The 576,716-nt window shown below is 38.8% G+C and overlaps 17 protein-coding genes, 2 long non-coding RNA genes and 1 pseudogene across 40 annotated transcripts; 8 read left to right on the forward strand and 12 right to left on the reverse strand.

The window, feature by feature from the left end:
* Positions 1 to 16,318: 16,318 nt before the first annotated feature.
* On the forward strand, positions 16,319 to 96,425 carry LOC130923443 (leucine zipper putative tumor suppressor 2 homolog). The gene is made up of 9 exons (XM_057849162.1): positions 16,319 to 16,579; positions 50,590 to 50,705; positions 80,156 to 80,782; positions 81,188 to 81,820; positions 83,448 to 83,570; positions 84,768 to 84,914; positions 84,981 to 85,466; positions 87,439 to 87,543; positions 87,671 to 96,425. Exons 3-9 carry the CDS (start codon positions 80,189 to 80,191, stop codon positions 87,851 to 87,853), a joined length of 2,271 nt encoding a protein of 756 aa, XP_057705145.1. The 5' UTR covers positions 16,319 to 16,579; positions 50,590 to 50,705; positions 80,156 to 80,188; the 3' UTR covers positions 87,854 to 96,425.
* Positions 96,426 to 101,761: 5,336 nt separating this feature from the next.
* LOC130922658 (PDZ domain-containing protein 7-like) lies at positions 101,762 to 151,443 on the reverse strand. The gene is made up of 17 exons (XM_057847574.1): positions 151,005 to 151,443; positions 150,666 to 150,715; positions 147,393 to 147,516; positions 134,187 to 134,323; positions 133,954 to 134,091; positions 133,711 to 133,885; positions 133,265 to 133,441; positions 131,437 to 131,584; positions 125,496 to 125,556; positions 122,315 to 122,629; positions 117,245 to 117,400; positions 117,004 to 117,128; positions 113,289 to 113,380; positions 112,901 to 112,992; positions 107,875 to 108,258; positions 103,911 to 104,011; positions 101,762 to 101,908 (listed from the first exon to the last, which is right to left on the reverse strand). Exons 4-17 carry the CDS (start codon positions 134,317 to 134,319, stop codon positions 101,762 to 101,764), a joined length of 2,244 nt encoding a protein of 747 aa, XP_057703557.1. The 5' UTR covers positions 134,320 to 134,323; positions 147,393 to 147,516; positions 150,666 to 150,715; positions 151,005 to 151,443.
* On the forward strand, positions 140,184 to 153,215 carry sfxn3 (sideroflexin 3). Its single transcript, XM_057849156.1, has 11 exons — positions 140,184 to 140,330; positions 145,403 to 145,594; positions 145,675 to 145,845; positions 146,854 to 146,952; positions 150,388 to 150,463; positions 150,549 to 150,634; positions 150,696 to 150,823; positions 150,898 to 150,947; positions 151,042 to 151,091; positions 151,176 to 151,223; positions 152,978 to 153,215. The coding sequence occupies exons 2-11, from the start codon at positions 145,431 to 145,433 to the stop codon at positions 153,072 to 153,074; spliced, it is 969 nt and encodes a 322-aa protein (XP_057705139.1). The 5' UTR covers positions 140,184 to 140,330; positions 145,403 to 145,430; the 3' UTR covers positions 153,075 to 153,215.
* A 2,786-nt stretch (positions 153,216 to 156,001) lies between these two features.
* On the reverse strand, positions 156,002 to 163,680 carry selenou1a (selenoprotein U 1a). 4 transcript variants are annotated; one of them, XM_057849157.1, is made up of 7 exons: positions 163,522 to 163,628; positions 161,508 to 161,686; positions 161,159 to 161,320; positions 159,436 to 159,527; positions 157,984 to 158,124; positions 156,812 to 156,991; positions 156,002 to 156,694 (listed from the first exon to the last, which is right to left on the reverse strand). In XM_057849157.1, the coding sequence occupies exons 2-7, from the start codon at positions 161,656 to 161,658 to the stop codon at positions 156,599 to 156,601; spliced, it is 822 nt and encodes a 273-aa protein (XP_057705140.1). In that variant the 5' UTR covers positions 161,659 to 161,686; positions 163,522 to 163,628; the 3' UTR covers positions 156,002 to 156,598. The 4 variants fall into 4 exon arrangements, with proteins under 4 accessions (XP_057705140.1, XP_057705141.1, XP_057705142.1 ...); XM_057849158.1 differs by having other exon boundaries at positions 156,812 to 156,967; positions 163,387 to 163,533; XM_057849159.1 differs by lacking the exon at positions 161,508 to 161,686 and having other exon boundaries at positions 163,522 to 163,680.
* A 100-nt stretch (positions 163,681 to 163,780) lies between these two features.
* LOC130923442 (peroxiredoxin-like 2A) lies at positions 163,781 to 169,237 on the reverse strand (annotated as a pseudogene).
* Positions 169,238 to 177,106: 7,869 nt separating this feature from the next.
* Positions 177,107 to 179,487, reverse strand: LOC130923498 (uncharacterized). Its single transcript, XR_009064709.1, has 5 exons — positions 179,306 to 179,487; positions 178,852 to 178,953; positions 178,293 to 178,394; positions 177,703 to 177,804; positions 177,107 to 177,208 (listed from the first exon to the last, which is right to left on the reverse strand). It is a non-coding gene; the product is annotated as an uncharacterized LOC130923498 (long non-coding RNA).
* An 11-nt stretch (positions 179,488 to 179,498) lies between these two features.
* Positions 179,499 to 181,897, reverse strand: LOC130923497 (N-lysine methyltransferase KMT5A-like). Its single transcript, XM_057849267.1, has 3 exons — positions 181,193 to 181,897; positions 180,332 to 180,440; positions 179,499 to 179,759 (listed from the first exon to the last, which is right to left on the reverse strand). Exons 1-3 carry the CDS (start codon positions 181,223 to 181,225, stop codon positions 179,593 to 179,595), a joined length of 309 nt encoding a protein of 102 aa, XP_057705250.1. The 5' UTR covers positions 181,226 to 181,897; the 3' UTR covers positions 179,499 to 179,592.
* An 18,099-nt stretch (positions 181,898 to 199,996) lies between these two features.
* mat1a (methionine adenosyltransferase 1A) lies at positions 199,997 to 220,628 on the forward strand. Its single transcript, XM_057847729.1, has 10 exons — positions 199,997 to 200,301; positions 203,626 to 203,703; positions 208,434 to 208,556; positions 208,650 to 208,762; positions 208,842 to 208,985; positions 212,559 to 212,684; positions 212,753 to 212,845; positions 212,910 to 213,092; positions 216,998 to 217,131; positions 217,225 to 220,628. Exons 1-10 carry the CDS (start codon positions 200,235 to 200,237, stop codon positions 217,325 to 217,327), a joined length of 1,164 nt encoding a protein of 387 aa, XP_057703712.1. The 5' UTR covers positions 199,997 to 200,234; the 3' UTR covers positions 217,328 to 220,628.
* Positions 218,522 to 266,482, reverse strand: zgc:154058 (Transmembrane protein 150A-like). Of its 3 annotated transcripts, none has more exons than XM_057847732.1 (8): positions 266,207 to 266,482; positions 265,767 to 265,929; positions 256,300 to 256,347; positions 253,596 to 253,682; positions 250,872 to 250,939; positions 239,902 to 240,029; positions 229,546 to 229,723; positions 218,522 to 227,683 (listed from the first exon to the last, which is right to left on the reverse strand). In XM_057847732.1, exons 2-8 carry the CDS (start codon positions 265,874 to 265,876, stop codon positions 227,454 to 227,456), a joined length of 849 nt encoding a protein of 282 aa, XP_057703715.1. In that variant the 5' UTR covers positions 265,877 to 265,929; positions 266,207 to 266,482; the 3' UTR covers positions 218,522 to 227,453. The 3 variants fall into 3 exon arrangements, with proteins under 3 accessions (XP_057703715.1, XP_057703714.1, XP_057703713.1); XM_057847731.1 differs by having other exon boundaries at positions 265,767 to 265,976; XM_057847730.1 differs by having other exon boundaries at positions 265,767 to 265,979.
* A 2,034-nt stretch (positions 266,483 to 268,516) lies between these two features.
* Positions 268,517 to 279,854, reverse strand: LOC130922750 (tripartite motif-containing protein 16-like). Its single transcript, XM_057847728.1, has 8 exons — positions 279,661 to 279,854; positions 273,087 to 273,707; positions 272,279 to 272,374; positions 271,931 to 272,164; positions 271,695 to 271,854; positions 271,499 to 271,612; positions 270,943 to 271,079; positions 268,517 to 269,253 (listed from the first exon to the last, which is right to left on the reverse strand). The coding sequence occupies exons 2-8, from the start codon at positions 273,480 to 273,482 to the stop codon at positions 268,870 to 268,872; spliced, it is 1,521 nt and encodes a 506-aa protein (XP_057703711.1). The 5' UTR covers positions 273,483 to 273,707; positions 279,661 to 279,854; the 3' UTR covers positions 268,517 to 268,869.
* Positions 279,033 to 289,222, forward strand: si:ch211-198a12.6 (uncharacterized protein LOC563253 homolog). 4 transcript variants are annotated; one of them, XM_057847724.1, is made up of 3 exons: positions 279,033 to 279,246; positions 285,945 to 286,036; positions 286,106 to 289,222. In XM_057847724.1, the coding sequence occupies exon 3, from the start codon at positions 286,227 to 286,229 to the stop codon at positions 287,895 to 287,897; it is 1,671 nt and encodes a 556-aa protein (XP_057703707.1). In that variant the 5' UTR covers positions 279,033 to 279,246; positions 285,945 to 286,036; positions 286,106 to 286,226; the 3' UTR covers positions 287,898 to 289,222. The 4 variants fall into 4 exon arrangements, with proteins under 4 accessions (XP_057703707.1, XP_057703708.1, XP_057703710.1 ...); XM_057847725.1 differs by having other exon boundaries at positions 285,945 to 286,032; XM_057847727.1 differs by lacking the exon at positions 279,033 to 279,246 and adding an exon at positions 279,323 to 280,402.
* Positions 289,223 to 289,455: 233 nt separating this feature from the next.
* LOC130922571 (uncharacterized) lies at positions 289,456 to 292,886 on the forward strand. 5 transcript variants are annotated; one of them, XR_009064537.1, is made up of 10 exons: positions 289,519 to 289,594; positions 290,009 to 290,042; positions 290,118 to 290,216; positions 290,281 to 290,387; positions 291,599 to 291,659; positions 291,732 to 291,782; positions 291,983 to 292,051; positions 292,166 to 292,274; positions 292,357 to 292,426; positions 292,561 to 292,885. It is a non-coding gene; the product is annotated as an uncharacterized LOC130922571 (long non-coding RNA). The 5 variants fall into 5 exon arrangements; XR_009064539.1 differs by lacking the exon at positions 290,009 to 290,042 and having other exon boundaries at positions 289,456 to 289,594; XR_009064536.1 differs by lacking the exon at positions 289,519 to 289,594 and having other exon boundaries at positions 289,745 to 290,042; positions 292,561 to 292,883.
* Positions 292,887 to 300,919: 8,033 nt separating this feature from the next.
* stox1 (storkhead box 1) lies at positions 300,920 to 340,697 on the reverse strand. Its single transcript, XM_057849293.1, has 4 exons — positions 340,166 to 340,697; positions 311,323 to 311,475; positions 308,899 to 311,239; positions 300,920 to 304,775 (listed from the first exon to the last, which is right to left on the reverse strand). Exons 1-4 carry the CDS (start codon positions 340,488 to 340,490, stop codon positions 304,622 to 304,624), a joined length of 2,973 nt encoding a protein of 990 aa, XP_057705276.1. The 5' UTR covers positions 340,491 to 340,697; the 3' UTR covers positions 300,920 to 304,621.
* A 38,163-nt stretch (positions 340,698 to 378,860) lies between these two features.
* ccar1 (cell division cycle and apoptosis regulator 1) lies at positions 378,861 to 409,272 on the reverse strand. 5 transcript variants are annotated; one of them, XM_057848882.1, is made up of 26 exons: positions 409,221 to 409,272; positions 408,180 to 408,346; positions 402,627 to 402,805; positions 402,447 to 402,551; positions 402,253 to 402,285; positions 395,706 to 395,902; positions 395,505 to 395,631; positions 395,300 to 395,419; positions 393,907 to 394,096; positions 393,689 to 393,821; positions 393,353 to 393,508; positions 393,050 to 393,275; positions 392,853 to 392,966; positions 390,629 to 390,795; positions 389,853 to 390,063; positions 388,690 to 388,773; positions 385,898 to 386,086; positions 385,636 to 385,827; positions 385,283 to 385,522; positions 385,065 to 385,200; positions 384,761 to 384,843; positions 383,360 to 383,500; positions 383,172 to 383,292; positions 382,920 to 383,102; positions 379,639 to 379,844; positions 378,861 to 379,525 (listed from the first exon to the last, which is right to left on the reverse strand). In XM_057848882.1, exons 2-26 carry the CDS (start codon positions 408,295 to 408,297, stop codon positions 379,451 to 379,453), a joined length of 3,726 nt encoding a protein of 1,241 aa, XP_057704865.1. In that variant the 5' UTR covers positions 408,298 to 408,346; positions 409,221 to 409,272; the 3' UTR covers positions 378,861 to 379,450. The 5 variants fall into 5 exon arrangements, with proteins under 5 accessions (XP_057704865.1, XP_057704862.1, XP_057704863.1 ...); XM_057848879.1 differs by having other exon boundaries at positions 383,360 to 383,503; positions 393,689 to 393,833; XM_057848880.1 differs by lacking the exon at positions 409,221 to 409,272 and adding an exon at positions 408,848 to 409,127 and having other exon boundaries at positions 393,689 to 393,833.
* Positions 409,273 to 409,884: 612 nt separating this feature from the next.
* On the reverse strand, positions 409,885 to 413,135 carry zgc:110319 (uncharacterized protein LOC796111 homolog). Its single transcript, XM_057848645.1, has 8 exons — positions 413,048 to 413,135; positions 412,608 to 412,693; positions 412,398 to 412,533; positions 412,157 to 412,223; positions 411,819 to 411,930; positions 411,675 to 411,738; positions 410,847 to 411,021; positions 409,885 to 410,638 (listed from the first exon to the last, which is right to left on the reverse strand). The coding sequence occupies exons 1-8, from the start codon at positions 413,113 to 413,115 to the stop codon at positions 410,570 to 410,572; spliced, it is 777 nt and encodes a 258-aa protein (XP_057704628.1). The 5' UTR covers positions 413,116 to 413,135; the 3' UTR covers positions 409,885 to 410,569.
* A 176-nt stretch (positions 413,136 to 413,311) lies between these two features.
* Positions 413,312 to 441,816, forward strand: si:dkey-228d14.5 (uncharacterized protein LOC796266 homolog). 3 transcript variants are annotated; one of them, XM_057849145.1, is made up of 8 exons: positions 413,312 to 413,375; positions 427,291 to 427,357; positions 429,960 to 430,007; positions 431,116 to 431,178; positions 431,268 to 431,335; positions 434,272 to 434,402; positions 438,312 to 438,489; positions 441,146 to 441,816. In XM_057849145.1, the coding sequence occupies exons 1-8, from the start codon at positions 413,333 to 413,335 to the stop codon at positions 441,331 to 441,333; spliced, it is 786 nt and encodes a 261-aa protein (XP_057705128.1). In that variant the 5' UTR covers positions 413,312 to 413,332; the 3' UTR covers positions 441,334 to 441,816. The 3 variants fall into 3 exon arrangements, with proteins under 3 accessions (XP_057705128.1, XP_057705129.1, XP_057705127.1); XM_057849146.1 differs by lacking the exon at positions 413,312 to 413,375 and adding an exon at positions 422,660 to 422,689; XM_057849144.1 differs by lacking the exon at positions 413,312 to 413,375 and having other exon boundaries at positions 427,214 to 427,357; positions 441,146 to 441,815.
* A 28,568-nt stretch (positions 441,817 to 470,384) lies between these two features.
* Positions 470,385 to 489,117, reverse strand: rgra (retinal G protein coupled receptor a). Its single transcript, XM_057849190.1, has 7 exons — positions 488,922 to 489,117; positions 488,678 to 488,834; positions 486,535 to 486,656; positions 481,345 to 481,498; positions 481,165 to 481,282; positions 474,972 to 475,085; positions 470,385 to 470,547 (listed from the first exon to the last, which is right to left on the reverse strand). Exons 1-7 carry the CDS (start codon positions 488,998 to 489,000, stop codon positions 470,404 to 470,406), a joined length of 888 nt encoding a protein of 295 aa, XP_057705173.1. The 5' UTR covers positions 489,001 to 489,117; the 3' UTR covers positions 470,385 to 470,403.
* Positions 489,118 to 509,166: 20,049 nt separating this feature from the next.
* Positions 509,167 to 521,596, forward strand: lrit1a (leucine-rich repeat, immunoglobulin-like and transmembrane domains 1a). Its single transcript, XM_057847402.1, has 4 exons — positions 509,167 to 509,431; positions 511,197 to 511,657; positions 512,823 to 513,128; positions 517,741 to 521,596. Exons 1-4 carry the CDS (start codon positions 509,310 to 509,312, stop codon positions 518,793 to 518,795), a joined length of 1,944 nt encoding a protein of 647 aa, XP_057703385.1. The 5' UTR covers positions 509,167 to 509,309; the 3' UTR covers positions 518,796 to 521,596.
* Positions 521,597 to 522,614: 1,018 nt separating this feature from the next.
* lrit2 (leucine-rich repeat, immunoglobulin-like and transmembrane domains 2) lies at positions 522,615 to 534,759 on the forward strand. 2 transcript variants are annotated; one of them, XM_057849295.1, is made up of 4 exons: positions 522,616 to 522,827; positions 523,119 to 523,909; positions 524,466 to 525,199; positions 525,380 to 534,759. In XM_057849295.1, the coding sequence occupies exons 1-4, from the start codon at positions 522,709 to 522,711 to the stop codon at positions 525,404 to 525,406; spliced, it is 1,671 nt and encodes a 556-aa protein (XP_057705278.1). In that variant the 5' UTR covers positions 522,616 to 522,708; the 3' UTR covers positions 525,407 to 534,759. The 2 variants fall into 2 exon arrangements, with proteins under 2 accessions (XP_057705277.1, XP_057705278.1); XM_057849294.1 differs by having other exon boundaries at positions 522,615 to 522,827; positions 524,466 to 534,759.
* Positions 534,760 to 535,537: 778 nt separating this feature from the next.
* cdhr1a (cadherin-related family member 1a) lies at positions 535,538 to 566,272 on the reverse strand. 3 transcript variants are annotated; one of them, XM_057848998.1, is made up of 17 exons: positions 566,036 to 566,272; positions 563,389 to 563,484; positions 562,574 to 562,719; positions 562,438 to 562,488; positions 562,196 to 562,285; positions 558,412 to 558,498; positions 557,824 to 557,940; positions 553,397 to 553,540; positions 553,171 to 553,249; positions 552,969 to 553,069; positions 549,336 to 549,539; positions 547,548 to 547,700; positions 547,311 to 547,475; positions 546,382 to 546,449; positions 542,947 to 543,175; positions 540,471 to 540,728; positions 535,538 to 538,436 (listed from the first exon to the last, which is right to left on the reverse strand). In XM_057848998.1, exons 1-17 carry the CDS (start codon positions 566,094 to 566,096, stop codon positions 537,879 to 537,881), a joined length of 2,607 nt encoding a protein of 868 aa, XP_057704981.1. In that variant the 5' UTR covers positions 566,097 to 566,272; the 3' UTR covers positions 535,538 to 537,878. The 3 variants fall into 3 exon arrangements, with proteins under 3 accessions (XP_057704981.1, XP_057704983.1, XP_057704982.1); XM_057848999.1 differs by having other exon boundaries at positions 538,290 to 539,019; XM_057849000.1 differs by lacking the exons at positions 562,196 to 562,285; positions 562,438 to 562,488; positions 562,574 to 562,719; positions 563,389 to 563,484; positions 566,036 to 566,272 and adding exons at positions 559,907 to 559,961; positions 560,180 to 561,286.
* Positions 566,273 to 576,716: the final 10,444 nt, after the last annotated feature.

Below are 576,716 nucleotides of genomic sequence, written 5' to 3' on the forward strand. Positions count from 1 at the left end.
ATGTATCTCTTTCCAATGCTAAATGTGAATAAATACACTGGACCCACCCCCCACCCTTTTTTGGGGGGGGGCATCACTTGGCGTTTTTTTACTTATCGCGGCGGGTTCTGGTCCCCATTAACTGCGAAAAACAAGGGATCACTGTATATACTATATTTGTTTTTATGTTACCCAGTTGAGTGGTGTGGTGAAATACATAACATTTTGTGACCTCTGTTTTGTATTTTTCAACATTTTTAAAGCAAAACATTTTTTTGTTTGTTTTAAAGGTGTATCTGGAAAAAGTTGAAAGTTGAGTTAGGTCATGGGACAAATTCAACTCAAGGTGCCGCAAGACTGACTGCCATCGACAGCAATAGACGTTCAACCCATTTGGGCTCATAGAAGGGCGAATGATCCCTGCCAGCTACTCTCAGTTCAAATGGGTTGGACTTTTGTTGCCGTCAATGCCACCGAAACATAAAATGAGGCAACACCTCATCAACGTGACTGACAGGAAGTGCCGGTTTTCCTTTTTTCTCTCTCACAAAAATCCTGGTATTGTGTTTTGGGTTTTTTTTGGGGAGGAGGGGGTTTGTTTTGTTTTTACAACCGTTCATTATGACAGCATTTTTCTATGCGCATCCGCTCAATGAAAAATGATGTCAAAAAGGTGATTTAAAGTGTTTTCTGCAGGAAATTTGCATTTGGGAGAAAAGTGATGACATCAAAACAGGTTTTGCGGAGTGGTGTTTCATAAAAGATCTTAATTGCAGGAGATGAGTGACAGTTGAGGGTTAAAAAAGGGGGAGTTAACACATTAAGATTAGCTTCAGTGTGTGGGATGATGAAAGAAACGCAATTAGCACTTGCGTTTACAATCCAGTGTTGAAATTTGCAACTAATCTTTTATAGCATGTATGTAAAATTACTCGTAAATACGCAATTATCATTGTGACTTCATAACAAATGTATAAATGATCAGCCTTAACACTGTCCTACTAGATTGGCCATTTAACAAAATATATTAAAAATGGTACATCTTTAAATCAAATGTTGCATTTTCTTTTATTTTTTAAAAGTATTTTAAATAAATGTACTTCATCAGATAAAGTAATCTTGTCTTAATGAAGTATTAATTATGTGTGAAATAAAACGAGAAAACATTTTTTTTTACTTGTTGAAATAATTTCACCTTGAATTCCTTAAATGTTTTTCCTTTCAAATGATCAAGTTTGATAATTGGTTCATTTATTTTAAATCATCCCCCACCCAAAAAAAAAAATAAATAAAATAAAAAATACATTGTACACATAATTAACATACAGGTTTATAAAACCATTTGTGTTTCAGTGTCAATTCGTGAATTCAAATATTGCAGTTTGAATTAAAATATTGAATGTGTATGTTTTTGCAGGCCTTTCAAGTCAACACTAGAGTTTTATTGTTCTTGTGGACACGAACTTTGAAGTCCCAATCCTCTGTCATTCGTGAACCCATCATCTTAAAACTTGGTAGCAATGTAGCATGCACTAGTATCTATTGATCGTAGGGCATCGTATCAAGGATTGATTAATTAATGGTGAAATTATCAGTCAGGAAAGGGCATCCTGCTGTCGGTTAAAAATTTGCCAGTAGAGGGCAGTGCGGACCTATTGTTTGGGACTCATGCTCCAACTAATTTAATATGCAGGTAGTCCCTGGGTTACGACGTACTAGACTCACGCCATATCGATATGATGCCGGAGTCTTGTCTCCAGTGTTTTGTTTTTTTAAGTCGCATAAACTGTACCTTATTGTACCTCATAGTGTCTTATTCATTAATATGACGTGTTCTGTCCTCACTAAACGTAAAGTTGTTAATCTTGACAGACCGCAAACAAGGCAATTGCGCTTTTTGAAGCTTTTTACTTCCTTCACTTTTGAATATTTGTAAAGCTGTAACTTATGTTCAAAACAACACAAATTTTAACAATAAAGCAGTTGACACAGAACAATTGGTGTTCAAACATCCATCTAGTCGGATCAATACATAAATACGTATTTGCAATTCTCATAGCAAATCGCTCACACGTAACTCCACAAACTGTAGTTGTGAACTTAATTACAAATGCATACACAAACATATTAGCTAAAACAACTAATAGTCTTATGTGGGCCAAACCAGAGCGCAGCTATCGTTTATCCATGTCGAACATCTGAGTCTGCTTCTCAGTCATACAAGGCAACAGTCAAGCCAGACCCGACGAGGCCACCAGAGGGCAGTGTATCCTCCATCATTAAACAAAATACAGTAAATACTTTTGGATTTTTTGGATATTTATTTTGTAGGGGTACTTAAAGATTTAATTCCGGTTCTCGCGGGAACTCGGGTTACGTCGCTAGCGTAGGAACAGAACTCGTTCCCAGGGACTACTTGTAGTTTTAAAGATTTAGCTTTTTTTCTGTGGGAAAAGGGTAAAACTCATCACCATAGAGAGAAATGCCTCACCTGTCTTTCTCATAGTTTTAAAGTTGTGGCTTCAAATCTCTTCCTGCGCGGTTTACATCCTCTGAGCCAGAGTTTTGAATTCTTTGCATTAGGACTGATTTCATAATTGTGGACTTATTTTCACCGCAGATTCCGATTTCGCCGGTTGTGGGCATGCCCACAATGCTTTCAGGCCGTTAGAGTGCTTTTGCACACTCCTGCTTTTTTTTTTTTTTTTTTTTTTAAACAAGCGGTTTTATTTTACATTGTCTTAGCCTTTTTTCCCTAAATTTGCAAAAATAAAAAAAAGTAAACAATATAAAGAAAATAAAAATGTTTCACTTCCCATATAAATTCATGAAAAATAAATGTTCAATTCAATGATAGATTCATTTTCATTTAAATAATGCATTTTAATTTCTTCTATTTTTTTCTGAATTCCTTTACTCATTTCCTCATCGCTTCAATCACTATCTTCTTTCACTGATAGTGCGTCCAGCTGTACTTTAAGTGTTTCTGGCACATTAGTTGTTCTTTGCGGTCGAGCCTGTTTACCGAGTCCACGCGACACAGCACGACGCCTCGTGTCACTTGGGACGAGAAAACAAACCTTGGCTGTCGCTGCATTCATGCAAACCAACCAGCCCCCTCCCGGACCGGTTTGACAGTACACTCGTACAATTGTTGACTTATTTATAACTTTTTCCCTCACTAGTTGAGTAACTGTGAGGCAAGCCTCTGCCCCAGTTGACATTTGTGCCAGTAGGCCTCCTGCCAGTGAAATGCTAGATGTTAATTAGTGGAATTTTATTAGGTTAGGGTATAGGATTAATTGGCTGCCATTGACGGTGATAGACGTCAAATCCATTTTGACTGGGTCTTAGGATCGGACATCTATCGTCATCAATGGAAGTAAAACGACTCACTCGATGCCAGCCATTTGAGTTCATATAAATGGGATGTCCTCATTGTCAATGACAGTGAATGACTTCATTCATTTATCATTTACCCCTTTAATTGAAAATAACATTGTGTTTGTCGCTTGCTGGTATTGTACGCAAAGTGTTGCCAAAGAGGAAGTCAACACTTTTTTTTTTTTTTTTTTTAAACAATGTTTGGGACACACCCATGTGATATGTTAACGTGGCTCTATTGCGACACGACACATTATAGGCTACATTATGATTCATATGTTAGTCGTCATTGGGAGGACAAACTGTTCATATAGCCAAAAACCGATCGTTTTTTTTTTTTTTTTATATATATATATATATTTGCAAAAAAGGTGCTTTTCATTTTGCTATTTTGAAATTCTGTTTGTAGAATTTTCAGAAGAAAACCACACCAATACCATTTTTATTATGGATATAACATTGGAAAGTGTGTTTTTTGCAAGGCTAAACAGGTTGAGGCTGCTGTGTTTTATATATATGTAGTGACATCTAGCGGTCTTTTACATTCCAGCAGGTACACATTTATGTCTGTCCACCGGATGTCGCTAATGTCTCACCTAGCGCCACTACAGATTTCGAAAGGTCAGTATTATTGTCAAAACAGCAGGCCATTTCGGGTTCTATCCGCATGTGGGGTTGTGTGTGTGGCGGGGTGCGCGTTTGTATGTGTAATTGAGTTAGTGGAGGCGGCTCCTATCCAAAGGATTAAAGCTCATCTGAGTGTGTTTACCTCCCTGTGGACACCACGTGGTTTGACCCATTTCTGCACGTGCATATTCATCTTGTGCAGAATTATACTAGACCTGCCGCGATTGATAGACAAATCAACAACTAATTGCTTATCAAATAATCAACTATTTTGACAGTAGATGAATTGTTTTGAGACATTGTTGAACTCAAAACTGTCCAAATCTGTAAACAGTACATTATTTATTTTTAAAAAAGTCTATTTTTTCCAAATTATTAATTTATTTGTATTTATGAATCTAAATAGATTTTTTTTGTCTTAAAAAAAAAAAAAAAAAAACGGTACATGTACTATTTTTGTATTTATATTCTGTTTATTTTTGAATGTTTAAATTTTTCTAATGGTTATTTTTATTAATTACTTTTTTTATTTAAATAAAAAAATGTTTAGAATTAAAATGGGGGACAATACATTTTTCTGTAGTCCTTGATGAAAGCAGACTATATTTGTTGTTAATTTATATAATTCAAATAGGATAAGGTATTTGCAAACATCTACTTATGCTTGAGAATGTTACAATTATATCCTTACATAATATTCATCGTCCAACTTTTCCCTGCCCATAGAGTTCAAATGCCCATTTAAAAAGCTAAAATATCCCCCAAACCCCATGCAATTAATATAAGAGCTAATTAGCCAACTAATCCCAAAAATAATCGGTGATGGGTTCCATAATCATCATTTGAGGCCCAAAATAATATCACCATCATCACTTTAAATAATAACAAGTGGACATCATGTACGTACTTTGAGTTATGAGTGCCCCAATATAATGCTATAGTTCGTCAGAGTTCATAACAATAAATAGTAATTATTTCATGACCATTTCAATTTAAATGGAGAAAAATGATTTGATGTATCGGTAAACTGACTTATGAGCTGGGGCAAGTCTGTATATGACTCAGCTCGCTGATGATTTTTGAAACATCATCATATCAGAGCTAGTTATGGCTCTCTATGGTGTCTATTTAGTATTGATGAGGATTTCAATCAGCAGTCCAATTTTAAAATGTAAATATTACATTATTAGGGCTGTATCCTCAAAAATGCTGTTTTTTGTGTTGTAACATTAAAACATGCAAGATTATGATTTTTGCCATATTACATTCTTAATTTTTAGACTTTCTCTTTATAATACACATTTTTTTCTAATGTAACAATATTATCAGGGTAAAATGAGTTTTTTTTTTTAATATATATTAATAATAGCATAACTAATAGTACTGTTAATACTAAAATAAGCAGTGATAGTAGTGATCTTTCCCCCCCACAAAGATTATTACTGCGCGCTTTTACTTGAAAATTATGACAACTCTATTCTTATAAAATTCCACCTTTGAACTCATAAAACAAAATCTCACACCGCCACCAGTTTGAACTCATGAAATATTCATTTTAAAAATGCTGTTTTCATTGTCTTAATGTTAGTATTTTTCTGTGTCCTAGTTATTAACCTTACTTGCTATATTCTCTGCTAGAGCAGAAGCTGTTTCTATTCATACATATAAATTTTTACTGTATTATTTATAGGTCTGTCTGACATCTCACCGTTCTTGACCTGTTATGATTTGAGAACCATGGCATCAATATGTGACGGTAGACAGTAAATCAGCCAAACACGTCATAGGGATATGCACCCTTCAACACTATCATAAACGTGCAGTAACCGGATCAAGCATCTACTGCTGTTTCACATGTTTTAACTCACTGGCTGCCCTTGACAGCGATGGACGTCCAATCAATTAGAAGTTCTAATGGATTTCATTGGACATCCACTGCCGTCATGGCAGATAACTATTTCTGTCCTAAACTCCATGGAGGTCATGTGTAGTGCATGGCACAGTTGAGCAGTTGGCCACTTATTAAAATGTATTAAGAGCATCTGGATGGCGAATAAAGGGGATGATCAAAGTGATGGCTGGTGACTGAATATATTCCCCTTTTTTGCCCCCTCCTATATTCCTAACGAGCAGATATGAAATAATAATTCCCTCTCATGTTAGAGCGAGTGAGCCGTCACGTAGATCCACCTCGACAGCGACGAGATGAGAAGATTCACTTGTACACAACCGGCTCAATATTGGATGAGTTGCCATCTGAAAGGGAATCAAGCCTTTCATGCTACGCTGCACCCGGCGCATTGGACCATGATGGAAATATGCAAATCAACTCCCTGCGACCGTGCGTGTCTCTAATTGGTGCGTTTTTTTTTTTTTTTAAAGGCAAAAAACAATAGCTTTGCAATGTCGTTCTGGAGTATTCACAGACTTGAAAACACTAACTAATGTGACAAGTTTGGGTTGAGGTTTTTGAAAATTCAGACCCCAAGGCCTGTTTCAGTTCAACATGAAATTTGGTTGGGATCATAGCGGAGATTGAGGGGAGTTCAGGCACTGTCCTAGTGGCTGAAAAATGCCATTGCATGTAAATGTAAATGTGCACCTTACGCCTATTCTCGGTCCCAGAATATGCAGCGCGTGTGATGTAGGACAATAACAGGAAGTAACTGACTGGTTGCTATGGGAACGAACGCATACCAAAGGAACGTTTCTAACAGGAGTATTAAATTTGTTAAGAACATCGTTTAGGATTATTTTAAATGCATATACTGTATGTTGTATATTTTTTTATAGAGTATTCGGCGAGGAATACGATAGACCTATTAATAGACTTTTTGGGAAAAATCACAATTTCTTTAAGTAGTCTCATGAATAATGACCCGGGCTGTGAACTGAAAATCGATGCAAATTTACTTGGTGACGACTCTTCAGATTATAGTCGGTGAGTGGTCCCTCTTTGAATAAACACTTGTTGATTTGAATGTGTGTAACATGAGTAAGTTACGTGACGTAAATCGTGCTGGTAGGAATCTATAAGAGAATTGTTAAGTAAACTGCCAAACCATTCCATGGAATTGAAACACTCGGAACCAGTTCTCGATTCCCATCCCTAGTTGTAGGCTCCTCTTCTGGCTCAGCAGGTGGCCTTTTCACAGTAAAAAAAAGCTGTCCTAAGACATCACTGCCACAGCACACAACCAAAGGCAGCTAATGTTACTGTTTACATTGATTGAGGCTGGGCTGCTATAGGTGTGCAAACACCCCAGTAATGGCGGCCAAACACTAGAGGGCGACATAAACCACACTACGACTACTCGGATTAGTGAAGAGACAGATTGCGGTCGTTAACAAATTATTTATTATTTCTCTGTGGACCGGTAGCAAATGTGCCACAGATCGGTACCGGTTGGGGATCCCTGCTATATATGAATTCCAAATAAAGACCTAGCTGGTAAAATGTTGTCTATAAAAGTTGTAAAGCAATAAACCAACAAAAATGAATGAAATGAGCACGAATCCTACAAATTATTGTTCGAGCAGATCATGTGACTAGCACCTTGGAGACCCTAACTCTACTAAATGAGCATATATCTTGTAAGTTAGTTTTATTGCTGATACTGCATTTCGGGGTCATAAAAACGTTTTGCCCTCCCCAACAAAAATCAAACTCCGCCTATGGTTGGGATGTCTATCATGAACAGACCAACAAAAAATTGAGAATCTCGTTTGAAGCAGCCAATTTAAAGTCAGTTGGGTGATTTCCAAAATGGGTTTAGAAGCACCGCTTGGATTTATTTTAAAATTCAGCCCCAACTACACATCTGTTTTAACTAGGGCTGTCAAACGATTAAAATTTTTAATTGAGTTAATTACAGCTTAAAAATTAATTAATCGTAATTAATCGCAATTCAAACCATCTATAAAATATGCCATATTTTTCTGTAAATTATTGTTGGAATGGAAATATAAGACACAAGACGGATATATACATTCAACATACGGTACATAAGTACTGTATTTGTTTATTATAACAATAAATCAACAAGATGGCATTAACATTATTAACATTCTTTTTAAGTGATCCATGGATAGAAAGACTTGTAGTTCTTAAAAGATAAATGTTAGTACAAGTTATAGAAATTTTATATTAAAACCCGTCTTAATGTTTTCGTTTTATTAAAATTTGTAACATTTTCAATCAAAAAATAAACTAGTAGCTCGCCATTGTTGATGTCAATAATTACACCATGCTCACTCATGGTACTAACCCATAAAATCAGTTGGACCCAAGCGCCAGCAGAGGGCGCCAAACACCAAAAAACAATTTACAAGCGGTCATTACACTGTACTGTCATTTTAATCTGCTTGAGCGGGGCATGTGCGTTAATTGCGTCAAATATTTTAACGTGATTAATTTTTAAAATTAATGACCGCCCGTTAACGCGATAATTTTGACAGCGCCAATTTTCAACCTTTTATTTTTAACCCTTTCACAGATTGTGGTCACTACAGTGGATAGCTATTCAAAAGTTCACTTAAGACCTTTACCCCTTTAGTGAGCAAGTGACTATTTTTGGTCAAAAAGCCCCAAAACTCTAATAATCGAGTTCCACTTTATCTCATTTTCTTCAATCTCTACAAACTTGCACAAAGTCTTCTGTTGACTTACACTGTCCTAATTTTACATTCTGGCATGGGAGTGCTCAATCATCACTATCCACCTTGTTTCTTGACAAAAAAGCCAGAAGCGATTACAGTGTTGTTTGTGGTTCATTTAAAGTCGTCATCCACTTGGCAGTACATGGTGGTGTTTGTTTGGTATGTATGAATCACACCGAGGTAGAGGGTCAGGCCTCGGTCAGGTGTCTGACGTGGGATGAGGACCCTCGGGGCGGGCGACACAGAGTGAGTGAGTGAGTCATATGATCTGCTTCTCTGGCCTTCGTAGACACACAGCAAAGAGGATTGGGAACAAAAGCTGCGATGTATTCTTCTATTCAGTAAGATTTGAGCGACAGCAATTCCTTTAAGTCTCTTCAAGTGCCATTAAAGTTCCAATAGTACGTGCAGCTCAAATGAAACAATTATTCTATAAGGCAAGAAAAAGTCTTACTTTTAATCAAACTAAACAAAGGGTGTCCATAGACTTCATAATATATTGACGTGACACTCCGCGTTATTTATTAGCAGTCAGTCAACTGCAGCGATCTAACGCCAGATTTAGGTTGAAAAAGTATGAAAGCTGTACTGTATACAAAAACAAAGGATTGTCTCAGGAGTGATTTGTTCGAGGTTTCAAGGTAACTATTATATTTTTTTGTGCCATGAATGTATTTTGAAACGTGAAAAAAATCAATGAGAGAAATTAGCCACTACAGCATTGCCATTATAGTTCGCAATATTTACGTAAATTAAATGCTAACTGCCCGTTTTTTTTTTTTTTTTTTTTTTTTTTGCTTTTAACCAAGAATCGAGACTGTTTTACATCCATATCTATATAGAATTCAGGGATTAAGCATTTATTCACAAGAATTTTCAACGTAAAAAGCTCTTTGTTTACATATGGCGGCCGCTGATTTGCTTACTGAGTAACATCACAGTTCGCAATATTTACATAAAATAAATGCTAACTGTACGTTTTTTTGCCTTTAACTAAGGATCGAGACTGTTTTATGTCCATATTTATAAGGAATACAGGGATTTAAGCATTTATTCACTATAATTTTCAATGGAAAAAGCTCTTTGTCTGTGATATGGCACCGCTAATTTGCTTACTGACTAGCATCATAGTTCGCAATATTTACGTAAAATAAATGCTAACTGCACTTTTTTTTTTTGTTGCTTTTAACTAAGAATCAAGACTGTTTTACGTCCATATCTATAAAGAATTCAGGGATATAAGCATTTATTCACAATAATTTTCAACAGAAAAAGCTCTTTGTCTGTGTTTCCACTCGGTCAGCATTGACCGATACATAGAGCCCTTATGAATCGGCCCTACGCCCCGTCAATACATTATGAAGTCTATGGGGTGTAATTTTTGCTTTCATAACATATGATATGAAAGCAAATTTATGAAAGCAACATTTTGGGGGAAATTTTTCTTGTGATTGTTTAGTTTTATTCTAGAGTTTGATTTCTTCTAAAATGCTCAACTTCTCAGATTAGAAATACAACTTCATTGTCATTACTTTGGATGACTTTTTAAAATAAATGCAACTTTTTTTTTCTCACAACATTGTGACCTTTTTCCCCTCAAAATATGATTTTGTGTCACACTATTAGGACTACTTTAGGATTTTTTTTTTTAACTTGAACAAATCTTGTGGTATTATAACTGCATCTGTAGGATTGTGATTTTTTTCATATACTGTAGTTTTCTAATCCTACAACTTTATTGTTGCAGTATTGCAAATTTACTGTCATGTCTTTGTTTTCATTACATTCTTTATTTCCATTTGAAGATTTTGAATATTCTCTTAATATTACAGGCTCTTATGATAAATTCTACATTTTAATTTCCCCCACCATAACATTCTGACTTTTTTTTTCAGACTATGTAGATTTAAACTGAAAAAGGCTTAAGAACAACATGATCCATTTTTCCTCCCTGGTTTTTAAACACTCTTCAGCTCGAGACAGCAAAACATCCATACGCCCACCGCAACGAGATGAAGTCGACTTTAAGCGGTGGCCCAGTGGGGATGCGGCACATTTGCACGTTTCTCATTTCAGCTGGAAATCATATTAGCCTTGGCGGGCTGGAAATGAAGCGTGGAGTAAATTTAAAGGGGAACGGCTCGCTCGGAGGAAGCAAGTGACTGACTGACGGACGCTGAAGGATCAAACGGACGAGACTTGAAGGCATGGGATGAAAGAACGGACAGGAGAGACGTCAATCAGTCACTTCTTTGGAAATCAAAATGTTCACAGAGTCGGGTCACTGAAAGTTCAGCATTCTGAACATGGAAGCTATAAAAGTAATGCTCAGAACAAAACTCATTGGCTACCACTGGCGATGATAGACGTCCAATCCATTTGAACTGGGAATGGATTGATCGTCTATCGCCGTTTGATGGGGCAAGTGTCCAAAGTCTTTGAATTTGGAGGGTTGGTAGCGAACATTTGTGACAAGCATATAGTTCCCGAGATTGAAGTGGGTATACGTAGAGAAGTGCGCATACAGTACATTTTGTTGATAAATGCTCACTGTTCTCAAACATTACAATGCGCTTAATAATTGTGTAGATCCTATAGAAATATATTTACAATTTCAACATAACTGAGTTTGATACATTGCTTGCTTGACTCGGACCATGAAACTAAGGTTCTTGATAGAACCTATAACACAAAATTCACAATTTTCTGAAAATGGGTTGTTTCAAAAGTGAATACCCCTCACAAAAACTGCCAAAACTAGTATTTTTGTATGGACTCCATGACTTTATAGGACATCAGCTACTATTCGAGGCATTGAATGAACAATTTTCTGACAGATTACAACTAGAGATGTCGCGATCACATATTTTTGTACCCGAGTCCGAGTCACCTGATTTTGAGAATCTGCCGATACAGAGTCCTGATCCCACAGTACTGTACTTTTTACAGTACTTCCTCCTTCGCTTTTTCCGGGAGTGTTGCAGAGTATAACGAATATATTTTTGTATTTTTTGGAAATGCCATTGTATTTCTGGATTAATTTAGTTACTTTTTAGCCCTTAAAAAGTAAAAATAAATAAATAAATAAATCAGGCCTGAACAATATTGCAAAAAAATTAACATTGCGATATACTGTATATTGCCAAGGCTCCACACTTACTTTTTGCATTGGTTGCACCTAACTTTTTTGTTAAGGTGCACCAGCACAAAATGTAGGCGCACACACATTTTTTCAATGCATCACCTTTAACGCCATACTTTTAATCACTCTCCTTTACATTCAAATAATTCATTCATTTTCTGAACTCCTTATCCTCACGAATGTCACGGGGGTGCTGGAGCCTATCGCAGCTAACTCCATGGAGAAGGCGGGGTACACCCTAAACAGGTCACTAGGCACATACGAATAGACACACAACAATTCACGCACCTACGGACAATTTGGAGTGTTCAACCAGAATATCAATCATGTTTTTTGAGGAAGTAGCAGGAACCTGGAAAAAGCCCATGCAGGCACGGGAAGAACATGCAAACTCCACACAGGAAGTCTGGAGCCGGGTTTGAGCCCACATTCCCAGAACTGTGAGGTGGGCGTGCTGACCACTGTCACACCACTGCCTTCATAATGTTAATTATTTTTAAACAAGAATAATGTAGAACAATGCTTGTATTTATCAAATGCTTCATTGAGTGAGTCCACTCAAATTCACTCACGCTGCCGAGAACAGCCTCTCACTTGAATAAGTTGCCACATACTGATGTGTAACAAACTTATTAAATAACACATTTGTGCTTTTGATCGTAAAGCTACCGAGCCTTCTGTTGCGAGATCAAAGCTACAAACCAATCAATCAATCATCAGTACTATAAGTACCAAACAGCAGCTGCACGGGTGACCAAGAAAAAAAACAAGTTTGTTCGCACTGCTTAGCAAGCAGGAGGGAGGGTGAGAGGCTGTACATGCACGAAACAGGAAAACATAAATATATATTTTTTAATTAAAAATCCGCTTTTTTTTTGTTTTTTGACCAAACTCCGATCCTCTTACAAATCGTGTGATTTTCGATCACGTGACTGGGACATCCCTAACTACAACACCAAATTTTTTTCTTTTTTTTTTTTAGGACTTACCTGTTTTATTGCCTTGTTATTGGATGGAGAGGTAGGCTCTACTTGTCTCCTCAGAATTCCCCATAGGTACTCAATTGGGTTCAGATTAGGAGACAAACTTGGCCTCTGAATCACTCTGACCCTGTTCTTCTTAAGAAATGCTACTGTGGCCTTGGCTGTGTGTTTGAGGTTGCTGTCATGTTGGAAAACAGAATGACAAAAATATTTCAAAATTTTATAAACAAAAAAGGAAAAACTAACTATTTTTTAAATCTAATTTTGACTCATTGACTGCCACTGACATTCATTAAAAAACCAAAGCTGCTTTAAATATTACCAATTACAATACTCAAATTAAGGAAACAGATCAACAACCTTCCTACTGTTTTAATGTTGTTTAATAAATAAACCCATTGGCAGATGGCGATAGACGTCCAATGAACCTGTACCGGGGGAGGCTGGCAGTGAACGAACAATATATTGGATATCTATGCCATTCCGTGACACTGAAACATGATCATTTAATGTCAGTTATTCCAGTTAAAATGGATTGGACATCTATCTCTGGCAGTGGCAATGAATGAATTAATGGTTGGAAACTAGTTATTAATTGAGGTTAAAAAAAATGCATGCCTCTGACCCAACTGTGGTGTGCAGCAGGTGGCTCTTTGAGAACATTCAGAGGGTTCCTCTGTAATCTTCCAAACCGTGATATCATCGTCCATCCCTCTACTCTTACACTAGTAAATCGGGCAGGTGGCCTCCATTGTGGTCAAAGAGAGGCCCCCCCCGTATTAAGTTTCGGGGTGTGTGAAGTGGAAGGATTCCTGGTTAAAAGTTGTGTATATTCTAGGGAATTTCAAATAGGTTAATGGTTAAAATGAAAATCAAGTCTTTCAATCAGTTGGAGCTGAATTTTATGAACAATATGGTACCAACCTTGCAAAAATTGATCAGTCTGCTTTAGAGTCATTCAAATATTAGTAGTTCATAAGATGCTCCACTGGACAAAGGGTAACATTCTGTGATGTGATTTTCACTATCATTCCAAATGCAAATGCTGAGTTTAATGTGATATGCCTTCACCAGTGTTGTCACACATTACTGTACTTGAAAAAGTAACTTAATTACTGATTACGGCTAAAAAAGTAATCTAGTTACTTTTTGATTACTTCATTATCAAAGTAACTAAGTTACTTTTAAAGTAATTTATCATTTAGTGAGGAAAAAGCGGCATGGAAAATGAATGAATGAATGAGTTTTTACCAATTTCTCTGCTGCCTCAGCATAAGAATGACAACAGAAAAATGTCATTGCATGTAAATGACTTTCCGAGAACTGAATTTAAAGAAGATCAGAATTTTTCACATAGAACTTAATCAACATTTCCATTCGAAATGCTCTTCGTACATGACTACAGTATTCTTCATTCTATACACATTATGAGGCAATAACAAAATAGTAATGCACAGACACTAAGGAAACTAAATTCAATCAGATTACTGGTTTGGAAAAGTTAATTTGCGTTAGATTGGTTGTTACTGAAAGAAAGTAATCAGATTACACTAACGTGTTACTTAGTAACGCGTTAGTGGCAACTGGCCTTCACTAATAGTCATAGGTGGAGTTTAGATTTTGGGGCAGTGGGGCACAACATGTTGATAACCCCAAAACGCAGTGTCAGCAAAACAATTAACTTACAAGAATATTTATAATAATAAGTTAAAAATTAAAAAAAGTTAAAAGTTTTTTTGTTTCCCATCATTCTTGAGGGGAATTCCAAATCAGGCTGCTAAGGACAGCTATACTTTTCGCCAAGATCGTCATCTATTGAATATGGGACGCCCATCGGTGTCGTGCCAATGTAGTTACCCCAGTCAAAAATTGCATCCCCTGGGCAGAGCCACTGTGCTGCACCGATTTGCTTGATTTCCTTGTTTTGGTGATGTAGTTTTCTACAAGATTTTAAGACATGGCACATCCATTAAAAAAAAAACAAACAAACAAAAAAACACTTTTTTTTCTTGTCGTATAACGTAACATATGTACTGAACGTAAAAAAGGCAATGTTTGACTGTTTGACTCATAGGATGACTGTTTTTTTTAAAAACTGTTTTTACTACAATTCAAGTCCTGTGTGGAGTTTCTCCAGTTTAATAAACGTCGATGTCCAAAATATATAATTGTGGTTCTTTTCTGGCTTCAATTAATTGTTTAAGTCGACATAACTCATAACTAATGTGTGTGCGTTCCCCCGGCCTGGGGACACAATTTGTGACGGGGGTAACTACATTGGCAAGACACCGGCTGTGGCTCTGTTGTACAATTAGCGTCTTTAGTGGGGCAAATTGAAACTCCAGTCACCATTTTGATGGTGCTCTCTAGTGTTTCATGGTCCACATTTTCGATCCTTGGTTCTTGCTCAGTAGTTGTTGACGCTTTTGAAAGGTTAGGTTTGAAAAAAATAACGTATATCCATCTTGCCTTTTTGGTCCTCGGGTGGTTTTGGCTAAGCAAAGCAAATGACCGTCTAAGGTGCTAGTCACATGATCTGTTCGAAAAATAATTTTGACCCATTATAAAAATATCTTTTTTTGTTCATTTTCTTCATTTTTGTTGTTTAATTGCTTTTCAACTTTTATAGACAATATTTTACCACAAAATTCCTAATTTTAAAATCATATACTGTTTAGGAAAGTCAATTAGATGCAATGACACTTTTCGGCCACCGGGGGGGCCTGGCTCCCCTGGCCCCTCCTGAAAATCCGCTTTTGCCAATAGTAAGTGACGCTCAGAAAACTTTTCAATACGTGAAACTACAATGAGATACACACATGAGATCACAATCAAATTATTTTAATTGTACTTAAAGTGGTCAACAAATGGCAGAATAGCTCAAGTTTTTTTTAAACCTTTCCGCAAAAAAATATTCATATCACATGTACATTGTATGCAATATTATTTTTACATGATATTCCCTTTTGTTTTGATAAGAATATTTTTCGAACGTCCTATCTGCCTTTCGATATACTACACTGAACCCTCTATCATAAAATTTGACGAGGTCAAACATGGACCAAATTTTCAAAGTTTACGGCGAAATTACATGGGAAAGAACACATTCGAGGGCGAAGTTAAAGCTTGGGATTTTCTTCACACCATACTCACGAAATTCCTAGAATTCCCCCCTTATGAACTGTTAAAAACGCGACATTTTCTAAACAAAAGTTCACTCACAGTGCCTCACTCCAACAGGAAAATTAGCAATGCTACCTGTGTCTTTTCCGAGTTCCTATCAGCTTTCACGGTTAACATGGATAAATGTCATAGTTAGAAACATGACTAGTAAAGCACAGTGGTGCTACTGTTGCGTTTTTGTTGACAATAACGAGTGTGCTAGCTAGTTTCTCCTCCTCTGTGGTTTATTTGGCGATTTTTGAAGCCTTACATAGTTGATGTCATTAAGTGGCATGCCCCCTGGCGGAGCTCCGCGGGATTACAGCCAAGTGAGCTGGAACTGAGTGAACCCCCTCCTCCTCCTCCTCCTCCTCATCCTGTGTGTGTGAGCGGGCTCCCCGGGTGATCACACACCGAGAAGCTGGACCATTTATGGCGGAGCGTTTTCGCCGAGCACCGAGTAGGATATCCCGCAGCGGTGGAGACACTTTAGGGGTGCTACGCGAACCGGGTACAACTCGCTAGAGTGAAAAAGAGGAGCAGAATTTTGAACGCGTGGTTGTCACGAAAGTTCCACTCGGATACAACGACGGCGCTCGCAGTGGAATATTGTTGTCTGCTGCTTCAAGACATCTTGTTTGAGGTGAGCCTGTTATTTGCTAACTCAGTGTTAACTTGTGCTTTATCTCACAGTGGCGTTTGTTTACTTAAAGATTTCCAAAGTGTGGGTTGGGACACAAAATAATTATTTTTGTGACTGATTTTATTGACATTTGCATTTACCTCATTGGCTGCCATTGACGGCTATAGACGTCCAATCGATTGTAACTGGGAGGGTCCAAGGTCAAATGGATTGGCAGTCTACTAGTAAAAAACTCACTTAAATTCTCAGCAGGATGAAAAGAGCCACGTGATTGGACATCTATCGTCGTCCATTTCACTGAGAGAGTGAAGTTGAATTGGTTGGCCGTTTGATATAGTTTGTCTGATTTTTTGATTAACAGGTTTGCAACCTTTGACCCTCTATTATGTACATGTGATATATTTTGTAAATGTCACCATCTCTCACCTGTGCAACTATGTTTGGACAAAAGACATGCAATTGACGGCAATAGACGTCCAATCCATTTGAACTATGAGGGTTGGCATTTGCTGCCACCCTCCCAAATCAAATTGATTTGGCGTTTGGCACTGAAACAAAACACAAGAACCCATTCCTTGCAGTATTTTATTGGAAGGGTGGGGCTATACTCAAATTAGTCAGAGTAGGTTGTCATTAATGTGACTAATGTGTTGTGTTTTTAATTAAGCGCTCAGTGTGTGTAACCAGACACTATTACCCACACTTGCTGTGTGCAGCTGTTGTCATACACACACACATACACACATTGTAACTGTGACTCCTGATCCCTCCAGCTGTTTTCCGTTCTTATGAAAGCCAGGAGCACTAATGAAGAGGTTGAAGGTCACCAAATATGCCGGAAAGCACCGTTTGTTTTTATGATCCTGGCTTACTTTAATATATGGATTACTCCGGAGTTAGGATGCAAGCCTACCAAGGTTTGATTGGATCATAAATAATCCCACTGGGCGCATCTCCGCTCATCTGCATTGAACCCGCCGCGCTCGATGTGATTGGTCAGAAAGTTAACATCAATCCTTCTCGCGGAGAAGACCTGAAATAAATTTTGGGGACGAATGAACTTGCACGGTTTATCTTCGTAAAGAGACATGCACCCAGTGTTGTTAATCTCACTCAAAAAAAGTAATTAATTACAGTTACAAATGACTTCTCCCAAAAAGTAATTGCGTTAGTAACTCAGTTACCTGAACTGGTATTAAAAAGCATTAAACGAGATTTGCTCAGTGGACCCTTGCCTGTTAGCCACAGCAGGTATTTCAAGCAGGGGGTCTGAAGTGACAAAGGTACAGGTACGGAAAAGCTGGGTCGAGGTCCAAGGCGGCTGCATTGTTAAAACACAAACACCACAGTAACAGGCAGAAGTACAGGCTGGGGCAAAATCCACTTGGTCAATCAGAAAGGTGGAAAAACCGCTCATATGTGCTAAAAGGATAACAAACTAGGGGAGAGATGATGTCGCTCAGGTGTGCTGGGCCAGTTGCACTGGAAGGGGAGATCAGAGTGAATGAGGGGAGGGGTAAGACACCTGTGGCCGGAAATAATGCTGGTGAAGTGAACAGATACTAAAAAATAAATAAATTAAAATCCCGGAAATGCCAACAATGAAAAAAAACTGGAAGACATACAAAAATAGACAAAACATGACAGTTATGATCTAGAAACCCTAACACCAAATTCTTTCAGTGCATAGTTTTTGGTTCCAATGCACATGCACAGCTAAAATTTTAAGTGCAGATGAATATAACAATAACCACGTGATTTATATATAAGCCAGTGAGTAGATTCATCCAAGAAATAATCAACTATCGTTTATGGCAGCCCTAATAGTGACATGCAGGATATTGACAAATCCACGGAACAAAATTGCATGAACTTGTTACATCGCCTCTCTGCGGGAATGTATGACCGTCTCACCATCAGGAGACCCTCGATCATCTTTGGCTTGACACCAGAGTGCAGGCTGGGGGGATAGGGGAGATGAAGTTGGTGATAGTGGGACACGAAGGGTACAATAATGAGGAGGGATTTCGTGGGTGCTGCTCAGAGGTGGCAGTTGAGCTCAAGGTCGGCAGCTGATGATGTTTCATTGCCATTGACGGCAATGGATGTCCAATCCATTGAACTGGGAAGGCTGACGGCAAATGATCGCTGGACATGAATTAGTTGACTTCCCAAGGAAATATATAACGTAAGCTTTCTGGAAAACTACACCAATTGTTCCACTCCATTGCAACTGCATTCACTTGATATTTGCAATATTTTGACTGGGCTAGAAGGCCTAAAAATCTGTATTTTTTCTGTACTTACTCTCCCTATTCTTGAAGGATACAATAAGTACAACATATTAGTGATGCACGATAATGCATTTTTCAACCGATACCGATAACCAATAACTTCCTCCACCTTCCAGCCGCTAACCGATAATGTGAAGCCAATAATTTAATCAAAAGATATATATATATTAGGGCTGTCAAACGATTAAAAATTTTAATCGAGTTAATTACAGCTTAAAAATTAATTATAATTAATCGCAATTAATCGCAATTCAAACCATCTCTAAAATATGCCATATTTTTATGTAAATTACTGTTGGAATGGAAAGATAAGACACACAACGGATATATACATACAACATACTGTACATCAGTACTGTATTTGTTTATTGTAACAATAAATCCACAAATGGCATTATTAACATTCTTTCTGTTAAAGTGATCCACGGATAGAAAGACTTGTAGTTCTTAAACGATAAATGTTATAGTTACAAGTTATAGTAATTTTATATTAAAACCCCTCTTCATGTTTTCATTTTAATAAAATTTGTAAAATTTTCAATCAAAAGTAGAGTTAATATAATAAGAAGATTAAAAATAACAATAATAAAAATAGAGTGAAAAGTTTTACGTCTATTTTGCATAGCTAAATTGATATGGAATGCCAGTTTATTTAGCATTGTTGTTTAACTGTGTGTCAGAATAGGGCCTCATTACTATAGACTGAAGTGCTTTTCTTTTTGAGAACATTTTTTTTTTTTTTGAGAGAGATAGGAATATTATTTTTGTTGTGCTTTCACTAAACGATACTTATGTTTGTTGTGAAGGAGAAGCTTATGCCAATAAACGGCGCGCCTGTGTCCACTCGCCTTTACTGTATAACATATACAGTGGGGAGAACAAGTATTTGATACACTGCCAAAACCCATTGGCAGTGTATCAAATACTTGTTCTCCCCACTGTACCTGTACATATCTTACCCAAAATAAAACAAGAGACACATAATTGCCACTAAAAGAAAGAAAACTTACCGAAATATGTGTGGAGCACAAATAGCAATTTGCATTGCATTGTGAATACAGCATAAATGTCTCACAACTACTAATTCTCCCACGTTTAGAAGACATGAGTATGGAACGGCGCTGCCCCCAAGCGGCCGGTGGCATTCTCTTCACTCTTAATGTCAATAAACGGCCTCATTGTAATGTTTGAGGCAATATGCCAGCGGGTGCGTTAATTGCGTCAAATATTTTAACGTGATTAATTTAAAAAATTAATTAACGCCCGTTAACGCGATAATTTTGACAGCCCTAATATATATATATACAATTTTAAATTATACTGTGCAAAAATAAAATTCATTGCTTCTTTTTCCACTTCAAATGTGTACAAATAGTACAGTTCAACATCCAAACAATGTATATTAATTAATATTAATAATACTTACAAAGAAAATGCTTAATTGCACAAAAATGCCTTTAGGAGGGGTTGAGGCGCCGTCGCAGAATTGGACAAAATGCGTCTATTTCGCACATTTTGAGGCTTAATCAAGAATAGAATTATCGGATTGCATTATCGGTTGAATTATTTTTTTTAATCTGGATTATCGGTGTGATGTTATTATTGCCATTATCGGCCGATAATTATCGGTAACCGATATTATATATGCATCTTTACAACATATAAAGAAAACTTAAAGTTTCAAAAAACAAAACATTTCTCTTTCTCTGACTTAATCTGCTCACCTCCCCATATATGTGCTGCCAGCCCACAAAAACTGTACAAAGTAATAACTACACAAAGAAACAAAGGCAAATTCACCGTAATAGAATGATCTATTAAATAACTCTTGTGTTCATGCATGTCTCCTGCTTAACTGCTGTCAGCAATTTACCGATGGAAAGATCATGTTCATGTGCTATGTGGATAGATTAAAAAAAAAAAAAAAAAAACGGCTCCGTTTGGTGTGCACTGTGTATCTCATGGTGGTGGAACAACAAAAATACTCAAATTAATAATAAAAAACTTACAATGAAGAACACTCAAATTAATTTATTAAATCAGTTTATCTCCCAGGCCTGGTTGCTTGATTCTGTCATTGAGTCAATAAAGTCCCACAAGCCACTGTTTGCAGAACTGCTATTTTCATGATGTAATTCAGAACATGAATACCAGGAAACTCCACCTCATACTGGGCTTAATTTGTGCTCTTTGTGCCAAATACCAGGAAAGTTTCATGCAAAATAATGTTTCTGTGTGTGTATGCTGCATGTGATATCACAACGTGGTTCATTGTCTCTGTTCCCCCGCTGTTGTTTTACTCGTTATGTTCATCAGCGAGTGCCAGTTGTGCTTCAAAGTCCCCTCAGCTGTCATGTACGGAACATCATGTCATGGTGGACAGCTGTCAGAACATTTTAGAGAAAGCCTCTCTTGTCGTGCGCGCACACGCAAGCGTGCACATACACTAATACAACAACTGTAAGCTGTCATTTGTAGCCGCCTGCTTTCGGGGTGACCTTTCCTGCTTTTATGGGCTTGTTCTGCTCTCAAAAGTCTAAGCTGTAATTCTCTCCATATGCTGTTCTGATTTACATTGTTGTTTCAGTGTGGCAAATAAGTATTTAGTCAACCACCAATTGTGCAAGTTCTCGTACTTGAAAAGATTAGAGAGGCCTGGGTAAACCTCAACCATGAGAGATAGAATGTGGAAAAAAAAAACAGAAAATCACATTGTTTGATTTTTAAATAATTTATTTCCAAATTAGAGTGAAAAAGAAGTTTTTAGTCACCTACAAACAAGCAAGATTTCTGGCTGTCAAAGAGGTCTAACTTCTTCTAACGAGGTCTAACGAGGCTCCACTCATTACCTGTATTAATGGCACCTGTTTTAACTCATAATCGGTATTAAAGACACCTGTCCACAACTTCAGTCAGTCACACTCCAAACTCCACTATGGCCAAGACGCAAGAGCTGTCGAAGGACACCAGAAACAGAATTGTAGACCTGCACCAGGCTGGGAAGAATCTGCAGTAGGTAAAACGCTTGGTGTAAAGAAATCAACTGTGGGAGCAATTATTAGAAAATGGAGGACATACAAGACCACTGATAATCTCCCTCGATCTGGGGCTCCATGCATGATCTCACCCCGTGGCGTCAAAATTATAACAAGAACGGTGCGCAAAAATCCCAGAACCACACGGGGGGACCTAGTGAATGACCTACAGAGAGTTGGGACCACAGTAACAAAGGCTACTATCAGTAACACAATGCGCCGCCAGGGACTCAAATCCTGCACTGCCAGACGTGTCACCCTGCTGAAGCCAGTACACGTCCAGGCCCATCTGCAGTTCGCTAGAGAGCATTTGGATGATCCAGAAGAGGACTGGGAGAATGTGTTATGGTCAGATGAAACCAAAATAGAACTTTTTGGTAGAAACACAGGTTCTCGTGTTTGGAGGAGAAAGAATACTGAATTGCATCCGAAAAACACCATACCCACTGTGAAGCATGGGGGTGGAAACATCATGCTTTGGGGCTGTTTTTCTGCAAAGGGACAAAGGTCGACTGATCTGTGTAAAAGAAAGAATGAATGGGGCCATGTATGAGAGATTGTGAGTGAAAATCTCCTTCCATCAGCAAGGGCATTGAAGATGACACGTGGTTGGGTCTTTCAGCATGACAATGATCCCAAACACACAGCCAGGGCAACAAAGGAGTGGCTTCGTAAGAAGCATTTCAAGGTCCTGGAGTGGCCTAGCCAGTCTCCAGATCTCAACCCCCTGGAAAATCTTGTGGAGGGAGTTGAAAGTCCATGTTGCCCAATGACAGCCCCAAAACATCACTGCTCTAGATGAGATCTTCATGGAGGAATGGGCCAAAATACCAGCAACAGTGTGTGAAAAGCTTGTGAAGAGTTACAGAAAACGTTTGGCCTCCATTATTGCCTACAAAGGGTACATAACAAATAATTGAGATGAACTTTTGGTATTGACCAAATACTTATTTTCCACCATGATTTGCAAATAAATTCTTTAAAATTCAAACAATGTGATTTTCTGGGGGGGTTTTCCACATTCTGTCTCTCATGGTTGAGGTTTACCCATGTTGACAATTACAGGCCTCTCTAATATTTTCAAGTGGGAGAACTTGCACAATTAGTGGTTGACTAAATATTTATTTTCCCCACTTTAAGGATGTCCTGAACCGATCATGTGATCTGAAATTGGGCCGATTGCGCCATTTTTCACAGGATCGAAATTGGGTGAAAAAGATCGGGTCTTTAATTAAAAAATATATATATTTATGTTTTTCTGCTTCATGATCATGTTCTCTCACTGTCCGTCCTGAGCTTTTCATAGTCAGCAGTGCCCCGGAGTTAGCTATTTAAAGTTAACGATGATTGACCAGGGTGCTGCTTTGATCTTGCAAGATCTTCCTGCGATCTCGCCACTGGGGCTGAAACTTTCTCTCCCTTTTCTTTTCATATTGGATTTCGCTTTCCCTCAACTCCTCCGGTGACATTCTCTTTCTTGGGTGGTCTTTTTTTCCCCCAGTGCTTGGTCAGGTGCTGGAGGTTTGAGAAACATGTCGTCTTGTAGTATAACGTTAAGTGGGAACTGCAATACTGACAATCAATCAGCAGCAGTAATCAGATTTTGCGCGTTAACGCGGGAGCGAGCGAACGAGGTGCGTTCAAGGCCCCACGACGAGCAACGTCTGGCTTTATAGACCGTAAGGTTGTCTTTGATCAGGATACCGTAACGTCATCAAGACACAGAACCACTGGAATTAATATGAAGTATTTTTTTTCGTTTTTCTTTCAATTGCTGCGTCATTTTTACTGGCTCCATGAGGCAAGTGGTTGGAGCATTCTGGTGGACCTGACGGTTTTCAAAGTACGTACAGGCCATTTATATTGTTGACCCCTGATATTCATAGTCCGACTTTTCTTAGCACATAGTTTTTGGTTCTAATATACCTTTTTAGCCAAAATGATAATCCCAGAAAAAAATAATGTGATTCATATATGAGCCCATTAGTCAACTAATTGCAAAAATAATGAGTGATTAATCGACTACCTACCATAATAATGTTGTTTTTTGTGTCATCCCAAGTGGCAGCCAATGAGTTAAACACAGATCGAAATTCATGTGGTGACGCTTTTTTATGAACCGAATTCCATTTTCCAGTCATTTGGCTGACTCAAAAACAGATGGAATTGAACTGAATTTCCAAGGCAATGCAATGTTTATCGTCCCAAATGAAAAACATGGCTGTATCTTCAAGGTGTGGCCCTACAAAACCATCCGTAGTTGACTCCTTTTCATTTCTCACAGAGCAGTTAGGTGGAATTATGTTGTTTGGGTAAACTTTTCCATGTTTATGTATGCAATGTTTTTTTCCCCCTTTTGTTTTCAGTTTCACAGTTAACTTTAAACGCTAGTGAAAATAAACAGCTCGAAATAAGCCAGCTGAGGAGTTTGTTTGGATAATTTTGGATAATTTCCAAACTCTACTAAGCATGTTCAGGGAATATGGTGTAGCGCTCTTTTAATCATTAAAATTATTTCAGATTCCACCAAATTGGCCAACCATCACCATTATCGTGGTATTTTCTCTTTGTTTGGTGTTTATTTGTGGTGTTTTTGCTCTTATTTGGTGTTTTTAGAAGCAATTCCATACAAGTGTGTTAATACCACAATTGTTTTTGAAAATGATGTCATTCAGATTGTTTTTTATGACATGGAATCTCTTGGTGAAGGAGGACAAATTTTATATATGGAACTTATATTTATATATAAGTTCCACTGTGAGACCCCCAATTTGGCCAAATTTCAAAATTTTCCTATATGCATGTGTGATACATCATTAGAAAACTTAAAATCTCAATTTTCCAAGGGAAGAAAAATATTGAACAGTAGGGCTTTTTTTGACACCTGAAAAGTAGGTCAAGTTAAAATTGAGTGAGTTAAAATTAGCTACCGTAAATTCCGGACCATTGAGCGCCCCGGATTACAAGCCTCACCCAGTACATTTTTAAAGGAAAAAGCATTTTGTACATACATAAGCCTCTCCTGCCTATAAGCCGCGTGTGCCCACATATTAAACTGAAATATTTATAAAGAAATACACAGTTTTCCAAGTTTAAATACCATATTTTAACAAATCGGGTTATGATACAGCGCGTGACTTACAGGTAAGGGAGGTGCGGAAGAGCAAGAGACGTGCTGTCGTTGTTGTTGCGGGTGTGTCTGTGTGTGTGCGTCGGCTGCTAGAGGCAGCAGTCGTGTGTTGTTCGACGAGTTTCCAAAATAAAGAATTGCAACCTAACTTAACGGGTTACTATTTGTCATCGTTACAATACCTTAACTTTTCTTTCCAAACAGCGCCAGCAACACAGCACTTAGCTGACTCCTCAAGCTCACTCCTTAGCGTGTCGTCCTCTTCATCACGCAGCAGACCGGCTTTTCGAAACCCGTTGGTGATGGTGGATTTTTTTCACGCTGCTCCAAGCTGTCAGACTTTTGCAAAAGTTGCTCTTCGCATACGACCACTTTTGTAAACGATCTGACACCGCTGGCCATCCAAGCCTTCAATTCAACTCGGCACATCATATCCATTTCTTCTAGCATGATGCGGGTATGCTAATTCTTGCCTGGCACGGCCAGACTGTTCTCCGTGTGTTTTTCAAACACTGAGAGAAGTCTGAGACCCAGCCCATTAACGCCCTCTCGAGCAAGTACAAAATCAATCGATAGATTCGTTTATTTGCGTGACGTGCTCTTAACAAGCGGTGTCACTCTTCCGCGTCAGAAGTCATCTCGTCAACACAGATGGCGAACAGGAGAGCCGAAAATATGTTTCAATCCACGGTAAAATCAGTTTTAAATTACCAAAAACACATCGACACAAGTCAGTGACAACAGTCTGTCTCGCGCTAGCCATGTTGAATAAACTCCGCTCTCCTCGTATGTTTACTTCCGTGCGCAAGTCCCTCGTCCCGCCCGTCGCTGATTGGTCCACTCCGCTGTCTGTTTGCTGTGGCTTGCTCCGCTCTGAAAATTTTATCCGCTTAATGGTGGCCAGACTCAATAGCTGGAACAGCGGTGAGTCTGGAGTACCAGGCTATGCTAATTCTACTAATGCACAAAGATGAGGGTCTGCTACTTTTATTCGTGCACAAAGCACAAACTTAAAATACGGGTAAGAGTGCCAACTAGCGTCTTCCTCGACACACATATTCCACGTGTCTTATGCTTGCATTTTATGCTCGAGCGCTCCTGGCGGTCGTTAGAAAAATTGATAAATTGGCCGCATCATTGCATACGCCGCAGGATTCAAAATGAGGGAAAAAAGTAGCGGCTTGTAATCTGGAATTTACGGTATTTTTGAGACTTAAGTTTCTCATTTTTAAAAAGCTTTTGGACACCCATCCTTTTACATAATAAATAAAAAACACTTAAAGTAACATTTTGTGACAGAAACTTTATTTTATCTATTTCTTAAAGATGATTTCCCCACTCCTTGGCATTTCATAGTCGTTGGGTGAAAGGAGACATGTATAAAAAAAAAAAAAAAGAAAAGAAAAAGAGGTGTAACTGCTACCTCAGGGTCGTGCCATGTTTCTCGGACAGATACTCAACCATATCCTTGTTGTTGCGGATGTTTTTTCCAGTGCACGGCTCTCAGAGGGTCTGGGAGAAGAAGCCAATCTCTCCATCACTCTCCCAATTTGCCGTGCTCAGAGCCATAGAAGCAACATTGAAACGTGTTCGGCTGCATCGTGAAGTACCGTATTGGCCCGAATATAAGACGGTGTTTTTTGCATTGAAATAGTACTGAAAAACAGGGGGTTGTCTTATATTCGCGGTTAGACATTATACCCATTCACAACGCTAGATGGCGCCAGATGTCATTGAAGCGATGTTCTGTCATAACAGATCTCAGCTACTCCCCCGATCACGCCGCTAGATGGCGCCAGATATCATTGAAGCGATGTTCTGTCATGATATATCTCAGCTACTCTCCAGTTTAACTAGTTTGCATTATTTTATTGCAAATTTTTTTCCTTATTCAGATTTGTTTCAAGACTGCAGTTACAGTTAGAATTCACTTTGATGGTTAATGCAGTTATTGCAAATTTGTTGTTTTATCACAATAGATTGGTTTATTTACATTTCAAAAACCAGAGGCCATTCATTTACGAATGTGATTGCACTTTAGTTTACATATTTAAATGTTCAGATATTAAGACTTGAATGAGGCAAAATAACATGCCTTTTCTGTCAAATATATTGTTATAATCATTTGTTTGGGATTTACTGTAATTATTTTCGTTATAAAAATTAATTTGGTGTTTAAAAAGTCTTTTTTCAAACTTGAGTCTTGAAAAAGAGTGGGTCGTCTTATATCTGGGCCAATACGGTAATTAAATTGCATGTTATATTGATTTATTCTGATAAATGGAAGCAATAGAAATGATGGTTAATGACATAAACAAACAAAAGACCCTCCATAACACTTATGAAGTCTGATAAACAAAACCTACCATGTACTGACTCACAGCAGCATCACTCCACGTTGTCAGCCTTTTCACTGTCATTTTGGTGCTCATCCTTGACAGACTTTGTGTTTTAAACTTGTTGACCGCCTTGTGGTCGTGTTTGATGTCATCTTTCATAAAGATGTGGGCCTCCCTGACCACACTGTCCTCCCCACATCTATAATAGCATCCCTCAGCATTCCATATGTATCAAGATCATTCTGTCTCATTTCTCTACTCCACTGTGTAGATCTATGTGGCATGATGACTTCTGAAAAGTAATGCAGGCAATAATGTGAATGTGAATGGAGAAATTCCCAATAATTCCCTATCCATCCATCCATCCATCCATCCATCCATCCATCCATCCATCCATCCATCCATCCATCCATATACAGTATATATTATATTATATTATATTATATTATATTATATTATATTATATTATATTATATTATATTATATTATATTATATTATATTATATTATATTATATTATAAACTATATTTTTCTCCGTACTGATTTTTTCCAATGCATTTTCATTGTCACTTATTTGCGCATTTTCTCTATTCATTTGGGAAAAGCCCAAAAATAACCCAAACAATTTGTGTTTTCATATATTCGTTTCTTATTGAAAATGAAAAGAACAAAATCACAAACTAGTTTATCGTTTGCCTTTCGTAATCTGGAAAAATTGTTGGGAATCCTACCAACATGTCTTGTACAGCAGATAGCAAGACAATTAGAATCTGAGAGCAGCAATCTTGGAAAGCCTCTTCAGTGTCTAAGCAAAGCTGGAATAAATGTTGAGTATATAATGGACACGAGTGTCCGCGGCGCACATCACACAGGAAAGTGACTGAGCTGAAGTCTGCCAACTGCTCCCCAGCATCCATTAACGAGCCAATCAAAGGATATTTTCTCAACACAAGACACCGCCACTTGTCTCCTTTGCTTATACAGCATCTCACCCGTCCTTGGCAATCGTCTTCGCTGTTTTCCTCTTAAGCAGTCTCGCATGTCGCAGAGTGTCAGGACTCAGGATCCTGATGTACGAGGTCCCAAACGACCCGTGCTGAAACAGCAGACCACACACCCAGACACACACATACGCACACACAGTGAAGACAAGCCTGATGAATGAGAGGAATCGGGCCTGGTATGGAGGCCGGACCGGAAGATCCAGATCTTTTGTATTTATTTGAGAGACTCAGATTTACTGGCCAGAATTTTATCCTGCTTCTTTGGCTTGGCAGTTAAGAATATTCAGTCATACCTCCATCTGTTCATTTCAAAGACCGGTATCCTCACAGGTGGTCGGCCGACCGAAAAATATATGAACAGACATAAAGGCAGCTGGCAGTAACCCATTTGTACAATAAAAATGTTCACATTTAATGCTACTGTTGGAGTATTAGGCAGAATCACAAAGTTATAAAAGGTATTTTGCTACATTGAAGACTCCCTTGCAGTTCTGGATTGAGCCTTTTCTAAAATGCGCATCCCGCCGTTGTCTTGCATGGCCAGAATTCCAAAAGCATAAAAGTTTCGTTACAAAAACATTTCTCATAACTTCTCCTCTGGCTTCAGTGGCATAGACTCGTCTTTCCATTAGGGAAAAAAATATTTGATTCAGCAGAATGAGCTTTATCAGGATGTTTCTCCTCCTTCAAAGGTGATGTGATCAAGCATAGACCTGTTGACATTCCTTGTCATTTTTCTAAATCCACTTGGCCAGTTTTTTAGCGCTTTGGAGGATGCATCTGCCAGATGACCCTATGGCAAATTCCACGCAGGATCCTCCCCATCATAGACCCCCTACCCCCTCTTCCTGGTTCAGCTGAGTTATCTGGGTAGACTGCAGCGGACTTGTGTTGTTTTGTTGAATCCAGGCGGCAAGGAAGAAGGGGGGCCCGGGAAGGTTTGTGTTTACATCACGATTTCCTGCACTGACAAAAAAGTTGGGCCAGTTCATCCCTTCTTAATGGCTGACATGTGTTTTCCTGGGAAACTTTTGAGATTATGTCCCAGCTGTGGTATCCGCAACATAACTCCCACTACCCTCTTGAGCAAGAGTCTGACCTCCTCCCCCCTCTGTTCCCATGACATCCCAGCATGCCCTGGATGACGTCCCAGACAATTTGGCTGTTGTCTAAAATAGTTTATGAAGTGATAATCCACATTTTAACTCAGTGAAGTTAGCCATGGTTAGGCCTGTCGTGATAACAAATTTTAGTGTGCGATAATTTATCTCATAAATTATTGCGATATGCGATATTATTGCGCCCCCCCATTTTTTAAACCAATTTACAATAACACAGTGAGAATACAGTACATATTAATAGATCAAGTAAACCCATTTAAACGCGATAAATGTTTACTCTTAAATAGAGCAGGGCGGTAAACCGAAAATTTACCGTTACCGAAATTCTTCACGATGACCGACGTAATTTTGACCATGTCGGTAAATTCGGTAATTTAATAAAAGAAGAAAATATAGTCTTTTCATCCCGCTTTGACTCTGTGTTGTTCGGCTATGTTCATTCCCCTTTAAAAAAGCAGACAGTGTGCTTACGTTTGGAGTCACATGGTTTTCAGGAAGCCAATCAAACAGAAGCCCGGTAGGCTAACGCTAGCAGCTAACGCTAGCGGCTAACGCTACAAGTAAACGGGATGAAGTCGGGCTTAAGTTAGCTTCGCCAAACTTTCACCCGACATTAAGTAAACTCTTGACGGGTTTCAGATAGGGATGGAAAAACCGAGGCTTTCTGAAACAATGAACCACTTTTAAGACAATTGCCCAAAATTGAATCACTGTTTGACACACTGCAAGAGCCCCATCTACTGGATAAACAGTGCACGTTTCTTTTTAAAAGTAAAGTTGACAAATTGCCTCAGCATTACATATCTTCAATAGAATTAAGTGGATGTCGTCTATTTCAACCAGGAGATCGTGTCGTCATTAAGTGTGATTTACACAATTAAAGTTGACCTCTTTAAGCCTGTGTCATTGCTTTTGTCTGTGAAGATGTGTTCAAAGCAGTATTTGTAATACACGACAGTGCTAGTCTTGTAAGTGGCTCGTCCTAGATGACGGGGAATACCTATGTATTGTTTATTTTTTGTAAAAATTACAGTACAGTAAGCACAGGGCTTGGGAACAGGAATATTATTTATTGCATACTGTAAGGATTTCCAAAATCATAAGATGTAAATAATTGAGCCGAATAAAAGAAAGGAAAGGTTTGTGAAACATTTTATTTTTTAATTAAGTATAATTTCCTGGGGGGTGGATGGATGTGTCGTATTTGTATCTATTCTAAATATCTAAACGTATGCCACTATCTAGTGTATAACAATGCGGAATGAATTTAATGAAATTCAAGTGATGATATTTTTCAAGTCATACAAGCCGTTATAAATGTTCACACAAGAATTCTTATTGTTTACAAGATTTTTTTTTTAATACTTAATGTTTAGACTGCATGTGCAATTGTTAAATTGAAAGCTGGTAAATAAATTTAACGAGAAACTGTTAATTTGTATTCCATGCATTGATTCAAATTTTCAAATTATATAACAGTTTGCTTGGGCGAATTTATCGTCATTTATCGTTATCGAGGTAAATCTGCTCAATTTATCGTGATACGTACTTAAGGCCATATCGCCCAGCCCTACTCTTAAATTAAAAAATACTTTTTAAGAAATCACAACTAAAAACAATAGACCATGCCTCTTATGTAAAAGACAACAATATTAATACCGCACAGAAACACAGAAGAAATAAAATGTCTTTTTCAAGGGGAAAAAAAATTGCCCTTAATATCTTAAGCATTTAGGCAAATGAAAACTTTTCCCCTCATAGCTTCTGCTATAGCGTTCCATGTGTAATATTCTGATTGGATGTTTTCCGAGGCACCCTGAACGCGACGGTGATGTTGTTTTGTTCATGTGACGCGGCACAGCATACCGAGAGCCAGAGGTTGAGGAAGTGTTAGCGCCGTGTGTTAAATGATAAAAAACAAAGTTGTCTGCACGTCGTGTGTTTGATTGCCAGAAAAACGCACATAATAGGACACCATACAGCCTCCTTTTTAATGTTGTCCTTATAATGATGATCTGCTGCATCATAAATCACTTTGTGACTTTCCACCTCCATGATGGAGCGTTCTTCGTCCATGTTCGCTGGTTAAACCGTGAATAAGCAACTGGGCTGTTGACTCCAGGCTCGGCTCCGCCTATATTGACGGATGCGTCTCCGGCAAAAATAAGAAATAGCCTAAACCATCCGGCGGGCTCCGGCACGCCGGAGATGGTCCGCAGTCAATCCGGAGCACTGACGCGGCAGGTATACGTTGAACAATAGGATATAATGGGAACGGATTGGCTCTTTTGCCAGACCCGGAACGAAGATGCATTTTACGTAGTTGGTAACAAGGAAGCCGAACTTTTAATAGCATGTCTGCCGCACGCGCGCACACAGGTGCACGCGACACGATAAATCGCAGCGGAAAACTTACCGCCTTCATTTTCATTTACCGTGCGATAAATGGAATTATTGCATATTGCGACAGGTTTAGCCATGGTATGGTTAAGTAAGGACTCTGGCTTTCCATCACTGGATTTGTTGGAATTTACTTTAATAGCAACTATGACTAAACCAGCAACAAATGGGTGTGTGATTTTCAAATCCCAGATGGGGTCCTTGAAGATTGGGATCTTCATGGCTGTAAACTGTGCCCAGATAAAGAGTGTGAAAGATTGGAGACTGGGTGAGTAGCCAGGTCATATAATTCTCAGTGATCTATAGATAACAAAGAAATTAACATTAATTATCAGAGAAGCAAAACAACAAACAATTACAGTGTGTTAAGGCAGAACATGTGATCTGGGGTCAGAAGAGTTAGGAGATTGCCAAGAAAACTACAAAGCCGCAGGGTAAGGGGAAGACGGCGTTAGCAACTCAAGACCAATCCTTGGAAATGTTATATAGCATCTTGCAACAGCTACTATCAATCAGTCATTGAATCGGACAACAACACAGGCTTAAACAGGTGGGCGTGGCTGACAAGAGGTGGTGGGACTGATGGAGTTTTAAAAACATTTTACCAATATCACACTTATTAAAACACCATTTTGAATGTATTTTTAGTACCAGTTTTCATTTGCTGGTTTACAAGAAATGGGAGACCAAAACTTGACTTTGAGTTAGGTGGGTGTGTGCTGCGTAATCTGACAAAACCATGCCAAACAGTGTGACCATACAGATCAGTTATTTTGGCACACCTTATATATTTTGGTAGATTCATTTTCTGTTTTTTTAGATTACCTCGCAGAGAATTGGTTCTGAAGGATTGTATCTCTCAGCTGAGTGGAATTTCTTGGAAACAAGAGGAGCAGCACGGATGAAAAAAAAATGAAGGAGGATGGGGGGGTTTGTTTTGTGTGTGATCAGCAGAAAAGTGAAATCAAGTCCGCAGCAGGAGATGCGCTGAGTGTGTGTGTTTGTTGGCTGGATTTTCAATGAACTGTACCAAACAATGTGATTCTCATGCTTGAGTCCTCAAGCTTCCCTCTGCCATTCGTCATTGAAAAAATGCATTGTCCTCATAGACCTTTGATATTCATATCAAATCAGGCAGGGATAGAGGGACCTTCGTTGTGTTTGGGGGTTTTGTCATACCCCACTCACCCGTTGTCCAACAGACAGAACTGGGTCAAAGTTTACTGGAGCGTCCTGTCTGAGTTGGGGGATTGGTTAGTTTGCAGGGGCTTAAGGGGCGTCCTTGGTTCTAGGGACCACCCTCTTTTTGTGGGGACTTTATTATCTTGTATTAAAATACTTTGTACTTAAAGGTTCTTGTCATGTCATTTGTTTAGCCTTTATCACAAAAGTCTTAAAGGCCTTCAAAGGATCGGTGACATGCCCTGATTTAAGCCTCCAACAGGGCAAGGAAAAACTCACAACTCTGTTTGGTGGGCCAACAAGCAACTATGATAAGGCATCATTGATAGAGGGTTGCCAGGGTCGGTATCATATCCACCACGATAAACCGGTGTTTCAATGTAATCACATTAAGAAAATTACCCAACCTTGAAAATGACCTTCAGCATCCTTTGAAGGATATTACCCAAGGTCGTTTTAACACTGCAGACTACATCTGCTGACACCTTTGAGCCAAGCATACCTACGCAGATTACCACCGGGTTGTGTCTTGTGATGCATAGGGAGTTCAGACTGTGTGGGCTTTAGGTCAAAACAGCGACAGTAGTCATTGTTTTGACTTAGCCATTTTAAATTTATTGCATAAGAGAGTTCAGATATTATTGTACTATATGGAAGTGATGCCTCATATACACACATCTTCATTGTGAAACTGCATGTTATACAAGAGCATGAATGCTTTATTCATAAGGTTTTGCTTAGATGAGAGTCGTCTGTGAGAAGCAGTCATAGATCAACCTGATGAAGGTGAAGAAGAACGAGAGGAAGAGGGCAGTGCATGAAATGAGGGCAGTGCCGTGCTGTCTCATTTTCTGCACGAGGTTGGGAAGGGATTAGCATCACTTACATAACACTCACCCCATCCAATCTCCCCTCTTTAACTAGCCCACCTCTCCCCCTCCTCGCAAGACCAGAAGGTTGCTTTTGGCCTGATTGTTAGTCGACTGCAGTCTTATCCAACCTTTATTGAGTCTAAGCACATATTTTTTATTGTTTGAAAAAATATCACAGTACACCACGATTATAAAATGTCTCAAAATGGATACTCAAGTTTATTATGCACATTCTGCCATATAGTGGAAAAGCATGTACTGTAATTGTTCTGTCACTATACATAACTGGCATAGATATGGGAACAGTGGTGCCCCGACATACGAATTTAATTAGACCAGGACCTAGTTTGTAAGTCGAAATGGTCGCATAACGAGAGGGATTTTCCCACAAAAATACATTATAATTCGATTATTGCATTTCACAGCCCAAACATCTACGCCATATCCTTAGCCCTTTAACACCTAAGCCTATTTTGGCCGAATTTGCATGCCTTTGATGTTGCCTTTATATTTCAAAGAAAAAATTGTTCACAATGGCCAAGGTGGGTCCCTTTTTTCAGGACACCTTGAACTTCATATCCAAACTGTTGTTTTCTTCACTGACCAATTATAATCCACATTTAGGACACAAAAAGACAAATAAAATCCCCAATTCTTTTTTCAAAATTTGTAATGTTGATGTCCCACTGACAACCAAACATGCTCGACCAACCGTTTCGAAGCTTGATAATATTTATTCAACTTGTTAGGATAAACATTCAGTAGAAATAAATAAGATTGAATAGTTTTATGTTTGACAATTCAACACAAACAGCAGGTATGGTCATAGGCGTTTTTGGCCTTTACACATACTATGGTCAAAACAGGTTATATACAGTGCAAAATAGTGAGGAGAAAAAAATATATATATATCTATATATATATATATATATATATATATATATATATATATATATATATATATACAGTAAATACATATATCTAACACATCATCTAACACAAAAAGGGTTTGGAGGATATCTCTGAATTTAGGTATTGTATCCATCAGCTCATCAAAGGTATATATGTACATGAAATCAAGCTTCTCGAACACACATCTATATAAAATTGAAAAGATTCATAGTAAAGAAAAAAAAATAACATTGAAAAAAAGTATTTTCAAAAATATTGACAAGTAGTTCAGTTCAATTAAATTTTTTCAGGCATGCGACTCAATAAAGTTTGTTCTTGAACAGGTCACTGAGCTGCGTCACATACGTCACACAGCCTACTCAGAGCCTACTCTTCCGCCGTTTGCGCGCTGCTGTCACTTCTACCCGCGGAGACGCCGACTCATCCGAGGAAAACAAAGACAAATACAGCTCATCCTCTTCCTTGAGTTAGTAAAATAATGCATTAGCTTGCGCTAAATTTAGTTTTTGATTCATTCTGCACGTTTCAAAGTCGCTCGCTCCGGCAACCGGCCGTTGCTTGCTTCGCATGTCTCCCTTTCCTTACTTGGCACCTCGCGCGGCAATTTATTAAAAAAGTACACATTAGGTTCGTCCGTCTTGACATCACAACGGCTCTTTGGATATTTAGTCTTTTGTGCTGCTTTCGGTTTTGAAAAAGGTCAAGAAATGATGGAAATTTGGAGATAGACACATGGTCCATGCAGTGTTTTAATGCATATTTATGAGTTCAATAAAACTATAAAACTCAAATGACATCTCCAGTTTTACTTGGTCGATTGACTTCAAATAAAAACTGGTGTCGACATCAACTTCCGTACTTTCAAATGAGAGCAACGTGGGCGGCACGTGGGCGACGTAATTACAGCGTGACAAGGCTTCAAAAATGATATGAGTAAACGTGTCACATCCGACACGTTCGGTGTTAAAGGGTTAATAAATACTTCTGGTACAATTACAAATAGCAGTTACACATAGCAAAAAAAAAATTATAAATGCAAATTGGAATAATAGTCATAATATAATAATAATAATGTAATGAATCGGGTTCTAATGTGGCTGTTGTGTTTTGCATGCTGTTCCTGAATGCATCGTGTGACTGATGATAGAGAGTGGGAGAGGTGCAGTAGAGTGGGAAGTTTTTAGTTTTTTTCGTGTTGTTGTTGGCGACGGCTACGGTAGACAGTAGCCGTGTTGTGCTGCACAAGTTCTGAAATAAATGATTAAAAACCTGACGAAGCTGGCGACTTCCTTGCCGATATTACAATAATAATAATTAGGGATGTCCCGATCCAATCTGAGGGAAATCAGTGGACGATCGCGCCATTTTTCAGAGGAACTGAATCGGGTGACAAAAATCGGGTTTTTAAATGTATTTAATGTTATTAAAGAAAGATATTTACAGTATGTTTTTCTGCTTCACCCTCGTGCAGCCTCCCACTCTCTCCCCTGCTGCTTTTCTTGGTCAGCAGTGCACTGGAGTTTGCTAGTTAAAGTTAATGATGATTGACAGGTTTGTAGCGCTGATCTTGCCAGAGAAGCTTGGCAGCTCTAAGATCAAAGGCGCAGATGTGTCAATCATCTTTTGTCTTAGCCACACTAAGCCACACGGTTGCTGTCTTATGCTATTGTTTAGCCACAACTGGATTCATTACCTTATTACTATTCGTCCTTCACACAGCTGCTGGAAACAGAAATGTTGTTTAATACATCTGCCTATAGGCCGTTAAAGAATAAAATCTGCAAGACGTTTGCATATAAAGCATGAGGCAAAAGAGACAGAGGTGTTTCGGGCATGTCCCACCAGCGGGAGGCCCCGGGGACATCCCAGGACACACCTTGGGAACCCGCTGGTGAAGTTGGTTGAAGTGGTTGTGGAGCGGGAGGTCTGGGCTTCCCTGCTAAAGCTGCTGCCCCAGCGACCTGACCCTAGATCAGTGCTTCTCAATTATTTTCTGTTACGCCCCCCCCAAGGAAGACGTAAATGTTTCGCGCCCCCTCAACTCTTTGCCGCCCCTGTAAGTAGTATCATTTGTCTATAATATTACTATTATAAGTACGCCACAGCCTAACACTGTGTCCTTTTTTCTATTAAAGAAAAAAAGTAACATAGATCAACTTATAATAAAGTATAACTTTATTAACATTGTTTTGCTTGTAACAGAAAAGACTTCACGCGCATCAATTTGCCTGAAGTAAAAAAAAAAAAAAAAAAGTCACATCCAAACTAAAAATACTCAAGGTACATTTTTGACCATTTGATACTGAAACATAAAATGTAATAAAATCAGTAAATAATAACAAATTCAAATTGATTAGAAACATTTACTCTTCAGGACAACATGCCAAAAAATTTGACCGAAAAAACAAAACTGAATAGAAGGGGGGGAAAAAGTGTCTTTGGACAGAAGGAAAGTTTTTATTTTCGCTGATTCACCACAGTGCTCACTGCTTTACTGATATAACACTGACAAAGCGGGACGATTGTTAGCAATATTCGGCACGTTTTCGCTGAAAAACAATCAAGCGGCTTATCAATGAGATTGAGGTCTAATGTTTTTAAGTGGCGTCTTAACTGATTTGGCTTCAGACTCTCCGCTATAATCATTTTTAGACTCAGTAAACAGTGGTCTTTCCTCATTTCCCACTATATTAAAAGTCAAAGCCAAAAGGCAAACGGCCCGAAAAAAGCGCATTCTCGGCAGCCGAGGGAGAACCGCAGGTGAAGGCGGTGGTCGTGACGATCCCAAGCCGAAAACGGCACTTCTCGGCCGGACACGTGAGAACCGGAGAAGACTGTGGGTCACTGCGTGAGTCCAGCTCTACACGAAGTCTCTTCCGTGTGCTCTTGCTTACTTCAAAAATACTGCACGCACTTTGAAAATGAGAGCGCCACTGCCACCCACGGAGTGGATGTGCAAGTACTCTTTATTCTAGTACGGCAAAAAAAAAAAAAAAAGCATGTTCCCCGAGGTCACTCGCGCCACCCTTGGCATCGCTCTGCGCCCCCCCTGGGGGGGCGCGCCCCACCATTTGAGAAGTACTGCCCTAGATTAAGTGGTAGATAATGAATTGATGGATGGATGGCTGGATGGACGGACGGACGGACGGACGGACGGATGGAAAAGAGGCAATAAGGAAGAAAAAGTGGGGATGGGGGGAGTGTTGGACTGGATGGGATAGGTTATTTATAGTTTATCCCCGCTGCTGGGCTAGACCGCCTGGCCTAGCGCAGCACCGCCCAGCATCCATGACAGTCGTTGTGTCAGTCTCCATTGGCTTTGCACGCGCACACGCGTGCACACAACATGGTCCGAGGGCGAAAAAACGCCTGTCATGCAAATGTGGAAGATTGACCTTTGCCCCTCAGCTGTGAGTTAAAAGAACCCACACATTCTTTGTGTGCGTTACGCGCAATGAAAATCAGTAGGAAAAGTCACACTGCTCATCTTCACCGACGAACACATTTGTTCTGTACATTTTTCAATGAGTAGGTGTGGAACAAGGCCATGTCCATCTTGACTGTGAAATTCCGGTTTTTAAACCACTGTAATGACGAACAGTGCCCTGTAGATGGCGGCATTATATCACTTTGGATTTAATCTTTTGAGTAGAAGATAAGCCAGTGAATCTTCGTTTTCAACTCAAGCCATGCAAATTAGTAAGCGTAGCCCACACGGCGTTTGATGATTGCATATCTGTAATTTGTTTTGTTGTTTTTAAGTTTGAGCCGGTGTCACAAAAGCAAAATACAGTACATTGGTATCTCTAATTACCCTGATTATAACATTTTATGTGGCGTTTCAGTAGTGCTTGGAATGGATTAGGGAAATCACATGGAAAGTGCGTGTCTACTAACGGAATTTTCAGGTTACGAGACTACTTCCAGAAACAATCAATTTCGTAAGTAGAGGTACAACTGTGCAGTATATGATCAACAGTCGCTCTTCTGCTCAACATTTTCTAGTCAGCAACCAGCATGAACCAGTGTTGAAAATGTTAATAGTTTACATTTAAACTAACTGTTGTGACTCTTTGCATAAACAGTGGTATGAAAAAGTATCTGAACCTTTTGGAATTTCTCACATTTCTGCATAAAATCACCATCAAATGTGATCTGATCTTTGTGAAAACCACACAGATGAAAAAACAGGTGTCTGCTTTAACTAAAACCACCCAAACATTTATAGGTTTTCATATTTTAATGAGGATAGTATGCAAACAATGACAGAAGGGGGAAAATAAGTAAGTGATCCATCACATTTAATATTTTGTGGCCCTCCCTTTGGCAGCAATAACTTCAACCAGACGCTTCCAGTAACTGCATATCAGTCTGGCACATCGATCAGGATTGGCCCATTCTTCTCTACAAAGCTGTTGTAATTCAGTCAGATTCCTGGGATGTCTGGCGTGAATCGCTGTCTTTAGGTCATGCCACAGCATTTAATGGGGTTCAAGTCTGGACTTTGACTGGCCACTCCAGAACGTGTATTTTGTTCTTCTGAAACCATTCTGAAGTTGATTTACTTCTGTGTTTTGGATCATTGTCTTGTTGCAGCATCCATCCTCTTCTTGGCTTCAACTGTCTGACAGACGGTCTCAGGTTTTCCTGCAAAACATCCTGTTAAACTTTTGAATTCATTCTTCCATTTATGATTCCAAGTTGTTCAGGCCCTGAGGCAGCAAAACAGTCCCAAATCATGATGCTCCCTCCACCATGCTTCACGGTGCGGATGAGGTGTTGATGTTGGTGAGCAGTTCAGTTTTTCCTCCAAACATGACGTTGTGTGTTACTCCCAAACTTTAACTTTGGTTTTATCAGTCCACAAAATATTTTGCAAAACTTCTGTGGAGAGTCACAGTGCCTTTTTACAAACATTAAACGAGCAAGAATGATTTTTTTTTTTTTGGACAGCATTGGCTTCCTGCGTGGAGTCCTCCCATGAAGACCATTCTTGGCCATAGTTTTAAATATAGTTAATGTATGCACAAAGATATTGGACTGTGCCAGTGATTTCTGTAAGTCTTTAGCAGAAACTCTAAGGTTCTTTTTTATCTTTCTGAGTATTCTGCGCTGAACTCTCGGCATCATCTTTGGTGGACGGCCACTCCTTGGGAGAGAAGCAACTGTGCCAAACTCTCTCCATTTGAAGACAACTTCTCTGACCAACGATTGATGAACATCCAGACTTTTAGAGATGGTTTTGTATCATTTCCCAGCTTTATACAAATCAACAATCCTTGATCGCTGTTCTTCAGACAGCTCTTTTGACCGAGCCATGATGCACATCAGACAATGCTTCTCATCAATACATTTCTTTCCAGGCGTGTTTTATAGTGGGCAGAGCAGCTTTAAACCAGTCATCAGTGATTGGGCACACACCTGACTTAAAATGTTTGGTAAAAATTGGTTTCAGTTGCTCTTTAGGTCTCCTTAGGCAGAGGGTTCACTTACTTATTTTTTTCCCCCCTCTGTCATTGTCTGCATTCTACCCTCATTAAAATATGAAAATCCTTTTGGGTGGTTTTTGTTAAAGTAGACACTGTGTATTTATCGGATTGATTTTTACAAAGATCAGATCACATTTGATGGTGATTCTATGCAGAAATGTGAGAAATTCCAAAAGGTTCAGATACTTTTTCATACCACTGTATTTCTTAAAGTCATCCTCTAACTTAAATACATGTAGGCTCTAATAAACCACAACTGTTCTCTTGTACTAAAATATGTTGTTAGAAACACATAAAATGTTAAATCAATGGCAATATTTTATAATATTTAGTCCATATTTTGACCGTTAGTTGGCGCCATGGTTTGCGGGCTCGCAGTGATGACGTCATTGGGATCTTTCCAAATGTGTAGCGTGTCCAACAATTGCTTATTGCTCCCTAAACTCGCGAAGTAAAATGCCACGATGTGCTGCTTTTGGATGCAATTTCCAGTCAAATGGAAACAAGGGGAGTGAAGTGAGTGGTCAAGGTGGAATTATTATTTTTAGTGAATAAATGTGCATAAGTGGAAGCTTCTCCCCCTTTTTTGTCCCTGTATGCATGTATCGTAGCCACCACGCGTTACAACTGGCGCCCGAACACTTTTCCTGGATCTTCAGTCAAGTAAGGGATCCATCTATTTTCTGGATCCGATGGTCCCACCGCGTCTGCAATATTGGTTTCAATTTCAATTTCGGATCTGTCCATTTTTTTGATTCGTTGGTCCCACAGCGGCTTTTCGGATCAGTCTATTTTGTGGAATCGACGGCCTGATCGCGGCTGCAACATTGGCATGGGATCGGCCTAATTCCTGGATCTTCGAGTGAGTAAAAAACACAGATTTGGATTACTATTGCTATCTTTTTTGTTGACTATTCTTCGTGGGAGTTTTCACCAAATCATACTAAATAATTAAGGCACTATGGCACGCTACAGTGACGACAGTGACTCTGACGTGAACCTTACAACAATGTTGGAGTTCGTCAGGGAACGCGTGTTTGCGTACTGCTGAGCTCCCGAGTGAAGAGTGGTCAAGGTGGAAATATTTTTTGTAAATAAATGTGCATAAGTGGAACCTTCTCCCCTTTTTGGTATTTCTATACACGTATCCTAGCTACCACGCGTTACAATGTACAAGACATGGATTACACAAGGTGTGCTCTTTGGCCTGTACTGTATGTAAAGCACACGACAGCTCTGGATGCTAACAATCTACATAATTATATTGGGATAAGTTTGAAAACGCACTATGCTTACCTTGAATATCTGCTAATAAAACCGGACAGCATACACTCTCACTCCCAACCGGAGTTCCCAACAGGACTCTCTCGCATCACCAATTTTGCCCAACTTTCGTCTTATCAGGTATTTGCTGCACGCATTTTTCCCTGAAGCACGTCTTGTGAAAGACCGACAGTGCTGTCCTGCTCTTCACTTTTCAGATCTAGTTCAAACAGGAAGGGTAGAACTGACAACATGTTGGGAAAGCTAACGAGTGACACGCTGGAATTTCCGCAACGGGACCGGAGACGTCACGCACTGCGACGTAACAACAATGGCGACCTATCACTTAAAATAATTTTACAAACTTTATTAAAACAAAAACATTAAGAGGGGTTTTAATATCAAATTATTTTAACTCATACTAACATTTATCTTTTAAGAATTACTTGTCTTAAAAATAGAGGATCCCTTTAACACAAAGCTGGTGTGACGAACTTTTTTGCTATGCCGGAATGAAGTGTGCGTGTGTGTGGGACAGGCACTCTTAGACTCGCAATGCGCAAAATGTTTTCCTCTTCCTATGGGCTATTGCCGAAAATAATTAAGAAGCACTGCTGTAAATGTTCACGACATATAAAAGCAATGAATCAGTACAGTATAGAGTACAGTGGGGGTTGACTGTATACAAGCAAAATATTTAAACTGCCCTTTTAACGGCATGAGAACTGTCCCACTACTGTTTAAGTTGTTGAGTCGTAGTGTGGCGCTTGCACAGACAGGACCTCTCTTGTGTGCTCCACTAGCACACTTACTCAATGTAAATGCACGGACAAAATGTCATTCAGTAGCACGACGTGCACACGTGCAAGACTGTCTGGTCTTCATCACAGCTTGTGCCACATCACTCTTTCCGAGGTAAATAGAAGGAAATTTTTCCGTGTGTTCGGGCGATGCTATCGACACGTGCTTGATTGGCAATCATTGGGAAACGTGACTTGGCTACGGCCGAATAGTCATCTGCAGCCTCCGCTGAAGCATTTAAAGTTGTGTCTGCTGAAAGCGCCTTGAAGCCAGTGGAGACAGATGCTGACAGATGCTGCAGTTTGAGTGTTTGCAGAAGCCCCATGGCAACTTCATCTGTCCTTTTCATTTGCCTTTTGAGTGGAGGCGTGCACTCGTAGGAAAGCGTTTGGGAGGGAAGAGAGGGGAGACTCCAGACGGAGAATATTGAAGAGATAAGACGGCAAGCGAATGAAAGAGCCGCTACATCGGAGACACCAAAAGGTGAAGACAATGCTTTTGACATTGTAAAAGCATCAATGAAAACATTCATTGTTGCAGTTTTCTTTGTATTTCTCCCAAGCGATCACCTTTTGCTCTGTGCCGCCTACTGACGTCTGGCAGATTTCCTACTGAAGATCGTCATTAGTCATCTGCTGTCTGAACATGCAACATCATTCCCTTTCCAAGAGGGATTTTCACAGTCTCTCTTTATTTTGGGCCACAAAAACAGATTCTTTATCTCCTCTAATCTGGCCACCAAGATTGAAGATGACTTGGAGGTTTGAAAAGAAGAATGTGTTTTGATCAACAGTGGCCTGGGGTTAATATACTCAGTTCTAAATAGACATCTATCTGGGGTCTGTCAGTATGTTTTCTCAATATAAAGATCTTAATATTGTATGATAGGTACATAATCTAACATGAGAGTCTGAAGATAGAGGTGGTATCTTAATTATTTGCTCGTATTGTAGGACAAAGAAAGTGCTTCAAGTTCCTACTCTTTAAAAATGTAAAGAAAATTAATAGATGTAAGAGGAAAATAACATTTTATTCAACGAGGATGCTTGTAATTCTAATGCAGACACATTATCAGGCACAGTTGTCCATCTGCATGGAAATGCAAATTTCTAACCAGCCAATCAATTGGCAGCAACTCAATCCATTTTGTCACGTAGACATGGTCAAGATGATCTGCTGCTGTCCAGACTAAGCTTCTGAATGGGGAAGAAACGTGATTTAAGTGACTTTGACTGTGGCATGGTTGTTGGTGGCAGGCAGGCTGGTCTGAATATTTCAAAAACTGCTGATTCATTGGAATTCTTCTACCATCTCTAGGGTATACAGAGAATGGTCTGAAAAACAAAACATTCCGTGAGCGACAGTTCTATGGGCAAAAATCCCTTGTTGATGCCAGAGGTTAGCAGAGATTGGCCAGACTGTTTCGAGCTGATTAAAAATGGCAAGAGTAACACAAATAACCACTTGTTATAACCAAGATATGCAGAAAAACATTTCTGAACCACATCACGTCAAATCTTGAGGCAAGTGGCCGACAGCAGCAGAAGACCACACCGGGTGTCACTTCTGTCAGTTACTAACAGGAACCTGTGGCTAAACTTTGCGTAGGCTCACCAAAATTGGACAATTGAAGATAAAAAAAAAAAAAAACGTAACCTGGTCTGATGTGCATTTATCACAGACTGATTTCTTGAACATGACAATGAGTTAACTGACCTCCACAGTCACCTTATCTCAATCCAATAGCGCACCTTTGGTATGTGGTGGAACGGGAGATTTGCGTAAATGATGGACGGCCGACAAATCTGCGAAGACTGCTGCTATGAACCAAACTCTTTGAGGATTTTTTTCAGTATCCTGGTGAATCAATGCCAGGAAGGATTAAGGCCAAATTCTGAACTCCAAAACTCAGTACAGTATAGATGACGAGCCAAATCAGCTGGGACATGAATTATGGATTCAGCCACTAATTGACAAAACCTAGTAGAAATTTTCTGTAGGTGTGATTGGCTGACAAGCAGTTCAGGATGAACCAAGTGAAGACAAGTGGGACAGAAGATGAAAAAATGGTAAAAATCTGTGACGCTGAGTGTTGATGCAGTATAACCCTTATTACATGTTTGTTCCCTTACCGCTTGTTCAATAAAGTTTTTGAAAGTGTACCGGCAGCTGTCTGTCCTGGACCAATTATGCAGTTTACAAGCTGCTCTAACTGCCGATGGTAGGCTATTTTAAATCAACTAACGATGTTTACTTTACGGAAAGTCCTGTGATATGGTGAAGAATCAGCAATATAAAATTAAATACCGTATTGGCCCGTATATAAGACGATCCTGATTATAAGACGACCCCCTCTTTTTCAAGACTCAAGTTTGAAAAAAGACTTTTTGAACACCAAATAAATTTTTATACAGAAAATAATTATAGTACATCCAAAAGAAATGATTATAACAATATATTTGAGAGAAAAAGCATGTTATTTTGCCTCATTCAAATCTTAATATCTGAACATTTAAATATGTAAACTAAAATGCAATCACATTCGTAAATGAATGGCTTCTGGTTTTTGAAATGTAAATAAAACAATAAAATTGCAATTACTGCATTAACCATCAAAGTGAAGTCTAACTGTAACTGTAGTCTTGAAACAAATCTGAATAAGGAAAAACATTGCAATAAAATAATGCAAACTGGTTAAACTAAAAAGAGTAGCTGAGATCTGTCATGACAGAACATTGCTTCAGTGATATCTGGCGTCATCTAGCGCCGTGAATGGGTATAATGTCTAGACCGCGAATATAAGACGATACCCTCTTTTGCAGTGTTATTTCAATGCAAAAAACACCGTCTTATATCCGGGCCAATACGGTTTATAAACAATACTGGCATGTGGCAATGGAAGTTGTTTGAATTTTGCCCTCTGTTGACTCAGGCATGTGGCAATGAAAGTTGTTTGAATTTTGCCCTCTGTTGAATCAAGGTGAAATTTCACCAAGGCTGACTTCATTTCTCGTTCTGAGATGGAGTCATGCACTAACAAGACTGTAGTGAAATATAACCCGCAGATGGATCCGTCAGCGCGGCGCTCGCCAACTCTAGTTCCCACACATCTTTTTCTTTAGTGAGAAGACGAATGGCTCTTATTAATCACGGCCGTTTGTCTTGTGTTGTAAGTTTGGAGGTCAGTGATTAAAGCTTGTTCTCTGCTCACTCGCTGAGTCTCAGCTCCGCGCTCGTTCGCTCTCTTTCAAAGGATCGCAGTTGCGTTCTCTCCTCTACTTTGTGTCTTCTGATGACTCGGAATTCGTCTGCCACCTAATCCTTGACGAATAAAAGTCAGAAATTGAAGCAGCAAATCATGTTTTATGTACGCGTGCTTACACAATGTGAGCGGGCTGGAAAAGTGGGCCAAGCATCACATGGGGCAAATTATGACAACAAAGGAGCTTTGCTTTTTTAAATTTATTTTCTTTCGACGTCACCATAAGCAACCTCTGAATCTATTTGGTGATTGATACTAATGTCAGTGTAGAAATAGGACAGCCAAACAACTGGTTTCGACACGGATAGTATTATTAATCGATTAATGGATCGTGTAAAATGTACTTGATTGCGTGGGAGTAATTGTCAATGAGACATGTCTTGGTCTATTTATGTTGAATAAAATATGCATAAATGTCTGTCTACTAAGGGTGTAACGGTACATGTATTCGTATTGAACCGTTTCGGTACTCGGTTCGGAACGGAGGCGTACCGAACGAGTTTCTGACATAATGTAACCCTTATTTTTCGAGGCTGTGAGTCCATCGGGTTACAGTTTCTTTGTGTAGATTATATTTACTCCGTCTTCTCTACTATAATGAGGACCAACATGGTAGGACAGTAAGAAATGTCAACAGCGTCAACGTGGCCGCCGCGAAAAAGCAGTGAACCGCGGCCGTTAAAGTCAATCAGCCAATGCACACCAGTTGCAGTGCGGCCGGGTGTTAGACGCGTCCCAGAAGCGGCTCAACGCAATACACGCGAAAAGAACGGCAGAGTTTATTATTTGACGCGAGATGCGGCCCTCCTGCGTCAATACTACTAGCTAGCAGACCGGGCAGACCGGAAGTCACTCGTGTAAAAATACGGTGGATCCGGTCGATTTTCAAACTACAGTGGTACCTCTACATACGATCACTTCGACACACGATCTTTTCGACATCCGACGTAAAATTTGAGCCGCCATTTGTTTCTACATCCGACGAGTTGCTCGAAATACGACGACATGACAGCACTGCAAACGAACGCACGGTGGATTTTCTTGTGTGAGAAATCAACACAGTTTTCAAAAAAAGTTGATACAGTTGGAGAAACAAGGAAAAAAGTGATGCTTACCTTTGAAATGAAGATGCAAGTTATAGAAAAATATGAGCTTGGTGTGCGCGTCCCTGAACTGGCTCAACAATACAGCTCCATGGTCCTCTTCCGACCACCGTTTGCCACTATTTATAAGTTAAGGTGACAATTATTATTGTGGTAACATTGCCAAGGAAATCGCCAGCTTCGTCACGTTTTTATCATTTATTTAAGAACTTATCCAACACAAAACGCCCATTGTCTTAAGCAGTTGACTGCTCTCAAGAAAACGAAAGTATTATCTCTACCGCACCGACCTATCTCACCGTGACGTCAGCTTCGCGGTGCGTTCAGGGACAGTAAAAAGTGTCCGCCATATTAGAATCCAATTCGTTACATTATTTACAGGAATAATTATTAATTATTCTTCTTATTATTATATTATTCTGACTTATTTATTTATAACTTATTTGTTTTTCTATGTTTAATTGCCATTTGTAACAGTGCCAGCAGTATTTATTAAGAATTTAGTGTATATTTTTAGGCTTTGGAACGAATTAATGGAATTATAATGTATTCCTATGGGAAAATCCTGCTCGACATACGACCATTTCGACTTACAAACAAGGTCCTGGAACGAATTAAATTCGTATGTAGAGGTACCACTGTAATATGCAATCGTAACCCACTTTTTGAGTCCATTAGATCTCTTGAGTGGTAGATCGGGGCACAGTTGGTGTTCTCTGCTATAATAATAACCAACATGGCCCCGTGTTCAATACAAAACCCTCCTACCACAACAAAACAAGAAGGAACTAATATTTCCATAGGAACTAAAGTTATACAACATAAAATATACACTATAAATGAATACTACATCACATTTGTAAAATATAAACACATAATAAAATAAATAATAGCCCATTTAAATAAAATAAATTGAAATGAGTTAAACACCTGTAATTAAATAATAAGAATAATACACAGATCCTGCTTACACAATTAAATGTATTAATTTCTGTGTGGCGCTTTAACTTGAGAAAATCCACCAATAAAGCTTTTGAAAACCGTTCATAAGAAAAAAAAAAACATTGAGGCATTTCATTTGTAAAATACATGTTAAAATTGAAATGATTGCTTTTCTCTTCAGCACAGGACTTCTTTTTTCTTCTTTGTTTCAGAAAGAAAGCTGACCAATACGCGGGGTCTGAAAGGCAAATTGTTGTTGGATTATTATCTGTAAATACCCGCTACTTTTTGAGCAGAATTCTAGCTCTGTATAGGCTACTGTTCCGATTGTTGAAAGCACAAAAGTGTGTAATAAACAACTAGCACATTTATATTTTGCGTTTTGTTTTCTTACCGTACCGAAAATGAACCGAACCGTGATCTCAAATCCGAGGTACGTACCGAACCGAGATTTTTGTGTACAGTTACACCCCTACTGTCTACATACTTACACATTGGACAACAAGCTGAAAACCATCTTGGAGACTGTGGTACCATCCTACATCCAAGGGAATTACTGTTACAGAAGTATACTGGAATAACAACCCATAAAAACTGCCACTAAAAAAGATAAAAACACGACTTGTCCGATGAACCGTAAAAGCTCCCACTGTAATTTACACCCCTTACCAAGACCTTGAAATCAAACACGCCACCTCCTTGGAGAGGGTAATGATCGCTCCATCTCCTTGGCACAGTTTCAGCCAGTTTTTTGATTGACAGCTCCCCCTTTCTCCTTCAACCCGTCGCTGCTGGGACAGCGCGGTATAACTCTCCAAGATGACGAGCACCGTAAAGGCCCGTGATAACCTTCGACGTTTGACCGTGAATGCCGGCGCCATAAGGCCTGACCTAACCTTGATAACTGAGTCTTTGGACTTTAACGTTAAGTGTGTTGACCGCTGTGAGGACATATGCTACCACAGCCATGTCATCTATCTAACACTAGGATTAATTGCTGTAATCTGCACCCGTGAGTGTTCACATAAGAACCCCATGCAGACAGAGTGACAAAGATATGGGTTGATTCAGAATTTAATTGGTAAAGAATCAATTCCGTGTGGTGGTTCCATCAATTAATTGAATATTTAGGTTATAACTTGCCTCAATAAATCTTCCTGTCAAGCAAATTTCACCCTGAAGGTTACGATGCCGGTCCCCTTTAGGGAAGACGCAGACCATCTGTACTCTTTGGGGACATTTTAATTGCACACTGATACATTGCAATTTAATTTTAAAGCACTTTAACCTAGGGCTGGGCAATTGAATAAGTGTAATCTTGCTTGCAATTTTGGGAATTGGACGTTCGGTTCGCTGATAGCCCTGAGAATTAGATTTGTCCAATAATATCGGCCACCTGATAATATCGGTCGATAAAAGCATTTCAAATAATATCAGAAAATATCGTTATCTGTTTTGCATCAGTATGTATGCTGTGCTACAAATTAATGTACTGCGTAATGTAATGTTGCCTTTGTGCATGGTCTGGTTACTGTTTAGCACAGTAGTTGTTCTTATAGTGACCTTTAGATGTCTCTATGTCAAGACGCTTGGGATTTGATAAATGAGACAAAGCTCCTACTCACTTATGGTGCCCAAATAAAATGAACAATGTATGAAAAATAATGAATTATAAACTTATCACATTTAATTACCGCTTCACCAGAAAGATGATATCGGATTTTGGAGTTGGACAATATCAGGATATCGGTCATCGGTTAAAAAGTCATTGTCTGACAGCTCTACTGAGAATATTTCCTCAGTTAATCGTGGTGGAAATGTGCGTGACAACAGCCAATGAGAGTCAACTTTACATTATCATCATGATGATGTGAAGACAGCTGTGACTTTTAAGTTATTCACTGAAAATAACCCTGTCGTTGGAAAAAATAGAGTCGGAAATGTTAGGGACAACACCCAAACAGTTGATTTTTAATATTTATTTCATGTGTTAATACTAAGTTGAAGTACACTCTAGTTTAAGTTCTTTTTTTGTTTTAATTAAAATAAAAAAAAGCATGATAATAATGGAGCTCGGATGATGGGGGAGGGGGGGGTCCAACTAATTATTTTATTATATATTTTTGCCAAATTGCCCCAGCCACTCTCTACTACCAACCAAAAGACCTAACATGTGATCTCATGATCTACAATGACAATACAGTGACAGTATTATTTATCACGGGAAATCCATCCAGACAATAAAGATTTGCCTTATGGAAATATTATAAATTTAGATTATAGTATTTTATACTCATTCCACACATTTTAAACACATCACAATCTTTTGAAATACACTTTTAAATTATTTCAAGCAACTATGAATTCCTACTTACCCATTCTGATTCTGACATGACAACTCCTGCAACAGCATTAGCGTTAAAAAATAAACTTCCACATTTCAGACTTTTCATGTTAGAATCAGAATGTGTGTGTCCATTTTGCTCAACATTGACAAAAGACAGCTGGCAACGCTCTTCCCGTTCCCCGTCTGCCGAGCCTGACCTCGAGCCTCAAAATCAATACTCGTCTTGGATCACTTACCTCATCAACCGCGCAAGAAATGAGACAGGGAGGAAATAAATCTTGCTATCAGAAGAGCGAAATGTTTGTGTGAGAAGTTATGTCGAAAAACTTGTGCTTTTGAACAATGAAACACGTTTATTGAACTGTTAAAATCCCCTTGTAAGTTGCAGGTGTTGCCAGGTGGGGGCAGTATTACCACCTCCCATTACTCACCTAGGGTCTTCTTACATAATACTTGCATCTGAAGATATGTCAGCGTCGCTTAAAAAAAGTCTGCTCTTTGTTTTTGTCCCCAGACTAGAGGCCAGTCAGCGGAAGGCCAGATATGAGCTCCATTCAGGGATGAGATCCGTCTGCTATCGCCCTGTCTCCATTGGAAGGCCACGAGGAGTGCGCTGGACAACAGAGTGAGGTAACGAAGCACAAATTGACTGCAATATACGTCCAATGCAATTTTATTGGGAGGACATGCAGTGAATGATCAAGTATCAGTGAAAAAAAAAATGGATTTCAATCACTGTCAGTTGCAACCAGTAAATTACAGTAAATAAGGTGGTTCATGAGAATGTCTGTTTGGATTCTGGTTGACAAGTTTTATCGTCATTGGCACTGAAATTTCTGAAAGTTCATCAGTTTTGACCTCTATTGGAAAAAGAAAACAAACAAAAAAAAAATGTTGTAATGTGTTCTTCAACAAGAAATATTATCACTGGGTAATATGTGTCGATAGTAAATGATGTATTAACATACTGTAAATTCTTGTTATTGTCACTATAATAGGATCAATAATATGTTTTAAATGTAAAATTTACTCGACTCTAAAGTGCTGATATTTCTAAAATCAATAATACATCACAGCCACTAGAGGTCCCTATACCAGCAAAGCAGGGGAATGATGAATCACCACACAACACAAACATATGGTGCATAAATAAAGCAAAGAGTCTATGAATATTAAGTCATTAGTATGAGTTGGTGACAAGAAGCGCTGCCACAATTATTTTGGTCGTTGACTAATTCCCGAATATTTTTGTGATCAGTCGACTAATCGACTCATATATAAGTTATTGTAAATTATGAATTATAATAATCTGGGCTTTACATTTTAGCTCTAAATGTCCATTGAAACCCAAAACGTTGAGTGGATGAAAAGTTGGACTATGAATATTCTGTAACTGCTATATAACTAGCATTATTTTCCAAAGCAAAAGCAGATGTTTGCAAATATCTCATTTTGATAGGGTTTTTAAAAATAAAATAAAAAAACCTAATATATTTTCTAAAATCTACATTTTTTTAGCTTGTTTTTTTTATTATTATTATTATTAGTTCAGTTTTGAAGTCAACAATGTGTAAACAATTAACTGACTATCAAAATAGTTGTAGAATAACCTGATAATCGACCCATGTCGACTAATCAATTAATCGTGGCAGCCCTATGGTAGACATATACTCTACCCGCTAACAAAAACAAACATATAAATATTAATAACTTTCTACAAAAGGCCACTGCAAGTGTCAATATACTACTGTACTTAATCGTTATAGTGATGCAACATGGTGAGAGTAGTTTTTTTTTTTTTTTCTATATTGCCCAAATTTTACTTCATTCATAACTTTAGAAAACGACAAATAAAATTTGAGGTTCTCCCTGAAACTTTCCCAAAAAAGTTAAAATTTTTAAAGGCAAATCAGTATTTTGGGATTCGTGTATTTTGGGAAATACAGGTCCTGGCCTCCATCTTTGAAGAGCTACTGTAGTGGATCGGGTTTGATTATGCATGTGACTTAGAGTATGGGGTGACTACAAGTACGAGGGGTCAGGAATTCACAGCCGAGCACCTGGCTGATAGCAAATCACATTTCCTCCCTCTGTAAACTCGCTTTTCACCTCACTGCACCTCACTTTCAACGTCTTTCCGGCTCACTATCTGCAGTATGGAGCTTGTTTGTGTTCCAACCTCCTGCGGGCCATGCGACACTGCAGCCTGACCTTATCATGTCTGAGGGGGGGAGTATTTGTGAGATGCGCGCCCAGATAATTGTGAGCAGGACAACAACACCACAGTAGCAGCTGTCTTCCTACCCTCCTTGCAGCGTTTTCCATGACAGGCTTCCTTGTTTCTTCTTGTCCTGACCCAGCTGTCCCTGTCCCTCACAAGACCAGAAAGATTGGTACTGCCTGGATTGAGGCAGTTTCTCTCTTAATTCAATTGGCTCACTATGAATCCTCAACCCTCAGTAGTAAAAATCTGCAAATAATTGACATTAATCGCAAATGCCAGGGTACTATAAATATACAAACAACAGGGATTTGGGCCAAAAAATGCCAAATGGGGGCTTATTCTCCCATAAAAATGAGCAAATAGGTCAAGTGTCAAATGCCTAATTACAAATATATATAAAGCCTCGATAAAATATGTGTAAAAGGGAATACTAAAGGAATAAACTGCAGCATTGTATGTGTGCATTTAAAGGGTGTGACCTCGTGAGTGACGTCAATATTTTAAAACCGATTTACCCAATATGGCCAGTTAGTCTACATTGCGAATAGAGATGCAATCAATAATCGAGTATCAAATTAATTGATGATTATCATTGAATACCATCATGCTGGTTTAGTTTACAAAACTCTAAAGAAACAGCTGTTTTTAACTATTTTTAGACCTAGTTTACACAAGAATGCTGTTTATGCTAGAAACCTGCTCTGAGTTGGAAAACAGCCATCCACAAGTTATTCAGGTATATTTTCTTTCCATCAAAGTGTCTTCCTGACAAAAAGTATGCAAAAGTCACATAGGCATTTCCAGTCAACTTTTTAGTTGTGTCAAATTTAGTCCTGATAGATGTTTATTCGTACGTTTGACCAACAACTTTGTGTTTTCACGAGGACTGTCAAATTTATCGCGCTATCGGGCAGTAATTAATTTTTTAAATTAATCACGTTAAAATATTTGACGCAATTAACGCATGCACGGACTGACCCATTCATGCGTTGCCTCAAACAGTTTACAATAACGCCGTTTTAGCACATGGAGAGCGAAAAGGCAGAGAAATGCGAGTGGACTGCGCCTTTTATTGGCTTAAACTTTGGCAAATCTTTCACAACAAATATAAGTATTGTGGCGAACGACGTGGGGAAGAATGAGAGGATACGATCTTTTTCTTGACACGCTTAATTGAACACAATGCAGAACATACTGTATACCATTTGCAGTCATTACTAACAGTCATGGTTGCCCAACTTTCCATCATGCATTTGGGCGGAGCAGGAGATGATCTTTTTCTTAACACGCCTAATTGAACACAACGCAGAACATATTGTATACCATTTGCAGCGACTACTGACAGTCATGATTGCCCAACTTCCCATCATGCATTTGGGCGGAAAAGTTAAGTCGCTACAGTATAATTTAGTGAAAGCCCAACAAAAATAATATTCCTATCCCTCAAAAAATAATGTTCACAAAAAGAAACGCGCTCAATGCAAAGAGAACTGGCATTCCCAATCAAAATAGCTATGCAAAATACACATAAAACTTTCTCAGACTTTGTCTTGGCTAGATCTCTAATTAATTTAAAACTCACCATTGACACCTTGTGCTGTATTTCAATCACTACTTATGTAGTTAAAGACACTGTGGAAGAACGGCAGGGAGCCCATGTGACGTCCCGCTCGGCGACGTCAACAATGGCGGGCTATCAGTTTGTTTTTTGATTGAAAATTTTACAAATTTTATTAAAACGAAAACATTAAGAGGGGTTTTAATATAAATTTACTATAACTTGAACTAACATTTATCTTTTAAGAACTACAAGTCTTTATTCCGTGGATCCCTTGAACAGAAAGAATGTTAATAATGGTAATGCCATCTTGTGGATTTATTGTTCTAATAAACAAATACAGTACTTATGTACTGTATGTTGAATGTTTATGTCCGTCTTGTGTCTTATTTTTCCATTCCAACAATAATTTACAGAAAAATATGGCATATTTTAGAGATGGTTTGAATTGCGATTAATTACGATTAATTAATCATTAAGCTGTGATTAACTCGATTAAAAATTTTAATCCTTTGACAGCTCTAGTTTTTACACGTCTGAAATCTTAAAAATCAAAGTTGTGCTGACTCTCTCACACACGCACGCACGCACACTCGTGAGAGGCTCAAAAGCTTTTTTGTGTTACTCTTCGTGTGGTGAGGTAGCCAGTGTTAATGGCAGCAAAGTGCAGAGGGGGAGAGCTAAAGTGAACTTTTTTTTCTCACTTGTTGACCACCAAGGGTCTCGGGGGTGGGTGTGGGGGTGCACATGTAAAGTTTAAGTAAGAAGTTGAAGAGGAAAAAATGCACACATGCACACACACACACACAGGTCTGCTCTTGTCCAGCATTACTCAGCTCTTACTGGTTGTCCACTTTGGCACGCAACGTGCGTGTGCGATCTGTAAATAGCCTGATGCTGAAACAGTTGGTGCATTAATCACGTGCATTAGCAGGAGTCAAGCTCATTTCAGCATCCCAACGGTGGATCGGGTTGCAAAAAGCTTCTACGTCTGCTGCTTTTCTCTGAGCATCTACGTGAAAAGATCTTGTTGAGTCATCTCAGTAGTAGGGCAGCCACAAATGATTGTTTTGATAGTTAACTATTAATAGGTTGAAAAGAATCCCATCATTCACTGTTATATTACTTCAGGTTTAACATTTTAACGGGTAAAATACTTTTTGCTTTTCCCGTAGCAAAGAGCAGATCTTTACAAATATCTCATTTTGATTCATGACAGTCTGCTTTCATCAAGATTACTTTCATCAAGAAAACATAGTTGTTTTTTTTTTAATACTAAAAGAAGCGTAAAAATCCTCTTTATTTTATTAATAAGAACTACATACATACATTTTCTCCCGCTTATCCGAAATCGGGTCAGGTTAATAATAAGAACTAAAAACAAAATTTATTATTATTAGGTTCAAAATGAGTATTTGAACAATTGTGAGGTCAACAAAGTCTTTAAATGATTTTTTTCCTTTTTTCAATTTGAAACATTAATAATAATAATTATTATTCGTGAATTAACTTAGATGATATTTACAGATTTCTTTTCCCTTTATTTATTAAAAAATAAAAATAAAAATACATGATTGTAAATCAGGCCCAATCATATAATTTTCAGAGCATCAAAATCCGGTAAAAAAAAAAAAAAAAAAAAAGCCCACGCTTCCAAAATATATTTATTCAATATTTATTATTTATTTTGATTTAAATGTTTAACTCATTGGCTACCTTTGACAGCACTGGACATCCAATCCATTTGGACTGGAAGCGATCATACAATTGCTGTCAGCCCCCCAATCAAATTGGATTGGACGTCTATCGCCACCAATGGCAGTGAAACATGGTCACTCTATGCCAACCTTCCCAGTTGAAATGGATTTGGTGTCTATAATTGTTAATAACAGTGAATGAGTAAGAGCTACAAGCAACAAAATAATTCATAGGTACAAGAATATTGCAAATAAATAAATAAATAAATAAAATACTGAAATTCTACAGTTTCCTACATTGATTTCAACATATGTCTGGTTTTGACCCATGAATCCGTAAAGAGGTGACTACTTCCATCTACTGTTGAAGCTGAGAAGTGCAACAGAATGTAGGCTGGACTCAAGCTTCTAATAAGGGCCAAAATGATAAGGGCTGCAGCTATTGATTATTTTAGTAGTCGATTAATCGATGAACTACTTAGTTTAAATAATCGAGTAATCGAATAAAGAACATGAAAAATTAAATTACCTGAGCTGAGGCTCAAACGGTATTAAAAAAATGAATAAATAAATGAGCCTCTAAGTACAACAAAGGAACAATTGGCTAACTTTGATAGCAAAAGTCCGCTAGCTTAAATGCTACAAAATGCTAAGGTTTTTTTTCTTTTCTTTTTTTTTTTTTTAACAATGCTCTTAACAAATGGTTCGAACACATATTCCCATAAAAAACACTAAATATATCTAAAAATTATATTATGAATGCAGAAAAAAAACAAGGTCAAACAAAAACTTAGCTTATGTTGGTCTTAACAGGGTTCAGCCATGTGAAATGAGTTAGGTAGGTCATCTTCACTGTTGCCACTAGAGGGCAGTGTATGCACCCAAATCAGTAAAATTAAATGCAAACACTTTCAAAACAAACCATTACAACACTACTTTAATTAAACAAATACTCGAAGCAGCAAAATTTTAATTTGAAACTTTTTTCTAATCGAATTACTCGCGTTAATCGATTAATCGTTGCAGCACTAATATTTTCATAATTTGCCGCAGGCCAATATAAACTGGGCAGCAGGCCGCAATTGTTCTATAGGCCGTAATTTGGACACTGCAGCTCTAAACGATTAACTGACATTCAGTTGATAGTGTCAGATTTAGTCCTGACAGATGTTTATGTTTAGAATAGTTGTTGATCATATTAATCATCAATTAATTTTTGATTAGTCGATTAATTGTGGCAGTCCTACTTAGCAGTTAAGTAGTACATGGACCTGAAGCCATATTTTACTTAAATGGTTCAATAGAGTTCTGTACATTTATGACCTTTTTTTTTTCACCGACAACGTTAAACACATCAACGAACGCCTTGGTTTACCTTCGCACACGTGATCAAACATTACATAATGGATCCCACGTAGCGTCAGCATCCCGCCTTCGATCCCTGCTGTGAAGCGCCTCATCTTATTAACTATTTCACTGCCGTTGACGATGATAAACGTCCAATCATGTGGCTATTTGCATCTTTCTGTTGTGAATTTAATGTCATTTTTCACTAGTCAAAGTCATTCCATTAGAACTAGGAGGGCTGGCAGTGAATAAACATTCACTGCCAGCCCTCCCAGTTCTAGTGTTTTGGACATCTATGGTTGTCAATGACAGCCAATGAGTTTATGTTCATAATTTAACTAAAGATTGTCAGATGTTGAAAAAGGAGTTTGCAGATGCCTAAAAAGAGAGCTGGGTCCAAAAGGAGAAGGTGGAGGTGGGGAGGGGGAAGTTAAAAGATGGAAACAAGAGAAAGAAAGGGGGGGTGCTGGTAGACAAAAGTGAGGGAGGAAGCGGCTGGAGTGAGTGGGGGGGTGGAGGCGGTGCTAATGCAGGCAAGAGGGGAGGGAGTGCAGAGAGAAAAAGAAAAGGGGGGCGTCCGCTCTGAAAAGTGTCAGGATATGAAGAAGTGTCGGAACGGCGCAGAGGCGAGGGCGGCAACGGCGCCTGGAGGACGTTAAGACCTCCACATTCGCATCCACTGGACTCATTTGGACTGATTTTTATTCCCATCCAAAACAAACGGAGAGGACGATCCAAGCAGAGGCAGAGATGCCAGGCTTCAACCAGGGTGAGGGTTTGCATAATGTAACACTTCTGTGTGTATGTCTGTGTCTGGCTGTGTGTAAATACTCCAAAGTGCCCATCTTGCTGTTTGGTCTCATTTGCATTGAAGGCAAAGTTTTCTAGAGGAAAGTTTGGTGGTGTTCTGTGCCACAAATGGAGGCGAGACAGCAAAAAGTTGCTCGGCACTAGCACTCACACATTCCTAATGGATTTAACGGCACTGGAAGCTTAAATCAGCTCTCATCTTGGACGTTAAATAATGAATGCTGGAAAGGGAAAGCGGCAGCTGCATGCTTTGGTCAGCTGCCCACACGCAAACTTCATTTTAGGGAGGCTTTGAACTCAAACTGTGACATTTGGTGGGGCTTTTATGCCATAAGTTGGGCCAATAACGAATGCCATAAAATGTGCTCCTGTTTGAGTTAGTTTGCATTTTCAGGGACACAACAATCACTGAAAATACAAAAATATCACAAAATGTGGATACACCAGCCAATGTGGAATTCAGTTGATTCATTGCACCCGCCACGACATGTCGGCAGCATAGATAGATCTTGATGAATGAAAAATAATATACTTTTTGTAAAAAATACATTTTGAAGCAATTACAGTAATTAGAAAAAATATTCATGCCTGTGTTGAAAATTGACATTGCAAAACTTGAATTTTGGGGGAAAAAAAGAACAGCAGAAATTTATTTGGTGTAATTGAAGTAATGGCAGGTGTGTGTTGACTACTGTTAAACACAAGTTTGAATGTGATTGGTTTAATCAGACCACAGCCATTTACCAAAGGGTGTGCAGATTTATATACAACAGGAACAATAATTTTAATATGCTAAGTCACATTGCTAATCCCTAGATATGACCCAACTTTTACAGTTGTTTTTGTTATATTTCCAAGGTTAGGATCAGCTCATAGTGCCACCTTTCGCTTTTGTATGTTACATTTTTATATTTATATTTTACAATACATTGCCGTTTTCATCATTTCGAACATGTATCAAAAAGAATTGTCTTGTGTTTTGTCCGGCTGATAGCCTACCACAACTAATTATTTTGATTGTCGTCAATTCACCGATTATTTTTTTCAGTGAGTCAGCTAATCGACTCATATATATATTGGTGGTGTAACGATTAATCGATTAACTCCAGTAATGTGATTAGAAAAAAGCTTCGAATCAAATTTTGCTGCTTCGAGTATTCGAGTGACGTTGTAATCATTTGTTTTGAAAGTACTTATATATTGTTTTATTGATTTGGGTGGATGCACTGCCCACTAGTGGCAACAGTGACTATGCCATAACTTGTCTAACATGGCTGAATCCAGTTGCTCCCTGTTAAGACCAACAATTTCTTTTTTTCAGCTAATATGTTTGTTTATGCATTCGTTATTTAGTTTAGAAGTATATTTAGCAGATTTTTGTGGGAATATGTTTTTAAAGTTAGCCAAGTGTTCTTTTGTTGTACTTAGATACTCATTTATTTATTTCTTTTTTTATACCTTTTGAGGCTAGGCTCAGGAATTTTAACATAGTTTTAAATTAATTTACAGCTCTTTTGACTTTGTAATCTTAGCAATCCTAAATAAATATTCTTGCAAGCATAAACACTTGTTTCTTACCTTTTACATCTTGTAAAATTCCTTCTGCAAGGCGTTAAATGTTTGTAATCTGACTGCTCGATTATTCGAACTAACTAATCAATAGATTAATCGTTTTTTTTAAATAATCAATAGCTGCAGACCTAATATCAATCATGTTATTTATTGTTATATACGTTTAGGCTTAGCATTTGATCCGTAAACGAACCAAAGACTGCGTGGAGAAAAGTTGGACCGTGAATTCTATGTAACTGAATAATTGTTTCCCAAAGCAAAAGCAGATATATAACTACATGGATACATCTAATTTATCTAATTATACTAAAATCGACCCAAAAAAAAAAATCATTTTATTTAAATGGAAAATACATTTTTTTTTAAATTAACATTTTTTAAGCTAAATAATTAAGGAGTTTTTACTTTTTAAAAATATTTTTAAAATAATAACTGTAGTAATGTATAATTAGATAAATAAAAAGAGAATATTTTCTTTTTTTGTGTTTTAAAGAAAAATAATTTTAAAATAAGTAAATAAAAAATAATTACGGGACTATTTACTTTTAAAAGGCTCAAAAAAGGTGATTTGGACAATATTTAGGTTTTTAGGTCAAACAATTAATGGACGATTAATACAGGGGTTCCCAACCTATTCCACTAAGGCACACTGTGGGTGCAGGATTTCATTCTTACCAAACAAGATGACAACACTTTTTCCCCAATCTGGTGTTTTACAAGTGCAATCAGTTGATTGCAGTCAGGTGTGGCTTGTTTTAGCAGAAGCCTCATTGGTTCAACTGTCTCTGCTGGATCGGCTGGAACAAAAACCAGGACCCACAGTGTGCCTTGAGGACTGGGTTGAAAACCCCTGGATTAATATTGTTGCTAACTAATTTGATCAACAATTACTTGTTGATTAGTATTTGATTAAGTGTAGCATGCCTCATGTTTTGAGAGGAAACGTTCCAGTTCTATTGACGACAATAGATGTTCAATCCATTTTGACTGCCTAAATGGATTGAACGTCCATCAGTGCCAATGGCAGCGAATGAGTTAAGGTTGTGGAATAAGGACTTTCTCCTCTGCTCTTCATTATAGACTGTTGAGATATTGATTTGAAATTCCAGCCCTGGAGGAGGAAAAAAGATGGTTTAGTTTACCCTCAGACAGTTGGGCTGTAGGAAGATGTTACTTAATCTGTGCGCATAGGCCTACATACCACACATGGAAGATAAGAAGATGCAGGCTCAACACAAGGCAGTATCACTTGTTGTGTTCTTCAAGGAATAAATCACGTTGACACACGCTGTTTCACTCCGAGTGTGTAATTAGACGACTGCTCGCGTGCCCTTGGCCACATATTGTCGTGTGTTAGCAGACGTGTTTATAGGCGGCGGAGCTTACCCGCCACTCTTGAGTAATCACGGTGACGTGTTGACATTTTCACATGAGTGGAGGCCGTCAATAAGAAGCCTGTGTAAACATTGCCCTATAAATGGGCAGGTGTGGAGGTGCTGACATCATTTTGAAATGGAAAATGGTGAGTGTGATGATGTTTGAATCACTAGAAGGCGGGTTACCTCATCTCCTAGCAAAACCAGTGAGGTAAACGTGTGATGCGGGTCACACGGAAATCTTTTGCCCCCCCCCCCCCAACCCAACCTTTCTTTACTGACTCATATGGACACAACCCTGCTCAGGCTTCAAGGTTTTTTTCTCATCTTCTTATTGTCCTCAGATCCTCTTTTTCCAGCCAGGGCTCTTGTAGAGCTCAACCTCACAAGCCAGGTATTTATGTAAAGCCTCACATGGAAGACAGAGAGATTAGAAGGGGGCCTGGCTTCTGGCTTCGCTTCACTTTGCTGAATGAGACTTTTCCAAACTAGTCTACCGCCTTCCCCCTCCTCCTTCTCTTCCATCTTTCTCCACTTTTACCAGCAAGGCACATTCCGAGCGGTGCGAACGCTTCAGTTGGTCGACGCATATGTCGGATATTTTCTTAGATGAGTGCGAGTAAATTATACATCAAGGCCAACGCAGTGGAAGGCAAGTGTAGCTGCTTATGCAATAGCAACGCGTTTAGCGCCGCTGCCCCGACAAGTGATCGCTCGATGCAACATCTTTACTGGAAAAACAACAACAACAGTGCCTGGGTAAAAGCGACACGTCATAAGTGAATGGATAAAGCTGTCCCAGCTCTCCTCCCCCTCTTCCATTGGCACATCACAAACCAATCAAAAGTGGGAGATAACTAGGCTTTTCTCTTTGCCGAAACAATGACTCGACACTGCGTTTAGGGGGTGAAAGAAGGCACGTTTGAGAGGGAAAATTACACTGCAGCCACTTTTACACAGCATGTAAATGCCTTTCTTTTGTGTTGTTCTGTATCAGCTGCACCAAAACAGAATGGAGGAGGTTTAGCCATCCATTTTCATACTAATTAGGCAGGCTACGTCTACGCAAGGATGTCTAAAATTTCAAAAAGGTATTAAATACCAAATGTTATACCTGGCCACACAGGCGTCTATAAAGCCCCCGCTTCAGAAAGCCAACTTCACATTTGGAAGCAAGGGACAGAGACACATACTGTATGTTAGGTCACCCTCAGCATGGTTTAACATAAAACACTGCAAATGATACTTGTGCAAAATTATCATGACGGAATTTAAAAAAAAAAATTTAAAAAAAAGGCTATTTTGCATGGATGTAAACGAGTGGAAGCAAGTGAGCGTCCTTAAACAACATTTAAAATAACTATCACTCTACTAAAAATAAATAAATAAAAATAAATAAATAAATAAACAGCTTTGATTAAAGTGTTCAACAATAGTAAACAGTTAATTTATGAAAACAATTGACATACAGGTTGAGAAATCAGGTCGGAAACAAGCAACCTTTTTAAGCACAACGACGATAACACGCATTCTTGTTGTTTCCACTTCCACAAATGACTGTTGAAGCAGGGCTGACCTGGACATTCTAAGGTTCTCTCCCAATTCCTTTGGCAAAACAGACTTCTTGATGAATATGTACCAAAAGGCTGACATTCTCCTAGGGATGACACAAAGCCGCAGCCTAAGATTAATTTGTTGCGTCTGAGACAAACCTCCGAAGACCTCCGAGACATTCGGTCGCCACCTCCGAATGTTTTCCGGTGTAATCTTTACATGCACCTTCACTTGTAAAAGAGGGAGCAGCAAGGGTCGGACAGGTACCGATGCGTGGTACACTTGCTACCAGGCCACAGAGAAATAATAAATCATTTGTTAACGACCACAATCTGGCCTGTGCCCCTTGACACGTGAATATGCCTGTCTACTCTATTGATTTATCCGAGTGGAAATTTGTATACGTCGCCATCGAGTGGTTGGCGGCCACTACTGGGGTGTTTGCATACCTATAGCAGCCCAGCTTCAGTCAATGTAAACAGTAACGTCAGCTCCTGTTGGCTGTGTGCTGCGGGCAGCGATGTCTTTGGACAGCTTTTTTACGGGGAAAAAGAAGAGGAGCCTACAACCAAGTCCATAATATGTGGCTAAAAGCTAGCAAACTAGGCAGCTAAAGCGAATGCACTGAAAGCATCGTGGCAAACGGTATTGCTAAAGCCAAGAAACCTTTCACGATTGGAAAAGAACTCATTATTCCTGCGACCAAGGATATTCGCCGTCACGTTTTAGGAGTGGTCGCTGTTAAAAAAAGATTGATTCAGCGAATGGTGAGTTACATTTTCCCTGCACTTAATGTTTGTTTTTAGCGCCGTCGTTATATTTTATATTTACTGTAATTTTCTACCACACATTACCGGTCCGTGAAAAAATGGCCCACATTACACTGGTCCGTGGTTTAAAAGGTTGGGGACCACTGCTATAAAGGACGTTCATGTCTGCATTAGGTACATGACCCCTGAGTTTATAATATGGGTTACTGTGGACCACGTAGGCGATTGGCTAAATAATTACTGTACATATATGTTTAAGCACTTATCCATCCAAGTTTGGATGTAGAATTACTGTAGTGTTGGGTTTTGATGCGAAGCAAGGAACAATCAGGACACAATAGTTAAAGCCAATCACAGCTCACATTTACACTTAAGGACAATTTGGGGCTTTTAAGAATCTGACATCTATACTTTTGGAATGTGAGCAGATGGTAAAGTTCTACAAGAAAACCAAAAGATTTATCCAGTGAGTTAAGGTAATGGTGTATACCTGAAAGATTGTTGTACCGGTTGATGTCTGATATCAGGATCCGCTCGTGGGGTGTTAGCGATCCTAGCAAAGAGGGCAAAGGGTAGTGAAGATTCAGATCGGAAACCTGTGCTTTCTGCAGACAGAGCAAATCTAAATTTAAGTCTCTGATCAATGCGTCCTCAAAGTTAAACATCTCAAGTGTTATCATTGATTCTCACAAACAGACAAAGTACACTGCGTCTTTAAAAAGGACACGCACGGTATTTCCAGTGTCTGCCTGTCTGACCGCTGTCGGGTAGCTGTCAGCGTCTGGAATAACTCCTGGAAGCCACAACATTTCCAGCACATCAGGAATTTCAACCATCTTCCTACTTTTTCAACTGACAGCTACCCGTTTCCACCTGCGTCTGCATCGGTCAAAATGGAATGCTAAGTGAATCTAGACAAAAACAGTTTCCCTTCAAGAAAACTGAAGTGTCTCAAGTGCTAAAACTGCAAAGGAAATCAGTTCATGTTTTAATTTAGCTCATATCTGCTGTTGACCAGACTACGAACAGATGTTATGTCTGCTCTAATGATTTTTCCTCGACAGGCTGTGCTTGTAACCTCATTTTCTTCATTCGAGCCCCTTGACAGAGAAGCAGACAGGGCAACTTGAAAATGAAGCCATAAATAAGCATGCACTAGACAGTTCACATCCCTGGATGACCATTTCGTCTTCACAAGATGGTGTCGCCTTTCACATCAGTCGTTAGCTGGTTGCGCTCTCAGTCAAACCCCGGGGCGACTTTACAAGTGTCCCTGCAGTAAGATCTGGGTTTGGTCGGAACTACACTTGGAGGGGCTGGTGGACTCCCAGACAAAATGAAATGGATGTATATTGCCGTCAATTGCATCCAATAACACAGAGAAGAGTGTTTTCTGAAGACCTGTTAGTGGAAAGCAGTTATCTTCAAATTGCAACACTTACATCGTAACAAAACATAAATAGTTTACATGATTCTTGATCAAACTTGAGAACTGAAAGCAGGCCAAGAATACCAATCAATATATTTACTGTATGATTCTTTTTCTTGGTCGTTTCACACATGAACTAGTTCTGGTGGTACACTGTCCTACTTGCCCAAATGCAGAATATCCACTGACGCTGACTGAGCTTTCTTTATTCCCAACATATCCCATTCTGCCCGTTGTTTTTCTACCCGAGCGCAAACAATGTGGGCCTCAGCTTCCTTGGTAACGCTTGCAAACCGAAAAAAGTCCAGAACCGACAACAAATGGACTGTAAGGGATGAGGGAAAAAGTGGACTGCGTCTGTTGCCAATTACTACCAGTAAACTCCTTTTGGAAAGCTTAGTCCTCCTACTTGAACTCAGAGAGGCTGCTTAATCAAGTCCCGGCCGCCTGGATGCTTGATCTCACAGCTTTTGTTCAAAGTTGCAATCAAGCATGTACCATTGCCAAAGTGGACAAAAAGAGCTTCGGCACCCAGAGAGCCGTTTGTGATCCCAAACCGGCCTGCCGAGAGACACAGAGGCCATGTGGGGGAAGGTGACAGTAAACAGGCTCTCAGACAGTGTCGGAATGGCGGAACAATATAACCTTAAGTCGTCACATGAAAACACTCCCCTGGTTGTACTGTGAGCTTGAAGGACATCTTTAGTAAGAGTCATTTCTCTCTGGATGGCAGGCAAACAAATGCAGGATGATGTGCTGCGGACTGATTGTACACGTTGGCGGGGCCCTTGCCTGCACGAGTGGATCTTGCTTTGTTCCTATTACTCACATACTTATCTATTGGCTTTCTCTTGGAATTAATGGCTGCCACCCAGGCAGCAAAGTAGAATATTTCCTGCCATTTCAATGCTCAACTTTCAACTTCTCACCACACAGTTTCGATACTTGGCTTTACCCTTTATAGGGCACTCATTTCACTCAATGGCTACGTTTACATGGATACATTTATTCGGATTGAAAGCCTGATCAGAATATAAATGCTCCATGTACTCACCCCATTCAGAATATTCTAACTAGGGCTGTCAAATGATTAAAATTTTTAATCGAGTTAATTACAGCTTAAAAATTAATTAATCGTAATTAATCGCAATTCAAACCGTCTATAAAATATGCCATATTTTTCTGCAAATTATATATATATATATATATATATATATATATATATTCTGTCAAATAAATTGTTGGAATGGAAAGATAAGACACAAGATGGATATATACATTCAACATACGGTACATAAGGACTGTAGTGGGCATTTCACTCTACTGTCATTTAAATCTGTCTATGCTGTCCTCACTCCGAAGCGTCTACTTTTTCCAAAGCTAGACAGCTAGTGAACGACGCCTTATTAATTCTTCTTCCTTTTTCATCTGATTTATTAATAAAATGGCCTCAAACCATTGTCCTCTTTAGACCGTCGTAAAACTACAAAATAAAAGTACACAAGCATTGCATTAGCAACAACGTTAGCTTAGCACGCTATACAGGTTCACTAAACATAAACAAAAAGCGTCTCATACAAAAAATATAACATTTCGCTTACTAACATAATATGTACATTCTTTACAACAACCATACTTACGGACAAATCTTGTCCAAGGATCATATAAGCACAACATTATCAGCCCGAGACGTCGTGCAGCCATAATGAACTGGTAAGAAAACAATAAACCATGTCGCAAAGCGACCACAAGAGTTCGCTGTTGGACAGCATAAAAAGCCTTGCTGTAAAACTTACCAAAAGGCAGAATACTTTCTGAGCGGGACATGTGCGTTAATTGCGTCAAATATTTTAACATGATTAATTTTTAAAATTACTGCGCGTTAACGCGATAATTTTGACAGCCCTAATTCTAACCTAATCAATGACATGAAGATTTTATTCCGAATGAGAGGGTTGGTTTATGTCGATTTGTAATCAGACTGATGCGCATGAAAACACTAATTTCGAAATTTTGGAACCAGCTTGGCCTTTGTTTTTCCCGGAAGCAAGTTGAAGCAAAGCGAAGCAGAAGACTGAACTGTTCTGTATCTGAGATGAACACGTTACTGAAGATACAAAAAAACTTCAAAATTGATCTTAAAATTGTTCAAATACATGACTGTAGAAAAACGGGAACAGTACGCTGAATACCGCAAACGTTTAAAGTAGGGCTGTCAAACGATTAAAATTTTTAATCGAGTTAATTACAGCTTAAAAATTAATTAATTGTAATTAATCGCAATTAATCGCAATTCTAACCATCTATAAAATATGCCATATTTTTCTGTAAATTATTGTTGGAATGGAAAGATAAGACAAGATGGATATATACATTCACCATACGGTACATAAGGACTGTATTTGTTTTTTATAACAATAAATCAACAAGATGGCATTAACATTATTAACATTCTGTTAAAGTGATCCATGGATAGAAAGACTTGTAGTTCTTAAAAGATGAATATTAGTACAAGTTATAGAAATGTTATATTAAAATGCCTCTTAATGTTTTCGTTTTAATAAAATTTGTAAAATTTTCAATCAAAAAATAAACTAGTAGCCCTATTCTGTCCTCAATGTGTGTGAGTACACAAATTGACAGATCACGAACCTAAGTTCCAAAAAGAAATCAGACGGTGTGGCAAAGTTGCATGGGCTTTACTGAAGTCATCTCTTTTTGACAGGAGCACGTTTCTTGTATTTTTGTAAAACTGAAAATAACAAGGCAATGTGTCAATAACTTGCATTAATCACAAAATAACATAAAATGTACACACACGTGTCCATTTGAGCAGTAGCACTAGCCAATTAGCTCACAAGCATCTAACAATGTAACTGCATTTCACCATATATGTGAACAAATTCAAATACACATCATCAATAACTATCTAATGCTCATGAATATAAACAAAGGAGGAATATAGCTCACAAGTGATGCATGTATTAGACACAAACAGTGTGATGGGGCTATGAGAACTGCAACTGAATACTGGATACGGACGTTAGCTGGTCTGAATAGCACTGTCTATTAGTGTGAGTTCGCGTTGACATATAATCACGTCAGAAAAGCGCGCCGAAACCCAAATAATCAGCTGCACTGAATCGCCAGCAGAGGGCGACATTACGCCACATAACATATGCAAGTCACACCCAAGCGCCAGCAGAGGGCGGAAAAACTCCATAAAACACAATTAACAAGTTGGCCTTTCACTGTACTGACATTTAAATCTGTCTTAGCGGGCCTAGTGCGTTAATTGCGTCAAATATTTTAACGTGATTAATTAAAATAATTAATTAACGCCCGTTAACGCGATAATTTTGACAGCCCTAGTTTAAAGTAGAAATAGATTGAGCGATGTTTTTTTTACGTGGAAGTTGCTACGGCGTCTTCTTCTACTATTTCCATTACATTTAGTCAATCTGCGCATGCCAGTATAATTTTTTTCGGACCGAAAGTGTGATGAATGAACACGTAAGTCCTAATCATGGCAATATTTTTAGTGTCCATGAAAACATTTTATGCAATCATAATTTTAATCTGAACTCTGATCGGTTTAAAGACAGTTTCTCCATTTAAACGTAGCCATTGTCTGGCATTGACGGCACCAGACTCCAATCCATTGACTGGGAGGGCTAAGAGCGATCATTCGCTGCCTCCACAGTCAAAGATCGACACGTCAGGCTTTTCAAAAATCTGTGATCAGCCAAAAAGTTATCGATGCACCCCTAATTTTAATTGTTATTATTTTTATTTAATTATTATTCATTTTATTTTCTTAACATTTATGTAAATAATATGTACAATATAATTATCTACAAATAATATTGAAAACATAATTTAATTTGATTAATAATACAAAAATTATATGATTAGAATTATATCCTGGCATCCACATACTGTATGTGGACATCACATTTTGGGTCAACTAGGGCACGTATGTGAACTCCAAGTCTTTTTTTTTTTCTTAAATACCGGTAACCAAAAAATAGTTGCCTGCCCCATAAAGGTTAAACTGTGGTGGTGCTCTTGAATACGCAAAGCTAACTTTATACCAAATATATTTAACTAAGGTGCTTCTCCTAATTCCACACTTTACTCCCCCACCCTTAAAGGGAACCTCGGACTTAGACTTGTAAGCTCTAATAAGCCACAATTGTTCTCTTTTACTCAGATATTTTATTAGAAACACATCAGATGCCATTGATTTAAAAATGTATAATATTTAGTACATATTCTGACCTACGGAGGGCGCCATGTTTTATGGACCCTCGGTGTGATGACATAAACTTTTTTCACTGTCACTCGACAAATACTACCCGGTTATCGCAATTCCTTCTCCGCGGTGAGACGTCCAACACATGTGCTTATCCGTTAAAAGCGGCGAGTACTTACTATTTGTGTTTGTATTGAATATTTTAATACCTTTTCATTGCCTCAAAATACTTTTTCATGTGTTTCCCCCTCATACTTTTAAGCATTGTGATTTCTTTTGGTAGCTTCAAAGCAGATCGTTGTGGACCACATTAGTCACGTGGCAGATTTAAACCACCCTTATTTGATATTAGTATGTTTAAGTATTTTCTTAAAGTGTGTACGACAGTAGAAAAAAAGTCCTAAATAGGATTATTATGTGAATTAGAATCATATTTTGAGACGATTCGACTATATACAACAATTTAGCAAAGTGCAGATGACGAGAAATTAGTCTTCTAATCAGCCGGTTAGCCACGCCTACCATTATAGGGCTGTAGCGTCCGCAACAGGTGGATGACGTCAGTGGAGTCACGATTTCATCTGATTTAGTATGAAGCCAATTGAAGGGGAATGATTCACAACGATGAAAACGCGACGAAGAGAGCCGCAAAATGTCATTGTTTCAGTCTCTCTACTTCAATATTTTTCCGCCCGGCGAAGAGCATTTTACAGCTCGTTCCCCAGAGGAGGGCGGGTGCAGTTGTTGCTAACGTGCAGCTAATGTGCATGAAGAGAGCTTTTTACATGTCTATCAATGATCAAACGTAAGTAGTCCTTTATTTAAAGAAAGTTTGTAGTGTTTACTTTGTAATCGCTGTGGGGCTGCAGCTATCGAATATTTTAGTAATCGAGTAATCGACTGAAAATTCTATCGAGTAATCGGATAAAACAAATATATTTTTAGGTGAAGAGCAATTATAAATATACATGAGAAAACAAGACATTTCATCTAATCTTGAACCATTTTCAGTCAATCAATGTCTTTATTTTCGATGTATATTGTTGAAAACAGCCAACAATTGCATCTCAGATGTAACTACAATAAAAAAAAGACTAATTCACTGCTTTCACTCAAAAAACCTTTAGATCTTATTAATATATATATATATATATATATATATATATATATATATATATATATACAGTGCCTTGCAAAAGTATTCGGCCCCCTTGAACCTTGCAACCTTTCGCCACATTTCAGGCTTCAAACATAAAGATATAAAATTTTAATTTTTTGTTAAGAATCAACAACAAGTGGGACACAATCGTGAAGTGGAACAAAATTTATTGGATAATTTAAACTTTTTTAACAAATAAAAAACTGAAAAGTGGGGCGTGCAATATTATTCGGCCCCCTTGCGTTAATACTTTGTAGCGCCACCTTTTGCTCCAATTACAGCTGCAAGTCGCTTGGGGTATGTTTCTATCCGTTTTGCACATCGAGAGACTGACATTCTTGCCCATTCTTCCTTGCAAAACAGCTCGAGCTCAGTGACGTTGGATGGAGAGTGTTTGTGAACAGCAGTCTTCAGCTCTTTCCACAGATTCTCGATTGGATTCAGGTCTGGACTTTGACTTGGCCATTCTAACACCTGGATACGTTTATTTTTGAACCATTCCATTGTAGATTTGGCTTTATGTTTTGGATCATTGTCCTGTTGAAAGATAAATCTCAGTCCCAGTCTCAGGTCTTGTGCAGATACCAACAGGTTTTCTTCCAGAATGTTCCTGTATTTGGCTGCATCCATCTTCCCGTCAATTTTAACCATCTTCCCTGTCCCTGCTGAAGAAAAGCAGGCCCAAACCATGATGCTGCCACCACCATGTTTGACAGTGGGGATGGTGTTGTCAGGGTGATGAGCTGTGTTGCTTTTACGCCAAACATATCGTTTTGCATTGTGGCCAAAAAGTTCAATTTTGGTTTCATCTGACCACAGCACCTTCTTCCACATGTTTGGTGTGTCTCCCAGGTGGCTTGTGGCAAACTTTAAACGAGACTTTTTATGGATATCTTTGAGAAATGGCTTTCTTCTTGCCACTCTTCCATAAAGGCCAGATTTGTGCAGTGTACGACTGATTGTTGTCCTATGGACACTCTCCCACCTCAGCTGAAGATCTCTGCAGTTCATCCAGAGTGATCATGGGCCTCTTGGCTGCATCTCTGATCAGTTTTCTCCTTGTTTGAGAAGAAAGTTTGGAAGGACGGCCGGGTCTTGGTAGATTTGCAGTGGTCTGATGCTCCTTCTATTTCAATATGATGGCTTGCACAGTGCTCCTTGAGATGTTTAAAGCTTGGGAAATCTTTTTGTATCCAAATCCGGCTTTAAACTTCTCCACAACAGTATCTCGGACCTGCCTGGTGTGTTCCTTGGTTTTCATAATGCTCTCTGCACTTTAAACAGAACCCTGAGACTCTCACAGAGCAGGTGCATTTATACGGAGACTTGATTACACACATTTGGATTCTATTTATCATCATCGGTCATTTAGGACAACATTGGATCATTCAGAGATCCTCACTGAACTTCTGGAGTGAGTTTGCTGCACTGAAAGTAAAGGGGCCGAATAATATTGCACGCCCCACTTTTCAGTTTTTTATTTGTTAAAAAAGTTTAAATTATCCAATAAATGTTGTTCCACTTCACGATTGTGTCCCACTTGTTGTTGATTCTTGAAAAAAAATTAAATTTCATATCTTTATGTTTGAAGCCTGAAATGTGGCGAAAGGTTGCAAGATTCAAGGGGGCCGAATACTTTTGCAAGGCACTGTGTGTATATATATATATATATATATATATATTGGCCGGTTGTCGGCCGAGGGGACAAGGAGCATGGCAGCTACAAAATGCAAGCCACCTCCGTATTAAAATGATCCCAGTATTTGTCATAATACAAAACACGATGTTTACTCACTTCCTCGTAAGTCCCATGGTCCCACAGTAGTAGGGCTTGTTTTGGCCAATATCCACCGGTGAATGAAAACCTTTTGAAACTCCAAAAAGGCGCACACGCATCTCCCTCATACAGCAAGATTTTTCTGCAGCCGTTTGGCTGGCGTAATGTGAAAAATAAACGTATTAATCCGCAAAACCAGCTGAATCCTTAGTCCTTCTCATACAACAGTACGGCTGTATAGTGAAGAGGACTCCTTCCTCCGTACACGTCACAGCGCCCTCTTTCTCAACTCCGCCGGAAGTCACTCATTTTCATGGCGCAGGATTCAAAAAACTAAATAAATATAGCGATCGCTTCCACACACAACCAAGCGGTCCATATCATTCAGGAGCTTAAAATACCGCGTGTATTATGAAATAAACATGCTTTTTCGTGTCACAGGCACTTTAAGGCATCTTTAGTATGTTCTGTCTGTATGCATCTAAACAAAACAAGCTGAAAGCGCAAGGTAATACATTGGGTGTCAAATTCGCCTCTTTCAGGACGTTTCGCCGGTGTAGCACATTATGGCAGAACACCGTTTTTTTCCTACTCTCGTCTCGTCTCATCCTGTCTTTCCTGTTGATTTTGCTTTTGCTGCTTGTTCTGTGAAATATCAACAGTGCTGTCATCCTCATTAATGTTCCTCTCGGGTTCAAATTGAAAGGTTTGAACAGATGACATGTTTATGTCGCTAGAGCAGTACTTCTCAAATAGTGGGGCGGGCCCCCCCAGGGGGGCGCAGAGCGATGCTGGGGGTGGCGCGTATTTTGCCGTACTAGAATAAAGTGAAATTGCACATCCATTCAGTGGGTGGCAGTGCTGCTCTCATTTTCAGCGTGTGCGCAATATTTTTGAACCAAACAAGAGCACACAGCAAAGAGCACCGGAGATATGAAAAGCTAAGACAAGGAAATATGACGAAGCGTATACAACATTTGACTTTGGCTTTTAGTACAGTGGGATACGAGGAAATACCAGTCTGTTTACTTTGTCTAAAAATGTTCGCATCAGACAGCAGGATTTTTTTTTTTTTTTTTTTGCGAAAACGTGCCAAATATTGCCGACAATCCTCCCGCTTAGTCAGTGTTACCTAAGTAAACCAACAAGCACTGTCAGCATCATATAAGGTGGCATACCTAGTTGCTCAGTGCAAAATAACCCCACACTATAGCAAAGGAGCTGATACTACCTGCAGCAAAAATAAAAACTGTCCCTCTGTCCAATGACACTGTTTTTGTTCTATTAATTTTAGTTTTTTTCGGTCTAATTGTTTTGCATATTATCCGGATGAGTTAATGTTGTTAATCAATTTGAATGTATTATTATTTATTGATTTTTAATAAATTTTAATTTTTAATTTTCAGTATCAAACGGTCAAACTATGTAACATGACTGTATTTTCCCAGTATGGATGTATTTAAAAAAAATTTTTTTACACTTTTATTGAAAGTTGATCTATATCACTTTTTTCTTTTAAACATTAAAAAGAAGACAATGTTATGCAGAGGTGTACTTATAATAATAGGAATTTTATATACAAATGATACTACAGTATATTTATAGTGGCGGCAGAGAGTTGGGGAGGAGGGAGGCGCGGAACGCTTACGTCTTCCCGTGGGGACATAACAGAAAATAAACGAGAAGCACTGCGCTAGAGTCAAACTCTGGAAGCCCGGCAGCGTAACCATGTGACGTCACCGCCCTGCGACGTCAACACCAATGGCGACCTACTAGTTATACTTATTTTCAAATTGTATAAAAAGGAAAACATCAAGAAGGGTTTCAATATCAAATTATTTTAACTCATAATAACGAATATATTTTAAGAACTACAAGTCTTTCTATCCGTGGATCCCTTTAAAAGCATAGTCAGGAGTTCCAGTTTTCACCCGGCCTTTACCCTTTCCATCTAAGGAGTCGGGGTGTCTCGCTGTCCTATCCTTTTCTTGCATGTGTCGCTGTCTTTTTGATGTTCATTGAAACAGAGAAATAAAGTCCTTGTGTGTTTCCAACATTCTTGGCCATAAAAAGATGAGTCTCATTCCCAAATATGATTTAATGAAGTAGTATTTCTATGATTCCCAGATGTATACCCCGATTTTTGTTCACACGGGGGCTCTGATCCGACAATATTACACTTCCCACCTGTCGCTCTCCTCGACACGCTGGCTTTACCCACGGTTAGTCATGCTGTGCATGTTACTGCTATAGAAGCAGATTGAAAATCAGCCCAGGTGGGAGGGAGGGTTGGCTATATTGGCTCCATTTTAGATTTCTTTTATTGCTTGAAATTAATCACCCCACCAAAGAGATGACATGCACAAGCGGTGTCCCAAAGAAATGAATAGTTCATCTTGCCTCGGTACAATTTGGAACCGTAAAAGCTGATCTGGCTTGTGTTTCCGCTGCTGGGTGTGCATCATAGCAGCATGACACAGTGTGACCCACCAATGAATAAACAAAGAGGAGTGCTACACAGTAAACAAAGAACCACAGTAGAGGACATCCAGCAATGTAGCTGTTTTTCATGAGAAAAAATGTCCAGTGAATGATCATGTCTCAATGCCATTGATGGCGATAGACTAGCAGCAAATGATTAAAAGGCTAAATGGCTACAGAGTATGAATGCTTTAGTCGCCTAAGTAATCTAATAGGAACATATGTAGGAAAGATGGATAAGAAAATACACATTTGGTGTTTAGTAAGGGACGGGGTAATGGTTCTATTTGTAATCACGTCTCACTTCACGTTTGATTTCCCCTGTTTGGACATCATAAGGCGTCTGTGCACTCGCCAAACAGGATTAGTAAGTCCTGCTTTTCCCAAGGCCTCTGTGGAGCCTCTCTTTAGACAGCCAGGTACTGGATGGAATTCTTCAGAAGTCCTAACCCCCTCCCTTTCCCCATCGTGACCTCCACCCAGTCCTCTTTTGTCTCATCACCCCTGAAACCTTCATCTACTTCTTTCACAGTCCCACCGAGCCTCCGGAACAGCTCGACTTGAAGGTTGCGTGCGATTGCAAGGAATGATGTGTTGCTGCGGAATAATACGTTTCCGCTCCTGGGAATAGGTTGCCGGTATTAACGGTTTTATAATAACGGGATTATTTGCCCATCACGGACCTTGCTAGTAAGCCTTGTTATTAGAGAACTACCTGATAAGCCCTTTCTTATGCCATTACTGCAGGCCGGATGGTCGCACACAACCACCTTCACTTGCCGTCTAAGACATTAAGACGGCCTCTGAGACATTCGGCATCAATTAATAGTTTTGGAGTGTGACGATGCAGTTTAAAATGCCCCGGAGTTGACCCTGTGATTGCTGGCTGCGACTCGATTGCAGTTTATTTTTAAACGTCGACTCAAATGCCTCTTGCTGAGAGAACAATCCCATGAAATACTATCTGGATGATTTCGAGCTCTTAAGATGCTTTCTATTTTTAGACCAGATGACAATTTTTTTTTCTTATTTCTATCTTGCTAGCTAAGGATGAAGCGTGTAACAGGGAAAGTGGATATGGACACAAAATATGCATTCTCCACCTAAAGTTTAAAAAAAGTCATCCCTGGATTTTAAATGTCAAATCATGCTGCTTTTCAACCACAGGATTTATATGATATATAATAATTATAAAAATTAGTGGTGTGACAAAATATCGAAATGGTGATATATCGTGATACTTTGTATCCCAAAAGGTTATCGATATGCTCCTGCCAAGAATCGAGATATCGTTTTAAAAAGGTGTCAATGTCTAAAATAAAAATAAAAATGAAGGAACAAGTTGCTACCAAAATCTTCCTTCATAATAGTGTCTCAGTTAACTCTAAGGCTGCATTGACGATGCTCGACGCCCAATCCATTTAGACTGGGACTGGGTTCGTTCGTTCGTTCATTCGAAACTAGAGCATTCACAATCATTCTGTCCGATTTTCAGGGCATTTACAGGTCATTTGCTGTTTATTTTAGAGCATATACAGGTCATTTTCTGTTGAGTTTGAGTCACTGCCTATTCATTTGGGTGATTCCTAGGTCACTTCCTGTTCTGTAACTCAAAATAAACGGGAAGAGACCCATAAAATACACCAAAATCAACAGGAAGTAACTAGGGGTGCACGATATCCATTTTTTGAAACCGATATCAATAACTTCCTGCTCCTCAAGGCCGTTACCGATACGATAACCGATAATATACAGTATATATAATTTTTCAATGTATTCACCTGAGTTTTTGAACACCTGTAGGTCAAAAATACTAGTGGGTGATTCAGCTTAGATTTGCCTTTGACCGAACCAGAATTTTCATGATGACATAAACATTATTATAATGAACAAAACAAAGACAGTAACAAAACTTTGCATACTGGAAAAACAGGAGCGGAAACTAACGCACAAATCCCAATCTGACACGTGCCAAAAATATTATTAATAGGGCCGATAATATATTATGTTATCGGATTTATTGGGATGACGTCATAATTCCTATTATCGGACCGATAATTATCGTGTACCTCTAGAAGTAACTGAAAATCAACAGAAAAACGACCTTAAATGACCCAAAATGACCTCATGGCCTTGCATTGGCCACCACTACCGGCCATAGACGTTCAATCCCTTTGAAGTGGGAGGGATGGCAGCGAATGAACGAATGATTTCCTGACCAATGTATCGATAATCGTTGTATCGCCATATCGTCAGACCATCGTTATCGTGAGCTTTGTATCGCAAATCGTATCGTATCGTGAGGTACCAAGAGGTTCCCACTCCTAATAACAGTGCATTGGATTAGTGCTGCAAAGATTAATCGATTAACTTGAGTATTCGATAAGAAAAAAAAATAATTCCGATTAAAATTAGTTGCTTCGAGTATTCGTTTAATCAAAGTGGCGTTGTAATGGTTTATTTTGAAAGTGTTTGCATTTAGTTTAATTGATTAGGTTGGATACACTGCCCTCTGGTCTGCCTCTTTTCACATGGCTGAATCCAACTGCTCCCTGTTAAGACCAATATAAGATAAGTTTTTGTTTAAGCTAATGTTTTTTAATGCATTCATAATTTAGTTTATTGGTATATGTAGCCGTTTTTTGTGGGAATATGTGTTTGAACCATTCGTTAAGAGCATTGTGAAAAACTAGCATTTTATAGTATGTAAGCTAGCAGACTTTTCTTATGTAAGTTAGCAATTGTTCTTTTGTTGTACATAGATCCTCGTTAAAAAAAAAAAATCATACTGTTTGAGGTTCAGCTCAGGTATTTTAAATTTTTCATGGTCCTTTTCCGATTACTCGATTATTTGAACTAAGTAGTCCACGGATTAAACGACTACTAAAATATTCGATGGCTGCAGCCCTACATTGGATATATTCAGTGCTTTTTCAGGACATTCTTAGACGCTTCACATTGCATTAATATTTCACTCCACACTAGGTGGCAATTAGATACTTTTATAACCACAGCTGCCCTTGGGCAGACCTGACAGTAGCAAGGCAGCCAATTTGTGCCTTCAGCCCTTTTGACCACGACCAACCACTCACTCTTGCTCAACTTTTACACAGCATAATTTAGTGAAGTGTCTTGCCCAAGGACACAACTACGCGTACATGCGATAGCCAAGATTCGATTCCTGACTGTTTGATCAAAGGATGACCCGTTCAACCACCTGCACAACCATCGCCTGGTTTGGTTCAGGTCCCACTTAGTCAATGGATAAATGCAAGCTCTATTTTAGACAGGCTTTACTGCACTGAACAGAGTAGTCACCCAAACATTTTTCATTCCGGGTTAAAGTTCCTTAGGTTGAAATATCCTAGGACTTTAGGACTTTAAATCATTCACAGCATCAGAGGGGGAAATTAGCTTCCAGGATTTATTGTCACAGTGACCAGAACAAAGCCAGACTGTAGAGGTCACAGTGGTGGGAGGGCAGCTCACATCCACTCCTTAGAGGGTCACTAGGTTAGCGCTCAGGGGGTCACACTTGACGTTCTCAAAGGATTGTTAATTCTATTATCCCTGCCTGAGAGGTCCCCGCCAGGGGCCGGGAGATGAGCGGTGCAAAGGATGAAGGGATAAAAGCTAGAAGGTGGTCACGAGGTGTTATTGTTTTGGCTATGGGAAGTGATCAGATTGCAAACAGGTCGTAATCCTTTTGGAGCATGTGTGGTCGTGATGTTTTCCTCAAAAAAAGGATAGATACAGTTGGCTGATAAATTACTAGCGTAATTTCTCGAATATAAGGAGCACCCGTGTATAACGTGCACCCCAAATTTACTTGTAAAATCCAGGGGAAATTATTGTACCCGTCGTGTATAACGCGCACCCTAATTTTAGCACCAATAAATAGAAGAATACAAGAAAACAGAGCTCGTGTACAGATACAGAAATGTCATTTTACTGACTGGTGAAACACAGCACAAGCATAGCACATTGGTAGTTCAAAATATTACCGTAAACTGACAATATGTACGGTAATAATATGATCTGATAACTTCTTGAACTTACCAGAATCCAGGAGAAAACAAAACAGATGTGACTTTTCTTTTAAAGGCTACTGTATAACTTGCTCGTTTCATCATGATGAATAAATGTTTCCTCCATGGATTGATACGGTAAAATGAAAGTGAGAACGTAAGTCGGAAATCCGAGAGAGCTCATCGCTGTCGACACAACAGTAACAATAAGAACTATTGTTATTTGGGTTTGAGTTTCCCGAGGGACAGATATAGTTGACGGACACAGGAAGTCTGTGTTGTGTTACGTTTGTTATGGTACGAGTTGCGGAGCTGCAATAAACGTTGACTCAAATGAGTTCAAGAAACGAAATTCTGTGCTTTATGAAAAGTGAAAAAAGCAGAATTTAACACAGACGAAATCATTTGGCCGATCAGAGTGAAGTATTACCGAAACAAAATGGTGACGTCACGTACCATAATGGTCGGCAACAGATCGCCGCATACGTTTCTTCAACACAACATGGCCGTGTCAATAAAAAAAAATCGTTTTATATATATATATTTCTGTCTCCATCCATGTACCCGTGTATAATGCGCACCTTGATTTTACAAGTTGATTTGGGGGGAAAAAAGTGCGCGTTATATTCGGGAAATTACGGTAATAATTATGTATGGAGGTAGATTGGTGTCTTTATTATTCAATCAAAAAAAAAAAAGTTGCTTCAATCAAATAAAAAGTTGCTTCAATCAAAATATATATTTTCAATCGAAGACAAAGTCACTTCAATCAAAAAAAAATGTTTGAATGTAAAATATATTTGAAAGCTATTTTTCTTTGATTGAAATTTTTTTTTGATTTAAGTCAAGTTTTTTTTTTTTTTTATTGAAAACATTTTTGATTGAAGTCATGTAATTTTGCGTTTGGATCACATTATTTGATTGAAGCAACTTTTTTTTTGATTGAATAATAAAGACACAAATCTACCTCCATAATTTATGCAGCCTCTTATTTTCTTACGAAAGGCTGAATAGCGTGACTTCCATGCAGGCCACCTTCCTGCTGTTGTTTTAGTCTGAGGGTTGGCCCATTTGAAAATGACAATAGGTTGCTGGGGAAATTATTGTTTCCGTTGCTTCAACGCTTACATCTGTTGCATAGCTTGTCCAAGATGTTTTCCCGAAAGCTTTGTGGCATACCAACATGGAGTTGGAAAAATTCTGCTCTCTCCTTTTTATGATTTACAGTCAAAATCATTTTTGCCACTCATTGAAAAGCCACAGTGGTCTCAAAAATGTACACTGTCTCTACTTCGAAACATTGAAGATACATGTCTTGAATTGTCGTGTTTTGAGGGGGACATGCACTAATATTTATCATTTCAAATGTATGTAATATACAGTGCGTGTGAATTGTAAATCTTTTGATGAGATCATTTTTTTCTTATCTTCAAGAAAAAACATTTGACAAGGATTTTCTCATATCATGCAGAGTATCACCTGACATCTTTTTCCACTAGACCCGATTGATGTGTTCCACTGTGCCACCATGGTGTTAGTCCTGGCAGACTGTGTGCACTTATATCTGCTGCGGATTATTCCGCTCGCCCAGACGGATTTAGGCTTGGCACGACAGGCCGAGGATGTGCGTTCACCCGGGCAGCCGCCTCCGATAATATTATCTGCAAACGGAAGGACTTAATCTGCTGCCACGCTTACACTTTGTACAGCATCAAGTTAGCATCATTTCAACACAATTTTCCGATCGGATTTCTCCGCCGTGACTTTTGGCAACCCCGGGTTCAAATGGGGACATTCCCGAAATTTACCCAGCAGCTGCAGATGACACTGATCGTGACTCATTAGCAGGACACAAACGCTTTCTCTTCTCCTGCCTCATTAGCGGAATTGCCAATTAGCAGCAGTGTTGCCAGAGTTCCCTTTGCCAAATGCATAAGACTGAACAGATCGAGTCTGTCAATAATTTGGTGGCCAGTCCAGTAACATTTCAACTCTTAACTCAAGGAAACCCTGTAAAATGCTTTCTTCTGTCTCCCCCCACAGGGTGCATGGTGTCGCTAACACCGTCTAGGCACCATGGCTCTGGTCCAGGCGCGCCCCGTCTCTGACCAGCCCAACCCCGGTGTCGACGTCCAGCAGCACCAGTCAGCCTCTCATTCCCCCCCGGCCTCCTGCAACTCCACCGCAGCTATGGGTTCCGTGAGCAGTCTTATATCGGGCCGAACATACCAAGAAAGGCACTGTCGAGCAGCCAGTGAATTTTCGGCGAAGCCTCGCCGCTCCACGCCGGCCACCACCTGCTTCCGTCTCCAGGATAATACCCTCCGCAGTGCCAGCTCCTTGGAGCAACTGCTGGTGATATGCAACCAAACGCAGGAGAGCCAGATCCAGGCCCAGGTTCTACCTCCGCCGCTGCCCACCAAGAAGCAACCTCGGCCAGGCAACTCGGCAACGATGACCGGGGAATGCATAGCGACCGCCGGCGGGGTTGATAGTATCACGGGATATATGAGCAGCCAGGTGGTTGTCGGAGACTGGAATGACAACCTGGTCGTGGCACCTGTCAGTCCTTGCAGTGACTCAGATGAGCAACGGGACAGTAGGACTCTAAATGGAAATATAGGAGGACCACCCCCAAAACTAATTCCTGTTTCCGGGCAGCTAGAAAAGGCAAGTATCCAAATGAGCATTCAAATCAGAGTATCTATGTAGCTGACCGTGACCTCTGATCGAAACCTCATCATTTTATGAAGCAATTATGCAGATGTGGGCATTTGTCTGATGGATTATGGCCATCATCTACTTGCTCATTTAGCTACCTGTATATGCTCAGAAAGACACTGGACAGGATCAAATGTAACATTTAGCTGCTATTCATCTTGCATGCTTTTGTCTAGGGTAAAAAAAAAAGTACATTAAACAAAACTGAAATTTTACGCTAGTGCAACGAACTGAACAAACAAAACCGAAACGTTTCGATGCATCCATGTGAATCGTTACACTCCTAAAATATATTCATGCTTTTAATGTTTACAGTTACTGATAGTTAAGCTTTTGTGATTTAATCTTTTTCAGAACATGGAGAAAGTGCTGATCCGTCCAACAGCGTTCAAGCCCGTAGTCTCCAAAAATCGCCACTCGGTGCATTACCTGTCACCGCGACCAGGAGGATGCAGTCTGTCTGAAAGCCAGGGCAGCCTCAACCTCCTCTTGCCACTCACGGCTCCAACTGGCGGCGCTGAAGTGGCCGGCGGCAGTACCGGCTCTGCTTTGGAAGAAAAGCGCGACTCCTTCGGCGGAGGGCGACATGCTCAGGGCAGCCGGTCCTGCTCAATGTCGGACTCCGGGAGGAACTCCCTTTCCAGCCTGCCCACTCACAGCAGCACCGGCTACAGTTTGGCCCCCAGCGAGGGATCGGGGTCCGGGTCGGCCAACGCGGAGCCAGGGCAGATCTCGGTTAGAAACGCTTTGGGCGGAATTGGTCACTCGGATAGCGGACGTTCGTCGTCCAGTAAGAGCACCGGGTCGGGGTCGCTGAGCGGGCGGGGCCGGCCGCTGTCGGACAGCGGCTCCTGCGGCCGTTCCTCACCGCCCACTGAGGGTTACGAGGTGGTGGTGAGGGATTTGGAGGAGAAGCTGAGGGAGCGTGATGTGGAGCTTCAGCATCTGCGGGAAAATCTGGATGAGAATGAAGCCGCCATCTGCCAGGTAAGAAGAATCATCATTAAAGATGTTCTCGATCTGATCGGAAACCGGGCCGATCATGTCATTTGCCAGAGCATCATAATCAGGTGAAAAAGATCAGATTCTTAAAATGTATTCATTCATTTTTATTCCAAATTTTTGAGGGCTTCAATGCAACAAAATAATCCAAATATGCGAAGACTTTGGCAAAAGCAGTGATGTTTGGGGCAGCCCTTTTAATTTTCTTTGACTTTTGGACAATAATACTTATTGGTCTTAGTTATATTTTAGTCATCTCTAAATGTGTTTGTCTTCATCTAGTTTTTGTTGGCGAAAACTCAAGACTGATTTAGTCTAGTTTTAGTCGCCGTTTACTAAAAATGTTTTCATCTGTAAAATTTTAAAAATTTTACTCCAAAATGAAATCAATAAAAGTTTTCAACTATTTCAAATAAACACTGACGGACGAGCACCTATTGAAGCGGCTATCTACAAGGACAACGCCAACTTGGTGATAATACACAATCAGCAGGAAAATGGTACATTGTTTTCAATTAATTATACCCTCCAGCACGCCACGAACTGTAAGTAAAAGAAGTTGTCTGAGAGTTTAAGAGGACACTTGCCGTTAGCATTAGCCTAATGCTAAAGCCAATGTTATGCTAATACTACGAGTAACATTTAGTCTGTGATAATCACTCAGCACAGTCATTTAAAGGTAAAACAACATTGCATATTCTCTCTGGCCGAGAAAACAAATCTTACCATGTGTGCAAGCCTACTTGCAGCCTGGTAATGACACACTGGTAAGTTGGGAAGGTGGGGGGGGGGCGGGCGGAGCAGCAAGTCACGAGTGACATAACCAGACACTGCTACGATACAGGCTAACTACACATAAAATGTCACATACGTGAACATATGACGGAAACACATTTTCGTCTCGTTCTCGTCTCATCAGATGAAAACTGGCATTCGTCTCGTTATATTTTAGTCTCTACAACACGTTTTTAGCTCGTTTTTGTCTCGTCATTGTCATGAAGAAATGTTGGTTGATGAAATATTTTTGTTGTAGTCATCGTTGATGAAAACAATACTTAGCCAAAGAAAAAAAATTATTAATTAAAAATTACCATTAACTGCGAAAAACAAGGGATCATCTCACTGGTCTTGAGAATTCTGTAGCACATTGTGGTGTGTCTATTTCGTTTGTTTACATTTGTAGTCAAACATAGTTGTGGTGTTAGGAGTTGGAACACCCAGCATGCAATGGGATTACTCATGGGGGGGGCAGTGTACTCTCCACTGTGCGACTGATAGCTTGAAAATGAAACTGTTCATTAAACGTTTGTGCATGATTTTCATGCCTCGTCTGCTTATTAGAATATTTAAAATAGACAACACAGTACAGTACTTACATTATGGCCTTGCTTCGAGGGGGAATTTTCTATTACAGTCCATATAATCCATCGTACAATTATAATTTTTATACTGTGAAGTGAAAAAACTTTTAAAAACTTTTCGTAATATTAGATTTTTGTGTACCGACGCTTATGTATCTCGAGGTCCCACTGTATATATGAACATCCTCCTTATTGTCATAGCCATGTTTTCTAAATCAATCAAAGTACAAACTTGGATCATCTATGTTAAGGTATACGAGGAAAAGCAGCGCCGCTGTGAACGAGAAATGGAGGAGCTGAGGCAGAACTGTGCTAGCAAAATGAAGCAGGCCTCACACAAGGCACAAAGAGCGCAGCAGGTCTTACAGTTACAGGTAGGACATTTTAATTCCACAGTAGGGTTTTGAATCAATTTCATGACCATCCAATATGATATTGATTCTTTGGACAAAAATACCATGTTTGCCGATATTACAGTGTGTCATGATTCAATACAGTTCGATTCAGTGGTGTTACCAGGATGCCAGGTGTGGGTGGGCATTCATCTTACCTGGGGGGAAGCTACAATGCTCAAGTAGGTCGAAATCCAGCGTAGGGCTACTGCACCTTAAAACATGTTTTGTTTTCTCCTTGAGATAACTGTTATTGTGATTTGGTCTAAACAAATAAAAGTTCATTTGTAAATCCAGCGTAGGGCTACTGCACCTTAAAACATGTTTTGTTTTCTCCTTGAGATAACTGTTATTGTGATTTGGTCTAAACAAATAAAAGTTAATTTGATTTTATTTGACTTAGAACACATCCATAACTGAACAATATGGACATGCAGGTGACAATGTTTTTTTTTAGGTAACCTATTGTGGTTCCTCGGTTTTATTATTATTATTATTATTACAGTTATTCTTTGTTCCGCAGCCCCTTTGAGCTCAATTTGACCCCCTTAGAATGCTTCAAAATGTACCAACAGCCAGGTAAACACTGGCGAAAACTTTGATAAAATGTAAAATAGAAAAAAAAGAAAAAAATCAAAATATGCGTAAATGTGTGTAGCGCCCCCTAGGAACAAAACTTAATAAAACTTATGAATGGGATACCATGCGCGGTGCCCTGACCCCCTTTAGCACTACATCCAGTTTTCTTTGGGTGGGCAGAGCGTGTCCGTGGGTGGGCACTAACCCCCCCCACCCCCCACCCCGCCCCCGGTAACGCCCCTGATTCGATTCATTTTAATATAGTACGTTATTGTGTATCCACAATCAGTTACATTTCACATAAATCGGTTTGATAGATTTCACATTTTTGTTGCCAAAACATTTTAGAAATCTGAATGAAAACTTCTTTTTAACAAAACGGTAAATCTAAACTATGACTATACTATCAACGTTTTGCGTTTTGATCTACTTGATTTGATCATACTTCGATCCTAATAAATAGCATAACACCCTTTCTCCACAAGTGAACACATTCGCTGCCATGGATGGCGATACACGCCAAATTTTGACTGTTGTCGTTAATGGTAATAAAATGTGCCAGCACTTTCCGTAAATGTGACTTATGATGTTTGTCATCAGGTATTTCAACTACAACAAGAGAAGAAGAAACTACAGGAGGACTTCTCATCCGTGCTGCAGGACAGAGAATCTCTGGAGAGGAGGTGTGCCAGCATCCAGCGTGAGCAGACGCAGTTGGGTCCAAGACTGGAGGAAACTAAGTGGGAGGTGGGACAGTTTTTTGTGTGAAGATGACAAATTAGCTCTCAATCTTACGGTGTCCTGTTTCGTCAGGTGTGCCAGAAATCAGGAGAGATCTCTCTGCTCAAGCAGCAGCTAAAGGAGATCCAGTCGGAACTCAGCCAGAAGGCAGGCGACGTGGTGGTACTGAGGGCCCAGCTGAGAGAAGCCCGATCGGAGCTGCAGGCCAGTCAGGCTCGTTCTCAGGAGGCCCAGGCCGCCCTGCGCACCCGATCCCTAGAACTTGAGGTGTGCGAGAATGAACTCCAGAGGAGGAAGAGCGAAGCCGAGCTGCTCCGCGAGAAACTGGCTCGCCTGGAGGACGACACCCTGCGCTTAAGGGATTCCCTGACGCCAGTCGGCGGAAAATGCACGAGCCTGAGCCTCCATCAGGGTCGGGGAGTGCTTGCAAGGGGAGGACCCAGCCCCTGTTTGTACCGCAATGTGGAAGACGAGTTGGGCAGAAATTGGGCAGGAGAGAGCGACGAAGCCAAGGCACAGAGGCAGAATGCCGAAACGCTGTTGGGGCTCAGACAACAGGTACACTATCAAAATTAGGCAATTACCGTAATTTCTCGAATATAACGCGCCCCCCCCCCCCAAATCAACGGGTACATGGATGGAGACAGAAACATACAGTGCCTTGCAAAAGTATTCGGCCCCCTTGAACCTTGCAACCTTTCGACACATTTCAGACTTCAAACATAAAGATATAAAATTTTAATTTTTTGTCAAGAATCAACAACAAGTGGGACACAATTGTGAAGTGGAACAACATTTATTGGATAATTTAAACTTTTTTAACAAATAAAAAACTGATTTGCAGATTTGTCTGCAAGCCAGATGCAGCCCTCAAAAGAACCAGAGCTGGCTTGCGAGCCATAGGTTCCCGACCCCTGCCTTAGACTGACACATCGAACCCAGGTTAAGAACCACTGCTTTGAAGGTTAGAGTACAATAGACCAGTGTTTTTTAACCGGTGTGCCGGGTGCCGTGAGAGGTCGTCAGGTGTGCCGCGAGAAATTATCCAATGTCGCATTTATATATATCTTTTTTTCGTAATGTCGTCGGGCGGAGTTGTAGCAGCAAGGAAGGAAGGAGTAGGTAGAAGGTCCTCGATCAAGTGCAGATGAGCGAGGTATCGCTCATGTCGCGTTCAAGAGCTGCTCGGATTTCTAGCCATCAGCGACCTTGCTGTCTGCGACAGTGTGGACCCTAGCATGTCTACTGCACATCATATGGTTAGACTCGCCATGTGTTGATATACTCGAAAGTGTCTTTTCTGTTTTATCCATATATTGCCACGTTTACATGGAGCCAAATATTCCAATTACAATGGGAATATTTGTTCAAACCGAATAAATGTGTTCCATATAAACACCTCATTCGGAATGAACAGGCCCAAACCGAATGGAATTTCATTCCGATTCACAGGGGTGGAATATTCCTTTTCCCAAACCGATTAGAAGTAAAATTATATCATGTAAACAGGGAAGCGGAATGGTGTCTGGTTGCGTTCTTTCTGCACATGCTCCGTACTGACGTGGTGACTTGCTAGATACTCTGCCCTGATGCGGTTAAAGACATTGCTCAAGTCCCCCTGTCTGATAATTCTGAGCTTTTTCAAGCCTGCCATCATTTTTTTTTTTTTTTTTTTAAACTGAGAAAGACTGACAGCTGTTGAAGAATAAGAATATTGACTTCGTGTTCATCTAAGCAGGCTCAAGTTTCACACTGAGTAAGTATGCGTACTGAGGAATTATCTTATAATTAAATATACCGTACAGATAATATTTTGCAACATTTTTGGTTTGTGGTGTGCCGTGAGATTTTTTCCAATGTAAAAATGTGCCGGGACTCAAAAAAGGTTGAAAAACACTGCAATTGACAGTAGTTCAATTCCAATTCAAATAACGCAGTTTGTGTTTGGGACCCCCAGTATGTGAAACCAATCTCTCTTACTAGACACATTTCATGCGTTTCTTATGATTTATTTCTTTTACCCTATCAGAGCTGAAACAAAGCCTGGTGACCCACCAGGCTTATAAAGCAGTGGGACACTGGGTCTTTATTAAGAAAATGCAGCTGAACAGAAAAGGTACAGATAGAAAAAAGAATAAGGGGAATAGTGATATAGAAATCTAAATGGAATTGCTAGACATAGAGAGTTTACTGAGGGGACACCATGTGAGGAATGGATACACTTACAGACATATTCAGGCAAGAGATGAGGGATGGCAGCGGGCATTGTTCCCCCACCATCTGCCCGCGTAAGGGAGTATGATGTATGTGGGCATGGTGAGTTGGGGCAGGCACCATGTCTGCTGGATCCAAGCCATAAAATCCATGTTTTAAATCACCTGTGGTGAAAATTGTGCCTGTCAGTTAAACACAGGAGAATCTCATCTGTACGTCATTGAAGTGGCTGTCACGTGTCACGCTTCAGCCTTACACAAACATTTGCACAAAATCTCAAATAAAGGTCTTAAAAGTGTTCATACTTTTGTGTCAGGTGGACAGGCTGAAGGGTGAGCTCATGTATGAGAGGAGGACAAGTGAGGAGCAGATGTCGCGATTCGATGACGAAAGGAGGGTTTGGCAAGAGGAGAAAGAGAAGGTAAAAAGCACACACAAGCTGTATTTGAGTACATCTTTGGCATGGAAAATTGGATTCCTAAAGGTGTCAAAATTTGTCTAAGGAACAAAACGACACGATTGGTCGTAACAATGTTGTTGCTCCTCAGGTAATCCGCTACCAGAAGCAGCTACAGCAGAACTACATCCAAATGTACCGACGGAATCGCGAGCTGGAACGTGTGATGAGGGAGCTGAGTCTTGAGCTGGAGAACAGGGACATGGACGACTACGAGGTGCACAGCGGCAGCAACGACATCCATTTTGAGGAGATCACCGCCACGGAGATCTGAACAAGCCGTGTTTGCAAGGAAAAAAAAAACACGGCTGGCTTTACCTCTCGAGCAGCTCCCAAAGGTGTGTTCTTCCTCTACTGCTGCACTCTTCGTGATCTTTCATACAGTGTTTCACCTGCACTTTTTTTAAAGACTCCGACACTATAGGGTCAGCACAAAAACGGTTTCTTCTGAAGAGCTGGGAAGTGTTCAAATCAGGGTAGGATTATGGATTGTTGCAAAAAAAAAAAATCTACTATGTGCACATTTTCTTCCACAAAACAACAGGGCACAAGCATGCATGTCATGTTATGATAACGCCCACACATCTGCTACTTCATGTTGTGTTGTGTATTTTGGATGGGAATATTAGACTAAGCATGTCAATATAGTACCGCTCCAATCCTACAGGGGTGATAGCGAGTCACAACACAAACTAATACATTAGCCTACTTTCCTTAACTCAGTCAGGTTGCTTTTTGCGCTTTCAAATTTCGCAAAACTGCGAAAAACGCTCCTGTTGATAGGAGACTGTAGAATCCAACGTTCTAAATTACTGTGAACCGTACAAGAGAAACTAACGATGCGTGAAAATGTGTAATGATATAGAGTTTTTTAAAAGTATCTACACGTGAATATTTTGGCAAGTCCACATGCTTTCAACGTGATTCAAACACACTTTAAACATAACGGCCAGCCTATTATGTCACTCTTTCAGTGCCAGTGACGTGTAAATTAGTCAACTAGAATCCAAAAAATAGAGCACCAATGACAACATTTCCTGTCATTTTTTTCCATGGGTCTGCTTTCAGTGGAATGGCTCACATTTGTAAAGAGATTATTTTTGCCATTCAAAGCACATAGTGTTTTTGTTGCTGCTTTATAGAATGAAAAAATTGTTCAGATGTTTGTGTCAATAAAACATAGTTTGTAGTGTCAAAGTCACTGTTGTACTAAAAATATCTTTTCACAAAAAGCTTGTTGTTTTAATTTTTTTGCGTCAAAAAAAAATAGAGAGAAACTAAACAAACTTCTGCATAATACTAAAAACAAGTTAATATAGAAAGGAGTTTTTTGTGTGAGGAAACATAGACTTCACTCTCAGTTGACGGGGCACGGGGCCTGTTTTCATAAACTTAAAATTCTAATATTTTCAAAACCAAAGCAGGCACCTCCCTTAGGCATATATGAGTCTCCATCAAAAAATTCCCTAATAAAATCCTGATGAATTATTTTTTATATAAGTACAACAAAACGTAAAATGGCTATAAAATTCTCAGATTTTACGCTAGATGCACAAAAATCACCAAATGCAGAGATAATCACCTATATTTTCAGGATCAATAGCAATATTTAACATAAAGGTTTTTGCCCAAAATAGTATTTTTTTAATTTAGTGCAATTTGACATCATTTTTCAACAGCTAATAAATCACTCAATTTTAACATTCAGAAACTTAATACTTGAGGAAAGCATGCAGAATCATCTTAATTTTACTCAACAAAAGCAAATTTTCATTTTTCTATATACAATCGAAACTTATTTAGGTTGAATTCCGATGTCACTATTGCCTCAGCACGTCTTGCTGGCCCTCAGGCCTTCGTCGTTTTTAGATTGAAATGTTACATAAAATAAAACACGTAAAAGCCCAATTTTTTGTTTGGAGGCAAAAATGTCAAAATTACTATTTTTTTTGCCAAAATAACGGGCAGTTGGCCGAAAATTACCTGATTATTTGAATGTAAAGGTAAGCTGTTCTGTATGGATACAACATCCAACATGGCGGCCATCACAAAACGAAGGGCTTTTTAAGTTGACAATTCTTATAAATAAATGTGTAAATGCCAGAATTCTTATCGATATGAACGTAAAACAGTCCAGATTCTTGGATAAAAGCAAAAAAAAACAGGCAGTTATCATTCATTTTACGTAAATATTTCAAGTTAAAGTTACGCTAATTTAACGGTAAAATAACGTTTCAAAGTGCATCCACGGTGCTATTTTATATAATAATTACCTTGAATCCTCGACCAAATCACTCCTGAGGCATTCCTGCCTCCTTGTATGCACAAAAAAAAATCTTTGTCCTGCTTCCACCTAAATCAGGTGATAGAACGCAGCGTGTTTGAGTTAATCGCAGTGAAAACTTCCATGACGCCCTGATCGACCCGGGAAGCTCTGGCGCAATGTCTTTTGGAGCTTTCTTGTAAACTGATAGTGAAGTCTATGGAGAAAAGAAGAAAGTCTCATATTTAATTTAAAAAAATGCCCAGTGAATGTTTATGTTACAAAGCCAATAAGTTCAATAGAGAGGACTGGCACTGAAAGAGTTAAAGAGGGTAGAAAGCAAGTTGTTCTTTACTCATCAGCTGCCATAAATGATGATAGACGTCAATCCTTTTGAAGTGGGAGGGCTCGCAGCGAATTAACATTCGTTGTCACGTTAAGTCAGTTCTTGTGTAGTTTTTTCCCCTCAAAATATCAAAAAATAACCCCCAAACTCACACCTAGAAACATCAAAAACAACTAAGAAATGATTATTCTTTTTGCTTTTCATCTTGAATCAAGCTCCTCCTTTTTTTAGGAGAAGGCCAGCTTGTTTTGCGCTGGCTTTATTCCTCCATTCACATACAGAGTGAAGACGTCTGCGTAGGCCAGATTTTCATCCAAATTCATGAGAGCAAGTACATCTTCAGTCTATAACCTGCTTGTGCTAAATGGCATAAGTTTTGCCAAGGAGCTTTCTGGAGGTCTGCTTTCATCTTGAGGCACAGTTGCCTGAATGTCCTCAATTGGCTGTTTTGGGGAGACATGAGGCTTCTGGGTCAGGTGGGGCCAGGCCATTCTGGGACTTTCTCTGACTTACTGGGGTGGAGTTAACAGACAATCATATTAGTTGCCTTCTGCAAGTTGAACCTACTCAATATAATGCAGTTGTAGACATTGCGGCTTCATCCCCATTGAAGATATTGTAGCCAAAGGTTTTCTCATGTGTTTGAAAATCCATATATTTGCTTCCCACTGTCATGGTGACACATACGTATGTAAGTGTGTCCTTTAAATGAAGGTGGCAGATTTTATAACCGCCGACATTTAGGAAATGCCGAGATCTTCGTAGACGTCCTCGATTTTGAGTAGGACAGGCTGCATCTGTCAAGCTTGGTGATGACTTTCAGGGTTCGCGTTGCCATCAATGAAAGTTGGGTCAGCACATGAATATGTATCCAGTCCCAAAAATACCACAGGGTAGCCGCAGTGTCTAAAAAAGTCTAAAAAGGTCTAAAAAATTTTTGGATTTAAGGCCTTTAAATGTCTAATATTCTCCTAAAATCTCATAAAAGGTCTTAAATTCAATTTGGAAGGGAAATATTGATCTTACTTTTATTTAGAACATGAAGAAATTTTTGTCTCGCTTTTAAATGTTTCGATTTTTGAGTAAGTACAAAGCGGAACTACCTGTGCTGGTCAGAATTTATCAATCACAAGCAGGTTTTGCTGTGTGTGCGCAGTTGCGTGTTGACAGTTTAGTAAGCATAGCATAAAAAACTCGGCGGCATTAGCACATGTATAGAAAACTAGATGCGAAATGACACACTCGCCGGCGTTAGTAAACAGCCAATATCTTAAAGCGGTAGACTTCTCTGGAAGGCTGTTGTAGCGAACCTTCCAAGTGAATATAATTAACTTTTTATGTAAAATACTCCTAAATCTTTAAATGATACGGTTTTAAAACTTTCACATGTCAAAAGTAGACGGAAGGGAAATTATGGAATAACTTTAACAGCTGATTCACAACATTAAATTAATTGAATGTAGTTTAAAGCTGCTGATCCAGAATTTGGACTTGAGTATTTTATTTACTGTTGAACTGTTAACTTGATACTGAAATAGTAGTTTATTTAAGCCTGAGAGTATATTTGTACATTTTTTTAAACTAATGTCCGAAAAATTAAAAGCAGCTTATAGCTTGGGGGTTGCATCAATAATCGATTTATAATCGAATCGTAATCGAATCGTTAGGTGCCACAAGATTCCCACCTGTACTTTGCAAGTAATTCAGGGCCTCCAATTTTCCTTCAAACTAGGGTTGTTCCGATCATGTTTTTTTGCTCCCGATCCGATCCCGATCGTTTTAGTTTGAGTATCTGCCGATCCCGATATTTCCCGATTCGATTGCTTTTTTTTTTTTTTTTTTGCTCCCGATTCAATTCCAATCATTCCCGATAATTTTTCCCGATCATATACATTTTGGCAATGCATTAAGAAAAAAATGAATAAAACTCGGACGAATATATACATTCAACATACAGTACATAAGTACTGTATTTGTTTATTATGACAATAAATCCTCAAGATGGCATTTACATTATTAACATTCTTTCTGTGAGAGGGATCCACGGATAGAAAGACTTGTGACTTTGTATATTGTGACTAAATATTGCCATCTAGTGTATTTGTTGAGCTTTCAGTAAATGATACTGTCGCCATTTAACTGTTCTGCCCAAATGCATGATGGGAAGTGCAACCATGACTGTGCGTAGTGGTACCAATTGATATATCTTCTCTGCGTTGGGAAATAACATAGGGTGTTAAGAAAAAGATCAATTACTATCTTTCTTCCCCACATTGCTTCCCACGATATTTCTAATCGTACGGAGAGGGATTGTAAGGCTTTAGCCAATTAAAAAAAGGCTCCAAAGCCTGCCAAAATTCACTCTACTCATTTTACGCTGCCTTTTAGCTCCATATATAGGTAAAACAGCGCCATCACAGATTGAACGCGACAATGCGTGAGTGGGTCGTGCAGCGCATTCGTTAATTGCGTTAAATATTTTAACGTGATAAATTTTTTTTTAAATTAATCACCGCCGTTAACGGGATAAATTTTATAACCCTACCTTAAGCCTAAACTAAAGACTCTGGATGAGTGTAACATATTATGTCTGTAACGTTAAATACAATTAGAAAACGATTTAATTAAAAAAAATATATATATATATTAAAAAAAGGCATGTCCGATATTTTTTTGCCGATTCCGATACTTTGAAAATGACGTGATCGGACCCGATCGATTGGGATGCCGATTGATCTCTACTTCAAACCTTTTGTACGTTTTTTGCCGGTATCCATGTGAAATGGGTCTTAAATTGTATTCATTACGGTCTAAGAAAAAAAAAACCTTAAATTTGGCTTGTAGAACCCTGCAGAGACCCTGTACCACCAAATCTTCCAAAGGTTACTGAACTTTAAATCGGGAAAGTGGCAGAAGTTATCTGTACGGAAACTTCAACATCGCCACCATCTTCGTGTCCTGGAATGTGTTTAGTGTCGAGAAGCTGTTCTTGGTCGCAAAGAGCCTTGCAAAGGTTGAGCGAATCGGGGAGGCGCCCAGGTCCAAATCCTCAGGATCCGGTTCTCTGTAGGCTGTCCCTGGTCCAGTACTCCCCACAAACACTCTGGGAGGAACTGAACAGGACCGGACATAATTTATGGGGCATACATAGTCTAGCAGGTAGGGGGGAAATGCAAACTGCAACTGAAAATAACAAACGTCCTCTCAAAGTACATTTTTGATAGTAAGGTGTTAGCTAGACCCTCCCACTTAAAATCGATTGGACATCTATGACAAACATATTGAAATTTACAGCAGAAGGATGAAACCAGCCACGTTTGGACATCTATCCCCGTCAATGGCAGCGAGTGTGTTAATTTGACCCTAAATTTTTAATCATCTGCCATTGAGAGAAAATAAAGCGCGGCTGCATTGATGATTCTCGCTTTCGGCATCTGCCTTCCATTCGCCGGTCTATTTTTAGCTGCGTTCCAAAACTAAAAATGGACTTTCTTAGTCTCTTCTTCTTTAGGCTGCTCTTTGAACTTGAGGTGCGCTTTTATGCTCACTTTTTTTTTTATTTGTTCCTACTAACGGGCTTTATTTAGCTTCCAGCAGCCTGAAAAGTCACAATAGTTTCAATTTGACACAAAACAGACTTTAACTCTTATTTTTCTTACCCAGCCTGAGAGATTTTAATTTTTATAGACGAAATATATAAGGAAAAGGATATCTATATCATGAAGGTTGTGTATTTTTATATAGAGATATGAATAAAGCACCTACTCCTTTTTTTTTCTTGTTTTATCAACACTATCAGTGTGGGTTTAAAATGCCAATTCTATTTGGCTATTTGGGTTGTCACAAACAATTATTTTGATAGTCGATTCATTGTTTTTGCGATTAGTTGACTAATTACTCTGGGCTTTAATAAAATTAGACGCTGAAAAATGTTGAGTTTAAGTAACTACTATGTACTGTAACTGTATCGTATGCCGTCAATGGCAGCCAAAGAGTTCAAGCTTTTTGAGGTTACAAGAAATTGAAAAAACAAAACAAAATCAAATAAATACATTTACCGGAAATTGTCTTCTTTTGCAAAAAATTATTACTATTGGTTTTAATTCATTTAATGAAGATTTTACATGTATATGGCAGAAAACACTCAGGTGACTTGAAGTTCCGCTCTGAGACCCCAATTTAGCCAACTTTCAAAATTGTCCGATATACACGTGTGATACATCATTGGAAAGCTTAAAATCTCAATTTTCTGGGGGGAGAAAATTTTTGAACAGGAGGGCATTTAAAAAAAATAAAATAAAATAAATAAATAAATAAATAAACAGCAAAACCCCATCTGGAGGTGAAAGCACACAAGAACGCAAGAGCAGAATTACAGACGCCACGACTTTAACGAGATAATATTGCGTACTTACCTTGTTTCGATCCAAAAACTCCATGTAGAATGTATCACTGAGTGTCAAGACACAGCTGTGAAGTGCCACAGCTGGATTTTTGGGGGGATTTTATGGGTGAAACATGGTAATATAACGAGGGTCGCGATGCAGAAATCACAGACATCAATGAGTGGTCAAGATTTCCTTTTTCATATATTTACCTTTTTAAATGTTTTTTTTCCCCAATTTTTCTTTGTTTGGATCGATTATTTATCATCTAACATATCGGAAAAAATGCGACTGAAAAAAAAAATACAATTAGGCGATAGTTATGAGGTAAATATCCGTGACTTTTTTACAGACTCCATTTTTTTGATTTGATAAGCGTAATTTGTTTTAAAAGTTTAAAATATGTGAGTGAATAATTTTTAAAGTCTTTTTTTTTAATGAAATGTTAGACATCAATTAATGATTCTAAGTGAAAAATGATAGGCATTTTGAATAATAAATATAATTAATTACCTTCGCTTTATGGCTGGTTTGAAACAAAAGTGGTTGCGCGACGTCTGTAAACGGGGGGTTTCAGGGTAAAACGGGCAAATTAATAGTTCAGGGCTTAATGCGCCATGAATCTGCTACGGCAACATATAGACATATTGTTCTATCAAACAACAGTTGTTTGGGCTTAAAATACAGCAGTTTTTTTTTAAAGAGGAGTACAAGAGCAGAAACTGCTTTTTCAGTCTTGTCTATGTTTTCCGATATATATTATTTTTGCAATTTGGAATTTTTACTTTTTTTATTACTCCTGGCTTTTTTTTTTATTGCTATTTCAATCAATCTTTTTCCCCCAAAATGTATCTTTCAGTTAGTTCATTCATTTTATTCAAAATTATTTTTACATTTTCTTTTATTGCCTGTCACAAAATACGTGCAGACAACACTGATACTATTATATGATGTCAGATGGGCCCGTAAAATATTGCACTATGGACCGCAATTGGCCCCTGGGCAGCAGGTTTAAGATCACTGTCCTATATGAATGTATTAAAAAAAAAAAAAAGAAAATAAAATTGTGCATGAAAGTGTTAAATGGATGAGTTTGTGAGCAATACGTCAATTACTGCTTGCATTGAAGACTGCAGAGAATATGGTTTTTCCCAATTTATATATTTTTTTTTTAATTAAAAGAATAATAGAATATTTAGTTGTTGTTTTTTTTTTCAATTTACTTTAAAACGTATGTCGACTATTGTTTTCTTTTTCAATTTATTTTAAAACCTGATAATAAGGGAAATTATTATTATTATTATTATTATTTTAATTTAATAAAACATACTATTTACATTTAACAAGCTCCTAAAAGAGGATCCGGACAATTTATAGGTGAACAATGTCGACTATCAAAATAGTTGTCAATTAATTTGACAATCGATTAGTTGATTAATGGTGGCAGTCCTAATGTCTAAAGATGTAAAACCTCAGAGGGTGATTTAGAAAGAAAGCCCGCGAAAATAAACCCCCCAATAAAGATTTTCATTCTAATTGGTAGTATTATAAAATGCTTCCACCGGGGTTTCCGACTGTTCCTTGTGTTATGAGTGTAAATATGTCAAAGACTTGACTGTAAAAGACATGTGGGATATGGACATTTCAAATGTAGCCACTGTGACTCGAGACCAAAGTAACCCCAACTCATAATCTTTTTTTTTTTTTTTTTTTTTTTTTTTTAATTATCCTTTTTTACATTTGCTTCTGTTACGTCACGTTCGATTGACCAAATCGACGTTGTTCATGTAAATGTGTACATTTCTTGTATAAATGATGTGTGTTGTTTTTTTCAGTAAAGAGTAAACTGTCACACCTTCAAGCAGAGTGGACTTTTTCGTATGCTTTATTTTTGGACATTAACCATTTCATGTGTCGTATATGTACATCCAGTGGAGTGGCCGAGGCAGCTTATTTATTGCAGGTGGGAACAGTCATCTGTGAGAGGTAAGAAGTTAATTTTTTCTTTTATTACCTTATTTTTTAGATTTCAAATGTTTTTTTTGTTTTTGTTTTTTTTTTAAACTAAATTGTTTTTTTTTTACATTTTACCCCAAAAGGGTAGATGTGTAGTTTAGGGCCCTTCAAAAAAAAGAATGTAGCAAAGTACCAACTGACAAGGCGCTATTATGAAAATAGCAAATTGGTTTTTAGTTTTTAGCAGCTACTTGAAGAGTGGTTTAAAACTCCAGAAGCGTATTGCTGCCATACCCCTCGCCCCTCCAGAAAAAGTCCAGTTTTATGTTTTCACATGATAGTTATCACGCTTGTAGATGAGATCATGTAGAAATGTCAAATTATCATGTAAAAACGTCAAAAGCATCATGCTAAAATGTGAAAACTCATGTAAGAACATGATAATTATCATGTAAAAACATGAAAACATGATACAATCATGTAAAAAACATGATAATTAAAATGTTAATGAGTTTTTACGTTTTTACATGCTAGTTATCATCTAAAAACATGATAATTATGTAAAAATGTGATAAATATCATGTAAAAATGTGATTAAATAGCATGTCAAATCCGTGAAAACTATCATATTAAAATGTTATAACTGCCATCTAAAAATGTGAAATGCATTCACATTAAATTCCGTCTTTGTTATTTTAACACCACCCACAGTGCTTAATAACTAAAATCTCAACATGTCTCAACCCAAGTATGAAATAAAACTTTCAAATTAAACATTTCAAATTGTTCAAATCATTAGCATGTCTGCGTTTTCCTCTTTCAATGTGATAAATTTTCATGTTTTTACATGATGGTAATCACGTTTTTACATACAGGTTTACATACAAGTTTTTATATACAGTAAATTTCATGTTTTTACACGATAATGATGACGTTTTTAATGATATTTTTCCCATTTTTACATATTATTATGTAATAACGTGATACTGGTCTTTTTTGTTGTTGTTTTGAGTGGCAGCTATACGCTTCTGTAAAAAAAAAAAAAAAGCAACAACAGTGAGCAAACGTACCGTATTTTCCGCACTATAAGGCGCATCGGATTATAAGGCGCACCTTCAATGAATGACATATTTTAAAACTTTTTCCATATATAAGGTGCATATAAGGCGCATTATAAGGCGCATAGAATAAACGCTACAGCAAAAGCTAGGGTTATTTTATGCATCCATTAGACGGTGCTGCGCTAAAGGGAATGTGAACAAAACAGCAAGATAAAACATGTAGTGCAACATTTATATCGTATAGTGGAGGGGACCTTTTTTTTCTTTTCAACAGTCACCCTTTTTGTTTTAGATGCAATATATGCACTGTATTTGACCAGAGCATGTATAAAGGGCAAAAACGCCTATGACAATACCTGCTGCTTTTGTTGAATTATCAAATATAAAACTATTTATTCAAATGTTTGGCAGAATTGTCTGTCTTTTTGGTCCCAAAATGTTGATTTATAATTGGTCAGTAAAGAAAACAATAGTTTGAACATGAAGTTCAAGGTGTCCTGAAAAAAGGAACCAAACCAGGCCATTGTGAACCATTATTTCTTTGAAATATAAATGCAATATCAAAGGCATGTAAAATCAGACAAAAAAGGTCCGGACCTTAAAGGATTAAATGTTAGTCCAATCACAATATAAGTAATATAGGGCGGAAAACACTCAGGTGACTTGAAGTTCCGCTCAGAGACCCCTAATTTGGCCAAATTTCAAAAGTGTCCGATATGCATGCGTGATACATCATTGGAAAGCTTAAAATCTCAATTTTCTGAGGGGAGAAAAAATTTGAACAGGAGGGCACTTAAAGGAAAAAAAATGTTTTAACAGCAAAATCCTATCTTCAGGTGAGAGCACGCGAGATAAGAATTAAAGACGCCATAGCTTTAACGAGAAATTATCACGTACTTACCTTGTTTCGATCCAAAAACTCCATGTAGCATGTATCACTTGAGTGTGAAGGCACTGCTATAAATGGCCACAGCTGGATTTTGGGGGATTTTATGGGTGAAACATGGTAATATAACAAGGGTCGCGATGCAGAAATTGCAGACATCGAGGAGTGGTCGAGATTTTCTTTTTCATATATTTACCCTTTTAAACTTTTTTTTTTCCCAATTTTTCTTTGTTTGGATCGATTATTTGTCATCTAACATATCGGAGAAAATGCGACAGTAACAACAAAAAAAAATACAATTAAGTGATAGTAATGAGGTAAATATCCGTGACTTTTTTACCACTTATAATTTTTTTCATTGTGACGTAATTTGTTTAAAAGTTTGAAATATGCGAGTGAATACTTTTTTAAAGTCTTTTTTTTTAAACGAAATATTAGACATCAATTAATGATTCTAGGCTAAAAATGACAGACATTTTGAATATTAATCATAATTAATTACCTTCGTTTTATGGCTGGGTTGAAAAAAAAGCGGTTGCTCGACGTCTGTAAACAGGGGTTTCCAGGGTAAAACGGACAAATTAAAAATCGTTCGGGGGATTCATGTGCCATGAATCTGCTATGGCAGCATATAGACATATTGTTCTATCAAACACAACAGTTCTTTTGGCTTAAAATACAGCAGTTTCTTCTATAGAGGAGTGCAAGAGCAGAAACTGCTTTTTCAGTCTTGTCTGTGTTTTCCGCCATACATATTGTAAGCCCGTTTTTGTTTGCAAATTTGTATAAATCTGTCAAAAAACAACAAAACAAAAACTGTTGGGGCTCAATATTGATTCATATATAAGGCGCACTGTCGGCTTTTGAGAAAATTTAAGGCTTATAGTGCGGAAAATACAGTATTTAAATCAATTTGTTCAAGCAAAACTAAGTAACTTTTCATTTTTGGTCAATTTTGGCAACGCCGGTAGACAACAGCGGTAGTGTTTTGGCTTAAGGAAGACTGAGTTTTCCATGAGGACCAGTGCACACCCGCATAGTGTCGTAAAATCATAATTTACCGTTCGCCTGCAGATGGTTTAAACAACATTTCTGTTTCCAGCAGCTGTGTGAATGATGACTAGTAATAAGGTAATTAATCCAGTTGTGGCTAAACAATAGCATATGACGGTTAGGAACCGTTTGGCTAAACCCCCCAGGTTTTCTGCCACCCTCCTCAAAGTTAATTAGTGCTGGTGAAAGCGATACAAACCCCCTCAAGATATAAAAGAGGTGTCATTCATCTCAGTCGACATATCATTACAACTGTTATGAAAATATTTTATCAAAGTTGAACAGTGACCTAGTGTTGCTTTAAACAGGGTCCTGCAGGGTCTTAAAGGGTATTACAACACCTGTGGAAATGCTAATATGCCATCATTTTTCCATAAACGCATGCCTTTTGGATTCATATCATGCCACTTCGTGTAAATACACACATCGCAACACCAAGAAAATGATAGAAATTTGGATTGATTGTCAAGCTAAAACGACCGGCCCCGAGATCCCAGAAATCTAGCATATTGTGTGCTTGATGTCACAAGAAGAATACAACCGGCTCAGTGCTTATTACTGAATGGCGGTGATAATGGCGGACAATTTTGTTTCTAGTTGCAGCGATGAATCCGACGTAACGAACGTTCTTCTAATGGTGACGAGGAGCGTTATGAACCTTTCTTTGGTGTTTTGGGTTATCAATTTAAGCCCAAGCGAAAGCCAATGCAGCCTAATGAAAGGATCATTGAGGGGAGCAATCACACTGATGAAACACCGGCAACAGATCGTGTGGGAAACACCGAATGGTTTGTTTTGCATTTCTTTTTCGTGAAGCTGATACACCGTGACAGCAAAATAAAGTAATGTATAGAATAATTATTATAGGTTTTTGCTCTGCTAACAGACACAAATATGAATGGGATTCGAGGATTTGTTCTATATATTTTACGAGCGATAATTTATACATGTGTCCAGTCCTATATCCAATGCGTGATATGTTTTTTATTATAAAAGAGTACACACTCTGGCCATTTCGAGCTTGGCTGCTCCGCTCCTTTGGTTAGCCTGGGGTGGTGGGGTGGTCTCATCAGAGCCAGTCATTGTCTTCTTTCTTGATATCTCAGTACATTTAGCTGATTTCATTTGTCCATAGTTCGAATAGCTTTCAGGTGTAAAATGCGCACCACACAAAACCGTGCCGGAGGCTGGGTCTGCACAATTAGCCCTCTTAGCACGGACGAACTTCACTCATTGTCTGCGTAGTCTAGCTCTTTTTCTCACGTTCGGGAACTCATGGGTACTACATTCCGACAAATGGCTATTTGTACACCACATAGCATGACAGGTTTGAACTATTTTAGCGATTTTTTGATAAAACACGAACGCAACTCTCTCGTCAATAAACAACGATGGCACCTGCCTCGACCTTTTGTTTCCTTGTTGTGACGTCTCCGCCCCATTCGGCTGTTTCCGGAATACTATCGGAAATGTTCGTAATTTTCGATCTATTTTCGATAATTGCTCATGAATGTGATTTATTTTTTTGTTAACTTTATTAATATTTGTTATCTTGCCACATAACGGTTCTATTGTTATCTCACAGCCCCTTCGTATTATATTACCCTTTTAAAAATCCCCATTTGACTTATCTCAGCAAAATGTCTCAAAAAGGTTTTGAATATTGCTTGGTAGAGTTTAAATTTCTTCCATCTTAAATTGCAATGCATTGTGTCTGAGAAATTTTCATTCTAGGAGTTATTGATTTTTTTGTTGTGAGATGCACAACATTTTGTGTGGCTGCATAATTTGCTCTGCAATTGGCATGAATTCTCTTCTAAATGGTCTTAAATTAGTCTTGCCTCATTGGCTGCCATTAATGGTGCCAATCCCCCTCACAGTTCAAAATGGATTGGACATCTAGCGCTGTCAAAGGCACTGAAACATAAAATGTACAGTACAATTTCTCTCAACTGTGAAAGTGTGTCATGGCCTCACCCGCTCTAATCCATGGTCCTAATATGTAATTAAAGACCTAAAGTGGCAGATTGCTGCAGAGCGGGCAGAATTTGCGCCAGACGAAAATCCAGCCAGCGCCAACTATCGCCGGCAGCCATTTTGCAATCATCTACAAATCCTGGTTTTTGACATAATACACCAGTTTTAATCTGGCCATAAATCTCATAGCGCAGCCTGGGATTATCTCTTTTCTAACAGACTGGTCGCCGCATGTTAACTTTATGAACGATGACGTCACTTGATGTCAGCGGGTATCTTGACCCTCAGCACCATGGGGTCTTTGGCCTTGTTGCTGAACGCGCGGCGAATGGCGGCGACAGCATGCCGGTGGGTGACGCCCTCCAAACTCTCGTCGTCCACACGTAGAAGTTCGTAGCCGGCCTGTTGTTAAAATCAGAAATATTTTATTTATTAGTTTAGAAATCCATGCTTCAACAATTAAAAGGTTCAAACTGCTTCATTGGTTTGGTGCGGCACTTGACATCTAAATGCATTTTCAGCTGGGAGTGGCTGGCAACATCATTGAGTTCTTGTTGGCGTGGCATCAACGTTATTTGAATCAAGTACTGTATTGTTAAGTACAGTAAATTACAGTTGCATTTTTTAGAGCGATTTGTTTTCAAACATTTTTACTGATTTCTTTGGCGCAAAACATGTTGAATCATTTCACAAGGTTTCAGCGGATCCTTAAATTGAACTCGCTTCTGCTGTTGAAACCCTGATTTTGGTACATTTTTTTTTTTAAAGGGATTTTCCTTTACAAATGTGTAAGTTAGATCTTGAAGTGTCAGATTTTGGCAATCGCTTAAGATTACAATGCACTTGTTTTTGTTGAGTTTTTACTACAAAGTAGGAATTTTCATGAGTGTCAAAATAAAGAAATGTGTCATTAACTGTTATTTAAGTATTTATTTATATCAGGAAATGTATGTCTTTTTTTTTTTTGTTAATTTAGTTTTTTGTATCTATTTAAATTTGATCTTTTATTATCATATTTTATTTATTCAATTCAATTCAATTCATGTATTTAATTTTTTTTTTATTTCATATGTTGTAATTTTTTTTTTTTTTTTTTTACTAAGGTGCAGCCACCAAATTTTACAGGAAAACGTATTGTTCATACTATGGGTATCCACATTGTATTATTAAAATACATGCAGCTCATTAGCCTGCAAAAAGCCATAAAAAAGACACACTGAATGTTAAAAGTACGGGGGAGAAAGTAGCGGTTTACCGTCCGAAAATTAGTCATTTCTGGTTTAATTTTTTTTTTTTTCAACTTTCAGTTGAGATAAAAATAGGTTTTATTTATTCTGAATTTACTGTACATATATTCATTTTAACTTTCAGTTCATCATTTGCTTATTCCATTTTTTATTCGTATATTCAAACATATATTCCATTTTTAAATTACATTTTAAAATTCATTTATTGCCATTTTTTTTTATATTTCAGTTTGGCACTACCTTGAGCATAATGAAATAATTCCATCTGTAAACCTCCCATCAAACTCTGGGCATGACCTTTGTATAAAGTCACATTACGTTGCAATGAGCATGCATTGCACGACCCCAAACTAAATTTTTTAAATACATCTTGAAATAAATATAAATACTGTTATGGTAAAATATTAATAGGTACAATTTATGTATATTTTGTTTTATTTATTTTGTCACTCCTGCTCTTCCATTACTAGGTAAGGATAAGAGATACAGTACTGTATCTAATGATTGTTATTGTTCATTTGAACATGCAGTAAACTGTTTCTTAGCTTCTCTTCCATTCACTTCAATTCAAAAATAAACACAGAGTTTCCTGCTGGATGGTATCAGTGTGTTGAGAGCTACTTCCTCTGATGTAATCTTCCTATTTTTTTTTTTTTTAAGGATGAGGAAGCACCTGTGTGTAGGTTAGAAACACACACCATTGTGTCATGTCCACTAATCAGGTGTGTCTTCCTTTTCACTCCTCAGTTATTGTCACTTCCCTTCATTTGGCAAGGAATCAAGTTTAGACAGACCAAAAAAAGTGTCTTTTTTTATTTCAACTCTGCAGGCGCTCATGACGGCAGCATGATAAGATTTGGATCCATTTACGCAAATAGGGGATTAAAAAGTGCATTAAAAAAGTCATTTATTTGAATGAGGTAGATGACAACCTAATCTGAGTCACATTATCTTCATCCTCTTTAGGCTCATTTAGTGCTTTTAGCATGATTGCGGAAAAAGAGAGTAATAGAAGTCGTAGCAATTGATAAGGTAAGGTTGATTCTGTGCCATTGGCGGCAATAGATGTCCAGTCCGTTTCAAACGGGAGCCCAAACGGATTGGCTGTTTATCGTCGTCAATGGCAGCCAGTTGGTTTGCTTGTAATACTACAGTACCTTGAGGGCAGGATTCATTGACGCCGCTCCCCCAGGAAAGACTTTATCAATCTTGATGATGGGCTGAACTCTTGACTCAATTCCGCCTGAGATGCTCATACCTGCACATAAAAAACCGCCAACACGATTAGTACTAGAAGCAGTAGTTAAGGCTGCCATGAACAATTGACTAAACGCTAAGTAATCGATTGTCAATTTAGACAAAAACTATTTCTAGTCTATTAATCCTCTAGAGATAATGTAATGTACACCTAAAAATTATCCAGTTTTTTTTTTTTTTTTAATCAAAAACAAAATAGAAAATATTTTCGGTACATACAGGATATTAAATATACAAAAAATATAATATTCGCTTTATTATTATTTTGTTGGAATTTAGTTTAATTAATAAAAAAAAGAAAGAAAGAAAAAGAAAAAAATATTCTATGTTTTAAATGTGATTTTTTTTATATACTTTTATTAATACAGAAAAAAAAAAAACAGTATTTTGATTTTTGTACTATTCGATAATCAAAGTCCAACTTTCCTCAGTGCAGTTTTTGGTTCCAAAGCACATTTAGAGCTAAAATGTTAAACCCAGAGTAATATAACATTAAGGTGATTTGTATATGGACCGATTTGATGTATATACAGTGAAGACAATAAATATTTGAACACCATGCTATTTTTTTTTTTTACAAATTTTCCTACTTAGAAATCATGGAGGGGTCTTTTATCTGAAACTTTTATCAGATAAAAGACCCCTCCATGCACATGAAACATGTGCATGTCCACTGTTAGAGAAATAATCTAAAAAAAAAAAAAACACAATGTATGATTTTCTAATGATTTATTTATGTGATACAGCTGCAAATAAGTACCGTATTGGCCCGAATATAAGACGGCCCTGATTATAAGACGACCCCCTCTTTTTCAAGACTCAAGTAGGCATGTGCCGGTATGAGATTTTGATGGTACGATAACCGTGAGCAAAAATACCGCGGTTTCACGGTATCACGGTATTGCAATTATAGCTCCAAAATGTGTTATTTTGAGATGTATGGGTTAAAAAAGAATAACTTTTTTCCATTGAACAGGATTTGTTTTTTCAGAACATAGTTGCAAATTGGAATATGAATGTATTGTTAAAATACATAAATTATCAATAAAAAAAACAAATATTTTAAATAAAATTAAAATATAACGTAGACTATACCCACAGCCACAGCTCAAGTTGCTCAAGTTTAGAGCAAGAACAAAATAATTTCTATAAAAAAGTAAAAACTCTTCTGAATAAAATTTTTAAAAATTTATACTGCATAATTGTTTTGAGGATTGAAAAGCTCAAGTGAAGTTTCGCCATTTTCAGCCACTGTGTCAACTCTAGTCTACATGATGTCATGCCTTTGTGTTAGAAAGAACAAAGAATTCAAAAGTTAATAAGTTAGTTAAAAATGTATAAGTTAGTTAAAATGTAAATATTGTTGTGGAAAGGTTTCACCTAAAAAAAAAATTTTTTTTTAAACATTGGGAGTGAGACCACTCCTTGATCAAGCGAACGTGGATTTGTGCTTAGGGCAAGATCATCTTTCCTCAGTTAACGATCTTTGATGGTATGCCTTTTTTCCCCCTTCATTCAAGTGAATCGAATCAAGCTTGTTTTCTCACTCTGCGGCTGTAACACTCGACGAAGTTGCTCTCCCAGCTAAGCCTAGGCTAACATTCGTCTTTTATAAGCTTTTAGTTGGTTTGTATATCGAATTTCAAAGGAAAATATGTGTTTTGTTTTTGGCGAACTTTTTCATAGAGCTAATCTGTTTAGCTACTCACACATGGAAAAATACAATTGTACAACGTTTTAAATGTATTCATTTTGTATATTCCACTTACCACGATTTGAGAGCTCAATAAATTGAAGAAAAGAACGCCTTAAGTTTGGATTATTTGTTTAGGGTTCGCTGGCTGTTTAGCCGATAGTCACTTTCACACACAGCAACAAACGGGAGGGGGTGAGCGCCACGCCACTTCTGGCTGCATTTTTGACACATGAAAAATGACGAATACCGTACTACGGTCTGGCGGAAAATTTTATTGGTTTTGAAACCGCGACGTTTTCACACCACGTGAAACCGGTAACCGGCACATGTCTAGACTCAAGTTTGAAAAAAAGAACACCAAATTAATTTTTATACAGATAATAATTACAGTACATCTGAAACAAATGATTATAACAATATATTTGAGAGATAAAGCACGTTATTTTGCCTCATTCAAATCTTAAAATCTGAACATTTAAATACGTAAACTAAAGTGCAATCACATTCGTAAATGAATGGCTTCTGGTTTTTGAAATGTAAATAAACCAATCTATTGTGCTAAAACAACAAAATTGCAATAACTGCAATAACCATCAAAGTGAGGTCTACCTGTAACTGTAGTCTTGAAACAAAACTGAATAAGGAAAAACATTGCAATAAAATAATGCAAACTGGTTAAACTTGAGAGTAGCTGAGATCTGTCATGACAGAACATTACTCTTCAAGTTCAGCATTCGCTTCAATGATATCTGGCGCCATCTAGCGTTGTGAATGGGTATAATGTTTAGACCCTGAATATAAGACGACTCCCACATTTTCAGTCTCTCAAGACGGTATTTGAAAACGTGAGAAAATGAATGTTAATATTTGGTACAGTAGCCTTTGTTTGCAATTACAGAGGTCAAACGTTTCCTGTAGTTTTTCCACCAGGTTTGCACACACTCGCCCTGTCCCATGCGCAGAAAAACAAAGCACAAACAAAGCACGACCCCTATGCTTCACAGTAGGGATGGTGTTCTTGGGATAGTACTGATGATTCTTCTTCCTCTAAACATGCTTAGTGGAATTATGACCAAAAAGTTCTATTTTACTCTTATCTGACCACAAAACTTGCTTCCATGACTCCTATTGGCACTATTGGCCCGAATATAAGACGGCCCTGATTATAACACGACCCCCTCTTTTTCAAGACTGAAGTTTGAAAAAAGACTTTTTGAACACCAAATTATTTTTTATACAGAAAATAATTACAGTTCATCCGAAACAAATGATCATAACAATATATTTGCGAGAAAAAGCATGTTATTTTGCCTCATTCAAATCTTAATATCTGAACATTTAAATATTTAAACTAAAGTGCAATCACATTTGTAAATGAATGGCTTCTGGTTTTTAAAATGTAAATAAACCAATCTATTGTGATAAAACAACTAAATTGCAATAATTGCATTAACCATCAAAGTGAAGTCTAACTGTAACTGTAGTCTTGAAACAAATCAGAGTAAGGAAAAACATTGCAATAAAATAAAAAGCGACATGGAAAATGATCGAATGAATAATGCAGACTGGTTAAACTTGAGAGTAGCTGAGATCTGTCATGACAGAACATCTCTTCAAAGATATCTGGCGTCATCTAGCATTGTGAATGGGTATAATGTCTAGACCGCGAATATAAGACGACCCCCTCTTTTTCAGTCTTATTTCAATGCAAAAAACTCCGTCTTATATTCGGGCCAATACGGTACATGGAGTGGAGGTTGACTTTTAATGGTAAATGGTGCTAACAGGTCTTTCAGGGTCAGAAATCTAGCTGATAGACTGGTGCTCAAATACTTATTTGCAGCTGTATCACACAAATAAATTGTTACAAAATCATGCATTGTGATGTCTGTATTTAGATCATCTCTGTCACAGTGGACATGCACCTACCTTGAAAATTTTAGACTCCTCCGTGATTTCTAAGTGAGATGAACTTAAAATAGCAGGGTGTTCAAATATTTATTTTCTTCATTGTATATGAACCGCAAAAATAATCATTAATGTTTGTGGCAGCCCTAGTAGTAGTAGTACTACTGTACTATTAGTAGTAGTGGCACAAGGCCTGTCAACCTGATATTTGAAGAGGGGTGTGTAGACTTTTTGTACATAAGTTTGTGTTGTATGCTCACCCAGCGACGGTTTAGCTTTGGAGATGTTCAAAGTGGTGATGTGGAAGTGAGGCGTGTACAACTGTCCATTAAGCGTGACATTTGGGGGGGTCTCAAAAACATCCCCCAAAGGGGTCCGACGTGGTGACGGTAGGCGTAAGTTGACTTCGTCCTGCAGGCGTTGGCGACGAGGATTCGCCATCCTCCTTGTTGGAGAGCGACCTCTTTGACTTCCGCTGAGGATGCTGGAGCAAGTAGAAGAGGAAGAGGAGGAGGAGGTGAACGTGTCAACGGGGACGTCCAGCAAGGGGCGGGAGACCAGCGACGGAGATACAGTGTGTCCCGTGACAAGGTGGCATCGAGAGTTTCCACAGCGAGGGGAGCGTCCGCCAGCTGGAGAAGGCACTATAAAGAGAGGAACACCGTCAAAAAGCATAATTCAAAAACATTTTGTATCCAATGAATGCCACATTTCCTTGTAAAAACAATTAAATGTTGGAAATTATTGATTGAAAATTCTTTTATTACAAAATAAATAATAAATAGCATTACATTTACTTAACTTTTTGAGATAAATGTACAGTACTTCTTAGAGCAGTTTTACCACACAATACTTTTCACTTTTACATGAGTAGATTTGTGAAGAAGAAACACTACTCTTGCTCCCCTACTTTGAGCTACAATAGAGTCGTTACATTTTTCTGCTTTATTCTACATATTGGCTTTTTTTTTCCTGCCAGAGATGCCGACAGTGGCTGTCTCACTTTCACCAATGAGACATGGCAGTAATAACCACATGACTCCATTGTACCAATCAGAGGTAAGAATGTTTTTCCCCACTAGAGAGCACTTATGCTCTTTGGGCAGGTGATGTTTCAAGTGTTCTTCTTCTCTGAATTTCATGATTTTTAGGTCATCTTTTTGGCCTATCATGGTCATGTAATCGGTTATAGTACAGTATAATAACAGTTCATTTAGATTAAGTTGTGCTGAGAAAAAATATACCATTATTAAAAAATATATATATATAATAATTAGGGCTGTCAAACAATTAAAATTTTTAATCGAGTTAATTACAGCTTAAAAATTAATTAATCGCAATTAATCGCAATTCAAACCATCTATAAAATATGCCATATTTTTCTGTAAATTATATATATATTCTGTAAAATAAATTGTTGGAATGGAAAGATAAGACACAAGATGGATATATACATTCAACATACGGTACATAAGGACTGTAGTGGGCATTTCATTCTACTGTCATTTAAATCTGTCTATGCTGTCCTCACTCCGAAGCGTCTACTTTTTCCAAAGCTAGACAGCTAGTGAACGACGCCTTAATAATTAGACTTCTTCCTTTTTCATCTGATTTATTAATAAAAAGGCCTCAAACCATTGTCCTATTTAGACCGTCGTAAAACTACAAAATAAAAGTACACAAGCATTGCATTAGCAACAACGTTAGCTTAGCACGCTATACAGGTTCACTAAACATAAACAAAAAGCGTCTCATACAAAAAATATAACATTTCGCTTACTAACATAATATGTACATTCTTTACAACAACCATACTTACGGACAAATCTTGTCCAAGGATCATATAAGCACAACAATATCAGCCCGAGACGTCGTGCAGCCATAATGAAGAAAGAAAAGAAGAAAATAATAAACCATGTCGCAAAGCGACCACAAGAGTTCGCTGTTGGACAGCACAAAAAGCCTTGCTGTAAAACTTACCAAAAGGCAGAATACTTTCTGAGCGGGACCTGTGCGTTAATTGCGTCAAATATTTTAACGTGATTAATTAAAAAAATTAATTACCGCGCGTTAACGCGATAATTTTGACAGCCCTAATAATAATTCTAAGCAGTTACTCACTATGTTACGAATTACTTAAGTATTATTTTCAACACATATTTTTTTACTTTTACAGTACTAGAGTAAAATTTTGGATGACTACTTTTACTTTTACTTGAGTGATATTATTTAGAAGTAACGCTACTCTTACTTGAGTAAATATTTTGGCTACTCTATCTACCCACTTCAGATTCATAACTCTTTTCGTGCTCATTTATTAGTTCAATTCTAGTTAATTATTTATGATGGTTTTATTACCACTTTTAATCTATTACTGTATGTGTTTTTATCTTCACTCTACAGCACTTTGTATTCAGCGGCTGTTGTTTTTAAGTGCTTTATAAATAAAGTTGTGTTGAGTCGAGTCTAAAGGAGGATCTTTGTTGAACTATTTTTGGTGCATTGTGGAGTTGGGTCACAAGAACACAAACACGATGGCGCGCAGTGAAGCCTGGGCGAAATCACCGATGTATTAAGCCAAACATCTGAAGATTGGAAGAGGTTTAGAGCAACTGCAAACAACTATTGCAACTAAATCGAACTAATTCGAAGCCCGTTTGAGATCTGCCACTACTAGTTTTGTATTCAGACATGGATTTATGCAATATTCATGCGGTCATATTAAATATGACGTATGCTTGAAATACTGACAGCCATAAAATGCTTGTTATAAAAAAATGGTACAATGACAATACTGCGTTTTAATACTGAAAAGGTGGTGGCCAAACAAGTTTATGAAATACAGTATACTTCAAATGTGGTTAATCCACAATTACACCTATAAATTAACAAGTGTTATAAAGCGCCTTGAGCGACAATGTGTTCAAAAGTGCTGTATAATTATCGTTATACTAATCTGACAGAACACTTGGTTTAATATGCCTTCGACACAATTTCTCACTCAATCCTTCTCGACCGGCTCTCCTCCCTTCGTATCACTCACACACCTCATTCTTGGTTCACTTTCTACCTGTCTGACCGCACAAAACTTGTCAAATTCGTCCCGCACAAATCCAAGTAACTCCCTGTCTCTGCTGGCGTGCCCCAGGGTTCCATCCTGGGGCCGCTCCTTTTCATTATTTAAATTCTCCCACTCGGTTCCATCTTCCGCAAACACAACATTCACTTCCACTGCTACGCGGATGACACCCAGCTCTACATTTCCTCAAAACCAACTTCTTCCCTTCCACCCTCCTCCCTCACCCTCTGTTTAGAAGACATTAAATCAAGACATATACTCATTCATTCCTCCGGGGAGAGTCGTTGTGGGTCCCGTGGTGTGCCGTGCCGGTTGGGGGGGCTGCGGCTGTGACTCGTGGGCAAGGTGGGCGGACGGCTGTGGGCGTGAGGTTGGTGGTGCGTTCCCGCATCCCATCCCTGAAGGCCGGTTGATGGGGGCGCAGGTGGCCTGGGGGACGAACCTAGATCCCTGTGGGTGGCGATGGCCCCTTTGCTGGGCTGCAGGATGAGGGATGGGCTGCACTGAACCCCCCCGACCACCCTCCTTCCCCGGGCTGGGTGGGTGGGGGCCGTGGCCCTGGGGTGGCGCCCCTCTCCGCTCGTCTGCGTGGCTGTCGCATGTTTGATGGGGCTCGTGCACGGCTGGATGTGATTGGGCACGCTCGGGTGGGGGGCCTCGGTGCCGGGTTTGGCGATGGTGCAGCCTAGTGTCAGTTGCCAACGGACTTACACTCACACAATTCACATGATTACTGGTTTCGAGATCACACAGCTGTTTTGTGTACACTCCACCCCTCCCAATGACTTATCTCATAGATTCTTTTCCTGGTCAACAGGGCCCCCCACATGGTGTCAACCGGAAATACATCTAGCTGACGATAGCACCAACATATTCATAGTTAGTGTAGGCGTTCAATGTATTTCTTGTTGTTGTTTGTGTTTCTTTTCTTTCTTTTCTTGTGTTTCTTCTGTTTCCCCATGACCCCATCCTGTTCGCTGCTTTGTCTTAATAAACGAGGTATGTTGAATGATCACAATGGGAGTATGTCATACTCTCAATGTGAAACATTAAAACTGTTCAGACCAACCGGAAACTTAGACTTCAATTCTCCGTGTTAAACAGCTGAACAGGACAGGTTTAATTTTTTTTTTTAAAAATTGAAAAGAAGACATTAACTCTTGGTTCTACTCCAACTTCCTCCTCCTCAACAGCTCAAAATCTGAAGTCCTCCTCTCAGGCAACAATGCCACACTGTCTATTGACAATAACTTTTCTATTACAATCAACAATGTATCGATCTCTCCCTCTACTCAGGTTAAGAGTCTGGGTGTCGTTCTCGACAGCAGGCTTTCCTTCGGCTCCCATATCAACGACATCACCAGATCAACCAACTTCCACCTTTGCAAGATTTCTCGCCTCCTCCCTTTTCTCACCCGCCGTACTGCTTCAACTCTTGTCTGTAGTCTAGTCACTTCCCGGCGTGATTACTCTAACTCACTGCTCTTCGATCTCCCAAATAAGAGACTCCAGAAACTGCAGCTCTTCCAAAACTCAGCAGCACGCCTCATCACTCGGGCACCCACCACACACCACATCACTCCCATCCTCCGTCAACTTCACGGGCTACCAGTCAAACAAAGAATTCACTACAAAATCCTTGTTATTACCTTTAAAGCACTCCATGACGTGGCCCCTCCCTACCCATGCAATCTCCTCCGTCTTAACTCTCCCTCAAGTTCACTTCGCTCCTCCTTCATCATCCACCTTTCGGTCCCCCGTGTCCATCTCGCCACCTTCAGTTCCAGAGCTTTTAGTCACTGTGCCCCTCAGCTCTGGAACTCCTTACCCCTCGATCTTCACAATATATCTACCCTCTCTTTTTTCAAATCAAGACTCAAAACACATCTGTTTACTGTTTCTTACCCACCATGATCCTTATCTGTTTTATCTTGACCTCTTAGATTTTTATTTACTCTTATACTGCTTTTAATATCATTTTATTTTGTTTGTTTTGTTATTGTTGTTGAGCTTTTGTGTTCCCATCTTTCTTGTGAAGCGTCTTTGCGTGTCTTGAAAAGTGCTCTAGAAATAAAATGTATTATTATTAATCTTAATCTTCTGATCACCAGCAGCTATTTTTTTTTCTTTGCTTTACACGGTGATATGTGAAAAATGTAAACAATGTCACGAAAGATCCTCCAAGAGCAATTATTTGTAGTTCTGACCATGTGAGTTCTTGAGAAGATCATAGGCTTCCATTTGCAAAGGCTTCACCAGGGTGTCAAAATGAGCCAACTCATTTGGAGGAATCAGTGTCCTGGAAAACAAAACAAAACAAAAAAAGAACATACTGCTATTAATATACAGTATCAACTTGGAATCATCGCTGCCAGCCGCTCCCAGTTCAAGTGGTTTGGACTGCTATCGCCATCAATGTCAACCGATGAGTTGAAATTTAGATATAGTGAAGACAACAGTACAATTGAAAAGTTATTGTTTACATGCCAACTTAGAATTTGGACAGTACTTGTTCCGACACTGATGACTAAATTTAAGATCCAAAAGAATATAAGTGCAAAGAAGCATGCAAATTATGAAACGGTTCATGGTCACCTTATTTCTCTGAGAAGTAGAATCTTCTCTGGCCTATCCAAGATGGCCAAGAGGGGACGCAGAAGATCTTCCAGAATCTTTTCGCACAAAAACTGCAACACCAGGAGTTCAAGTGAAAAATGTCTCTATTTGTATGTTTTTATTTCTAGAAAAGAAAAAATACAGTGGTACCTCTACTTTGGTAACGTTTCCAAAGTTTGGTAACGTTTCTGTGTTTGCTACACCTGATGCTAGCCTCGTTCCCATCTCCCACTGTCAGCCAGCAATAATTCTGCTTCCATCTTGAGGACGGCAGACGCTTTGAAGGTGACGTGAATTGTCGGGAAACGAGCCTACATGAATGCAGCCCCTCGAGAGATGCGATGGAAGTGATTGTGATTGGCTGAGGGTTAGAGTCATGTGTCGTGGTAAGCCAATCAGAGCCGGTGATTTCACAAGCAAACCGGAACAGCGCGTGCGTCAAACACACACACGCAAAACAGATGCACAGGGTCCGGATGGCAGAGCATTCAGAAGAAAAATTGTCCTTTAAGAGGTGGAGATATAGACACTATTTCAAGTTTGTCGAAATTAAAGGAAAGAACCTGCATGTAATGTGTAATTTATGTCCCGGGGCAAAGCTTTTGTCGACATCTGTGGTAAGCAGTTCAAATCTGCTGAAGCACCTAACAAGTTAACTACCTGTCTGTTCTTCTCTATTCCACTGACTTGAATACTGCTCAGAAAATTTCAAATTCTTTGACATACAACAAGTTATTTTTAAAGTAACAGAAATAGTTACTTTCCCTGGTAACTAGTTACTTTTACTGTAGAGTAATTCAGTTACTAACTCAGTTACTTTTTGGAAGAAGTAGTGAGTAATGTAACTAATTACTTTTTTAAAGTAACATGCCCAACACTGGACATTAATTGGTTCTGAAAGTAGTTTTGTAACCCGAAAATTCCGTAAGTAGAGATGTGTTTTCCATGTAAATGCCCTAATACGTTCCAACCACTACTGAAACGCCACATTAAATTTTATTTTTTTAAAAAACCTAACCTAACCTAACCTAACCATTAATACCTGTAATGAAGTGGATAATAAAACATAATGCAAAGGAAAAATATATATATCTTACATTTTGAGTAAGGCAATGACCTCTTTCACAAGATCAATGGTTCTTATCACCTATCACTCTTTGTGTCACAAAAACGCGAGGTGACCTGTGCTCTAATGTGCTGCAAATGTAGTAAACCATGTGTGGGCTTAAAAAAAGACTCTTTGTGGGATAAAAACGTGAGACTTGTGCTCTTTTGGCTCAGACGTCGGCCAGCAATAACACCGCCACGCCTGTGCACGTCATCATACTGCGACACCCATATTGAAACGTTATCAACAATAGGCCAATAGGAGAGCAGAATCCCATTACTGCAGCATGATGGGGAAGATTATGACAAATAGGGAAACAGGATGTTATGGCGTGACATTGAAAAGCAGAAAGCAGACCTTTATTTCTTAACAAGAGGCAATATTTTCCCGTTAAGGTGTGTCGTAACCTGAAAATTACCGTAATTTTTGGACTATAAGCGGCAACTTTTTTCCTTCATTTTGAATCCTGTGGCTTCTGGTCCAGTGCGGCTTATTTGTTGATTTATTTGGGTTAATACATAACACTTTATTTAACAGCGGAGTCATAGCACTGTCAGAATTATGACAGTACATTATAGTGGGCATTACTGAATGCTTATGTCATCCGGCAAATTATGTCACTCACTCCATTTATGTCCAGCTTGGATCTTTTACATCCATTCATAAGTGAGTAATTTGTCGGATAACACTAAATGACATCTGTTATAAGTAGGGTTGGGCATCGTTTGAAATTGAACAGTTCCGGTTCCGATTCCATGTTTCGATTCAGGTTCTGAATGGTTCTCGATTCCAATTCTTTTAAGAGGCAGGGTCAACAACAACAACAAAAAAGAGGCAGGGTAAAAAAAAATGTATGTTTAAAAATGTATTAGCTTATTTTAATGTCTTAACTTCTGGATGATTTTTAAAATTATATTAATTTAAAAATAATAATTATTTATTTTTATTATTTATTATTTTTATTTATCATTAATACAATTAATGTGAAATTTATGAATTATATGAACTTCTCACAGGGCTATTTTCCACTTGTATATAAATTTCAGTCTTTGAACTTGAATGTGATGAAGTTTCCTTCCACAGAAGTTCACTTTCACAAAGTTTATTTGTCAAAAGCTCACAAAGAAAACATTAACACATATTCTTTTGCCATACATGTACATTAGCTGGGAGCTACGACGAAGCATTACTATAAATTCTTCTATTCACTATAATTTGAAGATCTTTTAATACTCTTGATTTTGAACGGAGGCATCTACTGCTTTAAGATGGCCGCTGTTTGCTAATGCCAGCAAGTCTGTCATTTTGCATCTAGTCCTCTATACATGTGCTAATGCTGCCAACTCTGTTATTTCGTATTTAGTGCTATATACATGATATCGACCACAGCCCGACCTAATAATAGGACTTATTATCGTACTATTTTCCATCCATCCATCCATCCATCCATCCATCCATCCATCCATCCATCCATCCATCCATCCATCCATCCATCCATCCATCCATCCATCCATCCATCCATCCATCCATCCATCCATCATCTACTGCTTAATCTGGGGTCAGATCGCGGTAACAGCAGAAAAAAGACGTAATTTATTGTTTATTGATACTTTGCCGGATAACACTAAATAAAATGTGTTACAGTAAAAGCATTCATTAATGCTCATGAAACTGTCATGTCATAATTATGATTGTCTAATCACAGTCTCATAGCGCTTCTGTCAAATAAAGTGTTACCAAATATAGCTCGAATGAAAGAATGAAACAACTGGAACAGTATCTAAAGAAATAATTAGCACAGAACATGAATTTTGATTGTGATTTACATCTGTAGCGCTGCAATGCATGCTAGGAGGCATGTTGGACCACAACAGTGCTGACAGCAGGTGGCAGCAGACGTTGACTCTCTCCCCCAAGGGAGCAGTAATGGCCAAATGAAGCTTATTGAATGAAGCAATGAAGCTTTGCAGCCAATTGGTTCAAAGCTTCATGGTGGTTCATTTGGTCTTGTGCTATATAAATAAATTTGCCTTGCCTTGCCTTGCCTTATGACAGTTGTATGATACAGCTGTCAAATATAATGTTACAGGTTAATATCTTTTGGTGTAAATATCCCATAATACAGTGAGGACAGCTGCTGTTTATCTTTGAACAAATGCCGTTTTCGTGTCAAATTTGGTGGGTGGCAGCTTATAGTCAGGTGCGCCTTATAGTGCGAAAATTACGGTACATTTTTAGAGACGTTCGCAAATAGAGGTACCACTGTAATCTAAACTGAAAGTGGATATTTTAACTATTGACTAAAAATATTTTGACATTTTAGTTCGCTCAAATTTTAATTTTAAAATAACAGTATATTTTTGAGATTTCAAGAATATCTTTGAATACATTTTTACACTGCAAGTGAACATAGTAATAACATTTAAAACATTTTTTTAAACATTTTAAATCGATTAAAAAAAAAACTACATATTAAAATACTACATTTAAAAAAAATAGATTATAACATCTTTTACGTTTTTTTACTCTTGTATGTGAGGTGTCCAGACAAAATGAACAATTCAATGAAAGAAGTGATGGTCTGACCCGTTTGCAGTTTCTGCTGACAACAACCTCCGGCTCGGGTGCTAGCAGCTCATTACACGCGGTCACATCTTGCAGGGACGACTGCTCCTCCCTGGGGGAGTTCATCTGCGCAACTTCACCTCTACCTAAAACCAAAGGTGAAAATACTATCAAATATCTTCATTCATATCCTCAGAAGTGGAACTAAATTAATTCATGTACTGTAAGTGTAACAATGGAGAATGTATAAGGGTCAGGTGACCTTTGGAGTCGCTTCTCTCATTGTCTTTCCTGCGAAACGGAGTTGCGAAGGTTTTGGAGCGCCGCAATTTGGGTTTCTCTTCTGGGCTGTGACTTTCATGGTTTGTGTTTTTCTTCTTCTGCTGCAGTTTCTTCTTCTGCTGCTTCGTCTGCGCCTCTGAAACAATGAGCAGTAAACATCAACAGCATTCATCACAATCAAGCTATCTGCAAAGATTTTATTTTTAATATCTTGCATTTTCTTTTAATTTTGCCAAGTAATTCGGGGCACTATTTGTAAGTCATTTGTAATAGTTTTCTTCTTTTAATAGGTGAAAATAATGTTTGAAGTGTTAGAAAAGCATTTTCACTTTTATCTTTTACTTACTGACAATTAGATTTTGTTTTTCAGTTTTTCAAACTAATTTGTATAATATTATTTTTATTTTTCATATATGTTAAATATGTATAAATATTTCATTTCATTTTTCAATTATTTTTTTATAATGAATGCTTTTCTGCATTTCAGAGTGCCGTTTTTTTGTTGTTAATATTTTTTTTTTCTAAAATAAAGACAACTTTATTGTCAGGTTTTCATTATTTTAGAAGACTTGACATGGTCCACATTTCAAATTTATTTCATTTTGAAATTTGAATTTTGTGAAATGTAATATGGGTGAACTATTTGTTACATTGAAAATGAAATTTTTTTTTTTTTTTTAGTTTTTCTGTTTTTTCATAACACGTTGAAAAGATACTTCTAATATTTCTAATCCTTGGAATACCAAATTAATACATTTAGCCGTATCTGATTTTTTTTGTGTGTGTCAGTAATCTCAAAAATTTACAAATGAGTCATATTTTCATGCATTTTTAAATATCTGAATATTTATATTAAGAAGAAAACCTGCAGTCTTGTTATTTCCCAACGGAAGAGTGAGCACACATTCCTTTGACACTGTCTTGATGAAGATGATGTCGCTTCCTCTGCAAAACCCAATAAATCTGAGGCTATGTGTGTAAGCAATGCAGTAATGCTGATAAATTGGAGCAATCTTTGAGCGAGTGGGCCATCCATATGAAGTGCGCAACATAAAATAAGCCCGATCAGCAGAAGCCTATAATTTCTAGCAGCGAACGTTTAAGTGCCATTGACAGCGATAGACGTTCAATCCATTTGCACTCCAGTCGAACACTGTCAACAGCGGCTAATGACTGTCAATAAAAATGTCACATTGACACCTTCCTAAAATAACGGTCTTAGTCTTTTTTTTTTTTTTAATGATTAAAATAGTAAATACGTTTTTAAAAAATCAATTCCTGAATTGAATTTTTGAACTGAAAAATCAGAAGGAAAAAAAAGACTAAGGCTACACGTCTACACTAAGACGGATAATGGCCTTAAATGTGTAATTAGTTGGACTATACAGCATGTCGGTCAGGACAAAATATCTTTCATTTCCGATTCCGCCAAAATGTAAAGAAGTACAATTTAAGATCCTATATGCAATTTATCCCACTAACGACTTTTTGAGACTTAGATTTAATTTTCAGACAAATTGTTGTGTGTTTTGTGGAAACAACATTAGCTACATTTACATGCTGACTTTTATTCATACTGATTCAAATCATTCCGAATGGAAATTTCAGATCAGCTGTTTACATGTCACTTCATCTATTCCGATCCAGCGTTTAGATGTGACTGCCTTTATTCCGAAAGGACGTTTGACAACTGCCGTCTGACATGCGCAGATTAATCAAAACAAAGCGTCACGTTGCAAAACATGGAGATCGATCGTTGGAGTGCTGCTGTTTTAACTTTAACCCACTTGTTGTGTTTGTGGGGTCGTATCTGCTTCTGCTGTTTTGCTCTTTTGCCTTGTAGTAGCCGGTTTTCCACCGGTTTCTAATCTGGTCAACGCTCCGGTCTATTCATGTAACCTCTCGTGAACTTTTTAAAATAGTTCACTGTTCCTCGTTTTACGCCCGTCTAAGCGAGCAATTATATTCAATTCTTTTAAAGTTTGAATTAAATACAATCTTTCCGCCGGACTCCAATTAGGTGCGCTGTGCTTGGAAGCCATGTTGCAAGTGACGTTACTTACGTCACAAAGTGACGTCACCACGTCAGTACGGAGCATGTGCAGAAAGAACGCAACCAGACACCATTCCGCTTCCCTGTTTACATGATATAATTTTACTTCTAATCGGTTTGGAAAAAGGAATATTCCACCCCTGTGAATCGGAATGAAATTCCATTCGGTTTGGGCCTGTTCATTCCGAATGAGGTGTTTATATGGAACACATTTATTCGGTTTGAACAAATATTCCGATTGTAATTGGAATATTTGGCTCCATGTAAACGTGGCAAATGAGAGTATTGATCATTTGTTTTTTCATTGTGACCTAGTGCAATTGTTCTGGAAGGATATGCGGAGCTGGCTTCAGTCCAAACAAATTGATCTTTCAACGTGGACGGTAGAGTCTATCAAGTTTGGTGTGTCTGGCAAAAATAAGGATTTGGTTTTTGTTGTTAATGTGATTTTACTACTTGGAAAATTCTTCATTCACAAATGCAGATACTTTAAAACAAGACCTTAGGAAAAAGCTCTCAATTTGGTTTCATTGTTTGAGGAAGTTAATATTTCTTTGTAAAGCCCTGTGTTCGAGTGTGGGTGTGTGTATGTTGTGTAGTGACGCGTATGTATGAATACAAACATGGCAAACAAGTAGAAATGTGTATATTATGATGGAGAGTGTTATTTGTGGTTTCTTGTTAGAATGTTGAAAATGCGTGAGCCCGTTTTTGTTTGTAAATGTGTATAAATGTGTAAATAAAAAAAAAATTACAAAATACGGCATGTCGGCTACATTAGTATGCCTATTATCCGGATTAGTTGTCAGACGGATAATGATATGGACTGCTGTCTCCGTACAACAATCGGACACTAAGGAAGTGACATCATGCCGTCGCCATTTTTAGTGCGGCATGACGGCATGATCATAAACAATAGAGGCGGGCGATCACGACGTGGCATCCCTGCTCCTCTTTTCTTTTCCACACATTTTTCTTGAACCTTCAAACTATGGCGCAATAATATGCTTCAATTCAGTGCTAATTTGTGGTCCTCCCATCGCGGATGACACAGAGATGAGCATTTTTAAGCTCATCTCCCGCGTTGTCTCCGATCAGCCAGCAGTGGGGCTGGCCCCTCCCAACTTAATGCCGACTGAACATGAGTATATAAAAATGCATAGAGGAATATTAAACCCCGAAAAGTGACCTGTGTGGTACCCCCAATCAAAGAGGCCCGCGATCATTTTTTTCCCAATAACATTTCTGCCTGTCAAAACTGTCGCCACTTCCAGGATCGTCACTGCTTTGCACAAGCACTCCTGGTTGCGGCTTCCAGGAAATATATGCAGCGCCACTCCATATGTTTCTATTTGTTATTTTCCAAGTAGTGAGAGCGCAACTGAGCATCGATTGTAACATCCCAAGTAACTATGTCAGGCTTTCGTTATTTTCTAAAGATTTATTTCAATCACAACTCGGCGGCTGCTCATAAAAGCCAAGCGTGCTCTCCCTTCACTCTCGCTCCTGTGTAATGTGTTCAATTGCGGTCACAAAAAAGAAAAAAGAGTGATCACAAAATAATGACAGTCTAGAAGGTGTAGTAGTTTTGAAATTTGCTGCTGGCGAGTAATGCGTTTCTGGTCCAGAGGTAAACTACGCGGGCGATGACTTAGCATATGAGGTTGCTCCTTTCTACGCATGCGTAGTTTGTGCAAATGCAAGCGTACCTTGCAGAGGCGGGGGGGGGCTTAAATGCACCTTATACGTAAGTGTGGACAGGGATAAAAATGGTCAGCAAAATACCCTGGATAAAATTATCAATCCTAGTGCAGACATAGCCTGAGACGATTATTTTAAAAAGCCGATGATATGTGAACATAGACTTCCCCATCAGTTGACAAGACAGCTCCTGCAGACATTGCACCACGCCTTCCAGTAGGGGGCTGACCCAGGCAGAACGTTCAGTTGGCTTTCATTGTGATAAACTTAAACACGTGCTGCGTTCTAACGCCGGATTTAGGTGGAAACAGGACAAAGGTTTTACTGCATACAAGCATGCAGGAGTGTCTCAAGAGTGATTTGGTCGAGGATTCAAGGAAATTATTATATTAAATAGCACCATCCATGCACTTTGAAAGTGTTGTGAAAAAAAAAACAATGGATAAAATTAGTGTAACTTTGGCTTGAAATATTTACGTAAAATGAACGATAACTGCCCATTTTTTGCCTTTAACCAAGAATCTAGACTGTTTTACATTAATATCTATAGAAATTCCGCAATTTAAGCATTTATTTACAAGAATTTTCAACTTAAAAAGCTCTTTCTTTAGAGACGGCCGCCATGTTGGATTACACAATAGCGTAACTTTTGCCTGAAATGCGTAAAATGAACTATAACTGCCCGTTTTTTGCTTTTAACCACAAGTCATAGGCCAAGAGGCGATGTGTTTGTTGAAAGATGAGGGCCTGATAGCTAACAAAATGCGCTGAGGCAATTGTGACATTGGAATTCAGTAAGTTCAATAAGTTGTCATTGTATATGGAAAAATGCTCATTTTTCTTTAGTTGAATAAAACTAATTAAAATGATTCTGCACCCTTTCCTCAAGTACATATTAAGTTTTTAATGTCAAAATTTTGTGATTTATTAGCTGTTGAAATCTTGCGTCAAAATTTCACTAAATTAAAAAAAAAAGACGTTATATTTGTTTCTGGCAAAAATCTATATGATATGTTAAATATTGCTATTGATCTTGAAAATATAGGTGATTATCTCTGCATTTGGTTTTGATTTTTGTGCATTTGGCTTAAAATCGGAGCATTTTAGAGCCATTTTAAGTCTTTTCTAAAAAAATTATTTATCAGGATTTTATTGTGGAACGAGGTCGCTAGCGGATTTGGTTTTGAAAATATTTGGAATTTTAAGTTATTTTTTAAATAGGCTTCCTACGGATCGGCCCCGAGCCCCGTGTCCCGTCAAATGATAGTGAAGTCCAAGATATGAAATATACATCACCTGACACAGTTATGTGACTCTGTGACCGCGCGATGGCATTGCTTGGGTTACTGAAGGCCATGAAGAAGTCGGTCTTGGGGGTCCTTTGACCTTCTTCGGCTGTCCCGTGTATGAGCGTATCCTTGAGCAGCAGCGTGGCGCCCACCGTGCTTGTGGCGCTGGAGGGCAGCTCCATCTGGACGGTGGTGGCACATGGGGCCTCCCCCTTGGAGAAAACACCACTGAAAGAGCCGACAGGGGTGCCAGACGACAATGACGAGACGGACGATTGCGAGTCATAGCCTCTGGAGAAACTTGATGGCGACTGGTTGGAACCTGTAAAATCGAATTTACATAAAACAACATTGACGATCAAATTCTGATCCGTTGTTACCTTACTTAATTACGAGTGAGCTTTAGGTAGCCGGAGGTTTGGTGAAAAAATCCGGATCAGTCAAAGTACAGTGAACCGCTTGCATATTTGCCATTTTTTTGTGAGAATAGTCCTTCGATATTTCCTGCAAATTTCCCCCCATTTGCCATTTTTGTGAACTTTTTTTCTTTATTTTTTTTTAAAGTAACCTTTTTTGCCGCCATAGACATGTTCAGTAAATTAGCACTGGTCTCACTGTACTTTGAAAATTCAGACTGGTACGCAATTCATGTGTTGCTGCTCCTTGTATGCTGTTGGCAGTGCTGTCACAACTTACTTGAAATGACTGATTATGCCTCAAAAAGTAATCTAGTTACTTTACTGATTACTTTATTACCAAAGTAACTCCCGTAATTTCTGGACTATAAGGCGCACCTGACTATAAGCCGCCAGCCACCAAATTTGACATGAAAACGGCATTTGTTTATAGATAAACCGCACTGGACTATAAGCCGCAGTTGTCCTCATTGTATTATGGGATATTTACACCAAAAGATATTAACTGGTAACACTTCATTTGACAATTGCATCATAAGACTGTCATGAAACCAAATGAACCACCATTAAGCTTTGAACCAATTTGGTGCAAAGCCTTATTGTTTTAAAAATCTTCATTTGGCCATCACTGCTCCCTTGGGGGAGACAGTCAACCTCTGCTGCCACCTGCTGTCAACACTGTTGTCATCCAACATTCCTCCTAGCATGCATTGCGGCGCTACAGATGTGAAAACAATTTAAAATTCATGTTCTGTCCTAATTATTTCTTCATTTACTGTTCCAGTTGTTTCATTAATTGCTAGTTATGGTATTTGGTAACATTTTCTTGGATGATGGTGTCATAATACTGTCATTAATTATTACATGACACTGTCATAGGTATTATTGAATGCTTGTAATGGATGTCGGTTAGTGTCATCCAGCAAATTATCTCACTTTTGAATGGACGTATAAGATCTGAGCTGGACATAAATGGAGTTAGTGACATAATATGCAACATGACACATCAAACAAAGTGTTACATATTAACCAAAATAAATCATCAAATAAGCCCCACTGGACTATAAGCCGCAGGATTCAAAATGAGGGAAAAAAGTAGCGGCTTATAGTCCGAAAATTAGGGTAAGTTACTTTAAAAGTAATTTATCGTTTACCTTTTGCCAATTTTTCTCCCTTTGTTGCCTCAACATAAGCACGACAACAGAAAAATGTCACCACATGTAATTGACTTTCCCATAACTGAATTTAAAGAGGAAGATCTGAATTTTTCATATAAGGCTTAATCTTCGAGTTAGCGGGGGATTAATTAGTCGATGGAGTTGATTTCAACCACCATTGACTCGCGCTAGCTTATCCACTCAGGAGCCTTGAAACCAACAAATAACTGACAAACTGCATGATATTTGTTGAAATCAACTCCACCGGCTAATTAAACCCCCACTAACTCGAAGATTACGTCTAATTAAAAAAATTCTGAACTTCGGGTTAGGGTTTAGGGGGTTAGGGTTAACAGCATATAAGTGCCAATGTAAAACAATGCACATTGACTGCACAATAATCAACAACACGCGAATTGAAAATGAATTGTGCAATAAACAGTGCAATAAACTCAAAGGTGGGGGCAGGAGCGAATGTGCGTGCACAACCCTGGAAGGACGCCATACACACACGCGTCAATTTGGCCACAAAACGTGGCGGCAACTAAGCACTTTACACTCAATTGGACTAATAACACATCCCAAAGATGCTAAACGAACACGTCACCTCACGGCATAAATGTGCAACACAAAAATGATGTAAACAATGCTTGCGGACTTGGAGCGATGACTACCCTCTGTTACAATGGAAAAGCTATGAAACAGCCGCGCATGTAGCGGCTTCAACCTATCGCTGGAACCCTCCAGAATTAAGGAAAATACTCACGTTTATTCATGGACACACACAGATCAACATTCCCTCGCACATCTCAACAAGTGGCTGCACTCGGCTCGAATGTTCATCACGCCTTTCTCAGTCCCAAAACACTTAGTGCGTGTGACTCGAGCCCAAACCAGGAAGTAACTATGAGCGAAGGAAACGAACCTTTGGGAACCTTTCTAACATTTTCTATTCAAAATGCTCTTCGTACATGATTACAATTGTTTTCATTCTAAGTACATTATGAGGCAATAACAAAATAGTAACGCACAGACACTAAGAAAACTGCCTTTAATCAGATTACTGGTTTGGAAAAATGAACGCGTTAGATTGCTCGTTACTGAAAGAAATTAATCCGATTACAGTAACGACAACACTTGCTGTTGGGAGATTTACAATCACCTCGACATCCACGAGCACAACAATGGTGTATATTACATATTAGCGCGAAACTGTTGTAGCATTAAAAGCATGTTGTCATTCTGTGTTTGAACACACACACGCACACAAACAATACAAAGGCAGCCAAGTTTAATTTTCCCAATGTTCTATGTGTGCTTTGTGAGAATCCCAAGCAGTCTGACCTCTTGTCCTATTAATCTTTTAAGCTTCTCAGACAGGACATGAACTAAGAATGATCTTCATTTATTTCTTTTGTGGTATCTAATATAACTCTTTGAATGTTCAAAATCAACTCTCTGAGACACAGATGTCAGCTCGCGTTTTCAACCCGGATAACGGGGTGAAATTCCCTGCTTTTACTCCATGCGAAGTGAAGCAGCGTTGCCAGCAGTATGAAAAACATGTTTGACAATACAGTATTATGTTGTGTTAGAGTGGAAAAGGTCAACATACATTTGTCCAGCCAGCCATACTCGGCCACCATCTCCTTGTATGCAGGATATCTTCCAGCTTCCTGTAACAGCACACGCACAAAATCATACATAAAAAGTCTGTTTCATTGTTGTCATCCGGCACCACTCTCGGCTCCCTCGGTGATTTTTCAAATACCAGGTGTTGGTTTATCCCGTCTTTATAAATAATTTCAAAACTTTCAACCATGATTAAAAAAAAAAAAATGAAAAAGAGAAAAATATTTGTATAAGGTGGTTTTAATGAGGGAACTACCTTTTATGAGGCTGTATGACAGTAGTGGAAGGGAATTGTGACCTGCATTAAACGCAGAGGTGGGTAGAGTAGCAAAAACTTTACTCAAATACTTACTTCAAAATAATATTACACGTGTAAAAGTAAAAGTAGTCATCCAAAAAAATGTACTCAAGACCAAGTAAAAAAGTATTTGGTGAAAAGAATACTGAAGTAATAAGTAACATTGTGAGTAAAGCCTTACATTTTTGTTTGATTTTATTTTATTTTTTTAACAATGGTATTTATTTTCTCAGCGCAAAGTTATCCATATGAATGGCGTACCGCAAGCAACACGTCACTTCCGCTCATTAATATTCATGACATTAGCTACTGTTGCTAAGTAGGGACAAGCTACCGTTTGTCCCTAATAGGAAATGAATGGAAATCGTGTACGAAGGAGATGTTTACAGAGCTAAACATACCAATTCTCACCGAAAATGATGTGCCTGGTGCCAAATTCACTGGCAAAGATGTGGAAGAACATAAAAATGTTCAGTTAAAGAGATGGCTTGAGTGTCGAAGGCTGAAAAAGACGAAAAAAACGAGCCGACCTAAGCATAGCTTTAGCTTTTTTATCGACGCGACTGACAATGACATTCTCCTGTTTCAACAAGCTATCCTTTACCATGAGCCCTGTCTTTCTTATATATCCTCTGGTTGTCCTACGTCTCTTACCGTTCTTGGGGGTAATTTAGTTAGCTTTGTGTAGCGATCGCAAATGCTACTCAGTGACAGCCAACGAACACTTTTAATTTTTTCATTAATAACACATCTTAATTCTATAATTTAGTTACACTTCCCCCTTACTAAAGTTGTTATATATATATATATATATATATATACAGGGGTGCACATAAGTGGTCCGCATGCACGCATGCATACTGGACGTAGACAAATGCGCTGGCCCTCAACGGCTTCCATACGCTCTTGCGTACCGATGGCCGACCACTGTATTTGCGGCGGACACGAGAAAATTTTGAAGAGGCAGGCCACACTAAGTAATTACTTTAGTGATGGGACGAAATGAGCCGAGGTTCTGAAGCTTGTGTCGAGTAACGGGAGGGGGGTTTCCACGAAGCTTGTAGCGAGGCGCACTTCATTTCGGCAAAACCCGGAAATGATGACGTGGGAAGCCTTGCCGGCGGCCGGTGGCCGGCGGCCGGCTGAATCTCGTGAGTGCTTCGGAAGTGATCCAACGTTTGGCGCACATTGCAAAAACAGGACAGACTACGGTATAAATTGGTTGCAAAACGCAATGGCGATCGCCTGTTATCTCACATTTTGTGGATTTCGGGCTCCTGTACTTGTTACATCTGTGCGCAACAGTGCAACCAGTGCAATCTTTTTTCGAGCCTTGTCCTTTGCTTGCGATGGAACCTGCGCGAAAAGAGCGATCCTCCCCTGTATGGGAACATTTTGATTTGATTGCTTTCAATAAGGTAAGGGAGAAAAACTACTTTAATATAAATGTGTGTGTGTGTACCTATCTGAACCAAACATCAACAGAATGAACAATCCATTAGTGTACTGGGAGGCACAAAAGAATACCTACCCAAATTTATATAAACTGGCACTCACATTTCTCTGCACCCCAGCTTCATCTGTGCCTTGTGAAAGAATATTTTTTAAAGCTGGTGAAATATTTTCCCCAAAAAAAAAAGAAACTGTTTAAAGCCAGCCACTGTGGGAAAGCTATTACAGTCAATGGGAAAACCCATTGGCAGTGTATCAAATACTTGTTCTCCCCACTGTATATATATAACAGAAACGGTAACAGTGGCAGTCAGATACCATTGTAATTCTTTTCAGGTCATTCATTGTCATACAGATGCAGTACAGCACAACGTTACGCTAAAAGAATAAGTTGAAAATATAAAAATGGCATACCTCTTTGTCCTCTGAAAGACCATGCCAACCCAACATAATGTTTACTGCATATGAAATGTGAATGGATTCACCGAGCTGGTGTTAAAGTCCGCGCAAGTTGATTCGGTCTTCACATTTTTTCCTCCCGAGTTTTTGGTTTCCGGAAACGTAAGAAGAAACATCCTTCATGGGTCGTAATGTCTAGAGTTGTTTCTACAAGTTCCAAAAAAGCAACGCGTGATCGGTATGTTCGTATTTGAAAGATTACCGGCGAAAAGTAGCACAAATTACTTTAAGTCTATGCGAGGGCGGGTCTATAATGTCCCACTTCGGCTTTACTTCCGCTTTACGATGCGACGTCACGGTCTAAAAATAGCCTGCGTGCGGTACGCCAAACCACATTAAGACAATAAATAAATAAATAAATGAAAATATTGAATTCCGGCGAGAGAAAAAATATGACAGAAATGAAGCATTATTCGTCCAAAGAGCATGACTGCCCTCTAGTGGAGAAAATCGTTCCAAGTTTGAATACTGATTAGTATCTTTATAGTAATTATTATGAAATTAAAAAGACCATATCTCCGGTTTTCAGCGGTCAGTCGATGCCAAATAAAAACTGGGAGAGACGTTAAAATCCGCGCTTTCGAGTCATGTTGAGGGCAGCACTCTATGTCAAATACTTAATTTTTTACGGTGCTTTAAAGACGCCATGTGATTGAACAGACTGGCATAGAATGGCAAGCTTGCATCTGATTGGTATAATGGAGTCCTGTTATTATTGTTGCAACGTCTCATTGGTGAAATTGGTAGCGCTACTCTTGGCATCGCTGGCAAAAAAAAATCTAATATGTAGAATAAAGAGAATAAAAGTAACGATTATTGTGTAGCCCAAAGTAGCGGGGTAGGAGTAGCATTTTTTCTTCACAAATCTACTCATGTAAAAGTAAAAAGTATGGCTGAGAAAAACTACTCTTTGGAGTACATTTTTCTAAAAATGTTAATGAAGTAAATCTAACGGAGTACATGTAACACATTACTACACACCTCTGATTAAACTTGAGTTGTGATTGGTTCTTTTTTAAAACAGCTACTGTCTCAGTTTTAAGCACACACTGTAATAACCACATGATTCACTTCAATTCCCATTTTTACTTCACGTACAGTATATTAGGAGTAATTCTTATTTTCCCAAACAAATACAGTAGTACCTCTACTTAAGAAGGTCTCTACGTAGAGAACTTTCAGGTAGAGACACGCCTCAATGGCAAAATATTGCTTCTTGTTAAGAAAGAAATTTCAGGATACAAAAGGCAAAAATACAGTATGGCTGGTACTCGCAGCGGCCAGAGTTTACTGAACGTAACATACTTTAACATACAACAGCTACTCTACTGTTGGCTATTGCCTAGCATTCCTGTCATCCAGTTGGCTGAGAGGGACCTCTACTGTATGTGTATGTGTGTATCCCAGCGTCCTCTTCATTCGCCCCTCGTGTTGCGACAGCTTTACATCAGTGTATTAACTTTTATTCTTTACTCTATTCATGGTTTTTTACATTATGCACAACTCAGTTTTTATGTTTAATGTGCAATAATCTAATTGTAACATGTATTTGTTACATGTTTTTATGCATTTTTATGTATTATAAAGGATTTATGTCTGAATTTTGCGGGGGCTTGGAATGGATTAGGGTATTTACATGGAAAATGCGTCTCCACTTACAGAATTTTCAAAGTTCAGAAACTACGTACTTCCAGAACTAATTAATTTCTGAAGTAGAGGTACCACCGTACAAGCATTGGCACAGACGGGATTTGAACTTCTAATGCCACAGGGTTTCACATGATGGCATCAACACCCTCTCTAATTGGAAAATTGTCAGTAGTGTTTGTAAAAGTTATTGTACCGGGTATTTATGATGGTGTTGTTGTTGTTTAACTATTTTAAGTTGAATTTAATTCTCGCTTTTAGTAAAAACCTGACTGTATGCTATGTGTATATTTTCAGGTACAGCATATCACAATAGCGAATACAGCCCTCACAAAACTGTAAATATTGATCTCTTCATAGAACTACACTGATAAAAACAAAAATATTGACCATTACGACTTGATTTAGATATTTTATATTAAAATGGAGTCAAAATTGTTGCTTGCAGTTTAGACCAGGGCAGGGGTTGATTTGATCTTGCCGGAACAAGATCCGGCACCTCTTGATTTTGGCCTCCCTGTGTTCCGGGACTTATTTGGGCCGATCCGGCACCTCTCGTGCATATAAAATAATAACAATATAAAAAAGTTGGTGGGAAAGAAGGAGGGGAGACGTTGATGGCTTTATCCACTTTATTGTGGCAACAATAAGAAAACAATAAACAAAATAATAGCGGACTGCTGCCACATTCGACCGCAAACTTTTGCTTCTCACTCGTCTCCTCCTCGCTTCCTACTACTCACAGCTCTGCAGTCCCAGCGTCTCTTAAACAGATCGTGTATAGTGTCTTGTTTTGAGTTTTTTGTTGACAAAGGTATCGAACACACGATATGGTGACAACTTTGTTTCTTTATTAACACATGGAGCTAACAGTACGAACACAGCTTGGGGCTCTCGGCAGGCTGTGCCTCTCTATCGCATTCCCGCATCACGTGACCAAAACAACAGTAACGTTGCGTGCACTTCAGCGTGCCTCGGAAAACATCAGAATATTACACACTGTTACGGACATTACAGTATAAAATAAAATAATAGTATGCATAATTTCATTTACACAACAAATCCCAAGAATTGCATGTTGTTTATAAAACATTTAACGTTGTTTGAAAGAGTCGGAGATTTGTTGATGCACTGAAAAGTTGGACCAACAAATCACGCCCCTGACATTAAAAAAAAAAAAACTTTTGAAATTTGCGGCATCTGGGGCTCAAGCAGCCAGGATCAAACGGTATTTAAACATGCCAAAAAGGCAGTTGCATTTACTGTCTTTTTCAAAAAGAAGGAAGATGGTTCAAAACGAGTCAGAAAAGCACAGAGAAAAGAAAGAAAAGTCCCGCAGCATAGCAAGTGGGCGGGCATTTGCGTTTTGTTTTCAGCACCATTTTCTGCATATGTTCCAGGACCTCTCCCCGTGTCATCATCCCTGCGCTGTAATATGTACTTTGTGTTCCGACACCTTATGATTTACAAATTAAACACTGGACCCAGGGCGTCTAAACTATGGCCTGTGGGCCAACAGCGGGCCACAGCCCTGTTTTTATGAGTCCGCAGCAAATTATGAAAATATCAATTGCACAAAAACTTAAATTCAGCCTACATTCGACTGTACTTCTCATCTTTAACACTAGATTGAGATAGTCACTTAAAAAGGACCTCTCCATTAGCTCAGGGGTCAAAACCTAAAAACATGTTGAAATCAATGTAGGAAACTGTGGAGCATTTCAGTATTTTGTTTTGCATAAATAAACTTAAATTAAAAATAAATAAATAAAGACAGAAAGTTGGCAATGAGTGATCATTTCCAATCAGATATTTACAAAAATCTCAGGAATGTACTTACCCGTATATTGTACATGTGATGAATTGGAGCTATAATTGGCTGCAACACAAGCTGGAAGTAGCACATCATAGAGCAAATTCGAACCTGATCCCAGCCCGCATATCAATAATGAACACGGGACCCAGTTCAAAACACGCAACCTGAGATGAGCAGCTCTCGAACTCAATTTGGTGACCCAACAGAAAGGTGGACGCCGTCACGCAGAATTAGATAAAGAGAAATTCTCACCCTGATGGTTAACACGACATGTGCATTGCTCTTGAGGACCTCCACGGCGCCGCCATGTGTGATGTCATCGAAGCTGACCCCGTTGGCCGACAGGATCTGATCTCCCATTTTGATGCCTTGCCGCTCCGCCAAGCCACCTGGGTCCATCCTGACATTAAAAAAAATGTTAAAATTAAGCATCAGCCATTGGACTTAAAGAGAACCTAAGACTTAAAGACTTGTAGGCTCTATTAAGCCACAATTGTTCTTTTACTAAAATATGTTTATTAAAAACGTAAAATATTGCCATTGATTTAAAATCTATAATATTTCGTACATGTTTTGACCTACGGAGGGCGCCATGTTTTTAAACCTGCAATGGACGCTCAGGGTGATGATGTCACTCGACGAATACAGTACTACCAGGTTACTACAATTCCTTCTATGCGGCGAGACGTCCAACACATGCGCTCATCGGTTAAAAGCGGCGAGTACTTACTCTTTGTGTTTTTATTGAGTCTTTTATTACCTTTTCATTGCCTCAGAATACTTTTTGCATGTGTTTCCCTCTTATACTTTTAAGCACTGTGTTTTCTTGTGGTAGCTTTAGAGCAGATTGTTGATCTGTTGATCACATTAGCATATTTAACCCACCCTTATTTGATATTATTATGTTTGAGTATTTTCTTATGTATGTTCTGTCGGTACGCATCTAAACAAAACAAGCTCAAAGCGCACGGTAGTACTTTGAGTGACAAACTCGCCTCTTGTAAGGCGTTTTGCCAGTATAGCACATTTTGGCAGAACACCGTTTTTTCCCCTCTACTCTCATCTCGTCTCATCCCGTCTTTCCTGTTCATTTTGCGTTTACTACTCCTTTTGTGAAATATCGACCGTGCTGTCATGCTCATTAATGTTCCTCCGGGTTCAAATTTTATAGCGTTAAACAGATGACATGTTTATGTCTCTAGAGTCATACTCTGGAAGCTTGGCAGCATAGCCATGTGATGTCACCGCTCTGCGACGTCAACAACAATGGCGACCTACTAGATAAACGAATTTTACAAATTGTATAAAAATGAAAACATCAAGAGGGGTTTCAATATCAAATTATTTTAACTCATAATAACGTTTATCTTTTATGAACAACAAGTCTTTCTCTCTATGGATCCGTATAAAATAAATAAAACATGTTACAAATTTATATGAGAAATAATTGATTTTACTGCCATTTGCATATCTTAACAGAATTTTATCTAATAACTAAATCTACTTCATATATATTATATATATTTAAAAAATATATTGCTCAATTAATTATACAAATACAGTACTATTTTTAAAATTATATTATCTAAAAAGAAATAGTCACCAATAACTAAATCTACTTAATATATATTATATATATTTAAAAAATATATTCCTCAATTAATTATACAAATACATTACTATTTTTTAAATTATATTATCTAAAAATAAATAGTCACCAATTATTTAATGGTTGTTCATATACAAATGTATACTATACTAGTTAAACTAATTTTACAAATTGTATAAAACCGAAAACATCAAGAGGGGTTTCAATATCAAAATTATTTTATCTCATAATAACGTTTATCTTTTAAGAAATACAAGTATTTCTATCCGTGGATCCCTTTTAGAGTTTGTCAGAGTACAGGAGCTGGAAATAGGTCTTTACTTTCTACTCTACCATTAACAGCGTTAGATGTCCGATAAATTCTGAATTGGGGGCTGCTAGCCGTCCAAGTTCAAATGTACTTGGATGTCAATCGCCATCAGTAGAACTAAAACAAAATTAGTAACTTCCCAAATGGCTCATTATGATTACTTGGACACGTAAATTCCCAGTCCAAACTCTCGCCCTCCTCGGATGTTGAAGCCCAGGTAGCAGTCATCGGACGTGGTGAAGAGATGAACAGTCCTGCGGAGGGCGCTGTCTGGGCCGGCTTCCAAAGGCGCATGTCCACTGTCCTGCACCACCATTCGCCGGTGAATCAGGTCCACCCTAAAACACAATGTGCAATTCGCTCGGATTTTGTCGTAATGTTTTATTCTGTTGCTCATGTGCTGTATTTTTTCCCCTCCAAATTCCACACTGTGCTTTCCCTCCCATAGGAGCACTGGAGGTTTTTTCCTTCTTCCACCCTAATGTTTTCCCTTTTCCATCAAAGGAATCCTCCACCTACGTTCTGCCTGAATATATATCACTGACTTTTTTCGATTTTTCTTGGCACGATTGAGACTGAAAAACTAATTCCTTGTGCCCCCGCTCACCACATAGTCTTCTCCTCGGAGTAGCGTATGCCCGGGATTTTGCCCACAGACCTCACTGCCATCCTCAGACGGACATTTCCCGTCAGAACCTTGATAGCACTGCTCATGGTGATGTTCTCCAGCCTCACGCCGTTCACCTCCACGAGCTGGTCCCCCACAGCCAGGCCGGCCCGAGCTGGGTCATAGAACCCGTAAGTAGGGAAGTAGGTAACTAACTCGAACGGAGAACTGCTTCCTGCTAACCTGCTGAGCTGTGCTCATCCACCTTGCTGACAAAAATCCCCAGTCCATGTTCTGATCCGCCTCGCACACTGAAACCCAAACGTCCATCCACCGTCCTGTCTACTGTCACCGTGCGGATTTCAGCTGTGTCATCTCCGTCTGAAAATACCAAATAGCACTTATCAGATTTCAATTAGAGCAGTTTTTCCATCACAAATAATATAGTTTACTAGTCTATTTATTTTCTTTCTCACCCTGTATAGGCGCGCTGATGAGGATGATTCCAGGAGAGGAGGACCTCCGTCTGTGTCCTTGTTGTTGCCTCCTCGGCATATAGCTGTGGGACCCCCCGTTGTGGACGTGGGGGTGCCTGCCCCCATTCGTCATCTCCCTTTGGGAGTGAGCCATAGCATCAGTGTCACAAGCCTTTCCTCAGTCATTCAGATGTTCTGAGATAATAATACAAAGTAACCGAAAGGAGGAATTCCACTGTTTATGACAGTGTGGCTGTCTTTTTGTAGCTCTCACTCTCTTTGTGGAGTCCAATTAGAAATAGGTACGGTGCATCCCCCTCAAGCCATGTTTAATTAACAAGGGTGTCTAATGTGGCGAGCCATCCTGGTGAGATCCTGTGACTTTTTCTGGGTGGTAAAAGTACATTTATTTAAATACGTATAAAGAAAATGGTTAGTTAACTCTTGTTGACAAATAGACAGGGACTTGACATCAACACAACTTGCATGAACATGACAATGCAACAGGACTGAAAAGGACCAGGAGCTTAAATACAAAGACCAGGTTACGAGATGAGATAAAGTTGGTAGGAAGAACAGGGAGAGGGGAAGTTTATTGGCCAGACACAAGGAGAACGTAACAACAAGTGACATGGATTGGTAAACACAAGGACAAAACATACTGTGGCATAAATTAGAATGAAACAAACACAAAACAAGACAGGGCAAATCACTTGTAATGAATGTAGTAAAGTAATGAAAGATGAATATGTATAGTGAGGAAAATAAGCATTTGAACACCCTGTGATTTAGCAAGTTCTCCCACTTTGAAATGATGGATGGGTTTGAAATTGTCATGGTAGGTGCTTGTCCACTGTAAGAAAGAATCTGAAAAAAATCCCCAAATCACAATGTATGATTTTTTAAACAATTTATTTGTATTACACAGCTGCAAAAAAGTATTTGAACACCTGAAATCAATGTCCAAATTTGGTACAGCAGCCTTTGTTTACAATTACAACGGTCAAACGTTTTCACCAGGTTTGCACAGACTGCAGCAAGGATTTTGCACCACTGCTCCACACAGATCTTCTTTAGATCGATCAGGTTTCTGGACTCTCACTGAGAAACACGAAGTTCGAGCTTCCTCTTAAGATTTTCTGTTGGGTTTAGGTCTGGAGACGGGCTAGGCCCCTCCAGAACTTTGATATTCTTTTTATTAAGCCACTCCTTGTTTATTCTGGCTGTCTGCTCTAGACTATTGTCATGTTGGAAGACCCAGTCACGACCCATTTTCAATGCTCTAACTGAGGGAAGGAGGTTATTCCCCAAAATCTCACAATACGTGACACTGGTCATCCTCTCCTTTATACAACGCAGTCGTCCAATTCCATGTGCAGAAAAACACCCCCAAAATGTGATGCTACCACCTCCATGCTTCACAGTAGGGATGGTGTTCTTGGGATGGTACTCATCATTCTTCTTCTCCCAAACACTGTGAGTGGAATTTAGACAAAAAAAGTTCTATTTTAATCTCATATGACCACATGACTTTCTCCCATGAATCCTCTGGATCATCCAAATGGTCACTGGCAAACTTAAAACGGGCCTGGTCATGTGCAGGTTTAAGCAGGGGAACCTTCCGTGACATGCAGGATTTTAAACCATGATGTCTTAGTGTATTAACAACAGTAACCTTGGAAATGGTGGCTCCAGCTCCTTTCAGGTCATTGACCAGCTCCTCCTGTGTAGTTCTTGGCTGATTCCTCACCATTTTTAGGATCATTGAGACCCTACGAGGTAGATCTTGCATGGAGCCCCAGTCCGAGGGAGATTGACAGTCATGTTTAGCTTCTTTCAGTTTCTAATAATTGCTCCAACAGTGAATCTTACATCACCAAGACGCTTGGCAAATGCCCGTTCCAGCCTTGTAGTGGTCTAAAATTCTGTCTCTGGTGTCTTTGAACAGCTCTTCAGGGTGTATGGTGTGGACAGGTGTTTATATGCAATAAACGCCTCATACAGGTGAAAAAGTCAGACTTAAAAGGCCACCTCCACTCCACTTATTCAGGAGAATAAGTGGAGTGGAGGTAGACTTTTTAAACTAACATGTCTATGAGGCTCACAATTCTCTTTAATAGACAGGTGTTCAAATACCTTTTTGCAGCAGTATAATACAAATAAATTGTTAAAAAAGAATACACTGTGATTTCTGGATTTTTTTTTAGATTGTCTCTCACAGTGGACAAGCACCTTCGATGAGAATTTCAAACCTGCCCATTATTTTTAAGTGGGACAACAAAATTGCATGGTGTTCACAGTACTTATTTTCCTCACCGTATTAGGCTAGAATAGTTTCAGGCCTAACATCGTTTCAGTTTTAATCTTAGTTTTTTTTTTTAAATCAATGTGCAATATTTTTGTTTAAACCGTGCCAAAGTTTACATAAGCGCTGCTTAAAACAATATTAAATATAATTTCGAAGAGTAAAACCTCTGACTCATTTTTTTACGGAAACGCTGGCCACTTCTGTATTTTTCTGTTAATCGTCGTGATAGTATTCGCAGATTTAAGTATTTTTCTTTCGGTGGAAATTATAAACAATTTGTGGCCCATTACTTTCCAGTGGAAGGTTATGGAGGTAGATTTGTGTCTTTATTATTCAATCCAAAAAAAAGTTGCTTCAATCAAAGTATATATTTTCAATCGAAGAAAACGTCTCTTCAATCAAAAAAAATGTGTTTGAATGCAAAAATAAATTTGAAACTCAAAAAAATATATTTGAAAACTATTTTTCTTTGATTGAATTTTTTTTTTTTGATTTAAGTCGTTTTTTTTTTTTTTTTATTGAAACACCATTTTTGATTGAAGTCATGTCATTTTGCGTTTGGACCACATTTTGGCTAGGACATTTGTGTCTTTATTATTCAATCAAAAATTAAGTTGCTTCAAACAAAAAAATATATATTTTCAAAAGAAAAATTACTTCAATCAAAAATTTTAAAAAATTCAGTCGTAGAAAAAAAGGTTTGAATGTGAAAAAAATATTTGAGACTCAGAAATTCGCATTTCAACACTTTATTTTTCATTCAAACCGCTTTCTTTGATTGAAGCAATCCTTTTTGTGTTCAAGCCATATTAGGGGTAGGACATTTGTGTCAAAATCATTCAATCGCAATAAAAGTTGCTTTCATCAAAAAACTATTTTTAATCAAAGAAAAAAATCTTTTGCAAAAATATATATTTTTTGAAAATATATTTTTTTATTTGAAATATATAATTTTTTTATTGAAGTATCACTTTTTTGAAAAGCAAAAAGTTTTAAACTCTTTTTTTTTTTCAAAGTGGAAAAAGTTTTGAACACACTTTTTTTTTGAAGTGGGAAAAGTTTTGAAGGCACTTTTTTTCGATTGAATCGTTTTGACACAAAGATTCAACTTCAATGCTAGTTCCGGTGTGTTTGAGTGGCAGCTGATTGCGCCAATGACATAAAAGTATGAAGCAAGAATAATGGCCACCAGGGCTCCATCCAGCCATCGGAGTCTCCTGGACTCCAAGCCGAAAATAGGGCACCGGTACGGGGGTGCAACATCGGCATTTCACCGGAGTACCCGCAACGGCACGTTGCCCTGTCGCGGCACACTGGTCGGACCCCGATATCACCCCCCAGGCGAGGAGGCCGGCTGTCGAGTGGACGGTCCGCAAATGACACGACACTCATTCAAAGTTGAAGTGACGGGGCTCCAGGCGTGGACGCCGGCGACTCGCCGGTAGTCCACTCTCTTACTGGGCAGGCTAGTGTCGGGCCACTCGCCGACCACTCTTGTACCGGCGCGTCGCGGACACTCCGGTTGGAACCAATTGCCAACCGTCACGTCAGGGCAGCGGGTGAAGTTTGCCGTGTTGAATCACATTAAGCAGCAGGGCACCGTACTCTGGTGAAATGCCGATGTCACACCCGCGTACCGGTGCCCTATATTCGGCTTGGACTCCAGGAGACTCCGATGGCTGGATGGAGCCCTGGTGGCCATTATTCTTGCTTCATACTTTTATGCCATTGGCGCAATCAGCAGCCACTCAAACACACCGGAACTAGCGTTGAAGTTGAATCTTTGTGTCAAAATGATTCAATCGAAAAAAAAGTGCCTTCAAAACTTTTCCCACTTCAAAAAAAAAGTGTGTTCAAAACTTTTTCCACTTTGAAAAAAAAAAAAGTTTAAAACTTTTTGCTTTTCAAAAAAAGTGATACTTCAATAAAAAAAATATATATTTCAGATAAAAAAATATATTAAAAAAAAAGTTTTTGCAAATGATTTTTTTCTTTGATTAAAAATAGTTTTTTGATTAAAGCAACTTTTATTGCGATTGAATGATTTTGACACAAATGTCCTACCCCTAATATGGCACAAACACAAAAAAGGATTGCTTCAATCAAAGAAAATGGTTTGAATGAAAAATAAAGTGTTCAAATGCGAATTTCTGAGTCTCAAATATTTTTTCACATTCAAACCTTTTTTTCTACGATTGAATATTTTTAAAATTTTTGATTGAAGTGATTTTCTTTTGAAAATATATATTTTTTTGTTTGAAGCGACTTAATTTTTGATTGAACAATAAAGACACAAATGTCCTAGCCAAAATGTGGTCCAAACGCAAAATGACATGACTTCAATCAAAAATGGTGTTTCAATAAAAAAAAACTTGACTTAAATCCCCCAAAAAAATTTCAAAGAAAAATAGTTTTCAAATATATTTTTTTGAGTTTCAAATTAATTTTTGCATTCAAACACATTTTTTTTTGATTGAAGAGACGTTTTCTTCGATTAAAAATATATATTTTGATTGAAGCAACTTTTTATTTGATTGAAGCAACTTTTTTTTTTGATTGAATAATAAAGACACAAATCTACCTCCATAGAAGGTTACGTCGTGACAATAAAGTGGCAAAAAGCGATATCTAGTGGCCAGGAGGGGTATGTTTCATTGGTACAGGCGGTTATTTACAGTCTATGTATGGATTGGGTTTACCATCAGAGATATCATATACTGTACATAGACAGCTAGATGCCTCATACAAACGGTGAGCCAATCGGGGTGCCGTGATACTTGTCGGCCATTTTGTGTCAGTAACATTCGCTAAACAACAGTCAATTGAGCGTGTACTTTGAAATAGCTATAAATTGCTTGGTTTTTCATAAATGCCAGAAATGCAGTAACTTAATTACAGACTTAAAACGTTTTACTTTGGTCAACATACAGTGTGAATCAAAGCCATGTTACTACGGTTTGTTATAAACCAAAACGTTTGAAAATCCGTCGAAATTTAGCCAAGTTAGAAGTATTTTAATGGATAAAGCCACCTTAGGTTTGCTGCAAAGAGCCGACCTCCCACTCAGCCAAATGGCCGCCAGGTACCACCACAAGTGACTCCCGATATGTCGTATCTAGAGCTCTATATGTGATATCTATGCTTGACCACTATTTGTGTCAAAGAAAGGACAAGGCAAGGCAAGGCAAATTTATTTATATAGCACAATTCAACACAAGGCAATTCAAAGTGCTTTACATCACACGAAGATCATAAAAATCACATTTAAATCAACACAACGTAGAAACGAAGACAAAAGTGCTAATCATTCATAAAAGCACGCAACATTTCATTTCTTCTTCTTCTCCTTTATATATTCGAATAATAAAAGATCGATAGCGATGTTGCCATTGCGCGTCAATGGAAATGCAAACACACCAATCAAGAAAGGGGGCGTTTGTCTAACCAATAAGATCTCGTGAATTTTACCAACGTGCCCTTACTGATAGGCCTCCTGTCAACCAACCACGCCCTCGATATGGCAAGCACTATGCTGAGTTCAGGTACATCATAAAATTTACAAAATTGGCTTCCTCCATTTATGTACACCAGGAATAAGCTTTTGTTTTTCAATTTATGTACGATTCATTCTTGTCTTTGTGAAAATCGAAGCTATTTTGTTATACACATGGTTAAACAGATTGAACCGTATCTATTTTTGTGTGTATTTCATGGTTGACAAACCGTCAACTTGTAGAGCGTTCCTAACTCCCAATTCTTTTTAGGGAACTTGAAATCAGCACAACTCTCCCAGCCGGGTGTCGTGATATTGAGAGGTCAATCTTCTTCCAATCCAGGTATCGTTTGCATTTAATGTACATGGTTGTCCGTGTATATATTCAGGATTAATATCATAAGGCGGTGATTGCGTGGTTTAAACCTCTTTGCGATACTTTTGACTCAAATCTGACGGTGGAGAGCAAGCTCCACGCTAGCCTAACCGGCTAGCCATGAGGGCTGCTAAAATGGTGGAATTTGGGAAAGAAGCCGGATTTTTGTGTAATCCGATGGTTTTTTGGGTTTTAGCCATTTCTGTACACCAACATGTCACGTTTTTAATGAAAGCGCTCGAATGGTTGGCTCAGTTTGATTGACAGCTCACAGTCACGCGCCAGGCTTGGACACGCTCTTTTTAAATTCATTCATTGTCTGCGTTGGTTATTGACAAAGTTTACTTGAACATTTCCCCCCCTTTGAATACACAATAATAGCTGTTGTGAACACTGTTAATTTTTCTACAGGGTTCGTACGGGTCCCTGAAATTCTTGAAAATGCTTGGATTTTACTGTCGTGTTTTCAAGGTTTGAAAATAGCTTGGATTATGCATCGATTCAATGAAAATGTTAGGTACACAATATTTCTAATGACCATATCTCAAAATATAAATTATTTAATGAGGGAAATTCAAATAAATTTGTTTCGTCGCTGCTGCACGCTCGTTCTGAAGTTGCTTTCTTTTGATGTCCCACATCAGATCCGTGTGTGTGTAGTATAATTGGAGTTTTAACTAAGCAAACTGTACATATTGAGTAAAGGGAACCAATGATAGAAATACTTGTAGTTCTTAAAAGATAAACGTTATTAATGAGTTAAAATAGTTTGATATTAAAAGCCCTTTTGATGTTTTCGTTTTTATACAATATGTAAAATTAGTTTAACTAGTAGGTCACCATTCTTGTTTACGTCGCAGGGTGGTGACGTCACTGGGTTACGCTACCGGTGTTTTAACAAATTTTGCTCCCTATCAAAAATTGCAACTTTGCGGTTCTGTGCATGCACGTAATGTTAAAAATGGCCGCGAATGCAGCGATTCCAAAGTAAACACTATAAACCTTCTTTAAAGAAAAGAATATTTACTTACGTTTGACCATGGACGGACATGTCGAAAAGTTCTCAGACACATCCTGCCATGTTAGCTGCACACAACAACTGCACGCCGCTCTCTCACTCTTAATGTCTTCGCTGTGTCGTTAAGCATTAATATATGCCATATTCGTGTTGCACATGTATGTTTATGATGTAACTTGTTTATTTAGCACCTTTGGATAACATTGAGAGTCCAACTGAATGTAAAAGAGGGCTTATTCACCGATAAAACAGCTTCGGTGGCAAATTCTGATGAGGGTGCAAAATTTGTCAAAACACTGGGCTTCCTAAATATTATTCTAGCAACATAAACATGTCATCTGTTCAGCCCTTTCAATTTGAACCAGAGAGGGAAATTAATGAGCATGACAGCACTGTCAATATTTCACAAAACGAGCAGCAAAAGAAAAATGAACAGGAAAGACGGATGAGACGAGATGAGGGTAGAAAAAAAAAAAAACTGTGTTCCGCCAAAATGTGCTACACCGGTGAAACGCCTACAAGAGGTGAATATGACACCCAAAGTACTACCATGTACTTTCAGCTTGTTTTGTTTAGATGCATACAGACAGAACATACTAAAGATGCCTTAAGAGAATACTTAAACGTAGTAATATCAAATAAGGGTGGTTTAAATACGCTATGTGCACAGACATAATCATTATTGACGGGTCAGCTCAGCCATGAACTGCGCAACTCCTTCAAGCAGGGGGCCGCCCACATCAAGAGGAGCTATTCACAAACACGCACGCAGTGAACTAACGGTGGTTTCGGTTTAAAAAGTACAAAAGATGTGCCACATACAAAAAGTAAGGATTGTCTCAGGAGTGATTTGTTTGATCATTCAAAGTAATTATTAAATTTTTCGTACCATGCATGCATTTTGAAATGTTGTGAAAAAAGTGGAGAAATTTGCAGCTAAGTTATTGGGATCATAGTTCAGAATATTTACGTAAAATAAATGCTAACTGCACGTTCTTTTTTGCTTTTAACCAAGAATCAAGACTGTTTTACATCCATATGTATAAAGAATTCAGGGATTTAAGCATTTATTCACAAGAATTTCAATGTGAAAAGCTCTTTGTTGTGGGAAGGTGATGCCACAGTGTCCTTAAAGACGAGCCGCACATTAGACATATTTACATAAAATAAATGCTCCATGCACGTTTTTTTTTTCTTTCTTTTTTTTTGTTACCAAGAATCGAGACTGTTTTACGGTCATATCTATAAAGAATTCAGGGATTTAAGCATTTATTCACAAGAATTTTCAACGAAAAAAGCTTTTTGTCTGAGATTCCACTCGGTGAGCTTTGACGGCCTCGCCAACAATGCAGGCCCCCTATTTATCGGCCCTGCGCCCCGTCAATTACCTTATGAAGTCTATGGCTACGTGACTAATGTGGCCAACAGATCAACAATATGCTTTAAAGCTACCAGAAGAAAACACATGCCAATTTTTTTTTGAGGCAATAAAAAGGTTATAAAAGACTCATTAAAAACACAAATAGTAAGTACTCTCGGCTTTTGACCGATGTGTGGATGTTGGACGTCTCGCTGCATAGAAGGAATTGCAGAACACCAGTAGGGTTCGTCTAGTGCAGTGCTTCTCAATTATTTTCTGTTACGCCCCCCCAAGGAAGACGTAAATGTTTCGCGCCCCCCCCAACTCTCTGCCGCCACTGTAAATAGTATCATTTGTCTATATTACTATTATAAGTACGCCTCAGCCTAACATTGTGTCCTTTTTTTTCTATTAAAGAAAAAAAGTAACATAGATCAACTTATAATAAAGTATAACTTTTTTAACATTGTGTTGCTTGTAACAGAAAAGACTTAACGCGCATCAATTTGCCTGAAGTTAAAAAAAAAAAAAAAAAAAAAAAAAAAAGTCACATCCAAACTGTAAAAATACACTCAAGGTACATTTTTGACCATTTGATACTGAAAAATAAAATGTAATAAAATCAGTAAATAATAACAAATTCAAATTGATTAGAAACATTTACTCTTCAGGACAACATGCCAAAAAATTTGACCGAAAAAAAAACAAAACTGAATAGAAGGGGGGGGGGGGGGGGTCTTTGGACAGAAGGAAAGTTTTTATTTTCGCTGATTCACCACAGTGCTCACTGGTTTACTGATATAACACTGACAAAGCGGGACGATTGTGAAAATTGGCAGTATTCGGCACATTTTCGCTGAAAAATAGTCAAGCGGCTTATCAATGAGATTGAGGTCTAATGTCTTTAAGTGGCGTCTTAACTGATTTGGCTTCTCCGCTATAATCATTTTTAGACTCAGTAAACAGTGGTCTTTCCTCATTTTCCACTATATTAAAAGTCAAAGGCAAACGGCCCGAAAAAAGCGCATTCTCGGCGGCCGAGGGAGAACCGTAGGTGAGGGCGGTGGTCGTGACGATCCCAAGCCGAAAACGGCACTTCTCGGCCGGACACGTGAGAACCGAAGAAGACAGTGGGTCGCTGCGTGAGTCCAGCTCTGCATGAGTCTCTTCCGTGTGCTCTTGCTTACTTCAAAAATACTGCACGCACTTTGAAAATGAGAGCGCCACTGCCACCCACGGAGTGGATGTGCAAGTACACTTTATTCTAGTACGGCAAAAAAAAAAAAAAAAAAAAAAAAAAAAAAGCATGTTCCCCGAGGTCACTCGCGCCCCCCCTGGCATCGCTCTGCGCCCCCCTGGGGGGGCGCGCCCCACCATTTGAGAAGTACTGGTCTAGTGACAGTGACAAACTTTTTCAGCACCTCGACCGCCCATAAAACATGGCGCCCTCCGTAGGTCAAAACCTGTACTAAATATTGTAGATTTTTAAATCAATGGCAATATTGGATGTGTTTCTAATAACATATTTTAGTAAAAGAGAACAATTGTGGCTTATTGGAGCCTACAAGTCTTTAACTCCAAGGTTCCCTTTAAAAACATGCATTTGCATTTGCTGTCATTTATTACAATTCATTTGGTACACGACCAGTTCCTCTCTTTTTTTTGTTTTTGCAACCTCCACACACCCTCTGCCAGTCGCCATTTAACCCGGCCAGGAGCCACTTCGCCCGGCTTCGGCGCCACTTGGACTCTGCCTACTCGCCTGGCTCTCCATTGACTCCCCTTGTTGCACAAGAAAACAGCCACTTATCTTATTTTAAGGTGTAGAAGAGATTGTAATATCTTGTAAAGAGCTTTACTAGTGAAGAAGTTTTAAGTTGATTTTCTCTTTTTCCAGATTCTTTTACTCGATGACAAACCATAAATCAGGAACAAAAAGAAAACAATTATCACCAAAGATAATACATTTATTAAGGAAAGAATACTTAAGCCAAGACAAACGTCTTCCAGTGCCCCCAAGAAGATCTGCCCCAAACTCTCAACGCGTGCACTTTTTGTTATTTCCAATGAGAATAGGCAGCCCGCATGTTAACCCATGAAGTGGCTCACAAGAAAGTGGAATTTATCAGCTGTGTTATCTGTTTATGACCTTGCTTCAGAGAAGAAGCTGAAAGATGTGAAAATCATCAGAAATACAAAATGATATAGAAAGGAATGTACCAAGTACAATGAGCAAACATATGGAAACAAACATCTCTAGAAGAAAGCGCATTTATCAAGGTATTCTTGGACGTGACGTGTGTCTCTGTCCATTGTGTCCATTGAATAGCATGCTATCACTATGTTAGCATTTCTGCAGATGTTTGCCACAAAACTGTCACTGCTGCCGGGAATGCCCCCTCCCAAGGTATCGGCAATCAGCAGAATCATTTTTGCATACTTGTGGCAAGGCGCCTCTTTTATTTTTGCATCATTATGTAAACAAAAAAAAACATTGGGATAATGTTTTAATAACTACTGGAAAATTGGTCTTCAAAGTCCTTGAATTTGGCCATGGAAAAGGTGTACGAACCCTGCCTCTAATATGCAGTATTTTAGGTCAATATTTAGGTTGATTTTTTTTGTTTCTTAATAAACATTGATTTTTTTCCATTTATTTAGCTGTTTTCCCCCCTCAAAGTAACCCAAAATGTCCGGAGATCTGCCACTTAACATCAACATCAAAGAGCCGCGATGGGACCAGGGAACATTCATGGGCCGAGCCAAGCACTTTTTCATGGTGACGGACCCCAGGAACGTCTTGCTGTCCTCCGCCACGCTGGAGGAGGCCCGGCTCATCATAGAGAACTACAGGTGTGCTTGAAAGGAGGCAGAATTCTGCGTGGGCTGAGGGTGAATTTGTTATGGCTGCAGTCAAATATTTTTATGCTTAGATCGGGCGTGCTGATGCCCGGCCTGACGGAGGACCAGCTGTGGCGGGCCAAGTATGTGTATGACTCTGCCTTCCACCCCGACACTGGGGAGAAGATGTTCGTGATCGGCCGGATGTCTGCTCAGGTGCCCATGAACATGTCCATCACTGGCTGCATGCTCACCTTCTACAGGTACCCCCTTAGTGATGTCGCATAAGTGTGTCTACTCTTGCTGTGTATGATAATCCCTCAGCCAAGTGCGACACTGACTAACTGTACATTTCATTTAAATAAATGCACTAAGAGAGTTGCAGGGGACTGAAATAGAGGCTTAATCCTGAAAATCCTCTTAATTTATTGGTTGCCATTGACTCCGATAGACGTCCAATCCATTTTGACCAGGATGGGCTGAGTGGATGCTTATCACAGCCTAGTATAAAAGGCTACAAAGTCATATTACTATTTGTTTCTTTTGCTTCCTTCAGCATATATACTAATTTCTATGTTTGGATGACGTAAATATGTACAAAGTTGGATTAGGCATGCACCGTAGTTGCGGAAGTCGATTGTAAGAGCGGCACGGGTGGATGCATGACGCGAGCGTGTGCAATTGTGCATTAATGCGGTGCAGTGCGTAAATCAAGGGCGTAAGTTCGCATAGGGATGGTAGGGACATAACACTACCAACTTTTCAGAAAAAGTCCAATCGTCCCCACCAACTTTTTTGACAAGACATGCCGCATCCCCCTTCCACCCTCAAACGCATGTTTGATTGGCTGATTACTTGTCCCACCCCCGACACACACACACACACACTAACACTAACACAGCCCCGACAGAAATGTGTTGACAACATGCTGCTTCCTCCGCTCCCTTCGAAAAAGGGTATATTAGTTTTTTTCAGCCAGCAGCAGTCACTGTAAGTAATTTAAAAAGGCGCCAATGTTGTGGAGGTGGGAAACACCACTAATTTTGCAACTGAAAGTCCGACCTACATCAGAGTTAGCATAACATTAAAATGTGTAAACTTGCTAACCTGCAAAACTCGAGTAGGAAGCTGTTTAGAGAGAAGTGTTTTTCCAGTTTTCTCCACTACACAGTCAATATATAAAATGCTTTATTTTAGACCCCAAATGGAAAATTCTGTCATGCTGAACTGATGGCATGAGCTATTACAAAGGATTTGTCATCTGTTCACAGGACCACACCGGCAGTGGTGTTTTGGCAGTGGGTTAACCAGTCCTTCAATGCAGTGGTCAACTACACCAACCGCAGCGGAGATGCTCCCATCACCCTCAAGTAGGGACCACCAATCACTTTAGCTGATATCTGGGTGGGCAAAGTATATTGCTTGCATGCAATTAAATATTTAGAAAATAAACTGTTTTACATATATTTAGATTTATATAGAAGCAAACATTAAATAATTGGTGAGTATCTCTTTTTAGATAATATAATATAAAAATAGTATTTGTATAATTGATTGAGAAATATATTTTTCTAAATATATATTTTTAAGAAATATTAATCAATTAGACTGTAATTAGGTAAAATTCTTTTAACATATGCAAATTCAGTAAAATCGATTTTTCATATAATTTTTAATGTTTTACGTATTTTAAAGGGATCCACAGATAGACTTTTAGTTCTTAAAAGATAAACGTTATTATGAGTTAAAATAATTTGATACTGAAACCCCTCTTGATCTTGTTTTTATACAATTTGTAAAATTAGTTTACCTAGTTGGTTGCCATTGTTGTTGACGTCGCAGGGCGGTGATGTCACATGGTTACGCTGACGGGCTTCCAGAGAATGATGCTAGCGACATACACATGCCATCTGTTCATCCCTTTTCATTTCAACCTGAGGGGAACATTAATGAGCATGACAGCACAGTCGATATTTCACAAAACAAGCAGCAAACGCAAAATGAACAGGAAAGACAGGATGAGACGAGAGTAGGAAAATAAATATGGTGTTCTGCCAAAATGTGCTACACCAGCGAAACATTTTACAAGAGGCGAATTTGACACCCTAAGTACTACTGTGCACTATCAGCTTGTTTTATTTAGATGAATATAGACAGAATATACTAAAGATGCCTTAAGAAAATACTTAAATGGAGTGATATCAAATAAGGGTGGTTTAAATATGCTACGGGACTAATGTGGTCAATAGATCAACAATCTACTATAAAGGTACTACAAGAAAGCACTATGCTTAAAAGTATGAGAGGGCATGTGTTGGACGTCTCGCCGCATAGAAGGATTTGCAGTAACCCGGTAGTATTCGTCAAATGACAGTGACAATCTACGTCATAGCCCCGAGCGTCCATAAAACATGACGCCAAAACATGTACTAAATACTATAGATTTTTAAATCAATGGTAATATTTTATATGTTTCTAATATTTTAGTAAAAGAGAACGATTGTGGCTTATTAGAGCCTTCTCGTCTTTCAAGTTCCCTTTAAAAAATGTGTTTTTAATTGCCTTAGTTTGTTTCATAAACAGTTCAGGGTCTACCATGCCTTCTTCCTGTAGTTAGCTGGGATAGGCGGTACACACCCTGACACAAGGGTTTGGTCTAGGCCTGCACAATGTCGTTTCAACACCGTCATCGTGATGTGCGCATGCACAACAGTCAAATCACAGGACGTGCAATTGTTTTTTTGTCTTTTATATACAGAAATTGTCATCATTCACAGATAAAAAAAAAACCTCTTAGCCTGGATTAAACGGTATTATATGATTACATTTGGTCATGGTGAGCTGACCAAAGTCTTCACAAACAGTTGTTTGTGACTAGTTTTACAATCGCAATATAGATCTCAAACACCCCAAAAGTTTTTTCCAATAATGTTCAGTCCTAGTTTGCGCTTTCATTTGGTCTCATGCGCAAACGTATCGGTGGTAGCGGATCCATCATAACTAAACATATAATGAAACATACGAGAACTAAATAAATTGGTTATTTGATATTGATCATTTGTCTCATTTTACATGGATGTCCTCATTCATGCAATTTGCTTCCATTCACCATTCAATTTTGGATCCATAGGTTTTGCTCATTTTCGCTCGCAGAGACCACCGCCACTAGATATTGAAAAACACTTGTGTTAGCAGCTTTCATTATTTGTATAATATTGATCTATTTTCAGTTAAAAAATGATAAAGAATTAATGTTTTTGTTCGGGCTGTCAAACGATTAAAATTTTTAATCGAGTTAATCACAGCTTAAAAATTAGTTAATCGCAATTAATCGCAATTCAAACCATCTATAAAATATGCCATATTTTTCTGTAAATTATATACAGTACTGTGCAAAAGTTTTAGGCAGGACACCTGCCTAAAACCTTTGCACAGTACTGTATTTATATTTTTTTAACTATTAAATTTATTAGGATTTATTAGGAAGCTTCCACTTGGGGAAAATATATACATACAGTATATCCTGTAGATACGTAATATAATAAAAATATACAGTACTGTGCAAAAGTTTTAGGCAGGTGTCCTGCCTAAAACTTTTGCACAGTACTGTATATATTCTGTAAAATAAATTGTAGGAATGGAAAGATAAGACACAAGATGGATATATACATTCAACATACGGTACATAAGGACTGTCGTGGGCATTTCACTCTACTGTCATTTAAATCTGTCTATGCTGTCCTCACTCCGAAGCGTCTACTTTTTCCAAAGCTAGACAGCTAGTGAACGACGCCTTAATAATCAGACTTCCTTTTTCATCTGATTTATTAACAAAATGGCCTCAAACCTTTGTCCTCTTTAGACCGTAGTGAAACTACAAAAAAAAAGTACACAAGCATTGCATTAGCAACAACGTTAGCTTAGCACGCTATACAGGTTCACTACACATAAACAAAAAGCGTCTCATACAAAAAATATAACATTTCGCTTACTAACATAATATGTACATTCTTTACAACAACCATACTTACGGACAAATCTTGTCCAAGGATCATATAAGCACAACATTACAAGAGAGGCATCAGCCCGAGACGTCGTGCAGCCATATTGAACTGGCAAGAAAGCAATAAACCATGTCGCAAAGCGACCACAAGAGTTCGCTGTTAGACAGCACAAAAAACCTTGCTGTAAAACTTACCAAAAGGCAGAATACTGTCTGAGCGGGACATGTGCGTTAATTGCGTCAAATATTTTAACGTGATTAATTTAAAAAATTAATTAACGCCCGTTAACGCAATAATTTTGACAGCCCTAGTTTTTTTCCTTTCGTGCAATCAAGTGCTTCATTCACTGGGCTACGTACTGTTGAATGGATCATTTAATCATTCATCCAACAAAAGCAATATTCTGTCCCTTGCACTCATAAATAGGCATTACAGTATTCGTACATCATTTTTAAATGACCAATTTTATTCAATTTTTGTCTGATTAATTTACATATTTTAACCGAAAAAGATGTATCCAATTAATTCATCACTTAATGTGTGAGGTAATTCATTGTAGCTACTAATACGAAGTGATTTGTCAAATAAATATTACATATGACATCAATTAATTGTCTGGTAAATTCAAATTATAAAGATTATTAAAAGATGAGAATCTATTAGTTTAATGGTTTTCCCACTAAGCCCCATCAAAATATAACATTTTATAAGAACCTATTTTGGCAGGATTTATTCAACTATTAAGCTATTCTATAAATGTACATTTTTGGGGGGGGATTAAAACAATAACTGTTCTTTCAGTCAGCTCGGCGCAGCGTACGTAAGTGCCACAACTGGTGCCGTGGTCACTGCTCTGGGCCTCAAGTCTCTAGCCACGGTAATGTTCTGACAAAACAATGACTTGTCGAACAAAAATGTGATTTTTTTTTTTGCATGTTTTAAATGTGGCTGTTCCTCTTCAGCGTCTCCCTCCCATCGCCAGCCGCTTCGTGCCCTTTGCCGCTGTCGCCGCTGCAAACTGTATCAACATTCCCTTCATGAGACAGAGGTGAGATCAACTTTGCTTAGCTTTACTCTACCTTACATGGTTGCTCTTTCTGTCCCACCAGGGAGTTGAAGTATGGCATCCCTGTGACAGACGAGAACGGAAACAGGTTAGGAGAGTCTGCCAATGCGGCCCAGCAGGCTATCATGCAAGTGGTCGTGTCCAGGATTGGCATGGCAGTACCTGCTATGGGTAAACACACACTACAGTACACTCATTTCCATTAATAATGAACTGAAATCTTATTAGCGTTTTGTTTTTTGCAGCTATTCCTCCTGTCATAATGAACGCGCTGGAGAAGAGAGCCTTCATGAAGGTAACATTCTATCATCACTTATGGGGTGTTTTTGCGCTTAACTCAAAGGAGTCTTACCACATTCCGACCTTAACATGTTGTGGCCTCCCTGCAGCGCTTCCCTATTCTCAACGCCCCGATCCAGGTGGGGCTCGTGGGCTTGTGGTAAGTCAAAGCTTGAATTAAACACAACAGACAACATTTTGGTTTTGAGTCGAAGAGTAAACATGCCTTCTCTTTGAATGACAGCCTGGTGTTTGCCACACCTCTGTGTTGCGCCCTGTTCCCACAGAAAAGGTAACACAATGAAGCAACACATACAAAAAATAGTTAATAATTGTTTTTCAGTGCCATTGACGGCAAGGTGATGGAACCATACATTATTTGTTGGGTATTGTTTAAGTACTTAAGAGTACAATACAATGCAAAGCCTTTATTGTCATTGTATGGAGTTCAACGAGATTTAAAGCTTCGCTGTAACGTGTACCATACAAAGCAAAAGTACAATAAGGCTAATGTAAAAAAAAAAAAAAAAAAAAAAAGTTACAGTGTTCACAGATTGGGAATAAACTAAGTGACTAGCAGCAAGTGGTGATGTAGTGGTAGTATAATAGTGTGTATATGAGTCATATACACACTGTTATTGTCATATATGATAATTTACAGTACTCAGACTAGGAGGCAGATGGCTGACTTTATATGATGCAAACGACAGTTTGTGCATAGAAATAGATGTAATAGTGCAAAAATGCTATAATTTAACTGTGCAAATGTACAGCACCCAGATTGAGACAGCTGTCTGAGAACATATTACTACATGCATGTGACAATGTTGTAGCATTAGCAGTGCAATGACAGTGACATTTTAGTGCAAACTTGAGTATGGTGACAGCTATTGGAAAGTCTCTTAGTCTGTTTGTTTTGGCTGTTATGGCACTCTAGCAGCTGCCAGAGGGCAACAGGTTAAAGAAGTGGAAGCTCGGGTGTGTTTAGTCACTAGGGCTGCAGTTATCGATTATTTAGATGATTATTCGAACTAACTAATCGATAGATTAAGTCATCAGATTGCGAACATTTAATGTGTTGAAGAATACATTTTAGGAGATGTAAAACAAACTGTTTATGCCTGCAATAATATTTATTTTGGTTTGCAAAGATTGCACTTTCAGAAGAGCATTAAATGCGGATACAAAATAAAATTCCTGAGTGTTTCTTCAAACATTGCACGTTTCACAGAAGCGATAAATTTAAAACTAAAATTAAATACCTGAGCTTTGGCTAAAATGGTATAAAAAAATAAATGATGATCTAAGTACAACAAAAGAACAATTGGCTAACTTGCATAGCAATAGTCCGCTAGCTTAAATGCTATAAAAATGTTTTTTTTTTTCTTCTAACACAGCTCTTAAGTCATTTAAACACACATTCTCACATGGCTAAATATACTTCTAAAATAAATGACATGCATAAACAAAACATATTGGCTCAAAGAAAAACATACCTTAAGTTGGTTTTATGTTAGAAGAATTATGGCATATTCTCTGTTGCCAGTAGACGGCAGTGTATCCACCCAAATCAATAAAACTAAATGCAACACTTTCAAAACAAACCATTACAACATCAATTTAATTAAACGAATACTTGAAGCAGCAAAATTTGATTCTAAGCTTTTTTTTAATCGATTAAAAACTAAAACTAATAGCCACAAAACAATGTGTTGTTTTCCCAAAGCAAATTTACAAGTATCTCATCTTGATTTATGACAAAGATAGGCATCTACTTTCAAGGACGGTTGTAATTTTGGCCAAATTTTACTCCAAAACCCTATTTGTTCATGTATTAAAAATGTGGAAAAAAAGGATGTGGACAATTTCTAGGTCAACAATGACTCTACGATTAAATGACTGCCAAAATAGTTGTCGAATAATCGTGAACAGACCTTTAAAGACCTTTGATAACAAAACAATTTCCAGTGTCACAGCACCCGCAGTATAAAATACAATTGAGTTAATGTCGTTTGCCTCACCCTGTCTCGTTTAACTTGTATGCAGCTCAATGAAAGTAAGCGGGCTGGAGGCGGAGCTTCAGGAGAGGATACGACAGAGCAACCCATCCACCACAATGGTTTACTTCAACAAAGGCCTGTAGGAAATTCATGTGCACACCTGAATGGCTACACAAGTTATTTATGCAAATTGTTTTTTGGAAATGCTATCAAGTCAAGCACATGGAGAAATAGTTTGCATGTGTATTTGATCTATTTCTTATATGTGTATTTATCCATGAACTTGAATGTAACATCAATAATGTCTTGTTCTATTGTACCTCAACATCGGTCCTAGTTTTGATGACTTTTCTTTGACACACTGACTGCCATCAACTGTAACAGATGTCCAATCCATTTGAACTGAAAGAGCTAGCAGCGTTTATTCAAATGTTTCAATGATTGGACGTCTATCGCCGTCAATAGCAGGCAATGAGTGAAGCATTCACCTAAATGAAACAATTGAGTAATCACAGAGCCCCTAAATGGACATCGACTGAAATAAAATAAATTTAAACCATCTGGTGTGCACCAGATAGTATGTGGTGTGCACAAGAAACTATCTGGTGCTCATCAGACACCAACAGTTTCGGTGTGCTAAAAATGGTGATACAGCATTTAGTTGAGCTTTACTTCAATCTTGGACTCAACTAGATTTGTGACGATTACCGGTTTCAAGGTATACTATGGTATGAAAACGTCAAGGTTTCAAAACCGCATTACTTGCACATCATGACCATTACAGCACCAGATAGTTTCTAGTGTGCACCACATTATCTGCTGTGCACCAGATGGTTCAAATTTATTTTTGTCGATGTCCCTTTTGGGGCTCCAGTTCAAATAAAAAAGGGAACTGATTTCCTACTGACCAAAAGCCTCCCATTTTTATAAGGGGTATATACAACCAATTTCGTGACAATTTGATTCAATATTGATTCTTTGGACAACGAAATGATATTGGCGTACATTACAAAATCTGGCACGATTCGGTTGACGCGCCTTAGAACGATTTCATATGTACTAAACAGTTACAGTTCACCTAAAGCAATAAAAAAAGGACAGACTGGTAGTGGCTTTTGAATTGAAAATTAGGAATTAGCATTTTAATGATTGAAAACAGGTTCTGCTTTTTTATATATATATATAAAAAAAAAAGTTTAAATTCAAGTATTAAAATAAGAGACACTTCTATAATGTAGATCAGAGGTCTCCAAACCAGTCCTCAAGGGCTGCTGTGGCTAATGGTTTTTGTTCCAACCGACCCAGCAGAGACATTTGAACCAATGAAGTTCTGCTAAAACAAGCAGCACTTGACTGGAATCAACTGTTTCTACTTGTAAGACACCAGATTTCTGAAAAGATGTCGTCTTGTTTGTTTGGAATAAAATTCTGCATCCACTGCTGCCTTTTGTGTTCATAATAGTCCACTGATGATTAACATTTCTTCAATGGTTACTCCTATGGCCCTCAGAGGATTTTGCGTTTTAAGCATACTTTAATTCCTTCAGGTAATGCGTTACTGAGTGTACATAGTCAAACTACTGCGCTCCTCATGCACAGCGATCCCAAACACATTCAAAAATAATGTTAATGCTAATGTTTCCTCACTTTTTGTGAGTCAAGAGGGCGATGCGTGGACCGTAACTTGTAACCCGACCGCACTGCCGTGTTTCAAATGAGTATGCAATGCTTGCAGGGGCAAACAGAGGTTATTCTTGAAAATGGAAATATTCTAAATCATGTTATGCTGCACATGTGAACCAGTGATGAAAGCTTGAGAAATGCTAATATTAATAATTGTGGTGTTTATGCTGTATTAGGTTTATCAAGCTATACACACTTGTATGTCGTCAGGTAGTGGCCACGTTTTAAGACTCAAATAGGAACACTGTCAATTTTTTGTGCTTTTTGCTAAAACATAGCACAACCAAAACCATGTTTTAGAAGGCTGAATACTGACAAACATTGGCCCCAATGCAGTTGTTATCCAGGTTCACAAAGCATCTTGATGACTACTAATGGTCACTCTTTGCAGAAATACAATATTTTATTCTTTGAGTGTACTGAAAACAAGTGTATGTGGTGAAGAATTTATCTTTAATATATGACAGTGATGTCTTGATTTGGGGTTACAGTAGAGTTCTATTTTTATGTCTTGCAGGTTTGAGCTGTAATTCAGTTCATACTAATGCATAGAGTCCAATTTCCACCTTTGTGATGTATTTGAGCTGTTATATTCCTGAATGGATTCATTCCAACCTCCTCTACTCTTTTTATTTAACATACATCACTTCATCATACCTCAACTTTTGGACTCAACTTCATTTCAAGCTGTGCGTTCAAGACTGCACATGTCAAGGAATTTTGTTGCCGTTAACAAGTAACTATTCTGCAGAAAAGTTGAATATTGGAGATTGTACTTGCCGAGCGAACTCAAATATGAACTGCTGATTCTATTTGTTACACTTGTGCAATACCGGAATGTACTTGCAGAGTGAGCTCAAATATGAACTGCTGATTCTATTTGTCACACTTCTGCAATACTGGAATGTTTTCGTCAGTACATTACTACTGATACATATTTACAGCATCTTAAAATAATTGCCTAAGCAACTAAAAACAAATCTGGAAAAAGAAAGACTTAGGTGATTGTTTTAAGGTGTCTATATTGCTGTTACTAATGTATCTAAATGGTAAACAATATTTTAAATGTTTTTTTCCCTACAAGCTTTATTTGAAGTGATTTTGCACCATTTGCGTATGCATTTATTTAAAAAATTCAATGTCTATTTGAATATGCTAAATCACATCTTATTGTATTCTATTTCCTTTCCAAGCACAATGGAATAGCACAAATGTTATGACAATCCATGAACTGTTTTTCAATCATGTAGTGGTGTCACCATTGGTGCTGTGTACTTTTTTTGTATTGTGGTGTCTTATGTAACCTTGACACGTATTTACTCCAGAATAAAATGTATGAGTGACATTCAATGTCTCCATTTATTTAACTTGTTTGCTCCCACTGATAATGATAAACATCTATTCCACCTGGACAAAGAGGGCTGGCAGCCTGACGTCAATTGTTGTCAATGACATTGCAATATGTTTATATTAAATAAGTTTTGTAATTAGTCACTTCAAGAGATAGAAAAAGGTATACGTATTGCATATCGAAAGGTTTTACGGTTGTTATCCATTTATTAATTCACATATTCAAGCACACACTTATTTCCAACACAAACACTCAAGAGGACCACCAGATGACTAACGTGGTGGCGTTTGTTGAAAGCACGTGTTGAATCATCAGACTTACTCCACTCCTTGCAGAGCTGACAGAGCCAAGTCATCATTGTTACACGTGCAATCACACAACGGCACGCAAATCAATCATAAGTGAGGCCAGCTGGTGCGTTGGTGTCGGCGACAAATTAGTATCACATAGAGTTCGTCAACAAAGCTGAGGTGCGAAATCTAGTTTCTTCATACCCGTCTAGCTTTAAAGTGAGGTAACATATTACCAATTCTAGTCAATTGTACACAGCTTTTTTTGTCTGACCATAATAAACAGTGCATTTATAAGTACATTCTCCCTGGACTATTTTCTAATCTCAGTTCTCTAATATACTTATTTGCGAGGTAATATTTTCCTGGCTGCTTGGAGAACCTCCGCCATGTCCACTTTGTTGCCGAACTCCTTCTCGCGGTGCTCCAGCAGGACTCCCTGTAGACCCAAATGGGAATGACGGCAATAGACAGAATTCGACAGTTATTCAAACAATACTTAATGACATCTATTGCCATCACTGGCAGCCAATGAGTTATATTTTCTGTACACTACCTGATCTCCCGCACCGATGACAAAGACACCCCCCAGAATGAAGCCTTCTCCCAACATGTTCCCCTGGTAACCGGCGCTCCAGGCCCGCATGAAGTTCTGCAACACTCCAAAGCGCAGGAGCCCCAAAGCGCCCATTTTTGCACCGTAGAAATGTTTCTGAAAGTTGTCGAGTTGTTCTATCTTTTACAAGAGATTCACGGATAGAAAGACTTGTAGTTCTTAAAAGATCAACATTATTGTGAGTTAAAATAACTTGATATTGAAACCACTTTTGATGTTTTTGTTTTTATACAATTTGCCATTGTTGTTGACATTGCAGGGCGATAACGTAACTGGGTTACGCTGCCCCAGAGTATGACTCTAGCGACATAAGCATGTAATCTATTCAACCCTTTCAATTTGAACCCGAGAGGAACATTAATGAGCATGACAGCACTGTCGATATTTCACAAAACGAACAGTAAAAGTAAAATGAAGAAGAAAGACAGGATGAGACGACTAGACAAAACCGGCGAAACGTCCGACAAGAGGCGAATTTGACACCAAAGTACTATCGTGCACTTTTAGCTTGTTTTTTTTAGATACATACAGACAGAACATACTAAAGATGCCTTAAGTAAATACTTAAATGTAGTAATATCAAAAAAGGGTGGTTTAAATATGCTAGGTGAGTAATGTGGTCAACAGATCAACAATCTGCTTTATAGTTATCACAAGAAAACACAATGCTTAAAAGTATGAGAGGGAAACACATGCAAAAAGTATTTTGAAGCAATGAAAAGGTAATAAAAGACTTAATAAAAACACAAATAGTAAGTACTCGCCCTTTTTAACCGATGAGCGCAATTGTTGGATGTCTCAGCGTAGAAGGAATTGCAGTAACCCGGTAGTATTCGCCGGGTGACAGTGACAATCTATATCATCACCCCGAGCGTCTATTGTGCGCTTAAAACATGGCGCCCTTCGTCGGTCAAAACAAGTACTGAATAGTATAGCTTTTTAAATCAATGGCAATATTTTGTTTCTAATAACATGTTTTAGTCAAAGAGAACAATTGTGGCTTATTACAGCCAACAAGTATTTAAATCCAAGTTTCCCTTTAAGTGCTGCTCAAACAGAACTTTTGTGGTGAAAAATTAGTAAAGCGTGAGAGTCGAAAAAGGACGTCTAACCTTCTGGTCGATGTATATGTCCCCAGCGAAGTGCGGTTGGAAGTCCTGGATCTCTGTGCCGACACGCTCCTTCACCACGGCCACCAGAGGGACCCCAAGCTCTTCCAGCTGGGGCTTCAGAGAGGACAGCTCAGAAGCCTCCTGGAAAAAAATGCTGAGGTTCAATGGTGCTCTCAAAAATCGGAAATGGCGATTTCACCTCTCTGCAGGATGATCCATTATTTTCACGCTTTTTTTTAATTGTAAACTTAGTTTTTCTATTTTTTTAACAGCTATCTTTTAAAAATCTGCAATGATAACCAAAGAAATTAGAGATTATTTTAACTCTTTATATGAAGTCAAAACTATCGGACTTTGAGGCACCATTTAGATTTCCCTAAAACTGACAGTGCGACCTATGCAAGAATTATGGTAATGCTTAATGACCTCAAACCTATTACTAGTATTCAACTGCTCCATTAAAGTGCTCAAGACACATTCATTATTCATCAAACTCATAAATAAGACAATAAATTAATTAATAATGAATGATGCACCTTATAATCAGATGCGCCTTTACTCGTTATTGATGGTGCGCCTTGGACCGAAAAATATGGTGATAAGTTGATAACCTAAAATCAGCCTGCTTCTAGCAAACAACCGTTCTCTTAGTCAATATTTGAAACAGATAGCAAAAATTAAAGTCAATAACAGATCAAATAAATAATTAATATAATAATTCACTCAGCAATGCAAGGAATGTAACTAATGATTACAAATTAGTTACTTTTATAGGTATACAACATTAAAATAAAATAAAAATTAAAAAAAGTAAGTTAAAGACATGCTTGACTACAGAAGTTTATCAAAATCCATGGCAATTCAAATACGAAGAAGAACAGAGCAGTAAAAGTCCGATAAAGAGTTGCTTCTTTAACTTGTTTTTGCCATCATAAAATGTGCATTTTCCTATGTTTCTTGTCTATCAATGTTCCCGAGGCATTTGTATTTTTGACTGTTCAATATTTTTGGCGAGATGGTAATTTTTGTTAACGTTTGAATAGTGGCTTCCATTCTATGTGAGCATTAAGCTATCAGCGTTTTGAAAGACGAAATCCTTTCATTCATTCATTTTCCATGCCGCTTTTCCTCACGAGGGTCGCAGAGGTGCTGGAGCCTATCCCAGCTAACTCGGGGCAGTAGGCAGGGGACACCCTGAACTGGTTGTGAAAGACGAAATGAATTTTGTATTGTAATGCACGGTGTGATTAATTTCCTCTAATTATGGGTTGCAGTACAGCAACACTGTGTTAAAAAATTTCTTTATAAACTAGCATTGGACTCTTTTTGAGACATAAATATCTGTCAACATTTAGTCAGGCTGCATTTCCACCATGATGAAATATGTCACGCCTGATAACCAAAATCAACTTCAAATATTTCTCGATCCCGATCATGACCCCCCAAACCAACCTCTCTGCACAAAAATCATCCGGGCCGCCGCACGGCCATGATGACGGCGCCGTTCTTTTCCCACAGAGTCTTTGCTTTGATGACCTTGCCATCTGCACACACAACCAAGATACAAATGACTTCAGTAAAAACAAACCAAAAAAAATGTATGAAGGTCACTAATAGGAGTGGGAAGCTCTTGGTACCTCATGATAAGATACGATTTGCGATACAAAGTTCACGATAACAATGGTCTGACGACATGGCGATACGACGATTATAGATGCATTGGTCAGGAGATCATTCTAAGATATTCTACAAACAACTAATAAACACAAAAACAATCTTAACAAGAGTTTATCACTTGTAGACGTCCAGTCGATTCGAACTGGGAGGGTGGCAGCGAATGAACGCGCTGCCATCCCTCCCACTTCAAAAGGATTGAACGTCTATGGCCGGTAGTGGCAGTCAATGCCAGGCAATGAGGTCATTTTGAGTCATTTAAGATCGTTTTCCTGTTGATTTTTAGTTACTTCCTGTTGATTTTGGGGTATTTTATGGATCTCCTCCTGTTTGAGTTACAGAACAGGGAGTGACCTGGGAATCACCCAAATGAATAGGCAGTGACTCAAACTCAACAGAAAATGACCTGTATATGCCCTAAACTAACAGCAAGTGACCTGTAAATGCCCTGAAAATCAGACAGAATGACTGTGAATGCTCTGGTTTTGAATGAACGTACGTTCCCAGTCTAAATGGATTGGGCGTCGAGCACCTTCAAAGCAGCCTAAGAATTAACTGATACACTATTATGATGGAAGATTTTGGTAGCAACTTGTACGTTCATTTTTATTTTAGAAATGGACACCTTTTTAAAACGGTATCTCGATTCTTGGCAGGAGCATATCGATAACATTTTGGGATACAAAGTATCACGATATATCACCATTTCAATATTTTGTCACACCCCTAGTCACCAAGTTTTGCAAGTCTTGGATTCTTATCGAGGGCTGCAACTACTGATTAGGTAATCGATTAATCTTTTGATAAGTTTGATCAAATAATCGGATTACAAACATTTAATACCTTGCAGAATACATTTTAGGAGATGTAGAAGGACAGAAACAAGTATTTATGTTTGCAATAATATTTATTTTCGCTTGCTAAGATTGCACTTTCAAAAGAGCATTCAATGCGAATACAAAATAAAATTCCTGAGTGTTTCTTCAAACTATGCATAATTGCACTTTCATTAAAAAATTAAAATACCTGAGCTTAGGCTCGAACAGTATAAAACAAATAAATGAGGATCTAAGTACAACAAAAGAACAATTGGCTAACTTGCATAGCAAAAGGCTAGCTTAAATGATATAAAATGTTTTCTTTTTTTTTATTTTCTTTTTTTTTTTTTTTTTACAAAGCTCTTAACAAATCTGTCAAACACATATTCCCACTAAAAAATCTAAATATTCTTCTAAACTAAATTACAAATGCATAAACAAACATATATGATAGAAAAAATGTTTGTTTGCTTTTTTTAAATTAACAGGGGAGCAGCATGAGCAGAGTTATGTAATTTACTGTTGTCACTAGAGGGGAGTGTATCTACCCAAATCAAGAAAACCATTTCAACGCCACTCTAATAAAACGAATCCTTGAAACAGCAAAATGTGATTCGAAGCTTTTTTCTAATCGAATTACTTGTGTTAATCGATTAATCGTTGCGGCACTATTATTATCATACCGTCAACAGTGGAGAGCAGGTCGGCATCGGCAAGATGTTCAAGCGAGGCTTGGCCTACTTTGGGGAGTGTCAAACTGGAGTTGACCAAGAAGATGCCAGCGAGGGCGGCGCCTACAGCCCCCAGACCCAGAGACCACATGCCCATGCCCAACGACTCCAATTCTGTGGCACAAATGACATTAAATATTTCCTTCCAATTACATCAAATCTGGATTTTCTCAACATTTCCTCCGTTTGTGTGTCATTGTTTTGTTTTAGAGCAGATGTTACTGAAACGTTTATCGCCACACCGGTTCGGCGACAAACAGTGGCACGCAAATAACGAAAAATCAACAATGTGGAACCTTGCCTGAAGCGCGTTTTTCTGGCTCAGGACTGGCTTTGGCACTACTTCTGTGAAAAGCAGCGATCGGGCCTGTTTGAAAGGGACTGATGTACAGAGGGAACGCCACGTGGCAGGAGTGGGGAGTGGGAAGAATGCGCCTCAGAGCTGCGAGCATCGCCTTGCTGAGCAATATACTACCAACGCTGGAAAGGAAACAAATGTACAGGCTTTATGCAAAACAGGATACCTTTAGGGATTATGCATGTCAAACAATTAACTAATTTACTGCCACTAATGGTGCTAGACGTCCAATCTAGTTTGGTCTTTTGCCATCAATGGCCGCCAAGCAGTTAATAGAATGTATTTGTTACAGATTTAGAGAGGAGGACGAGGAGTTCCGGAACAACTGATAATAAATGCTTGCTCAATGACAACAAAACAGCCACGGCTACAAGGAAGAGTAAAGATTATTATGTAATTGTGTCACTGGTCACACTTTGTGCACACATAGTAAGCACATGGAGGATCTGGGTGAAATCTCTTGTGTTAGGTGAAGCTTAACTCTGGCTTTTTAGCCATAATATACGGTACTCTGAGGCATATTGTCATTTACTGGGCTGCATTGTGTAGATAAACAGCGAATAATCATGTGGAATGAAAAAATTTGAATGTTTTTGAGCACCACGAGAACCTCCAGCATGAAGGCTCCAGGGCCCAGGCAGTTCATGCTCCTCTCGCGGTCGCCCGAAACTCACCATTTTTGGGCACAAGGACACAGAAGAGGGTGTGGAATCCATGTTCTCAGAAAAAAACAACTTTGGCATTTTAACCCAAAATGTGGCACTCTGATGTGGATTATTGACTGGTGCAAACCCCCTTAGTTGAGCATTTTGGTGAGGTCAATCATTTTATCTCATTTTCAACTTTTTTTTTTTTTTTTTTAAATATTTCATGAATTAGTATCAAACTAATTATAGAATTATATATTTCATTGAAGTATAGATGTATATTGAAATTGATAGTGAACTGGCAAAATTGGATGTTTATCTTTACAAGTGTAAAGTTTCCAATGAGGCTCAACTATGACTGATGTAAGGTAAGCACATTGGTTAACTCCTGTGATAATTGGTGCATATAAAACTTAAAAAATATAGATTTATTTTTGCATTAAAAAAATAATAAAACAAAATGCGATTAAACAGAACTATGGAATGCATGCGATTAATATTTTAATCCCTTGACGGCACTAGTTTTCAAATTTCATAGAATAATGGGACAGAAAAAAAAAAAAAAATCCGTACACACAAAAAAGTGCCAGTTAAGTTAATTACGCGTTAACTATGAAAAAAAAAATCGATTAACTGCGATTAACATTTTATTGACAGCACTAATGTAAATATATTCTAACAAAAACTATACATTAACTACAGGGTATTTATTTACATTGAAAATAAGTATGTTATTAGATATGTCCCGCGGCTGAAAAAAATTCCAAGAGGAAGAATCGAGTCTACAGTTTATGAGAACCCTGTTTGTGTGATGATTCAGTTTATGCATGAATAGTTTTGCATCGGTGTCCAATAGGTTGAAATGAGAAATAGGGGCAGGAGTAAAAAAAGGTAACAACTTCGAAACTGATAATGTTTATGGGGGAAAATGTTTTCATCCAAGTTGAACTCCTGTATCAGTAATATTTTGAGTGATACTCTCCCCCACTATTGGGGTTAATGACGGTGACATTCAGGTCATTCGACAATCGCTAGCTTGCATTTGTAACATAGTCTGCGGTACGTACAACTTAATTATGTATTTATGATATTTTTGTAACAAAGCGCGGTCATGTAACACAAGCTAACAACGATAGTAAAAGAGTAAGCACTGCGAATGAAAGCTTTAAACTTACCTTTGCTATCAACTAGCTCACGCCAGCGTTAGCATTTAAACTGCTAACCACGTCTGTTGCCATTAAACGCTTTATCTGCGCGTTGTAATTTGACAAGTTAGAACATTAGCAGGGAAAATACATTCAAACTCTCACCTGAAAAGAACGAGACGAAGATTATGACAGGTTTTCGCGCATGCGGACTGCTGATGTGAAGTGGGGCGTCATAAGGAAAACTAGCAACAAAAATGTCTGGATAAACGACGTGCCTCCACGCGGACATCTTGGAGGGGGCAATGTTCCCTTCAAAGGTAACTCAATAAGAAGAATTCAGAAATTAGTCGTATTTTTTCATTTTGCAACCTGCATGATAAATGAATGATGAAAAAAAAACTATAAGTAAACATTAGTCACTGGCTCTTTTATTGTTCAATCACATTTGTTCAATCATAACACAGACTAGAAACTTCAGTAGTTTGCTATTCCTCATAGCGTCAGGCTGGCTGCGGAGTTGTTTGCTTAAAAACATCAGAGCTGCTCCCTCAGAAGAGTTTAGAGTTAGATCTTCATCAAAGCAAACAGCAGAAAGACACAGCAGATTAGAATGAATGAGGCAGCAAATTATCAAAGTGTTCTGTTTAGACAATTCACATTCATGTTAGATGACCACCTTGACCACGTCCATAATTACATTAAACCCTGTTTAGGTCAGCTCTATCTTTTCATGTCATCTCGCATTTTACGGGCTGTTCTGAGGATGGCCAGCATGTTGACTTTATCACCAAACTCCTTCTCGCGGTGCTCCAGCAAAATACCCTGGGGAGGACAAATGAAGGGTGCTATATTTGCTGCATTGAAGCCACCCCTCTTCACGCATTCCCATGTCTACCTGATCTCCAGGTCCAATAACAAAGACTCCCCCAAGCACCAGTCCTTCTCCTCTTAGGTTCCCTCTGAAGCCCCTGCGGTAGGCCCGCAGCAGGTTCCTCCACACACCAATACGTAAAAACGCTGAGAGTAACATCCAGCGCTCTTGAGGCCCGTAAAAATTTCTCTGTGAGGAAACACAAAGCGGATTAACGGCTTACATTACCCAACCGTGAATACCTCTTTCGCATAAGCCGAAACCTTCTGATCCAAATAGACTTTCCCGGTGAAGAACTTCTTGAAACAGTCCAACTCCTTGCCGAGGTTCTCCTTGACAACAGCAAAAAGAGGCACCTCCAGGTCCTGCAGCTGGGACTTGAGAGAGGACAGCTCCGCAGCTTCCTGTGTGTCAGAACAGCGGTGGTTTAAAGCTTGACGACTATGAGGTTATTTCAGCAAACTGTTACAAACCTCTCTGCACATCAGTCATCCAGGTCGACGCACCACCATGATCACCGCGCCGCTCTTCTCCCACAGACTTCTGGCCCGGTGTCGCTCATGAACTGAGAGATACAAGTTGCCATGAACTCATTCGACTGTGCCACAAATAATAGTCGATTGAATAGTTTTGATCAGCTCCTTTCACATACACCAAAACACTGTTTAAATCCCAGGATTTACACGGGCTGGCCTTGTATGTGAAAGCAATTCCCCGGGTCGACTGACACGGAGATTACGTGGACATTTAACGGGTCGTGTCTTAGTATAATGTCCGGGACTTTCCCAGGACGAGGCATATGTGAAAGCAAGCGTTAAATTCCCGGGTCACAGCACGATGGCTGATTACGTAAATATCATGGCGGGCCGATCATCACTTCCTCTTTCTTCGCAGTAAGACGAAAAGTGGTAAACAAAAATCGCAATTATCAACATAGCAAGTTAGAAATAGCTAAATTAAACTAAAAACGTAACGAAATTAAATTGCTACTGGATCGTAAACCGAGGACGAGAGTCCATTGTCCATCTTTGGATATGTGTGGTTTATTTTGTTGCCGATGTTAGGGTCCGCAACTGCGGAAACAACGTTGTACCTCAAAGCAAAAAACAACGGAGGGATGCATTCAAGGGTTTATTAAATACAAACAACAATACACGCTAGCGCAGGAAAGGGGGAATAACACAATGGGTCCATGACAGTAAATCGACAGGGATCAATAATACCGTACTGGCCCGAATATAAGACGGCCCTGATTACAAGACGACCCCCTCTTTTTCAAGACTTAAGTTTGAAAAAAAAGACTTTTTGAACACCAAATTAATTTTTATACAGAAAATAATTACAGTTAATCCGAAACAAATGATTATAACAATATACTTGACAGAAAAAGCATGTTATTTTGCCTCATTCAAATCTAAATATCTGAACATTTAAATATGTAAACTAAAGTGCAATCACATTCGTAAATGAATGGCTTCTGTTTTTTTAAATGTAAATAAACCAATCTATTGTGATGAAACAACAAAATTGCAATAACTGCATTAACCATCAAAGTGAAGTCTAACTGTAACTGTAGTCTTGAAACAAATCTGAATAAGGAAAAACATTGCAGTAAAAAATTGCAAACTGGTTAAACTTGAGAAAAGCTGAGATCTGTCATGACTAGGGCTGTTAAACGATTAAAAATTTTAATCGCATTAATCACAGCTTAAAAATTAATTAATCGTAATTAATCGCCATTCAAAACATTTATAAAATATGCCATATTTTTCTGTAAATTATTGGAAAGGAAAGATAAGACACAACATGGATATATACATTCAACATACTGTACATAAGTACTGTATTTGTTTATTATAACAATAAATCAACAAGATGGCGTTAACATTAACATTCTGTTAAAGCGATCCATGGATAGACAGACTTGTAGTTCTTAAAAGATAAATGTTAGTACAAGTTATAGAAATTTCATATTAAAACCCCTCTTCTTGTGTTCGTTTGAATAAAATTTGTAAAATTTTCAATCAAAAAATAAACTAGTAGCCCGCCATTGTTGATGTCAATAATTACTTACACAATGCTCATGGGTGCTGAAGCCTATAAAATCAGTCGCACTCAAGCGCCAGCAGAGGGCGACAACACTCCGAATAACACAACCAGTACACCATTCACTGTGCTGTCATTTTAATCTGTTTGAGCGGGGCATTTATGCGTTAATTGCGTCAAATATTTTAACGGGATTAATTTTGAAAATTAATTACCGCTTGTTAACGTGATAATTTTGACAGCCCTAATTAAAACCCCTCTTAATGTTTTCGTTTTAATAAAATTTGTAAAATTTTCAATCAAGAAATAAACAAGTAGCTCGCCATTGTTGATGTCAACCCATAAAATCAGTCGCACCGAAGCGCCAGCAGAGGGAGACAAAAAACACAAGTACAAGTGGACATGACACTGCTGTCATTTTAATCTGTTTGAGCGGGGCAAGTGCGTTAATTGCGTCAAATATTTTAACGTGATTAATTTAAAAAAATAATTAACGCCCGTTAACACGATAATTTTGACAGCCCAAGTCATGACAGAACATCACTTCAATTAATCTGCAGCCATCTAGCGTCGTGAATGGGGAGAGTAGCTGAGATCTGTCATGACAGAATATCGCTTCAATGATATCTGGCGCCATCTAGCATCGTGAATGGGTATACTATTTAGACCGCGAATATAAGACGACCCCCTCTTTTTCAGTCTTATTTCAATGCAAAAAACACCGTCTTATATTTGGGCCTATACGGTACTAACCTAAGCAGTAGGCAGAGAGCCAATAAGTCAACAATAGAAACTCAAATACCAGCACAACGTAGGGGAATTAAAAACAAGGACGAAAAAATTGTGAGAATACTTACTATTTTATATATATTATAATGTCTCTAAACCAGTTGTTCTTAACCTGGGTTCGATCAAACCCTAGGGGTTCGGTGAGTCGGTCTCAGGGATTCGGTGGAGCCTCTGCCACCGAGGTCAAGACACACCGACTCATCATGTATAGACATGATGGTATTCCCCGCTTGGCCATCACCGGTTGCAGATGATCACGTGACATTGCTTGGCCAATCAGTGCACTCAGGAGTGATCCAACGTGTGAATGTCATCATAGTATGTTGTGTAATTACTTTCTTTATATTTTAATCCATACTAACTAGGCATGTGTCGGTATGAGATTCTGACAGTACGATAACCTTAAAAAAAAAAAAAAAAAAAACGCTATCACAGTATTGCAATTACAGCTCTAAAATGTGTTATTTTGAGATTTCTGTGTGAAAAAAAAGCTTTTTTTCCATTGAACAGGATTATTTTTCAAAACAACATATTAGCAAATTTGAAAATAATTATAATGAAGTATTCTTAATACAATTAAAATAAATGCAACCCTTCAGGTGAGCCAGACCCTTAGCCATAGCTCAACATTATTATCATCAGAAAAAAAAAATTGAATTATTGTCCAATTGTCCAATATTTGTTTTACCACCGCTAGACACACTAACCACGCTGGAGTTAACTCTTGTAGCTGGTGGGAAACGTTCATAACAGCATTTACTAACCTTTAATGTTGTTTAAAGCAACGGGTGGTCACAGCAATGCAAAATCATATCGGAGGTATTGCCTCCTCTTGTAGCCACCCTCTGCAAACATGTTTTACATGTTGGTTGGCCCTCTTCATCTCACCCGCGGCCGTCTGTAACTTTTCTGTAGCCAAAGTATTCCCATACCAACGACTTTGTTTTCTGCGATGGGGGAAAAGTTTAGGTGTTTCACCTCCTCCAGCTATCGTGTAGCACAGTTGACTCTCGGACTCACTGAGCAACAACGGGTGGGCGAGAGGTAAGCCCTGCAGCTGCAAGCAAGGGATTTTTACCTTTGGGACACAAAAAATAGCTAATACCGTAGGAACGGTATGACAGAAAATTTTAGTGGTTTTGAAACAGTGACGTTTTCATACGACGGTATACCTTGAAACCGGTAACAGGCACATGTCTAATACTAACAATGTCGAGCAAAAAACAAAAAGTCTTCGGACAAATATGTACAATATGGATTCTCATGTATCTTGAAACAGGATGGGAGTCAGCGTTCTATCTGCATGATTTGCAATGCCAAGTTGAGCAACTCTAGCATCGCAAAACTAAATGAACACTGCGAGAAGCTGCATGAAGATGGGAGATATAAAAACACAACGCTTGCTGAATTCAAGGTGAAAACGCTTGCTGAATTCAAGGTGAAAAGAGCCAGATTTGATTATAAGGCCACTGTGCCTGCTCTTGGATTTGTACCCATTAACAAACCGATCCACACAGAATCATTTGAAGTTGCGTACCTGATAGCAAAGCAGGGCAAGCCACACACCATTGGTGAAACACTAGAAAAACCAGCTGCATTCAAGATGGCGAATCTGATATTAAATTTAAAATATGTTTTTTTATTTTTAATTTTTTTTACATTAAAGTAGGTTTTGTTGAAAGCGCATATTGAAACTGGTGGGGTTCAGTTGCTCCAACAAGGTTAAGAACCACTACTCTGAGCAATTGACTTGCAAAAATACGTGTTGATTAATTTGATAATGGAAAAACATCAATTTAACCTCCACGTTTTTGTTACTTTTACCTCCCCCGGTGGTCTTCAGCTCAGTGTCCCCCAGCATCTGAGGGTCGGCCCATGTTGGCGACGTCTGGAACCAGTCGGTGACAGAGCTGATTAGCTCGGCCACAAACAAGCTGACCGTCTTCAGGATGGTGTTGACCGTCACCATGGCCGCCTGAGGTACACTTGTATTTAATTTCATCAACAACAAAATGTCCCAAAATAAGACGTTACTCACCGGCCTCTGGTCTCCCACTAATGAGTGGGGATCTGCACTTTAAGCCCTGAAATGAGTCCAATCTGTGTGAAAGCTTTCCTTACGTGAACATAATAGGAATTCCTCTAGAGTTGGCTGATGGGAAATGAGGTCGCTGTTGAGCTGAGCCTTCCGTACCAGGCATTGCTGTTACATAGATATTAACAATGTTGGGTGGGGGTGCGGGGTTCAGGGAAAGTGAGGCTTAAACACATTTAGTAGCACTGACCTACAACTTGAACAGTGAACTAACAGTGTAGCCCTGTCACCGTCACCTTTTCACCATTGATAATTTTGATGCATATTTGGAAACTTGGCCTTTCAAAATTAAAAAATTGTGCCAGAAAAAAGAATGAGGCCTACAAAGAAAAGAACACAGTGCCTGTAGTCAAACATGGTGGACGTACAATGTTTTGGGGTTGTTTTGCTGCCTCTGGCACTGGGTGCTTGACAATGTGCAAGGAGTCATGAAATATGGAGACTATCAGAATGGTTTGGGCTGGAATGTAGGGTGTAGTGTAAGAAAACTGGGTCTGCGTCAGAGGTCATGTGTGTTCCAACAGGACAATGACCCAAAATGTACCTCAAATAGCACCAAGAAATGGTTGGAGACAAAACGCTAGAGAATTCTGAATTGGCAATAAATGAGTCCGGCTCTAAATCATATTGAACACCCTATGGAGAGATCTCAAAATTGCTGTTACATGAAGGCGCCCATCAAATCAGAGTCCTGGAACAGTTCGCAAAAGAAGAGTGGTCCAAAATTCCATCTTAGAGGTGCATGAAACTTGTTGATGGTTATAGGAAGTGATTGCTTTTTGTTATTTCTTCTAAAGAATGCACAACCAAATATTGAGTTGAGGGTGCCAACAATTTTGTCCAGCCCATTTTTTTGCAATCTGTGTAAAATTTTGTACATTTTGGCTTTTCTCTCCAGCTTTTTTGTGTTTGTCCAATGCACTGCCAGAGCTATAAACACATTCATACTGAAAACATTTGGATTTGCATTGATTTCTATGAGAAATGCTGTATTTTCTGGAAAAATTCCAGGGGTGCCAATAATTTCGTCCATGACTGTATATATACACACACACACACACACACACACACACCTATACGGGTTTATATGTTTTCTGGGGACCAAAAATCTAAAATTATGAAAGCATCATTTGTGGGGACCACCCTTTCTAAATGGTTTACAGAGCTGAAAAAAATCAGGTATAACCAGTTTGGCCATGTGAACTTATACACGCCTTCAAATATCAGAAATGATGAAGTGATGATTTTCACCATGCATTCTGGGGACCTAGGAAAAAACGATTATACATTCTTTTTGGGGACCTCATTTAAATAATATGCAAAATAATTTACATATTTCACACTAGGTCCCCACAAATTGAATTTGATTAATGGGGACATTTTACCAGTTGTACTGACACACAGTAGTAAGCATCTGTATTAAACCATAACCTGAGAGTCAGTGACTGAATATTGAAATAGAGGCCATTTAATATTAGTTTCATCTGCCAACACGAAGATATTTCACACTGAAATAAATTTTATGAAAACATGTTACATTTAGTGGAACTACAACAACAAACAACAACAAATTGCCTTTGGTGAGGTCAAATGGCACACAAACATAACACTGTCTTTAGAATAACAGAAAAAAAAAAATAATAAAAATATCAAACCAGTGTTGTGTGTGAAAAACTTACCTTAAGTGTTGATAACAAAAAATCTATTTACATTACAATTTCCTTTTAGATGCTGAAATGCGGTTGTAAATGTAAAATTTGAGGTTCCGCCAGTCCCGGTTCTTCAGTGCTTCTGGTTCAGCCCTTAAACACTTTTCACAGTCCAGTTTACCTGGCACAATGAAAGATGTTATGAACTTTGTCATGTGCCTTTCCACCGCCTGCACCTCCTTCTTCTGCCAGGGACATTTCTTCTTCTGCGTGGTTTTGCCTTGAAGTTTGGGGGGTGATTGGAACAATAAAGAAGTTTGTGATTGAAATCATGTCTAATGCCCCCTATAAAGACACACATTATTGTAATGCTGTGCAGTTACAGTGTATAGACCCCAATCACATGACGTCACAACTCCGCCGCCCTGACTTGATCCGCCATATTGTCCCTCAGCTCGTCGTGTTTACACATTACCGCTACGTACATTCCTCTTATTACGCCGTGTTTTTCTGCTCGTTAACATTAATAATCAAAATGGTGAAGGCGTGTGTGGCGGTTGGTTACAGTAACAGGGAAGATAGACAGAGAGACTTGAAGTTCTACCGTATGCAGAGAGACCCAAAGAGGAGCGCGAGATGGACTGCTGCAATTCGACGAGAATACTGGGCACCAAACGATCACCACAGACTATGTAGTAGTCATTTTATATCTGGTAAAATGCATTTAATATATATTTAGAAGGTTTTGGGGTCATTGCGAGGCTAATCGCCGAAAACATACAGTTTCAAATTCAAGATGTTTATTTCTTCCACCATCATTATTGTTTGAATAAGATTTAGCATGTACCAAGTGAAAGAAGTTGGCCTCGTCTACAGATCATCAGTTAAACAGGGGTGTCCAAACTTTTTGCAAAGGGGGCCAGATTTGCTGTGGTAAAAATGCGGGGGGCTACCTTGGTTAATTTACGTAGAACAATATATTTAAACAAATTTTAGCAAGCCCTTCTGTGTGTCACATTTGCTTTATTATTATTATTATCTTTTAATTCATAATTTCAACAATCTCGCCTTTGTGGCGTTCTCTTTTGACCCTCGGGCTCTTGCGAGATACTGCTGCTGTGAAATTAAACTAGCTTCAAGTTGCTTTAATTTCTCGCTGCGTATTTTCTGTGTAATCTTGTCGTAAATGTCCGCGTGTCTTGTTTGGTAATATCGCCTCACATCGAACTCTTTGAAAACAGCGACTGTCTCTTTGCAAATGAGGCAGACACAGTTGTTGCGTATTTTATTGAAGAAATAGTCCAATATCCACCTATCCTTGAAGCGTCAGCCATCGCAGTCAACTTTTTAATTTTTTTATTGATTGTCGCCATTTTAGAAAATTGGAAGTAAAGGGTCACACGGGGTAATGTTGCTTAGAGTGCTGCTCTTAAAGTTTTTCAAACTTTCGTGAGAATAGGCTGAGTTTCTGTGGACAAGATAGTTGTAGATATCAGGGTAGCAGATGTCAGGCAGAGACGGCGAAGACAGCGGGTCGAAAAATATCGATTTAGGCATCAAATATGGATCTAGCGAATGGATCGACCGAAGCTTTTCCACATAACGCCTTTTATGCAACACATCCAATGAGTTTACAGCGTCTGAAGGCACCGGGACTTCCATGAATTGCACTATAAATTGCACGATAAATTGAGACCATTGAGAATACGGACACACAATGAAGGACAATATGGCGGCACAATACAGCGACACGTCATTGTGTGACGTTGGTGATTGGGGTCTATACTGTTGCTTACTCCATGGGACACCACCCATTATGCCAATAGGTAAAACTGCCACCAGACTAGGTTATTTGAAAGACTAAATAGTCTTGTGTACCATTAAGTGTAAAAGTATCATGCATTCATAGAATGAACAACAGAGCCAAAAATGTGCCAGATCTCCCAGGAAATTTCCCTTTTTGTATCAACTCAACCAGGTCTTCGCTGCTGCAGTATCACAGGTCCCTGCAACTTCTGAGTTTTCTATAAAAATGATGACCCTGCAGGCAGTTCTACTGTTCAGAGAGCAAAGCCTCTGTTGTTACATCCTACTATGACATATTCAGAAGAAATTACTTCAAAATGTGAACATTTCATTTTTTGACATTTATGAATTAATTACAAATATTCAACAACACATAGCCACTTAAAGCCACTTGAAATTCAAGGGTCAATAAATGATTAAAAAATATATTTAAGCAATTGAGTGTCTATTAACCCTGACAGCCATCGATAATTTACAGTGACAGTTAGTAAAATATGTCTCTGTTTTCTGCTGTACAATAAATGGATGAGAGTCATCTTCCCTGATGACTTTAGAGGAAGTACAATGCGGGGTAAGTCTATCCTGCTCACGGCACACATATTTTTGAGATTCATGTGAACAGAAAAAAAGATTTATGGACAGCTTAGCCAGCAACGGTTGCATCTCAAAAGAGTAGTAATTAATTTTCAATGCAAAATTTTATATCGGTGTTCCCACTATTACAATACTTTGATTACAAAACAATGAATATATTTGATTAAAAACAGCTTGATTTCCAAGTGTTTACCTTCAGTGGAGGACGTCTTAGCACTGGCCCTTGCACGGACCCCATCTGATGATGGGGGTTTGTGCCTCCTATGTGTTTTGGGTCTCTTGTGTGGTATGTCATCACTCATAGTTTCATCTTGGTCTGCTCCTATGGAAAATAGAATATATTGCACATATAGTACAAATAATTATGTACATTTCCTCATGCATTGATGTGTTCCAGTCAAATACATTTTTACATTCATACATTTCATGACTATATTTAGTTTTATTAAAAGTTGAGTTTGTCTTCTCTCATTAGAAATATTTGAAATGTTCATATTTTTAGAATAGTTGCTGAATTTATTTCTAACTTCAACACAAAATGTGTATTAAAATCAACTTTTAGAAGGTTTCTTAATAATGACACCTGATGGCATCCTCAGTTTAGCAACTCTTATTTTTTTTTAAATCTCTTCTTTGGTGTGTCCTCTATTTCTTCTAAATGTTCTCCAAAAGAATTTTTTTTTAACAGAAAAATTGTGTTTACACTCAAAGCCGTTACACTCAAAGATAGCTAAAGCCGTTACACTCAAAGATAGCTAAAGCCGAATTATTATTTCTATTTATCTTACGATTTAGAAAGTGTTAAAAACTTTTGCAGCTACAAAAAGTTTCTGAATGTATGTCTGCGTTTGTCATAAATAAATTATTGGTCTTACATTTTAATTTTAATATTAAATATACCGTAGTTGGTTATTGGTTGCTTATTAAAAGTACTGTAAAGATGTTCTTTCCTGTCGTAATTACTCGTACTAGTAATATTTATATATTCAAAGAGTTATTGATTTTAGTTCAAATTACAAAAAAATAAAACCTTTTGAGAAAGTTTTCTCAGCACCGACTGCTGATGACATCTCATCACCCGATGAAGAAGATGAGTGCCCCTCTCGTGATAGCAATGGTGTTTCAATCCTCTCAGGAGGGGGATGTGTCTCCTCTGTTAGTAGTCCTATGGAAAGTAACCTTTTTCAGAGTTTTATAGCATTTTGACAATAAATTAGGGTAAATGTGTACTTCACCACCTACACAGATATAATAGAATAAGATAAACATGTCCACAAGCCACTTCAAGAGTAAAAATGTGATAAATAACCAAAATTTTATTCACTATGATCAATTAAAATCAGCCTAAAATATTCATGTAACATTAACCTTCTGAACGCGATATATTAAATTGGCTGCTTTACACATCCACATGACTATATAAAGGAATTTAGTGCCCAGCCTCACAAATGCTGTGCAGTAGATGGAAAAAATGACCTGAAAAGTGATGGAGATGAAAGTACCTGTTGAGTGTTGTTTGGACAAGTCACAGTCTCCATCTGATTCATACTCATGTAGGGATGAGAGGTCTGTGAATCCAAATCACAGTCCTTGCAGGCGGCAATTCGCAACACATTTAGTGAATCATCATTGTAGAATACTATATGAAAAAACAAAAGTCAATATGAAGTCAAATTAAGCAAAAACATCCGTTTCTAATGGCCAACCCACGTCCTCACACATTTCAGTAAAAATAATCGGGCTTTGTGGGGACATTTATTCACACAAACTTTAAATTTCTCATGGGGACCAGACTAGCAGCAATATAATTTTCATAGATATCACCCAAACATTTTTACACCCATTCAGATTATGGTGTGAACGTGTAATGTGGGGACATCGTGAATGTCTACAACAAAGTGATAAACAACCAAAATTATATTCACTATGATCAGTTAAATCAGTCTAAAATATTCTCGTAACATTAATCTACTGAATACAATTAATGAAGCGTGCTCCTTTACCTATCCACATGATTCTATCATGGAATTTAGTGCCCATCATCACAAAGTAAGTGATTTAGAGGGAAAAAAATAACCGCAAATGTGATGGAGGTGAGAGTACCTGTTGAGTGTTGTTTGGACAAGTAGAGATCTCCGTCTGATCCATATCCATGGAAGGAGTAGAGGTCTCTGAAGCCAAGGCACTGTCATTAATGGTGGTCATCTGCAACACATTTAGTAAATCATCATTGTAGAATATGATATGACAAAACAAAAGTCAATATGAAGTCAAATTAAGCATAAACATCCGTTTCCATGGCCAACCCACGTCCTCACACATTTCAGTAAAAATAATCGGGCTTTGTGGGGACATTTATTCACACAAACTTTAATTTTTTCATGGGGACCAGACCAGCAGCAATCTAATTTTCCAAGATATCACCCAAACATTTTTACACCCATTCTGATTATGGTGTGAACGTGTAATGTGGGGACATCGTAAATGTCTACAACAAAGTGATAAATAACCAAAATTATATTCACTATGACCAATTAAATGAGTCTAAAATATTCTTGTAACATTAATCTACTGAATGCAATTAATGAAGTGTGCTCCTTTACCTATCCACATGATTCTATCATGGAATTTAGTGCCCATCATCACAAAGGAATGATTTAGAGGGAAAAAAATAACCGCAAATGTGATGGAGGTGAGAGTACCTGTTCAGTGTTGTTTGGACAAGTAGAGATCTCAGTCTGATCCATACTCATGGAAGGATGAGACATCTCTGAAGCCGACGCACTGTCATTAATGGTGGTCATCTGCAACACATTTAGTAAATCATCATTGTAGAATCTGATATGACAAAACAAAAGTCAATATGAAGTCAAATCAAGAATAAACATCCGTTTCCATGGCCAACCCACGTCCTCACACATTTCATTAAAAATAATCAGGCTTTGTGGGGACATTTATTCACACAAACAAATTTTTTCATGGGGACCAGACTAGCAGCAATCTAATTTTCCAAGATATCACCCAAACATTTTTACACCCATTCAGATTATGGAGTGAACGTGTAATGTGGGGACATCGTAAATGTCTACAACAAAGTGATAAATAACCAAAATTATATTCACTATGATCAATTAAATGAGTCTAAAATATTCTCGTAACATTAATCTACTGAATGCAATTAATGAAGTGTGCTCCTTTACCTATCCACATGATTCTATCATGGAATTTAGTGCCCATCACAAAGGAAGTGATTTAGAGGGAAAAAAATAACTGCAAATGTGATGGAGGTGAGAGTACCTGTTCAGTGTTGTTTGGACAAGTAGAGATCTCAGTCTGATCCATACTCATGGAAGGATGAGACGTCTCTGAAGCCGACGCACTGTCATTAATGGTGGTCATCTGCAACACATTTAGTAAATCATCATTGTAGAATCTGATATGACAAAACAAAAGTCAATATGAAGTCAAATCAAGCATAAACATCCGTTTCCATGGCCAACCCACGTCCTCACACATTTCAGTAAAAATAATCGGGCTTTGTGGGGACATTTATTCACACAAACTTTAATTTTTTCATGGGGACCAGACCAGCAGCAATCTAATTTTCCAAGATATCACCCAAACATTTTTACACCCATTCAGATTATGGTGTGAACGTGTAATGTGGGGACATCGTAAATGTCTACAACAAAGTGATAAATAACCAAAATTATATTCACTATGCTCAATTAAATGAGTCTAAAATATTCCCGTAACATTAATCTACTGAATGCAATTAATGAAGTGTGCTCCTTTACCTATCCAAATGATTCTATCATGGAATTTAGTGCCCATCATCACAAAGGAAGTGATTTAGAGGGAAAAAAATAACCGCAAATGTGATGGAGGTGAGAGTACCTGTTCAGTGTTGTTTGGACAAGTAGAGATCTCAGTCTGATCCATACTCATGGAAGGATGAGACGTCTCTGAAGCCGACGCACTGTCATTAATGGTGGTCATCTGCAACACATTTAGTAAATCATCATTGTAGAATCTGATATGACAAAACAAAAGTCAATATGAAGTCAAATTAAGCATAAACATCCATTTCTAATGGCCAACCCACGTCCTCACACATTTCAGTAAAAATAATCGGGCTTTGTGGGGACATTTATTCACACAAACTTCAATTTTTTAATGGGGACCAGCAGCAATCTAAATTTCCTAGATATCACCCAAGCATTTTTACACCCATTCAGATTATAGCGTGAAAATGTAATGTGGGGACATCGTAAATGTCTACAACAAAGTGATAAATAACCAAAATTATAGTCACTATGATCAATTAAATCAGTCCAAAAGATTCTCGTAACATTAATCTACTGAATACAATTAATGAAGTGTGCTCCTTTACCTATCCACATGATTCTATCATGAAATTTAGTGCCCATTATCACAAAGGAAGTGATTTAGAGGGAAAAAAATAACCGCAAATGTGATGTAGGTGAGAGTACCTGTTAAGTGTTGTTTGGACAAGTAGAGATCTCAGTCTGATCCATACTCATGGAAGGATGAGAGGTCTCTGAAGCCGAGGCACTGTCATTAATGGTGGTCATCTGCAACACATTTAGTAAATCATCATTGTAGAATCTGATATGACAAAACAGAAGTCAATATGAAGTCAAATTAAGCATAAACATCCGTTTCTAATGGCCAACCCACGTCCTCACACATTTCAGTAAAAATAATCGGGCTTTGTGGGGACATTTATTCACACAAACTTTAATTTTTTCATGGGGACCAGACCATCAGCAATCTAATTTTCCAAGATATCACCCAAACATTTTTACACCCTTTCAAATTATGGTGTGAACGTGTAATGTGGGGACATCGTAAATGTCTAGAACAAAGTGATAGGTAACCAAAATAATATTCACAAGGGTCAATAAAAATTAGCTTAAAATATTTTTTTTATATTAACTGAATGCAATCCATGAAATATGCTCTTTCAGTCTTACTTTGTAATGGAATTTAGTTCCCAGCATCATATGGGCTGTGCTGTAGATGGAAAACATGACCTGAAAAGTGATGGAGATGAAAGTACCTGTTGTGTATTGTTTGGAACAGCAGCAATCTCTAACTGATCAACGGTCATGGAGGGATGAGAGGTCTCTAAAGCCAAATCACAGTCCTCAAAGGCGGCCATCTGCAACACATTTAGAGAATCATAACTGTAGAATATGATAAAAGAAACCAAAAGTCATTCCCAAGCAAACATCATTGTAAACAACCCTTTCTACCTGCCAACCACCGTCCTCTTACATCTTTCGTAAACCAAACGGAACTTTGTGTGGATATTTATTTACACAAACTTTCATTTCTCATGGAGACGGGACCAGTAGCGGTATGATTTCCGAAGATATCACACAAACATTTTTACTCCCTTTCACATTATGGCGTGATTGTGTAATGTGGGGCACCGTCAGCGTCCACAATACATTGAAAAATAAAATAATAATCACTATGTGATATTAAATTAGTTTAAAATATTCTCATAACATTAACCTTCCAAACGCATTACATAAATTTGGCTGCTGTACGTATCCTCAGGACTGAATCACGAGATAGACAAATAACTCAAAAAGTGATTGATATAAAAGTACCTGTTGAGAGTTGTTTTGACATGCAACATTCTCCATCTGATCCATAATCATGGAGGAATAAGAGGTCTCTATTCCCAAATCACTCTCCTTAATGCCGTTCATCTGCAACACATTTAGTAAATCATCATTGTATAATGATTTTACAAACCAATCTTAGTTGAATTTTTCTTTTATCCCAGACAATTGATTTAGGTTGTTTTATTTGCCTGACATGTTTTGACTTTTGTCAACAACAACAATTGTCTGGGATAAAAGAAAAGTGTAGGAAAAAAATGAACTTAATACAACAAATGTCAATCTATAGTCCAATTCAGAGTCAAGATTCTTTTCTACATGCCAATCTCCTTCCTTACACATATTTCAGTCAAAACAGATGGCACGGGTATGTAGGTAGGTAGGTAAAAATTACTTTAGTTTTGTATTACAGAGCAATTCTGTGTTCCATCTCACATACTTGTGTTCTCCATGGACAGTCATTAACTCCATAATCATAATTTATTTCTTCTCCTTCTTGAATGTCTTCCACAGCAAACAAACAGAGGTGTGGCTTTCCTTCCACATCAATCCTTTTAATTTTACAGTTTGGCCGTCTGTGTTCATCATTTACCAACCTCCCAAATGATTCATCATCTCTTGAAGCATCAATGTTTGAAAAAAGATGAGGAAAAGAAAATAATCAGATGATAATACCTTTCAGGGTATTCTAATTTGTGTAATTCTGTTCAGAATATAATTTAAGCCTTACCACCATGTTTTTCCTCTCCACTTAAATGCAAACATAAATGCAGCACATGATGGGTGGTAAACTCTTCTTCTGCACTGATATTCTGAATCATTTATCAGATCACCCCTATATTCTGCAACAAATTGACCTCTGCTGATTGCAGCTTTTGCAAAAACACCACGTCCTGCAGACAGAGGGAACACTTTTTTTTTTTTTTTTTTTAACAACACATTTACAAAAAACAAAACAGACTCATCATTAATTTCCAAATGGTATCAAATCTCTCAGATATCAATAAATAAAAATAAAATTTCATATATTCCGTAACGAAAAAAGAACCCATATTATTTCTAGACATTATTTGAATTACTCAGGTTCCAATTGTTTAATTCTTCAGAGTCAGAGTAGTTTTGTTTGTCAAAGGATTATTAAGTTAATTTAAAACTAAGTTTTTGCTTTGATTTCTGAACACTGTATCCCTTAACTCCCTTCATGTAGCGGTACAACAAATGGTCGCCTACAGTTAGAATTGCTTTGCTGGTGCTTTAATTTTTTATCTTTACAAAAAGTGCCACACATATTCCTGCCATTTTTTTTTTAAATTATCAATGATGGTTAATATTTATTGCAGCTCTACTAGTGTCTAATGTCACCTCAGATTTTGGTTGGTTTTTGATGCCCATGTGGTAATAATTGTACGTTTTGTGTATCATATAGTTTTTGTAATCACAACAAATCACACAGACCACATCTTACCTTTAACTGCATCAATGTACTTGATGCACAATTTGTCTGTCTTGTCAGTCTTTGAGGTAACATGACAAATGGCATCCTGAAGGGGGCTGACCCTTTTTGGCATTTCAAACTGAACACATAAAAAAGTATTTTCATTACATTCAGTAAGATTTTTCTATAATATGACATCAAACATAATAATAATATATATATATATGTATATATATATACAAATGCAGTAAGCTATACAGCATATGTATTAGAATATCTCTGTTCCATCACACCTCATTCCAATGTTTATTCTGGCTTACTTGATTGATTTGAGGGGAAAAAACCCAAATGCAGCAACATAGAAATAAATGTAACATCTGATGGGTATTTGTGTAAAAGTACATGACTAATCTGTGAACCAAAGCAAAAATGGGAAATCTGGAAAGATTTTCTATGGGCAGAAACATATGCCTTTTTTAATTATTTTTTTTTAAATCATTGCCTTTCTCAGAACCAAAGTGGAATACTAACTTTTTTCACTTAAATATAACACTCTGGTTATGCATTCCACAAAAATAAATTCCATGTTTGACTCATTTCTTAAGTTAATCCATACTTCTACACATTTTTCACCCAATAAATTGCTAACATACTGTTACAAATATTTATGCTTAAGATTTAGCCCTATAATTTAAATAAAACTCTTCATCCAGAGCAAAAATATTCTTAAATCCCATTATGATACAAAGTAGTACTAAGCTTAAAACATTACTCAGTTAGAGCTACAGTGTGATTAACTAAAAAGAGCAAACTTAAGGAAATTTGCGCAATTAGAGCTATAATTAGCTAGCAACAGCAAACTTAATTGTTCAAGCATACAAAACAGCTTACCTTAGGTTTTATTTTTGCTTCTTTGGCTGGCATGTTTACTAGCTCTTGCTAGCGTCTTCTGATGAGTCTAATTGAAGATTGCTTTCTACCTGTTTGACTCCATCGTTGTAAAAATCACCACATATTGGGGACAAGGGAGTGGGCGGGATTATGCAAATATGTGTGTGAAGCAGTGAATGCAATGAAATATATAACTAGATAATACATAATAGAAAACTTATTTGTTCATGCAAACAAATTAGCATTTTTTGTGTTACATTTACTTCATCTTCTTCTGCTGGCATGTTGACTAGCTCTTTCTAGTGTCTTCTGATGATTCTAATTAAAGATGACTTTCTGCCTGTTCTGATCCATTGATGTAAAAATCCTTACATGTGGGGACCAGGAAGTGGGTGGGATTATGTAAATGTGTGTGTAGAGCAGTGCAGTCGCAGTGAGTGCCATAGCAGTGAAAACTATGTAGGGGGGGCTACTGAGCATTGTCTACACACATACGTTGATCAAAAATCATGCTTTTTGGGCCAAGGCTAAAAATTTCACAGGCACATATAGACCACCTGCTTTATCGAATTTTACAGTTTGACTCATGGGGACCAGCTTTTTGGTCCCCATACCGCAACTGGTCCCCATGACGTGACTGTGTATACAGATTTTTGTCCCCATAAAACATGGAAACCAGTGCACACACACACACACACACACACACACACACACACACACACCAGCATATAGTATCTAAAATAGTTTAGAATATATAAAAATAGTTTCATGGATATAAACTTTACGCCGGACTCCAATTAGGTGCGCTGTGCGTGTGCTTGGAAGCCATGTTGCAAGTGACGTTACTTACGTCACCAAGTGATGTCACCCACGTCAGTACGGAGCATGTGCAGAAAGAACGCAACCAGACACCATTTCGCTTCCCTGTTTACATGATATAATTTTACTTCTAATCGGTTTGGGAAAAGGAATATTCCACCCCTGTGAATCGGAATGAAATTCCATTCGGTTTGGGCCTGTTCATTCCGAATGAGGTGTTTATATGGAACACATTTATTCGGTTTGAACATCTAAACCGACTGTAATTGGAATATTTGGCTCCATGTAAACGTGGCATATGACAGATTTTCATATATGTTCAATATGAGTCGGTATTTGAGCTCGTGCCAAACTTGCTGTAGCATGTCTTCGGTAACAAGTTTCCAGTGCAGCTGTAATTCTCTGTTTTGTTGTTTAGTTGATGCCTTCTTTGCAAAATTTGTGAAGAAGGCACGCTGCACTGTCTTCGGTGACTGAGTCCGAGCATACTCTAACACGCAAAATGCCTTTTCTTTTGAAGTGAACGGCATTTCTTAACCTGAAAAGATAGAAATGCCAAACGTTAAACACAAAAACTTTGAGGTAATTCCAATGAAAATTGTCAAAATTATTGGCCTACGAAATGGGGTCAAGGGCACTCATGTAACTTACTGGCTGCTATTGAAGGCGTTAAATGTCCAATCCATTTTGACTGAAAGGAGTGCCATCAATGCCATGCAGTTAGTTAAATATCATGAAAAAAGAATCTACAGTACGGACCAAAAGTTTGGACACAACTTCTCATTTGTGTGTTTTCTTTATTTTCATGACTATTTACATTGTAAATGATCACTGACGGAAATAAAACTATGAATGAACTCGTGTGGAATTATGTACTTTGCAAAAAAAGGTGAAATAACTAAAAACATGTACAGTGTATCACAAAAGTGAGTACACCCCTCGCATTTCTGCAGATATTTAAGTATATCTTTTCATGGGACAACACTGACAAAATGACACTTTGACACAAAGAAAAGTAGTCTGTGTGCAGCTTATATAATAGAGTTAATTTACTTCCCCCCCAAAATAACTCAAAATATTGCCATTAATTTATAAACCCCTGGCAAAAAAAGTTAGTACACCCCTATAAAAACGTACATCCCTAAATGTCCAAATTAAGTACTGCTGGTCATTTTCACTCCAAAATGTCATATGACTCGTTACAGGAATGCTGTCAGCATTGCTGCAGAAATTGAAGAGGTGGAGGGTCAGCCTGTTAGTGCTCAGACCATATGCCGCACTCTACATCAAATTGGTGTGCATGGCTGTCACCCCAGGAGGTAGCCTCTTCTGAAGACGGTACACAAGAAAGCTGAAGTTTGCTGAAGACATGTCAACAAAGCACATGGATTACTGGACCATGTCCTATGGTCTGATGAGACGGGCAGGCTTTCTATCATTGTGTCAAAGCGTCATTTTGTCAGTGTTGTGCCTTGAAAAGATATACTTAAATATCTGCAGAAATCCGAGGGGTGTATTCACTTTTGTGATACACTGTATAATATTCTAGTATCTTCAAAGTAGCCATCCTTTGCTCTGATTACTGTTTAGCACACTCTTGCCATTCTCTTGATGGGATTCAAGAGGGAGTCATCTAAAATGGTTTTTGACTTCACAGGTATGCCTTTTTAGGGTTAATTAGTGGAATTAATTGCTTCATCAGTGGGGTTGGGATCTTCATTTGTCTTGCATTGAATGAGGTGTGTCAAAACCTGTACCCTGTACTGTGTGTTGGAGTGTTACTTGGGTCTGTAACCAGTTCATATTTCAGTTTTTATTCGTTTGTTGTATTGGCCCGAATATAAGACTGTGTTCTTTGCATTGAAATAAGACTGAAAAAGTGGGGGTCCTCTCATATTCGCGGTCTAGACGTTATACCCATTCACGGCGCTAGATGGCGCCAGATATCATTGAAGCGATGTTCTGTCATGACAGATCTCAGCTACTCTCAAGTTTAACCAGTTTGCATTATTTTATTGCAATGTTTTTCCTTATTCAGATTTGTTTCAAGACTACGGTTACAGTTAGACTTCACTTTGATGGTTAATGCAGTTATTGCAATTTTGTTGTTTTATCACAATAGATTGGTTTATTTGCATATCAAAAACCAGAAGCCATTCATTTACGAATGTGATTGCACTTTAGTTTACATATTTAAATGTTTAGATATTAAGATTTGAATGAGACAAAATAACATGCTTTTTCTCTCAAACATATTTTTATAATCATTTGTTTCAGATGTACTGTAATTATTTTCTGTATAATAATTAACTTGGTGTTCAAAAAGTCTTTTTTCAAACTTGAGTCTTGAAAAAGAGGGGGTCGTCTTATAATCAGGGCCGTCTTATATTTGGGCAGATACAGTATTAATTTAGCTTTTATTGTAATAATATATAAATAAATTTATAATTATATACAAGATAATGTAAGAAATACAATGATGAATCATATATATTTTTTAAAGCTAGTATGAAAAAAAGACTCACTTGCCCTTTAAAGCAGTGATCGCCAACCGCCAGGGACTGGTACTGATCTGTGGCGCATTTGCTACCCCCTGCAGAAATAATAAATAATTTGTTTAACGACCGCAATCTTACCTGTGCTTCTTGACAGTTCGATATGCATGTCTACTCTATTGACTAATCTGAGTAGAGATTTGTGTACATCGCCCTCTAGTGTTTAGCCGCCAATACTGGGGTGTTTTTAACACCAGCCCAACGTCATTCAATGTAAACAGCAGCGTAGCTATGTGCTGCAGGCAGTGACGTCTTTGGACAGCTTTTTTTATGGAGAAAAGGCCACCTTCTGAACCAGGAGAGGAGCCCACAACCAAGTTCATTCTGGATAATATGTGGCTAAAAGCTAGCAAAAAAGGCTACAAAAGCAAATTCACTGAGCATCAAACCTCATGGCGAACTGTATTGCAAAAGCCACGAAACCTTTCATGTTTGGATAAGAGATCATTATGCCTGCGACCAAGGATATTTGGTATCAAGTTTTAGGCGAGCCCACTGTCAAAAGAGGTTGATTCAGTGTATGGTGAGTTACATTTTTCACTGCACTTAATGTTCGTTTTTATCCCCGTCGTGTTATTTCATATTTACTGGAGTTTTCTGCCACACATTGCCAGTCCATGAAAAAAAATGCCCACATCACATTGGTTCGTGATGCAAAAAAGGTTGGGGACCACTGCTATAAAGTATTGAAGGTCTTAAGTGTCAACTTTTGAATAGCTTTCCATTGTAATGACCGCTGTTCCTTGAATGGGTTAAAAAAAAAAAAAAGTGTTTGTGTGTATGGGGGTGGGCATGCGTGTGTGCGTATGTGGAGGGGGGCTGATTTGGACTTTTCGTTAATTACTAAGATTTTATAAAATTTTCCAATATTGTTGCACATGAGCCTATTTGTGGCCCTTAAAATAATTACATAAACCCAAAAATAATCCCACGCTTTTGCACAGATGTGGGCACATTCACACTTTCAATTAGGGTCTTCGGGGGGTGTTGATAGTTTCTATTACTGCAACATGATAGTCTATGCATGTTGATTAAAAATTTAATAAATCCCCAGCAAATGCCTGGATACCAAAGACACCAACAACCCACAGCACCCACGCTGTGTTTATTTGAAATCGCTGTAGTTTGTCATTCTTATTCATGTCATCTTTTTTTAACTCATCACTTGAACATTCACTGATTTCTGTAATTTGGATAAACGCTGACCTCCTCAGGACGTTAGCAGTACTGCAGAATTGTCAGTAATCTTCAAGTCATAGCTTCCAACGACAAATGTCAATTGAAAAATCCTATATTTACTATGTACATTGTATATGTATAATCTATCGACAGAATCTTGATTACATTGATTAAATATTGGCATATAGTAAAAAGCTAAAATCTACTCATAATCAAGAGGTTAACTGTCACTGACTGGTTCTTGAATTCTTTTCAATCTTGTAGGTTGGCTTTATTGTATTACTTTCTTCATCTAAATGTTTTCTATTGTAAAAACATTAGATCAAGCTGCATTTTCAGCAATGCTATTCATACATGATGTCCACTGTTAGTAAAACCATCCTGTCAGTATTTCATTTATTTTTTTGACAGTTTACATTGCAGATAACAAATTTGCAGGTTGATGAATCACACTATAGTAGGTGGTCGTGGCTTTAGGTGTGTGCATGATAATGTGCAATCAACTTTTTTGAGGCATATTTAACAAGTGATATGATTCATCAAATGACATTGTAGAGACACAGGGATGATCAGTTTTGCATTATTATCTGGGTTGTATAGTTTAGTTATAATAATTTGCTATAACATGACAAGGAATGTGCTTTGGGTCCAGATTGGCTGGATTGGGATATAAGTGACAAGTTAACAGCTGCTTCATTCCTTCTGCTTTACGCATGTGACCCTGTCGTCATAAACATTTTACGCAATGTTATGTAATTTTATATTATGTGCTCTGTATGCTGAGAAAAGTCAGCGTATGTTTTGCACAACTTGGAGGTTCAAGCGAGGTCTTACGTTGGCACATCACACATACACAGCAGCGGCAATTGGACTTCAAGGGGGTGGGAATCGAGGCAGCCAATCACAGCAAAAATTCTGCACCCCACCTCCTGTGCAGCCATTGGGGGCCATTCTTATTGTGCTATAGTGAAGCCAATCAAAAGAACACGTAAAGTTCATTTCACTGATAACATTGGTGACTTTGGTGGGCTTCCAAGTTATTTCTACACATTTTATTACCAGAGGAAGTCATGTAGTGGGAATGAATGCATGTTATTTTTGCAATTAAATGAACATTTTTGCAAGTGTCGTTCTATTTCCAGTTTTTAACCCCTTCGGGGACAGTGGTGACTGAAAGTTGACACTAAAGACCTTTAACCTTTAGAGGGCAAGTGACTATTTCTGGTCATTTAAAAAAAAAAAAAAAAAAGCGTTAAATATATTACCCCAAAAAATAACAATTACTGTATTATTAATCATTATTCCATGTTGTATATTGTTTCATAATTAAAATAAATTGTATTTATTAATACAATGGTAAGAGAAATGAAATTTATAAAATTTAAATGACTAAAATAATAAGGTTGATTAAAAAAAAAAAAAAGTTCATTGTATGTCATTGGGAGAAGCCAAAGAAAATAATTTAATTCGCCCCTCCCAATCAAAATACACTGTACGTCTAACACTGTCAATCGCAGTCAATGAGTTAAAAAATAAGTGCCCTGTAATCATTTGATGATGTGATGAAATGTTATGAAATGATTTAGGTATTTAGGCAACTATGCTAACAGGCTAGCAACTTAATTTGTGTGTAAATAGCATTTTTTAAAAAATGATAAAATGTTGTAAAAATTCAAACCCGTCTAGTTCAAATAGATTGGATGTCCATCGGCGTCAATAGTGCTTAAATTTCAAATACTTTTTTGTTTTTTGCTTAAATTCAAATCAGACTTTGGACATTTAGAAAAAGCAACATGTGTTTTTTTTTTTTTTTTTTAAATTTGGGGGGGGGGGGGGATTTTTTTGTTCTGAAACGTAATACTGCACCGTGATTTCTGGTCATCTTGAATATGGACGTTGGACTGGTGATGTACCGTTGAATCAGGAAAAGTACTGAGTGCAACATTAGACTACAATTGGAAATAAAATTAGATTTAGCACAGTATTCAACTGAGATTAAATATCGCATGTCTTGATTCAAAAATGAGAAAAAGGGAGTAGGCGCTCTTTAGTTCCTATTGGCCGACTTAACCTAAATAAAAAATATTTTTTTGCGTCGAAGTGAAGAGAAAAAAGGTTCATTGCTCCAAAGAAATCGACCCACTGGGTTACATGATAAGCACTTTTTTTTTCTCTATAAAAGGTCCTTGAACCTTTGAAAAGGAAAAACAAATAACTTTTATGGCCCATACGACTTTATCTGATAGTTTGCGTTCAAGTCAAAATTGCCCCAAGACAGTGCAAGCCTAACCCTCAAAGAGGTGTTCAGAGTGAGGTCACTGCGACACATTTGGATGTTTGAACAATTGCACAAACACTGCTGGATCAAGTTTGTTAGATTTCATTATTTGGATTATGTAATAGAGATAGACCAATTATCGGCACCGATATTTGCAAATTTGACGTATATCGGTATCGGCCTTTTTTTTTTGTTTTGTTTTGTTTTATCTGACCGACGGGTATGAAAAAAATCCATTAAAAACTGGGTTATTTCAGTTCAGATGCAGCTGCGCCTCTCTCCTGTCTGCTGAAATAAATGCCCAAGTATAAAATTTTCTTTTTATTAGTCAAATACTGTTAAATAAATATGCCCAATTTTGATTAAATGTATTTTTTTCAATTACTTTTTTTCTATATATATATTTCATGCCAAAAGAGGTATTTTTTTTTGTTTGTTTTTTAAATCTGAATTTTAAACATTGCGAAAATTTTGGAGAACTGTCCCTTTTTGTCCTGTTCATTTTTGTATAATGGAAAATATTTCACTTGTTATACTGTATTTTTTTATGTGTGTATATGTACAGTGCCCTCCATAATTATTGGCACCCCTGGTTAAGATGTGTTTTTTAGCTTCTAATATTTTTTTTTTTTTTAATTCAAATAATATGGGACCTTGATGGGAAAAAAAGAGAAAAATCCAACCTTCAATACAAGTGCATTTATTCAGTGGGGAAAAAAATCCCACATAAAGAAATAATTATTTGACATCAAATAATGTGTGTCACAATTATTAGCACCCCTGGTGTTAATACTTTGTACAACCCCCTTTTGCCAACAAAACAAGGTCTGGGGACTGAGATGGCCATGGGAGGAGCTTGATTTTGTGTCTGGTGAACCATTTCTCTGTAGATTAGGCCATATGTTTAAGGTCATTGGCTTGCTGAAAGACCCAATGACGACCCATCTTCAGCTTTCGGGCAGAGGGCAACAGATTTTGATTTAAAATGTCCTGGTATTTCAAAGCATTCATGATTCCATGCACCCTAACAAGGTTCCCAGGGCCTTTTGGAAGCGAAACAGCCCCACAGCATCACTGACCCACCCCCATACTTCACAGTGGGTATGAGGTGCTTTTCAGCATGCGCATCCTTTGTGGCACGCCAGACCCACTTAGAGTGTTTGTTGCAAAAAGCTCAATCTTGGCCTTATCTGACCAAAGCACACGGTCCCAGTTGAAGCCCCAATACTGCTTGGCGAACTCCAGACGTTTGCGCTTATGATTGTGACTGAGGAAAGGTTTTCTCTGTGCATGCCTCCCAAACAGCTTGTTGGCGTGTAGACAGCACCTCATACCCACTGTTTATTTGTATGTATTAGAAGCTAAAAAACACATCTTAACCAGGGGTGCCAATGATTATGGAGGGCACTGTGTGTATATATATATATCTATATATATATTTATATATATAAATATTTATTTATATGGGGGAAACAGAGGTTGCGCTAGACTTTTTCGTTGTCTGTCATTTTGACTGACAGTGTCATAAAAATCCGGTCATAATCTATTTTTACCCGTCACTTACATTTTTAAAATGATAATAATGACATATTCAATAGTATTAAGTTTTCATTCATTTTTAATGAATATTCTGTCCGAACAAGCTTAACAAGAGGCAAACAGACAGCGGAGTGCACCAATCAGCGACGGGCAGACGTGCCGTTAGCAAAGCGACGAGGGCAGGACGTGGGACTTGCGCGCGGAAGTAAACGAGGAGAGCGGAGTTTATTCAACATGGCTAGCGCGAGACAGACTGTTGTCAATGACTCGTGTCGATGTGTTTTAGCTCATTTAAAACTGAATTTACCGCGGATTGGAATATATTCTCGGCTCTCCCGTTCGCCATCCGTGTTCTTGTAGAGACGACTTTCGGTGCGCAGGAGTGACGTTGCTCGTGAAGAACACGTCACGCAAATAAACAAATCTGATTTGTCGATTGATTTTGTACCTACTCGAGAGGCCGTTAATGGGCTGGGTCCCAGACTTTTCTCTCAGTGTTTGAAAGATACAGGGAGAACAGTCTGGCCGTGCCAGGCAAACACTCAGTTGCCTTGTCATTTTTCCGAGTAAGGCCAACGACGTCATGCATCAAGAGAGACAATAGCCAATTAATATGCTCACTCGCCACCCTGTGGTCTGGGGTGTGAATTGCAACCTGTCAAAATGACGGATGGACTTCAATTTTTTCCGTCACCGTTTTAAAAAACCGGTCAACGACGGAAAATATTCGGTTAACGCGACCCCTGGGGGGAAAACACTCAGGTGACTTGAAGTTCTGCTTTGAGACCCCCAATTTGGCCAAATTTCAAAACTGTGCTATATACATGTGTGATACATCATTTGAAAGCTTAAAATTTCAATTTTCTAGGGGGAGAAACAATTTGAACAGGAGGGCATTTAAAAAAATGCAAAATAAAAAAAAATTAAACAGCAAAACCCTAACGAGATATTATCTCACCTTACCTCTTTTTGACCCAAAAACTCCATGTAGCATGTATCACGGAGTGTCAAGACACAGCTGTGAATGGCCACAGTCGGATTTTGGGGGGATTTTATGGGTGAAACATGGTAATATAACAAGGGTCGCGATGCAGAAATCACAGACATCAAGGAGTAGTCGAGATTTCCTTTTTCATATATTTCCCCTTTAAATTTTTTTTTTCTTCCAATTTTTCTTTGTTTGGATCGATTATTTATCATCTAACGAATCGGGGAAAATGCGACAGTAACAAAAAAAATACAATTAAGCGATAGTCATGAGGTAGATATCCATGACTTATTTACAGACACCAATTTTTTTCATTGTGACGTAATTTGTTTAAAAGTTTAAAATATGCAAGTGAATAATTCGTCGTTTCAATTTTTTTTAATATATATAATATCTATATAAAATATTAGACATTCATTAATGAATCTAAGCTAAAAATGACACACATTTTGAATAATAAATATAATTACTTACCTTCTTTTTATGGCTGGGATGAAACACAAGTGGTTGCGCAACATCTGTAAATGGGGGTTTCCAGGGTAAAACTGACAAATTAAAAATAGTTCGGGGCTTAATGTGCCATGAATCTGCTATGGCAGCATATTGACATATTGTTCTATCTAACGCAAAAGCTCTTTTGGCTTAAAATACAGCAGTTTATTTTAAAGAAGGGTGCAAGAGCAGAAACTGCTTTTTCAGCCTTGTCTGTTTTTTATATATATTTTTATATATAGCATTATATATAGCATATAGGATTTTGTTTATTTTTATAAATAGTTTTATATATTATATATACATTTGTTGTTGTTGCAGAAATTAAGTATTTTTGGAAAATAAATTACAATTTTTTAAAATACTTTTGCATTTTACGAAATATTAAAGTTTTTTTTTCTTTTGTTCAGCCCTATTTTGATTTTTTTGCCCCTTTTTGTACAGTCATAGAGATAATTAACTCCCACTTACCAATCGAAATTTTGATTCACATACAACCGTCATATATGAGTAACCCGTTTGGAGTTAGTGTGAACGTTTGCCAGTTTAATGTTTGCAAATGCTGTTTTAAGGCAACACAAAGGTCGGCGGGCTTTATCATTTCGCTCCGCGTCCCCCGCGAGAGGCCCGACGGCCACCCGGGCTCCATGCATCAGCCTTCGCTTTGGACTTTCAACTGGACAGAGTTGCACTCATAAAGCCGTCCACGCCTCACCCATTTGCCCACCTAAACGCAAATATAATTAGCCAGGAAACGCTTATCGGGAAGACACTTGGCATCAAATATGAATATTTGTTCTTTCCAGGGGCAAGAAATCATTTCGATAACTAGTCAAATGGCAGTAGTGCCTTGTAACCTGTTGCAGCCAATCTACTGTATTTAAAAGTAAATATATCAGTATCTTTATTAGTCCATTGGTTACCTCATTTAAAGCCATAAAATATTATAAAAAGGACATTGTTAAAATGGAACATTAAATTAACGGACTGCATAGTGAACAGTGCAGGTGTGCCTAATATTATGACCGGCGAGGCTATCAGCAATGCAGTATTTATTGGAAAAGTAGGACAGTGGTTAGATAGGACTTATCTTGAAGCAGAACCAGAACGAGCTTGTCAGGAAAAAGAAAAATAAGCTCATTGGTGGTCAGTCATTAACAAACAGCTTGGCCGCACTTTTTTTTTCCCTTCATCGCCATCCAAGACAAATAAGAGGCGGATCGCCTGTTGTGCTTTCAACGGGTTCCGTTCGGTTCCGCTCGAGTCTTCTCTGGTTCAATCCGGTTCCTGTTTAACGCGGTCACATAACGGTATCGCCCAAGCTTTTGCAAAGAGTAAAGAGGCAAATAGAGAGACTTTCAGCGCACGTAAAAAAGTCAATGGAAACTGGAATTTAAAGATGGGTGGGTAAAATACTTACACCCACCGTAGTTTGTGTGAAGAGGACCTGTAGTAAAGTGTATTAGACCCTGCCATTGACAAAGGTACTCATCCCTGCATCTAAATTTGTAAATAGGTTATTACTCACTTATGCATTTTCAATATATATTTTTGTCCTCCCAAATTTAGTAATACATTTATAGTTCATGTGCAGTTCAGGGTGTACCCCGCCTACTGTCCATAGTTAGCTGTGATATGCTCCATCACCACCACGACCCTCGTGAGAATAATCAGTCCATAAGATGAATGAATTCAGCGTAAACTATACACTAAATATTCATTTTTTTGCTCAAATTTAGTAGAGAGTCAATACATCATATTTGTTTTAATTATGGGAATGATTCAACTTTGTCAAAGATATTAGTCCTTTTTTTTTTTTTTTTTTTTTTGTCGCTGAAACTTTGGTGCCAGTCTGTTCTCGATTCACGCCATTTCAGTGTTTAGACCGCAGGTCTTAATGCACAAATCCGATTTTTTCGTGTTTTTCCGACTCAAGTGAGGCATTAACTTGAAGATCTGAACGAGACAAGTCGCATAGAGGTGGGCCATTTCAAATCCGATCTGCGTCACTTTCGGAAACGGTTTAAATCTGACCTGGGCCACATTTTTCCAGAATGTGGCAGCGGTCTGAACTGTCAAGTCTCCCAAATCGGAATTCATGAAGCAATTACAGCAAAGAACGAGAGCGGCAGGCAGGACTGCAGCGATGGAGCTGTTTATTAGCTTTAGCGCCTAGCTTGAACTCTGCTTTTACGCAGGAATCGGGCTTGACCACAGTCATAAAAAAATAAAATGAAGAAAATGATTTTTTTAGAAAATTAATTTTCTTTCTGTGCGCCAAATAAGTAATATTTCAGTACTGCTTCCATGGCTGGATCGGGCAAACTGAAACAGTGCGTGCATGCGTTCTGTCAATCCATATAGACTTTGAATATAAAACTAAACTGGGATTATTAATGTCAGTTATTTGTGTCCTCTTTTTGGAAATCAAAATATGATGACGTGACGGAGTGGACTGGAGTGACATACAGCCAGCATGTGTAGTCATTTGTTTTGAATCTTCTACGCTTGTGGGTCAGTTTGATCAGCACATGTCCAACAGTGAATTAGTGCGCATGTGTAATACTTGAACAGGCTCAATGGACAGAGACTGTCTGAAGTGGCACGTCCAAAAACAGATATGACAAAAAAAAAAAATCGGAATTGTGCATTAAAACCTGCAGCATGAACCTAGCCTTAGTCTTTTGGACAAAATACTTATTAGTCTTATTCATATTTTAGTTATTTCAAAATGTGTTCGCCTTCGTCTAATTTTAGTCAACAAAAACTCAGACAAATTTCGTCTAGTTGTAGTCGGCAATTCTCAAAATGTTTTCATCTATAAACTTGGGACTAAAAAGTTTTAGTCCCTGAATTAATAAATAAATAAAATAAAAGGTTTCCAACAATTTCGGATGAACATTGACAGACGAGCACATAACTAGAGTCTACAAGGGCATCAACATCTTCATGATGATAATACACACTCAGCCGGAAAACAGCACATTATTTGCAATTAATTAAATTCACCTGAGTTCCAAGAGTTTAAGAAGACACTTACAGAGTCGCCGCACTAAATGCTAATGCTAATGTGAACGCTATGCTAATGCTACAAGTATAGTATAGTGTGTGATGATCACTCAGCAACGACCTATAAAGACTGAAGCAACATGGCATTGCCAAGATAAGAAAGAAAAAACTTACCAAGCAGCACTTGACACGTTTCTCAAAAGGTGCCTGGAATGGGCACAGGGGTGGGGGGAAAGGAGGGAGGCAGCACGTCACATGAGTGACACAACCAAACACTGCTAAGATGCGTGCTAACTACACATTCGATTAGAAAATTTCACACATTGTGAAATTATGACGGAAACTATGGTGAATTTTCATCTCGTTCTCGTCTCGTCTCATCAGACGACAACTGTCATCCATCTCGTTATGTTTTAGTCCCCCAAGACACGTTTTTAGCTCGTCATTGTCGTGAAAAAAAATTTGTTGACTAAATATTTTCGTTATCGGCATCGTTGACGAAAACAACATTGCTCCGTTCCAACTCCAAAATGTGCCGAAAATTCAAACTATGCGAGGCTGTTTTTATTAGCCCAAAAGTTCACAGTTCCCCACAAAACTTGCGTTTTGCCCCCCCCCCCCCAAAAAAAAAACCCTCCATTCATTGCCAATAACACAACCTAACACAATGATATTACTAATTCAATTCTAATCGTCTCTGATTAAAGTGCACATTCATTCATATTGACTTTCAACAAGGACCCAACAAAAATCTCCATTTGTGGGCTTACAAAAAAAAAAAAATCTACAGGAATACACCCAGAAATGCCTCAGAATCAACAGGAAGGTCATCTTGGATGTCAATTTTCAAGAAATATTGATAGATGTTTGGATTTTGACCACTTTTGAAATGACTTTTTTTGTCTTTCATTCAAAGATAATTATCTAATTTATGAAATTAACGTTTATAACTAGATCTCGTTCTTGGAATAAAAGTTTTATAGTAGATCTCACTAAAATCTAAATCGTTATATTTGGTAGCAAACACAGTTTCTCCTTCTTTGTTGCTGTGTGCACTAACTAGTGATTAAAGCGCACATTAAAGCTTGTTTTTGAATATTACTCCAGGATGAGCACACTGACAGTGAGGAAATGATCTTGAGTGTGTGTGTGGAGAGCAGAAGACAGCCCCAGGCTGCGTGTGGATGGAAGCAAACGTGGAAAAACAGGTGAGTGTCTACTCCAAACTCAATTATTGCCTTCATGTAATGTAATGGACCATGGACTGCACACCACTCAGGGAAAAAAAAAACAGTAATATATAGATATATTTTTTTTTGCTCTTCTTGTCTTTTATAACATACCTTGAACCATTTATGTTTGGGGGCAACTGTCAAAAAGAGAAACTACCACTAGTTTAATAATAGTATAATGAAATCATGATAACATCATCTGCATCAATAAATCAATCAATGACAAAATGAAATGCGTAAGATTACAATTTTAAGTATTTTACCCCCCGCTTTCTGTTTTTTGTACAATAGTTCTAAAATTGTTCAAAAATCCTCTCAGGTAAAAAGTAAACCGTTAAAAACGGTAAATAAAATACTCAAGCTTTAAACTACATTCAAAAAAATTAATGTTGTGAATCAACCGTTAAAGTTTTTAAAATTGCTCCCGTTATTCCATAATTTCCCTTCTGTTTACTTTCGACGTGAAGGTTTTAAAACAGTTTCATCATTTAAAGATAGATTCAAGTCAAGATTTTGCCGATTTGGGGTTGTTGTTTTTTTTTTGTTTTGTTTTTTTGTCGATAAAAAGTAATTAGGTTCGCTACAACAGCCTTCTAGAGAAGTCTACTGCTTTAAGATGGCGTCTGTTTACTAGCATGGGAAAGTCTGTCATTTCGCTTCTAGTTCTTGGTGTATGATCTAACACGGCCGTCGTCTGTCATTTTACATCTAGTTCTAGATATGTGATCTCTACCATAGCCGTATGTTTGTAGCAACTAGCAACTGGGCGCTGTTTGTAGCGGCTGATGGCCGCAGTCAGGTATTTTTTTTTTTTTTTTTTTAATCTAGCGGCATGAGTTGAACATGATATTTACTCTCGGTCCGTTCCTCATTGCGTCCTGAAGAACGCGCTGTGTTTTACTTCCGCTTCACCTGGTATAATTCAATAATCGGAATTTGGATGTTTGTGAATCGTTCTCGAATCTTCCACGGCCGAATTGCGAGTAATCCAAGAATCGGAAATTTCGCACGCCTCTGCTATACGATATTGATATATGATTAATCCATAATGAAAATAACATTTGGAAATATCAATCAATCCACTAAAAAAACAAAAATCTAATTGCGTTTAAAAATAAATAAATAAATAAATTACAAAGATGAAGCCAAAGCAAACAAAAACCTTTCAGTTTAACCATTTCATGTTTAAAAAACAACATTTTTTTTAATATTTAAAAATTATCTTATAAAATTTAAAATGCATTTATTCCTTATTATTATGCGTACCAAAGACTTTCAATCCATTTGATGATCCAAAATGAATTAACGCTCTATTGCCGTCAATGGCACTGAAAGAGACTAGCCCTTAAAGACCTGCAACATGAAGCAATTATCAGAGAATCCCAGAATTTGAAAAATAAGGTTCAGGAGTTTCACCTCCTCCAGCCATCGTGTAGCACAGCTGACTTACTGACACTGAGCAACAACCAGTGGGGGAGGTTTGAGCCTTACAGCTGCAAGCGAGGGATTTCTCCATGCATTTTTGGGACATAAAAAATAGCTAATAGCTAATATAATAGCTAATGCCTTTGGGACGATACGACTGAAAATTTTTGCGGTTTTGAAACCTTAACGTTTTTATACCACGGTATACCTTGAAACCGGTTATCGGCACATGCCTAACGATAATAAGTCCAAAACTGTTTGAGTGACCTAATGTGACAGTTTAACTCAGAACAGAGCCATAATCCATTTGTTACAGGGTGTGTAAAAACTTCTGCAAATTTCCCTTTTCACTGATTTTATTTTTTTAAATGGAGTTCTACAGATTCTACATATTTAAAATGAATTCTCCTTTTTAAAGTTTCCATTCGAAAGACTGTAAACTTTTTTTTATTTGCTTTTATTGATGTTCATTTTAGTCATGATAAAATGTTGATTGATTAATAGTGGTAATGCAGTTGCCTAATGTTCACCCAGAGGATGAAATGACTTGTATTGATCTAATAAAATTTCACTCGCTCTAAATTATGGCTGCTACAACAGATTATTTTGATAGTTGATTGATTACTGATTATTGTTGCGATAAGTCCATTAATTGGCTCATATTATTAACTGTTACATTACTCTGGTCTTAACATCCTAGCTGTAAATGTGCATTGGAATCAACATCTATGTGCTGAAAAAAAGTTGGATATTACAAAACTACAGTATAATTTTCACAAGCATAAGCAGATGTGTGCCAATATTTCATTGATTCATTAAAAAATAGCAAATCACCTCACATTGCTGATTCGTGTACGCTCTGCCCTACCTAATAACTGAGCCCCCCCCCACACCCCCTCCTTTTTCTCCTCGGTCATCACGCCCCCACATAGTGTCAACCGGAAATACAATTAGCTAATTAGATACCACTATAATTAGTGTAGGCATTGAATGTATTTGTTGTTGTTCTTCTTCTCTTCTGTCTCTCTGTCCTTTTCTATTTCCCTTTCTGTCCCCCCATAACCCTTTTCTGCTCGCTGCTTTCTCCTAGTCAACGAATCACAATGAATAATCATCGCAATGGGAGTATAGGACACTCAGATTTCCATTCTCCGTGTCAAGCAGCTGAACGGGACAGATTATTAAAAAAAAAAAAAAATATATATATATATATATATATATATATAAAATAAAAAATAAAAAAGGAAAATCAGAATATTCACTATTTTCCTTTTTTTTGTTATAGATTTTTTTTAAATAAAAACTAAACACTAGGGGTGTAACGGTACACAAATATCTCGGTTCGGTACGTACCTCGGTTTTGAGGTCACGGTTCGGTTCATTTTCGGTACAGTAAGAAAACAAAATGCAAAATATAAATGTGCTAGTTGTTTATTACACACCTTTGTGCTTTCAACAATAGGAACATTAGCCTATACAAAGCTAGAATTCTGCTAAAAAAGTAGCGGGTATTTAAAGATGATCCAACAACAATTTGCCTTTCAGACCCCGCGTATTGGTGATCTTTCTTTGTGAAAGAAAGAAGAAAAAAGAAGTCCTGTGCTAAAGAGAAAAGCAATCCCAATGACAAAGATTTTAACATGTATTTTACAAATGAAATGCCTCAATGAATCATTTTTATTTCTTATGAACGTTTTTCAAAAGCCTTAATGGTGGAGTTAAAGCACCACGCAGAAATTAATAAATTGTGTAAGCAGGATCTGTGTATTATTCTTATTATTTAATTACAGGTGTTTTAGCTCATTTCAATTTATTTTATTTAAATGGGCTATTATTTATTTTATTATGTGTTTATATTTTACAAATATAATATAGTATTCATTTATATTGTATATTTTATGTTGTATAACTTTAGTTCCCATGTGAATATTAGTTCCTACTTGTTTTGTTGTGGTAGGAGGGTTTTGTATTGAACACGGGGCCGTGTTGGTTATTATTATAGCAGAGAAGACAGCAGTAAATCCACAAAGACAAGTCAACTGTGCCCCGATCTACCACTCAAGAGATCTGATGGACTCAAAAAGTGGGTTACGATTGCATATTAGTTTGAAAATCGACCGGATCCTCCGTATTTTTACACGAGTGACTTCCGATCCTGCCCGATCCTAGCTACCGGTAGTAGTATTGACGCAGGAGGGTCGCATCTCGCGTCAAATAATAACTCTGCCGTTCTTTTCGCGTGCGTCGTTTTGAGCCGCTTCTGGGACGCGTCTAACATGCGGCCGCACTGCGACTGGTGTGCATTGGCTGATTGACTTTAACGTTTCACTGCGTTCTCACGGCGGCCACGTTGTCACGCCGTTGACGTTTCTGGGTTATACTGTCCTACCGTGTTGGTCCTCATTATAGTAGAGAAGACGGAGTAAATAATAATCTACACAAAGAAACTGCAACCCGATCGACTCACAGCCTCGAAAAGTAAGGGTTACATTACGTCAGAAACTCGTTCGGTACGCCACCCTTACGAACCGAGCACCACGTACCAAAACGGTTCAATACAAATACATGTACTGTTACACCCTTACTAAACACTATTTCCTTTATTCTTTAGTTTTAATAATAATGATAAAAAAATGAAATAAATTATACAAATTGTACAATAGATCAAATAAATAAATGAGAAAATATTTAATCAGGGTTATTCCTTTGTTTTTTTATTTTGGAAAAAAAATGTACAAAAAATACAAATAGAATTTAAAAAAAAAAAACAAAAAAAACTATTACTAGGAATTATTAAGTAACGGCTTGCAACAAATTCAATTCTACTTCTCGTAGTTAACTGGGATCGCGACCCTCGTAATAAGCGGCACAGAATATGAATGGATTTACTGCTTAATGTATTTTTTTCTCTTTAATATTTTATTTTAAAGAAGAAGATTTGAAAAAGGAAAAATGAATGAGTATATTTTTTAATTTGCAGAAAAAAACTGAAAACAAACCAAAAAAAATTAAAAGACCATTATACCATAAATACCATTAAAAGCCTTAAAAAGAGGATTTCAGGAACTTGTCAACAATATCGTTTAACGATTAATCGGTTATCAAAACATTTGTCGATCAATTTGACAATCGATTAGTCGTAGTAGCACCTACTGTACCATTTTGCATCCCACGAGGGGTTAATGTCATATTACCACAAGTGCTAGAGCCCTCCCATCGCCCACCACTCCCCCTCTTCTCCTGGAATGGACTATCCCACAGATTCGCATGACGCTCGCATGTGTGTGTGAGCCTCCTATCTATATAAAGTAGCATGCGGGCTCGGATGTAGAGTTTAGTCGTCCACAACTTGTGTTGGCTCTCTCGCTTTCCCGCAGAAAAAAAAATAACAAGCAGCAGCAGCGGCGGGAATATAAACTTGTCAAACATCAGGACTGATCGCCCTTGGGAACGGAGGACTCACTTTCACAGAACCCCCTGACACGCACACAGCCCAAAGCTGCCCCCCGTAAGCAAAAAACGCAAAATGGGTGATCTGCCGGAGGACGGCTCATTCATGTTCACGTCGGAGTCGGTGGGAGAGGGACATCCAGGTTGGTTTTTCTTTTTAAAAGCAATGTACTCCCGAGGTAGGCATCCCATTCATAGCACATGTGTTGGGAGGAGGGGGGGTTGTGTGCAGGCGGTGGTGTTAGGTTGCATGAAAAGTGAGTAACTTAAATAAAGATGCCAAAAGAACATGTTCAAAGTTTAAATTTATGATTTGATTGTGTTTGTCGATAAAAACTCGAGAAACTTCTTTGCTCTCCAAGTGTTCATGGACTAACTGGCTGATATTTGCAGCAATAGATGTCCAATCCTTATGACTGGAAGGACTGGCTATGACAATCGCCAACCTATCGCAATCGACGGCACTAAAAAAGTCAGACAAAACCAGCAACGAAACGGTTGCATCATTACATTGAGTTCTGTGCCTCCTCCTCGGGTCAATGGGTCATAGTCCTGTCAAAGTCCACGTTGCTCCATCCATAAACAGTCACCATAGTCGGTTCAACACTCTGACGTTCTGCACAAAAATGATGGAACACGGCAGATTTAAGTTGAATTTTTGATCCATCAAATAAAAAAATGTAGGATTTGCTGAAGTAGATGTTTAAGATTGTCATTCAATTGACAGGAACATTTTTCCTTAATTATCCAGATCAACACGCTATCGACCCACTCGAATAAGCTTTCTTATAAATTCTAATAAAATGTTATTATACTGCATCTCCGGTGTATCGCATATGTAATTGATTGCACTGTACCGCTTTGGAGGCAAAGTACAACGCATAATCTTTTAACTTGATAACACACCTCGAGGTCTGCTCTTTTCTCACAGATAGGGGATGGTGGTGGTGGGCGGGAGGGTAAAAAAGATGGGTTTAATGGGACAAACAGAAAAACAAACAAACATGGAGAATAGGGATACTGAAAAATTATTAAATAGAAATTTGGCCTAGCTATGAATACCGCGACAAAATCATCATAACTTCATACAACAACTAACCAATAGGAGAGAAACGTGGGAGGGGCAAGGGGAGTGCGCACAAAAAAATGTTTTTATGTCATTCATGTAGCAAAAATCTTTTTTTCTCTTTTAATTCTCATAGATTGAAAACCATACAAGAGGTGTAAACTACGAGACGAAAAAATATTACAAATGACACAATTTCAATAAATGAGCCCTTAAAAAACAATTGAGAAGAACAAAAATAAAATACTATCCCACATCTTATAGTATAAAAAAATATACAAATGTGCTCTCTACTCTTAAGAAAATGGTTCATATTTTATCCATAGGCGGAGTTTGAGTTTTGGGGCAGGGGGGGCACAACATGTTGATGACCCCGAAACACAGTGTCAGCAATAAAATTAACATACAAGAATATTTATAGTAATAAGTTGACAATGAGCATTTTTTTGTTTCCCATCATTCTTGAGGGGAATCCTAAATCAGGCTGCTTAGGCAATACTTTTCGCCAAGATCGTCATCCATTGAATATGGTACGCCCGCCGGTGTCGTGCCAATGTAGTTACCACCGTCAAAAATTGTATCCCCTGAGCGGAGCCATATGGAGGTAGATTTGTGTCTTTATTATTCAATAAAAAAAACTTGCTTCAATCAAAATATATACCGTCAACCCCCAAAAAATTGCTTCAATTAAAAAAAAAAAAAAAGTTTGAATGTTAAAAACAAACAAAAAACTCCCCAAAAATGCATTTTCTTTGATTTTTTGTTTGTTTGTTTGTTTTTTTTGATTGAAGCAACTTTTTTGATTGAAGTATTGTTGATTTGTGTTTGGGCCACATTTGGCTAAGACATTTTTGTCTTTATTATTCAATCAAAAAATAAGTTGCTTAAAAAAACATATGTTTAAAAAGAAAAATCACTTCAATCAAAAAAAAAAAAAACATTTCATTTATAGAAAACGTTATGAAATGCGAAAAAATATTTGAGATTGAAATATTTATTATTTGAACACTTAATTTTCCATTGAATAAGTTTTCTTTGATTGAAGCAATCCTTTTTGTGTTTGGGCCACATTAAGGGTAAGACATTTGTGTCTCAATCATTCAATCCCTCAAAAAGTTATATTTATTATTTTAAATATTTTCAATCAAAGAAAAAAACCATTTGAAAAATAAAATTGCCCTCCCCTATTTTTTTCTTAATGAAAATTATATGCAAAGCAAATGACCATCTAAGGTGCTAGTCACATGATCTGTTTGAAAAATAATTTTGACCCATTATAAAAAAAATTTTTTTTGTTCATTGCATTCATTTTTGTTGCAGTTTTATTGCTTTACAATTTTTATATATATAGGAAAGTCAATTACATGCAATGACACTTTTCGGCCACCAAGGGGGGCCTGACCACCCCTTAAAATCCACTTATGATTTTATCTTTCACAACGATTTAGTTCAGGCTTTAAAAAAACAAACACACAAACAAAGACACCTCCAACCAAAATATTTATACATGCAAGTTATTTTTTGGTATGATTGTTTTAATTCAATTTGATCAATATTGGAAAATTGCTCTTAATGTCCTTTTGAAAATTAATCACTTTTCAAATTAGTTAAATGACTAGTTGGCAGTGACAACTGCTAATCATTTGAACAATACTAATTATAAGAAAAAAATATCAACTAAATTCTAAACTGTCTTGACAGTTATGTGTTCCAAATGAAGTTTCAGGATTTACAATTATAAGTTTTCGAATATTTATTCATCTTATTTGTTATTCATCCTTTTCCATGAAAACAAACAAAAACTAGGATCTTCAGAGTTACTTTTTTTCCGGTTTCTTTAACAACTAGTCTGTCTTTTTCACTCGATTATACTCATTATGTTTTTGCAATGCACCAGAAGGACCTAATCAACTGAAGTCCCAGGATGTGGCAGCCATTTTGCATTCACACACACACAAGGATTTCTTTAAACATGAATGATTCAAAACGTTATGTTAATCATTTTTGGAAAGTTGGACTTTTAACATCGGGGGAAAAAAGTATATTTCAACCCAAGACAGCATTAAAAAAAATAGCTGAACCAGAATTTTGCGTCTTTTTTGTTTGTCATTAATCAAATGTTATGAAAATAACCCGCATAAATTTAAAATGCCAAAGCTCTTTCTGATGTAACCTCTGTGTTAGATTGCTTCATCACAGCACTGAGGGGGGTGCTCACAAAGAGCGAGAGAGATGAATGGGGCACTCAGCATGCCATTGTCCAGCCATGACCGCGCGACACATTTCCTCTTTTTGAACTTCTCCAGCGGCCGTGTGCTTAAAATACGTCGACTCTTGATTGATTAGCGCTGTCCCTCTTGACACTTCCTTATCCCTTATTGATTTGTTTTCTTCCCCCCAGACAAGATCTGCGACCAGATCAGTGACGCAGTCCTGGATGCGCACCTCAAGCAAGACCCCGATGCCAAAGTGGCCTGTGGTGTGTAAACTGGAGCACTCTCAACACTGTCTGAATTCCAGCTGGAATTAAGTCACTGAATTTCTTCAGTTTGGAAAAGGCCTACTGTGCAAGAGAGTTCATTTTTCAATAACAAGCTCACATGGCGTATTTTGGGCTGACATCTAAATTCGTGAAATCCCAAATACTTAAAGTCATGTACGTAATATATATTTAGAGATTGATGTGGAATTAATACATATGTTCACATTAGGAATTGGGAACCTCTTGGTACCTCACGATACGATTTACGATACAAAGCTCACGATAACGATGATCTGACGATATGGCGATACAACGACTATCGATACATTGGTCAGGAAATCATTCTAGGATATTCTACAAGCAACTAATAAACAGAAAAACACAGTTTTCATCCTTCGACTGTGTGTTTATCACTAGTAGACGTCCAATCCGTTTAAACTGGGAGGGTGGCAGCGAATGAACATTCGTTCATTCGCTGCCATCCCTCCCACTTCAAACGAATTGAACGTCTATGGCCATCAATGGCAGCCATTGCCAGGCAATGAGGTCATTTTGGGCCATTTAAGGTCATTTACCTGTTGCTTTTCAGTTACTTCCTGTTGATTTTGGGGTATTTTATGGGTCACTTCCTGTTTATTTTGAGTTACAGAACAGGAAGTGACCTGGGAATCACTCAAATAAATAGGCAGTGACCCAGGGGCCGTGTACATGGTGATTCTCCGAGAATATGAAAAATGTCCAATTTGCATTTGCGTCTCCATTTGAACAATGTCGCGATTTCGCATGAAAACGATGTAGTATTCATGCCAGGCCCTAGGGGGCAGTGCAGATTTACTGGGCGACAGAGAATGATACACTTTGACCCCACCAAGCTCCCTCAGCCCGGAAAAAAAAAATATGCCCGCCCACTCGAAGCAATATCATTTTTCTTTTGTTCAAAAAGGCACAAAAATTGAAACGTTCAACATATTTAATTCAAAAATATTATTAAAACAGTCAATTAAAGCCGACATTCCGCCATATTTGCTGTTTTTAATGTTTAGTAACAGCGCTGTGCACGCCAAATGTGACGTGTACTAGTACTGACGTTAACGACGCGGTCTCGCGCCACAGGAGCCTTTGATATGCATGCCGAGGAAGCCCTCCTCAACCCCCCGCAATCGGATTCTTCCACTTTGGAGGCAGGATTCAGAATTTTTCGTCTTCACCTTCCGTCTTCGCCGACACCATATGCACGCGAGGCGAGTCCGCAACTCAGTCATTGAGTCTTTGTGTCGCAGAGTTGCCATGTAAACTGCCCCTCAAACTCAACAGGAAATGACCTGTAAATGACCTAAAATGAATAGCAAGTGACATGTAAATGCCCCGAAAATTGGACCGAATGACTGTGAATGCTCTGGCTTTGAATGAAAGAACGTTCCCAGTCTAAATGGATTGGGCGTCGAGCACCGGCAATGGCAGTCTTAGGGGTAGTTTACATGGCGACTCTGCGACACAAAGACGCAATGACTGAGTAGCGGACTCGCCTCGCGTGCATATGGTGTCGGCTAAGACGGTAGGCGAAGACGAAAAATTCTGAATCCTGCCTCCAAAGTGGAAGTATCCGATTGCGGGAGAATAAGGGGGCTTCCTCGGCATGCATATTAAAGGCTCCCGCGGCGCAAGACCGCGCCGTTAAAGTCAACATTTAAAATAGCAAATATGGCAGAATGTCGGCTTTAATTTACTGTTTTAATTATATTTTTCCAATTAAATATGTTGAATGTTTCAATTTTTGTGCCTTTTTGAACAAAAGAAAAATGCCATTGCTTTGGGTGGGCGGGGATATTTTTTTCCGAGCTGAGGGAGCTAGGTGGGGTCAAAGTGCACCATTCTCTGTCGCCCTGTAAATCTGCACTCCCCCCTAGGGCCTGGCATGAATACTACATCGTTTTCATGCGGAATTGCGACATCGTTCAAATGGAGACGTAAATGCAAATGCAAATTTGAAATTTTTCGTATTCTCGGAGCTTCACCATGTAAACGGCCCCTTAGAGTTAACTAAGACACTATTATGGTGGAAGATTTTGGTAGCAACTTGATGGTTCTTTTTAAAATGTTTTTTTTTTTAAACATTGACACCTTTTTAAAACGATATCTCGATTCTTGAGAGGAGCATATCGATAACCTTTTGGGATACAAAGTATCACGATATATCACTATTTCGATGTTTTGTCACACCCCTAGTTCACATACATATTCTTGAGAGTGGATCACTGTTTTCTAAGCCACATTAAAGCGAAAGACACCTAGTATAAATGACCTTCATACGAAAGACAATTGCTCAAAGTTCTATTCCTCCAATAATGAAGGAAATAATGTGTCATCACAAAAAAGTGACACTGCTCACGAGAGCAGCCATTGTGTGACGAACGCTGCATCAGTCGCGCCACATACTTACAGCACAAAAATACTGATCTAACCAAAACAGGTTTAAAAAATAGCGGAAAAATTTGACACACTTTATACAGTATTTCCTTTACGTGCTGAATTTGTCACTGTATCTTTCCTTTCTACGTCTGAGACACAAATGAATCCTGTTACTGTTACAAAGGTGGTTAGCTAATGCGGGACGAGTGGGCGGGGCAAACTAAGACTTGTACAGTGATACCTCTACATATGAAGTTAACTCGTTCCAGGACCTTGTTTGTAAATCCAAAAGGTTGTATGTCGAGCAGGATTTTTCCCAAAAGAATACATTATAATTCCATGAATTCATTCCACAGCCCAAAAACCTACACTAAATCCTTAATAAATGCTGCTGGTACCATTGCAAATAGCAATTACACAGAGCAAAACAAATAAATTGTGACTACAAATCAGAACAATAATATAATAATAGTAATAATAGTAATAATCATATCTGTAATAATGTAACGAATCAAGTTCTAAACTGGCGAATGCGTTTTGCGTGGTGTACCTGAACGTACTGCGTGTCTGACTTGATAGAGTGAGAGAGGACTTTTTACTTTCACTTTTCACATTCAGCTGCGGCGGACAGTCGGCATGTTGTGTTGCACAAGTTCTGAAATGATTAAAAACCTCATGAAGCTGGCGATTTTTTGACGATTTTACTGCAATAATAATTGTCACCTTAACTTTTTTTTTTTTTTTTTTTTTTAAACCTGTCCTGTTCAGCTTTTTGACACGGAGAATGGAAGTCTAAGTGTCATGTTTGTCCGAACAGTTTTAATGTTTCACATTGAGAGTATGACCTACTCATTCAACGTACCTTGTTTATTACGACAAAGCAGCGAACAGGAAGGGGTTATGGGGGAACAGAAGAAACACGAGAAAAGAAAGAAAAGAACCGCAAACAACAACAAGAAATACATTTAATGCCTACACTAACTATGAATATGCTAGTGCTATCATCTAGATGTATTTCCGGTTGACACCATGTGGGGGGCCTGTTGACCAGGGAAAGAAGGTGAGGGGGTGGGGGGAGTCTATAAGCTAAGTGATAGGGAGGGGTGGAGTGTACACAAATCAGCTCTGTGATCAAGAAACCAGTAATCGTGTGAATCCCTTGTGAGTGTATGCCCGTCGGCAACTGAACCTACACCGCCTCATCGCCAATCCCGGCACTGGGGCCCCCACCCGAGCGTGCCCAATCGCTTCTAGTCACGCGTGAGCCCCACCAAACACGCAACAGCCACGCAGACGAGCGGAGACGCCGCACGGGCGCCACCCCAGGGCCGCGGCTCCCACCCAGCCAGCCTGTCACCTTAACTTATAAAGACTGGCGAACGGAGGTCGGAGGAGGACCATGTTGATTTCTCTCACAAGAAAATCCACCGTGCGTCCGTCTTGCGGGAAAACAAACTTCGGGGCTGTCATAAATATTCGTATTTCGAACATGTCGTTGGATGTAGAAACAAATGAAGAGTCAAATTTTACGTCGGGCTGTCGAAAAGATGTGTGTAGAAGCGATCGTATGTCGAGGCACCACTGTATTTGATTGGCTACAATAGTACTGGAATTTAAAAATGTCTGACAACTGCTATTTCGTCTACTTTTGGGAAATATTGGCTTTTATATAAATTTTCCTCCACTGTTACACATAAGATTTTTTTTTTTTTAATCACTTGATTAAACAAGGTTCTTTCCGCTGGGATGCATATGATAAAGATGTCGTCTTTCGCTATAAACTTTTTTAAAAAATTTATTTATTTTTTTAAATTTTATTTATGGTGAGCACCTATCAGAAACTTCTTAGCGTTTGATTTATCCCAGCTATGAAGCCAACTGTTGTGATATTTTCATTGGTTGAGGTTTTCAAATAAATGCTGTTGATGATTGATTATTGTTTTTGGACTTTTAAAAGTCTGGAGATTTGTTTTAACTCAGTGAAATAATGAGTGGACCGAGTGAACTTGCTGGTTAAAAGCTAAGCAGATGTTGCCATATCGCAACAACGCAGAGGGTCGAAGTCTAACCATTTTATTTCAAACATTTCTCCAAGATGGTTGTGAAAGTGTCTTCCTATACTGTGGTTCATTGTTTATGACCCTGCTTCGTCGCTTTGTTTTTTTAAGTGATCACATCTTATGCGATTTTGCAGTATAATTGCAACAACACAAACAGCACACAAAAAAACCAAATCCGAAATCTGCATGTGGAAGGATTTTAAACTACTAAAATGAAATGGCAGTCTTTTAGTGTCTTTTTAAAATGTGATTCCGCAGAGACAGTGTGCAAGACAGGCATGGTGCTGCTCTGTGGAGAGATCACGTCTCGTGCCAACGTGGACTACCAAAAGGTGGTGAGGGACGCCATCAAACACATCGGTTATGATAACTCTGATAAAGGTGATTCTTAGTCATACGGTTATATTTTCTTGTCACATATTTTAACTTGTAAAATGGCAGATGACATCATCTGTGCCACTTTGATGTTGTAAGGTTTCGACTACAAGACATGTAACGTCCTAGTGGCGCTGGAGCAGCAGAGTCCTGACATTGCTCAAGGCGTCCACGTGGACCGCAAGGAGGAGGACATTGGAGCTGGAGACCAGGTAGGATTCCGCTCACAGCAAGCCGTGTTGGTTGAAGGCATTTTGAAGTCAAAATGACTTGTCCTGACGTGTCTTCAAGGGTCTGATGTTTGGCTACGCCACTGACGAGACCGAAGAGTGCATGCCGCTCACCATTGTTTTAGCCCACAAGCTCAACTCCAAAATGGCCGAGCTCAGACGCAGTGGCGCAATCCCCTGGCTGCGCCCCGACTCCAAAACACAGGTACTGGTTAAAAAACAGTTGTAGGATGTATTCGTGAGGGGATTTTTAAATAGTCCAAATTTGCGAATAATTGGCAGCAGTGTTGTTTTCGTCAACGATGACGATAACGAAAATATTTTGTCAACGAACACTTTTTTCATGACGATAACAAGACGATAACAAGCAACAAATGTGTTTTGGGAGACTAAAACATAACGAGACGAGTGCTAGTTTTCGTCTGACGGGAATGAGACGAAAAGTTGCAATTGTTTCTGTCACGTGTTCACAATGTGTGACATTTTATGTGTAGTTAGCCTGCATCGTAGCAGTGTCTGGTTGTGTCACTCATGTGACGTGCTGCACCCCCGTCTCTCCTCTCAAGGCTTGCACACACGGTCATATTTGTTTTCTTATCTTGTCCAGAGAGAATATGTCATGTTCCTTTAGCGTTTAAAGGTCTAAAGGTCTAAATGTAACTCAGTGTTAGCATAGCATTCACGGTCGTTTTAGCATTAGCTTAATGCTAATGGCAAGCGTCCTCTTAAACTCTTGGACAACTTTTTTTTTTTTAGTTCGTGGCGTCCAGATGGGTGTTAATTAATTGAAAATAATGTACTGTTTCCCTAGAGAATGTGTATTTTCACCAAGTTGGCGTTGTCCTTGTAGACGCTACAATATTTGCTCGTCTGTCAATTTTAATTCGAAATAGTTGGAAAGCTTTTATATATATTCTTGGAGTAAAAATGTAAAATTTTATAGACGAAAACCATTTTGATAAATGATCACTAAAACTAGACGAAATTAGCCTTGGGTTTTCGTCAACAAAAACTAGACGATGACAAACCTATTTCGTGATGACTAAAATATGACTAAAACTAATAAGTATTATTGTCCAAAAGACTAAGACTAAGAGGAAATTTAAAAGGGCTGCCAAAAACAATACTGATTGGCAGCCATGCATTGGAAGGCGTAATTATAAATAAGCACTGATATATTGCCCCCTTTATCCCAAAAAATGAATAAATACATTTACAAATCTGACAAAACGTAAAAAAAAAATTTTAAAAAAAAGTTAAATTTTGGCGGGACTGGGGCTGTGAGGAACCTTTTTTCGTGCTTTCAGCTCTGGCTGGTTAATATTTTTATTTGTTGTTGACATTGTAAGGGTAGGTTTTGAATTTCATTTATCGATTTAAGTATTCATATATTCTTATTTAATCAATTTATACTTATGTCATCTCCCATTCATAAACTCCATATACACTGTATGTTTTGGTAGCTGAAGTTCTTCAGTCTAAATGTATTACTAATATATTTAATTCTCATGTACTTGGAATATTTTAAATAATTTTGTTCATATGTGTATTTTTTTTATTTTATTTTAAATTTGAAGATGAATTTTAAATAATTTTTTTTTGACAACAATGTCATCTCCCATTCATAAACTCCATATACACTGTATGTTTTGGTAGCGAAGTTCTTCAGTCTAAATGTATTACTAATATATTTAATTCTCATGTACTTGGAATATTTTAAATAATTTTGTTCATATGTGTATTTTTTTATTTTATTTTAAATTTGAAGATGAATTTTAAATTATTTTTTTTGACAACTTCAATGGACCTGAATGAGCTTAGTACGGTGGCCCAGAATTGCAAAACACAACGGCAATCAAAAAACAAAACGGAAAATTCAAAAACACAACGGCAAATCAAAATGGGCAATCAAATGGACGATGGACTGTCTCTTCCTCAGCTGCACGATCCAGTAGCAATTCGACCCACCATGATATTTACGTCATCAGCCTTTGCGCGGTGACCCAGGAATTAAATGCCTGATTTCACACACGCCGTGTCCCCGGTAAGTCCAGGATATTATACTAGGGCACAACCCTTTAGATGTCCGTGTCATCTCCATTTCAGTCGACCTGGGAAATTGCTTTCACACATACGGGCTACTAGTTTAAATCCCGGGAATTAACCAGAGTTCAGGTATGTGTGAAAGGGGCTTAGTGACGCTACAATTGAATATTCATTCATATAAATGATTATTTTTCAATTGAATATTCATTCATATAAATGATTATTTTTATTTGGGACATACAGTACGTATGAAGTAATATTTTACGTCAATATTTTACTTCATACGTATGTGCCGAATCAAAATATTTATAGCGGCAGCTACGTTCGCGTCTTTGGTAATGCTCATTTTCAAATACCACGCAAGAAGCGGAATAACTTCCTAGTTCATCAGTACCTACCCTTAACGGTAGATTTGTCCAATCAGCGATGAGTGCACTTTTTACCTACCTTTTCCAGTTTCTTAATGTCATTTTGTTTTTTGATTTGCTGTTGTGTTTTGCACTTCAGGGACACCGAAGTTTAGTTTGTCAAAAAGATTCCGAAATACTATTTAAACAGGCATGTGCCGGTATGAGATTCTGACGGTATGATAACCTTGAGCCAAAATATCATGGTATTACGGTATATCAATTACAGCTCCAAAATGTTTTAATTTGAGATATACAGGGGTAATTAAAAAAAAAAAAAAAAAACTTCCATTGAACAGGATTTATATTTTTCAAAACATATTAGCAAATTGGTTCATAAGTATAATGTTAAGTTAAAATAATTTAAGAAAAAAAAAAACAAAGACTGAAATTTTCTATGTGAAATTAAAATAGATGCAGTCCTTTATGTGAGCCTAAACTCACAACCATAGGTCAACATTATTACCGTCAGAACAAAAAATATTTTTTCTCCATGATAAACGCACGTGTATGAATCGTATCATCTTTACATTATACACAAACTCTCTTTCTCAACACAGACAGTTGCCAAAGAGAAAAAAAAACATGTACCCCAGCTAGACACGCTACACACGATGGAGTTCTCTCATAGCTGGTAGGAAACGTTCATGACAGTGTTTACTAAGCTTTAATTTTGTATAAATGCAAAATCATATTGGAGGTATTGCCTCCTTGGCAGCCACCCTCCGCAAACATGTTTTAAATGTCAGTTGGCCCTCCTCCTCTAAGCCGCGGCCGTCTGTAACTTTTTTTGTAGCCGAAGTATTCCCAAACCAGCGATTTTGTTTTCTTCGATGGGGGGAAAAAGGTCAGGAGTTTCACCTCCTCCAGCCATTGTGTAGTACAGCTGACTCATTGACACTGAGCAACAACCGCTGGAGGAGGGTTGAGCCTTGCAGCTGCAAGCGAGGGATTTCTCCCTGCATTTTTGGGACATAAAAAATATCTAATACCTTAGGAACGGTATGATGGAAAGTTTTTGCGGTTCATACCACGGTATACCTTGAAACCGGTAATCGGCATATGTCTAATTCAAACCATAAAATCCAAAATACGACCGCAATTGTAATAAATCTTGTAGCTCAAAGGCTAATGCTTTTATTGTTTATAATTAAAAGAATCATATCTTGACATGATCCTTCACTAATCACATGCTCGTAGCAGACAACTGGCAGACATTGTTCTGCTGATAAATTCTCTCGTATAATAACAAAGTCATTAATATGTCAGTAACAAAAGATTGATTACCAAAGGTGAGCTCCCTGTTGTTGTCGTCCGTCCGGTAGGTGACAGTGCATTACGAGCAGAAAGACGGCGCCGTGATCCCCAAGAGAGTCCACACCATCGTCATTTCAGTGCAACATGACGACTACATTTCTTTGGAGGAGCAGAAGAAAGTCCTAAAGGAGAAGGTATGCATTCAGGGTCACCTTTGTAGCAAATGTTGTTGGAGAACATCATGATTTGACTTTCTTTTCAGGTCATCAAAGCAGTGGTCCCGGCCAAGTACCTGGATGACAAGACCATTTACCATCTGCAGCCCAGCGGACGCTTTGTCATCGGAGGGCCACAGGTGATGCTCTCAGATTCCACCGGGTCTGCTCGGATCCTCTGCTTACTCGTTTTCTTCTCACCAGGGAGACGCTGGTGTCACGGGGCGTAAGATCATCGTGGACACATACGGAGGCTGGGGGGCTCATGGAGGCGGCGCCTTTTCCGGCAAGGACTTCTCCAAAGTGGACCGCTCGGCCGCCTACGCCGCCCGCTGGGTGGCCAAGTCTTTGGTCAAGGCCAAGCTGTGCAGGAGGGTTCTGGTGCAGGTGGGTGGCTTTGTCACAACTTCTCACAAAGCATTACAGCACACATAAACCCTGGAAATGGCTGCTTCAAAGCAAAATGACTGACTTCCAGTGTGTTTTCAGGCATATCTTTTTGTAGATCTGCTATATCTATCATAGACATGTCTATCAAATTTCCTTTTGATGAGTGAAACTGCATGTGGAAGCTATGTTTTTAAAACAAACCCTAATAGCAGAGTTGATGTGTACTTTTGGGTATGGCTTTTGGACTTTTTGGTAGGTCCACTCATCAGACACACATCTACCAAATTTCATATTGCTACAGTGCCTTGCAAAAGTATTCGGCCCCCTTGAACCTTGCAACCTTTCGCCACATTTCAGGCTTCAAACATAAAGATATACAATTTTAATTTTTTGTCAAGAATCAACAACAAGTGGGACACAATCGTGAAGTGGAATAAAATTTATTGGATAATTTAAACTTTTTTAACAAATAAAAAACTGAAAAGTGGGGCGTGCAATATTATTCGGCCCCCTTGCATTAATACTTTGTAGCGCCACCTTTTGCTCCAGTTACAGCTGCAAGTCGCTTGGGGTATGTTTCTATCAGTTTTGCACATCGAGAGACTGACATTCTTGCCCATTCTTCCTTGCAAAACAGCTCGAGCTCAGTGAGGTTGGATGGAGAGTGTTTGTGAACAGCAGTCTTCAGCTCTTTCCACAGATTCTCGATTGGATTCAGGTCTGGACTTTGACTTGGCCATTCTAACACCTGGATACGTTTATTTTTGAACCATTCCATTGTAGATTTGGCTTTATGTTTTGGATCATTGTCCTGTTGGAAGATAAATCTCCGTCCCAGTCTCAGGTCTTGTGCAGATACCAACAGGTTTTCTTCCAGAATGTTCCTGTATTTGGCTGGATCCATCTTCCCGTCAATTTTAACCATCTTCGCTGTCCCTGCTGAAGAAAAGCAGGCCCAAACCACGATGCTGCCACCACCATGTTTGACAGTGGGGATGGTGTGTTCAGGGTGATGAGCTGTGTTGCTTTTACGCCAAACATATCGTTTTGCATTGTGGCCAAAAAGTTCAATTTTGGTTTCATCTGACCAGAGCACCTTCTTCCACATGTTTGGTGTGTCTCCCAGGTGGCTTGTGGCAAACTTTAAACGAGACTTTTTATGGATATCTTTGAGAAATGGCTTTCTTCTTGCCACTCTTCCATAAAGGCCAGATTTGTGCAGCGTACGACTGATTGTTGTCCTATGGACAGACTCTCCAACCTCAGCTGTAGATCTCTGCAGTTCATCCAGAGTGATCACGGGCCTCTTGGCTGCATCTCTGATCAGTTTTCTCCTTGTATGAGAAGAAAGTTTGGAAGGACGGCCGGGTCTTGGTAGATTTGCAGTGGTCTGATGCTCCTTCCATTTCAATATGATGGCTTGCACAGTGCTCCTTGAGATGTTTAAAGCTTGGGAAATCTTTTTGTATCCAAATCCGGCTTTAAACTTCTCCACAACAGTATCTCGGACCTGCCTGGTGTGTTCCTTGGTTTTCATAATGCTCTCTGCACTTTAAACAGAACCCTGAGACTATCACAGAGCAGGTGCATTTATACGGAGACTTGATGACACACAGGTGGATTCTATTTATCATCATCGGTCATTTAGGACAACATTGGATCATTCAGAGATCCTCACTGAACTTCTGGAGTGAGTTTGCTGCACTGAAAGTAAAGGGGCCGAATAATATTGCACGCCCCACTTTTCAGTTTTTTATTTGTTAAAAAAGTTTAAATTATCCAATAAATGTTGTTCCACTTCACGATTGTGTCCCACTTGCTGTTGATTCTTGACAAAAAAACTAAATTTCATATCTTTATGTTTGAAGCCTAAATTGTGGCGAAAGGTTGCAAGATTCAAGGGGGCCGAATACTTTTGCAAGGCACTGTAAGTGAAATAGCGTCCAGAGCTACATGGTCAACTTCAGCACCTCAAACCAAAGAGGTGGAAGTCCTGTGTGTTTTTAGCCAAGGTTTCTTGAGACTTTTTTTGTAGATCTATTTATCATAGACATGTCTATCAGTTTTCATATTCCTAAGTGAAGCAGCCTTTGGGGGCTGAATTTTATAAACATGTTTAGAGGAAGTGAGGGGACCATAAGTGGGGACTTAGAATTAAAGTGGCACACGTCCAGTGTATTTAAAGGCTTGCTGTCTTGACTTTTCTGTAGGTCAACTTATCATAGACATAGACATTTCATATTGCGACATGAAACAGCCTTTGGATTTTTTCAAAACAATTCTAGCAGGCATAACTGTCAAAATAGGCAATTCAAACCAAATTGGCCAACTTCTTATGTGTTAGCAGACATGGTTTCTTGATATAGTTTTGTTGGTCTACTTATTATAGACATTAGGGTTGTTTTGATCATGTTTTTTTGCTCCCGATCCGATCGTTTTAGTTTGAGTATCTGCCGATCCCGATATTTCCTGAGCCGATTGCTTTTTTTTTGCTCCCGATTCAATTCCAATTATTCCCGACAATTTTTCCCGATCATATACATTTTGGCAGTGCATTAAGAAAAAAATGAATGTATATATTCGTCCGAGTTTTATTCAACATACAGTACATAAGTACTGTATTTGTTTATTATGACAATAAATCCTCAAGATGGCAGTTACATTATTACCATTCTTTCTGTGAGAGGGATCCACGGATAGAAAGACTTGTGACTTTGTATATTGTGACTAAATATTGCCATCTAGTGTATTTGTTGAGCTTTCAGTAAATGATACTGTAGCCATGCCCAAATGCATGATGGGAAGTGGAACCATGACTGTGCATAGTGCTACCAATTGATGCATAGTGCTACCAATTGATATATCTTCTCTGCGTTGGGAAATAACATAAGGTTTTAAGAAAAAGATCAATTGATACCTTGCTTCTCCACATTGCTTCCCGTGATATTTCTAATTGTAGGGAGAGGGATTGTAAGGCTTTAGCCAATTAAAAAAAGGCTCCAAAGGCTGCCAAAATTCACTCTACTCATTTTACGCTGCCTTAAATCTCTCTATATAGGTGAAACGGCGCCATTACAGATTGAGCGCGACAATGCGTGAGTGGGTCGTGCAGTGCATGCATTAATTGCGTTAAATATTTTAACGTGATACTTTTTTTTTTAAATTAATTACTGCCGTTATTGGGATAAATTTGATAACCCTACCTTAAGCCTAAACTAAAGACTCTGGATGAGTGTAACATATTATGTCTGTAATGTTAAATTAGAAAACGATTTAATTAAAAAATATATAAATATTAAAAAAAGGCACGGCCGATATTTTTTTGCCGATTCCGATACTTTGAAAATGACGTGATCGGGACATCTCTAATAGACATGACTACCAAATCTCATGTTGCTAAGTACAATTGCAATTAGAGGACATGACCTGGCTAAAATGGCAAGTTCAAACCATAATGGCAGACTTCCTGCGTGTTTTCAAGTGTATCTTCATAAGACTGTATGTTTTGCGTATTGCTTTACACATCAAACATATGGAAAGACTAGGCAGAGTAAAAAAAAAAAAAAAAAGCGTGGGGAGTCGTGGGGGGGGAGGTTGCAGTATTTGATCGAAGTTGGGACTTCAAACTAAAATTCCTGTGAGTTTTTTTGGCATGGCTTCTTCAGACCTTTGTTTTTGTAGTTTTTTATCATACCAAGATTAAATTTGGCAGACTTGTCCAAGTGAAACAGCTTTTTGGGCATTCTAGAGGCAACTACTGGATGAAAATGGCCACTTCAAACCAAACTGCAGACTTCTTGTGTGTTTTAAAACATGGCTATCAGACTCTTTTTGTGAGGCTTCTTATAGTCAACATTTCAAGTCTGCATGTGTATTTTTGACATTTTTGGCATGTCCTCAAGGTATCCTATGCCATTGGTGTGGCGCACCCTCTGTCCATCTCATTGTTCACATACGGCTCATCTAGCAAATCTGAGTCGGAGCTGCTGCACATCGTCAACAAGAACTTTGACCTGAGGCCAGGAGTCATTGTCAGGTAAGGAAACACCATTAAAGGACGAGTTTCTAAGACCAGTGCTGCCACTACAGAGCGCAAAAACAATGTTTCGACTCCTGTTTGTGCGCACAGGGAACTTCAACTGAAACGACCGATCTACCAGCAGACCGCCACCTACGGCCACTTTGGGCGGCCCGAGTTCAGCTGGGAGGTTCCCAAAAAGTTGCTCCTCTAAGGCCTCCATGTCCTCACGTCAAATACAACAAGAGGACATGGACCAAAGCAAAACCAATCAAACCAAAGATCTATAAGAGGGGCCGTGGGAGGATGTGAGAAGGCACAATGTGAAGGACATCTGATGGGAACAAAGACATACATCCTAGTAAATTTTTGCTCGGTGCTTCCTTTTTTTTTTTTTTTTTTTCCCAAAAGTCGAATCACAAACACCTCAATGCTGTGAACGTACACCGCCCCCATGTGGGAGATGCTTTTAGAACCACTTTTTGTGTAATTACTGGTTGAACCAAAGCTTTAGCTCTCAATTTCATTTTTTTCCCTTTTTTTTTTTAAAGTCATGTCTGCTGCTCGACAGATGGTCACAATCTGCCAAACAGGTCATTAAAACCTCTTTAGCTCATCATAACCATGTTACAACCAAGCACATTTTAACAGCCATCCATACGTAGTGTTCATACGTATGTATACACTTATGAACATCAAGATGCTCACGTGATTCTGAAAGCAAACCTAACAAGCCCTCAAAATGCCATGGAAGCTCTTACTAAATATTGCCAACCCCTAAAAGACTTGTGATGCACATATCTTTTTAGCATTCAATTTCAAAATCTGATTTTCAAATTGTCACATTAAAGCTTCTTATTTAATAACACACCCCAAAAATCCTATGTGACTGTTTTTGCACAGCTATTAGAAAAAAAAAAAGTCTCCAGATGCCATTTGTTTTAGTATGCCAACCTAAAATCAAATGTAAAATAAAAAGCCCTAAAATAGTGCCGTTTAAAGTCATGATTTTTCTTTCAATCACGCCATTGTTAAAACAAATGAAAAACAATCTCTCAAATGGCAATCAACTCATCACATTTATGAATTTCAGGTAGTTGCCAAGTGCCTTTGTTATAAGTTTTAAAAGTAAAAGGAATTAAAAAAGCCTCAAAAAGGTTTAAAATCTCATTAAATGTGATAAAAGGATATTATTTCTACTATGCAATTCTAAAAACATTACTCAAAAATGTCCAAAAAAAGTTGCTTTTGTGCAGTTCTTAGTTGTTCCGTTTTTGTCTTTTTCATTTAACAGTCTTAATGTGTGCTTTAAAGGGCATTATTAGTATTTTTCTTTTTTTCATCATGTCTTAATGCTTGACGAAAACCGAACTATTCTTTGATGAAGTGATCAGTGTCCTCTCTGCTGTCATCTTTTTGTTGGCAAAATATATCTAGACAATGTAAATAATTAAACAACAAAGAACATGAAATATGTTGTCTGTCTTTGTGCGCAAAAGGAAAAAAAAAAAAAAAAAAAGACTATTTAAAACTGTTTATTTGTTGAACATTAAGGCATACACGCACACGGTATACAATCATCAAAATAGAATTTACAACCTCTTTGGTTCGCATTATCAAAGTCATAATAAGGCACATAGGCAGCAGAATTGGCTACTGAATATATACATATATTTCATATCAATGTGAGGTTTACAGGTTAATTATTGCATGAACTAATGATTGCATGATTGCTTTTGCTAATGTTTAAACAAGATGTGACTGAGTGGCGCAACGAGCTAACGATACAAACAAAAATAATCACAATAAGTCGTCAACAACAGAAGTCGACAGAACAGATGCAAGCGGATTGTGTCCCATTTCAACATATTCCTATGTAGAAAGATGAGTCGGTAAACGAGAACTAAGAATTGAGGCAGTTTGAGGAAAATCGCTAAATCCGCTGAAACAAAGCAATAACAGACATTGCTGCTGCATGCTTTGAATGTTGAAAATTAGCACTATTTGATGGACGAATGAGAAAATGAAGACAATTCTTAAATTGACCTAAGGGGTTTTGTACTGGTATAGACAGTAGAGATGAGCGATATTTTCACAATTGTATGATTTTAGTGGGATAAGTGATGCCATCTAATGGACGAGTTTAAAAATGAATTAAAACAAGCCCCAGGGCATTTTTTTAATCACTAGGACTTGGGGGGCTTAATTATTTTTTTATTCATATAAATAGAACACAAAACTATGATATCAAACACTCTTTGCAAAAAAAAAAAATTCCAGGAACCCCCCGCCGCCCCCAAAAAATAAGTTGTGTAAACATTTAAAGGATTAAAAAAAAAAGTAAATATACGTATCTAATACTTGATATGTGTATATATATCAGGTTTGTTCAAATGGAAAAGATGAATATTTCAAATCTGACAGCAGTTTTGTTTCTTGGTTAAAGGCATATTACATTTTTAAGGATTTCTTTAAGGCAGGGGTGTCAAAGATGAAGCCTGCGGTTTTTCCCGCAGTTTTTCTCGCGTACAGCAAATTATTAAAATTTCATTGAATTTCACTGAGGAAGCGCGAGACCAGCCTACATTGTTACACTTGTGAGCTTCCACACTAGATGGCGCTAGTAACTTAAACAGTACCTCTCAATTAGCTCAGGGTCAAAACTTTACACGTTAAAATCAAGGTAAAATTTCAGTTAATGAATTGGACCAGTAATTGCCAATTAGTCTTCAAGAGTCTAATTTCCATGTGATATATATATTATGAAGGTTATTATCGTAAATTAAATAAAAATGCACCAATTTCTGCTTACAATTTTAATACAAAACAATATGGCTTGATCATAGACTTCATAATATATAACCTGACCCTGCATTATGAAGTCTATGGCTTGATATTTCAGGTGAGCTATCCATTTTTAATCTTTACTCAATTTTCTAAAAGCTGCTATCACTGTTAAGATTTACAAAATGTGTTGTTAAATTTGGCAATCAAAAATGCAAAGAAAAAAAGTGTGTTTAAAATATACACACAGGATGGAACAAATGAAGAACAATTAAGAGGCATTTTTAGTTAGACAAAACGAAAATTTGCCTTGGTGAATGCGAAGTAACGAAAAATACACACATAATATTATTGCTGTACGATATGACGATATAGAGTGAGGCGCAGAAGTAGTTGCACCCCTTCTGATTTTGCAAGTTCACCCACTTATAAAATAGGCAGAGGTCTGAAATTTCAATCATAGATGCATTCAGACATAATTTTAAAAAATAAAATCCAGAAAATTACATTGTAATTGAATGGGGTTTATAAGTATTTTTACCCCCGAGAATTAGCCATAATTATGACACTCAAAGAGTTGTCAGTATACCTTAAAAAAAATGTTCACCTTTACCCCATGAGTAACCACTCAACCACCAACCGTTTGAGCTCAATGTTGTCACCTGTGCACCCCACAGTCAGTCATAATCCAACTGCTACCATGGGCAAGACCAGAGAGCTTTCAAAATACACCAGAAAAAAAAAAAATTGTTGAGCTCCACAAAGCTGGAAAAAGGCTATGGGACAATTGGAAAGCAGTTTGGTGAGAATAAATCAACAATTGCACCAATTGTTAGAAAATGTGAAAGGCTAAACATGACTGATAATCTACCTCGGACTGGAACTCCATGTAAAATCTCTCCTCGTGGGGCATCACTCATGATGAGAAAAGTCAGGGCTCAGCCTAGAATAACACGGCAGGAGCTGGTCAATGACCTGAAAAGAGCTGGATGTATAGTTTCAAAGGCAGTAGAACACTACAGTGCAGTGCTTTAAAATCATGCATTGCTCAGATAGTTCCAGTACATGTGAAGGCCTGTCTGAAGTTTACCAGGGACCATCTGAATGATGGACAGGGGTCATGGGAAAAAGTCTTGTGGTCAGATGAGACCAAAGTAGAACTTTTTGGGGCAAACTTAACTCGTCGTAGGTTGAAGAAAAAGAAGAATGAGTACGATCCAAGAACACCATCCCCACTGTGAAGTACAGGGGTGGAAACCTCATAGTTTGGGGCTGGTTTTTCAGCAAAAGGCACAGGACGACTGTACTGTATAAAGCAGAGGATGAATGGTGAAACGTATCGTCAGATTTTGAGTTAGAAGCTCCTTCCCACGGTCACAGACTTGAAGATGAGTCGTGGCTGGATCTTCCAATATGACAATGATCCGAAGCACACAGCCAAGATGACCAAGGAGTGGCTACGTAAAAAGCATATTAAGGTTCTGGAGTGGCCAGACCTCAATCCAAAAGAAAATCTTTGGATGGAGCTGAAACTTCATGTTTCTCCACGACAGCCCCGAAACCTGACAGATCTAGAGAAGATCCGTGTGAAGGAATGGGCCAAAATTGCTGTTTCCATATGTGAAAACATGGTGAAAAACTACAGAAAGCGTCTGACCTCTGCTTCTGCTCTAAATGTTAGCACTGATTTTCTCAGTGGTAGAAATAATTATGAACCCCAGTAAATTACAAATAAATTATTGAAAAATCATACAATGTGAGTTCTGGATTTTTTGTTTAGATTATGTCTCTATGTGAAAATGCATCTACGATTGAAATTTCAGACCTCTACCTATATTCTAAGTAGGTGAACTTGCAAAATCACAAGGGATGCAAATAATTCTGCTCCTCAGTGTATAGACTGTATATCGTCATGTTTAAGAAAGTGAAAAGATTTCAAGTTGGCCTTGGAATCCTTCGATTTTTCTGAAAGTGGAGAAAAACAAAGTTTGGACACCCCTGCTTTAAGAGATCGAAGTGCAATATAAATTTCCAATGAGAGGTTTCACCAGTAGAGGGAGCCGGTGACAAATTTTGGGTTACACATTCAGTGTACATATTGATAAAAAAAAAAAAGGCATTTGAAGCAAATGTGACGAATATAAACACTACACATTTGAAAAGATAACAGCAGCTGCATGGTTTGATTTAGCATGGCACACATTTGGCAGTTAATCGTGATCATGTTTCAGATGCATGGTTTGATTTTGCTTGGCACACATTTGGCAGTTAATCGTGATCATGTTTCAGAGCCACTGACAACAATAGACGTCCAATCCAATTAAACTGGGGGGCTAGCAGCCATAATTCGATTGCTGCCACCTCCCCACGTTAAATTGGATGTGATGCCTATCGTCGTCACTGGCATCCAATGATTTAATCGACTGCTCTCGAAACACGAAAGTTGATGTCGAACTGTCCTCATCTTTGTACGTGACTTGTGGTGTACCCAAAATACTGATGACAATGTTGAATATTGCTTATCGTGTATGAGACGTTACAATCAGAGATATAGGGAGCAGCTTGTTATTAGCACCGGGGCCACAGACTCGCTATTTGGCACACATTTAACAGTAACATTGCCCCTAGAGTCATACTGTATATACTAGACTTTGAATAAGGTAAAAAGCTTACAGTCCTCAGATGGAATGACTCTACAGGGTTGGGAGTCTGTGTAGTGTCTATGAGTCTTTGGTGGAGAATGGCACACTGATGGAGGTTCTGTTGGCAGTTTTTGGACAATCAAGCGTACTTTAACACGTTGGACAAGCAAAGAGTAACATGACATTTGAGTGAAATAAGGGGACCTGTTATGCAAAAAAAAACGCAATTGCACTCCATTTCTCATGCCAATTTTGAAACAATTTCCAATGTTAACGGTCAGGTTTTTTTTCTTTTTTTAACTTAGTGTAACAACTTATTTGTATATAACATACTGTATATGGCGGAAAACACAGACAAGACTGAAAAAGCAATTTCTGCTCTTGCACTCCTCTTTCGAAGAAACTGCTGTATTTTAAGACAAAACAAATGTTGTGTTTGATAGAACAATATGTCTATATGCTGCCATTGCAGATTCATGGCGCATTAAACCCCCGAACTATTGTTAATTTGTCCGTTTTACCCTGAAAACCCCCGTTTACAGACGTCGCGCAACCGCTTTTGTTTCAACCCAGCCATAAAACGAAGGTAATTATATTTATTATTCAAAATGTCTGTCGTTTTTAGCTTAAATCATTAACTGATGTCTCATATTTCATTAAAAAAAAAAAAAAAAAATTTAAAAAGAGACTTTAAAAAAATACTCGTATATTTTACACTTTTAAACAAATTACATCACAATGAAAAAATTGGCGTCTGTAAAAAAAGTCACAGATATCTACCTCATAACTATCACTTACCGTAATTTTCGGACTATAAGCCGCTACTTTTTTCATTCATTTTAAATCCTGCGGCTTATTTGTTGATTTATTTGGGTTAATAGTTAACACTTTTTTTGACAGCTGCGTCATAAGACCGTCATAATTATAACATGACACTATAATGGCCATTACTGAATGCTTATGACAGATGTCATTAAGTGTCATCTGGCAAATTATGTCACTAACTCCATTTGTGTCCATCTTGGATGTCTTACATCCATTCAAAATGTGAGAATTTGCCAGATAACACTAAAAGACATCTGCTATAAACATTCATTAATGCTCATGACAGTCTCATGTCATAATTATGATTGTCTAATGACAGTCTTATGGCGCCACTGTCAAATAACGTGTAACTAGCAATTAATGAAACAACTGGAAAAGTAACTGAAGAAATAATTAGAACAGTACATGAATTTTGACTTATTTATATCTGTAGCGCTGCAATGCATGCCAAGAGGCATGTTGGACGACAACAGTGTTGACAGCAGGTGGTAGCAGAAGTTGACTGTCTCCTCCAAGGGAACAGTGATGGCCAAATGAAGCTTCTTTTATTAATTAGTTACGCTTTGCAACCAATTGGTTCACAGCTTTATGGTAGTACATTTGGTCTTAGACAGCCTTATGATGCCGCTGTCAAATAAAGTGTTACCGGTTAATATCTTTTGTAAATATCCCATAATACAGTGAGGAAGGCTGCGGCTTATAGTACAGTGCGGCTTATCTATGAACAAATGTCGTTTTCGTGTCAAATTTGGTGTGCGGCGGCTAATAGTCAGGTGCGCCTTATAGTGCGAAAATTACAGTAATTGTATTTTTTCGTTACTGTCGCATTTCCCCCAATATTTTAGATGATAAATAATCGATTCAGACAAAGAAAAATTGAAAAAATAAAATAAACATTTAAAAGGGTAAATATATGTAAATGAAAATTTGATTAGTCCCTGATGTCTGCAAATTCTGCATCGCAACCCTTGTTACATAACCATGTTTCACCCATTAAATCCCCAAAAAATCCAGCTGTGACCATTCACATCTGTGTCTTGACACTCGATGATACATGCTACATGTAGTTTTTGGTCCGAAACGAGGTAAGTACGCGATAATATCCCGTTAAAATCACGGCGTTTTTAATTCTGCTCTTGCGTGCTCTCACCTTCAGTTAGCATTTTGCTGTTTAATTTATTAGTTTTTTTAAATGCCCTCCTGTTCAAAATTTTCCTTCCCCCAGAAAATTGACATTTTAAGCTTTCCAATGATGTATCACATGTACATATCGGACAATTTTTAAATTTGGACAAATTGGGGGTCTGAGAGCGGAACTTCAAGTCACCTAAGTGTTTTCCGCCATATATATATATTTTTTACATTTTGGATGTGTGGTTATATATTGATAGTGTGTTTTATGGTTTTCATGACTCAAATGTTTTTGAACTGAAACGTTTCAGCAACAAAATTTATCAAAATTGATTTGTAATTTTTTTGTTCATAATATTGTATTAAATCGATCGAAGGCCCTTGATTCGAAACGGAACCATGCAAGACTTTGGTATATCTGCAAATCTGTTGTTAACAAAGGAATCTAATCAGCATTAAATTGGTAATTTACACCAATGATCCCAAACACCGGGCTGGGGACCGGTACCGGTCCGTGGCGCATTTGCTCCCGGGCGGCAGCGAAATAAGTAATTTGATAATGACCGCAATCTGGCCTGTGCCTCTTGACACATCAATATGCCTGTCTTCTCTATTGTCTAATCAGAGTAGAGATTTGTGTACGTTGCGCTGTCGTGGCTGGCCGCCATTACTGAGGTGTTTGCACACCTATGGCAGCCCAGCATCAGTTAATGTAAACAGTAACGTTAGCTGCTGTTGGATGTGTGCTGCGGACGGCGATGTCTTTGGACAGTTTTTTACGGGGAAAAGCATAATACTGTATGTGGCTAAAAGCTAGCAAATGAGGACACAAAAGCGAATGCACTGACAGCATCATAACTTGTGGCGAATCGTATTGCTAAAGCTAAGAAACATTTCACGTTTGGAGAAGAACTCATTATGCCTGCGATCGAGTATATTCACCGCCAAGTTTTAGGAGAGGCCGCTGTTAAAAAAGGTTTATTTAGGTTTATTCGCTGCACTTAATGTTCGTTTTTAGCCCAGTTGTGTTATTTTATGTTTTACTTGAATTTTCTGCCACACAAAGCCGGTCTGTGAAAAAAAGGCCCTCATCAGACCAGTCCTTGGTGCAAAAAGGTTGGGGACCACTGATTTACACCAATCATAATACTGCCCATAATTTGCCCAGTCAAAAATACATTGCATATCTGTTCATTCATTCGTTCGTTTTCCATTTCACTTATCCTCACAAGTGTCAAGGGGGAACCTATCACAGCTAACTACGGACAGTCGGCAGTGCAAACCCTGAATTAGTTAAGTATGCATTTCGTGATGTCAAAGTTAAGAAAAGCTTTAAGATTGAACTTAAACACTTTAATTTTTAAAGGTGGCTGTCGATTATCTTCATCCATTATTTTTTATAAACTTGGTCATTGGTTCCCAAGACAATTTGCATAAAAATGTTCATTCATTTTCATTTTTCAAACTATTTCAGTTGGTCCTTTTCCCTTTCTGCAAACAGTCGAATATTCATTTGAATGGGGCTGATTGGTTGCAATTTGAATATTTAAAGTTTACAATTAAACTCTTTGCTGATTAGCTGGTAGCATGCTAATGTGGGAAGCACAAAGTGGTAAAGTATTTACATAGTAAGGCACTGTACACAACTTCAACGAGGTGATCTGTATCTTTTCCAGTATCAAATGCACGAAATTTAAGTTTGGAATACGATACAAAGATTCGGAAGCAAAACAATGTCAATCTGCACTGACATCAAACTGAAAGAAAAATAATTGCGATTCAGCTGCTGCTGTAATTAAATTATTATCTATTGAGGAGTTATGAATAGAACATTGATGCCATTTTAGTAATATTTGTTGCAGATAAACGTCAAGAGAAACAAAACCCTATTTCTTCTGCTTTACTGCCTTGCCAGCCAGATTACATTTTTAATATCTGACACAGGCAACTGAAAATTTTAGTTTGGATACCCTTACAGAATTTTTATTTTTACATTGTTCAAACTAGAGCTGCCACAATGAATCGACTCATCGACAACTAATCAATTATCAAATCAATCGAACACATTTTTGATAGTTGATGAATCACTTAAGAGATTGTCGACCTTAAAAATGTCAGAATCTTCCTTTTTTGAGCCTCTTGATTGTATATATTTTCGAATTCATTATTATTTTTTTTATTAAAAGAAAAAATATATTTATCAAAAATATATATTGTAAATAAAGGAAACAAAAAAACTTAATATTTTCTATTTAATTTTCTAATTAAATTTTTAATTAAAAAAAAAAAATCAAATTAAATGTTTAAGTCCAAAAAGGATTTAAATTAAAAAAAATGTACGTTACAGTTATGTAATATGCACGGTCCAAATTTTCTCAGTGCTGTTTTTGGTTCCAATGCGCACTTCCAGATAAAATGTAAACCCCAGAGTAATATAGCAGTAAATAATGTGGTATATAGTGTTTTTGAGTCTTAGTTGATTAATCATAAAAATGATCAGTTTATGGCAGCCTTAGTTTGAACTAAAAAAAAAAAAAAAAAAAAAGTACACAACAGGTCCCCTTTTTTGAATGTAACAGTGTTTTCGTAACTGTTCCGATGTACTCGTGAAAGCAAGTTTATTGCTCGCGTCCTGACCTTCCTCCTCGGCGGCGACTATGTTGTGTACTTTCTGCCGCCCAGCGGCCTCTTGTTTAGCAAGGGCGCACTCACCAAATGAAATGAAAAGGCCTCGCTGCAATCACCTGAAGAGGAAATCATCCAAGGTCACTTGTTGAGACAGACGGGGGCAAACAGAGTGCAGCAGATTTTCTTAATCTGATGAATCTTTAGCTCTCACTGTCCGGATGAAACATTTGGTTTAACGCGTGTGCAAAATGCAGACAGGCAAAAGGAAGGGAAAGCTCTCCGTTGCGGTTTTGCTTGAGTTGAAATTAAAGAATAATCCTGCACCAGGTGCTACATGATGGACATGTTTTCAGGTTGGTGAGGCGGCGGGTGCGGCCCCAGCGTGTCGGCCTTGCGCGGAGAGCCCCCTCTGGCCAGCACGGCCATGGTGTCTCCTGATACACCGGCGAACTCAAAGGCGAACGTCCCATAGAAGAGCATGATGATGACACAGAAGACCCACTCGAAGATAGCCGAGGCGTGTTGCAGGGTGAAGCTCTCCTGGCAGAAAAACACACCGCCTGGTAATGCTGTTAAGGGGCTGGATGTTGGAACGCCGGACCCAAGCAAAACTGACGACGATAGACGTCCGGTCAGAGCCATTTGAACTGGAATGGATTGGCCGCATAAGTGGAGTTTAAGGTGGGGTGGGTGGCCTAAAAGTGTCATTGCATGTAATTGACTTTCCTATATACCGTATCGGCCCGAGTATAAGACGGCCCTGATTATAAGACAAGCCCCTCTTTTCCAAGCCTCAAGTTTGAAAAAAAGACTTTCTGAACACTAAATTAATTTTTATACAGAAAATAATTACAGTACATCCGAAACAAATGATTATAACAATATATTTGAGAGAAAAAGCATGTTATTTTGCCTCATTCAAATCTTAATATCTGAACATTTAAATATGTAAACTAAAGTGCAATCACATTCGTAAATGAATGGCTTCTGGTTTTTAAATGTAAATAAACCAATCTATTGTGATAAAATAACAAAATTGCAGTAACTGCATTAACCATCAGCGTGAAGTCTAACTGTAACTGTAGTCTTGAAACAAATCAGAATAAGGAAAAACATTGCAATAAAATAATGCAAACTGGTTAAACTTAGTAGCTGAGATCTGTCATGACAGAACATCGCTTCAATGATATCTGGCGCCATCTAGCGTCGTGAATGGGTATAATGTCTAGTCCGTGAATATAAGACAACCCCCTCTTTTTCAGTCTTATTTCAATGCAAAAAACACCATTTTATATTCTGGCCAATACGGTATATATAAAAGTTGTAAAGCAATAAAACAAACAACAAAAATGAATGAAATGAACAAAAAAAGATATTTCTATAATGCGTCAAAATTATTTTTCGAACAGATCATGTGACTAGCACCTTAGATGGTCATTTGCTTTGCATATTATTAAAAAAAAAAAAATCGGCGAGGGCAATTTTATTTTTCTAATGATTTTTTTCTTTGTTTGAACGTTTTTTTTGTTTTTTTTTGATTGAAGCAACTTTTTTGGGGATTGAATGATTTAGACAAAAATGTCCTATCCATAAAATGGTCCGAACACAAAAAGGATTGCTAAAATCAAAGAAAACTTTTTTTAACAAAAAATTAAGTGTTCAAATGCAAAAATTTGAGTCTGAAATATTTTTTCGCATTCAAAAACTTTTTTTTGTATGATTGAAATGTTCCTTTTTCGATTGAAGTGATTTTGAGCTTTTGAAAATATATATTTTTTTGTTTGAAGCATCTTAATTTTTGTTATAATAATAAAGACGCAAATGTCCTAGCTGAAATGTGGCCCAAACGCAAAACAACATTACTTCTATCAAAAAAGTGGCTTCAACCCCAAAAAATTGACTTCAATCAAAAAAATCAAAGAAAAATAGCTTTCAAATGCTTTTTTGAATTTCTATTTTTGCATTCAAACATTTTTTTTTCCTTGAAGTGACTTTTTTTTAATTGAAAATATATATTTTGATTGAAGTAACCTTTTTTGGGGGGATCGAATAATGAATACACAAACCTACCTCCATATGGCTCCGCCCAGGGGAATTTTTGATTGGGGTAACTACATTGGCACGACACCGGCTGGCGTACCATATTCAATGGATAACGATCTTGGCGAAAAGAATAGCTGTCCTAAGCAGCCTGATTTAGAATTCACCTCAAGAATGATGGGAAACAAAAAAACACTAATTTTCAACGTATTATTATAAATATTCTTGTAAGTTAATTTTATTGCTGACACTGCGTTTTGGAGTCATTAACATGTTTTGCTCCCCCCCGCCCCAAAAGTCAAACTCCACCTATGATTGGCTGTCTATCGCCTTCAAAGGCAGTCAATATACTAATGGACCTTGAAAACAGTAAAGAGGATACTGAGCACCAGGGCGACGAAGGCCAGCAGGGTCATGCAGAGGCGCAGATGGGCCACGTTGTACTCCCCCTGCGTCTTGGCTAGTCGATACGTCAGCGCCGACTGCAGGCACACGAACAGCATGCTGGTGGGGAAGGCTACGCCTGCTCCGACATAGTGGAGAACCTTGGCATAGTCAACCTGGTACAATGACAAGGAGTTAATTCATTTTTTGTTTTATCACATGTGTTACTATATTTTTTATTTATTCATTTTTTACTATATCTTCATATAGTTTAATTACATTTTGATTTAATTACTGCTATTTTGTTTGTTGTCCCATCTTGAAAAGTGTGTTTCATGAATATGCAATGGTAAAAATACTCTCTAAACCCAGAGGAAAATTGCTCAAGATAATATTGGAGAGACACCTAAGGCTACGTCTACACTAGGACAGATAATTTTCTTCGGGATATTGTGCCGACAATTTTTCGTTTTTTATTTTTAATTTTACGTCTTGATCATCCGCCTCCATTGTTTACAATGCTATCAATGACGTCACTTCCTTTGTATCCAAATGTTGCACGGAGACACTTGTCTATTAAGGGAGTGGCAAAGAAATCGATGATTAGTCCACACGTGACGATTCGATTACGATTCATAAATGTTCAAAAACGATTTTTCCCTAATAACTTTATGAGAGCTGCTTGTAGCGGAACGAAATTAAAGACATGTTTGCCGCCCAGACACCTTTAACGGACGCACGCACAACGTTATGATGGGATGCTGCTGGTTACTGAGCGAGAGATTTACTCCTTTTCAAAAGACTCGAAAATAAATTTGTGTATGAGACAGGCAGGGACCGAGCGCTATGCTAATTAGCGACTTCGCTAACATGTATTTCCATGTCAAGTTGTGCGTTGTTTGGTGGTGTACAAAAGTTACTCCAGATGCAGAACGTTTAAAACCAGGATTAACTACAGCCGTAACACTACAAACATGCGAAATAGTAGAGAAATCTGTGAAAAAAAAGTATATTGGTTAAAAGAAGTCTTATTTCTAGAGACACTTTGTTTCCAGAAAATCCAGTGTAAATTTTATTGTATTGTTGAGAGAAATAAGTACTGCCTTTGAAACAGCTAATGTTTTTGCACCTTCTTGTGAAAAAGAGCATCTCAAGGTCAGCTGTGTGTTGCATGGGCATGTTGAGAAATACGTACTGACTTTATAATGGTTAATATTTTTGCAGCTTCCTGGGAAAAAAAAAAATGCAAAGAAAAAAAAGCAGTTTAAGGGCAGTTTTTTTTGTATGGGCATGTTTCCATCGTTCCTTTTTAATCATTAGGATATTTTAAATAAATAATGGACATAAATAATTTGTTTGGCTACTTCATTAATTAGTGATGTATGATGCATTCGTGATAATCGCGATCATCGTCAATACCGTGATCGTCGTACAATAATGGAATCGTAGCACCCTCAATCGTAATCGAATCTAATCGTGGGGTGCCTAAGATGGCACACCCCCTATCGTCTATATTGAGCGATGGGTAATATTAGCCGGCTAACTACCCCGTGCAAGGACTTACACGGATGAGAGGTACATTAGTGTAGCTGACATGCCGTATAGGCTAACTAATTACACGTTTAAGAACATTATCTGCCCTAGTGTAGACGTAGCCCAAAATTTTGTCAATTTTGTTCAGTTTTCGCAGTCGTGTTCCTGCCAGTTTTTGTTTTTTTTTACCTCCATTTTTATTACATTTGTTAATGTTTTGGTATTACTCTTTTTAAATAATCAATTTATAGTTTGGTGTTAATATTTTTGGATTAAGAGCGCCTCCATTTATTATTTTTATCATTATTATTGTTGTGTATGTTATTCTCAAACAGTAACACTAACCCTGACAGTGCAATAGAGGAAAATACCTCCCACCACTACAAGATAATTTGCAGAGTCATCCAGGAATTGGTCTTTTTTGTTTTGCATATCCGCCTTTCTAAATGTCATGGTCACACAAAAAAATGAATAAATTTGAAAGCCAGCACACTGCACTGCTCATCATTTGAACCTGATTCCCTGCTCTCGAGTGTTCAGATGTGTCTTTGCATTTTGTTAAGAGCTTGTGTCTAAACTAAAGGTATGAATGCGCGCAAAATAATGAAAGATGGTTTTGAGCGACAAGAAAGACGTTTCTGGGCTTCTGAGCTATTTGCCCGTTAACCTAGTAAGAACATGCTGAACATTCCTATGAATGAAGCGACACGAGAAAATTTATATAAGGCTTGATACGAAAAGCTGGCCTGTCATTTGTTTGCAGACAAAGATAAATCACAGAAAAGCTTTCGCACGCTTTCAGCTTTATGTACAGTGCTTAAATTGTATGCAATTCATGAAGTGCATTCTGTCCTAGTGAGCTTTTCACATTTTACCATTTGGAAAAGAATAAGCAATTCAAATTAAATTTGATGGACCTTCAAATTCATTTTCAATGCCACCCGTCAGCTACTGCATGTCCATTTCACTGACGTTGCGATTAATCTTCTAAGATCGAATGGATGAGCTACGAAATAATTCATTCATTGGTGTGAATAAAGCATGTGCATGAGTGTTTACATGCGAGCCTGCTGCTCGCTGTCCCAGCCTGTGTGACTAATTGCCATCATTAAGGGAGTGAAGGTGTAATGATGCAGAAAGCCTGCACTGCTCTACTTATCCAGTATGTGTGTGTAAAAGTCACCTGACTGTGTACAATATTTAAAAGACACAGTGGCGTAAAGCCTGTAAGCCAGTAACATCATAAATCAATGAAATTTAATGAATCAGACTAGTGAAGCAGTATTTCACAGGCGTCAAGCTCCAGACCGCGGGCCACATTTAACCAGAAAACATCTTTTTTTTGTGCTCCATTAAAGAATATGAAGTGTGCACCGTATTTTTCGGACTATAAGTCGCAAGTTTGTTTTTTTTTTCCCCATAGTTTGGCTGGGGGTGCGACTTATACTCTAGAGCGACTTATGTGTGAAATTATTAACACATTATTATATCATTTCACATGTTGTTTGGTGTTTTGGAGTGATGGTGTGGTAAACTTGTTAGCATGTTCTTTATGCTATAGTTATCTGAATAACTCTTAATAGTATGGGTGTAACGGTAGAGAAAAAAATTTCGGTTCGGTACGTACCTCGGTTTTGAGGTTACGGTTCGGTTCATTTTCGGTACAGTAAAAAAAAAAAAAAAAAAAAAAAAGCAAAATATAAATGTGCTAGTTGTTTATTACACACTTTTGTGCTTTCAACAATAGGAACATTAGCCTATACAAAGCTAGAATTCTGCACAAAAAGTAGCGGGTATTTAAAGATAATCCAACAAGAATTTGCCTTTCAGACCACGCGTATTGGTCAGCTTTCTTTCTGAAAGAAAGAAGAAAAAAGAAGTCCTGTGCTAAAGAGAAATGCAATCCCAATCACAAAGCTTTTAACATGTATTTTACAAATGAAATGCCTCAATGAATCATTTTTTTTCTTATGATCGGTTTTCAAAAGCTTTATTGGTGGATTTTCTCAAGTTAAAGCGCCACACAGAAAATAATAAATTTAATTGTGTAAGCAGGATGTGTGTATTATTCTTATTATTTAATTACAGGTGTTTTAGCTCATTTCAATTTATTTTATTTAAATGGGCTACTATTTATTTTATTATGTGTTTATATTTTACAAATGTGATGTAATATTCATTTATATCGTATATTTTATGTTGTATAACTTTAGTTCCTATGTGAATATTAGTTCCTACTTGTTTTGTTGTGGTAGGAAGGTTTTGTATTGAACACGGGGCCGTGTTGGTTATTATTATAGCAGAGAAGACAGCAGTAAAACAACAAAGACAAGTCAACTGTGCCCCGATCTACCACTCAAAGAGATCTGATGGACTCAAAAACTAGGTTACGATTGCATATCGACCGGATCCACCGTATTATTACACGAGTAACTTCCGGCCCGATCCTAGCTAGTAGTATTGACGCAGGAGGGTCGCGTCTCGCGTCAAATAATAAACTCTGCCGTTCTTTTCGCGTGCGTTGAGTTGAGCCGCTTCCGGGACTCATCTAACACGCGGCCGCATTGTGACTGGTGTGCATTAGCTGATTCTCACTGGGTTCTCGCGGCGGCCACGTTGTCTCGCCGTTGACGTTTCTGAACTGTCCTACAGTGTTGGTCCTTATTATAGTAGAGAAGACGGAGTGAATATAATCTACACAAAGAAACTAACCCATCAACTCACAGCCTCGAAAAGTAAGGGTTATATTACGTCAGAAACTCGTTCAGTACGCGTCCGTTCCAAACCGACTACCACGTACCAAAACAGTTCAATACTATTACATGTACCGTTACACCCTACTTAATAGCAATGTTACGTTAATATACCGGCCACGTTCGCATTTCGTTCTTCATGAATATGTAACATTATCATACTGTACACTTATTCAGCATGTTGTTCTCTATTGCGTTTTTATTTTAAATTGCCCATCAAGATGACATATCTGTTCTATGTGTTGGATTTTATGAGGTAAATTTCCCCCAAAAATGGGACTTATACTCCGGTGAGATTTATATCTGTTGTTTTTTTCCTCTTCGTTGGGCATTTTGTTACTGGTGCGACTTATACTCAGGTGCGACTTATAGTTCGAAAAATACGGTACTTCATGTTTCTTGCTTAATCAGACCCAAGCATGCTGCTGAAGGACATGACGCGTTTGCTTCTCGAAACCAATAAATACACTGAATTTAGTTGCTATTGCCACTTCTGGGAGATGACTGGATGAAACTTTACCTATGGAAATCAAATCATGAGGTTTGGCACGCCCTCTTTGCTATTTTTGGCTCTTTGAAAATGGCTGAGCCCAGTTCAAATAAATTGGACGTCTACAAGTGACAAACTAATTTAAATCATAGACTTCACGATCAGTTCACAGGAAACGGGGCACGGGGCCGCTCTATAGGGGGCCCACGTAGTTTCAAAAACCAAAGCCGCTAGCGACCTAAAACAAAAAACAGGACCTCCCTTAGACAAGTTAGAGTCTCCATGAGCAGCGGCATCAAAAATCAAAGTCGTTCTCTAATAAAATCCCGCTTCATTATTTTTTATATAACTATAACAAAACTTAATGGCTATAAAATTCTCAGATTTTACGCTAGATGCACAAAAATCACCAAACGCTGAGATAATCACCTATATTTTCAGGATCAATGGCAATATTTAACATATCATATAAATTTTTGCCCGAAATAGGGATCCCTATTTTTTTTTAATTTTTTTTGTGCAATTTTGACTTAAGTTTTTAACAGCTAATAAATCACTCAATTTTTACATCAGAAACTTGAGGAAGCATGCAGAATAATCTTAATTTTACTCAACAAAAGCAAATTTTGCATTTTTCTATAGACAATCACCACTTATTTAGGTTGAATTCTAATGTCACTATTGCCTAAGCACGTCTTGCTGGCTAACTGGCCCTCGTTGTTTAGACTGAAATGTTAAATATAACACGTAAAAGCCGATTTTTTTGTACGGACGCAGAAATGTCTAAATTACTAGTTTTTTGCCCAGAAACAGGCAGTTGGGCAAAAATTACCTGATTATTTGAATTTAAAGTTACGCTATTGTGTATGGATACAAAATCCAACATGGCGCCTATCACAAAACAAAGAGCTGTAAATTGAAAATTCTTGTAAATAAATGCATAAATCACAGAATTTCTATAGATATGAACGTAAAACAGTCAAGATTCCTGGTTAAAAGCAAAAAACGGGCAGTTATCATTCATTTTACGTAAAAAATTTTCAAGCTGAAGTGATGCTAATTTTTCCCATTCATTTTCTTTTTTCACAGCGTTTCAAAGTACCTGCCTGCATGGTGCTATTTTATATAATAATTACCCTGAATCCTCCACCAAATCACTCAGACAACTTTCGTCCTTTTTCCACCTAAATCTGGTGTTAGAACGCAGCAGGTGTTTGAGTTTATTGCAGTGAAAGCTTCCACGACACCCTGCCTGGCCCGGCCCCCTATGGGAAGCCGTGGTGCAATATCTGTAGGAGCCGTCTCGTCAACTAATAGTGAAGTCTATGTTTAAATTCACAGCAGAAGAGGAAAAACAGCTCTGTGATTGAACATCTATCATCGTCATTTGCATTGAAGGACTTTAAAAGAGTGACGAGCTTCATCTATCACTGTCCTTGCCTGCATAACAGGCCAGTCTGCCTGACAGCGAAAGCCCACTTTGCCACACCACAGCTGTCGTGCCAACCCACACCTTATATAACAAACTACAGCAGGCGACAGCGCAGGAGACGTCATCACGCGTCTCTTTCCCTCTTGATCAATGTTTTCCTTCGCGCTGTCCAAACCGTTTTGCCCAATTCCTTGCATTCCGTGACGGAGCGTCACGATTCATCCACTGTCATTTACATCTTTATTTTCTTCCCTCAAGCGTGCCAAGAATCTGTGCCAAGTTTAAGACCTTGTGGTTGGTTCAAGATGGAGCCTGTAGACCATGGGCCAAAGCAAAAACTCCTCAAGGAAGAAATTGTCATTGCAGCACGTCCAACTTGATTGCAATGCAGAGTGTGTTGCAACAGCATAATTCAGGCAATGTGTTTTTTACTCATCAGTGCATTTGCTGTATTTCTTAGTTGTTACCGTACTCCTTTTTTCCACATAACTGCAATTTGACATTCCCGTAAGCCTCTCTTTCCCTCCAATCTTTCAAAGCAGCGCACAAATGCAGACATCCATCCAGGCAGCAAGCCAGCTCTCCAAATATTTAAACTAAGCAGAGATTCTTTTAAAAGCACAAACCTCCACACTCAAGCGGACGGGAACAACTCTGTTGGACAGACTTTAATAAACATTAATGGACTCCTCCTTCTGAATGCAAGATAAGTGTATAAGGAGGGGGAGAAAACATTTCCAATGCCTAAAAGAAAGCACAGTCATGAACTTGAGTTCTACTATGTGTGTGATGCTTATAACAAGAAGTCAAATGAGATATGACGCCCTATGTTTTTAATGATTTAGGAATAAACTGTCATCTAAGAAACATAACGTTTACTTCAAGGTTTGAATTCCAAAGTTGTGCTTTGTCAAAATCCATTTCAATCCATTACATGATGCCCGTCAGTGATGTCACTCAGTTTTACTAGATGTGGGGCTTTCATAAATATTTTCAAATATTTGAAAATATATATTTCAAAATATATATTTAGTATTTCAAATACTATTTCTTATTTTTATTCATTAATTTGTAACCTTAGTTGTTGAGCTGCTTAGACACGGAGAATGGGAATCTATCTTGTGGCTGAACAGTTTGAGTCTCAGGACAAGAAAACTTAAACAGAAACTATGTTTTAGTATTTTGTACGGGGATTATTTAAACTCTGGTGGGATGTCCTCCTATAGACCCTACCCACGTGACGTCACAACTCCGCCCTCCTGACTGGTGTCGCCCAATTGTCCGTCAACACATCGTGTTTACCTGTTACGGCTACGTACATTCCTCCTATTTACGGCGTGTTTTTCTGCTCGTTAACATTAATAATCAAAATGGTGAAGGCGTGTGTGGCGGTCGGTTGCAATAACAGAGAAGATAGACGGAGAGACTTGAAGTTCTACCGGATTCCGAGAGACCCGGAGAGGAGAGAGCGAGATGGGCTGCTGCAATTCGACGAGAAACCTGGGCTCCAAACGATTACCACAGATTATGTAGTAGTCATTTTATATCTGGTAAGATGCATTTAATATATATTTAGAGGGCTTTGGGCTGACAACCACAATTAAGATCATTGCTAGGCTAATCGCCGACAACATACACGTATGTATGTAGTGAGAGTGCTATCGCTAAACCATATAAACATTAAAAGCCCTAGCTCCATTGACAAATGACATGAAATACATTAGACTTGACAGTGGATGTTAGCAAGAACAAAAGATTTTGAATTGAAAATTTCGTAACTCACCTTTCCAAGCACAAGATAGATTCCTGCCGAATTTTCGTGGACGAGGACCTGTTTCACCCAACCAGCAACGAAGTATTTATAAGCCTCCAAACTCTTAAAGTTTTTCAAACTTTCGTGAGAATAGGCTGATTTTGTGTGGACAAGATAGTTGTAAATATCAGGGTAGCTAGCAGGCAAATATGGCGAAGTCAGCGGGTCGAAAAACATCGATTTAGGCATCAAATATGGATCTGGCGAATGGATAAACTGAAGCTTTTCCACATAACGCCTTTTATGCAACGCATCCAGTGAGTTTACGGCATCCGAAAGCACCGGGTCTTCCATGAAATGCATTATAAATTGCTCGATCAATTGAGACCATTGATAATACAGACACAAAATGACGGACAAGGGGGCGGAACAATACAGCGATCACGTGATTTTGTGACGTCGGTGGGTAGGGTCTATACACGTGTGCACCCCCCCCAACCACACACAAACATATATTAGGGGTGTGCCAAAACAGCGAAATGGTGATATATTGTGATACTCTTTGCATTCCAAACGGTTATCGATATCTAAAAAAGGTGTCAATGTTAAAAAATAGATAAATAAAAGGAACCAACAAGTTGCTACTAAAATCTTCCACCACAATAGTGTCTCAGTTAACACAATGGCTGCCATTGACGGCGCTCGACGAATGAACGTTTGTTCATTCAAAACCAGAACATTCACAGTCACTCTGATTTTTGGTGCATATACAGGTCACTTTCTGTTCATTTTAGGGCATTTACAAATCATTTCCTGTTGAGTTTGAGTCACTGCCTATTCATTTGAGAGATTCCTGGGGTTATAGAACAGGAAGTGACCCATAAAAAGCCCAAAAAATCAGCAGGAAGTGACTGAAATTCAACCGGTAATGAAGTTGAAAACGCCCAAAATGACCTTGTTGCCTGGCATTGGCTGCCACTGACAGCCATTCAAGTGCAAGGGCCCGTTTGAAGTGGGAGGAGTTAATTCGCTGCCACCCTCCCAGTTCAAATTGATCGGACGTCGACTAGTGATAAACTTACATCACAAGGATGAAGATAGCTTGTTTTTCTGTTTGATAGTTGTGTTGTAGAATATCCTACAATGATTTCCTTACTTATGTATCGATAATCGTCGTATCGCCATATCGTGAGATCATCGTTACTGTGAGCTTTGTATTGCAAATCGTATTTTATCTTGAGGTACCAAGAGGTTCCCACCCCTAATATATACATATATATATATATATATATACATACACACACACACACAAACACATTGATACCTCAACATACGATCCTTTTGACATCCGACGTCAAATTTGACTCGTCATTTGTCTTGACGTATGACAACATGCTCGAAATACGACGATTTATGATAGTATCGCAACTTCATTGTTTTCCGGCAAGACGGACGCACTGTGGATTTTCTTGTGAAAGAAATAAACCCAAGAAGGTGAGTGAAGGTGGTGAAGAAAGGATAAGGTGACACTTACTGTTGAAATTAAGAAGGAAATCGCAGAAAAAATATGAGTATGGTGTAAGAGTCGGTGAACTGGCTTGACAATACGGCCCGTAAATGTCTACGATCTCGAGGACGAACCTCTTTATTATTATTATTGTAACATTGGCAAGGAATTAGCCAGCTTCGTCAGGTTTGCAATCATTTATTTCAGAACTTGTGCAACACAAAACGGCTACTGTAGCCGATGCCAACAACAGAAAATGGAAAGAGGAACCTCTCTCACTCTGTCGCTAGTCTGTTCAGGAACAGCATGCAAAACACAACCGCCACATTAGAACCCAATTCGTTAGATTACTTTACGTTTGTGACGTTATTTGTTTTGCCATTTGTAATTGTACCTGCAGTATTTAAGGGTTTAGCATAGGTTTTTGGGCTGTGGAATGAATTAATCGGATTGTAATGTATTCATAGGGGAAAATCCTGCCCGACATACGACCATTTCGACTTACAACCAGGTCCTTGAATGAATTAAATTCGTATGTAGAGGTACCACTGTATATTTATCAAAGTTCAAAAATTGGAAGTTATTGATTATTTGCTAAAGTTTATCAGTTTGAACATTAAATATTCGCAGCATATTCAACTTTGATTTGAAACATAGGTTTAATAGGTTTGCAAATCACCGTATTATGTTTATATTTATGTTTAGCACAACATCCCAACATAATTAGAATTAGGGTTATAATATTCATATAAAGAAAACTAAGGATAAAAAATGGTTCATAACTGGTAAGCCACTGTTTGTTGTCTAAAGTCCATTTCGGGACATTTCAGATTTGGAAATTTCGCATCCCTTTTGTGAAATTGAGCATTCTACTTTGCGAATTTACCTGGAAGTTGCCCACCATGATGAGTCCTGCGGCACAGATCCAGCCTGTGGAGAGACTCGCCGTGTTGAGGACGCAGTTTTGGTGCTTCTCAATGACATGGGCGTAGCGCAGCAGCACAATGACCATGACTGTGAAGGCAAGAGCAACATATAGTGCCATTTAGAGAATTTTTCTTTATAAAATAGCACAAGGGTCCAGAAACCACAATTGGGTTTAGTACATATTACATTTTACAATCTATTTTAATTCATGAAATGGTCTCTAAACAGGATATTTGTTTCCTGGTAATTGAATTTTTGGTATGATTCTGCATAGTTAAATGCTCAACTGGCCTGAAATCATTCATCGACCATTAATCGGTTATCAATTTCATTTAACAACTTATTGATAGTTGATCGTTAATCGTTCAGAAACAATGACAAAAATTCCCAAAACCTCTCCAAGTCTCCAAGTAGCAAATATTCTTTCTTAAATTTAAATGTGTATTATTTAGTAAAAAAGAATGTAAAAAAAAAAAAAAAAAAAAAAAAACTAAGAGTAAAAAATTGTAAATTTTAATTTTTCTATATTTTCAAATTTGAAAAACAAATATAGAAAACATTTTCTAAATTAAACATATAAAAAAATATTTTAATTCTTTTTTAATTTTACATTCTTTTATGAATAACTTTTTAAAAAGTCAAATTTATGCAGTCCTCGAAGAAAGCAGATCATTATTTTTTGTAATTAATCAACATGACATATTTGCCAACATAACCTTTTGATTTAGACAACAATATAGCCATATGCAGTATGCATATGCTTCTTTCCAGCCAAAATGTAAAGCTAGGAGTAATATAACAGTTAGTAACATGTTTTAAATAGGAACCGATTAATCGACTAATGGTAAAATATTTAGTGATCAATTGAATTATCTTTTGTGGCTGCCCCAATGCCCAAATTGTGCAAAACAGTGCAGTGGCTTCAATTTTTAAACATTAGTTAACAAATGTCCAGTGAGTTTTTGATTTTATTTATATTAGGGCTGTCAAACGATTAAAATTTTTAATCGAGTTCATCACAGCTTAAAAATTAATTAATCGTGATTAATCGCAATTCAAACTATCTGTAAAATATGCCACATTTTTCTGAAAATTATTGTTGGAATGGAAAGATAAGACACAAGACAGACAAACATTCAACATACTGTACATAAGTACTATATTTGTTTATTATAACAATAAATCCACAAGATGGCATTAACATTATTAACATTATTTCTGTCAAACGGATCCACGGATAGAAAGACTTGTAGTTCTTCAAAGATAAATTTGAGTACAAGTTATATTAATTTTATATTAAAACCCCTCTTAATGTTTTCGTTTTAATAAAATTTGTAAAATTTTCAATCAAGAACTAAACTAAAAGCTCGCCATTGTTGACGTCGCCAAGCCGGACGTCATATGGGCTCCCTGCCGTTCTTCCACAGTGTCTTTAACTACGTAAGCTAGTGATTGAAATACACCACAAGGTGTCAATGGCGAGTTTTCAATCAATTCGGGATCTCACCAAAGCAAAGTCTGAGTAAGTTTTATGTGTAATTTGCATAGCTGTTTTGATTGGGAATGCCAATTCTCTTTGAATTGAGCGCTTTACTTTTTGTGAACATTATTTTTTTGAGAGCTAGGAATATTATGTTTGTTGTGCTTTCACTAAATGATACTGTAGCGACTTAACTGTTCCGCCCAAATGTATGATGGGAAGTTGGGCAACCATGACTGTCGGTGGTGGCTGCAAATGGTATACAATATGTTCTGAGTTGTGTTCAATTAAGCGTGTTAAGAAAAAGATCGTCTCCTGCTCCGCCCAATTGCATGATGGGAAGTTCGGCAACCATGACTGTTAGTAGTGGCTACAAATGGTATCCAGCCAATAAAAGGCGCGGTCCAATGAACGCTGTCCACTCGCATTTCCCTGCCTTTTTGCTCTCAATGTGGTATAACGGCATCAATGTAAACTGTTTGAGGCAACACATGAACGGGTCATTCTGTGCATGCGTTAATTGCGTCAAATATTTTAACGTGATTAATTTTTAAAAATTTAATAGCCGTAATATATATATATATATATATATATATATATATATATATATAGCTTTTAACTCATTGGCTACTTTTAACTCATTGGCTGCCTTTGACAGCAATAAAGGTCCAATGTATTTTGACTGTGAGGCCTATCAGTAATTATTCATTGCCATCCCCTCTCAGTTCAGATACAGTACACAAAAAGGATAAAGGGAAACACTACAGTATGAACAATTTGTGTTGCCCATGGGTCTGGCTTCAATCTTAACACTGACGTAAGCGCACCTGGTTTATGCCAAGAATCACAAAAATTCATTTGGAACAGAAGATAATTACAGGAAGTGAAATTACTCTGGCAAGACAGGAACATGAGAAGACGTGAAAGTGTGAGGGTAAAGGAAACTGTTCTACAGAACTGTAAGGGGGCAGATGACTGTTGGTCTAATGGGCTGTGACTGGGGGTATTGTTGGTGCGCTGTCCACTAAGCCCCCACTAGTTTGTCTTTGTCTGAAAACTTTGCTTGATGCAGGCTGTCCGGCCTCTCATGAAAAAAGTGGGCCACGGAGGCAAGATGGCAGCGACAAGGAGCCCCTGGTGTCTTGACACGCAGCCCATATATTGTACGCCCAGTCTAAACTGTTGTCACAGTCTCTTTGTAGGAGCGGGGGAATTAGGAGGGCGCTTGCCCCCAAACTTGCGTCGTCATGGCAAGCACGGCCACGCTGAGGAAACACTTCACTGTGTAAAGTTAACAAGGCTTGCCCCTGCTTCTGGTAGGAAGGGGAAATGCCAGAGTATACATACCAATAACATTTTGCGTTACATAACTCCCAACACAACAGTCTACTAAATTACCAAAGTCATGTGAATTTCTAGATCTAAAGATCCACTTTTTAGTAACCCATGTTGGAGATTTTCATTCAAATTTACCTTGCTTACATAATGCACTAGGTGATTGTATGGCTTCCACTTTCCTCATTCAAACGGTGAATATTTTTTGTTAGTTTTATTTTTGTGATGGTTGGAAATGCATGCACACCATTACAATTACTATCATTATTTTACTATTATGTCATCCGCACACAAATGCTTAAAAATTCAAGATTTTTTGAGACATTGCGCATACCTTAACATTTCTCATATTTGATTAAAATCTATGACATTGTCAATAAAAGTATTTTTTTGTGTTTTTTTTAATAGAGTAGTTGATAATATCAGCCGTTGAAAGTAATTTAAAATAATATCAGACAATATCAACATAGATTTTTTTATTATCGGTTTAGGGCCAATATGATATCACTGTGAGAGCCACATGTGATATGACAGTGCCTTATTGGCACTTTGCACTTGATCTCCTTCTTACCCAGTGCAATTCAGATGCTTAATTTTCACAATTCTTGCACTTAGATGCAAAACTGTCTATAGCATTTTAAATTTGTAGTCTGTGTTATTTTATTCTATGTGTATGAATTGTTGTGTAATCTGTTATCTGTATGCTTACCTGCTGTAAGACAAGTTTCCCCTTCTTAGGGGACAACAAACTTAAAATGAACTGAACTAATTTTTCACAGAATGTTTATTTGGAAAACATTGAAGCTGTTACATTTATCATTATTTAACCATCCAGTTGGGCATCACAATACCATTAGCCATAATATGTTAAGTCCACAAATGCATATATCTGTATCGGTTTGATATCGGATTTTAGGAGTTGGACAATATTGGGATATCGGTTATCAGTTAAAAAGTCATTATCAGAAAACTATTTTTAAATTCTTGAACAAAAAAAGAAAAATTCATTTATGTGACACGTAATGCAATGACATCATGCATCGGTACCATGGTGCAGCCTTAGTGACTGTGCTTATGTTCATTTTTGCGCACGCGTGACATTTAAAAGTCAAAGTGGTTTTATGACGGTGACTATTTAAGCACAGAACAAGTTGACTTACATTATTTCCTCAAGGAAAAATTGTTTAAATAGTCAAATGACTTGGAAGCCAACCACAAGTGTGCCAAGCAAAAGATTAAATCATTAGCTGTCATTGACTGAAATAGACGTCCTAGCCATTTTAACTGGAAAGGGCTGGCAGTGAACTTTTGTTTCTAGCCCTCCCAGCTGTCAATGGGAGCCGAGAGTTAACATGCAGCCTTGCAGTGATTCCAGTAACAATTGTGGGGAAAAAACTGCAGCATCTCCTTGTAAACAATCTTGTCTTTTCCCCCTTCCTCCTCTATAAAATGAGAAACATGCAGTCTCACTGAAGGGATAAGAAAGTCAACAGCACTATATTGCATTAGATTATGGCATTTCAGTCTCTATGCTGCAGACTGTCTGGCTGTGGACCTTTTTCCATTACTACAAAATGAGTTTTTAATCATTACAGATGAGGATGTTTCACCTTGTGGCCATTAGGCACTTCTGTAAAATGTCTAAAATGCAACGGAACTTGAATGATAAACATTCTGCCTGTCGGACACATGTAACATCCATGTTTGCATTTTTGTTTGGGTGGATTGATTTCTCTTGGGGGTGTACTGGAGTAAATGTCACACTGACAAGTAAAAGATTACCGTAATTTTTGGACTATAAGTCGCCATCTTTTCCCTCATTTTGAAACCGGCGCTTATAGTGTAGTGCAGCTTATTTGTTGATTTGTTGCTGTCATTAAGTGTCACCCAGCAAATTATGTCACTAACTTCATTTATGTCCAGCTCGGATCTTTTACATCCATTCAAAAGTGAGATCATTTGCTGGATAACACTAATGACATCTGTTATAAGCATTCATTAATGCTCATGACAGTGTCATGTCATAATTATGATTGTCTAATGACAGTCTTATGGCACCACTGTCAAATAAAGTGTTACCATATACCATAACTAGCAATTAATGAAACAACTAGAACAGTAACTGAAGAAATAATTAGCACAGAACAAGAAATTTGATTGTTATTTACATCTGTAGCGCTGCAATGCATGCTAGGAGGCATGTTGGACAATAACAGTGTTGAAAGCAGGGGGCAACAGAGGTTGATTGTCTCCCCCTTGGGAGCAGTGATGGCCAAAGCTTTGCGGCCAATTGGTTCAAAGCTTCATGGTGGTTCATTTGGTCTTATGACAGTCGTATGACGCCGCTGTCAAATAAAGTGTTATCGGTTAATATCTTTTGGTGGAAATATCCCATAATACAGTGAGGACAGCTGTGGCTTATAGTCAAGTGCGGCTTATCTATCAAAAAATGCTGTTTTCGTGTCAAATTTATTGGTGGGAGCTTACAGTGATGTGCGCCTTATAGTGCGAAAATTACGGTAATCAGAATACAATGTATAAATGACTGAATAACAAACGGTTGTGTGAGTTGGTCAAACCGATGAAAGGTTCTGGACCAGCTTCAAAGTGTGATTGGGACTGCCAAAAACGATTACGTTAATAGTCAATCAACTTTTTGCTATTAGTAGACTCATTGGTTCATGTATAAATTGTATGTTATTTTAAATTAAGAATTTTAAAATAAGACAATTTGTTTTGTCCCTCTCGGAGTTATGTTTAAATAAAAAATAAAACTTACCTTTTTCATTTTTTTTTTTAATTAAAATTGCAAAAAAATGTAAAGAATGTAGGAAAACAAGAATATTTACTATTAAGAGGCTCAAAATATTTTGTAGTTTAGTCAATTAAATCGTGGCAACGCTAGTTGTGGTTTGAGCTCAATTTTGATTCAGATTAGAACAAAGACTGTCTTCATGCTAAAGAACACAGTCAAAATTTCACTTATATTATAAAAGGTGAGGCAAGGTTGTCCTTCCAAGTATTACATAACTTTCTATGTGACAGTGAAGAATGAGACTAACTTATCCTGAACACACACTCATGACTAAGCCTTGATCACCTTCCAAATCGCGATCCAAACCAGATTACGCTAACTTCAGGAAACCCTGATCAGGAAGTGGCATGCTGATTTAAACATTCAGTCTGAATGCTTCGTGTCACGCCGCAACATCACAGACACAATGTTAGGTGCTACCCTGCGGCGAAACACACAAAAACGGTAAACATTACATTTGCACGTTCTCAAAAATGTACCGAACCCCACCTTGCAGTTAAATAAACCCCACTGTTTCCCACTTGGGGATCCGTTTCTAGCCAAACAAATTGTTGCATTCTCTCTCATAGGAGGTATGCGGAGAAATACTACATGTATCGTCTTTGAAGTATTCAAAGAAAAAAAGCATGAACTGTAGTGATCACTTCATCAAGTTACTAATGCCCATACTGTAAATCAATAGGCTAAGAAGCTAAAGCGCGAATTATTTATTTACAATAGGCTTTTGTACGGATACATACCGCATAAACTTAACCTACTTTACTGGCACGACAGTTAGTTGCTCGATAGTGGGTATTAACATGCTATGTTCTGACTATAATCACAGTAATTAAAATCAAAGAAAAGGTGATGAGGCGGAAAACACACACAAGGCCGAAAAAGCAGTTTCTGCAAGTGCAAAAGACTTTTATATGAACTACAGTATTTTAAGCAAAGTATTTGTTGTGTTTGATTGAACAATATGTCTAAATGCTGTCATAGCAGTTCCATCTCACAATATGCCCCCGGACTACTTCTAATTTGTCCGTTTTACCCCCAAGACGCCCCTTTATGGACAAATCACAATTGCTTTTGTTTCATCCCAGCCATAAAAACAAGCTAAGCAATTACATTTGTTATTTGAATTTTCTATCATTTTTAGCTTAGAATCATAAATTGATGTCTATTTATTATTTTAGAAAAGAAAAATGACTATATGAAATTTTTCACTCGCTTGTTTTTAACTTTTAAACAAATCATGTGACAATGAAAAAAATTGCGTCTGTAAATAGGTCACAGATATCTACCTCTTAACTATCGATTAATAGGATTTTGTTTTGGTAATGTAGCATTTTCCCGATATTTAGATGATAATCTATCCAAACAATAATTTTTTATTTTTTTTTTAACTTTTCAAAGAGAAAATATTTGAAAATAAATCTCTTCCACTCGTTTTGTCCATGATTTTTGTCTCGCGCTTCATACAAAATAACCCTTTTTAAGATATAAAAGCCAAACAAAGCCCAGTTGTGCCCACTCACAGCTGCGTCTTTACACTCGGTGACACATGCTACACGGCGTTTTGGGATCGAAACAAGATAAGTATGCGATAATATCTTGTTAAAATCAATGTGTCTTTAATTCTGCTCGCGTTTGATCGCACAACAAGTTACCGGAAATGTAGAGCGGTCCAGAAAAAAGACGTACATTGCAGTCGAACGCGAGCACGAAAAGTAGTTCGGACATAGCAGGCTAACTGAATAGCGTCCTATCCATTATCTTTTCGACCTGTGTTGCCGTTTGGATTGCTTATTTTGGAAAGATATCAATGTGTTGGATACATTAGATGGATGCTTAAATTATAAAGCATAGGTCCTTGGCTTGGAGGCTAAATACGATAGATGAATAGATAGATCTTACAAAATGTTACTTGAAGTGTTACTGATTATGTATGAGGACTTTATTTAAATGAGAAACGTTTCGTGAGAAAATTTTCAAAAGTCTCAAAAATGTCTATTTTTCACCTCACCTGATTTGACCTACTTTTCAGGTGTCATATAATGCCCTCCTGTTCAAAAATGTTCTTCCCTCAGAAAAAATATATTTAAAGCTTTCCAATGATGTATCACACATACAAATAGGACAATTTTGAAATTTGCCATGCCAAATTGGGGGTCTTAGAGCACAACTTCAAGGCACCTGGGTGTTTTCCGCCATGATGTAACATGCAGTCCTCATATGCGGTGGAAAAGCCAAATTTAAACATCTACTCTGCAAAGTCAGTGAACTTGATCATAATGACCTCATTTCAAAACAATAGGTTATACAGCATATTAGTTAATATTTAGGGTTTAAAAATCTATTTTAATACAGTTGCATATAGTCTATGCCATTTATTCTGCCCTTGCCACTTTCCCACTGTAGCTAGAAAGAAAACACCTTTAAATATGACACCTGCAGATTAAAAAAATAAATAAACACACACACTTTTATTACCCTCGACAAGGTAAGGACTTGTGAAGCAAAAAAAAAAAATGCCTGCCATTCTCTCAGGCGCACCTGTTAGGGCTGGAAATTCTGTTTGGAGATTACCCCATTTTCATTGGTTTGTAAAGGGTAATTCTAGTGATTCCCCAAGTACGACAGGAAGGAGGAAATCTCATCCCAAGCTTCAACCTCGTCCTCTAATCACTGCTTAAAATGTGAATAAGTAGCTTTTAAAGCTAATTTCTAGCTAGTGCAAAAGCTAAGCAAAAACATACATTATTTTGCATTTGTCCTGTCAAACTTGTAATGTATACTACCTCTATGCATATCACACATAATGTATACACAAGTTCACTCTGTGCTTGGCTCAGCACATGGGGTTGCAGCCAGTTTTGAGTAGCTTCTTGTGCAAGACATTAAACAGGAAGTGGATAACCTAACCACCATCACAATTGAATGCAATTTTAATCGAAAATAAGATTGCTCTGTAAACAGAGTAAAAAAAAAAATCCTGAATAGCTATTCAAGAAGCCAGAAAACTATTCATTGGCTGGTTCTTAACAATAGCCAACTGTGGCTGGAATTATGCGCGCTTAAGGCCCAAGTACACTAGATGCATGATCGTTGCGGTTCCGGTCCGACTCCGGTAAAAAATAGCGCCGGAGCCAATTCGTTCCCATTATATCCTATTGTTCAACGTATACCGGCCGCGTCAGTGCTCCGGATTGACTGCGGACTATCTCAGGCATGCCGCAGCCCGCCAGATGGTATAGGCTATTTTCTATTTTTGCCGGACACGCATCCGACAAAATGCGCGGAGCTGGGCCGGACGTCAAAAGCCCAGGTGCCTAATCACGGTTTAAACACCAGCAAACATGGACGAAAAACGTTTCATCATGGAGGTGGAAACTGGAAAGTCACAAAGTAATATACGATGCAGCAGATCGTTATTATAAGGACAGCATTAAAAGCGAAGCTGCAAGGTTTTCTATTATGTGTGTTTTTCTGGCAATGATATCAAACACACGACGTGCTGACAACTTAAAGCGAAAAAAAAAAGCAGCGTATTTGGAAGTGGTTCCACTGCAGAAATTCTCGTGACCGGCGCACACACAATGTCGGTTTGTCGAGGGGGAAAAGTACGAAAGAGAATAAAGAGACACCCACAAGTTTCGACCTGGTGGTCTATTCAAGACGTTTCTCTTTCTTTCCTACATTTCACTTGACTCTTCATAGAAAAAAACAACAGTTTGCGCTGGGCACAGGAATCTGCAGTGTTTAGACACCAATTCCAAGTATGCTGTTTTTTAGTTGTGTAGTATATAATTCGCTATCCATTTTATAAATATTACAGATTATTTAAGAGTTGTTTATAACAGCTCTATGAGATGTTATGTGCCATAAATTTTAAATGTGCACAAAGATATAAACCCACCGACACCAAGGGCATAATAGGGCCCCGCCGCCCTACCCTCCACACACGGAGCCCTGATCTCAACATGATGCAGTCAATCTGGAATTAAGAGACAGATATAACTAAAATATCAATATGCAAAGAAAAAATGTGCTCTCTCTCGGCTTCTCTGATGAGTATAGACTCCGTGTGTTTTTCGTCGTTTTAAATGGCACATTATAGCGCGCGCTCACGCGAGCGCTCACGAGGAAACGGAGTTGGCGGACCGCAGCCGTGCGCAGCCGGTGTGATTTGCCTGTTTTTGACGTACTGCGTGACACGCAGTCAACACTGAACCGGACCGGACCCGCAACCATCATGCATCTGGTGTATTTGGGCCCTTACAGTCAATGAAAGGCTTAAAAGCGTCAACAACAACAGTGTCAATGTTGTAGACTATACACTGTGAAAGGGGATGAAAGTTTGGTTTAGGCAATAGCCTGGTGCCAGTCAATCAGAGGGAAGACATTGTCTGGAAATAGTCAAATGACGACTCCTATTTAATAAACATGGAGAAGAACCAAGTCCACACTCCCACCTCATTTCCTTCATGCAACACACAGATACACGCAACGCAGCATGTGTGAGCCACAGCTGGGAAACATTAACTCCACGAGGGCAGTCAGTACCAGCACTTAGCACAAGGAACAGCACGTGTAGAATAACAAAAGCGTTTGGGCCAGCACATGACTTTATACTGGGTCGGAATTTTACATTTCAAGAGAGCACACGTTTACCACACGAGTGAGGTCATCTATTGCATTTTTTTTTTTTTTTTTTTTCTTTTAAATCATTGTTGGCGGGAAAGCCTCCTTGGTAACAAATATTTGTTTCCTAGAAGTTTCTTGAACACATGTAAGGGACACTGTTTGTTGTTTTGCTCTATGAAAAAAATTCACTACTGTACTTGACAGACTATTATTAGTGCTGATCATTTCATAAAATGTTATAGATGTGCCGTAATTGAGTGTATTAAATGGTATGAAGGCCCAGTCAAATAAGCAGCATTTATAATCAGTTGTGTTGATATTCTAGAGTACTTTTTAAACACCGTCAATGTGTTAAATGTCACATTTGACTATGTCAAGTCATACTTCTGCATTTGTCCATTTTTGAAGGCAACTGAAAAAAAAATATACTACAAAGCATTACGATTTGGAAACAGCAATACAAGACTACTTTAAAATGTCAGTACAAGTGTTTAAAATCATTTTGAAGACACTTGGCCAACAGTGAATACACTTTCAACAGTTTGCATCCCTCTATATCAACTGGAAGATTGAAATTTGGTTTAGGCGTGATTACAACGGACATAAACAAATAAAGAGCCAAGAATGGCGCTGATTAAGTCTGTGTCAGTGTGTGCAAATGATGCCTTACCCATGAATGAGCCTGTGCTGCAGATAAGGCTGAAGAAGCAGCTCTCCGGCGGAAGCGTCCCACATTTACTGAAAGACCAGAAAGCAATGATATCAATGATAACGCCACACCAAAGAAAATAATCAAAATCTTTTGATGCTATTGTGGCCCATACTTGCTGAAACCTCTACATTCCTCACAATTAAATATTGTAACAAGTTGTTTTAAGCTGCCAAGACTTTTTGTCCCTCATATGTGTTGAGAAAATAATGAACCACACACCAGCATTCATATATGAAATAGTGTGCTTCTTCACAAGCAGTGAGATAAAGGCTACTGGATCTCAACTTCTTACACACACACAGCTTCTCTTTCAATGAACAGCAATTGTTTTGTTGGAGGTCTGCTAATAGAGGGCGACTGTCTGTGCCCAGAACTGCTGCCCACCAAAAGCCAACTCAGCTGACTGCAGTCACATGTGTTCTTTGATTCATACACAGTCAATGCAGTTCTCCACATGGGACCACCCTAATATTAAGTGGCAAAACACCTTGATCAGAGTGGATGAATTCCTTTTGTCTTCCAAAGTTTCACACTGAGCACTTTTTTTTTTTTTCACGCATGTTTGTTCATTTTTTTTTTAAAAAAAAACATGGATTCAAGTTTAGTAAAGAGTTGTAACATGAGCTGAGAACTTGAAACTTTAAATACAGTGGGGCAAATAATTATTTAGTCAACCACTAATTGTGCAAGTTCTCCCACTTGAAAATGTTAGAGAGGCCTGAAATTGTCAACATGGGTAAACCTCAACCATGAGAGACAGAATGTGGAAAAAAAACCAGAAAATCACATTGTTTGATTTTTAAAGAATTTATTTGCAAATCATGGTGGAAAATAAGTATTTGGTCAATACCAAAAGTTCATCTCAATACTTTGTTATGTACCCTTTGTTAACAATAACAGAGGCCAAACGTTTTCTGTAACTCTTCACAAGCTTTTCACACACTGTTGCTGGTATTTTGGCCCATTCCTCCACGCAGATCTCCTCTAGAGCAGTGATGTTTTGGGGCTGTCTTTGGGCAACACGGACTTTCAACTCCCTCCTCACCACGTGGCATCAAAATTATGACAAGAACGGTGAGCAAAAATCCCAGAACCACATGGGGGGACCTAGTGAATGACCTACAGAGAGTTGGGACCACAGTAACAAAGGCTACTATCAGTAACACAATACGCCGCCAGGGACTCAAATCCTGCCCTGGCAGACGTGTCCCCGTGCTGAAGAAAGTACACGTCCAGGCCCGTCTGCGGTTCGCTAGAGAGCATTTGGATGATCCAGAAGAGGACTGGGAGGATGTGTTATGGTCAGATGAAACCAAAATAGAACTTTTTGGTAGAAACACAGGTTCTCGTGTTTGGAGGAAAAATAATACTGAATTGCACCATACCCACTGTGAAGCATGGGGGTGGAAACATCATGGTTTGGGGCTGTTTTTCTGCAAAGGGACCAGGACGACTGATCTGTGTAAAGGAAAGAATGAATGGGGCCATGTATCGAGAGATTTTGAGTGAAAATCTCCTTCCATCAGCAAGGGCATTGAAGATGAGATGTGGCTGGGTCTTTCAGCATGACAATGATCCCAAACACACAGCCGGGGCAATAAAGGAGTGGCTTCGTAAGAAGCATTTCAAGGTCCTGGAGTGGCCTAGCCAATCTCTAGATCTCAACCCCATAGAAAATCTGTGGAGGGAGTTGAAAGTCCGTGTTGCCCAAAGACAGCCCCAAAACATCACTGCTCTAGAGGAGATCTGCATGGAGGAATGGGTCAAAATACCAGTAACAGGGTATGAAAAGCTTGTGAAGCGTTACAAAAAACGTTTGGCCTCCGTTATTGCCAACAAAGGGTACATAACAAAGTATTAAGATGAACTTTTGGTATTGACCAAATACTTATTTTCCACCATGATTTGCAAATAAATTCTTTAAAAATCAAACAATGTGATTATCTGTTTTTTTTCCCCACATTCTGTCTCTCATGGTCGAGATTTACCCATGTTGACGATTACAAGTCTTTCTAATATTTTCAAGTGGGAGAACTTGCACAATTAGTGGTTGACTAAATACTTATTTGCCCCACTGTATGTATTTTTACATTGCAGCTGGCTGTACTGGTGTGTGTCTGTCAGATGGATTATGCAAGAACTGGCAACCTTATTTTCACCAAACCTGGTGGCGGGCTGCAGACGCGTCACAAGCCAAGAAAAACATGTTCAATTTAAGAAAACTTCAGACAAGTCCCCCCTGTAGTTTCATCTCTGCTCCGCTCCTTTGTTTGGCCTCCATTCTTATTTACCTTTCATGACATAATGCAAGATTTATTGGCATTGCTTGAAAAGATTTCATCCAGACATGTTACATAAAATACAACTATCGAGAGTCCAACTAGCCTTTAATGTTCAAAAGCCTGAAAGTTGAACAAAAGAGTGAGTGCCTGGGTTTGTTCCTGAAAATGTAAACCTACTCCCCGCAGTATGTTTACATGGTTTTGTGGACCCTGACTTATGAACTGACGGTTTCAGGCAGGATACTCCAACCTCAAGTCATTTCCCCAATGCACATCCAAGTACATAACAGTCCATGTGCATAAGGCAACAATAGTCTAGTGTTTCTGTTTTTAAACATCCGAAAGACACAAAGGGGTAGAAGAGACGGGCAGGAGCCGCTGGGGGCGGGGTCTCACTGACCTGATGAGAGGTACGTTGTCAAGTGTGCAGCACAACGTTGGTCCGCTCTGCAAATATAGCTCCTCCTCGCATGACTGGTTGTAAAACCTGGAACAGCACACGATCACTCATTTTCTAGCATCCACTTTATGGAGTCACAGGAGTGCCAAAATAATAAATAAATAAATAAAATAAAATAAAAAAATATAAATAAATAAATATATAAATATATATAAATAAATGAATAGGTAAATAAATGAACAGATACATAAATATACAGAGAAATAAATATATAAATAAATAAAAATATAACGGTATACTTTGTCATTGACATTTACTTTTGGTCAATAACAACCACAAACGGAAAAAACAATGACAATATTTTTCATTGACTTTTACTTTCTGTCATTGAACACCACAAACGGAAAAAACAATGACAATTATATTTTTTGCCTTTGCCTTTTCTGTTTGGCTTTCACATTGTCATTTGTCGATCGCCTTTCCTCTTTGGGAATGTAAATGGCAAATGCGCAGAGAAACGGTCTGTCAATCAAATTACGTTGGGAGGGGCTTTCCAACCAGGAATAGTAGTCGATAACTGATTATTCCTGGTTTAACTTTCCGCACGTGCGCCATAAGGCTACCCAAGCGCGCCCGCTGTTGTTTTGTGTGACTGCACTACGCCACTTCCTCCAATGTCGTCATGATTATAAACGCGAAGATTCGGACATTGAAAATAATTATTCTTTGAATGGTCTGGCATGTGTGTCGAATAATATATTTTATAATATATTTTTTTACCGTACTAGAAAAATGTATTTCTATCGTTGAATCGATCATAAAAAGTCTATCCAGTCTATCCTATCCATAAAACCGCACGTGCAACTCGATAACCGACGTCACTTTCCTTCAGGTAACTAGGAATAATCAGTTATCGACTACTATTCCTGGTTGGAAAGCCCCGCCCAACGTCATTTGATTGACAGACCGTTTCTCTGCGCATTTGCCATTTACATTCCCGAAGAGGAAAGGCGATCGACAAATGACAACGACAATGTAAAAGCCAAACAGAAAAGGCAAAGGCAAAAAATACAATTGTCATTGTTTTTTCCATTTGTGGTTGATAATGACCAAAAGCAAATGTCAATGACAAAGTATACCGTTATATTTTTGTTTATTTATATATTTATTTCTCTTTATATTTATTTATTCGTTCATTTATTTACCTATACATTTATTTATTTATATGTTTATATATTTATTTCTCTTTATATTTATTTATTCATTCATTTATTTATTTATTCATTTATTCATTTATTTTTAATTTTGGCACTCCTGTGACTCCATACAACTTTGCCTTCTTCAGTGAATTCAAATATTGCCAACCCTTTTATCGTAGGGGATATGTTCCAGACCCGGAGCATTTCTATTCTTTTCTAGACTCGACACTTAATGATTTAAAAGTAAAACACCTAACAAACGAGTCCAGTTGCTTCAATTCATCCGGTGCGGCTTCCTAGGAGTAGTTTGTTTTTCAAGGAACCCCATAAATTACCCAAAAACAGCTGCTTTTAAACGAAAATGGACAACTTCATGTTAGGCTGGTAGCAAAAATCTGCCAAAGGCTTAGAAATACATTTTGTGTCGCCGCTGAGGTGCTATGTGAAATTTTACGCCATGATCACTGTTAGTTGACCAAACGTGCAAAAGTTTTCTGTCAAATTCCTGCCCATTCAAGCTGTGGAGGGCCTTAAAGTTGTATCCCCTGCCCTGGGTAATTCCATGCTTAATCAGCAGAAGGTTCCCAACTCACAAGCTCAGATGTGCTTCATATTCTCTTTATTATGATCCTCTTGTAACCAAGTACTGTGCAAAATATTGTATCAAGTACTGTATCTCCATTAGTGTCATAATGGGCAAGGCTTCCTCATACAATTTTGTGGGTGTACTCATGATAGACCAAGAAAAGCAATGTGAATTTAGGGGCCGTTTACACAACAACAGTAACAAAGGGAAAATGCAAAAAAAAAATTCTTCACCAAATGTCTATATCGTTTAGGTGGAGACAGCATTTTGGTGGGCTGAAAACTCATTCCAAATTGGAAATGTTGGCTTGCTGTTGCCACCTAAAACGGTTGAAAACACAGAAATGAGTTTTGGTGGCAAATGTTTCCATGGTTGTCAGATCGGAAAGTGTCTCCAGCCCCATCACACCATAAAACCCACTCAGTTCAACAAACAACTGCCTAAATTATAACCTTCCATCTAAGGTAAGATTTTCCTGAAAAGTAGCCCAAATTATATCAACCCCCAATGCATTTATCTCCCATCCAGAGTCGCTCAATCTAGCAACATTGTCTATCACCCATACTTCAGAAAAGAAGCAAAAGGGTTACAAACAGGATTCAAACCGGAGTTTTGGTGGTGCTGCCACCTCAACATTGCATGCATACTACAACTTTCATGCACTATTACGTCTCCTTGCGCACGCATGTTTCTCCACACGAAAACTTTTGCATTTTTGCTTCAGACCATTGTCGTGTAAACGCGTCCTTAAATAGCATTTCTCATACATGCGAAATTTACAGTGATAACATTCAAAACAGCAAACATGAAGAAGGAAGTGAAATAAGGAAATTAGACACGTTCTTCCTGTTTCTTGTTATTAAGTGAAATTGGCCAGGAAAAATGTAAAACAAAGATAAAAATAGTTAAATGAACATACCAGTTATCCACAGGGCAGACATGTTGGTTGTAAAGGGCCATGGCATACCTGAAGGAGGAGAGCAAGGGTAATTAAACAAAAGAAATGGCGACAATTCACTTCTTTTATGGGGTGTTGTTTATGTACTTGGCCTTTTCCCGTATTGATGCTTCCTGATTTGTGACTTCTTGGCTGTCTGGCCTTTGCTACTTTGCTCCCCTACCAATCAGCTCCTTAACCGTCCAAAAGTCTTTTCCACTTTTGTCCTGTTGTACATATTTAAGTGTATGGTGGGTCCATGTTAGGGGTGTCAATTACCTATCTCATGACGATACGATATTGACTCTTTGAACAAAAATGCGATATTTGCTGAAAGAATGCCACATTTCAATTTCATTCAAGGGCTTTTGATTGATTAAATATGATATGCACACATCTAACAGGTACTTTTCAGCTAAACCCCTCAAAAAACTACAATATAAATTTGTCATTTTTTACTATTTTGTGTTTGAAGCATTTTATACACGTGAATGAAAACCTTTTTAAACAAAAGCTGTCCAGATGAAGTCGAAATTTTGAGTTTCAAACGGTTGTCGCTTAATCAATCAATGTATCGATCAATATTGATGTAATGGTATAACACTGGGTGTTCACTGCCACTCGGCTGGCTTCAAACATTTTGCCTCCCCCGCCTATTCCTTCAGCATTTCATGTAGACGTGCTGATTACCGGTTTCAAGCTATACCGTGGTATGAAAGCGTCACGGTTTCAAAAGCGGCAAAATTTTTCCGTCATACAGTCCTTATGGTATATGTCCCAAAAAAGCAGGGAGAAATCCCTCGCTTGCAGCTCCATGACTGAACCCTCCCCCACAGGTTGTTGCTCAGTGTCAGTGAGTCAGCTATGCTACACGATGGCTGGAGGAGGTGAAACTCCTGAACATTTTCCCCCACCAAAGAAAACAAAATCGATGGTATGGGAATACTTCGGCTACAGAAAAGTTACAGATGGCCGCGGCTTAGAGGAGGAGAGCCAATTGACATGTGGCTCGGTGGCTGCCATAACTCCAATATGATTTCGCATTTATACAAATTTAAAGGTTAGTAAACACTGTCATGAACGTTTCCCACCAGGTATGACAGTTAACTCCAGCGTTTTTAGTGTGTCTAGCCGTGGTAAAACAAGTATTTTCTCTCTGGAAACTGTTTGTGTTGAGAAAGAGGGTATGTGTGTATAATGTAAACATAATACGAGTTATACACATGTGCTTTTGATGGAAAATAATTCAATTATTTTTGTTCTGATGGTAATATTGAGCTGTGGCTGTGGGTAGGCTCACTTAAAGGACTGCATTTATTTTAATTTTACTTAGAATATTTCATTCATTTTTTGATATTTTTGTAATTTTTTTAACTGAACATAATACTTATGTTCCAATTTGCTAAAAGGTTTTTTAAAATAAAAATCCTGTTCAATTGATTTTTTTTAACCCACTGGATTAGATGTCTGTAGCCATCAATGGCACTAAAACATGATCATTCAGTTATACCCAAAAGGCTAAATAATTGGTGCATGTGTTTGGAAAATGAAGCCCAAGCAATAACAAATACTCTTATCAGTGCAATTATAACAATCATTTACATCAGGGGTCCCCAAACTACAGCCCGCGGGCCAGATACAGACCGCCTTCACATTTGGTTCGGCCCCCCGAAACAATTTTTTTTTTTTCCAGAGAGGGTTATTATCTATTTAAATAATAGTGTTATTATTATATTATATTATATTATATTATATTATTATTATTTTATTTACTTTTGTTCCGTGAAGAATCCAGAAAGGGTCATTTGATTGTGGCTTTCTGAAAAACAATAGATTTTTACAATCGTCACACTTTTTCTGTTACAAACTGACCCGGCCCCTCATCAGAAAAGGCCAAAATTATATGGTCCTCACAGGAAAAAGTTTGGGGACCCCTGATTTACATGAATTGAACCTTTATACAAACAGTTGATTAAATTTTCTGACATAATTACATCTGTTGTTTTTTTTTTTGGGGGGGGGGGGGGGGGACATACGATTTGTTCCTGCTTAAAGACAAGATAAGCATTTTGTTTACGTCTTGTACAAAAAAAAAAAAAAAAGTCAGTGCAGAACTTACTAGAAAACTAATCATTATCTATTCTACAGTATAAATAATTCCAATGTAGCTATTGGCCACCTGAATGTATCCATAACTATAATGTAGCGCCCCTACCAATTCTTATGACCTTACTTACAACTCAATAAAACTAACGACCGATAAGAGCGTTTTGCTTATGTCAAAACTTGGGAGAAACGTGGCTTCGGTCCAGCAGTCATGTTGACTTTAGCCGGGTTGCCGACCAGCTGCATTGTTGCATCACAAGTTAGTGACCAGAGGACCATTATCTGCAAATAATGACCACTACTGTTCTTCAGCTTGTACAACATAACGCCGTCAGTGGAATTGATTTACAGTCTATAATCTGCCCCGTAAAGTAGACATGAAAATGAGACTGAACTGAATGAAATCATCAAAGAAGCTATGACCTTCTGATCTGCTTCCATAATGTAAACATTATTTGCGGTATATGTTTGCAGGCAATAAACACCTCATTATTTATGGCTAAATAGATGAAAAGCTTTTTTTTTTCCACAGAAGGAAAATCAAAGACACAATTTTTGTTTCGTGATTATAGAAAGCGGTTCAGCCAGAGTTGAAATGCCAATTAGGAATGTTTCCAAGGACGACTGCCATAAAGCGTCTTCTGACATGCACACCTGCTCCTCACACGTGAACTACTGCAAACAGCATGGCTAGATGTATGGTGTTGTCACAAACTGTCAGAATACACAGCATGGCTGTGTGATGTACAGTGGAAGTTAAAGCCCGAAAAAATCTGAATACTTTTTAGGAGGAATATGGCTCTAAAATCGTATGACAACATTGCCATGCAAACCATTGTCGTGCCTGAAAAATTATTTCAGAAGCAAGAACCAATATTAGGAAACTATAAACACTATACTATATATGTGGTTACAAAGTAATCACAACATTTTACCCAGGGAACACCCTGTGTAGAAGGGATTCAACAGATACGATAGTAAGAGGGAGGACAGGACAGGTATGAAAAAAAAAAATGCCTGAAAAGAATTGAGTCAGGAATTTTCCAGCGCACAACCTTTTGTCTGAAATTCCAATTTTCTGTAGATTCCAGATCACATTAATGTTGTGGTATTCATAACAAAACAGCCTAAGAAACAAACTATCACTACATTTGGTCTTTGAGAAGGTGAAACCTGCAACAAACTATCTAGAGAAATTTCAGTCAAGGTAGAACGCAAGTAAACCCTTGAATAAAGAGTACTCAATCAAGAATGTTTCATCAAATTATTACATGAATTTGTGGCCTTAGTCATGAAATGAGAGCTTTCCTCCTCAAATTGGAAAAAAACAAATGTGTTTTGTATAGACTGGCTGCCAATTGTTAAGTAACATTTGTCTTGAGGTAACGGGAGTCAATATGTCAAAATGCTATAAGTGAGATGTCATACACGGCGTCATTAAAGAGACTTGCTGAAAAAGCCACAGGTAAGCGTGAAATATGGCCTCAAGGTAGCAGGCCAACAAAGCTCTTAAGCTTAAAGCTTAAATGCCGGCTTGAACACTGACAAAAAAGGAGGATATTTCCAAACGCACAAGATTAGTGAATGATTTCCTTCAAAGAACTACACGAGAAGAGACCGTGGGTGGCTGACATTGGTAAATGGTTTGCCCCTCATCTGAAAACATCAGCGAAGGATCTCAAACTCAGTTCCTATAAACTAATAATAATAGGTTTGTTTAGGAAAACATGTCTATCGCTGTTCTGTGGCAGCTGTTCACTTTAACTACTTATCGAAGTGAAGCGGATCATGGTGTTTTTGTTATGTTTTTTTAAACAAATGTAAGAGGTTCTTTCAGGGAAAACTCTGCTACTGTCAACAGTTCCAGGCTAGTGCAAAAATAACACGGAGCACCCACAGGAAAGGGTGTGATGCATGAACTACGAATTTGTGTAGGTTGTACAAGTCTCAGTAGACAGGAGCCTTTTTTTCTATTTTTAGATCAAAATTTGCAAAATTCTTGACACTGGTGTCAAATTTGAGAACCGCAGACTAGAAAAGCCCATCACATCGTTCAATGTGGCCTGGAAGTATCTGCACAGCCGCTGTTACTCTTTCAACTTAGATTATACATTTTAGATGAGGAGTTGAAAACTAATAAAAACACCTATTGAGTTAATATTCTACTAAAAAAATATTTGATTACATTTTTTAAAGAGTTCCCAGGATGCAAAGAGTCTAAAAAATGTTTTTCCAAATACTAGGATTTTGCATCACTAGTCTGGTGGTAAATTATTGTTTCAAAACTTTAATCTGTTTACTAATTGGGGGGGAAAAAAATAATGTTTTCAACTGGCAAAGCTAAAAGGAGCGAAAAATTTGTACAAACCACCCTCTTAAATCACAGATGTGGTTGGTGTTAGATTACCCAATCGCACTTAAAGTCATGTTAATTCATTGGCTCCCATTGACAGCGATAAACAGCCAATCCATTTGATTTGAGAGGCTGGCAGAGAATTATCATGTTTCAGTGCTATTTGTGGCAAAATACATTTATTTCAGAAAGAAGCAGGAATTAGAAATGCAACTTTTCCTATTAATCTCAGTTGATTTACCTATTAATAGATTGATGTGATTTTGTAATGTCAAACCAAAGCTTGTAACAGACTCAATTTTGATGGGGATGTGTTAGCAGTGACTATTCATGTTTCAGTGCCACTGACAGTTTTAGACGTCCAAACCATTTACACTGTAAGGGTTGGCTGCAATCATTGATGACCAGCCACTCCCTGTCCAAATGAAAGGGATGTCTATTGCCATCAATGGCACTGAAAGAGTTAACAGGGGGTGTAATCTTTATACTATTTAATATCATATAGCTAATGATTTCAAAGACTGGCAATTCATAACAATAGTTTGTCCTAACCCTAATGTGACCCGTTGTTTAAATTATTTCTCAAATTTTGAGTAATCAATCAAATATGACTATCAAGTCACTCTTACACGCCCTACATTACTACACATCACTGCAATATTTACTTTACTCCTTTTTAGTCAAAGGACTAATTTACGCAACAGGTCACATCCTTTGACATTCGGGTCTCCAGGAGGGGTGGAAAAAAATAAAAGACCCTTGAGTGCTCTATGAGAAAAGGCATTCTTGTCAGTGCAACAGGAAAGAACCTGGTTTTGAGGGTGGTTAAAACTGGTTTCGATATGTAGAAAAATGTAGCCATGCATGAATACACTAGGTGGTCCGCATACACGTGACCTATGCTATTCAGTTTTATTAAGAAAGGTTGATTTGAATTATACAAGAGCCAGTAATTTACAAGCAGCTTTCCATGAGAGATCATCAGGTGCGGATCAGTTTTTCAGACTAACTAAAAGGTTACAGTGCATTTGAGTACCTGCCAACATAAAGTACCAATACTTCATGACACTTTTATGTCTTGAAAATGTTTTCATCAAATATTGTTCAAAATAAAATTTTCTTGATACTTATAGGGCTGCAACAAATGATTTTTTTGATAGTCGATTATTTTTGCGACGAGGCGATGAATCGGCTCATAAGTATAAATCATAACATTTGTTGTAATATTACAATGGACTTTATATTTTGCCGCTATTCATGCTGGAATTAGCATTTGAACCAAATTTTCCGTTGAGAAAAGTTGTGATTATGTAATGGTACCATTCTTTTCCAAAGGTTTGCATATACTGCATTTCATTTTGATTTAGTTAAAAAGATGATCATCTGCTTTCATCTAGGGCTACAGATATCAGAATATTTGCTTATTTCCCTCTAAAAATAATCTACAAATTATTTACTCTTTTCCAGTTTTAAATAAATAAAAGAGTAATTACTGTTTTAAACATTTTTTTTGTAATTGTAATGAATTTGGACAATGTTAGGTCCATAATGTCTCTAAAAGATTAATCAACAATCAAAATTGTTGTCGAATATTTGATTATCTTGTCTTTTGGATGATTAATCGTGACAGCCCAATCGGCTTATTTTGTTGTAGAAGTCAAACCAATTACAGTTCGATCAGCATCTTGTGACTGTATTCAACTATTCCAATGAATTGTATCTGTACCTCAATTTTTGTAATGTCATTCTTGCGCTAACAATCTAACATGACATTATGCTTAGATTAAGTTGCACTCTATACACTACAGTGAACATTTGGATCGAGGCCATCTGTCTCTCTAGCCCCGACTCCCTCCTATGGTTTGCATTCCTCTTCTAATAACACAGCGCATAATACCAGCGCTGTCAGCCCCAACATGGCTAGGAGGTTCTCCCTCACTTCAAGAGCACAAAAGTGAGAGGAAAGACATGTGGGCTGTCATGCACATTTCTTTAAAAAAAAAAAAAAAAAAAAAAAAAAAAGGTGATCATAGAGCCCTTCCTCCTGGAAAACTAATCCACATGCAATTGCCATGGCTCCCAGGAATTCAGGGTAAACATGCAGTGTTGCTTGCTCGGAGCTAGGAGGAATCACCACTTTGTGTGATATACTTGTAAGCTAGTGTTGTACTCAAGACCGCACTATCCTAGACCAAGACTAGAAGACATCTACACCAGGACAAGACCAAGAGTTTTTGGGAGGCGCGATCGAGAAAAGCACAGATCAACACAATAAAATTCAATTTTAACAGTAAAAAAATAAAAATCATTTTTATGTTGTTAGGTTTGCAGTAATTATTCGAGGTGGTGGAATGTTAGTAACGTTTTTTTAAGTGTGATTTAAGGGAGAAAAAAAAAAGGAATCAAATTATTGAAGTTAAAGTTCTGGTCTAGACAGAAAATCCCGAGTCTGCCCCCGGCCAGTCCAAGACCAAGAGAAGGCAAAGACTTTTTGAAGTTTAGACTGAGAAAAGAGTAGGAATCTCAAATTGTGGTCTTGAGACCAAGACCAGTCTTAAGGGTTTCCTTACAACACAGGTACAAGCACTAACCAAGCTTTTTAGCACAACAAGCCAGCAACCTATTTTATGACCAAAATGTTGTTTTAAACTAGCCTGGGACACCAGACTCACCGCTGTTCCAGCTATAGTCTGGCGACCAATGAGCGGTTCAAATTTCCAGAGCGGAGCAAGCCAAAGCAAACAGACAGCAGAGTGGACCAATCAGCGACGGGCAGACATGACGTTGGTAAAGCGACAACTCTCGCGCGGCGCGAGCAGAGAACGGAGTAGTTTGTTTAACATGGCTAGCACGAGACAGACTGTTGTCAGTGACTTGTGTCGATGTGTTTTTGGTCATTTAAAACTGATTTTAGCTCTCCTGTTCGCCATCTGTGTTGTTCTGGAGACGACTTCCGACGCGGAAGAGTTGCTTGTTAAGAACACGTCAAGCAAATAAACAAATCTGATTGGACGGATGATTTCGTACTGGCTCAAGAGGCCGTTAAGGAGGTGGGTCCCAGACTATTCTCACAGTGTTTGAAAAATACAGGGAGATGTCTGGCCGTGCCAGGCAAGTTATAAACATCATTGCAGAAACTCTTTCACAAAGATAGGATCAGTAATATGATGAGACTTTGCAAAGGTGACAGTCTTCCAAAATGTGGTATTTGGGTGTAAAGGCCACTTCAGGCAGAGTATTTATGAAAAGGAAATTTGTGCAAGAAAAATATATCCTTTTTAGCGAACATTGATATTAGGCCTGCTCAATATATCATTTGAACATCGCCATTACAATGTGCGCATGTGCAATAGTCCCATTGCATGACCTGCAATAGTTTTTTTTTTTTTTTTTTTTTTTTTTTTTTTTTTGTGAACACGTAAACTTTTGCTTTGCTTCATAAAAGCCGCAAGTGGGCCACCTGGATCCATTTTATATCTAGAAATCTTCATCATTCACATATGAACCCCTTTGGCCTGGATTAAACAGTATTACATAAATACAAAGTAGTCATGGTGAGTCAACCAAAGCCTTCGCAAACAGAGCTATTATTGTCATCTGCTGAAAATTCTTCTAGTTTTAATATCGCAATATACATTGCAAACCCCCAAAAAGTCGCAATGTAATTTTTTTCCAATATCGTGCAGCCCTAATTAATATTGATGTGATATTGTCTATAAAATATGGTTTTAAAAATGCCATCAAATTAGAATAAAAAAAAGTATAAAGCTAGATAATTTTGCAACATATTTCCTTGACCCATTTGCTTTTTCTACTATTTAGGGCAGGGGTGTCCAAACTTTTTGCAAAGGGGGCCAGATTTGGTGTGGTAAAAATGTGGGGGGCCGACCTTGGCTGACGTCCTTTACGTAGAACAATATATTTAAGCAAATTTTAGCAAGCCATTCCATGTGTCACATTTGCTTTATTATTATTTTTTTAAATTACTAATTTCAACAATCCCGTAACTAGCCTTTGTGGCGTTCTCTTTCGACTCTCGGGCTCTTGTGAAATACTGCTGCTGTAAAATTAAACTAGCTTCAAGTTGCTTCAATTTCTCGCTACGTATCTTCCTTGTAATCTTGTCGTACATGTCAGAGTGTCTTGTTTGGTAATATCGCCTCAAATTGAACTTTTTAAAAACAGCGACTGTCTCCATGCAAATGAGGCAGACACAGTTGTTGTGTATTTTAGTGAAGAAATAGTCCAATTTCCACCTATCCTTGAAGTGCCGGCAGTCGCAGTCAACTTTTCTTTTTTTTTTGTTGATTGTCGCCATTTTAGAAAATTGGGAGTAAAGGGTCACACGGGGTAATGTTGCTTGGAGTGCTGCTGCCTTTTAGTTGGTAAATGAGGAGCAGCATTTAGTGTGTAAGCTACTTCATATGCTGGTAGCAGTACTGCTGGCCAATTTATTAAGTCTGTGTGCAGGCCAGACGTTATTGATTTTATGACGGAGGCTGGGGGCAGGATGAAATTTGACCAAGGGCCGCATTTGGCCCCCGGGCCGGACTTTGGACATGTCTGATTTAGGGAATCCTCCTTTGATTGATAAATGTGACACACAATACATTATCACACCCTGAGTCTTCAGTACGCTTGAAGTACAGCCAGAGGTCTATGTACTCGTATGCTCTTTGCTATTACAATTGAGTAACGGCTAGTGTGACATGTCATGCTGTGCATCCTTATAGTTTCTGGGGGTCTGTTGATGGATTTTCGTTATTCGTGGTAAAGTGCCATCCTTATCCTCAAAGAAGAAATTTTCTTAATAATGTAATGTATATAAAACTACTAGTACCTGGATATCAAATCAATGGTTTACTGTCTTTAATGAGTGTTTCTGATTCTGGGTCATAGCAACTTCATACAAGACAACAACACTCTCAGATACTTAAAATGTTAGTTTTTACTGCTTTTATATTCAATGAATATTAAGAAGACTACTTACACAACCCAGATCCCAGTGATGGTCAGTGCTGGGAGGCTAACAGGCAGTATCACCCACAGAGACATGGTAGGCACCTCGAACCCTCTTTCCTCTTTTTCCTCTTCGACCATCCGAGCAAAATGTGCTCAAGTAGTTCTAACATTTAACTGTGTGGGGCTGACATCTGCACAGACGCCAAATGAGTCATTGTAACAAGTCGAGGGACGATGGCTGCTGAAACGGAGGGAAAATGCACCGTTACTATACATTTATTTACTAAGCTTTGAGACATTACAAGCGAGAAAATCGCCGTTTGTATTGTTTTATCATGAAACGCATAATATAATTTCACGTTTTCATTTAGTACAATCAAAAAGCCCAATGCTACACGACGTCTCGTGCCGCAAGCTAGGAACAAAACAAGGCGAGCATCAATAGCAAACCTCCATAGTTCAACTTACCTTCCGCTGCTATATTCAACAACAAGTGGTGTTTTTTTTCCAACCACCAGATTCTTGCTTAACTTTTGTGCTCGTCGACTTATCCTCTCTCCTCCTCGGGTAGCGGAAAACAGCCAAAAGGACGCGGGACGAATAGTTTTACCTGACGTTTTCTAAAAGGAACTCCCACTACTTGGACGTTTAGAAGGGAGACGAAGTAGGAGATCGTCCGCCTTCGACGTGTAGCCAGACCTGCAATCATGCATAGATAGACGCCACGAGACACTCCGGGGTATCCTATCCAGCTGTTTTGCTCCGCCCCCCACAACCTGTGCCGGCAGTGTGCACTGATGAGTAGCGCGGGAGGGCGCTGTTGAGTTACTCAAGATCATTGGAGACCATTTCTGTTAAGAAATGTTGCGATTTATAACTCTTTTAGGGAGCAAAGAATCACATCAAATTTTGGTTTGTAGGCCACAATACCATATTAACATTTGGGTAACAAGCGGTACTAGGCTATATGGCCCAAAATGGGATGTCCAGTTGTCCACTAATGTGGATGTCAGCCTGACAGCGAAAAACACAGACAAGGCTGAAAAAGCAGTTTCTGCTCTTGCACCCCTCTTTAAAATAAACTGCTGTATTTTAAGCCAAAAGAACGATTGTGTTTGATAGAACAATATGTCTATATGCTGCCATAGCAGTTTCATGGGGAACTAAGCCCCTAAACTGTTTTTAATTTGTCCGTTTTACCCTGGAAACCCCCGTTTACAGATACCGCGCAACCGCTTTTGTTTCAACCCAGCCGTAAAAAGAAGTAATTCTATATATTATTCAAAATGTCTGTCATTTTTAGCTTAGAATCATTAATCGATGTCTAATATTTCGTATTAAAAAAAAAAAAAAAAAAAGACTTTAAAAAATTATTCACTCGCATGTTTTAAACTTTTAAACAAATTACGTCTCAATGAAAAAAATGGTTTCTATAAATAAGTCACGGATATCTACCTCATAGCTATCGCTTAATTGTAATTTTTTTTGTTACTGTGGCATTTTCCCTGATGTGTTAGATGATAATCGATCCAAACAAAGAAAAATTGAAAAAAAAAATGTTTAAAAGGGTAAATATATGAAAAGGGAAATCTTGACCACTCTTTAATGTCTGCGATTTCTGCATAGCGACCAGTGTTATATTACCACGTTTCACCCATAAAATCCCCCCAAAAGCTGGCTGTGGCCATTCACAGCTATGTCTTGACACTCGGTGATGAATGCTACATGGAGTTTTTGGATCGAAACAAGGTAAGTACGCGACAATATCTCGTTAAAATTGCAGCGTCTTTAATTGTGCTCCTTCATGATCTCACCTCCAGTTAGGGTTTTGCTGAGAAGAAACTGCTTTTTCAGCCTTGTCTGTGTTTTCAGCCATGTATATATATATGTATACACAATATCAGTGCTTCTCAGTTATTTTTTGTTACGACCCCCACCACCAAGACATAAACGTTTCATGCCCCCCAACTCTCTGAAGACACTGTAAATAGAACCATTTGTCTCTAAAATTATTATTATAAGTACACCTCTACATACCATTGTCATTTTTTTACATTAAACAAACAAAGTAATACAAATCAACTTAAAATAAAGTATAACTTTATTAACATTATTTTGTCTGTTACAGAAAAGAGGTCAAGCGCATCAATTTTCCTGAATTAAAAAAAAAAGTCACATCCATACTGTAAAAATACACTCAAGGTACATTTTTTTAACAATTTGATAAAAAAAAATCAATCAATAATAATAAATTCAAATTGATTATCAATATTAACTCACAAAGACAATATGCCAAACAATTTGGCCGGAAAAACAAAAATAGAAAAAAATGACAGGATTGTTGGACAGAGGGACAGTTTTTATTTTTGCTGTAGGCATTATCAGCTCCTTTGCTACTGTGTGGGGTTATTTTGCACTGAGCATGCTAACAGTGCACGCTGGTTTACTGATGTAACATTGACATAGAAGGACGATTGTTGGCAATACTCGGCACGTTTTCTCTGAAAAACAATCAAGCGGCCTATCAACGTTATTGAGTCTAATGTCTTTAAGTGACGTCTTAATTGATTTGGCTTCCCGCTGTCTGCTGCAAACATTTCAGGTCTTTCCTCGTCTCCTACTGTATTCTTCGCTGTGTGCTCTTGTTTGGTTCAAAATACTGCGCACACTCTGAAAATGAGAGCGCCACTGCAACCTACTGAGTGCCCCCCCCCCCCCCCCGCACTATTTGAGAAGTACTGCTGTATATGTACAATATATACATACAGACTCACACACACGCACCCCCACACACCTACCCAATAAAGGCCGGTATTGAGAATTCACAACACTACTACTTTCATAATACTACCAAATTCAGCAAGCATTTATAAACCACATTTTATTTTAGTTTTAACAATATTTATTCAAGTTGCGGTAATTACACATGTTCAGAATAGGGGAACTTTCTCTGTTTGAAATGCAAAACATCAATTTCAGTGATCATATTTTTTTTGTAAATATAAAAGCATGTTCACTTTTCTTATCAACTTTCTATCTCAGTCAAAGTCAGCAAAGGCCTGATTCTCAGATATCTCTAATGATTACCGCGACTGATTGATTATTCTGTTTAATCCTGATGATCCACTCTTCTACAGTCTAATGGTGGTGCCATAACCCCACACGCCAAAAGCGGGGTACACAGACTCCGTAAATGTAGTGCGGTTGAGGTGCAGAAGCTGCATGGCCTCAGAAACGTTGTAAAACGCCAACACACCAGCCGCATGGTCCAAGTAAATGCCGATGCGTGACGACCTCGGGACTGGTAGGTCGGTGCTTTTGTTGTTGTGCACGAAAGAGAATTTGGACTCAGAGCAGTAGAGGCTCCAGGATTTATCGTTCGAGCCCAGGCTGCACACATTGCTGTTTCCTTTACGGAAAATACCCCTGTAGGTAACCGCCATGTCGATTTCTGATCCCCTCCAGCTCACTTCCCAGTAAAAGCGACTCCCAGATAGGCCTTCTTTACAAAGCACCTTGAAGCAAAGGGTAGGGAAAGCCAAAATGTAAAAAAAAAAAAAAAAAAAATCATGCAAAATTAGATATCATTATATAAAGAGAATTTGCTGCCCTTGACGGCGATAGAACTGGGATCGAATAATCACTGCCAACCGTCCCAGTACAAATGAATTGGATGACTAAGGGCTGCCACACTTAATCCACGAATGGACAACTATTCGATTATCCAATTAATCAACAACTATTATGATCGTCAATTAGTGCTGCAACGATCAATCCATTAACTCGAGATATTGAATTAGAAAAAAGCTTCGAATCAAATTTTGCTGCATTGTGGATTCATTTAATTAGAGTGGCGTTGTAATTATTTGTTTTGAAAGTGATGTATTTCATTGTATTGATATTGGGGGATACACTGCCCTCTAGTGGCAACAGTGAATGTGACATAAATTGTCTAACATGGCTGAATCTAGCTGCTCCATGTTTTGTTTGAGCTAATGCGTGTGTTTTTTGTATGAATTTGTAATTTAGGTTATTTAGCAGCTTTTTGTGGGAATGTTTGAACGATTTGCTAAGAGCTTTGTAAAAAAAAAAAATTAAAAAAAAAATTGCATTTTATAGCATTTAAACAAGAGGACTTTTGTAATGCACGTTAGCAAAATATTTCTTTTATTGTACTTAGATGCTGTTTTATTTGTTTTTTTAATTCCGTCCGAGGCTAAGTCTAGGTATTTTGATTTAGTTTTAAATGCATTTATTGCTCTTGTGAAATGAAAGTTCAATTCTGCATAGTTTGAAGACACACTCAGGAATTTTATTTTGTATTCACATTTAATGCTTTTTTGAAAGTGCAATCTTAGCAAGCCAAAATAATTATTTTTGCAAGTATAAAAACGTGTTTCCTTCCTTTTACACCTCCTAAAATGTATTCCACAAGGCATTAAATGTTTGTAACTACTCAATTATTCAAACTAATTTATCGATAGATTAATCGATTACCTAAATAATCCACAGCTGCAGGTTTATAGTTGATTAATATTTGTTGACATAAAACTCTCCATATCTTCGTTTTTGAAAAATCAATAAAGTTGATCAATTTTATCATTAAATATCTTTGTAAAGATTTGCAAATCATTTTATTCTGTACGTCCCAAATTCATTAGAATTGGCAATCTCGTTTTTTGATTTTACTTTTTTTTTTTTTTTTTTTTTTTTTACATTTTCTTGAAAAAACAGGTAAGTGCTCATTTAAATGTTCTTAAAAATCGTTTGTTTGTTTTTTTTTAAAGAAGGAAAACCATAGTAAATATTGTATTTTAATTTTTAAATATATATATATATTTTTTTACAATTGGAATTCCTTGCATACAATTACAAATGCAATTTAGTTTCCTTGATGAAAAACAGATGACTTTGCAAATAATCAAAATGAGATAGCAAACATCTGCTTCTGTTTTTGAAAACAATTATGAGGTTACATATAATTTACATTTATAATCCAACTTTTCTCAATGTATAGTTTTGGTCCCAGTCTATATTTACAGATAAAATGTAAAGCTCATAATAATCTTACGCTAAATAACATGTGGTTTATATACACCCACTATGTAAATTGACTCATTGCAAAATAATCAATGATTAATTGACTATCAAAACATTTGTTTGTGGCAGCCCCTGCTGTCAATGGCAATCAAAGATTTAAGCACCTGCTGCCAGTGGTCAAATCGCTCAGGGTGATCGGGGTAGTTCTTAGGTTCACTCTTCATTGTGGCCGTCCGGTTGCCCTCTGACAGGTAGAGGTTGGGATGCACAGTGTTGACATCCAGAATTGGCTGGCAAGAATCTAAAAGAAACAACGAGAGTTGATGTTGAAGGCAATGGAAATGTGTAAATATATATATAAATAAATATATAATATCTCCTGTTTGTTAAATTGTTCTTTGAAGTTGGTGCAAAAGAAAATCTGTTTGTTTAAAGCTGATTCATAGCTTTACTTTGTTCCATTTCACCAAACCTGTTCCGCCTCGTGTGTTATTGTAAGGCTCTGTTTTTTTTCCCTACACCACGTGATGTCCTTACCATCTGGGAGCTAAGACAAGTTTTTTCCAAAGGGACAAATCCCACTGAGTTCACTGGAATTTGGTTTGGATCTTGCTTGACAAAGAATATATCCTTTACAAAAATACTGTACAAACATGGAGAAGATGTGCTGCACTGTGTGAGTCACATATCAGTAACTGACAGGTTTTCAGCATGACTTACATTGCAAGAAATCTTCTCTAGTCTTTGGCTCTTCTGTCATTCTAGTTTCAGAGTAAAATGATGATTCTCTCCTTGTTTTTTTCTCACTTTCTTGTGTGATGTAGACTTCTTTCACTAGTGACAAACCAAGGAGAAAGTGACAGTTTTAGGAAAGAGGACAATGAATGGTGTGTCAAAGCAACATAAATCTGCTAACCTGCCGCAGAGACTTTCATCGTCTCTTTCTTGCTGATTTCCTCTACTTGTAATTTCAGGGCAGCAATGGCTCTCTTGGTGGCATCGAAGGAGTAATTGGGAGCGACGCTGACATTGTTCAGGTCCTCGTAACCCGAGGGGCCGGATAGAGATTGCCAGCTCTGGTTAGAAATAGAGACAAATGTAGGGACGGACAATGTAACATGTAGAATCTTCTCCCTTTAAGATCATGCTCACCTGCAGAAAATGTATGTGGTCGTCGGTGTGTGACAGCTTTTCCAGATCTGTGTGTCTCTTCCTCAGCAGGGTGATCTCTTCCTCCAAGCGGTCGAGGAGAATCTCCCCACGGTTCACAGTGGTCTTCTCGTGTGAGCGGACCATCTCCTTGACTTCGTTGTACTTCCTCTCTATAGAGAGTAAGAGCTCTGTGAAGATCCGTTCGTTCTCCTCCAGGACCGACTCAGCGGAGTGCTGGTGACGTAAAGAAATTATTGAAAAGATGATTCAAGATACTACTAAACTTTTACGTGAACTAGTAAATTAATATCCACTATTTGCATAAACCAGGTAACTTAGGGACATTACTTTCATAGCTTCCACTGCTTGTCGGAGATCCTGCCACTTTTTGACTCTCTGGTCAATCCTCTGCTGCGATTTGTGCAGCGTGGTGCCAAGTTGTTTCTATGGGAGAAATTATAAAGTGTTAATTTAAAAAAAAAAAAAAAAAGGACGAATGTGCTACGATACACTACTTTCTGAAAGCTGTGCACACATGCTCGCTACTTGTAACCTGCAGGCATGTCGGGCAACAATAAGTCTGAAATAAATTAATCAGCCCTGATACAAAAAATCAAAGAAGATCAACAACATCTAATTGAGTGTAGACTCGATAGACTGCCCTCAGCTTGGGGGGGGAAAAGTGAAGGCTATTAGGGTGGAATTTTAGGATGAACCTTTACATCTGTAAAGATAATCTGGAAATATCACCTAAACAACAAATATACGTACCTTTTTGCGAGTAGTGTCCATACATACAATATATTTGCAGCTTTAGGTTTGGCAATTCCAGTCTCGCTTTTTTTATGATTTACGCATGTGTATTCAAGTCTATTAGTGCTGCTCATTTAAACCCGCAGTGGTAACAGAAATGTACACTGTCCCTCCATTGAAGCCTTGAGCACACAGGGTGTCGTGACGGTCGTCAATTGTGGTGTTTTTACCGAATTGGAACTCCCTTCTTTTATATATGTATAAATTGTCTCTGTAGTGAATGTCCACATCAGTCTTTTGATAAGAACATTTTTTCTCATTGGCTGCCATCCTTTCCAGTTCAAACGGATTGGATGCCTATTGGCATCAAAGCCACCGAATAAATAAACAATGGTTGACTTACTTGTTTTTCAGTCCTCTCAGTTCCAGCCGGGACGATGTCGTGATGCTTGTGCTCATCCATCATGCACAGGACACACACAGACGTCTGATCGGTGCGACAATAGGCCTCCAGAAGCTTGTCGTGCTGCGCACAGATCTTCTCCCTCATTTGTCCGGTAGCTTTGACCAGTTTGTGCTTCATCAGTGCCGGGTAGTCATAATGAGACTGGAGGTGGGTCTCGCAGTAAGAAGCCAAGCACACTAAGCACGATTTCTGGGCCTTCTGCTTCCTGGTGGTGCAGAAATCGCACAGGACTTCGCCATGCTTCGCCTGTCGGTTCTGGCTGTGGCTCATGGAGCGACGGGATCGATCCATGGTGCTGTATCGGTCTAAATCCAGAGTGCCGGAGTGTGACATTTTGCTTTGAGGTCAGAAACAATGTCTCATTAGGCTAAAAAAGAAAAACTTGATAGCAATCCAAAATTTGAAGAAGAGGTATTGAGATCCACCCAACAGAAAGTGTTTAGTTCCTGTAGTGATCCACTTCAGTGAAACTGTGACAGAATGTCAGCTATGTGGTTTGATTACACTGTAAAACCAGTATTCCTGGTCAGGAAGGTGGGCGTGTAGCGCTACCTGAAACTAAGACAAACAAAAAATGATGCTTGATTTTAAATGTCTAGCGACTCACTATCAGAGACAATATAAAAGAAAAATAATGAATATAATTGTAAATATTTAGAAACAAACAGTTCTACCAGAAGGAGCCTGCGCACTGCTACTTATTTTGCCCCAAATATTGGCATCAATTTTTGAGCATTATGATAGGGCCCCTGCCTCCTGAGCCCCGCTCCTCCTTCTTGTGTGTGTGTGTGTGTGTGTGTGTGTGTGTGTCTTGATTAGGCATGTGCCGGTATGATATTCTGACGGTATGATAACCTTAAGCCAAAATATCATGGTATCACAGTATTCCAATTACAGCTCTAAAATGTGTTACTCTGAGATATCTGGGTTTTAAAAAAATAAATACTTTTTTCCATTGAACAGGATTTTTATTTTCAAAACATATATATTTTTTAAATAACAAAATATTCTAAATAAAATGTAAATAAATGCAGTCCTTTAGGTGAGCCTAAACCCACAGCTCAACATTATTACTATCAGAACAAAAATAATTGAATTATTTTCCATAAAAAGCACGTGTGTATGACTCGTATCATGTTTACATTATACACACACTCTCTTTCTCAACACAGACAGTGAGAAAAAAACACCACATTTTACCAACGCTACACACACTAAACACGCTGGAGTTAACTCTCGTAGCTGGTGGGAAACGTTCATGACAGTGTTTACTCACTTTTAATTTTGTATAAATGCGAAATTATATTGGAGGTATTGCGTCCTCGGCAGCCACCCTCCACAAACATGTTTTACATGTCAGTTGGCCCTCCTCCTCTAAGCCGCGGCCGTCTGTAACTTTTCTGTAACCGAAGTATTCCTATACCAGCAGTTTCATTTTCTTCGATGGGGGAAATAGTTCAGGAGTTTCACCTCCTCCGGCCATCGTGTAGCACAGCGGACTCTCTGACACTGAGCAACAACCGGTGGGGAGGATTGAGCCTTTCAGCTGCAGGGGAGGGATTTTTCCATGCATTTTTAAGACATAAAAAAATAGCTAATACCCTGGACGTTTTTATACCACAGTAAACCTTGATACCGTTAATCTACACATGCCTAGTCTTGATTGCAGGATTGGATAGATGGGTGTGCCCGTGACCAGGTGCAGTAGCACCTCCAGAAATGTTTCATAGGAGTGGCCAAATAGGGCCACTTGAAATCTTGGCCGTGGCACACGGCCGGAGGCAGAGCGTGGGGACTACTGTGAAGGTGAGGAGCAGCGGTTTGCCTGGCTGTGCATTTGGAATGAAATGCATAACTGATGCTACTACAATCTAACGATATACTTGCAAGTGGGGTGGCCAGTGGGCTGGCCAACAAGTTAATGGGGGTTCTGTGGCCACCCCTCTGGTGGCGCCACTGACCAGGTGCAGGAGATCTTTGTAAACAGACTACTTTAACTGCTCCTTGGCCTCACATCATCGCCAGATCAACAACTCAACTCAACGAGTTTGTGACTCCAGCTTCAGCCAGTTAAGAATTCTGCAAATCTGCTTTTTAGCTAATTTTCTTTTTGTTCCCTTGATCCTGTACAGCTTGACTGCCAATCTGCCATACCTGTCAGTACATTTCTTGTTTTCACTGCCAGTTTGCCTCCCATCTCTGTGCTTGGGTCCTAAGGGACCCCAGAACCGTAACACATTATTTCCTAAACATGTTGAATCAAAATTGTATTTTCAACAATGAACTGACAGTCGCACCTTGAGAATTTTTTTCTCATAGGTGGCCAGATGGGGACACTTAAAATCTTGGTGTGCCACACCAAAACTAAAAGTCATAATAATTTTAGGATATCTTTATCCTGTTGTTGTAAACAGACAAGGGGAAAAACTATCAGAAATACTTAAAGAAATCCCTACTGATATACTTTGGTTTATTGTGCTATATATACCCCATTATAGGGTCCTTTAAATAACTCATTGGCTATAATTGATGGTGCTAGACAATCAATCCATTTTGACTGGGAGAGGCTGGCATCGAATGATCGCTGTCAGCCCTCCTAGTCAAAATGGATTGAATGTCTACCAGTGCTGCCAGTGGCACTGAATGATGAGCATTCGCAGCCAGTCCTCCGATCTTAAATGAATAATGCATTTATAATTGTCAGTGTCAGGCAATGAGTTAAATACTGTTCTATGATATTAACTCATTCACTACAAAACATCATGTTACAAGACATCCCCTTCTTTCAAGCGTTACAGAATATTGTATTCTATCATAACATGAACACAGAACCCACGAAAAACATTACTTATAGGGTAAACAAATCAGCTTCATTGTCTTTTGAGTTTTTCTTCATGTTTATTTTATCAATTGAGTTTTATTAACATTTCATTGTAAAGCATAAATAATTACGTAAAAATAAAGAATAGAAAAAGGAAGTCTTTATTGTCATTGTACGGAGTACAACGAGATTTGAAACTTCGCCATAACGTGCACAACATCGAACAAAACTACAATAAGGCAAAATCAAAGAAAAACACAATTACGTTGTACACAGATTAGGAATGAAGTGAATAAGTGACGAGCAGCAAGTGGTGAGGTAGTAGTAATGTAACAGTGTGTATATGACAGTTTACAGTACTCAGACTAGATAAATGAAAAAAAAAAAAGAAGTTAGACCTGATGTTCTCATACGTGGACGACATACTTTGGGTCGTGTAGGCCATTTGATGTCGGTGGACGCCAGGCTTTACCAAACATAGTCAATTTCCCAATAAAGGGTTAATGACACTAATGATCTAATGCGCACAGTCTAATACCACAACAGTTATCATTCTGAGATCCAAAACCATAATGTTTTATAATGTCATGTGTTCACAAATACAAAACAACTTGGGTACACGTAGTATTGTACAGTGAAAAATCAGGGGTCGTGGCCACCCCCTGGTGGCGTCTTTGACGACAACATGTTTTCCTCTTGTTTGTTATCCCTTTGGAGTGTGAGGCACTTTCCCAGATTTCCCTGCCATGCTTCCATGCACTCCTAGAATAATTTCTTTTGGCATCCTACACAATGCCATTATCAAGGACCATCTTGGTGTGGTCTATGTCTTAGAAATGGATCTTCTTTATAATTCCCTACATATTTGGAAAGTGGAAAAGCATTTTTTTTCTTGACCAGGAACTGTCAGATGCTCAGAGAGTTGAGAGTAGGTGCGTTTCATGATGAAACAAGAAAATGTGGTGTCCTTTTGTAAATGTGTTGATTCAGGGGCGGAGCTTGGGGAGGTGGTGGCAGTGTAGCTGCACCACTTGCCCGGGCCTCCAGGGGGCCCAGTTGAGGCGTGTGTGTGAAGGGAGGGGCTAAAAAAACATCTGTTACATTGGGCTGGGCTTTATTTGTGGCTCATAGTGGGCCTCAATATTACAGTCAGCACTCCTTCCCTCTACAGTAATGTAGTTAAGAGATGTTACGTATAATGTCATGCAGAGCTTGGACCCGCACATGAGTGGTTGTAGTTTGGAGGGTGTCTGCATTTCAATTGTCCATCCCCCCTGTCATATTCCTTGCCCTGGGTCCAGATCAGATTGTTCCACTACTATGCTGGCTGATTGTTTGGCCCACACTGCTATGGAAAAAAATATAATAATATTTTAAAATATACAGGGTGTTCCAAAATGTTTGACCCCATTTTGTAGGCCAATAATTCTGACAATTTTCGTTGGAATGACCTCAAATTTCCACAGCTTGTGTAGAAACGTTTCAAGTTTTTGTGTGTAACATTTGGCATTTCTGTCTTTTCAGGTTAAGAAATGCCGTTCACTTCAAAAGAAAAGGCATTTTGCGTGTAAGAATATGCTCGGACTCAATCACCGAAGACAGTGCAGCGTGCCTTCTTCAAATATTTGGCAAAAAAGGCCCCAACTAAACAACAAAACAGAACTACAGCTGCACTGGAAACTAGAGGTGCATGATAATTATTGGTCCGATAATAGGAATTATGACGTCATCCCAATAAATCTGATAACAATATGTTATCGGGCCTATTAATAATATTTTTGGCTCGGTGTCGGATTGGGATGTGTGCATTTGTTTCCACTCCTGTTTTGCCAGTATGCAACGTTTTGTTACTGTTCTAGAGGCCACATTTTTCCTTCACTGAGTTATAAACCTTACTCTGGCAATTAGCAAATGTTTGCATTTTACAGTGTTATGTTTGCAAGTTCTTGAGAGGCCTTTTGGTTATTTATAGGCTTTCTGTTCTATAATTGCCAGGTTAAGAAAGTTGTTTCATGGACCAAGACGACAAAAGCCTCCTCTCCTGTTGCACCAAATGTTTTATCTGCTGACAAAGCACAATTCCTGTTGGGTTTATGTTTGTTTTAGATCAGTGCTCATTGTTCAGGGGAACACTTCGTCAATGATATTGACTGATTGATTGTGATTGACTCAAATTATATTTATTTGAAAAAATTAATATGGGCTCTTTATTTGAAGTTAAAACTGTTCTTGTCTTTGTTTTATTCATTGTAATAATGTTCATTTCATCATGAAAATTCTGGTTCGGTCAAAGGCAAATCTATGCTGAATCAACCACTAGTATTTTTTACCTACATGGGTTCAAAAACTCAGGTGAATATACATTGAAAACTTATATATATATTATCGGTTATCGTATCGGTCTCGAGGAGCAGGAAGTTATCGATATCGGTTTCCAAAAATGGATATCGTGCACCCCTACTGGAAACTGTTACCGAAGACAAGCTACAGCAAGTTTGACACGAGCTTGAACACCGACTCGACGTGTGCAGAGTCACAGGTGGAGCTCATATTGAACATTTATTAAAATCTGTCATAGAACCAACAAATATTTATACTCTTCTTTGTAAATTTAACCAATAAAACTTAAGACCTTCAACATAAAGTGTATTTAGTTTCATTAAGATCCATCAAGTAGTTTCCGAGATATGGCCATTTAGAATGGGGTCAACCATTTTGGAACACCCTGTATATTTTGTGATAGCAGTCTTTCAGCTTTTTTGACTCACCTTGTGTGGAATAGAGAGTGAAAAGAATTACTAATGTTTGCAGTACACCTTTATTCATTTCAGGCTCTATTTTAAGTCAGGGTGGTGTTTTTATGGACACGCTATACTTAAAGGAGGCCAAAATGTTTACATAACAAATGTTGATAATATAGAACCCCTTTGATTGTATATAAAGGTTGCTTTTACTTGAAAAGATTCCCCCTATGATGTGGACGTGTTGGTACCTTGATGCGCGGCTCCCCGGCTGCAGGAGGCAGTAGCGGAAAGGTGGCGTGTAAAAACGACAACACTTACTTTTCGCTAAAGCGCGTCGGCGGTCCAACGTTGGCGCCAGATGAGCAGTGTGGCGCCAGCTCGGCACAGCATCAGTGTACCAGGGACACCAAGACAAGACAAGACAAGAGCCCAGACTACTCATAACAAGCCGGACTTTGTTTTTCCTGCCTTTAAACGCGAGCGATCCATTCGTTTGTGACTTAGTTCCACAGCAGAAGAAGAAGGGAGAAAGGTGGGTGGATGCTTATGCCTGCAACATCTAAATTGCTGTGATATTTTCCTCCGAATTGCTTCAGTATTTGAGAACAGAATCATCTCATAAGGCAGGGGGATTTCAGTTCGGAAACGACGCGGAGCTTTGCACGGATTCTCGCCCATTTCTATGCTTTCGTGCTGTAGTTAAAAGCAGCCTGCAAACGTTGTCATGGAAAAATACAGAGACTCGAGCTGCTTTGCACGCTGTTATTATGAAAGTTTTACAAGCGATATTATCCCACTATATTACCCATCTGTTTTTGGAGTCGTTTTCGTAGTACAGTCCTGCGTCGACCATCCCATCCATAAAGACTTAAAGTCAACTCGGTATACTTGGGCTAACGTAAACAAACTTGGTCTAATAAGGCGCTTTAATGGTAAAAGTAATCACCTGGAGTTGCGGGGTGGACCAGAGGAGCTGCTTAGCCGACTGGTTAGCTCGAAGACCGCGGCTAGTATGTAGCTGCCACGCTAGCGCTGGTTAGCCAGCAAGGCCGCCATTGAAAGGGGTGCCGCAGTCCAACAACGAACAAGACTCATGTCGGTGCGACATGCTAGACACACAACCCAAACGGAGCTGTGGTTAATAATTAAAGTTGTGGAGTGATTATTGAACCACGCTGTTTGTTTATGGACTAATGCGACATATGTGCTTCATTCAAACGAAAACATAAGCTTTCCCAGGCTTCCCCCCTCCGATTTCGTCTCCCGCAATGTTTGTCATCTTTGTCCATCTTCGGCTACTAGCCCAACTCTTTTAGCAGGCTAACTTTACCATTAGCTGTCGAGCCTTTCGCGTCATTATTTTTTTATGACCAAATGTGTTTTTCTCGGGGAAACACGTTCGTATTTTGTCACATAGGCGCAGGGCGGTTGACTTATTTGGACATGGCTCGGGGCTTTGCTGCTGATCCAATGCGGTTTGGGGAGGGCGGAAGCTAAGTTGGCTTACGTTAGCTCGCGGCAGCCATTTTAGCGAGCATTTGTAGTCCTGGGCTAACTGCTGGTGTGGCACTACAAGATGGACTGTTAATACGCGCGGAAGAAGACCATTTCCGCGTCGGCAACCGCGCCCTTGACTCGCATCGAAACCAATTTTCGTGTTTTCTTTTTAAAACTGCATTTTCGCCAGTGTAAGTATCGCCGTGAGTCACTTCGTCGTCTCTGTGTGTTTTTGCTACAAGGCTAAAGTTAGCGCGCTAAATGGCGACCACTTAGCGGCTAACAAAATGCTGCGGCGGCGTTAACCAGTTCCCCCTCGACCGTAGCCAGCTAACTAGCGGCTACGGGAGCTATCTGTAGCCGCTTTAGGAAGAGGCTACCGAGCCACCGGTCAACATTTTAATAATAAATCGTCGCTTTGACGACGCCTGGGCTCAAAGTGTACGTTGCGTAGGATGGCTTGAAAAGGGCCGCGCGAGGTGAAAGCGGTTTAGGCCGGCTGGCCTATGTGTTCGCGGATTAAATTCGACTCGAGTGTCCGATGACGATTTTTGGCTACTTTGATGCTCTTTAGCTCGTTAGGACTGCTAACATAGCCTACTAATTGACACTTGGCCTGTCTATTGCCTATGGAGTACTCACATAACTTACTGCATCTTAAGACATATTTGTCCATATTTTTCTTTTTATATTCTTCTGGTTTGAAAAACTGACGGAAAGATTGTTCCACTGATAAAAATTTCATGTGAACAATATTCAATGTAATCCCCTATTTTTTTTGTTTTTGTTTTTAATAAACCTTTATTTAATATGTGACGTTATGGCAATAAAAACTTGCATTACATTTGACTCAAGGAGGCGCATTAATATTTAGTCTACACTTTTAAGTGTGATCGAGATGACCACATATCCTGATGCCAGGGCTGAATGATTATTGCATTTAAAATGTATTCATAAATTAAAGAACATTAATAAAAACAGAATCAATACAATTAAAATGAAAACAGGAGTACACTGGCTATGGTCACCAATAATGCTCAAATGTTTATTGTGAATTTTATTAAGTCAATTACGGTATTTGAGTGGCTAGCACGTCTACCTCAAAGTTCTGAGATCAAGGGTTCAGTTTGGCCTTCCTGTTTGAAGTTTAAATGTTCTCCCAGGTTTACAAAAATAAGCACAAAGCTTACTCTACATTAAAAATTGAATACATTATATGGCATAATTGTGAGAGTATTAAAGTAGTAATTTAGGTGTAAAGGTCTGTCGCTTATTCATCAGAAGGTATTTGTCATCAAGCTTTTCTTTTGTTATGATGTACATTAACCCTTTAACACCTAAGCCTATTTTGTTGGAATTTGCATGCCTTTAATGTTGCCTATATATTAAAAAAAAAAAAAAAAAAGTTCACAATGGCCAGGTTCGGTCCCTTTTTTCAGGACACCATAATCTTCATGTCCAAAATGTTGTTTTCTTCACTGACTAATTATAATCAACATTTTGGACCCAAAAAGACAAATTGACAACCAAACATGCTCGACCAACCGTTTTGAAGCTTGATAATATTTATTCAACTTGTTAGGGTAAACATTCAACAGAACAAAATAAGACTGAATAGTTTTATGTTTGACAATTCAACACAAACAGCAGGTATGGTCTTAGGCGTTTTTGGCCTTTACACAAACTATGGTCAAAATAGGTTATACTCGGTGCAAAATAGTGAATATATATATGTGTATCATCTAACATATATATCATTTAACATTAAAAGGGTTTGGAGGATATCTCGGTGAGGTTAGGAATTGTACCCATAACCTTATCAAAAGTATATTCAGGTACATGCAATCAAGCTTCTCGAACACACACATCTACCGGTATATAAAAATTGAAAAGATTGATAGTGGAGAGAAAAAATATAACATTGAAAAAAAAAAAGTCTTTTAAAAAAAAATTGACAATGAACTAGTTCAGTTCAATTTTTTCAGGCATGCGACTCAAGTTTGCTCTTGAATAGGACACGGAGCTACGTCACACACAACCTCACACAGCCCAGTCGCCAGTCTTCCGCCGTTTGCACGCTGCTGTCACTCACCGAGACGCCGGCTCATCCGGGTAAAACAACGGCAAATCCGTCTGATCGTCTTCCTTGAGTTGATGAAATAATGCATAAGCTTGTGCTAAATTTAGTTTTCGATTCATTCCGCATGTTTCAAAGTCGCTTGCTCAATCCAACCGGCCGTCGCTCGCTACGTCCCCTCCTTCACCTTTAGGTGGCGCCGCGCTTAGCAATTTATTAAAAATGTTAACATTATGACCACCCTTCTTGACCCCACAATGGGTCTTGGGATATGTAGTCTCTCTTGATGCTTTCAGTTTTGAAAAAGGACAAATGATGGAAATATGGACATAAACACATGGTCCATGCAGCGTTTTAATGCTTATTAGTGCAATAAAAGTATAAAACTCAAATGACATCATCTCCCGTTTTACCTGGTCGATTGACATGAAGTGAAAACTGGCTTGGACCTCAATTTCCGCACTTTCAAATGAGACCAAGCAGTGGCACGTGGGTGACGTAACTACAGCGTGACGAGGCTTCAAAGATGATGTGGGTAAACATGTCGCAGCCGACCTGTTCGGTGTTAAAGCAATAAAACAAGTACCGTTACCTCCATGCCTAGAGGTGGGAATCTTGGGGCACCTCATGATTCGATTACGATTCAGAGGCTACGATTCGATTATGAATCGATTATTGATGCACATCCCCCCAGCTATTAGCTACTTTTAATGTTTCTTACATTAGTTACAAAGATACTACAAAAATCCGCTCCGGCGTAAATAAAGTACTATTTCAGTATCAAGTTAACAGTTCAAAAGAGTAAATAAAATACTCAAGTCCCCATTCTGTATCAGCGGCTTTAAACTGTCATACCATTTTGTGAAAAAATATTTTTATCCAACTAAAAGTGAACTGCTTTTTAAATGAAAGCGATGTGTATTAATACTTCAATACAAAGGGCTCAAAAAAGTGATTTTCTGCTTTAAGTGTTTTAAACATGAACATGTAAACAAACAGGTTTTCCTGAAGTACAAATAATTTAAAAAATAAACTTAGTCCTTTTGCATCTGAACCTCAACAATATGCAGGACAGGTCAAGTGTGCTTAGCTACTGATAAAATTCCATGTTCTTGTGTGCTGTGCATTGACTCCTGCAGGGTGTGCGGTTCAGCATGTGAGCGTAGCATGTCAGATGGCTAAAGTTACCCAGCTGGGAAGCGACAACCACAACAGCTGCCTTGTCTGTAACAACAGAAACGTCTTTTTTTTGCGTTTTTCCATTCATTTACGGCGGCACCGCGTAGCGCATCAACCCTATTTGCAACCTTGTTCATCGCTCTTTTTTTTTTTTTTGAAGCACAAGTGCTTTCAGGTCCCACTCAACAGGTATGAAATGGACTGTTAATGTAACAAACAATTCAGGGGCTACAGGTGTCCATGCATAACACGTAACGGAGACTCTGTCGACATTCGACAGTATTGACATGATTTCTACTGTTGTCTACTTGTAGAGAGCCAACTGCCGTCTCAGTGGATCGGCGTCCGGATGGGATCACGTACAGTGGGGAGAACAAGTATTTGACACACTATTTCCCATTGTCAGTTTATCAAATACTTGTTCTCCCCACTGTACCTCAGCTTGCTTTCAACATTTTTCGAAATCCCCTAGAATCCAAAATAATTCCACACGTCTGCTTTTAAATTTACTGGAGCAGGTCTGATCTCACGGAGAGGTTGGTTGGTTAGGTCAGCCATTCTTGTATGCTTGTTTTGTATCTAGCGGCAAGAGTTGTGGATATGTACTCTCGGTCAGTTTCGCGTTGCGTCCCGAAGACGGCGCTGACTGTGTTTTAGTTCCGCTTTACTTGGCATATTTAAATAATCAGAATATGGATGTTTGTGAATGGTTCTCGAATCTTCCAGGGCCGAATCGCGAACAATGTAAGAATTAAAAGTTTCACCACCTTTACTAGTGACATTGCTGCAGTTCAAATGTATCTTTTTGTCAGGAATTCTATGGTCAGAATTGACTCGTAAGAATTACCGTTTTTTTTTTGCATCGAAATTAGACTGAAAAAGGGGGGTCGTCTTATATTCGCGGTCTAGACGTTATACCCATTCACGACACTAGATGGCGCCTAGAGGCGTGCGAAATTTCCGATTCTTAGATTATTCGCGATGCGGCTGTGAAAGATTCGAGAACGATTCACAAACATCCAAATTCCAATTATTGAATTACACCAGGTAAAGCAGAACTAAAACAGTCGGCACGGTCTTCGGGACGCAATGAGGAACGGACCGAGAGTAAATATCCTGTACGATTCATGCCGCTAGATAGAAAAACCAAAAAACGAACCTGACTGCGGCCGACAGCTGCTTCAAACAACGCCTAGTTGCTAAAAACATACGGACCCATAGGCCTACGGCTAAAATAGATATCACATATATGTAGAATTACATGCAAAATGACAGACGACAGCGGTGTTAAAACATATAAAGAGAACTAATGCGAAATGACATACTTGCCGTTTAGTAGTTGCCGCATTGTAAACAGCCGCCATCTTAAAGCAGTAGACTTCTCTGGAAGGTTCTGTTGCAGCGAACTTAAATAACGTTTTATCTAAAATACTCCGAAATCTACAAAATCTTGACTTGACTCTATCTTTAAATGAAGAAACAGTTTTAAAACATTGACATGTCGAAAGTAGACAGAAGGGAAATTAGGGAATAACGATAGCAATTTTAACAACTTTAACGGATGATTCACATCATTAAATTAAATGAATGTAGTTTAAAGCTGCTGATACAGAATGGAGACTTCAGTATTTTATTTACTGTTTCTAACTGTTAACTTGATAATGAAATATTAGTTTGGTTTAGCCTGAGAGGATTTTTGAACAATTTTGGAACTAATGTATAACACGGGTAAAATCAATAATCGATTTATAATAGAATCGGAGCCTCTGAATAGTAATTGTAATTGAATTGTTAGGTGCCCAAAGATTCCCACCTCTAATGGCGGCAGATATCATTGAAGCGATGTTCTGTCATGACAGATATCAGCTACTCTCAAGTTTAACCAGTTTGCATTATTTTATTGAAATGTTTTTCCCTTATTCAGATTTGTTTCAAGACTACAGTTACAGTTAGACTTCACTTTTATGGTTAATGCAGTTATTGCAATTTTGTTGTTTCATCACAATAGATTGGTTTATTTACATTTCGAAAACCAGAAGCCATTCATTTACGAATGTGATTGCTCTTTAGTTAACATAGTTAAATGTTCAGATATTAAGATTTAAAGGAGGAAAAATAACATGCTTTTTCTCTCAAATATATTGTTATAATCAGATTTGAATGAGGCAAAATAATATTTTTCTCTCAAATATATTGTTATAGTCATTTGTTTCGGATGTACTGTTATTTTCTGTATAAAGATTAATTTGGTGTTCAAAAAGTCTTTTTTTTTTTTTTTTTTTTTTTTTTCTTCCCCAAACTTGAGTCTTGTAAAAGAGGGGGTCGTCTTATAATCAGGGCCATCTTATATTCGGGCCAATACGGTATGTCTTCCGCTCATGACACCCCCAATGTCTTTGTCTCAGTGTATGATGAAATGTCATATTTTCCTCCACAAAGGCATGTCAGAAAAATATTGAAGTCAAAATCTTTTACAGATATCTGAGCGTTTGTGTGGACAGCACGGTCGTGGAGCTTTTCCTCACTTGTTTTTCTCCTCAAGCGATAACGACAAAACTCTTGAAGGCAAGTAAGTCAACATCTAGTCAATGAGGGCCAGTACGAGATTGGACTTGACATTTGCCGTCCTGTCTTCCAGATCTGCTCACCGACAAGAGGCACCAGCGTTGTGCTCAACCAAACAACGATCAATACCCCGATTCTTAGTTGAGTTCCCGTCCGGCCCAAAAACGGAGGTCGTGGGGTTGGAGTGCGTGCTCATGGCGGAAGAGACTGAGTGTGACACACCCGGCCTCGACACGCTTGGGTCGGAGTGTGTCATAGCCCACAGCCATGTCGACCTGCACTACGGAGCCGAGACTGAAATCATGACCGAGGAAAAGCGCGGTCTGGAATTGGAGATTCACGGCACCGAGCTCAAGATCCAGGGACTGGGGACGGACCTTGGCGCCGTGGCGTGCGTGGACGCCATTGTGGAGACGGATCACGATTACATCAAGGTGGAGCACGACGACATGCACTGCTTCGCCGGCGCCGAGATCAAAACGACGGGCGAGGCGCTGCTTGGGGAAGTGCTCCTCAAGAACGAGCACGAGATCAAAGTGGAGTCGGATCACGGCGGCGAGCTGACGGTGGAGTCTGAGAACGGCGTCATCATCCACGAGGCGCACGGCCTGCAGTGCAACGAGTGCGGGGAGATCTTTGGCAGCATCTCCGACCTCCATCAGCACTTTGAGATCCACAAGGACCTCAACCCATACATTTGCGTGCACTGCGGCGAGAGTTTTGCGGTGGAGGCTAGTCTCAAGCAGCACATGAAGATTCACATGAAAGAGAAGCCCTACGTCCCCCCGGGCGTGGAGATCATAGGCAAGGATGTCATCGACGCCTTCAGCCTCAAGTCTCATCAGATGATTCACTTGCCCGACAAGCCGCACCGCTGCAACGAGTGCGGCAAGAGCTTCGCCGCCGCCATCACTCTGCGGGAGCACATGAAAATGCATTCGGAAGACAAGCCCTACAAGTGCAACCAGTGTAGGAAGAGCTTTGTCCGCAGGAGGCACCTGAAGAAGCACCAGGAGGTCCACGCCCGCGAGAAGCCGTACACGTGCGGCCAATGCGGCAAAGGCTTCGCCACCACCTCCAACCTGAAGCAGCATCAGAAGACCCACGCTGCCCACGCGGTGCACGCGGCCCACGCTGCCGTGGTGCTGGCTGACAAGCCCCACCGCTGCTCGCAGTGCGGCAAGTGCTTCGCCGCTGCCGCCACCTTGCGGGAACACCAGAGGGTCCATTCGGGCGAGAAGCCGTACAAGTGCAACATGTGCCGCAAGAGCTTCGTGCGCAAGCGCCACCTGAAGAAGCACCAGCAGGTCCACGCCGGCGGCAAGCCCTACACCTGTCGGCACTGCAACAAGGGCTTCAACCACTCGTCGTCCCTCTCGCGCCACCACAAGACCCACCTGCAGGGGCCCGTCTTCTCCCCGCCGCAGCCCGGCAAGCCCATGACCTTCGGCACCCCTCCCAAGCAGAGGGTGCACCTGCAAGGGGAGAAGCCCTATATGTGCCACCATTGCGACAAAGGCTTCAACCATTCCTCCTCACTGTCGCGCCACCAGAGAGTCCACTCCGAGGGCAAAGGCTACACTTGCGGCCACTGCGGCAAGATCTTCAACCACTCTTCCTCCCTGGCGCGCCACCAGAGGGTCCACCTGGAGAACAAGCAGCAACCGGCGCCGCAGTCGCCCCCACTGCCTCTGCCCACTCCCGAGCAGTACAGCGCCATCCCTTCGCCCAAGGTTTTCCCCAACAACGCCTTCCCCAAACAACATCTCCTCTCTGTCGAGAAGCCCTACCGCTGTACCCAGTGCGGGAAAGGCTTCAATCATTCGTCCTCCCTCTCCAGACACCACCGGATCCATTTAGAGTAGCCGCTCCCGGATGTGTACGCAGTCAGGCGAAGACGACAAAACAACAAGGACCGATTCATCGTGGAGCTGCGGGGAAGCGTCACTTGGATTCCTGGACTCTGTTTTGAACACTTTTAAAGAAAATAGAAAAAAATGTTACATGATCGTTTTGGATGGAGCTTCTCGGTTAAGCACAGGAGTTTTTTCGACGAGGCTCAAGGATGTCAACACCAAAAGTCCAATTAAACACTCATCTTTTTTTCCCACCCTTGTAACCTTTCCGGCACATCCACTGTAAATACATCTTGATTTCTTTTATATGTATAGGTGATTAGTGTGCTGTTCCCAAAAAACATTTTTGATAGACATGCCCAACATTGCCTCTACAGGTTTTTTTGGCCCCCTTTATCTGATGCTGCGTTTTCAAACAGCATCTGATTAATTTGCCATTGTGTATATTTATGAGGTTATTTTCTTGTGTACAGAGAGCAATACTGGCTGCCACCCTGACGTTAAAATTATAACAGCCATAAACAGAATAAAAATCTCGTTAGCATATTACACCAGTCTCCTTTCTTTGCTTATCCCCCCCCCCCCCCCAAGGTTAAAAAAACAACCTGTTTATAGACTAGATAGCAGTTACTCATGTTGATTATCAAAATTTGAGCTAAATGCTTGTGTATACAAAAAAAAATATGGAGAAATCCGACTTTTCAAGACTGCATTGCGCTTGACTGGTATGTGTAAAAAAAAATTACAAACTTATTTTTTTAGGTATGGATAGGAGGGTATGAAAGGGAGCAAAGAAAGATGTTTTTATGGGAGGGCACGACAAGCAATATTGTTTTTGTTTTGTTTTTTTAAACCCCTTCCCTACCATTGACGGCGATTGACATCCAACCAATTTTGACCCACTCAAAATGCTTCGGACTTCCATTGCCGTGAATGGTACCGAGTGAGTTAAGTTTCTCCCCTTTGTTTTTGCTTCAATGTGTAGCATAGTGTTTTCTTGTATTAGTTAGGTGCCTTATTGCATGCTGTGTAGAAATGGATGCCGAGCTGTTAATTGACAAGATACAGGAGGAATTTATTTTTAGCTCATGTTCATACCCTTCATTTTAATTTGACGTCAATGACGCCTTTTTTGCTTTCATGTATACTATCGTGTTTACACTGTGTATATTGTCTTTAATTTCTCCCCTTTTCTGTTCTTGTAAATGGCCTAATTGTTTAGAGGAGTAATGTAAAGGAATCCATAGAGGCCTCTCTTGAAGGGCAATTCTTGTAACATCTCCCTTTTTTTCCCCTGAGTGGCACATATGGATAAATAAAGGCTGTTGACTCTCTTCTGGTGTCCTGTGGAGTTGGATTTAATATGAAGTCTTCGGTACATAATCTATATTATGGTGTGAGGGAATTTGTATGGCAGTGGTCCATGACGTACTTTCTGAGCAATCCTGAAGGCGTCGCTCTTGTTACTTGCAGGAGTGCTCAGTCTCCGTTTTTGACTGGAGTACTTGAAATCAGTGGCGCCGTATAGGAGAGGAGTCTGGCTGCAGCCCGCCTCTCTCAGTACCCTGCGCCGCTCTTCTCAGTACCCATCCCGCAGACAGGAAATAACGCAATACCGCAGCTCTCAATCCCCTCAGACCGGAAATGTCGTCAACCCTTGCGACGAAAACAAGTTACGTTATTTCACCTCTCGCGAAGAAAACACGGTAAGTGGCCGCACTGAAAAAAAGTTTTTAAAAGCGTATGCATGTTTAAAAATGTTAAATAGTTAAACAAGACTTGCGGTGAAAATATGAAGTGTTTATTCTGAGTTGAAAAGACCGTACTTATATCTAGTATTCTTAATGTAATTTAAATAATGTCTTCCTTTACTAACTGCATGTGACTTTGCTCTACTTATATTGTTTAATACGTACTGATGAATTCAGCAGCGAATTGGCTAATGCTGCTAATGCTTTTTACATTTTTTTCCCCTCAATGAACAGTCTTCTTTGTGTAGTTTTCATTATATTGCACTCTTATTTTTCATTATGTACATGCCTGCAATTCGCAGCTCGCTGTTTTTGTTGTTGTATGGTATTGTTGTTTTACCTTCATTTGTTTTGTCTGGTCCTTTGTAGTTTGAATGTTGTCACATGATCCAAATAGGACAAGGTTGTAATTTTTTCTTGATATTGTTACTCTGCTTAGCTATATATTTTTTCATTATTATTATTTTTTTTTTACTAGCTCCTTGATCACCACCCCATTGGGAAGAAACTAAATCACGACCCCCAAATGGTAGTCTTCCCATGCAGATACAGGGATGTCACAGAGATCCAAATGGAAGTAAGTAGCATAAGTAGTAATGTACTTTAGATTTTGGACTGTGCTGAACACTTTTTTTTGATAGACATCGAACACTGTAAAACCCACTGTGCAGACAGGACCAATGGTGACAATATAAGACCATGCCGAGCTTCGTGGACGGTTCAAACTCATCCTGCCCAGGAACGGCTGGTATGTTTTTATGTCTGAGACAAATGTTGTGCTCAGTGGAAATCTGGATAGGCTTATTATTCCTTATATTAGTTAACAATTGGACATAATTGATTATTTACTCTTTGTTTATTTAACCAATCAACATTCTCATTAGCTTATGCAAATCTTGAATATAAAGAGGCCAGAAATGGTGTTGATTGTCTAAAAAAAGAAAGTTTGATTGACACGTGCTGACTTTTGGAACGTTGGCCTGAACAATGAAATGGAATCAACTGTGAATTTTGAGGATTTAGTTTCTCTAAAGAACATAATGTCACTTGTACAATTAAGTAAAATGTAACTTTTTGTGTTTGTTTTTTGCAGATATGAAATGCATATTTATAACTTGTCTAACAAGTAGCTCATTCAAAGGTATAAAAAAGTATTTTTTGGCGTGTGTAGGGTATTTTAACTATGTAGCCTACAGAATGCTTGTATGGGCTCATGTAGGTGTCTGCGTACGTTTGTATTTATATAACATATGTCCGTGTGTATAGATTATGTATTTTTCAGGGAAGGACCATATTTGTGGCTGACCCCTATGTTGTTGCAACATGGTGAAAGCCTACAGGATGTGACCCACACATGCATTTGCCTGTAAGGCTGATTAGTAACAACTACAACTTGGAGCATTGGTTCATTTTCAAAGAACAGTCAAATCATAACAAATTAAATGATCCAAATTCCAATTATTTGTGGGAAGAAAAACAGATCCAATCATGAGATCAGGGAACTATTGTTATCTCTAATGAAATTCAGTATCCATTCATATTGGCATGGCGTTTCCATGATGATCCAGAATAGCCTTGTTTGGTTTTGAAGGTATGTTCCAGTCGATCCTTTTATGTTGCCCCTTCAATTAAAGCAGAATTGCACTCCAGATGATTCATCCAATCATTTGAAGCAAATTTCTAAAATTGCCAATGTTTTGTTTCAAGGGCGTTGGCCCGGTCTCAACATTGGTAGGGACGAATATAATGCAAGTAAGGTTGCTCAAAAGTTGGTGGGGACAACTTTAGCATCCTGAAAAGTTGGTCGTGTTATGTCCCTACCGTCCCTATGCAAACCTACGCCCTTGTTTTGTTTGCATGAATCATTTAAACCTGACTGGTTGGTGTTCTTATGCATGGAAACATGTTTGTAATTGTTTAACTACTGTATTTAATATGAACCTATATTTTCAATTGCAGAAAATGTTGACAGTCAATCAACAGGGGGACATGGAAAGAGAGGATTGGAAGTGAAATAGAGGTATTTGTAAAAGTGTGTATATTCATTGATTCAAAACTTGAAGGAAGTGACTCGGTTAAATTCTTACGTTAGGGTTTTCCGGGACAGCCATAGGGGAAGGACTGTGGCATCTTCATGTTGATGGTAGGTGAGTTTAACTGTCCAATTTTGTCCTCTGTGATATTTGTATTCATTTATCCATTTGTAGTATGCTCTTTGCACTGTTCTGGATGCTCTCTTTGAGTTTAACCATTGTAAAATGAAGTTCACCGAATCATTCAAATTGGGCTACAAAATATCCTTGTCGTTATTCTTTATTTACACTTGTTTTTAATTTTTGTTAGACTGATATGCCAACTCTGAGGAAGTGGTGGTGTATATTGATAGCGGACAATTTCAAACTTGGGTGCATGGTAAGTCTTTGAAACTGTTGATATGGCATTCTTAGGAAAGTAGGTGCACAGCACCTTAATTCTTTGTTGGAAAATGTGGAATACTTATTTTTGTATTTTTTCAACTTATGTGAGCCACAGGAAAGAGTTTGCCCATTGGACAGATGAGGCAAAAGCATTACTGCAGGGTGAAGTGCCACCAGTCTATCAGTTACAGAAGTGAAATTTGAATATAATTGCTGAGGTCAGCTTTTAAAGACTTTTTAGTGTCCATTACTCTGACGCACTTTTGAACATGCCCCCCTTTATTCACTGATTTATTTTAGGAAGAGGTGCAACCACAGCTCCTTCAAGTTAGTGGTGGCCCACTCCAAAAAGATATGGCAGGAAAAAATGGTAAGATTGTTTATATACCTAGTTTAATGCAATGCCTGAAAAGAAAAATCAAGTATAAAATTAACAAAGCATCATTTTTATTTTACTTATGTAATATTCAAATAGCTCTTTTCTTTCTCTTTTCCAATGAACAGTTTTGGTAAAAGGATTGTGCAAGACAGCACAAAAGCCTTGGACAGGGCTAGGGGGAAAAAAAAAAAATCAATGCAGTAGGAGTTCCCAAGCATCCTGCAGATGGAAGAGGATGAGCACGAACTACAATGTCTTGGAGCCATTCAAGTTCTGTTTCAACCATCTGGAAGATGGATTTACCTTTTTTGAGGAGATTGTTGACTAAAGAAAATATCTATTCTCTCAATAATAATAAAAAATAATAAAACTAAAAAAATAAAGTTTACCACATCAGAACTGGTTGTATTGAGTTCATTTTTCTACACTTATGAATTAGTTTTTTTTTTTTTTCTTTTATCTCAGATGTTAGTTGTAGGTAGTTTTAATTACCTGTGATGAAGGCGGGAGTGCTTGCCGAAAAATGTCAGGTAATTAAAACAACCTACAACTATTGTCTGGGATAAAAGAAAAGAAAACAACAAACACATGACAACTTTTTTTCATTTCTGTTTGAAATAAAGTTGCCTTTCCTGGAGCAGAAAGTTTAATATAGTTTCTGAATTAGTTAATTAGGATCTTCACCCACATGAATGAATTTAAGTAGCAAAATGAAAGACAAAATTGGTTTGGTTGCAACATTGAGAGAATATTACGTTTTTGATACATTAAATTGTAATGAAGCTATACTAATGTGTCCGTTCATAAAAATGTAAGGATGACAGCAATTTTGTAATAATTCTCAATTGGAGTATATTTTACAATTGACAAACTAAAGTACACACTGTGATAGGTCACAGGCGATCTTTCAGTCACTAATTAAACCTTTATTGCAGTAGTGTGTATTTTAATTTTGATGTACTGTAACCGTGTTTTTCATTTTGGTAAAATCAGCAGGCTTTAACAAACTGACCGCGCTTAAAGAGTTAATCTCCCGATTTCACCAAATCAATTTAAGGAGCATATAAATAAATTATTATTTAAATAATAATGAGTGATGCTGAAACCGAAAATAAAAGACGTGCGAAAAGAAAAGTAAACTAGTATTTACGTTCGAATGGACGCTAACTATTACGATAAAACCGGAAGCTCGGAGCTCCAGCGCAGCTTCATGTTGTCATTTCCGGTCTGAGAGCTGCGATATTGCGTCACTTCCTGTCTGCGGGATGGGTACTGAGACGAGCGGCGCAGGGTACTGAGAGAGGCGGGCTGCAGCCAGACTCTCTTGGAGAGGCCGTATAGAGGTAAAAAGTGAGACCGATTCTAAGGGCACATGACCTGATGGGGGCCACACGAAGAAAATTAGAACATTAGGTAATCATTTGCAAATTTAAATATAAATTATTATAATTTTAATAGGAATAAAACGAAGGGTTACGTTTTCTTGTTTTGTTTTTGGCAAAAAACCCCCAGAGAGAATATGTATTGCATATGTATTTTTTAATGTACATAATTATGATTGTTGTATGTTGCGTTGTGTGAGCTATATACGTACGAGGTTACACAGCACCCTTGTATCTCGAAGCAGCTTCTTACTAAAGTTTTTCTAGTTCCATAGTTGCCAGGAGAGGTTACTACATTACTCATAGTCAGTGTTGGGCACGTTACTTTAAAAAAGTAATTAGTTACATTACTCACTACTTCTTCCAAAAAGTAACTGAGTTAGTAACTGAATTACTCTATAGTAAAAGTAACTAGTTACCAGGGAAAGTAACTATTTCCGTTACTTTAAAAAGAACTTGTTGAATGTCAAAGAATTTGAAATTTTCTGAGCAGTATTCGAGTCAGTGGAATAGAGAAGAACAGACAGTTAACTTGTTAGGTGCTTCGGCAGATTTGAATTGCTTACCACAAATGTCGACAAAAGCTTTGCCCCGGGACATAAATTACACATTACATGCAGGTTATTTCCTTTAATTTCGACAAACTTGAAATAGTGTCTATATCTCCACCTCTTAAAGGACAGTTTTTCTTCTGAATGTTCTGCCATCCCGACCCTGTGCATCTGTTTTGCGTGTGTGCTTGCCGCACGCGCTGTTCCGGTTTGCTTGTGAAATCGCCGGCTCTGATTGGCTTACCACGACACATGACACTAACCCTCAGCCAATCACAATCACGTCCATCGCATCTCTCGAGGGGGGGCATTCAGGTAGGCTCGTTTCCCGACAATTCACATCACCTTCAAAGCGTCTGCCGTCCTCAAGATGGAAGCAGAATTATTGCTGGCTGACAGTGGGAGATGGGAACGAGGCTAGCATCAGGTGTAGCAAACACAGAAACGTTACCAAACTTTGGAAAGCATTGTCTAATTCAGGGGTTCCCAACCTATTCCACTAAGGCACACTGTGGGTGCAGGATTTCATTCTTACCAAACAAGATGACAACACTTTTTCCCCAATCTGGTGTTTTACAAGTGCAATCAGTTGATTGCAGTCAGGTGTGGCTTGTTTTAGCAGAAGCCTCATTGGTTCAACTGTCTCTGCTGGATCGGCTGGAACAAAAACCAGGACCCACAGTGTGCCTTGAGGACTGGGTTGAAAACCCCTGGACTCTAATTGAATGAGCAGGGACAAACAACTTGGAGTCAGAAGTACGTGCGCTATTTAAACTGAACGCACCCCAAGTCTTGGATGACAAACCAACAGAGTAGAGAGTCTAGAGCAGTGGTCTCAAACCGGTCCTCAAAGGGCCGCAGGGGGTACTGGATTTCATTCCAACCAAACGAGACAAATACCTTTTCACCAATCTGGTTTCTTACAAGTGTAATCAGTTGATTGCAATCAGGTGCTGCTTATGTTAGTAGAAACCTCATTGGTTGAACTGTTTGTGCTGGATCTGTTGGAACAAAAACCAGGACCCACTGCGGCCCTTTGTGGAGTCGGTTTGAGACCGCTGGTCTAGAGAGTCGACTCGACACGGCTAGTAGTTTCTTCAATTTATTCAGAGTAAGTAACGCACCGCTTTTGACCGTCAGTAACGGTAACGGCGGAAAAAGTAGTTAGATTACCCCGTTACTGAAAAAATAACGCCGTTACGTAACGGCGTTACTCCCAACACTGCTCACAGTTTATTAAATGTTAACAGTAGAAAACACAAAGAGAAGGACACTTCTCTCGAAGCAGCTTCCTACTTGATTTTTGCAGGTTAGCAAGTTCACACTGTTTAATGTTATGCTAACACTGATACAGGTTGGACCTACAGTAGCAAAATTAATGGCATGTTCGCAGCTTCCAAAACAATGATGTCTTTTTACATTTCTAACAATGGCTGCTGCTGGCTGAAAAAAAAAACTTCTCATATCTCTAATATCTAATGTGGGTGTGTGTGAGGGTTAAATCATCAGCCAATCAAAAGTGCGTTTAAGAGGAAAAAATGGACCGGCACATTCAGCAAGTGAAAAGATGTACATATAAATCTAAACATAATTTTTAAAAAAAATGACTTCATAATAGTGGGGTCAATTACAACAATTAAAACATATAGGAAGACAATATAAATAACCTATATAACTAAAGTCATTACATAACGCAAATAAGTTTGCTTAAAACTTGGTGGGGACAATTTAAGCATCCTGAAAAGTTGGTAGTGTTTTGTCCCAACCGTCCCTATGCAAACCTACGCCCTTGACTGTAGTATAGTTAAGTTCAAACAAAACATTTATTCTAAGTCATTCATTATGGTATTTGCTTTGAGAATATTTCTAATAAAAATATAATTAGATTGTAAAAGATGGCCTTCAGTACATTTCTTATAGATTATATCAGTCTATTCATTATTGCTCTGTACGCTGTATGTTTACATAAATATATTTTCATCTTAAATTAATGCAGAAAATGCACAAATTAGTGTGTAAAAATTCACCAGAATGCAGGAAATTACGTAGTTGATACTCTAAATGTGTGTGTGTGTGTCCCGGCACTGGTGGTGGGGCCCAAAGTGATATCTTTTCATGGGGCTCAAAATCCCCGGCAGCGCCCCTGCTTGAAATTAACAGGATTTGTGAGAATAATCCGTCATTAGAAATACTGACGTTTTCCCACACTGCTGGGTCGACGTTTCTACCCGCACGTTGTTGAGGTTCCCTTCCAAAGGCTGCATGTTGAGAGAAATGGTGGAGGAAATGTTTTGTATTCATAAATGTGTCCTCAGTTGATGTTGAAATTATGTTAATATTGCTTGTTATTATTGACATATTATCTTTTCGCCACAAGATGGCAGGATGGGACTTAATTGTCTAAAGTGCTACATTTATTACTTCTTTGTGTTTGACTTTGATTTGTGGGATTGCCTGTGAAGACAGCAATGACAGAGGATGTATCTGCATGTCAGTGGAAATTAAACACGCCGAGTTTTGCCTAATAGACAACTTATTCTCCGTCAATTCTTCCTACGAATGCAGCATTGAGCTGCAACCACCTCATCACTGCAACCTTCACGCGTAATTGCTTTTAATCAGTCGTCTACGTTTAGGGCAGTGTTGGCTAGATTTTGGGAGTGGAGATGGAGACCCCCCCCCCCCAAAAAAAAACATAGTTTACTGGGGTGGTGATTTTTTTCTTTGTAAAGTGCTTTTCCTCCAGATGACTTTGATGTTTAAGTGCTGGTCTTGACAAAATAATTCAGAGTACGACCTGGTGGCCCGTTATTGGCCATAAATCCTGCCAGGGGCATCACTAGGTTTTAAGAACAGGGGGTGGAGTTACACAGGATATTAGTGAACGTAGCGTACAAAGACAAAACTTCACAAACAGCTAACAAACACTGACCATTTCTGTATGTGTATATGGCGGAAAACACTCAGGTGGCTTGAAGTTCCCCAATTTGGCCAAATTTCAAAATTGTCCTATATGCATGTGTTATATACATCATTGGAAAGCTTAAAATCTCAAATATCTGGGGGAAGAAAAATTATGAACAGGAGGGCATTCAAAAAAAAAATAATTTTTAACTGCAAAACCCTAACTGAAGGTGACAGCATGAGAGCAGAATTAAAGACGAGACGAGATATTATCGCGTACTTACCATAAGCGGATTTTAAGGGGGGCCAGGCCCCTCCTGGTGACCGAAAGGTGTCATTGCATGAAATTAACTTTCCAATTATACTGGACTGTCTCAGGAAATTAGAATACACAATATTCTAATTTTTTGAGACAGTCCTGTGTATATATACAGGACTGTCTCAGGAAATTAGAATACACAATATTCTAATTTCCTGACAGGAATTCAAAAAATTAGAATATTGTGTATTCTAATTTCCTGAGACAGTCCAGTATATAAAAGTTGTAAAGCAATTAAACGGCAACAAAAATGAATGAAATGAACAAAAAAAAAATTTTTTTTTTTAATAATGGTTCAAAATTATTTTTCGAACAGATCATGTGACTAACACCTTAAACGGTCATTTGCTTTGCATATAATTTTTTTTTTTTTAATTAAGGGGAGGGCAATTTCATTTTTCTGATGATTTTTTTTCTTTGAAAATATTTCTTTTGATTGAAGCAAGTTTTTTTTGGGATTGAATGATTTAGACACAAATGTCCTACCCATAATATGGCCCAAACATAAAAAGGGTTGCTTCAATCAAATAACTTTTTCAATGAAAAATTGTGTTCAAATACAAAATTTTCAAATATTTTTTCGCATTCAAAAATGTTTTCTATGATTGAAATTTTTCTTTTATTGATTGAAGTGATTTTTCTTTTTGAAAATATATATTTTTTGAAGCAACTTATTTTTTGATTGAATAATAAGACAAAAACGTCCTAGCCAAAATGTGGCCCAAACACAAATCAACATTACCTCCAACAAAAAACTTGCTTGAATCCCCCCAAAAATTTCAAAGAAAAATAGCTTTCACATGCATTTTTTTTGAGTTTCAAATTTATTTTTGCATTCAAACATTTTTCTTTTAATTGAAGCCACTTTTTTTTGGATTGAAAATATATACAGTATTTTGATGGAGGCAACTTTTTTTTTTTTTGATTGAATAATAAAGACACAAATCTACCTCCATATGGCTCCGCCCAGGGGATACAATTTTTGACTGGGGTAACTATATTGGCACGACACTGGCGGGCGTACCATATTCAATGGTTGACGATCTTGCCGAAAAGTATTGGCTAAGCAGCCTGATTTAGAATTCCCCCCAAGAATGATGGGAAACAAAAAACGCTCATTGTCAACTTATTATAATAAATATTCTTGTAAGTTAATTTTATTGCTGACACTGTGTTTCGGGGTCATCAACATGTTGTGCCCCCCTGCCCCAAAAGTCAAACTCCGCCTATGGTACTTACCTTATTCCAATCCCAAAACTCCATGCAGCATGTATCACCGAGTGTCAACACACAGATGTGAATGCCCACAACCGGATTTTGGGGGGATTTTATGGGTGAAACATAGTAATACAACAAGGGTCGCGATGCAGAAATCGCAGACATCAAGGAGTGGTCGAGATGTTCTTTTTCATATATTTACCCTTTTATACGTTTTTTTTCTCCAATTTTCCTTTGTTTGGATCGATTATCTAACATATCAGGGAAAATACGACAGTAGCGAAAAAAATACAATTAAGTGATAGTTATGAGGCAGATACTTGTAACTTATTTACAGACACCATTTTTCGTCATTGTGACGTGATGTGTTTAAAAGTTCAAAATATGCGAGTGAATAATTTTTTAAAGTCCTTTTTTTTCATAACTAAATATTAGACATAAATTAATGATTCTAAGCTAAAATGACAGGCATTTCAAATAATAAATATAATTAATTTTTTTCATGGCTTGGTTGAAGCAAAAGCGGTTGCGCAACGTCTGTAAACAGGGGTCTCCAGGGTAGAACAGACAAATTAAAAATAGTTCGGGGGCTTATTGCGCCATGAATCTGCTATGGCAGCATATAGACATATTGTTCTTTCAAACACAACAGTTCTTAGTGCTTAAAATACAACAGTTTATTTTAAGCCATAAGAACTGTCGGGGGTGGGGGGGTGTAAAACATGTTGATGACCCCAAAATGCAGTATCAGCAATAAAATCAATTTACACAATAAATGCTCGGTTAGTAGCTTCGCCAATGCTCGTAAATACAGGCATTCCAGCTGTATGCGTTTTTGTTTTACCTAGTGGAGAAGAAGAATATGGTACGCCCGATGTTGGCTCTTGTACAATTAACGTCTTTAGTGGGACAAATTGAAACCCGCTCACCATTTTGGGGGTGCTCTCTGGCGTTTCAGGGTCCACATCTTCCATACTTGGTTCTCACTCAGTAGTTGACGTCGCTTTTGAAAGCTTAGGTTTGAAAAAGTTACGTATATCCATCTTGCGTCTTCTGTTCTCAGGTGGTTTTGGCTAAGCAAGGCAAATGACTGTCTAAGGTGCTAGTCACATGATCTGTTCGAAAAATAATTTTGACCCATTACATAAATATTTTTTTGTTCATTTATTTTTGTTGTTTTATTGTCTTACAAATTGTATAGACAACATTTTACCGGCAAAGTCTTAATTTTAAATTCATATGTAGGAAAGTCAATTCCCGTATTGGCCCGAAGACTGTGTGTTTTGCATCGAAATAACACTGAAAAAGAGGGGGTCGTCATATATGCGCGGTCTAGACATTATACCCATTCACGACGCTAGATGGCGCCAGGTATCATTGAAGCGATGTTCTGTCTCGACAGATATCAGCTACTCTTTTTAGTTTAACCAGTTTGCATTATTTTATTGCAATGTTTTTCCTTATTCAGATTTGTTTCAAGACTACAGTTACAGTTAGACTTCACTTTAATGGTTAATGCAGTTATTGCAATTTTGTTCTTTTATCACAATAGATTGGTTTATTTACATTTCAAAAACCAGAAGCCATTCATTTACGAATGTGATTGCACTTTAGTTTACATATTTAAATGTTCAGATATTAAGATTTGAATTAGGCAAAATAACATGCTTTTTCTCTAAAATATCATGGTATAATCATTTGTTTCGGATGTACTGTAATTATTTTCTGTATAAAAATTAATTTGGTGTTCAAAAAGTCTTTTTTCAAACTTGAGTCATGAAAAAGAGAGGGTCGTCTTATAATCAGGGCCGTCTTATATTCGGGCCAATACGGTACATGCAATGACACTTTTTGCCCCTCTTAATCTTCACGTATGAGTTCCAGGGAGAATTTCACAGGCCAACCTTACATTTAAAAAAACATCTAAATAAAGAATAGGAAAAAATCATGCAACACAATTTAATATATAATCTAAGACACACCAGATGAAATTCATTGCCCTTATACGTCTCACGATCTTGCAGGTATAAGTACCCATTTTCTCCAAACTACCGGTAATTAAAACCCCAAGACAGCTTACTGTGTAAATTTTTATTTTCAACTCCTACAAGATTGAAACGACTTAACCCAAGAGAAACATATGCAAAACTGTACATGATTAACTCATTTGTTACCATTGGCAACACTCGCCAACGCCCCCTCAGTTGAGTTGTTTTTTTTTTTTTAAAACTAATTGCAAACAATTTTGTCACTAATCTCAAATCCACTGTCTTTTTATGTATGCTTTAGTTTCCATGCATTGATATTCTCATACAAGTGTTAGTGGTATATTTATGATTTATACAGATTCTTCAAATATTTTCACCAAACACCAATTTAACTTCTCGGTACTTTGCATTGTTCTGAATCGTTGTCAACATTAGTTTGTCATAGTTGACCGATTTTCACATATTGGAGCACTTTGGCAGTGCCTTTGGTGTCACATTTACCCAATTGTTGGTTTCCTGTCCGTAGCTCTCTATAATATGTCACTTTGATGTATTATTTTGCTATGTATTGTTACTATGAGCTCTTTTTAAGTGCCAGCTTTATACCCACCATGTTAAAAACATGACTTTGTTTTTGTCGAATGCAAAATTATTGCAATCTTAAAGGGGTCCACGGATAGAAAGACTTGTAGTTCTCAAAAACATAAAGATTATTATGAGTTAAAATAATTTTATATTGAAACCCCTCTTGATGTTTTCGTTTTTATACATATTCCAAAATTAGTTTATCTTGTAGGTCGCCATTGTTGTTGACGTCGCAGGGCAGTGACGTCACATGGTTACGCTGCCCGGCTCCCGGAGTATGACTCGATTCTATCAATTCTTTCAATTTGAGCCTGAGAGGAACATGAATGATCATGAAAGCACTGTCGGTAGTTCGCAAAATGAGCAGCAAAAGCAAAATGAACAGGGGGGACAGGATGAGACGAGAGTTGGAAAAAAACAGTGTTCTGCCCAAATGTGCTACACCTGCGAAATGTTCTACAAGAGGCAAATTTGACACCCAAAGTACTACCGTGCGCTTTCAGCTTGTGTTGTTTAGATGCATACAGACAGAACATACTAAAGATGCCCTAAGAAAATACTTTAACGCAGTATTATATAAAAGGGTGGTTTAAATATGCTACGTGATTAATGTGGTCCACAGATCAACGATCTGCTTTAAAGCTACCACAAGAAAACACGATGCTTAAAAGTATGAGGGAGAAGCACATGCAAAAAGTATTTTGAGGCAATTAAAAGAGACTCAATAAAAACAAATAGTAGGTACTCGCCGCTTTTAACTGATGAGCGCATGTGTTGGACATCTCGTCGCGCAAAGGAATAGCGTAACGCACGAATGCTATTTTAGACCACAAGGCTGCGTGACGTCACCATCGTAAACTGGAAGGGGGTCAACATATTAGCGCGCTCGCATACAACTCTTACTGCTTGTTTTCTGCCGGTAATCTTTTAAAAAACAAAACAAAAGAAAAACATGCTGATTAAACTCTGCTGCTATGGAAAGTGTAGAAACGACTCTAGACATTACGACCGTCCACATATGAAGGATGTTTCCTTCATATGTTTCCCGAAGCCAAAAATGTGAACAATGTGTGTGTACGTCCAAAGCAAAGCGAAGCCATTCACCTTTATATGCAGTAAAAATTTTGTTGGGGGCCATGGTCCTTCAGATCGAAAATCCTGCCCTGAAGAGGTAAGCCATTTTGATATTTTTGATTATTTTTTAGCGTGTCGTTTTGCGGTGCTGCTTCTGTCTGACAATGAATGACCTGAAAACATATATATATATATATATGTATTAGGGTTGTCAAACGATTAAAATGTTTAATCGAGTTAATCACAGCTTAAAAATTAATTAATCGTAAATTAATCGCAATTCAAACCATCTATAAAATATGCCATATTTTTCTGTAAATTATTGTTGGAATGGAAAGACATAAGACTGATATATACATTCAACATACTGTACATATGCACTGTATTTATTTATTATAACAACAAATCAACAAGATGTCATTAACATTATTAACATTGTGTTAAAGCGATCCATGGATAGAAAGACTTGTAGTTCTTAAAAGATTAATGTTAGTACAAGTTATAGAAATTTTATATTAAAACCCCTCTTAATGTTTTCGTTTTAATAAAATTTGTAAAATTTTCAAACAAAAAACTATTAGCTCACCATTGTTGATGTCAATAATTACACAATGCTCATGGTGCTGAAACCCATAAAATCAGTCGCACCCAAGCGCCAGCAGAGGGCGACAAAACACAAAAAAACAAGTGGATATGACACTGTGCTGTCATTTTAATCTGTTTGAGTGGGGCATGTGCGTTAAATGCGTCAAATATTTTAACGTGATTAATTAAAAAAAATAATTACCGCCCGTTAACGCGATAATTTTGACAGCCCTAATATACAGTATATTCATATATCACAACAGTCATGTAGGCCTATTTTTCTAAAATACGGATGTTTAAATAAATTAGCCATGTTTGGACTTGGTCTTTTTGTATAGTAAGCCTGTTCATGCCTACAGGTAGGCTCTAGATTGAACAGATTTACCTTTTCTGTTGTAAAGAATCAACCTTGATAAGGGGGAAGTGTAAATAAATTAATAGAATTAAGATTTGTTATTAATGAAAAAATTAAGTGTTTGTTGTCTAACAGTCACTGAGTAGAATTTGCGATCGCTACACAAAAATGGCAATATAAATGACCCTCAAGAATGGTCAAACGTGAGACAAACAGAGGATATAATATATAAGAAAGACAGGTCATCTGGTGGTAAAGGATAGCTTGTTGAAACAGGCGAATGTCACTGTTAGTGGCGTAAGGCAATGCACGCAAGAAAAAGGTGTCGATAAAAAAGCTACATCTGCATCAAATCGGCTCTTTTTCCCCAGTCTTTTTCAGCCCTCGACACTCAAGCAATCTCCAACTGAACATTTGTATGTTCTTCCATGTCTTTACCAGTGAATTTGGCACCAGGAACATCATTTTCGGACAGAATTGGTAGGTTTAGCTCAGTCAACATCTCGTTTGTACACTATTTACATGCATCTAGCATGAGCGACAAATGTGAGCTTGATCCCCCAAGCAACAGTTGCATCATGAATATTAATGAGCATCAGTGACGTGTTGCATGCGGTACGCTATTGCAGTAACCCGATAGTATTTGTGACATTGACAAATGGTAATCTACGTCATCACCCCGAGCGTCCATAAATCATGGTGTCCTCCGTAGGTCAAAACGTACTAAATATTATACATTTTTTATTCAATGGCAGTGTTTTATGTGTTTCTAATAACATATTTCAGTAAAATAGAACAATTGTGGCTTGTTAGAGCCTCAAGTCTTTCAGTCCAAGGTTCCCTTTAATTTGAAAAAGAAAAAATAAACAAACATGAACAACAGCTAGAGCTTACAGAAAAAAACAAATGTTATATTTGGATTCAGCACTTCAAAATTACATGAGATCATTGCATCAATGCAATATTTTTGTTGTTGTTGAACAGTGCAATGATAGACATTCAATCCATTTTGACTGGGAGGGGCTGTGCCAGGCCAACTAAAACAAAATGGATTCGACGTCTCAACACTGTCTGTGGCACTGGGAACATGATCATTCACTGCTAGTTCAAATGATACTGCTTAAAAAAATATATTCACAATGAGGACAAATATACATACAAAATCTGTACAAACAGTTGCATAGAATTTGAGGTTGAAGCACATGTCGAGGTGTTGAGGTTCTTCTCACACGTTCATAACGGGCGTGAGCTGCAGCAGCGAGCTTTGTGGTCGGATGGCGCTGCTCTTGGAGTGCAGTTTGTCCAGGTTCTGTAGGAAGCCCCTCCTCTTGAGACCTTCCAGAATAACGGTGTTGCTAGAGGCCAAACTTATGTGGGTCCTGCATAGAGAGTGTCAGGGGTAGGGGGCATATTTGATAAAAATGGCATTAATTCTGCGGCATTACATACATTCCTAAACGGAAGGCTGCCTTGTGAGTTCAAAGCGTTAAGCTTCCTCCGATTTGAAATTTAAGCACAGTGCAGCGAATTATGCGTCATTATCAAAATCATTCCCTGCTGTCCAAATATCGGACGTTAGCATTCATTACAACGTGTTTGTTCAGCTTTATTGCCTTTTACTTTGGAAGGAAAGAAACACAAATTGATGAAAAGCAGTAATGCAGCCTGGAGGTCTACCCTCTCTCTCACTACAGTGTTTATTTTTGCCCGACTGACTGCGACGGTCTTTGGGAATTGACTCTGGTGTGAAGAAGCCAGAGTAATACATGATTTAAACACCAGCTGTGATATCAAGTTTTAGATTTCATAAGGTTGTTCCAGTTTAAGTCGTTTCAGATATCCGAGATCTCAGAAGCAGGCTACATACAGTACATAGTGACGATTGACAGTGACAACCGGTTTAATATCTTTGATGGCGTTCCTAAGGGCAGGGGTCTGCAAGTCCGGTCCTCGAGAGCCGCTATCCGGCTTGTGTTTCATGTCTCCCTTCTTTAACACACCTGAATCAAATGATCAACTCGTCAGGAAGCTCTGATAACGATCCTGATTATTATTTATAAACAAGTTGGATAGCGGCTCTCGAGGACCCCTGCCTTAGGGTGAGTTGAGCTCACTCATGAACTTCATGATTGTGATCTGAATCATGTGCCTCTGCCGGACACAAAAAATATGAATACCGTAATTTCCCGACTATAACGCGCACTTTTTTCCCTCCAAATCAACTTGTAAAATCATGGTGCGCACTATAAACGGGTACATGGGTGGAGACAGAAATATATATATATTATATACATATATAAAAACCGATTTTTTTTTTATTGACACGGCCACTTTGTGTTGAAGAAACGTATGCGGCGATCCGTTGCCGACCATTACGGTACGTGACGTCACCATTTTGTTTCGGTAATACTTCACTCTGATCGGCCGAATGATTTCGTCTGTGTTAAATTCTGCTTTTTTTCCACTCTTCATAAAGCACAGAATTTAGTTTCTTGAACTCATTTGAGTCCTATGTTTATTGCAGCTCCGCAACTCTGCCCGTAACAAATGTAACAACACAGACTTCCTGTGTGTGTCCGTCAACTATATCTGTCCCTCGGGAAACTCAAACCCAAATAACAATAGTTCCTATTGTTACTGTCGTGTCGACAGCGATGAGCTCTCTCGGATTTCCGACTTACGTTCTCACTTTCATTTTACCGTATCAATCCATGGAAGAAACATTGATTCTAGAGCTGAAACAAATACTCGAGCAACTCGAGTAACTCGAGTTTAAAAACTGATCCGAGTAATTTTATTCACCTCGAGGAATCGTTTAATTTTGCCAGCTCTAAGCATCACGTTTTGCCCGGACTACTTTTAATGGGAGACAACGCGCTGACGTAGCGTAGAGGAAGAAGCAATAAAAAAAAAAAACCTTACTGCAGCCGAAAGCCCTTACAAACTGCGCCGACATTGCTAAAAACTACGCCCGCATGTTGCTACGGTGGTAGCAGTCTAGCAGGTAGCGTCTGATGCGTGTCATAGATATCACATGTACGTAGAACTAGATGCGAAATGACCGACTCGGCGGCGTTAACAAACAGCCGCCATCTTAAAGCAGTACACTTCTCAGCGCTCATAAATAAGAATAACGTTACTTTCACTCGCTCACGTAACTTTATCCCTGCGGAGGGCTAGGTTTCTATTCATTATGACCAATGTCGATGCGTGGCTAACTCTTACATACAGGCTTTATATAATCTGTGAAAACAGCGCTGTAGAGTGATCAGGGTGTAAAATAAAAACATAATAATGCTAACTGTCAATTTTAGCTTAGTAGTCATTGCTGGATGGGGCGTGCAATATTATTCGGCCCCTTTACTTTCAGTGCAGCAAACTCACTCCAGAAGTTCAGTGAGGATCTCTGAATGATCCAATGTTGTCCTAAATGACCGATGATGATAAATAGAATCCACCTGTGTGTAATCAAGTCTCCGTATAAATGCACCTGCTCTGTGATAGTCTCAGGGTTCTGTTTAAAGTGCAGAGAGCATTATGAAAACCAAGAAACACACCAGGCAGGTCCGAGATACTGTTGTGGAGAAGTTTAAAGCCGGATTTGGATACAAAAAGATTTCCCAAGCTTTAAACATCTCAAGGAGCACTGTGCAAACCATCATATTGAAATGGAAGGAGCATCAGACCACTGCAAATCTACCAAGACCCGACCATCCTTCCAAACTTTCTTCTCAAACAAGGAGAAAACTGATCAGAGATGCAGCCAAGAGGCCCATGATCACTCTGGATGAACTGCAGAGATCTACAGCTGAGGTGGGAGAGTCTGTCCATAGGACAACAATCAGTCATACACTGCACAAATCTGGCCTTTATGGAAGAGTGGCAAGAAGAAAGCCATTTCTCAAAGATATCCATAAAAAGTCTCGTTTCAAGTTTGCCACAAGCCACCTGGGAGACACACCAAACATGTGGAAGAAGGTGCTCTGGTCAGATGAAACCAAAATTGAACTTTTTGGCCACAATGCAAAACGATATGTTTGGCGTAAAAGCAACACAGCTCATCACCCTGAACACACCATCCCCACTGTCAAACATGGTGGTGGCAGCATCATGGTTTGGGCCTGCTTTTCTTCAGCAGGGACAGGGAAGATGGTTAAAATTGACGGGAAGATGGATGCAGCCAAATACAGGAACATTGTGGAAGAAACCCTGTTGGCATCTGCACAAGACCTGAGACTGGGACGGAGATTTATCTTCCAACAGGACAATGATCCAAAACATAAAGCCAAATCTACAATGGAATGGTTCAAAAATAAACGTATCCAGGTGTTAGAATGGCCAAGTCAAAGTCCAGACCTGAATCCAATCGAGAATCTGTGGAAAGAGCTGAAGACTGCTGTTCACAAACACTCTCCATCCAACCTCACTGAGCTCGAGCTGTTTTGCAAGGAAGAATGGGCAAGAATGTCAGTCTCTCGATGTGCAAAACGGATAGAAACATACCCCAAGCGACTTGCAGCTGTAATTGGAGCAAATGGTGGCGCTACAAAGTATTAACGCAAGGGGGCCGAATAATATTGCACGCCCCACTTTTCAGTTTTTTATTTGTTAAAAAAGTTTAAATTATCCAATAAATTTTGTTCCACTTCATAATTGTGTCCCACTTGTTGTTGATTCTTGACAAAAAATTAAAATTTTATATCTTTATGTTTGAAGCCTGAAATGTGGCGAAAGGTTGCAAGGTTCAAGGGGGCCGAATACTTTTGCAAGGCACTGTATATATTTTTTAATAAAATCTAAAAGTTTTTGGAGTGAAAGCAGTGAATTAGTTTTTTAAAGTCACATTGAGATGCAATTGTTGGCTGTTTTCAACAATGTACATTGAAAATAATGACATTGATTGACTGACAATGGTTCAATATTACATGAAATGTGTTGTTTTCTCATCTATATGTATAATTGCTCTTTAACTAAAAAAAAAAAAAAGTTTTATCCGATTACTCAATTAATCGATAGAATTTTCAGTCGATTACTCGATTGCTAAAATGTTCGATAGCTGCAGCCCTAATAAATTCATCATGATGAAACGAGCAAGTTATACAGCAGCCTTTAAAAGAAAAGTCACATCTGTTTTGTTTCCTCCTAGATTCTGGTAAGTTGGAGAAGTTGTCAAATCATATTATTACTATATTGTCAGTTTATGGTAATGTTTTTAACTACCAATATGGTATGCTTGTGCTGTGTTTCACCATTCAGTAAAATGACATTTCTGTATCTGTACACGAGCTCTGTTTTCTTGTATTCTTCTATTTATTGGTGCTAAAATTAGGGTGCGCGTTATAAACGGGTACAATAATTTTCCCTAGATTTTGAAGTAAATTTGGGGTGCGCATTATACACAGGTGTGCCTTATATTCGGGAAATTACAGTAAATAAAAAACTGTGTACCCTAGTTAAGTGTGTGTTGATGTAGACTCGTTTGACTAACAGAAAGCCTCTCACCGTGGAGAATCTATCCCGCTGTCTCCTGTGATGCTCTGGTTTTCCACAAGTTCTCCTGCTTCTCTGGTGTCCGCCGCTCTGGGCCCGCTTAGTGCAGGTCCCGGAGTCCGGGGAACTCCCATCTGGTGATAATGCTCCCCTTGCAATTCCTTTGCTTCCGTCCACTGGGCTAACTCGCCGTCAGCCTCGTCCGTAGACTTGCGGACAGTCTCCGTGTCTGATTCCACCTCGCTCGCCGGACAGTAGTCGAAGATGCTGCTGTCAAAAGTTTCTGGTGGTTCGGGGTGGTCTTTCTCATCGTGTAATCCTTCCTGGACCAGGTCTTCTTTCCTGGAGCTTGGTTCATCTTGAAGTGATACACCACTTTGCTGAGTATACGGACACATCCATGTGGTCTCTCCGAGCCTGCCAGGGCTCAGAGAAGTTCTCCTCTGGTTCGTCGAGTGGCTGTCGATGGAGGTGAATTGGTGGTGAAAGTTGGGGCCGTAATAGTGGCCGTTGGAGTCCTGGTGTTTGGATTCTGTATCACATTGATGGTAAACTAAGTGGTGGTGAAGGTAGTTTGGTAAAATCTCCCCCTCATCCAAGCACAGGGAGCTGCAGGTATCTTGATGGTCTGCTCTCTGAAATAGTCTGCGTTCATCTTCGTTGTCTGTTACTGTGCGAAGGTCATCTCCCATACTCAGATCCCCTTGGTCTTTGCTAACAGTTATTGTTCTCACGTCCTTTGAGTTTTGATCCGTTAAAAGCTCATCAGGCTTTTGAGAGCCGTTGGTCAGTCTGAGTGAGTGCTTCCGCTGTAAAGTATTTTTTGTCCAGATTTGATCAGAATTTGTGTACAGTTGCATATTTGACAGGTCAGTCTCCAAAGACTGGTTTCTGCCATCTTTGAGGTGAGGGTTTTCTCTGTTCTCCACCCCGTTTCCTTCCCTTCGATGTCGTACCTTCTCGTCAATCCGCAAGGTACAGCTCTGCGGGTATGCTGAATTGTAGCCTGCCAAAGAATCACAGTAGATCTTATGGTCGGGCTGCGGCAGGAGTTCGTTTTTGGTATCCCTCTCCTGATCATATTTGTCTTCAGACGCTGGGGACTTTGCCGTTTGTTCATTATTGGCTAAACTCAGCTTTGTCCGATGTGGGTCCCAAGATTTGGAACGATGGCTTGTTCGTTCTTTAGCCAGTGCTTTGCTTCCTTTTGGTTTTGGATGCTCCCAATTGGTTGGAGAAGGAGGTATTCCAGTCTCCGGAGAATGGAAAGGGTTTTCAATGCGTTTCTTGTAAAGCAATTTACCGTCCGCAGCATTTTCTGCTTTATCTGGTTCATCAATTGGGATTTCCACTGGCAGTCGGGTAGGGATCAAATCCTCCCTCTCTGGAAAACCATGGGTACATGCAGAAAGCCTGTTCTTCATCCTCTCCCGTTGCTTTTCTCTGGAGGAGTGCACCCGGCGTTTATTACGAGAGCTTTTCTGAGCGGATCTTTTCGCCGACCTGGAGTGGTGGTGCCTCGTTTTTGAACTAGTCAGAATCTCCGTCGACATTCCCTTGTCTACGCCTTTGTCCACAGCTTTCTCCCGTCTCTCTTCCAGCTTCTTCATTAGGACCGTGTGACGCGTCAGGTTGTCCACTGTCAGTTCGGGGTTTATGCGCTTGATGATGGCGTGCTCCAGGTCGCGAGGCAAGTTATTGAGATCATCTTCATCTCTCACCGGCCACTCTTCTGGTGGGAACTGCCCCGAGAAAGACACATACTCCTTCTTCGGCTTCTCTTTTTTAGCCCCGTTTCTCCGGAACAAACTAAGACCGAACTTCCTGCCCAACTTACTGTCTTTCTCTTTTCGGCTAGCAGGGTTGGTTGTACCCGTGGCTTTGCTGACCGCGCTTGCTTGGCAGTCTGCCACTGTGGAGGTGGTCTGATGCTGCACCGAGGGCTTGTGATCCGACGGTCGTGGCCACTTTAAGCTCTTGGCCGTGCACTCGCTAACGGAAACTGAGACAGAATGCTGATCCGGAACAGCAGGCGGAGGAAGGTTGGGTGGTAAGCTAGTGGATGTCGGGAGTGGGCTAAAACAGCTGCAAGACTTGCAGTGAGCCGCCGGGGGTGTCTGAGTGCTCTCAACGCAGATGTCGTTGCTCAAAAGGTAAGTAATAGGAGGAGGTGAGGGAGGGTCCTCCGCTGAGCCCGAGGTCCACCAGGTCTTCTCCCGGTCCAAGTTGCTGGTGATAAAATAAGTCTGAGGTGTGACGATGAAGTAGCCCTCACCGGTGTGGTAAATTTTGCGCTCCTTAATCAGAGTGCCCAAGGTATTATAGAGGATGTCCTGAGTTGGGATGGTTATCCCTGAAAAACAGTGGTATTTTAAACATTGTGCCATTGAAGACTACTGGAACCCTATTTCTGATGGAATTCTTTTCACCACTGACCTGGATGTGATCTGCTCATGTGATTCACGAGTGTCTCCTGGCTGACGACAACTTGCGAGGAGTTCATGTCTGAGATGACGGAGCACAACACCTCTGCCAAGGGGATGAACTGTGACTGAGGAACAGGGGACATCCTCAACGGGGTCAGGTCTCCTGGAAAACATCAGCAAAAACATTTGAATGTGAGAAAGTGCAGGTGGCATCGCATGCGACCGCACCTCAATTTAAATCTCTCCAAACAATCCCTAAAATTTGTCTACTAACCACTTCTTAAGCCCCGACCGCGGCTGTCTATTTATGCAAGTCACATGAACCGTGACTTTCTGGCTGCGTTGGACATTCCAGCAGCACCAGGACAAACCACAGAATTCCACCACTCACCACAGCAGTGCCCGCAGGTCGCCTGCTGGCCGGATCGCATATCTCGCCCCGTGTATCTTTAAGACTTCCATATCACGGACGTACTCTTGGAAAAACATGATTATTTTGTCTTGTAGTCTGAAAGTGGTTCCATGTAATGTCGACCACATTGGGACTCAACTTTGAGTTGATTTATGTTTGGATTCTTAGTTCTTCCCACGACCGTTGGATCTGGAACATATCCCAGACTGAGATTTCATTGTGTGACAAGTACAAGTGTAAAAATGTTACTTGCAGATTACCAATGGTCTGAAATAAACCAGAAGCAGAAAGTGGATGATTGGATGAGGCAGGCGCCTTAAACGTCAACATTTGAAACACCAGAGCTACATGTCTGACTTGAGTTAATCAATGACACCTCACGGACCTACTCTGGAATGTCCTGACATTGTCAGGTCACAATGAGTGTGACTAACACAATGAAAAATTTACAAAAATCTGGGATCAGGCTTTCTATTTTATTCTACATATTAGACCAAAGAAAAGCTAAAATATTGCAAGAAAAATTAATATTGTACAAACAATGAACTAAAAATAAATAAAAAGATAAAAATAGTATTCAAATCAATAAACCAATTATAGAATGATAGTTACACTTCTACAGATTAAATAAATATAAAAAATAAAATAAATACATAAGAAAATGACAATTATAAAAACATTTGGAATGAAGAAACATTAAAAGGGAAAAAATACGGGACAAAAAAAAAAGACAAAATTCAGTACAAACTCTTAAAGCAACACTAGGTAACTTTTCAGTTTTGCTCAATTTTAGCGATGCCATTGGACAAAATGCCTTATGGAAGACTACGTTTTCCATGAGGACCAGCGCACACCCGCACAGTGTTGTAAAATCATGATCTCCCTGTTGCCTGCTGATGGATTAAAAGTTCTTTTCAAGCGGCTCAGCTATTTGAAGGATGAATAACAATAAGGTAATGAATCCAGTTGTGGCTAAACAATAGCATATGATGGTTAGCAACCGTGTGGCTAACCCCCCAGTTGGGTTGAGGGCTAATGTTTGTTCTTGAGTATCCTGGTAGCCTCCCTTTTTTTCCCCTCCTCGGACAAAACTTTTCGTCTCTTGTTTTTATTGTTTATTAAAGCAATTCTGAAATATTACAGGGAAAAGAAATGTAAATGACAAAGACAGCTTAAAAATACACAGATGCGTGAAATCTACAAGAACAGTAGACAGAAAATACAATAAACATAACTATTCGAATTTCAGCTAAAACCTGCAAAAATAATAGCCAAAAAATGTAATATTTGAGGAAACTTCTCAATCTCATGGAGTGATTAAAAAACAAATTTTGAATAATTAAAGGCATAGAATGTGCCACAGGGGTCTTTTTTATTACAAAGAAATTTAGTACCATCATCAATATTATTGTGATGAACTTAGATGATATTAAAGCAATTATTTTTAGGTATGTAATGAAAGCAAAGTTCTTGGCCGAAACAAAAAACAAACATTGGAAAGACTTGGCCGAAAAATACACATGCATACAGTTCATTTTCTATTACCGTATTGGCCCGAATATAAGACGGTGTTTTTTTTGCATTGGAATAAGAGTGAAACAGAGGGGGTAGTCTTATATTCGCGGTCTAGACATTATACCCATTCACGAAGCTAGATGGTGTCAGATATCATTGAAGCGATGTTCTGTCATGACAGATCTCAGCTTCTCTGAAGTTTAACCAGTTTGCGTTATTTTATTGTAATGTTTTTCCTTATTCAGATTTGTTTCAAGACTACAGTTACAGTTAGACTTCACTATGATGGTTAATGCAGTTATTGCAAATTTGTTGTTTTATCAAAATAGATTGGTTTATTTACATTTCAAAAACCAGAAGCCATTCATTTACGAATGTGATTGCACTTTAGTTTACATATTTAAATGTTCAGATATTAAGATTTGAATGATTTGAATATATTTGAATATATTTTCTCTCAAATATATTGTTACATTTGTTTCGGATTTACTGTAATTATTTTCTGTATAAAAATTAATTTGGTGTTCAAAAAGTCTTTCAAACTTGAGTCTTGAAAAAGAAGGGGTCATCTTACAATCAGGGCCGTCTTATATTCGGGCCAATACGGTATTATAGAGCATTTTGTTGCAAACTGAACACGTCCTATAGCAGAGGTGCTGGCTTCGTCATAGCATTCTGTTCAGTGGACAAAGACACACATGTCACGGCCGATGAAACCTTGATGACTGTGCATTCTTGGAAGTTTGGGACACTAGAAAAATAGGTCTCAAGCCTCCAATTGCTAAGCTAAATAAGATCTCGATGTACGCTTGTGTGCAACTGTAGTTCACAACAACAAAAAAACTATTCCATTCTCACCGAAAATAGTAAAGTTCTTTACAAGGCTGTTACAATCTTTCCTACTCCTTAAAATTAGACAAAAAGTGTTTTCTTGTGCAACAAGTGGACTCAATCGAGAGCCAGGCGAGTGAGCCGAGTTCTAGCGGCGACAAAGCCGGCGAAGACGCTACCAGCTGGGTTAAACACCGACTTACAGGGAGGGGGTGGAAGTTGCGGGAAAAAGATGTGACAAAAAGAGGATGTGGTCGTAATTAAAGATGTCCAGATCGATTGGGATGCCGATTGATCGGGTCTGATCACGTCATTTTCAAAGTATCGGAATCGGCAAAAAAATATCGGACATGCCTTTTTTTAATATATATATATTTTTTATTTAAATCGTTTTCTAATTGTATTTAACGCTATAGACAAAATGTCTTACACTCATCCAGAGTAGTAAATTTATTGCGTTAACGGCGGTAATTATTTTGTTTTTAATTAATCGCGTTTAATAATTAACGCATGCGCTGCACCACCCACTCACGCATTGTCGTGTTCAATCTATAAAGACGCCGTTTTACCTATAGATAGCGCTAAAAGGCAGCGTATAAAGAGTAGAGAAAATTTTGACAGCCTTTGGAGCCATTTTTTATGTGGCTAAAGCCTTACAATACCTCTCTCAGCAATTAAAAATAACATGTGAGGCAACGTGGGGAAGAAAGGTAGTAGTTGATTATTTTCTTAACACCCTATGTTCTTTCCCAACGCAGAGAAGATATATCAATTGGTCATGGTCATGGTTGCACTTCCCATCATGCATTTGGGCAGAAGTTAAATGGCTACAATATCATTTACTGAAAACTCAACAAATACACTAGATGGCAATATTTAGTCACAATATACAAAGTCACATTTATCCTTTAAGAATTACAAGTCTTTCTATACGTGGATCCCTCGAACAGAAAGAATGTTAATAATGTAAATGCCAACTTGAGGATTTATTGTCATAATAAACAAATACAGTACTTATGTACTGTATGTTGAATGTATATATTCATCCGAGTTTTATTCATTTTTTTCTTAATGCATTGCCAAAATGTATATGATCGGGAAAAATTATCGGGAATGATTGGATTGAATCGGGAGCAAAAAAAGCAATCGGATCGGGAAATATCAGGATCGGCAGATACTCAAACTAAAACGATCGGGATCGGATCGGGAGCAAAAAAAACATGATCGGAACAACCCTAGTCGTGATATAAACGTATTGTACTAAACCACAGCAAATGCTCTTTATTTGTATACTGTTTGCTGGATTAAACTCCAAACTACTCATGCACGGGCTCAAATTCACTGTACTTGATGCGATGTGGAACATCAATGGTAAGCAACTTGAGAACGCGCCTGCAGCAGTGATAAAGCAAATTTGTTTTATTTTCCTTCTTTTAATAACTAATATATTTCTTTACCTATATCTCAAAACACTTCCAAACCGCGGACATGTTGGCTGTTGATTCTCTCCGTGTTTTGATTACGTCATCACAAGAGGACTACGGCTCTCCATACCATTCGCTGGTAAACTTTCGGTCTTTAACCGAAAATGCAATTTTATCTATTTTCGGCCACATCTCTAATTATTTTGTTTTATTTTTAAGAACAGCAGTTTATTTGAGCGATGGTTTCTCCAAATAAAGTTGAGTTGGGACAGTATCACTAACAAAAATGATCCGTAGGGCAATTTTGGACAGCTGCTTTGTGTTCGTGTGTTTCCACTTGACTTGAAGCTTGAACACGCGCCTCCAAACATGGCCCCCAAACACAGCAAAGTCGGCACTTGATGTAAACTAAACATTTACAGCCGTCGCATTTGAGCCACTTACGCAAAAGACAGGGGAAATAAACAATACATCACATCACATCTGTAGTAGGAGCATGCACTGCCAGACAAGTCCATGAATTGTGCCTAGTGTTTTTATTTGGATTGTACAGCGACATATTTGAAAAATCAATAAAGCAGAAAACCCCACGGGCATTGTGGACTCATATAATTTTGTGCTTATGTAAGTAAAAAAAACACAATTAACAGCACTTAAAGCTCATAAGGATCACAGACAGGCGTTGCTTTTTGTCATACTGATCCTGACACATGGCGGGATTGGGGGGAAAAAGAAAAAAATAACACCCTCCCTTGCAGGACATTAATGTGACTAAACCTCAGTGCGGAACTCTATACAGTTCTGCCTGCCCAGTCAATTAGCACTGCTGACTGGGTTCCTCATTGTGCTGCGCTTCCTATATAGGAATGTGACGCATAGGAGGCACGCACTGTCAGATGATCATCTCAATAAAGAGTGGCAGGGGGGCAAGGGGGGAGTGGGATCAGCTCAGACACCAATTAACATCACAGGGATTAAAATCTCCTGACAATCCAATCTTTCACAAATGACTTAATGCTGCTTTTCTCTAACAAGGATAAGAAGAATAAGATATTTGGATCCCATAATAGATGTCTGGAAGATGACAAAATCTGAGCAAAAAAACAACAACAAAAAAACAAAACAACAGCATAAATAATACAAGAAAAAAAAAATCCAAAATATTTGACCCCAGAATATTTGAAAGCGCAAAGTGCACAAATATCTGCAAAACTGAAATCAATTAGTAAAACGGAAAACACTGTTTAAATGAAACTATGACAAATCAAGATTCACAAATTATAGTACAGAAATACTATCATGATGAAAAAAATAAAAAAAGTTTATTATTTAAAAATACCAGAGCAAAATAGGATACAATAATCAAGATTTAATATATATGGCGGAAAACACAGACAAGACTGAAAAAGCAGTTTCTACTCTTGCACTCCTCTCTAAATGAAACTGCTGTATTTTAAGCCAAAACAACTGTTGTGTTTGATCGAACAATATGTCTATATGCTGCCATAGCAGATTCATGGCGCATTAAGCCCCTGAAGTATTTTTTAATTTGTCCGTTTTACCCTGGAAACCCCTGTTTACAGACGTCTAATATTTTGTATGAAAAAAAAAACAACCTTAAAAAATTATTCACTCACATATTTTAAACTTTTAAACAAACGACGTCACGATGAAAAAAATGGTGTCTGTAAAAAAAGTCACGGATATCTTCCTCATACGGGAGAACAAGTATTTGATACTGTGTATCAAATACTTGTTCTCCCTACTGTAACTGTACTGTACTGTAACTATCACTTAATTGTATTTTTTTTGTTACTGTCACATTTTCTCCGATATGTTAGATGATAAAAAAATCGAAAAAAAAAGAAGAAGAAAAAAAAAAAATCATTTAAAAGGGTAAATATATGAAAAAGAAAATCTCGACCACCCTGATGTCTGCGATTTCTGCATGGCGACCCTTGTTATATGACCATGTTTCACCCATAAAATCCCCCAAAAATCAAGCTGTGGCCATTCACAGCTGTGTCTTGACACTCAGTGATACATGCTACATGGAGTTTTTGTATCGAAACAAGGTAGGTACGGTTTAGGTAGGGTTTTCCCCCAGAAAAGTGAGATTTTAAGCTTTCAAAAGATGTATCACACATGCATATTGGACAATTTTGAAATGTCACCAAATTGGGGGGTCTAAGAGCGGAACTTCAAGTCACCTGAGTGTTTTCCGCCATATATATATATATATATTACACATGCACCAAAACGAAAAAACAAACAAAAAAAACCCACTAGAGTGGGGGGTCGAATAGTATTTAACAAAAAGTCGTATCAAAAGGCAGCTCAAAAATAGTGAAATGGTAGAACAGATGACATGTTTATGTCGCTAAAGTCATACTCTGGAAGCCCAGCAGCGTACCCGTGTAACATCACCGCCCTGCGATGTCAACAACAATGGCGACCAACTAAATTAATAAAAATTCAGTTAAATTAATTTTACAAATTGTATGAAAATGAAAACATCAAGAGGGGTTTCAATATCAAATTAATTTAACTCATAATAACTTTTATCTTTTAAGAACTACAAGTCTTTCCATCCGTGGATGCCTTTAACAATTTGCAATTTTATTCTAAAAAAAAAAAACATGATTAATAATAACACAGTATATACATATGTATATAAAATTTCTATCGAGATCTGGCGTTCACATGACACTGTTCATTCCACCCCCAAAAATAAGTCATTTGCCCTATAAAGGGTAAATAAATGGTAAATTTTTAATAATAGTATCATAAATAATTGTAAAACGTCCGTCTTAAATATCTTTTTCTCCCCTTTATTTTTTTTACTTTCATACATTTTTTGGCAGTCATGCCATTTGTGATCGTGAGCTTGGGTGAAGGGTGACCTGCCATTCAACTCTTTCTGTCATACACAGAAGGAATAACCTGCTGGCTGGCTGCCATGGCAACCGCAGTGTCACCAGGCAGACGGCTTGAGTATCAAACTAAGTTTTAACTCAGAAAATAATTTAACCTGCCTTTGTCGAGTGGTCATAATGGAATTGCATGATGGGTAATGTAGGAAGCAGATGTCTGAGGCGGAACAAGATTAAATGCAAAAAAAAAAAAGTCCACATAAGTACTTTAATACCTTACACTGATGAAGAGATTAAAAAACAGAAAACCTTTCCATGTGAGAATGAACTGCTTTCATGGGATTGAATAGGGCAAAAGGGACCACCTTTTCTTTCTATCTTTTTTTTTTTTTTTTTTAATTTAAGTCTTCGGCACCTGATGAGTGCCACATGGTCGTTTTGGTAGCTGCCGCATGAGTCTCATTTCATCACTTAACTCCTACAATAAGCCTCCTATACGCTTCATTAGAAGAGCGGTATACACTGACCAGACACAACAGGATGAAATGCTAGGAGCATTATATGAGTCGAACACAAAACCACTTAAAAATGCGAATATAGCAGTCAGAAAATACACTAATATGTACATATGTATTTGGGATGTCCCCGATGCGATCATGTGATTGGAAATCGGGCCATTTACACAGTTACACAGTTTGGAACTTTTTTTCCCCATCCCTAATTATATATTATATAGCAGAAAACACAGACAAACTGCTGAAAAAGCAGTTTCTGCTCTTGCACCCTTCTTTAAAATAAACTGCTGTATTTTAAGCCAAAAAAACTTATGTTTGATAGAACAATCGTATGTCTATATGCTCCCATAGCAGTATCATGGCGAATTAAGCCCCAGAACTATTTTTAAGTACCCTGGAGACCCCCGTTTGCGGACCCTGCGCAACCGCTTTTGTTTCAATCCAGCCATAAAAAGAAGGTAAGTAATTATATTTGAAATGTCTATAATTTTTAGTAGGGCTGTCAAACGATTAAAATTTTTAATCGAGTTAATTACAGCTTAAAAATTAATTAATCGTAATTAATCGCAATTCAAACCATCTATAAAATATGCCATATTTTTCTGTAAATTATATATATATTCTGTAAAATAATTTGTTGGAATGGAAAGATAAGACACAAGATGGATATATACATTCAACATACGGTACATAAGGACTGTAGTGGGCATTTCACTCTACTGTCATTTAAATCTGTCTATGCTGTCCTCACTCCTAAGCGTCTACTTTTTCCAAAGCTAGACAGCTAGTGAACGACGCCTTAATAATCAGACTTCTTCCTTTTTCATCTGATTTATTAATAAAATGGCCTCAAACCACTGTCCTCTTTAGACCGTAGTGAAACTACAAAAAAAAGTACACAAGCATTGCATTAGCAACAACGTTAGCTTAGCACGCTATACAGGTTCACTAAACATAAACAAAAAGCGTCTTATACAAAAAATATAACATTTCGCTTACTAACATAATATGTTCTTTACAACAACCATACTTACGGACAAATCTTGTCCAAGGATCATATAAGCACAACATTACAACGTAGGCGTCAGCCCGAGACGTCGTGCAGCCATATTGATCTGGCAAGAAAGCAATAAACCATGTCGCAAAGCGACCACAAGAGTTCGCTGTTAGACAGCACAAAAAACCTTGCTGTAAAACTTACCAAAAGGCAGAATACTGTCTGAGCGGGACATGTGCGTCAAATATTTTAACGTGATTAATTTAAAAAATTAATTACCGCGCGTTAACGCGATAATTTTGACAGCCCTAATTTTTAGCTTAGAATCATTAATTGATGTCTAAAATTTAGTTTAAAGAAAAAAACGACTTTAAAAAATGATTCACTCGCATATTTTAAACTTTTAAACAAATTACATCACACTGAAAAAAATAGTGTCTGTAAATAGGTCACATATCTACCTCATAATTATCACCTAATTGTATTGTTTTTTTGTTACTGTCGCATTTCCCCCAATATTTTAAATGATAAATAATCGATCCAAACAGAAGAAAATTGAAAAAAAAAAAAAGTTTAAAAGGTTAAATATTTGAAAAAGAAAATCTTGACCACTCCTTGATGTCTGCGATTTCTGCATCGCGACCCTTGTTATATTACCGTGTTTCACCCATAAAATCCCCCAAAAGTCCAGTTGTGGCCATTCACAGCTTTGTCTTGACACCCAGTGATACATGCCACACAGAGTTTTTGGATCGAAATAAGCTAAGTATGCGATAATATCTCGTTAAAATCATGGTGTCTTTAACTATGCTCTCTCATGTTCTCATCTCGAGTTAGGGTTTTAAACTATATTATATATATATAAATATATACAGTTTAAAAATGCCCTCCTATTTCAAAATTTTTGAGATTTTAAGCTTTCCAATGATGTATCACACATGCATATAGGACAATTTTGAAATTTGGCCAAACTGGGGGTCTCAGAGCGGAACTTCCAAGTCATTTGAGTGTTTTCTGCCATATACAGTATATAATAAAAATATATGAGAGAGAGGTGTATTAGTCATACTATATCAGTGGAAAAATGTGCACATATTTGACAAAAAGGGTGGTTGAAAATAGAAAAGAAATAAAATATTTTAAAAAACAATTGATCATGTTAAAAAAAAAATAATTATATACTGTATTAGACCAAAAAACAAAAGATCACAAAGACCCAAAAAATAGGAAAATTAGAGTAGCATTGAAACATTTTTTATGTTGTCACCTCCTCATTAAAAAAAAAAAAAAAAAAAGCCTTGCCGCATCTCCGTAATGCTTAGTTCTTTGTCTGTGCAGGACATTTTCCAACTTTACGAGTCCTTCCCAAACGCATAGATGTGTTTCTGGCAGCCAAAGTAGCCTCGTAAAAATCCTGGAGTGCCTGCAGACACGTCAATCGAGGCTTTACTATCAACATCAGGGAAACCCTTATAAGTGGCACTATCAACACCACCAGCATTAGCGAAAAAAAGTGAGCTTGCCAATCGCCCAAATCACTTTGACTAGGAGGGTTGGCAGAAAAGTCACTCCCACAAATGTTATACATCTTAATGTTAAACAACTAAAACAAAATCAAAAGAAACTAGTAAAACAATCCGGGAGTTTTCTGTTGTCTGCTGTCGCCATAGAAACCTTTAGTGTGATGGCAACCAAAGCCCAAGAAAAGGGAAGAATGCGCAGTAGATTTGCATCGTGGAGGTCTCGGAACGCGCAAGAACTTCTACGCTCATATTGTAAACCATCTGCATTATCTTCAATCCAAATTTTAAAAACACGAAACAGCTAAGCGGGTTTTGTAATTTACAAGCCTGCTCCATATTGTTATAATTGAAACAAGACAGACGTGTATTTGAGAGCTCTCTGTGAAATGTGATACTAATGCACTTGTGTGTATGCGGAGGGCGCAAAGGTGGGGGGCAGACAGCAGACATAAAGAATGGCCTTCCCAGAGCCAGACAGTCCAGCAACGATGCACACTTGACGTTGTTCTAGTGCAATTTGCAGTCAGGGCAGTGTCTCGGTTCCACTGGAAATGTGTCTGAGTCTCTTTAGCACTTACAGAATAAGGCGAAACAAAATGAAAGTTAAAGTATTCAGAAATTTTGCCATCTGTTAATGACAATTAGGTTTAATTATTTAAGAAGAAAAGTCTGACCATGGGAACAAATTAACAAGAATAAACTTGGAATTTTAAGAGAAAATGTCTTAATGAAACAAGAAAAAACTGTGCCGATAAGTTTATAAAGAACTAATTTGAAAAGAATAGTGTAATTGCGTTCAAAGAACATTTTAATGTTGAGAGAAAAAAACTTTGATGCCTACAATGGGGCAAATAAGTATAATTAACCACCAATTGTGCAAGTTCTCCTTGAAAAGATTAGAGAGGCCTGTACTTGTCAACATGGGTAAACCTCAACCATGAGAGACAGAATGTGGAAAAAAAAACAGAATATCACATTGTTTGATTTTTAAAGAATTTATTTCCAAATTAGAGGGGAAAATAAGTATTTGGTCACCTACAAACAATAAGCAATAGGTAAAACGCTTGGTGTAAAGAAATCATCTGTAGGAGCAATTATTAGAAAATGGAAGACATAAAAGACCACTGATAATCTTCCTCGATCTGGGGCTCAATGCAAGATCTCACCCCATAGCATCAAAATGATAACAAGAATGGTGAGCAAAAATTTCCAGAATCACACGGGGCGACCTAGTGAATGACCTACAGAGAGCTGGGAACACAGTAACAAAGGCTACTATCAGTAACACAATGCACCGCCAGGGACTCAAATCCTGCACTGCCAGACGTGTCCCCCTGCTGAAGAAAGTACACGTCCAGGCTCGTCTGCGGTTTGCTAGAGAGCATTTGGATGTTCCAGAACAGGACGGGGAGAATTTTTTATGGTCAGATGAAACCAAAATAGTACTTTTTGGTAGAAACACAGGTTCTCGTGTTTGGAGGAGAAAGAATACTGAATTGCATCGGAAAAACACTGTACCCACTGTGAACCATGAGGGTGGAAACATCATCCTTTGGGGCTGTTTTTCTGCAAAGGGACCAGGACGACTGATCTGTGTAAATGAAAGAATGAATGGGGCCATGTATTGAGAGATTTTGAGTGAAAATCTCCTTCCATCAGCAAGGGCATTGAAGATGAGACATGGCTGGGTCTTTCAGCATGACAATGATCCCAAACACACAGCCAGGGCAACAAAGGAGTGGCTTCATAAGAAGCATTTCAAGGTCCTGGAGTGGCCTAGCCAGTCTCCAGATCACAACTCCATAGAAAATCTGTGGAGGGAGTTGAAAGTACGTGTTGCCCAAAGACAGCCCCAAAACATTACTGCTCTAGAGGAGATCTGCATGGAGGAATGGGCCAAAATACCAGCAACAGTATGTGAAAAACTTGTGAAGAGTTACAGAAAATGTTTGGCCTCTGTTATTGCCAACAAAGGGTACATAACAAAGTATTGAGATGAACTTTTGGTATTGACCAAATACTTATTTTCCACCATGATTTACAAATAAATTCGTTAAAAATCAAACAACGTGATTTTCTGTTTGTTTTTTGTTTTTTCCACATTCCGTCTCTCATGGTTGAGGTTTACCCATGTTGACAATTACAGGCCTCTCTAATATTTTCAAGTGGGAGAACTTGCACAATTAGTGGTTGACTAAATACTTATTTGCCCCACTGTATAGAGCCGGGCAGTATACCGAAAATTTGTGGTTACCGAAATTCTTCACGATAACCGACGGAATTTTGACCATGTCAATAATTCGGTAATTTAATAAAACAAGCAAATATAGTCTTTTCATCCCGCTTTGACTCTGTGTTGTTCAGCTATGTTCATTCCCCTTCAGTCAGTGTGCTTACAGACAACAGTGAAGCCTATAATATGACCGTTAAATGGCCACAGCTATTTTTCTGAATGTGCTTGCTTTATTCTGTCATTACTGCCATCATAAAATCTTAAATGTTTCATTTGCATAATAGCAAGCTTTAATGTGGTTGTGTCTGTGTGGGGGGTGCATGTCTGCGTGCATGTACTTAAAAAATGCTCTGGAAAAAAGGAAACCTTGAAGTAAACATTTTTGTTGAGTAATTATGTCACAGCAGTCATTAACAACAAGTTGTCTGTTTGAAGTGTATGGTTCAAGCTGTATGTCATTTGTGTTACAATGAAACGTTTGCACAGTCATAGTATTGATTTTTATAATGTTGTACATTGTTCAAGTCATACAAGCTGTTATAATTGTTCATACTTGAGTCTTTATTGTTTACAAAAAAATTTGCATGTACAATTGTTCAATTGAAAGCTAGTAAATAAATCACTGAGAACGGTTGCTTAGTATTTCATGCACTGATTCAGATTTTCAAATAACATAACAGTCCGCCTGGGCGAATTAATTGCCATTTATCGTTATCGAGGTAAATCTGCTCATTTTACCGTAATACGTACTGAAGGCCATTTCGCCCAGGTTTGGTCTCAATATTGGTAGGGACGATATAACAGCATAACAGCACTTTTTTGCTAGGGACGGGGCATTAATAAGACCAAACAGATTGGGTGAATAGGGGTCAGGGCTACATTTCTTACCATTTTCAACCTAGTTAATTGATAGGCTAAATGATTAATGCAAAATAAATAAAATAAATATTGACTTATACTAAATTTCACACTGCAAATTTTTTAACATCTTAATTTGATTTTTCTTAAATCTAGTCGAATAATTTTCTCCATCTTGTTTTGAGTGTTAAAGGCTAGTTAACAGATTAATGTGTCAGATTCTTCCATTTACTTTAAGTAAATATTACAATTTGTTCTCGTTAAGCCCATAAATGTAAAAGCTGGTCATTTTTCACCTAAATCAAGAAAAAATGCTTTCAAATAATGATTTGAACAATATCCATTCTTGAATTAAGAAAATTTTAAGAAAAGTTTTTTTAAGATTAAATGTACAAACTTTTTGCTTAAAATAAGTCTTAAGCTTATTTTCAGCAAGCTATTTTTCTTTTTTCAAGAAATCTGAGTACCGTAAAATGTACTTGAAGCACTGGCAGATAATTTCACTTACTTCTAGTAGATCTAGGGAATTTAAGTCCCCCCCACCACCCAGTTTTAAGGAGGTGGATTTTTCTAAATTACCTATATAACTGAAGTCATAATATGATGCAACTAAAGTTGCTTAAAATTTGGTGGGGAAAATTTGAGCATCCTGAAAAGTTGGTGGTGTTATGGCCCTTTGCAAACCTACGCCGTTGCCTGCTGCCCAAAGTTAGCTGGGATAGGCTCCAGCACCCCCGCAACCCTCTGAAGATGAATGAATGAATAAAGAAGTCAGAATATTCTGTGAAATGTTCTAAAGAAAACGAAATCTAACCAAAATAAATTTTAATTATGGCACCAAAACTACTAATAACAAAAAATATATATTTGATGTGAATGCTTAAAAAACATCAAATGCAAATAGGAAACAATTTTTGAGAAACAATACAACAAATGCAATTTTTTAAGTAAGTTTTAATTTAACAAGATTGATGTCCCCTCATCCAAAGAAAAAGAAGCCCCAGAAAGCCAGCAGTAGTATTGTCAGCAGCATCTTTCTTCGATGATTGTCTGAGTTGCAACTGATTTGCAAGCCAGCCTAATCACTTCCTTGACTCCTTTTTTCCTCCCATCTTTTATTCTAAGGGGAGGTGCGAAAGGTCAAGTGTGAAGTGTGAGGATCATCTTACACCTTTATGTTTATTCACCATTCTCTCCATTTTCACCACCAACCTGAGTGTCACCGTACGAGACGTCGGCCGCACGCACCCCCAACAGCGTATAATCAAGAGCGGCGGCCCTCATTGGACACAGATGTCGAGCATTTCCTGTGACTTCTACTGAAAGTATCCAGCATTTTGCAATTTATACAAACATACAATAGTGTCAGCAGAGCGCCGGGTGTTTTGACAGCAAATTTCACGTAATATAACGTGGCCAAGTCGTTTGTCAGGGGCAGGGTGAGAATAAAAACAAATCCTGTGAGGGGAAACCCGAGCTGCTGCTGAGTGACGAGCTCACAAACGCCTCCACTGTTTTTATTGGCAAAACAAATAGGAGGTACTTTTATTACTATTACATTGCAGATTGCAACTCATACTCTAGGTGACAACAGGTGACTGTGTTTAGAGTAGGGCTGCTTCAGGTGATTATTTTCACAGTTGACTAATCGATATTAAATAACATGTAATTTATATGTATATGGCGGAAAACACACACAGGGCTGAAAAAGCAGTTTCTGCTCATGCCCCCCTCTTTTAAATAAACTACTGTATTTTAAGTCAAAAGCTTTTTTTTTTTTTTTTTTTGATAGAACAAAATGTCTGTTTGATGGCGCAATATGCCCCCAGACTATTTTTTATTTTTCTGTTTTACTCCTGAGACCCCTATTTACAGACACATCGCAACTGCTTTTGTTGCAAACCAGCCATAAAAAGAAGGTAAGTAATCATATTTAAGATTCGAATTTTCTTTTTTTTAAAGCTTGGAATCATTAATTGATGTCTATTATTTAGTTTAGAAAAGAAACTTTAAAGAGACTTTATAAAGTTATTCACTCGCGCGTTTTTAACTTTTAAACAAATTACGTCACAATGAAAAAAAATTACGTCTGTAAACAGGTCACCGATATTACGATATTTTAGATGATAAATAATTGATTCCAACAATTAAAATGAAAGCATTTAAAAGAAAATATTTGGAAAAGAAAATCTTCCACTCGTTTTGTCCTCTATTTTTGTCTCACCCTCTATGCGAAATAACCATTAATAAGATAAAAAGGCCAAACTAAGCCCGGTTGTGCCCATTCACAGCTGTGTCTTTACGCTGTGTGATACATGATATCATTTATCACATGCATGCATGTTTTTGGATCAAAACAAGGCAAGTACGCGATAATATCAGGTTAAAATCAGTGTGTTTTTAATTCTGCTCGCGCTTGATCGCACAACAAGTTACGGGAAATGTCGCGTAACCTAGGTCCCAGGCTTTAAGGCTTAACACATTAGACAGATGGATAGCTAGATCAGTCGATCTTTTTATTGGGAATTCTCCATTCACTTTCATATTATTGCCTGCATTACTTTTCAGTGATCGTGCCAAATAGAACTACACATTGAAGTGTAATCATGAGATGCTGAGGGATGCTATTATAGATGTGGGGAAGACAGTGTGGTCAGGGAGGCCCACATATTTTTGACAGATGACATTAAACATGAACACAAGGCGGTCAATCAGTTTAAAACCCAGAGCCTGTCAAGGTTAAGCACAAAAATGACAGTGAAAAGGCTGACAATGTGGAGTGTTGCTGCTGAGTCAATACATGGAAGGTTTTGTTGATCAGACTTCAAAAGTATGTTATGGAGTTTTTTTTTTGTTTTTGTTTATGTCGTTTTCTATTGCTTCCATCCATCAGAATAAATCAATTTGATGACTTGACAATGCTGCCCCTCAAGGCGCAACTTTGCCTCTATGGCTCTGAGAGGGACAGCGATGGAGAGATTTGCGTCCTCTCCCAGGCCCTTAGAAGAGCCGTGCACTCTGGAAAAAACATCCGCAACGCCAAAGACATGGTTGAGTATCTGTCCGAGAAGTTTGGCACGGCCCTAAGGTAACAGTTAAGAGTACTTACCGTAAATTCCGGATTACAAGCCGCTACTTTTCCCCCTCATTTTGAATCCTGCAGCGTATGCAATGATGCGGCCAATTTATCAATTTTTCTAACGACCGCCAGGAGCGCTCGAGCATAAAATGCAAGCATAAGACACGTGGAATATGTGTGTCGAGGAAGACGCTAGTTGGCACTCTTACCCGTATTTTAACTTTGTGCTTTGTGCACGAATAAAAGTAGCAGACCCTCATCTTTGTGCATTAGTAGAATTAGCATAGCCTGGTACTCCAGACTCACCGCTGTTCCAGCTATTGAGTCTGGCCACCATTAAGCGGATAAAATTTTCAGGGCGGAGCAAGCCACAGCAAACAGACAGCGGAGTGGACCAATCAGCGACGGGCGGGACGAGGGACTTGCGCGCGGAAGTAAACATACGAGGAGAGCGGAGTTTATTCAACATGGCTAGCGCGAGACAGACTGTTGTCACTGACTTGTGTCGATGTGTTTTTGGTAATTTAAAACTGATTTTACCGTGGATTGGAACATATTTTCGGCTCTCCTGTTCGCCATCTGTGTTGTGGAGACGACTTCCGACGCGGAAGAGTGACACCGCTCGTTAAGAGCACGTCACGCAAATAAACGAATCTGATTTATCGATTGATTTTGTACTTGCTTGAGAGGGCGTTAATGGGCTGGGTCTCAGACTATTCTCTCAGTGTTTGAAAAACACACGGAGAACAGTCTGGCCGTGCCAGGCAAGAATTAGCATGCCCGCATCATGCTAGAAGAAATGGATATGACGTGCCGAGTTGAATTGAAGGCTTGGATGGCCAGCGGCGTCAGATCGTTTACAAAAGTGGTCGAATGCGAAGAGCAACTTTTGCAAAAGTCTGACAGCGTGGAGCAGCGTGAAAAAAATCCACCATCACCAACGGGTTTCGAAAAGCCTGTCTGCTGCGTGAAGAGGACGACACGCTAAGGAGTGAGCTTGAGGAGTCAGCTAAGTGCCGTGTTGCTGGCGCTGTTTGGAAAAAAAAGTTAAGGTATTGTAACGATGACAAATAGTAACTCGTTAAGTTAGGTTGCAATTCTTTATTTTGGAAACTCGTCGAACAACACACGACTGCTGCCTCTAGCAGCCGACGCACACACACAGACACACTCGCAACAACAACGACAGCACGTCTCTTGCTCTTCCGCACCTCCCTTACCTGTAAGTCACGCGCTGTATCATAACCCGATTCGTTAAAATATGGTATTTAAACTTGGAAAACTGTGTATTTCTTTATAAATATTTCAGTTTAATATGTGGGCACACGCGGCTTATAGGCAGGAGAGGCCTATGTATGTACAAAATGCTTTTTCCTTTAAAAATGTACTGGGTGAGGCTTGTAATCCGGGGCGCTCAATGGTCCGGAAATTACGGTATATAGCGCATTTTACATGGTTACCATGCCCAAAGCGCTTTACATTAGCACACATTTACCCTTTCACGCACACATTCACACACCAGGCGCTGCCAACTCATTGAGGGCAAATTAGGGTTCCGTGCCTTGTCCAAGGGCAGTTTGACAATGGGCAGTCGTAGTCGGGAATAGAACCGCTAACCCTATGTCCCAGGACAACTCGAGCTACCAACTGCGCCATCGCCGCAAATTACTTACATATTATGATGATTACTGTGTGCGTGATCGCAATTGAGGGAAGGCTGTTTTTTTTTTTGTTTTTTTTCATTTATTTGTCGTCTGTTGTATTCAAGTTTTGAAATTGTCCAACGAGCCATCTTTAGGCTCATTTTAACCAGCATGTTTTCTGGCATGTTGAGAGTTTGTTGAAGGCAGACAACAACAGGAAGCCTCGACCTCAACCTCACTCACATTGCTCACATGTGTCGTCTCCATCCTGCATCCTTTCCGCTGGATGACAAAGCTCGACTCCCACATGTCAAACCCAAAATCCTAGCAGTATGTTTATTGAGGGCGATACATTTTGTTAGAGTAAAACTCTACGATATTATTCATTTTAAAATAGGTAATTGACAAGAATGTTATTGTAGTCAAGCTTTGTTCTTTAATTTGAAGAAAAAAAACCTCATCACTTTGCTTACAAACTACTACTGTACAATATCGAAGAAAAAAACAAAAGCAAACTGTAAGGCAGCCCCTACTGTAAATCCTCTGCACATTCCGTTGAAATGTTAAGACAAACACAGGCAAGAACCACGACTGTCTCAGGTCGCACATAAAAATGATTCTTCAATTGGAACATGATATTATTCTTTTAGGCAAGGGTGAAGGGGGAGGGGATGCTGGAGATACAGTATCTTCCATCTTAAGGCAAACATTCCCACGTTAAATATCCATTAGCACATTTGCTATGAATTTTTGGGCTTATTCTGTTGTTTAGACAACAGTCCGTTTCCAAATCATTCTTTATTGCCAAGATGGCGCCCTTTCCAAGTGTTTAAAACAATAAGTTGCAACAAGTGTCGAAAGTGGAAGCTGATTTCACACTGAAATGACCAAGATTTTACTCACCAAAGTTTACAATGATGCTGCCCATGAAGTGCCACAACATTTGAATCATTTCATTAATTGTAACCTCCCCATTCTACCTTGATACTTTTCATACAAGACAACGCACAGGTAAAAGAATGGCAAATGTGTTAAAAACATTTGATGCCAAGAAGCACATAAAAAAATACTTGTTTTTCAAAGTACCACCGTTATGATAGAATTATTATAACCCTAAATATAGTTTGGCGATATATCACGATACAAAATGTCACAATTCGCATTGAGTTTGAGAAAAATTGATTGCGATATAAAGACTAGATGCACTGCCAAATGGTTTTAGGCAAGTAATAGCAGTGACAAGTAACATCAGGTCATTAAATTAAAGGTCATTCAGACTGTTTTCAAAACAAAACTAAAATGATCACATAACAACAAACTAAATAGCATAACCAATTAATGAAACAACTGGAACAGTAAGGATTAAATAATTACCACAGAACATGAACTTTGAACTTTAGGTCCATTAGCACCGCAATGCATGCTGGTAGGCATGATATGTTGTACGACAACAATGTTGACAGCAGGTAGCTGCAGACGCTGTCCGGCTCTCCCAAAGAAAGCGAGAGATTTTACTGAGCAGTGATGACCAAATGAAACAATGAAGCTTTGCAGCTAATTGATTCAAAGTTTCATCGAGGGTTATTTGCTCTATGGCGCAATCAAGTGGCCATGAACCCCAAGAGGCCAACAGTGTTGGCTAATGCAAAAGTTAGTTTTAAATACACAGTTTTAAATAAACAACATGTAATTTATTTTGTACTTTTCTAGTTGATGCTTGTTTTCAATTGAGTTGCTCATGCCTCAGTTTTGTGATCTCAAGTCAAAGCAGAAAATGGGCTGAATGTCAGCTTGTATCTCGAAAAAGCAACACTGTACTTATTAGGGGTGTAACGGTACACAAAAATCTCGTTTTGGTACGTACCTCGGTTTTGAGGTCACGGTTCGGTTCATTTTTGGTACAGTAAGAAAACAAAATGCAAAATATAAATGTGCTAGTTGTTTATTACACACTTTTGTGCTTTCAACAACAGGAACATTAGCCTATACAAAGCTAGAATTCTGCTCAAAAAGTAGCGGGTATTTACAGATAATAATCCAACAACAATTTGCCTTTCAGACCCCACGTATTGGTCAGCTTTCTTTCTGAAAGAAAGAAGAAAAAAAGAAGTCCTGTGCTAAAGAGAAAAGCAATCCCAGTGACAAAGATTTTAACATGTATTTTACAAATGAAATGCCTCAATGAAACATTTTTTTTCTTATGAATGGTTTTCAAAAGCTTTATTGGTGGATTTTCTCATGTTAAAGCGCCACACAGAAATTAATAAATTTAATTGTGTAAGCAGGATGTGTGTATTATTCTTATTATTTAATTACAGGTGTTTTAGCACATTTCAATTTATTTTATTTAAATGGGCTATTATTTATTTTATTATGTGTTTATATTTTACAAATGTGATGTAGTAATCATTTATATTGTATATTTTATGTTGTATAACTTTAGTTCCTATGTGAATATTAGTTCCAACTTGTTTTGTTGTGGTAGGAGGGTTTCATATTGAACACGGGGCCGTTTTGGTTATTATTATAGCATAGAAGAGAACTGTAAATCAACAAAGACAGGTTAACTGTGCTCTGATCTACCACTCAAGAGATCTGATGGACTCAAAAAGTGGATTACGATTGCATATTAGTTTGAAAATCAACCGGATCCACCGTATTTTTACACGAGTGACTTCCGGTCTGCCCGATCTTAGCTACCGGTAGTCGTATTGATGCAGGAGAGCCGCGTCTCGCGTCAAATAATAAACTCTGCCGTTCTTTTCTCGTGCGTCGCGTTGAGCCGCTTCTGTGACGCATCTAACACGCGGCCGCACAGCGACTGGTGTGCATTGGCTGATTGACTCTAACGCCCGCGTTTCACTGAGTTCTCGCGGCGACCACGTTGTCGCGCCGTTGACGTTTCTGGGCTATACTGTCCTACCGTGTCGGTCCTCATTATAGTAGAGAAGACGGAGTAAATATAATCTACACAAAGAAACTGCAACCCGATCGACTCACAGCCTCGAAGAGTAAGAGTTATATTACGTCAGAAACTCGTTCGGTACGCATCCGTTCCGAACCGAGCACCACGTACCGAAACGGTTCAATACTATCACATGTACCGTTACACCCTTAGTACTTATAGAACCTCCTGCAATGCCTCTCTGAGACCCCCAGTTTAAGAAACACTTCTACAACCTATTTAGTTTTTGTGGTTGGCAAACAACAGTTGAGAACACAAAATGGCTTCCAGCCCAGTTTTTAATGGGGAGGAACCAAAACGTTTGTGATTTAAAGCCAAACAAGAAAAGAAAAGGGAAACGAAAATAAAAGGCTGCAATTGGCTGCTGTAAATCTTCTTATGGCTTTTTGCATGTTTGGAAGCGCTTCAGTATTTGTGGCTGACATATTTATCGTATAGCGGGATTGTGTGGAGTCCTGACATCCATCTAGCAGCCCCCATGCAACACTGCAAGTAGGCTGTGAATGTGGAGAACGAAAAAAACGTCTAGGTTCTTGAATATGACATCTCTAATTCAATACGCTTGAAATGATTTTCTGTGAAAACAGACAATAAGGTATTGTTTTGAGTGTTTTCAGGAAAATAGATTTCTTTTTTAACGCGAAAATTTGACAAAAAAATGTTAAGTGGAAGTAGGCATTTGCTGGTTTGATAACCTTCAGCCAAAATATCACGGTTTCACAGTATTTCAATTACAGCTCTAAAATGTGTTACTTTGAGATATCTGGGTTAAAAACAATCCATTGAACAGGATTTTTATTTTTCAAAACATGAGCAAATTGGAACATAGGTATAATGTTAAAATAAATCTAATATATGTATATATATATATATATATATATATATATATACATATATTCTAAATAAAATTGCAATAAACGCAGTCCTTTAGGTGAGCCGAAACCCACAGCCACAGCTCAACATTTTTACCATCAGAACAAAAATAATTTAATTATTTTACATAAAAAGCACGTGTGTATGACTCGTATCATGTTTACTTTATACACACACTCTTTCTCAACACAGACAGTTGCCAGAGAGAGAAAAACATGTTTTACCACCGCTAGACACACTAAACATGCTCGGTTAACTCTCGGCTGGTGGGAAATGTTCATGACCGTTTTTACTAACCTTTAATTTTGTATAAATGCAAAATCATATTGGAGGTATTGCCTCCTCGGCAGCCTCTCTTCAAACATGTTTTACATGTCGTTTGGGCCTCCTCCTCTAAGCCGCGGCCGTCTGTAACTTTTCTGTCGCCGAAGTATTCCCATACCAGCGATTTCGTTTTCTTCAATGGGGGGAAAAGTTCAGGAGCTTCACCTCCGCCAAGCATCGTGTAGCACAGCTGACTCACTGACACTGAGCAATGACCGGTGGGGGAGGGTTGAGCCCTACAGATGCAAGCGAGGCATTCCCCAATGCATTTTTGGGACATAAAAAAATAGCTAATACCTTAGGGACGGTTAATCGGCACATGTCTAAGTGGAAGTTTATGAAAAATGATAACTTAGAAGTGTAAATACCGCAAATGGTTGGCAGAAAAAGGAAAAAGCCTTCTGGAACATTGAATACATTATTAATGCTAAAAAATGAAGATTTGTGAACGTGTTAAATGATTAACAAAAGTTCTCATAAACAAGGAATCTTTGTGACAAGTTGTCATCCGTAACATTTTGAAAATGTATATCTTTTACATTTACAGTACACCAGTTTCTGATAAAATATTTCTAATAATTGTTTTGACCAAAATTTTTATTTACATAACAAAGCCAATTTGGAATATGAATAATTACATCCGGATACTTGTTTTTTCTCCTGTACCGTAAAATCAGAGAGAAAAGTGAAGAGCGGCCCTGTGCTTTGTTGTGACCATCCACTGCCCTGACAAACGTAGGACAACGTTTTAAGCCATTTTTACAATATTATCGTCTATAATTGTAGCCTGCGAATTATTGAAGTCCAATTTCACATCCTCTGTAACTACGACAAGGTGCACATTGAATTCCTGATTGTAAAGTCACCAAACAGGAAACGAGGCATTCACAAAGCTATCGTTAGGCCTGAAATAACACAACTCCACATTTGACTGCTTGATGGTGACGTCACACACGTACAAGACATGACATCAGTGGAGACAACGTACCTTATTGCACAAGTTTGTTGAAGTTTTGTTCAAACAAAACTTACCAGCAAGGTTGTTTGTAAGACTACATCATACTGAATGTTATTTCTCATAGTTTTCTTACTTCCTGAATCACACGATGGACAATACATGAATAATTAATAGCTATTAAAATAATTAATGAATGCCATTTAAACTTGAACGAGGGAAGAAGACCGGAGGTCAGATTACATACTGGACGTCGTGTCGTTAAACTTTTCGACATTTAAAACGGAGTTAACCAATCGGAATGTTGTACATAAAATGAAATATTACTCTGTATGCTTTCTTTGGGAACAAAACCCAAATTTTATGGCTTTGACTCATTTTTGTCAAAGTTGTAAACGCATGTTGAAGCCTCAGTGTGAAGCCTCATAAATGAATAAAACTGGGTAGAACTCAAATAGTGAATTGTGGGTTCTACACAAGGGGGCAAAAAAACAGCAACGTGCTTATCCTCAAAATGAATAATCATTTTTTCTTATTAAAATATGTAAACATTTTTTTACTGCAGCTCTCAAGTCATTGGCAGCAATTGACGGTGCGAGACATCCAACCCACTGACTGGGAGAGGATGGCAGCGAATTGTTGCAATCCATAGCACTGAAAGATGAGCATTTACAGCCAATCCTCTTAGTTTAAATTAATTGAATTTCTATCATTTTCATTGGCTGGCAATAAGTTAATGTGAGTTATGAGAACACAAATGCAAGGAGGTGCTTAACTCACTTTAATCGGGTTAATGGCATTCCCATCCTTTTTACTGGGGAGGGGGTGATTAGATGTTTATTTTTCTTAATCATTGACTGCGATAGACGTCCAATTCATTTAGACTGGGAGGACTGACATCAAGTGATCAATCATATGATGAATAGAATGAAAAATCATTCCCTGCAGTCCTCCGAGTCATAATGGATTGGACTGTTATTTCGGTCAGTGGCAGTCAATAAAATGAATTATAAGCATGAAATGAATCTCGCAGAATTGTATGAAGCACAATTTGTATTTAATGCAACATATTTCACGTGCAATGTTTTTTTTTTTGTTTTGGAGGAGGGGCTTTACTTCTCGAACTGTACATGTCACTATAGCTTACAATAGGTTTAAATATATTTAGATGTACAATACAATTCGACAGAGATGGTAGTTAGTGTTAGACATGTGCCGATTACTGGCTTCAAGGTATACCGTGGTCAAGGTTTCCATCCATCCATTATCTTCCGCTTGTTCCGGGTTCGGGTCGCGGGGGCAGCAGCTTCAACAGGGAAGCCCAGACTTCCCTCTCCCCAGCCACTTCAACCAGCTCCTCCAGCGGGATCCCAAGGCGTTCCCAGGCCAGCAGAGAGACATAGTCTCTCCAGCGTGTCCTGGGTCGTCCCCGGGGCCTCCCGCCGGTGGGACATGCCCGGAACACCTCTCCAGGGAGGCGTCCGGGAGGCATCCGAACCAGATGCCCGAGCCACCTCAGCTGGCTCCTCTCTATGCGGAGGAGTAGCGGCACGACGCCGAGTCCCTCCCGGATGACCGAGCTTCTCACCCTATCTCTAAGGGAGAGCCCGGACACCCTGCGGAGGAAACTCATTTCGGCCGCTTGTATCCGGGATCTTGTTCTTTCGGTCACGACCCAAAGCTCGTGACCATAGGTGAGGGTAGGAACGTAGATCGACTGGTAAATCGAGAGCTTTGCCTTTCGGCTCAGCTCCTTCTTCACCACTACGGACCGGTGCAGAGTCCGCATTACTGCAGACGCCGCACCGATTCGCCTGTCGATCTCCCGCTCCCTCCTACCATCACTCGTGAACAAGACCCCAAGATACTTGAACTCCTCCACTTGGGGCAGGATCTCATCCCCGACCCGGAGAGGGCACGCCACCCTTTTCCGACTGAGGACCATGGTCTCGGATTTGGAGGTGCTGATCTTCATCCCAACCGCTTCACACTCAGCTGCGAACCGCTCCAGTGAGAGTTGGAGGTCACGGCTTGATGAAGCCAACAGCACTAAATCATCTGCAAAAAGCAGAGATTCAATGCTGAGGTCACCAAACCGGACCCCCTCAATGCTTCGGCTGCGCCTAGAAATTCTGTCCATAAAAATTATGAACAAAATCGGTGACAAAGGGCAGCCTTGGCGGAGTCCAACCCTCACTGGGAACGAATTCGACTTACTGCCGGCAATGCGGACCAGACTCTGACACCGGTCGTACAGGGACCGAACAGCTCTTACCAAGGGGCTCGGTACCCCGTACTCCCGGAGCACCCTCCACAGGATTCCCCTAGGCACACGGTCGAATGCCTTCTCCAAATCCACAAAACACATGTAGACTGGTTGAGCGAACTCCCATGCACCCTCGAGGACCCTGCTGAGGGTGTAGAGCTGGTCCACTGTTCCACGGCCGGGACGAAAACCACACTGCTCCTCCTGAATCCGAGATTCAACTTCCCGACGGACCCTCCTCTCCAGCACCCCTGAATAGACTTTACCGGGGAGGCTGAGGAGTGTGATTCCTCTATAATTGGAACACACCCTCCGGTCCCCCTTTTTAAAAAGGGGGACCACCACCCCGGTCTGCCAATCCAGAGGCACTGTCCCCGATGTCCACGCGATGTTGTAGAGGCGTGTCAGCCATGACAGCCCTACAACATCCAGAGCCTTTAGGAACTCCGGGCGGATCTCATCCACCCCCGGGGCCTTGCCACCGAGGAGCTTACCAACCGCCTCAGTGACTTCAACCCCAGAGATCGAAGAGCCCACCTCAGAGTCCCCAGACTCTGCTTCCTCAAAGGAAGGCGTGTCGGTGGAATTGAGGAGGGCTTCGAAGTATTCTCTCCACCGACTCACAACGTCCCGAGTCGAGGTCAGCAGTACACCATCTTCACTATACACGGTGTTAATAGTGCACTGCTTTCCTCTCCTCAGACGCCGGATGGTGGACCAGAATTTCCTCGAAGCCGTCCGGAAGTCGTTTTCCATGGCCTCACCGAACTCCTCCCATGTCCGAGTTTTTGCGTCGGCGACTGCCGAGGCCGCAGTCCGCTTGGCCAGCCGGTACCTGTCAGCTGCCTCCGGAGTCCCACAGGCCAAAAAGGCCCGATAGGCCTCCTTCTTCAGCTTGACGGCATCCCTTACCGCTGGTGTCCACCAGCGGGTTCGGGGATTGCCGCCACGACAGGCACCAACCACCTTACGGCCACAGCTCTGATCGGCTGCCTCAACAATGGAGGTGCGGAACATGACCCACTCGGACTCAATGTCCCCTACCTCCCCCGGGACAAGGGAGAAGTTCTGCCGGAGGTGGGTGTTGAAACTCTTTCTGACAGGGGATTCTGCCAGACGTTCCCAGCAGACCCTCACAATACGTTTGGGCCTGCCAGGTCTGGCCAGCATCTTCCCCCGCCATCGGAGTCAACACAACACCAGGTGGTGATCGGTTGACAGCTCCGCCCCTCTCTTCACCCGAGTGTCCAAAACATGCGGCCGCAAGTCCGATGACACGATTACGAAGTCGATCATCGAACTGCGGCCTAGGGTGTCCTGGTGCCAAGTGCACATATGGACACCCCTATGTTTGAACATGGTGTTCGTTATAGACAAACCGTGACGAGCACAGAAGTCCAATAACAGAACACCACTCGGGTTCTGATCGGGGGGGCCGTTCCTCCCAATCACGCCCCTCCAGGTCTCACTGTCATTGCCCACGTGAGCGTTGAAGGGGAAGGTCAAGGTTTCGAATTTGCAAAAGTTTTATGTCATACCGTCCCTAAGGTATTTTTTATGTACAAAAAAAATGTAGTGAGAAATCCCTCGCTTGCAGCTGCAAAGCTCAACCCTCCCCTAGCGGTTGTTGCTCAGTGTCAGTCAGCTGTGCTACACGATGACTGGAGAAGGTGAAACTCCTAACCCCTCGCCATCGAAGAAAACTAAATCCCTGGTATGGGAAAACTTCGGCTACAGAAAAGTTACAGACGGCCGCGACTTAGAGGAGGAGGGCCAACCAACATGTAAAACCTGTTTGCGGAGGGTGGCTACAGAGGAGGCAATACCTCCAATATGATTTTGCATTTATACAAAATTAAAGGTTCGTAAACACCGTCATGATTGTTTCCCACTAGCTACGAGGTAACTCCAGCGTGTTTAGCGTGTCTAGCGGTGATAAAATGTGGTGTTTTTTTCTCTCTGGCAACTGTCTGTGTTAAGAAAGAGAGTGTGTATATAATGTAAACATGATACGTGTCATACATAAGTTTTTTATGGAAATGTATTTTTTTTCTGACTGTAATAATGTTGAGCTGTGGCTGTGGGTTTAGGCTCACTAAAAGCATTCATTTTAATTTTATGTAGAATATATATGGCGGAAAACACTCAGGTGACTTGAATTCCGCTCTGAGACCCCCAATTCGGCAAAATTTCAAAATAGTCCGAAATGCATGTGTGATACATCATTGGAAAGCTTAAAATCTCATTTTCTGGGGAAAGAAACATTTTGAACAGGAGGGCATTTAAAAAGAAAAAAAAAGTTTTTAAACAGCAAAACCCTATCTCGTGACCTCGTGAGAGCACGCGAGAGCAGAATTACAGACGCCATGACTTTAACGAGACATTATCGTGCACTTACCTTGTTTCGATCCAAAAGCTCCATGTAGCATGTATCACTGAGTCTCAAGACAAAGCTGTGAATGGCCACAGCTGGATTTTTTGGGGCATTTTATGGGTGAATGGTAATATAACAAGGGTCACGTTGCAGAAATCGCAGACATTCCGGAGTGGTCGAGATTTTCTTTTTCATATATTTACCCTTTAAAACTTTTTTTTTTTTTCTTTGTCTGGATCGATTATTTATCATCTAACATATCGGCGGAAATGCAATAGCAACAAAAAAAATATAATTAAGCGATAGTTATGAGGTAGATATCAGTGACCTTTTTTTTACAGACGCCTATTTGGCCAAATTTCTAAATTGTCCTATATGCATGTGAGACACATCATTGGAAGGCTTAAAATCTCAATTTTCTGGGGGAAGAAACATTTTGAACAAGAGGGCATTTTGGGAAAAAAAATGTTTTTTAAACAGTAAAACCCTATCTGGAGGCGAGAGCACGCGAGAGCAGAATTACAGACGCCATTTTTTTCATTGTGATGTAATTTGTAAGTTTAAAATATGTAAGTGAATAATTTTTTAGTCTTTTTTTTAATGATATATGAGACATCAATTAATGATTCTAAGCTAAAAATGACAGATATTTTGAATAATAATCATAATTAATTACCTTCGTTTTATGGCTGGGTTGAAACAAAAGCGGTTGCGCGACGTCTGTAAACGGGGGTTTTCAGGGTAAAACTGAAAAATTAAAAAGTTTGGGGGCTTCATGCGCCATGAATCTGCTATGGCAGCATATGCATACAGTATTGTTCTATCAAACACAATAGTTGTTTTGGCTCAAAATACAGCAGTTTCTTTTAAAGAGGAGTGCAAGAGCAGAAACTGCTTTTTCAGTCTTGTCTGTGTTTTCCGCCATATATATTTTAAAATTATTTTTACTTTATTCTTATGTTCCAATTTGTTCATATGTTTTGAAAAATAAAAATCCTGTTCAATGGAAAAAAGATTTCTTTTTAAACTCAGCTATCTCAAAGTAACACATTTTAGAGCTGTAATTGCAATACCGTGATATTTTGGCTTTAGGTTATCTATCATATAGTCAGAATATCATACCGGCACATGCCTAGTTGGTGTTAAAAGTTTAAGAATAGTTGGTGTCTACTTTGTGGTTGGTTGGTTCTTACCGACAGCTCTGATGACCAAACCGGCGGCAGACTTGAGGGCTCTCCTCATCCACGCTTCCCTCAGCACTTCCAAGCTAGCCGAACTTCCCCGGATAAAAAGCACCAAATTGTCCAGCCAGCCCTGGAAGTGCACTTCATCCATGGCCCTTACCAGTCTCTTATTCCAGAAGCTTCGCCTATTCTGCGCCTTAAAGTCGGCGAACACTTCCAGCCCGGTGGCCGAGCTCCGGTGGCTCTCGCCCGCCGACTCGTCCTCGTCGCCGAAGACCACGGCGAGCGAGGCGGCTGCGGAGAGCTGCACGACCCGCGGCGGATGGAGCGACATGCCCGCCGTTTTCAAAGCTCCAAAGGGGAGAAAGTAGGGCTTCTAAAAGTGGAGTGTTGAGTTAAACTGCAGCTTTGTCCCTTGGGACCATAGTCGGGGGGCGGGCGGGCGGGCGGCAGAGATCCTCCACTCGGAGAGTCCTGAGGCGGGTACTGAAAGGAAACAGAACCAGACGTGAAGTACAAAAGAGGAGGAGGGGAAATCAAGACGACGAAAAGGAGGAGGAGGAGGAAGAAGGGGCATGCACAGGTGGACCTCCCACTGCTCGCAGGTGTGTGTTGCCCATCATAAGAAAAACAATTCATTAAAAAAAATGACTGTTGTGTTTTGTCCTAGTTTAAGCCCATTCAAAATGCACTTCTACAATAAAAACAAACTCAATACATATTTGTTTCAACCGAGAAAGGCATGCTGATAAGACTAGGGATTTCCCCAAACACATCGTTTTCAGGGGATCGAAATGAGAAAAAGATTTGTTTTCAAGTTTTCATAGTTTTCAGTATTTATGGTCTATGACGGAAAAGCACAATCTATGTTCAAAGATATTACAAAAAGAATTACAAAATATACTTTTGGTGGTGACAATGGCGGAACAAATAAGAGCCGGCCGAGGGGCAAGAAATAAGACTGGGGCCCCTGAACCCAAATAATTAACGCTCATCAGTGCATAATTTCACAAATACACATGCCCACAACAGAGGGGCTTACAGGATTCAGCACCACAGAGATTAATTACATAATTTTGAAGTTGATCAGATGGACATCAAGAATAAGGAACCAAGAAATCAAAAATAGTAGGCTACCTACGGTGGTGCCCCCAGGGGGTGGCCACCCCTGGCCACCCCTATAAATTGGTTGGCCACCCTACTGGCCACCCCGCTTGCCAATGGCTCCGTTTTACTTATATACACAGATCAGAGGCAGTGTCAAGTGAGTGGAGTAGAGACAAGCATTCATTGGGGCAGTGCTTTTAATTGGCAAAAGCTTTGTCATCTCTCCCACAGTAACTATAAATATTGTGGGAAGCGACATGGGGAAGAATGACAGGAGTTGATCTTTTTCTGAACACCCTGTGGTGTACCTAACGCAGAGAAGATATATAGCATTTGCAGCCACCACACACAGTCATGGTTGCACCACTTCCCATCATGCATTTGGGGAGAACAGTTAAGTCGCTACAGTATCATTTACTGAAAGCTCAACAAATACACTAGATAGCAATATGTAGTCACAATATACAAACTCACATTTATCCTTTACGAATTACAAGTCTTTCTATCCGTGGATCCCTTTTACAGAAAGAATGCTAATAATGTTAATGCCATCTTGTGGATTTATTGTTATAATAAACAAATAGAGTACTTATGTACAGTATGTTGAATGTATATATCCGTCTTGTCTTATCTTTGCATTCCAACAATAATTTACAGAAAAAATATGGCATATTTTAGCGATGGTTTGAATTGCGATTAATTACGATTAATTCATTTTTAAGCTGTGATTAACTCGATTAAAAATTTTAATCGTTTGACAGCCTGAGTTAATGCCTGATATATACATAACACAATAAAACAGAATTGTTGTGGAACTCAAAATGTTGACTGGACAGTTACGGACTATGCACATTAAATCATTAGTAACATCAAATATTACACAATACACCAAAGTATATCAGTAGCCGTGTCCTTAAGTCTTTTTGATAGTTTTCCCCTGACCATTTTACTGCAATAATATAATGAAAGCCTGAAATTATGGCTTTTAGTTTTGGCCACCCCAAGATTTTAAGTGGCCCCATCTGGCCACCCCAGTGAAAAATTTCTGGAGAAACAACACAAATTCAACGCAGTTCAGCATTAAGGAATGTGACACATCTTTTTGAGACCCACTTGGACTATATCAGCTATTGAGAGCATAGTAGGCTACTATAGCCAACTGTAATGTACATCATTATAATATCACCGCTATACAGCCAAGGCTATACAGAAACCTCTTGGGAAATTTTCACCCTGTACAGCTAGAAATGTTCAGTAGTATTTACAGATAATTATTTGAATAGAATAAAATGCAAGGACTGAAAAATATATGATTTTAAAAACAAAACTATTTACTAATATTATTTTCCCAATTTGAAAACATGTCATTCTTTACAGATTGGATGAGAGAATCATTATTTAATTTTTACTCACGGACGACAATTGACGGAAGTCAAATATCCATGTTAACTGGGAAAGCCGACTATGCTAAATTATTGTGGTTGTTTGCAGTAGTTGCACCTACTTGCCATTCTTAAAACAATATTTTGCTTAACACATAGTGGAATCACTACAATAAACATTGTGAAATGAATACTACACATAAAAATATGTACGTACTGTAAATTAGTGTATTGCATATACTATACAGTAAACGTGCAACTTTTGAAGCTGCTCTAAGTTGACTTTGCAGGTGGAACTAATCTTCATGATCCAAATGGAGGTCCATAAGTCACTAAAAGATCAAAAGTGGCCGAGTAAATTTCCTTCCCAAGTGTCCAATCTCTGCATTTGTTCAACATGCGTGCCATTACAACACATCGCCTTGAAAATGAGAACCACATCTCCCCGTTTTGCCCATTAGCCGCCGCTTTGAGATGGACGCACACCTCGTATATCACGTGCCCCGAAAGCTTTTTTGGCAGTACTTTCAAACGGTGCGCGGGAGGTCCCGGGTCCCATTCTGCCTGTGAGTATTAAGAGGCTGTGTGCAACAGGATATTGAGCTTCCTCCGCATATGAAAAAAATACTTTAGCTGGGCCAACGCAACGAGACTGTCTTCATCCTCCAAAATCTACATCGACAAGGTCAGAGCAAAGACGTCTCGTTTTACTTTCAATTGGATTTCTGATTTAATATTTAAAAAAAAAAAAAAATTCACACACACAAAATCTCGGGCTAAATGAGGTCAGTCCAAAGTCACCACAGTGCAACAAAAATCTAACTTTAGTTTGATTTTGCTGGGAATGTGTAGAAAATTGGAATTATTAAGAATGACTCTGTTGGCAACTAATCATGCAAATTTGGAATGGTTTCTCTTAAAAGGAAAACTCGAAAGATGACCGCGAAGGCATTCATGCCAGAAAGGATTCATGCCTGTTATGTCCAACTCTTTGTTTTGTTCCTTGTTGACTGGCCTTTCTCTAAACTGATTGGCAAAATTGACAAAATCAATCCATGAAGACCAGTAAATATCTGGGCTCAAAGTAGCATGGCGAAATGAAAAAACACTGGGACTTCGTATCCGTTTTGACGCTCCACATAAAACTGTATTGTACAAGGAATTTATTGAACATGGTGCGATTGGCAAAGCATGAGCGGATTGCCAAAAAGAGAGCCAAAACCATAACGGAGATTTTGGATGTACAGTGGGGCAAATAAGTATTTAGTCAACCACTAATTGTGCAAGTTCTCCCACTTGAAAACATTAGAGAGGCCTGTAATTGTCAACATGGGTAAACATCAACCATGAGAGACAGAATGTAGAAAAAAAAACCAAATTGTTTGATTTTTAAAGAATTTATTTGCAAATAATGGTGGGAAAAAAAGTATTTGGTCAATACCAAAAGTTCATCTCAATACTTTGTTATGTACCCTTTGTTGGCAATAACAGAGACCAAACATTTTCTGTAACTCTTCACAACTTTTTCACACACTGTTGCTGGTATTTTGGCCCATTCCTCCATGCAAATCTCTAGAGCAATGATGTTTTGGGGCTGTCATTGGGCAACACGGACTTTCAACTCCCTCCACAGATTTTCTATGGGGTTGAGATTTGGAGACTGGCTAGGCCACTCCAGCACCTTGAAATGCTTCTTACGAAGCCACTCCTTTGTTGCCCTGGCTGTGTGTTTGGGATCATTGTCCTGCTGAAAGACCCAGCCACGTCTCATCTTCAATGCCCTTGCTGATGGAAGGAGATTTTCACTCAAAATCTCTCGATACATGGCCCCATTCATTCTTTCCTTTACACAGATCAGTCGTCCTGGTCCCTTTTCAGAAAAACAGCCCCAAAGCATGATGTTTCCACCCCCATGCTTCACAGTAGGTATGGTGTTCTTCGGATGCTATTCAGTATTCGTTCTGCTCCAATACGAGAACCTGTGTTTCTACCAAAAAGTTCTATTTTGGTCTCATCCGACCATAACACATTCTCCCAGTCCTCCTCTGGATCATCCAAATGCTCTCTAGTGAACCGCAGACGGGCCTGGACGTTTACTTTCTTCAGCAGGGGGACACATCTGGCAGTGCAGAATTTGAGTCCCTGGCGGCGCATTGTATTACTGATAGTAGCCTTTGTTACTGTGGTCCCAGCTCTCTGTAGGTCATTCACTAGGTCCCCCCGTGTGGTTCTCGGATAAATGCTCACCGTTCTTGTTATCATTTTGACGCCACGGGGTGAGATCTTGCATGGAGTCCCAGATTGAGGGAGAATATCAGTGGTCTTGTATGTCTTCCATTTTCTAATAATTGCTCCCACAGTTCATTTCTTTACACCAAGCGTTTTACCTATTGCAGATTCAGTCTTCCCAGCCTGGTGCAGATCAACAATTTTGTTTCTGGTGTCCTTCGAAAGCTCTTCGGTCTTGGCCATAGTGGAATTTGGAGTGTGACTGACTGAGGTTGTGGACAGGTGTCTTTTATACTGATAATGAGTTACTGTAAAACAGGTGCCATTAATACAGGTAACGAGTGGAGCCTTGTTAGACCTCGTTAGAAGAAGTTAGACCTCTTTGACAGCCAGAAATCTTGCTTGTTTGTTGGTGACCAAATACTTATTTTCCACTCTAATTTGGAAATAAATTCTTTAAAAATCAAACAATGTGATTTTCTTTTTTTTCCCACATGCTGTCTCTCATGGTTGAGGATTACCCATGTTGACAATTACAGGCCTCTCTAATCTTTTCAAGTAGGAGAACTTGCACAATTGGTGGTTGACTCAATACTTATTTGCCCCAATGTATGTATCATATTTAATGGTTTCCTTTTGTGGTGACATCACAAATTACACAATCAATTGCTGCCATTGAGGTGATAGATGTTCAGTCCATTTTGACTGGAAGGGCTGACAACGATCATTTCCTGGCAACTTTGTTTGGACATCTATTGGACGTCACCATTAAGTTAAAATAAAAAGAATGATTGATGATGAAAAAGAATTATTGAAGGCCTTTTCACACTCCTGTCAGCCCAGTGTGAAGAGTGGTCCACAGCAAGAGCATAACGGGAGGAGCCACAAAGCCTCACATAGACGCTCTCAGGAAGTGAAAAGCAGCAAGCATATTTACTATAGTCCCAAGTGCTAATGCGTTTTTTTCATTGTTGCACAAGAAAACAGCGACTTTGCCTATTTCAAGGAGTAGAGGGCATTATAATAGCCTTGTAAAAAGCTTTACTAGTTTCGGTGAGGAGATGAATAGTTATTTTTGTTGTTCGTGAACTACATTACCGCAGAAACGCACATCGAGGTGCCACTTAGCTGAGCATGAGGCATGAGAGTCATTTTTTTGAGTGTTCCAAAGCTCATGAAACTTTAAAAAAGCGCATTTATCAAGGTTTCGTCGGCCGTGATTTGTGTATATTCGTTCGCCGAAACAGCCTAATAGAGCACAAATATAAGTATGCCTGCCCCTCTGCTATTGGATGCTTTGTTGACGTCAGTGCGGCAGCGCTGTGAAAATAGAATAAGTCTTTATTTTGGGCCCTGCCACTCGGCTAAAATTCACTCAAGAATTTCCGCTCCGTCCAAAACGACCGCCGCCGCTCACCTTCGCCGAGAAGTCCACTCCGACATACAGTACACCAGTGTTTTTCAACCAGTGTGCTGCGGCACATTAGTGTGCCGTGAGAGATCATCAGGTGTGCCGCGACAAATTATCCAATATCGCTTTTTTTTTTTTTTTTTTTAACGTCGTCGGGCGGAGTTGCAGTTGGAAGGAAAGAGAAGGTAAAAGGTTGCGGTCGTGTGCAGATGAGCAAGATATTGCTCGTGTCACATTCAAAAACTGCTCGGATTTCTAGCCACCAGCCACCTTGCTGTCCGCGACCATGTGGACCCCAGCACGTCTAAGGTACATCATTTGATTAGAATCCTTAAGTGTCAATAAATACGGAAATGTCCTTTCCATTTTATCCATACGTGACGGCCATCAATCCTCCCCGTGTTTTATTTTAACACATTGTTGAGGACAGCAAGGTTGCTGATGGGTAGAAATCTGAGCAGTTCTTCAACGCGACATGAGCAGCTACCAACAGCGCCATGGTGCCAGGCAAGCTTAAATGTCATTTCCACACGAAACACCCGTCGCTTCAAAACTGTGAGAGAATTTTATTCATGCTTAAAACACAACCATTATACATCATATTTTGTATGGTTTTGTTATGCCTGCATGAGAACATTGTAGCATAGAGCATCATTGTTATATTACCTGTTTGAGTATGCCTTCCCATAGCCTTGAGTATTGTAGACTGTATTACAATATGCCCAAATATGGACTGTTATGTTCCTGTGTTTTCCAATATGCCCTGAATGAATACAATGGGAAACTGTGGCTTATCAGACAGAGCTCATCATCGTTCTAGCCAGAGCTGGTGTTTAAGGTCATAACTTGAGGTGTTTTCCCCTACTAGAGATGTTTTTCTGTAATTTGAGATGTTTTTACCAGGATATGCTACAGTAAGTTTCGGTTTTGTTTCTATGATGTCAACCCATAAATAGAGGCATGCCCTGCATTTCTCTTTTGTCCACATGCGGAGTAGACACTTTGTGCGTGGGTCCGCGTCTGTACCCGAGAGCTCTTGTCCATCAAGCCTTCGAAGCAAAGCAAACCATGGTTGGGTTCTGTTTCATTTCTCATCGAGCTATTGAGTTGACACTTCTAAAAAGTCCCACACTGCGGCAGAGACATTAATATTACCTGCCTGCAAAGCCATTGTCAGCGACATGGTCGGCCGTGATGCTGTTAAAGACATTGCTAAAGTCCCCCTGTCTGATAATTCTGAGCTTTTCAAGCCTAACTGCTATAAAAAATAAAAACAGAGAGAGACTGAGAACTCAGAAAAGGTTGGAAAACACTGCAGTACACAATGAATGGGTTGCCGCTGAGCAGTGGCAGACTTGGCAATTTTGGGGCCTAAGGCGAACATATCCAGGGGCCCTCTTCTTGGGTCAGGGGTTAAAAAGGTGAGAAGGGTGTGGAGGTAATATGTTCCGGTACACTAGGGCTGTCCTAACCGACAAATTTGCTCCTGGTTCGTCGACTAATCTAATAATTTTCTTTTTTTTTTACAAATTTAGCAATGAAATTTTTGTTGACGCTTATTAATTCACAAAACCATTTTGGAACACTTAAATTCGTTAATAAAGTACAAATAATCATGTAAATAACAATAATTAATCACAAATAAACAATGAGGTTAAATTCTGATAGCATTTACTAGTGCAAAAGAATGGAAATTAAACAGATTCAGAACACTGACTTTGCCTTTCCAACATTATTCAAAACAATTCTTACATTTTTTTTCAGCATTATTATTACAGTATATTACTATGTATAATAGTAATATAATAATTATAATAATTATTTATTGCCAATCATATTTGTCATAAAGAGTGTCATTTGAAAGCTATTCTTAGTGTAGAATCAACTCAACATATTATAATATTAATTCTGAAGTATGTGGGATTAACTCCAGAAATTGTTATTTATATGACGAACATGACGTGCTTTTATTTTGAAATGTTCACCGGAAGTACGTCCACTAACTGAAAGCTTTACACTCCGTAAAAAAAAACATTCTTCACCATTGCTTGTGGTGCTGGGTAATAGATTTATTTTTTTTCGTTAGCAAATGTTGTTAACCAGCTGTTGAGTGTTATTGTATGACTGATTGGAACAGTACTGCATTGTTTCACCACAGGGTGTGCTGTCGTGTATTTTATGTTCGGTGTGAAGAAGAAGAAAGTTAAAAGAGGCATTAGCGGTCTGTTCTCAACGTCTTCCTCACTGCACTTTGGCTCTCATGGAGAGCACGTTCGCTCATGTATTGGAAATAAACGATAGCCGACGTGCAAAGTAGCAAGTGAGCTGTAAAAATAGCGAGTTTAGTGGCGTGAAAAACGCGGGAGAGCTAAGTGAAGCTAGCGGACAGCTAAACGATGCTAAACGGAGCTAAGCTAAGCTAAACAGCGCTAAATGAAGCTAAGCGACTGATCCTCAGTCCTTCGTCGTGGAACAGTCCATTGTAATGTGTGTGGGGGGTAGAGATAATATAAATGCAGCATTCAAATGGCTTTCTTGTTTGTTTTGTTATTTGTTTGGTATGCTGACACAATTATACATGACGAATTGTTGGGGGTGCTGCTGGCTCCGGTGGCCCAAGCCCTTGCTCGTTGGGGCAAGGGCAGCTGGTTGGGGCCCCCCTACTGGTTGGGGCCTAAGGCAATCACCTACTTCGCCTGAATAGTAGATCCGCCTATGCCGCTGAGCCCTTCACACCAGGCTGTCGCTAGTTTGAAACGGCCTGAAAAGAGTTACATACAACTGAGCTGAGGTGATTTTTCTTTTAATCCCCTCCCCCCACCCCCCTAATGTGACATTTGACTTTCCACTTTATTTTTCTGGCCTTGCTTATTTATTCATACACAGTCTGTGTTACACCTACAATAAACCATTCCCAAGTCCAACAATTGACGATTTCCTGCACAGGAAAGTCTTGCTATTTTAGCAACTCTTAACAATCAAAAGTAGATAAGATTTGTGGTGGAAAAACGCACAAGCATGCATGCTATATTCATTTTGAAGGGATATGCTTTAGGAACAAGCCCTTCTTATTGTTTGATACTAATGCGGTCCACATGAAAAATATGACAGTGTTGTCGTTGGACGATATGGCAAACGTTAAGCGTCTTTCCATTTTTTTCTATTTGTCTGCCAAAATTTCGAGTCTGCCGGTGTAAGTGATTATCAAGAAGCAAAAGGCCAGCATAATGAGGGCAAACCCCGTACCGTCCATTTCCATGCGCTAAGTAGTCTCAGGTGTTTGCGTGGGGCCAACGGCGACGTATACTTGGAATGCGTCACTAACATCTGGTCCCGCTAGAAGAACTTGGCTCTTGGGATCAAACCAAAACGCCCCAGAGGGCTTCTTCTTTACCACCCTGCCAGGAACGAACACGACCCCAATCAGCAGGCAAAGCACGCTTGCGACGTCTGCACTTTGGTGGCCTGCCACTCTGTTTGGAAGAGTGAAACTGACTTACAGAGCTGCCACAAATGATTATTTTGATAGTCGATTATTCACTAATTATTATAATGACTATTATATCACTGTGACCTTTACATTTTAGATGTTGATATGCATAGGAATAGTTGAGATAATAATTGTGTATATAACTACCGTATATTGCTTTTTAAAATTTTTATATAACAACTATAAAGAAAGTAATTCATAAAACAGGACAATATTTATGTTGTTTATTTTTCAATTGAAACATGTGAATAATAAATAAATGAGTATAATTAGAAATAAAGAGAGTATTAACTATTAAGAGGCTAAATATAGGATTTGTATTATTTTTAGGTCAGCAACGTCTCTAAAATAAAAAAGATAATATGTCATAAACATGTTTTTTCCTCTCTTTAAATTTAAAAATGTCAAAAGAAATAAGTAATTCATAAAACAGGAATATTTATTTCATTTATTTTGTTTTTTTTTTCCAAATAAAAAAACATTTTTTTTTTTTTTTAATAATTAAAAATAAAAAAGGTCAGTGAATATTGACTATTAAGAGGCTAATAAAATGACTTATTTTTAGATAAATGATTACTTGCCGAACAAAATTTTTGTCAAAGAATTTGATAATCAATTCATTTTTCAATTAGCTGATTAACTGTGGCAGCACTATTCATGATTTGCATTATTCAAGCAACCTGGCTTTAAATCCATCCTTTTTCAAAGTATTTTCATTTACTCACAGGTGTAAAACGTTTTTGGGTATGATTTCTGACTAAATTCTTGTCTGAACTTGTGCTACTATGGTAGTAGTGTACAATTACCATTTTAGTCTTAGCAGCAAGGCGAAACAGGCATAACAGCTCAGTGTGTATTAAAGATATAATGTTACACCAACCGAGTGGTGATTTGGGGCTAACTTTTTCAACAGAATGGCAACTGATTTAGATCTTAAACTAATAGGAAAGGCCACAGCTTTTTAGACTGAATGTTTGTCGGTTTATCAGGTTGAGCAAAAATGCTAAAACTGAAGTTTGCAAGTTGCAACTCAACCCAGACCTGTAGTAAAACAAAAGATTGAGGGATTTGTTTTCCAACAATTCTCCATGGGAAATTGTTTTCACAATCCCTTCAAATTAGAGGCAGACAGACCTGAAGTTGCACAGTGGGAGGACAGAGCACACAAAGCCTATGGATTTTCTTAATTTCTGTATACATTTGTCATAAAATGTTGATTGAGCATCTGAATCACAAGAATATTTTTTTCTTTTTTTTTCTTTAATAGCACGTAGGGCTGCAGCTATCGATTATTTTAGTAGTCGATTAATCGATGAACTGGTTAATTCGAATAATCGAGTAATAAGGAACGTGAAAAATTAAAGTACCTAAGCTCAGCCGCAAACAGTATAAAAAAGTAAATAAATGAAGATCTATGTACAGCAAAAGAACAATTGGCGAACTTGCATTGCAAAAGTCTGCTAGCTTAAATGCTATTAATTGCTAACGTTTCTTTTTTACAATGCTCTTAACAAATGGTTCAGACACAAATTCCCTCAAAAAACAGCTAAATATAACTATAGACTAAATTACGAATGCATTAAAAAAAACTTTAGCTCAAACAAAAGCTAATGTTGGTCTTAACAGGGAGCAGCTGGATTCATCCATGTGAAATGAGGCAGACAAGAGGTCAGTGTATCCACCCAAATCAATAAAACTAAATGCAAACACTTTCAAAATAAACCATTACAACACCACTTTAATGAAACGATAACTCGAATCAGCAAAATTTAATTTGACTCTTTTTTCTAATTGATTACTTCTTTATCGATTAATCATTGCAGCACTGCATAGCATGTAACACTTGAAAGGAAAGAGAAGAAAAACATAAATGTACCCTTCCAAGTAATAACTGGCATTTTTTTATTTGGCAGCAATGATCTCAACGAAAAGTTTCTTTGTGTCGCAGATCAGATTTCTATTTAGGGAACTTTTCTCAGTTCAGGGAGATGCTGTGACATAACCTTAGTGTGCAAGATAAGCTTTTCAGGAAGTGCATGCCAGCGGAAATAATTTAGTATCACAATTTGAAAAAAAAACAAAAAAAAAACAATGTCATTATAGTGAGGAAAAGTGTCAATACAAGTCAATATTTATTGGAAGTAAATCCATCCAATCCATTTTGACTGGGAGGGTCAAAATGGACTGGAAGTCTATTGGTGCCAAAATGTTATTCTCCTTTTACTAACTACTATAGCACATATACATTAAATACTGTGGCGATTGTGATGTGTTCCTCCCCAAATGCATGATGGGAAGTTGGGCAACCGTGATTGGGAGTCGTGGTTGCAAATGTTATTACATGTGCGTTGTGTTCAATAAGGTGCGCTGTTTCTTGGAGTCGTGCGGTGTATGGGGCACAAGAGCAGCAAGTGTGTAATAAAAGTTAACCTCCTGTCATTCTTCTCCACGACTCTCGCCACAATACTATACGTATACGGGTAGTCCCCGGATTATGACATACCCGATTTACGTGATTTCGACTTTACGATGTGTTTTTTCTCTGATTGTTTTTTGTTTTGTTTTTGTTTTAGTCACTTAACAGTGTCTCATCCGCCACCTTTCAGCAGTGATGGTAAGTACAGTACCGTAATTTTTGCACTATATGGCTCACCTGACTATAAGCCGCCACCCACCAAATGTGACACGAAAAAGGCATTTGTTCATAGATAAGCCGCACCTGACTATAAGCCGCAGCTGTCCTCACTGAATTATGGGATATTTGCAACAACATATTAACCGGTAACACTTTATTTGACAGCGGCATTATACAACTGTCACAAGACTAGATTAACCACCATGAAGCTTCAAACCAATTGGCTGCAAAGAATTCATTGCTTCAAAAAGCTTCATTTGGCTATGACTGCTTCCTTGGGGAATGCAGTCAACCTCTGCTGCCACCTGCTGTCAACAGTAAATAACAATCAAAATTCATGTTCTGTGCTAATTATTTCTTCAGTTACTGTTCCAGTTGTTTCATTACTTGCAAGTTATGGTATTTGGTAACACCTTATTTGTCAACAGAGTTATAAGACCGTCATAATTATGACATGACACTATCATGGGCATTACTCAATGCTTATGACAGATGTCATTAAGTATCATCCGGCAAATTATGTCTCTATCTCCATTTATGTCCAGCTCGGATCTTTTATATACATTCAAAAATGAGATCATTTGTCATAAATTACATCTTTTATAAGCATTCATTAAATAATTAGCACAGAACATAATTTTTTATTGCTATTTACACCTGTAGCCCTGCAACACATGCTAGGAGGTTATGCTAGGATGCTATGCTATGCTATGCTAGGATGTGTTACCTAGTTACCCAAATGAATTGACGAATAAGCCGCAATGGACTATAAGCCGCAGGATTCAAGATGAAAGAAAAAAGTAGCGGCTTATAGTCCGAAATTTACGGTATATTATTTGTCATTTCATTTTTTATTCGGTCTAATCTAAATGGTTGATCTCTACAGTAATTGCTATATGTATCTGGTATTTCATTATACTACAGTATATGTACTGTCCGCTTTCCTTTGTTGCACTCGGACTTCTTTGACGTCACGCTAGCGCTATTTTCTGTTAGTTTCTAGCGTTGCTTTCACGTTGGGAAGCGGGGGTGAATGCCAGTTAACATTTCAAAAAGGCAGGGAAACAGTAAACAGCACGGGCGCGGCGATACCCCCAGTCAGCTCGCTATTAGCCCGCTGGCTTATTGAGCAGCGTTTGTTTTCACAGCTGGACCGATGCCACTAATAGCTGCCGTTTTCCTTGTTTAATTGCTCAAGATTTGGACCCAATTTCCCTCGGTTGTATTGTGCTGCTATTGAAGTATGTTTTTGTAAGCAAATATGTCTCTATTGAAAGCAGTATTGTACGCTCTTTGTTATTATTGTATTTTATTTTCTAATTGTGTGTTCATCGTTTGACCATGACAATTGATAAATGTTAGTTGTAAGAAGATCTACGGTGTGATCGGTGTTTTCACTTTACTTTATTAATTTGACGTATAATACTTGTTTTTGGATAGTTATTTTGAGATTTAGGGGGTGTTTGGGGGTACTGAAAGGGTTCATTTTGACTTCCGTGGAAATTCGGGTTGTGTCGCCAGCATAGGAACGGAACTCATTTGTAACCCGGGGACTAGCTGTACTTGGGCTGACAATGAATGAACAGATTGTTTCGAGTCCTGTAGTTTTGATAATGAGAAGATATGTCATATTATATCATCCTCGACAGCACGTTCTCCTTCCGGTCACATATCAACGGCATCACCAAATCAGCCTACTTCCACCTTCGCAATATTTCTTGTGTTCTCCCTTCTCTCACCCGCCATACCACTTCCACTCTGGTCTGTAGTCTAATAGTCTAATAACCTCCCGGCCGATTACTGTAACTCACTGCGCTTTGGTCTTTCAAACAATTCCCTTCAAAAACTTCTGCCCCTCCAGAACTCAGCAGCACGCCTTATCACTCAGACCCCTACCACACACCACATCACCCCCATCCACTTCACTGGCTTTCAGTCAAACAAAGACTCAATAGCGTACCTCACGCATGCTACTTTTAGACCGTGACGTCGCAGCATAAAGCGGAAGTAAAGCAGAAGTCGGACATTATTGACCCGCCCTCGCACAGAAACAATGTTAATTCTACTACTTTTCTCTGGTAATCTTTCAAAAACGAACATAACCGATCACACATTGCTTTTTTGGAATTTGTAGGAACGACATTACGACAAGTGAAGGATGTTTTCTTCATACGTTTCCCAAAACTGGGAGGAAAAAATGTGAAGAATGAATCAACTTGCACAGACTTTTAACACCAGCTCGGTGAATCCATTCACATTTAATATGCAGTAAACATTTTATTGGGTGGGCATGGTCTTTCAGAGGAAAAAGAGGTAAGCCATTTTGATCTTTTTAACTTATTTTTTAGCCTGCTTCTGTCTGGCAATGAATGACCTGAAAAAGAATTAAAATGGTAGGCTATCTGACTGCCACTGTTGCCTTTTCTGTTGTAAAAGAAACCAACTTTAGTAAGGGGGAAGTGCAAATAAATTACAGAATTAAGATTTGTTATCAATGAAAAAATTAAAAGTGTTCGTTGGCTGTCACTGAATAGCATTTGCGATCGCTACACAAAATATAAATTGCCCCCAAGAACGGTCAGAGACGTAGGACAACCAGAGGATATAATATATAGGAAAGACGGGGCTGGTGGTAAAGGATAGCTTGTTGAAACAGGAGAATGTAATTGTCAGTTGCGTAAGAAAAAGGTGTCGATAAAAAAGCTAAGGCTATGCTAAGGTCGGCTCGTTTTTTTTTTTTTGTCTTTTTCAGCACTCGACACTCAAGCCATCTCTTTAACTGAACATTTTTATGTACTTCCACATCTTTGCAAGTGAATTTGGCACCAGGGACATCATTTTTGGAGAGAACTGGTAGGTTTAGCTTTGTAAACATCTCCTTCGTACACGATTTCCATTCATTTCCTATTGGGGCCAAACGGTGACATCTCCTCCCTTAGCAACAGTAGGTAACGTCATAAATATTAATGAGAGGAAGTGACGTTTTGCTTGCGGTACGCCATTACAAGATCCTCATCATTACTTTCAAAGCACTCCATGGCTTGGCCCCTCCCTACCTTGGCAATCCTCCACCTTTCCGTCCCCCGTGTCTGTCTCTCCACCTTTGGTTCCAGAGCTTTTAGTCATTGTGCCCCCCAGCTTTAGAACTCCCTACGCTCTGCTCTTCGCAATATACTGTATCTACCTTTTCACTTTTCAAATCCAGACTCAAAACACACCTGTTTACTCTTTCTTACCCACCATGATCCCTACATAGCTCTGTTCTATCTTTACGTCTCTTTATCGTGCTTTTAATTTTTTTTTTATGATTGTTTCAGTGGTACTGTGATTCTCTCTTGTGAATTGTCTTTGTGTGGCTTGAAAAGCGCTCAAGAAATAAAATTTATTATTATAAATATTATATGCTGACTGACTAACTAACTAAAGATAGCATGACTAATAGGAATATTTATATAGTTTAGCCAAATAAAGCACAATAAGGTGAAGACATCATGTTTTTTTTTAAAGACAAGTTATGTTTTGAGTCATGTTGCTGCTTGAATATCCACGGTCTTCTCTTCGAATCCGTTATCATATTCTCCTCGTTTCTGCACTTTGTCTCATCATCGGACATCAAAGCAAGTGCAAACATTTGTGTACGTGTCTGCCACAACGAAGAACGTTAATGCAAGGCAACAAATCAATGTGCATTTTGACGCAAAAGCAGAGGGTCAGATTCACTTAGTTTATACCCCATTAAAAATTGAATAAGGTCTTTGATTGAGTCATGTTTGTTCAACAGGTCCCCAGCACTTTCAAGAGGGCAGGAAGGAGGATGGATTCGCAACCAAAAGACACAAAAAAGTTGTTGCCGCTTTGCAGTTGAGTGAGCAGGTGATGAGTGAAGGTTGACACCCACTTCCTGATGCAGCAAACACACAAAGGCCTCGTGGATATGAAGGCATGTCACAGTCATGTGAGAGATGTTTGCAGCTGCACTTCGAGCCTTCGAATGTCACGTCAAGCTACACTGCTGTCGGGGAGCTCAACTGTTGCGTGATGTGTCCGCTTTGTAAACAGTGGGAGCGATGCTGTTAACGGTATATTTTTCTATTTCAAGTGTACCATTTAATGGTAACACTTTCCTCTTTTTTTTTTGTGGTATTTACAGGTGCACCACCTTAAACACAGACGGCCGAGCTGTAACGAGCGAGTAGCTTTTAATCGCTCCCATGCGACCACTTTCGCAGGCGGCAAAAAGAAAACAGTGGAGGCAAGTTTTATAGGCAACATAAATTCTAGAATAAAATCATTGATCGGCTGGCTTAGGAAGCTGTATGAGAACAGCCGGCTATTTCATAGAAATGTCAATGAAGGCTGCAGAGTGGAACAATTGTGTTAAAACTAGGTTTTGTTTTAGCACAATTTGGTTTTGGACCCTTTTTTCCATAAAATTTGTATAGGTTTGCATACTTCCTCCTTTGTTTTCACACAAGTCCATTCATCCAAACATTGTAAAATAAGTCAAAAGTGCTTGACAGATGGCAAGGCATATTTTACAATGCCTCCCGGTCTGCTCAGCAACACTCAAGCAACATCATGTCAAACGTCAGACCTTGAAAACAAAAGCATGCAGGATGATAACACATTCGACACCCTTTCTTGGGCCACATTATGACCTATCTTGCAACAAAATTTAACAAACAAACACAAAATAGTTTAAGTTATTGATGCACCGATACCAGTATGGGCGGGGGGGCTGATCCAGCCCGAAATGGTGGTATCGGTATCGGCTAGTACCAACAAACAGGGCGCCAATACCATTTACTGGTCCGGTAACACTGAACGCAGCCTTTTTTCTCCTGACACTTTCTCACCACTACTTTGCATGCCAAGCAGCTATCGCTATTGACCTGCTCCAGACCAATGAGAGAGGCCAATAGTTGCTCTTAACCAATGCCGGGGCAGCTTTTTCATATGGAAGAAAAACAGACTAGGAGTAGGAGAAGAAAATGTCAGCGGTTTTGGAATATTTCAGCGTCGAGTACAATGGTTGGTTATGATGGACCGCAGCAACAAACCCTGGGCAGTGGGACGAGAAGAATGAATCAGTAAGACAGATGTCCGAAAAAAATCACCGAAATGACTGTTGTCTGTAACCTGCCCCTTGCCTTCGTTTTAAGCGTGGGAATCCTGCTTTTTATGGCTCAAGCAGTACCTAAGTATAAGGTCCCAAGTCGCAAATGAATTAAGGAGACGACTATCCTGCATTAAAAAATAAAGTAACGAAACATGTTTTAGAAAAACTGTAGAAGGCGGGGGCCATAAGCTTTTCAACCGACGTATGTTGCAGCCAAGTCTCCCAGCTTTCCCTCCTTAGTTTGACAGCTGACTGGAAAGTGTCGTACTTCATGCGAATGAATTCAAGGGATCACACACACCGGCCAAGCTATTGCTGCTCAACTGAAGCATCTCGAAGTCAAACGTACTTTACTTTTCTTGTCTTTTACTGAAAGAAATGCTGCAGTAATTTGAGACCTGTTTCAAAAGTGCTGTAGAAGTAAGCAAAGTAAGCTAAGCTAAGTGGCTAAGCTGTGTGTGTGTGTGCGCGTTGTTTGCATTTGTGCGTTGCTATTGAGTGAGTTGACTTATTTGCTGCTGGTGCGCAAAGAGGGAGGCTAATGGAGAGATAGGATGCTGTGGTTAATTATTATTATTACTTATAATTTCATGAAAGTTGCACTGTTTGGTCTTTGAGAGGTTTAAAAAGAGTTTATTATTATGAATGTATTTTTACTTTCTTACTGTTGGGCTAGTATTATACATGTTTTAATTTCACAAATTTAGCACTATTTTGGCCTTTGACAGCCAAAGGTTTATTCAACTATTGTCACCCATTTCAGGTATGCAATAAAAAGTTCTACTGGATTCACATTGTATTAGTATTTTTCTTGTTTCGCAAAGGTAAGCAGCAGCATGACAAAGCCATGATAGCAATGATTTCACATCCAAGTGCATAACTCTTTGCAAAAAAAGAAAGAAAAAAAAAATATATATATGTGTGTATGTATATGGCAGAAAACACTCAGGTGACTTGAAGTTCCACTCTGACACCCACAATTTGGCCAGATTTCAAAATTGTCCTATATGCATGTGTGATACATCATTGGAAAGCTTAAAATCTCAATTTTCTGGGGGAACAAAAATTTTGAACAGGAGGGCATTTAAAAAAAAAAAAAAAAAAATGTAAACAGCAAAACCCTAATTGGAGGCGAGAGCACGCGAGAGCAGAATTAAAGACCCCACGATTTTAACGAGATATTATTGCGTATTTACCTTGTTTCGATCCAAAAACTCCATGTAGTATGTATCACTGAGTGTCAAGACACAGCTGTGAATGGCCACAGCCAGATTTTTTTATTTTTTTATTTTATGGGTGAAACATGGTGATATAACAAGGGTCGAAATGCAGAAATCGCAGACAACAAGGACTGGTTGAGATTTTGTTTTTCATATAATTACCCTTTTAAATGTTATTTGTCAATTTTTATTTTTGTTTGGATCGATTATTTATCATCTAACATATCGGGGAAAATGCGACAGTAACCAAAAAAAAATACAATTAAGCAATTGTTATGAGGTAGATTTTTTTACAGACGCCAAATTTTTCATTGTGACGTAATTCGTTTATCAATAAATGATTTTAAGTTAAAAATGACAGACATTCTGAATAATAAAAAATATAATTACTTACCTTCTTTTCATGGCTAGGTTGAAACAAAAGCGGTTGTGCGACGTCTGTAAATAGGGTTTTCAGGGTAAAACGGACAAAATAAAAATAGTTCAGAGGCTTAGTGCGCCATGAATCTGCTATGGCAGCATGTAGACATATTGTTCTATCAAACACAACAGTTGTTTTGGCTTAAAATACAGCAGTTTCTTTTAAAGAGGAGTGCAAGAGCAGAAACTGCTTTTTCAGTCTTGTCTGTGTTTCCCGCCATATATATAAAAAGTGGTATTGGTATGGTATCGGTCGATACGGCACAGCCAGGTATCGGGGCAGAAAAATGGTATCAGTGCTATTTACACTAGTGTAAGTGTGATTTGCTAAAAATGGCCAACACGGCCGAAGAAAGTGGCTACGTTTAAATGTAGCCAAAATTTGGGTTCATTTTGAAAGGCTGAGTTTTCATATGGTGTTACGCCTATGTTGCCGACCAGACCAAGGGGATTGTTATTTCTACAAAGCGCCTTGCTGTCTGTTCAACCTTTGTTTTAGAATTAGAAACTTGCGAGTGTATGCCATTTGAGGAAGAAAAACACATGCGCGGCATATTCTATACACATAAAACAATAAACTAACATCTTTTTCATTCTAAAATTACGTTATGATTTCTCCCAAAACAAAACGCAGCTCCAGTCTGTTTCAATTAGCTACCGATGGCCGTCAAGTGGCAGCCTGCGATGTGTCAACTCACACCAAATTATGGATCCAGGCAACCCCAAGCTGAACGGAAACAAACTCTTGCTTTGAAGATCTAGGTGGTCATGTGACTTGAAAAAAAAGTGCTGCATTTGCGCGAGGCGCGCTACAGGCACAGCAGTACAAAAATAGCAAAGGCTGGAGTTGGTGAATTATACATAAATATATGCAGGAAGTTCCTGGTCACCACTTCCTGTCGATCTACACAGTGCAAAGAGTTGAAGGAAACAGTTGGGGTCAAAGGAAGTAAGTTTGGAAGTAATGCAAAAAATACTAATGCCATCAGTCCTTTCGAATTTGACGGAGTGGCAGAGAATGATGATGTTTTAGTACCATTGCAGGCGATACATGTCAATGGCAGTCAAAGAGTAAAAAAAAAAAAATCTGCCTTCTGCCCTTGAAGTGCAAAAACAGAATCAGTTTTGAATGCTGTTTTCTGTTCAACTACTGACAGTCTTCTGAAAAGCAACAGCCTTCTCAGTTTAGTACGAAGCGATGTTGGCAGAGGTGGTAGTAATGCGTTATATGCCCTCCGTTACATTTACTTGAGACACTTTTTGAGAAAAATGTACTTCGAAGAGTAGTTTTATAAAGCCAGACTTTTTACTTTTACTTGAGTAAATATGAGAAGAAAAAATGCTTCTCTTACTCCGCTACTTTGGGGTGCATAAGAGTCGTTACTTTTTCCTCTTTATTCTACATATTAGATTTATTTTTGCCAGTGATGCCAAGAGTAGCTCTACCAATTTCACCAATGAGACATCACAACAATAATCATATGACTCCATTATACCAATCAGACGTAAGCTTTCCGTTCTATGATCACGCCAGCCTGTTCATTCATGTGGCGTATTTAAAGCACCGTAAAAAATGAAGTACAGTGGTACCTCTACATACGAAGTTAATCCGTTCCAGGACCTTGTTTGTAAGTCGAAATGGTCGTATGTCGAGCAGGATTTTCCAATAGGAATACATTATAATTCCATTAATTCGTTCCACAGCTCAAAAACCTACAATAAATCCCTAATAAATACTGCTGGTACTATTACAAATTGCAATTACACATAGCAAAACAAATAAATTATAATTAAAAATCGGAATAATATAATAAAAATAATAAAAATAATTCCTGTATTAATGTAATGAATCGGGTTATAATGTGGCGGACGTTTTATGTGCTACCTGAACGCACCGCGGGGCTGACGTGCCAGAGACAGAGAGCGGTGAGCTTGAGAGTTTCACTTTCACTTTTAATGTTTTCTTGAGAACACCATCAATTGCAGCACACAGTTGGTGTTTTGTCTTGAATAAATTGTGAAATAAATGATAAAAACTTGGCGAATCTGGCAATTTATATGGAGATGTTACCACAATAAGAATTGTCAGCTTAATTTATAAAGACTGGCGAACGATGGTTGGAGGAGGACTGTGGAGATTTATTGTTTAGCCATTTCACGGATGCCCAGCCCACGCTCATATTTTTCAATCATTTGCATTTTCATTTAGAAGGTAAGCGTCAACTTTTTCCTTGTTTTACCACCTGTACCAACCTTTTTTTGAAACCTGTGTCGATTTGTCACACAAGAAAATCCGTCGTGCATTCGTCTGCGGTGCTGCCATGTCGTCGTATTTCGAGCTTTTCGTCGGATGTAGAAACAAATCGCGAGTCAAATTTTACGTCGGATGTCGAAAGGATCGTGTGTCGAAGCGATCGTATGTCGAGGTACCACTGTATTTGATATAGAGTGCCACCCTCAACATGACTCGAAAGCACGGATTTTAACCTGTCTCCCAATTTTTATTTGGCACCGACTGACCATGGAAAACTGGAGATTTGATCTTTTTAATTTCATAATAGGAACTAAAAAGGAACTATTCAAACTAGGAACTATTTTCTCCACTAGGGGGCACTCGTGCTTTCTGGATGAATAATGTTTCATTTCTGTCTTTTTTTTTTTTTTCTGTATTTCTTGGCTTAATGTGATGGGTTACTCTTAGTTGAGTAAAATTTTTGGCTACTCTACCCACCTCTGGATGTTGGATTGCAATAATTTGTGACGCAAAGGAAACATCTCATCCTTCACGGATGACAACACTGGGGTTATCGAGAGGAGGGCAGTGAAGTGAGGCGTCGCTGCCATAACGCCGGGGAACGCCCCGTCAAAAACAAGAGTGCAACTTTCTCACAGTGAAAGGTAGTATTCCCTGAGAGGTGAAGGGGGCAGAGGGGGGTAGGCTTCCTCGATAACTACTTTGCAGTTGCACTCTACAGGAAGTAGGCTTCTTGTGGTGCTGTCTCCGCCACGAACAGGGGCCCCTCTCTCTGGGCGCGCTGGGCCGTGAGGGAGCCCCTTATGTATCAATTACCTAAAATACCAAACAGGCCCGAAGAGGGTGGTTGACTTGTTTGTTTGATTGTGGCTACCGGGTCCTTTCTGGCAAACATCTCTTGAAGAACAAAGAGGAAGAAAGAGATTGACAGACCCCAGAGGACGTGTAAGCGATCCTTTTTGTTGTGCTGCAGTTCATCAGTGTGCAGCCATTTTACATAAGCAGTGGCCGAATGTGTCCTTTCTTTGCTATATGGGGCAGCGGACTTGTTAAATTGCCAGCGAAGGATAAATGACAGATGGATTGCAAATATTTGTTCGCCCTTAGAAGAGTGGTAACTAACAATATGGGTGCAAACTGTCTGAAAGACGTTTGATTTTGAATATCAGGTGCAACAACCTGTACAATGTTCTTAAGCTCAAAGTAAGCAGCAGCGTGACAAAAAATAATGGAAAATAAAGATTCAAAATTCAATCCCTTTATAAGACACAAGATATGTACTATATTTAAGTCTTTTTAAGACCTCACGGCAACCCAGTAATGTACTCCATTTTCTCCAAACGTCTGAGCAAATCATAAATGTGAAGTAATTAAAACCACCAGACAGTTAACTGTACACACTTTTTTGTGGTTTTCAATTAGTCATTTTAAGGCTGTTAAGACTTTTTAAACCCCATGGGAACTCTGTTGGAGAGCCTTTAAAAATAAAAAAATCTGCATTTAAAGCAACACTAGGTAACTTTTCAACCTTTATAAAATATCTGTGATATGTCGACTGACAACTAGTTGAATGACACATCTTTTTTTATCCCGAGGGGGTCTGTATCGCTTTCACCTGCTCTCATTAACTTTGAGGAGGATGGCAGGAAATCTGCCACACCAAAAGACTACAAATGTGCTGGGGTGGGGGGATTAGCCACACTAAGCCACACGGTTGCTAACCTTTATATGCTATTGTTTAGCCACAACTGTATTCATTACCTTATTACTAATCATCCTTCAGACAGCCACTGGAAACACATGTTGTTTAATCCATCTGCAGGCGACTTGGACATTAATTTTTGATTGATTGATGATTTTAGGACACTGTGCGGGTGTGCGCTGGTCCTCATGGGAAATGCAGTTTTCCTTAAGGCAAAAAACACTTCCGCGTTTCTTCACCGGCATCGTTAAAATCGACCAAAACCCCAAAAGCTGTTGCTTTAAGAAACAAAATCAGGAAATCAAATCAGAGCCACACCTAAATCTGCTTTTTAAAATTATAATTGAACAGTGTGTCAGCGATATACAGTATATCTCCTAAAATCGTAAATGTAGGGCTGTCAAAATTATCGCGTTAACGGGCGGCAATTAATTTTTCAAATTAATCACGTTAAAATATTTGACGCAATTAACGCCCATGCCCCGCTCAAACAGATTAAAATGACAGCACAGTGTCATGTCCGCTTGTGTTTTTTGGTGTTTTGTTGCCCTCTGCTGGCGCTTGGGTGCGACTGATTTTATGGGTTTAAGCACCATGAGCATTGTGTTATTATTGACATCAACAATGGCGAGTTACCAGTTTATTTTTTGATTGAAAATTTTACAAATTTTATTGAAACGAAAACATTAAGAGGGGTTTTAATATAACATTTCTATAACTTGTACTAACATTTATCTTTTAAGAACTAAAAGTCTTTCTATCCATGGATCCTTTAACAGAATGTTAATGTTAATGCCATCTTGTTGATTTATTGCTATAATAAACAAATACAGTACTTATGTACAGTATGTTGAATGTATATATCCGTCTTGTGTCTTATTTTTCCATTTATGTATTCCTTTTCCAATAATTTACAGAAAAATATGGCATATATTATAGATGGTTTGAATTGCGATTAATTACAATTAATTAATTTTTAAGCTGTGATTAACTCCATTAAAATTTTTAATCGTTTGACAGCCCTACTTAAATGCTTTGAAAACTCTGTTTTATTTGAAACAACTCATTGGCTGACTTTAACAGCCAAAGGTGTCAAATCCATTTGGACTAGAAGGGCTGTTAAGTTCAATTGAACATCTATAGCAGTTAATGGCAATGAAACATGATCATGTTGTGTTCTGCTTGACATGGACTGAGATTCCTCTGGTGTCCAAATAGCGGGCGGGATGACCTGAGACAATCGTGGGACCTACTAAACAGTGACTCCTGAAAGAGTTGAAAAGGCGACACACCAGGCTGTGTGTGAGGGATAGGGAGCCGCCTTTGTCATGATAAGTACGAGTCTGAACTTTTGACATGCACATGGGATGGAGGGAGGGACAGAGGGGGCTGATAATGAAAGAGTGTGATTAAGCAAAGTGCTGAGGGATGAGAATGGAGATAAGGTAGGAAAAGAACGTACCAAACATTGTGTTGGGTCATGCATATGGTCAACTTTGATTTTTTTTAAATTTTTTTTTTAAGAATCTGTTTTATGTCCCGCCACCAGTCAAGGCGTGTCATTCTGATTAACGGTGCGTTACTGAAAAAACAATCTAAACAGGCAGCCATTTTGTGTTGTCAACCTAAATTTACATCACACCGGACCCTCATACACACATACGGATGTCATGTAACCAAACTGGGAAAACAGATTTACAGTGTATCTGCGTTGACTAAAATGACTATGGGTTGACAACGTTATGGTTCAAATCCTAAATCGGCTATCTTTGTTAAAACTTAACTCGGAACCTAGAGGAAACTTGCCTGGCACCGCCAGACTATTCTCCCTGTATTTTTCAAACACTGTGAGAAATAGTCTGGGACCCAGCCCATTAGCGGCCTCTTGAACAAGTACAAAATCAACAGTCCAATCAGATTTGTTTATTTGCGTGACGTGTTCTTAACGAGTAACGTCACTCTTGCGCGCCGAAAGTCGTCTCTACAACAACACAGATGGCGAATGGAAGAGCTGAGAATATAAAAAAAAAAAAAAACAGTTTTAAATGAACAAAAACACATTGACACAAGTCATTGACAATAGTCAACATGGCTCGCGCTTGAATAAACGTCTCCATTCTGCACTCACGCTAATTTCTTGTCGCTTTAACAACGTCACGTCTGCCCGTCGCTGATTGGTCCACTCCGCTGTCTGTTTGCTGTGGCTTGCTCCGCCCTAAGAATTTGATCTGCCGGACGGTCGCTAGACTCAATCGCTGGAACAACGGTGAGTCTGGTATACCAGGCAAAATAATAAGGAATTGAAAACTCCCTCCAGGCAGTCTAACAATAATATTAAGGTGGTGATCCCTGAGATAGATGAAAAATGAAAAATTAATTTCAATCAGAATACCATGTTGTTCTTGTTGTTGTTTTAAAATATATATAAAAGCATTGAGAGCCTCATTTATTTGTATTGTTCATTGATGTGAGGTTGTAATTCATAAGAAATAGGAAAAATAGGAATTATTTATTTATTATTATTATTATTTATTATTTTATGATTGTATTTTGTTTGGGGAAACACAATGATGGGGGAAAAAAAGGCAATAACAATGAGCTGTATTGGTCCACGTTATTACGTGTATTTTTCGGACTATGAGGAACACTGGATTAAGTGCAGTATTAATGAGCCCATCCTGAGATTTTCTTTACAGTAGCATTTTTCATTGTGGTGCAGTGCCGTTTAAGAGCCTGGAGATCATGGGCATCCAGTATGGTTCTCTGAACCTTTTGATTATATTATGGTTCATAGATAATTAAACCTCTAAATTTCTTGCAACTGAGAAACATTGTATACAAATTTTTGACTATTTTTGTGAACAACTGAGCCATTTGAGGAAACTACTCATAGGGCACTTTCACATTACACCAAGAGGACCAGGGTCCCGTTGGAGAGCTACCTCGCAACAACACTCGCAAATGACTTGTTAAAAAGGTTCAGTATTCACACTGTGCCAACCGAACTTTCCAAGTAGCATCACAAGGACGAAAGGCGCACTCATTGATTGGACACGTTTAGAAGAGGAATTACCTCCCTCAGAGCAGAGGGAGCGTGGTGTGGAGCTGCACGTACTGTAGCATAAGCGCACCCTGCTCTGCCTGCATTCACAAACAAAGCAGGGTGCGCTTAAAGCGGACAGAGACCCAAAATTTTTGAGCGGACCAGAGATCGCTTGTTTGGCCTGAGCTTCAGTTTGGATGCGCGTTCACATTTACAAAACGAAGCGGACTATCTGAGTAAAAGAACTCTCATCAGCTTAAAAAGGAACAAACAGTGCTAATGTGAAAGCGTCCTTAGACCCAAACATGGCACCCATGTGTACCCAATTAGTCTGGTCAGATTTGAACATTAAATACCATGTTTTTGTTGTACATTCAGTGAAATATAGGTTAAACATGATTTGCAAAGTATTACATGCTTTCTCTATTTATGTACAACATACCGTTCCAACTACAGTACATTGAAATTATGCTTGTAATACCATATTCTAATTTTAGATTTACTGTAGTTCTGGACGATAATTGTGCAGCATGATATGATTAAATTGCGTATCGGCATAAAATACTATTGTTAATACTATCAAAAATTTTAAGAAAATATTGTGAATGTAAACGAAACTACTTTGTCTAAAGTGCTGATATTTCTAAAATAAATTTTTCCATTAGTGGTAACTACCCCAGTAAACTAGAGCTACAATAAATCACTGCACAACAGAAACACATGGTGCCTGAATAAAACAAACATGAATAGAACTTAATCAATTACGAGTTATTAGTGTAGCAACAACTACATTGGGAAAAACAGCCACTAACAAAGATGATAGACACAACTTTTTCAAAAAAACGTCACTGCAAGGCAAGCTGGAAATTCAGGAGTCAGTATACAATATCATTGTATATCATTATCGTGACATGAAATGACCCATATCACTCATATATATACATACATACATATACTCAGTACTAGGCAATTATATGATCATGAAAAATTGAAGGCCAGTTTTCATGAACAGGCGTAAGCTTATTTCGTTTATCAAATGTGGCTAAAATCTGCGTGACAACAGAGTTGACCCTTTCCTGCTCCAGTTCCTCTTGAAAAACCTAATGGAAATAAACAGAGTAACTGAGCATGTAGCCAAGCGCTCATTTGAAAACAGCCAAAACCTAAACCCTATTATTGGGGGGCGTGAAAACAGCCAATCAAAGTTGAAAAATTGTTGCATATTTACGTCATATCAAAAAAATAATTAAATAAAAAAAATTGAACTACCCAATGGTTTAAAGGGATCCACGGATAGTAGACTTATAGTTCTTAAAAGATAAACATCATTTGAGTTAAAATAATTTGATATTAAAACCCCTCTTGATGTTTTCGTTTTTATACAATTTGTAAAATTAGTTCAACTACTACGTCGTCCTTGTTGTTGAAGCCTAGGGCAGTGACGTCACTGGGTTACGCTACTGGGCTTCCAGAGTATGACTCTAGCGACATAAACATGTCATCTGTTCAACCCTTTCAATTTGAACCAAAGTGAAACATTATTGAGCATGACAGCACTGTCGAAATTTCACAACCACGACCAGCAAAAGCAAAATGAACAGGAAAGACGCGATGAGACGAGACGAGAGTATGACAAAACTGGTCTTCTGCCAAAATGTGCTACACCGGAGAAACGTCCTACAAGAGGCGAATTTGACACCCAAAGTACCAACGTGCGCTTTCAGCTTGTTTTGTTCAGATGCATACAGACAGAACATACTAAGATTCCTTAAGAAAATACGTTAACGCTGGAACATCAAATAAGAGTGGTTTAATTACGCTACGTGACTAATGTGGGCAACAGATCAACAATCTGCTTTAAAGCTACTGCAAGAAAACACATTGCTTAAAGTATGAGAGGGAAACACATGCAAAAAGTATTTTGAAGCAATGAAAAGTTAATAAAAGACTCAATAAAAACACAACTAGAAAGCACTTGCCGCTTTTAACCAAAGTGCACATATGTTGGACGTCTCGCCACGTAGAAGGAATTGCACAACACCGGTAGCGTTCATCTAGTGATAGTGACAAACTACGTCATCACCCCGAGCGTCCATTGCGCGCATAAAATATGGCGCCCTCCGTAGGTCAAAGCATGTATGAAATATTATAGATTTTTAAATCAATGGCAAAATTGTATGTGTTTCTAATAACATATTTTAGTAAAATAACAATTTTGGCTTATACATCCTACAAATCTTTAAGTCTTAAGTCTTTATAGGTTTTTAAAACAAATACAATATAAAAATCTAGATTAAGAAAAATAAATGATAATGACCGACAGCAGACGATTAAATAAAAATTGGAAGATCACCTAGCTGTTCTTGAGATACATCTCTAAATGTAGGTCAACGTTTCTGATTGTGTTCCGTCCGACAGAGAAGGCCTGCTTCTGATTCTTATTGGCTGTAATCACGCATCGGTGCAGGAAGAAGCTAAAATTGGTCACTTCGGCCTCTCTTTTTTCCTTTTTCATTTAAACTCACCCTGTCTGGAGAGTGTGACCTCGCATTGAAACAAGCCGATTGTCAGTCGGCGAGAGCACAAGCTCTTTGATTTCGGGGGGGGGGGGGGGGCCCACAAAGGCCTTCTGTTGCAGCCTGGGGAGTGGGCTTACCTGGCCTGCTCTAATTTCACACGTCACATGCATACGCATAAGTTTGCAAGTGCAAAAGCTCTGTGTGTTCCTCAAGAGGGGGGGACAAATGAGGTTTGTTTGTCAACTATTTGGCGCCGAGCAACTGGACAAAAGCGGTCACATAAGCAAAGTGCTGGGTGACAGATCCACATTGTTCTCAAGGAAATGACACAGACAATCTACAGGCACAAGCAGAGATGCTTCCTGTGACTTTTTTTCACATGGTGAGTTGGAAGGGTGTTAGCAAGCCACTACATTCAGAACATTAAATGAATATCAACTGCCATTGACAGAGATGTTCAATCCATTTTGACCAGTCAGAATGGATGTGTATGGATGGAGGTGTATCGCCGTCAATGGTTCTTTTAATTTTACATGATTCCCGCAGCTCGAACTCCAAAATGTTCGAAAAAATGACTTCTTGCAGGGTTGTTATTATTAGGCCAAAAATTCACTGTCGCCCCCAAAACCAGTTTTTTGAAAGAAAAAAACAAACAAAGTTTTCCTTAGACCAGTGTTTTCCAACCTTAACCCTTGCGAGTTACGGCACGCTTTTACATTGAAAAAAATCTCGCGGCACACCGCAAACCAAAAATGTTTAAAAATTACTTTCTGTACAATATATATTAATTATAACATTATTTCTCAATATTTATACTTACTCAGTGTGCAACTTGAGCCTTTTTAGATGAACACAAAGCCGATATGCTGACAGGAATCTTCTTCAAAAGCTCTCAGTCTCTCTTTGTTTTTATTTTTTTATAGCAGTTAGGCTTGAAAAGCTCAGAATTATCAGACGGGGACTTTAGCAATGTCTTTAACAGCATCAGGGCCGACCATGTCGCTGACAATGGCTTTGCAGGCAGGTAATATTAATGTCTCTGCCGCAATGTGGGACTTTTTGGATTTAGCAACAACTTCAGCAACAAGGTAACTGGCTTTGAGGGCTTTTTCATATACCTTTGTACTTTTTCTAAAAAAAAAAAAAAAAAAAAAAAAAGTTGCCCGTTTTCTGTGTTTTCACGAAGGCGAACAAAATACTCAATCGACTTGTTTTTGTCAGGGAAATTCAATTTTGAACTCCAAGACGAGTGTCAACTCGATAGCTTGATGAGAAATGAATCAGACCCCAACCATGGATTGCTTTGCTTCGAAGGCTTTATGAACAAGAGTTCAGAGTTTAGTGAACAAGTTTTCGTCATATGCGCTTTGCCAAATTGTTGTATAAAGTCAAATCGTCTCAAAATATGATTCTAATTCACATAATAATGCTATTTAAGATTTTTTTAATGCTGACACAGGCACCTTAAACCTAATGTGCGAATAAAAAAAGTGATGTGTTTTAGACAGAACTAGGAGACAAAAGGTTGAAAATGTGTAAAAGACCAGCAGAACCCATGCCACACCTTTTTTGCAACAAATAATGATTAATATTCCCCATCCCCACTCTGTGTGGCCACACCCGCAATGTTGTACCGCCGAGCATGAGGATAACATTCCTGATTGATGGTGTGAAATATTCCTTGGAATGGGTCCAGATCGTGATTAGATTTCCTCATGTGTTACATTTTAGTGATTTACTTTGTTAGATAACCCGCGGTGTATCAGTGCATACTCATCAAATGGAACACACATGAATGAAGCAGATACAACTGGGACTATTGGGTTTTCAAATGACAATCCCTTGCTGGGTCTGGACTAAATTTGAATCCAGACACTATCAACTGTGGGGCACACATGCTTAACACATGTCCAATTTAAATCTAAAGAACAAGCTCAAAAGTACTAGTTTGAGTTCTGCAAATACAGTAGGTCATAGTCATTAAACAATTGGTGACCATGTCATGAAGTCTGTATTCAAAGTGTAAGTAGTTTTACTTTCGTGATAGTGGCAGCACTGTTGCATTGTGCCAAGCACATCTGCATCATACAACCAACAAAAATTATGGAATCAAAAGTCTTGGAGGATGTTCATAAAGTTGTTTTATTTTGTAGAAAATAAAAGCAGTTCACAGGCATGACACAAAACTAGTCATTTTAAATGGCAACTCCCTGGCTTTAAGAAATAGTAAAAGAAATCAAGCAAAAAATATGTGGTGGTCTGTAACAGTTGCTTTTTTTTATAATAGTAAATAGAAGGTACTTACATAGCCCATTTATCTACATGGTTACCATGGGCAAAGCGCCCATTATTGCACATTAGCACACATTTACCCTTACTCCAAAAAAAAACAAACAAACAAACAAAAAAAAGCTACAATGCTCAAGTAGGTCGAAATCCAGCATAGGGCTACTGCACCTTAAAACATGTTTTGTTTTCTGCTTGAGATAACTGTTGTTGTGATTTGGTCTAAACAAATAAAAGTTGATTTGATTTTATTTGACTTAGAACACATCCATAACCAGTGTTGGGCACGTTACTTTAAAAAATTAATTAGTTATAGTTACTCACTACTTCTTCCAAAAAGTAACTGAGTAGACTGAATTACTCTATAGTAAAAGTAACTAGTTACCCAGGGAAAGTAACTATTTCCGTTACTTTAAAAAGAAGTTGTTGTATGTCAAAGAATTGAAAATTTTCTGAGCAATATTCGAGTCAGTTGAATAGAGAAGAACAGACAGGTAGTTGTGTTATAGAACCTTCTAATATTTATTGCACCTCACCGGCAACAGATTTATCTTACGCTTGAAGTACAACAAAAATAAACAGATTTGAATTGCTTACCACAGATGTCGACAAAAGCTTTGCCCCGGGACATAAATTACACTTTACATGCACGTTCTTTCCTTTAATTTCGACCAACTTGAAATAGTGTTTATATCTCCACCTCGTAAAGGACAAATTTTCCTCTGAATGCTTTGCCATCATATCCCTCTGCATCTGTTTTGCGTGTGTGTGTTTGCCACACGTGCTGTTCCGGTTTGTGTGTGAAAACACCGGCTCTGATTGGCTTACCATGACACATGAGGGCTCGAGCGTTTACGTCACAGAATGGGGATCACGTGAGATTTGACAAGAACACAGCCATATTGGAAGCAGGTCTGGCTCGCGGGACATTAAACTTTAACTTACCAGTTCAATAAAGAGACAAACTCGTGACTAAGGCGAAGAACAGATATGTGATCAAAATTAAGGATGTGAACAATGTTGACCCTTACGAGCAAGCCGAAGACAAATGGAGTAAAGATGTCGACGGGCTTCCACAATTACGCGAAATGGACATTCTGCTGTATTTATTGTTTGGTGTATGTTACTAAACTCATCAGCGATTCCGAAATTACAAATCGCTACAAAGCTACGAACAGTTTTGCTGCGGATGGGTGCAGGACCTGCACATTATGACCATATCAAACGGCAACTCCATCGTTCTTGCAAAGGTAGGCTATGTGTGTTTACTATTTTCATTGCCATGAACCTGAACGCACCCCAAGTCTTGGATGACAAATAAACAGAGCAGAGTAGACTCGCTACAGCTGGTGGTTTCTTCAATTTATTCAAAGTAAGTAACGCACCGCTTTTGACCGTCAGTAACGGTAACGGAGTTGTAACGGTGGAAAAAATAATTAGATTACCCGATTACTGAAAAAATGCAGTTATGTAACGGCGTTATTTATAACAGCGTTATTCCCAACACTGTCCTTAACTGAACAGTATGGACATGCAGGTGACAATGTTTTTTTTAGGCAACCTATTGTGGTTCCTCGGTTTTATTATTATTAGGGCCCGAGCACTAAGCGTGCGAAGGCCCTATTGTTTTGCAAAGGATTTTTTTTTTTTTTCAGGGCAAATGAAAACGGCCAAATTGGAGGCCTGAACATGCACGAAAATTCACCAAAATTTGCACATACATGCGGAAAAATGTAAATTTCGATAATTTTGCAATGTTGCAAAAAATGTAACAAAATGGCTTAGTGGCGCCCCCTTGAGATTTTAAAATTGGCCTATAACATTCGGGTCTGTCAGCGTAGAGCGATGAAATTTGGGAAGTCTATACCTTATCCAAAACCGCTCCAAAAAAGCATTGGCACCCATATTCCAAACCCAACAGGAAATCGGTTATTTTGAATCGAATATGAAATTTTTATCGATTTACAGGATGCACATTTGAGACCTTTTCGCTGAGGGAGTTAGTTGGATCATCTTCAAAATTGGTGAGACTATTCAGGAGACATAGGAAATCTATGTCATGTGCGGTATCCCATCCTTAAACACGAGTGCATTGAAATATTACCCATTAGGCCTAGTGCCCCCTAGTGAGAACAGGAAATGCCCTTTTTTACAAGACAGGTTCCTCCTCCAAGGGAAAAAGATCTGTTGACCTCAAACCTGTATCAGGGGAGCCTTAAGACATGTGTTCAGGTGCCTGATGAAAAATATTGAGGTTTCGTTGAAGCGGAGGGGTCCAAACAGGAATGTGAAAATGACAGTCAACAATTTGTCTCGCAAAAAATTTTGAACAGTCATAACTCGGCAGATATACAACATATCTGCGCCAAACTTCCCGTGCTTGTTGAGAGTCATACCCTGAAGGGTTTTGTAGGGGTCATTTGCATCAACTCTACAGTGCCAACTAGTGGCGACAGAATGGAGTTTTAAAAAAGGCTTTTTCTATTGGTTTTTTTTCAACGTACAGCAATGAAATTTGGGGAGTCCATACCTTATGCAAAACTGCTCCAAAAAGTCTCTTGCACCCATTTTCCAAATCCAACAGAAAATCGGGTATTTTGGATCGAATGTGAAATTTTTATCCATTTGTAGTACAGTTTACATTTGGAGGCCTGAACATGCACGAAAACTCACCAAATTATGCACATACATGCGGCTTCGCGTGGATTTTGATAATCTTGTGACGTTACAAAAAAATGTAACAAAATGGCTCAGTGGCGCCCCCTTGAATTTTTCAAAAAGGTGTTTCCTATTAGGTTTTTTTAACATAGAGCAATGAAATGAGTCGATACCTTGTGCACAACTGCTCCAAAAAGTCTCTTGAACCCATATTCCAAACCCAACAGGAAATCTGGTATTTTGATCAAATGTGAAATTTTTATCAATTAACAGGGTGCACATTTGAGACCTTGTCACAGAGAGTTAGTTAGATCATCTTCAAAATTGGTGAGACTATTCAGGAGACATAGGAAATCTAAACTTTTCAAAATGGTGCATTTTCATTCATGGGTCTGACCTGGACGTGGTGCCAAAGTCGGCCATTTTTTCGGCAAAATGACAAATTCAGTAAAAGACTAATAGCTCCTTGACACAACGTTAAATCTTTTTCATATCCGGCATGTATGTGCGGGATCCCACCCTTAACACGAGTGCATTGAAACATTACCCATTAGGCCTAGCGCCCCCTATTGGGAACAGGAAATGTTTTTTTTACTAAACAGGCTCCTCCTCCAAGGAAAAAAAATATATTCACCTGAAACCTGCATCAGGGGAGCCATAAGACATGTGTTCAGGTGCCTGATGAAAAATACTGAGGTTTGGTTGAAGCAGAAGAGTCCAACAGTAGTAGTGAAAATGACTGAAGCCATTTCTTCTCACCACAAGTTTTGAGCAGTCATAACTTCTACAACATATCTGCGCCAAACATCTCGTTCTTGTTGAGTCATACTCTGAAGGGTCCTGTAGGGGTCATTTGCATCAACCCTACAGCGCCAACTAGTGGCAATAGAAAGGCACTCATTTTTCTAATATATGTCCAGTTCTTTTCAGGTTGGTCATTGTAGTTTCAAGACCTTTTGAAATACTTATTTTACGGGCCATGTCCACATGTCTGTCTGTTGCCGTGATGACCCTTTATTCGCTCCTTTTTTGTAGTACTCTCTCCAGTGGGGTTTTTTATCTCTTAGGTGTGTGAATGTAAAGAGGCGACTTTCGAGTATGTTAGGTTCTAATGAGATGATTAGAGAGGACGATCTGCCACCACCCTGACCTGCACACTGTCCAGGTTGCGTGAAGTCTGAGTTGCGCTAGATTGCGAGGGCCCGTTCAGTGCTGCTTGCAGGCCTAGTTGTAGTTATTCTTTGTTCCGCAGCCTCTTTGAACTCAATTTGACCCCCTTAGAATGCTTCAAAATGCACCAAAATTGGCAGGCAGGTCAAGACAGGTGCAATCTTTGATACCGTGTAACGACAAATTCCAAATACACTATGTAGCGCCCCCTATCAGTCATTTTTTGTCCCGCCGACGCTTTGAGCCCTACTTTGACCCCCTCAGAATGCTTCAAAACTCACCAAACTCAACAGCCAGGTAAACACTGGTGAAAACTTTGATGAAAAAAAATATGCGTAAATGTGTGTAGCGCCCCCTAGGAACAAAACCAACATTTAATTCAGTTTTTTTTTTTTTTTTTTTTAAATAAAGGCGAAAGAGGTGGTAACAAACTTAGAACACATCAGTACTACTTGAATGGGATACATTAGGGTGTGCCTAGACTGCCGTTAGTGCTACATCGTTTTCTTTGGGTGGGCAGAGCCCCCCCCCCCCCCCCCCCCCCGCAGTAACGCCCCTGGACTGAAGTGTAAAAAAAAAAAAAAAAACACCTAAAGGAAATTATATTTACATATAGGAAAGCTATATGAAAGCCATCATTTACACCTAAACCGAAAAAGAACAAGGTTACAATGGCCTAAGAAAAAGCAATCCTGGACAGTGGATGACTGGGTGAAAGTCATATTCAGTGCTGAATCACAAATCTGCATTTGCCAAGGTGAAGATAGCGGAACGTTTATTTGGTGCCGTTCCAGTGAGATTTATGAAGACAACTGCCTGAAAAAAACATGCAAATTTCCAGTCATTGATGAGATGGACCGGCATGTCAGTTTAAGGCGCAAGTTGAAACCCTTTTAATTTTTGTCTTATGCTTTTGGACGTACTTATTAGTCCTAGTCATAATTTAGTCATCTCAAAATATGTTTGGCTTCATCTAGTTTTTGTCGACAAAAGTGCAAGACTAATTTTGTCTAGTTTTAGTCGACATTTACTAAAAATATTTCCGTCTGTAAAATTTAAAAAAAAGAATACTGCAAAGATAAAATAAAGGTTTCCAACTAGTGCATTTTGAATTTTTGAACATTGACAGACGTGCACATATTGTAGCCACCTTGGTGATTTGACACACTCAGCAGGAAAACAGAACATTATTTTCCAATTTAATATACCCACCTGGACACCATGAACTGTTTGTTAAAAAAAAAAAAAAAAAGTTCAAGAGGACGCCCGGCGTTAGCATGAGCGTTTTGCTAATAAGAACGTGAATGCTATGCTAACGCTATTTTAGTGTGTGATGATCTTGCGTTTGTCCCTCATGCTAGATGCATGTAAATAGTATACGAATGAGATGTTTACTGAGCTAAACCTACCAATTTTGTCCTAAAATGATGTCCCTGGTGCCAAATTCACTGGTGAAGATGTGGAAGAAACAAACAAATGTTCAGTTAAAGAGATGGCTTGAGGGTCGAGGGCTGAAAAAGACGGGGAAAAAGACCTGATCCAGAGGTAGCTTTTTTTATCGACACCTTTTTCTTGTGTGCATTGCCTTACGCCACTAACAATGACATGCTCCTGTTTCGACAAGCTATCAGTTACCACCATATGCCCAGTCTTTCCTATATATGATATCCTCCGATTGTCTTACATCTCTGACCGTTCTTGGGGGTAATTTATATTGCTATTTTTGTGTAGCGATCACAAATGCTATTCAGTGACAGCCAACGAACACTTCATTTTTTCACTTATGACAAATCAATTCCATTTATTTACACTTGCCCCATACCAAAGTTGTTTCTTTACAACAGAACAGGTAACAACAGTGGCAGTCCTTTTATACCTTTTACATTTTTTCAGGTCATTCATCGTCAGACAGCAGCAGCACGGCAAAACGACACGCTAAAAAAATAATATATCAAAATGGCTTACCTCTTCGGGGCAGGCTGTGCAGTGGCGCCTCCAGAAATTTTTCATAGGGGTGGCCAGATGGGGCCACTTAAAATCTTGGGGTGGCCAAAACTAAAAGCCATAATTTCAGGTTTTCATTAAATTATTGCAGTAAAAAGGTCAGGGGAAAACTATCAGAAAGACTCAAGGACACGGCTACTGATATATTTTGGTGTATTGTGTCATATCTTATGTTACTAATGATTTAATGTGCATAGTCCATAACTGTCCAGTCAACATTTTGAGTTCCTCAACAATTGTTTTATTGTGTTATGTATATATTAGGCATAAAGTGTACATTTAACTAGGGCTGTCAAACGATTAAAGATTTTAATCAAGTTAATCAGCTTAAAAATTAACTAATTGTAATTATTCGCAATTCAAACCATCTCTAAAATATGCCATATTTTTCTGTAAATTATTGTTGGAATGGAAAGATAAGACACAAGACGGATATATACATTCAACGTACTGTACATAAATACTGCATTTGTTTATTATAACAATAAATCCACAAGATGGCATTAACATTATTATTTCTGTGAAAGGGATCCACGGATAGAAAGACTTATAATTCTTAAAGGATAAATGTGAGTTTGTATGTTGTGACTAAATATTGCCATCTAGTGTATTTGTTGAGCTTTCAGTAAATGATACTGTAGCGACTTAACTGTTCTGCCCAAATGCATGATGGGACGTGGTGCAACCATGACTGTGTGTGGTGGCTGCAAATGCTATATCTTCTCTGCTTTGGGTACACTACAGGGTGTTAAGAAAAAGATTAACTCCTGTCAATCTTCCCCACGTCGCTTCCCACAATATTTATAGTTGCTGTGGGAGAGATGACAAAGCTTTTGCCAATTAAAAGCACGGCCCCAATGAATGCTTGTATCTACTTCGCTCTGCCTCTTATCTCTGTATATAAGTAAAACGGCGCCATTGTAGGCAGTTTGCGGCAATGCGTGAATGAGTCGTACCGCGAATGCGTTAAGTGCGATAAATATTTTCACGTAATTAAAAAAATGTCATTACCGCACGTTAACGCGATAAATTTGACAGCCTTACATTTAACAAAACAAAATAAATGCATTCATTTGGGATAAAATGCATAACTGATGCTACAAGAATCTAACGATATACTGGCAAGCGGGGTGGCCAACCAATTTATAGGGGTGGCCGTGGCCACCCCCTGGTGGCGCCACTGAGGCTGTGGCAGACAATAGATCAGCATTGTCATCTATAGGACCATGGCCCACAACAGAATGCGAATGGCTTTACCTTGCTGGGGTTAAACTGGTATTTTGGACGTCCGCACAAGTTGATCCATTGTTCACATTTTTTTCCTCAAAATGTTTGGGCTTCGGGAAACGTATGAAGAAAACATCCTTCATGTGTCGTAATGTCTAGAGTCGTTTCTACAAGTTCCATAGCAGCAGTGTTTACTCGGCATGTTCTTTTTTCATACTTCATATGCAGTAAACATTTTGTTGGGGGCTAACAGAGGATGAAGAGGTAAGCCATTTTGATATTTGTTCTTATTTTTAGCTTGGCGTTTTGCCGTGCTGCTTCTGACAATGACCTGAAAAAAATTAAAATAGTATCTAATTGTAGAACTGCCCTGCTTTGAGGCTGCGCTTGTTGCGGGACGAAGTTAAATTCAGGATGTATGGCCACTCGAAATGTGTTTTCTCCCATTCTAGGTGACGGCATAAAGTGTATAAATTTCATGTTTCACACTGGGGCAGTCAAAGGCTTTTCAACTGAGTAGCACAGCAGTTTTAGGTCATGTGGGCTCACCGCCTTAACCCACTCGTTGCTCCGTGAAGAAGTCAATCTGTTAACACATTCTCAAATTATACATTTACTGTCACGTGCATATTTTAGCTGCTGCCTCCCTCTGGAGCCGACAAGGGGAATTACAGCATGACACATTTGCAGTCATTGGGGCGACGTGACAAAACATTAAAACCAAAAAATTTGCATCAAAATTACCTGGGTGAAAGGCTTAAATGCTTTGACAGCAGAGTGTGTGTATCAGTGGGCAAGAATTGTGTGCGTGGTGAAAAAAAAAATTGTAAAAATGCACGGAAATACAAAAAAATTGGGTTTATTCAACATATTTTCAAACATTGGAAGTTATATTTACAAGGAAAGTTTGCACGAGCCTCAGTCATCCATCCATATCATCAATTAAATATAGTTAAGATTTCTCTTGCACATAAATAGCATTATTGCCGATTAGGGAAAAAAACAATCTCTGAATAGTATAAACTATCACACAAACTGGCATAACAGAATGATGGAAAACATGTTAGAAAGTGAGGTCATGACAAAATACTGTAAAAATAAAAATATATATACAGAGAAAAAAATAAACAAAATAAACTCATAGCAGAGAAAATGTCCAAACAATCAAAATAGCTTTAGTGAATATTTACATGTGAAGACACTGTTAGTTTGGTAAGTCAGTTTTACGACAGCAGTACAGAACCTGTTTTTCTGCAGAGGGCCATGTGAAAATTTAGGTCAACAATCAAATGGCATTTGTGAGCTCAACTAATCTTTGTGGACTTAAATGTTTTGGGGACCTTTACTATCAGTTCATCTGAGGTTTTATTTGTTTTTAGCATTGCATGGGTGGACTCTCAAAGCTACAGCCTACAAATTTAAGAAGTGATCTGTTCATCACCGCCATTAACTTGAAGCTGCACAATATCCTCCTCGTCGTTTCCATCATGATCCTGAAATGGAAAGAACAGCAAATGAGATCACACGTTTTTGCAGGAAAACAGTTGCGATAATGTTGTGAAGTTCAAATACTTTATTGTACTTGTGCAGAATTTTCAAGACTGACCTTTCTCATCACTGCCATCAGGCTTTTGACCGTGTCTGTTAGGGTCTTGCATGTCTTGGCAAACTGTTCGCGGTAAATGTTTTTCTGCTCCTCTGCGTCCTTTTGAGTCTTCTCCGTTTGCCTTAGAGTATTTTTGGTCTCATCTAGGTCCTTGGACAAAGACCTGTTTTCTTGTTCTAGTTGCGCTTTCACCTTGGCGTCTTCCTCTGGAATGAGTTACAATATTAGAGCTGAACGATATAAAATAAAATCCTTTACTTTTGCCCTTAATTACCTCTTACGTTTTAAAGGAGACAAAAATCAAAACAATTACAAAAAAAAAAAAAAAAAAAAGTGTTCAATACTGAATAAAACTATTACTATACTGGAATATGCAAAACATCTGTCATATATATACAGTGGGGCAAATAAGTATTTAGTCAACCACCAATTGTGCAAGTTCTCCCACTTGAAAATATGAGAGAGGTCTGTAATTGTCAACATGGGTAAACCTCAACCATGAGAGACAATGTGGAAAAAACCCCAGAAAATCACATTGTTTGGTTTTTAAAGAATTTATTTGCAAATCATGGTGGAAAATAAGTTACATGGTTTATACCAAAAGTTCATCTCAATATCAAAACCAAACGTTTTCTGCAACTCTTCACAAGCTTTTCACACACTGTTGCTGGTATTTTAGCCAATTCCTCCATGCAGATCTCCTCGAGGCTTAACTGTTTTGGGGCTGCCGTTGGGCAACACGGACTTTCAACTCCCTCCACAGATTTTCTATGGGGTTGAGATCTGGAGACTGGCTAGGCCACTCCAGGACCTTGAAATGCTTCTTAAGAAGCCACTCCATTGTTGCTCTTGCTGTGTGTTTGGGATCATTGTCATGCTGAAAGACCCAGCCACGTCTCATCTTCAATGCCCTCGCTGATGGAAGGAGATTTTCACTCAAAATCTCTCGATACATGGCCCCATTCATTCTTTCCTTTAAACAGATTAGTCGTCCTGGTCCCTTTGCAGAAAAACAGCTCAAAAGCATGTTTCCACCACCATGCTTCACAGTGGGTATGGTGTTCTTTCTCCTCCAAACACGAGAACCTGTGTTTCAACCAAAAAGTTCTCTTTTGGTTTCATCTGACCATAACACATTCTCCCTGTCCTCTTCTGGATCATCCAAAGGCTCTCTAGCGAACTGCAGACGGGCCTGGACGTATACTTTCTTCAGCAGGGGGACACGTCCGGCAGTGCAGGATTTGAGTCCCTGGCGGCGCATTGTGTTACTGATAGTAGCCTATGTTACTGTGGTCCCAGCTCTCTGTAGGTCATTCACTAGGTCACCTGTGTGGTTCTGGAATTGTTGCTCACTGCTCGTTATCTTTTTGACGCCACGGGGTTAGATCTTGCATGGAGCCCCAGATCGAGGGAGATTATCAGTGGTCTTGTATGTCTTCCATTTTCTAATAATTGCTCCCACAGTTGATTTCTTTACACCAAGCGTTTTACCTATTGCAGATTCAGTCTTCCCAGCCTGGTGCAGGTCTACAATTTTGTCTCTGGTGTCCTTCGACAGCTCTTTGGTCTTGGCCATAGTGGAGTTTGGAGTGTGACTGACTGAGTTTGTGGACATGTGTGTTTTATTCCGATAATGAGTTAAAACAGGTGCCATTAATACAGGTAATGAGTGGAGCCTCGTTAGACCTCGTTAGAAGAAGTTAGACCACTTTGACAGCCAGAAATCTTGGTTGTTTGTAGGTGACCAAATACTTATTTTCCACTCTAATTTGGAAATATTTCTTTAAAAATCAAACAATGGGATTTTCTGTTTTTTTCCCCACATTCTGTCTCTCATGGTTGAGGTTTACCCATGTTGACAATTACAGGCTTCTCTAATCTTTTCAAGTAGGAGAACTTGCACAATTGGTGGTTGACTAAATACTTATTTGCCCCACTGTACAAAGTCTCTCTCCTCATCTCCGCCTATTTGTGCTGCCAGCTCCCCAAATACAAATTAATACACAAAGAAACAAAGGCAAAGTCATGAAGAAATCTATAGAAGAGCTGGTTGCTAGATTTCCATTCACTTACAGGTATCTGACTGATATTAGACACACTCGACACTTTTACTAGCCGTGTTTCCATTACTGCTACTAGTTTGCAAAACTGAAATGTAAATGCACGAATTTCGATTAAAAAAAAAGAAAGCAAGAGAAATAAGAAAAAATAGTAGTTCAGGTCAACTGCAACACCAACTCATCTAAAAAATAGCTCATACCGAGGATTTACAAGCAAAATTGGATAAATGGGGAAACTTTTTTTCCAAATTTATATGCCGCAGAAGTTGATATAACCTGTCACATGATCACTTTTCTTCCACATGCAAAAGGTTTTGGATGTGAAACTCCCTTAAGAAAATCTCGCTGGATGAGACCTCACACGATTTTGTTGATGTTTTCTCACTTAAAGCCAGTATTTCCAGGAAGTGGCCACCCTGAGTGTCTGTAGACATTTTATCAATGGTGGTCCTATTTTAGCCAATCAAAGGTGAGTATCCTAGATTGCTTGTAGTACACCAGGGAGCACCAACTTTCTCATGCACATGTGTCCGAGTCTTTGGGTATAACTTTTCAGAAAATGGCTTCGCTCGTAAGATGTCATTTTTTGTTTAAACATTTTCTCCATTATCAGAAGATACTTGCAATTTGTCCCCCCCCCCCCAGTGCTCATCCCGTTTCTCCTTGCACAAAGGAGCAGATACCAATCCTGCAGAGGTTTTAAGGACCTTTTACGTTCCTGTCCAGCTCTCCTGGAGTAACAACCTGTCTTCCGGAATCTCCTCCATACTCTTGAGACTGTGCCGGGAGACACAAACCTTCTTGCAACGGTAGTTATTTATGTGCCATCCTGGAGGAGTTTGACTACTTGTCCAGGTACTGCACCATACTATCAAAAGATGTTGATATAAGCCAAATGAAAAACCACAGCAGTAGAAAAAAAAAAAAAAAAAAAAAAAATCAACCTTAACAGATGAGGCAGTGGGGAGGAAAAAAAGTATCAGTGGCCTCAACCAGGAAAACCATCTACCCCGCTGATGCACCTGTTGATTTACTTAACAACAAAGATACTAAAACTGATTAAAACCCCCCTGCTACTTAACTGACCAGATCACTATCCCAGATGTTTGACTGATAGGTTGCTATACTCTGATTAGTCAGTCCATGGTTCAGCTGAAGGTGTGTAGCTTGCAACACACAAGAAAAAAAACATAACTCCAACCCGCGGCATAGCGTACTCACCCATCTTGGCGTCCAGCACCATGAGCTTCTGTTCGATCTCCTCCCGAGCTTTCTCGCTCTTCTCCAACTTCTGCATGAGGCTGCTGAGGTCCACCATGGCTCCATTGTAAACAATCAGATTACTGGACTCATTGGTTTCTGACTGAGCACATGACTTTGAAATAGGAAGTAGCTCTCTGTTTCCTGTAAGAAAGAAGAGTGAAATATTTAAAAACCTCTTACTCATGCTGCAAGCATCCCATGTTAGCTCACCTAAAAGGTTTTCAGTTTGTGCTTCAGTCAGAGAGACGTCAAGCTCATCTTTTGGCCTGTCTGTGAGTTTGCGGTAATAACACGACTCTCTCACGACCGGCTTGTTCAGCAGCTTCTTTATCTGAAACGGACCAAAGATCCATTGGAATGACGGATTTAAGGGTTTGCGGGAAACGTCGCGTCCTTACCTGAGCGCGTGAAAGGTGCAGCCCCAGTGTGTACAAGATTTCTTCCAAGTCTTTTTCCAACAGGTAACCCCAATGACTTTGGTCAAAGTAGACAAACGCCATCAGCAACTCTTTGTTATGAGTGACCATCTGCCTTTTGTCCTGCTGCGAAAATAAACCACTGCTATTTCAAAACTACAACAATAGGTGTCCACTTGAGGGCTGGCCCTGATCCATTAATGTCATTTTCAGAGAATCGGAATCAGGCAAAAACAATGTTTTTAATAAATATACCGTATTGGCCCGAATATAAGACGGCTCTGATTATAAGACGACCCCCTCTTTTTAAAGACTCAAGTTTGAAAAAAAGACTTTTTGAACACCAAATTAATTTTTATACAGAAATAATTACAGTACAACTGAAACAAATGATTATAACAATATATTTGAGAGAAAAGGCATGTTATTTTGCCTAATTCAAATCCTAATATCTGAACATTTAAATATGTAAACTAAAGTGCAATCACATTCGTAAATGAATGGCTTCTGGTTTTTGAAATGTAAATAAACCAAACTATTGTGATAAAACAAAATTACAATAACTGCATTAACCATCAATGTAAAGGCTAACTAACTGTAGTCTTGAAACAAATCTGAATAAGGAAAAACATTGCAATAAAATAATGCAAACTGGTTAAACTTGAGAGTAGCTGAGATCTGTCATGACAGAACATCGCTTCAATGATATCTGGTGCCATCTAGCGTCGTGAATGGGTATAACGTCTAGACCGCGAATATAAGACGACCCCCACTTTTTCAGTCTTATTTCAATGCAAAAAACACAGTATTCATGCCAATATGGTATATTTTTATTTTTAAGCTTTAACTAATTGGCTGCCCCTTAGTCAAATTGGATCTGACGTCTATCGCTGTCAATGGCAGTGAAATATGATCAGTCAAAGCCAGCCTTCCTTGTTGAACTGGATTTGATGTTTATAACCGTCAATAGCAGTAAATGACTAAAAGGCTACAAGCAACAAAATCTAGAGGTAAAAAGGATATAGAAAAAATACAGTACATTTTGCACAAATATATATTAACACCACTAAGTTTGCAACAAAAAAAAAAAAAAAAAGCCCAGCAAAAGGGGGGGGGAAAAAGTGACGAAAATCACAACCAAAATGGTCATCCAATGCGATATATTAAAACAATGAAGTTAGTTATGTTTACTAATGTAAATCAAAATATTTGAACAGAATTTGTTTGCAACATTATTTTGTGCTTGACAAAAAATGGGACTATCAATATATTCTCAAAATAAGGTGAATGCAAAAATGTGATTGAGACAACCCTAGTCAACCGGGAGGGGCTGGCAAAATAGACTGGAAGCAAGTGTAAATGAGTACAAATGAAGTTGCCTACCTTGTCTTTCAAACTCCTGTCCTTTGGCGATTTCCGGTCATCTTTGCGATCTTTTTTGTCTCTATCGTCGTCGTCATCTTTTTCTTTAAAAAAAAAACAAACAAAAAAACAACAGTAATGGAAATAAATCAATATGAACTTATTAAATGAGATGTTCAAGTTTAAAAGATTTCAACAGAAGCCTCAGAGAAAGTGGAAATGGAATCCATCACAGTGTCAGAGTGGTGCATGATTTTTCATCACTGGCCCTAATTTTAAATAGTCAAATATCGTTGGCTTTTTGACAATAACGTGAGGAAATTACCATCATCGTCGTCGTCATCGTCCGCGTCTTCTGCCTCCATAGGGTCGTACTCATCTGCGTTGGCCGTGCTACCATCATCTTCGTTTTCGTCCTCATCTCGTGACTCCTCCTTTTTTAGCACCTTGTCGTCGCTATGCTAAAGCACGCAAATCAAGTGAGCAATGAAAACCAAGAAGAAAAAAATTGAAAAATAAAATTGTCAAATGTGCACATCTGACCTTTCGCCTGTCAACCTCATCGTCGTCCCTTGCTTTCTTCGACATCGGTTCGTCAACGTCCTCATCTTTCTCCTTCTTTAATTCCCTCCTTTCCGGCTCCTTTTTCTCAGCCTCTTTTTTGGCCTTCTTCTCCTTGTCCTTCTTTTCATCCTTGGCGGGAATCGCAGCAAGGGCTTTGTATATTCGATAACCGAAATCTCTCTGCAGCATCTCATTGAACAGCTCGGCAAAGAGGGAAACCTGGAAGACAAGATGCCTTTTTTACCCTAAGATTGGTTACAAATCAGTAGTCACAAATCATGACCGACTCTAATGAGATTTAAAAAACATTTACGCCCCCGCACCATTCTCACCTCAAAAGATGTCTCCTTGTTGTCCTCCAGCCTGTAGTCGAGCAGCACACTGAGGGACATAACGCTGCAGTCAAACTTGCCGTTCTTGGCAGCCCAGTTGGGGTGAACGAGGATGGTGGGCTCATCGGGGAGGATGTAGCGTCTCTCCCGGCGTTGGCGCTCCAGCTCCTCTTGCCTCTTCCTTTCCTCCTCCTGAAAGACAAGGTAACGCTAGCGTTTAATCGTCTCTACACTGCAGTTAGCAAGAAAATGTCTCTCTCACCTCTTTGTCCTCCTCCATGCGGCATGGCTCTTCTTCCTCAGGAGGCTTAATTTCAGGCTTCTCGGGTTCCTTGGACTCTTCCACCTGTTCCTCCACCTTCAGTTGCTTGGTGAGCCGGGCAATCAACTGCGACTTTAAGCCCTTGGAGCTCAGAGCTCGACAGTCCAACTCCTTTCGCAGGTCGTTCACCTGTGAGACGACGTCGAGTTAGTTCCGAAAAGCACAGCATTTTTTCCAAGACTGAGCTGCTTCTTTTTTGTAGCTTTAATAATAAAGCAGCAAATTTGCAGATTTTTAACAGGCTCACTACCATCACTCCATTGTTTCCTACCTTCATTTTATTTAGTGGCCCGTAGGATCATGGGGACGTCACAACTTTGGGTATTTTCAGAATCGCTACCTGCTAGCGTGAATGTTCGATAATCCAACAACACTGAGTTTCTGAGTATCTATGTTCCCTCTGAGTGTATTATCGAAAGCACCCTTAGCTTGGTTTCCTAACGATCGCATTCACGAGGCTACATTTGTGATATGGCAAGTACCGTAATTTTCGGATTATACGCCGCTACTTTTTTCCATCATTTTAATTCTTCGGCTAATAGTCCAGTGGGGCTTATTTGTTGATGTATTTGTGTTAATAGGTAACACTTTATTTGACAGCGCCATCATAAGACTGCCATAAGACATAACGTCATAATTGTGACATGACACCATCATGGGCATTACCGAATGCTTATGACAGATGTCATAAAGTATCATCCGGCAAATTATGTCACCAACTCCATTTATATCCAGCTTGGATCTTTTACATCTATTCAAAAGTAAGATCATTTGCCAAATGACAGAAAATCACATCCGTCATAAGCATTCATTAATGCTTGCAGTGCCATGTCATAATTATGGCGCCACTGTCAAAAACTGTGTTCCCAAATCCCAGAGCTAGCAATTAATGAAACAACTGGAGGAGTAATCTAAGAAATAATTAGCACAACACATGATTTTTGATCTTTATTTACATCTGTAGTGCTGCAATGCATGGTAGGAGGCATGTTGGACGACAATAGCGTTGACAGCAGGTGGCTGGTTGACTGTCTCCCTGAAGGGAGCAGTGATGGCCAAATGAAACTTCAAGCAATGAAGCTTTGCAGCCAATTGGTTCTCAAAGCTTCATGGTGGTCTTGTCACATTCTTATGATGCCGCTATCAAATAAAGTGTTCCCGGTTAATATCTTTTGGTGTAAATATCCCATAATACAATGAGGACAGCTGCGGTTTATAGTCCAGTGTGGCCTATGAACAAATGCCATTTTTGTGTCAAATTTGGTGGGTGGCAGCTTATTGTCAGGTGCGCCTTATAGTCGGAAAAGTACGGTAATTTACAGGTACATGTCGATTTGTTATCAAAAGACCCCAATTTCCACTACAGATGATTTCAGGCTAACCGTTTGTTATGCCGAAGCTGCTATACTAGCACGCTGCTATCCAAGAGATATTATCGATGAAGAAGGTTCTGCCCGATGCTTGGTGCCTTCAAAGAAGAACAAGGTTCTCCATTAGTGGTTAATCAGATTTAAATGAATGGGCACCCACAGTATACGACCAAGCTTCTCTGCTAGGGCTAGCACCGACAGCCGTTATGCCTGAAGTCATCAAGCAGTATGGGGATTTGAAAAGGACTTTGTTAGCTGCAAGGTAAGATGGGAAACTGGATTTTAATTCTTTTTTTGTAATTCTATCGACCTAGCTGTAAAAATTAAAGGGAAAGACAAGATCTAGTTCAAATGACCATGTGATAGATGGTTGCTCAAAGAATCAAAATATGCTAACCTTGTTTTCTAAGAACCATGATAAAAGAAAATAGTGTTTAAAACAAATGACACTGCTTGCGGGCTCAGCCACTGTCTGGTAAACGTGATGTCAGTGGCGCCACCCGCGTATGGCACATAAATGCTGATACCCTCAAAACAGATCAAAAGTAGCTAAGAAAATAGTCTTAGTTTCTGTACATGCGAAATATGTCTGTCTTCTCTCTCCATCCGTACCGCAGATGTAGCCCGTTTCACTTCCTTGGACCATTATAGCGTGTATAGGCCATTAACGGCATATAGCACAGTGAGAGCCACTGCATGACAAGTAGGCGCGACAATCTGAGATACTACTACTTCTTCCTGGAAATATTGGCTATTATTTACCTTTTTCTCCACCATTACATTTAAGAAAATTACATTTGTGTCTTATCAGTTTAGTAAACAAGATCTTTCTGCTGGGATGCACTTGATGAAGGTCATGTTTGAAGTGGTTTTGTGGTTTCAAGCTGGCTGCGCACACACTAGTGGGACTTGTGAAACGTTGGCTGCATATGACTTAAGACGACACAACTCATGTTTATTAATGGAGACTTTGGAACATTGCAATCCTTATGTGCAACATTTTTCTCTGTAAATATGTCATATTATAACGTGGACCCTTGCAGCTTACAGTCAGGTGCGTGCTTATGAGTAGTTTGTTACTAAAATTTTACGAAAAATAATGCTGCGGCTTACAATTGGCTCTAAGCTCTGGTGTGAATATATATAGTAACTTATTGCAGGTCCTAGCACTAATTAAAGGTGAGGCAATGTACCAGTCCACTTGTCACAGCAGTCCCAAAAACAAGAATGCTGAATAGGGTGGAACTGGGCTTCAGTCTAGCAAAGCTCAAATTGAATCAGATCATTGTCCAATTGGACGACCTGACACAGAGTGTAGCTTGCAGCTAAAACGGCATGAATGGCAACTAAAAGCAATGTTACCTTCATTGATTTCGGATCAAGTTTGGTCCAGTGAGTAGGGGTGCAGACGTCCTTGGCTTCGTCGCCATCCTTTTCCTCTTCCTCCTTGAAAGTTGTCAAGTCAGAGAAAGAGGAGAGACAGGATAAAGTCAGCGTATCACTTGGGATCCACCTCAGCTTTCAAGTTGATCCGTGCAAGATCACAAATGTCTTCGAAACAACAACGAAACAAAACAAACAAAACAAAACCCAAAAAAATCTCAATCTAGCGAGCTCGACTGTGTTTTAAGTCCACTGATACTGAGGGGTACACAGGGAAGCTCTCTAGCTCTTTAACAACCAGCTCCCAATCAATCAATCTGTGGAACACAAAAAAAGGTAACAAAATGAATGAGGTGTATCTGTATCGTAAGGAGATCTCTCCGAAGGGGGTGAGGGTGGCCCTAACAACTAGCAGCCTTTGCCAATTACAGGGGATTTGGGGAACTACATGAGACGTGTCATTCAGTGCCCTGGAAGTGCCCACCTCTACATGTAGTCCAAATGAAAAAAATATAGAAGCCAACAAGAAGAACAGACAAGGAACACTCGACTCGGGGAGGGGAATGTTCTCGTTTCACAATCAAATTGGTGTGAGAAATCATATGAAAATAGGACATTTCTACAGCAAACACATTGTCGGCATGCAACTGACTCCACAGATTCCAGCAGTAATCCAGTTTGGCATGCCAGCGTTCCAACACAATCACTGGTTCAAATTTAGCAAATCATTTCAGATGAAGAGGAGATGGCTTGGAATTATCAGCAAAGAGCAGAAACAAATGAAAACCATTAGACCCAGGTTAGCAGCACATCAGACAAGCTGGAAGCTGTTTTACCAGTTGCAAAGGGGGGCAGGGGAAGGCGGGGGCGTACACAAACACAAACTAGTCTCACTGCTTCCTCTGTGTGTGTCTGCTGGATGTGGGGGAAGGTGCTGAGTGGCGATGGTGGAAAGGAGGAGAAGAGGAAGGGGAGAGGTGGAGGAGTAAACAGAGGACGACTAGGTGAGCTTGGACGGAGCAGTAAACTCCGTGTAATGTGTTTTGTGTATGTGGCGTGAGGTGTGTGTGTCTTATTTTTGTAATTCCTGTGCCTTCCTGTGAGAAGCGGAAATGAGAAGAGAGGGATTAGCGGTTCAGTGCCTGTTCTCCATCTGCCTCCTTTCGCTCGGCCGACAGCTTCTCAGCCAGCTGCTCCCGGAGTCGCCGCGACAGCGCCTCCCACTCTGAGCGGGTAGGAAGACAATGCCAAACATCCGGAAGAAACAAAACCACTGTCTCCACATGAGCGGGGACTGTCCGCCCCTTGTGGGTCTCCTCTGGCCGGTGATAGCGAATCTCTGCAAAACGATACCTGTCGCAAAGGAAGAGGGGTGCATTGGAAAGAAACATTCGGGTCAGAGCAAAAGCACAACAGGCAAGATAAACCCCGCCCCCTCCCACCACACAAAACAGAAGGGCCCAGTCTGCTGCTTTCCAAAGGTTGTCACGGTGATGGGAGCCAGTTTTGAGAAAGTAGACAAACAAGTGACATGATATAGATCACAGACTAAATAGCTCCATCCTAAACCCACAATCAAGCTCTGCCTTTAACCTAGGATACATCTGACTGTGCAAACAAGAGAAGACCATGAAAACCAGTTCAATAAATATGTAATATCTTTAAACAGACAATAGAAGATCACGAAAAAAAAAAAGAAAAGTGACAGCGGTGTCGTCTGCTTCCAGCCACGATCCCCGGGTTTCTTTTGTCATCACGACGGAATGTGTCAATTTTGAGTGGGTGACAGAAAGAGCCAAGACAACAAAAGGCAATACAATAAATGATAATAAATGTATGGTAACAAAGCAACACCATGAAGATCGTTTGTGAGTTTTGCACTTGTAATAACAAAATTTTGAAAGAGAAGACTTCTTACCACTGAGTGCACAGACTAAGATCTATGCCTGTGAGTGCCTTGCAACAGCGTATAGCTGTCTTTATGAGGACCGAGGGATCCTTTTCTGGCTCAGCGCCGTCCAGAGAGGGAGACCAGTGGCCACCGATGGCCATAGCCTCGTCTTTGCCCCTCATTCCCACTAAAAACTGAAGGCCAAAATGCAGATGGAGTACAGAAGACCGTCAGAGAGATATGGTTAGATAGAAATGAGTGATGACAAAAATGGCAGGAGTCAAATCATCTGCAACAATTAATTTGTTATCCCAAATACAGAGAGGATTTTATCTTATATTTTTATTGTTGGCTGTAGTCTCGTGTACAAATGTGCCAATTATGATTTTTAGTTTCACAACATTTGTTCAAGAAACAACACATTCAGTGCCATTGATGACGATGATAGAATCTGAACCATGTGGCTCTTTCTATTATCCTTCTGCTGTGAATTTAGTTTGCCACTGATAGACGTTCAATCCATTCGATATAGGAGTGATGGCATTCATCTCCTAGTTCAAATGCCTTAAACGTCCATCGCTGTCAGTGGCAGCCAATAAGTTCAAGTGCACTGGCACCTGTGTCTTTCTTTGACCATGCATTAAAATGATTCATAACACTGTCCACATTTATATGTAGACAACAATATTTCACCCTTTAATCCCGCATCAATTATAAGTGTTAACCCTTTAATGCCTGCAATATGAAGCAATTGTCAGAGAATTACAAAATTTGAAAAATAAGGTCTTAATGAAAGTTTTTCAAATTGGTAAAAAAGAAAAAAATAATATGTGTATTTAGCGCACTAATATCTATAACCCTTGCTAAATCATGTTTTTTTCCCATGGAACCTGCAGATGCATGAGTTGACTTGCATCCATTTTTTTTTTTTTGAGGAAAAATATTTCAAAATTCTGAATTAGTCTCAAAATCATGAAATTCTAGGTGTATCAAATGAGATACATTTGGCAAGAAAGGGTTAAGACCTCCAAGTAAGCGCTTTACTGGTACAGTATAATACAGTTATGCTCCAAAAAAAAAAAAAAAGATTTGAGGTAATTAAGCACAGACAATTCATACTTCAGGCGCACTGTCAATTTGGGGGGAAAAGCAGTTTTCCTTTGCCTGGCTCTGCCTAACTATTCTCCCTGTATTTTTCAAACACTGAGAGAAATAGTCTGGGAACCATCCCATTAACGGCCTTTTCGAGCAGGTACAAAATCAATCGACAAATCAGATTCGTTTATTTGCGTGACGTGTTCTTAACAAGCAACGTCACTCTTGCGCGTCGAAAGTCGTCTCCACAACACAGATGGTCAACGGGATAACCGAGAACATGTTCCAATCCGCGGTAAATTCTGTTTTAAATTACCAAAAACACATCGACACGAGTCATTGACAATAGTCTGTCTCGCGCTAGCCATGTTGAATAAACTCCACTCTCTTCGTATGTTTACTTCCGCGCGCAAGTCCCTCGTGCTTCCGTCGTCAGTTAATAACGTCACGTCTGCCCGTCGCTGATTGGTCCACTCCGCTGTCTGTTTGCTGTGGCTTGCTCCGCCCTGGAAATTGTATCCGTGGGAATGGTGGCCAGACTCAATAGCTGGAACAGCGTTGAGTCTGGTGTACCAGGCAAAGTTTTCCTTACTTAAAACTGAGTTTTTGCCGAATTACTTGTATTTTCAAGTTTTCCCATTAAAACTTGCAAATGCAAGTGAAATTGGAGGACTTAAAATTAAGTTTTATTGTTATTTTATTTTAAGATTTTTATTTCAGTGCAGAGGTAGTTATCGGGTTAAATGTACCGTATGTTTTTGAACGCATTTACGTCACCTTGCACCTGCAGGGGTAGTCATCAGGTTAAATATATATGTTTTTAAACGCATTTATATCACCTTGCATAAGCATGTCAGTGCTAAAAACATGATTATGAAAGTTATTGGCTGCATGTCAATGTAGCCCTTGATACATTTTTCTGGTGGTTTCAGATGTGCTGCACGGACTCCTTTGCAGTAGACAATGCAGTCTATAGCAATATTGTTCAGTGTGTAAAAATGACCACTGTGCAGCGTTGGGGTAGTCTAACGATTTATGCAATGTTTTTTTTTTTCTCATGTAATTTACTTGAGTTATCATTTCACCCTATTGCAAAACAACTGAGTTCCAAGGTAGAGTGATCTCAGCAGAGCATTTGCCCCTCTGAAATGCATACCTTGATGAGTCTTGCGGGATGCTGGAAGGAGTCTCTGACCTCCTGTGAATCTTCTGCGAGGGCACATGATTTGTGATACAACTCCTCTAAACTGGGATTTGCCAGTAACATCACCTTGGAGGGGTAAAAAAAGCATGCATCCAATTTGAGCCTAAGAGTGTCAGGTTGTCATCAGGGAGAGGTTGAAGCTACCTTACCTTAGCGCTGTACGTGTGGTTTGCATCAGGTGGATCCAGCACGGCGGTATTTTTGACCAAAGGATCCACCTCCTTGTGCAAAATGTGGAAGTTGCACGCGTTGCTGAACTGAAAGGGTCGCGTCAGAGGAAATCCGTCCACCCATGTGAAGGAGGCACCAAAAAAGTCGCTGGGAATATACAGACTCTGATAGCGCCGTCTTAGCTCCATCATATCACAGCTTGGACTACAAAAGGAAAAATGGTCAAAACTTAGGATGACGCTCAATGTTCTGTCGTGATCCAGTGCGAGAGTTTCACTCACGTGTCCAAACTGAACTTTGAAAATTGTACGGTGTAGCGCGGGACTACTCGGCGTGGCCGTCGCGGCGAGCGCTCTCGTCTTGGGGAGCGCTCTCGGGAGCGTTTCCGCACAGGCGAGCGCTCTCTCGAACGCCTGCGCTCCCGTTCTCTGTCTCGGCTAAATAAACGAGAAGCCCAGATTCAGAGTGAAACAAGTTTGACAAATTTGTGATCATGTTTCACTGCCATTGATGTTTACCAAAACCATTTTTTCGCTATCAACAATAGCAATCAAATTGACCAGCCCTAATGTGTGATGATATAATGAAAGGTTTGCAGTTTGATTATCTTTAATGACCTGCGATCCTCTTTACTGCGCAGGATGAGCTCAGGGGGGCGATCGTTGCGAGGAGGAAAGCGCGGAGGAGGCTCAATCCGTCTCACTGGCTGCGGTTGTGGCATGAGTCTCACTGGGGGCTGAAGGAGACCGCCTGGAAACACATCTACAAAACAATGTCATATTGCTTTAAACGCTTACACACAAATGGTGATCGACTGTGGAGAACCGGGTTGTACCTTTGGGAGGTGGCTGTGGCAGCAGAGGCTGAGGAGGGTTCTGGAGGAGGGGACCTAGCGAGGCGGCTGACAGCTGGGCCTGCAGCAAGGAAGGTGGAGGAGTCGGGGGCGGAACACTGAACGTGGTTGGAGGGGGAAGCGACTGAAGTATGGGGGGAGCCTTCATCATGTTGGGTGGTGGAGGATGGTTCTAGGTGGAAGAAAAATCGGAGGGAGGGGACGAATAATGTTAGTAAGTGAGTAAAAATAACGACTTCAGCATTGCCAAAAGTAGGGCTGCCACGACTATTTTATAATCATCCAAAACCTCCTCTATAAGCCTTTAACGAGAAGGTTTATTGGATTTCTGTAGTATTCAATGAAAGCAGTCTATCTTAGTCAACATCTGCTTTTACTTTGGAAAACATTGATTGTTACATGCTTTTCATAGTACAACAGTTCTCTGGGCATACACTTTGGTACCACTGTACATTTCCAGCTAAAATGTTCAGCCCACAGTAATATAACAGCAAATACCTTGAATCATATTGAGCCAAGTAATCAACTCTTAATGAAAATGTAATTTGTGATTAATCAGCTATCAAAACAATCATGGTTGCCCTAACTGAACCTAATTTCACTCTCTTAAATAAAAACTAAAAGTACATGTGTCATTCTCTTTTTTTTTATAATCTTTTTTTAGGTGGCGGGAGTTAACTTTTTGGTTTGGCTTATCTGAAATCGAGCAGGTGGCTCTACGATCAAAGGCACAAATGTGTTAACGTTAAACTTGAATTGTCTAAGTGAGAGGCTATTCTCAGCAGCGTGAGTGGATTTGAGTGGACACAATCAATGAAGCATTTAAGAAAGACAAGCATTATTCTACGTTATTCTTGTTTAAAAATAATTTACATTATGTAATCGGCACAGTGGGACAGTAATATGTTTGGAACTTTTGATTATTATATACTGTATATTAAAAAAAAAAAAAAAAAAAAAAAAGACTATCGGATCAGGACCATCTGCAGATTCTCAAAATCAGGTGACTCTGACTCGGGTACAAAAACATGTGATCGGGACATCCCTATAGCAAATAATTCAACTATAAAATTAATGTCTTAGTGCAATCCTTTCAACCTATATATGGGCAAGTGACTATTTTTAATAGTTTAAATAAAGAACTGGGAGGCTGGCGGTGATCATTCGCCGACAGTCTCTATCCTGTCAAAAGTGTTTGACGTCTAATAATACGACACCGCCTGATCCAAAACATGCAATGTCAAGAGTTCATGACAAGATGCTACAGAATAAATTAAGGGTTAAACTGCCAAAGCAGATTTTTGGAAAAGAAAATCTTTAAAGGAAAAGCATCTCAAGGAAGAGAAAGTGTCTGCTATTAGGTCTAAGTAGTTACATTTTGTCTCCCATCAGCTCCGGGGTGCATGTCAGAGTAGCGCAGCTGAATTCCTGGCTCATTGTAAAGACCGCCCAGCTGCGGGGAAGCTTGAGGTAAAGGCTGAGACTGCTGCTGATGCTGGGGAGGGATTGAGAACTCAGTCATTCGGCAGCAGAAATTGAATGGAAGGAACCAAATCTAATCTGGGGTAAAATGCTCTTACAGACTGGTTTGCGAGCTGAGGTAAAGTCTGTATGCGCTGCGCGTTCCACTTGAAGGGTAGATTGGCGTTGTACACAGCCTCCACCAGCACCCTGTCACCCACTTGCGGCGTCTTCCCTTTGACAGCACTAGTGAACAACACAAGAAAACAGTCACTCACGTTTGTCCGGAATAAAAATCAGAAAACAAGTCTGCACTTCACCTTAACTGAAAGAAAACGTCTTCATCCACAAAGCCAAAAGTGTCATGCAGCTTGTTGACCACTCCAGTGAATACGCGCTGCTTCTGTGGCTGCTGCTGCTGTTGGTGACTTGAGCGCGGCGTCGGGTAGGACACGGTGATCTGTGCCGTCTGCTGGGGATTGGACAGGCTCAGGCTCGTGGGCAACGCCACTGGCGGCTGAGGGGCGAAAATCAGAATTGTTTATACATTTGCCACGACAGGCACAATTAATTCATTGGCTGCCATTGATGGCGAAAGAAAACATTTTGACTGGGAGGGCTCACTGCCAACCCCTCCCAGTGAAAATGGATCGGATTTAGGCGTGGGCGATTTTGTAATTTTGATCAGCCGTGATGTATTTACTTGATCAAACGTTGTGGAAATGCAGCTTGACTTAAGTTTGGCAGATAGAAAACAGTGCATCAAAGACAATAATTTCAATAGTTTAAGTTTCAATAGTTTAAGACATCTATTGCACACCAGTTAATTTCAACTGGAAAACTACACACACACAAAGAAAATGACTTACTGTGTATTAAAATACAAAATCCACTTTGTTCATAACGAGTTATCTGAATACTAAAATAATGAAAGTCACTCTTTATGCACCAATTAAAATTAACGGCGGTATTTAACTCTCATAACAATGAATATGCACACAAATGAAAACATTCAGAGAAGAAAGTGAAAAAGATTCACAGGGAGGGATATGCTCTTTGTACGCTGCCAAAAACAAGTGAGTGCAACAACGCGCCATTGGGACTTCTACCACTCGATGTTACTGTCAGTTCTACGCGAAGTGCCACTACCTCTGAGTGGGCATACAAATAAAACTGGGGTGTCTTATCCCTGAAGGGGCAGTTTCTTTTCTATTTTTAATAGGGGTGCACGATATCCATTTTTTAAAAACCGATACCGATATCTATAACTTCCTGCTCCTCAAGGCCGATACCGATACGATAACTGATTATATAGAATTTTTCAATCTATATTCACCTGAGTTTGTGAACACCTGTAGGTCAAAAATACTAGTGATTGATCCAACATAGATTTGCCTCTGACCAAACCAGAATGAATTTTCATGATAACATGAACATTATAATGAACAAAACAAAGACAAGAACAGTTCTGACTAGACCTGTCGCGATAACAAATTTTAGTGTGCGATAATTATTCTCATAAATTATTGCGATATGCGATATTATTGCGCCCCCCCAATTTTTAAAAAACTAATTTACAATAACACAGTGAGAATACATTATATATTAATTGATCAAGTACACCCATTTAAACGCGATTAATATTGACTAAATTCAAAAATACTTTTAAAGAAATCACTAAAAACAATAGACCATGCCTCAAGTAAAAAACAACAATATTGATACCGCACAAAAACACAGAATAAATAAAATGTGTTAAAAAAAAAAAATTGCAATTAATAACTTAAGCATTTAGGCAAATTAAAACTTTTCCCGTCATAGCCTCTGCAGCGGTGTTCCATAGGGATGCAACGATAGTTAAGTCACAGTTCGGTACGACTTTTGATACGAGGGACACGATTTTCGATCCGATTCAATACATTTAATGCTCTGTTAAAAAAAAAAAAAAAAAAAAAAAAAAAAAATTGTTTCGGGTTGGTTTTTTTTTTTGCTAACGAGCAAAAATTAAATTGGCATCATATAAACATGCATTTTAGTGCATAATATTTATGTGCTTACTTCTTACTGATCTGAAAAAAGTTTGTATAAAAGTGCTGAGAACTATCTTTACTGTTTGTAAAGTGAGGCAGGGCACACTGTTGACTGCTACAGCTCTCTTTGCAGCTAGGTTTACTACATGAGCAAGACATCCTATTTGTGGTCCGAATCCATCTGTGTCACGTACTGAATTAACAATATTTGCAACATTATCTATAGTCACTGGTATGGATTGATTTGGCCTTCTTAACTTCCATTCAGTCATGATAGTTTAGAATTCATCTATATCAGCGGTCTCAAACCGACTCCACAAAGGGCCGCAGTGGGTCCTGGTTTTTGTTCCAACAGATCCAGCACAAACAGTTCAACCAATGAGGTTTCTACTAACATAAGCAGCACCTGATTGCAATCAACTGATTACACTTGTAAGAAACCAGATTGGTGAAAAGGTATTTGTCTCGTTTGGTTGGAATGAAATCCAGTACCCCCTGCGGCCCTTTGAGGACCGGTTTGAGACCACTGATCTATATCAGGGGTTCCCAACCTATTCCACTAAGGCACACTGTGGGTGCAGGATTTCATTCTTACCAAACAAGATGACAACACTTTTTCCCCAATCTGGTGTTTTACAAGTGCAATCAGTTGATTGCAGTCAGGTGTGGCTTGTTTTAGCAGAAGCCTCATTGGTTCAACTGTCTCTGCTGGATCGGCTGGAACAAAAACCAGGACCCACAGTGTGCCTTGAGGACTGGGTTGAAAACCCCTGATCTATATAGTATATGGACTACGTGTCCCATAATCACTCTGGGCTCACGTAGCCAATGGCATCGAACGTAGCACATCTAGTTTGCCATTTCATGATATCTAGTGTGTGGGCGCATTAAAAAAGTTAGCAAGCACCGCTGAAGTCACGTCTGCTCATTACTACACAACACCAGATTTTCATAAACAGGACGAGTTTGAAGCACAGCGCTCTTAATTTCATTCAGCTGTTCTGTGTCAAAGCGAGGTTGTTCGTAGCAGCCAAGTTGGTAACAATGTTTTGGCGGACTTCGTTGTAAATATCCGGCGTTGTGCTGAAAAATAGCCGGCCCGCGTGAAATGTCACTCCTGACGGGAACGCCCACACATCAACAACACCGGCGCGCCGTAGATGGTCCACAGTCACTCCGGAGCACTGACGCGGTCGGCATACGTTGAACAATAGGATATAATGGGAACAATTGGCTCCGGCGCTAGTTTTTGCCAGACCTGGAAGGAAGATGCATTTTGCGCAGTTGGTAACGAACTGTTAACAGCACGTCAGCCGCACGCGCGCATGCACGTGCACGCGAGGCGATAAATCGCAGCGGAAAAATGACCGCCTTCATTTTAATTTATCGCTTGATAAATGGAATTATTGCATATTGCGACAGGCTTAGTTCCGACTTCTAAAAAGTTTTTTTTTTTTCTCCAAATAAATATAATTTGATTCAATCACATAATTTGATTCAATCACAATCAATCAGTCAATATCATTGACGATGTGTTCCCCTGAACAATAAGCACAGAACTAAAACGAACATAAACCCCACAAGTATTGTGCTTTGTCAGCAGAAAACATTTGGTGCAAAAGGAGAGGAGACTTTTGTCATTTTTGTCCATGAAACAACTTTCTTAACCTGGCAATTATAGGACAGCAAGCCTATCAATAACTAAAAGGCCTCTCAATAACTTGTAAACATAACACTGTAAAATGCAAACATTTGCTAATTGCCATAGTAAGGTTCATCACTCAGTGATGGAAAAATAACGCCTCTAGAACAGTAACAAAACTTTGCATACTGGCAAAACAGGAGTGGAAACAAACGCTCAAATTCCAATCCGACATTGTGCCAAAAATATTAATAGGCCCGATAATATATCATGTTATTGGATTTATTGGGATGACGTCATAATTCCAGTGTTTCCCACAGGATTTTAGGAGACTGTGGTGGGAGGGTCTCTGACCATAGGATTTTTTGAAACTGTGGTGGTGGGCTGCATCGGAGTCGGACAGCCACACCATGTCGTGCCACGGCGAATTTTTTTTTTTTTTTCATTATTTTTTCCCCCAAGAAGAACCATAACAAAGATATATTTGAAATATTTCATTAGCTAGGCTAATGTTATAGCTCTCAGCTACGGTACATGTATGTAAAATGCGTTGCTGATTACAGCTACGTTACCCTATGTAATAATGCGACTTTTTTTCTCGTAGCAATAGTACGACTTACATCTCGTAGTGACTCAGGGTTGGCAACCCAAACTGTTGAAAGAGCCATATTTGACCCCCCCCCCCCAAAAAAAACTGATACAGTATGTCTGGAGCAGCAAAAAATTAAAAGCCTTGTACAAGCCTTATAATTATCAATACTAGCTATATTAGCCTACTATAAAAATGAATAAGTTGGCTAGAAATACATAATTAGCCTTCATGATTAAATGTTTATTTTCCCTGCAGTGGATCCTATAGCGCACCACGTGACTACTCCGTTGTACGATGACACCACAAGTTTAACTTCATTACAATATTAATGAATTGAAAGAATGTTTGTATCATGTTTGTCCTCCTAGAAATCCTATTAAAACAAAAAATATATTTCCCTCCCCCATCTTTTTCCATAAAAAATAAAGCTCCGCAGCAGCACTAAAGAGCCGCATGCGGCCCAAGAGCCGCGGGTTTCAGACCGCCGTCGTAGCCCTCCTTTTTCCTTTTTATTTGACCCTCATAAGTACTACATTACCACAACAATAACAGTCCTTCTGTCAACTGACCCATTTACAGGACTGGGGGAATTCTAATGGTGTAAAGTTTTTCTTGATTCGGTGAGAAGGTGAATAGTTTTTTCCCCGTTGTTCGTGAACTAAATTTCCACACAAACGCACATCGAGGTACCATTAACTTAGCAAGGAGAGGTATGAGAGTCATTTTTCGAGTGTCCCAGAGCTCGCGAAATTGGGGGGGCGGGGGGGCGCATTTATCCAACTTTCGTCAGCCGTAATTGTCTGAAGTTGGCGCGTCGGTGTTGTGCCGAAAAATAGCCACTCCACGCGAAATGTCCCCCCGACGGGAGCGCCCACACGTCACTCGTACAAACAGCCTTTTCTTACCAATCGATGGACACGGAAACGACGTTCTTGTACCGTGAATATGTATCATTTTACTCTGCTTGAACTAATAAATACTTTACTGTGACCAACGCTCTGAAAATAGAGCAAGGCTTTATTTTGGGCCCCGCCTCTCTGCGCAAGTTCAATCAAAGTTTGCTTTCCGTCCAAGACGGCCGTCCACCGCTCACTTTCGCCGAAAAGTCCGATCCAAACTATTGTAATGCCCCGGATATGGGGAAGAAGGAGAGAAGTCTGTATTTGCTTACCCACTTGATTGTGGTAACAATAATAAAGAAAAACAATAACAAAATAACAGCGGGCTGCTACGACATGCGACCGCTCTCTCTCGCTATCTCGCTCGTTCTCCTATTCTTCCTACTCGTTCCCCTTGCGTCTCTTAAATGAATAAATAAATAAATAAAATACTACTCTAAAATGCTGCTCTCACTCGCGCGGGTAGTAGAGTGGAGTGGGCTACAGCTGTGTAATCGGCTGACTGACGCATCTGATTAGTATCTTTTTTTTTTTTCTCGGCGGGGTGGGGGGGGGGCGCAAACGAGACTGTGGCGGGCCCAAACGAGACTGTGGCGGGCCGCCACAGTCTCTTTCATTGGTGGGAAACACTGAATTCCTATTATTGGACCGATAATTATCAGACCGATAATTATCGTGCACCTCTAATTTTTAATCTTCTATACCGCCACAAAGATGAGCCATACTTTAAATACATTTCTTGCAGTGTTGGGTGATTTTCTTAGTATTTTTGTATGTTTATTTCAATTCTTTTTATGAATAGACATTGTACGTACGTAATTTTGAGTCTGTTGCTTCAAACATTGACTGTGCAAATTGCTGTTTGTGAGAGGCATTTCAAGATTATCAGGTTCGGCTTAACAAGCAAAAAAACAACTGAAAATTTAATACGTGGGATAAAACAGTCAGAAAGGGGCCTTCAAGCTTGCAACGGTCTAGCCCTTGCACAGGTCCTAGACAATGGCATTATTAGAGAAATATCAACAACATTGTGCACCCAGCACACACACATTAATGGGGTGATATGCCATTTCACAGTTCTCAAATATCTTCAGTGTGAATGTGTACAATTCGTGCTCATTTTAACAGAAACATCTGATGAAGTATTAGTCTGTCTATTGCTCATATGGTCCATTTCAAATCTTAAATTACTGTAGGTAAAAGTGCATGGCAGTAGCAGAACTGCCAAACATGGTATTTTTATTTTGTTTTATTTTTTGAGTACACATGTAGGCGCGAGGCATCCGCAGGGCCCGGGGCTCAATTTTGTACTTTTCCTGCTTGAAATGTACGCAGACTTCTGTACGACTGCGAGTTTAATAAATTAAACTTGCGATTTGGCGCACTCATTTGTCAAATTTGCGCCAATCAAGGATTTAGTGTGGGAGGTTTAGCGTGTTGATCTTCCTATTTTGCGCTAATATGCCAAAAAGTGCGTAAATCCCCCAGCCTAGCTTCAACACTACTGCATTAATCTCATAAACAGCCCCTACGAAATCTTCAGGACTGATTCTGTCACCAGGACGGGGAAATTTTAAACCCTGGTATTACGGTATTAAAGTATTTTAGTCCAGATTACCACCAATTCGTCACCTATTGCCATCAATAGAAACCAGTGAGTTACATGAGAGTATTCTTATCATGTTGCAGATGATTGCATGTTACCTGTGACAGCAGTGCCGGTTGAGGCTGTGGAAGCTAGAATAAGAACCAAAAAAGTATTTTTAAAACCACCATAAACGAGGGATGGGTATTATAATCCAGGTTAAATAAAAAACTAAATTGCTCAGTTCACTACTTGTATGTACTTGTTAAAGTCCGGTCAGTGTGTTGAGTGTAACACAAAGACACCGTTTCACCTGATGAGGCACGCTGTACAACTGCTGTTGTGGCGGTTGTTGTGGGGGAGGCTGCTGCTGCTGCTGTTGCTGCTGATACTGCTGGAGGGCTGAATTGATCTGCGACTACAAACACACACGCAGCTAATAAAACACTTGTGACACACACGGTTACTACACCCTTCCCGCGACGTGACTGACCTGCTGCAGTGCAGCGGCGGCAGCAGCCGCTGCTGCCTGCTGCTGCAAGGCAGCGGTCTGCTGAGACAATTGATAGTTGGCTGCGGATTGGTTGCCGAGAGAGGCAGCGGCCAATGCCGACTGCTGGGAGTAGACGGCAGGGGAGGCTCCCAGGAGGGAAGGCTGCTGAACGCCAAGGGCTGTGGAACATGAAAAAAAATATTGGATGGAGTAATAAAGAAGTGAAAAATTTTTATAGACATGGTCAGGCATTTTACACTCAACTGCAACCCTTAGCAAAATATATGGAATCACCAGTCTCGGACTACCACTCACTCAGACATTTTATTATGTAGAACAAACTCAGATAAAAAGCTTGAAAAAATAATTAATCAGAAGTGCAACTCTTTAGCATTCAAAAACACTAAAAGAAATGAATAAAAAAACATTGTGGTGGTCAGTAAATGTTAATTTTACAGAGCAAGTGCAGGGAAATATAAATTCACTCCAATCTGAAGAAAAAAATATGGAATAGCTCCATTTTGAGTAGAAAATAGACACACCCATTCAATTGACTTTCCTTGATTGGGCCCCTGCCTCAGATTAGATCTGCTCGTTAGTCAGCAGTTAAAAACAGTGCAGTTATCACACCTTGGTGGGCTGCTTGACCAAGTGGATTCACAAGAATCATGGCTCCAACAAGAGACATGTCTCTTGAAACCAAGGAGAAGATTATCAAATTTTTTGAAGAAGGAAACGCTTCAATATGGTTGCCAAAGATGTGGGCTGTTCACAGTCAGCTGGATCAAAAATGTGGACCAAGTACAAACAACATGACAAGGTTGTTAAAGTGCCTGTGACACGAAAAAGCATGTTTATTTCATAATACACGCGGTATTTTATGCCCCTGAATGATATGGACCGCTTGGATGTGTGTGGAAGCGATCACTATTTTTATTTAGTTTTTTTAATCCCGCGCCATGAAAATGAGTGACTTCCGGCTTCGGTCTTGCATTGAGGAGGAGGGCGCTGTGACGTGTACGGTAGAAGACGTCCTCTTCACGCTACAGTGTACTGTTGTGTATGAGGACGAAGGATTCAGCTGATTTTGCGGTTTAATGCGTTTATTTTTCGCATCATGCCAGCCAAACGGCTGCAGAAAAATCATTCTGTATGAGGGAGAGGCGTATGCGCCTTTTTGGAGTTTCAAAAGGTTCCCATTCACCGTGGATATTGGGCAAGCCCTACTACTGTGGGACCATTGGACTTACGAGGAAGTGAGTAAACATCTTGTTTTGTATTATGTCAAATACGAATACAGCGATTACAAAGTAAACACTACAAACTTCCTTTAAATAAAGGAATACTTACGTTTGATCATTGATAGGCATGTAAAAAGCTCTCCTTATGCTCATTAGCAGAACGTTAGCTGCACAACAACTCCAGCCACCCTCCTCCGGGGAACGAACTGTAAATTGCTCTCCGCCGGGTGGTTTGCCGATCCGCAAAGACAATCGACAACCGGGTCATTATGTCAAATAATCCAGGCTAGTTATGTGTGATTTTCCGCTTCGAAGACTTTGAAAAATCACTCGGTTCGGGTTAGCATGTCGGCTAGCTGTCACTCCTTCTGGTTTGTTTACATTCTCTGAAGCCGGGGAAGGGAAATGATATATGTCCGATTTAGGTGTCATAAAATATCGTTTGGGAGGTGCGACAGTAAAGGTGAAGTCGACAGTTTTGACCATTATGGAGTAATTTTGCCATGTCGTCCTGAATAAATGCATTTTTATTGTTTCATATTTCGTTCAGCACAAGATTGTTATTTGTCATGGCCATGCCATTTATTTAGCAATTGGGGAAAATACTTGGATAAAAAGAATATCCTGTAAAAATATTGAAGTAAAGAGACAGAAACACTGACATTTTGCCGCTCTCTTCGTCGCGTTTTCCTCGTTGTGAATAGTTCCCCCTTGACGGGCTGACTGGTCCTTCTCAAGCCATTTATATAGCTATTGGGGAAAAATACTTGGATAAAAAGAATATCCTGTAAAAATATTGGAGTAGAGAGACTGAAACAATGACATTTTGCGGCTCTCTTCGTCGCGTTTTCCTCGTTCTGAATAATTCCCCCTCAATGGGCTGAATAGTAAAACCGATGAGCCCAGTCTACCGCTGACGTCATCCACCTGTTGGGGATGCTAAAGCCCTATAATGGTAGGCGTGGCTAACCGGCAGATTAAAAGACTAATTTCTCGTCATCTGTGCTTTGCTAAATTGTTGTATATAGTCGAATCGTCTCAAAATATGATTCTAATTCACATAATAATGCCATTTAAGACTTTTTTTTCTCGTGTCGTATGCTCTTTAAGCATACTGGTAGACCGAGAAAGACTTCCAAATGTCATGACAAACAACTAAAGGCCACATATCTTGAAAACAGAAGATGTACAACAAGACAAATGAAGAAATGGGAGGAAGCTGGAGTCAAGGTATGCGACAGAACTGTGCAAAATCGCCAAAAGGAAATGGGATTTTCCATACAGGAAAGGTAAAAGGAAACCATCATTGACAAGACTGCAATGGGCTAAGGAGAGGCAATCATGGGCTGTGAATGACTGGATGAAGGTTATTTTCAGTGATTAGTCAAGAATCTGCATTGGATAAGGTGATGATGCTGGAACTTTTGTTTAGTGCCGTTCCAGTAAGATTTACAAAGATGCCTGCCTGAAGAAAACATCAAAACTCCCTCAGTCTTTTGATGATTTGGGATTGCATGTCAGGCAAAGGTACTAGGGAGATAGATGGCTGTGGTTAAATCTTCAAATTTTTTTTTTACAAGTTTCCATTGAAATTTTAGACAGCTTTCTTATCCCTTCAATTGAAAATATGTTTGGGGATAATGAAGTCATTTTCCAAGATGACAATGCATCATGCTACGGAGCTAAAACTGTTAAAGCATTCCTTGGAGAAAGACTAAACCAGTCAATGTCATGGCCTGCAAATAGCCCAGATCTCAACCCTATTGAAAACCTGTGGTGGAAATTGAAAAAAATTGTCCACAGCAAGGGTCCGACCTGCAAGGATGATCTGGCAACTGCAATCAAAGAGAGTTGGTACCAAATTGATGAAGAATACAGTTTGTCACTCATCAAGTCCATGCCTCAAAGACTGCAAGCTGTCATAAAAGCCAGTGGTGGTGCTACTAAATACTAGAGATGTGTTTTGATTGTTATTTCTTTGTTTGATGATTCCATATATTTTTCCTCAGAATGGAGTGATTCTATATTCATTTCCCTGCACTTGCTCTATGAAAGTAACATTTACTGACCACCACAATGTTTTTATTCATTTCTTTTAGTGTTTCTGAATGCTAAAGAGTTGCACTTTAAACTATTTTTTTCAAGCTTTTTACCGGAGTTTGTTCTACATAATAAAATGTCTGAGTGAGTGCTCGTCCGAGACTGGTGATTCCATACTTTTTGCTAGGGGTTGTATACAATGGATAATTGTATATGAACGGTAATCTCAGCGTATGCGCTGTAGTAGTTAGCAGAAAGGTCATAAATAAGGCAAAGTATAATTGAGATCTTGGATACATGATAAGGATGACAATAAACAGTAAGGGGTTTTCCCCTACATATACAGGATTGTGGCACACCGCCACACCAAAATATAAGCCGCCATGCCTTGCAAATGAGATGATTTAAAAAAATATATATATTATTAAGGTCGTTTCAAACCAGCGGCAGCATAGTGTGTAGGGTTCAGCGGCAACCTATTCATTTTGTATTTTAATGTTTGGAACAATGCGCGGCCCCCTTAAGAGACATTCGGACTGGGGAGCTGATACGTAGGAGGGACGTAAGTAGGAAGCATCGGCGAACGGGCGAGATAGTGGTCGCATGTCGGGGCAGCCAGCTGTTATTTATTTATTTTTCTTTAGTATTGTTGCCACAATAAAGTGGGTAAGCCAATACAGATTCCTCTCCTTCTTCCCCATATCTGGGGCATTACAGAAGTTTGGATCGGACTTTTCGACGAAAGTGAGTGGTGGACGGCCATCTTGGACAGAAGGCCAAGTTTGAATGAATTTGCGCCGAAAGGCGGGGCCCAAAATAGAGCCTTGCTCTCTTTTCAGAGCGCCGCCACGCTAAGGTCAACAACGCATCCAATAGCAGAGGGGCAGGCGTACTTACAGTGGGGAGAACAAGCATTTGATACACTTTGATATCAAATACTTGTTCTCCCCACTGTATATTTGTGATATCAGGCCGTTTCGGCGTACGGATATACGCAATCACGGTTGAAAAAACCTTGATAAATTCGCTTTTTTTCAAGTTTTGTGAGCTCTGGGACACTCAACGTGCATTTGTGTGGAAATGTAGTTCACGAACAACAACAAAAAAACTATTCACCTTTTCACCTAAACTAGTAAAACTTTACACGGCTAATAGAATTTCCCCCTACTCCTTGAAATGGGTCCGTTAACAGAAGGACTATTATTGTTGTGGTAATGTAGTACGTATTAGGGCCAAATAAAAGGAAAAAGATGGACTACGACAGGGGCCTGCAACCTGTGACTCTAGAGCTGCGTGCGGCTTTTTAGCGCTGCCCTAGTGGCTCCCTGGAGCTTTTTCAAAGATTTTTGAAAGTGGAAAAAGATGGGAGGGAGAAATATATATTTGTTTTAATATGGTTTCTGTAGAAGGACATACATGACGCAAACATTCTTTCAATTGATTAATATTATAATGAAGTTAACATGAGGTGGTATTGTACGACAGAATAGTCACATTGTGCGTCATTCTCTATAGGATCCACTGCTAGGAAAATACACATTTAATCATGAAGGCTAATTATGTATTTGTTGCCAACATAGTCATTTTGATAGTAGGCTAATATAGCGAATATCGATACATAAAGCTGCTAATACAAGGCTTGGTCAAATATGGCTCTTTTAACATTTTGGATTGCTGACACCTTGACTACGAGATGTAAGTTGTACTATTGCTACGAGAAAAAAAGTTGTATTATTACATAGGGTAACGTAGCTGTAATGAGCGACGCATTTTACCGTAGCTGAGCGCTACGACATTAGCACGGCTAATGAAATATTTCAAAAATACCTTAGTTATGGTTCTCTTTGGGGAAAAAAAAACGTGAAAAAAAGAAAAAAATTCAGATTTGTCATTATATGACGCACTTTCGCCCTGGCACGACGTGGCGAAGTTGTGTCCGAATCCGATGCAGCCCACCACCACAACTTCAAAAAATGTTAGGGGAAACCATGTAGCATGCAAAAAAATAGTATCACACAGCGCTACTATTTTGTAATAGCTATTTAAAAATTCTGAAAATGTTCAATTCCTGACTACTGATGAACAGAAAAAAGAAGACTTTAATTGTGTAAAAAGAGTATTTCTTACAAACGGTAACTCTGGTTTATGTTCATAGAATCACGGACCACAATGGCCTTGAAAGTTCAGACAAAATTTTCTAAAACAGCCCGGACTTTAGCAGTCGTCTTTTCCAAAGACTGGCATTAACTGAGTTAAAGTTAACAAAACTCACAGTGCAAGTTGATGTCAAGAGACTGGGCTGTGTGGCCTGTATGGCCTGGCTGGGACACGGCGGTAGCGGCAAACTGAGTCGCCCAGGGCGGATTTTTCTGTCCCCCAAACTGGGCCATGACTCCCTTGGACGAAACCTTGTCTCCACTCTTGGCTTGCTGCTCACACCTTAAAAAAACATGCAATGAATGAAAACAATCACTGAACTACTCATGACATTTCATTGAGTATATCCTTAGTAACTGCTTATTTACAGAAGCATTCAAGCACACTTTGCATGACATAAGTGATCTGTGCACTTGTGAGCAAGAAGAAAACAACTAGAAGCTACAACGTGAGCATTGAGAACTTCGCAATCGCAAAGCCACAAACTGTCTTTTAATTTGACAGAATACGTAAGAGAACAGAACGCGAATCAATACAGCCAAGCTTTGAAACGCTTCATTATTACATGCTTTGCTCACGCAAAACAACTACAAAGTGGGTACCATTTTTTTCTCTAGTTTATTGACTTAAATAAGTACACGCGTTGTTGTGCAGCTATTTTAACTACTGCATTTTAAGAGCATCTGGTCACACTGTAAATCCCCAAAGCTATCAGGCTACACTTAGCCAGTGTTAAATGGCATTAGCCAAACGCAGAGTGCTACAATACTGTGAATTACATACTGTCACTGCAGAAATGCATTCGTGTGGTCGTATCATCATGGCGTCGGTAACAAAGCGCACCTTGCTCCAACTCCAGTGTTAGTTCGAAGGTAAATGATGTCGATAAACGCTACAAGGCTGGCGTAAGAACAACTAGCATTAGCCATTTTGGCCTAGCTGCCATACCGCCTCGTGCAAGATTTATTATGGAGGCCTCGGCGAACCATTTGCTGACACGAGCAGTACCAGCACAAGCCAAGATGTTACAGCAATGAGACTAATTGAAAAACAAGTCGCTTCAACAACTAGGCAAGTTAAGTAAAGAGCGAGGTTTCGTTTGTTCATTTTTTCATTGCATTATGTTATTGAGGAGTATTATCAATGCTTTACTTACCGCTGTCCACTGCACCCGGTCGTAAGCGTGGACACCACTGCGCGTGCGCGAGACTGATTTTTTTTTTTTTTAAAGAATGTTTTGCACAGAGCTCAGAGCTAGATATCTTTGGCGTGATGTGAACCAAAGGGGACGGACGTCGTTATTTGTCGGCCATCTTAAGGACAGAAGGCGGTCCGCGTCAGCGATTCAGTAATTTAACAAAACATTTAACAGAGGGGAAAAAAAAAATCATCATCCAGCCTGGATAGTAGCCCATTAATAATAGTTAAGGTTAATGCGCTTTGTTATAAACTAAAACGTGTGTAAAAATAGTTTAGTGAGGTAGTAGTGGAGTAATAAAGTTTTTTTTTTTTTTTTTTTTAATTAGACAATCACACAAACATTACAACATAAGTGGCATGGTACATTGTTAAACAACTTTAAACATTACAGACAAGCCTAATGAATTATCATTAATCCAACATCAGAAATTTCAATCACAAATAACTAAATAAAAAAAAAAAATTAAAAAAAAGAAAACGAGAAACAATACATTAAAATAAATATTTTTTAATTAAAAAAAAAATATATATATATATATTAATAGCAAATGAATTTTAGGGTCTAATGGCGAATCCAGCTCTACCACAATCCTAGTTTCAAAGCATTTTCCCCTTTCATACACTTCAAAGAAGAAAAATGACATAATTCTTTGTGCAAAATATTATAATTTGGAATAGATTTAAAATATTTGTTCTTATGTATGAAAAGTTAATCACCCACCTTACAGCCAGTTTCTGTTGTAAGATGGCCGTCAATGACATCATTCCTAAATCTACTGTTTTGTAATGCACTTTTAAATAAACCACTTTAAATCTTGATACTTCACTATGCTTTCAAAATTATAAAAGTAAAAATGTTAACTGTATGTAGTGTGAAAGGTGGAGGAACTGCGTTTTCTTTCAGTCCTAATGAATGAGTCATTGTCCAGTACTTGACTGTGAACTTTAATGTGAACACACAGAATTATAATACAGTTAATTGTAAATTTCAGTCTGAATACTCCTTCTATAAAGCAGGAATCACATCTTCATTACACATGTACAAACCCTTTCAAATATACAGTATTCATAAAGCGAAAATAAATACGACATCTTCAGCCATCATAGCCTGATTTCACAAAAGTGACCATGTTTTGTTGATACACTATGCAAAATGTGTATTTGCAAATCTTTATTTGCTTATGTGAAACCATTTCTGTGAAAAAAGTGAAGTTTATCTTGACGTGAATAGCAGGCACAGGTATATGCACAGCAACAGCGCTTTTGTTTCTCTGCTCAACCAGCAGTTATTAATAAACCTTTTGATCATTCTTGTAATTTGCGTTCCAGCTCAGAGAAAACTTTCGCGTTGACTTCGTCCACTTCATCTTCCACCTACGTACATGGGAACGAAAGATCAGTGAAACTGAAAATAAGGAATGCCGTTCAAACAAATTGATGTAACGGATTATCGAAATCTCCAAATTCAACTTTGTTGCAGTTGAAATGACATTTTTGTTAAAATTATCCCCTCTGATGCACACCTGCTATGGTCAGGCCATACCCGATCACCGCTATCAAATCAAATAATGTTAAGAATCACCTGCTCCACTGATTTTACTTCTGGAATGTAGAACTGCATCATGTTCTGAATGCCGTTCTTCAACGTCACCGTGGAACTGGGGCATCCTGTGCAGGAACCCACCAGTTTCAGCTGCACCGTGCCATCTACAAAACCTTTGAAGATCACATCACCGCCATCCTCCTGCACTGTTGGTCTGCATGAATGAGAGAACAAATAGAAAAATATTATTCTGGTTATATGTGATGGCAATTTTCATCATCCGTTCTCACTAGTACTGCAACGATTAATCTATTAACTCGAGTATTCGATCAGAAAAAAAATATTCGGATTAAATTTTGTTGCATCGAGTATTCGTTTAATTTAAGTGGTGTTGTAATGGTTTATTTTGAAGGTGTTTGCATTTAGATTTGTTGATTAGGGTGGGTACACTGCCCTCTGGTCTGCCTTTTGTCACATGGCTGAATCCAACTGCTCCCTGTTAAGACCAACGTAAGCCAAGTTTTAGTTTAAGCTAATGTTTTTAATGCATTCATAATTTAGTTTATAGGTATATTTAGCCGTTTTTTGTGGGAATATGTGTCTGAACCATTGGTTAAGAGCATTGTAAAAAAAACTTTAGCATTTTATAACATTTAAGCTAGCGGACTTTTTTCTATGTAAGTTAGCCAATTGTTCTTTTATTATAGATAGATCCTCATATAAAAAAAAAAATATATACTGTTTGAGGCTCAGCTCAGGTATTTTAATTTTTCATGTTCCTTATCCGATCACTTGATTATTCGAACTAGTTAGTCCATCGATTAATCGACTACTAAAATATTCGATAGCTACAGACCTAGTTCTCACCTTATTCTGGTGTCCAACAGCTCCTTAATCATCAATACCACTTCATCATCATCTTCAGAAACACCTAGGTGTAATACAAAAAAATTCAATGTTTGAATCAGGTCCAAATTTCCTTAATGTCACGGCACGCGTTACAATACTCACTACTTTCAGGATGCACTATTCCTGTTGTGATTGGGTCGCCACTCTCAAAAAATTTCGCCATGGCCTCCATAGCATTGTGCTTGATGTCTGTCCACGCCAAATCCTCGTCTACCTGTTGAGGACACTGCAGTGTTATTCAAGTTCCTTAATCAGTGATGCTTTAAGATACAAGTAATTCATTATTTATATCTCAGTGTACGGTAAGTCCACTGCCACCAGGCAATTCTCATATGCAATTTTTTACATGCAGGTGCAAGTCAAAGCAAAAACCGGCCCATATCTCAGAAAAGCCACAAGTCCGGTCACTAGCGCTGTCGAGAAGCTCATGTGATGCTTACTTTCGTGACGGTGATAAAGTCTGGGCCGAAGAAGACACTTTTCACTCCTTCGATTTCAAAGAGGTCTCTGTAGGACACGAGAGAGTCATTTCATTGTTTAACAATCAAACATAATCAATTCAACAATAAAAACAACAAGACCATGGGCAAGCATAAGATTAAATAAAATAAAGACAAAAAGGAACAACAACGCAAGTGTAATCTGAAACTACACAGAACAGAAGTCAATTTCTCTCCAAACCTGGCTAGAGGCGAACACTCTGTCGAGCGCTGAGAGGGAAAATCCATCGTCCCCCTTCCTAAAACCGGCTTATCTGGGATAAATTTCAAACTTCTTGGATTTGGCGTGTCTTCAGTCTGGATGGAAACATGTCGTGCTGAAAACAAAACCAAAAGGTGGGCAAGATGAGGTAAGGAAAATGATCAACGGATTAAAACAATAACTCCTCACTTGGGACGTGTGGGCTTCTGTTTGTGGGTTCACAAAGGACTCTCTGAAACTGGCTGTGGTATGACACTCCAGCCCTCTCTGGAAACCTTCAAGAAAAGTTACGTGTACAGTACTCAATAGTATGGATAAAATATAGGCTCAATTACTCGTTTTGTTTTCTCTGCAATACAGATTACTATGTATGCAATGTAAAATCCCGATCGATGTGAGCGATACACTCGTTGCAGACACCGGCGTATCAAATTACTAGCTAAAATAATTTACAATGTTGTCATCGATATCGACTACAATATAAACGTAGACGGTAGCTGTTGCCTTGTAGCAACAGCTTGATAATGAGTAAGCGTGATACCGCAAGATGTAAACACGTTTGACATATTCATCACAGCAGCCGCATAAATTCTGACGAAATGATACAACTCAAGCAAAGAAGCTCAAACCAGTTAAAAGTTGCATTTCTCGCCGTTCGCAGCAATTTATACAGAGGCCATCTCGCGTGCGCCGCCATCTTAATTGTTTTGAAAACGATTACGTCACATGAACTCCGTTGCCGTAAAAAAAAAAAAAAAAAACTTTATTACGAGCAACAAATTCATTAAAAAAATACTTTTTAGGGTTTTTAAAACTGAAATTATTCGACTAATAAGGTGTTTTTGGTTTCTTACAGTTTTATGGTGTTCAGGTCTGTGTCTGTGGGACCCGTTTTTCCTTTTACTAACAACAACATGAGCCAGAGGGCCAGGACCCGAGCAAAGACACCGTACAAAGGTGATAAAGAATTTATTATCCTTTATTTGTCATAAAACCGTTTTAGTTGACAGTGCATTTGTGATAGCCGTACATATTCTTCCTTTAAAAATAACAAATACATTCTCCAATGCCTGTTGGTGCTTACTCACTAAATGTAAATGCAGCCATAGAAGGGTTGAATGATTCTTTCCAGTTTTATTTATACTAGGGCTGTCAAACGATTAAAAATTTTAATCGAGTTAATCACAGCTTCAAAATTAATTAATCGTAATTAATGGCCATTCAAACCATCTATAAAATATGCCATATTTTTCTGTAAATTATTGTTGGAATGGAAAGATAAGACACAAGACAGATAGGCCTATATACATACATTCAACATACTGTACATAAGTACTGTATTTGTTTATTATAACAATGAATCAACAAGATAGCATTAACATTATTAACATTCTGTTAAATCGATCCATGGATAGAAAGACTTGTAGTTCTTAAAAGATAAATGTTAGTACAAGTTATAGAAATGTTATATTAAAACCCCTCTTAATGTTTTCGTTTTAATAACATTTGTAAAATTTTCAAACAAAAAATAAACTAGTAGCTCGCCATTGTTGATGTCAATAATTGCACAATTCTCATGGTCCTGAAACCTTGCCTGGCACAGCCAGACTATTCTCCCTGTATTTTTCAAGCACTGTGAGAATAGTCTGGGACCCAGCCCATTAATGGCCTCTCGAGCAAGAACAAAATCAACCGTCCAATCAGATTCGTTTATTTGCGTGACGTGTTCTTAACAAGCAACGTCACTCTTCCGCGTCGGAAGTCGTCTCCACAACAACAAAGATGGTGAACGGGAGAGCCGAGAATTTGTTCCAATCCACAGTAAAATCAGTTTTAAATTACCCAAAACACATCGACACAAGTCAATGACAATAGACTGTCTCACGCTAGTCATGTTGAATAAACTCCGCTCTCCTCGTATGTTTACTTCCGCGCTCAAGTCCCTCGCCGCTTTACTAACGTCACATCCGCCCGTTGCTGATTGGTCCACTCCGCTGTCTGTTTGCTGTGGCTTGCTCCGCCCTGGAAATTTTATCCGCTGAATGGTGGCCAGACTCAATAGCTGGAGCAGCTGTGAGTCTGGTGTAGCAGGCTAGCTGAAACCCATAAAATCAGTCGCACACAAGCGCCAGCAGAGGGCGACAAAACACCAAAAAACACATCTAACAAACGGACATGACACTGTGCTAGACACGTGCCGGTTACCGGTTTCACGGTTTACCGTGGTGTGAAAATGTCGCGGTTTCAAAACCACTAAAATTTTCCGTCATACCTTAGTACGGTATTCGCTATTTTTCATGTGCCAAAATGCAGCCGAAGTGGCTTGGTGCGGCACCGCTCACCCCTTCCCGTTTGTTGCCGTTAGTGTCACTAAACAGCCAGCAAACCCAAAAACAAATCCTCCAAACACAAGGCGTACTTTTCTTCAATTTATTGAGCTCTCAAATCGTGGTGAAATATACAAATAAATACATTTAAAACGCTGTACAACTGTATTTTTCCACGTGTGATTAGGTTCAACAGGATAGCAGTAGCTCAATTTAAAAGTTCGCCAAAAACAAAACACACATTTTCCTTTCAAATTCAATATACAAACTAACTAAAACTTACAAAGACGAATGTTAGCCTAGGCTAAACTCGGAGAGCAGCTTCTTTTATGTCGCACAGCCGCTGAGTGAGAGAAAAGCTTGAATGCAGGGGGGAAAGAAAAAGAATCGCGTCAAAGATCGCTAATTGAGAGAGGAGGTCTCACTCCTCACTTTTTTTTTTATTTATTTATTTTTTTAGATGAAACCTTTCCTCAACTAACTTATACATTTTTAACTAACTTATTAACTTATGAATTCTATGTTCTTTTTAACACAAAGGCATGGCATCATGTAGACTAGAGTTGACACAGTGGCTGAAAATGGCGAAACCTCACTTGAGCTTCCCCCCTCAAAAAAAAGTCATACAGTATATATTTTTAATTTTATTTAGAAGTGTTTTTACTTTTTATAGCAATTATTTTGTTCTTACTCTAATATTGAGCAACTTGAGCTGTGGCTGTGGGTATAGTCTAGGTTCTATTTATTTTAATTTTATATAATATTTGTTATTTTTTGTTAATTTATTTATTTTCATATTATATTCATGTTCCAATTTGCAAATATGTTTTGAAAAAATCCTGTTCAATGGATTTTTTTTTTTTTTTTTTTAAACCCATACATCTCAAAATTTTGGAGCTATAATTGCAATACCGTGATACCGTGAAACCGCGGTATTTTTGCTCACGGTTATCGTACCGTGAAAATCTAATACCGGCACATGCCTACACTGTGCTGTCATTTTAATCTGTTTGAGCGGGGCATGTGCATTAAATGCGTCAAATATTTTAACGTGATTACTTTCAAAAATTAATTACCGCCCGTTAACGCGATAATTTTGACAGCCCTAATTTATTCTTTACAATTTAGTTTCGTTATTTATATACAGCTACGTTTTTTTTTTTTAATATGCAATCATCCAGATGATTCTATACCTAATGAAAATACAGGTTCACAACAGAATGTATGGCAAACCCTTTGACCACTGATTCCATATCCTTAATATCAGACATTAGGGTTTTTGCCAACACTTTATTTGAATGCTTCGTTTGACGGTGTCATAAGACAGTCATGAATACATTCACCTATCATGAATATGAATGAATGCTAATGACAGATGTCGTTAAGTGTCCTTTAGTAAATGATATCACTTTTTATGCTCATTTGACATTGTTAAAATGTCTTTGGGTTGGTGTCATGACATGCTTATGACTGTCATAAGAGGCATTCAGACAAAGTGTCACAGGGTTTATCACTAGCTTAGTGTTCGTCTGCACGAGCTGAACATCATAAATACTTACTGTACATACTACTTAGTCGTAGTGGCACAGAAAGCCTTACTACTCACGCATTTTAAGCAAAATGTTAATTAGGTGAAATTCTAACATGTTATTATTTTAACATGTTAACTGGTGACTATGATTTCCTGCACTTAGTGAAAACCACCTGAAGTCATGATACAGTATTTGATCAGTGAGGCTCAATGGTTCTACTGGTTAACCATGTAGGGCAAACCTGTTCATCCAGGATTCCGATTGGCTCAACAGCTAAAATACACAAATCAGGATTAAAATTTTATCATTATTTCGCTCACTTTTATTTGCATGTTTCTCACTCGTTGATAAGTGGTCCTGGGGAATTGCAGCTAGTTCAGTAGAGGCAGCCTATTATCTTACATGTGTAACCAGTCTGAAACCGCACCGGCAATGCGATCCGTCCCCCTTGTCCTGTTGAAGGCTCGAACCTATGAAGCACGGCGCAGCCAGGTTGGCAGGAGAGCACGGTAACGCTTACCCTAAAAGACCAGGCCAGTATCTAGCTGCTAGCGTACTCTTGAAAGTGACGGAAGGGAGGTTTCCAATGCAACGCACTACTTGAACCCGTTACACTCACCCCACCGAAGGTTTGGCACCAATGTAACCGGTCTGAAACCGCGCCGGAGACGCGATGCGTTCAGGTCAGGACTCGAACCCGCACAACATGGCGCAGTGAGCTCAGCAAGAGAGCAAGGTAACCACTTAGCTAAAAGTCCAGGCTAGCAGCTCTAGCCACTAGAGTACTCTCTTGAAGGCATCAAGAGGGAGGTTTCCAATACAACGCGCAACTTGCACCTAGGCAAGGCAAGGCAAGGCAAATTTATTTATATAGCACAATTCAACACAAGGCAATTCAAAGTGCTTTACATCACATGAAGACCATAAAAATCACATTTAAATCAACACAACGTAAAAACCAAGACAAATGATCGCATTTAATCACAGAATAAAAATAAATAAATAAAAATAAAACAAAAATAAAAATAAAGCAAAAACTACTACTACTAATAATCATTGAAATCAGCAATGGAGATAAGCACAAGAGGAATAGAAGGCAGGTAGGTTGAAATATATAGACAGTTATGGATATGCAGTGCCAAACAAAAGCGTTTTTAGCCCTGATTTAAAGGAGCTAACAGTTTGAGCATACTTCAGACGTTCGGGTAACTTGTTCCAGAGGTGAGGAGCATAATAACTAAATGCTGCCTCACCCTGCTTGGTTCTTGTTCTTGGAACATGCAGAAGACCCGTTCCAGACGACCTTAGGGGTCTAGATGTCTCATAGGAATCTAACAAGTCAAGCATGTATTTTGGTCTAAGGCCATTAAGTGTTTTGTAGACGAGCAGTAGTATTTAATAGTCTATCCTTTGACTCACTGGAAGCCAGTGTAGCGATTTCAAAACCGGTGTAATGTGGTCCAGCTTCCTTGTATTTGTGAGGACTCTGGCTGCAGCATTCTGTACTAGCTGCAGCTTCCTGACTGATTTTTTATCAAGACCTGTAAATATACCGTTGCAGTAGTCCAATCTGCTGAAAATGAATGCATGCATAAGTTTTTCCATGTCTTGTTGAGTCAGAAGCCCCTTAATTCTGGTTATATTTTTTAGGTGGTAATAAGCGGATTTAGTGACGGACTTTAGATGGCTATCAAATTTTAGGTCTGAGTCAATAATTACGCCAAGGTTTCTGACTTGATTTCTAGCTGTTAGTGACATTGTGCTAAGTTGGCTGCTTATCTTTGACCTTTCCTTTTTTGGCCCAAAAATGATCACCTCTGTCTTCTCTACATTTAACTGGAGAAAATTCTGGCACATCCATTCATTGATTTGACGAATGCATTTACTCAGGGAGACTAAGGGACTATAATCATGTGGGGACACAGAAATGTACAGTTGTGTGTCATCTGCATAGGCGTGATAGGAGATGTCATACTGTTCCATTATCTGAGCTAACGGAAGCATATAGATGTTAAATAAGAGTGGTCCAAGAATTGACCCTTGAGGGACTCCACACGTGAATTTGGTTCGTTCTGACTGATAGTTTCCAATTGACACAAAGAAATCTCTATCATGTAAATAGGATGTGAACCACTGAAGAATAGTGTCAGTAAGACCTACCCACTGTTCCAATCTGCTGAGTAGTATGTTGTGATCAACCGTGTCAAATGCGGCGCTGAGATCCAATAGTAGCAGAACAGATGATTTGCCTGCATCGGTATTCCGACGAATATCATTTAGGACTTTGATAAGCACGGTCTCGGTGCTGTGTTGTGGCCGAAATCCAGACTGAAATGAGTTAAAAAGATTGTTTTGCATCATAAAAGTCTGGATCTGTTCAAACACAACCCTTTTGATAATTTTCCCCAGGAATGTCAGATTTGATATTGGCCTGTAATTACTAATGGTTGAGGCATCCAGATTAGGTTTTTTTAGGAGAGGTTTTATTACTGCAGTTTTTAAAGTCTGAGGAAACTCTCCTGTTTGGAGGGAAGTATTTATAATCTGAAGTATGTCTGGGGCTATGCAATGAAAAACAGTTTTGAAAAAGTTTGAAGGAAGGATGTCAAGGCAGCATGTTGTGGGCTTTAATTTCGACACAATTTCTGTTAAAGTGGCATAGTCCAGGAGGCTAAACTGTCTAAGATTGACGTGGGGGACATTTTGGGAGGTGTTTAGTGTAACATTTGTTAATCCGGAGTTGCACACAGCCTGTCTAATCTTTAGTACTTTGTGTGTAAAGAATGCAGCGAAATTATTACAGGACACCTCAGATGCCAATTCCTGAGGTATTGTTTCGTGTGGGTTTGTCAGTTTGTCAACAACAGAAAATAGTGTGCGAGTATTGTTGGTGTTTCTACTAATGATCTCTGAAAAATATGATTGTCTAGCATTTTTCAGTTCCTGGTTGTATTTGCGAAGACTCTCTTTGTAGATGTCATAAAAAACTAGGAGTTTGTTTTTTCGCCCTCTGCGTTCTGCTCGTCTACAAACTTGTTTTTGTTTTATAGCTAGTATGGCATTTCTCCAGGGTGACCTCTTCTTTCTTGACAAAGTTTTTGTCTTAATCGGGGCAATAGTGTCCATTACAGTCATCACACTGGAACTGAAACTATTTACAAGTTCTTCCACTGGAGCTATTGTAGAGGTTAATGATGAGGCATAGGCCTGTGTGAATAACGCACATGTGTTATCACTTATGTAACGCTTCCTAATCACCTCTGTTTCCCTTTTCAGAGGATGGACAGGGGTGGTCATTTTAAACATAATGCAGTAGTGATCAGACAGAGCAACATCATTCACTGTGACCTCAGAGATGTTAAGACCTTTGGATATTATTAAGTCCAGTATGTGCCCTCTGTTATGTGTTGGAACTGTGACATGCTGAGATAAACCAAATGTATCCAAAATATTTAAAAGCTTTCTAGCACATCCTTCTTCAGGATTATCAACATGAATGTTAAAGTCACCCACTAAAACAACACAATCAAAGTCCATGCAGACGGAAGACAGTATTTTGGTAAGGTCATCAAAAACATTGTGTTATACTTCGGTGGTCTGTAAATTGTTACCAAGGCAGCTCTGCAAGGGCTTTTTAGCTGAATGACAATATATTCAAAGGAATCAAACTGACCACATGAAATATTCGTGAATTGAAAACTGTCCCTGATCAGACTGGCAACCCCACCTCCTTTCTTATGGGTTCTTGGCGCACTAAAGAAATTGAAGTTTGTGGGGGTTGCCTCAATCAGAACTGTCGAACTCTTATCTTGATCTAACCAAGTTTCTGTTAGGAACAACATGTCAAGGTTATGTTTGCTGATAAAATCATTAATTAAGAAAGATTTGCCAGCTAAAGATCTAATATTTAGCAGAGCCAATTGGAGATGCCAGACTGGATTCACTGGTGAGTTTTGGGAATGACATACTATGCTTAACAGGTTGGCAGAGTTGATTGAACGTTTTTTATTTCTCACCAGCCTAGCCCTTTTTTTGTTGTTTATCACCACTGGGATTGTTGAGCATACATACTGTACTCCATAAGGCCCCGGCTTTTGCTGGGACAGAACAGTCTTTGTAATGTTGTCACAGCCTGGACCCGGTGCACATCATATTGGTGTCGCAAACATGGCTTCCTCCATAGAAGGATAATACCGTGTTGTTCCAGAGTTGTAGTGCTTTGGCTTTGCCCCGAGAGAATTCCAGGGGAGGCTGGTTGGTTTGTTGCCATCTTCCCCTGGCACCTGTCGGGTGTGACAGGTACAGGGTGGAAGCGAAGACATGAACTTGAGGAGATCAAGAGACTGGTTAACCTTGCTATCTAGATCCATGGAGTCCCAATCAGGTTGACTCATTATTCCATCCAAACTAAGTCGTCGGCGGAGTGGCTTCCGGGACTGTGGGGATTTAGGCCTTGATGAGGCCTTAGCCTGACTGAGTCGGCGGAGTGGTGGCGTCTTGGAGTGTGAGGATTTGGTGCTGGATGGGGCCTTATCCTGGAGTCGGCGGCGTGGTGGCGTCTTGGGAGTGTGAGGATTTGGGGCTGGATGGGGCCTTATCCTGGAGTCGGCGGCATGGTGGCGTCTTGGAGTGCAAGGATTTGGGGCTGGATGGGGCCTTAGCCTGGAGTCGGCGGCGTGGTGGCGTCTTGGAGTGCGAGGATTTGGGGCTGGATGGGGCCTCGACAGCAGAGGATTGCACGGTCGGGTCGTTCTCCTCCTGTTGAGCTGATGGAGCCACTTCTTGAGTCTCGTCTGAAGGGGGTCGATCACCTGCTACCAGGGTCTCCTCCCGTTGAGGCAGTGGAGCCTCAGCAGAGGAGGGTTGGTCACAGCCTGGCAGGGCTGGCTTAGTCACTTCCCCTTCAGCGACTATCGGCTCCATTTTTGGAGACATTGATCCTGCATGCACACTGTCTGATTCAGCACTCATCCCAGCCACCATGTTTATCCGATGTTTTGGGACAGCTTGCCTCCTTTCCTCGAGATAAGCAATGAAGTACATCGATTGTCCAGCGCATGTTGCTTTGAGCCATTTGTTGAGCATCATCACTCTGCTGAAACTTTCATCCCCCAGCCTGGGCGCGGGTATGGGTCCACTGAAAAACACCTCAGTATTTAAAGTTCCGACTTTGTTTATCAGTTCAGTGAAGTCTTGCTTTAAAAGCTCTGATTTTTGCTTCGCAATATCGAGGGCTCCTGTGTGTATTATCAGAGTAGTGGCTGTTGGATGCTGAGCAGCAATGCTCAGGATATTTTCAGAGATAACAGACACCGTAGCTTTGTTAAAACAACATACTCTGGTATTGTTGCTACAAAAGTGTTTCATCCCATTCACAGCAAAGTCGCCCACTATCAGAGTGCGGGGCCCATTGGGTCGCTTTCTCTGTAGCCTGCTAGCACATGCATTAGCATCGTACCTCTCTTTCGAGCTGGGTGTTCCAACTTTCCCTGGGTCAGGAGTCTCGGAGAGTGGCGTAAATCTATTTTCCAGTTGAATTCCAGCAGCTTGAGGCACTTTGCTTTGAGCCTTTGTTGTTGCCTTGATCTGTGATAACTTTCTTTCTGGTGCCGGAGTAGATGACGCTGTCTTCTGCAGAGGTGGCCATTCCTTTTCATCGTAAATCTGCCAGTGCTGGGTTCTGCCAGGGTCCCGTTGAGTCTCGATGGTGTTTGTTTGCATTCTGTGGGTCCGCTCCCACTCGCTGTTTTGGGAGATCGGCAGAGTGGTTTCATTCCCGAGCTGTCCATTTACCTCCATATTCACTTCAAGCCGGTAGATTTTTGTTTCCAGTACTGCTATCTTCTGGAGCAGTTTGTGGTAATCATCCATTGACAGGGGAGGCATGTTGCTGCTACTTAGCTTTCGTTAGCCGAATTCCTCAGCTCTGATAAGGCAGACTTGTGTTCCAGTAACGACAAAAAAGCACTTTAAAAGGCTCAAAAATGCTCAAAAAGCCTTTGTTTGAATATAAACAAGATTAAAAGAAAATTCCAAGACTTACTGAGTAATTTAGAGGTGATTAAAAATGATTAAAAAGATGATTGAAGCTTGAGAAGCAGGAGCAAAGTAGAGAGACGTCTGCACAGTAGCGAAGCAGCAGATGGACCTACTACACATGTTCACTTGTGCATGTAGAAACATAGACTACTTAACTACTTACAATTTATTTTGACATTGCAACCGAACAAATGAGGCGAAAATAATATCTAGTGAACTATTAGGACTCACTGATGGCAGGATGGTGCCAGACAGTGGAACGACAACAGGTGTGAGTCATCACAATCGGTCGCCTTCTTAAACCTGTTCATCGTTGCCACTCATCAGCATATCATCACTTTCGGCAACCATGTTAGTTGCATCCAGCATTCAGGTATTCCTCCATTCTTGTGACATCAGGCTAATCTGAAAATAAGTATTTAGTAAACCACTAATTGTGCAAGTTCTCCCACTTGAAAATATTCGCGAGTCCTGTAATTGTCAACATGGGTAAACCTAAATACTTATTTGCCCCACTGTATGTCGGTACTGTGTTACGCTATTGCATAACAGTGATACCTAGTGGATATTAATATGTTTGCATGCAACCTTGTCAACGGACAGATATATTCACTCACCTTTAAAATTAAGGGCATTGCGTATCGTACATGTCTCAATACAGTATGTCTTAAAAGCAGTTTTTGAACCGCTGTTTTTGGAAATTGAATCCGCAAATATGCCGTTGCTCAGTGTACGGTCCATTGGTCGGTAATCATGCAATACTCTTCCATATCAGTAGGTATCAATAGATTGCTAATTACTTTGTTGAGTGATTCGTAAGAGGTAAGAGTGGCATTGGGGTGCGCGACCTCCGGCTAGCTAGCAAAACCATAACGGTGATAGTGATGGTAAAGGTTTTTATATAGGAGCGTGGCTAAATCAGAAATGGAAAAAATTCATTGAAATGCGATTAAAAGGAAGCAAAGACCATTTGTTCTCTTGTGTAAAGCTATAAGCAAACTATCTTTCATTGGGATTTGTGCTAAAATTTAAAGAAGAACTGAACATAGCGGGATTCAGATTCAGATTCAGAATATTTATTGTCATTGTTACAAAGAAAGCACAACGAAACTTTGTTTGGAGCATCCATCCAGCTCATACAGCTATGTTGGTAAAGTGCAAACCAAGAGGATTCACCTTTTGTGTCAGAAGTGTAGCTGGGGTAAGCATGAATGGATCATCAGAGTCACTTGTCACAGGAACAAGAGGTCTGTTGTTGATGATTGCGGCTACTTCTGCCATGAATGTAACCAACACTTCGTGGGTAAGTTTGTCTTTCAAGCGCAGGAACATTGAGTCCAGAATCCTTCTTGCAAGTCCTATCCATGCTCCATGTACTGATACTAACTCCAATACAGAAGCCCAGGTGTCACACTGAGTGGGTAAAAACATGGGCTGCAACGATTAATCGATTAACTCGAGTAATTCGATTAGAAAAAAGATTCGAACTAAATTCTGCTGCTTTGAGTATTCGTTTAATTAAAGTGGCGTTGTAATGGTTTGTTTTTAAAGTGTTTGCATTTAGTTTTATTGATTTGGGTGGATACACTGCCCTCTAGTGCCAACAGTGAATTTGACATAACTCATTTCACATGGCTGAATCCAGTTGCTGCCAGTCAAGACCAACATAAACTAAGTTTTAGTATGCGCTGTTTTTTTTTAATGCATTCGTAATTTAGTTAATAGCTATATTTAGCCTTTTTTTTAGTGGAATATTTGTTTGAATCATTTGTCAAGAGCATTGTAAAAAAAAAAGTTAGCATTTTCTAGTATTTAAGCTAGCGGACTTTTGCTATGTAAGTTAGCCAGTTGTTCTTTTGTTGTACTTAGATCCTAATTTATTATTATTTTTATACAGTTTGAGGCTTATCTCAGGTATTTTTAATATTTTATATTCCTTATCTGATTACTTGATTATTCGAACTGACTAGACACGACTTTATAATGTTAATATAGCCCACAGAAATTAATCAATTTTTTTGGTGGTGGCGCGCCTTGAGATTTTTTTTCATGACTAAAGTGTGTCGTTGCTCAAAAAAGGTTGAAAAACACTGCTTAAAAGTATCGTTGATAATTTTAAAATGAATACAATTAATGTAATAAAGTGAAAATGGTAGTAAAATTGTTTTGAATGTGATGTTGCTGGGATACTTGTATTGATCACAGTTTGATATTTTTCCATCACAAATTTTTATTTCTAACTTAACTAGAATCTTAATGTTAATGGTCAGAAAAAACCCAAAGTGAATACAACACTAACTATTCGACCTTATGAACAAAGAGGCAGAAAATAATTTGAAAAAACAAGTATGAGTGTGTGCGTGAATGGTTGTATGTGAATGGTTTTAGGCTCCAGCGCCTCCGCGACCCTCGTGAGGAAAAGTGGCATGGAAAATGAATGAATGACTGAATAATTATGTAACAATGGCTGAAAGAATATGACCAGCCATAACACTTTTTTTCACAAGTACAGAAGCAGTTCTTCATGAAAAGTGCTTATGTTGTGCACTTGTGTAAACTTGCCGTGTTTAATCATTTGTTCAAAGCCCACATGGCTGGTCGGTCTATAGAAAACATGGCAAGACATTCATTTCAATACGCAATTGCAATCGAGCTATTTCTGCAAGCCTTCCTTAAATTACATTGGATTAATTTCATTTGTTTGTTAATAACAGGGTCATCAGTGTAAAATTGACATTTATTTTACATAATGAATTATTTAATTATAGGGCATGATTGCTTAGTTTACTGTGTATTGTAAGTGCTTTCTTCGTTTTTCCAGTGAGTCATTCTGGTTGTCATCCCTGTCATTGTTCAGTTCTTCCTTGTTACTTGTAGTCATCGCTCATACCGAGCTTGGCTTGATTTTTTTTATTGTTGTGTGTGTGGCAATCTCTGAAACGAGGAGTGGAAAAAACATCTCTATTGTGTTACTATCTTGGAAGTGAACATCGCGCTTAATGTCACATTGATAGAACATGTCCCACCTACACAAATGGTAAACCTTTGGCCTTGGACATGCAAGACATACAGTATACGGAAATTTTACATAGAACTATTCTACCTGCGCTGCACTGGACTGATTGTTGGAAGTGCAAAAAAGAAAGGCAGTTCACTTCACCATAATCCGATGCATAATCCAAACTTTGTTCTGATTGGCTGTTTGTGGTATTTGTTGGGCCAAAAAAACAAACAAAAACAAAAAAATCACAAAAAAACTTGGTGCAGTGCCTCCCCCCCCAAAAAAATGTGATCACAAAAACACAAGACACACTCACAAAATTATTCATGCAACCCTCAAAAACAACAAATTCACGCACAAACTTTTTTCAAGCACAAAAAAATGTAAAAAAAAAAAAAAAATTAATTTTGAGCACAATTTTTTTTTTTTTTTTAAACGCAAATTGTCTCTGATTGAAATGACTAGTCTGACATCTAGATCGTTCACCTATAGAAAACATTTGTCACATCTAGGAATGTGTGACATAGGCGAAAGACAATTGAAAGGGACTACATTGTTATGAACCAATCAGGAAAAGCCGGGGACACGGTTGCAGAGGTGGTTTCGTTTTTATTCACAAAAGTGTCAAACAAAAATTCCCCATAAAGGGCAAAAATATACTAAAAAGGGAGTACTCGGGAAGCTTGGCCTTTTCAGGAGTGAAGCTACTAAGTGGTAGTGCTGGAATCATCTGGCAACTGGTGCATGTTTGGCTTGGGCTTAAAAAGTCCTCTACTAATGAACCACAAGTGTTCCTGGTTAGCCTCACCCCTGAGGACACCGGTCCCTCTCGCACCTGTGCAGCCTACAGACAGGGAGAAAGGCACGAATGCTGAACATGACGCAGGATCCTAAACATTCCTTTTTCTAAACCAGAGAAACTTGTCTCCTAGGTCCCCAAATGTTTAAAGACTTGTAAAACAAGACGGTATGCCTCACAGTGGTGAAAATGGCCACGTCCGAACTTTTTGTTAGATTTCCGGAAACCATGGAATTTAATATCAACACATTTTTCTCTTAAAATTATGCATTCTCTTAATTTAAACCTTTTGTTGTGTCATCTACGCTCTATTCTGAATAAAATATTGAAATTCAGCACTTTCACAGTAGATGAGCACCACAAATCAACAGCAACGGGAATGGCTGTTTTTTTGGCCTGAGTACCAAAGGGGGGAAAAAGACTAGTAAACATCTTCATAGTCCAAGGGAAATAAAGCTGGCTCTATGAGAAACTGCTACTGTGTACACAATACAAAGGTTTTAAAATGTTCTTAAAATTCAAAATAGCATTTGTAGTGGACTAGTGGTGCCTTTTGGCTCATATCTGGGCCCGAAGTGGAAAGCGTCCTCTGTTAATGCGGTATGTCGGCCCTTACACACAGTTAAAATAATAAAAAAGAAACCAATGATTACTGGGTTGATAAAAAAATCTAATGCTCTATCACTGAAGTCATTCTAACCCAACCCAAAGCATCGTGTCAATTACAATAATTAATGTAGGTTTGATTATCACAAGTCCTTCCTGCATACCATTCTGTTTGAATCATTCACCAACCACATCATGCAGGAACAAGAAAACCGTATAATGAGTGACACACTGTTGAGCCTTTAAACTACAGAATAAACTCCTCAAATTTAGAATGCGAAGGTTTACAGTGATCTGGATGCCTGACAATCCACTCAAACATAATTGCATGATTAAAGACTATGACTGTCTGAGCTTAACTTGACAGTGAATCCTGAAAGGCACAGGTACTCCAGCCAATAAGAACTGTTCTCATACATAGGAGAGGTGTGGCATACAGGGTAAGGACTAACATATGCAATGAAACTCAAACCACTGAGCACACATTTCGAACTTTACACAAAGCATATTGGTATGAAGTTGGCAGAAAGGAAGGGAATATCCACTTGTTTTTTTTGTTCCGTCCAAGAAATGCAGCTCTGGATTTTCTTCCCTGTCGTTCTCTCCTTGACGTCCTTCATTGGAACATGGACTGTGTGAGTACACTTCCCTTGTCTGCTTTCTTGGAATTTTTCTTATGGCTCTTTTCATAACAACGCAAATATTCCGAAAAATAACAGTTGTACTGTATATGATCAAAGTACGATTTTTTTGGACTGTAAGCAGCACTTAGTCATTTATTTTTCTCCCAAATTGATGGTGTGCCTTTATAACCAAGTGTTGTTGACGTCAGTAGGAGTTTGTTTAATTACCAGAGACCCATTTTATTGGAGTGTAACTATGTTACTCTGCTCCAGTTAGGTGCTCAAGACACACATTTATCGTTCATCAAACCCAGAAACACAGTACATGTCTAATGATACAATATATATTTGACATCACTATATACAGTAGATTACAATTATATCTTTTATTTAAGTAGACTACATCATTTTGACAGCATTAATATATTTCAGTGTTGATGATATTCAAACCACAAAATTTTGTTACTGCAGCAGTTCTTTGAACAACAAATGACACATGCAGGTCAAAAAAATGTGGTGAAAGCAAGAGCTAGGTAACTCGAAGTCAAAAAAGAAAAATGCAAGTAAAGTCACTTCAGTAAAAATTATATAAATTGCTTTTAATAAAAAAAAAAAAAATCTAAACAATGCATATGTATATATATATATATATATATATATATATATATATGTATATATATATATATATATATATATATATATATGAAAAAGCAGTTTCTTCTCTTGCACTCCTCTTTAAAAGAAATTGCTGTATTTTAAGCCAAAACAACTGTTGTGTTTGATAGAACAATACGTCTATATGCTGCCCTAGCAGATTCATGGCGCATTAAGCCCCTGAACTGTTTTTAATTTATCCGTTTAACCCTGAAAACCCCCGTTTACAGACATCGCGCAACTGCTTTTGTTTCAACCCAGCCATAAAACGAATGTAATTAATTATATTTATTATTCAAAATGTCTGTCGTTTTTAGCTTAGAATCATTAATTGATGTCTAATATTTCGTTTAAAAAAAAAAAAAAGACTTTAAAAAAATTATTCACTCACATATTTTAAACTTTTAAACATATTACGTTACAATGAAAAAAATGGCGTCTGTAAAAAAGTCACGGATATCTACCTCATAACTATCGCTTAATTGTATTTTTTTTGTTACTGTCGCATTTTCTCCGATATGTTAGATGATAAATAATCGATCCCAACAAAGAAAAATTGAAAAAAAAGTTTAAAAGCTTAAATATATGAAAAATAAAACCTCGACCACTCCTTGATGTCTGCGATTTCTGCATCGTGACCTTTGTTATATTCCCATGTTTCACCCATAAAATCCGCCAAAAATCCAGCTCCGGCCATTCACAGCTGTGTCTTGACACTCGGTGATACATGCTACATGGAGTTTTTTGATCAAAACAAGGTAAGTACGCGATAATATCTCGTTTAAATCATGGCGTCTGTAATTCTGCTCTCGCGTGCTCTCACCTCCAGACAGTGTTTTGCTGTTTAAATTTTTTTTTCTAAATGCCCTCCTGTTTAAAATTTTTCTTCCCCCTGAAAACTGAGATTTTAAGCTTTCCAATGATGTATCGCACATGCATATCGGACAATTTTGAAATTTGGCCAAATTGGTGGTCTCAGAGCGGAACTTAAGTCACCTGAGTGTTTTCCCACCATATATATAATATATATAGACTACAGGTATATTTTTTTTCTATCATTTTTGTGGTTAATTTGAACTAACAGTGAGAGGGGAGAATTTAAACCCTTTCACTCATTCTCTGGCATCGACAACCATAGATGTCCAATCCAGATCTGATGGAAACATCCTTGAACTTGGTGAGACAGAGCCTTTCCCGTTGCTGCCCCCTCCCTATGGAGATCACTCACAAAATCCATCTATACTTGTACACACCTTCCTTCATTCAAAAATCTGTTAAATCCCATCTACAGTATCTTAAAACTGGCCTTTAATTTATAATTCTACAGTATGTTTGGATCTGTAGGTCTTATTTGCTAATGTTTCAATCCTATACCTTTTGTTGACCTGTTCGGTGTCTTTGAGCATCTGTAAAAGCGTTCTACAAATAAAAATTATGATTAATATTATTATTAATTCATTTATGACTGGGAGGGTTGGCAGTGATCATTCAAAGCTGCTTGGATGTCTGTCGTCGTCGATGGCAGCCAGTGAGTTAATAAAAGACGATGATCACTTTGAGAAACAAAGCTGACAAAGTCCTTCATTTTATCATTCGTCTCACGTAATTCGAATGTGCTGAAATGACATCTGTTCCCACTCCTCAGGAGTGATAAGATACATCAGGAACAGGAACGGTTTGCATGCTTAGAGGCATAACAATGATGAGTTTTTCTAAAGTGAGGTCATACATTCACATTAGAATGTCGTTCGACGTCCTCTAAACCTATCAGACATCTTGATTTGTCCTACTCTGATATCAGAAAGGGAACAAGACAATCTTTTTTTATCGTCACACCAGGGCATGGTTTTACATTTTGTGCTGTGATACAAAACATTCATTCTCATGTGCAAAGGATATTTTTTTCCCCGATAAGTTATGTATCTGAAATGTTGTTAACACTTGTGTCTTCCACCTCTAGATACGGCTTGGCGTACTCCAACCAACATGTCTGCTCGCTCACCGACTGGTGAGTTCGAGTTCATTCCTGCCGAAAAAACGGCCCAATTATGAAATAATTATGACTAGGGTTGCAATGATTTATTAACTAATCTAGAACCACCAATTATTTTATTCAACGACAACTATTTGAAGAGTCAGTAAATCATTGTGAGACATTTTATACATAAAAATTGTTCAAATGCTTTTTTTAAGGTCTGTAAATATAATGAGTAAATATTGTCTTTCTATTTATTTATTTAAGGTAACTCCTTAATGCCTGTACCAAATTAGTCACATTCTAGATCAACGCAGCCTCAATGCTTCCTTTTTTAATATCGAGTTAACAACTGTGCCTTTTGTGGCTATTGCATTTTATCATTTATTTTGTGTAATTTTTAGAATGTATTATTATTTATTAGTAATGTACTCTAAATTGATTTCCTCTACTTGCTTTAGCATCGACTTGAAAGGAAAAACAAGTAAAAAAATTCTTAAATCTCAATTATTTTCGGTAATTTTGGTCTATTTTTCTGAAAAAGTAAAAGTATGTACTCGACCCTGTAGTACTCGATGAAAGCATTTTTATTAGCATTTTTATTTATTAATTTTGCAAAAATATTTTTTTTCACATTTGTTAAAATTTTAAAAAAAAAATCACAGTAATACTGCTTTTTATCCTTTTAAACGATCTAAAATTGGATTTTTTGGTACCTGTTTTGAATTTTAAAAAAGTTAAAACAGTATATAGTTTTTTACTCGTGTTTTATTTTTTAATTGATATTTTTTAAATAAAAATTAAAAAAATCAATAAATATCCTCTGAAATCTGTAGTCCTCAAAAGCAGGTTATTCTTATTGTATTCAATCAATGTTAGGTATTTACAAACTTCTGATTTTGCTTTGGTTAACAATCGTATCGGTACATTCTTAAATAATATTCACAGTTCAAATTTTCTCAGTGCATAGTTTTTGGTTTCAAGCAAATTTCTAGCTAATGTGTAAAAACAAGCGTAATCTAATACTAAATAACGTAATTTATACATGAGCCGATTAGTTGACTCATGGCAAAAATTTCTGTGATCAATTGACTATCAAAATGATCTTTGTAGCAGCTGTAATTAGGATGTTCTTTCCCAGGTCGGGGGAGAACTTTTGCACTATCAATCACACCACCAACTGCTGCTATATTCCCACCATAAGGTAATACTATATGACGTACAATGAATCTGGTATGATCTGAGGTATGGCCTGAATTTAGCTGAATTTTAATGAGAATATCAAATGTGTAGCACAAGTGGAACCAACGCCCCGGAGAATTCCCTTTTCACAGCCACCCTCAACGCTTGTTCCTTTTTGTGTAAGTAGAAACATTGATTTTAGTTGTCTATTATTTTATATTCTGTCTTAAAATTAGTATTTCGAGGACATGAATTCATTTTGGAGTCACAGATTAGTACATTAGCACATTATAGCTGTTTTGTGATTACAATTTAAGTATTTTGTGAGCACAATTTAGTATTTCATGCACGTTTTACCTGCTCTGTTGCCATGAATGTGTATTTTAATGAACTTCAAAGGTATTTTATGGCCACAAGTTAAGCACTTTACAAGCAAAAAATGGCCTATTTTGTGGCAACAACAAAGAATTTTGTGGACCTTTGACCTATTTTGTGGACACAAAAAATGATTTCATAAATGTGGTCACATTTGACGTATTTTGGAAAGGCAAGGCATTCATTCATTTATTTGTATAGAAAAATTCAGTGCTTTACATCACATAAAAATCCAAAAACAAATGATAAAACGATACATAAAAGTCACATTAAAGGCAGTTAAAGACCGAAATAATTGAAATTGAAATAAACCCAAAACATGAATCGGAAGCAAAAGTCATATAACTTGAAATTTGAACTATACGGGCTATAAATTATGAATTTGCTGAGGTAAACAATAACGTTTTTAGCCCTGATTTAAAGGAACTAACTGTTTGAAAACACTTCAGAGCTCAGGTAACTGGTTCCAGAGGTGAGGACCATAGTAACTGAATGCAGCCTCACCCTGCTTGGTTCACAGCGGCCCGGTTCCACACGACTCTAGGGTTCTAGAGGCTCTGTATGGGTCAAACAAATCAAGCATGCATTTTGGTACAGAGCCATTAAGCGTTTTGCAGACCAACACTAATATTTTATGGTCCATCCTCATACTCATGGCAAGCCAGTGTAACAACTTCATAACTGGCATAGTATGGTCCAGTTTCCTATTTGTAAGGACTCTGGCAACAGCAACCTGTATTAGTTACAGCTTCCTAATTGATTTTTTTGTTAGGACCTGTAAATATACCATCACAATAGTCGAATCTACTAAAAATGAATGCATGGTTAAGTTTCTCCATGTCTTGTTTGGACAAAATCCCCTTAATTCTGGCTATATTTATGGTAATAGGCAGATGCCAAGATTTCTGGCTTGATTTCTAGCTGTAAGTGACATTGTGCCAAGGTGAGTGCTGATCTTTGACCTTTCCTTTTTTTGGCCCAAAAATGATCACCTCACCTCGGTCTATCCTGCTAGAGAAAATCCTGGCATAGACTTCATAATATATTGACCGGTCACGGGCCGCGGGGCCGATTAATTGGAGGCCTGCCTGCATTGTTGGCGTGGCCGTCAAAGCTGACCGAGTGGAATCACAGACAAAGAGGTTTTTCCGGTGGAAATTCTTGTGAATAAATGCTTAAATCCCTGAATTATCTATAGATATGGACGTAAAACAGTCTCGACTCATGGTTAAAAACAACAAAATAAAACGTGCAGTTAGCATTTATTTTACGTAAATATTGCGAACTATGACGGCAATGCCGTAGCGGCTAATTTCTCCCATTGACTTTTTTTTCCCACAACGTTTCAAAATGCATGCATGGTACGTAAATATAATAAATACCTTGAGTCCTCGAACAAATCACTCCGTAGACAATCCTTCCTGTTTGTATGTTGTACAGCTTTCGTACGTTTTCAACCTAAATCCGGCGTTGGATCGCTGCATGTGTTTTGAGAATAATTGCGACTAAGTTCGACCGATTGAAACGGAGTATAGGACGGCCCCCTACTTGAAGGGGTGGCGCAGTGTCTGGAGAATCTGTCTCGTCAGTATAATTACGAAGTCTATGATCTTGGCACATCCATTCGTTGATTTTGTGAATACATTTACTCAGTGAGATTGGGACTTTAATCATGTGAGGACACTGAAATGTAAAGGTGTGTGTCATCTGCATACAGTAGGTGTGACAGGAGGTGTTGTACTGTTCCATAATCTGAGCCAAGGGAAGCATACAAATGTTTTATAGACGTGGTCCGAGAATGGACCCTTGAGGAATCCCAAATGTGAATTTGTTCATTCAGGCTCATGGTTCAACACAAATAAATCCTTATCTTCTAAATATGATTTGAAACAATGACGCACATTTTTAGTGAGCCTTACCCACTGTTCCAGTCTGGTGAGTGGTATGCCATGATAAACCATGTCATAAGTGGCAATGAGATCGAGTCATACCAGAACAGATGATTTGCTTTCATAATTGTTCCGACGCATTCCATTTAGAACTTTGGTAAATACAGTCTCGGTGCTGTGGTGTGGCCGAAATCCAGACTGAAAAGAATTAAAAGAAACAAGTATTTTGGGGCAAAAACTTATTATTACTGACACATTTGGCTTGTTTCTTTACTGTGAATGTTTTTCTTTAAATGTTATATGCATTTTGAGACCACAAATGAATATTTCGTCTACATTTAATCTATTTTGTGGCAACAATTTTGTATTTCAAGCACATTTAACCTACTTGTAGCAACACATTAGTATTTTGTGCACATTTGACCCATTTTGTGAAATGAATATTTTATCAACGTTATATGTATTTTGTGGCTACAGTTCAAATATTTTGTGTACCATACATTTGATTAATTTTGTAGCCACAGATGAATACTTCTTGCACACCAACATTACATTTTGTTTACAAACAGAATATTTAATAGGCACAAATAAATGAAACATTTAAAATTTTAAGCATTATGTGGTCACAAAGTATTATTTGGCCAAAATAGGCATGAGCTGACACTTAAGCCCAATTATTAGGTGTTTTGAATAGTCATAATTAAATATTTTGTGCACATTATTTTTTGTTTTATGGTCTTAATTTCGAATTTTTTTTTAGGGAAAAGTTACATTTCTTTTTTACCCTCATGCCATGTTTTGTGCTCAGTACTTTACAGATGCATTGTATAACATGAACATATCTTCTGTAGTTTTTCTCTTCTGCATATTCCACCATGCTCACATCATGGAGAAAAATGTGATTCAAGCCGGCTTGAGCAGGTTGGCGCTAGCGTTTGGTGTGGTCGCCTCTTTGGGATCATTTGCAGCTGGAAACTGCAATGTAAGTTCCACAACAGACACTGAAAGAAATAGAAAGAGGAAGAAGAGAAAAAAAAATACTCTTCCAATATTTTTGTGTACTGTAATCTTTTTTTTTTTTCAGGTAACAGGTTGTTCCTGTTATACTTTCAATGTACAATATACCGGATTGTACAGATTCAATTGCAGTGATATCTCCTTATAGTGATGACAAATAGCTTAGCAATGAACTTGTGATAACATTGAATAAACATCTGATGCTGTAAGAAAATCATTCGCGTTATAATAGAGTCATTCATACTGCCTCATAGGCATGGCAGAGCTTGCGCAACATGATTTACCAAATTTAATCCCCCTCTTAATAGTTGTTTACATTTTGGGGGGTGATTTAGCACTAAAATAGTGGTATCGGCGAGTACCAACAAATAGGCTGCCGATACCATTTACCAGTCCAGTATTATAACACTTGACTGCAGCCTTCTTTCTCCTGATGCTCACTACATTCTGTGTTGTGTGATTACACTTGATCACTTTGGATGCCAAGCAGCTATGGCTATTGACCTGCTCCAGACAAATGAGAGCGGGTCAATAGCCGCTCTTAACCAATGCCGCAAGGCAGCTTTTTCATATGGAGGAAAAACAAATAAATTAGGAGAGGAAAAAGTTGGCGGTCTGGAAATATTTCAGCATAAAATCACCTTAGAGTACAATGGCTGCATGCAATATTTGTGGCCTGAAAGTTTCGATAGGTGGAGTTAAATCTGCGAGTTTCAATACCTCGAACCTGATAAAACATTTTTACTTTCTGACTGTTGTAGTATTATACATGTTTTAATTTCACGAATTTAACACTATTTTGGCCTTTAAAAGCCAAAGGTTTATTTAACTATTGTCACCCATAGCAGGTATGCAATAAAAAGTTCTACTGGATTCACTTTGTATTAGTCTTTTTCCTGTTTCACAATGGTAAGCATATACAGTGGTACCTCTACATACGAATTTAATTCGTTCCAGGACCTTGTTTGTAAGTCGAAATGGTCGTATGTCGAGCAGGATTTTCCCATAGGAATACATTATAATTCCATTAATTCGTTCCAAAGCCTAAAAACATACACTAAATTCTTAATAAATACTGCTGGCACTGTTACAAATGGCAATTAAACATAGAAAAACAAATAAGTTATAAATAAATAATTCAGAATAATATAAGAAGAAGAAGAAGAATTAATAATTATTCCTGAAAATAATGTAACGAATCGGATTCTAATATGGCGGACACTTTTTACTGTCCCTGAACGCACCGCGAAGGTGACGTCTCCAGTGAGATAGGTCGGTGCGGTAGAGATAATACTTTCGTTTTCCTGAGAGCAGTCAACTGCTTAAGACAATGAGCGTTTTGTGTTGGATAAGTTCTTAAATAAATGATAAAAACGTGACAAAGCTGGCGATTTCCTTGGCAATGTTACCACAATAATAATTGTCACCTTAACTTATAAATAGTGGCGAACGGTGGTCATAAGAGGATCATGGAGCTGTATTGTTGAGCCAGTTCAGGGACGCGCACCCCAAGCTCATATTTTTCTATAACTTGCATCTTCATTTCAAAGGTAAGCATCACTTTTTTCCTTGTTTCTCCAACTGTATCAACTTTTTTTGAAAACTGTGTTGATTTCTCACATAAGAAAATCCACCGTGGGTTCGTTTGCAGTGCTGTCATGTCGTCGTATTTCGAGCAACTCGTCGGATGTAGAAACAAATGGCGGCTCAAATTTTACGTCGGATGTCGAAAAGATCGTGTGTCGAAGTGATCGTATGTAGAGGTACCACTGTACATATATATATATATTTATATATATATTAGAGGCGTGCAAAATTTCCGATTCTTAAATTATTCCGTGGATTATTCTTAGATTCGGCCGTGGAAGATTCGAGAACGATTCACAAACATCCAAATTCCGATTATTTTATTATACCTGGTAAAGCGGAACTAAAACACAGTCAGCGTGGTCTTCGGGACACAATGAGGAAGGGACCGAGAGTAAATATCATGTTCAACTCATGCCGCTAGATAAAAAAAAAAAGAATAATATCTTAATGTGGCCAACAGCCGCTACAAACAACACCAGGTTGCTGGTTGCAACAAACATACGTCCACATAATGCTACCGTAGATATCACATATATATATAGAACTATATGTGAACTGACATACAACGGCGGCGTTAGAACATACAGTAGTGGGGAGAACAAGTATTTGATAAACTGCCAATGGGTTTTCCCATTGACTGTGTATCAAATACTTGTTCTCCCCACTGTATATAGAGAACTAGAAGCGAAATGACAGATTTACCTGCGTTAGTAAACAACCGCCATTTTAAAGCAGTAGACTTTTCTGGAAGGCTCTGTTGTAGCGAACTTAATTAACTTTTTATCTAAAATACTCAAATCGGCAAAATCTTGACTTGAATCTATCTTTAAATGACGAAACACTTTTAAAACTTTCACATGTTGAAAGTAGACAGAAGGGAAATTATGGAATAATTGGAGCAATTGTTTATCGGATGATTCACAACATTACATTAATTGAATGTCGTTTAAAGCTGCTGATATAGAATGGGGACTTGAGTTTGGTAGTTTGGTTTAGCCTGAGAGAATTATTGAACAATTTTGGAAAATTAAAAGCGGCTGTGGCATCAATAATCGATTTATAATCGTAGCATCTGAATCGTAATCGAATCGTTAGGTGCCCCAAGATTCCCACCTCTAATATATATATATATTTCAAACGAAGCGGTATCGGTATGGTATCAGTATCGGCCGATACTGCACAGCCGGGTATTGGGATCGGTATCGGGGCCAAAAAATGGTATCGGTGCAACACTAATAACCATACAGATATGCTAATCTGAAAGAACGCCAGGTTTAATCTGTTCATTGCTGGCTGATTTCCCTTTCATTATTTGCAGCTCCTTTCGGTGGGAATTTGAATTTTTAAAAATCTTTTTATCAGGCCCCAAACGGGTCGTACAATCGACTACATCGCAAGAGCGAACTATCTGGCTCGCTAAATCCTCCACCAAACGTGCAAAACAATCTAACTACATGTAAAATACCGTGGTTCTTGTCACACACCACTGTTGGCACAGTGTGTCACATAGCGGTAGAGTGAAATACCTGTGTACTGTTTAGCATATGCTTGAAATAACCGCAATTAGCAATCCGTGTGAAAATTGTGCTAAGATTCAGGAGGGGCGTCTACGCCTACAACATAAACGAATGTACTGGTACTAGAATTGGATTTGAGGCTCATCCAGGATGTTGGCTGTTAGATACAACTTAGTGAGGCGTCTACGTATACATGTTTTTTTCTAATTAATCATACCTCGATCTAAATTATTGCACCTAAATTATAGAAACCATTTATGAATGCCAAACAAAAATGTCATGAATAACAGCAAGCACTTGTGTTACTTGGCTAGCGGCAATTAATAGTTGTGCAATAACACGCAAAAAAAAAAAAAAAAAACAAAAAAAAAAACATTAAACATGTACATCTATGAAATTCATCTTACAAATGTATTGAAATGTTCATATCACTACCCTTGTATAATGGGTTAATAACAATGTATGAACATAGTAACATGTTTTTATATGTACTCCCCTGACATTTATTTTTTTTATTAATGTGAAAATACATTCACATGAAAAATTACAAATTACAAGTGTGTAATAAAATCGTATTTGAAAAAGACACCCATATAACTTTGCTGTCCCCTTGCACCATTGAAAAACTATTGTAGTACCTTACAGATGTAGTTTTTGTGTTATAAATTAGTAATAATCCTGTTACGAACTATTAAGGGGCACTTTTGATGTTCTCCAGACCAGGTACTGCTTTTAGCAGCTTTTCATTTTATCTCTCCCCTCTTCAGCCCGGCTACCTGACCCTGTGGCACCATGCGGCGGCTGGGGTGAGCTTCACGTGCATCTGCTTTTACACATTCCTGCTGTCGGTGCTAACCGCTCGATGTCAGCTGACGGGCTATGAGAACGTACTCTACCCGCTACGCATGGCGTCCACTGTGACACAGATCATCCTCACGCTTTGCTGTATCCTTTTGAATAAGATAACATCCAATCCATTTGATCGCTGCCATTTCAAATGGATTGGACGTCTATGTCTGTCAATGACTTGATGAACTGGTATGAGAAGGAGCATTAGTGTGTACAATGACATAAAAGTGTTTGAGCGGTGTTATAACAGGATGTGTTCGGGCCTGACCTGTTGTAGCGTGAGATAAAGACATCCTTTATTGACAAAGAGGGCTCGGCTACTGCACCAGCACGTCATCTTTGTGATGATCTTTAGATGTCAAATTTTCGCCTACATTCACTTCATATTGCCGTTTTATTGTAATGTCAAGTCAGAACAGGAAAATATGCAGCTTCATGTTTAGGAGATTATTATTTTTTCCAGGTAAAAAAGGATGCTGACATTGAAAAAAGCCAAACTTTCCCTTGAATATGAAATTGTACAACATGCATTAAATATAGTAATTTTTTTGTTTTTACTGAAAAAATAGACTGGCTGAATAAATAGAGATTTTTTTCTGAAATACAGTCAACCTTTTGACCAAAAGATGACAAATTTTGTCTAGAAAAAAAAAAACATTTTAAAACGGATGATATATTTTCTTGAACTATATGATCAAACAAATATAAACCTTTTGCTTTATATTTATATTTGATAGATTTATATCACCTAAACCGATTCCCCCATTATATTTTTTTGAGGGGGGGAAAACTTTTCTTTAAGCCTTAGTTCTGTCCATAGACATCACTATCAGTTGACAGGACAATGGGCTTGGGGCCAATTTTCAAAAACTTAAAATTCAAATATTTTCAAAGCCGCTAGCGACCTAAAACCAAAACAGGCCCCCCCCTTAGTCATATATGAGTCTCCATGAGCAGTGGCAACAAAAAATTCAATGTCGTTCTCTAATAAATCCCCGATTCATTATTTTTTATATAACTGTAACAAAACTTAAAATGGCTATAAAATCTTCAGATTTTATGCTAGATGCACAAAAATCACCAAATGCAGAGATAATCACATATATTTTCAGGATCAATAGTAATATTTAATATATCATATAGTAAGTTTTTGCCCAAAATAGCAACTTAATTTTTTTTTTTTTGTGTGCAATTTTCCCGCAAGTTTTCTACAGCTGATGAATCACTCAATTTTCACATCAGAAACTTGAGGAAGGCATGCAGAACCATCTTAACTTTACTCAACAAAAGCATAATTTCCATTTTTCTATATACAATCACAATTTATTTAGGTTGAATTCCAATGTTACTATTGCCTCAACACGGAGGCACGTCTTGCTATCTGACCCTTGTTGTTTTTATTGAAATGTTACATAAAATAAAACACATAAAAAGAGATTTTTTTTTTTTGTATGGACGCAGAAATGTCTAAATTACTACTTTTTATGCGAAAAAACGGACAGTTGGCCTAAAATTACCTGATCAATGTAAACTTACGCTACTTTGTATGGATACAACATGGCGGTCATCACGAAACAAAGAGCTTTTTAAGTTGAAAATTCTTGTAAATAAATGCGTACATCTCGAAATTTCTATAGATATGAACATGGAACAGTCTAGATTCTTGGTAAAACAAAAAAACCTGGCAGTTATCATTCATTTTACATAAATATTTTGAGCTAAAGTTACGCTAATATTTTCCATGCATTTTTTTCACAACATTTCAAAGTGAATGCATGGGGCTATTTTATGTAGTAATTACCTTGAATCCTTAACCAAATCACTTTTGAAAAACTCCTGCCTTCTTGTATGCAGTAAAACTTTCGTCCTTTTCCCACCTAAATTCGGCGTTTGAACGCAGCGTGTGTTTGAGTTTATCACAGTAAAAGCCAAATGCTCCGCCTTGGTCGGTCCACATCGGGAAGGTGTGGCGCAATGTTTATGGGAGCTGTCTTGTCAACTGACGGTGAAGTCTATGCTCTGTTTAATATAAAAACTTAAAATACTCTATAGAGTATGTATATATTTGAGAATATTTGATTCAACCAAAAAGTGCAACAAAAAAGTCTATATACAACATTTTCTTGAAAATATCAACATTTTAAGTAACAAAACAAACAAATTGTATTTAATATATTGTTTAATGAGGGATTGACTTTGATTTTTTTGGTGAAAATATACAAATATATTCATCAAAAATTTTAACTTTTTTTTTGCCAAAGTGTACGATTAAAAAAAATGAAATTTAAATTTTGCTCTGAAAATATCAAGTTTTTTTTCGTAAGAAATATATAATTTTATTTTTCCCCCATCAATATAAAACAAGCAAAAGCGAAAAAGGCAAAAAAAATCTCAAATATACACTTTATGTACATACACTTGATTTATCATAAAAACCTTTTTTTAAATCTCGAAAAGATACATTTTTTTTCCCAAAATATGCTTGCATATAGTACCTTTGACTTTTTTAAATGACTTTTTTCTATATTTTATAAAACATTTTTTCTAAATATTATACAAAATTATGTACTGAAACTACAACCCTTTTCAAATAAACAAAAAACACTTCATTTTTGCTAGAATTTCTTAAAAACATACAAATCCTAATATTTTGTCAAATCTTTGTATCATGAAGTCCTTCTGACAAAACATGACAATGAATGTAAAGAGAGACCCTGAAACGGTGTAAAGCCTTAACCTGAACGCACGTCAGACACGTTCTGCTTTGTCCACCATGACTACTACTATTGGCACCTGTCAGCCGTGTTTGAATGGACACTTAGCGGCAATCTGCAGCTTTTCGAGCTCAGCTTCATCGTAGAGTTCAGCTTCTTTTCGTCTTACATGCTGTCCAACCTGTTCAACCGACGTGACGAGGAGGGGCCCCTCGTGTTGGTCTGACAGCCGGAAAACATGAAAAACATGAAGATTCCTGTTAATTTCCACATTTATTTATGTCAAAACTATTTATGTGTTGATGACTCGTGAGTATGATACCACATAATAATACAGTAAAATACTTGAGATACGAGTAACAGGACTGAACAACCACAGCGAGCAAGAGGTATACGCCACTTACCCGTGCATCCCAATGACTTGCAACGCTAATCTTTTTGCCTACCTTGTGGCTAAGGTTCTACTTGAAGGAGTAGCAAATGGCCAAATAATTTGTAGCTTCCTATGTTGGATGTGAGTGTTTGTGCATGATAGTGCCGATAAATAGTGTTTCTCGTCCGTCTTGAAAGTTGCTCTGGATCTTCTCTTTGCACGAAAAGACTCCTGCTCCCTATTTATAATATTTTTTATAAAATTACCCAGCAAAACATTGTGTTGTCCTTGTGTATTCTTTGTTAGACCTATAAAGTCATAGTTGCACTATTTGAGATATTTGAACTACTGAGAACAACAAGTAAGTTTTTTAAAGTAAATTTTGATCATTCTGAAGATTAAAAAAATATATTTTCAATGTTACATTTGGTACCCTTGTTGCACGTCAGTGTTTTTTGGGCAGCTGTTCCCTCTGCAACCCTCTCCAACCCTCTGCAAAAATTCGAAGGTCTTACTAAAAAAAAAACATAAAACGTTTTAGTCAGTAAAAACTCAAAGATTTTAGTCTTAAAGCAACACTTTGTAATTTTTAAGTTTTGGTCTATTTTAGTGACGCTGGTGAAAAAAAGCGGTAGTTAAGGCGGAAGTTCAGGATTTTTGACATTATGCTTAAAGTGCATGTGACACGAAAAAGCATGTTTATTTCATAATACACGCGGTATTTTATGCTCCTGAATGATATGGACCGCTTGGATATGTGTGGAAGCGATCGCTATTAGGGCTGTCAAACGATTAAAATTTTTAATCGAGTTAATTACAGCTTAAAAATTAATTAATCGTAATTAATCGCAATTAATCGCAATTAATCGCAATTCAAACCATCTATAAAATATGCCATATTTTTCTGTAAATTATATATATATTCTGTAAAATAAATTGTTGGAATGGAAAGATAAGACACAAGATGGCTATATACATTCAACATACGGTACATAAGGACTGTAGTGGGCATTTCACTCTACTGTCATTTAAATCTGTCTAAGCTGTCCTCACTCCGAAGCGTCTACTTTTTCCAAAGCTAGACAGCTAGAGAACGACACCTTGATAATCAGACTTCTTCCTTTTTCATCTGATTTATTAATAAAATGGCCTCAAACCATTGTCCTCTTTAGACCGTCGTAAAACTACCAAAAAAAGTACACAAGCATTGCATTAGCAACACGTTAGCTTAGCACGCTATACAGGTTCACTAAACATATACAAAAAGCGTCTCATACAAAAAATATAACATTTCGCTGACTAACATAATATGTACATTCTTTACAACAACCATACTTACGGACAAATCTTGTCCAAGGATCATATAAGCACAACATTACAACGTAGGCGCCAGCCCGAGACGTCGTGCAGCCATATTGAACTGGCAAGAAGAAAATAAACCATGTTGCAAAGCGACCACAAGAGTTCGCTGTTAGACAGCACAAAAAGCCTTGCTGTAAAACTTACCAAAAGGCAGAATACTGTCTGAGCGGGACATGTGCGTTAATTGCGTAAAATATTTTAACGTGATTAATTAATAAAATTAATTACCGCGCGTTAACGCGATAATTTTGACGGCCCTAATCGCTATATTTATTTAGTTTTTTGAATCCCACGCCATGAAAATGAGTGACTTCCGGCTTCGGTCTTGCATTGAGGAGGAGGACGCTGTGACGTGTACGGGTGAAGGCGTCCTCTTCACTAAACAGCCGTACTGTTGTGTATGAGGACTAAGGATTTAGCTGATTTTGCGGATTAATACGTTTATTTTTTCGCATCACGCCAGCCAAACGGCTGCGGAAAAATCTTGCTTTATGAGGGAGAGGCGTATGCGCCTTTTTGGAGTTTCAAAAAGTTCCCATTAACCGTGGATATTTGTTGAGGTGGTTGCAGCTCAACGTTGCATTCGTAGGAAGAATTGACGGAGAATACGTTGTCTTTTAGCCAAAACTCGGCATATTTAATTTCCATTGACATGCGGATACATCCTCTCTCATTGCTGTCTTCACAGGCAATTCCACAAATCAAAGTCATCAAAGTCAAACAAGAAGAAGTAATAAAAGTAGCACTCTTAACAATTAAGTCCCATTCTGCCATCTTGTGGCGAAAAGATAATATGTCAATAATAACAAGCAATAGGAACATTATTTCAACATCAACTGAGGACACATTTATGAATACAAAACATTTCCTCCACCATTTCTCTCAACACCCCCACTTGTTCTCATGTTGATGCCTTTTTAACAACCAAATGAAATTTTACATTTCAAATTCCAAACTTGGTCACATCGGTGATGATATGAGATGTCGCTCCCGTGTCCACCATCAGGCCTCGTTCCTGGAATCTGTGTGTATCCTGCCGCCTGGTGTCGGGCTGTTCATCTCTCACCTTGAACGTGATGTCAGGATCTCCATGTTCAGCAATTTTTCTCGCTCCGTCCGGTTTTTCCTTGCGTCTGCAAGTGGTGTCGTTGTGCGTGTCCGTTTTGCACCGACTACACCATGTCTTTTGTCGACATGATTTTGCACGGTGGCCTTTGATCCCACATTTGAAGCACACCAACTCTGTGTCGTCTTTGATCCGGTCATGAGCGTTTGCTTTTGTGGCTTGCTTTGAAGCTCTTGCTTGAGTCTTCATCACTCTGTTGCTTGATTCTGCTGCATTTAACGTTTCCGTTTCTTCAGAACTTCGGAGTTTGGTTTTGAATTCAGCAAATGTCATGTCCTCATCGGTATGCACCACATGAATTGTAAATGGCTTGTATCTTTCTGACAGCCCCTTCAAGACCATTGCGATAAGTAGACCATCTGCCATTGTTTCACCTGCATTTCGCAATGCTGTGATGGCGGTCTCAGCTCTTCTGATGTAGTCCACTATGCTTTCTTCGGTTCCCTTTTGAAGAGATGTTAGCATGGTGTACAAATTTATAATCCTGGGTTTTCCCTTCCCAGCATAATATTCTCTTAATATTTTCAGAGCTTTTCTTCCGTCATTTGGCACATCTCTCATTATTAATGAAAGGCTTTTATCATCAAGAAGTTGTATCATTTCAGCATACGCGTCCGCATTTTTCATTTCATCATTTTCTCTCTCTGCTTCAGTGGTTGGTCCTACCAGCACTGTCTTCTTTAGCCCGATTAGATGAAAATGTCCCAAAATTTTAGTTTCCCAGAGTTCATATTTAGCTTCATCTCCGTCAAATGCCAGTCGAGGTAACCTACTTGTTCCTCGTGGATCCATGTTGCTTGTTAGCTTTTTCCGCTAACCAGCAGTCCATGAGCACGCTGTCCTTCGCGACCTTCTACACGGTGGAAACTGACTTTACCTTCGAATGACTCCTGGGCCCATAACCTGTTGAGGTGGTTGCAGCTCAACGTTGCATTCATAGGAAGAATTGACGGAGAATAAGTTGTCTTTTAGCCAAAACTTGGCATATTTAATTTCCATTGACATGCGGATACATCCTCTCTCATTGCTGTCTTCACAGGCAATTCCACAAATCAAAGTAATCAAAGTCAAACAAGAAGAAGTAATAAAAGTAGCACTCTTGACAATTAAGTCCCATCCTGCCATCTTGTGGCGAAAAGATAATATGTCAATAGTAACAAGCAATAGGAACATTATTTCAACATCAACTGAGGACACATTTATGAATACAAAACATTTCCTCCACCATTTCTCTCAACAATATTGGCCAAGCCCTACTACTGTGGGACTATTGGACTTACGAGGAAGTGAGTAAACATCTTGTTTTGTATTATGTCAAATATTAATACAGCGATTACAAAGTAAACACTACAAACTTTCTTTAAATAAAGGACTATTTACGTTTGATCATTGATAGGCATGTAAAAAGCTCTCCTCGTGCACATTAGCTGCACGTTAGCTGCACAGCAACTGCAGCCGCCCTCCTTCGGGGAACGAACTGTAAATTGCTCTCCGCCGGGCGGTTAGCTGATCCGCGAAGACAATCGACAATCTAGTCGTCATGTCAAATAATCCGGGCTAGTTCTGTGTGATTTTCCACTTCGAAGACTTGAAACATCACTCGGTTCGGGTTAGCATGTCGGCTAGCTGTCACGCCTCTTGGTTTGTTTACATTCTCCAAAGCCGGGGAAGGGAAATGACATATGTCCGATTTAGGTGTCATAAAATATCGTTCGGGAGGTGGGACAGTAAAGGTGAAGTCGACAGTTTTGACCATTATGGAGTAATTTTGCCATGTTGTCCTGAATAAGTGCATTTTTATTATTTCATATTCCATTTGGCACAAGACTGTTATTTTAGCAATTGGGGAAAATACTTGGATAAAAAGAATATCCTGTAAAAATATTGAAGTAAAGAGACAGAAACAATGACATTTTGCCGCTCTCTTCGTCGCGTTTTCCTCTTTGTGAATAGTTCCCCCTCGACGGGCTCCTTCTCAAGCCATTTATTTAGCTATTGGGGAAAAATACTTGGATAAAAAGAATATCCAGTAAAAAATATTGGAGTAGAGAGACTGAAACAATGACATTTTGCGGCTCTCTTCGTCGCGTTTTCCTCGTTCTGAATAATTCCCCCTCAATGGGCTGAATAGTAAAACCGATGAGCCCAGTCTCCCACTAACGTCATCCACCTGTTGGGGACGCTAGAGCTCTATAATGGTAGGCGTGGCTAAACGGCAGATTAAAAGACTAATTTCTCGTCATCTGCGCTTTGCTAAATTGTTGTATATAGTCGAATTGTCTCAAAATATGATTCTAATTCACATAATAATGCTATTTAAGACTTTTTTTCTCATGTCGTATGCTCTATAATCTTACTGTTAGCAGGGGCCTAGTTAGTTGGTGGAGTTGATTTCAACAAATTCCGTTCCGTTTGCAAGTTATTTGTTAGTTTCAGGACTCTGGAGTGGTTAAGCTAGCGCGAGTCAATGGCACCATTATAGCATGCCAATATAAAAACGATACAGATCGACGAACGGATCCAACATAGTCAAATAACAAAACACAGATCATTATTTCCAAACACCCATACAGCCAAAACAATGTCACACCAAACTGTCGTAACTCATTTGATTCTGCAGGACTACTTTTTTAGATGCGTAATACCACCCCAATAAAGAGGAGTGCCTCGGTCACTCCTTCTCACGCTGCATTTGAGGAAGGTGGGAAGTCGGACTTATCCCACTCGGAGGGTACCAGTTGCGACCTTAAAGTATTCCAAGCAAATGTAAACAGCAAAGATGGCTGATCGCCACAAGTTGTTTTTATTTTGGCCTTCAAAAGACCTTTAGTCCTCCAGCAAACCTGACTTCTCGTAAGTGATCAAATAGTGGAGGCCTACTAATGATATTTTTCCAGATCAGAGGTTAGAAACTCTGACTTCCCACCTTCCTCGAATGCAGCATCAGTCTGCTGAGTTAACTGACGGTCAGCAACATGTCTAAATGTGCATTTAGAGGCTTTGGAAACATACAGAAGAAATGGGCAAAGGAAAGATTCCACAAATTCCCTATGAAGAACGGGGAAAATAATAAACTGGTCACTTATTGCTGGCTACGACATATAAAATCAGCAGTGAAAAAAACAAAAAAAACTATGTGATATCACTCTGCCCTGCTTCTCTGCAGAGCTTCTGTATTACAAATGTTGCTGTTCATACTGAAAGTTATAATAACTTTTTCCTAAAAACATAGCCAACACTGTTGATTGCATGGGTCATCAATGATTATCATGTGTGCATATGGTGTTTTTTTATTGGCATGCTATAATGGTGCCATTGACTCGCTCTAGCTTAGCCACTCCGGAGCCCTGAAACTATCAAATAACTTGCAAACAAAACTGAATTTGTTGAAATCAACTCCACCAACTAACTAAACCCCTGCTAACTCAAAGATTAAGCCTAATATCAAAAATCCTGAACTTCCGCTTTAACGAAGACTGCGTTTCGCATGAGGACCAGCTCACCCCTGTACAGTGTTGTAAAATCATCAATTAATAAAAAATCAATCTCCTCGCCACCTGCAGATGGTCGAAACATTTGTCTTTCCAGCGGCTGTGTGAAGGATGAATAGTAATAAGGTAATGAATCCAATTATGGCTAAACAGTAGCATCTGACGGTTAGCCACCGTGTGTCTTAGTGTGGCTAACCCTCCCAACTCCACTCGAACTCGTCAGTAAGTCATGCCAGCGAGTGAAAGCCGGGTCAATGTTTATTCTATATATCCTGGTAGTCTGCCTTTTTTCCCACCTCAGACAAAACTTTTTGTCTCTTTTGTTGCTCTGCCAACTTTGCAGAATTTGTGCGAAAGTGTTTGCATCGACTTCCATCTTTATAATGACAAGGAAAGGGGGAAGTGATGTATGCCGTGAACCAGTCGGCACATTTATTTTTTTTTGTGTGTGTGTGTGTGGCCGTGTTCCTGCCACCCTTCTCAAAGTTAATTAGTGTTGGTGAAAGCGATACAGAGCCCCTCAAGATTTAAAAGAGGTGTCATTCAACTAGTTGTTATATTACCACAAATTTTATGAAAATATTTTTAAAAGGTTGAAAAGTTACCTAGTGTTGCTTTAAAACAGGGGTCCCCAAACTACGGCCCGCGGGCCGGATACGACCCGCCTCCACATTTGGTCCGGCCCCCTGAACAATACCACAGAGCATTTTGAATTTTTTTTTTTTCTCAGTAGTGTTATTTATTTCCTGGCCTTTTTCTGTGAAGAACTCAGAGAGGGTTATTTGGTTATTATCTATTTAATTAATAGTGTTATTTTTATTTATTATTATTATTATTATTATGTTATATTATTTGTATTTTATTTACTTTTGTTCCATGAAGAATCCAGAAAGGGTTATTTGATTGTAGCTTTCTGAAAAACAACCATTTTTACATTTAGGCACTCCTGCAATCGTCACACTTTTTATGTTACAAACTGACCCCGGCCCCTCATCAGAGAAGGGAAAGGTTATGTGACCCTCACAGGAAAAAGCTTGGGGACCCCTGCTTTAAAACAACAACAACAACAACAAAACAATGTATCCAACAATTTAAGAATGAACAATGACAGACGAGTATACAAACAGTCCAAATCCAGGTTAAAGAACATGCTGTGTGATCAAAATATGCCCAAATGTTTTTCCCGTAAAATAACATGCTGACGTTAGCTGTGCAAACTAGCTAAAATTTTAGCCTGAACTCGGCTCTCCATTTACATAAAATAATTTGGAAAATATACTGTAAATTAAATTTATAACAGACTACAGCATTTGCCAAATCATGTTGCATGTATGTCCACACAATGCTGCATTTCTTTCTTAACCATTGTTTTAAAATGTTTTATTTTTTTTTATTTGTTGAAAAGGCAAAAATGAAATAAGATATTTATTTAAATAATATTGCAAGCAACACTTCTGATTACTGTTGCTATTACACTGACAGCCTAAAAGAAAACGGCTTCTGTCCTTTCTAAATTCTGAAGCACTTTTTCAAAATACAGGTGTTTGTCATTGTATCAAGAGAAAGTCCATTTATTTCAAAAACATGTTTCAAATAGCATAACTTGAAAAACGTCAAATATTTCAAGCTTTCATTTGTTTCAACATTAATGACCATCAGAAAAAGGATCTCTGCACAAAAATTATGGCTATTTGAAATATGTATTAAGAACACAACGTCATTTCCCCTCCACCTGCACGGTGGGTACCTTGCATCATGAAGCCGAACATCTCTCTATTGCGTTCCCTTGTGGCTGAAAGGACCCACTGCACGGCTGACGTATTGGTTGGAAATGGAATGACCTCTTTTGCCTAGAGATGGCACTAGAACACTACATTTGTGTTGGACGGGACTTTGGCGTCATCTTGTGGCGGTTACGAAAGCGCAAAAACAGCAAACAGGAAAGTTTTCAACAGACTGGACAGGGCAGGTTTTAAATTAGGGACAGGGACTTCCATCAGTGCTTTTTATTATTAGTAACCATTAGTAACTATTAGTAGTACTTCAAATAAAAATCAAATTTATTTATATAGCCCTTTACAAAAACCTTAGAGGTCTTCAATGTGTTTTATAACAAAGCAAGGACGTACGTTTGGTCTCAATATTGGTAGGGAGTCACGGACGAAATAACAGCATAACGTGCATATACACTTTTTGCTGGGGACGGGACATTAATAAGACCAAACAGATTGAGTGAACGGGGGTCAGAGCTACATTGCTCACTAATATAAATCTAATTGATTGATTGGCTAAATTATCCATGCAAAAATAAATCTATTATACCAACTTTCACACTGCAAATTTATAAGGTCTTAGTCTGATAATTTTCCTTAAATCTATTCGGATAATTTTCTCCATCTTGTTTTGAGTGTTAAAGACTAGTTTCAAGAAATCTGAGTAAAATGTTCTTGATGCACTGGCAGATCATTTACTTATTTCTAATAGATTTACACTGAAAACCAGGGAATTTCACTGGTTTTAAGGAGGTGTGTTTTTGTAGTGCACATGTATTTGTTCAGGTGATATACCGTTTGATTCAAACCTTTGTTTTCAAAAACTACTAAAACATTTTGAAAACTTCCAGAATAAATGTCTGGATATTATTAGCAAATTTAAATTACAATATTTGAACATGAATTATATAAACAACAACAATAAATACAAACCTGTTAATCTCTTAACTATCCAGGTATGCCAAAAATAAACATTTGTCTTAAGACTTTCAGAAGCAAAATTAGTGGTGTGTTCCCCACCTACACACCATCGATGTCTTTCTACATTACTTACAGTGGCTGCTGCTGGCGGAAAAAAATTAATACCGTATTGGCCCGAATATAAGACGGCCGTGATTATAAGACGACCCCCTCTTTTTCAAGACTTAAGTTTGAAAAAAGACTTTTTGAACACCAAATTAATTTTTATACAGAAAATAATTACAGTACATCTGAAACAAAAGATTATGACAATATATTTGAGAGAAAAAGCATGTTATTTTGCCTCATTCAAATCTTAATATCTGAACTTTTAAATATGTAAACTAAAGTACAATTTGTAAATGAATGGCTTCTGGTTTTTGAAATGTAAATAAACCAATCTATTGTGATAACAAAACAAAATTGCAATAACTGCATTAACCATCAAAGTGAACTATAACTGTAATTGTAGTCTTGAAACAAATCTGAATAAGGAAAAAACATTGCAATAAAATAATGCAAACTGGTTAAACTAGTAGCTGAGATCTGTCATGACAGAACATCGCTTCAATGATATCTGGCGCCATCTAGCGTTGTGAATGAGGAGCGTAGCTGAGATCTGTCATAACAGGACATTGCTTCAATGAAATCTGGCGTCATCTAGCGTCATGAATGGGTATAATGTCTAGACCGCGAATATAAGACGAACCCCTCTTTTCCAATCTTATTTCAATGCAAAAAACACCGTCTTATATTCGGGCCAATACGGTATTCCTAGTCTTTGAAGGAGGCGGAGGAGGCGTCTTTTATATATGTGTCGGGGCTGTGATTGCGTGTGTGGGTGGGAAGGATGTCAAGTCATCAGCCAATCAAACGTGTGTTTGAGGATAAAAAATGGACTGGGACATTCATCAATTGAAAAGGGGTTAATGCAAGTCTGAATATGATTAAAGTAGTTCACTTAATAATAGTAGGGTAATTTCTAGCCTTACAACATATGGGAAGACAATCTAAATGACCTACAGTACTGTGCAAAAATTTTAGGCAGGACACCTGCCTAAAACTTTTGCACAGTGCTGTATATTTTTATTATATTATGTATATACAGGATATACTGTATGTATATATTTTCCCCAAGTGGAAGCTTCCATGATCCTAATAAATTTAATGATTAAAAAAAAAAAAAAATACAGTACTGTGCAAAAGTTTTAGGCAGGTGTCCTGCCTAAAACTTTTGCACAGTACTGTATATAACTGAACACCTTTTGCTTTAGTAGTTATCAACTTTTCAGGATGCTCAAATTGTCCTCACCAACTTTCAAGCACCTGCATTTGCATTATACAATAAGTTCAGTTATATACATCATTTAGATTGTCTTCCCAAATGTTGTAAGAATAGAATTGACCCTAACATTATTAAGTGAATTATTTTCATTATGTTCAGTCTTACATTTACCCCTTTTTACTTCATGAATGTCCTGCCCCCCTCCCCACCCCAACATGCCACCTACTCTACCCGCTTCGAAGAGGAGGGATATTAGAAGTTTTTTTTTTTTTTTTCCCCAACCGGCAGAAGCCACTGTAAGTAATGTACAAAGACGTCAATGTTGTGGAGGTGGGGAACACACAGAACAGACCTGCATCAGAGTTAGCATAACATTACACTGTGTGAACTTGTAACCTGCAAAACTTAAGTAGGAAGCTGCTTAGAGAGAAGTGTCCTCCTGTATGTGTTTTCTACTGTTGACACCAATTAAACTTTGAGAAATATAGTAAATTGAGGTTTACCCCCTTTCCCCCAATTGTCATTATTATTTTATTTATGTGGTCTTAAATCAGCCCAAAGGAGCATTCTTTTTTTTGGTGTTGAGTTTGGCTGCACTTGTGGACAAAAGATGGGTTTTACCTGAAGGAAGACTCCATTTTTATTTATTTTTGTTATTCTCTGACTAATATATATATATATATATATATATATATATATATATATATATATATATATATATATATATATATATATATACTGTATATTTTTATTATATTATGAATATACAGGATATACTGTATGTATATATTTTCCCCAAGTGGAAGCTTCCATGATCCTAATAAATTTAATAATAAAAAATATATATATATACAGTACTGTGCAAAAGTTTTAGGCAGGTGTCCTGCCTAAAACTTTTGCACGGTACTGTATATATATATATATATATATATATATATATATATATATATATATATATATATATATATATATATATATATATATATATATATATATATATTGGGGTGCACATAAGGTGTCCGCATGCGCGCATGCGTACTGGACGTAGACAAACGCGCTGGCCCTCAACGTCTTCCATACGCTTTTGCGTACCGATGGCTGACCACTGTATTTGCGGCGGACACGAGAAAATCGCTTCTCAAAATGTCAAAGAGGCAGGCCCCACTGAGTACCGGTAATTACTTCCGTGTTCCCCCACCCCCGTCTAAAAGACAGACAGACGACAGAGACGTCACCGGAGCTACCGAAAAAAAGGACTTTTGCTGAAAAGTGGCTGCAGGAGGTACCATGGCTAGAAGAAAATGATGCTCGCACGGAAATGTGGTACAAAATTTGCCGTGAGAATTCCAATGTCGCTAATAAGAGCAGCGCGTTTTATGTAGTAGGGTCAAAGAATTTCAGCCATCCAAACTTTGAAAAGCACAAAAAAAACAGAGCATGTGGCACTTAAGCAAACTATCGATGTCAGACAGCACTCCACTCGCCCTGCACAGCGCCATGCACTGACAAACGTGTTTTTGCTCGCATTTCACAAAGCTAAACATGCACGTTCAATGAGCTCTTAGGAGGAGGGCATCCCACTTTTACAAAGGCTTGGAGTTGATGTGGGAGCCGCATAATGCCCTTTATTTTGAATTAGTATTTTTATGTTTATTTCTTTACTTTTCACTTCGAAGTAATGGCAATTTTGTTGTGCCAGTTGATGTTAATCGAGCATTAATAGTTAATATAATTAATTAAAGGTAATTGGTTCTAAGTAAAGCTTGTCATCATTTTATCGCATCAGGCGGGTCGGCTCTCAAGCTCACTGAGGACCAAGTCACATCTCCAGGTCCTCCTCTGAGAACCTGGGCAAAAAAATTATGTGCGCCCCTGTATATATACAGTATATATATATATAAATATATATATATATATATATATATATAATTATATTATAATTTTAATTAGTTTAGTTTTTTAAACTTATTTATTTAGGCAGACAATGTTGAGTGGTCTTAAGACAACTGTTTATTTTTTTGCATTCCTGGATAGTTAGGAGATTATTAAGACGTTTTTATTTATTGTGTATGTAATATAATTTGTGTTCAAATATTGCAATTTAAATTCACTAATAATATCCAGACATTTATTCTGGAAGTTTGCAGAATGTTTCTTTAGTAGTTTTTATAAACAAAGGTTTGAATCGAACGGTGTATCACCAGGACCAATCCACATGAAAGTTAGAAAAAGTCAATACAGGTTCCTTTTGCATTGATCATTTAGCCTATCAATTAATTAGGTTCATATTTGTGAGAAATACCCCCATTCACCCAATGTGTTTGGCCTTATTAATGTCCCGTCCCCAGCAAAAAGTGTACATGTAGGTTATGCTGTTATATCGTCCCTACCAGTGTTGAGAACAAACCCATGCCCTTGAACAAAGCAAAATATTGTACATGATAAATAAAAGGCAGGAACGTACTGTACAAAAAAATTCAAAGAAAACAAAACAAAACAATGCATTGCACTAAAAATCATTACAACAAATATAACAGATAAAATGAGAACACATATAAAACCCTAAAAACCAGGCCACCCACGAGAAAAAGCAATCGCCTAAAAAAGTGGGTTTTTAACCTATATTTAAAAAGGCTTAGATTAGTATCATGCAGATGTCAGGGGGCAGTGTGGGCAACAACTGCGAAAGATCGATTACCCCACTGTTTAAATCTTGACCTTGGAATTGGCCGGAAGAACGAAGATCCCTACCAGGGTTATGGAAAGATAAAATCTCTGACAAGAAGGAGCCTGGACGTTAATAGAATTAATAACACACAGTAAATGTTCAAACTCAATTCTAAAATGACCAGGAAGCCAGTAGAGTGACGATAGCACAAAGGTAATATATTCACGTCCGAATGTACCGGTTAAAAATCGAGCAGCAACATTCTGAACAAGTTGCAGACGCGAAATAGAGGACTTGGAAGGACCAACATAAAGTGCATTGCAGTAGTCTTGCAGCCTTGAGCTTATAAAGGCAGTAATTGCCTTTTCAAGGTCATGGCGGCGGAGAAAAGGCTTCACTTTGCCCAAGACGCGGAGCTGGAAAAAACTTGCTCAACAACAGAACTATGTAAAGTTGGGCCTGTTATCGAATATTACTTCAAGATATCCACACCTGCACGTGACTTTCATAATACTAGTATTCCCACATATGTTACAAATAGACCAAGGTCAAATCTGAACTCAATCGGAGAAAAAAAGTTAAGTTCAGAAAATGAAAATGAAACAAATGTGGTAGCACAATTGTGCACACCCTCTCATAGTTGAGTTGGCTGAGTAGAGTTGCCTAATTGAATTCTAGTTCATGTTAAATGTGAGTCAGTACATACCTGCCACTATTTCAAGTTCCTATGATTAGCCCAAAAACAGTCAAGATTTTAGTAGGCGTTCCATCAGCCAAGACAAGGGGTAAACATGCCCAATCCAATACGTGTTCACTTATCGACTGTCACTTTGCCTATATCATTTATTTATTTATTTATTTGTATTATGTACCGCTAAATTTGCACTTCTATAGATAAGGGCAACAAGGTTAACTTTTACATAAGCGTGTTTGAAATCGCTTGACCCGTTTGCCCCTTGCAGGAGCCTCCAAACAAGATGAATGCGGCATGTGTTGTCCATCCCTCTTGGGTACTTGTGTGACGTAGGACGCATTAAATCCAGCCAATGAATCCGATCCAAATGTGAAAAAAATAAAATAAAATAAGGGGATCAAAATTTTCCCGTTTTATTTTTAGGTGACCTGTTACGTCAGCCAGCATCGATAATCACATTTATTTCCCTTGGCGAGCGTTCTGAAAGTGGAAGGCTTAAGTGACACGCGCACACGCACACAGATCAGCTAGAAACAAAATCAGTTATAACGAGCTGCCCCCCAAAGTACGGTCCGTGTGCCGACTGCGGCTCACCTTGCACTTTTAACTGGCCCACATCCGCTCTGCCCACCACCACTTGAACTGGTCCATTGTAGCAGTTTTTGTTGTAATTTATGATGTGACCATGAACGTCCCTCTGCCTCGCTGGCTGTTTGCTTTCTACCATGCCTGGTTCTGCATGTGTTTTTCCTTTCATTCCTAGTACCTAAATTTGTTATGATTTTTGCACTCCTCCTGCACTAAACACGCTCCATTTCATTGGTTATGCCATGGTCTGTCATGGCCCATGATGTCAGTATTTACCAAGTGATCAAGTCTTTTGCTAGTAATTAGATTTGAGTTCCCAGTGCGTTACTTCATTTCTCATTCAGAATGAACGTGCATATATATGTATAAACTATCGACTGTAACAAGAAAAAAAAAAAAAAAAGCACACATATACTTACCTAAAGAAGCCTCGTCAAATGCAGAGACATACATGAACATGGAACATAGACAACAATGGAAGAAGGACAGAGATGCATGTTCTCAAACTGGAAATATAGCTACTATAATCAGTGGCGGACTTGGCAACTTTGGGGCCTAAGGCGAACATATCCAGGGGCTCTCTTCATGGGTCAGGGGTTAAAAAGGTGAGAAGAGTGTGGAGGAAATATGTTCCGGTACAATAGGGCTGTCCTAAACGACAAATTTTCTCCTGATTAGTCAGCCGACTAGTTTTACAATTAGTCGACTAATCTAATAATTTTTTTTTTTACTAATTTGGCAATGAAATTTTTGTTGACACTTATTAATTCACAAAACCGTTTTCGAACACTTAAATTCTTTATTAAAGTACAAATAATCATGTAAATAACAATAATTAATGCCAAATAAACAATGAGGTTAAATGCTGATAGCATTTACTAGTGCAAAAGAATGGAAAGTAAACAGATTCAGAAAACTGACTTTGCCTTTCCAACATTATTCAAAACAAAAACAAAAAAATCTAACATTATTATTATAGTATACTACTATATATAATAGTCGTATAATAATTATAATAATTATTCATTGCCAATCATATTTGTCATAAAGTGTCATTTGAAAGCTATTCTTAGTGTAGAATCTGTATTCAGTATTTACTCAACATATTATAATATTAATTCTGAAGTATGTAGGATTAACTCCAGAAATCGTTATTTATATGACGAACATGACGTGCTTTTATTTTGAAATGTTCACCGGAGGTACGTTAAAAAAAAAAAAATTCTTCGTCATTGCTTGTGGTGTCACTAATAGATTTATATATTTTTTTTCGTTAGCAAATGCTGTTAACCAGCTGTTGAGTGTTATTGTATGACTGATTGGAACTGTACTGCATTGTTTCGCCACAGGGAGTGCTGTCGTGTATTTTATGTTTGGTGTTAAGAAGAAGAAGAAAGTTAAAAGAGGCATTAGTGGCCTGTTCTCAACTTCTCCCTCACTGAACTTTGGCTCTCATGGAGAGCACGTTCGCTCATGTATTCGAAATAAACGATAGCCGACGTGCAAAGTAGCAAGTGACCTGTAAAAATAACGAGCTTAGTGGGGTGAAAAACGTGGGAGAGCTAAGTGAAGCTAACGAACAGCTAAGTGGAGCTAAGCGATGCTAAACGGAGCTAAGCGAAGCTAAGCGACTGATACTCAGTCCGTCGTCGTGGAACAGTCCATTGTAGTGCGTGTGTGGGGAGGAGGAGATAATATGAATGCAGCATTCAATGGCTTTGTTTTTTGTTTTGTTATTTGTTTGTTTGGTATGCTGACATAATTATACATGACGAATAGTTGGGGGTAGCCCAAGCCCTTGCTCGTTGGGGCAGCTGGTTGGGGGCCCCCTACTGGTTGGGGCCTAGGGCGATCGCCTACTTCGTCTGAATAGGAGATGCGCCTATGACTATAATAGTAATACTATTACTATTACTATTACTTAAACTCAGAGGTTGGTAGAGTAGCCAAAAATTTTACTCAAGTAAGAGTAATGTTACTTCAAAATAGTACTACTCAGGTAAGAGGAAAAGTAGTCATCAAAAAAATGTACTCAAGTACAAGTAAAAAAGTATCAAGTGAAAAGAATACTCAAGTCATGAGTAACATTTTGTGTAACTTTTTTTTTAAACAACGGTATTTTTTTTTCTCTCAGCACAAACCTACCTACCGGTATATGAGCTGTTGTTAGAATGATACTGTACAATAACCCATTACATAACCACATTAAAGAATTAAAATAAATAAATAAATAAATAAATTAAAGAAAGGAAAAAAAACAGGAATGGAGCATTATTCATCCAAAGAGCATGAGTGCCCTGCCTTTTAGTGCAGAAAATAGTTCCATGTTTGAATAGAGAATACTGTAGTTCCTTCATCGTTACTATTATGAAACTTAAAGGATAATATCTCTCAAATAAAAACTGAGAGAGTTTTAAATCCGTGCTTTCAATTCATGTTGAGGGCAGCGGTCTGTGTCAAATACTTCATTTGCTACGGTGCTTTAAAGACATGTGATTGATAAGGCTTGCGTGATCATAGAATGGCAAGCTTGCATCTGATTGGTCTAATGGAGTCATGTGATTATTGTTGCGACGTCTCATTGGTGAAATTAGTAACACTGCTCTTGGCAATAGCATCGCTAGCAAAAAAAAAAAAAAAAAAAAATCTAATATGTACCCTAGAATAAATAGGAAAAATGTGACGACTCCTGCGTAGCCCAAAGTAGCAGAGCAAGAGTTGCGTTTTTTCGTCACAAATCTACTCAAGTAAAAGTAAAAAGTATGGCTTAGTAAAACTGCTCTTCGAAGTACATTTTTCTCAAAAAGTTACTCAAGTAAATGTAATGGAGTACATGTAATACGTTACTACCTACCTCTGCTATTACTGCAGGTAGTCCCCGGGTTACGATGTACTCGACTTGCGTGATTTCAAGTGTACGACGCTGGAGTCTCGTCTGCCATTTTGTCTGCAGTCTTTTTGTTTTTAGTCGCACAAACAATACCTAATTCACAGTATCTTGTTTTTTACTTTACTTTATTAACATGACTGGTTCTGTCCTAACTAAACGTGAAGTTGTTCATCTTGACAGACAGCAAACAAACAAAGCAATTCTGCTTTTTGAAGCTTTTTACTTCCTTCATTTTGACAATTTGTAAAGCGTAACACACATATGTGCACGTCTGTTCAAAAAGACATGCATTTTAACAATAAAACACTCAACACAAAATGATTGGCGTTCAAACGTCCATCTAGTCTGATTAATATGTAAATTAGTAGAATAAATTAGCCTAATTTGAATCACAAAAGCCCACTATTTTAAATGCTACGAATGCTAACGTGTTTGCAATTCTCACAGCAAATTGCTCACACATAACTCCACAAACTGTCGCTCTAAACTTAATTACAAATGCATACACAAACATATATTAGCTGAAGCAATTTATAGCCTTATGTGGGCCAAACCAGAGCGCAGCTGTTCTTTATCCATTTGAGACGTCTGAGTGCTCCTGTATGGAAGCATTACTGAATGACAGTCCAGCCAGACACAATGTTGCCACCAGAGGGCAGTGTACATTTCACCATTAAACAAAATGCAATACTTTTTGACTTTTTAGATAGTTTATTTTGAATTCTTACCATTACCCTTACTATAACTATTACTACAGCCGAGATAAGAATATTATAAGGTCTGAAATAATGCGAAATTTCCGCCCTTTTTCTCGAGCTTGAATAGTAACCCACAGCCACCGCTAATATAGACCTTGGTAAACAATCGGATGAGGGAACTTGCTAAATTGTGCGCCGCGCAATATGTTTAGGGACAACACAAAATACAGACGAAAAAAATTCACCCACATGTAACCCGATTCGTTACAATATAAAGGTAAGCTGTACACTTTGTGTTGGCAACAAAGAAAAACAACTTCAACCATTAAGAGAGAGGCCTTTTCGGCTCCACACTTCAGAATTTTAATTGGATTTATTTATAGTCCCATTTATCTGACTTTTAAAATTCCCATTATTCTGTTGTCCCATTTTAGTTTTTAGTTTTCTAAATGGCCAACTGCTCATTTCATTTTTACCTTAAACTAAAAAGGCTCACCTTTCAGAGCCTTTCAGGTCAGAGCTGGCGAGTTGAGCTACTACAATTTCAATGTTTTTAAATATGTTTATTGCATTGTCCTAATCATTTGACTGTTATTAATTGCTGCACAGTTTCATTGATCAAATTGTAATTAATATTATCATTAATTTTAACAAGCCTCGTACGATTCAGTCTTGCCTTTAATGTTATTGCTATTAGAAAATAAACGATTTATGTGTTGTTTCAGATTAAAATAAATTGTGAACTACTGTATTTACTACTTTTGCAAACCACAAGTAATGATAAACAAACATACACTTTTAATTATATGTTATGTTTACTTGGGTTATCTTTGTCTGATAGAGTGGTATGAAAAAGTATCTGAACCTATTTTAAAATCACCATCAAATGTGATCTGATCTTTGTCAAAATCATAAAGATGTAAGAACGGCGTCTGCTTTAACTAAAACCCCCTAAACATGAGGATAGCATGCAAGCAATGACAGAAGGAGGAAAATTAAGTCAGTGAACCCTCTGCCTAAGGAGACTTAAAGTAATTGAAACTTTTTTACCAAACAATTTAAGTCAGGTGTGTGCCCAATTACTGATGAGTGGTTTAAAGCTGCCCTGCCCACTATAAAACACACACCTGGTAAGAATTGTCTTGATGAAGAGCATTGTCTGATGTGCATCATGGCTCGGTCAAAAGAGCTGTCTGAAGACCTGTGATCAAAGATTGTTGATTTGGATAAACAAAGGATACAAAGCTATCTCCAAAAGTCTGGATGTTCATCAATTGACAGTCAGAGAAATTGTCTACAAGTGGAGAGAGTTTGGCACTGTTGTTTCTCTCCCAAGGAGTGGCCGTCCACCAAAGATGGCGCCAAGAGTTCAGCGCAGAATACTCAGAGAGGTAAAAAAATGAACCCTAGATTGTCTGCGAAAGACTTTCAGAAATCAGTAGCAAGTCTAATATCTCTGTGCACAGATCAACAATATGTAAAACTATGGCCAAAAATAGTGTTCATGGGAGGACTCCAAGAAGGAAGCCACTGCTGTCTAAAAAAAACATTGTTGCTCGTTTAATGTTAGCAAAAAGGCACTTGGACACTCCACAGAAGTTTTGGCAAAATATTTTGTGGACTGATGAAACCAAAGTTTAATTGTTTGGGAGCAACACACAACGTCATGTGTGAAGGTAAAATGGAGCAGCTCACCAACATCAACACCTCATCCCCACCGTCAAGCATGGTGGAGGGAGAAACATGATTTGGGGCTGTTTGCTGCCTCAGAGCCTGGACAACTTGCAATCATTAATAGAAGAATGAATTAAAAAGTTTATCAGGATGTTTTGCACAAAAACCTGAGGCTGTCTGTCAGACAGTTGAAGCTAACAAGAGGATGGATGCTGCAATAAGACAAAGACCCAAAACACAGAAGTAAATCAACTTCAGAATGGTTTCAGAAGAACAAAATACATGTTCTGGAGTGGCCAAGTCAAACTCCAGACTTCAACCCCATTGAGATGCTGTGGCATGACCTAAAGACAGCAATTCATGCCAGACATCCCAGGAATCTGACTGAACTGCAATAGTTTTGTAGAGAAGAATGGGCCAAGATTATGTGCCAGACTAATCTGCAGCTACAGGAGGCCTCTGGTTGAAGTTATTGCTGCCAAAGGGGGGCGGGCACAAAATATTAAATGTGATGGTTCACTTACTTATTTTTCCCCCTTCTGTCATTGTTTGCATACTATCCTCATTAACATATGAAAATCTATAAATGTTTGGGGTGGTTTTAGTTTAAGCAGACACTTTTTTTTTTTTTTTTTTAATCTGTGTGATTTTGACAAAGATCAGAAAAAGATCAGATCGCATTTGATGTTGATTTTATGCAGAAATATGAGAAATTCCAAAAGGTTCAGATACCTTTTCACATCACTGTATTTATGTTTGTTTGATGATCTGAAACATTAAAATGGGAGAAAATTATGCAACAAAAAGGAGAATTGAGTAGAAATCAATAATTATGTTTCAGTACCGTCTTGACATTATGACCCAATGATTGCTGCCAGCCCAATCAAAATCCAATCAAAATAGATTGGATATCTATCGATGACAGCCAAGCTAAGGCGTCAAATAGAAAAAAAGTGCTTTGGCACCTTTGTGCGGGATTTTCTTTTGCCAGTTAACAATGTTGAAGGGAGGGAAGGAGCTTTTATTTGGTTTTGCAGACAAGTAGTTCTTCGATGCCATTAAGTGCAATTCAAGCATTTTTTTGGGCAGGTGATTTATTTATTTATTTTTATTTGAGAGTTCTGTTTGTTTAGTTTTTTGTGTTTGTGTTATTTTGTTTATACATGCTCTCATTTCTGTCTTGCATTATTTTTGTGTCCGTTTTTTTTTTTTTTTTTTTTTTTTTTAAATCTAAATTTTTGTTTGCATTTTTGTCTGTTTAACATTTTAGTGTGTGTGCTTTTGCATACAGTATATATTATTTTGAGAGTTTTGTGTTTGTACAAGGAATAGAGCGAACAGTGCGACACCGTTGCCCGGCCCCTTCATTTCAACGTGAGCGGTTTAATGAATTAAAAGAGTGATTTTTCTAAAGAGCAGTGACGCACAGCCAGACCCACTTTAATCCAGATTACACTGTCAAACACTAATCCTGTCAAAATACTCTTTCTTCTAGACAAATGTCTTTTTTTCTATCTCTCTAACTGTGGCTTTAATTGTTGGGCACTTTGAGAATGCCGCATATTTGTGTATAATGCTAATAGATTGAAGTGAGACGGCTGACAATGGCCCATATCAAAGACACAAGCACTATAGACACGTCACTGGTACGTCAGAATATTGAAATTCCTCCTGATGGGGCCCTCGTCTTGTTGTCGAACATTCTGACAACAAAATGAAAAGGTAAAAAAAACGTCATTACCTATTTAGTTCTTCTTTTTTCATGTCACTTTTTTCATAGATGTATTGAAAGACACTTAACTTCTAGCTTTCGACGATATTAAGTATAGGAATTCCCATTGGGTCTCCTTTTCTTTTCCTCCATTTCTTCTCCATATGGGAAAGTTGTTCATGGACGCCCCTCTAACCCCCCTTGTTGGTCATGTTGCTATGTAATCCTCTCAAAAAGCCCATATGACAACTCCATTGGTTGAGCAGACATAATCCTCGGCTCTAAATACCTGAATATGTTTGATTGTAGGAGAGGGAAAGCTGCTGGAGACTGGCTAGGCCACTCCAGGACCTTGAAATGCTTCTTACCAAGCCACTCCTTTGTTTCCCTGGCTGTATGTTTGGGATCATTGTCATGCTGAAAGACCCAGCCACGTCTCATCTTCAATGCCCTGGCTGATGGAAGGAGATTTTCACTCAAAATTTCTCGATACATTGCCCCATTCATTCTTTCCTTTGCACAGATCAGTCGTCCCGGTCCCTTTGCAGAAAAACAGCCCCAAAGCATGATGTTTCCACCCCCATGCTTCACAGTGGGTATGGTGTTCTTCAGATGCAATTCAGTATTCTTTCACGTCCAAACACGAGAACCTGAGTTTCTACCAAAAAGTTTTATTTTGGTTTCATCTGACCATAACACATTCTCCCAGTCCTTTTCTGGATCATCCAAATGACGGGCCTGGACGTGTACTGGCTTCAGCAGGGGGACACGTCTGGCAGTGCAGGATTTGAGTCCCTGGCGGCGCATTGTGTTACTGATAGTAGCCTTTGTTACTGTGGTCCCAGCTCTTTGTAGGTCAATCACTAGGTCCCCCCGTGTGGTTCTGGGATTTTTGCTCACCGTTCTTGTTATCATTTTGACGCCACAGGGTGAGATCTTGCATGGAGCCCCAGATCGAGGGAGATTATCAGTGGTCTTGTATGTCTTCCATTTTGTAATTTTGTTTTTCTGTTTTTTTTCCCCCCACATTCTGTCCCTCATGGTTGAGGTTTACCCATGTTGACAATTACAGGCCTCTCTAATCTTTTCAAGTAGGAGAACTTGCACAATTGGTGGTTGACTAAACACTTATTTGCCCCACTGTATGTGCTACCACTACTATGAGAGTTATAGTATTAATACAACACTACTACTTCCAATGCATTTTTCTACTGGATCTTTTCACTTTATGATTAGTTTAATATTATAATGTAGCATTCTTTTTCCTGTCACTGCACTCTTAATTTTTATACCTCTAGTGCCTCCCGGGATGCGTTAAAGGACAGTAGCCTTCAAACCTGCTTCAAAAACACTTATATTCCCATTGCGATAAGCATCCTGAACTCCAACCACTGAAAACATATACACTTTGTATCTTTACATACGAATTTAATTCGTTCCGGGACCTGGTTTGTTGAAATGGTCATACACTGCTACCCAAAAGTATTGGCATCCCTTCAATTCTGTCAGATAATGCTTCATTTTCTCCCAGAAAATGATTGCAATTACAAATGCTTTGGTAGTAATATCTTCATTTATTTTGCTTGCAATTAAAAAATCAAAAGAGAATGAAAAAAAAAAAAAAAATCATTATCATTTTACACAAAACTCCAAAAATTGGCCGGACAAAAGTATTGCCCTCTGTCTAATACTTGTTAGCACAACCTTTAGACAAAATAAGCGCGAACAACCGCTTCCAGTATCCATCAGTGAGTTTCTTACAATGCTCTGCTGGAATTTTAGACCATTCTTATTTAGCCAACTGCTCCAGGTCTCTGAGATTTGAAGGGAGCCTTCTCCAAACTGCCATTTTCAGATTTCTCCACAGGTGTTCTATGGGATTCAGGTCTTGACTCATTGCTGGCCACTTTATAAGTCTCTAGTGCTTTCTCTCAAACCAATTTCTTGTGCTTTTTGAAGTGTGTTTTGGGTCATTGTCCTGCTGGAAGACCCATGACCTCTTAGGAAGACCCAGCTTTGTCACACTGAGCCCTACATTATGCTGCAAAACTTGTTGGTAGTCTTCAGGCTTCATAATGCCATGCACAGGGTCAAGCAGTCCAGTGCCAGAGGCAGCAAAGCAACCCCAAAACATCAGGGAACCTATGCCATGTTTGACTGTGGGGACCGTGTTCTTTTTCCTCCCCCCTGTAAACTCTATGTTGATACCTTTTCCCAAAAAGCTCTACTTTTGTCTCATCTGACCAGAGAACATTCTTCCAAAACGTTTTGGGTTTCTCAGGTAAGTTTTGGCGAACTCCAGCCTGGCTTTTTTATGTCTCTGGGTCAGAAGTGGGGTCTTCCTGGGTATCCTACCATAGAGTCCCTTTTCATTCACACACCGACGGATAGTACGGATTGACACTGTTGTACCCTCGGACTGCAGGACAGCTTGAACTTGTTTGGATGTTAGTCAAGGTTCTTTATCCACCATCCGCACAATCTTTCGTTGAAATCCTTTGTCAATTTTTCTTTTCCGTCCACATCTAGGGAGGTTAGCCACAGTGCCATGGGCTTTACATTTATCGATGACACTTCACACGGTAGACACAGGAACATTCCGATATTTGGAGATGGACTTCTAGCCTTGAGATTGCCCATGCTTCCTCACAATTTTGCTTCTCACATCCTCAGACAGTTCTTTGGTCTTCTTTTTTTTCTCTGTGCTCAGTGTGGTACACACAAGGACACAGGACAGAGGTTGAGTCAACTTTAATCCATTTTAACTGGCTGCAAGTGTGATTTAGTTATTGTCACCACCTGTTATGTGCCACAGGTAAGTAACAGGCTGTTAATTACACAAATTAGAGAAGCATCACATGATTTTTTCAGAGGGTGGCAATACTTTTGTCCGGCCCGTTTCTGGAGTTTTGTGTAAAATGATAATGACTTTTTTTTTTTTTTCCCATTCTCTTTTGTGTTTTGTTTTTTTCATTGTAAGCAAAATAAATGAAGATTTTACTACCACAACATTTGTAATTGCAATCATTTTCCGGGAGAAATTAGGCATTATCTGACAGAATTGCAGGGGTGCCAATACTTTTGGCCAGCAGTGTAATATGACTAAAGCCCAATTTTGTTGTGTACATTGTTCCATTTTAATCTCTATTTACCTTAATTTTCTTTTATCCTTTTTTTGTGATTTATATTTCACATTTTAATAATGAATTATAGTATGATTTAGCAAAAATATACAGTATCTATTCAGTTCTCTTGCAACATTATACTTTAATGTGTACTTGATTATGGTCTCTTGTGTTAATATTACACATGAATGACATTCTGTTTGATTTAATCAAAGCATTTGTGCATAGAAAGTTTGAGAAGCACTGACAGCTTAATGATGTATTGCGCAACATGCAATTAGCTGCAGCTGATGAGAGCGACGCTCCACACAACGTTATGTAACGCTTCTGACAGGCTGTCAACAGTTAATCTATTTAGCAACACCAGCTGGGGAAGCTTCTCACTGCATTGTCATCGGTATTGATGGCTTTCGACATCCCATCCACTTTGAATGACTTGGGTTTGGCAGCGAACATTTGCCATCAATGGCAGTCACTGAGTTAATACTGAGCAAAGATTTCATTCTGATGAAAATGTATTTTATTTCATTCTTGAACACAGTTTAAGTGCACACATTTCCATGAATTCTGATGTCAAACGAACAACATAGACTTCACCATCAGTTGACAAGACAGCTCCTCCAGACATTGCGCCGCGCCTTCCCGAAGGGGGCCGACCCAGGCAGAACTATGAGTTGGCTTTCACTGTGATAAACCCAAACACACGCTGCATTCTAACGCTGGATTTAGGTGAAAACAGGATGAAGCTTTTAGTGCATACAAGCAGGCAGGAGTGTCTCAAGAGTTATTTGGTCGAGGATTCAAGGGAATTATTATATGAATAGTACCATAAATGCTCTTTGCGAAAAAAGTCAATGTATAAAATTTGTGTAACTTTGGCTTGAAATATTTACGTAAAATGAATGATAACTGCCCGTTTTTTTGCTTTTAACCAAGAATCATACCGATCCCGATATTTCCCGATCCGATTGCTTTTTTTTTTGTTGCTCCCAATTCAATTCCAATTATTCCCGATAATTTTTCCCGATCATATACATTTTGGCGATGCATTAAGAAAAAAAATGAATAAAACTCGGATGAATATATACATTCAACATACAGTACATAAGTACTGTATTTGTTTATTATGACAATAAATCCTCAAGACGGCATTTACATTATTAACATTCTTTCTGTGAGAGGGATCCACGGATAGAAAGACTTGTAATTCTTAAAGGACAAATGTGACTTTGTATATTGTGACTAAATATTGCCATCTAGTGTATTTGTTGAGCTTTCAGTAAATGATACTGTAGCCATGCCCAAATGCATGATGGGAAGTGGAACCATGACTGTGCGTAGTGCTACCAATTGATATATTTTCTCTACGTTGGGAAATAACATAGGGTGTTAAGAAAAATATCAATTATTACCTTGCTTCCCCACATTGCTTCCCACAATATTTCTAATCATAGGGAGAGGGATTGTAAGGCTTTAGCCAATTAAAAAAAGGCTCCTAAGGCTTCAAAAATTCACTCTACTCATTTTACGCTGCCTTTTAGCTCTCTATATAGGTAAAATGGCACTATTACAGATTGAGCGTGACAATGCGTGAGTGGTTCGTGCAGTGCATGCATTAATTGTGTTAAATATTTCAAAGTGATAAATTAAAAAAAAAATTAATTACCGCCATTATCGGGATAAATTTGATAACCCTACCGTAAGCCAAAACTAAAGACTCTGGATGAGCGTAACATATTATGTCTGTAACGTTAAATACAATTAGAAAACAACTTAATTAAAATATATATATATATTAAAAAAAGGCATGGCTGATATTTTTTTGCCGATTCCGATATTTTGAAAACGACGTGATCGGACCAGATCGGCACATCTCTAGTTTTTAACTGTCTTTGTTTTGTGACGGCCGCCATGTGTGTGTGTGTGTGTGTGTGTATATAATATATATATATATATATATATATGTACAGTATGTACAGTACGTACAGTATATATATATTGTACATAGAAAAATGCTAGTTTTTCTTTTGTTGAATAAAATTAAAATGATTCTGCATGCTTTCCTCAAGTATTAATTTTCTGATGTGAAAATTGAGTGATTTATCAGCTGTTGAAAACTTCCACTAAAAAAAAAAAAAAATCAGTTGCTATTCCTGGCAAAAACTTATATGATATGTTAAATATTGCTATGGATCCTGAAAATATAGGTGATTATCTCTGCATTTGGCGATTTTTGTGCATCTAGCGTAAAATCGGAGAATTTAATAGCCATTTTAAGTTTTGTTATACTTATATAAAATATAATTAATCAGGATTTTATTATGGGACAACTTTGAATTTTTTGCTGCCGCTGCTCAGGGAGACTCATATATGCCTATGGGAGTTGCCTGTTTTGGTTTTAGGTCGCAAGTGGCGTTGGTTTTGAAAATATTTGAAATTTAATTTTTTAAAAAACAGGCCTCCTACGAATCGGCCCCGAGCCCCGTGTCCCGTCAACTGATAATGAAGTCTATGCTTACAAATCAAAAGAGTAGCTTGAAAAAGTTTTAGCTAATGCACTGCTGATGTCAAAAATGTACTATTTTTCATAAAAAAAAAAATCTTCTATGAGCAACCACTAATCAAAAATTATTTCATACATAGAATAAGAATTAAGAGATTAAAAAATATTCTTGAAGAAGCAACCTTTTCACGAAATAATAATGTGTAGGGTGTTACACTGTGGTCAACAATACATATTTGTTATACATTAAGGATTTGTTCCAATTTTGACGCATAGAAGACAGACCATAATTGCACTCAGAACCATTTAAAAACTTAATACATAGTGCATTTGCTAGTTAGTAGACAGTGACCCTTATTATTCATCTTAAATGAAATATTGATAGCCTGTTTTTTTATTGTTTGGACTTAGCCACTATTGCACAAAACTTGCATTCATGAAACTTTAATTGAGTCCTTTGCAAAATGACAAAACAGGGGTTTGGCCGCTCTTGTTCTCGGGGGCTTCATTGTCAGATTGGTCAATTAAGCTAATTTGCTTCCGCCATTGATGGCAATGGACAGCCAGCGCATTTTGACTGGTAGTGGCTGGCAGTGAATGATCGCTGCCAGCCTCCCAATCAAAATGCATTAGACGTCTGTCACGATTAAAGCCACTGAAAAACTGATTTGAGGCAACCTAATACTGCAGTGTGTATAGTGTAGCACTCTGATCAATGCATTGAAATGAACAGCACTGAACTTAATATTGATTCTGGCTAGAGACAAACAAAAACATGTCACCATGTGCACATTTATAGTGATTGAAGAAGAATGCACAATTGTGAGGGTGTTTATTCAAAATATTTCAATGGAATCAAATATAAATGTATTGTCCACTAAATGTAAAACCATTAAACAAAACATTAACATTTTAGTTTCTCTGCATGTAATCTCGAGCTGTTAACTAATCTCTAAAATGTGGCCGGTCCCTGTGAATAATAGACGTCTTGTTTTCTGGGATTAGTGCAAATTCTAAACATGCATCGACCGTGATCTTTGGTGCGTGACCATTTCGTGACTGGGTGGACTCCAGGATGATGGCTAATGAGTGTGTGACGTGTGGTGGGTGGGTGTCATTGCGCTAATAGAGTGTGAGTAAATAATAGGAAGTGTGTTGTGCCTGTTTGGATTGCTTGAAGTTTGTTGCCTAAATGCTGTTCAGTTGTCTTTAACTTTCATGTTCAATACATGCATTTGATCTTTGATGCTTTATTTTATGGATGTACAATTGGTGTTGTTTTAAACAATTTTGGGTGGTACATTTTTTTGGAATCATTATTTTCTTTCTATTTTCCAGTTTTTCATTGAATAAACTCATAAATCTGATGGGTAAATTTACTGATTTTAATTAATTCATTCATGACAACATTTATATGTTTTTTCTTGGCAAACCTTGCAATTATACAAGAGTAAAGTTAATTCATGACAAGTGTTTTAACTCTGGTTGATTGGACTGCGGATTTTCCGTATAGACCAGCACTTTAACTTCATTAATGTGATTTTAAGAAAAAGTACTTAGTAAGTAAAACAAATGCATTGCATTTTTTGTGCTATTCACATTCAATCAACCTTGTAAATGGTTTCAACCTTAACAAGGCATTTTTTATTTATTTATTTATTATTTTTTTCAATGGATTCCTGTTATCTTGTCTTGGTCTCACTGACTTTTGGTCTTGGGCAAATCTTGGTATTGGATAGTGTTGTCTTAAGGATAACACTAATAGAATATTACAAGTATGTTTGTAATGGTTTGAAGATGAGATTAGGTTAACGTTATGACCTACATTGACATCTTCCTGAGTTGGACTGAACTTTGTTTTTGGACAAATATTTAACAACGTTATCTGACGATGACATCAACATAAGATTGATAAATATCACAATGATAGATTTGATTGATTTTCATCCTCTTATCACCAATTTATTTTCTATATTAAAGTGTGTAATTTTACAAGAATAAAGATGTTCCATGACAGTTATAAACTACTGTTGTTACGAGGAACATTGCTAAACATATACATTTACTGTACTTTCTATTCATTTATTTTACAGCTTTTAACACCTTATTCCAACGACTTAATGACTTTTTCAGTAATTGCCATAGTGACCGTAAACTGTCTTCATACAAACAGATTTCCTGCTGAACTTCAAGATTATTTTATGAACAGATTCAATTTGCCGTCTAATATTTTGCAAGAAAAACGACTACATAAAGGGCAACATTTGAAAAAAAAACATACAACAGCACAACAAAAGACGAATTACATCCACTTTTATACCTGTTCGAGAAAATCACCACAAGCGAAATGGCTGTGCAACATTTGCAATGCTAGCTTTATTTGGACTTGTTGTCAGTTTGAGGCACTTCGATCTTCTCCCCGGTGAGGAACTGCCAGATACCTCCTCGGTAGTTCTCGTTGCCCAACGCGTACAGGAAGACATTGAAGGTGGGGGAGGTCTTGGCCAGAATGGGCGCCATCTGCGTGGGAGAAATTGCATCAAATAAAAAACTTGCAAAAACTTGGGGTATTGGACTTTTCAACCTGAAATGCACTTTGCGTTATACTTTTTTTTTTCCCCAGATTTCCTCATAGCATAAATATGTTACCTCTCTTTCAGCCCTTCCAGTCAAAATGAATTGGATGTCTGTCAGTAGTTTGTAGTATCAAACTGCCTAAACCGATCCTGGTCTTCAGTATTACATTTCCACATCAACAGAAGTGTTTCGAAATAGCCTGAATGTTAATATTTTTGATAGCCTCCTAAATACTATAATAAGCTTGTCAATTATAAGAAGGACTGCCACAATCAATCGACTAATCGACAAAAAAATCCATTATTGAATTAATCGACAACTATCGGAACTTTCAGAGGCATCGTTGACCTAAACCTTGTCCAAGACGTCTTTTTGGAGCCTCTCAAAAGAAAATGTTCTAACATCAATTTATCTACTTTTTCAAATTATTATTCTTTTAAGTATTTGAATGTTTTTTATTCATCATTTTTATTCTATTTTAAATATTAATTTACATTTACAAAAATGGATAAACACAGTTAAAATGTTATGTATTGAATTAAAAAAAACAACAATAATTAGATACTAGGCCTGCAAGCAGGACGGAACGGGCCCTTGCCGCTTGGCGCAACTCGGACGACATGCACGGCACGTTGGTCAGGGTGGTGGCAGATCGTCCTGCTCTCATCATCTCATGAGAACCTAACTTGCTTGAAACTCCTTTTTTGGAATTCGAAATACATTCACACACTTAGGACAAAAAACCCCTAATGAAGAAGGTCCTACAAAAAAGGAGGGGCTACTGAGCTGTGCAGCCACGTCCTTTTTCAAAATCAAAATGAATCTTCTAATTGGGCCAATTTGACCACGAGTGCCCAATTTCGTGGCTCTATAAGATGCCTAAATCCCTGAAAAAATCTTCCTTTTAATGGCTAACTAAGGGTCATCATGGTAACAGACTGAAACATGTGGACATGGGCCTTAAAATGTAGTATTGCAAAAGTTTTTACACATTTATTTACATTTACAAAAATGAATAAACACAATTAAAATGTTATTTATTTATCTATTTATTTTTGTTTTTAAAAAAAAAAAAAAAGTTAAATATAAGGGTTGGCAGCACGTCCGCTTCACAGTTTTCTTTCCCCCTTTTCTTTTTAACCTGTCCTGTTCAGCTTCTTAGACATGGAGAGTGAAAATCTGAGTGTCCTTTTAGACCAGGGGTGTCAAACTCAATCTGGTTCATGGGCCACATTTATGGCAATTAGATCTCATATGGGCCAGTCCAACCTATTGGCTGCCCGTAATGATGCTAAACGTCCAATTCATTTGGACTGAGAGGGCCCATTAATTCATTCATTCATTTTCCATGCTGCTTTTTCCTCACGAGGGTCGCGGAGGTGCTGGAGCCTACCCCAACTACACCCTGAACTGGTTGCCAGCCAATCGCAGGGCACAAGGAGACATACAACCATTCACGTACACACATACCTACGGGCAATTTAGAGTGTTCAGTCAGCCTACCATGCATGTTTTTGGGATGTGGGAGGAAACCGGAGTTCCCTGAGGAAACCCACGCAGGCACGGGGAGAACATTCAAAGGGATTGAACCCTTGATCTCAGAACTGTGAGGCGGACGTGCTAACCACTCAGCCACCGTGCCGCCAAGAGGGCCCAATGAACATCAAATGCACTGAAAGATAAGCATTCGCAGCCAGTCCTTCCAGTTTAAATTAATTGGATGTCTATCATTGGTAATGGCAGGCAATGAATTAATTTTGCATCACTTCCTTGAAATTTTAAGATATTTGCAGATATCTCCCTGGAAGTTTTGGATCATTTCCTGTTGATTTGTCTGGCATTTCCAGGTTATTTCCTATTGATTTGGTGTCACTTCCTGTTGCTTTTAGGCCCTTTTTGGGTCACTTCCTTGTTAACTTATTGGCTGCCATTGACGGTGGTAACAGTCCAATCCATTTTGACTGGGAGGGGGTGAATGATGGAATGTAACTGCGGACACAAAAGTGAACCAAGTGCAGTAGTGCATGCACTCAATTACACAAATCACAAGTCTACGCTTTTCCGGTGCCAAAATCATCCCTGTCAAATTGTACGGTTTCGGCGTAATTTGTACAAGTGAGCTCTGATTTTTAAATGTGTACGCCGTACTTTCAAAATCTGTACGTTTTTCGCGTATTATATTTTTTTTCTCCGTTCGGATTTTGTCCCTGACTCAAAGATTGCGTTAATTTTATCAAATGACCTTTTTAATGTATTATTGGACACACTAATGAACTACCTTCAAGTCAAACTGAATTGCGAGCTGAAGTGCCATGAAGTGCAGCCATCAAGACATGATAGAAATTGCCAAAAGTGCTACATACAATTATAACAAAAGTCACTGTTAAATTTTAGTAATCATGGCGCAGCTGAAGATATTGATTATTTTTTGATTGCACCAGGTTATATGTTGCAGTATTACCAATGAATTCATATTATTTTAAAAATTGAGCTTTATTTTTGTTTCATATTGCACACTATAAACAACACTGTAAGACTAGTCACCAACTTGTAAGGGCATACACCACTATTTGTAAGATTGCCAACGGCCTCGGGTTGACAGGTATGCAATATGAAAAGCATGTGAGTTTGTATGTACAGTATGAATGAGCTACATACAACGTGTCTGTCAGGCAGAACAGCCCTGCGGGCCGGATACGACCCCTTGGTGGGCCGCACATTTGACACCCCTGATTTATACCGAACATTTTTAATATGCCATATGGGAGTTTGATATACTCCCATTGGGATTGTTCATTTTGCTTTATTTATTAGGAGGAAGCATCGGACTGGAAGAGGTTTCGGAGGGACAGAGAGTAAAGAAGCAGACAGAAGAGGAAAAGAACAAACAACAACAAAAATACATCATTAAAACCTATGCTACCTAAGAACATAGTGGTGCAATTGTAGTCTATATTTACTCATGGATCAAATGGTGTCTCAGAATGCCTCACAGTTCTAAGATCAAGGGTTCAATCTCCTTCCTGTGTGGGGTTTGCATGTTCTTCCCATGCCTGCGTGGATTTTCTCCAGGTATTCCGGTTTCGTCGCACATCCCAAAAACATGCTTGGCAGGCTGATTGTATATTTCAAATTGTCCCTATGTATGAGTGTGTGCGTGAATGGTTGTTTGTCTCGTTGGGATTGGCTGGCAACCAGTTCAGAGTGGACTCTGCCTACTTACTACTCATAGTTCATAGTTGGGATATGCTCCGGCACCCCTGCGATCCTTGTTAGGATAAGTGGCACATCAGATATATACCGTGTTGGCCCAAATATAAGACGGCCCTGATTATAAGACGACCCCCTCTTTTTAATGACTCAAGTTTGAAAAAAGACTTTTTGAACACCAAATTAATTTTTATACAGAAAATAATTAGGTACAGCCGAAACAAATGATTATAATAAGATATTTGAGAGAAAAAGCATGTTATTTTGCCTCATTCAAATCTTAATATCTGAACATTTAAATATGTAAACTAAAGTGCTATCACATTGGTAAATGAATGGCTTCTGGTTTTTGAAATGTAAATAAACAAATATATTGTGATAAAACAACAAAATTGCAATAATTGCATTAATCATCAAATTGAAGTCTAACTGTAACTGTAGTCTTGAAACAAATCTGAATAAGGAAAAACATTGCAATAAAATAATGCAAACTGGTTAAACTAAAAGAGTAGCTGAGATCTGTCATGACAGAACATCGCTTCAATGATATCTGGCGCCATCTAGCGTCGTGAATGGGGAGAGTAGCTGAGATCTGTTATGACAGAACATCGCTTCAATGATATCTGGCGCCATCTAGCATCGTGAATGGGTATAATGTCTAGACAGCTAATATAAGATGACCCCCTCTTTTTCAGTGTTATTTCAATGCAAAAAACACTGTCTTATATTCGGGCCAATATGGTAATAAATGGGGGGAAAACAGTGGTTATTGTCCTTTTTTATTTATTTTATTTTATTTTAATTTAATTTTTTATTTTTTATTTTTATTTTTTTTTACAAAAACGGGAAGAAAAATACCCTTTAAAATTTTAAACAAAAGCAGCTTTATAATCAATCAAAATGAGAAATTTGCAAACAACTATTTTTGCATGAAAACAATTACATAATTAGATAATAATCATATTTTAACATTCCAGCAATGCCCATTTCCAGCAAAAATGTGAAGCCCAGAGTAAATTACACTAAATAACATAAAAAAAAAATCTGATAAGTCAACTAAATCAACTGTAATTGTAATTAATCGACTGTTAAAATAATCAATTGCGCCAGCCCTGACTATAAATCGGATTGATGAGCTGTGTGCGTCAAATTCTTACCATCCGGAGCTTGGGTGAGACCAAGTTGGCGTTCTCCACAGCAGCATAGAAGGCCAGGAGGCCGTATGGACCCCAGCAAAGTAGCATGGTCTTAAGGGGGGTATTTGGGTTGAACTGCACAAAGCATACGGCACAGGTCAGACCAAAAACATTGTATTTCACAGCGCACACTGTTTTAATTCAAACATTTAATCATTAAGTCTGACTGTGTTTGGCAAGAAAGTATTCCATTTAACTGCTGTGTTAGAAGCAGCCATAGTTTCTGGCCACCATTATTAAGTGCTTCATGAGGGGCGGCGATCTTATTGAAAAGCAGCGGCGACGTCGCAGTCAGCTGGTGAATAATCCAAGATATTAACAAGAGGCAGCGAGTACAGGATTAACCCCTGAGAATTCTTCACTTTATGCTGCTCTCTAAATCCTGCTACTAATTCATTAGCCTCACTCATGTAATCCAACATGCCATGCATGCAATTCCTATTCAGTGAGTGGGAATGCTCGTCTATGCATATCTTGAGGTCTGGCAGTGAATGATCATATTTCAGTGCCTTTGAGGGCGATAAATGTCCAGTCGTTTTTCACTGGGAGGTTGACGGCGGTTACTCCCACAATGAGTCCCTTCATAGCATGTTGCTTTTGTAGGCTGTCATGTTGCGAATTGCAATAAGATCACATGCAAAGCTATAGTTTGTGGGAAAAGTGAATCCATCCGCTGTCTGGGATTTCTATCAAATTGGCTACCATGAATGATTAAGAGTCAAATGGATTGGATGTCTATCGCAGTCAATGGTTACCAGTGTTCTGAAAACTACGGTCCTAAAGAGGCGATGTTGCTTTTTGTGTGTTCAGTTCAGGGCGATTTTCTGTTTGTTTTTCTATTCTTGTGTAATGCAGTTTTTCCAGCATTAACCATACTTACATATTTTTATTATATGATTTGGTCATCCATTAAAATTGTTTCAACTGTAGATTTTGTAGACAAATTATGCAATGGTAATGCAATTACCATGATACTGGGATTATAAGTGGCTGTTTTTTCTCTCCATTTGAACTCTGGGGCTTTTATAATGAAACGGCTATTCATGGATTTTTTTTTGACAAACGAGTTTAATTTTTTTCTTGTAAAAAAAAAAAAAAAAAAAAGTTTTATTTCCATTTAATTTTCCCTCGCCACTACCAGAGAACCATCAAAGTCAAACCATCTAGGCTGCAAAGCTCGCCAATTACCTTAAAAATTCGGGAGATTTTATATATGAAATGCTCCATCCGATGCTCTGTCGGTACAAATGACCAATTTTAAAAGAATGGTTATCCACTGTTTGCTATAACGAGTGGATGCTATGCTAGTGGCGATTAGCTGTTTTCAATGAGCACTCAGAGGAGAAAAGCACTTAGGCTCTGCCCGATGCTTGATGCCATCACAGAACAACAATTTAAGGCTAGCTGAGGGTGTTTTGACAGAGGACAGATAGCCAAAGTGAACTACAGCAAAGCTGTTATGCTAGCATTGATCCCCTTTAGCCCTGATTTAATCAAATACCGCAATTTTGGCACTATAAGGCGCACCTGACTGTTAGCCGCCACCCACCAAAACTGGCATGAAAACGGCATTTGTTGAAAGATAAACCGCACTGGATTATAACCTATAACCCCTCCCCGTATTATGAGATATTTACACCAGAATATATTAACCGGTAACACTTTATTTGACAGCGGCATCATAAGACTGTCATAAGACCAAATGAAGCACCATGAAGCTTTGAACCAATAGGCTGCAAAGCTTCGTTGCTTCAAGAAGCTTCATTAGGCCATCACTGCTCCCTTGGGGGAGACAGTCAACCTCTGCTGTCAACAATGTTGTTGTCTAACATGCCTCCTAGAATGCATTGCAGTGCTACAGATGTAAATAACAATCAAAATTCAGGTTCTCTGCTAATTATTTCTTCAGTTACTGTTCTTGTTGCTTCATTTATTGCTAGTTATGGTACTTGGTAACACTTTATTTGACAGTGGCGCCATAAGACTGTCATAAGACAATCATAATTATGACATGACACCAGGGGTCGCGTTAACCGAATATTTTCCGTCGTTGACCGATTTTTTAAAACGGTGACGGAAAAAACTGAAGTCCACCTGTCATTTTGACAGGTTGCAATTCACCCCCCAGACCACAGGGTGGCGAGTGAGCATATTAATTAGCTATTGTCTCTCTTGATGCATGACGTCGTTGGCCTTACTCTGAAAAATGTCAAGGCAACTGAGTGTCCGAAGTTTCTTCAAAAAGCCCCAAAACGACGATGGTGTTGATAAAAGAGGTGAAAAAACAGGGACTGCACAAGCGGCCACACAATTCAAGTCCATGCGCACCAGGAGGAAGGTGTAAGACTCCGTTCAGGCCACAGCAGGTGAACTGCTAATTTCATTGTTCCATAATGTAGCCTACCTACTGGGGCCACAGTCAGCTGTTTTTGTCACTGCGGAGAAAAAGTTACATATTCATCTGCTTGATGTGTGATGGCTGTTCTGTCAAAATTTGCTCCCTTATAAAATTTTGCTCCTAAAGCTTTTGTGGCGCTGAAAAAGCCCTCTTTTACATTTAATTGGCCTCTAAATGTTATCCAAAGGTGCTAACTAAACTAGACATCATCATAAACATACATGTGCAATATGAAAATGGCGTAAATTTATACTTAACGACACGGCGAAGTCGTTAACAATGAGAGCGCGGGGTGCAGTTGCTGTGTGCAGCTAATATGGTAGGATGTGTTTGAGAACTTTAGTACATGTCTTTACATGATCAAACTTAAGTAAATATTCCTTTCTTCAAAGAAAGTTTGTAATGTTTACTTTGGAATTGCTGCATTCGCGGCCATTTTTAACGTTACGCGCATGTGCAAAACCGCAAGGTAGCAATTTTTGATGGGTTGCAAAATTTGTCAGAACACCGGAACGCGCGCGGCTCTTAAGTGTCTCTGTCACGTGACTGTGTCGTAGCCGCTAACGCGCTCAGCCCAATGGACACACAAGTACGGAAGGTGAATTATGCCAAACAAAGGGTCACCACAATGTCATTATCATCATTTTAAAAATTTAAGTGACGGGTAAAAATAGATTATGACCGGATTTTTATGACCCTGTCAGTCAAAATGACAGACAACGAAAAAGTCTAGCGCAACCTCTGCATGACACTGTCATGAGCATTAACGAATGCTTAAAACAGATGTCATTTAGTGTTGTCCGACAAATTATTTTATTTTTGAATGAATGTAAAAGATCCAAACTGGACATAAATGGAGTTAGTGAGATAATTTGCCGGATGATACTTAATGACATCTGTCATAAGCATTCAGTAATGCCCATGATAGGGTCATGTCATATTTATGCCGGTCTTATGACAATCTTATGACACCGCTGTCGAATAAAGTGTTACCTATTAACCAAAATAAATCAACAAATAAACCGCACTGGAATATAAACCACAGGATTCAAAATGAAGGAAAAAGGTAGCCTCTTATAGTCCAAAAATTACGCTAGCCTACCAAGGGGGATTTTTAAGAGAACTTCTTCCACTGCAAGCGTAGAGTTGACCTTGCAAAGTGGATTTGATTTTTACTTACCGTAATTTTCGGACTATAAACCGCTTCTTTTTTCCTTCATTTTGAATCCTGCGGCTTATAATCCAGTGCGGCTTATTTGTTGATTTATTTGGGTTAAAAGGTAACATTTTATTCGACAGCGTCGTCATAAGACCGTCAGAATTATGATGTGATACTATCATGGGCATTACTGAATGCTTATGATCAATGATGTCGTTAAGGGTCATCCGGCAAATTATGTCCATTTATGTCCAGCTCGGATCTTTTACATCCATTCAAAAGCGAGATAATTTACCGAATAAAACTATATTACATCTGTTATAAGCATTCATTCATGCTCATGACTGTGTCATGTCATAATTATGATTGTCTAATGACAGTCTTATGGTGCCACTGTCAAATAAAGTGTTGCCAAATGCCATAACTAGCAATTAATGAAATAACTGGAACAGTAACTGAAGAAATGATTAGCACAGAACATTAACTTTAATTGTTATTTACATCTGTAGCGCTGCAATGCATTCTAGGAGGCATTTTGGACAACAACAATGTTGACAGCAGGTGGCAGCGGGGGTTTACTGTCTCCCCTAATGGAGCAGTGATGGCCAAATGAAGTTTCTTGAAGCAATGAAGCTTTGCAGCCAATTGGTTCAAAGCTTAATGGTGGTTCATATGGTCTTATGACAGTCGTATGATGCCGCTGTCAAATAAAGTGTTACTGGTTAATATGTTTTGGTGTAAATATCCCATAATACAGTGACGACAGCTGCGGCTTATAGTCCATTGTGTCTTATCTCTGAACAAATATCGTTTTCATGACAAATTTGGTGGGTGGCGCCTTATAGTCAGGTGCCTTATAGTGCAAAAATTACGGTATTTGTAAATGTAGTGAATTGTAATTTTTTTTAAGTTAAACAATTTAACTTTCAGTCTGCCTCAGAGAAGGTGAGATTGACTTGTGGTGTGGTGCTCCCAAAGGCCCCTGTATGTGGATACCGCACTGATGTGTTGATGTTAATTTGGTTAGGAAATATATTTTTGATAAATCAAATATTTCTGTGTAACATCTCTCTATGTAAAATCCCATATTAAGACAGACACATGCATCTTATAGTCGGGTACTGCGTGTGTGTATGGATTTTTCTTAAATTTTGAGATATTTGTGTGCGTTTTATAGTATCGTGCGTTCTACAATGCGGAAAATCAAGATTAATTCATGGCTGGACAGGGGATTAATTCATGACAAATTCAGTAATTATTTAGATTATTTTTCCTCCCCCATATACAGACGCTTAAAAAAAAAAAAAAAAAAAAAAAAAAAAAAAAACATCTAAAATATTAGAATATCAAGGAAAATGTATTTACCTAATTCCATCCATTCAATGATATTCCTATTTTTTTTTTTTTTTTACAGTAGTTATTTATTTATTTAATCCATAATTCAATTCATGTACAAGATCATGGATTTTATTTTCCATGATTGGAATTATGGAAATAAACAAACTTTTTCATGATATTCTGTTCATATATATATATAGACATACTGTATATGCATATCCAGTACTTCTTGATAGCAAGGCTGCTAGTAAACCTTAATACAGTACATCTTACCCATACAAACTTTTTACCATGTGTAGTTGTCTAATTTAAAAAAAAACCCAACATACTATGCAGCTGTTCCTATCAAGAGAAGTCAGTATCTGCAAATAATGACCTCACAAAATATAAAAAGGTTGAGATTAACAAACTTGTTACAAGCAACCATCCTTGTCTGAATATGCATTGTTGGACCTCCTATCCTCATTGCAAGCAAAATCACTGGGTCGTGTGTTGATCATGACCTACATAATCTGTTGTGCTACTCTCAATGAGGAACGCATGAGGAATGCGCGCGTGCGCCCGAGTGTGTGCGTTTTTGTCGGACGGGATGGGAGAATTCCTGTGGTTTCTCCCAATGAGTTACTTCAAAGCGTGTCGGATGGGAAGGTCGCTTCTGTGGGCTGCCATGTTCCCACTTGCAATAGGATCATGTGCAGCTTATACAGTTAGAAGGAATTGTGACCCTATGCTGTATCAAGGCACTGAAACATTGATTTTTGTTGTTTTGAAATAAACTAAATGTAAAGAATTTTTAAAAAATGGATTGGGTGTTTATCACCACCAGTGGCACTGATCATTCTTTTCAAAATTTTATTTAATTTCATTATTTAGAACTAAATACATTAAAAAATAAAATAAATAAATAAATAAATAAAATTAGACATCTATCGCTGTCAATGGCAGTGTTTTTTTTTTTTTTTAATAATAAAGAAGAATAAATAAATACACAGTGAAACTTTGAACTTTTAAAAATTCAAAAATGAAATTTTATCATTCACTGATAGTCAGCACATCCCGATTCAAATGAATTGGACATCCATCACAGTCACTGTCACTGAGACATGATGGATTTTTAAAAAATTTAATTTTTAAATAAATGAATAAAATGAAGCAAAACAAAACAAAAAAAGCTAAAAATAATAAAATGTTTTAACCGATAAAAAAATGAAATGTGATCATTCACTGCCAGTCAGCTGAATGTTCCTGATCATTCTTACCTTGGTGTTTCCAGTCTTCTTAAATTTCTGTGCAATGGACTGGTAGGAGGACATTACAACAAACACTTGGATGGCCATGTTGAAGACGCTCATGGGAATCAAGTAGGAGACATAGTTCCTATGTGGACAATGGGGAGTCAGTACAGAACAACATATTCGTCGTAAAATGCACGTCAGTACCTGTCACCCTTGCTGTAGTCCAGAGTACAGCAGGTCCTGAGGGGCTCATAGTCGTACTCGCCCCACCCGATGAGAGGCATGGCGGACCAGAAGGCTGTGAAGAGCCAGATGAAGATCACCAGAGTGATGGCGCTGCTCCATTGCAGCTTCGTTCCTGGGGAGAACACTTAATTAATTGTCACTTTATGAACATGTTTGGCGTCTGCCAGCACTCTCTCAAACATCTCCAGTTGCTCCCAAATTGTCTGCCATCAATTAATAGTGATAGATGCCCAATTATTTTAACTTAAATAGGTTGGACATCCAATGTGTTAACAAGAAAACATACGTGGGAGCGTGTGATTCTCATTTCGCAGCTTTAATATTTTGAGAATATATTTTAGCCTCTTATAATACTTTATTTCTTTCTTTTTTAATTGAAGCTGCTTTGCAGTTGTTACCAATTTATTGTTTTTTAACTATTGTATCATCATTATTACGATCATTGGAGTTAATTCATATTTTCACATTGACCATAAGCAGGCCTATACATTTTTTGCTTAAAGAAACACTTGGTAATTTTTCAGTTTTGGTCAATTAGCGACGCCGGTGGACAAAAGCGGTAGTGTTTTGCCTTAAGGAAGACATTTCCCATGAGCAGCGCTGCGTTTCCCATGAAGACCAGCGCACATCCGCAAAGTGTCGTAAAACTTTCTGCCATCAATTGATGTTGATAGATGCCCATTTATTTTAACTGAAATAGGTTAGACATCCAACGAGTGAACCACAACACATAAGAGGGAGCGTGTGATTCTCACTTAGCAGCTTTAATATTTTGAGAATATATTTTAGCCTATTTTCATATTTTCATTCTTTCTTTTTTTTAAATTAAAGCTATTTTACAGTTGTTACCAATGTATTGTTTTAAAACTACTGTATATATTGTACATTGTATTATTTATTTACTTATGTTCAATTTGTCTTTAGGTACGGCACTTTGTTCCAGCTGCAGAATATTACCATTATTATGATAATGGCAGTTTATTCATGTTTTCACATTGAGCATAAGTATGCATATTTTTCCTTAAAGAAACACTTGATAATTGTTCAGTTTTAGTTGATTTTAGCGACGCCGGTGGACAAAAGCACTAGTGTTTTGCCTTAAGGAAGACTGCGTTTCCCATGAGCAGCGCTGCGTTTCCCATGAGCAGCGCTGCGTTTCCCATGAAGACCAGCACACATCCGCAAAGTGTCGTAAAATTGTCTGCCATCAATTGATGTTGATAGATGCCCAATTATTTTAACTGAAATAGGTTGGACATCCAACAAGTGAACCAGAACGCATGAGAGGGAGCGTGTGATTCTCATTTAGAAGCTTAATTATTTTGAGAATATATTTTAGCCTATTTTTCATATTTTCTTTCTTTCTTTTATTAAATTAAAGCTGTTTTACAGTTGTTACCAATGTATTGTTTTAAAACTACTGTATATATTGTACATTGTTTTATTTATTTATTTATGTTCAATTTGTATTTAGGTACGGTACTTTGATCCAGCTGCAGAATGTTATCATTATTATGATCATGGCAGTTCATTTATATTGTCATATTGAGCATAAGTATGCATATTTTCATTAAAGAAACACTTGGTAGTTTTTCAGTTTTGGTCGATTTTAGCGATGCCGGTGGACAAAAGCGGTAGTGTTTTGCCTTAAGGAAGACCGCATTTCTCATGAGGACCAGTGCTGCGTTTCCCATAAGGACCAGTGCACACCAGCAAAGTATCGTAAATCAATCAATCAATCAATCAATCAATCAATCAATCAATCAATCAATCAATCAATCAATCAATCAATCAATCAATCAATCAATCAATCAATCTATCTCCCGGTTGCTTGCAGATGGATTAAAGAACATTTCTGTTTCCAGCGGCTGTGTGAAGGATGAATAGTAATAAGGTAATGAATCGATACAGTTGTGGCTAAACAATAGCAAATGACGGTTAGTAACCGTGTGGCTTAGTGTGGCTACCCCAGCGAGTTCTGTTGACGAAGCGGGATGGGGTTGGCGTCACCGCAGCGAGTGAAAGCTGGACTTTTTTTCCCCTCCTCAGACAAAACATTTTGTCTCTTTTGTTGCTCTGCCATCTTTGCAGAATTCGCGTGAAAGTGTTTGCATCGACTTCCGTCTTTATAATGAATGGGGAAATGGATAAGTGACGCATGCCTTAAAGCAGTCAGCACATTTGTAGTTAAAGGTGTGGAAAGGTTCCTGCCACTCTCCTCAGAGTTAATTAGTGCCGGTGAAAGAGATACAGACCCCCTCAAAATATAAAAGAAGTGTCATTCAACTAGTTGTCAGTCGACATATGATCACAAATGTTCTGTAAATATTTTATAAAGGTTGAAAAGGGCTACCTAGTTTTTATTTAAATGTTGTGCAATTACCGTAGAGAAGTCTTTAATCATCTATCTTTCCTGCATACTTTGCTGGAATTTTAGTTAAACATTATTAATAATTTAATGTTTATTGTCTTTGTTAGTTGCTATAGTTCTGTCCCACTGTGTACAGTAATAGTAGTGGCTGCGTGTTTTCGCTGCTGTATACTTTTAATTTTCTTTTACTGTTTGTTTTATTCATGTAGCACACATTTGTGTTGTATAGTGATTTACCACGACACCGATTTGCCAATCTTGGGACTTATAGTGACCGTTTTGCAGTTCTGATCTCAATGAGTACAGTTTACACTTATAGTAAAACTTAATAAGTAATGGTGATGACGGTCGAAGGGTGTAGCACCAAATTCTGAGCCTCTGTCATTGCTAGTGTGTGAGTTGTAGCCATTTTCTGGAAGTGGTTAATGGTGACAACTAATGTTAGCTGGCCACAATTTGTTTTTAATACTTACAGCTGCAAGCAGCCCGGTTGGCTACTTGCTAAGCTAAAGAGTTTATGTGGGCATAAAAACACCATCAGCAGCTTTCTGTGTCATGTTTATGTGCCTTCTCAGTTTTTTTTTCATTCACTTGTGGTGCATTAGGAGCGCTCAATATTTACTTACCAACTTTTTTTGGCCTTCTCTGGCCATCAATGTCTTTCCCTTGGTTCTCTCGCCGACTCAGTTCGTGCCTCTTTATTATTTGTATTTTTCTCGCGTGTTTTGGCGTGCTCCCTTGAGTTTTTTGTAATAAATTCTACAACAAATTCCTCGTGTGTGTTGTGTCCATATTTAACGGCTTGACATTTCATCACAGTCTGAACTTTACTGTTGCCTTTTATTGGAGTTTGCGTAACTAGTCAACTCGGGTTATCTTAGAAGTACTGTAAGTGGTCACCAGCTTCCTCGCCTCTTTCTGCTGTTTTCTTCTTTTGAAAGCCTGATGTTTTTTTTTTTTTTTTTTTTGAGCAGCATTATGACTAAACTTGGTCAATCAATCTGGGCTCGCTGACATTACAGTTGTCGCTGTCAGCTGACTAAACTATTTTGCAACTTAAACAGTGAGCCCAACAGAATGTCTAATATAAAGGTAAATTATGATATGAAGTTAATTTTCTCAATTCATGTTATCAATACATTGAAACAAATGATCACAGCAGCTAAATGGAGGTCTCAATTAATTTGAAATAAAAAACCCTTCAAACTATTTTTTTTTTTCAGAAAATCAGGATTTTCGAAATTACTACACCTTCTAGACCAATGGTCGGGAACTCCGTTTTGTGATCACTGTTTTTTTTCATGAACGCAATTAAACGCATCATGCAGGAGCGAGAGTGAAGGGAGAACACGCTCGGCTTTTACGAGCAGTCGCCGAGTTGTGATTGTAACAAATCTTTAGAAAACAACAAAAGCCTGACATCATTACTTGTGATGTTACAATCTATGCTCAGTTGTGCTCTCACCACTTGGAAAATAACAAATGAAAACATTTGGTGTGGCGCTGCGTATATTTCCTGGTAGCCGCAACCAGGAGTGCTTGTGCATCACAGTGGTGATCCTGGAAGTGGTAACAGTTTTGACAGGCAGAGAAGTCATGAAAAAAATCATGTGATCGCGTGTCTCTTTGACTGGGGATACCACACAGGTCACTTTTTGTGGTTTAATTTTCCTCTGCGCATTTTTATATACTCATTTTTGGTTGGCATTGAGTTGGAAGGGGCCAGCCCCAAAGCTGGCTGATCGGTGACAACGCGGGAGACGAGCTCTGTAAAAAATGCTCATCTCCGCATCATCCGCGATAGGAGGACCACAAATGGGCACTGAATTGAAGCATATTATTGCGACGTAGTTTGAAGGTTCAAGAAAAATGTGTGAAAAAGAAAAGAGGAGCAGGAATACCACGTCATGATCGTCCGCCTCCATTGTTTATGATGCCGTCATGCCGCACTGAAAATGGCGACTGCATGATGTCACTTCCTTAGTATCCGATTGTTGTATGGAGACAGCAGTCCATATTAAGCGGCAGGTAATGTTATCCTACATCATCCATGTAACAACTAATCCGGATAATAGGCATACTTGTGTAGCCAACATGCCGTATAGTCCAACTAATTACACGTTTAAGGTCATTGTCCATCCTAGTGTTGATGTAGCCTTAGTGTGGCTACCCTCCCACCCCACCCAACTCGTCAGGGCTGACGAGTTTGGGGGGTGTGGGGTGGTGGAGGTTTGGTTGATGTCACGCTAGCGAGTGAAAGCCGGACTTTTTTTTTCCTCCTCAGACAAAACTTTTTGTCTCTTTTGTTGCTCGGCTATCTTTGCAGAATTCACGTTTGACCGACTTCCATCTTTATAATGAATGGGAAAAGGGGGAAGTGGCGTATGCCGTAAAGCATTCTGCACATTTGTAGGTTTTTTTTGTGTGTGGCAGCGTTCCTGCCACCCTTGTCAAAGTTAATTAGTGCCGGTGAAAGCGATACAGATCCCCTCCAGACATAAAAGAGGTGTCATTCAACTAGTTGACATATTATCACAAATGTTCTGAAAATATTTTATAAAGGTTGAAAAATTACCTAGTGTTGCTGGATGTGAAATGGAACTAATTATGTTAAATGTGTATGTGTGTATTGAATGAAAATTGAAGTATGGCAGACAACATCAAGTGGCAGTTCAATGGCACTGAAAAAGCTTTTCACAGTTCTTGTATATAATTATGTTTTTATTTCACTTTGTAACAACGACTTTATATCTGTGATCTGGCTGAGTTGTACTCACTTGTGCAGTACTGGTGGTATCGATCCCATGCGATGGCGGCGATGAAGTGGATGCTGGCAAGAGCCGTCACAAAGCCCTGGAAGCCGTGAGTCTGACATCCCTCCGAGCCGTACGGCCAATACCTGTCAGGGCGCGATTGAGTCAATTAATCATTTCATACACTTCGTTTCGGTTCATAACCACATACAGACATATTTGATTGTAAGAGATAGAGTGAATAGTAAGCCACAATTCGTGTTCACTAGGGGATATCAGCAATTTCATTACGATATGTCATATCTTTGGACACCACACAATATTTGACGATAATACAAAGACTCACGATCCGATGATGATGTTGATTATTATTAACAATAATAATTGTAATAATGTGGAAAAACAAGAAAAATAAATAAATTTCAAATGAAGGGAATGTCTGACCTCGTGAATGGGTCTGAAACATTATCATTCATTTTTTAATGAAAATAAAATCAATACACAAAATGGAAATGATTGAGGATACGCATACAATAAGCAATTGAAGAACATAAAAAAAAAAAAGAAACAATATCATTAACTGCCAACCATAAGCGGAGTTTAAGGGGGGGCGGGGGAGCCAGCCCCCCCGGTGGCCGAATAGTGTCATTGCATGTAATTGACTTTCCTAGATATATAAAAGTTTTAAAGCAATAAAGCAAACAACAAAAATGAATGAAATGAACAAAAAAAGATATTTTTATCATGGCTCAAAATTATTTTTTGAACAGATCCCATGACTAGCACCTTAGAGGGTCATTTGTTTTGCGTATTATTTAAAAAAAATTAGGGGGAGGGCAATTTTATTTTTCAAATGTTTTTTTTTTTTGTTTGAAAATATTTTTTTTTGATTGAAGCAACTTTTTTTGGGGATTGATTTAGACACAAATGTCCTACCCATAATATGGCCAAAAACACAAAAATGATTGCTAAAACCAAAGAAAACGTTTTTAATTAAAAATTAAGTGTTCAAATGCAAATATTTGAGTCTCAAATATTTTTTCGGATTCAAAAACTTTTTTCTATGATTGAAATTTGTCTTTTTTTTTTTATTTAATTTTTATTTTTTTTATTTAAGTGATTTTTCATTTGAAAATATATATTTTTTGTTTGAAGCAACTTATTTTTTGATTGAATAATAAAGACTCATATGTCCTAGCAAAATATGGCCCAAATGCAAAACAACATTACTTCAATCCAAAAAGTTGCTTCAATCAAAAAAAAAAAAAAAAAAAAACAACAACAACAAACAAACAAACAAACAAACAAACAAACAAACAAACAAACAAACAAACAAAAATGACTTCAATCAAAAAAACATAAATAAATAAATAAAAAAATAAAAAAAGCTTTCAAATGAATTTTTTTGAGTTTTGAATTTATTTTTGCATTCAAACACAATTTTTTGATCGAAAAATGAAGACACAAATCTACCTCCGTATGGCTCCACCCAGGGGATACAATTTTTGACTGGGGTAACTACATTGGCCGACACCGGCGGGCGGACCATATTCAATGGATGACGATCTTGGCGAAAAGTATAGCTGTCCTAAGCAGCCTGATTTAGAATTCCCCTCAAGAATGATGGGAAACAAAAAAAACACTAATTTCCTACTTATTATGTTATATATTCTTGTAAATTCATTTATTGCTGACACTGCGTTTTGGGGTCATAAACATGTTGTGCCCCCCCGGCCCAAAGGTCAAACTCCGCCTATGCTGCCAACCCCTCCCCATCTAAATGAATTCATCACCATCAGTGGCACTCGGAACACAATTATTCTCTTTTCCCTTTAATTATAAAGAGAAACTAGATAAGATAAAAATAATTAAAGTAAATACATTTTTAAATATGGTCAAAATATGACAATGCCAGTTTTTCAAGTTCAAAAGAAACATGATTATTCTATTCTATTCTATTTATGAATGAATATAAGAATATAAAATAATAATAATAATAATAATATAATGAAACATAATCATTCGATTTCAGCTCCTCTCAGGCAAATCAATTGTTATTATTATGGTGGTCTAGAGAACCAACTATTCCTTTCCTGGGGTCTCAGTGTAAAAAGTTAAAGGGACCCGTTAATGGACAAACGTGTGTGATGGGAAGCGTGTGAATCACCTGAGGAAGCTGGAGAAAGCCGCAACTGTGGCGTTCATGGAGATGCCCATGTCGGCCATGGCTAAACTGAAGACGAGAAAATTGCTGGGGGTCCTTAGCTCCCTCACTTTGAGGAAAGCGGCGATGGTGACCGCATTTAGGAAAAAGCCCATCAGACCTTAAAACACATGATGAAGAACGTCAATGAGGAATGGGATGTAAGAATAAACGTCTAAAGGAATGGATGCGGCGCGCGCAGACTCACCCTCGACCAGCAGACACGATCCCAGCGAGAAAACATCAAACTCGGAGAAGCCCTCCGGTAAAGGGTAGGACGAGACCATCCTGGGAGTCAATCTGTCAACAGCTTGTCCAACACACACACACACAAAAAAAACAGCAAACACGCACACGCTCGCCTCTTCTCCGTCCGCCTGTTTACGCAGTGCCTCCGCCTGATTGGAGGACGCTGCTTTTTAAAGGGCCATTTCACGTGAAAAGCTTGTAAAGCCAGTAGCGCCCAATCCGCGCAGGAATGTCTTAAAACCGGGCAACTAAAGCGTATTTGCCCTCAATTAGTTACACAACGACCCTTTTGTGTGCGTGTGCGTGCGTGCGCGTGTCTATGTGGGAGGCGGACGATGGTGATGCGCACAACAGGTGTCCGCAAAACGCTCTATTCTCGCCTACAGCCATAAAACGGTGATAAAGACAGCTAAATGTCGAGAAAAACAAACTACATATACATTCACGCTCGTGCCCCCTCCCCATTCAATGATGCATTCAAGATGTGAATATACAATATGCTGTATAGGTCAAGACACAAATGGCAGAAAACACAGACAAGTCTGAAAAAGCAGTTTCTGCTCTTGCACCCCTCTTTTAAATAACCTGCTGTATATTAAGCCAAAAGATCTGTTGTGTTTGATAAATCAATATGTCTATATGCATAGGCGGAGTTTGACTTTTGGAGCGGGGGGTGGGAGGGGGGGGGGGGCACAACATGTTGATGACCCCGTAACACAGTGTCAGCAATAAAATTATCTTACAAGAATATTTATAATAATAAGTTGACAATGAGTGTTTTTGTTTCCCATCATTCTTGAGGGGAATTCTAAATCGGGCTGCTAAGGCAATACTTTTCGCCAAGATCGTCATCCATTGAATATGGTACGCCCGCCGGTGTCATGCCAATGTAGTTACCCCAGTCAAAAATTGTATCCCCTAGGCGGAGCCATATGGAGGTAGATTTGTGTCTTTATTATTCAATCAAAAAAAGTTGCTTTAATCAAAATACATAATTTCAACCAAAAAAAAGTCGCTTCAATTAAAAAAAAAAAAAAGTGTTTGAATGCAAAAATAAAAAAATGCATTTGCAAAAAATGCAAAAAAAATTTTCTTTTTTTGATTGAAGTCAAGTTTTTTTTTTGATTGAAGCAACTTTTTTGATTGAAGTAAAGTCGATTTGTGTTTGGGCCACATTTTGGCTAGGACATTTTTATCATTATTTAATCAAAAAATAAATTGCTTCAAAAAAATATATGTTTTCAAAAAGAAAAATCACTTTAGTCCAAAAAAGAAAAATTTCAATGATGGTAAAAGGTGATGGTTTTTGAATGCGAAAAAATATTTGAGATTGAAAAATTTGCGTTTGAACACTTAATTTTTCATCGAAAAAGTTTCTTTGATTGAAGCAATCCTTTTTGTGTTTGGGCCATATTATGGGTAAGACATTTGTGTCAAACCATTTAATCCCCCCAAAAGTTGCTTCAATCAAAAAAAAAAAAAAAAAAAAAAAAAAAAAAAAAATCATTTGAAGGGAAAAAAAAAAATAATAAAATAAAAATTATATATATATATATATATATATATATATATATATATATTTATATATATGTATATATTTTTTGCTGAATTTTATTTGCAAAGCAAATGACCGTATAAGTTGCTAGTCACATGATCAGTTCGAAAAACAATTTTGACCCATTATAAATTTTTTTGTTCATTTCATTCATTTTTTTGATGCAGTTTTATTGCTTTACAACTTTTATATACTGTATATAGGAAAGTCAATTACATACAATGACACTTTTCTGCCCCCTTAAAATCTGCTTATGTCTATACGCTGCAATAGGCGCATTAAGCCCCCGAACTATTTTTAATTTGTCCGTTTTACCCTGGAAACCCCCGTTTACAGACGTCGCACAACCGCTTTTGTTTCAACCAGCTATAAAAAGAAGGTAAGTAATCATATTTATTGTTTGAAATGTAATTTTTAGCTTAGAATCCTTTATTGATGCCTAATATTTAGTTAAAAAAAAAGGACTTTAAAATATTATTCACTCGCATATTTTAAACTTTTAGACAAATTAAGTCACAATGAAAAAAATGGTGTCTGCAAAAGGTCACGGATAGCTACCTCATAACTATCGCTTAATTTTATTTTTTAAAATCTTTTTTAACTTAATTTTTTGACTAATTACCGTCGCATTTTCCCCAATATTTTAGATGATAAATAATCGATCCAAACTATGAAAAAAAAAAAAAAACATTTTAAAGGGTAAATACATGAACAAGAAAATCTTGACCACTCCTCGATGTCTGCAATATCTGTATCGCGACCCTTGTTATATGACCATGTTTCACCCATAAAATCCCCCCCAAAATCCGGCTGTGGCCATTCACAGCTGAGTATAAAATCTCGGTGATTTTTTGGAGATAACAGAGTTTTTTGGATTGAAAAGAGGTAAGTGCGCGATAATATCTCATCAAAATCGTGGCGTTTTTAATTATGCTCTCTCATGCTCTTGCCTCCAGTTAGGGTCTGCTGTTTAAAAAAATAAAAATAAATGCCCTGGTCTTCAAAATGTTTCTTCCCCCAGAAAATTTAGATTTTAAGCTTTCCAATGATGTATCACACATGCATATAGGACAATTTTGAGTTTGGCCAAATTGGTGGTCACTTCAAGTCACCTGAGTGTTTTCCGCCAAATACTATAGGATGGGTCTATTTCTCTTCGTGAAATTACACACTTTAATATCATACGGTATTAAATAGTAAGTCAAAGGATAACATCGTCTTTGTAATACTAAAGTAATGAGTCTTTCACATTTTGTGGGGAGATATTTTTTCCCCATTATTCCTTGGAGATTTTGTATTTAATTCATCAAAAATTGGGAGTTTTTAATTCAAGAACACCCTTTTGAGATCATACCACAGTATTTTAACCAAGCCACTAGGAAATTTAAAATGCTTCTTCTTATTCCTGTTCTTTCATTTTTTCCCATCCATCCATCATCTACTGCTAAACCCGGGGTCGGGTCGAGGGGCAGCAGCTTTAGCAGGGAAGCCGAGACTTCCTTCTCCCCAGCCACTTCAACTAGTTCCTCCAACGGGATCCCAAGGTGTTCCCAGGCCAGCCGAGAGACATAGTCTCTCCAGTGTGTCCTGGGTCGTGCCCGGGGTCTCCCACCGGTGGGACATGCCCGGAACACCTCTCCCAGGAGGTCTCCAGGAGGCATTCGAACCAGATGCAGAGCCATCTCAGCTGGCTCCTCTTAATGCGGAATAATAGCGACTCGACGCCACTCTTTTCCGACTGAGGACCATGGTTTCAGATTTGGAGGTGCTGATCTTCATTCCAACCGCTTCACACTCGACTTTTTTCATTTTTTTTAACCATTTAGATGACTTGCCCCTATATGTTTCACAGGAAACTCAAGTGTCCGTCCTGAAGTGAGGTGAAGTCACGAATTAACAGATGGTGTAACTTTTAAAAGGTTAGGTTGTAAAGGTTGTCAAGGATTTTCTGGTAAAGATCCAAATTCATGGTTCTATCAAGTATGTTTTATCACAGTAAGTTGTAAAGATGCTGAAGCAACTAAGGCTAGGTTCATACTGCAGGTCTTAATGCACAATTCCGATTTTTTGTCATATCTGATTTTTTGGCGCGCCCGTTCAGACTGCCTTTGTTCATTGAGCCCTTTCAAATATTACGCTTGTGCACTAATTTGCAGTCTGACGCACGCTGAGCAAACTGACCCTCATGCACAGAATCATCCAAACAAATGACTGCACATGCTGATTCTACGTCATTCTAGGGTGATCATGTTTTGATTTCCAAATAGCGGACACAACTAACAGATATTAATATTCCCCGTTGAGTCTGATGTTCAAAGTATATGTGGATTGATAAAACACATGCACTGACCATATGTGTGTGCATCATGCACACACGACTTTCGGCCATTTAAGCAATAATGAAACATTGTTTATTTGGCGCGCTGAAAGAAAACCGAGCATTCTCGGGCGTATCCTTTTTTTTTCATTTCATTTGATTTTATTTTTTTATGACTGTGGTCAAGCCTACCTACTGCCTGAACGCTGAGTTCAAGCTAGGCGCTAGCACTAATACACAGCTGCATTGCTGCTGTGGCTCCCTGCCTCTCTCGTTCTTTGCTGAAAAATGTGACCCAGCTCGAATATTAACCACATACGAAATTGACCTAGATCGGATATGAAATGGTCCACTTCTATGCGACTTGTCCTGTTTAAGTTAATTCCTCCCTCGAGTCAGAAAGACACGAAAAAAAAATCAGATTTGTGCATTAACACCAGGCCAAAGAAGCCTCACAACAACGCAGCACCACCAACATGTTAGAATGCTAGTATCATGTTCTTTAAAATAAACAAATAAATAATAATAATAATTATTAAAATGTTTTAGACACACACTCATTCTGCTGAAGACCACGTGATCTGAGACCAAGACTTGCGCAAGATTTGAACTCACTCAGACCAAGAAAAGACCAAGACTTTTGTGAGTTGAGTCAGAGACAAGACCAAGATCAAAAACCAAGCAAGGTGAGGCAGAATTTTGTTATTATGCTCCTCACCTCTGGAACTAATTACCCAAAAGTCTGAAATGTGCTCAAACAGTGCGCTCCTTTAAATCAGGGCTAAAAACACTATTGTTTACCACGGTGTATTCGTAACGGTCCATATCGTTCAAATTCTAAGTTATATTTTGCTTTTGATACATTAACTGTTTTTATTTCTATTTCCTGTTTTAACTGTTTCCATTTTGCAACTGTCCGAATAATTTAATGTGACTTTTATGTACAGTATTATTTTATTTGTGTTTCTATTTCTACCTCTAAAACTCCATGATGTCTTGCTGATTTAATGTAACTATCCCAGCCACTTAGTTATGCCTCTCAATGTACGCTGATCCAGCTAGCATCTTACACCCTGCTATTACAGCATGTAATAGCAGAGCATCATTGCACAGCCTGCACCTAGGGTCTGATCTGCTCTGGTAGATCCTTAGGGCCTGTTCTTGTGTTGCCATGATTAGTGTCTTTGTTGTTAGTCAGTCCAGCATGCTCCAGTTTCTTGAGAACAGCCACTTTTTCAACTTGCCACTTGTACATTTTTGTGTATGTACAGTGTATCACAGAAGTGAGTACACCCCTCGCATTTGTGCAGATATTTAAGTATATCTTTTCATGGAACAACACTGACAAAATGACACTTTGACACAATGAAAAGTAGTCTGTGTGCAGCTTATATAATAGAGTTCATTTATTTTTGCCTCAAAATAAGTCAAAATATAGCCGTTAATATATAAACTCCTGGCAACAAAAGTGAGTACACCCCTATGAAAAAATTGACATTCCTAAATGTCCAAATTGAGTACTGCTTGTCATTTTCCCTCCAAAATGTCATGTGACTCATTACAGGAGTGCTGTCAGCATTGCTGCAGAGATTGATGAGGTGGGGGGTCATTCCCAGCACCATGCTTAACTTATCTATGTACTCCTCACCTGGTCACCGCCACACATGCTTGAGACCATCGGAACCAAACAAATTAATCTTCGTCTCATCAGACCATAGGACATGATTTCAGTAATCCATGTGCTTTGTTGACATGTGTTCAGAAAACTGTTTGCGGGCTTTCTTGTGTACCGTCTTCAGAAGAGGCCTCCTCCTGGGGTGACAGCCATGCACACCAATTTGATGTTGAATACGGCGTATGGTCTGAGCACTAACAGCCTGACCCATCATCCATGGCGCATTAAGCTCCCGAACTATTTTTAATTTGTCCGTTTTACCCTGGAGACCCCGTTTACAGACACAGCCCATTGGCTTTTGTTTCAACCCAGCCATAAAAAGGTAAGTAATTATATTTATTATTCGTAATGGCTATTGTTTTTAGCTTAGAATTACAAATTGATGTTTAATATTTAGTTTGAAAAAAAAAACAAAAAACGACTTTATTAAAATAATTCACTCGCATATTTAAAACTTTGAACAAATTACGTCACAATGAAAAAAATAGTGTCTGTAAATAAGTCACGGATATCTTCCTCATAACTATCGCTTAAATTGTATTTTTTGGTTACTGTCACATTTTGCCGATATTTTTGATGATGATTCAAAAAAAAAAAAAAAAAAAAAAAAACACATTTAAAAGGGTTAAGTTTTGAAAAATGAAATCTCGACCACTCCTTTCTCCATTGCGACCCTTGTTATATTACCGTGTTTCACCCATAAAATCGCCAAGAAGTCCGGCTGTGGCCCTTCACAGCTGCGTCTTGAGACTTGGTGAGACATGTTACACTGAGTTTTTGGATCGAAACAAGGTAAGTAACAAGGTTAAGGGTTAATGTCTTGGTGCCTTTTTTATGTTCTCTCATGCATGCTCTCACCTCAAGTTAGGATTTAGGGTAGGGGTGAATTTTTTTTTTTTTTTTAAATGACTTCCTCTTAAAAAAAATCTTCTCCCAGAAATTTGAGATTTTAAGCTTTCCAATGATGGATCCCACATGATTATAAGACAATTTCGAAATTTGGCCAAATTGGGGATTTCAGAGCGGAACTTCAAGTATTGAAGTATGTATTAGCTCATCTCTTGCTCCTAAGGTACTTTTAGGGGAAATAATTTAGAAACAGATGATCAAAGAATTAGACAAATCTGAGAGGCTCAAATTTGTCTCACACATCTGCTATGGGATATAATATTCTTCCAAAATTCTTACCATAATTTCCCGAATATAAGGCGCACCCGTGTATAACGCGCACCCCAAATTTACTTGTAAAATCTTGGGAAAATTATTGCACCCGTGTATAACGCGCACCCTAATTTTAGCACCAATAAATAGAAGAATACAAGAAAACAGAGCTCGTGTACAGATACAGAAATGTCATTTTACTGACTGGTGAAACACAGCACAAGCATAGCACATTGGTAGTTCAAAACATTACTGTAAACTGACAATATGTACGGTAATAATATGATCTGATAACTTCTTGAACTTACCAAAATCCAGGAGAAAACAAAACAGATGTGACCTTTCTTTTAAAGGCTGCTGTATAACTTGCTCGTTTCATCACGATGAATAAATATTTCCTCGATGGATTGATACGGTAAAATGAAAGTGAGAACGTAAGTCGGAAATCCGAGAGAGCTCATCGCTGTTGACATGACTGTAACAATAGGAACTATTGTTATTTGGGTTTGAGTTCCCCGAGGGACCGATATAGTTGACGGACACAGGAAGTCTGTGTTGTGTTAGGTTTGTTATGGTCCAAGTTGCGGTGCTGCAATAAACGTTGACTCAAATGAGTTCAAGAAACTTAATTCTGAGCTTTATGAAGAGTGAAAAAAGCAGAATTTAACCCAGACGAAATCATTTGGCCGATCAGAGTGAAGTATTACCGAAACAAAATGGTGACGTCACGCACCGTGATGGTCGGCAACGGATCGCCGCATACGTTTATTCAACACAACATGGCCGTGTCAATGAAAAAAAAAAAAAAAAAAATCGGTTTGTATAATATATATATATATCTGTCTCCATCCATGTACCCGTGTATAATGCGCACCATGATTTTACAAGTTGATTTTGGCGAAAAAAAAGTGCGCGTTATATTCGGGAAATTACGGTGATATTATTCAGATTTTTATATCATTTTTGTGCTTTTCTCCTTGAAACTGCCATGTGTGCACTTTTGCTGTCTGCTGTTCCTTATTGTTACTTGGTAATATTGACCTTGATTGAAGTGAAGGAGGCCTGCAGTTCTTTAGATGTTGTCCTGGGTTGCTCTGTTACCGCCTGGATGAGTCATCACCAAGCTATTGGCATAATTTTTGTCAGGAGGTTTCACCACTGTACAATTTTCTCCATTTAAGGATAATGACTCTCACCGCAGTTTAGAAATAGCTTTGTAACATTTTCCATAACAATAGATAGATTTTATTTCTCCGCTGTTCATGGTATCATAGCATTTAGCTGCATCTTTCAGAGATCTGGACAATTTCATCGATCACACAGGTTCCATTTGAATGCTTTTTTTTGAGTGAACAGATCTGGTGGTAATCAGGGTTTTTTTTGATAAGTATCATACTAGATATTTTCAATTGTTAGATGACTGAAAGTGGGGAGAAAAATAAGAATTTGAGAAGGTGGTTGTAACCTTTTCATGCCATTGTATTAATCATTTGATCTGTCACAATATCTTGCACGAATCATGAAAAGTGAAATCAGAATTCTTTTCTCAAATGTTTTTATAACTATGTAGGCATGATGAGAAATAACACCTAGCTGTTCACTGCAGTGACTCTCTTCCTGAAATGCTCGATGAAGTTTACTGGAAAACTAAACTCCAAACGTTGACAGTCGATGTAAAACAGGCACAATTCTTCCAAGAAAACGAAACATGCGCAGACGTAACACGTGGTAACGATTATCAATCTGACAAATGGCTTCAAAGTTTGAACTTCCAAGTTAAGAACCTTATGAACTTAAGATGATCATTGCGAGTGTGAAAAAAACACCATCCAATCCAGTCGTCATCCCCAACTTGACCTTCTGTGTGGATTTATCATGTTAGGTTGTAGCGGCAACGTCATTATTGGAACAAACCTGACATTGTGTACGCTCGGTCTCGGGATTATAAGATCAGAAATGTTGTGAAATGTGCTTGTAATGTAGGTAAGGGCACTTTTGTTTCTATTTGTCGACGTCACCAATTTAAATCTAAAAAGGCTTCATTATATACAGAAAATAGAGGGGTGGATGTTTAGGGTAGTATGTTAAGTAGGGCTGGCACTAACAATTCTTTTTACAGTCAACTGATAGTTTCATACTGTTAGCCTAATAGCGTAATTGCCTAAATCATATTTGAACATTTTCAGGAAAAATTTGATTTTTTTTCTTTTCTTTTTTTTTCTTTTCAACAAATTAAAATTTTTATGACTAAGGCAGAGTGTTTTTGAACAGTTCTGATTGGCTTAGGAGAAAAGCTTTAATGTGGAGTTGCTCGTTGTAAAATATTTTGTGAAAAAACAATGTATTGTTATGGTGCATTAATATGTTATCATTAATATATGGTATGAAAAAGAATGTGTGTTTTTATTATTTCTTTTAATAGAGACATTTAATTTGCAATATAAACACACTACAGTATGATACATTGAACAAAATGAAGCCCAAATTTAATACTGAAAATGGTTTTAATACAAATCTGGCTCAGATTGGGCAACGTGTGCCACATCGGGGCCATACATTATTGTAGCATCTGCTAATTTGGAGCACTTCTGGCCCAAAACTGGTTGCTGACACTGGGGCAGACCTGTTTTACGAAATTGGGCCTAATTTGCAATACATCTGGACCATGTCCGCTCCAGTTTTGCTTTCTGGGATGGCAGGGTGATGCAGGAGGGGAGTAAAATTGTGGATCAATCTCAATTTGGCAAAAATATGACTTAGGTACAATACTGGCCAAAAGTATTGGCACCCCTGCAATTCTGTCAGATAATGCTGTTTCTCCCAGAAAATGATTACAATTACAAATGCTTTGGTTGTAATACAGGTCCTTCTAAAACAAATTGCATATTGTGATAAAGTTAATTATTTTCTGTATTGTACTGATAAACATTAGACTTTCATATATTTTAGATTCATTACACACAACTGAAGAAGTTCAAGCCTTTTATTGTTTTAATATTGATGATTTTGGCAAATAAGTCAGGAAAAAAAACAATAATCCCTATCTCAAAAAATTAGCATATCATGAAAATGTACTCTAAAGAAGCTACTAACCTAATAAACTGAATCAACAAATTAACTCAAAACCCCTGCGAAAGATTCCTGAGGCTTTTAAAAACTCCCAGCCTGGTTCATTACTCAAAACCGCCATCATGGGCAAGACTGCCGACCTGACTGCTGTCCAGAAAGCCATCATTGACACCCTCAAGCAAGAGGCTAAGACACAGAAAGCGACCGTGCACAGGCGTGTGTGAAACAGCGGCAAGAGCGCCTGACCTGGGCTACAGAGAAGCAGCACTGGACTGTTGCTCAGTGGTCCAAAGTACTTTAATCAGATGAAAGCAAATTTTGCATGTCATTCTGAAATCAAGGTGCCAGAGTTTGGAGGAAGACTGGGGAGAAGGAAATGCCAAAATGCCTGAAGTCCAGTGTCAAGTACCCACAGTCAGTGATGGTCTGGGGTGCCATGTCAGCTGCTGGTGTTGGTGCACTGTGTTTTATCAAGGCAGGGTCAATGCAGCTAGCTATCAGGAGATTTTGGAGCACTTCATGCTTCCATCTGCTGAAAAGCTTTATGGAGATGAAGATTTCATTTTTCAGCACGACCTGGCACCTGCTCACAGTGCCAAAACCACTGGTAAATGGTTTACTGACCATGGCATTACTGTGCTCAATTGGCCAGCCAACTCTCCTGACCTGAACCCCTTAGAGAATCTGTGGGGTATTGGGAAGAGGAAATTGAGAGACACCAGACCCAACACTGGATGAGCTTAAGGCAGCTATCGAAGCATCCTGGGCCTCCATAACACCTCAGCAGTGCCACAGGCTGATTGCCTCCATGCCACGTCGCATTGAAGCAGTCATTTCTGCAAAAGGATTCCCGACCAAGTATTGAGTGCATAGCTGATATAATTAATTGAAGGTTGACTTTTTTTGTCTTATAAAACACTTTTTTTTTTAGTGGTCGGATGAAATATGCAAATTTTTTGAGATAGGGATTTTTAGCTTTTGACTTTTTTTTTGCTAAATTCATCAATATTAAAACAATAAAAGGCTTGAACTACTTCGGCTGTGTGTAATGAATCTAAAATATATGAAAATCTAATGTTTATCAGTTCATTACAGAAAATATTGAACTTTATCACGATATGCACATTTTTTTAGAAGGACCTGTATCTTAATTTATTTTGCTTGCAATGAAAAAACACAAAAGAGAACGGGGGGGAAAAATCATTATCATTTTACACAAAACTCTGAAAATGGGCCGGACAAAAGTATTGGCACCTTTTGAAAAATCATGTGATGCCTCTCTAATTTGTGTAATTAACAGCACCTGTTACATACCTGTGGCACATAACATGTGGTGGCAATAACTTAATCACCCTTGCAGCCAGCTAAAATGGATTAAAGTTGACTCTGTCCTTTGTCCTTGTGTGTACCACATTGAGCATGGAGAAAAGAAAGGAGACCAAAGAACTGTCTGAGGACTTGAGAAGCAAAATTGTGAGGAAGCATGGGCAATCTCGAGGCTACAAGTCCAAAGACCTGATTGTTCCTGTCCACTGTGCGCAGTGTCATCAATAAGTGTATAGCCCATGGCACTGTGGCTAACCTCCCCTAGAAGTGGACGGAAAAGAAAAATTGACGAGAGATTTCAACGAAAGATTGTGCGGATGGTGGCTAAAGAACCTTGACTAACATCCAAACAAGTTCAACCTGTCCTGCAGTCCAAGGGTACAACAGTGTCAACCCGTACTATCCGTCGGCGTCTGAATGAAATGGGACTCTATGGTAGGATACCCAGGAAGACCCCAATTCTGACCCAGAGACATAAAAAAGCCAGGCTGGAGTTTGCCAAAACTACCCGAGAAAGCCAAAAACGTTTTGGAAGAATGTTCTCTGGTCAAATGAGAAAAAAGTAGAGCTTTTTGGGAAAAGGCATCAACATAGAGTTTACAGGAAAAAAAACGAGGCCTTCAAAGAAATGAACACAGTCCCAACAGTCAAACATGGCGGAGGTTCCCTGATGTTTTGGGGTTGCTTTGCTCCCTCTGGCACTGGACTGCTTGACTGTGTGCGTGGCATTATGAAGTCTGAGCACTCAACAAATTTTGCAGCATAATGTAGGGCCCAGTGTGAGAAAGCTGGGTCTCCTTCAGAGGTCATGGGTCTTTCAGGAGGACAACGACCCAAAACACACTCCAAAAAGCGATAGAAAATTGTTTGAGAGAAAGGACTGGAGACTTCTAAAGTGGCCAGCAATGAGTCCAGACCTGAATCCCATAGAACACCTATGGAGGGATCTGAAAATGGCAGTTTGGAGAATCACCCTTCAAATCTCAGAGACCTGGAGCTGTTGGCCAAAGAAGAATGGTCGAAAAATTCCAGCAGAGCATTGTGAGAAACTCATTGATGGATACCGGAAGCGGTTGTTCGCAGTTATTTTGTCTAAAGGTTGTGCTACCACGTATTAGGCTGAGGGTGCCAATACTTTTGTCTGGCCCGTTTTTGGAGTTTTATGTAAAATTATAATGATTTAGTTTAAAAAAAAATCTCTTTTGTGTTTTTTCATTGCAAACAAAATAAATGAAGATATAACTACCAAAGCATTTATAATTAGAATCATCTTCTGGGAGAAATTGAGTATTATCCAACAGAATTGCAGGGGTGCCAATACTTTTGGCCAGCACTGTAGTTATGCTGTTACGCGAACAATATATGAATCACATGGTACAGGTATGTATTGTTATATTATTTTTTACTTTACCCTTCAGCTGGAAATATGCGTTGTAACCAAAAAGTTATATGCTGAGAAATGTTGGACTGCTGAATGAATGTTATGTAAATATGTACGTATATGTGTACGTAATTGAATTGAATTGAATTGTCAATGAGTCAATTAATCGTTGCAGACCTGTTTATAACTTACAAGACCGAGAGACTTGAGACTTTTGAGAGACTTGGTCTTGTCTAGGTCTCAACACCCAAAATCTTTGATCTTGTCTCATTCTTAGGCACTTTGGACTTAGCTTTTCATGTCAAGGCCAGAACTTGTTTAATGTGGGTTTAAAGAAAACACTCCAATCATTTTTTTGTTCTGCTAACGTTCCACCACTGACAGTATGTACTTAAATGACTAAAACCTTAGTACTGTATTATTTATATTTCTTATGGTCATGGTCTCATCTCAGTCTTTGTCCTGACTCACTAAAATATTGGTCTTGTCTTGGTGTCATCAAAAAATCTTTGCCGTGAATAGTTTGGTCTTTACTTTTCGTGATCTGATACGTCATCCAACACAACACAAGACACGCATTTAGTTCCTTCCGTATTCGTTGGATAGACACATTTTTTCCCCTAGTAAGAATGACATTGCATCTAAATCAAGTGTACTACAATGATTTGTATCCAGCAAATGAGATTAAAGACTTGTAATATATGGAATGTTGGAGTTTTTCTCAACAAGTGGTTGCCCAAGAGGCTAAGAGGCTCATTTTGCAGTAGTAACACGACACATACTTACTCACAGGGATTTACGTACAGAAAAAGTGGAGTAAAACTTTAATACGAGTGTAGATTATGGATGAATATGAGTTATTAATGTAAGGTTTTTGTTTAATATCCTACTGTATCTTAACTCATTGGCTGATATAGAAGGTGTTAAACGTCCAGTCCATTAGAACTGGGAGTGGTTCATAGCAACTGTTCATTCCCAGTTCCAACGGCTTGGATGTTTTTTGCCGTCATTGGCAGCCAATGAAGTAAATAACGTAGCTGATGACTTGGCAGACTCGCGGTCTTGTAGGCTTTTGGAGTACAAAGTCCAGGTTGTACCCATAGAGAAACTTCTTAGAATGAAACAATAGTTTCATAGTAGGAAAGTCTTTGCAGCAGCAATGACAAACTGGGCTCGTTGCCAAATGGGTTACTGAGTGATATCCAAAGTTTTATTTTATTCACTGGCTACTCACATAAAAACTGTTGGCAAAGTTTTTTTGTCTTGTAATGACAGCAGGCTAAGGTAAGGTAAGCTAATGTCCAACACAAAACATTGTGGGACACATTCACGATAATTGTGTTGAACAGAACCTGCCAATAATAACTTTAAATCAAAATGACTACGGTAAATACCTTCTTGTATTTTGTGTTCACGAGCTAATCCAAGTCATAATTAGGGGATGATTAATTAGCAATATTATTTTAAAGAAATTAAATATGAAGTCATCATAATAATTTATGACTAAACATCTAATAATTACAGGATACTTGTCATAAATTCAAAGATATGATGTCTTAAAAAAAACTAAATATTATTTAGGAGATACTGTCTCATAATTATCAGATACTACTGAAATTAAAATATGATCTCAGATATTTTGGAAATTAAGTCATAATCAGGAAAAACTACATTTAGTTTGAAAAATATTAAGTCATTATGATGATAAAACTATCATTTAAGATACTAATACATATTTACATAGATACATTCTCATAAATTTGCAGATAATAAGCCTTCCAACTAAGATATGATCATAAATATAAGATACTGAGTGCTAGTTATGGGGATGCTTTGCAAAGCATAATACTGTATTGGTATTCTTTTTCTCCGTCCACTGTATTTATGCATTTATGTGCCGCCACGACAAGCACCAACTACCTTACGGCCACAGCTCTGATCAGCCGTCTCAACAATGGAGGTGCAGAACATGGCCCACTCGGACTCAATGTCCCCCACCTCCCCCGGGACAAGGGAGAAGTTCTGCCGGAGGTGGGTGTTAAAGCTCTTTCTGACAGGGGATTCTGCCAGATGTTCCCAGCAGACCCTCACAATACGTTTGAACCTGCCAGGTCTGGCCAGCATCTTCCCCCGCCATTGGAGCCAACACACCACCAGGTGGTGATCAGTTGACAGCTCCGCCCCTCTCTTCCCCCGAGTGTCCAAAACATGCGGCCGCAAGTCCGATGACACGGTTGCAAAGTCGATCATCGAACTGCGGCCTAGGGTGTCCTGGTGCCAAGTGCACATATGGACACCCCTGTGTTTGAACATGGTGTTCGTTATGGACAAACCGTGACGAGCACAGAAGTCCAATAACAGAACACCACTCGGGTTCTGATCGGGGGGGGCGTTCCTCCCAATCACGCCCCTCCAGGTCCCACTGTCATTGCCCACGTGACCATTGAAGTCCCCCAGAAGAACGAGGAAGTTACCAGAGGGGGCGCTCTCCAGCACACCCTCCAAGGACTCCAAAATAGGTGGGTATTCTGAGCTGCTGTTCGGTGCATAAATGCAAACAACAGTCAGAACCTGTCCCCCCACCCGAAGGCGGAGGGAGGCTACCCTCTCGTCTACCAGGGTAAACCCCAACGTACAGGCGCCAAGCCGGGGGGCAATAAGTAGTATGCCCACACCTGCTCGGCGCCTCTCACCGTGGGCAACTCCAGAGTGGAAGAGAGTCCAACCCGTCTCGAGAGGATTGGTACCAGAACCCAAGCTGTGTGTGGAGGAGAGTCTGACTATATCTAGTTGGAACTATTCTGCCTCACACACCAGCTCGGGCTCCTTCCCTGCCAGAGAGGTGACATTCCATGTCCCAAGAGTTAGCTTCTGCAGCTGGGGGTCGGACCGCCAAGGCCCCCACCTTTGGCTGCCGCCCAACTCTCTACGCACCCGACCCCTTTGGCCCATCCCAGAGGTGGTGAGCCCATGGGAAGGGGAACCGACCATGTCACACAACACCATGTGTGGAGGAAAAAATGGAACAGCTCAGCAACATCAACACCTCATCCCCACTGTTAAGCATATTGGAGGTAGCATCATGATTTGAAGCTGTTTTGCTTCCTCAGGGCCTGGACAACTTGCAATCATTAATGGAAGAATGAATTAAAAGGTTTATCAGGATGTTTTGCAGGAAAATCTGAGGCCGTCTGTCAGACAGTTGAAGCTAAAAAGAGGATGGATGCTGCAACAAGACAATGATCCAAAACACAGAAGTAAATCCACTTCAGAATGGTTTCAAAAGAACAAAGTACACGTTCTGGAGTGGCCAAGTCAAAGTCCAGACTTGAACCCCATTGAGATGGTGTTGTTTGACCTAAAGACAGCAATTCATGCCAGACATCCCAGGAATCTGACAGAACTACAGCAGTTTTGTAGAGACGAAGGGGCCAAGATTAGTCCTGATTGATGTGCCAGAATGATCTGCAGCTACAAGAAGCGTCTGGTTGAAGTTATTGCTGCAAAAGGGGGGTGGGGGGGGGCACAAAATATTAAATGTGATGGTTCGCTTACTTCCCCACCTCCCCTTCTGTCATTGTTTGCATACTGTCATTAAAATACGAAAACCTATAAACAGGGGTGAAAGTGGGCCAGAACGGTCAGGAACGCAGTTCCGGTACAAGATTCAGGGCCGGAATGCTGTTCCGCCATAAGATTCAGGGCCGGAATGCTGTTCCGCCATAAGATTCAGGGCCGAAATGCTGTTCCGGTACACGGTATTTTGATTCCGAAAATATGACAGCAACTGTCAAAACGCTATGTAAAAAAAAAAAAAAATTTTTTTAAATAGCTAAGCTGCCACACATGCATTTCAGCTCCAAGAACAAAACAATCTACCAACATCAGATTTACATACACAAGTGTTAACAACAAGCATAATTAAGTGCTTCTGTAGCGTAATCTGTTTCCACCAATATTTATTATTGATTTTATTCCACGGACGGCATGGAGGTTTCCCCAGCTGCTGCTGTTATCTGAGTCTGACGATGATGAGTCACGTCAATGTGCGAATGCACGCAGCAAATCAAAACGCCTGGACTCATTTATCCGTTCAATTGGCAGACATACTGACATGGGATCAGTAGAGATATTTAGCTCTGATTGGTTCAAATGTGCATGTTTTCTGGAACAGCAAAAAAAAAAAAAAAAAAAAAAAAAGCTTGTTGAATTGATGCGACAAAAAAAGGGCAATGCAACATAAAATGGATCGAATCTTTAAGAGCAACGAAAGAGTTGAGGAGGCTTATTTATCATATTTAGTTTTATTTACTCGGATGGGGAAGTTCAGAACATTTTAGCTGTTAATGTGCACTTTGGACTTATATTTGTTCATTTATGTTAGGCTACTTACTCATTTCCTTATGATTTAAAAAGGTCAACGTTTGCGCGTTCTTCAAAATATATTCCATTTCACTCTGCATAATATAAGTAATTTGTGCTTATTTTTCTGAATATATGTTACTTATGTCTTTATTATTATTAAAAAAAAGTAAACGTTTACATTAACGTCAATTTTAACATATATCCTATGTTCTTTAGTAGTTAAAATTGAGATTTGGCATTTAATATGTGAGGAAATGAGGGAAAATAAAAATTAGGTGATGTAGGTTGGGTTTTTTGCTGTTTTTGTTAACTTTTATTTTGCAAATCATTGAAAAAAATAAAATTTTGAATGAAAATCAGTTTTTGTATGTGTTATAGAAATAACTGTGCTAAAAGTTTTCTTTGCATTTCCGTAGTTTAAGAGGTTTGACCCCCTCCCAAAAAATGAAAAAAACAAAAAAAACAAACATTTTCTGGCGACCTTCACGTTGGGGAATTCCGGCAAGAAATTCTAGCCACTTTCAACCCTGCCTATAAATGTTTGGGTGGTTTTGGTTGAAGCAGACACCGGTTTTACATCTGTGTGATTTTGACAAAGATCAGATCACATTTGATGGTGATTTTATGCAGAAATGTGAGAAATTCCAAAAGGTTCAGATACTTTTTCATACCACTGTATGAAAGTTAGTCATAGTATACAGGTATGTCAATACAGATTTATTTTTCATTGATCATTTAGCCTATCAATTCATTCAGTCCATATTCGTGAGAAATGTAGCCTTGACCCCTATTCACCCAATCTGTTTGGTCACGCCTTTGCATTTGGTAATTACCGTATTTTTCGGACTATAAGTCGCAGTTTTTTTTCATAGTTTGGCTGGGGGTGCGATTCATACTCCGGAGCGACTTATGTGTGAAATTATTAACACATTATTATATAATTTCACATGTTATTTAGGTGTTTTGGAGTGACACTGGTGGTTCGGTAAACTTGTATGTTCTTTATGCTATAGTTATCTGAATACCTCTTAATAGCTATGTTACGTTAATATACCGTCCACGTTCGCATTTCGTTGTTCATGCATCATGTAACTGACAAGGATTCACTAAGGACCCAAATGCTCAAATGTTCTGTTTAAACAAAAAGTTTTATTTTTCTGTCCATTGGAGTTCAAAAGGAGACAACAAAAAAACACAGCACTTGCTGGATACCAAAAAACTGAGCAAAGTCAACAAAGTAACAAAGGCATTTGATCCAAACATAAATGTTATTCATGAAAAAGGCTTGCAGGAGCTGGTAACATGGAACGTGGCAGATTACAAGAAAAACCGACATGGGGCAAGGTTAGATGCAGGCTATTTATACAGAGGGTCACAAGTGGACATGATCAGCCTGATTGGCAAGAGCAGGAAGTAAAGTTGGCTCAAGGAGGCACGCCACTACCAAAATAAAAGGATCTGACTTGAACCAACACAAAACATTAACAAGACTTCCGAGACGTGACAGTAACATTATCATACGGTACACTTAGTCAGCATGTTGTTCTCTATTGTATTTTTAGTAGAGATGTCTACTAAAATGACGTGATCGGTCCGAGCACGTCATTTTCAAAGTATCGGAATCGGCAAAAAAATGTCGGCCATGCCCTTTTTTAATATATATATATATATATATATTTTAATTAAATCGTTTTCTAATTGTATTTAATGTTATAAACATAATATGTTACACTCATCCAGAGTCTTTAGTTTAGGCTTAAGGTAGGGTTATCAAAGTTATCCCAATAACGGCGGTAATTAATTTAAAAAAAAAGTATCACGTTAAAATATTTAATGCAATTAATGCATGCGCTGTACGACCCACCTACGCATTGTCGCGCTCAATCTGTAATGGCGCCGTCTTACCTATATAGAGAGATAAAAGGCAGCGTAAAATGAGTTGAGTGAATTTTGGCAGCCTTTGGAACCTTTTTTTAATTGGCTAACGCCTTACAATCCCTCTCCCTATGATTAGAAATATCATGGGAAGCAATGTGGGGAAGCAAGGTAGCAATTGATCTTTTTCTTAACACCTTATGTTATTTCTCAACGCAGAGAAGATATATCAATTGGTAGCACTACGCACAGTCATGGTTCCACTTCCCATCATGCATTTGGCCATGGCTACAGTATAATTCACTGAAAGCTCAACAAATACACTAGATGGCAATATTTAGTCACAATATACAAAGTCACAAGTCTTTCTATCCGTGGATCCCTCTCACAGAAAGAATGTTAATAATGTAAATGCCATCTTGAGGATTTATTGTCATAATAAACAAATACAGTACTTATGTACTGTATGTTGAATGTATACATTTGTCCGAGTTTTATTCATTTTTTTCTTAATGTATTGCCAAAATGTATATGATCGGGAAAATTTATCGGGAATGATTGGAATTGAATCGGGAGCAAAAAAAAAAAAAAACAGAATTGGATCGGGAAATATCGGGATCGGCAGATACTCAAACTAAAACGATCGGGATCGGATCGGGAGCAAAAAAAACATGATCGGGACAACTCTAATTTTTAGTTTAAATTTCTTTTTAAGATGACATATCTGTTCTATGTGTTTGATTTTATTAAGTAAATTTCACCCCAAAATGCGACTTATGCTCAGGTGCGACTTATTTTTCTTCTTTATTGTTTTTTCTTCTTCGTTGGGCATTTTATGGCTGGTGTGACTTATACTCGGGTGCGACTTATAGTCCGAAAAATTCGGTATTGTGACAGGCAGACAGATGAGTTAAAGTGTGAACAGTACACACCTGCAAACAACAAGACTGCGCCACTGCTTTATAGCCTTATAATTATGACTTAGTGTCTTGTAATTGTAAATCAGTATTTAGTGTTTATTATTTTTTCTTGTCTTGTAATTGTATTTTTTATGTATGTCATGACTTGTCATAACTTTTTTCCCCTCCTTGCTTTTTCAGTACTGGGTTTTCTATTTTCTTCAATGACTGATGAGATCTACATTGATAAAAATGCACACGCGTAGACGCGGTAGGCAGCCAGTGTGCTCTATGTGAGGGGCCACCTTGTGGTAAAACAGAGCGTTGTCCACTTACAGATTAACAGTCACGGCACGGCTCAAATGAACAAACTACATTTGAGAGGAAAGAAGAGGGTAAAAATCATCCAAGCATCAGAGAGGATTATGACCATTTCGGAAGTGTGTGTGTCGTCAGTCCACCCCCCTTTGCCCCGTGATAATAAACAGGGGACGTCTCTGCGCAGCCTATCGGATTCCGGGATGCAATACGCATCCAAATGAAAAGAACGCCAGTCCTCGCGCTAATCCTCGTCTATCCTTTTTATCTGGGGACTCATAGGCAGTCTGATCACTATGGGACAGCGGAGTGGTGGAGAGATGCGATTCCCGTAGATGAGAGGCGCAAAAGTTGGATGCAAAGTGTGTGCATGCATGTTAGGCGCGTTGCGTAAAAGTGGGCCAAAATGTTCCTCGTTCTGCTCGCGGGGCTCTACGCGGCCACGGCTGGACTTTTGTCTCCGGTGAGCAGCTGCCCGTCTCAATGCAGCTGTTTTTACCACAACCTGAGTGACGGCTCAAAGGCCAGGTAAGGCATCATCCGCGTACGCGCGCCTCTTGGAGGTTTTAGATGGCATGTGCGCAAAAACTAAATCGGAGTGGATGTTGCTCCAATTTTATTTAATGCAGGATTATCTTTCAAAGGCACTTTCAGGCTTGCCATCATTGCGTTTGAGCTTAGTTTGGGCTGCTTTTTTATGCTGCTGTTTTCCTCTGCGCACAAATGGAGTAAATGAACACAAATCGAGACCATTCAATTGTGCAAAATGAGCGCCGGTAAAAACAAAATCTAATAACGCTAAATTTAATCGAGAGATCAATCCAGTTTGTGTTCACCAAAATACGGTATATGATTATTGTTATTCAGTTTCCCTTCTTTTTTCGTTACTGGTAGCGATGCATTTAAGAACCATCCTATATTGGCAACAGTTTCTAATATTTTGCAAACCCCATGACAGTCAAAACATATGATGTCATTGATATATCTGAGTCATTGACCTGCAAATTTGCAACACAAATGTCTGCTTCACCAAGACTCATGGTGTCACTCATATTGGTCACAACCAACATCTTTTCTTTCCTTCAGTGCATAGGACAATCTCAATGTCAGGTTATCGTAGAATTAAACAAAACAAAGTTAATCCAAAAACAGTTAATTCAAACTCATTGAATAGCTTGGAATTGTAAAAACTAAGTGTTCAGGGTGTTACATTGTTAAAAAGAAAAAATATTCAAACATACAACTAATGATCAATTTGTGGGGATTTGGAGAATAAAATGCAATTTAAAAAAAGAGTTTGGTGCAGATTTTCTGCCTAAACGAACTGATCATTTGAGCAAGAAATAGTAAGAATTTAATTTAAGGATAAGAGGATCTTGATCAGGCCATAGGACTTGAGTTTGACACCTGTTTCTTAAGTCATTCACTACAAATGATAGTGGTAGACGTCCAAACCAATTGAACTGCGAGGGCTGACGGCGATCATTTGCTGTCAATGCCACTTAACATAACCATTTAAATGGATTAGACGTCTTGAGTTAAACTGTCCAACCCAAATATTGTGCCTCTGTGAACAAAGTAAGCAAAATTCAGTTTTGCCATTTTACCGAGGTCTCATTTTAATTTTCAGGTTTACCAAGTTTAGTACAAAAGTGGTCCAAAAATGAACTGTTCTTAGTGCAACAATGGTCATCTTTCTGTCAAAATTACAAGTAATACTGGATTTAGACCATTAATCATCTGAAATATATCCCACTCTTGTTCTCAGCACCTCCATTTACATTGTTTGCCTCTAAAAATTGAGCTTTATTGTCTTCGGAAATGTAAATGTTTTGAAACGACTTGTACAACGCTTAATTATTACACATTCATTTCCTAAATCACATGGTATTTTGATCATTGTTTACTCATATTGCATCAAACTAATCATATCTTAGAGTATCTATCTGATTTATCTTGTCAAATCTCAGTGAACCGTAAAGAATCACCTCACAAGCACCTCACTGTCTTTTAATGTAGAGTATTATATTACAGCAAATCTCTTCCTAGCATCGATTCCATCGATTTTCATTGTATCTTAAATTACAGCATAACGTATCAGTGTTTCTCAGTGCATTGCATCATATCATAATTTTTTTGTAGTTCAGCTTATTGCATCCCGTCTTATCATTTTGATTAAGTTGTTGTGTCCAGTTAGTATCATGACATTCATGTTGCCCGTTTATTTTGATCATATGATTTATCATCTCTCTCACTCTTTTTTTAAGTTTTATTTGTTATATCTCATTCTAAGGAGTGTGATTTGCAACGATCCCGAGATTTCGCTCGTGCCCGTTGGGTTCCCAGCAGACACATCTAAGCTCCGCATCGAGAAGACGGCCATCCGGCGGATACCAAGTGAAGCATTTGACTACCTCTCCAGTCTTGAGTTCCTGTGGATGTCTTTTAACGCGTTGTCCACACTGGGCGCCGACAGTTTCCGCGGACTCTTCAACCTAGAGGAGCTGCGCCTGGATGGCAATGCACTCACTGCCTTCCCCTGGGAGTCGCTCAGCGACATGCCCAGTCTGAGACTTCTGGACTTGCACAATAACCAGCTCACCTCGCTTCCCGCGGAGGCCAACATACACATCAGGAACCTCACCTACCTGGATTTGTCCAGCAACAGTTTGCTGACGCTGCCCGGTGCTGTGCTGTCCAACTGGCTGGCGGCCAAACCCGCTCAAGGGCCGGAGAGCTCCAAAATGATTTTAGGTAAGAGCATGTCCTGGTATCAAGTCTTCATTTCGGTACCACTTACTTGTAAATACAGATAATTTCATTAGTTCACAGCCCAAAATAACAAAAAATACAAACAGTGTACTCATTCATCTGTCTGTGTTAACTACCCAGAAGTGTTGAACATGAACAGCAAGATTGTTATTTTCCAAACTCATTTACTTTCACTGACGAAAGACCATTTGAATGAGGAGCTAGCCTCTCCCTCAATGGCAAAGAATGAATTTGTCATCTCACAATACGCATAAAACTCAAGCTCAAAGATCTACATAGATTCTGTATATACTTCTACATATAGTACATATACACACACAGACAAAACAATAAGCCTACAGCTGTTGCTGAGTTGAAGAGGTTTGTGACAGTCAATAATCTTCATTAAAAAATAAGGCATGTTACATCCTGTTTTCATTCTTCTTCTTTGGTCAAGCTAAATAGTGGTTAAATAAATAAACAGGAAGGGGGAAAAATAGTGTAACGGAAATCTGTAGTACTGTAGGACTGTGGTATTTCATGCTCACACTTATTTTTCCATAATTTCATATTTTAATTCAATGGACATCATATATTTTTTTTGCATGGGCTCGGTTTCATTGGACCCATGAAAGAAATTTAGAAAAAAATACCTGTACAAAAAATGAGCACAAAATTCATCTATAACATAACTATATTATTTCACTCTGACAGTATCAATTAGATAAGTCAGAAACTACTTTTCTCCGATTGGCTCCCATTGTATTGTGATGTCTTAATTATTTTGCTTCCATTATCTGATAGAAGAGCATTTAATTGTTCAGGCTGTCCTTAAGTCTTTTTGGGATTTCATTTGAAATTTTTTTGGATGTAAAATAGTAGCAGTACAATTATAGAATGGAACTCAATACTGAGAACAGCTGTCTGATTTTCCCATGCCAAAGCTGATGGTCAAGGGCACAGCACACGACTTAAATGACAGCAGAACCTGACCTTGATCTCCAACCTCCTCCTCATCATCATCATTGCCATAGTCATGCTTATGATGTAGTTTATGAATTAAATGTTAATCCTCTTACAAGATTAACATCCTCCACATTGGCCATCTGCAAGCCGCTCATCATGTCGCGCCGACATTCCTCACCTGTAACCCCTCGCTTTCCTCCAGGTCTCCATGACAACCCGTGGGCGTGTGACTGCCGCCTCTACGACCTGGTCCAGTTTCAGAAGTCTCCCACTCTGGCTGTGGCTTTCATTGACACCAGGTTGCGCTGCTCGGCTCCTGAGAGCGTGTCGGGCGTCCTGTTCAGTGACGCCGAACTGCGGCGCTGTCAACCTCCGCAAATCCACACAGCCGTAGCGCGAGTGAGGAGCGCCGTCGGGAATAATGTTCTGCTCCGGTGCGGGACGATTGGGGTGCCAATTCCGGACTTGACATGGCAAAGGGCAGATAAGCGAGTCTTGAATGGATCAGGTGAGTCTGCGGTTCTTTCGCAGTCATTCTGTGGTATTGGAAATGTACATGTACAGTGGGGCAAATAAGTATTTAGTCAACCACTAATTGTGCAAGTCTCCCACTTGAAAATATTAGAGAGGTCTGTAATTGTCAACATGGATAAACTTCAACCATGAGAGACAGAATGTGGGGAAAAAAAAGAATACTGAATTGTACAATACCCACTGTGAAGCATGGGGGTGGAAACATCATGCTTTGGGGCTGTTTTTCTACAACGCGACCAGGATGACTGATCGGTGTAAAGGAAAGAATCAATGGGGCCATGTATCGAGATATTTGAGTGAAAATCTCCTTCCATCATCAAGGGCATTGAAGATGATGTTGCCCAAAATGGGTAAACCTCAACCATGAGAGACAAAATGTGGAAAAAAAACCCCAACAGAAAATCACATTGTTTGATTTTTAAAGAATTTATTTCCAAATTAGAGTGAAAAATAAGTATTTGGTCATCTACAAACAAGCAAGATTTCTGGCTGTCAAAGAGGTCTAACTTCTTCCAACGAGGTCTAACGAGGCTCCACTCGTTACCTGTATTAATGACACCTGTTTTAACTCATTATCGGTATAAAAGACACCTGTCCACAACCTCAGTCAGTCACACTCCAAACTCCACTATGGCCAAGACCAAAAAGCTGAGGAAGGACACCAGAGACAAAATTGTAGACCTGCACCAGGCTGGGAAGACTGAATATGCAATAGGTAAAACACTTGGTGTAAAGAAATCAACTGTGGGAGCAATTATTAGAAAATGGAAGACATAAAAGACCACTGGTAATCTCCCTCGATCTGGGGCTCCATGCAAGAGCTCACCCCATGGCGTCAAAATGATAACAAGAACAGTGAGCAAAAATCCCAGAACCACACGGGTGGACCTAGTGAATGACCTACAGAGAGCTGGGACCACAGTAAGAAAGGCTACTATCAATAACACAATGTGCCGCCATGGACTCAAATCCTGCACTTCCAGATGTGTCCCCCTGCTGAAGCCAGTAAACGTCCAGGCCCGTCTGCGGTTCGCTAGAGAGCATTTGGATGATCCAGAAGACGACTGGGAGAATGTGTTATGGTCAGATGAAACCAAAATAGAACTTTTTGGTAGAAACACAGGTTCTCGTGTTTGAAGGAGAAAGAATACTGAATTGCATCCGAAGAACACTATACCCACTGTGAAGCATGGGGGTTGAAACATCATGCTTTGAGATGTTTTTCTGCAACGGGACCAGGACGACTGATCTGTGTAAAGGAAAGAATGAATGGGGCCAACTATCGAAAGATTTTGTGTGAGAATCTCTTTCCATCAGCAAGGGCATTGAAGATGAGACGTGGCTGGGTCTTTCAGCATGACAATGATTCCAAACTCACAGCCAGGGCAACAAAGGAGTGGCTTCGTAAGAAGCATTTCAAGGTCCTGGAGTGGCGTAGCCAGTCTCCAGATCTCAACCCCATAGAAAATCTGTGGAGGGAGTTGAAAGTCCGTATTGCCCAACGACAGCCCCAAAACATCACTGCTCTAGAGGAGATCTGCGTGGAGGAATGGGCCAAAATACCAGCAACAGTGTGTGAAAAGCTTGTGAAGAGTTACAGAAAACGTTTGGCCTCCGTTATTGCCAACAAAGGGTACATAACAAAGTATTGAGATGAACTTTTGGTATTGACCAAATACTTATTTTCCACCATGATTTGCAAATAAATTCTTTAAAAATCAAACAATGTGATTTTCTGTTTTTGTTTTTCCACATTCTGTCTCTCATGGTTGAGGTTTACCCATGTTGACAATTACAGGCCTCTCTAATATTTTCAAGTGGGAGAACTTGCACAATTAGTGGTTGACTAAATACTTATTTGCCCCACTGTAGATGCTGGAACACGTATTTAGATCATAAATGCAGGTAGTCCCTGAGTTACAATGTACCCGCCTTACGTCATTTCGACTTAATGACGCCGGAGTCTCGTTGCCATTTTGTCTCTAGTCATTTTTTATTTAGTTTTTTAATCGTGTAACAGTGTCTTGTCTGCAATTTTGTCGCCAGTCGGAATCTTATTTTTTACTTTATTTTATAGGACGTATAGTACGTGTTTTTTGGATAGTTATTTTGAGATTTAGGGGTGCTTAAAGGGTTCATTTCGACTTAGGCGGAAATTCGGGTTACGTCGCCAGCGTAGGAACTCGCTCGTAACCTGGGGACTTACCTGTATTTATATACTGAAGCAGCAAGTGGATCATTATCCAAAGGTATTGTGCACACCTTATTACAAAAATGGGCACTGCTACTAATTGGTGTGTGTTTAATTTAGTTGGGAACCTATCACCCGTCATTCTTTGATTAATGCTTTGTTTGCCTGGTAGCTCCTATGAGCTAAGGAAACATTGAAGTGACTTGAGGATGTTCATTCTTGGGAAAAAAAAGGCATCCTTCGTCACCATCTTGTGGCAACTATAGGCAATTACCATCGTGTATGTATAAACCGTTTTTTTTGGGGGGGGGGGTCATTATTGGTAGGCGTTTAGGTCAATCTAACACTGTAATTAAGTGTACAGTATGTTCTTGATCAGACCTTGAATGCTGAATTTTCTGCATTTGCCCCGAGTTGTCTGTTTTGTCCTATTGCAAGGAATGAAACAAAAAGACATTTCTTGGGGTTTCCCAATGTTTTTTATTTTTATTTTTTTTTTAATTTAATTAATTAATTAAATTTTTTTTCCGAACAAATATCTATTTTCTTGACTATGCTAGACTAGATCCAGCACAGATAATTCAACCAATGAGGTTTGTGCTAAAACAAGCAGCACCTGACAGCATTCAACTGATTACACCTGTAAGACACCAGATTGGTCAAATGCATTCCCAAGAATACATACCATATTTTTCGGACTACAAGTCGCACCGGAGTATAAGTCGCATTTTTGGGGGATAAAATCCAACACATAGAACAGATATGTCATCTTGAAAGGCAATTTAATATAAAAAAAAAAACAATAGAGAACAACATGTTGAATAAATGTACAGTGTACAGTGCATGAACAACGAAATGCGAATATACTGTTCTCACCAGGACGCTATGGCTCGGTCCTGGCTATACAGCGAACTCCCAAATGACAATGCTAGACGTCCGTATAATTTGCTGAATTAATTTGGTCCTAGATACCAAACAGGTTCACATCAACGTAAATAAATGATAAATAGGTTGTTTTACAGCAATGACACAAACGGTTAGCATGCGTTCGCTAGCATTAGCACATCGTTCAAACACCCACACAACTGGCTCTAAGTGTCCGATCGCGGGTGGAAAAGACACAACAACAACAGAAAAGATGATACACACAGGCGTTGCGTCTGTAGAGATATTTTAAAAGCATAAACAATGAACGTATGTTCGCAGCCGTGTTTCTCTCTCGCTAACTCACACACTCACTCAGAGTTATGTAGCTGTCCGTGTTCTTCTGGCGTGGGAGCGCTCTTCACGTAAACAAGTGCGAGTGTGCCCCCACGTGGGCGTGAAAGCGGCACAAACTAAAAGCATGCATTTCAATATAAAAAAAAGTCAATAATACAATTGAACACACATTGCCAAAGGCAGAACGCAAACGTGGCCATAGCTATTAAGAATTATTCAGATAACTATAGCATAAAGAACATGCTAACAAGTTTACCAAACCATCAGTGTCACTCCAAAATATCAAAATAACATGTGAAATGATATCATAATGTGTTAATAATTTCACACATAAGTCGCTCCTGAGCATAAGTTGCACCCCCAGCCAAAATATGAAAAAAAACAAACAAAAAAAAAAACGCAACTTATAGTCCGAAAAATACAGTAATTGTTTTGGTCTTGCCCGATGATTGCAATGTCAGATTACACGACATTGTGTCATGATGTCGAAGTGTGTCTTGGAAGGGAAAAATTGTTACACTAAAGAACCAAAGCTTGCATGCTGAAGAACACAGTGCGACATCTGACATCGACGGGAGGCGGGACAAGCAGCTGTCCATTAGTAATGGCCACGGAGGCACTTTTTATCATATAATGATGGTCGTCTGCTTTTAGATCAACATGTCTGCTATACACAAGACATAAAAAAACTATTTTAATGTGTATTTTGTCTGCGAGCAACACAACTGTGTTGGAACATGCAGGCGTCCTACGTTGCTGTAACAAATGAGAGAGACAGAAAGATAAACAGGGAGACAGAGAGGGAGATAGACAGAGTGCAAGAGAAAGCAACGCCGGTCTCGAAGTTACACTATTGGTTTAATATTCATCAACAAATAGTTGTACGTAGGAAGTGTCACAATATACGGCAGGACTCACTGAGATGTGGTTATGAGGCGTCCGATTCAGTCAGTGGGTATGTCACACTACACGAGGCGTCCTGACCAATCCCACCTCAAAATGTGGGCCACAACAGTCAACAATACTCCACAATGTGTCTGTCTAGCAAGAATCGGGCAAAAATCGTGTAGTCTAAGTCATGCATAACTCCAAGTCCAACATGCTCTCTTGAGTAAAAAATTCTGCCACAACAAAACTGAAACTAACGTCACTTCTTCTCATTTGTTTTTCACAGTCCAGCAGGAGACGTCTAAAGATGGAATCACCTGGTCCATTCTCAGTGTCCCGGCCGTGTCGTACCGCGATTCAGGGAAATACATGTGCAAAGCGACAAACTACGCAGGGAATGCCGAAGCAGTCATCTCCTTAGTTGTATCTAATTCTCCAAAAATGGAAGGCAATCAAACCAACAATGAGAAGAAGGGCAAAATAAAAAAATCCAACCCAGTGGGAAAAGCAGCATACCAGGAGAAACTCGTGGCCCGATACGTGGTGCCAACCTCCACTCCTACAACTCCACCTCCAATCCTGGATCCCCGCCTTTTACCTGAAATTTTGGACCCCAGTTTGGACAGTGTCAGTCCTTCCCCTGACACGGCCACTTCGTCCAATGCTGACACGCTGCTGGATCTGGAGAAAACAAACCTCAGTAATCTGGCTGCAAACACCTCATCCCTGCAGCAGGACCCGGACAGGGTGGTCCGTTCGGTTAAGGTAGTGGGTGACACGGATAATACGATCTCCCTCAACTGGCGAGCTCCTAAGGCCAAGAACACGACTGCCTTCAGTGTACTGTACGCTGTGTTCGGAGAGAGAGACATGAGGAAAATCAACGTTGGGGCGGGCCAGAATAGAGTAACCATCGAAGGCCTGGTGCCCCGGACAAAGTACATCGCTTGCGTATGCGTGAGGGGGCTGATCCCCAGGAAAGAACAGTGCGTCATCTTCTCTACAGACGAGGCAGCCAGTGCGACTGGCACCCAAAAACTGATCAATGTAATCGTGATCACAGTTGCCTGCATCATCGCTGTGCCCCTCACCGTCATCGTGTGTTGTGGAGCGCTGAAGAGACGCATCCAGAAGTACTGGGGGAAAAAATCCAAGGATATCCAAGATTCCTATGTGACATTTGAGACTTTGTCGCCCGGAACAAAAGCCAAAGGGCTGGAGGGGGAATACTTGAACAGACTTAACCCCGAAGAGTCCAACAGGCTGCTGTCTGCCCGCTCCAGCCTGGACTCGGAGGCTACGGCGAAAATCGAAGGGCAGCCTAATGAATACTTCTGCTGACGTCATGCTCCAGCTCCGGCTCCTCCGCCGCGTCACCTTCCTCGTTCTCATCCTCCGCCTCCCCCTCCGTGTCCTAGTCCCAACCACCACCCGCATCCTCATCCGAAGCCCCACTTTCACCCACATCCGTATCCCCAGCATAACCCGTATCCTCACGCTCGGCAGCACCCTGAGGTGAGCCCTCCCGCTGGCCACCCTCCGGACATGTATTGGGATTCCCCACCACCTGTACCTCCTCGCTGGGTCACACCCCCGACGCCACCTCCGCCCCGAGCCAGTTTTTATCAGAGGACCTTTGCACGCTGCACCATCATGGAAATATCTGTTTAGAGGATATATACTCCACATTTTTTTGTTCTGAATATTTCCATATCATCTCGCTTTCATTTTTGAATGGTTTATATCACCTTGCATGGCGCAGCGAAGAAATCCAAAGGGAACTAAAAATCGATAGACTCTCCATTGTCATTATGTATGTGTATGATTTGTAAATACTTTAATTGAACAGTGTACACCTACATATATGGTAAAGTCTGTGCCTCTGTATATACATGTCATATGTTCTCAGAGGAGATTTATAGATATATACATACACACACTGGCATGGCGAATGCAGACAAGCTGGAGCTGGAGACAAGTGCAGAAAGGACTGAACTATGACGCCATGTATATAAGACATGGAACTATTTCTATTTCCCAGAGCTATCTCCACGTATTTGTTTTGGCACCACTTAGAGGCACCACCACCCCAGTAAATGTAATTACGTATCTATTCCACTGAGGATTTGAATAGAGTTCATTAAACTTTTCTATATCTGTATATAAACATGTGCAATGTGTTCTTATTAGTGCTATGAAAGGTAAAGCTTTTAAGTAAAGGCTTTAACTCGGGAGATGGAAGTTGAGTGTACTGTTATATAGTATGTTTCTGTATGTAATTTAAATCGAACTATTTTGGTGGGAGTGTTGTTCAAACATTGAGAACACGTAGAAGAAAAACCAGCATGTTATGGATTTGATGAAACAGACACATTTTGTGTGAACTTTACAGATGCAATTATTAATGTTGAGTAAGGGTGTAACGGTACATGTATTTGTATTGAACCGTTTCGGTGCTCGGTTCGGAACGGAGGCGTACCGAACGAGTTTCTGACGTCATGTAACCCTTCCTTTTCAAGGCTGTGAGTCGATCGGGTTACAGTTTCTTTGTGTTCATTCATTCATTCATTTTCCATGCCGCTTATTCCTCACGAGGGTCGCGGAGGTGCTGGAGCCTATCCCAGCTAACTTCGGGCAGTAGGCAGGGGACACCCTGAATTGGTTGCCAGCCAATCGCAGGGCACAAGGAGACACACAACCATTCACGCACACACTCACACCTATGGACAATTTAGAGTGTTCAATCAGCCTACCATGCATGTTTTTGGGATGTGGGAGGAAACCGGAGTGCCCGGAGGAAACCCACGCAGGCACGCAGTTTCTTTGTGTAGATTATATTTACCCCGTCTTCTCTACTATAATGAGGATCAACACGGTACGACAGTATAACCCAGAAACGTCAATGGCGCGACAACGTGGCCGCCGCAAGAACGCAGTGAAACGCGGGCGTTAAAGTCAATCAGCCAATGCACACCAGTCGCAGTGCGGCCGCGTGTTAGACGCGTCCCAGAAGCGGCTCAACACGACGCACGCGAAAAGAACGGCAGAGTTTATTATTTGACGCGAGACGCAACCCTCTTGCGTCAATACTACTACCGGTAGCTGGGATCGGGCAGACCGGAAGTCACTCGTGTATAAATACGGTGGATCCGGTCGATTTTCAAACTAATATGCAGTCGTAACCTACTTTTTGAGTCCATCAGATCTCTTGAGTGGTAGATCGGGGCACAGTTGACTTGTCTTTGTTGATTAACTGCGGTCTTCTCTGCTATAATAATAACCAATACGGCCCCGTGTTCAATACAAAACCCTCTTACCACAACAAAACAAGTAGGAACTAATATTCACATAGGAACTAAAGTTATACAACATAAAATATACAATATAAATGAATACTACATCGCATTTGTGAAATATAAACACATAATAAAATAAATAATGGCCATTTAAACAAAATAAATTGAAATGAGCTAAAACACCTGTAATTAAATAATAAGAATAATACACAGATCCTGCTTACACAATTAAATTGATTAATTTCTGTGTGGCTCTTTAACTTGAGAAAATCCACCAATAAAGCTTTGAAAACCGTTCATAAGAAAAAAAATGAATCATTGAGGCATTTCATTTGTAAAATACATGTTAAAATCTTTGTCATTGGGATTGTTGTCTCTTTAGCAAAGGACTTCTTTTTTCTTCTTTCTTTCAGAAAGAAAGCTGACCAATACGCGGGGTCTGAAAGGCAAATTGTTGTTGGATTATCTTTAAATATCTGCTACTTTTTTAGCACAATTCTAGCTTTGTATAGGCTAATGTTCCTATTGTTGAAAGCCCAATGGTGTGTAATAAACAACTAGCACATTTATATTTTGGATTTTGTTTTCTTACTGTACCAAAAATGAACCGAACCGTGACCTCAAAACCGAGGTACGTACCGAACCGAGATTTTTGTGTACCTTTACACCCCTAATGTTAAGGCTACATTTATTAAGAAATGCAGTAATCTAAACAAAAAGGGATGTTTGCCGTAGTTACCAAAAGAAATGTAAAAGATGATGAGAAAAACAGACCACCAATTTAAGAGGGCCTTAAAATCAAATATTGAAAATTATGTATTTATCTAAATAAAGTAGCGAAGAACTCAGGACAGCGTTAACAAACTTCTATATGGATCTTCAAAGCTTCTTCTGAAGATAGTACACATCTCATCAGACCATAGGACATGGTTCCAGTAATCCATGTGCTTTGTTGACATGTCTTCAGCAAACTGTTTGCGGGCTTTCTTTTCTACCGTCTTCAGAAGAGGCTTCCTCCTGGGGTGACAGCCATGCACACCAATTTGATGTAGAGTTCGGCGTATGGTCTGAGCACTAACAGGCTGACCCCCCACCTATTCAATCTCTGCACTAATGCTGACAGCATTCCTGTAACGAGTCACATGACATTTTGCAGGGAAAATGACAAGCAGTACTCAATTTGGACATTTAGGGATGTACGTAGTTTCTAAGGGGTGTACTCACATTTGTTGCCAGGGGTTTAGATATTAATGGCTATATTTTGAGTTAGTTTGAGGGGAAAATAAATCAACTCTATTATATAAGCTGCACACAGACTACTTTTCATTGTGTCAAAGCGTCATTTTGTCAGTGTTGTCCCATGAAAAGATATACTTAAATATCTGCAGAAATGCGAGGGGTGTACTCACTTTTGTGATACAATGTAGAACCTTCCATCACTGCTTGTGATCAGGGACTGAGAGACCCCCTTTCGGTTTTAACCCTCAGGGGTCGCTATAGCGAAACAGACAATTTGCGTGGCAGATTTGTCACACAAGTGTTTGGGCCAGATGCCCCATTCTGACACAACACGCACGTGGGACTCAAGCCCAGGCCACCGCAAACAGCTGCGTGGCACTCAGACAACTTAGCTAACATCTTCATCCGAGGGACTGCAGATGAATATTAACTTGTAGCTACTGTATATCTGTTCTGTGCAACACATTTATTGTACAATATCCCTGTTAAGTATATAAAATGAGAATGAGAATGGACATCAGCCAGCAGAACCTTCCAATCCCCTACTAAAAGGCTACTTATAGTGGGCGTCACCTACTTAAACAAATAGTGGGTCAGACCTGCTGACTCTGTCAAGAATTAGGTGTTGTGCACTCGGGGATTAGTCCTAATAAGCTTCCCTCGTCTGCCTCACTCGACATGTCTTGAGCACGAATGCCGCCCGCCATTTGGGCAATTTTATGCGGACTATGGACAGGATTCCTTACCTGCTAGTTATAGTTTTGCTTCACGTCCAGGGGTATGAAAGTTTTTCTCAATGTTTGCGGGGGTGTAGCTGTATAGAAGACCGTCATGGCAGGTGAGACCTCTTGTTGACCTTGTTTCTGTGTCAGGGAAAATATAGTGTTTATTCATTTGCAGTCTTTAATTATATAGCTCTGAAAGAAATTAAGAGACCAAAAACTGGTCTTTTACATGAGTATCTCAATTTTGTATTTGGAATTTGGGAGTTCTTTGTCTGTCTATAAGCAAAGAGCAAATGAAACGGTTCAATTTACTCAACTGTATCTCTAAAGAAACATTAGAATTTCAGAGAAACTAATCACTTTGCAGTGTTTACTGGTCTAAATGATGCTTGAATCACTCATAGGTCTCTCATATGCATGGAGGAGAATGCATTCGGGGCCATACCGGAGAATATTCCTCATGATATGACCAAAATCCGAATAGAAAAATCCCATTTCACCGAAATCAAGCGCGGAGCTTTCTCCAGAACACCTGCCTTGGAGAACTTGTGGTTGAACTTCAACGACATTACCCTGATCAACTCTAAAGCTCTGGAAGGTTTGCGGAATCTGACTGAGCTCCGTCTGCAAGGGAACAAGCTGCGCTCTGTGCCATGGACGGCGTTCGAGGATGCCCCGGGCCTGAAGATCCTAGACCTGAAACACAATCAACTGGATGTCCTGCCGGAGCACGCGTTAAAAAATTTGCCCGATCTGACTTACTTAGACTTATCCTTCAATCGGCTTACGGTCATATCCAAGGAGGTCTTCCAAAACTGGCCCCTGTACCAAAAACTGCAGAACACGGAGGAGGGAGAGGCGAGCTCCTCTGGGCCGAACGTTGTCCTTGCGCTACACGACAACGCCTGGCTGTGCGACTGCCGGCTCAAGGGCTTCGTGGAGTTCATCCGCTCCCTCAGCCCCCCGATTATTCTGATGAACTCCTACTTGACCTGCTCCGGGCCGGACTTTAGGGCAGGCAAGTTCTTTCATGAGGTCGAGCTCCAGGCCTGCGCCAAACCAGTGGTCACCACCCCGTCGGCCAATGTCAGCTTGCCCCTGGGTGCCAACGTCACGCTGCGCTGCCTCGCCAAGGCCCGGCCAGACCCTGCGGTGTGGTGGACATATGGTCTGAAGATAATCAGAGGATTTCATGGTAAGAGTGTGATCTCCGCAGTGTGACATCCAGGCAGGCGGATCGCCTGATATCTTGTGCTAAATTAGATACTTATGTGCACATTTTAATCACAGCCTTCTATAAAGCTTCCTTTAAGAGGAGTCAATCTGGATGTTGGTCACTGACTCCGTCAAGCTGCACACCCTCGGTGTTTCAGATTATTGTGCGCAGCGTCATCCTGGACAGCTTGCGTCAGCAGCCCTGCTGTGTACGAGCGAACCTGCACGAGTAAACTTGTGTGCAGGGAAGTTGTTTTAACTGACCATTGCTATTACCAGTACTTGAGATACCCAAATTTTGATGTTGTTTTTCAAGATAGCCATGGTCTATCACTTAGCAAAATAATTTTGATGAAAAACTTCAAATACAAGTACTGTGGTAGCTTGATTTTTTTCGCTTGTTGCTACGCTACGTTGCGTGCATCCCGCATGGTCGAATATCCTGACACCACTACTGTTTGTAATGTCCAAATGTTGTATGTTGAGACCAAAGACTGTCGTGAAAATATATTGCTATAAAAATCATTTCTTCTCAGAGTCTCAGGAGAGAGTGGATGAAGACACTATCAGGTCCCTCTTGGTCATCCCTTTGCTCCGTACGGCCGACCGCGGCGTCTACACCTGCAGTGCTGTCAATTTCATCGGAAACTCCTCAGCAAGCATCCAGCTCGACATTCTCTCTCCTGACGGCTACCAGTCACCATCCCTTCCTGGTTTGCTGGCAGAAGACGAGAACGTTTATATCGACATCCGCATCGCCAAACAGACGGTGCGCGGCATCTCCATCGAGTGGTTCGCTGTCTTGGATCACCCCGACCAAACGTGGTTCACCATCCATTTGGGCCGCGCCAACGGCGACAAGAAGGAGACCATCTACATCGGCCCTGGCATCCGTTCGTACTCCGTATCTGACCTAATGCCTGCCACCAAATACGAGATCTGTGTGACGCTCAAGAACCGGACGCCACGCCCTGGCCAGTGCGTGGTTTTCGTCACAGGAAGCGACATCACTGAAATGGAGCAGCGAGAGAAGCTGATCCACATTGTGGTAATCGTCCTCGCCATGGTGTTGGCCGTACCCATCGGCATGTACGCCTGCACTACCGACACTAAGTTCTCCTGTCTGGAGGGCTTGATGGCATTTTGGAAGAAGCGGCGCGGAGAGAGGGGATCGGGCGGCTTGGAACGCGAGAGGCAAGGCACCTTCGACAGCCTGCAGGCGGCCAGCGACGAGAGCCTGATGCGGAAAGAGTCCAGTGAGGACAGGAAGGTGAGGCGGAGATCAGATGACAGGCCGATTAAGGGCAAGGCCGACCCCAGCAGAATCACTGCAGAACTTTACTAAACGGCATCAAACACTTTGCAGCCAGCCATTTTTTTCAGCAGTTTGTAAGTGTGATGACATGGTGTGATACACTGCTGATACTCTCTACTCTCTCTTCTGTTCTAGGGCGGGAGATTTGTTGAAAAGGTGTGATTGCTCACCTTTATGGCAAGATTGTTAGTCAAGGGATTGCACCAGTGTAGAGATATACTTGATTACATTCTTTTGCTCTCGGATTCATGATTCACAGTTTTTCCTGCCTTTGTGGATGAATTGGGCAAGATAGCACATTTACTGTTTCTACACGGATTTTGTAATAGCACGAATATATACTGTAGATATAATATATGTGTATTCTTTCTGTTCAGTTGGAGTAATTACTACAACTGCTGTTTAATAGAAGAAACAACTCTAAGGCTAGGTTCATACCACAGGTCTTAATGCACGAATCCGATTTTTTTGTGTTTTTCCGACTCGAGTGACGGTCGAAACAGGAAAGTCGCATAAAAGTGGACCATTTCAAATCCGATCTAGGTCACTTTCGTATGTAGTTAAATTTGACCTTGGCCACATTTTTCCAGAATGTGGCTGCGGTCTGAACTGTCAAGTCCCCCAAATCCGAATCCATGTAGCAATAGCGTATCGCACGCAGGCTATTTTTAGACCATGACGTCGCATCGTAAAGCGGAAGAAGGACATTATATACACGCTCTCGCATGCAAACCATTATTTTTCGGCCTTCTTTCTCCGGTAATCTTCAAAAACTCTCAAAAACTGACATGCCGATTATTCGCTGCTACGATGTAACTTGTAGAAACAACTCTAAACATTACGACATATATAGGATGTTTTCTTCATACTCTCCCGGAACCAAAAACTCGTAGGAAAAAATGTGAAGACTGCAGCTACTATGCTTCTATGGCGCGGACGTCTAAACGACCAGTTTAACGCCAGCAAAGTGAAGCCGTTCACATTTCATATGCAGTAAACATTTTGTTTGGGCCAAGAGGTAAGCCATTTCGATATTATGACATTTTTTTAGCGTAGCGTTTTGTCATGCTGCTTCTCTCTGACAATGCATGACCTGAAAAAAACATTTAAAGTGGTATATGACTGCCACCGTTGTTACCTTTTCTGTTCTAAAGAAACAACTTTAGTAAGGGGGAAGCGTAAATAAATTAATAGAATTAATATTTGTTATTAATGAAAAAATGCAGTGTTCGTTGGCTGTCAACGAGTAGCATTTGCGATCGCTACACATAACAGCAATGTCCCCCAAAAGAATGGTCGGAGACGTAAGACAACCAGAGGATATAATGTATAAGAAAGATGGGGCTTATGGTGGTAAAGGATAGATTGTTGGAACAGGAGAATGTCATTGTCAGTGGCGTAAGAAAAAAGTGTTGATTATAAAAAAGCTAAGGGTAAGCTTAGGTCGGCTCGTTTTTTTCCGTCTTTTTCAGCCGTCGACACTCAAGCCATCTCTTTAACTGAACATTTGTATGTTCTTTCACATCTTTACCAGTGAATTTGGCACCAGGGACATCATTTTCGGACAGAATTGGTAGGTTTAGCTCTGTAAACATCTCGTTCGTACACTATTCCCATTCATTTACTATTAGGGACAAACAAGAGCTTGTCCCCCCTTAGCTAACAGCAGAGCCACAGAAGCTAACGTCATAAATATTAACGAGCGGAAGTGACGTGTAGCGTGCAGTACCCCCATTACGTCAGCAAAGAGCGAGAGAGATAGGCCGCTACGGTAGCGATGGGGCTGTGTATTAGCGTTAGCGCCTAGCTTGAATGCGGCTTTTAAAGAAGAGGCAGGCTTGACAACAGTCATAAAGAAATAAAATCGGGGGTGGGATAAGCCTGAGAATGTTCGGTTTTCTCTCTGTGCTCAAAATGAGCAATATTTCAAGATAACTTACAGTCCGAGAGTCAGGGCAAACTGTCCGTGTGTGTGTGTTTGCGTCATGCACGTACAGAGAGTGCATGCTACCAATCCATGTAAACTTTGAATATAAGACTAAACGGGGAATATTTATGTCTGTTATTTGTGTTCTCTTTTTGGAAATCAAAGTATGATCACCCTTGAATGACGTTGAACCAGTATATGTAATCATTTATTTTGATGCTCCTGCACATCCGGGTCAATTTGCTCAGTGCATCTCGGACTGCAAATTAGTGCGCATGCGTGATACTTGAACGGGATCAATGGACAAAGGCAGTCTGAACAGGCACGCCAAAAAACAGTTATGACAAAAAATCGGAATTGAGCATTAAGACCTGCAGTATGAACCTAGCCAAATTTCGTACTTGCCTGTATTCTGTAAAAACGTGTCGACAACAACTACTTGAAAATCTTGTTTAACTAATTGGCTACCATTGACAGCGACAGACGTGCAGGCCTTTTGAGGGCTGGCAGCGAATGGACAAATCTTGGACAAATGGCTTAGACGTTTAGTAGTGGCAAACTAATTCAAATTCACAGCAGAAGGAAGAAAAGAGCCACATGATTGGACGTCTTTCATCATCATCAATGGCACTGAAAGAGTTAATGTAGTTGTTATTATATATATATATATATATATATATATATATATATATATATATATATACATATATATATATATTTTTAGGCAACTGAATAAGTCAGGTACAAAACTGAGCAGTATTCAACGTTGTAAGAATTGTTAGAAACACAGCTCTGTATATACAGTATCTGTTGCTCGCTAACAAAAACTATGTATTTCCAAATTATGGGATGACTTATTTGTTCCCCAAAAGTTTCAAAACCCACAATTTGGAGAAATGTGCTTTTTGTTTTAAAGCGACTATGTATTTCATTTCGGCCAGTTATATTAAATGAACTTATTTTATTCAAAAGTGTAAAAAGTCGACAACAATTGTCATTAAAGAAGATTTCATTTGATGAATATTTTTCTCCAAATGTGTACTGTAAACTCACATGCTATGAATGTATATTATTCATAAATCACAGCAAGAATTCTGGGCCATGCTATGAACATGTCCCTCAGACAGTTTATGACTACTAAAACACAATGTTTTCCATAATTGATCATTCTTGTTCAACTCCCGTCTTTAAAAAAAGAAGGAAATCTTGCGCATATTTGAATAAATAATATGCTCATGTAAACCGTCTTTATAGAGAGATTAACAAACAGTACAATTAAAATTGTGTTTCTTAAATCTCATAGTGCATGTAGAAAATAGTATGTTTTTCATAATGCACTTTGTCAGATAATCACAGTTAGGTCCTAAGTGTCCCAAATGGTGTGTGTGTTCAGTCTATGTGTGTGTACTGTAAAGTTTCATCAGTTGATCTGTAATCCCCGCCTGCGTCACTGTACTTTTATAATACGTCACAGGCTGGACTCTTGCAAACAAACAGAAGCACGGCACAGTGGCAGCGGGCATGCGCCGGACATGATCTGTGCCGAGGAAAGCCAGACAGATGGCGCGTTGCATATGCACGCGCCAACATTGTTCATTTGACATAAGAGCCAAACACAAACATCCTCTGAAATATCTACAGCACGTTGTCTAGCCAGTTCTATAAACACATCTTTCCTGTTTGTTCACACTTGATTCATAAGGAAACATATTACACACCAGAAAATGAAACAGAAAGGTACAGTATCATTATAACATGATGATAGATATCTGTGTAAATGTGTTTTCTTTTACAATCTTAAATATTTATCAACACTCGATCCCAATATTTTTTAAAAAAACTTTTATACTCAAAGAGCAGCATATTATTGCATGTTGTTGCTGCCCCCTCCCTTTGGAAGTCACTCCCTAAACCCATCCGCACCTGTTCACACATTCCTAGATTCAAATAACTCCTAAAAACTCACCTTTTAAATTGTCTTTTAAGTTATAATTATTTGTTGTTTATGGTTTTGTTCTCATGTTGTTTGCTGCTTTTTTGTTTTAACTGTAAAGCGTCTTTGAGTATCTGTAAAAGCGCTCTATAAATAAAATGTATTATTAGGGCCCCAGCACCAATTGATGCGAGAGCCCTATTGGAATGCAAAGGATTATTATCTCTTCTTCATAGAAAATGAAAATGGTCAATTTGAAGGCCTGAACATCCTCGAAAAGTCACCAAAATTTGCATACACGCGGCTTTGCATAAATTTAGATCATTTTGCAACGTTGCAAAAAAATGTAACAAAATGGCTCAGTGGCTCCCCCTTGTAATCAAAAAAAGTCCTCTCCATTTAAATTTTTTCAACGTAGAGCGATGAAATTTGGGGAGTCCAAAAAGTCTCTTCCACCCAACAGGAAATCGGGTGTTTTGGATTGAATGTTAAAAAAAAATTAATTTTAGACGATAAACAGCATGCACGTTTGAGACCATTGTGCATAGGCAGTTAGTTGGATCCTCCTCAAAATTGGACAGTTCACGTGACATATGAGATGTTAAGTTATCAAAATGGTGAGTTTTCATTCATGGGCCTGACCTGGGCGGGGTACCAAAGTCAGGCGTTTTTTGTGGCAACACACCAAATTCAGTAAATGACTAATAACTTCCTGATACAAGTTGCAATATTTTTCATATCTGGCAAGCATGAGAGGTATCCTGGCCTGAACACGACTGCATTGAAATATTACCCATTAGGCCTGGCACACCCTAGTGGGTACAGGAAATACGCTTTTTTTTTTTTTTTACGAGAAAGGCTCCTCCTCCTTGGGAAAAAAAAACAACTGACCTCAAACCTGCATCAGGGGAGCCTTAAGACATGTGTTCAGGTATCTAATGAAAAATGTTGAGTTTTCGATGAAGCGGCGGGGTACAAACAGGAAAGTTAAAAGACCCTCGGCATTTTGTCTCACAACAAATTTTGTCATAACTTGGCAGATATACAACATATATGCGCCAAACTTGCTTGTTGAGTCTTACCCTGAAGGGTCCTGTGTGGATTATTTACGTCAACTCTGTAGCGCCAACTGGTGGCAACAGAAAGTAACTCATTTTACTTATACATGTCCAGTTCTTTTGTAGTTTGAAGACTTTTTGTAATACTACATTTTAAGGCCAATGTCCACATTTCTGTCTGTTGCCATGACCATCCTTTGTTCGCATTAAGAGGAAGTGTATTTTTTCAGGGATTTAGGCAGCTTACAGAGCCATAGAATTTGGCACACTTTGTCGAATTGGCCCAATTAAAACCGAGTTTGCGTGATGTTCGAGTTGCGCCAAATTGTGAGCGCTAGGGCCCGTTCAGTCCTGCATGCAGGGCTAGTTATTATTATTACTTACATTGTAGCTAGTCTCCCATTTGACAGTAAAAATGACTTCACCAGTGATCTAAGAGTAAGGGAATGGAATGTTTTTATTTTGGTTCCATTGATAGCTATATATGTCCAACCCATTCGAACTTGGAGGTTTAAATGGATTGGATGTCTACTAGTGACAAAATTATTCGAATTCACAGCACAAGAACAAAAAGAGCCACCTAACTGGATGTCTTTGATCGTCAATGGCCCAAAAAGAGTCAATATGAAACATGACGTTACAGAGTGAAAATGTTCACCTTTAAAATGCAAAACTCATGTTATAACTAGGGCTGTCAAACGATTGACATTTTTAATGGAGTTAATTACAGCTTAAAACTTAATTAATCGTAATTAATCGCAATTCAAACCATCTATAAAATATGCCATATTTTTCTGCAAATTATTGTTGGAATGGAAAGATAAGACACAAGATGGATATATACAATCAACATACGGTACATAAGTACTGTATTTATTATAACATTAAATCAACAAGATGGCATTAACATTATTAACATTCTGTTAAAGCGATCCATGGATAGAAACACTTGCAGTTCTTAAAAGATAAATGTTAGTACAAGCTATAGAAATTTTATAATAAAACCCCTCTTAATGTTTTCGTTTTGATAACATTTGTAAAATTTTCAATCAAAAAATAAACTAGTAGCCCACCATTGTTGATGTCAATAATTACACAATGCTCATGGGTGAAACCAATAAAATCAGTCGCACCCAAGCGCCAGCAGAGGGCGACAAAACTCCAAAAAACACAAGAAACAAGTGGCCATTGCACTGTGCTGTCATTTTAATCTGTTTGAGCGGGGCATGTGCGTTAATTGCGTCAAATATTTTAACATGATTAATTAAAAAGATTAATTACCGCCCGTTAACGCAATAATTTTGACAGCTCTAGTTACACCCTTTAATCCATTACAGTAAAATGTGAAACTTGATAAAACATTAAACTTGTTAATATGTGAAACTTGTCAAGTTAACTGATTGATATATTGTACATTATTTGGCATTGCAGTTTTCACGTTGTAGTGGATGAGATTTAGAAGATATTTACACTTTGAAGGACTCTGTGGTGCATTTTTCAGTTTTCTGTATTTTTCTGACTTTTTTTTTTTTTTTTACCACATTATGTACAAAAAAACAAAAAACAAAAACAAAAACAACCCCCCCCACACACACACAATAAACAATAAAGGACACATATTCCCCCGTGAAGCTTCCCTCCTGATTTTTTTGATACTATATTGACAGTTTGAAAAATACAAACTCACACTTGGGGTCCTTACTCTTTAATAGTTTTTTTATCTCAACATTATTTTACAACTGCTTACAGAGTACTTTTGCCACCGATCACAAGTGACCCTATTTTCTCGAACTGAAAATATGATGAACTCTGAAACCTGTCTTTAGTTTGTGCGTTTCCAGCTTCAGTGCTTTTTGCAACTTCCCACTGTGTAATCCTGTACACAGCAGTAATCCTGGCTGCCTCCTACATGGCATAATGCACGCTCATTTGGGATGCTTCGCGTATTATTCCCTGTCCATTTCTCTTTTAATAGCCATTGAATGTGTGTCATGATTTAAATGCATTTTTTTGGTTTGTTTTATGTACTTAGGGTGGGCGTGGTTGAGTTCACCTTTTACTTTGGGACCACGTTGCCTGATTTTAAAGGCACAATAAAGTTGATGACGCACATCTTGAGAACCTAACTAGAGAAGGGCAGAAGGATCTCTGGTTTGTGGCCAATGCAGCAATATTGCAGAAAGATGAACAAGTTGGCCCTTGGATTAGCGAGGGTAATCTGCGCATTCCGTGTTTTATGTAATTTGGAAAATACGCCACTGCAGCATGTTTGGCTCTGAAATGCTCAGAGGGCGCTTTGAGTGTAACTTGGTAATTGGTATTGCTCACGCTGGTGCTGCACCAAAGGAGATTGTGCGGGAGTCAAATGTGACTTATTTGTAGAACATCTGCTCAAAAAAAAGAAAAAAAAAAAAAAAGAAATACAGTAAAACATCATCAAATACTGTTGTATAACTCCACCTCTACTGAGAAACATATTTCTATGCTTCTGCTTAAGTCCTTCTTTTGGTTACTTTTGCAGGAATACGGATTCAATTCATGTATCACAGTAATTTTTTTCTTTTTAAAATTATTCTTACAGGAACAAAAAACAATTTAATCAAGTCATGTACAAAAGAGGCAGTACAAGTACAAAAGTTTATAAGGCTGAAATATAGGACACAATTTTTAAGTACTTTGTAAAACTTTTTTTTCTAAATGTCAAAAGAAGTTAATTAAAAATTTACTCTCACTTGTTTCAAATGCTACACAAATTGAAACATTACAAAATTTCATATTTTTTTCTAGACTTCGAATTTTATAGCATCTAAGTTGAACATTAAATTTTTTTGTACCAGCAATTTTGTTGCTCTGAAAAAAAAAAAAAAAATCTATTACAATATTATCCATTCATTTCTACTCTGTTCATCCATTTTTTCCAGACACGAATGGTTTTGGGGGGACAGAGAAAAAGGAAGAACACAGTCGAGAAAAAGAACAAACAACAACAAAAAATATGCCATTAAGCACCTATGCTACCTAAGAACATAGTGGGGCTATCGTACTCTAATTATATTTACCCGTGGACACCATGTGGGTGTGTCTGTGGGGGGTGTTCATCTATTTTATTCTATAGGTTTCCTTTGAGTGACAAAAAAATATACATTATTATATTATTAATATTACAGTACTATTATTATTATTATCATACATAGAAAGGCTACTTTTTTCTGAAAAACTAAGACTTCCTTGAAAACTGACATTAATAATAACAACAATATAAAATGTAAAAAATAAAAATAAAAAAAAAACATTGTAAATGTAAATTATTGTAATTAAATGCTGCTATTTAAAAAAAAGTTTTAATGTAAAACCTGTTAAAGCCATCAGACTCAAATGTTAATACAACTAAATATGAAAAAAAAAAAAAAAAAAAAAATCAAATTTAAAGTGAAAGCAATGTAAAGAACATTTGATTGCAAGGGCGTAAGTTTACATAAGGATGGTAGGGCTATAACACAACCAACTTTTCAGGATGCTCAAATTGTCTCCACCAACTTTTAAGCAACCTTATTTGAATTATATAATGAGTTGTTATTTTAGTAATTTATATTTTCTTCCCATATGTTATAAGGCTAGAATAGATCCTACCATTACTAAGTTAAATATTTTCATTATCTTCAGACTTACTGTAGATTTACCCCTTTTCACTTGCTGAATGTGCCGGTCCATTGTTTTCCCCGAAACGCATGTTTGATTGTCTGATGACTTGACACCCCCCTCCGCCACACAGATGCACACTCACACCCACACTGCCCCACTGACAACCAGACAGGAATAAAACATGCCGCCGCCTCCTCAAAAGAAGAGGGATATTAGTTTTTTTGGGTTTTTTTTCAAAGCAGCATCAGCAGCAGCCACTGTAAGTAATGTAAAAAGAAATCAATGTCGTGGAGGTGGGGGAAGCACCACTAATTTTGCTGCTGAAAGTCCGACCTGTATCAGAGTTAGCATAGCTTTAAACTTGCTGGCCTGCAAAACTACTGCGGTGAGACCAGGCTCCACAAGGAATAAAGAAGTCAAGCTAGCCGTAACCTCATTTAGATCATTGTTTGACTTATGTGTATTATGGTAATGCAACCCGGTGGCTTCAGCATGGAAGTCCCTTTATTGAAAAAAAGAAAAAAAAAAATTATATGAACATGAACTGACATGGAAAAAAAATCTGTGGAATGAAATTACACATCAGAATTGGTTCGAGTCTTGGGGTTGTCTAGGATGGCTCAGATGTAGATCGGTCCTTGGATATTTCAGATTTTTTTCCCCTTCTTTTTTTTTTTTCCAAATCACTTTTATACTTGAATACTTTAGTATGAGTCTACTCAGTCTAGGGATACTCCAGTGGCCCACCAAAAGTTTGTGTGTGTGTGTGTGTGTATACAGAGTTTGTTATTGTCCATTAGTATGTTTCTGAATGAGAACACTGTAAAATACTACAACTCACACTTCTGCTCATCTGATAATTTTTCTCATGATTGTCTAGATGTAAGCAGGCTCCTGACTATAAGCTTTTAGTAGCTTCTTAAGGAGACCTGACTCACACATAATCTCAGCACTATGATATGATACACACTTTGTAAATATTCATGTGTGTGTGAATAAATTGAAATTGAAAATTGAAAAGTGGACCCATTCTTGGAAACCTCCCTGTTTTTTTAAATAAAGGGACTTGCACTTCAAAATGTTTCTTGACTGGTTGTTGATTCAAACAAAGGTTTGAATCGAACGTTGTATCCCCTGAACCAATACACATGAAAGTTAGCTTAAGCCAATACAGATTTTTTTGCATTGCTCAATGCAAAATAAATCAAAAATATTTAATTGACAGGCTAAATAAATAAAACATTAAATGAAATAAATAAATAAATAAAGCCTATCAATTAATGAGGTCCATATACGTGAGAAATGTTGTCCAGACCCCCGTTCAATAATCTGTTGAGTCTTATTAATATCCCGCCCCTAGCAAAAAGTGTTATGCCTTAATATCGTCCCTACCAATGTTGAGAGCAAACCTACGCCCTTGGTATGGAATTTTGCTTTCTTTTGTTGTTGTTTCTTTCAACTCCCAGCTAAAATGCCTATTACAGTCCGTGGAAGCAAATAACTTATATAAGGGAGTTTATGAGTTGGTTGATTGTCTACGTTCCATAAAACAGCAGGCCTATTGGTTTCAGGGGTTGCAAAGAGAATTTCCTTTTCTCCACTTCCAGAAGAAGGCGCCAGAGCCTATGAACATGCTAATTACAGTAAATGTTAAGCTAGTCTAATAATCTAAGTGACACAAGACAACAAAACACACGCAGTGCACAATAACAAGGAAGAACTAAACCCAAATATACAACTTTTGAAGACAACTTTATTGACAAAAACGCAATCAAAATCAAACACAGCACCGCCAATATTGCCTTTTTTCCTTCCATGACTGTGTTGTGCACCTGTGAGCAGTTGGGATTAAAAATGATCTTAACCGGATCATTGTGGTTTCCTTCCTTTCGACCAGCTCAGGCTAATCCCTTTAGCCAGCACCAGTGTCAGTGAAATCTGCCCGTAAGAAGATTGGTTGGAACCCAAATAATACAGTCTCAATGTGCCTCAGTCCTTGACGAGAGACTTTTACAGACAAAAAGAACAAGCGATAAACGTTTTTAGGCTGGAAGCAGAGTAACATGCTTGCTATAGTGGGGCAAATAAGTATTTAGTCAACCACCAATTGTGCAAGTTCTCCTACTTGAAAAGATTAGAGAGGCCTGTAATTGTCAACATGGGTAAACCTCAACCATGAGAGACAGAATGTAGAAAAAAAACCCAGAAAATCACATTGTTTGATTTTTAAATAATTTATTTCCAAATTAGAGTGAAAAATAAGTATTTGGTCACCTACAAACAAGCAAGATTTCTGGCTGTCAAAGAGGTCTAACTTCTTCTAACAAGGTCTAATGAGGCTCCACTCGTTACCTGTACTAATGACACCTGTTTTAACTCATTATCGGTATAAAAGACACCTGTCCACAAGTTCAGTCAGTCTCACTCCAAACTCCACTATGGCCAAGACCAAAGAGCTGTCGAAGGACACCAGACACAAAATTCTCGAGCTGCACCAGGCTGGGAAGACTGAATCTGAAATAGGTAAAAGACTTGGTGTAAAGAAATCAACTGTGGGAGCAATTATTAGAAAATGGAAGACATACAAGACCACTGATAATCTCCCTCGATCTGGGGCTCTATGCAAGATCTCACCCCGTGGCGTCAAAATGATCACAAGAACGGTGAGCAAAAATCCCAGAACCACACGGGGGGACCTAGTGAATGACCTACAGAGAGCTGGGACCTCAGTAACAAAGGCTACTATCAGTAACACAATGCGCCGCCAGGGACTCAAATCTTGCACAGCCAAACATGTCCCCCTGCTGAAGCCAGTAAACGTCCAGGCGTGTCTGCGGTTCGCTAGAGAGCATTTGGATGATCCAGAAGAGGACTGGGAGAATGTGTTATGGTCAGATGAAACCAAAATACAACTTTTTGGTAGAAACACAGGTTCTCGTGTTTGGAGGAGAAAGAATACTGAAGTGTATCCGAAGAACACCATGTCCACTGTGAAGCATGGGGTTGAAACATCATGCTTTGGGGCTGTTTTTCTGCAAAGGGACCAGGACGACTGATCTGTGTAAAGGAAAGAATGAATGGGGCCATGTATCAAGAGATTTTGAGGGGAAAATCTCCTTCCATCAGCAAGGGCATTGAATATGAGACATGCCTGGGTCTTTCAGCATGACAATGATCCCAAACACACAGCCAGGGCAACAAAGGAGTGGCTTCGTAAGAAGCATTTCAAGGTCCTGGAGTGGCGTAGCCAGTCTCCAGATCTCAACCCCATAGAAAATCTGTGGAGGGAGTTGAAAGTCCGTATTGCCCAACAACAGCCCCAAAACATCACTGCTCTAGAGGAGATCTGCATGGAGGAATGGCCAAAATACCAGCAGCAGTGTGTGAAAAGCTTGTGAAGAGTTACAGAAAACGTTAGGCCTCAGTTATTGCCAACTAAGGGTACATAACTAAGTATTAAATAAATAAGTAAGACCAAATACTTATTTTCACCATGATTTGCAAATACATTCTTTAAAAATCAAACAATGTGATTTTCTGTTTTTTTTCCACATTCTGTCTGTCATGGTTAAGGGTTACCCATGTTGACAATTACAGGCCTCTCTAATATTTTCAAGCGGGAGAACTTACACAATTAGCGGTTGACTGAATACTTATTTGCTCCACTGTATGTAGAAAAATGGCCACTCATGTTGAACTATGTCAAGATCTCAGACCACCATGAAGTGCAAAAAATGCACGATTCAGCGGAAGATTATTACCCTCAACATCACGGTTAGGTTAAGGCTATATCACTTTCCAAAACATCTGCTGAATCGTGCTTTTGTTGATTGATTGTACATTTAAGTTCAAATGAAGCCCTCCAGGTAGATATTCCCTGTTTTAGGCCAATGCCTGCTCTAGGAATTTGTTGTTTTCATCAGTACTGGTATTACCAATTGTTCCGCTTATCCCGTTTCAACAAATTGTACCAAGCATTACAGCAGTGTGACAAAAACGTCATGCCAGGGAAGGACAAGAACAAATTTCACGGTGATCCAAGACTTTTGCATGGTACTATGTACACTCGCAGCACTATAAGTTATTGATCATCCTCTTCTGCTCCAGTCTCATTTTGAGTTCTGACACGAGTGCCTTGTTGACTGTGTCGTGCGTCGTCGACTTCTTCTTGGGGCGCGCCGCCACGGTGGCCGAGACGGTGGGCACTACCCACTTCCTCTCACCGGGGACGTAGGGTGGCGGCGGAGGCGGGAGAGAGGGGGCGCAAGGGGGTGGCGGCGGCGGGGGCCAGTGCCTGACCGCGTTGCCCACGTTGTTGTTGTAGTTGACGTTTTCCGCCATCTCCTGGGTGTCCGGTTCCTGCTCCTCCTCCTGGAACCTGTCCTCGGGGTTCCCTGCTCTCCTGAAGGGGCTCTTGAAGGTCCATGCGTTGTCGTTGCGGGGCCTCCTCCTCACGCGACGGTTGGGCACGACCCGGTTGGACTTTTTGTTGCGTACGAAGGTGATTGTGGAGATGATGACTGTGACCGAGACCATTAAGCTAATAACGCCTGCAAGCACGCCTACGATTTGCATGGATTTGTTTTTATTGTTCATTAATAATGATCCCAAAGGCCCCCCTTTGAGTTGGGTCTGTAAAAGAGCAAAAGGAGAATGGACATCCATTGTCAAACGTTTTCTAATGTTCCCGCTATTTACACATACTCACAATTAGGCGTTAAAAACACCTAGAAACTAAATAAGCTGCCATAGTATCGAAGGTGGGAAAATACACTGCATACACTTTGAATGGAAACACTCTGAGTCTAGATTTCATAATGATGTTTTTTTTTCAAGACAAGATCAGAGAGGTTGTCCAGGAAACCACTGCTGAAAATGGGAACATCTTCAGTCACATTGTGCTCCTTTACTCCTTTACAGACACAGCTCACTGCAGAACCAAACAAATATCTTATAGTACCAACGAGTTCAAAAAGAAAAAAGTTCATGTTTGTGCTGATGATCTCAAGGCAAGCTTCACTCATGGCCTCCTGATAATCTTTCTGATCTTGCCTTGAGGTTTAATACGGGACTTTTTCACAGAGTTCCAGTAAATGAGAGTGGAAATGAAGATTGTGAGGGAAATGGCGAAGGTGACAGCGGTCATAAAAATCCCAAACACAGTCCCGGGGCGCTTCCTTAGTCCGAGGAAGTATGACACAAATCTGGATTTCACCTAAAAATATGACAATGTGATAAGTGATCTTGTAAGACAGCACCACAGTTACATTGGTCTGATAGAAGGATGTTAAATTCCAAGTGCTATTGAATCTAAACATAGAATTCCAGAAGAAGGCTTTCAGATCTGCATTCATGGAACAGCGCAGTGTAAATTACATGTTGTGCTGTGAAAAACATTACTGCAAACTGCTCCTTTCAGACCAATCTGGTCACTGTCCAAATTTATTTCCATCCAGACAAACTTACTGCCAAAAGATGATCTTACCACACAAAAGAATAGTATTCTGGAAAAAGGACATGTTGGATATTTTGATTCTTAGACTAGTTAAAGAGGAAGGATTCTGGTTTTGATGGAAAAAAACTAGTTAAAGAGGAAGGATCCTGGTTTTGATGAAGAAAAAAAAAAAAAAAGATAATAATAAGGCTATAAATTGAACAAACCTAAGGAGAGCTGAGCTGAAGCTCAAGTTGTCATTTTGAAGAGGTACAATCAAACATTGCATCTCAGCCTCGTAAAACAAAACTTGTGATCAGATTTTATTGTTTCCAAATAAAACATCTGAATAATGATAATGTAAAATATCCAACCGTCCATGATTGCCCAGCAAAAAAACTCCCAGGAATTTACCGGAAAAGGTTGTACCTAGACTTGTTTGATTCTTTCCGGCACAAATCAAAGATTTTCTCATGTGTACAGTGTACAAGGCACACGATTGTTTTACATTTTTGCAAACTTAAGTCAAATTGCTACAACAGCTATTCTTAAAGTGTGTTATTACAGTTGTACCACACTAGTACAAATAAATAAATAAATAAATAAAAGTGTGAGAGCTTTCAGGAAATGCTCATGTTTCAGTACCCTTGACGGGGATAGATGTCCAATTCATTTTGACTGGAAGGGACTAGCTTCTACCTAATTCGCTGCCATCCATCCATCCATCCATCCATCCATCCATCCATCATCTACTGCTTTATGCGGGGTCGGGTCGCAGGGGCAGCACCCCGAGCAGGGAAACCCAGACTTCACTCTCCCCAGCCACTTCAACCAGCTCAACCGGTGGGGTCCCAAGGCGTTCCCAGGCCAGCCGAGAGACATCCAGCGTGTCCTGGGTCGCCCCTGGGGCATCCCGCCATTGGGACATGCCCGGAACACCTCTCCAGGGTGGCATCCAGGAAGCATCCAAACCAGATGCCCAAGCCATCTCAGTTGGCTCCTCTCAACGCGGAGGAGTAGCGGCTCAGTCCCTCCCGGATGACTGAGCTTCTCACCCTATCTCTAAGAGAGAGCCCGGACACCCTGCGGAGGAAACTCATTTCGGCCGCTTGCATGCCGCTACCAGACCCTCCCAGTCAAAATGGATTAGAATTCTATCGCCGTCAATGAAACTGAAACAGGAAAGAATGTAACCCTGTGTTTGTTTTTGAGAAAGATACATAGTTACTTACTGCTTCGGTTATGTCGATCTTGACCACAGCGGTAGTGCTGAACGATGGGTGTCCGAGGTCACGCGCTTGCACCACCAGCGACCAGGTGAAGTCCCTCTGATTGGTGATGTTCCTAATGATGGCCATGGACTTGATGTATGACTTGAGGTTAATTTCGCCAGTGTCAGCGTCAATGTCGAAGATGTTGTTGTCAGGGTCAGCTTTCATGATGGCGTACTCGATGACATTGTTGGGTACCTCCGCATCGTCATCAACAGCCTGGGATCAGAAAGGCGTTGGAAGTTAATTTTACTTGCTAGTGCAGCTTTTAGGCCAATGGTGTCGCAAATTTCTCCTCCGTAGTCAATTTTAAACTGTATGTGTGAGTTAACTGTAAAATTAACACCTTCCAATTCATTACGATTTTTCTCCCTCGTTATTCACCGCCTAATTGTTGTATTATACTCAAAAGCTGTGCATGACGCCATCTACAGGGATGAGTTCATAATGACAGTGATTACTAAACTTGAATTTTACAGAGAAGCTGGGCTAGATCCTCCCCTATGCTTAACCACTGGAAAACAAACTTGACTATTATAAGCATCAGATGAGCCTAGTTAAATGTTATCCTCGGATATAAATGAGGCAAGGTTATAAATATATAAGATGTAATATAATATACATATAATATAACCTATATCCCGATCAGAGGTTGCGCTAGACTTTTTCGTTGTCTGTCATTTTTACTGACAGGGTCATAAAATTCCGGTCATAATCTATTTTTACCCGTCACTTAAAATTTTAAAATGATGATAATGACATTGTGGTGACCCTTTGTTTGGCATAATTCACCTTCCGTACTTGTGGGTACATTTGGCCGAGCGCGTTAGCGGCTACGACACAGTCACGTGACAGAGACACTTAAGAGCCGCGCGCGTTCCGGCTTGAATAGAGAGTTCACAGAGAGCAGAAGAGCTACAGCGGCTGGACACAGCAATTCGAGCTAACAAGACTCTTAACATTGCATACCGCTTCAACATATTCAATAGTATTTAGTTTTCATTCATTTTAAATTAATATTCAGTCCGAACAAGCTTAACAGAGAATCCACACCGTGCCATCACACATCAAGCAGATGAATATGTAACTTTTTCTCCGCAGTGACAAAAACAGCTGACTGTGGCCCCAGTAGGTAGGCTACATTATGGAACAATGAAATTAACAGTTCACCTGCTGTGGCCTGAACGGAGTCTTACACCTTCCTCCTGGTGCGCATGGGCTTGAATTGCGTGCCAGCTTGTGCAGTCCCTGTTTTTTCACCTTTTTTATCAACACCATCGTCGTTTCGGGGCTTTATGAAGAAACTTCGGACACTCAGTTACCTTGACATTTTTCAGAGTAAGGCCAACGACTTCACGCATCAAGAGAGACAATAGCTAATTAATATGCTCACTCGCCACCCTGTGGTCTGGGGTGTGATTTGCAACCTGTCAAAATGACAGATGGACTTCAGTTTTTTCCGTCACCGTTTTAAAAAAATCGGTCAACGACGGAAAATATTCGGTTAACACGACCCCTGATCCCGATATAGTCCAAATCCAAAAATCTGATATCAAACCAATACGGATATACTGTATATGGATGTGTACTTAAAATATTCTTTTTTTTTTTTTTCAATCATTTACTGTTCATTTAATTTTTGCACCACAAAGGCAAATGGTCTGCTCAAATAACACATCCCAAGCATGTTAGTTTGGAGACATCTAATGGTCAATAAACATAACTGCTGTGCTAAGCTGTGACCAGCCCTTGTACAAAGGCAGAAAACTTCTACATTCACTAGTTTGAAGGCAACATGCGTATTAGCCCAAAACCGATAATGAAAAACCGATGTCTATATTATCCGATATCATTTGAAAATGTTTTTATTGGTTGATATTATTGGCTACCTGATGGTATCGGAGAACAGAAAGTGGAAAGAACCAGCTTTCCCAATGACACGGAATCGTCTTTATTTGTGGGATTGTCAAGTTAAATGTTGGTACTATTTTTGACTGGAAATAGTTTTTGGGTGTCTTTGCATATCTACAATAGATAACTATATAACTATTTTATTATTAGTTGAAGTTGGAGCCATGCAAGTTGAAGTCACACCCATGCCGGACCGACCAGGGACACCCCTGTTTTAGACCGTGGTATAGCTTAGAAGTCTGGAACTCGCGTCTCCAGAGCCTCATATGGTTCTCTATCCTTCAGTTGTGGCTACTTTTTATTTTGGAAAATAACGAGTATTCTATTTTTACTTCATATCTGTTCATTAAAAAAAAAAAAATTAAGATGGTGGTGCTTTTTTGACATAACACCTGAGTTTTTTAACAACTAGGTCATTGTTTTTAAATCCCATGAGGGAAGTCAAAATGGCTTATTGAGTATCTCTTTGAGTTTGAGTGAAGTTTGTTCACACTTAGTATACTGTAACTGAGAAAAGGATCATTACCTCAATTTTTACTGGTGCACCGATCACCATGGTCTTCTCCAGGAAATTTTCATTGAAGGCAGGCGGATGGTCATTCAGGTCCAGGACAGTGACGAACACCTCGGCCAGACTGTACTTGCCCTCCGCGTCCTCTGCCTTGACGTAAAAATTGTACTTAGACCGCACCTCCGCATCCAGGCTGGCCCATGGCTGTGTGTAGATGATTCCAGTGGTAGATTGGATCAAGAATCTGAAAACGGACAAAGTGGTTTCAAAATCAAACTAATTTCCAAGAAACTGGCTTGAGAGATGAAATTTGGGAGACCAAATTGTCTTAAGATCCCAATCAAGGGTAACTAAACATTTGAATGAAACGATGGTGAGAGTCCCACTTAATTTAAATTCACCAATACAAATGATTTAGAAGGATATGCTGTTTTTCCTCCGGAGGTACTGTAAATTGTTAAACTTTCAAGAATGGACGTGGATCAGTAAACCCGCTGATTTAGATTGAGATGGATGCGTCAAGTTACTGTTAGTGTGACTTTGGGACAACACATAGCTCTTAGAAGTAAACAACAATCTATTTTCACCCCCAATCCTATTATGGGATTAACGAATGCAAGCAACGGAGGAGCAAAGATTTCACAATCTCATCCACGAGCAAGTCTTCCCTCTATAAGACATTTACAGTAAAGAAGTTGTTTCTGATTATAGTTGTCACAGAGAGACTCTGAAAAGATTTTAGCATCACCACTGACCCCACCTGAACCTGGATTCTGTAATGTTACAGTAGATACAGTGGAGAAAATCAGTATTTGAACACCCTGCTATTTTGCAAGTTATCCCACTTAGAGATCATGGGGGAGTCTGGAATTTTCATCGTAGTTGCATGTCCACTGTGAGAGAGATAATCTAAAAAGAAAAATCCAGAAATCACAATGCATGATTTTTTAAAACAATTAATTTGTGTGATACAGCTGCAAATAAGTATTTTAACATCTGTCTATCAGCTAGAATTCAGACAATGAAAGACCTGTTAGTCCCCCTATTAGTCCACCTCCACTTCATGTAGTATCCTGAATCAGAAGCACTTGTTTGAGATCGATAGCAGCATAAAGACACCTGTCCACCCCATACAATCAGTAGGACTCAAACTTCTAACATGGTCAAGACCAACTAGTTGTCCAAAGTCACGAGAGAAAAAAATGTTCACCTCCACAAGACTGGAAAGAGCTACGGAGCAATTGCCAAGCATCTTGGTGAAAAAAAGGTCCACTGTTGGAGCAATCATTAGAAAATGGAAGAAGCAAAACATGACGGTCAATCTCAATCGGAGTGGAGCCCGATGTAAAATATCACCTTGTGGGGTCTTAATGATCCTAAGAAAGGTGAGGAATCAGCCCAGAACTACACGACAAGAGTTGGTCAATGAACTGAAAAGTGCTGGGACCACCCTTTCCAAGGTTACTGTTGGTAATACACTAAAATGTCATGGTTTCAAATCATGTAGGCATGAAAGGTTCCCCTGCTTAAACCATCACATGTCAAAGCCCGTCTTAAGTTTGCCCATAATCCAGAGGAGTCATTGGAGCAGGTTTTGTGGTCAGATGTGAGTAAAAAAGAACTTTTTGCTCATAATTCCACGAACCGTGTTTGGAGAAAGAAGATTGATAAGAACTATCTCAAGAACACCATTCCTACTGTGAAGCATCATGCTTTGGGGGTGTTTTTCTGTGCATGGGACAGGACGAGTGCACTGAGTTAAAGAGAGGATGAGGGCCATGTATTGTGAGATTTTGGGAAACAATCTCCTTCCTTCAGTTAGAGCATTGAATATGGCGTCGTGACTGGGTCTTCCAACATGACAATGACCCAAAGCACATAGCTAAGAAAGCCAAGGAGCGGCTCCGTAAGAAGCATAACAAGGTTCTAGCACGGACTAGCCGGTCTCCAGATCTAAACCCAATAGAAAGCCTTTGGAGGGAGCTCAAACTCCTTGTTTCTCAGCGACAGCCCAGAAACCTGACTGATTGGTGGGCCAAGATCCCTCCTGCACAGCGTGTTTAAACCTGGTGAAAAACTACAGGAAACGTTCGACCTCTGTAATTGCAAACAAAGTGTGCCAAATATTAACATTCGTTTTCTCAGATGTTCAAATACTTACTTACTGCAAATCTCTCAAGGTGCAGACAATTAAAAAACTGTGTGGTTTTTGCCAAGGCCCACAGCCTGCCAAAAGGATGGACGCTGGAAAAGTGGCAAAAGGTGGATTTTTCCGATGAATCTTCCATTGAATTACACCACAGTCGCTGCAAATATTGCAGGAGACCTACTGGAGCCCGCATGGATCCGAGATTCACTCAGAAAACAGTGAAGTTTGGTGGTGGCAAAATCATGGTCTGGGGTTACATCCAGTATGGGGGTGTGCGAGTGTTTTGCAGGGTGGAAGGCAACATAAATAGTCTGAAATATCAACAAATCTTAGCTGCCTCTTACATTCCTAACCATAAAAAGGGACAAATTCTGTAGCAGGATGGTGCTCCATCGCATACTTCAATCTCTACCTCAAAGTTCCTCAAGGCAAAGAAGATCAAGATCCTCCAGGACTGGCCAGCCCAGTCACCAGACATGAAGATCATTGAGCATGTCTGGGGTAGGATTAAAGAGGAAGCATGGAAGACGAAACCCAAGAACTTTGCTGAATTCTGGCAGGCATGCAAGACTGCTTTCTTTGATATTCCTGATGACTTCATCAATAAATTGTATGAGTCCTTGCCGAACCACACATCCTTGAAGCCCGTCGAAGTCATACAAAATATTAAATTTGGATCTCACAGCACCACTACTTAATTCGCTTATGTTATGTAACATATTTTTGTATTTGAGGTACATTTTTTGTTCAATTTTCACACTACTTTCTGTAGGCGACAAAACTTTTGTCTTGCCAAAATTTGACCTTTATGTCTTCATGAAATGATAAATCTTTTTCATTGAAACAAATATATTTAACATCATTTGGGGGGGGGTCTTAGCTTTCATATGAGCCATTTCTGAAACCAATTGAATAATTAAAAGTCAGGTTATTAGCAATTGTTTCTCCAAAATGGATAAGCGACAAGACTTTTGTCAGGGACTGTATTTGCAGCTTTAGCACACAAATAAGTCGTTAAAAAAAATCATACATTGTGATTTCTGGATTTTTCGTTTTAGATTATCTCTTTCACAGTGGACATGCACCTACGATAAAAATCTCAGACCCATCCATTATTTCGAAGTGGGAGAACTTGAAAAATAGCAGGGTTTTCAAATACTTATTTTCTTCACTGTATACTCAACAGAAAATGATTGGAGTTGAGATGAAGGACACAAACAGGACATCTTCAAAGGAGTGACTATTAAAAACTAAAAGCAGCTATCATTTGCTATGGCAAAGCAAGTTGGGAATTTACTCACAAGTCAGCCCCAGATCCATAGATAGAGTAAGTCACATCGCCCCATGGTCCTGAGTCTGGGTCGATTGCCTATGAAAAAAAAACATTATTTGAAAACATAACCCAATTGGATGCCATTGAAGGCGACAATCATCAGTCATTTTTGACTTTGTTGGGCTAACTCCCATCAAAATGGATTGGAGGTCAGCGAATGAGTTGACTGTATTGGTGAGTAAATTGTCTGATTTGCCAGTACCTTGGCCACAAAAGACTCAAAGTGAAGCTATCACATTTCCGTACAATAATTGGCATAGACATGAAGTGGCGTTAGGCACACAGAAAAAAAGGCCTATTCGTCGTCATCGTCACGTCATCATGTCATCAGATAATCTGTTGCATCAGTGGGGCCTGTTCACTGTCTCCGTGTGTGCAAGGTCACTTGTCGGCTGTTCTTTTATCTGATTGAAATTGCCTGGGATCAAGGATGCGAGCCTTTGCTGGTGTTCACGCAACGGGAGGATTTACGAGCACCGCTCTGAGCCCACACAGTGCTCATGTGAAGGACAAACAAAAGACAATAGTCAGAAAATTAGTGCCTTTCCATGGGTTGAATCAATCAGCCGGGCAGTGTTTCACCAACATTCACGTGACCTTGAATTTGTTCAGAGGACACTATGTCTGCACAAATTTTGTCTAGCTTAGAAAAAAAGAAAGAAAAGAGGGAATTTGGTGTTACACAACAAAATGAAAGCGATAGCCATCTGGCAGCTTCCCTGGCCTAGCTTTTATCTACATGTTTTCACATATTATCCCTACCTCAGTACCAAAAGTCTACATTTAGGGAATTAAAGCCTCTTTCTGGCATTTTGTTCAAATCGAGCATTCCTCTTGAGCTCGCAATGACGTATGCTGATGTGGGTTTATTTTTAGAATGGATGACATTCAACTCACCAGAACGGACACGACATTGGAGCCCCCAGGTGAGTTCTCAGGAATTCGGGCGATGTAGTAGTCTGAGGAGAACTTAGGCGCGTTGTCATTGGTATCTAAAAGATGGATGATTATGTCGGCTGTGGAGCTGAACCTCTCTGGTGTATCAATCTCAACAGCGAGTAGCTGAAAGAGACAAGTCCTGCAATAAAAAAAATGACTACTGTTGGGTAAATCTGCAGTTTACGATGCATGTACCTTGTATGTGAGGAAGTGATTTTTCTCATAATCCATGGCTGCTGAGTCCTCCACCAGAATTGTCACTTGGGCCTCGTTCAGTACCGTTTGTGGGACCACCCGCAACATTCTTCCAGGTCCGATAAGCCTCAGGTTGAATTTTGCATTGGCTCCCTACAAGTACATAACACTGTGCTCACTGGTGATGCAGCCACTGATGCCAAATTTGTCGCAACTCTAGTTTCAGATTTTGTAAAGTGGAAATTTTATATTGCAGTCAGGCAGACAAATCCTGGGAAGAGGGTCCAAAAACAGTAGACAGCGAGAACCAAAAGTGGATTTTGCCATGTGGCATTTTTATTTGCCAAGTGGCAAAATGGATTTTGCCATGTGCCATTTTTTTTGGGTATGTGGCAAAATGTATTTTGGTTCGTGGCATTTTTTTTTTAAAGTGTATGGTCAAAAATCACAGCCACACGTTTTTCTGCCATTTAAAATGAATGAAAAATTTGGACGTGCATAGCCATCAATGGCATAGCCTGACTTGCGTGCCAGTTGAATGTCAATACGCTGTAATGTAAAGTGTATAGTCAAATACTACAGCCACACGTTTTTCTGACATTTAATATGAATGGAAAATTTGGACTTGCATAGCCGTCAAAAGCATAGGCTGACTTGTGTGCCAGTTGCATGTCAATGCGCTGTAATGTAAAGTGTATAATCAAATATCACAGCCACACTTTTTTTTCTGCCATTTAATGTGAATGGAAATTTTGGACGTGTATAGCCATCAATAGCATAGCCTGCCATGTGTGCCAGTTGCATGTCATTGCGCTGTAATGTAAAGTGTATGGTCAAAAATCACAGCCACATACGTTTTTCGGCCATTTAAAATGAATGGAAAATTTGGACGTCCACAGCCGTCAATGGCATGGACGTGCATGGCCTGCAAAAATGCCATATACCCAGATAAATGCCACATACAAAAAAACAAAATCCATTTTGCCGCATACCAAAAAGAAAAGCCACATGGTAAAATCAATTTTGCTACATGGCAAAAAAAAATGCCACATGGCAAAATCCAGTTTGCCACATGGCAAATACCACTTTTGGTTCTCGGCCCTGCTGAAAAGGATACCTTGACCCTATAACACCACATCAGACTACTATCCTGGAATGTGTACTGAAGCTTCTCAAATTAGTCAAAAATTACCATAAAAACACTACTTGTTGAAAGTGTGTCCAGAAGAGCTGGCACTAATATAACAACAGAGAGTGGAATTACACCATTAACCCATTCATTCCGGCTCACCATTGACTAAGCATCTGATACGGCTTGACCGGGAAAAACATCACAGCCTCCCCCTGAGACAATAAACATCCCTATCCACTATTTGTGGGAATGCCATACATAGACAACATAATCCATGCAGCAATTTCAATCACACTAAAAGCATAGTATACTACTATTAACAGTATTCTAGGAAACAATCAATAGAATTCTAGTCAGCGCAATCATATTTTTGCAAATACATCATACAAAAGTAAGTACATCTCTGTTCTGGTACGGTATTACATTTTAATGAGGCTCATGCAAGTACATAGGATCACAGCGAGACTTGCGTAAGCTGACAAAATGCCACATTCAGCTTTGAATTTGCGCCCTTGAACAGGATTGTAAGCAGAAAGGAGTCTCATAGACACAACGTCAACACGTTGGTTGAATCCCTTTCTCATTAGTTAAATGGTGGAATGCGAACATGTGGAGTATTGGGCAACACTACTGTTTCTTTGCTTCAGTGTACTAACCTGATCCGAGTCGTTGACGGTGATTTTAAGGCCACGCAGGATCTCCCCTTCTGGAGGATGCTCATAGATGGTCAGCTCAAATGTGCTTTGGGTGCCATTTTCACCGTAGAAAGTTGGCGGGTTGTTGTTGAGGTCCACCACCCGGATCACCACCGTGGTCTCGCTGTAGTCCAGCAGACGACTCTTGGGGCTCGTTTCAGTTGCCTGCAGCAGGGGTCCAAATGAGGCCATTTTGAACATTTTTAAAAGTATATTTTCACTACTGTACTTTATACAATACAGTGGGGCAGATAAGTAACCACCAATTGTGCAAGTTCTCCTACTTCAAAAGATTAGAGAGGCCTGGAATTGCAAACATGGGTAAACCTCAACCATGAGAGACAGAATGTGGAAAAAAAAAAAAACAGAAAATCACATTGTTTGACTTTTAAAGAATTTATTTCCAAATTAGAGTGGAAAAAAAGGTTTTTGGTCATCTACAAACAACCAAGATTTCTGGATGTCAAAGAGGTCTAACTTCTTCCAACGAGGTCTAACGAGGCTCCATTCGTTACCTGTATTAATGGCACCTGTTTAACTCATTATCGGTATAAAAGACACCTGTCCTCAGTCAGTCACACTCCAAACTCCACTGTGGCCAAGACCAAAGAGCTGTCAAAGGACACCATAGACAAAATTGTAGAGCTGCACCAGGCTGGGAAGACTGAATCTGCAATAGGAAAACGCTTGGTGTTAAGAAATCAACTGTGGGAGCAATTATTAGAAAAATGGAAGAAATACAAGACCACTGATAATCTCCCTCGATCTGGGGCTCCATGCAAGATATCACCCCGTGGCGTCAAAATGATAACAAGAACGGTGAGCAAAAATCCAAGAACCACACGGGGGGACCTAGTGAATGACCTATAGAGAGCTGGGACCACAGTAACAAAGGCTACTATCAGTAACACAATGCGCCACCAGGGACTCAAATCCTGCACTGCCAGACGTGTCCCCCTGCTGAAGAAAGTACAAGTCCAGGCCCGTCTGCGGTTCGCTAGACAGCATTTGGATGATCCAGAAGAGGACTGGGAGAATGTGTTATGGTGAGATGAAACCAAAATAGAGCTTTTTGGTAGAAACACAGGTTCTCGTGTTTGGAGGAGAAAGAATACTGAATTGTAAAAACACAACATACCCACTGTGAAGCATGGGGGTGGAAACATCATTCTTTGGGGCTGTTTTTCTGCAAAGGGACGAGGACGACTGATCTGTGTAAAGGAAAGAATGAATAGGGCCATGTATCGAGAGATTTTGAGTGAAAATCTCCTTCCATCAGCAAGGGCATTTAAGATGAAACGTGGCTGGGTCTTTCAGCATGACAATGATCCCAAACACACAGCCAGAGCAACATAGAAGTGGCTTCGTAAGAAACATTTCAAGGTCCTGGAGTGGCCTAGCCAGTCTCCAGATCTCAACCCCATAGAAAATCTGTGGAGGGAGTTGAAAGTCTGTGTTGCCCAACGACAGCCCCAAAACATCACTGCTCCAGAGGAGATCTGCATGGAGGATGGGTCAAAATACCAGCAACAGTGTGTGAAAAGCTTGTGAAGAGTTACAGAAAACGTTTGGGCTCCGTTATTGCCAAATAAGGGTAAATAACAAAGTATTGAGATGAACTTTTGGTATTGACCAAATACTTATTTTCCACCATGATTTGCAAATAAATTCTTTAAAAATCAAATAATGTGATTTTCTGTTGTTTTTTTTTTTTTCCCCCTGTCTCATGATTGAGGTTTACCCATTTGACAATTACAGGCCTCGCTAATATTTTCAAGTGGGAGAACTTGCACAATTAGTGGTTGACTAAATACTTATTTGCCCCACTGTATGTCTAAATATGGTCAATCTCACATTTTTCTTAACACATTATTGTTTGTATAACCAATTTATCAAGACAAAAGTAGCTTGAGAACAAATACTTCAACTTAGTCCTTTTTGTACATGGCTGGTTGTACCAAAATGACCACTTCAATCAATAGCAGTGTAAAGAATATCTGACATTTTTTTCATGGATTTAATTAAGAGCTAAACATGATTTTGGCATGCTGTATTATTGCACGATCATATCAAGTCAGCCATCTGCCTCTTTGTCTGAGTACTGTAAATTGTCATATATGCACTATTGCGCTCTGTTATTTTACCTCTACATCACCACTTGCTGCTCGTCACTTATTCACTTTCCCCCCAATCTATGTACATTGTAAGCTGTGTTTTTATATTAGTCTTATTGTTCTTATGCTTCATGTGGTGCACATTTTGGCGAAGCTTTTAATCTCATTCTATTCTTTAAAATGACAATAAAGGAGTTCTATTCTATTCTATTGACGATACAATGTACAGTACCATCTTGAAACCTGAAAGGTTTGGTAACTTAAACGAGATGGAATCTTTTTGGATTTTCTAAAAAGTAGTGATTTTGAGACGCAAGAAATTCGATGTCACCAGACAGCGGTGATAGTATAATATAGGGCTGAAACTAACGATTATTTTCACAATCGATTAATCGGACGATTAATTAAACGATTAATTGGATGGATGTCACTTCTTTCAACTACTTTCAAAAATAATATTTTACTATAGCTTCCTGACAATTGTAGCCTACAACTGTATCAATTATCAAATTTGTTGGCAACTAATTTATGAATTGATTAGTTGTTGAAGCCTTACTAAAAAACTATTTTAGACAGTGAGATGTCTGAAAATTGGCATAAATGTGAATTGTTTTCCAGAAAAAAAGCAGATTGTTGTTCATGTCATACTTTGACTTAAAAATATAATGAAGAAATCTGATAATATTTACAACAAAGAAGTTATATAATTTCAAAAATTTAGACAAGTTTAAGATGCAGAAGGTACTAAACGATTATTCGGTTTTCAAAATAGTTGTTGATTAATTTGCCAATCGATTAGTTGTTGATAAATCAATTAAGTGTTGCACCTCTAGTATAATATACAGTAATATTGTTGAGTTTTGTATAGTTGTCGCTTAGAACACTGCTGGCTATCCTTGCTTACTTGTTATTTATATGGACATAACTTAGTAAGTCAAGTTGCAAATGAACTTTAGAATGAGAAATGAAATCTTTTATGAATATACTTTTAAAATGTGACCGCCACTTTCTCATTTAAATTACAATTTATCGCAAATCTGTGACTAACCCAGATTGACTGCTATTGACAGCAATACGCCATCATTTCTGCCCACAGCCTGCCCTGTGAGAGCCTTCATAAGACTGAATGTTTAACTAAGCGTTGTCATTTTTCTTGGAAACCTTTTGCTGACTTCTGATATGATGACCGTGGAACGAGTTTGCCTCCTCGCCTGAGTGTTTCTGTTTCGCCTTGCTGTTTTGATCGCTTTCGACCCGAATAAATTGTCATCTTGTTCTCGGTGAGCCTTCTTTAAACCTTTCAAAATGAAGTCAGTACAAAGGGTTAAGACTAAGGTGAACGAGCGGAGTTTGGCCTTCTGGCCGGATTGCCGGTGTCCCACCGGCCCGGGCCGTTGGAGTTGCGCCAGCATGGGTCTGGCGGTTTGGCTAGCGCGATTCCGGCAGTCTGGCTACAAGGTCAGATTCCTTCGGTACTTACTTTGACTTTAATGTTAAAGATTTCTCTCTTTAAAAACATGGGACTTGTCATCAGGGTGATGCGTCCAGTAGTCTCGTTGATGCGAAAAACTCCATCATCGCCTTTAAACAAGTAGACATATGTTAACAAAAATGGCAAAACATGAGACACATTTGTTAGGAATATTCTTTCATAATTATCTCTATGTGAGCAATTGCCTTACCTTCAACAAAACAATAACGTATAGGATTTGGATTTCCTACATCGCCGTCTTTAGCAACAACAGTGAATATTTCAGACCCCTGAGAAAAGATACATGGAATATCACGCTTACTTATTACTTTGTGCATACTATTAAAATAAACTATAAATACAAAGTGGAAATGACAAGTAGTTTTTTTTAAAGTGTTAAAATGGATAAGAATACATTTTAAAAAGTACATACTCACAGGCAGTGAGACTTCATAAACATAACCAAAGTAAGGCGTCCCGATGAAAATTGGCGGCGTATCCTGTGCATCTATCACGTTAATTGTCAGAGTAGCGGAGGATGACAAAAACTGCTCTTTGCCGTTGAAAGTGCCACCACCATCCTGGAAAAAATTAGGAAAATACTGTATTTTAATTTTGTTACAGATTATTATGTGCAAATTCCACGAACAATCACAATCATGCAGAGAGACTGAATTACGGCCAGGAAATTTGGCTTTGGGTTGGTTTGTTTTAGGCGTTTTTCGTTTTTGTTGATCAATTGTAGAAAGAAAAGACCAACAGATTTAATTTAACTTTAATTCTATTACCACACTGTGCTTTCCGTCTATAGGAGAATAATGGGAGTTGGGTAATTGTTTTCCTCACCATTTTTTTCCCCCTTTTTCTCATTTTATGATTGGAATTGACGATCTGTCATTTCTCACCACCCTGTCCTCCCCCTGTTTGTGACTTTTTTGGGTAACTCCAGAATTGGACGATATTTTGCCTTGAAAAATAAGCCTCCATACTACATGTTCATCAATAATAGCTAATAAAGTTTTATAGCATTGATTAGCTCAGTTTACAGAGGGATGTTAAAAATTGAAGACCAAATACAGTAATCCCTCGTTTTTTGGGGACCAGAATCCGCCGCGATAAGTGAAAAACCTTGAAGTAGTGCCCCCCCCCCCAAAAAAAAATATTATATATGTATATATATATATATATATATGTATATATATATATGTATATATATATATATATATAACCTAACCCTAACCCTTGGAATGGAAAGATAAGACACAAGATGGATATATACATTTAACATACGGTACATAAGGACTGGAGTGGGCATTTCACTCTACTGTCATTTAAATCTGTCTATGCTGTCCTCACTCCGAAGCGTCTACTTTTTCCAAAGCTAGACAGCTAATGAACGACGCCTTAATAATCAGACTTCTTCCTTTTTCATCTGATTTATTAATAAAATGGCCTCAAACCATTGTCCTCTTTAGACCGTAGTGAAACTACAAAAAAAAAGTACACAAGCATCGCATTAGCAACAACGTTAGCTTAGCACGCTATACAGGTTCACTAAACATAAACAAAAAGCGTCTCATACAAAAAATATAACATTTCGCTTACTAACATAATATGTACATTCTTTACAACAACCATACTTACGGACAAATCTTGTCCAAGGATCATATAAGCACAACATTACAACGTAGGCGTCAGCCCGAGATGTCGTGCAGCCATATTGAACTGGCAAGAAAGCAATAAACCATGTCGCAAAGCGACCACAAGAGTTCGCTGTTAGACAGCACAAAAAACCTTGCTGTAAAACTTACCAAAAGGCAGAATACTGTCTTAGCGGGACATGTGAATTAATTGCGTCAAATATTTTAACATGATTAATTTAAAAAATTAATTACCGCGCGTTAATGCGATAATTTTGACAGCCCTAATATATATATATATATATGTATATGGAGGAAAACACTAAGGTGACTTGAAGTTCCGCTCTGAGACCCTCAATTTGACCAACTTTCAAAATTGTCCGAAATGCATGTGCATTGATTACATTGATTCATTGGAAAGCTTAAAATCTCAATTTTCCGGGGGAACAAAAATTTTGAACAGGAAGGCATTTTTAGAAAATATTTTTTTTAAACAGCAAAACCCTAATTGGAGTGGAGAGCACGTGAGAGCAGAATTAAAGACGCCACGATTTTAACGAGATATTATCGCGTACTTACCTTGTTTAGATCCAAAAACTTCATGTAGCATGTATCGCCGAGTGTCAACACACAGCTGTGAATGGCCACAGCCGGATTTAAATAAAAAAATTATGGGTGAAACATGGCGATATAACAAGGGTCGCGATGCAGAAATCACAGACAACAAGGAGTGGTTGAGATTTTCTTTTTCATATAGTTACCCTTTTAAACGTAATTTTTCATTTTTTCTTTGTTGGGATCGATTATTTATCATCATATTTATTTATTATCATCTAACATATCGGGTAAAATGCGACAGTAAAAAAAAAAAAAACAAGCGATAGTTATGAGGTAGATATCTGTGACTTTTTTACAGATGTCAAATTTTTCATTGTGACATAATTCGTTTAAAAGTTTAAAATATGTGAATGAATAATTTTTTTAAAGTCGTTTTTTTTTTTTTTTTTTTTTTAACTAAAATTTAGACATCAAATAATGATTCCAAGCTAAAAATGACAGACATTTTGAATAATAAATATAATTATTTACCTTCTCTTTATGGCTAGGTTGAAACAAAAGCGGTTGCGCGGTGTCTGTAAACGGGGGTTTCCAGGGTAAAACGGAAAAATTAAAGATAGTTCGGGGGCTTAATGCGCCATGAATCTGCTATGGCAGCCTATAGACATATTATTCTATCAAACACAACAGTTCTTTTGGCTTAAAATTCAGCAGTTTATTTTAAAGAGGGGTGCAAGAGCAGAAACTGCTTTTTCAGTCTTGTCTGTGTTTTCCGCCATATTATATATATATTTTTTGTGTTCAATGTATTTATTCAGATTTAGCATTGGAAAGAGATACATATAAGACATGTTTTTAAAAAAAATTCCCCCAAAGAATAAAAAAAAAAAAAAACCATATATGTACTGTATACTAGGGCTGTCAAACGATTAAAATTAATTAATCATAATTAATCGCAATTCAAACCATCTATAAAATATGCCATATTTTTCTTTAAATTATTGTTGGAATGGAAAGATAAGACACAAGATGGATATCCACATTCAACATACGGTACATATGTACTGTATTTGTTTCTTATAACAATAAATTAACAAGATGGCATTAACATTATTAACATTCTGTTAAAGCGATCCATGGATAGAAAGACTTGTAGTTCTTAAAAGATAAATGTTCGTACAAGTTATAGAAATTTTATATTAAAACCCCTCTTAATGTTTTCGTTTTAATAAAATTTGTAAAATTTTCAATCAAAAAATAAACTAGTAGCCCGCCATTGTTGATGACAATAATTACACAATGTTCATGGGTGCTGAAGCCCATAAAATCAGTTGCACCCAAGCGCCAGCAGAGGGTGACAAAACTCCAAAAAACACAAGTAACAAGTGGACATTGCACTGCTGCTGTCATTTTAATCTGTTTGAGTGGGGCATGTGCGTTAATTGCGTCAAATATTTTAACGTGATTAATTAAAAAAAATTAATTACCGCTGGTTAACGCGATAATTTTGACAGCCGTAATGTATACATATATTTTAATAAATGATTTTCAAGCACTTCAAATGTAATAATAATGATAAGGTTTAAACATGTCCCACCGATTTATTTTTATACAAGAATTAAGTAGTAGAAAAATGCTTGGTTTTATTAAATGCTTCATTGAGTGAGTCCACTCAAGCTGCTCACTTACACACAATGAGTTGCCACACCAACTGTTTAACAAGTTAAACACTGACGCATCCGGCGCTTTGAAGTTTGTTACCCTAGCAACATCAAACCCCAACATTGATCAATCATCAATAACTTCAACAAGCAACTCCAGTGCACTGCCACCAACAAAGAGCAGGGAGAGGGAGGGAGGGAGAGTGAGACTACGCGATCGGCTCAGAACAGCTCATCTGTATTTTTTTTTTTTTTTTTTTTTTTACTTGAAAAAAATCCACAATGGACTGAGGGCGCGAAGTTTGAAGCGCGAAGAAGCGAAGGATAACTATCATTTCCCGATATAAATAGTAATACTTGAAAAGTCACAGTAACAGGGATCCTCAGTTCAGGTTTCATTTTAACAGTTTTATTTCACAATCAATTTGTTCATTAGCAGAGTGGGACAAGGGAAAAATGGCATTTATGGGGTACTTTAGACTTCTATGGTATTTCCAAAAAATATTATTTTGTTTTAGTCTAAGGACAAGAGCCAATAAAATTACTCAGAAAATGAATGAACTGAAGTGTTTAAAATCTGAAGAGTGGGACATAACATGTCCTACAATTCTGGGGATGGGTCAAGACTAGGAAACACGCCGTAGCCAATAATGATGAATCTCATTCTCATGATTGTAGTATTGATGTTATGAGTAGTTCACAGGATAAAAAGTAAAAAAGATAAAAAAGTTTTTCATTTAATTCCGTCTTACAAAAGATGCACAATCTTATGCAATAAGTATAATTTTACAGTATTTACAGTATTATTTGCAGTAAAATGTTAGTACCAACTAAGAGCCTAAAAAGGATAGTATGAAACTTGTGCAGGTGCATTTAAGAATTTTTTAAATATAATTTTCACTTAATATTTCATGGATATTTTAATTGTTGACAGTATTTAAAGCAGGTGTACCTTAATTGACTGTTTCATCTATGTACATGAAAACATTGTAATCCACTGTCTACCTTTGCAATGACAACGACAAAATGTGTCTTTGTTTTCTCATAATCCAGCGTTTCCTCCAGCTTGATTCGAATGACTCCACTATGTCTGTCGATGGCAAACAAACTGGACTGTGGATTCTGCAACCGAGATCACAATAAAAGCAGGATTTAAAAACAACAACAACTCAAAGAAGGTCACATAAGTGAAAGCCTTTCAGTTGATACCCCATTACCACCAGCTCTCACGTGAGCAAGCTCCCACCCAGCGTGCTCTGATGGATGCATGAAAACACTGAGGGGGCACTTGAACTAGGCCACTATGTGCCTTTCCTTTTGTCCATCTGGATGTAAAGAGCCCATATGCTCCATATATGCAGGTGAAAGCTGGCCCAGATGCTCTTAAAAGCCCCAAAGCGCACACTATCATCAACAGTGGCCGAACGTGCGCAAATGAAATTGTGATGCTAATCCTCACAACTAATGCATAAGCGCTCGCTATGACACCAGGCAAATCATTGTCACTGCATCACTTCAATCATTGCATGGTAAAAATTAATTCAACGAGGGTGTAAACGTGTCAAAATGTGGCGAGACATCATTGGAGATTACCATGAGGTAGTAGGTGATTGATCCTCCTGACCCTGTGTCTTTATCCACTGCCTGGGCTTTGAAGATGCTCTGTCCGGACTCTGTGGTCTAGATACAAGTGACAGAATATAGAGAAAATATTTATTTTCTTTTAACCCATCTTCTGCCATTGGTAGCAATAGACATAAAATCCAATTGGACTGAGAACTAGAAAGATTGTTGTCGGCTCCTCCGATTTCGAATGGTTTGGACATCTGTCGCAGTCAATGGCGCATGTGAAAGAAATTTTATTCATGCTTATAAAACACATAACTGGTGTGATACTATATTCATTTGTTAGTCTATTCATTCAGGTTCTTGTGTTGTATTTCTTTGAACATAATACAAAGAGGTTCTGCTAACTGTCTTATCAGATTTTAACTCCCTTTTGGTGCCAGCTACGGCCAGGTTCTCAAGGTTGTAAGTCACAATGTTTTTGTGTGGAAAACCACCAGAGTTGATGCTTAAGTTTCACTTTTGTTTTCATAGGTATCGTTTCACAGTAAGCATCCTTAGGCAACGCCCTTTCAACAGTATAAATGTCCAACCTCTATTGTACTTCTTTGTACTTCTGGGTGATCACAGCTCCTGGCTGAATCACATCATTTTATACCATTGATATATCATGTTTATAAAGTCTTCGAAGCAGGCAATCCTATGGTTGGTCTGATTCATTTCTCATCGAGCTATCGAGTTGACTTTTGTCTTGGAGTTCAAAGTTTAATTTCCCTGACAGCGCAAAAACACGATCTTCACATAAGACTAGGCAAATTATTATTTCCTTAAATAACCCCACCACCACCACCACCTTCTTTTTAAAGAAAACATTAACGAATGAAAGAGTACACTTTTATTGTATTAAACCATCTACAAAAGTATCCACTGTTTCCATCCTGGAATCAAAACTGAAACTGCAAAAATTCTGTCCTCTAAGAAATCTTTCTCTCTCACCCTATTTGTGCAGTCAGCCCCAAAATATAAAGTACTGTAATAACTACACAACAAACAAAACTAAATAATTCTATTGGAAACATCTATTGAATAACTCAAACAGATTTACATTCTCTCAGCTGCACCTGGCCGACTTCTTGACACACTTGACAACTTTGTTAGTATAAACTAGTAATATTGTTTGTGTTAATCCGTTTTACCGATGATTGCTTGTGCAGTTTTTTTTTTTTTTTAAGTTGTAAATGTTTATCCTGCCATCACCAATTTTCTTAATTATAATATTGGGGAGCACATTGATATTGATGCTCCTTTTGGGTGCATGCCTGTCTGCTATGAAACTTGCTATCAAGCAATAAAATCAAGCTGTAGTGGACCAAACATACACATGGACACTGGTGTTTAAACTTGGGTGAAAATTCAATTGAATAAAGTCACCAAAAAAAAAAAAAAAAAAATAGTTTAACAAAATGTCTTGAGCCAAACATAAAAGAGGTCAACATAACAATATTCTTCTATCAAAACTGACCTCCAGACCCATCTCTGTGGCTGCTTAAATAAGGACAGACTCTACTAAGGACCATCTGAGGGAGGTATGACAGACAATCAATTAACCAAACATTGTCAACTTAATTAAACAAAAACAGATGGAATAATTATATACATCCACTTCAAACAATAATGAACTAATGTGCATTTAAATAAACAGTGAAAAATTTACCCCAAACCATAATTAAATCAACTTAAATATCCCCCCCTCCAGAATGGTAGGTGCCAGATCTAAAACAGTTGTGCTCGTTACCTCAAATTAGAAAATCAAATCCCATAAACCACAGGTGTCAAACCGATTCCAGAAAGGGCCAAGTGGGTGCTGGATTTTGTTCCAACTGATACCGTGCAGAGAGTTTAACCAATGAACTTCCTACTGAAACAAGCAGCACCTGACAAAGTTTAACTGATTACACATGTAAAAGATCTGATTGGTGAAAAGGTGTCCTCTTCATTGGTTGGAAAGCAAACCTGCACCCACTTGGCCTTTTCTGGAATCGGTTTGACACCTGTGCCATAAACATTCAGACGAACATTAACCAAAGTGTAGGTGTCCCCGCCCAAAAAATTGCATAAATAATTAAATAAATCTTGAAAAACTAAACTGTGGTGGTAGTGGTAGCCACCAGACAAGCACTGTACGTGTGCTGCGTGTGGAAAGCCGAGGTGGGTAGTAATGCGTTACATTTACTCAGTTGCATTTACTTGAGTAATGTTTTGAGAAAAATGCACTTCTAAAAGTAGTGTTACTAAGCCATACTTTTTACTTTGACTTGAGTAGATTTGTGAAGAAGAAACGCTACTCTTATTCCGCTACTTTGGTCAATAATAGTCATTACATTTTTCCTCTTTATTCTACATATTACATTTTGCTTTTTACAACAGTGGCTCAACCAGTTTCACCAATGAGACATGGCAACAATAACCCCATGACTACTTTATACCAATTTTGCCAGCAATCAAACATGGCGTTCTATGATCACGCCAGCCTGTTCAATCGCGTGGGGTCTTTAGAATACCGTAAAAAATCAAGTATTTGACATAGCCGTCAACATGACTCGAAAGCGCACATTTTAATCTCTCAAAGTTTTTATTTGGCACCGATTGACCACGGAATATCGGAAATAGGATGCTTTCAGTTTCATAATAGGAAATATGTTTTCTCCACTAGAGGGCAATCATGCTCTTAGGATGAATAATGCTTAATTTCTGTGGATTTTTTTCTCTCGCCGGAATTCAATGTTTTTTTTTCTTTGGCTTAATATAGTTATGTAATATGTTATAGTACAGTATAATACCGTATTGGCCCAAATATAAGACGGCCTTGATTATAAGACGACCCCTCTTTTTCAAGACTCAAGTTTGAAAAAAAAAAGACTTTTTGATAAACAAATTATTTTTTTATACAGAAAATAATTACAGTACATCTGAAACAAATGATTATAACAATATATTTAAGAGAAAAAGCATGTTATTTTGCCTCATTCAAATCTTAATATCTGAACATTTAAATATGTAAACTAAAGTGCAATCACATTCGTAAACGAATGGCTTCTGGTTTTTGAAACATAAATAAACCAATCTATTGTGATAAAACAACAAAATTGCAATAACTGCATTAACCATCAAAGTGAAGTCTTACTGTAACTGTAGTCATGAAACAAATCTGATTAAGGAAATAAAATAATGCAAACTGGTTAAACTTGGGAGTAGCTGAGATCTGTCATGACAGAACATTACTCCTCAAATTCAGCATTCGCTTAATTGATATCTGACGCCATCTAGCGTCGTGAATGGGTATAATATCTAGACCCCGAATATAAGACGACTCCCACTTTTCCAGTCTTATTTCAATGCAAAAAACACCGCCTTATATTCGGGCCAATACGATAATAACAACATCATATAGAGAACTTTGTGCTGAGGAAAAAAAAACAACATTGTTTAAAATAAAAAATCAAATATCTTAAGCAGTTATTCACAATATTACTCATTACTTGAGTACCAAATACTTTTTTTTTGCTTGTACTTGAGTACATTTTTTGGATGACTACTTCTACTTTTACTAGAGTAATATTATTTGAAGTAACACTACTCTTACTTGAGTAAAATATTTGGCTACTCTACCCTCCTATGGTGGAAAGAAACAAAAAGCGTCTCCCTTTCTTGCGTACAGCATATTACACTGCGGGTGTAACACGCAATAAAAAAACTCAAAATAATTAAGTCAATTTATCGCCCAGGCCTACATTCACATAATCCCATATACCTCAAGGACATCAGTGATGGCAGGCATATTTTGAAATTCAGGTTTCTCGTCATTTGCGTCCATCACAAAAATGGTCACTCTTTCCACAACCTGAGACAAAGGACAATACATTAAAGCGTATTAAAGTATTTCACGTGACTCAAACACCTTTGCACATCCTTGGGACGCCATTATACCACACAGCAGAAAATATGACATAGAAAAACTGTAACCACAGTAAATGCAATGTAGTAGCGTCTTACCTTGCTTCTCCCATCGGTGATGCTGACCATTACATCGAAGGAATCCTGTCTCTAAACACAAACAGCAAAAAGATGTCATACTTTTTCCTATTAACTCTATCTAAAATAAAATTAATTTTACCATCCTCGTGCTTACCTCTCGATCTAGCTTCTGCACTAAGGTAACATTTCCTGTTTTGGGATCAACCCTGAAGTACTCCTTGGAACCTGGATCGAAGGAAAGGCCGTAGCTCACCTCCTGGCCCTCTGGGTCGGTGCCATTAAGGCAGTAAATTTGTGTACCTAAAAGTGAAAAAAAAAAAAAAAAAAAAAAGTAAGTTAGTAAAGTACAACTAATCGATTATCAAATTTATCAACAATTATTTTGTTAGTTTATTTATTGTTTAGGGACATCTTTTACCTTAAAATTATTCAAATCCTCTTCCTTGAGCTTCGTAAAAGTAAATATTATCTGATTTCTGCAGTCCTCAACGAAAACATAATGATTATCTTTGTAATGACTCAAGTAATGAATTGCTTTGGAACGCAATGATAGTGACATAGATAGTATTGATAGTCCAACTTTTCTTAGCATGTAGTTTTGGGTTCCAATGCACATTTGCAGCTAAAATGTTGAGCACAGAGTAAAAGAACTGCTATATGTATCAGGTAATTAGTCATGAAGCACAAAAATAATGTTATTATTCGGCACTTGAATTGATTGTTTGTGGCAGCCCTACGACAAATATGCCCCACCATAAACACCTTGTCTTGCTTATTAAATGTACTGAAACGGAAAATATGATAGGGAGCCCCTCAATTAAAAGGTTTTCCCGGCAGATGGTAAAAGAAGTGCATGAGCATATATAGTACATGCCACACAACATCTGCTGCATGTTTGTTTGACATTGATACAATATATGAACACGAACATCATAGCATAGCGATTCGCATGTCACAGGTCAATCTCACCGACAGGCGTGTCCTCTGACAGGCTGAACAGCGCCATGTTGCCGTGGCTGCTGTATGGTCCATTGTCAAAGAAATACGGGGCAAAGTCTGCTTGTGCTGTGGGACATCAAAGAAAAAAAGAATAGCATTCATGGAAGAGTTAGTGATTTAAACCTCTTTCTGATGTTTTTTCTTGGACTATTTTGTATACATTTATATCAGTTTATTCCTGAAAACTCATCAAGCACTCAAGTAAACATGTTTTTGTTTTATGTTTGAACAACATATGGCTCTCATTATAATATTTTCTCTTTTTTAGTGAAACCTGCTATAGTCCAAACTTCTTAAATGCATTATTATAAATACTCCATGCCTCAGTTTTTGCAGTAAAAGCCTATGTGAGCCCAAATTTCAGATCTATAAAAGGAGCTTCGGGGCATCGCATATTTCCATCTATGTTGACTAAAACGACTGTAAGTACCCCGTCCACTATTGCTGAGGTGTACTGCCACACACATCCAACAGCAGCTAACGTTACTGTTTACATTGACTGACGCTTGGCTGCTGTAGGTGTGCGAACACCCCAGTAATGGCAGTCAATCACAACAGGGCGACTTTATCTCAGCTTTGTTGTAACTCTTTCTGTGACATTCTGAGCCAACCAGTCAATATGGAAGAGCCTGAACAACACAAACTTCACCAATTCGACATGTGTGAACGCGAGAAAAGAAACTTCAGAATTCTAGGATGGTTTTAGGCCTACAACATATCACTAGTTGAACAAAACAGATTTCCCCAATTCTACAAGGCATTTACAGTGAAAGTGAAACAAACTCAAAGATTCCGGAAAAGCTGTAGGCTGCAATAGTATATCGCCCCTAACAATACAGATTTCTCAAAATATACATAGCTTATAAAGTGAAAGCAAGAATAGAAAGTGAAACTTCAGTATACTGTATTATGATGGCAGTGCAATTTATTTTTGGTCAATTTTCAGTCAAAGTGACTTGTAATGGCCCTTGTGATAATAATTTTGCATTTCATATCATTGGCAGTAATGTGTACTTAATATTTCTTGTTTCGGGAGACTATTTAAAAAGATTGTTGGAAATGGAGTTTGGTTTCTTCAATTGTACCAAAAACTTCATCCAATGATGATGCAGGATTTTGGGGGAAAAAAAAGTTCAAAAAGCTAGATACCTAGAGCATATGCTATTCCTTAAAAATAGAACAAAAAGTTGTTCAAAGTATTTAGGTATGCAATTTATACATTTTTAGACCTCTGTTATGGAAAAAAAGTCATGTTTAAATACAAAATATTACACTGCTTACGAATGCTGCCATTTTGTCATCAATTATACCCACACAAACTGACTGACTCGAACACAGGTGCATGGATCGATAGGTATAACTGGCATCTCAAGAAAAGGGCAGGCAATCTGGTGTATTTGCATTTGATGGGCAAAAATAGAAACGGCGTTGGTGAATTAGTTAAACCCGCTTTGGCCTGCTACTTCCTGGAAATACTGGCTTTTATTCAGGGTTTTTTCTACTAACACATACAGGGGTTGGACAAAATAATGGAAACACCGAAGATTTTGGCATCATAATCATCGAACATAATTGTTAAAGAATGGCATGAAGAACATTCTAATGAAATTAATGGCCGGCACAATCGCCAGATCTTGACATTACTGAGCATTTATGGTCAGTTTTAGAGATTCAATTAAGATTTCCACTGCCATCATCTCTAAAAGAGTTATAGGGTATTCTAACTGAAGAATGGCTTAAAATTCCTTTGGAAACAATTCACAAGTTGTATGAATTAATACTTCGGAGAATTGAGGCTGTAATTGCCGCGAAAGGCGGACCTACTCCATAATAAGTTAGGTTTTGTAGATTTTTAAGGTGTTTCCATTATTTTGTCCATCCTCTGTATAGGGAAAATGAAACCGTGTCTTTTTTCAATTTATTAAACAACATTATTTCCGCTACGATGCACATGATTTATTTAAAAAAAAATAAAGGTTTAAAAGGTTATTAAGATTATAATAACAAGTTAACTTCTAACACTTAAGTACAGGCAACTACGCTTTATACTTTTACTAAAATAATATTCTACAGTACAATGTGAGTATTTTCTATGAAAGTTGTCTTAACCTCACGTCACATTCTACTCAGGTGATTTATGCTATAGTATAGACTAGATGGTGCTACAGCTAACACTTAGGGATTAAAGGTGAGTTACATCAGACTTTTCTTTATTTAGATCTGTGATGACCACACTAATGTTTTTTCATCGGAGGTACCAGTCATTTTATATATATATATATATATATATTTTTTTTTTTTTTTAGATAATAACTTCACGAAACTATCGAGCCAATGAAACACATACATACTGTAAGTCAATGCAGGTGTCAATAATCGATCAAAGTACATCAAATCAAGGCATTTCAGGCATTCTTATCTTTCACCTTTTTTTTTTTTTTTTTTTAAACATTTAGTGGCGATTCCAAATTTTTTGGGGGGGGGGGGGGCATTACAAAAAGAATTAAACTAGGGAGAAATTGGCTGTCAATAGTTACTGATTATAGTTGATTATCAATGAAATGATTCCTACAGAATGAATTTTAACCTACCATGTTCATTATGAGCATGAACTTACCCAAGCAGACGTGCACGAAAGCAAAAAGCAGTGGCAAATATGCGATCTTCACATGCTTCATCCTTCAAAACGTCAAGAGACGAGGTCGCACCATGAAGGCGAGCGCATGAGGTGCGCCTCTCAAGGTGTTTGCTGGCCGACTACAGGCATATGCTCTCCGGTTAATCCAATGACACTTCTTAAGAATGCCTACTGGTACTGCTCAAGTCCAAATAGGCTTCTCTACGCAGTGCAAGACAGGCCTAGTGATGTAGGGAACACACGCAAAAAAAAAAAAAAAAAAACCCATATATATCGTTTTTGTAGATGATAGACTTATTTTATACTGTGCACATTATACACAATGAAATTCAGTTGAATGTTGTAATGAAATGTACGACAATGTAATACAATGGAGTACAGTTGAGTGTACTAAGCCATGGCACATACCATAGTTTACAGTAACTCATTGGCTGCCACCGACAGCAATTGACGTCCAATCCATTTTGACTGGAGATGTTAGCAACAAAAGATCACAATCAAAATGGATTGGACGTCCATCAATTTCAGTAGCACCTAAACATGGTCATTCACTGCCAGTCCTCCCGGATGAAATGGATTGGACATTGTCTTAATTTAATCGACAAGTCAAAGGCTTGATGGAGAGCAGTGGACAAAGGGGGATTTGACAAACGCGCAGCTTCACTTCTGTGCCAGAGGTTACTTGATGTTGTGGACCATCTGCTGTGCACTCTACAACCATCTGTTGCACTTGGAAAAAAAAGTCACTATTTGCTCCAATTAGTCGAATCATAAAACAGAGGATGATGCAGATGAACGCAGCGAATGATCTGATGGGATTAAATTATATTTTATCAAGCAAAAGTGTGGTTTTTTTGGTTCATGGGATCTTACAGTACACAGTGTAAAAGTGGTACAGATCACATTATGACTGGATACGGAACATTTTTTTTGGTATTGTAGCAATATGCTTCCATTGCACAAAGTGAAGTGGACAATCTTGTCATTTTCCTTTGCCACAATGGGACAAAAATAAAGTTATGTAATGTCTGTGATTTGCTAGCATCCAATTCAGGCAGCGCATAGTTAGCAGGGATATGCTCCAGCACCCCTGTAACCGTCACAAGGATGAGCATTATGGATGACGACTGAATGAATGAGTTATATCATGTCGGCTTTGTAGCACTCCATATAACCAAAAGTTTAATAAGGCTAGTCTTAGATGCTGTAGGCGTGTCTGCTAACTGTGCTGAGACCACGCCCCGCTGAAGTTCTAAATAAAATATCTACTTGCTATCATAGCTTGTTTCAACGTAGATGATGCTGTGTTCAGAGCAGTGTTGTTTTTGGCAGCCCTTTAATTTTCGTCTTAGTCGTTTTTGGACGATAATATTTAGTTTTAATCATATTTTAGTCATCTCAAAATGTGTTTGTCTAGTTTTTGCTGATGTAAAACTCAAGACTAATTTCGTCTAGTTTTAGTCGACTGTTACTAAAAATGTTTTAATCTGTAAAACAAAACAAAACAAAAAACACTCCAAAAATAAATAAATAAATAAATGAAGGTTTCCAACTATTTTGAATGAACATTGACAGACCAGCACATATTGTAGTGTCTACAAGGACATCGCCAATTTGGTAATAATACACACTCGGCAGGAGAACAGTACATTAATTTCATTTAATTATACCTATCTGGAGGCCACAAACTTAATGCAAAAAAATGTTGTCCGAGAGTTTAATAGGATGCTTGCCGTTAGCATTAGCCTAATGCTAATGGCGTTCCTTTAACTAATGCTTAGTTAGTGTGATGATCACTCAATATTCAAAGGCTAAAGCAGTGGGCGCGCCCCATGCCGGGGGTGGTGCATGTGACCTCGGGGAAACATGCTTTTTTGCCGTACGAGAATAAAGTGTACTTGGACACCCAACTCAGTAGGTGGCAGTGGCGCTCTCATTTTCAGAGTGTGCGCAGTATTTTTGAATAGAATAAGAGCACACCGAAAAGAATACAGTAGGAGTCGAGGAAAGACCAGCCTGTTTGCTGTGTGTAAAAATATCTGCAGTGGACAGCAGGAGGCCAAATCAATTACGAAGTCACGTAAAGTCATTAGAACCCGATCACATTGATAAGCCGCTTGATCGTTTTTTCAGCGAAAACGTGTTGAATATTGCCAGCAATCATCTCTCTTTGTCAATGTTACGGCAGTAAACCAGCGTGCACTGTTAGCATGCTCAGTGCAAAATAACCCCACACCATAGCAAAGGAGCTGATACTGCCTGCAGCAAAAATAAAAACTGTCCCGCTGTCCAATGACACTGTTGTGTAATTTCAATTTATCAGTATTGATTGATTTGATTAAGTTTTCAGTATCAAATGGTCAAAAATGTACCTTGAGTGTATTTTTACAGTTTGGAAATTACTTTTTTTATTCAGGCAAATTGATGCGCCTTAACTGTTTTTTGTTACAGACAAAACAATGTTAATAAAGTTATACTTTACTATACTAAGTTGATTTATATTACTTTTTTTTCCTTTAATATTAAAGGACAATGTTATGCAGAGGTGTACTTACCTGTATAATAATTTTAGAGACGAATGATACTATTTACAGTGGCGGCAGAGAGTTGAGGGGGGCGCGAAACGTTTACGTCTTTGTGGGGGGGTGTAACAGAAAATAATTGAGAAGCACTGGGCTAAAGCAAGATTGCATATTCTCTCTAGCCGTGATAACAAAACAAATCCTACCATGTTTTCAATCCTTGACATTGGAGGACACTGCACTGGTGAGTGTCGAGGGTGGCGCAGCACATCACAAAAGTGACACAAGCAGACACTGCTACGATGCCTGCTAACCACACATAAAATGTCACACATTGTGAACATGTGACGGAAATCATTGCGCATTTTCGTCTCGTCAGACGAAAACTGGCATTAGGCTTGTCATGTTCTGGTCTCCCAAAGCATGTTTTTAACTTGTTATCGTCTCGTCATCGTCATGAAAAAAAATAGTACTTTGACAAAATATTTTCGTTATCGTCATCGTCGACGAAAACAACACTGGTTTAGAGGTTTCCTATCTCTGCCTAAAATTTTGTGGGCCCTTGGCAGTATTGTAGCCGAGTATATGCATCCACTGCTGTCCGCTGCCGAAGGAAGGACCTTCTGGCCGTGGGGACCCTGCAGTAAGGATGGGCGTATCAATCCTTCAGCACAAAATGAACAAAATGAATATGCAATAAATGGACGGTATTTGTAGTAGGGGTGTGACAAAATATCGAAATGGTGATATATCGTGATACTTTGTATCCAAAAAGGGTATCGATATGCACCTGCCAAGAATCGAGATTTCGTTTTAAAAAGGTGTTAATGTTGAAAAAAAAAGGAACCAACAATTTGCTATCAAAATCTTGTGTCTCAGTTAACTCTATGGCTACCATTGATGGCGCTCCACGCCAAATCCATTTAGACTGGGAGGGTCGAACGCACGTTCGTTCATTCGAGACCAGAGCATTTACAGTCACTCTTTCTGATTTTCAGGCCATTTACAAGTCAATTTCTGTTCATTTTAGTGCATTTACAGGTCGCTTCCTGTTGAGTTTGAGTCGCTGCCTATTCATTTGGGAGATTTTTAGGCCACTTCCTGTTCCGTGACCCAAAATCAACAGGAAGTGACTAAAAATCAATAAGGTAATGATCTGAAATGCCCCAAAATTACCTCGTTGCCTAGCATTGGCTGCCACTGACGGCCATAGACATTCAATCTGTTTGAAGTGGGAGGGATGGCAGCGAATGAGTTCATTCGCTGCCAGTCGCTTCCCATTTCAAATGGATTGGATGTCTACTAGTGGTAAACTCATTCCACTTCACAACAGAAGCTTGTTTTTCTGTTTATTAGTCATTTTGTAGAATATCTTGGGTTGATTTCCTGACCAATGTATCGATAATCGTTGTATCGCCATATCGTGAGATCATCGTAATCGTAAGCTTTGTATCGCAAATCGTAACGTATCATGAGGTACCAAGAGGTTCCCACTCCTAATTTGCAGTGTGAATTGCCTGTGTAAACATAATTTGACTGCTAAAAAATGATCAAGAAGAATTCATTGCAATTGGTATCGATTATATTGAGAGATAATATATCGGTATCCAATCATTTTCGTAAATTAAGGTATAGCCAATCCCTACCTTCCGGTGCTGCTTCCATGAATAATACCCGACAGATAATGTATTTCGGGACGGCAGTTCTAATTTTATGCTTCTGTTCCCGGAAGTAACACTAGAAATTCAGCAAATCCTTGGCCAAACTGGAGTTGCCCACAATGCAACCAATGTTGGCTGCTATTGCAAGAGACAGCACATGCTGCGTCGTTGATGGCTGTTCATGGCTGGCCGTTTATTCGTCCTATGCTCAAAAGACCAAGATTCACTATACAAAGGGTTGACCCAGGCAGAGTCATTGTGTTTTTAATAAACGGCTATTAAGCATATTAGTTTTGCCACCCCCCCTTTTTTTAAACTTATTCAACTGGCCTTGCATGACTGTGTTAGTGTCAAAAACCCAATTTTGAAAGGGCTACTAGTTGTATATAAGCATGGCCTTTGATTGCTTTCCACCTTGTAAAATTTGCTGCACGCTAAAGGATTAAGAAATGTGACTGAACCTTTGGCTGTCCATTGTCATGCTTGAGTACAATCAACTTTATAATCTGAGCAGTGCCAGATGAATGTAAACAACAAGAGCTCAGCGGCCACTTGCTGCTTTGTTGCAAACGTGTTGAGTACCAAATACAGCATTCCTAGTATTAAACTCATTCACTGCCATTGACAGCAATACACGGCCAATCCATTTGGACTCTGGTATGATCACTGGTACCACCACTTTCAGTTTAAACAGATTGGATGTCTATTGTCACCAACGGCAGTGAATGAGTAAATCAAGTGTACAGGCACAAAATTACGATCATCAACATTAAACAGCAACGTTAATGATGCGCTACCTTTTTCCCGTATATACGTTGGAAGCCATGGCTTCAGGTTTAATTCTCATGGTGCTGGCAGATGGCAGGCCCAAAGATTAACCCACTGTGATCTAATCCAGCCTCATCTTGTAATGCACAGCCTCTGTCAGCGCAGACATCGTACTTCCATGTAAATCACAATGGCCGTATATGACATGGATGCAACAAGTCAATATAAAAGTGTACAAGCATAGTTTCTGCTTGTGTTGGTTTTCTTGTGAGTAAACTGAAAGCTCTACTTTAGACTAGCACAAAAGGAAGAAAAAGAGGTACAGTAGGGCAAATAAGTATTTAGTCAACCACTAATTGTGCAAGTTCTCCCACTTGAAAATATTAGAGAGGCCTGTAATTGTCAACATGGGTAAACCTCAACCATGAGAGACAGAATGTGGCAAAAAAACTAGAAAATCACATTGTTTGATTTTTAAAGAATTTGTTTGCAAATCATGGTGGAAAATAAGTATTTTGTAATAGCAAAAATTCATCTCAATACTTTGTTATGTACCCTTTGTTGGCAATTAACAGAGGCCAAATGTTTTCTGTAACTCTTCACGAGCTTTTCACACTGTTGCTGGTATTTTGGCCCATTCCTCCATGCAGATCTCCTCTAGAGCGGCGATGTTTTGGGGCTGTCGTTGGGCAACACGGACTTTGTAACTCCTTCCACAGATTTTCTATGGGGTTGAGATCCTGAGACTAGCGAGGCCACTCCAGGACCTTGAAATGCTTCTAACAAAGCCAGTCCTTTGTTGCCCTGGCTGTGTGTTTGGGATCATTGTCATGCTGAAAGACCCAGCTACGTCTCATCTTCAATGCCCTTGCTGATGGTAGGAGATTTTCACTCAAAATCTCTCGATACATGGCCCCATTCATTCTTTCCTTTACACAGATCAGTCGTCCTGGTCCCTTTGCAGAAAAACAGCCCAAAAGCATGATGTTTCCACCGCCATGCTTCACAGTGGGTATGGTGTTCTTCGGATGCAATTCAGTATTCTTTCTCTTCCAAACACGAGAACCTGTGTTTTTACCAAAAAGTTCTATTTTGGTTTCATCTGACCATAACACATTCTCCCAGTCCTCTTCTGTATCATCCAAATGCTCTCTAGCAAACAGCAGACGGGCCTGGACGTGTATTTTCTTCAGCAGGGGGACACATCTGGCAGTGCAGGATTTGAGTCCCTCGCGGTGCATTGTGTTACTGATAGTAGCCTTTGTTACTGTGGTCCCAGCTCTCTGTAGGTCATTCACTAGTTCCCCCTGTGTGGTCCTGGGATTTTTGCTCACCGTTCTTCATATCATTTTGACGCCACGGGGTAAGATCTTGCATGGAGCCCCAGATCGAGGGATATTATCAGTGGTCTTGTATGTCTTCCATTTTCTAATAATTGCTCCCACAGTGGATTTCTTTACACCAAGCGTTTTACCTATTGCAGATTCAATCTTCCCAGCCTCGTGCAGGTGCAGGGAAACAATTTTGTCTCTAGTGTCCTTCGACAGCTCTTTGGTCTTGGCCATAGTGGTTTGGAGTGTGACTGACTGAGCTTGTGGACAGGTGTCTTTTATACCGATAATGAGCTAAAACAGGTGCCATTAATACAGGTAACGAGTGGAGCCTTGTTAGACCTCGTTAGAAGAATTTAGACCTCTTTGACAGGCAGAAATCTTGCTTGTTTGTAGGTGACCAAATACTTATTTTCCACTCTGATTTGGAAATAAATTCTTTAAAAATCAAACAATGTGATTTTCTGTTTTTTTTCCCCCCACATTCTGTCTCTTATGGTTGAGGTTTACCCATGTTGACAATTACAGGCCTCTCTAATCTTATCAAGTAGGAGAATTTGCACAATTGGTTGTTGTTTAAATACTTATTTGCCCCATTGTATATTCTTAAAATAAGAAATCAGGGAAAAAAAGCCAACTGTTCCTCTAATGCAGGGGTGGGCAAACTATTCCACAAAGGGCCGCAGTGGGTGCGGGTTTTTGTTCATACCCATCATGAGGACAGCCTTTTACCAATCCGGTTTCTTACAAGTGCAATCAGTAGATTTCAGTCAGGTGCTTCTTGTTTCACTGATACCTCATTGGCTAAACTGTCTGTGCTGAATAAGTTTGAACAAAGACCAGGACCCACTGCGGCCCTCGAGGACCGGTTTGCCCACCCCTGCTCTAATGCTTACCTCTGTCAGAAGCAGCAGGATGCCTGCTGGGAAAGGTCAGCCACGCGCTTATGGTTTGAGCACGGCGCTGATGTGGATTACTTGTCATCCATGGACGTGGCCAAGTGTGCATTAAATGCCTCATTTGTGCAAAAATCCACATTCCACATATTGTCCATCATGGAACTTGCAGTAGAGTTGCATTTAGTAATAATGATAATGCTATGGACCCTCATGTGGTGGCTATAAAAAATGTGGACACAATTTGCTTGGATGCCAAATTGATGTAGGGTTGATGATGAAAGAAAGTCCACCAATATGAATAATTGTAAAACTCTTTCCACCATCCGTGTGACCTGTAATTGAAAACTAATTTAAAGCAATCACAATTCAGTATCATGTTAGCTATAGCAATAATGGTGCATTAAACAACATTAAACACAATAATGTCCACTACTATATTAGTACACAATCTGGTAAATCATTTTCTCTCAACAAAACATTTTAGAGTTGGGTGTATTCAAAAACATGACATGGTGGGATTACACTCCAAAACATGTTGTGGCGTCAAGCGCGCTCTTTGGCTTCCGCTCAAGGAGCGATGTCAACGTGGGGAATGAGTTTGGCTCTTGGTCCGCTACATGCCTCTGAAATGGTGAGTTTTAAGAGTCAGGAGAATATGTGGAGCGCGGGGAACACATGCCAGGAACATTTCAGATTACTCAAATCCAAAGTCCACCAAATGTACACAGTGGCGGGCTGTGTATTTGGTACCTGGGTAAGTCCCACCCGACTTAATCCACCCACCATCTCGTCACACTGATAGACACAAGCCAGAAGAAGACGGACAGCTACGCAGCGTCTCTGAGCGAGTGTGCGAGAGAGAGAGAGACATGGCTGCGAACCTATGTTCATTGTTCATGCTTGTAAAATATCTCTACAGAGGCAACGCCTGTGTGTATCATCTTTTCTGTTGTTGTTGTGTTTTCCACCCGCGATCGGACACATAGAGCCAGTTGTGTGGTTATTTGAACGATGTGCTAATGCTAGCGAACGCATGCTAACCGTTTGTGTCATTGCTGTAAAAGCACCTAATTATCATTTGTTTACGTTAATGCGAACCTGTTTGGTATCGAGAACGAAATTCATTCAGCAAATTATACGGACGTCCAGCAACGTCATTTGGGAGTTTAGCTCGCTGTATAGCCAGGGCCGAGCCGTAGCGTAGGACAGTATATTCGCATTTCGTTGTTAATGCACTGTACACTGTACACTTATTCAGCATGTTGGTCTCTATATTATTTTTATTTTAAATTGCCTTATCAAGGCAATGCCTTATAATGCCTTTATTAAGTAAATTTCCCCCAAAAATGCGATTTATACTCCGGTGCGACTTATATGTTTTTTTTTTTTTCTTCGGTTGGGCATTTTATGGCTGGTGCGACTTATACTCAGGTGCGACTTGTAGTCCGAATAATACGCTAGTCTACTTATTAAAACAATAAGATAGACAACACAAGTATGTCAGTCAATTGAACGGACAACTGAGTCCAAGGCAGTTTGCTTTGCTGAGCGCATACGCATATCAACGTGACTCATCACTCAATTAACTGCAGCAGCTGGAGAAGCTCCGCCGTCCGTGGAATAAATAAATAAAAAATATTGGTGGAAACGGATGACGTTAAGGTGAAGTGAGATGCGTGTGTGGCAGCTCGGAAGATTTTTTAATTTATTTTTTTATTTTACATATTCTATATCTACTTTGACAGTTGCCGTCATATTTTCGGGATCAACCCACCGTATACTGGAACGACCTTCCGGCGCCGAATTTTAAACCAGAACGGCGTTCCAGACCATTCCGGCCCACTTTCCCCCCTGTGCAGACCTAAAAGTTTTGTGAGGGTCTGAGGGGAGTGCCAGGAAGAGTCCCCTGTAAGAAGGAGCTTCAACTCCCACCTCATCAGGAGTGGTAACGTACATAAAGTCCTAGTGGACATTGTTCCGTGAGATACAGTGCCTTGCAAAAGTATTCGGCCCCCTTGAATCTTGCAACCTTTCGCCACATTTCAGGCTTCAAACATAAAGATATGAAATTTAATTTTTTTGTCAAGAAACAACAAGTGGGACACAATCGTGAAGTGGAACAACATTTATTGGATAATTTAAACTTTTTTAACAAATAAAAAACTGAAAAGTGGGGCGTGCAATATTATTCGGCCCCTTTACTTTCAGTGCAGCAAACTCACTCCAGAAGTTCAGTGAGGATCTCTGAATGATCCAATGTTGTCCTAAATGACCGATGATGATAAATAGAATCCACCTGTGTGTAATCAAGTCTCCGTATAAATGCACCTGCTCTGTGATAGTCTCAGAGTTCTGTTTAAAGTGCAGAGAGCATTATGAAAACCAAGGAACACACCAGGCAGGTCCGAGATACTGTTGTGGAGAAGTTTAAAGCCGGATTTGGATACAAAAAGATTTCCCAAGCTTTAAACATCTCAAGAAGCACTGTGCAAGCCATCATATTGAAATGGAAGGAGCATCAGACCACTGCAAATCTACCAAGACCCGGCCGTCCTTCCAAACTTTCTTCTCAAACAAGGAGAAAACTGATCAGAGATGCAGCCAAGAGGCTCATGATCACTCTGGATGAACTGCAGAGATCTACAGCTGAGGTGGGAGAGTCTGTCCATAGGACAACAATCAGTCGTACACTGCACAAATCTGGCCTTTATGGAAGAGTGGCAAGAAGAAAGCCATTTCTCAAAGATATCCATAAAAAGTCTCCTTTAAAGTTTGCCACAAGCCACCTGGGAGACACACCAAACCTGTGGAAGAAGGTGCTCTGGTCAGATGAAACCAAAATTGAACTTTTTGGCCACAATGCAAAACGATATGTTTGGCGTAAAAGCAACACAGCTCATCACCCTGAACACACCATCCCCACTGTCAAACATGGTGGTGGCAGCATCATGGTTTGGGCCTGCTTTTCTTCAGCAGGGACAGGGAAGATGGTTAAAATTGACGGAAGGATGGATGCAGCCAAATACAGGAACATTCTGGAAGAAAACCTGTTGGTATCTGCACAAGACCTGAGACTGGGACGGAGATTTATCTTCCAACAGGACAATGATCCAAAACATAAAGCCAAATCTACAATGGAATGGTTCAAAAATAAACGTATCCAGGTGTTAGAATGGCCAAGTCAAAGTCCAGACCTGAATCCAATCGAGAATCTGTGGAAAGAGCTGAAGACTGCTGTTCACAAACACTCTCCATCCAACCTCACTGAGCTCGAGCTGTTTTGCAAGGAAGAATGGGCAAGAATGTCAGTCTCTCGATGTGCAAAACTGATAGAAACATACCCCAAGCGACTTGCAGCTGTAATTGGAGCAAAAGGTGGCACTACAAAGTATTAACGCAAGGGGGCCGAATAATATTGCACGCCGCACTTTTCAGTTTTTTATTTGTTAAAAAAGTTTAAATTATCCAATAAATTTTGT

Source organism: Corythoichthys intestinalis, chromosome 10 (assembly GCF_030265065.1).
Source record: "Corythoichthys intestinalis isolate RoL2023-P3 chromosome 10, ASM3026506v1, whole genome shotgun sequence".
NCBI lineage: Eukaryota > Metazoa > Chordata > Actinopteri > Syngnathiformes > Syngnathidae > Corythoichthys > Corythoichthys intestinalis.

Excerpts from the sequence above, each read along its gene's own strand:
- stox1 (XM_057849293.1), bottom strand. The coding sequence starts at position 340,490 with ATGTCGCTCCATCCGCCGCGGGTCGTGCAGCTCTCCGCAGCCGCCTCG. Across the intron at positions 311,476-340,165 it reads TTTGGTCATCAGAGCTGTCG|GAGACCTGACCCCGTTGAGG; the intron begins GTAAGAACCAAC and ends GATGTTTTCCAG. Across the intron at positions 311,240-311,322 it reads CATGAGCAGATCACATCCAG|GGATAACCATCCCAACTCAG; the intron begins GTCAGTGGTGAA and ends ACTGTTTTTCAG.
- si:dkey-228d14.5 (XM_057849144.1), top strand. The coding sequence starts at position 427,236 with ATGAAGTTGGCAGAAAGGAAGGGAATATCCACTTGTTTTTTTTGTTCC. Across the intron at positions 430,008-431,115 it reads GTCTGCTCGCTCACCGACTG|GTCGGGGGAGAACTTTTGCA; the intron begins GTGAGTTCGAGT and ends GTTCTTTCCCAG. Across the intron at positions 431,179-431,267 it reads TGCTATATTCCCACCATAAG|CACAAGTGGAACCAACGCCC; the intron begins GTAATACTATAT and ends TCAAATGTGTAG.
- LOC130922658 (XM_057847574.1), bottom strand. The coding sequence starts at position 134,319 with ATGACGAATGGGGGCAGGCACCCCCACGTCCACAACGGGGGGTCCCAC. Across the intron at positions 134,092-134,186 it reads CATCAGCGCGCCTATACAGG|ACGGAGATGACACAGCTGAA; the intron begins GTGAGAAAGAAA and ends TGGTATTTTCAG. Across the intron at positions 117,401-122,314 it reads GAGTCACATAACTGTGTCAG|AGGCGCAGACGAAGCAGCAG; the intron begins GTGATGTATATT and ends TCATTGTTTCAG.
- ccar1 (XM_057848879.1), bottom strand. The coding sequence starts at position 408,297 with ATGGCCCAGTTTGGGGGACAGAAAAATCCGCCCTGGGCGACTCAGTTT. Across the intron at positions 393,276-393,352 it reads TCAAAGTTCAGTTTGGACAC|TCCAAGCTGTGATATGATGG; the intron begins GTGAGTGAAACT and ends TTCCTTTTGTAG. Across the intron at positions 383,293-383,359 it reads TGCACCTTTCACGCGCTCAG|ATAAAGAAGCTGCTGAACAA; the intron begins GTAAGGACGCGA and ends GGTCCGTTTCAG.
- sfxn3 (XM_057849156.1), top strand. The coding sequence starts at position 145,431 with ATGTCCGGAGATCTGCCACTTAACATCAACATCAAAGAGCCGCGATGG. Across the intron at positions 145,595-145,674 it reads CTCATCATAGAGAACTACAG|ATCGGGCGTGCTGATGCCCG; the intron begins GTGTGCTTGAAA and ends TTTTATGCTTAG. Across the intron at positions 150,948-151,041 it reads AGAAGAGAGCCTTCATGAAG|CGCTTCCCTATTCTCAACGC; the intron begins GTAACATTCTAT and ends GCCTCCCTGCAG.
- LOC130923497 (XM_057849267.1), bottom strand. The coding sequence starts at position 181,225 with ATGCCAGCCAAAGAAGCAAAAATAAAACCTAAG. Across the intron at positions 180,441-181,192 it reads AAGCAAAAATAAAACCTAAG|TTTGAAATGCCAAAAAGGGT; the intron begins GTAAGCTGTTTT and ends TTATGTGTTCAG. Across the intron at positions 179,760-180,331 it reads GTACATTGATGCAGTTAAAG|GACGTGGTGTTTTTGCAAAA; the intron begins GTAAGATGTGGT and ends CTCTGTCTGCAG.
- zgc:154058 (XM_057847732.1), bottom strand. The coding sequence starts at position 265,876 with ATGGTCGAAGAGGAAAAAGAGGAAAGAGGGTTCGAGGTGCCTACCATG. Across the intron at positions 256,348-265,766 it reads ATCACTGGGATCTGGGTTGT|GTATGCCATGGCCCTTTACA; the intron begins GTAAGTAGTCTT and ends CTCCTCCTTCAG. Across the intron at positions 240,030-250,871 it reads CAGCACAGGCTCATTCATGG|TCATGGTCATTGTGCTGCTG; the intron begins GTAAGGCATCAT and ends TTGCCTTCACAG.
- LOC130922750 (XM_057847728.1), bottom strand. The coding sequence starts at position 273,482 with ATGTCACACTCCGGCACTCTGGATTTAGACCGATACAGCACCATGGAT. Across the intron at positions 271,613-271,694 it reads GATGAAAGTCTCTGCGGCAG|TGAAAGAAGTCTACATCACA; the intron begins GTTAGCAGATTT and ends GTTTGTCACTAG. Across the intron at positions 269,254-270,942 it reads GATTTGACCACTGGCAGCAG|GTGCTTTGTAAAGAAGGCCT; the intron begins GTGCTTAAATCT and ends CTTTGCTTCAAG.
- zgc:110319 (XM_057848645.1), bottom strand. The coding sequence starts at position 413,115 with ATGGCGGCGCACGCGAGATGGCCTCTGTATAAATTGCTGCGAACGGCG. Across the intron at positions 412,534-412,607 it reads CAGAAGCCCACACGTCCCAA|CACGACATGTTTCCATCCAG; the intron begins GTGAGGAGTTAT and ends TTTTGTTTTCAG. Across the intron at positions 411,022-411,674 it reads CTGTTGGACACCAGAATAAG|ACCAACAGTGCAGGAGGATG; the intron begins GTGAGAACTAGG and ends TCATTCATGCAG.
- rgra (XM_057849190.1), bottom strand. The coding sequence starts at position 489,000 with ATGGTCTCGTCCTACCCTTTACCGGAGGGCTTCTCCGAGTTTGATGTT. Across the intron at positions 488,835-488,921 it reads ATCGTGTCTGCTGGTCGAGG|GTCTGATGGGCTTTTTCCTA; the intron begins GTGAGTCTGCGC and ends ATGTGTTTTAAG. Across the intron at positions 481,283-481,344 it reads GACTACAGCAAGGGTGACAG|GAACTATGTCTCCTACTTGA; the intron begins GTACTGACGTGC and ends TTGTCCACATAG.
- mat1a (XM_057847729.1), top strand. The coding sequence starts at position 200,235 with ATGGGTGATCTGCCGGAGGACGGCTCATTCATGTTCACGTCGGAGTCG. Across the intron at positions 200,302-203,625 it reads GGTGGGAGAGGGACATCCAG|ACAAGATCTGCGACCAGATC; the intron begins GTTGGTTTTTCT and ends TCTTCCCCCCAG. Across the intron at positions 212,846-212,909 it reads TTGTCATCGGAGGGCCACAG|GGAGACGCTGGTGTCACGGG; the intron begins GTGATGCTCTCA and ends TCTTCTCACCAG.
- lrit2 (XM_057849294.1), top strand. The coding sequence starts at position 522,709 with ATGCGGACTATGGACAGGATTCCTTACCTGCTAGTTATAGTTTTGCTT. Across the intron at positions 522,828-523,118 it reads ATAGAAGACCGTCATGGCAG|GTCTCTCATATGCATGGAGG; the intron begins GTGAGACCTCTT and ends AATCACTCATAG. Across the intron at positions 523,910-524,465 it reads GATAATCAGAGGATTTCATG|AGTCTCAGGAGAGAGTGGAT; the intron begins GTAAGAGTGTGA and ends ATTTCTTCTCAG.
- LOC130923443 (XM_057849162.1), top strand. The coding sequence starts at position 80,189 with ATGGCTCTGGTCCAGGCGCGCCCCGTCTCTGACCAGCCCAACCCCGGT. Across the intron at positions 80,783-81,187 it reads TTTCCGGGCAGCTAGAAAAG|AACATGGAGAAAGTGCTGAT; the intron begins GCAAGTATCCAA and ends AATCTTTTTCAG. Across the intron at positions 81,821-83,447 it reads ATGAAGCCGCCATCTGCCAG|GTATACGAGGAAAAGCAGCG; the intron begins GTAAGAAGAATC and ends ATCTATGTTAAG.
- cdhr1a (XM_057848998.1), bottom strand. The coding sequence starts at position 566,096 with ATGAAGCATGTGAAGATCGCATATTTGCCACTGCTTTTTGCTTTCGTG. Across the intron at positions 558,499-562,195 it reads CCATCACTGATGTCCTTGAG|ACCACAGAGTCCGGACAGAG; the intron begins GTATATGGGATT and ends ACTTGTATCTAG. Across the intron at positions 553,250-553,396 it reads TTTATGAAGTCTCACTGCCT|GGGTCTGAAATATTCACTGT; the intron begins GTGAGTATGTAC and ends ATCTTTTCTCAG.
- lrit1a (XM_057847402.1), top strand. The coding sequence starts at position 509,310 with ATGTTCCTCGTTCTGCTCGCGGGGCTCTACGCGGCCACGGCTGGACTT. Across the intron at positions 509,432-511,196 it reads AGTGACGGCTCAAAGGCCAG|GAGTGTGATTTGCAACGATC; the intron begins GTAAGGCATCAT and ends TCTCATTCTAAG. Across the intron at positions 511,658-512,822 it reads GAGCTCCAAAATGATTTTAG|GTCTCCATGACAACCCGTGG; the intron begins GTAAGAGCATGT and ends GCTTTCCTCCAG.
- si:ch211-198a12.6 (XM_057847724.1), top strand. The coding sequence starts at position 286,227 with ATGGCGGAAGAGACTGAGTGTGACACACCCGGCCTCGACACGCTTGGG.